This window comes from Stegodyphus dumicola, chromosome 5 (genome assembly GCF_044657685.1).
Source record: "Stegodyphus dumicola isolate Sdum_Otavi_A_Nest chromosome 5, ASM4465768v1".
Lineage (NCBI taxonomy): Eukaryota > Metazoa > Arthropoda > Arachnida > Araneae > Eresidae > Stegodyphus > Stegodyphus dumicola.
This window is the reverse complement of record NC_140772.1, coordinates 85,147,855-85,724,570: the sequence shown is the minus strand read 5'-3', so window position 1 is coordinate 85,724,570 and position 576,716 is coordinate 85,147,855. Positions and strand designations below refer to the sequence as shown.

The 576,716-nt window shown below is 32.7% G+C and overlaps 3 protein-coding genes and 1 long non-coding RNA gene across 7 annotated transcripts; 2 read left to right on the top strand and 2 right to left on the bottom strand.

Moving 5' to 3' along the window:
- Positions 1–14,404: 14,404 nt before the first annotated feature.
- On the bottom strand, positions 14,405–21,785 carry LOC146997158 (uncharacterized). The gene is made up of 3 exons (XR_015041157.1): positions 21,558–21,785; positions 18,954–19,043; positions 14,405–14,538 (listed from the first exon to the last, which is right to left on the bottom strand). It is a non-coding gene; the product is annotated as an uncharacterized LOC146997158 (long non-coding RNA).
- Positions 21,786–137,543: 115,758 nt separating this feature from the next.
- LOC146997157 (uncharacterized) lies at positions 137,544–138,176 on the top strand. Its single transcript, XM_085817824.1, has one exon. The coding sequence runs from the start codon at positions 137,544–137,546 to the stop codon at positions 138,174–138,176; it is 633 nt and encodes a 210-aa protein (XP_085673950.1).
- Positions 138,177–162,735: 24,559 nt separating this feature from the next.
- LOC118191664 (tRNA (32-2'-O)-methyltransferase regulator THADA-like) lies at positions 162,736–318,298 on the bottom strand. Of its 4 annotated transcripts, XM_085816842.1 has the most exons (32): positions 318,224–318,298; positions 311,450–311,564; positions 308,261–308,383; positions 307,879–308,008; positions 300,004–300,668; positions 295,575–295,684; positions 295,410–295,496; positions 295,151–295,319; positions 288,200–288,293; positions 271,786–271,980; positions 271,513–271,665; positions 261,565–261,674; positions 261,257–261,432; positions 240,895–241,040; positions 236,946–237,119; positions 236,644–236,816; positions 229,557–229,688; positions 224,319–224,420; positions 223,449–223,556; positions 222,116–222,365; positions 219,877–220,105; positions 198,036–198,263; positions 196,946–197,126; positions 196,463–196,675; positions 195,675–195,922; positions 190,511–190,684; positions 184,913–185,009; positions 180,971–181,003; positions 179,107–179,228; positions 174,245–174,329; positions 166,831–166,963; positions 162,736–163,082 (listed from the first exon to the last, which is right to left on the bottom strand). In XM_085816842.1, the coding sequence occupies exons 1-32, from the start codon at positions 318,250–318,252 to the stop codon at positions 162,883–162,885; spliced, it is 5,184 nt and encodes a 1,727-aa protein (XP_085672968.1). In that variant the 5' UTR covers positions 318,253–318,298; the 3' UTR covers positions 162,736–162,882. The 4 variants fall into 4 exon arrangements, 3 of the variants coding, with proteins under 3 accessions (XP_085672968.1, XP_085672969.1, XP_085672970.1); XM_085816843.1 differs by lacking the exon at positions 308,261–308,383; XR_015041156.1 differs by lacking the exon at positions 162,736–163,082 and having other exon boundaries at positions 166,910–166,963; positions 179,107–179,160.
- A 3,003-nt stretch (positions 318,299–321,301) lies between these two features.
- LOC118191670 (ral GTPase-activating protein subunit alpha-1) lies at positions 321,302–530,740 on the top strand. The gene is given in 46 exon segments (XM_085816841.1): positions 321,302–321,603; positions 322,032–322,142; positions 346,153–346,205; positions 346,306–346,407; positions 357,584–357,830; positions 358,029–358,144; positions 362,621–362,765; positions 363,395–363,569; positions 369,353–369,572; positions 370,758–370,835; positions 373,619–373,714; positions 377,130–377,336; positions 388,276–388,349; positions 388,440–388,551; positions 389,243–389,365; positions 405,146–405,386; positions 405,612–405,737; positions 420,387–420,452; positions 421,260–421,385; positions 426,197–426,349; positions 441,114–441,310; positions 447,299–447,397; positions 447,520–447,666; positions 447,760–447,803; positions 447,805–447,889; positions 447,976–448,101; positions 453,660–453,718; positions 457,988–458,096; positions 458,514–458,555; positions 468,716–468,826; positions 469,418–469,486; positions 469,587–469,694; positions 475,436–475,687; positions 476,794–476,997; positions 478,232–478,379; positions 485,374–485,546; positions 489,984–490,165; positions 490,255–490,362; positions 490,440–490,511; positions 490,949–491,072; positions 499,800–499,955; positions 505,464–505,622; positions 515,888–516,015; positions 516,630–516,760; positions 523,617–523,793; positions 524,187–530,740. Coding segments are annotated over 46 exon segments (5,922 nt in total). The 5' UTR covers positions 321,302–321,497; the 3' UTR covers positions 524,222–530,740.
- The last annotated feature ends 45,976 nt before the right edge of the window (positions 530,741–576,716 follow it).

Below are 576,716 nucleotides of genomic sequence, written 5' to 3'. Positions count from 1 at the left end.
ATCTGAACTAATAGAAAATTTCAAACAAGCAATTTTCTCTTGCAATTTTTATGCTTTTTATTGATGTAAATAAGTAAAAAATACTTAAAAACGAATAAATATTTAAAACGAATTTTTGAAAGTTTTGTTTAAAATTCTAAATTGTGCTGCTTTTTCACAATTATAGATGAGTATTATAGCACAATTTCTATAAAGGAAAATTATTTCAACTACATTTCATAATACATCATAGTGATAAACACTTTTAACTCCTTAAAAATTTTTATACATTTAATTCTAATAGTAAAATTGTATTTAACCGTAATAATTAATTTTGCTTGTATTTTATAGTGATTATTTTTTAAATTTAATTTTAGTTCTGCATAAGATTTTTTTTATTTATGTTAATTTAATTTATTAGCCCAAAGGAGAGGTAGCATAGAAAGGCTGTTAGTTTCGAAGCGGCATTTTGCGCTGTTTTACTATAAATGTCCGCTTCTCCATGCAAATTGTTGTTACCAAATATTATTGCCCTGCAATATATTTAAAGAAATTAAATAATGAAGAATCTGCATGAATACATGTATGTTTCTCGCACTGTGACAAAAACGACAGTATCTAGAGCCATCAAATTTTGAATAATGTAATCCTCCACCCGAGCATGGGCATCTGGACGGTCGAATTTCGAATTTGTTTTAATCTATTTCCTATTTTGTAAAACTTTAACGAATTTTTGATTAAGAAACTCAACGAGTTCAGAGCGAGCACTGTACGGAAAGTAACAGTTTTATCTCCACTGCGGAAATTCTAAAGATATGCTATTTTCAAATGTATGTGTGGTTTACGCCCGAAGAACATGATATTCAATAAATATAGGTAACATACAAAATGTTAAAAAAAAAGTTTCCTTTTTTGCGTAATATAAAATCTGAGTGCTTCTAGATTTTATTTTACCTTTTTTTTCCCCCTTCATTACACTCAGAAAATTTTTTGCTCCGAATTTTATAAATTAATAAAATAAATATTTCACTTTAATTTTAATAAGTTAATGATCATGTAATCAAATAAATGATTGTTTTGTAATGTTATTATAGTTTTGAAAATCACTGCCTGAAAATGGTCATTAAATTTAAAAAAAAAATATCAGATCTTGTTTAATTTTATCTTATTTATTTCAAAGCATCACGTACTATAAATCTTATTTAATTTTACGTTATTTGTAGGCAAAATTAAGTTCATAAATTTTGTGCTTGTAGTTTTTACCATTTTACCAAAGTAAAGATGTTTGTACAAGAATTACGCGTGAAAAAAATACGCGAAATGCAGTAAAACGTGCTTTAATGAGATATATTAAATCCTATTTGGAAAAAACTGTGGCTTTCATAATCTAATCACTATAAAACGTATCATATTTAATAATTAAAAAGAGTTATGTTTTACAAACGCCATAGGTTTCAGTGTTAAAGTGAACCAGGTCGTCCCTACTCTTTCTTGCCGACATGTCGGTGACGCGCGCCCCGCCCACTGGGGTAGTCTATATCTCTTATAAGGTCCATGCTTACAAGGTATTACAAGGTCTTATTTCTTCAAAAGTGAATTTACATTTTATTTTTACTTTTTTCCTTTCCCAAACATAAATTTTATTTTTAACTTTCGCAAACTGACGTTTATTTCTACAAAAGTGAATTTACATTTTCTTTTTACTTTTTTTACTTTGCAAAAGTTTTTTTTTTCAAACTTATTCCTTTTCGTGTTTTTACTTTATTTTTCCTATTTAACTTTCTTTTTGGTTTGTAGGGTTTATATTTATTTTAACTAACATTTAGTTTAAGTTTAAACTATCTTTCCTGTCAAGCCTTACTTTCCCCTGGAACTGCCAATGCCAGAGTATGTAAATTTTAGTAGAACGCGCAAGGATTCAAATTATCAGCGGAAGTATTCTGATTTAAATAGAAAGGAAACGAGTTCGAGGTGTGATATTCTTACTTCACGAGCGCGGAGGTAGTTGGCCAGAAATTGAAGAACCCCGCGTTTCGGCCTGTGTGCTTGCCTGGAAGTAGTGTTAATCGTTCAAGTGATCTTCAAGTTTGCTGAATTAGCAGCGGTATTGTAAAACGCGGTGAGTTAGTTACTTTTAGAGAGCCTCGTAGTTAGAGTCTTGTCTTTAGTTTCTTTTCAGGTTATTATTTTTATTTGACCGCCGAGTCGGCGCAGTTTGTGAGCGTCAACAGCACGCACTTGCAATTTATTACGTTGAATAAAAAGGGACTTAAACCCTTAACAAGACTCTGTCTTTTATCCAGTTTTCACAGTCACCTCTTGGTTGCGCGCAAGTTGGAGGCGTGCAACGCTACATTGGCGCCCGAACACTTATCGAACTAAAATGGCCGAAAATTGGATGGAAACCGCTGGACAACACCAAGAAATGACAAGCCAATTGGAAGGATTTGGATACCTGGTCCAGACTTTGAGAACGTCAATCAAGACCAACATCAATTTCGACGGAAAAAAATTCGGTGGCGATATTTCTAGAAGGCCTAGAAAATCACTTTCAGCTCTACCCTGTGCCGGAAAGACAAAAAGTTGCCATCGCCACATCCGCAATAAGAGGACAGGCCGCGCTATGGTGGAAAATATAGGCAAATTTTTATTAGGGGAATTTGGAAGCCAGACATATACATTTGAAAATTTCAAAAAATCGTTAGTAAAGGCCTTCCCCATAGTGAAAGATGGCGCAAGGCTGGAAGCCGAACTATATAGTTTCTATCAACGGGATATAGCAGAACTGACGGACTTTATTCTACGAAAAATTAAGCTGACGGATATGCTGTATGGGAAGAAACCCGATGCGGAGATTATTCAAATAACCTTACCAAGATTGTTACCCGCTGTTCAAGACTACTTTGAAATTAGAAACCCAAGCACATTGCAGGAGCTCTTCGAATTGGCGGTGAAGTTTCAAAATCGTAGAATAGCGGAAAAAGCCAGAGGGACAACGTATTCTCAAAGTACCCGAAGGAAATCTTCAAATGAGGAAACCAGAAAGGCAAACCGCTCTTATGGGGGAAGAGCTATCAAGCTAACTCATCTAACCTCGAAGGTCAAGGCCCAATAAGAAAATTCGAAAACAAACATCCGCGTACCCAGAAGGCAGAACTTGAAAGGAAAGCTTTAAACGAGTAGAGGGGCCTGTGAAAGCGAGGGTCCAGACCCCGGAAGTTTTAAAAAAACCCTCAAAAAGACATTTAAATACGGTCATCGTAAAGAACTCACATCTACCAATTATACAAGTCCTGGTTGGCGATGTACCAGTAGAAGCCCTCATCGATACAGGAGCAGAAGGAAATTTTATGAGTGAAAATTTCTTCAAAAAGAATTTTTATAGGGTACGATTATTTAAAACCAAAAATACGGAAATTATAGCGGCGCAAGGAAAAACATGTCACTGCATCGGGAAATTATCATTAAACTTACAGGTAAAAGAGGAAAGCCTCAAAGTATTAATTTTTATAGTGAAAAATCTGCAAAATCCTCTTATTTTAGGCATGGAGTTTTTAAGGGCCGCGAGGGCCAAATTGAATTTTCAAGACAGTTCCGTGGTGTTGGAGATGGACCAGAGGGTGGTGGAACCTGTGGAGATACCGCAAGTGGACCTTAGCCATCTGAATGACCATGAAAGGCAAGCAATACAGCAAGTGGTGAGTAATTTTTCTAATTTGTTTTCAGAAAAACCAGGAAATCGTCAAATAGTCACGCACAAGATTCAATTAAATGCCGAAAAACCTTGTAGGACTAAACCTTATCGGTACGACAAACAAAAAGACGTAATCATCGAAGAACATATTCAAGAGATGTTAAAGAATAAAATAATAACGCCCATAAATAGTGAGTACGCGAGTCCAGTCGTACTATGTAGGAAAAAGAACGAGTTTCCTCCTTCGGATAAAAGGGTTGTAGGTTTGCTATTGATTACAGAAAACTAAATAGTATTACTAAATTTACAGTTTACCCTTTGCCGGTTATAGACGAGATCATTAGACAGATCAAATCGACAAGATACATGTCTACCTTGGACTTAACGTCTGGCTACTATCAAATAGCTATGAGACCCGAAGACATACATAAAACCGCGTTTATAACAAAATCGGGCACTTATGCATTTTTACGCATGCCCTTTGGGTTGTGTGGGGCCCCATCAACATTCCAGAGAGCTATGGACATTGTTCTAAAGCCTGTCCTAGGAAAATCAACTTTAATTTATCTAGATGATATAATTATAACGAGTAGTACGTTGGAACAACACATTAATGATCTAGAACAAGTTTTTAAACTATTAAAAGAGGCCGGTCTTACAATTAACGCCTCAAAATGCAAGTTCGCAACTAAAGAACTTAAATATCTCGGTTATAAAATTTCGCAAAAGGGTATAGAAACGCAAGATTCAAAAATAAAAGCTATCAAGAATTTCCCACCGCCCAACACCGCCAAGAAACTTTCTTCTTTCCTTGGGTTAGAGCCCACCAGCGGCCGAGCGGTAAAGTCGCTGAACACTGGTAGTTCGGTCCGAGGTTCGAATCCCGCGAACGGGCTGGCTGCATGGGCGTTTTCGTGGTTTTCCCCATGTGTAACGTGTATACGAGCCAGTTTCCCTTAGAAAGTCCTCCACGAAGGCATCCCTCCTCTTAGGCAGATAGCCCTAGTGTGCTTTGCCATAATTAAATACACACTTTCCTTGGGTTATGTTCTTACTATCGATCTTTCATAAAAGATTTCGCTAATATTGTTGAACCACTCTTAGTAATCAAAAGGAAAAGGGGTAAATTTACGTGGACAGCGGAAGCAAACACAGCATTTGAAAGATTGAAAGAAGCGCTCATTAATGCCACTGTTTTAAAATTCCCGGAGGGGGACGAAAACCTGGAAATTGCAGCAGATGCGTCAGACTATGCGGTGGGTGCGGTTCTTATGCAAAATAACCATCCTCTGGCATTTTTTAGTAAAACATTGAATCAGACACAAAGGAATTATACAGCTACAGAAAGAGAAACATTAGCCGTATTAATGGCTGTACACAAATTTCGAGTTTATTTCGGCAAAGCGTCAGTAACAGTCTTTTCGGATCATGCGGCTGTTGGTAGACTTTACTCGGGGAAAAACCTAACGCCCAGGTTAATAAGATGGGCTTTAAAATTCCAAGAATATAATATCAGAATAAAATATAAACCGGGTAAGGAAAACAATGTAGCTGACGCACTTTCTCGTATAAAACTGGACGATGAAGGAAATGAACTTAAATGTTCTGTGTTGACTTCAAAAATTTTAGATTCTAGAGATACGATTATTACTGAACTGAAAGCTGATCCTGAATTTGGAAATATCTATGCATATTTGAAAGACCCCGAAAGCTTTGAGCACACAGACATCGATGCGATAAGAAATAGAGCAGAAAACTATGAAATAATAGATAATTTATTATTTTATACGAAAACAACAAACGAAAATCTCGAGTACAAACCAGTCATCCCAGCCTCGCTTCACTTAAGCATTTTGAAGGAATTACACGACGCGAAAACAGCGGGCCATTTAGGGGTCAGAAAGACTTTAAAAAGGGTACGCGAGGCGGTATATTTCCCGCAATTATACAAAATAGTAACGGCGTATGTCAGGTAAATGTCAGTTAATAAATGATATTAATTACAGCCCGGCCGGGTACTTAAATAGCATTCGCGCTACATTTCCGAATGAAATTTTAGGCATAGATCTTCTTGGTCCCTTCCCCCAGAGCGAGTTAAATAAAAATCGTTTTCTTTTAGTAATAGTAGATCATTTTTCAAAATGGACAGAAATTGTTCCACTTAAACGCGCGTCAGCCAAAACAGTCTCAGATGCATTCTTACACAGATACATTTTAAAATACGGTGCACCGATAAAAGTCATTAGCGATAACGGAAAACAATTCATTAGTCAAATATTTGAAAACACATGCAATGGACTTGGCATACGCCATATCAAAATGGTTCCGTATAGACCACAGGCAAACATAGCAGAAAGAGTGAATAAAAACATAGTAAAAATAATTCGCAGTTACGTGAGTACACATCACAAGCGCTGGGATGGCTACATAAATGAATTAGCTTATGCTTTAAGAACGGCAAATCATGATACTACGGGAAAAACCCCAGCAGAATTATTTTTAGGCCGAAAATTAATTACGCCTTCAGATAAATTATTCTTTGTGCAACAAAGAGAGCAGGAGTTTAAACAAAAAGATGTGCAAAAGCTGATTGATCAGGCGCTTAAAAGCTCGGATACGGCAAGAAATAGGCAGAAAGTATATTATGATAGAAAACGCCGTGAAGCAGATTTTAAAGTTGGGGATAAAGTATTGAAGCGGAAATTTTCTTTATCAAGTGCCCCAGACAATTTTACAGCAAAGCTAGCTCCAAAATTTGAAGGTCCCTATGTAATTCAGGAAACCAAAGGAGTAGTATTATATCTTAAGAACGAGAGAGGGGAGGTCAGTAAAGCAAGTCCCGACCAGGTGAAAAAATATTATAATCCAAATGATTTTGAAATCCTTAAAAGTTTCTTGCAGGACTCAAGTCTAAACGAAGTAGAAGGTCCAGAAATAACAACAACTATTCCACCACCCAAGAAGCAGAGAACTGAAGAGAGACCTAGCCCTTCTACCACCCGGACGTCGGTATCAAAAAGAAAAAATAACTTTCAAACTCCAGCGTTTAAGAAAAACAAGAATGCAGATGCACCGCGTAAAGAAACCGTGGTAAAGAGCAAAACACCACCTACAACGGATCGCAGGAGAAATTATACATCAAGGAGAACGCGCACACGGCCACAGAGTCAGGTGCCAGCAAGGCCGCCGTTCCGGAAACTAAAACGGCAACAGGAGGAACAAAAATATCAGGAACAGAAGAAATTCAAGAAGGACTCCAGACCGGAGGACGTCAAGACCAGCCGTCCCAGGGAAAAACGGAAATGCCAACAACCAGACGATTACTCCACCAAGAGGCCAGCATGCAGAGGACGCAAAAGAAAAACTCATGTGGACGACACTCGGAGGTCAGTAAGGAGAAGATTGACGTCCATGAAACCGATAACTTGGGAACAATATTGCCAAAAAAGAATGACGGAGTTTCAAGCATCGAAAACTCAAAGATAAGTTAAAACCTTCTATAAAATTTTTTTTCTCTTTTGTTCCGAAATGTTATGCATAAGTATGAAGTCCTATGTTTTGACGAAAGTCAATAAGTCTCGGTTGAGACTTAGTTTTGTTTTACTTTATTTAGCTAAGGCAAAAGTATTATTTTCTTTAAGTATAAAAGCTAAGAACAAGCATTTTCTGTTGGTCGAAAGACTAATTCTGTTATGTTAAAGCCAAAATTTGGCCGAAGATAAAAATAACTTCGTATTCTTGTATTAATAAGAATTTTAGTTTCAGTGCCACCAGCTTGGCGAAGAATGAGTAAAGTAAAAATTTATTTCTCTTAGTCATTTTATGGTAAATTGTAAAAATCATATGTATTAAAATTTTGTAAATGTACGTAAATACTTGAATGTTATGTAAAAGTAGAATTTAGTCTAGAAGCATAAAATTTTAGATGCTAAAAGTAAAATGCTTAAAAGGAATGAATTCAAAATTTAAGTATTAAACTGTAGATAAAATCATGCTTTAGGGCGAAAGCCTGCATGTTTAAAGATGAATGAGGGGGAAGTTAGAATGAATGTGTTTTGTAGGGTTGTCCACCTACACTTGAATTTTTAAGAATGTTAAAGTAGCTCATTGAGTTGTAGAATGTCGAGTAAGGTGTGTCTATTTGGTCGTTGAATTCTAACAAATCATGGTGGTTAGGGGAAGTGTTGTAAGACTAAAACACGAATATTCCCGTTTGATACCACACATGGTGGAGAGCCAGGGTAAAGTTAAATTAATGCTTGAAAAATTGAATGAATGTGAAGTAAGCAATAACTAAGAAAAACGAATCGTGTAAAAACAAAAATTTATTGTGTCAAGAAAGTGTAAATTATAATGTATTTAGAAAGATACTGATACTTATTCCTTCCAGATGCTGGAAGGAAAGACCAAGATTGATTGATGAAGTCCAGGAAAAGTTGCTGTAAGAAGAGAGAGTTATAACTATCAACAGAATTTTAGTATACAATTTGTTACATAAGATTTTTTTTTTTTTTTTGTGTAAACGAGGTTCTCGACAATTAGTTCAGAATTAGAGAAACTTACAACAGGTCGTTTGTAGGACCTGCTTCCAAGTTTTCCAAATTCTGGCAGCGGCAAATGTAGGGTTTATATTTATTTTAACTAACATTTAGTTTAAGTTTAAACTATCTTTCCTGTCAAGCCTTACTTTCCCCTGGAACTGCCAATGCCAGAGTATGTAAATTTTAGTAGAACGCGCAAGGATTCAAATTATCAGCGGAAGTATTCTGATTTAAATAGAAAGGAAACGAGTTCGAGGTGTGATATTCTTACTTCACGAGCGCGGAGGTAGTTGGCCAGAAATTGAAGAACCCCGCGTTTCGGCCTGTGTGCTTGCCTGGAAGTAGTGTTAATCGTTCAAGTGATCTTCAAGTTTGCTGAATTAGCAGCGGTATTGTAAAACGCGGTGAGTTAGTTACTTTTAGAGAGCCTCGTAGTTAGAGTCTTATCTTTAGTTTCTTTTCAGGTTATTATTTTTATTTGACCGCCGAGTTGGCGCAGTTTGTGAGCGTCAACAGCACGCACTTGCAATTTATTACGTTGAATAAAAAGGGACTTAAACCCTTAACAAGACTCTGTCTTTTATCCAGTTTTCACAGTCACCTCTTGGTTGCGCGCAAGTTGGAGGCGCGCAACGCTACAGGTTTTACAGAAGTAATATTTATTTTTACGAATTGAATTTTTCTTTTTCCCTTTTTTATTTTGCAAAAGTTTTTTTTTTCCAAAATTTATTCCTTTTCGTACTTTTACTTTACTTTATTTTAATTTTTTGTTTAGACTTTTTTTTGGTTTTACAAAAGTAATATTTATTTTTACAAATTCTAATTTTCCTTTCAGCTTTTTATTTTAAAAAAAAGGTGTTACTACATTTTTAACTTTATTTTTTACAAAAGTAATATTTAGTTTCATAATTTTAATTTTTTTTTGAGTCTTTTATTTACACAAATGCAGATTTTTGTTTTTTTCCCTTATGCATTTTACTTCCAAAAGTAAATTTCAATTTTTTTCCCTTTCATTTAAAAATTTTTTTGTTACATTTTTATTTTACCCTTAACTTTTTTCCCTTGTTTTAAATACAATATGATGTTACATTTCCATTTCTCCAAAAGTCAACTTACCTACATTTGTCTGTCTCTGAAATTTTAAGCTGGAATTTACATACATATAACTTCACTAGATAATATTTTCTGTAACTTTAAACCAATATACACAATGTTCATTCTATACAGTTTAACTGGAATACTACATTTCTTACTTTTTTACTACTAAGTTGGAGACACTCAGAACTTTTCCTTCTAATGTATTGTACTAACTATTAATGACTGTATTAACTTTTTGGCGAAAAACAAAACTTTGCTGATTCTCTTTTACACATCTTACTTTTAATCAAAGGATTCACCAAACTATGTCTGACAAATGTAAATTTTACACATTTACCCTTATATTTAACTTATAAAACATATTCATGCAGTAATTCTGATTCCTTTTCCCCAAAAAAATTAAATATAGACTTATACAAATTTCTTTATTGTAAGACCTACTGACTTTAAACAAATCTTAAAACGAGCAATAAATTTTCATGGTATGAAGTCCACTCAGACCAATGCATGGAGCATTTCTACCCAGTTAAGTTTAGATACGTACCTAGTAGTACTTCATTTCTTCTTATTTTACTCTACAGACATTTATACATATATATATATATATATTCAGAACACTCTTTTATTCCGTAAGGTTATTTTATTCAGTGAGATTACTGACACAAATTTTGCTAACTCTTTGAAATATTTTACAAAAATATCTTGTATTTTCTTGCACACATCCTACTTAAATCACCAAACATACACTGAACCTTGATTTTTCCTTCATATGAAAACGTCACTCGGATTCTAAATATGATTCCACCATTTACCGCAGAACATTATAAACACTACTCTGTTTGAACTTATCACAGCCTTACTCTCTTAACGAGGTACAAAAGATTGAAATATATTTTAACTACAGAGAAGAATATCCATATTGTAACGTATTATTTTAAATTTGAATTATAGTCATATTTTGTGAAGGATAACTTAAAGTCTATAATACACATGGACTTAATATTCAGAGATGGAAATGAAACTTATCGCCCTTTTCTCAACTTGGAATATAAAAATTTGTTAACTTGGAATATTTTTAAGGTATTCATTGTAACTTAGCTATAGATACCTATATTTTACATTGTCATTAATTTATTTAGCAAACATACAGCTTTTTGAGAAGGAAATTTAATTTATCATACCTGACAAATAACTCCTGCATAGTTATGATACATTACACGAAATATAGAGCAGACTTCCAAATAATAATCCAACATAGTAATTAACTTAAAAGACCTAACTAAAATAATTTTAAGATAGAAATTTCAAACTGACATTGCTTAGTAACGAACTTTTACAGCTTTTTTGACATTTAACTTCTCATAGATAGTAAATAAAATTACACACAAATAATTATACAAAATAGGTAATAATGACAGAAACTCCCTATAATGATCTACGAGTACTATAGTCAGCAACTTAAAAAATTTTAACGCATTTTAATATGTCATAAGAAAGATCACACTTTCAAACAGCATTATTTTAATTAAACATTGAAGCCACAGAATCCTGCTCACATGCATAATATTTTTATTTATCACGAACATGGCACATAATAAGTAAATGAAATACATTTCACAAAGTATGAAACGCATTTTCTCTTTTAACCGGCTGTACGCTTAAGAAAAGATGAAGTATGGAATGCTTAGAACCACTCGGTGGCACAGTTTCTCATTTCCCCACGCATTGATCAAAATATATGTGTACTTTAAAAATCAGTTAAACAAATTCAAATGCAAATATTCAAACAAGAATACTTCACAAATTAGATAAAAAATAGGTACACAATGAACTTAAGTGATAAACACAGAATAGCATGTAAGGAAGGACCAAAAACCAAAAAAAGTATTCTCGCAGAACTTTTTAAGATAAAGTTCCTCTATTTTTTGCACATGGGTTGCATTTTTCGTTTTAGATTAAACAAACATTCAAGATAATTACTGTATAGCTAGGGATTTTATTCACACTTGTTAGTAACGTAATTTATTAGAACAGTGACAGACATATAGGATAAGTATACCATATCCACGGAAAAAAAATTCCCAAGCCAGACTGTAATAGTGAAGTATAAAAGAGAATAAGAAAATACCATATTTCCAACAAAATTAGTATCTGAGTATGCAAAACATGAACAAGAAATGAATATTTTTTTCTGAAAGTGTTCCGAATGTGATAAGTGAGGAATAAGAATCTTGACTAGTTTCATGAACAGAGCATGAAAAATAATGAAGAATTTTTAATTTTATTTTGTCTGTGGTACATTTACTTATACTAAATTCTTACACTTGGTTGACTGTACTTTACATTTAGACGCAAGTTGATAAATCAGACTGATTTTGTGTTTTAAAGCTTCAGATTCAGAAATAATACAACTCAAAAGCAAAAAGATTAAAACGCTTGTTTACGACTGTAAACAAGCGAAATAATGACTTTTTGGGGCTGATTTTCATGCAGATCGATAGCAAAATTTTAATGCATTGCATATGATCTACTTTTTCAAATGTATTAAGACCACTGTTTACCAACTTTACATTGACTTTAAGTAAACATTTAATATAAATTTATCGTTTTTCCTGAGATGTTCCACAAAAATATCCTTGGGATATCCCAAGGATGTTGCTCGCGGGATATGCGCACATCCTCAGGACATCCCGCGAACCCCCTAAACACCTTCTCTCGAGTGCTTAATGTCACATCCCGGGATATCCTCAGGACATCATAACCAAGTCCATCGACAGCGTGCGGGATGTTATTAGGATATGAACTCTTACTACATCCTCAGGACATCCCACAAACTTCCTAAGCACATCCCATTATATCCTAAAAACATCCTACCTATGTCCCATCGATAGCATATGGGATGTTATTAGGATTTAAAATCCTACTTACTACATCCTCAGGACATCCCGTAATATCCCAATTTCCTCCTGAGCGCTTAATGTCACATCCCAGTATATCCTTAGGACATCCTATCTACGTCCCACCGACAGCGTATGGTATGTTATCAGGATTTGAAACACTAGTTACAATTCCCTTTCACCTCTTAAATACATACTCTCAACTGCTTAGTGTCACATCCCAGTATATATATACAGAGGAAAATTCCAGTGAATAAAACTGAAAATTTTGCTTTTATTTTTAAGATATTAAAAATCTTTTGATCATTTTTAAACATCCAATAGCCCCCAAATTGAATTATTCATAATTAAATTATTTTACAAAATCAGTCTCTAATTTCAGTTAATTTGTATTAAAAATTGAATAATAAAATTACGCATTTAATAATCTTTACATAAATGAATCATCTTTCTTTAAAACATGTAAGGAATTTATAGTGTTTTGATGACACTGTTGGGAAATTGTTAAAAGGAATAAATTGTATTTTTAAAACTAAATCAATTCCTAGCCTCAGAATAAATAAATATGTTTTCGTAACATGAGAATGCTGCAGGCTATTTTATATATTTAACATTTAGTTGTAAAAATTTGACATTATGTTAACAATTCTTTATATCATTCAAAAGGTAACTCAAGAAGCTCTTCTAAAATTCTATCCTTCTGCTCACACAATTTAAAAAAAAAAAATCCGAAAGGCCTCAGATTTTAGCAGTCACTCAAAGAGGTTAAAAGTTTATGAATGCATAGATTATCAATACAGATGGGGCAGTGGAAATAGCAAAACATTTTATAAGATACTGCACCAGAAAGTTATATGTCTTCTATATATTTGAAAAATGAAGAAATATATCATGTAATTATGTAGAAATATTAAAATGTTTTCAATTAGATATATCATGAATTAAATGCATTTTAAATCAATCGGATTAAAAATTTAAAAAAAGCATTGTTAAGAACTGTGTGTAATGCTTTTAAATAGCTTGGCTTGTTAGTCAATAATATATTAGATTTTAAAGGTAAATATGTTAAATTTTGCCAAATGGCAAGACTTAAATGAAAAGCGAAACAAGTTTACGACTGACGATATGAAGTCACATTTCAAAACTAATAGCCCTTTTAGATTAAAAAAAAAAAGTTCTGAAAATAATTTGCAATGGTTCATTGGTATTATTTTACGCAAAATTCAGTAAAATAAAATTTACCCGTTGAAATCAGCACCAAATTAAACTTTGTAAATTCTAGCGCATGTTAAAGGTTGTTTCATCCAGAATTTTATTACTAACCATTCATTTCAGAGCAAAATAAAACAGTAATTCCCATTTATATGACAATCAATATCAAAAATTTAAATCTGCATTTTACGCAACATAGAAAAACTTCAAAAGATCTACTGTTTACCATGCAATTAAGCCATTTTATTCTGCTATTAACTCTACCAATTATTAATTCCATTAAGTATATTCAGTTTACTCTTTCTGCTCAATATATGCAATGTAAAATTTTCCATAAATTTAGTAATTCATTTTATTTTGAGGTGAGCTTTTATTCAACTCTCAATGTCAACGAGAATGTTTAGTTCATTTTTTATTCGGTCTCAAAAGAGAAATCAAAATACGTGGATTTATGTACGTGTATTTATGAATCAAAATACATGAGAAATCACAGTGAGAAAAGCACTGCTACCTTAAACTGTGATTATATATAACAAATGGAGTGAATTATAGTTAAAAAATAGTGAAAATATTCATATTTCTGAACTATTTCATATATAACATTTTCAGTTTCGCATATGTGGCAATTTAAGAACTTTTTTACGTATACCAATTTTTTGAAATATCTGCAAATTTTTGTATTTTTAAGGAAAGCTTATTCTTTCACCTGTAGTATATAAGTAATGGTAATTTACCAGATAAAATTACTTAATGGGGAATACAGAAAAATATCTAACCACTTACCTTTGTGACTTCATCTGCAAAGAGACTAAAAAAGTAGTTCAGCTAAATCTGCTATAATAAATATTTATAATAATGCTAAATTATGCAATATCTATTAATATGACAAATTTTTGTAAAGCTATTTATTTGGATGAAAAATAAACACATTCAGAAATTTATGGCACTATATTATGATAAACAGAGGAAAAACACTTTTCAAAATTCAAAATAGTTTTTATTAATCCAATTTATCACATTTTATTTGAATTCATGAAAAACAATCTTATATCCATGTATTCTTATGTACATAAGAACTCTTGATAAATTGGATCTCTGTCATTGCCTTTCACAGCACCTAAAATAAAAAAACACTCACAATTACTATATGTGAATATAATTCATAATTAAATTTAAACAAATGACTATTAGAATGCAAATTAAAGGAAGCATTTAAAATATTTTAACATTTAGTACCTATAAACAGAGTAGCAATTATTTGATTTTTCGATTATAGTAAAATAAACATGGGGGATGCCTTTTAAAATTTTTTATGTCAGAAAATAAACTCAAACCACCAGCTGAACATATGAGCAGTTTTATCAATCAGCCACTGGTAGGTAACATGGATACTGAATCAACATATATAGTTGCCAAGATAAAGAGAGAAACAAAATTATGATAATCACATCTAACCTATTCATAAAACTATTTTAAATTTAATGTGTAGGCAAGTCCAAAAAGAGTGAGAATGAATTTATTTTGCAACACAAAGTAAAGTCTTGCAGGAGCAAAAAAAAACTTGTCTCATGAGATTGGCAAGTAAAAAATAATTAACTGCATCTAGTAACATTTACCTGACAACACATAAGTAATTGTTAGCTACGTGCAGAAAGTAAAATCTGATCAGGGGCGTAGCTAGAGGGGGGAAGGGGGGGCATCTGTCCTCGGGTGCAGAATCCAAGGGGCGCCAAACTGATGTTAGAACATTTTAGAATTAAATGTTTTCCATCCTTGGCAAGCAGTAGGGGGCGCGAAATCTTCAGTTGTCCCTGAGCGCTGAAAACCCTAGCTATGACTCTGAATCTGATCATGTTAATGCAATTTTAAACTTTTGAATTTAACTGCAGAAATTTATCAAAGAAGTACTTGTAACAGTAGTAAATGAAGATGCGGCTAATCTTTACTGTATGGTACACCTTGGTTTCTGTCTGAAAAAAAAATCGCAAAGTGGTATTGGTTGTTTGTGAAATGTGGAAGCCCATTGCGTCAAATAAGTTTTTCGGTAACCCTAATGTTGATAATGTTGGCAAAAGTAGCCTTTGGGGGGGGAGGGGGGAAACTTTTTTTTTTTTGTCAATAAAAAGGAGTTATTTCTGCAAATATTGCCAACGTGCTGTGATAAATTTAGTTTTGGGCTACTTTTTTTAATAGTAAACCTTTTGTACGGTCCCAGGATTTTGGTTCTTACCATTCTCTTCAATTGCTGTGTTTGGTTGCACGGAAGTGGTATGGTCTTGTATTTTGAACATGCTATTTATTATTTTGGTGTGGGTACCATCGTTTGAGTATGTCTGAGGTGACTAAGAGACGAAAAATTTAATTGAATTGCTTACCTGGAGGATGGTGGTGGGAAGCCTAAACATATGCATGTGAAAAAAAGGTATGTTAAAAAAATGACATTTTATTTATTTTTTTGTCTCTATGTGGTAATTTTTGTTAGAAGATTTGTTGTTTAATGTTTTTATGTTAGGAAATATGTATTTTTGGTAACTTATTCCTCTCTGTTTGTGTATTTTTGGTTGTCTGTGTGTTAAGACAGTGGCGAATTTTTTCTGGTAACTATGATATTTTTAACTTTCTGATTTTCTTAAAGTGAAAATAGATCAATGTGTACATGGACAAAGTTAAGGCAGTGCACAATGCCCAGTTTGTGCAGTTCTCTGTTTTAATAGGTCGATGTGTACATGGACACAGAGTTTGTGTATGTCTTTGACTTCTTATTTTGGTTTTGTGTAGCGGCCACCTTGAAATTGGTGCCGATCCTCTCAGGTGACGATCTTGATATAAAAAAAGAAACGATTCGCCAAGGGTTACAGTAAATTTTTACCAAAGATGTTCTACCATAATCACCATTTCAGTGGTTTAAACACTAGTGGAGCAGTATGCAGAGATGAAGATTTGAGTTTTGTTTACACAGCATGATGGTTTAGGCACTCCAGCCATTACAGTGAACAAAATTATAATAAACATAGCCACAATAATTGTCTATAAATATTGATGTATAACACTGCATTAACTAATATATTTCTTATGCTAGTATATACAGAATCCTTAATCGAAGGGAAAATCAGAAGACTGTGCATGCACTTTCCTTTAACTGAAACATGGATTTGACCATACAAATCTCAGTCTTACGGGACATGCCACACTATGCAGATAGACAGTAAAAAGTGCTTGTGTTGTTTTTATTTGTTAGAGGTATGAAATAAATATACTTCTAGATTTTAATTTTTTCTTTTCTTGTTTTACATTTGGATTACCTATCAAAAAGTAAGGAATTTTGATATTATTACAATATCGGAGTTAAAATAACAATTATTGGACATGTTAAAGTAATGAAAATTTTAAATTAGGTTAAAAAGTAACCCTTAATGTGGCATATTTTTGAATTAAACGCTATCGACATTTAAAACAACAAAACGTCCCTCTTTATTAAGGACTTTAATTAACTAATTTTAAATGCGGAGCTATGAATGAATTTTTTCCCTTGCATGTTATAATAACTGAAACAAAATTACTCTGATACAGTCAAAATTCCTAAATGCAAGTACATAAAATTTACTTTAGCAATTTAAAGAGATGAGACACACTGAACACATGAATAAATTTCTATCAAAGAATAATTTATTAAATTTGGCCCGTTCCATAGTAAACTTTAACCATTAGATTACATTATTACACCATGTTATCAGTTTGAAAAGCAAGTCATATGCCAGATCTTGGATGTAAAAGAAATGCACAAAATAATATACAGATTATTGAAAAATGATGTATACCAATGTTTATAGATATGATTAAATGTAACAGAAAATTTACTGTCACAACTACATTTTTAAGTGAAATGTATTATTTTAACATTTTACAATATTTAAGGTATGGCATTAAATGCAACATTATGTGCCTCAATATAAGTTAGTAAATTAAAAAAAATAATAATAATAATCAAAGAATGAATGTCATGAAAAATTTCAAAAACAAGCAGAATTGGTTGATCTTTACAATATGGTAACTGGTAGTTTGGCGACATTTTGGAGGCGATAAAGGTTACTACCTGGGACTTTGGTAATAATGTGAGCAGCACTCAGTTCCGATTACGCATTATTTTGCGTTAGAAAAATGAGAGATCATGGGATATGTCATGTGATATTAATGGACGAATTACGGTTCTTTAATCGGAAAAGGGGGGAAATCAGGAAAAAATGTGGAAATTTTGTATTTAGCTTTATACTGTGTTGTGTGAAACAGTGTTGTTTAATTTTTGGATCCCATGGCCCTAACTAAAGTTAATTCGAAATGGGTATTTAGGCATTGTGATAAAGAGAAGTTTGCTTTTTATTTAGCGGAGGAAGTATGGAGGAAAAATTCGCAGAAAAAATGTTTCAATAATTTTATTGAATGAATTAGAAAAGTGTATCCGCCACGTAATCAAGATTCTGAAGAAGATTAGGTAAGTTAGTATTTTTAATTATTTGAGGATATTATTTTTATGCATTGTTCTAAATGTAAGGTGGAAAGGAATTTGGTATTATTGGGAAAATTGTTATTAGCAATGATTTAGTTTAAAGTAATTAGGATTGTAAGGTAATTTTTATTAATTTAATGTATGTGCTCATTTATATTTTAAGTAGTGGTTTTGAATTTAATTATATTTTAATGAAATGATAGTTATTTTGTGAATTTTATGTTTGTAGGAATTTGGTATACGTTTAAGTTGAAATAAACGTGCATGGAAATAATTTAAATATTTGATACTAAGTATTTGTAATGCTTGCGGCATGAATTCGTTAGTGACGTGTATAATGTAATAGATGATTTAGAGGTAAAAGTTTTTGGATATTTTATCTATTTTATATGTGGAAATGTTCATATTTGTAAAGGGTAAATACTTTTTCGCGATCAGGTAATTTCATATATGTTCTTTTTACCGGGTTTAAAGATTGAGAAAATTGTCATGTATTTTCGTGAAATTTTTCTAATTTATGAGAAAAAAGCAGTGTACATGGATATAGTGAAGAGTGTGCACAATGCCATTTTTGTGCAATTCTGGGATGTTTTTTTAAGTAAAAATAAGTTGGCGTGTACATGGTTTATGTGTATGTGTTATTTTGAAAAACGCGTAAGGAGTGTGGTATTGTGCACTTTTTCCCAATTTTGCAGTGAATATTTGTCATGATTAAGCAGTTTTGTTTGATAAAATTTCTAGCATAAGTGTAATTCGGCTAGTAGATTGTTGGAAGAAGTGTTCAGTAGATAAGAAGAAAAGAAACATGTCTTTACTTCGTGAAGACAAAATGGCGGCGGGGAAAAAAATAGAGGGTTGCTGTAGGAGAGTTGGTTGCCAAATTTTCGCCAAAAAATCGCCAAGTTACCATAATGTAAAGATCAACCGCAGAATTTAATTTAGAAGACCTTTAGACACTTATGATAAATAAATTTGAGAATTCTTCACCCAAAATTAAATTATAATTAACGAAAACCAGTTTGACTGACCTTCTACAAAATCCTTCAGCTGCAATTTTTTCTAGCTTGAAAACCAAATTCTTCTCCACGTGGTAATAACATCTTAACCAGTTGAAATTCCTGCAGAAAGTTTGATAACACAGTAATAGAATTAATAGAATAGAAAAATTAACACAAAAGTATAGAACATCATTTAAACTTAACATTATTACAAATTTTGGTGCTTTCTGACTATCTGCAAAGCTGTGAAAATTGGCAAAATGGTTAGTTTATGGTTCATATCTACTGCTCTGTTCACAAGTAGTAATTCAAATAAGCACTTTATAAGAAACAAGAAATTTTAGGATGCACACACACAAAAATATACACATTGGGTCAATATTCACATATTTTTCATCTAATGGAATACTATTCAGAAATAAAGATTAAATATAAAGCATGTAAATACATGTGTGTGGTATGCATATTCATAGTTTGCTATTATCGTGTGCATACTCTTGCTGTTTTAGCATAAGTTGAAGCTGTGAGGGCAGATGATAAGAAAGTATCAGAATTTTTCATGTATAAGAAAAGATTGCCCTGACAATAATATCTCAATTGTTTAGCACTGACATTTACATAGCGCATTAGAAATATATAGTAATATATGTATAATAAAAAGATAATTTCATATTATTAATTCATTTTTTTAAATGCCAAACTTTAATAATTCTTTCACATGAACATCTAAAAGCCATTCTTAACTAAAGAATAAATAATAAAACCATGTAAATTTCTTATCAAGCCCATCATTTCCGAAATGTCTACTTCTGAAAGTTTCCAGCATTTCTCAATATATTATTAAATTACTAAACTAAGCATCAATGATCGTCATGTTCGCTAATGTGGCAATATCTTTCACACTTCTTTGTTACCACAAGTAACAAGTAGGCTTCAATAAATCTTTAACTGTTACATGCTACTTTTGTCTAAAACTTGTACAAATAATAAAATTAAATGAGCTCTTTATAATATGCTCAAATAAATAATTTCGTATGAAAATTTGTATGTTATATATTGGCCTGATTAATGATTCAGGAAATAATTCGGGTTTTCAAAGTGCTTCCAATAATTCAAATTTCAGCTTGTGTCAAAATAAAATCTATAACACAAAGATAAGCAAATTTCCTTATGAACAATGCATTTTAACATTATTCAATCACTGACAATCACACAGTACTGATTGCTTCAATAAACATTACTGTAACTGTGTTATTTAAAAGACTGTAATGTTTTAATTATTTCCTTAATTAAAACATTACAGTCTTTTCCTCCTTCTAACACCAAAAGAAAACCCAGATAAGAAATATAACAATATCAGTGAAATTAAATTATATTTCATTCATATACTTTACATTAATTACACTTATGCATATATTATTTTATTATAAATTATTTCAAAATCAAAGAAGAGAAGGGGGAGAAACTTTAATATTGACATTTCTAAAATGATATAAACATTAATCATTTAGTACAGTTTGTTATTTCCTGCAAAAAGAATTCACTTTTCTGGATAGCATTTATATTTCCATCTCACTTTCAATGAAACATTAAGAGAAATGCATATAATTTAAACACAAGTTTATTTTATTTATCAGACAGATTATGTCAACTCGAAAAAACCTATCAGTAAAATTCGGTAGTAATAATTCTGAATGTTAGGTAACTTGCAAGATTCAACAAAAATTATAAATACTTTTATTATAATGACAATACTACAGTAACATGAACATAAAATTAAAGTGCATAGAACTATAAAATAAGCCAGCATATAATAATGGTGCATTGGTTTCTAAAACAATGGGCTCGATGAAAAAATACATGTATTATGGTAGCTATTCATATTCTTCAGCTTTCCTAATATTCTCACGTTCACTTTACATAACTAAAGTATCTAAAATACAATAAAAATGCGAACAATATTTATGAGAAAATGTTAAAAGCAATCATAAGCATTTGATTGAATGACCATATTTTGTCTTCCTGCAAGTCGAATCTTAAAATGATATGCAGTTTGAAAAATGCTTAATCCTTTTATAAAATATTCAAAAAAGATTAAAAAAAGGTACTGTTCTGTTATCAGGACCGGGTTCAGAATTGTATTTATGTATGCTTGTATATTTGTATGTCTACATATACACATCTATGCACATACTTACGAACACAGGTTCATACATTTCCTATCGTGGTCCCAATAACAGAACAGTACCCCCCAAAAAACTTGAATTACAAACTAGATTAAGATAATGTTTCAACCATACATATTTTGGACAAAACAATGCAAACTCTTATTTTTATACAATTGTTCAAACTATTTAACATAAATTTATTGCTGCAACAAAATAATAAGCAATCTGATCACACATATTATTTTGAAACTGAATGCATAAACTAAACTAAAAAAATTCAGTCATAAACATTTGGATAGCAGGGCAAATTAGATATTTGAAAAGACAGCCAGCCATTGAGATACACGTAATTCACAAGAGAAGAGAATGGTAACAATTCATAAAGCTGTGAAACATTTAACTGTCAAAATGACATAAATTCGAAAAGCAAAAAAAGTAAACATACAAGTATTGCAACTGAACTTACCTTTCATGCAACAAAAAATATCCATACAAGTAAACCTCATGGCGCAACCATTTTGGATTTCGTTTCAAATCAGACGTATGTTTACGGATTTGCGGAAGAATACGAGGAAGTAGTAGTTTGCCGGATACAATGTGCAACGACGCGAAAAATATAGTTCTGTAGAATTTCCTACATTATTCCGTAATAAATGGTACTATTTCCCATAGTGCTGTAAAAGTAACGAGAAATTGAGTACCCGTATGTATTCGTTACTCAATGAATCAGTACTCGTTACTTTCGTATCGTTACTCGTTACTTTCGGTAGAATCGACTATAGTAGGTATAAAGCGTCGCATCGCATTGAATCACGTGAACGGCTGAATCCCGCAGGAGTTTTTTTGCATCGCATTTTTGGGTAGAAATAATTCACTTTCTTTTGGCTATTATTTTGTGGTACACTCATATCATTAAATATTTAATTTTCTATTGGTGTCAGGGCTTAATTTTTAAAATCAGTAGCTCGGAAAGCTACGGAATGACGTTAGGAATGCAGAAAAAAATAAAGAGGGAAATAAAATAAATTATACAATAATAACATAATTATTAAATAAAATGATAAAAAGTAGTTATTAAAATACGTAATATTTAAAATAATAAAAAATTAATTAATTCTTAAATTTATAATGAATAGTTAAATAATAAACTAAAATACCAGATCTCATCTTACTGGCTTAATAACATTTCGTCCTGTATGGTTTCATCCCCAGCTCGAAAAAGTGTCTTTTTGTCCACTGCTTTCTCCTTAATTCCCTCTTTCCGTCCTCCAGGAAGGTATCCCTCCATTTAGGCAGATAGCCCTCGTGTGCTTTGCCATAATTAAATAATCCAATTCAATTCATCGGCTGTTCGAAAAACAGGTGTTCACTTTACAATAAGGCGAACGCCTGTTTACTTTAATTAAAATGGTTTCCAGGAGATAACTGTTTCTACTTTGACTTAGCTTTTCATTTCTAATACTATTTAATATTTTACGCAAACAAATTATGCTGAGCAGAATAATGAATTTCAGACGTGTTCAAAAGGTGTGTATGTGAATATAATAAAATTTTTTATATATAGTATCCATTTTTTTTAATTTCACGCATTTCTAAAGCAGCAGAACCACGGTATCACTATTTTGACATGCACGCACACATACACACACACACACACAAAAAAAAAAAAAAAAAAAAAAAAAAAAAAAAAAAAATGTGCAATTAAGATTCATGTTACATTCTTTATTAAAAGTAATGGGTTGTCTTTAAATGCAACTCTTTATGCTTTTAGAGAAATTCATGTGATGATCTTAAAAAAGGTGATGTTCACTACCAATGTATGTTTATGTTCTCAAAAATGCAGATCTCTTTTAGAAAGTGACCTCTTCGTTATCTTGATGTCTCTGATGTCGTTAATAGATGTCCTCTTCTCTTGATGTCGTTAGTAGATAGCCCACCAGCGGCCGAGCGGTAAAGTCGCTGAACACTGGTAGTTCGGTCCGAGGTTCGAATCCCGCGAACGGGATGGCTGCATGGGTGTTTTCGTGGTTTTTCCCATGTGTAACGTGTATACGAGCCAATTTCTCTTAGAAAGTCCTCCACGATAGGCATCCCTCCTCTTAGGCAGATAGCCCTAGTGTGCTTTCCCATAATTAAATACACCACTACCACACGTTAATAGATATTTTTATAAATATTTTCTAATAGATTATAAGGTATTTCTCCCGCCTTCCTAGCATGTATTCGTGGTGTAGTGGTTCTGCACGCTGAACCGGTATTCCATAAGTCCGTGGTTCCATTCCCAGCGAAAGCGGTTTCTAATTTTTCAATCTCTCTTGCTTTCAAAAAATCCTAATGTCTCTACAAGATAATGGAATGAATGTAATTTAATGTCAATTTAAAAAGTGTACCTTTATATTAAGACAGATTTATGGCTCTAATATTTCTTTCGCAATTAACTGTTATGTAAGCTTAATTGTTTTCTTATACCATTTATTGTACATAACTGAAATATTTACTTTGAGACAGGCACACACACACACACGTAATAATAATAAATCCTATATTTACAATAAAAAAATCCAAAGAATATTCTCTATTACATTTTTATTTCACCACAGCAGATTTAAATTATTTTGGAAATGAATATGATGTCTCTTTTTGAAAAAAATTCAAAATCAAAATTCTCTTTTTCGAAATCTTTTTGCATACATGTACACATATATGTATGTTTCTCGCATTGTGTTAAAACAACGGTACCTAGAGCCATCCGATTTTGAATAAGGTACGTCTCCACCCGAATATGGGCATCTGGAAGCCCAAATTTGGATTGGATTATTTAATTATGGCAAAGCACACGAGGGTATCTGCCTAAAGGGAGGGATGCCTTCGTTTAGGGCTTTCTAAGGGAAACTGTATACACGTTACACATGGGGGAAAACCACGAAAACACGCATGCAGCCAGCCCATTCGCAGAATCCGAACCTCAGACCGAACTACCAGTGTTCAGCGTCTTTACCGCTCGGCCGCTGGTGGGTCCCAAATTTGGAATTTGGAAGTTCTTTTATTTTCTATTTCATATTTTGTAAAAAATTTAACGAATTTTTGATTAACAAACTCAAAGATTTAAAAAGCGAGCAATGGCAATATTCTACGGGGGGGGGGACCTTTTTATCACCAGCGCGCGAAACTGTGTATCAGAAATTCTAAAGATATTCTCATTTTAAAATTATTTTGCGATATTATTGTAGAACTGAATTTTATGGTTTAAGTGCGAAGAACATGATATTTAATAAAAGATGACAACACACAAAACTTTAAAAAAAAGGCCCCTTTGGACGTAATTTAATATTTGAAACCTTTCAGATTTTAAATTTTTTTTAAGATCCAAAGGGACAGTTTGCCCTGAAAGACTATTAATTTCGTTTTGGATTTTGTGTTGGAAACTTTAAAAGAGTGCATCACTTTTCAAATCGTTGCCACCATATATTATCGCTCTGTCTTATATTTAAAGAAATTATATAATGAAGAATCTACATGAATGCGTGTATGTTCCTCGCATTGTGATAAAACAACGGTACCTAGCGCCATCAAAATTTGGATAATATAATTTTCCATAGAATATAGGGATTTGGAAGCTCCTAGTTTGAATTCGAAATTCGTTTTATTATCCAATTCGTATTTTGTAACACTTCAAAGAATTTTTCATTAACAAACTAAACGATTTCAAAGTGAGCAATGGCAAATACTGTACGGGTAAAAAAAAAAAAAAAAAAAAAAAAAAATCTCCAGCGCGCGAGACTTTGTATCGAAAATTCTAAAGATGTAGAAACATTAGGTTACTTCGATGTAAGAGATGTGAAAAATAAGCAATATCCTCGCCGGAAATTGTATTACCCACCTCTCGAATACGCGCCGAGCGTCCTGACCACTATACTACGAAAGCCTGCTAAGAAGGAGGGAGAAATACCTTATATTCTCACCCTTTTAAAGGGCGACTGGGGATTAGGCGACCCAGTTGCCAAATCATGGTGGTGGAGAATCATTGTTGTGAGCTCCATGATTTATATTTGGTAACGACATTCATCAGCCGTTGTGTTCCATTTTAGACAGTTTTTTTTTTTTTTTTTTTTTTTTTTTTTTTTCAGTTTGGCAACGGTAAGAAAGCTTGGAATAATGTTTTGATTTCCTTAAGTGTGTAAGAAAATAAAGTTTGGCTTTCTTAAGCAAGAAAACGTAATTGTTTATTTAAAATATTTCTTCTCACGTGTTATAGAACGGAGTCAAATTTAATTTAAAGGCAAGAACGACTGAAGGAAACAATATTCAGGTAGATTCAACGCAACAATAATCATCTACCATCTTTTTTAGTTCGGGCGCCATTGTATAGACATCAGGTTGTTTCGAAGCGAGATGAAAAATGAGCAATGCCTTCGCCGGTACTCATAACTACGGACCTCTCGAATACACGCCGAGAGTGCGGACCACTGCATTACGAAGGCATGCCAAGAAAGCGGGAGAAATACCTTATAAAGATATGCTCATTTTAAAATTATTTTGCGATATTGTTGACCCAAAATGTTCAAAAAACGCCTCTTTGGACGTAATATAAATCTGAAACTTTTCAGATTTTTTTTAATTATTATTTATTAGTCCAAAGAGGCAATTTTCCCAGAAGGACTATTCATTTCGTTTTGGTATTTTGCGTTGATTCACATGCGTTGTTTCACTTTTAAAATTGTTGTCACCAAACACAAGTATTATCACCCTGTATTATATTTAAAGAAATTAAATAATGAAGAATGTGCATGTAAGTTTCTCGCATAGTAATAAAACATAAGTACCTAAAGACATCAAATTTTGAATAACGTAATCCTCCTGAGAATATGGGCATCTAGAAGTGCAAATTTGGAATTTATTTTATTATCGATTTCATATTTTGGTAAAACTTTAACGAATTTTTTATTAACAAACTCAAGGATTTCAAAGCGAGCAATGGCAACGCTGTACAGAAAAACAAAAAAATAAATAAAAATAAAAAAAAAATAAATTATCTCCAGTGTACGAAAATATGTATCGGAATTTCTAAAAATATGTATCGGAATTTCTAAAAATATGCTCAATTTAAAGTTATTTTGCAAAATAGCTCCTGAACTGAATTTTATGGTTTAAGTGCGAAGAACTTGGTAAAGGTAACACACAAAATGTTAAAACGACGCCCTTGTGAAAGTAATTTAAAATCTGAAATCTTTCAGATTTTTTTAGTCCAAAGGATCAATTTACCCAGAAGAACTATTAATTTCGTTTTGACATTTTGCACCGCTTCACGATAAGCGTTGTTTCAATTTTCAAATTTTCGCCACCAAATATTATCTCCCTGTACTATATTTAAAGAAATTAAATAATGAAGAATCTGTATGAACGTAAGTATTTTTCTCGCATTGTGATAAAACAGCGGCACCTAGAGCCATCGAAATTCGAATAACGTAATCTTCCATAGAATATGGGTATGTATAAGTCCTAATTTGAATTTGCAATTTGTTTTATTATCGATTTCATATTTTGTAACACTTCACTGTTTTTGATTAACAAACTTAGAGATTTCAAAGTGAAGAGTGGCAACAATGTACGAAAAAAAAAATATTTTTATCTCCAGCGCGCGAGACTGTGTATCGGAAATTCTAAAGATATGTTCATTTTAAAATTATTTTGCGATATTGCTGTTGAACTGAATTTTATGGTTTGAGTACGTAGAACATGATATTTAATAAACAAAGGTAGCACGCAAAACGTTAAAAAAAGGCCTCTTTGGACGTAATTTAAAATCTAAAACCTTTCAGATTTTTTTATTTAACTTTTTTATTTATTTTCATCTTTCCTGATAGCCTTCCGTAGGCTCCATCATTTCTAATTTTAAAAATTAAACCCTGACTGCAGCCAACGATTGCGAAAATAAAAGCCATGTAAGGAAGATGGATATAATATTATATATGATATATAGACTATATTCCTATAGTTTATATATATATATATATATATATACTTTTGCATTTAATTATAATTTATTTAATATATATATTTACGTTTGATAGTATCGGCGATTGCAATAAAAATGGGTGGTGCACATCTAGATGTTACAGCGGTCCCATATACAAATTTTCAACGTTCTACAAGTAATCATTTTGGAGTTATGAGAAATGTATACATACATACGTACACGTCATGAAAAAAATCCCTTTTAAGTATCAGCTTAGAATCATATCCCTTTAATCCTACTTAGCAATCCGTTTTGGGAAGAAAGAGTCCTTCATTGTGTCCGTACGTACATACGTCACCCAAAAACATTATCCACATGGATTATGTAATGGTCAAAAATGGATGTTTCCGTAGAAATATGATGCCCAAATTTTTCGCGATTACAGTACTTACTTCCTTTTTACTTCGTACAAGTAAGCAAAGAACGTATATTGACCTACATATTCTTATATAAACAATACCTAAGTGCAGTATATAAATATTTCAAATCAATAAAAATATCCCAATGGCACCCTCAAGAGAAAATCAATAATTATTTAAATTATCCAAATTTTCAAATTACAAACATAATATGCACTATAAATCTTAATGTAAGTACAAAATAACGCTTCACGCTGTCAAAATGGCTCATCTTATTAAATATCATCAACTAAGTATTATTTCAACTAAAATACAAACACATAATATAAATAAGAGTTTACCCGATGAATTACACAAAAAAGTACGAAATTATCAATAAAAAAAATATGGGCGCATTGTGATGCACAGGTATTGTTAGCAACCTCATCATTCGTATTCGAACAGCAACCGCATTCGTATTCGAACAACCGCATCATTCGTATTCGAGTAGAAACCGCATCATTCCTACTCGCATCATATGAGTAACGAAATGGATGCGAGTAACGAAATTGATTTGTGAGTACCGAATCGGTACTTCGAGTCAACCGATGTACCCGTTACTCGGTAACGATACATGCGGTTTGCTCCAGCTCTAATTTCCCAGTGGCGTAGCGACAGGGGGGCAAAGGGGTGCATGATGCCCCGGGCGCCGCTCGTAGAGGGGCGCCAAATGGTCTCCAAACAAGATTTTCCGGAAAATTTCAGTTTTTATTTTGTTCGATTTCTGGAAAATATATTTAAAATTAATAACTATTGTAATATAATTAATTATTTATTTTCTTGATTTGTATGATAAAATGTTTAATAAAATGTTTGCAGTACATCAACCAAAACGTTCTTTCTGACCAATTTATTTCTCCAAAGTAGAGATATAATTTTATTTTTTTAAACGAAATGCACGCATATCTCTCGCTTTTTATTTTAAAACGATAACACGACCTTCTCCCGAATTTCTCAAACATATCTAGTTTCCAAAATCCGATTCCATAATCTGGAAATGACATTTTGGGAAAATCCTAACGCTTCCGCTACAATGGATTGCATTTGACTCTCCTGTAAACGACTGATGGCCTTCTAGTCTACTGATTCTACTAAGTCATCTTGCTGAGACATCGGACTGACTGCTGCAAACAGTCAACTCTTGTCAAGTGTTTTTAATCTCCTACTACAAAAGGAATGCTGCAGGTCGCTTTTCACTCCTTATCTTAAACTCATAGTTTTCGACGTCACAGACTAAATTTGCATATTCCCAATTTTTTAAACGTTATAATTTCCCTTTATAATCTCTTCTATTTCCTTTTGTTCAAATAGGTTATCGATTATATGGTTTTCATACCGAACCCACAATATCCCCTAATTGTTTTGAGCAGTGAATGTTACTTCATGACGTTACTCCGCAGTAGAAAAGAAACGGAACCTAAAATCCCACTACAGATCTATAGAGAAAATGTTTTTCCAATCCTAAGAGTCGCACTTTAAATACTACTTACTATTTCGTTATCAAATGCTAGCTATGAATTGAAACGATGGGCCAAGATCCCCTAAGTCATCTAGCATTTTTAAGTGTGGAAAGAGAAACATTTGAAAGGATCGACTTTGATGAAGTAAATGATAAATTTGCTTCATCCAAGGTAAGAAAAATGTATACATAGTAATTAATTGTATTCATGTATTATATTATTATTAATAAATATAAGTGCCCGACCATGTCGAGGTGTACGTGATTGAAGCGAGATGAGAGCAAATTCAAATTTTTAAGTTGGCTGGTGGTGTGTCTGACAATTTTAGATCTTTGGCACTCCAAGCACAAACGTGTCCGGTTGGCTATGTCCTTTTGCGTGCTAGGCCATACGAAACGTTGCTGTATCAGTTTCCTCGAAGCCTTGATGCCAGGATGTGACAGACGATGTAACTGACTAAAAATGGCGAAACCTGGAGGGAACATAAAGTCGAAATCTTGAATCCTGAACATCACAATAAAGTGATTTTCCAGGTGACAGCTGCATAGTCTGCAAGTTGAGATTGGTGGAAGATTTGCTTTTCAAGAGGGTTTGTAGTTCTGAATCCCGGTGTTGTTCATCCGCAAGGGCAGCAAAGTTTATTGGCGAAGGAACGGCTAGTTGTTCAATACGAGACAAGGTGTCTGCAACAATATTCTGCGAACCCTCAATATAACGGATATCTTTTGATATATATTGCTCGTAGCATATGTCGAAAATATTTGACAGCTTCATAAATTCCTAATAATTCGCGATCGTGGGTGCTGTATCTGGTTTGTGCTGGTAAGAGTTTTTTAGAAAAATATGAAAATGGTCTCCATAATTCTTGATCTTTCTGTTGTAAAACTGCTCCTATACCTGTTGTTGATGCATCATCGTGTATAGACATTAGGTTATTTTTTGGAAGCAGAAGATATGAAAAATATGCAACGGCCTTCGCCGAGAATCGAACCGCGGACCTCTGGAGTACCGGCCCAGCGTGCAGAACCACTACACCACAAAGGCACGCTAGGAAAGCGGGAGGAATACCTTATAAACGTAGAGTGATAATTGTTTAGATGCGGAAGGATACTGCAAATTTGGTGCCGAAATTAAATCATTTTTGCATTTTTGGAACGCTTCGCGAGATTCTGTGGTCCAGGTTATATAACACGTTTATCGTTTTTCTTGCTTCCAACCGAAAAAGAATTTAGAGGTGCTTGTATGGTCGCTGCATGAGGTAAGAAACGTCGATAAAAATTGAGCATGGCAAGATTCTTAAGTCCTTCACTGAAGATGGTTCGGGTATATCGTGGATAGCGGTGACTCTATCTGGAAGGGGTCGAACGCCATCAGCGGAAATTTCATGACCAAGAAAGGATACTCTTGGTTGGCCAAAAACGCATTTGGAAGGATTAAGACTGACATCGTACCTTTGAAAACGTTCAAAAACTGTTCTCAAATGTGATAGGTGTTCTTGCTCTGAAGAGGAGGTGATTAAGACGTTATCAAAATAAGGTACACAAAAGTCGAGGCAGATTAACACCTGATTCATGAAGCGTTGAAACGTTTGAGCAGCATTGCAGCAGTTTTTGGAATATCAGCTGGGTTAACGGGCACTTGGTGATACGCCCCCTCAAGATCAAGGGTTGTAAAAATAGCTTTTCCGTTTGAAACTTGCATACAGTCTTGAATGTGCGAGACTGGGTAACGATCAGGAATTGTAGCTGCATTTAACCGACGATAATGGCCACACGGGCGCCAGTTATGATTTCGTTTCCGAACTAGATGGAGCGTACTGGCCCATTAACTTTCTGAAGGACGGCAAATTCCCTGTTCCATCATGTATTGAAATTCCTCTTTGGCGGCTTTTAGCTTGTCCGCGGTAAGCGTCTTGGTTCAGCTGCAATTGGAGGTTCGGTAGTTTCAATATAATGTAGTACATCGTGTTTGGATTCGGAACTACCCATAACTGGGCGCGTGTTTGTAGAGAATTCTCTGAGAAGTTGACGCCATGGGGAGTTACCCGAAATCAGTTTAATGCTCAAATCTTGACTATTGTGAATTACTCCCGGATAAGTTAAGTTGGTTGTGGAATCTATCAAACGGCGATTCTTAAGATCGACAAGCAAAGAAAATTTTTGAAAAACGTCAGCGCCACTAATAGGACTTGAAATGAATGGCCATTGGGTGTTGCGACGCAATCCTAAATCAACAGATATCAGGCGTTCACCAAAAATTTGAATAGGAGTTCCATTTTCTACATAAAGTTATAGCTTGGTAAGGTTCTTTTGTTCGTGAAAATGTGGTGGAACGACAGAAACATCAGTCTCGGTGTCTACAAGAAACCTTAAGCCCGAATTCTTTTCGATGACGAAAAGGCGTGCAAAATTCTGGCCGCTGTCGTTCACAACTTCGAGCAACGGCCCTTCTCGTTTCCCTGGTCGTTATAACGACACAGTGGGTGGCATTTGTTTGCCTTGTTTCCAAATTTGTGGTGGTAAAAACAAATAGCCGTGTTACGAATACTCGGCTTTCATAACGTTTCCTCAGTGGGCTACGACGTGTATTTCGACCACGGGATGTGGAGCGGTTGCGCTGAAAAGGTTCAGCTTGGATGGCTACTAACTGAGCAACCTGTTTGGACAAATCATCAATTTGAGCCTGTAACGCCACAGTACCTGGACCAGGAGCCTGCACTGCGTGTATTTGCGCTGGAATGGCCAACTTGTGAATTTCATCAGCGATTTCGGGAAGATTTTTAAGTGGCTCTCTACTGGCCGCTAAAATGGTTTGCATGTTAGATGGGAGTCTATGTATCCATAATGTTTTAAGAATGTTATCCGTTAGGTTACCGGTGGCTAAGTCTGACATTTTAGACAGCAATTGAGAAGGCCTCCTATCACCCAATCGTAAATCGTGCAACAACTGCTTGATTCTGTCTATGATTCTTCACAAACAAAAATTAATATTTTTTAAAGATTTGTATTTGTCCGTCGCCGGTGAATTCAAAATTATTTCACGAGCTGATTGCAGCACCTCTGATTCTAACACGGAGATCGCTGTATAAAATTGAGTTTCGTCGGCAGTAATGTGACTTAACTGCGCATCCAATTGAATGAACCATAACAATGGGTCTCGGCGACAAAAAGGTGATGGCTTAACTGCCACTCGCGCCAATTGTGAATCGTTGTCAACCACTTTATATCAATCAAATACGCACAATAATAATATGTATAGAAAAATAATCAACATGTTTATAGTGACACAGTTTCTTGGTAAAATCAGAGAAATTGGCGGCTCAAATGCTGTAGACGATACATATATCCACTGAAATTATGACAGAAATATGTTGACTCACCGGAATGCGGCACAACGCTTTAAATGACAGGTGAAATGTCTTACTTGCATCTCATCACACTGGATAACTTACTGCTGCTCAGAATTTTGACATATGAACTCCATATTCGTGCAACATTGAAGGTTGCTATTCGTAATAAGTACGTATCACCAATTATGATAGTACAATTTTTTGAGACAGATCATTAAATACTTATAGCAATTGAATAGAATAAATATTATTTTGTTCTTTGTTGCTATGGGTTACCACACTGGCAGAGTTGAGTTGTAGTAGGCAAGTTGCTACATATCTATTTATCTATAATGTATATTAAACTTTTAATTGTTTAAAACCTGCACTTTTTAAAAACACTTATAACACCTTTTGAACTAATTCTAGATCATCGTATATCTGATTTTTCCGCCGACACAGATGCATTTCCGAATCCATGGATAGTGTAGTTAGGTAGTGACTATTCTTAATATATTTTTGAGTATTTTATGGCAGATTCAGCATTTTATTATTATTTGCATTATTTTCTTATTACGAATATATTCTATACATTATATTACTGAAATTTTTTATTGTGGGGGGGGCGCCAAAAAGGTATTTTGCCCCGGGCGCCAGTCATGCTTGCTACGCCACTGCTATTTCCTAATTTTTTTCTTTATCTAATTAATTAATTAATAGGGAAATAGTTAAATAATGCCGAATTCATTTTTAATGAAATGTAAAATTTTGCATGTATGGGACGACCACCTTCCGTCCAATATTTCTGAGAATATAAAAAAATTTTGGAATCTGAGAGTATCAGTAAATAAGTATATATAATATCGCCTCTCAAACGACCACTTCTGAAAGTGACCAATAGTTCTGAGATTATAAATAAGTATTGATATTAAGCATTATTTCTATAAGACGACCATCTCTATATAAGACCAAAGTTTCTAGAATCTTGGATAGTCATCAGAGATGTATCTTTACTGCGAAATTATCGCACGACTGTAATTCAATATCAATAACGGATCGCGCGATTGAAAAACATTTTCTGTCCCGTAATTAGAGGGAAAAAAAAATTCCTTATGAGGTATTTCTCCCGCTTTCCTAGCGTGCCTTCGTGGTGTAATAGTTCTGCACGCTGGGCCGGTATTTCAGAGGTCCGTGGTTCGATTCACGGCGAAGGCGGTTGCTAATTTTTCATCTCTACGGCTTCCCAAAAAAATCCTAATGTCTCTACAGTGGCGCCCGAATTAAAAAGGTGTTGGATGAGGTATATCCACACCCAGGATTTAGTGATTGGATCCCCTTAAAAAAAAGTCGGCCTTTAAAAAGAGAAGTAATATGAGGTATTTCTCCCGCTTTCCTAGCGTGTCTTCGGCCCACCAGCGGCCGAGCGGTAAAGTCGCTGAACCCTGGTAGTGCGATCCGAGGTTCGAATCCCGCGAACGGGCTGGCTGCATGGGTGTTTTCGTGGTTTTCTCCACGTGTAACGTGTATACGAGCCAGTTTCCCTTAGAAAGTCCTCCACGAAGACATCCCTCCCTTTAGGCAGATAGCCCTAGTGTGCTTTGCCATAATTAAATACACCACCACCACACCTAGAGTGTCTTCGTGGTGTAGTGGTTCTGCACATTGGGCCGGTATTCCAGAGGTCCGTCCTTCGATTCCCGGTGAAGGCAGTTGCTAATTTTTCATGTTTCCTGCTTCCAAAAAAATACCTAATATCTCTATACCCAAATTAAAAAAAAAAAAAAAATTCGTTTCCGTAATTAAATATTTTTTATAAAAAAAATATATGTTATTTAGAATTTTGCAAATATTCTAGAAAATGCTAATCCATTGAAAAAAATCTTTTCCATGACTAAATAAATTTTTAAAAACGTCAGAAAAAATAGCAGTTAAAATTAATAACAAAATAACAAGAATAAATCATCAATCATATCAATATTTTTAATGTACAGCATTTAGAAACAACTTAGTAAAATACATACGAAAAATAAAATAATGTGCAAGTTTCAGATGTGCAATGTCAAAAAATTAAAACTGGTAAATTTAAGAACAAATATCCTCAAAATGTTTGACAACGAAAGTCCTCCGGACAATGCAGAATGAATGTCCTCAGGATGTGAAATTGGTGAACTCCTCAGGACATCTGAGAATCAACATCTTCAGGACATCCTGTCATATCCCGGGACATAGCGACTTAAATAAGACATCCTCAGGATGTTAAATTACGATCTCCTCAGGACATCTGAGAATCAACATCCTTAGGACATCCTAAGTATGTCCCGGGATATTGCGACTTAAATAGGACATCCTGAGGATGTTTTGTGCTATGGGGGTTATCTACGTATTTACTTAATTTTTGCATTTTTTTCCAATTATAATACCAAAAGGACATAAGAGAACATTTGTTTCTTGAAAACGTCCATATCTTTACCCAACTGTTATTTCTTTCATATCTTTGAAGTAACCTATTAAATACATAGTTATCTTGTACTGCCCAGACAACCGTTGGTCTTGCCAATGTCTGAGTCACAAAGCTAGAGAATTTAAGTGATATTTTATCATTGCGGAGAACTTCTTACTGCGTTTTTGATGAAAATTGGCCGAATTTAGTAGTTCATTACTGATCTAGGAGTCTTTAACTATTTCTATTAAAAACAAAAACACTCAGAAATTATCATCAAGATTTTCCATACAGATATAATTTTTTTCTACTTTTCATGCCATTACGTTTCCAAAGAAATTTGATTCATTGCCAGATAATTAAATGTTTGCTATTTTTACCGCATCCGAATGTTCATTACATATGATTTAACAAAATTACAAACAAGTTAAATGAATATTTCCTGAAATACTGTACATTTCATTCCGGAACGTTTACATGAGTATCTTCATTTTGAAACCCCTAATGTTTGTTTTCCTGAATTCAAAGTAAATTTTGAGTATAGAATTTTCAGTTTTGACGGAAGTTGTTTGCGGGTGGCTATAAATAAACCGATAAATAGGAAAACGATAAATAAACGATAAATAGGAAAATATTGAGTTTTCAAATATTTTCCTATTTATCGTTTACAACGTTTCGTAAAGACTTGCGAACTAATTTTTACTAAATAGTTATATTATTTGATTTAATAATTGTGTTACGTTTAAATGTCTGTACAGTAAAATAAGAAGAAATGAAGTACTATTGGTACGTACCTAAACTTACTAAACAGCCGGTTAAAAGAGAAAATGCGTTTCATACTTTGTGAAATGTACTTTATTTACTTATTATGTGCCATGTTCGTGATAAATAAAACACTTATTATGTTCCATCTTATTATGTGCCATGTTCGTGATAAATAAAAATATTATGCATGTGATCAGGATTGTGTGGCTTCAATGTTTAATTAAAATAATGCTGTTTGAAAGTGTGATCTTTCTTATGACATATTAAAATGCGTTAAAATTTTTTAAGTTGCTGACTATAGTACTCGTAGATCATTATAGAGAGTTTCTGTCATTATTACCTATTTTGTATAATTATTTGTGTGTAATTTTATTTACTATCTATGAGAAGTTAAATGTCAAAAAAGCTGTAAAAGTTCGTTACTAAGCAATGTCAGTTTGAAATTTCTATCTTAAAATTATTTGTGTTAGGTCTTTTAAGTTAATTACTAAGTTGGATCATTATTTGGAAGTCTGCTCGATATTTCGTGTAATGTATCATAACTATGTAGGAGTTATTTGTCAGGTATGATAAATTAAATTTCGTTCTCAAAAGGCTGTAAGAGTTCAGTAAGTTTGCTAAATAAATTAATGACAATGTAAAATATGGGTATCTATAGCTAAGTTACAATGAATACCTTAAAGAGATTCCAAGTTAACAAATTTTTATATTCCAAGTTGAGAAAAGGGCGATAAGTTTCATTTCCATCTCTGAATATTAAGTCCATGTGTATTATAGACTTTAAGTTATCCTTCACAAAATATGACTATAATTCAAATTTAAAATAATACGTTACAATGTGGATATTCTTCTCTGTAGTTAAAATATATTTCAATCTTTTGTACCTCGTTAAGAGAGTAAGGCTGTGATAAGTTCAAATAGAGTAGTGTTTATAAAGTTCTGCGGTAAATGGTGGAATCATATTAAGAATCTGAGTGACGTTTTCATATGAAGAAAAAATCAAGGTTCAGTGTATGTTTGGTGATTTAAGTAGGATGTGTGCAAGAAAATACAAGATATTTTTGTAAAATATTTCAAAGAGTTAGCAAAATTTGTGTCAGTAATCTTACTGACACAAATGAATCTTACTGAATAAAAGAATCTTACTGAATAAAAGAGAGTGTTCTGAATATGTATAATATGTATAAATGTCGGTAGAGTAAAATAAGAAGAAATGAAGTACTATTGATATGTATCTAAACTTAACTGGGTAGAAATGCCCTATGAGTTGGTTTGAGTGGACTTCATACCATGAAAATTTATTGCTCCTTATAAGACTTGCTTACAGTCAGTAGGTCTTGGAATGACGAAATTTGTATAAGTCTGTATTTAATTTTTTTTTGAAAAGGAATGAGAATTACTGCATGAATATGTTTTATAAGTTAAATATAAGGGTAAATGTGTAAAATTTACATTTGTCAGACATAGTTTGGTGAATCCTTTGAATAAAAGTAAAATGTGTAAAAGAGAATCAGCAAAGTTTTGTATAGTTCGCCAAAACGTTAATACAGTCATTAATAGTTAGTACAATACATTAGAAGGAAACGTTCTGAGTGTCTCCAACTTAGTAGTAAGAAAGTAAGAAATGTAGAACTCCAGTTAAACTATATAGAATGAACAATGTGTATATTGGTTTAAAGTTACAGAAAATATTATCTAGTGAAGTTATATGTATGTAATTTCCAGTTTAAAATTTCAGTGAAAGAGAAATGTAGGTAAGTTTACTTTTGGAGAAATGGAAATGTAACATCATATTATATTTAAAACAAGGAAAAAAAGTTAAGGGTAAAATAAAAATGTAACAAAAAATTTTTAAATGAAAGTAAAAAAAAAAAAAAAAAAAGAAATTTACTTTTGGAAGTAAAATGCATTAGGGAAAAAAACAAAAAAGCTGCATTTGTGTAAACAAAAAACACACACACACACACACACAAAAAAAAAAAAAAAAAAAAAAAAAATTAAATTATTAAACTAAATGTTACTTTTGTAAATAAAGTTAAAAATGTAGTAACACCTTTTTTTAAAATAAAAAGCGGAAAGGAAAAATTAAATTTGTAAAAATAAATATTACTTTTTTAAACCAAAAAAAAAAAAGTTTAAACAAAAAATTAAAATAAAGTAAAGTAAAAATACAAAAAGGAATAAATTCTGAAAAAAAAAGCTTTTGCAAAATAAAAAAGTGAAAAGGAAAATTTCAATTCGTAAAAATAAATATTACTTTTGTAAAACCAAAAAGAAAGTTAAATATAAAAAATAAAGTAAAAATACGAAAAGAAATAAATGTGAAAAAAAAAAAACTTTTGCACAGTAAAAAAGTAAAAAGAAAATGTAAATTCACTTTTGTAGAAATAAGCGTCAGTTTGCGAAAGTTAAAAATAAAATTTATGTTTGGGAAAGGAAAAAAGTAAAAAGAAAATGTAAATTCACTTTTGTAGAAATAAACGTCAGTTTGCGAAAGTTAAAAATAAAATTCATGTTTAGGAAAGGAAAAACATATTAAATCAAAAATTAATAAATGAACTAATAACTTAAGAAATAGTAAGAATGAGATGAAAAATGAAAACAATTAAAAATATCTTAATAATAAAAAATTAAACTGTGGGAAAATCTTACATTTAAAACAGCAATGAATAAAGTAATGATTAAGAAGTCAAAAGAAATCCTATCCGTCGTGTAAAAACAAATGTGTGACGCGGTTTTCATGTCAAAGCGCATGCGCAGACATTCAGCCTTATGATATCAATGGTGCAAATAAGTCAAAGCGACAAAGAGCGTTTCAAATAACAAGTCTGATAAGACGACTTGGTAGCCGTGTGGTAGCGTTCAGGTCTTTCATCTCAGAGATGGCGGGTTCGAATCCCTCTCGTGGAGTTATTTTTAAAATTCAGGGAAAATATATTAAATTCAATAAAATTTAATTAAAGGTAATAATTAAAATAATGACGTACTAAATAATTAAGATACTTATTAAAAAAGAGTAAATAATTAAAAATTAATGACGTATTAAATAATTAATCACGTGTCAAATAATTAAAAATAATAAATTAAAAATGGTGTCATTCCAAACACGTGGCTCAAGATGCCGTTGCCATAAACATAAACAAGTATTGTCGTTGGTACAAAAAAATAAAAACTTTCAAAAATAGGGTCATTGCCACAGAATAACAACGGAACTATGATGACGTCATTCGAATGCTTCCCTTTCGGAGAAATCCAAGATGGCGCTGATATCGTCACTTTGGGTTATCACGTGATCCAACATGGCGCTGATATCGTCACTTTGGGTTATCACGTGATCCAAGATGGCGGCCACCACGCCCCCTATAGCCTCGGGCGTCTGCCGAGGACCGTGGGTTACTACTCCCGTACGAACGTAAAGGAAGAAAATAACGTAACAACTGATGTCAGGAAGGAAAAAACGCAACAATATTTTGGAGTAAAGTCCTTTTCCATCTATACCGGATCTTTTAAAATTTTATATTTTTTTTATAAAGCCAATCTTCGATAGCAATAGCATTTTGAACCTCTTCCATCTACACAGGATCTTTTATTTTATAAAGTCAATCTTGGATAGCTTTATGATAGCATTTTGTATCAAGTCCTTTTCCATCTATAAGGTATCTTTATAATCTTTATGTTAGAGCTGTAAAAATCTCTCAAATTCTGTTATACAGGATTTCATGCATGAATTAGTAGCAAAGAAAGGAAAATTTATATAGATAGGAGTGACGATTCTTTTGAAAAATGGTAAAATCAAATCGGCTGAAGAAAAGTTTTCTCAGAGCTGAGAGAAAATATCTAAAACAGAATTTGAAAAAAAAGGGGCGAAAACTCTTTCTTTTTGTTAATTTTAATGATGTCATTAAAAGTAACTCTTGTCTTTTTTCGTTCTGAGACTGCATGTTTCTAAAAATAGATGACAAGTCACACAATCTATTTTTAGAAACATTCGTCTCAGAACGAAAAGGAGAAGAGTTAATTTTAAAGACATCATTAAAATTAATGACATCATTAAATTAACAAAAAGGAAGAGTTTTTTTTTTAAATTCTGCTTCAGATATTTTCTCTGAGCTCTGAGAAATTTTATCTCCTGGTAAGACTTGATCATTTTTTCAAAGAATGAAATTATCTCTGTCCATATAAGTATTTCTCGTTTCGTTTTTCCTATCATTAGGCGTTGTTGAGGAGTTAATGCAGTGTGGTCCTCCAATCTAGATTCCTAATCAAATCTTTGTTAAAGGTGTTCCTGTCTTATTATATCATGTTTTTAGTGAGAAGAGGGAAGCCTATGATAAAATTTTAATTTCCTAAAACTTCTCTTCTGCCTTTTAAGGTTTATTCATTGCGGGGGGGGGTTATAAAACTTTTCTTCTAGGTTTATTCACGAGGGGGGCTATAAAATTTATAAAACTTCTCTTCTATCTTACTAACTTTATTCAAAATAGTTTTCCTAAAAGCTTTTCTTGAAATCTAGTCTTATGGTGGGAAATAAAAGATGATATATATGTGTGTATTAAATGGTACAATGGGAAAAATTCCTTTCTTGAAATTTTTTCATTTTATTTCAATTATAATACAGCTTGATTTGGTCGATATTTGCCATAAATGTTTCACCATTCTTGGCTCTTAAGACTACTACAGCATGGGCCTTTTTTTCAATCAAATATGGCTCTTCAAACCGAGGGCAAACTTTGGCTACTTTGTAAGGATCTTAAGTTTTACTAACGTTTATTTTATTTTAAATCTTTACTATCACTTCTTATTTTCTACTTCCGGCCAGAATTATAAGCGTTAACATATTTATGCAAAGTTTGTCTGGCGAAAGCCAAGTATTTAAGTTGTGGCTTTTTGCCAAGCGAGAGAGAGGAAGGAGTTAGTCGAAGCAGGCCGCTTACCTTAGAAGTTTTACTCAGTTGCTGGTTGCCTTCCAGGCCAGAGGTTTTAATCCTCTTGATAACTTTAAACGTATTGTAGTGTTCACAGTTCTCTGTACTACATACGGCTTCCTGTTAATATAAGGCCAATCTTCCACGTTTATTATTTCAAAGTTAAGAGTTTAGTTTTATTTTTATATTTTTACGTTTAGACCACAAGTAGTGGGTCTTTGTATTCCGAAGTACGGAAGTTATTGTAAATAGAGAAAAATAAAGGGTTTTGTATACCCTTCTTGTGTATCCTGTCTACTTCCCACAGTTATTGAACATAGCTTTAGTAAGCTCTCTGTTCCGAGTCAGGTCCTTGCATGTTCCCGAAGAAAGTAAGACGGAACATTGAACCTGATAGTGGCGCCCGACGAAGAAGAATAACCATGGCCGAGTTTCAAGAAGAACCTGTGCTGCCTGCAGAAGCGGCTCAGAATCCAGAAATGCCAGCTGCCGCCCTGGAAGGATTTGGTTACATCGTCCAGACCATGCGCGCTTCGATGAAACCAGAAGCAACATTTAATGGAAACTCACCGGTAACCAGTTTTTTGGAAAAATTGGATGACCACTTCATGCTCTACCCCGTGCACGAATTTCAAAAAGTTACCTTAGCTACCAGCGCTTTGAGGGGCCAAGCGCTTAACTGGTTCAAATGTATAGGCAGAAGTCTCTTGGGTCAAGCAGGAAGTTCCACCTATACTTACGAGAATTTCAAGACTGCCCTAGTAAAAGCCTTCACTGTTGTAAGGGATCGTGCGAAATTAGAAACGGAACTTTTTAGTATATATCAGCAAAGAATCGAAAATCTCTCAAGCTTTATTTTAAGAAAAATTCACGTCTTCAAACTCTTGTATGGAAACCGTCCGGATCCTGAGATAATTCAAGTGATTTTGCCGAGGTTACTGCCCCAAGTGCAAGATTTTATTGAATTAAGAAATCCGACTACACTGGAAAAGTTATTTGAGCTAGCAATCCAGTTTGAAAGTAGAAGAACGGCGGACATTGAAAGAAGACGCCAATATCAACAGCGAAACCAATTTGGTGCGCCAAGACTACAGCAAACTCAAGCACACGGCTACGGAAGCAAAGCGAATCAGTGGGCAAGGAAACCCGAGCATTCAAAAACAGCCGGCGAACGTCGACAGTTCAATAGCAATCCAGGAAAAAAGTCTCAAGGCCAGTGGAAAAAGAAGGAAAGCACGGAAATGAAAAATAATTTAAACTAAAACGGATTTCTGCTGACGAGAGGGTGCGAAAATCCGAAGGCCACGAAAACCCCTCTTCCTTCAAGTTAAATACAGTAATGGTGAAAAATTTGACTCTTCCGAAAACTGAAGTGTTGGTGAATAATATCCCAGCCACCGCACTCCTGGATACAGGCGCGCAGTGTTCCTGTGTGGCAGAAGATTTTTTTAAGAAGTATTTCGTAAATATCGTATATATAATTCGGATAATACGACAGTGTTAGCGGCGCAAGGAGAAAAATGTAAGTGTATAGGTAACTTACCGCTGTATGTCCGTATCAAGGACGAACAAGCAAAGGTGATGTTTTTCATAGTAAAGAATCTGCAAGCACATATTATTTTAGGAATAGATTTTCTTTCAGAGGCACAAGCAACGCTGGATTTTAATGAAGCGTCCCTTAAGCTGACAATGAAACCAGTTCGTGGAGAAAAGGCTGAACCGCCGATGTTAAATCTTGACCACCTGCCTAATGAAGAACAGCGAAGAATCCGACAAGTGGTAAGTGAATTTGCTTCGTTATTTAGTGATATTCCAGGATTTACTCAGGTTACTAACCATAGTATTGACACCGGAGATTCAATGCCAGTTCGCCACAAAGCATACCGGTATGATAAGAATAAGGAAAAAATTATAGAATGGCATATCACCGATATGCTACGTAAAAAGATCATAACGCCCATCTCAAGTAGTTATGCTAGCCCGGTGGTTTTATGTAAGAAAAATAATGACTATCCTTTGACACATCCAAAAAGGTGGAGATTCGCAATTGACTACCGTAAATTAAACTCCATAACTAAATATCCGGTATATCAGTTACCTATTATTGAAGAAATTCTAAGGAACATAACATCCACCAAATATATGACGACTTTAGACTTAACGACTGGTTATTTTCAAATAGGGGTTAGGCCTGAGGACGTGCCTAAGACTGCTTTTATAACCAAGTCTGGCACTTATGCATTTTTGCGTGTGCCGTTTGGCCTTTCAGGGGCACCGGCAACATTTCAGCGATGTATGGACATTGTGTTAAGACCTGTTCTTGGAAAGTCCACATTTATCTATTTAGACGATATCATTATTACTAGTGATAATCTCGACCAACATGTACAGGATTTAAGACAGGTGTTTTCTTTATTAAATGAGGCCGGTCTAAAAGTTAATGTCGAAAAGTGCAAATTTGCAGCCCCTGAATTAAAATATTTAGGTTATAAAATATCTCAGAAAGGAATAGAGACAGACGAATCAAAAATAATTGCTGTACAAAAGTATCCGACTCCAAACACGGCGAAAAAGCTCTCTTCTTTTCTAGGACTTTGTTCATATTATAGGTCCTTTATAAAAAATTTTGCAGCTATTGCTGAACCATTGTTAAAATTAAAAAGGAAAAAGGCAAGATTCTCGTGGACGGCCGAAGCCAATAGTGCTTTCGAAAAATTAAAACAAGCATTAACGCAAGCCCCTGTGTTGAAATTTCCTGAAAAGGATGAGAATTTAGAAATTTCAGCGGATGCTTCGGATTATGCGGTAGGAGCGGTACTTTCGCAAAATCAACAGCCCGTGGCATTTTTTAGCCGAACTTTAAATCAAACACAAAGAAACTATTCCGCGACCGAGAGAGAGGCACTTGCAGTTCTGTTAGCAGTGCAAAAGTTCGGAGTCTATTTTGGAAAGGCGCCAATAACAGTGTACTCTGATCGTGCGGCGGTAACTAGATTGTACTCAGGGGAAAACTTATCCCCAAGGTTAATAAGATGGGCACTCAAGCTACAAGAATATAATCTGGTAATCAAGCATACCCCCGGAAAGGAAAATATCGTAGCAGATGCACTATCCAGAATTAAAATAGATGAAGAAGGTAATACGGTAAAGGCAATGCTCACAGCATATACAATAAATTCCCGAGAAACTGTAATAACCGAACTGGGTAAGGATCCTGAGTTTGGAAGCATTTATGAGTATTTAAAGGATCCTGAAAATTTTAGCCACCAAGATATTGTGGCGATAAGAAATAGGGCGGCCCATTACGAACTAATAGATGGTCTATTATTTTATACAAAAACTACGAATTCCAACAACGAATTTCGACCTGTTATCCCAGCTAGTCTTAGATTAAATATCCTGCAGGAGCTCCATGACAGCCCTTTAGCTTCTCATGCTGGTATTCGAAAAACTATCCAACGCGTACGCGAGGCAGTCTACTTTCCTGAACTGCAAAAGTTAAGAAGGGCGTATGTCCAGTCCTGCCCAACATGTCAAGCGGTTAATTATATTAATTTCCGCCCGGCCGGGTTTCTAAATAGTATTAAATCCGAATTTCCAAATGAAATAATTGGCATCGATTTATTGGGCCCTTTCCCAAAAAGTCAGTTAAATAAAAGTCGCTATCTCCTTGTTATGGTTGATCACTTTAGTAAGTGGACCGAAATTGTTCCCTTAAAACGAGCCTCCGCGAAATTAGTTACTGATTCTATTTTAAATAAATATATTTTAAAATACGGGGCGCCCCTAAAAGTTATATCGGATAATGGTCCTCAATTTGTAAGTAATGTATTTGAAGACATGTGCCAAAAACTGGGCATACGTCATTTAAAAATGGTCCCGTATCGGCCGCAATCAAATATAGCGGAACGGGTCAATAGAAATATAGTGAAAATTATCCGTAGTTATGTTAAAAATTTTCATAAAAGCTGGGATAACTATGTCAATGAATTTGCTTTCGCCCTTAGGACCGCAAAACATGATACAAGGGGCAAAACTCCTGCTGAGTTATTTTTAGGCAGAAAGATTATAACGCCGTTAGATAAATTATTTTATGTGCAACAAAGAGCCCCAGAATTTAAAATGGGTGATATAGAAAAACTAATTAAAGAAGCAAAAAAGAATACGGAAGTAGCACAGAGAAAACAAAAACTGTATTATGACTTGAAACGACGGGGAGTAACTTATAAAGTAGGGGATGAAGTATTAAAAATTAAGCATTCACTTTCTTCAGCACCAGAAGATAAAACTGCCAAATTTTTTCCACGATTTGAAGGACCATATGTCATAGAAAAAATAACTCACGCTGTAGTGGTGTTAAAAGATAGAAATGGTGAAACCTGCTCCGCAAACATTGATCAAATAAAACCCTACTATGATCGTAATAAAATGCAAATATTTACAGATCTTTTGTAGGATCCGGCACGGCAGACACCGCAGGCACAAGCTCCAGAGGTGGAACAACGACAAGTACAAGGGTAAGCCATTAAGAGGCAGGAGCAAGTGAAAAGAAAGTTTCCCCGCGGGAAAATTGAAGGTAACAAGAAAAAAAAGCCGTTCCACCGTCCAGAAAAGAGAGCTCACGATCACCCCCAGAATGAAGAAGGGAGAAGGACGACGAATGCAAAGAGAGCCAGGAGAAATGACGGCAACTATAACCCGGCTCTAAAACGGAAGATCTACTCATCCGACAGGACTCTCCGCAGCAAATGTCGCCGAACTGCGGAAGGGCCACCAGCGGCGGAGGAAAAGTTACAAGGAAAATTTGAACGGCCAGCAACAAAGTCCAAGCAGGAACACGAAAGAAGTTTCCCGGTTCCGCCAAGACCAGCTGCCATCAAACGGCCAAGACCACAGGCAGAGGCGAAAAAGAAGGTATTCAAGGGTGACCGAACTGGAAAAAAAAGAAAGCTTCTAGAGGAAGGCACTGAAGGGCGAGCCCGCACACGAAGGAGGATAAATCAAACAACAATCTACGCTACTTTCCAGGACTGGGCTCAGAAAAGAATGTCCGAATATCACAAAGATAAGTAAAATTTTATGTTACTTTGCAAACTTAAGTTAATCTTTCATTCTTACTGCAAGCGGCAGATTTCAAGAAGTTTTACCTCATGCGAGGTCTACCTTTATCGCCAAAAGGGCGAGAAATGAGTTGTTACCGATTTTGGTATTATGTTTTTCAATTACTCGCGTGTAAAACTAAAGTTGATGTATAATAGCGATGTGTAAAGACTTAAATATTGTAAAAGTTATTGTATAAATTTTATTTAAAACATTCTGGCAAGAAAGAAGTTTTAGTCTGAAAGACTTTTTGAAATGTAGTATTTCAATGTAGAAAAATTGGCACTTGCTTTGAAAGAATAGAAGTTAACAATGTACTACTAATGTATTGTTGCGTGCGTACGGGTTCGTTATGAAATGAATGCACAAGTCCGATGAAAAATGAACAAAAATTTATTATTATCACAACAAAAATGCTTAAATTTTCTCAAATTATCATGCAGTATTACAATATCTCACAGTAGTTATCTTTTAACTACTCAAATGTCCAATAGAACGTAATTCAAAACAGCTAAAGAACGCTAATCCGCGAATTCGCTACAATCAACAAGAGCAGTTTTCTAAACAACAACAAACTAAGTAACTACTACAAACTGAGATGTTTTCCTCCTTTTATAAGATTTTAAAATCACGCGCTAGAATTTTCCAGTACTTTCTCGAAATCAAAAAGAGATATTTATTTATTTAATGCACGCGCTCTTGTATTTTCAATTTTCCGGCTTAGCTTTCTTTTAATATTCGTCACGCGCTGCACTGCGCGAGAAATAAAACCAATTAATTTATAATTGAACTAATATTAGCTTTTTAAATACCAAATTCGTAACACTGCCCGCTTCCCAAGGACTGCACGTCCCGGGCAGTACAATCCCTGCACAGGAAGCTAAATTTACAACTGTGGCATAAATGCATTAATAAGCATTACATTACAATAATAAACAACATGAACAATAAATGCAATACATAAAACAAATCAAATGCTATCAAATTCAAATCAAATACTAAATGCAAATCAAATACTAAATACAAATCAAATCAAAGACACATTTAAAAACAAAATGGACCATGGTCTTATACTATTTACAATTATTTACATTATGTACTATGGCCATAGTAATGTGCTAACCTGTCGTAATGAACGACTTTAGGTTTAGAGTTCGAAGACTTACGAATCCGAACCACGACGTCATTCAGCCTGTTTAGGACTGTGTACGGGCCATCCCAAGGTGACTGTAATTTCGGACAAAGTCCTTTCCGTCGAGTCGGATTCCACAACCACACCTTGTCTCCTTCGTGGAATTGATGTTCAGTAGCTCTTGTGTCGTATCGGGTCTTCATCTTCTCCGTCGCCAAGTTGACTCGCTCTCGTGCAAAGTTGTGCATCACTTCAAACCGGGCCTGGAGATCTTGAATATATTCCTCAGACGATGAAGGAGCATCCGGAGGGCGGCCAAACAATAGATCACAAGGCAGACGAAGATCACGGCCGAAGAGCATTTGTGATGGAGAATAGCCGGTAGTCTCGTGGACAGCACTGCGGTAAGCCAGTAAAAAGAGTGGTAATTTCTTGTCCCAGTCCTGTTGGTTTCTGGAAACCACTAATGAGAGGTTATTAAGGATGGTTCGATTGAACCTATCTACCATGCCGTCCGACTGGGGCTGCAACGGCGTCGTTTGAGTTTTGTCAATGCCGAGTAGTTTGCATAGTTCTTTGATTACTGCCGAGGCAAAATTCCTTCCCTGATCGGAATGTAACTGAAGAGGCACTCCGAACCTGGAAATCCAGTGCTGTATCATTACCTCAGCTACTGTGACAGCCTCTTGATCAGGAACAGGGTACGCTTCAGGCCACTTGGTGAAGTAGTAATCAATGACAACGAGTATGCATTTGTTGCCATCAGCAGTTCGTGGCAGAGGTCCTAAGATGTCAAAGGCGATACGTTCAAAAGGCGCCCCTACGTTGTAACGTTGCAGCTTGCCTCGGCTGCGTCTCTTCGGTCCTTTCCGACCTGCACAGGCATCGCAGGATCGGCACCACTTTTGCACGTAATCCTTTGCATTATTCCAGTAAAAACGCTCACGAACTCTCTGTAAGGTCTTCATTATTCCAAAGTGACCTCCCGTAGGGCTGTTATGTAGTTCTTTAAGGACATCAGGAATGCGGGATCTTAGAAGTATCAGCTGCCATCGGAACGTCTTCCCATCATCCGATTCAAATTTCCGGTATAAGACGCCGTTTCGAATGTGAAGTGAATCCCAGAGTGTCCAATACTGTTTGGTTGTAGGACTACAGATAGAAATGTCCTGCCAGGTAGGTTTTCTGGTTGATGACTCCATTAAATCAATTATCGGTTTAATGTCGCGGTCTTCCAGCTGGTCTTTCCTGACTTCATCATCACTCCACGGTTCTCGATCAGCCGATGTTGATGTTGTAATTTGTCTTGCGACCGGAGTCAGCAGCTCGTATTTCGCTTCCACCCTGGAACAATATCGGCAGCTTTCTTGGCAAGGTCTTCTAGACAGGGCGTCGGCGTTGTGATGATCCCTTACGATGACGGATAGTGATGTCATATTCTTGGAGTCTCTGTATCCACCTGGCTATTTGACCCTCAGGATTCTTGAAATTTAAAAGCCAGGTCAATGATGCATGATCGGTGCGGAGCAGGAATTTTCTGCCATATAGATAGTGATGGAACTGTTCTACGGCTTTGACTATGGCGAGCAACTCTTTCCTGGTGACACAATAATTCCTCTCCGGTTTAGACAGGCACTTGCTCCAGTACGCCACTACACGTTCTTGGCCGTCTATTTCTTGGGACAAAACAGCACCGACACTTTCATTGCTCGCGTCGGTGTCAAGAATAAATGGTCGGTCGAGCTGAGGATAGTCAGGATTGGAGCAGATGTTAAAGCCTCCTTTAAGTTGTTAAATGCATCCTCGCATTCTTTTGTCCACAAGAATCTTTGCTTGCTCTCTGTCAGCTTGTGAAGGGGTCTTGCGATGGAAGAAAAGTCCTTCACGAATCTCCTATAGTAGGTGCAAAGCCCTAGGAAGCTTCTCAGCTGATGGACATTTTCAGGACGTTTCCAGGATTTAACCGCTGATACCTTTTCAGGATCCGTGCGCACACCTTCTGCAGAGATGACATGTCCCAGGTAAGTCACTTCCTTTCGGAACAATTTGCATTTAGCGGGACTCAGCTTCAGATTGGCTTCTTTCAGTTTCTGAAGCACCTTCCTAAGATTTTCTAAATGTTCTTCAAAACTCTTTCCGACGATGATGATGTCGTCCAGGTATATCAGGCAGGCTTCGTAGGAAAGACCTTTCAAAACAGTCTCCATAAGACGTTCGAATGTTGCCGGCGCATTACACAGTCCAAACGGCATCACCTTGAATTGCCAAAGCCCTTGTCCCGTAGTAAATGCCGTCTTTTCTCGGTCTTCAGGCTGTATTTCTACCTGCCAATACCCACTCTTTAAATCAAGTGTTGAGAACCACTTGCTTCCAGAAAGAGTGTCTAGAATGTCGTCAATTCTAGGAAGAGGGTAACTGTCTTTCTTCGTAACCTCATTCAACCGGCGATAGTCAACGCAAAATCTTGTTGAACCGTCTTTCTTTCTGACGAGAACGATGGGAGATGCCCATGGACTCGCTGAAGGCTCGATGACATCGCCTTCTTCCATATCTTTTAACAGTGTTCGCACCTCTTCCTGTTTAGCAAACGGTAGACGTCTTGGATGTTGCTTGATCGGGGGATGATCGCCGGTATCTATTCTATGTTGTGTCAAACTAGTTCGACCCACGTCAGAAGACGAGCGGGAGAAAACAACTTGAAGATCTTTGATGACGCGATCGGCAGCATTCTTCTCTTCATCGTTCAATTGCGCATTCTGCAATAACTCCGATGTAATGCTCTCTGATGAGGAGACGGATTCTTGGATATTGCTCTTTCTTTCAACGCTGGTTACTGGAGTACATGCTGCAACCACGTCGCCTTTCTTAATAACTCTCGCCTTCTCAGTTACATTGGCAACTCTCACCGGGATAACCATTCTCGATAGGTCGACGAGTGTTGAGGCTACTAGTACTCCTTTCGGGCTATTACAGTTATTGGGATATTCTATGATGCCGTAGCGGAAATCTCTGTTTTCGGCTATAGATCCAGGGAGTAAAATTTCTGTTCTTGCCGGTATTGTGATATTGTCTTGTGCTATGATTCTGTGGACAGATTTAACTTCTTCATTATTAATTCCAAATAACGTTATGTCATCAGACGCAGAATGAAATTCGTTATTTTTAAAGTCCAAGGAAAAATTGTATTTCCTTAGAAAGTCCAATCCGAGTATGCAAGAATCAGTGATCTCTGCTACATATGCCGTGTGATGGTAAGCGGCACTTCCAAACGTGATGTTAACATTTACTTTCCCATTGATGTCGATCTTCTCACCGGACACAGTCTGTAGGGTAACGCAGGGCGGCGTCCAGATAAGTTTGCTTTCCAGGTGTTGAGCCAAATCTTTTCGGATGATGGTAACGTTGGCTCCTGTGTCTATCGTCATATTGCAGGGGACTCCGTTAATATGTCCTATTATGAAAAGTCCATTACTGCCGCCTCTCACTGCAGAAATCTGAAGCGCTTTAAACTGGGGCTTTTCATTATCTGGCAACCTCCGCCCCGCGAGATGGCCACTAATTAGTTTCCCTGCTGCTTGTTAGAAGCGGTCTTAACATCCGTACCCTGGGGTATTCTGCAGTTTCGTCGTATGTGTCCTTCAACACCGCAGTTCCAGCACTTAACGGTCGGTTTCTTCTCACCAATATTCCGTCTCAAGGCGTTCAGTTGTCTAGTTAAATCGTCTAGACGAGCGGTGACTTGATCCCCTGGCTCCTGGACTTGAGCAGCTCTGACTGGGTGGCGGTCTCGACGAGTGGCTTGCTGGGCTGCCTCGAATTTCATGGCGTACACTAGAGCGCTTTTTAAATCTTTTACATCCGCCATTCGTAGAGCTTTTTGTATTTCAGTATCCCGGATGCCATCGATGAAATATTGCAGGGACAGGATTTCCCTTGTTTTTGTCGGGCACTCCGAAAAGGCGTGATGTGACAGCCTTTCAACATCCGTGGCGAGCTCCTGAAGTGATTCAGTGGGCTTCTGTTGACGGGATTTTAATTGAAGCCTGCTGTAGTCTTTTAAACATTTCTCGCCAAAGCGCAGCTCCAAAGCGCCGGACAGAGCTTCGAAATCTAACCTTTTGTTTCCGGGAAGAGTCTGAAGGATATCCGCTGCGTCGGCTCTTAAAGAAGCGGCGAGATGACAGGCCTTAGCTTGGGAATCCCATCCATTCGCATCCGCAACGATAGAAAACTGGGTCTTGTACACTTGCCCGGATGTCTTCCCATCATATGTGGATAGCTTCAGAAATGGATGAGCAGGCATCGGTAAGAATTTAAAATCATCATTCTTGCTCCCTGCCGTCGCTACGAATTTCTTTAACGTTTCCATTTCTTTGGCAACTGCAGAAACTCTCTCATCAATTTGTTGTTCGACTTGGTGTTGGACGGCACAAACTCTTCCTTCAATTCGTTCCTCCACAGCCGAAACTCTCCCTTCTATATGTTCTTTTACAGAAGAAACTTTTTTTTCTATTTCTTCTTTCACCGAAGAAACTCTTTCTTCAATTTGATCTTTTACGAAAGAAACTTTTTCTTCAATTTGTCCAACTTTATTTTCAACTGTGTCAATTCTGCCTTCCATAGCTTCAAATTTATTTTCTATTATGCAGGTAAATTCTCTTTTCATTTCTTCTTGACATGCTTCAATCTTTTCTTGACCAGCTTGAACGGCTTTCATTTCGTCCTTAACGGATTCCTGGCCCAATTTCATTTCTTCTTTAAATGAGGCAAAGGCTGATATTAACTGCCTTAATTGCTCTTCCATCGCTCTTGTTATTGGCATTCAAATCCCACTTCTGACACCAAAAGTTGTTGCGTGCGTACGGGTTCGTTATGAAATGAATGCACAAGTCCGATGAAAAATGAACAAAAATTTATTATTATCACAACAAAAATGCTTAAATTTTCTCAAATTATCATGCAGTATAGAACGCTAATCCGCGAATTCGCTACAATCAACAAGAGCAGTTTTCTAAACAACAACAAACTAAGCAACTACTACAAACTGAGATGTTTTCCTCCTTTTATAAGATTTTAAAATCACGCGCTAGAATTTTCCAGTACTTTCTCGAAATCAAAAAGAGATATTTATTTATTTAATGCACGCGCTCTTGTATTTTCAATTTTCCGGCTTAGCTTTCTTTTAATATTCGTCACGCGCTGCACTGCGCGAGAAATAAAACCAATTAATTTATAATTGAACTAATATTAGCTTTTTAAATACCAAATTCGTAACAGTATGTTGTCAAATGCGTAAAATTAACGGCATGTTAATGTGTTCTTATATACAATGTGAACTGTTATTTCAAATGTTAAGAAATACCGTGATATGGTAAAAGTGAAAGTAATGTTAAATTTTTTTTTATTCGTGTGACTGTAAAAAGACTAAATCATGGTGAATATGTGTTAAAGTTTGAATGAATGTAGTTAGGCTCTCTGACGCTACACTTCAGAGTTAGCCACTTTCAGAATAGTACCTCAGAGTTTAGAGTTGAAGTTAGGGTGTGTTACGAGGTCTTGGTATGTTGAATTTTTAACACGTTAGTGCTTTGATTGTAGGAGGAAGTGTTGAACACATAGACATAAACACATTCGTGTTTGGTGTTCTTATACAACACATGTCAGAGAGCACGGGGAGAGATAATTAAAATAGTCATGAATGAAATAAGAATGTTAAGAGAAATATAATTATACATGTTACTTGCCATTTCATTGTGTAACATTTCATTAAACTAGTTTTCCTTCCAGATCTCTGGAAGGAACCAGATTTGAATAAAAGCTCCTGTTTAGATGCAGTACAGATGAAAAAATTGCGTGTCCTGGGAGCTGCTATTGTAAAAACAAATTTCTTTCTTTTAAATTTCTAGTTTCTAGCGAAAAATGTTTGTAAAAGATTGGCCTCGCGTTAGATTCTAGAGCTAAAAGTTTTCAACAAGGTCGTTTTAGACCTCAGTTTCAAACTAATTAACTCTGGCGGGAAGTATGTAAGGATCTTAAGTTTTACTAACGTTTATTTTATTTTAAATCTTTACCATCACTTCTTATTTTCTACTTCCGGCCAGAATTATAAGCGTTAACGTATTTATGCAAAGTTTGTCTGGCGAAAGCCAAGTATTTAAGTTGTGGCTTTTTGCCAAGCGAGAGAGAGGAAGCAGTTAGTCGAAGCAGGCCGCTTACCTTAGAAGTTTTACTCAGTTGCTGGTTGCCTTCCAGGCCAGAGGTTTTAATCCTCTTGATAATTTTTAAATGTATTGTAGTGTTCACAGTTCTCTGTACTACATACGGCTTCCTGTTAATATAAGGCCAATCTTCCACGTTTATTATTTCAAAGTTAAGAGTTTAGTTTTATTTTTATATTTTTACGTTTAGACAACAAGTAGTGGGTCTTTGTATTCCGAAGTACGGAAGTTATTGTAAATAGAGAAAAATAAAGGGTTTTGTATACCCTTCTTGTGTATCCTGTCTACTTCCCACAGTTATTGAACATAGCTTTAGTAAGCTCTCTGTTCCGAGTCAGGTCCTTGCATGTTCCCGAAGAAAGTAAGACGGAACATTGAACCTGATAACTTTATCTTCTGACGCTAAAAAAAGTGAATGTTTCATCTTTAAAACTTCATCCCCCACATTACAAGTTACTTCATGTCTTTTCATGTCATAATAAAGTTTTTGTTTTCTCTGTGCCACTTCAGTGTTTTCCTTTGCTTCATTAATTAACTTTTGTATATTCGCCATTTGAAATTCAGGTGCCCTTTTTAAAATCTAAAACAATTTGTCCAGTGGGGTTATAATCCTCCTGCCTAAAAATAACACAGCAGGAGTGTTGCCCGCCGTGTCGTGTTTGGAGGTCCTAAGGGCGAAAGCTAATTCATCGACATAGTTATCTCAGCTTTTATGAACATTTTTAACATAACTACGAATAGTTTTAACTATTTTTCTGTTGACCCGTTCCGCTATATTTGATTGCTGCCAAAACGGGACCATTTTTAAATGACGTATGCCCAGTTTTTGGCACACGCTTCAAAAATATTGCTTATAATCTGAGGACAATTATCCGATATAACTTTTAGAGGTGCCCCGTATTTTGAAATATATTTATTTAAAATAGAAGCAGTAACTAATTTCGCAGAGTCTCGTTTAAGGGGACAATTTCGCTTCATTTACTAAAATGGTCAACCATAACAAGCAAATACCGACTTTTATTTAACTGACTTTTCGGAAAAGAGCCCAATGAATCGAAGTCAATTATTTCATTTGGAAATTTTGATTTAATGTTATTTAGAAACCCGGCCGGCCGGAACATAACATAATTAATTATCTGGCATGTTGGGCAAGACTGGACATATGCCCTTGTTAACTTTTGCAGTTCAGTAAAATAAACTGCTTCACGTAAGCGTTGGATGGTTTTCAGAATGCCACCATGAGCTCCCAGGGGCGAATCACGCAATTCCTGTAATATATTTAATCTAAGACTAGCTGGGATAACAGATCAAAATTCGTTGTATTATTCGTAGTTTTCGTATAAAATGATAGACCATCTATCAGTTGAACATCAAATTTTGAGGTTTACATCTCAAAATTTCGAGTTTATTTTGACTTAACGTAATCTATTATACACGTAATCTATTATACATCTGACGATTATGATGAACAATAGCAAATGTCTATTCGCGGAAATGCTGACTATCCTCAAAGTTCATTTTCCTAAGTTGCTGGAGTGGAAAGATATTCCCACAAAGGAAGACGGAGTTCCAAACAGTCTATGGTTAAATTTGGAACAAGCTTTATATGTGATGCCAAAACTAAATAGAAGTATTTACAATTTCATCACCCATATCCTGTATAAACCGCTACGAGGAATCGGCAAAAATGAAGAGGGAATGACAGTGCTGGAGATCAGCTTTGATCGATCCGCCAAAAATATCTTTTTGAAAGATATGGCGGAACTCTCTCTGTATAACATCTTGATGGATCAACTGCATTCGTAATCTGGAAAGAGAGAGAGAAAACAAAAAATTTGATCCTCATCCAAATTTTTTGGGAATGCTTGCTTGTTTCAATAATCCTCTTATGCTTTCCAATAAGAGGAAGGGGGGGCACAGGAGGCAAAAGAAATGGGTCTGGAAGGAAACGGGTGCATTTGGAAAAAAAGAGGATAAATCTCTATCTTTTTCCTGAATGCTCTCTTTTCCTTTCAGACCCATATTTTTATAACTTCTTCAAGCCAATCTTGGATAACTTTCTAATACTTGTATAAAGTCTTTTCCTCAATCTACATTGGATTTTTCACGTTTTTTCTTATCATATACCGTAATAATAATCTGATATCACGTTCTGTATAAAAGGGGTTATTAAATCGTTGTATTTTAGAGATTTCACTTAACATCTGCACGAGTGACCCAAATGATGTGACAGGAAACAAAAATATACTTCCTCCTATTTTTCTCCTTTTTTATCTTACGTCCTATATGTTATGGAGGAGGAGGAAAAAATGGGTCTAGGGAAGGAAACGGTACATCGGAAAAGAGGATAATCTTTTCCAATGCGCGTTTTCCTTTACCCGACCCATTTTTTGATAACATCTTTTATCCAGTCTTAGATAAGAATATTATTTTATTACTTTCTTTTGGTTCTTAGAAGAGTCGTAGAAATCTGGTAATTTGGAGTCAAAGCAAGTGGGGGGATAATTGAAACTTTTCACGGGAATTTTTCAGTTAGGAAGGGATCTGTATTTTGGTACCATGTTGAAGAATTGAATCTTCCAACAGCACGTAGTGATCTGAAGCGAAATTTCGAATTTTTATATAGTTTGGTAATTCTTTAAAAAAATCAAAAGCTTTTATTGGCTGGAGAAATCTTTCAGAGAAAATATCTAAATCAGAAATAAGGAACTCTTTCTTTTTGTTAATTTTAATGATGCCATTAAAATTAACTGTTCCATCGTTTCGTTCCGAGACGATGATGTTTCTAAAAGTCGAATATGAATGAGTCATACAATCTTGGACTCTTACCTTTTTCATTCTGAGAGGACATGTTTCTAAAAATAGATGATGAGGTCATACAATCTATTTGTAGAAACGTGTTCGTCTCAATAGGAAAAGAGGGAAGAGTTAAATTTAATGACATCATTAAAATAAAAAGAAAGAGCTTTTTTTCCTGATTCAGATATTTTCTCTGAGAGAGCTGAGAGCGAAATTTCTTTTCAACTCTTGCAAAGGAAGTTTTCCCTACTCAACCAATTTTTCCTTTACATTTAGGGAAAATCATCGCGGCTATTCTGATAGGTGTATTTGTAGAAATTGACTACAAACATTTGTTTCTTTAGCTATTGAATCAGAATTTTTAATACTTGAAAAATAATCGGTTAAGAGAGTCTATTCTATCTCTGCTTTCAAGTTGAGCCGGTTGACCGAAAACCCTTTCCACCTCTTTCGGTAGGTGAAATTTCTTCTGATTTTAGAGGTTGGTATTTTTAAAGTTATTTGTGCAATTCTCTTTTCAGCTTTTATGTAGAAAAGTTCATCTGTATGATTATACAAAATCACAGCAATTTCACCACGATAAAACTCCTCAATGACTCCGCAACCTGTTTCAATTGCATGTTTCCAAGAATGTCTACACCTGCTTTCAATTTTACCAAAGTATCTTCTTGGAAATTCTACCTGAAGACACGTTTTAACGAGGGTTCTTCCTCTTGCAGGTACAAATCAATCATATGCGCTTTTTAAATCATTATCTGAATCGAAAGGATCACAGCGAACAGAGTCTTTTGCATCTTTGGATAGAAAATTAAATTAAAAAAATTGTTTGTCAGCATTTTTTTCAATTAAATCTTAGATCTGTTGTTCAAGAAGATTGATCTTCTCTAACAGAGATTTTACGTCTATTCCTGATGGTGGTTCCATTATTAACTTTAATCTACTCTCAAGAGTGGAGGTTTTTATGTCTGTCTTAAAGTGCGACGTCAATTCCAAGAACTCTGAATCTATTTTTAGAAGTATGAGTCATCATCTATTTTTAGAAACATGTCGTCTCAACAGGAAAAGAGGGAAGAGTTAAGTTTAATAATGTCCTTAGAGGACATAATTAAAATTAACAAAAGGCCTTCTTTTTTTAGTTCCGATTCAAACATTTTCTCTGAGAGTGCTGAGAGAAATTTCTTTTCAACACCTGCGAAGGAATTTTACCCCACCAACCTAATTTTTTCCCTTACATTTAGGAAAATAAATTATCTTGATTTTTCTGAAAAGTTCATTTGCTGAAATTGACTGCAGTGGCGTACCTAGAGTTTCTAGCGCCCGGGCTCAACTGAAGAATTTGTGCCACTTTCTGTGTGTCAAGAGTGGCAAACATTTCATTAAGACATTTCGTAGCATCAATTTGGCGCCCCTTGGATGCTGCGCCCGGGGACAGATGTCCCCCCTTGCTCCACCTAGCTACGCCACTGATTGACTGAGCATTGTTAGATGACACTTTAAACCAAATCACGCGCTAATTCTCGTATTTTATTTGAAAGTCTTTCCGCTTCTTCTTCAAACGTTTCCTCAACATGCATCATAACACTTGGTTCTTTGGAATGATTAGTTGTTAAGTTGAAAGCTATAGCCTATCATCACAGTCCAAGATGGTTGTGTAAGGATTTGCAAAAAGGATGCGAGAATTTACTGTTGTTAAGGACAGATACAAAAACGGGAGGGAATTCTCCAGCCAATCAGACTTTTCCATTTTTCAAGAATGAGATTATATCTGCCTGTATAAACATTTCTTGTTTCGTGTAAAAGCGGTGGATTCTTGAGCTAGACTCTGAGTGTGAAGGTGCTCTATCTCCTCGCTCTTGCATTTTGATTACTTAGCGTTTTACTATCTGATTATACTTGTACCAAAAAGGTTGGCATTCGTTGAACTATGTTCATCAGTTTGCCGTAAAAAGGCCTTGCGACGTACTGTTTTATTTCCACAACTATGGATCGATTTTTCGACTTCATAGGTTCGGAAATCACGAACCTACAGATGATTCAGGAAGATAGAGGCTATCTGACTGAAAGAGAAGCTCGTGACCTGGCCCTGTTCTGGAAATTTAGGGCGCTTGCCAATGATGAATGTAGACCAGTAAAAGATAACAAACCAGAGGATGGTTCTAGTGATTCTCCTGCTACTGCTGCGGTTCCCCCATCAGCAAACAGCTTGAAAAATGATTTTTCTCCCCGTTCTAATAGTAAAGCTAATGTCAGAAGAGGGGAGAGCCCAGCAAAGTCTGAAGAAGACTTTACAAAAAAGCACTGGATGCCAGTTCGGACTCTGACGACTGCGCTCCCAGAGGAGATACCACCCGGAGACCCCGAAAGTAACCAATCAGAAAACCGGCACCACTCCAAGCAGCCGCAACGAACTCTAATTCGCCCATAGTTGATCCCAGCGCTGCTGAACCAGAATCCATGGAAACATTACCCAGAGATAATGGAAAAATTGATGAAATTCCACCGGAATCAGTAAATCCTAACAAGAATGGCGAACGGCTTCCGCCCTACATTAGCTTTATTCCAGTTGAAGAGACACCAACTTCAACTGGAATAAAGCTAGAGCGCTCTTAAAGAAGCATGGACTGCACTCTGAAAGTGACTACTTCGGTCAGCAAATCCAGGACGGATTTAAGATATTGGTAAAAATACCTACTATTTTTAAACAACTCCAGAAAATTCTGAAAGATGAAAAGGTGAGTTTCCACTGTTCTGAGCTACCTGCACCCAAAAATTTAAAAGTAGTAATCCGGCATTTACCGGCTTACATGGACATTAATGAAATTGCTGAAGAATTAGTCGCCAAAAATTATGACGTCGTCCATGTCAACCAATTGAAAAGACGAAGAAATGGTGATGTAATCAACCTCCCCCTCTTTCTCATTACTCTTGTGAGAAAAGACAAAAATAAGAGAATCCATCATGAATCTTTCCTTATAGGAATGAAAATCAAAGTTGAGGATTACAACGGCAGAGCGGGACCCTTGCAGTGTTATCGCTGCCAAGGGTTCCACCACTCGCAAACGAACTGCAATCACCAGCCGCGTTGTGTTCGTTGCGCTGAGGCGTACGAAACTTTCAATTCTTCAAAAGATAAATCTGAACCTCCAAAATGTGCCAACTGTTTGCAAGTAGGATTCACAGCCAACTATAGAGGATGCGAGAAATTTCCACAGCAGAAAGTGACTCCCAAAGCTAAAACGTTCAATGAACGTATAGTGACAAATAAATCATACGCTCAGGCATTAACTATGGGACTCGCTCCGGAAGCTATGAAAATGATCATAGAGGCCAAACAAATGATCCAACAACTAAGTAAGTTAGTCACCTTCCTTAAGGAATCTGGAACTCCTTTTCTGTGCAAGAAATTAATTGATGAAAACTAAACTACACATCAGGAGCGAAATCCGGACTTCCAAATTCACGGATTTGGCACCAAACGACTCATGGACACCAAACGTTATGGACACCAAACGACTGACAACTATCCGTTTCGTTTTCTGGAACGCCAATGGCCTCCATAATCGACTTGGTGAATTCCAACAGTTTTGTATTGATCACGATATTGACATTGGCATGATAACTGAGACTCATGCGAAACCATGCCATCGTCTCAAAGTTCCGAAGTATGTTTCATACAAATGTGACCGTATCACCCATAGAGGAGGAGGTGTTATGATTTATGTGAAAAGACAATACCCGTCGTGTCTCATAAATTCATGCACGGATTCTAATTGTGAAACTGCAACTGTTCAAATTACTTTACCGGTGTATGATGACATAAATTTCTGTGCAGTGTATAGCTCACCACGAAATCGACTCTCTGAAACTTTCCTAGACTCTATATTGCCTGAAGACTTCCCTACGATTGCTGCTGGGGACTTTAATTCTAAGCATACAGCATGGAGTTGTAGAAGAAGCAATGCCAACGGAAAAATTTTACATGAGTATGTCACCTGTAGTATTGCACTCCCCAAGTGAATATACATATCGACCGGACTGGCTAGAAAAATCAGACATTCTAGATATTGTTCTAGCGACTACAACGGTTCCAATGGCATTAGATGTAATTCACGAACTCGACTCTGACCATCTACCTGTAATTGCTACGTTAGGAATTCCTAAACCCTCGACTAATACGACTAGAACTTATACAGACTGGAGGCCTGTTGAAAATTTGTTGAAAGACTGGACTTTCCCTCAAAAAGGCCTAAGTACTGTTATTGATATTGAAAATGAAATTTCTTCATTAACCAGTAAAATTAAAACCGCCACTGTAGAGGCAAGTGATATAATTAATGGTAGAGAGAAACTTTATAAATTACCCTCAAATATTCGTTCGCTAATGCAGCAGCGAAATAGGTTAAAAAAACGTTATCACGTGACCTGGTCTCCACCAATCAAGAGGGATATTAATAAGATCAGTAAAGAAATACAGAAACTTATTAAACAACATAAGGAGGAATTATGGCAAGAAAAAATGCTGAATTTGGATGCCAAAAATGGGACATTTTGGAATTTCATCAAAAATTTAAAAACTATATACACCAGTAACCGACCACTGCACTTCAATAATAAGGTTGCGACTTCAGACCAAGAAAAGGCAGCCATGTTTGCTTCTCCCCTAGAAGATCAATTTTCGCCAAATTGCTACCCCGTCGATGCTGATTTTGAACTGCACACGCTCTCCAAAGTGAAGGACTGGCTTAATTCACATAGAAGCTTGCAACTCCATCCGAAGTTCAGTCCCTCATTAAAAAATTGAAGACCAAAAAAGGCCCCCGGGCTTGACGGCATCACAAACACTGCCATGAAAAACCTGCCTATCAACGTTATATGCAAGATTACTTCTATCTTTAACGCTTGTATGACTCACTCTTACTTTCCACAACAATGGAAGACAGCCAAAATTATTATGATCCCCAAACCAGGGAAAGATCATATGCAAACAGATGGCTTCCGACCTATCAGCCTCCTGCCTGGACTATCTAAACTTTACGAAAGAATTTTACTTGCCCGCATGAAATTTCACCTCCAAAAGCTACCACCGAAGCAATTTGGATTCCGTGAACATCTATCGACCATCAAGCAATTAGTAAGAATTACTGACTTTGTGGGGCAAGCACTTCACAATAATTTGAATGCAGCTGTTCTCATGCTAGACGTGGCGAAGGCTCTTGACCGCGTTTGGCATGAGGGGCTAATTTGCAAATTGATCGATCTTGATTTTGAAAGAAAACTCATTCTTGCGCTACTTTCTTTCATATCAAATAGGAATTTTAAAGTCTCCGTTAGAAACTTCCTCTCTACTAAAAGAATCATGCTGAGTGGTATTCCTCAAGGATCGGTTTTAGGTCCGATACTTTACTTGTTCTACGTCGCATATTTCCCGAAAATCCACTTCAATAATAATGCAATACTTGCATGCTAGGCTGACGACACTGCTGTCGCGGTGAAGTCAGCGAATCTTAATCATGCAATTAAAAAACTACAGGAAAACGTCCCTTACATTGAAAACTGGTGAAAACGTTAGAAAGTCCGGATTAATGCACAAAAATCCCAACTCCTCATTGTCAGAAAAAGAACTGGATCTGAATAGTAAATTTAAAGTCTGTCCTCTACTACAAAGAGTAATCACCAGTAGATATCTTGGCTCTTGGGCTGTTACTTTATTTTTTTTTTCAATCAAAGGCACACTGTCTTGTGTGCCGCGTCTTGGGGACGAAAAAACTGAGAAACACAGGTGGCACATCAGGAAACTCATTCCTTCGTGAAAGTCCAAGCATTTCAACAAAGATGCTGAGATTAGTCCATTTAAGCAATAATGCCTTCGTAAATACATGAGTAGGTGCGGCTGAAGTCTTACACACAGTTAGCAGCTGCATGAGCGTGCATAGAGCAGGAGAAACAAGTACATCATAAAGTCACATGACTTAAAGTCAAATTCAGATTGATCCTTGCTTTAAGCAGAGCGGTCATGATGATAAGACGCAAAAACCTGATATCTAAAATACTTGTAATTCTTAATAATTTTAGCTGGGATTATTCTAACTGAACTTCAGAGAGTATGTAATTTCCACGTTCGTAAATATTTTAAATTACACAGTTCAATAGCTTTGCAAAATCAAAGTCCGTTGAAGAAACACGAAAAACACATTTTAAAATAACACCAAACTTGGCTATATACAAAAACGGTGCACAGTTCGCTTTGTTAAGATGATTTATAAAAATCACAAAGTCCTTGGTGCAAAACACTAAACACAAACTTGACCCAAAAAAAGTGAGTAAATAAGATACGAAAAAAAAAAAAACGAAATATTTACATTATGTACATCACCACCACCGTGGATTTTGGTGGATTGAACGTGGGCGTTTTACAACACTCTCCTGAGTGGGATCGTAGGTAGTAAGATTTCTTATGGCAGAGTGTGGAGGAGAATTTTGCATACTTGTGAAAAAAATGTGTGCTGTGGTCAGAATCTGTTCCTGAATTGGTAGACATTTTAACTCTTCATAGAGCTGCGAGTTTCTTATGAACCAGGGAGCGTTTGTAATAGATCGAAGCATCTTGTTTTGTAACACATTCATCTTCTGTCTGTCTGTTTTCGTTGCTGTAGCCCAGGCCGATACGGCATACAGTAAAACTGGGCGAATTAAGGTGATATAAAGTGTTCTTTTAATCTTTAAATCCAATTTAGAATTTCGTCCTAACAACGGGTAGATAGCCATAAATGCTGCGTTAGCTTTATTGGTCGCGTAAGTCGCATCATCATGAAAAGAGAGAGTTCTATCAATAGGCACTCCAAGATATTTGTAAGAATTTACAACAGGAATTGGGATATTTTTTCAATTTTTACATCAATTTTAAGCGGGAACCATTTTTTTTATACCGTCTGTAAATCGTCTGTAATGTTACATTTAGAAGGGTTCACTTTAATCATCCACCATGCATCTATTTCATTAATTTGGTACTTCAGCTTGTGTACAGCATTTTGAGGGTTCAGGGAGTTAGTTAAAACCACTGTGTCATCAGCATACTTTAACACAGTTGAAGAGAAAGGCTGAGGCATGTCATTGACAAAAATGCAAAATAATTTTGGCGAAAGTACGCTTCCCTGCGGGATGCCTTTGTACATTACTTTCTTGCTGGAGAGAGAATCACCGCATCTAACTTGAAAAGACATTCTTTTGAGAAATGAAATAATCAGTTTAGAAAGCTATTAGGAAGTATGCAGTTTGAAAGCTTGTACACAAGTCCTGCATGCCACACTTGATCGAAAGCTTTTTCGAAATCGAGGTAAGATGCAGCGCCTGCGGTCCTTTTCTGGAAATTTAGAGCAATGTATTCTATTAAGTTTAGGATTTGGTGTGTCGTAGAATGGCCTCTCCTGAATCCAAATTGGTTTTCGTCAATAATTTTCAATCTTTCAAAGTGAGTAGTCAAACGGTCATTTAAAATTCTCTCGAAAACTTTTCCTATTGCCGGGAGTAAACTAATCGGTCTGTAGCTTATGACTTCATGGGGTTTTTTTCCTAGTTTTAGTATCGTAATTATAATTGAATGCTTCCATTGCTGAGGGAAATGTGCGAGTCGAATGCATGCGTTAAATATGTTACAAAGTAACACAATACAGTTTCTTGGAAGTGCTTGCAGAGCCTCATTGTTTATGTTGTCGTACCCTCTTGCCTTCCGTTTTTTGAGTTTTTTAATAATGCTTTGCACTTCGTTTCAGAAAAAGAAAAAGGAATGCCCCCCTTAAAAAGGGACTGTTACTGTTTAACGAACCAGTGCCAATTGTCAATAAAGCGAAATATCTTGCCATAACTATCAATAATCGACTTACCTGGACTGCACATATTGAGAATGTTCGTAACCATGCACTAAGAGTTATGAAACGTCTCTACCCAATTATAGGGAAATTTTCAAAATTGGACTTGTATAAGAAAAGACTAATTTATCTTAGTACCATCAGCCCAATTATGACACATGCGGCGCCAGCCTGGGCTACCGCCACTGAAAAAGATATAGAGAAACTCCAGAAAGTGCAGAACAAGTTCCTTAGGATTAGCACAAATGTCATTAGCACTATTATGTCAGATTAATGGATTAGCACTATTATGTCAGAAACGAAGTATTGCATAGAGACATGAAAATTGAACCACTAAATCAATTTATTTGCAATTTTTATTCACTCTTTCTGCTATGTTTGCCTGTGGTCTATACGGAACCATTTTGATATGGCGTATGCCAAGTCCGGTGCATATGTTTTCAAATATTTGACTAATGAATTGTTTTCCGTTATCGCTAATGACTTTTATCGGTGCACCGTATTTTAAAATGTATCTGTGTAAGAATGCATCTGCGACTGTTTTGGCTGACGCGCGTTTAAGTGGAACAATTGCTGTCCATTTTGAAAAATGATCTACTATTACTAAAAGAAACGATTTTTATTCAACTCGCTCTGGGGGAAGGGACCAAGAAGATCTATGCCTAAAATTTCATTCGGAAATGTGGCGCGAAGGCTATTTAAGTACCCGGCCGGGCTGTAATTAATATCATTTATTAACTGACATTGATTGCAGGACCTGACATACGCAGTTACTATTTTGTATAATTGCGGGAAATATACCGCCTCGCGTACCCTTTTTAAAGTCTTTCTGACCCCTAAATGACCCGCTGTTTTCGCGACGTGTAATTCCTTCAAAATGCTTAATCGAAGCGAGGCTGGGATGACTGGTTTGTACTCGAGATTTTCGTTTGTTGTTTTCGTATAAAATAATAAATTATCTATTATTTCATAGTTTTCTGCTCTATTTTTTATCGCATCGATATCTGTGTGCTCAAAGCTTTCGGGGTCTTTCAAATATGCATAGATATTTCCAAATTCAGGATCAGCTTTCAGTTCAGTGATAATCGTATCTCTAGAATCTAAAATTTTTGAAGTCAACACAGCGCATTTAAGTTCATTTCCTTCATCGTCCAGTTTTATACGAGAAAGTGCGTCAGCTACATTGTTTTCCTTACCCGGTTTATATTTTATTCTGATATTATATTCTTGGAATTTTAAAGCCCATCTTATTAACCTGGGCGTTAGGTTTTTCCCCGAGTAAAGTCTACCAACAGCCGCATGATCCGAAAAGACTGTTACTGACGCTTTGCCGAAATAAACTCGAAATTTGTGTACAGCCATTAATACGGCTAATGTTTCTCTCTCTGTAGCTGTATAATTCCTTTGTGTCTGATTCAACTTTTTACTAAAAAATGCCAGAGGATGGCTATTTTGCATAAGAACCGCACCCACCGCATAGTCCGACGCATCTGCTGCAATTTCCAGGTTTTCGTCCCCCTCCAGGAATTTCAAAACAGGGGCATTGATAAGCGCTTCTTTTAATCTTTCAAATGCTGTATTTGCTTCCGCTGTCCGCGTAAATTTACTTCTCTTTCTTTTAATTACTAAGAGTGGTTCAACAATATTAGCGAAATCTTTTATGAAAGACCGATAGTAAGAACATAACCCAAGGAAAGAAAAAAGTTTCTTGGCGGTGTTGGGCGGTGGGAAATTCTTGATTGCTTTTATTTTTGAATCTTGCGTTTCTATACCCTTTTGCGAAATTTTATAACCCAGACATTTAAGTTCTTTAGTTGCGAACTTGCATTTTGAGACGTTAATTGTAAGACCGGCCTCTTTTAATAATTTAAAAACTTGTTCTAGATCATTAATGTGTTGTTCCAACGTACTACTCGTTATAATTATATCATCTAGATAAATTAAAGTTGATTTTCCTAGGACAGGCTTTAGAACAATGTCCATAGCTCTCTGGAATGTTGATGGGGCCCCACACAACCCAAAGGGCATGTGTAAAAATGCCTAAGTGGCCGATTTTGTTATAAACGCGGTCTTATGTATGTCTTCGGGTCTCATAGCTATTTGATAGTAGCCAGACGTTAAGTCGAAAGTAGACATGTATCTTGTAGATTTGATCTTTCTAATAATTTCCTCTATAACCAGCAAAGGGTAAACTGGGAATTTAGTAATACTATTTAGTTTTCTGTAATCGATAGCAAACCTCCAAGCCCTTTTATCCGAAGGAGGAAACTCGTTATTTTTCCTACATAGTACGACTGGACTCGCGTACTCACTATTTATGGGCGTTATTATTTTATTCTTTAACATCTCCTGAATATGCTCTTCGATGATTACATCTTTTTGTTTGCCATAACGATATGGTTTAGTCCTACAAGGTTTTTCGGCAGTTAACTGTATCTGATGCGTAACTATTTGACAACTACCAGGCTTTTCTGAAAACAAGTTAGAAAAATTACTCACCTCTTGCTGGATGGCTTGACTTTCATTGTCATTCAGATGGATAAGGTCAACTTGCGGTTGCTCCACAGGTTCCACCACCCTCTGGTCCATCTCCAGCACAACGGAACTGTCTTGAAAATTCAATTTGGCCCTCGCGGCCCTTAAAAACTCCATACCTAAAATAAGAGGATTTTGCAGATTCTTCACTACAAAAATTAATACTTTGAGGCTTTCCTCTTTTACCTGTATGTTTAATGATAATTTCCCGATGCAGTGACAGGTTTTTCCTTGCGCCGCTATAATTTCCGTATTTTTGGTTTTAAATAATCGTAACCTATAAAAATTCTTTTTGAAGAATGTTTCACTCATAAAATTCCCTTCTGCTCCTGTATCGATTAGGGCTTCTACTGGTACATCGCCAACCAGGACTTGTATAATTGGTAGATGTGAGTTCTTTACGATGACCGTATTTAAATGTCTTTTTGAGGGTTTTTTTAAAACTTCCGGGGTCTGGACCCTCGCTTTCACAGGCCCCTCTACTCGTTTAAAGCTTTCCTTTCAAGTTCTGCCTTCTGGGTACGCGGATGTTTGTTTTCGAATTTTCTTATTGGGCCTTGACCTTCGAGGTTAGATGAGTTAGCTTGATAGCTCTTCCCCCATAAGAGCGGTTTGCCTTTCTGGTCTGCTCATTTGAAGATTTCCTTCGGGTACTTTGAGAATACGTTGCCCCTCTAGCTTTTTCCGCTATTCTGCGATTTTGAAACTTCACCGCCAATCCGAAGAGCTCCTGCAATGTGCTTGGGTTTCTAATTTCGAAGTAGTCTTGAACAGCATGTAACAATCTTGGTAAGACTATTTCAATAATCTCCGCGTCGGGTTTCTTCCCATACAGCATATCCGTCAGCTTAATTTTTCGCAAAATAAAGTCCGTCAACTCTTCTATATCCCGTTGATAGAAACTATATAGTTCGGCTTCTAGCTTTGCTCGATCTTTCACTAGGGGAAGGCCTTTACTAACGATTTTTTTAAATTTTCAAATGTATATGTCTGGCTTCCAAATTCCCCTAATAAAAATTTGCCTATATTTTCCACCATAGCGCGGCCTGTCCTCTTAGTGCGGATGTGGCGATGGCAACTTTTTGTCTTTCAGGCACAGGGTAGAGTTGAAAGTGATTTTCTAGGCCTTCTAGAAATATCGCCACCGAATTTTTTCCGTCGAAATTGACGTTGGGCTTGATTGACGCTCTCAAAGTCTGGACCAGGTATCCAAATCCTTCCAATTGGCTTGCCATTTCTTGGTGTTGTCCCGCGGCTTCCATCCGATTTTCGGCCATTTCAGTTCGATAAGAGTTCGGGCGCCAATGTAGAGTTGCGCGCCTCCAACCTGCACGCAACCAGGAGATGACTGTTGAAACTGGAAAATAGACAGAGTTTTGCTAAGGGTTTTAAGTCCCTTTTTATTCAACTTAAGAAATTACAATTGCGTGCTCTTGACGCTCACAAACTACGCCGACCCGGCGGTAAAATAAAAATAAGAACCTGAAAAAAAAATAATAAGAAGACTCTAACTACGAGGCTCTCTAAACGTAACTAATCTCACCGCGTTTTACAATACCGCTGCTAATTCAGCAAACTTTGAATATCACGTTAAACGATTAACAATTCTCCGAGGCAAGCACACAGGCCGAAACGCGGGATTCTTCAATTTCTGGCTAACTACCTCCGCGCTCATGAAGTAAGAACAGCACATCTCGAACGCGTTTCCTTTCTATTTAACTCAGAATACTTCCGCTGATAATTTGAATCCTTGCGCGTTCTACTAAAATTTACATACTCTGGCATTGGCAGTTCCAGGGGAAAGTAAGGCTTGACAGGAAAGATAGTTTAAACTTAAAATAAATGTTAGTTAAAATAAATATAAACCCTACAACCTTCATGACTAACAAAAAGATTAATTTTTGTTGACTTTGAGTATGTCTGGTGGCTTGTCATTTTTTACTTGGATTCTTTTAAAAAAGATTTTATTCCTATAAAGCAAATTATTTGTATTTCTATTTAGGTAGGTGGTTAAAAACAAACAAAATACATTATAGCTTAAAATAACTTTTATTTATATATCATAAAATGAATAAAAACGAATTATTTTACATCGACTGGATTTTTTTAAGTTCAGATATTTTTAGACAACTATAGAAATTACTCTTGAGGCTGCTTATTCTTATTGAGGTCCAAGCGTGTTTGAGGACCAGACTAGTATTCTTTCGTTTCTATGACATCCCAGCTCAAACACTTTATAGAAAGTTCGTTGTCGTCATCATCATCACTCGTGTCATTATAACACTTGCCATACACTTCCTCCTTCTCTTCATTCTCCTCTTTTACTTTGTAGCGGTCTTCTGGTTCATCCTCTGGCTCGAAAAAAAGCAGTTTTCGGAGAATGTAATCAACCTTCTTTAAATGGGATCGGAAATTTTTACCTTATTTTCGGCGCAATGAAGATGTTTATGGGAAAACTGATGCTTCGCACATTTCGTTATACTTTTACTCGGAAACATAAAATTCCCAAACTGGACGTTTAAAGAGATTTGCAAAAAATTTGCCTTCGTCGTATCCGTTGACAAAAGTCGTCTCCACATTTTGCGTTAACATTTCCAAGATGGAAGGTAAATGGGCATAGGAAATGTGTCTCTCCGTCCAATGACGGCCGTGTCGGTTACAAACAGTATAAGCGACAGAATTTTGATCTCGAAGCGATAAGTCCAAGTAATCGAAAGGAGGAAGAAAATCATGGATCCACTCAAGGTTAAATCATAAGTGATGTAGCCCAGTTCTTTTAAAATATGACATCTCTCTTTTTTCTGATCATAATATTGAAACACTCCATGTCGAGAATAATGTAGGAACCCGTTAGAGGATCAGAACTCATTTTGAAAATCAGTTGAATGGTAGGAAGGAACCTCTCCTTTTAAAAAAGGGAAGAAAAAAGACTTTTCAAAAATAGAGACTTTGAATTACCTTTAAACATTTATGTAAAAGTTTGAAAGAGCATTTTATACGAAGCAACGGGTTAAAGCTTTAAAATGAAAATAACATGAGGAGAAAAATATGTTCATTTACTCCAAAATTTCTCTTTCTCTCTGTATAGACTCCTGAAGGAATGGTACAGTCGGCCACAAAAGTATTCGAACACCGGTACCCATTCAGAAAATTTACTTTTCCGTTGAGAAACAAAATTGTCTCCAGAGTCTATCTTGGTTCGATAGACAAAAAAAAAAAAAAAAAAAAAAAAAAAAAAAGGATGGCTCATGTCCAAAATTGGCTAGGTGCATGAAACAAAATACAACATGACCTATCTGGGTGAGATGGGAAACAAAATGGCTGCTCACGTAATCCATTATTGCGCTCATAGAAAACGCAAAGTGTGGCTGCGGCTCGTCTCGGTTCGCGAAGAGTGAAAACCCAAAACGGTCTACAGTGTCTATCTTTGTTGAATGAGAAAACAAAAGGATGGCTCATGTCCAGTTTATTTAGGTGTGGGAAAAAATATAACGTGACCTATCTGGATGAGATGTCTCCAGCGATCCAGTATAGACTTTTTCCCCATCTGCAATAGGTGACATCTATAAACAATTCCACTGAAATCTCCTCGAAATATAAGAAACAGCTAGCTCGTGAAATTGTAAAGTATTCCCAAAAAATTCCACTTCTTGAAGAAGGAAAAACACCCTAGCTGCAGATGAGGTAGAGAGAGAAAAAGCATGTTGCACCATGGAGAGCTCGCACGGTTCTGAACAGAAAACGTGGAATGCTTTTATAGAAAAGAGTTGAAAGTGAAAGTAAAAGCCGATTGGAAATTTTTCAATTGGTTGGCGACTGGGAAAAAATTTTCAGAGCTCAGAAAAAAAAATCTAAGATGTGTAAAAAAAAAAAGAAAAAAAAAAACCTTTTTGTTAATTTTTATCATGTCTTCTAGACATGATAAAAATTAACCCTACCCCCCTTTTGTGTGGGAATGTTGTCTCACTGTTTCTAAAAATAGACCATGACTCATTCTAGGAATTATATGTTTTAAAAAGGATGAGTTTAAAGTTTATAAGATATGATAAGTTTTTAAAAAGGATATGTTTTAAAAAATCTTTGGGTTTCTCCATTCCAAAGTAAACAAAGTGAAGACATCAAATTAATAGAAAAAAAGGAAGAGGGTTTTTTTTTTTTTTTAATAGCTCTGGAAATATTTTTCCAATTCAACAGCCAAGAAATATTTCCAACCAATACAATTTCATTTTTACTTTCACTTTCAATTCATTTCTTATATCTATAAGAACATTTCATGTTTCTGTTCAGATCAGTGTGGGTTGTTCAAGATGCAGCAACTCTAATCCATCCCACAACCAGGAAAAACAGATGTTCTTTCATGAGATGTTCTTTTGGCTTTCGAAAACAATGATGACATGATGATTGTAATACATTTCGGTTCTCATGTCCCATGCTTGAACTCAGAATTATTTCCAGAACTCTGAAAATTTTTCCTAGTCAGCTCGATAACCCAGCTTTCGTATATTTATTTTTTAAGCCACTCGAGTTTCGACTTCCCATCCGTGTGTGCTGTGCATTCAACCTGGAGACACATTCCCTGAGCTCTAAGAAAATGTTTCCCAGCCCACTCAATCCCTGAAATGGATTAAAAAAAATTCTTTCATACATTTTAAAGCTCAAGAGTGTTAGCTGTCATGGAAAGAGCCTTTTTTTCCCCTGAGCTCTGAGAAAATGTTTCCCAGCAGACTCAATCGCTGAAATGGATTAAAAATAAATTCTTTCATACATTTTTAAACCTCAAGCGTGTTAGCTGTCATGGAAAGAGCCTTTTTTTCCCCTGAGCTCTGAGAAAATGTTTCCCAGCAGACTCAATCGTTGAAATGGATTAAAAATAAATTCTTTCATATATTTTTAAAGCTTAAGCGTGTTAACTGTCATAGAAAGGGCCTTTTTTTCCCCTGAGCTCTAAGAAAATGTTTCCCAGTCCACTCAATCGCTGAAATGGATTAAAAATAAATTCTTTCATACATTTTTAAAGCTCAAGCGTGTTAACTGCCATGGAAAGGGCCTTTTTTTTCCCCAGCCCACTCAATCGCTGAAATGGATTAAAAATAACTTCTTTCATACATTTTTAAAGGTCAAGCGTGTTAGCTGTCATAGAGCTGCAGATGAGGTAGAGAGAGAACAGGCATGTTGCACCATGGAGAGCCCACACGGTTCTGAACAGAAAACGTGGAATACTTTTATAGAAAAGAGTTGAAAGTGAAAGTAAAAGCCGATTGGAAATTTTTCACTTGGTTGCCGACTGGGAAAAAATTTTCAGAGCTCAGAAAAAAAAATCTGAGATGTAAAAAAAAAAAAAAAAAAAAACTTTTTGTTAATTTTTATCATGTCTTCTAGACATGATAAAAATTAACCCTACCCCCCTTGTGTGTGAGAATGTTTTCTCCCTGTTTCTAAAAATAGACCATGACTCATTCTAGGACATTCCAAAGTAAACAAAGTGAAGACATCAAATTAATAGAAAAAAAGAAAGAGTTTTTTTTTTCCAGCTTTGGAAATATTTTTCCCATTCAACAGCCAATACAATTTCATTTTTACTTTCACTTTCAATTCATTTCTTATATCTATAAAAACATTTCATGTTTCTGTTCAAATCAGTGTGGGTTGTTCAAGATGCAACATCTCTACTCCATCCCACAACCACGAAAAATGATGTTCTTTCATGAGGAATTTTTTTGGCTTTCGAAAACAATGATGACATGATGATTGTAATACATTTCTGTTCTCATGTCCCATGATTGAACTCAGAATTATTTCCAGAACTCTGAGAATTTTTCCTAGTCAGCTCGATGAACCAAATTTCGTATATTTATTTTTTAAGCCACTAGAGTTTCGACTTCCCATCCGTGTGTGCTGTGCATTCAACCTAGACACACATTCCCTGAGCTCTAAGAAAATGTTTCCCAGCCCACTCAATCGCTGAAATGGATTAAAAACAAATTGTTTCATACATTTTTAAAGCTCAAGCGTGTTAGCTGTCATGGAAAGAACCTTTTTTTTGCCTGAGCTCTAAAAAAATGTTTCCCAGCCCACTCAATCGCTGAAATGGATTAAAAATAAATTCGTTCCTATATTTTTAAAGGTCAAGCATGTTAGCTCTCATGAAAAGGGCCTTTTTTTCCCAGCCCACTCAATAGCTGAAATGAATTAAAAAGAAATTCTTTCATACATTTTTAAACCTCAAGCGTGTTAGCTGTCATGGAAAGGGCCTTTTTTTTCCCCAGCCCACTCAATCGCTGAAATGGATTAAAAATAACTTCTTTTATACATTTTTAAAGCTCAAGCGTGTTAGCTGTCATAGAAACTGAAATTTATGTCATGGTTTGTGTCTCACACGTCGTCAACGGTATGGTTTGAGGTGAAAATTGAAAACCCGGTATGAAAAATCTCTTTAAGTTCACTTTAGAAGAAGCTGTGGGATAGAGAGATTTCGTCATGGAAAAATGTCTTTCAATATCATGACATCTCTTTTCAAATAGGATTGAAGGATTTTTCTTAAACTATGTTGAAATCTTGATCCATCCAAATTACAGATGGGAAATTCTGATCGATGGATGGATCATCCAATTTCGCTAGAACCTGATAAACGGTTGCTGATGAAATCTAAACGAAAACCCTAGCTTTTCAAACAGGAAACATTTTCCCCTAAACGTATTAATGATTTCTATTCTGTGAGACATTAAAAAGTGGAAAGAAACTTGTGTTCACAGAAGCTCTTTCTATACGAGTGGTCCTAGGTCCAGATGAGATAGAGAAAGAGAAAAAGCATGCTGCACCTTGGATAGCCCGCACGGTTCTGAATAGAAAACGTGGAATACTTTTATAGAAAAGCGATGAAAGTGAAAGTAAAAGCCAAATTGTCTTGGCTGTAGAATTTTCACTTGGTTGCCGACTGGGAAAAATTTTTCAAAGCTCAGAAAAAAAAATTTGAGATGTTAAAAAAAAAAAAAAAACTTTTTTTTAATAGACATGATAAAAATTAACCCTACCCCCCTTTTGTGTGGGAATGTTGTCTCCCTGTTTCTAAAAATAGACCATGACTCATTCTAGGAATTATATGTTTTAGAAAGAATGAGTCATAGTCTTTGGGTTTCTCCATTCCAAAGTAAACAAAGTGAAGACATCAATTTAATAGAAAAAAAGAAAGAGTTTTTTTTTTTTTTTTCAGCTTTGGAAATATTTTTCCCATTCAACAGCCAAGAAATATTTCCAGCCAATACAATTTCATTTTTACTTTCACTTTCAGTTCATTTCTTATATCTATAAAAACATTTCATATTTCTGTTCAGATCAGTGTGGGTTGTTCAAGATGCAGTAACTCTACTCCATCCCACAACCAGGAAAAAAAGATGTTCTTTCATGAGGAATTCTTTTGGCTTTCGAAAACAATGATGACATGATGATTGTAATACATTTCTGTTCTCATGTCCCATGCTTGAACTCAGAATTATTTCCAGAACTTAACGTATATTTATTTAAGCTACTCGAGTTTCGACTACCCATCCGTGTGTGCTGTGCATTCAACCTGGACACACATTCCCTGAGCTCTAAGAAAATTTTCCGAGCCCACTCAATCGCTGAAATGGATTTAAAATAATTTGTTTCATACATTTTTAAAGCTCAAGAGTGTTAGGTGTCATGGAAAGAGCCTTTTTTTTCCCTGAGCTCTAAGAAAATGTTTCCCAGCCCCCTCAATCGCTGAAATGGATTAAAATTAAATTCTTTCATACATTTTTAAAGCTCAAGAGTGTTAGGTATCATGGAAAGAGCTTTTTCTTTCCACAGCCCACTCAATCGCTGAAATGGATTAAAAACAAATTCTTTGATACATTTTTAAAGCTCAAGCGTGTTAGCTGTCATAGAAAGGGCCTTTTTTTCCCCAGCCCACTCAATCGTTGAAATGGATTAAAAATAAATTCTTTCATACATTTTTAAAGCTCAAGCGTGTTAGCTGTCATAGAAAGGGCCTTTTTCATCCCAGCCCACTCAATCGCTGAAATGGATTAAAAATAAATTCTTTCATACATGTTTAAAGCTCAAGCGTGTTAGCTGTCATGGAAACTGAAATTTATGTCTCGGTTTGTGTGTCACACGTCGTCAACGGTATGATTTGAGGTGAAAATTGAAAACCCGGTATAAAAAATCTCTTTAACTTCACTTTAGAAGAAGGTGTGGGATAGAGAGATTTCGTCATGGGAAAATGTCTTTCAATGTCTTTCAATGTCCGTCATGGGAAAATGTCTTTCAATATCATGTCATCTCCTTTCAAATAGGATTGAAGGATTTTTCTTAAACTATGTTGAAATCTTGATGCATAAAAACCACGGATGGGAAATTCTGATTTATGGATGGATCATCCAATTTCGCTAGACCCTGATAAACGGTTGCTGATGAAATCCAAACGAGGGGTCCTAGCTTTTCAAATGGGAAACATTTTCCCCTAAAAGGAGAAATGATTTCTATTCTGTGAGACGTCAAAAATTGGAAAAAAGCTTGTGTTCACAGAAGCTCTTTCTAGAAGACTGGTCCTGGGTCCAGATGCAGTAGAGAGAGAAAAAGCATGCTGCACCTTGGACAGCCCGCACAGTTCTGAACAGAAAACGTAAAATACTTTTATAGAAAAGTGTTGAAAGTGAAAGTAAAAGGCCAATCGTCTTGGCTGTAGAATTTTCACTTGGTTGCCGACTGGGAAAAATTTTTCAAAGCTCAGAAAAAAAAAATTTGAGATGTTAAAAAAAAAAAAAAAAAAAACTTTTTTTTAATTTTTATCATGTCTAGAAGACATGATAAAAATTAACCCTACCCCCCTTTTGTGTGGGAATGTTGTCTCACTGTTTCTAAAAGTAGACCATGTATACCAATATACTACAAACGGACTTGAACGCCTGTTCTCAGTATGTAGCTATACAAATTTGAAGGTAAAATTAAAAAAAAAGACATCTTTTTGGGGAAAAGGGAGTAAATTTGTATAGGAATATACTACAAACGGAATTTAAGGCCTGTTTTCAGTATATAGCTATACAAATTGGAAGGTAAAAAAAATTTAAAAAAAGACATCTTTTTTTTTCGGGGGGGAAGGCAGTGAATTTGTATAGGAATATACTACAAACGGACTTTAAAGCCTGTTTTCAGCATATAGCTATACAAATTGGAAGGTAAAACAAATAAAAAAAAAGACATCTTTTTTTTTTTCGGGGAAATAAGTGAATTTGTATAGGAATATACTACAAACTTACTTTAATGCCTGTTTTCAGTATATAGCTATACAAATTGGAAGGTAAAAAAAAATAAAAAAAAAAAGACATCTTTTTTTTTTTCGGGAAATTAAGTGAATTTGTATAGGAATATACTACAAACGGACTTTAATGCCTGTTTTCAGCATATAGCTATACAAATTGGAAGGTAAAAAAAATAAAAAAAAGACATCTTTTTTTTTCGGGGAAATAAGTGAATTTGTATAGGAATATACTACAAACGGACTTTAATGCCTGTTTTCAGTATATAGCTATACAAATTGGAAGGTAAAAAAAATAAAAAAAAAAGACATCTTTTTTTTTTTTTCGGGAAATTAAGTGAATTTGTATAGGAATATACTACAAACGGACTTTAATGCCTGTTTTCAGTATATAGCTATACAAATTGGAAGGTAAAAAAAAATAAAAAAAAGATATCTTTTTTGGGGAAAAGGAGTGAATTTGTATAGAAATATACTACAAGAACATCAAGAAAAGAACATCACGGGTCCAAGAATTGAAAGTAAAAGTCCAAAAACGAAATGTTAACGACTGGGTGTGCTGTGCACTCAACGTGGATACACGCTTCTCACTCTCCTGGGAAGAGCTTCTGTGAAGGTATGTGAACATTTTTTTCTTACTCTTTTGTATTTCATAGACTACAAATATTTATTGAGTCACCCATTTTATAGAAATGTATTCTTATTTCCTTTCAATACTTTGAGGTAGGGTAATATTTTCCCCCGTGGTACTGTTTTTGCTTTTCAAGGCTAGAAATGTTTTACTCAATAGCTGTTTTTATAGAAAACATGCTATTATTTCGTATACTGATATATTTTGTGAAATTTTAAAAAATTCCTTTCAAGAAGCCAAGATCATATGATCCACAGCTGGCTAGACCCGTCAGTGTAATCGGATCACGATTGTTCCATCCTATACTGATATATTTTGTGAAACTTTAACAAATTCCTTTCAAGAAGCCAAGATCTCGTGATCCACAGTTGGCTAGACTCGTCAGTGTAATCGGATCACGATTGTTCCATCCTATACTGATATATTTTGTGAAACTTTAACAAATTCCTTTCAAGAAGCCAAGATCTCGTGATCCACAGCTGGCTAGACCCGTCAGTGGAATAGGATCACGATTGTTCCATCCTATACTGATATATTTTGTGAAACTTTAACAAATTCCTTTCAAGAAGCCAAGATCTCGTGATCCACAGCTGGCTAGACCCGTCAGTGTAATCGGATCACGATTGTTCCATCCTATACTGATATATTTTGTGAAACTTTAACAAATTTCTTTCAAGAAGCCAAGATCTCGTGATCCACAGCTGACTCCATTAGTCAGGAAAAACGGATCAGGATTTTATCAATCGTATACTGATATATTTTGTGAAACTTTAACAAATCCCTTTCAACAGGGCAAGATCTCGTGATCCATAGCTGGCTAGAGCAGTCAGGATCAATGGATCACGATTGTCCCATCGTATACTGATATATTTTGTGAAACTTTAACAAGGCAAGATCTCGTGATCCAGAGCTGGCTAGACTAGTCAGTGTAATCGGATCACGATTGTTCCATCCTATACTGATATATTTTGTGAAACTTTAACAAATTCCTTTCAAGAAGCCAAGATCTCGTGATCCACAGCTGGCTAGACCCGTCAGTGTAATTGGATCACGATTGTTCCATCCTATGCTGATATATTTTGTGAAATTTTAACAAATTCCTTTCAAGAAGGCAAGATCTCGTGATCCAGAACTGACTCAATCAGTCAGGATTAACGGATCACGATTGTTCCATTGTATACTGATATATTTTGTGAAACTTCTTTAACAAATGACTTTCAAGAAGGCAAGATCTCGTGATCCACAGCTGACTAGACCCGTCAGAATTAACGGATCACGATAGTTCCATTGTATACTAATATATTTTGTGGAACTTTAACAAATTGTTTTCAACAAGGCAAGATCTCGTGATCCAGAGCTGACTCAATCAGTCAGGATTAACGGATCACGATTATTCCATTGTATACTGATATATTTTGTGAAACTTCTTTAACAAATGACTTTCAAGAAGGCAAGATCTCATGATCCACAGCTGACTAGACTTGTCAGAATTAACGGATCACGATTGTTCCATTGTATACTGATATATTTTGTGAAACTTCTTCAACAAATGACTTTCAAGAAGGCAAGATCCTGTGATCCACAGCTGACTCCATCAGTCAGGATAATGGATCATGATTTTTTTTCAATCCTATACTGATATATATTTTGTATATTTTGTGAAACTTTAACAAATCCTTTTCAAAAAAGGCAAGGTCTTGTGATCCACAGCTGACTCCATCAGTCAGGATAACGGATCATGATGGTTCCATCTTATACTGATATATATTTTGTGAAACGTTAACAAATGACTTTCAAGAAGGCAAGATCATGTTATTCAATAGAATTGTTCAATCGTATACCTGGCATATTCTGATAAAACATCAGAATGATCCAATTTTGAATACGATCCGAATATGTTTTTATAAAATCCATTTCATATTTTGTTAAACGTGAACGACTGACTTTCAAGCTGGCTGCATGGGTGTTTTTTTTTCGTGGTTTTTCCCCATGTGTAACGTGAATACGAGCCAGTTTCCCTTCCAAAGTCCTCCACGAAGGCATTTCTTAAGGCAAATAGCCCTCAAATGCTTTACCGTCCTCCAAATCGACTTGACCTCTCTCCAACTTCCACGGTGTCATTTGAACGATCGAGTCGGCTGTTGGAAAAAAATGTCTGACAGCTGAAAACAATATCTCCACACACCTTCACAAAACCTCTTTCCAGGAGGAAGAAGCGTGTATTCAGCTCCAGTGCACAGTACAGACTGATTTAAAGCAGAAACGCGAGTGGTTTAAATAGATGAGAACCCTCTATAGAAATAATTTGAATATATCTGGTTTTGTGAAGCAAGCCGACTGGGAAAAAATTCTCAGAGCTCAGAAAAAAAATTCTGAGATGTTAAAAAAAAAAAAAAAAAAAAAAAAAAACAATCTTTTTGTTAATTTTTATCATGTCTTCTAGACATGATAAAAATTAACTCCCTTCTCTTTTTGTCTGGGAATGTTATCTCACTCTTTCTAAAAATAGACCATGACTCATTCTTTCTAAAGAATAGAATTCCAAGAAAAGATTGGATGAGTCATGGTCTATTTTTAGAAAGAGTGAGATAACATTCCCAGACAAAAAGAGAAGGGAGTTAATTTTTATCATGTCTAGAAGACATGATAAAAATTAACAAAAAGTTTTTTTTTTTTTTTTTTTTTTTTTTTTTTTTTTTACATCTCAGAATTTTTTTCTGAGCTCTGGAAATATTTTCCCAGCCGATTTCATTTCGTTTTTCGACTTTCACTTTCAACTTTTCTCTTTTCTATAAAAGTATTTCGAGTTTCTGTTCAGAACACTGTGTGGGCTGTTGAAAAGGCAACACGTCTCCCTCTCTACATTAATTGGGAATACAAGATGTTCTAAAGAAGAATTCTTTGAGAATCTCTTAACCTTTCTAAACTTTAGACGAGCTAGCTGGATATTTTTTCATTTCTTTTTCAAGTATGGGTTCAAAGGATTCTTTTAAATAGTTGCAAGTAAGACGTTGTATCATTTTCTGTTGATCATGAATCTATTAAAAAATTTCAATGCCTAATTTTAGGGCTACCTATACCCGGCATGATTCATATGTTTTACTCTACATTTTAGATGAGACCATCTCTTAAAAACACTATTTTCCTATTCAGAGTTGAAATGAGTTTCTAAAAGCATGATTCTTTTAAAAAAACATGTGTGTTTGTGTAGGTGTGGTGGGACGGTTAGATTTCTTCTCTTACGAGATAGTCATTTCCACCCTCTCGTGGTCGCTGAAATCTCGTGATGGCTCAAATGAAAAGAGTTCATTTATTTTCACTCACAACCACGTTATATTTTTTTGGATATCACCTCCAACGACTCGTGGAACTCTTTTCCCTGAAATCAGGTATGTTTAGCAGTGCACGCCCTCTGAAGTGAAGCTCGGAATACTTTGACAAATCCTGTCGAGTGGATTATGAAACCATTTTTAAAGGACCTCAGAGAAACACCCATGAAGACGATACCAACGTGTCGTTTTTCAGAAAGCATGAAGGTGGTTCATGGTGAGAGATGAGATGGTAAAATAGTTTTTTTTTCTTAGAAAGTTGAAAAAATGGAGAGTAGTAAGACACAGTCTCTTTTTTTCGAAACTGAGTAGGAGGGTCATTTTGAGATGAGCTGGAAAATATTTTCTGAGAGATTTGAAAAAAAAAATTTAAAAATAAAAAATATATATATTATATAATATATATATTATATAATATATATTATAAATACTTTTTGTTCATTTTTATCATGTCTTCAGACATAATAAAAATGAACGACATCTCTCTTTTTTCTTTGAAACCTCTTTCAACCTATCTTGTCCTGTTTCTCAAGTAACATTTCTTTCCTGAAAAGCTAATTTCTTTAGAAACCTAAGACAACTCTTTTCCTGAAAAGCTAATTTCTTTAGACACGTAAGACAACAGGTAGAGACATCCTTCGAACCAAAAAGAGAGTAGATATCCTTTTGAATAATGTCGAATAGACAAAAGACGGCTAGCCATTTCAGTTCTATGCTTTTTTTTCCTAGGGACGATCCACGAAGGGTCCTCTTTTGTTCACGAAGCGTGGTTCACCCATGAATTAAACACGTAGACTCGAAACTTTCTAACATCTCTACCTCCACGGTGCAGTTTGAAAGGAAGGTGACCCACCCATCACCCCAGCTATGAAATGAAACGTCAAAACAGTGCACACGTTCTAGAATAAGAACCCTTGTAGACATTTGGGGGCTCTACAGCACAGACTCAACAGAAACAAAACGATAAAAACTTTCATAGATCCCAGAGAGTGGATGTGCTTAAAAATAAGGTGATGTCTCGTCGATCAAATCAGCTGTAAATAAATGTCTAAGAGCTGTGAAGAATGGATGGCCTACCTTCGCAAAAGCTCTTTCTAGGAGGGAAAAGTATGTATCCAAGCAGAATACACAGCACAGACTGATGTTAAGTCGAAACTGGAGTGATTTCAATACACAAGTATGAATTCGTTCTAATAACACTTTAGATAGGTCTTGTTTGACTCATCGAGTCGAGGGGGAAAACATTGACGTGTTGCTTTTCCAACAGCCCACACTGTTCTGAACAGAAACGTAGAATACTTTTATAGATAGAAGAAGAATTGAAAGTGAAAGTAAAAAAACGAAATCGGATCGGCTGGGAAAATTTCTGAGCCGAGAAAAAATTCTGAGTCAGAAAAAAAAAAAAACTCTTCCTTTTTCTTTATTAATTTGATGTCTTCACTTTTTGACTTTCTACAAGGTCAAAAGAGTGAAGACATCAAATTAATAAAGAAAAAGGAAGAGTTTTTTTTTTTTTTTTTTTTTCTGACTCAGAATTTTTTCTCGGCTCAGAAATTTTCCCAGCCGATCTGATTTCGTTTTTTTACTTTCATTTTCAATTCTTCTCTTTTCTATAAAAGTATTCCACGTTTTTGTTCAGAACAGTGTGGGCTGTTGAAAAGCTAACATGTCTCCCTCTCTCTTTACCCAAATCTGGAACCCATGATGATCTTAAGAAGAATTCTTTAAGAATTTCTTACGATTCCTGAATCTTAGACAAGCTGAATGTTTCTTTTTCGTATTTCGAAGCTATTGATGGATCAAAGAAGAAGATTTCAATGGAATGACTTCATCGTTCTAGGATAGAATATTTTTTCGAAATCTCTTCCTACTTTCGTCTACACGGAAATACTTTCAACGAAAGTTAGGTCCTCTTTTACATTTCCTTTTTAAATAATTTTTCAAAGGGATTTTCGTTCTGCTGATTCAGGTTTCCCGCGCTTCACGCTACCCATCCTCACCCATTCCTAAAGGATCTCAGAGAAAATTGAAAGGGAGATCGCGAAAAAGAAATACCCTCCAGTGAACACAGTTCCAACGACAGTGGATAGATTTTTTCGATCCTTCCAGAGATATCCCCGGTGACCGATAGGTTGTTCAGCCACATGGGTGTCACGAAAAGGCACACCATGCCTGTTTCCCTCCCTAAAATGTTTCTTCGGAAAAGGGAAAGTTTTTTTCCCACCCCTTTGGAGATTCCTTTTCCGAATCGATACCCAAACCCATCGGCCAGAAAAATAAATTTTTTTAAGAACTTGCCGTTTCTGAAATATATTACAAATATACGTATTCATTCTAATATTGTTAACAAATTGGATGAACTAGTCTGTAAACTCTAAATTTCTTAACTGATTCCAACAACATGAGACTTTAGTGTTATTTCATCAATCTTTTAAATACTATTTGTGTCTCGTCAAATCCTTTTTATTTGAGATGGATCATTGCTAAACAAAATGGTTGAAATAGCATGATAAGAAGGAAACGAAACACGGGTTAGCAAATATTTACGTGACATAAATATTATCGAATTATTTCCACAGATCCAGCTAACTCAAACTGCCTATATATTAATTGTTTTGGGGAGTTAAACTCATCTTGTCACAGGCTTTAGCTAAATACACAATGTATTAGAAATTCCTTAGAAACTTTAAACAATATAGTTGTAAGAGGTTAGAAGAAAGAAATAATAATACGGTTCTTCCAAGCTACTTTACGTAAGATTCACGAAGCATTGTAAGAAACAATAAATAACCTCGTAAAATACATGTATGCATAATTTATTAAAAATATTACAATGAATACGTATCTTATATTGGGTTTCAGGAGTAGAAAGGTTCTTAAAAAAATTTATTTTTCTGGCCGATGGGTTTGGGTATCGATTCGGAAAAGGAATCTCCAAAGAGGTGGGAAAAAAACTTTCCCTTTTCCGAAGAAACATTTTAGGGAGGGAAACAGGCATGGTGTGCCTTTTCGTGACACCCATGTGGCTGAACAACCTATCGGTCACCGGGGATATCTCTGGAAGGATCGAAAAAATCTATCCACTGTCGTTGGAACTGTGTTCACTGGAGGGTATTTCTTTTTCGCGATCTCCCTTTCAATTTTCTCTGAGATCCTTTAGGAATGGGTGAGGATGGGTAGCGTGAAGCGCGGGAAACCTGAATCAGCAGAACGAAAATCCCTTTGAACAATTATTTAAAAAGGAAATGTAAAAGAGGACCTAACTTTCGTTGAAAGTATTTCTGTGTAGACGAAAGTAGGAAGAGATTTCGAAAAAATATTCTATCCTAGAACGATGAAGTCATTCCATTGAAATCTTCTTTGATCCATCAATAGCTTCGAAATACGAAAAAGAAACATTCAGCTTGTCTAAGATTCAGGAATCGTAAGAAATTCTTAAAGAATTCTTCTTAAGATCATCATGGGTTCCAGATTTGGGTAAAGAGAGAGGGAGACATGTTAGCTTTTCAACAGCCACACTGTTCTGAACAAAAACGTGGAATACTTTTATAGAAAAGAGAAGAATTGAAAATGAAAGTAAAAAAACGAAATCAGATCGGCTGGGAAAATTTCTGAGCCGAGAAAAAATTCTGAGTCAGAAAAAAAAAAAAAAAAAAAAAAAAAAAAAAAAAAAAAAAAACTCTTCCTTTTTCTTTATTAATTTGATGTCTTCACTCTTTTGACCTTGTAGAAAGTCAAAAAGTGAAGACATCAAATTAATAAAGAAAAAGGAAGAGTTTTTTTTTTTCTGACTCAGAATTTTTTCTCGGCTCAGAAATTTTCCCAGCCGATCCGATTTCGTTATTTTACTTTCACTTTCAATTCTTCTTCTATCTATAAAAGTATTCTACGTTTCTGTTCAGAACAGTGTGGGCTGTTGGAAAAAGAACACGTCAATGTTTTCCCCCCTCGACTCGATGAGTCAAACAAGACCTATCTAAAGTGTTATTAGAACGAATTCATACTTGTGTATTGAAATCACTCCAGTTTCGACTTAACATCAGTCTGTGCTGTGTATTCTGCTTGGATACATACTTTTCCCTCCTAGAAAGAGCTTTTGTGAAGGTAGGCCATCCATTCTTCACAGCTCTTAGACATTTATTTACAGCTGATTTGATCGACGAGACATCACCTTATTTTAAGCACATCCACTCTCTGGGATCTATGAAAGTTTTTATCGTTTTGTTTCTGTTGAGTCTGTGCTGTAGAGCCCCCAAATGTCTACAAGGGTTCTTATTCTAGAACGTGTGCACTGTTTTGACGTTTCATTTCATAGCTGGGGTGATGGGTGGGTCACCTTCCTTTCAAACTGCACCGTGGAGGTAGAGATGTTAGAAAGTTTCGAGTCTACGTGTTTAATTCATGGGTGAACCACGCTTCGTGAACAAAAGAGGACCCTTCGTGGATCGTCCCTAGGAAAAAAAAGCATAGAACTGAAATGGCTAGCCGTCTTTTGTCTATTCGACATTATTCAAAAGGATATCTACTCTCTTTTTGGTTCGAAGGATGTCTCTACCTGTTGTCTTACGTGTCTAAAGAAATTAGCTTTTCAGGAAAAGAGTTGTCTTAGGTTTCTAAAGAAATTAGCTTTTCAGGAAAGAAATGTTACTTGAGAAACAGGACAAGATAGGTTGAAAGAGGTTTGAAAGAAAAAAGAGAGATGTCGTTCATTTTTATTATGTCTGAAGACATGATAAAAATGAACAAAAAGTATTTATAATATATATTATATAATATATATATTATATAATATATATATTTTTTATTTTTAAATTTTTTTTTTCAAATCTCTCAGAAAATATTTTCCAGCTCATCTCAAAATGACCCTCCTACTTAGTTTCGAAAAAAAGAGACTGTGTCTTACTACTCTCCATTTTTTCAACTTTCTAAGAAAAAAAAAACTATTTTACCATCTCATCTCTCACCATGAACCACCTTCATGCTTTCTGAAAAACGACACGTTGGTATCGTCTTCATGGGTGTTTCTCTGAGGTCCTTTAAAAATGGTTTCATAATCCACTCGACAGGATTTGTCAAAGTATTCCGAGCTTCACTTCAGAGGGCGTGCACTGCTAAACATACCTGATTTCAGGGAAAAGAGTTCCACGAGTCGTTGGAGGAGATATCCAAAAAAATATAACGTGGTTGTGAGTCAAAATAAATGGACTCTTTTCATTTGAGCCATCACGAGATTTCAGCGACCACGAGAGGGTGGAGATGACTATCTCGTAAGAGAAGAAATCTAACCGTCCCACCACACCTACACAAACACACATGTTTTTTTAAAAGAATCATGCTTTTAGAAACTCATTTCAACTCTGAAGAGGAAAATAGTGTTTTTAAGAGAGGGTCTCATCTAAAATGTAGAGTAAAACATATGAATCATGCCGGGTATAGGTAGCACTAAAATTAGGCATTGAAATTTTTTAATAGATTCATGATCAACAGAAAATGATACAACGTCTTACTTGCAACTATTTAAAAGAATCCTTTGAACCCATACTTGAAAAAGAAATGAAAAAATATCCAGCTAGCTCGTCTAAAGTTTAGAAAGGTTAAGAGATTCTCAAAGAATTCTTCTTTAGAACATCTTGTATTCCCAATTAATGTAGAGAGGGAGACGTGTTGCCTTTTCAACAGCCCACACAGTGTTCTGAACAGAAACTCGAAATACTTTTATAGAAAAGAGAAGAGTTGAAAGTGAAAGTCGAAAAACGAAATGAGATCGGTTGGGAAAATATTTTCAGAGCTCAGAAAAAATTCTGAGATGTAAAAAAAAAAAAAAAAAAAAAAAAAAAAAAACCAATGTTTTTGTTAATTTTTATCATGTCTTCTAGACATGATAAAAATTAACTCACCCCCCCCCTTTTGTATAGGAATGTTGTCTCCCACTTTCTAAAAATAGACCATGACTCATCCAATCTTTTCTTGGAATTCTATTCTTTAGAAAGAATGAGTCATGGTCTATTTTTAGAAAGTGGGAGACAACATTCCCATACAAAAAGAGAAGGGAGTTAATTTTTATCATGTCTAGAAGACATGATAAAAATTAACAAAAAGATTTTTTTTTTTTTTTTTTACATCTCAGAATTTTTTTTTTCTGAGCTCTGAGAAATTTTTCCTAGCCGATCGCATTTCATTTTTCGACTTTCACTTTCAACTCTTCACTTTTCTATAAAAGCATTCCACGTTTCTGTTCAGAACAGTGCGGACTGTTGATGAGGCAACATGTCTCTCTCTACCCAAATCTGGAACCATAGTCACGAGAGAATATGAGACTAGAAAAAATAGTTTAACTTATTGATTTAAAAAATGTCCCATGCTAGAACTCAGAATTATAATCAGAGCGGGGCTTTCCAGTATCCAGTGCCAAGATTTTAGATTTGCCATGGTGACATGTTCCCAAATTCATAAATTCTTCAATTATAGTCCCCTTCTTTGACAAATGGCTAAGAAATTCTTAAAGAATATCATGAGATTGGGTAAAGAGAGAGACTGGAGAAGATATCCAAAACACATCTCGTGGAGATGACTATCTCGTAAGAAAGAAAGCTAACCGTCCCACCACACCTACACAAACACACATGTTTTTTTTAAAAGGATCAAGCTTTTGGAAACTCATTTCAACTTTGAATAGGAAAGTCATGTTTTTAAGAGAGGGTCTCATCTAAAACGTAGAGTAAAACATATGAATCATGTTGGGTATAGGTAGCCCTAAAATTAGGCATTGAAATTTTTTTAATAGATTCATGATCAACAGAAAATAATACAACGTCTTACTTGCAACTATTTAAAAGAATCCTTTGAACCCATACTTGAAAAAGAAATGAAGAAATATCCAGCTAGCTCTTCTAAAGTTCAGAAAGGTTAAGAGATTCTCAAAGAAAGAGAAAAAGCATGCTGCACCTTCGATAGCCCGCACGGTTCTGAATAGAAAACGTGGAATACTTTTATAGAAAAGTGTTGAAAGTGAAAGTAAAAGGCCAATCGTCTTGGCTGTAGAATTTTCACTTGGTTGCCGACTGGGAAAAATTTTTCAAAGCTCAGAAAAAAAATTTGAGATGTTAAAAAAAAAAAATATCTTTTTGTTAATTTTTATCATGTCTTCTAGACATGATAAAAATTAACTTACCCCCTTTTGTATGGGAATGTTGTCTCCCACTTTCTAAAAATATACCATGACTCATCCAATCTTTTCTTGGAATTCTATTCTTTAGAAAGAATGAGTCATTGTCTATTTTTAGAAAGAGTGAGATAACATTCCCAGACAAAAAGAGAAGGGAGTTAATTTTTATCATGTCTAGAAGACATGATAAAAATTAACAAAAAGATTTTTTTTTTTTTTAACATCTCAGAATTTTTTTTCTGAGCTCTGAGAATTTTTTCCCAGTCGGCTTGATTCACAAAACCAGATATATTCAAATTATTTCTATAGAGGGTTCTCATCTATTTAAACCACTCGCGTTTCTGCTTTAAATCAGTCTGTACTGTGCACTGGAGCTGAATACACGCTTCTTCCTCCTGGAAAGAGGTTTTGTGAAGGTGTGTGGAGATATTGTTTTGAGCTGTCAAACACTTTTTTCCAACAGCCGACTCGATCGTTCAAATGACACCGTGGAAGTTGGAGAGAGGTCAAGTTGATTTGGAGGACGGTAAAGCATTTGAGGGCTATTTGCCTTAAGAAATGCCTTCGTGGAGGACTTTGGAAGGGAAACTGGCTCGTATTCACGTTACACATGGGGAAAAACCACGAAAAAAAACACCCATGCAGCCAGCTTGAAAGTCAGTCGTTCACGTTTAACAAAATATGAAATGGATTTTATAAAAACATATTCGGATCGTATTCAAAATTGGATCATTCTGTTGTTTTATCAGAATATGCCAGGTATACGATTGAACAATTCTATTGAATAACATGATCTTGCCTTCTTGAAAGTCATTTGTTAACGTTTCACAAAATATATATCAGTATAAGATGGAACCATCATGATCCGTTATCCTGACTGATGGAGTCAGCTGTGGATCACAAGACCTTGCCTTTTTTGAAAAGGATTTGTTAAAGTTTCACAAAATATACAAAATATATATCAGTATACGATTGAAAAAAAATCATGATCCATTATCCTGACTGATGGAGTCAGCTGTGGATCACAGGATCTTGCCTTCTTGAAAGTCATTTGTTAAAGAAGTTTCACAAAATATATCAGTATACAATGGAACAATCGTGATCCGTTAATTCTGACAAGTCTAGTCAGCTGTGGATCATGAGATCTTGCCTTCTTGAAAGTCATTTGTTAAAGAAGTTTCACAAAATATATCAGTATACAATGGAATAATCGTGATCCGTTAATCCTGACTGATTGAGTCAGCTCTGGATCACGAGATCTTGCCTTGTTGAAAACAATTTGTTAAAGTTCCACAAAATATATTAGTATACAATGGAACTATCGTGATCCGTTAATTCTGACGGGTCTAGTCAGCTGTGGATCACGAGATCTTGTCTTCTTGAAAGTCATTTGTTAAAGAAGTTTCACAAAATATATCAGTATACAATGGAAGAATCGTGATCCGTTAATCCTGACTGATTGAGTCAGTTCTGGATCACGAGATCTTGCCTTCTTGAAAGGAATTTGTTAAAATTTCACAAAATATGTCAGTATAGGATGGAACAATCGTGATCCAATTACACTGACGGGTCTAGCCAGCTGTGGATCACGAGATCTTGGCTTCTTGAAAGGAATTTGTTAAAGTTTCACAAAATATATCAGTATAGGATGGAACAATCGTGATCCGATTACACTGACTAGTCTAGCCAGCTGTGGATCACGAGATCTTGCCTTGTTAAAGTTTCACAAAATATATCAGTATACGATGGGACAATCGTGATCCATTGATCCTGACTGCTCTAGCCAGCTATGGATCACGAGATCTTGCCCTATTGAAAGGGATTTGTTAAAGTTTCACAAAATATATCAGTATACGATTGATAAAATCCTGATCCGTTTTTCCTGACTAATGGAGTCAGCTGTGGATCACGAGATCTTGGCTTCTTGAAAGAAATTTGTTAAAGTTTCACAAAATATATCAGTATAGGATGGAACAATCGTGATCCGATTACACTGACGGGTCTAGTTAGCTGTGGATCACGAGATCTTGGTTCTTGAAAGGAATTTGTTAAAGTTTCACAAAATATATCAGTATAGGATGGAACAATCGTGATCCGATTACACTGACGAGTCTAGCCAGCTGTGGATCACGAGATCTTGGCTTCTTGAATGGAATTTGTTAAAGTTTCACAAAATATATCAGTATAAGATGGAACAATCGTGATCCGATTACACTGACGAGTCTACCCAGCTGTGGATCACGAGATCTTGGCTTCTTGAAAGGAATTTGTTAAAGTTTCACAAAATATATCAGTATAGGATGGAACAATCGTGATCCGATTACACTGACGGGTCTAGCCAGCTGTGGATCACATGATCTTGGATTCTTGAAAGGAATTTGTTAAAATTTCACAAAATATATCAGTATACGAAATAATAGCATGTTTTCTATAAAAACAGCTATTGAATAAAACATTTCTAGCCTTGAAAAGCAAAAACAGTAGCACGGGGGAAAATATTACCCTACCTCAAAGTATTGAAAGGAAATAAGAATACATTTCTATAAAATGGGTGACTCAATAAATATTTGTAGTCTATGAAATACAAAAGAGTAAGAAAAAAATGTTCACATACCTTCACAGAAGCTCTTCCCAGGAGAGTGAGAAGCGTGTATCCACGTTGAGTGCACATCACAGACTGATCTGAAACTGAAACGCGAGTGGTTTAAATACATTTACGAGTTGCTTCTAGAAACCGACTGGGAAAAATTCTCAGAGCTCTGAAAAAATTTTAACACATAAAAAAAAAAAAAAAAAAAAAAAAAAAAAAAAAAAACTTTTTTTCAGCTTTGAAAATTTTCTTCCCAGTCGTTAACATTTCGTTTTGGACTTTTACTTTCAATTCTTGGACCAATGATGTGCTTTTTTGGATGTTCTTGTGGTATATTTCTATACAAATTCACTCCTTTTCCCCAAAAAAGATATTTTTTTTTATTTTTTTTTACCTTCCAATTTGTATAGCTATATACTGAAAACAGGCATTAAAGTCCGTTTGTAGTATATTCCTATACAAATTCACTTAATTTCCCGAAAAAAAAAAGATGTCTTTTTTTTTATTTTTTTTTACCTTCCAATTTGTATAGCTATATACTGAAAACAGGCATTAAAGTCCGTTTGTAGTATATTCCTATACAAATTCACTTATTTCCCCGAAAAAAAAAGATACCTTTTTTTTACTTTTTTTTTACCTTCCAATTTGTATAGCTATATACTGAAAACAGGCATTAAAGTCCGTTTGTAGTATATTCCTATACAAATTCACTTAATTTCCCGAAAAAAAAAAGATGTCTTTTTTTTTATTTTTTTTTACCTTCCAATTTGTATAGCTATATACTGAAAACAGGCATTAAAGTCCGTTTGTAGTATATACCTATACAAATTCACTTATTTCCCCGAAAAAAAAGAAGTCTTTTTTTTATTTTTTTTACCTTCCAATTTGTATAGCTGTATGCTGAAAACGGGCTTTAAAGTCCGTTTGTAGTATATTCCTATACAAATTCACTGCCTTCCCCCCCGAAAAAAAAAGATGTCTTTTTTTTATTTTTTTTACCTTCCAATTTGTATAGCTATATGCTGAAAACAGGCTTTAAAGTCCATTTGTAGTATATTCCTATACAAATTCACTGCCTTCCCCCCCGAAAAAAAAGATGTCTTTTTTTTTATTTTTTTTACCGTCCAATTTGTATAGCTATATGCTGAAAACAGGCTTTAAAGTCCGTTTGTAGTATATTCCTATACAAATTCACTGCCTTCCCCCCCGAAAAAAAAAAAATGTCTTTTTTTAAATTTTTTTTACCTTCCAATTTGTATAGCTATATACTGAAAACAGGCCTTAAATTCCGTTTGTAGTATATTCCTATACAAATTTACTCCCTTTTCCCCAAAAAGATGTCTTTTTTCTAATTTTACCTTCAAATTTGTATAGCTACATACTGAGAACAGGCGTTCAAGTCCGTTTGTAGTATATTGGTATACATGGTCTATTTTTAGAAACAGTGAGACAACATTCCCACACAAAAGGGGGGTAGGGTTAATTTTTATCATGTCTAGAAGACATGATAAACATTAACAAAAAGATTTTTTTTTTTTTTTTTACATCTCAAATTTTTTTTTTCTGAGCTTTGAAAATTTTTTCCCAGTCGGCAACCAAGTGAAAATTCTACAGCCAAGACAATTTGGCTTTTACTTTCACTTTCATCGCTTTTCTATAAAAGTATTCCACGTTTTCTATTCAGAACCGTGCGGGCTATCCAAGGTGCAGCATGCTTTTTCTCTTTCTCTATCTCATCTGGACCTAGGACCACTCTTATAGAAAGAGCTTCAGTGAACACAAGTTTCTTTCCACTTTTTAATGTCTCACAGAATAGAAATCATTAATACGTTTAGGGGAAAATGTTTCCTGTTTGAAAAGCTAGGGTTTTCGTTTGGATTTCATCAGCAACCGTTTATCAGGTTCTAGCGAAATTGGATGATCCATACATGGATCAGAATTTCCCATCTGTAATTTGGATGGATCAAGATTTCAACATAGTTTAAGAAAAATCCTTCAATCCTATTTGAAAAGAGATGTCATGATATTGAAAGACATTTTTCCATGACGGACATAGAAAGACATTATTCCATGACTGACATTGAAAGACATTGAAAGACATTTTTCCATGACGAAATCTCTCTATCCCACAGCTTCTTCTAAAATGAACTTAAAGAGATTTTTCATACCGGGTTTTCAATTTTCACCTCAAACCATACCGTTGACGATGTGTGAGACACAAACCATGACATAAATTTCAGTTTCTATGAGAGCTAACACGCTTGAGCTTTAAAAATGTATAAAAGAAGTTATTTTTAATCCATTTCAGCGATTAAGTGGGCTGGGGAAAAAAAAGGCCCTTTCCATGACAGCTAACACGCTTGAGCTTTAAAAATGTATGAAAGAATTTGTTTTTAATCCATTTCAGCGATTGAGTCTGCTGGGAAACATTTTCTTAGAGCTCAGGGGGAAAAAAGGCTCTTTCCATGAGAACTAACACTCTTGAGGTTTAAAAATGTATGAAAGAATTTCTTTTTAATTCATTTCAGCTATTGAGTGGGCTGGGAAAAAAAAGGCCCTTTTCATGAGAGCTAACATGCTTGACCTTTAAAAATATAGGAACGAATATATTTTTAATCCATTTCAGCGATTGAGTGGGCTGGGAAACATTTTTTTAGAGCTCAGGGAAAAAAAGGTTCTTTCCATGACAGCTAACACGCTTGAGCTTTAAAAATGTATGAAACAATTTGTTTTTAATCCATTTGAGCGATTGAGTGGGCTGGGAAACATTTTCTTAGAGCTCAGGGAATGTGTGTCTAGGTTGAATGCACAGCACACACGGATGGGAAGTCGAAACTCGAGTGGCTTAAAAAATAAATATACGAAATTTGGTTCATCGAGCTGACTAGGAAAAATTCTCAGAGTTCTGGAAATAATTCTGAGTTCAATCATGGGACATGAGAACAGAAATGTATTACAATCATCATGTCATCATTGTTTTCGAAAGCCAAAAAAATTCCTCATGAAAGAACATCTTTTTTTCGTGGTTGTGGGATGGAGTAGAGATGTTGCATCTTGAACAACCCACACTGATTTGAACAGAAACATGAAATGTTTTTATAGATATAAGAAATGAATTGAAAGTGAAAGTAAAAATGAAATTGAATTGGCTGTTGAATGGGAAACATATTTCCAAAGCTGGAAAAAAAAACTCTCTTTTTTTCTATTAATTTGATGTCTTCACTTTTTTTACTTTGGAATGTCCTAGAATGAGTCATGGTCTATTTTTAGAAACAGGGAGAAAACATTCTCACACACAAGGGGGGTAGGGTTAATTTTTATCATGTCTAGAAGACATGATAAAAATTAACAAAAAGATTTTTTTTTTTTTTTTTACATTTCAGATTTTTTTTTCTGAGCTCTGAAAATTTTTTCCCAGTCGGCAACCAAGTGAAAAATTTCCAATCGGCTTTTACTTTCACTTTCAACTCTTTTCTATAAAAGTATTCCACGTTTTCTGTTCAGAACCGTGTGGGCTCTCCATGGTGCAACATGCTTGTTCTCTCTCTACCTCATCTGCAGCTCTATGACACGCTTGAGCTTTAAAAATGTATGAAAGAAGTTATTTTTAATCCATTTCAGCGATTGTGTGGGCTGGGGAAAGAAAAGGCCCTTTCCATGACAGTTAACACGCTTGAGCTTTAAAAATGTATGAAAGAATTTATTTTTAATCCATTTCAGCGATTGAGTGGACTGGGAAACATTTTCTTGGAGCTCAGGGGAAAAAAAGGCCCTTTCTATGACAGTTAACACGCTTAAGCTTTAAAAATATATGAAAGAATTTATTTTTAATCCATTTCAGCGATTGAGTGGACTGGGAAACATTTTCTTAGAGCTCAGGGGAAAAAAAGGCTCTTTCCATGAGAACTAACACGCTTAAGCTTTAAAAATATATGAAAGAATTTATTTTTAATCCATTTCAGCGATTGAGTGGACTGGGAAACATTTTCTTAGAGCTCAGGGGAAAAAAAGGCTCTTTCCATGAGAACTAACACGCTTGAGGTTTAAAAATGTATGAAAGAATTTATTTTTAATCCATTTCAGCGATTGAGTCTGCTGGGAAAAATTTTCTCAGAGCTCAGGGGAAAAAAAGGTTCTTTCCTTGACACCTAACACTCTTGAGCTTTAAAAATGTATGAAAGAATTTTTTTAATGCATTTCAGGGATTGAGTGGGCTGGGAAACATTTTCTTAGAGCTCAGGGGAAAAAAAGGTTCTTTCCTTGACACCTAACACTCTTGAGCTTTAAAAATGTATGAAAGAATTTTTTTAATCCATTTCAGGGATTGAGTGGGCTGGGAAACATTTTCTTAGAGCTCAGGGAATGTGTCTCCAGGTTGAATGCACAGCACACACGGATGGGAAGTCGAAACTCGAGTGGCTTAAAAAATAAATATACGAAAGCTGGGTTATCGAGCTGACTAGGAAAAATTTTCAGAGTTCTGGAAATAATTCTGAGTTCAAGCATGGGACATGAGAACCGAAATGTATTACAATCGTCATGTCATCATTGTTTTCGAAAGCCAAAAGAACATCTCATGAAAGAACATCTTTTTTTCCTGGTTGTGGGATGGATTAGAGTTGCTGCATCTTGAACAACCCACACTGATCTGAACAGAAACATGAAATGTTCTTATAGATATAAGAAATGAATTGAAAGTGAAAGTAAAAATGAAATTGTATTGGTTGGAAATATTTCTTGGCTGTTGAATTGGAAAAATATTTCCAGAGCTATAAAAAAAAAAAAAAAACTCTTCCTTTTTTTCTATTAATTTGATGTCTTCACTTTGTTTACTTTGGAATGGAGAAACCCAAAGACTTTTTAAAACATATCCTTTTTAAAAACTTATCATATCTTTTAAACTTTAAACTCATCCTTTTTAAAACATATAATTCCTAGAATGAGTCATGGTCTATTTTTAGAAACAGTGAGACAACATTCCCACACAAAAGGAGGTTAGGGTTAATTTTTATCATGTCTAGAAGACATGATAAAAATTAACAATTTTTTTTTTTTTTTTTTTTTTTTTTTTTTTACATCTTAGATTTTTTTTTCTGAGCTCTGAAAATTTTTTCCCAGTCGCCAACCAATTGAAAAATTTCCAATCGGCTTTTACTTTCACTTTCAACTCTTTTCTATAAAAGCATTCCACGTTTGCTGTTCAGAACCGTGCGGGCTCTCCATGGTGCAACATGCTTTTTCTCTCTCTACCTCATCTGCAGCTAGGGTGTTTTTCCTTCTTCAAGAAGTGGAATTTTTTGGGAATACTTTACAATTTCACGAGCTAGCTGTTTCTTATATTTCGAGGAGATTTCAATGGAATTGTTTATAGATGTCACCTATTGCAGATGGGGAAAAAGTCTATACTGGATCGCTGGAGACATCTCATCCAGATAGGTCACGCTATATGTTTTCCCACACCTAAATAAACTGGACATGAGCCATCCTTTTGTTTTCTCATTCAACAAAGATAGACACTGCAGACCGTTTTGGGTTTTCACTCTTCGCGAACCGAGACGAGCCGCAGCGACACTTTGCGTTTTCTATGAGCGCAATAATGGATTACGTGAGCAGCCATTTTGTTTCCCATCTCACCCAGATAGGTCATGTTGTATTTTGTTTCATGCACCTAGCCAATTTTGGACATGAGCCATCCTTTTGTTTTTTTTTTGTCTATCGAACCAAGATAGACTCTGGAGACAATTTTGTTTCTCAACGGGAAAGTAAATTTTCTGAATGGGTACCGGTGTTCGAATACTTTTGTGGCCGACTGTCTGATTATACTATTACAACCACGAAATCTCGAAATGGAGGGGTTTTACAGTTGACTACGGTAAGACGCAGGGAGACCTGTCATCCCTAGCTCCTCCTAGGAATTCTGAAGATACTATTACAACCCCCAAATCTCAAAAATGATAGGATTTACAATTGACATCGAGTCCCGAAACCAATCGAGCTGACCCTAGAGAGATTGGAAAGTAAGATGGATTCGATGGGAGGGAGATTATTCTTCTTTCGGGATGGAAACAATATTCGTACTACTTTTCTTTCAAGAGGGAAAGGGGCATCCAATCCCACAACCTGTTGAGTGGACCCTAGAGAGGTTGAAAAGGCAGACAGATTCGACTGGGGTCGGTTTCGGATTAAAAAGAAGAGCCGTTCCGCTTTTCTTCCAACATGGAAAAGGGTATCTAGTCTCACAACTTACAAACGCATCTTCTTTCAAAAAAGTTAGAAAGGATTTTAAAATAGGTTGGAAACTATTTTCTTCTTCAAAATTCGGAAAAAAACAACAACATACGCTTGGGTTCCAAAAAAACAGTTAAAGAAGGCTAAATGAACAGCCCGTCTAAAGTGAAATTCCGAAGAGAATAAATGGGTAAGGACTCATCCATCGAGTTGGCTGGGCAATGGTTTTTTTAGAAATTGAAACGGTCCACAAATAAAAAACGTGGTAAACAATATCAACAAAATGGTAAAGCAAATCTATTGAGCTGGTCTCTCAAATCTCACCCCGCAAAATATTTTAAACGTAAACAAGTCAACAACATAGTAAATATCATCAATAGAATAGGATAATAACATCGGCTAGAAGGGGAAAAACCTGTCAGAAGCAAAAACACAAAAGAGTGGAAGAAAAAACGTTAACATACCTTCACAGAAGCTTTTTCCAGGAGAGAGAGAAGCGTGTATCCACGTTGAGTGCCCCGCACAGACTGATTGGAAGCTGAAACACGAGTGGTTTAAATAGCTAAGTGAGAATTCTTTCTAGAAACAATTTGGAAGTCTTATTTTGATCATCGAGTCGACTGGGAAAAAATTCTCAGAGCTGAAAAAAAAAAAAAAAAACTTTTTGTTAATTTTTATCATGTCTTCTAGACATGATAAAAATTAACTCCCTTCTCTTTTTGTCTGGGAATGTTGTCTCCCACTTTCTAAAAATAGACCATGACTCATCCTTTCTTAAGAATACAATTCCAAGCAAAGAATGGGTTGGGATCTATTTTTAGAAACGGTGAGACAACATTCCCAGACAAAAAGAGAAGGGAGTTAATTTTTATCATGTCTAGAAGACATGATAAAAATTAACAAAAAGTGTTTTTTTTTTTTTTTTTTTTTTTTTTTTTACATCTCAGAATTTTTTTTTCAGCTCTGAGAATTGTTTCCCAGTCCACTCGATGATCAAAACAAGACTTCCAAATTGTTTCTAGAAAGAACTCTCACTTAGCTATTTAAACCACTCCAGTTTCAGCTTCAGATCAGTCTGTGCTGGGCAGTTCACCTGGATGTAGGCTGTTTCCAGCCGACTCGTTTTAACTTTCCCATTCAACTCGTCTCTGATCTATAAAAACATTCCGAGTTTCAGTTCAGTTCGGAACGGGCTGTTGGACACGCAATACAACAAGATGCTTCTCCTCCAGACCTGGAAAATACTTCCCTATTAGGAAAATAGAGATACGTAAAAGATCTCAAAAGATATTCTTTAAAGTGATATTGGAAAAAGGAGAACGTTATCATCAACAATTTTGTTTTGCTATTGAAATGGGAGAAAGAAAAATCACTTCTAAACATGCAAGGAGTTTATATGGAGAAGGCTAAATGTTTCCAGCCGACGTGTGTCACTACTAGTTTTTTTCCAAAAAAAAAAAAAACAAAAAAACAATGGATTCATTGTTATCGATAGAAGTATTTAGATTTCCAATCTACAGTTCAAGGTGAAATATAATAGCCGGAATCTTTTCCACTTAAAGAAGATAACATATTCTATCCTTTTCAAATCTTCAAATTGAAAAGGGGTAAGTTTATGTCTTTCATTCATACTGTCCAGCTTTACTGTTTATTTGTCATTACATTAGTGATTTGTTTGACCATTTACATGATTTATCAAACACAACAAGCTAGATATTAGGAAAAATTATGTTTTTTTTCCTCCCTTCATGATATTCATTTTTCAAACATATATATTATTGATAAAGTTATTTCTTTTTCAATATCGTCAGATCCTGATACCCATTCAAAAAATCATTAATAATAATTTAATATCATTAATAAAATTTTGAAATCCTTTAGTATAAATCTTTTTTATCAATTTATAGTGAAATAAAAAGGATCCTAAAGTCCTAACCCTTCTATCACTATCCCATTACTTGATCAAGGTGCCTTGAGCGAGAAATGGGTTAATATGAAAGGGGTTAGGTTTTTATTCTCTTTTCTATTTTACGGTTAAAGGATATTCAAAAGGTTTATAGAATCCCTATATTTTTTTTAATCAATTTAATTTTTAGGTACCAAAAAAGGACTAGATTAAAAAAAAATATAAGACGGAATCAAAAATAACATAGATAATAATGAATAATGAAGGGTTCGAATCAAGATGAATAATGAGGAATCCACAATTTTATCTGAAAGGAAAAGGAAAAAGAAGGCCTACATGAAACATTATTGGTCATTGGAAAGAGTAAAAGAAGCAAATCGATGGAGATTACGAGAAAGGAGAAGAGATCCAAATGTTCGATTCAAAGAGAGGGAATACCAACGAATGAGACGGTGGAAATGTTTGGAAAACTCTCTTCCTAAACATAGACACAAGCATGACAGTACAGTATTCATACCAAATCCGACAATGGAGGAATGTCAAATTATTATTAAACGTATGAATATTTCGGAAGCAACAAGAACTAACTATGAATTTTATTTTAATGAATTCTATGACTGGTATCGAAAACATGGTGATGGCATTAAATATCATTATAAGAGAGCATTAGAGGAATATGAAAAGTATCTAACTGAAGTAAAGAAGAAATCGCGCAATCAAGTGAAGAATAAACTCTGGTTTTTGTATCGCTTGTTAAGTGAGAAATGGGAACATCCAAAACAATCCAATATTAAAAGATGTCAAGGTCCTCTGCTTACATTAGATGACCTCAAAAAACTTAGAAAAATAGTTATAGATTGCTATGAATATGAAGAGATGGCTTTATTTATTCTTGTCATTCTTGAAACTGACTTAAAAGCAACTGAAATTTTAAAACTTCTGAACGAAACAGATCTTCGACGACATTATGCAGAAAAGAAATTGGCTTCGTCCAATATATGGGATCAACGTAATCGATTTTTGTATGAATTTCTTGCTTGGGTTATTGCCGGCCCCCTTTTCCCTCGAAGATTAGATAGTTGCTCGAGAAGGTTAAAACGATTCTTTTGAAAGTATTTCCCGTATCGATCTTTTAATCCTTCCTATAATATCATTAAACGTTCTATGAAAGTTACAAAGTATCGTAAACACATACGAGAAGAAGCTAAAAAGGAGATGGAATCAATAATAACATAACAGCTTATTCTTTTACGTATCTCTATTTTCCTAATAGGGAAGTATTTTCCAGGTCTGGAGGAGAAGCATCTTGTTGTATTGCGTGTCCAACAGCCCGTTCCGAACTGAACTGAAACTCGGAATGTTTTTATAGATCAGAGACGAGTTGAATGGGAAAGTTAAAACGAGTCGGCTGGAAACAGCCTACATCCAGGTGAACTGCCCAGCACAGACTGATCTGAAGCTGAAACTGGAGTGGTTTAAATAGCTAAGTGAGAGTTCTTTCTAGAAACAATTTGGAAGTCTTGTTTTGATCATCGAGTGGACTGGGAAACAATTCTCAGAGCTGAAAAAAAAATTCTGAGATGTAAAAAAAAAAAAAAAAAAAAAAAAAAAAAAAAAAAAAAACACTTTTTGTTAATTTTTATCATGTCTTCTAGACATGATAAAAATTAACTCCCTTCTCTTTTTGTCTGGGAATGTTGTCTCACCGTTTCTAAAAATAGATCCCAACCCATTCTTTGCTTGGAATTGTATTCTTAAGAAAGGATGAGTCATGGTCTATTTTTAGAAAGTGGGAGACAACATTCCCAGACAAAAAGAGAAGGGAGTTAATTTTTATCATGTCTAGAAGACATGATAAAAATTAACAAAAAGTTTTTTTTTTTTTTTTTCAGCTCTGAGAATTTTTTCCCAGTCGACTCGATGATCAAAATAAGACTTCCAAATTGTTTCTAGAAAGAATTCTCACTTAGCTATTTAAACCACTCGTGTTTCAGCTTCCAATCAGTCTGTGCGGGGCACTCAACGTGGATACACGCTTCTCTCTCTCCTGGAAAAAGCTTCTGTGAAGGTATGTTAACGTTTTTTCTTCCACTCTTTTGTGTTTTTGCTTCTGACAGGTTTTCCCCCTTCTAGCCGATGTTATTATCCTATTCTATTGATGATATTTACTATGTTGTTGACTTGTTTACGTTTAAAATATTTTGCGGGGTGAGGTTTGAGAGACCAGCTCAATAGATTTGCTTTACCATTTTGTTGATATTGTTTACCACGTTTTTTATTTGTGGACCGTTTCAATTTCTAAAAAAACCATTGCCCAGCCAACTCGATGGATGAGTCCTTACCCATTTATTCTCTTCGGAATTTCACTTTAGACGGGCTGTTCATTTAGCCTTCTTTAACTGTTTTTTTGGAACCCAAGCGTATGTTGTTGTATTTTTCCGAATTTTGAAGAAGAAAATAGTTTCCAACCTATTTTAAAATCCTTTCTAACTTTTTTGAAAGAAGATGCGTTTGTAAGTTGTGAGACTAGATACCCTTTTCCATGTTGGAAGAAAAGCGGAACGGCTCTTCTTTTTAATCCGAAACCGACCCCAGTCGAATCTGTCTGCCTTTTCAACCTCTCTAGGGTCCACTCAACAGGTTGTGGGATTGGATGCCCCTTTCCCTCTTGAAAGAAAAGTAGTACGAATATTGTTTCCATCCCGAAAGAAGAATAATCTCCCTCCCATCGAATCCATCTTACTTTCCAATCTCTCTAGGGTCAGCTCGATTGGTTTCGGGACTCGATGTCAATTGTAAATCCTATCATTTTTGAGATTTGGGGGTTGTAATAGTATCTTCAGAATTCCTAGGAGGAGCTAGGGATGACAGGTCTCCCTGCGTCTTACCGTAGTCAACTGTAAAACCCCTCCATTTCGAGATTTCGTGGTTGTAATAGTATAATCAGACAGTCGGCCACAAAAGTATTCGAACACCGGTACCCATTCAGAAAATTTACTTTTCCGTTGAGAAACAAAATTGTCTCCAGAGTCTATCTTGGTTCGATAGACAAAAAAAAAAAACAAAAGGATGGCTCATGTCCAAAATTGGCTAGGTGCATGAAACAAAATACAACATGACCTATCTGGGTGAGATGGGAAACAAAATGGCTGCTCACGTAATCCATTATTGCGCTCATAGAAAACGCAAAGTGTCGCTGCGGCTCGTCTCGGTTCGCGAAGAGTGAAAACCCAAAACGGTCTGCAGTGTCTATCTTTGTTGAATGAGAAAACAAAAGGATGGCTCATGTCCAGTTTATTTAGGTGTGGGAAAACATATAGCGTGACCTATCTGGATGAGATGTCTCCAGCGATCCAGTATAGACTTTTTCCCCATCTGCAATAGGTGACATCTATAAACAATTCCATTGAAATCTCCTCGAAATATAAGAAACAGCTAGCTCGTGAAATTGTAAAGTATTCCCAAAAAATTCCACTTCTTGAAGAAGGAAAAACACCCTAGCTGATGATGAGGTACAGAAAGAAAAAGCATGTTGCACCATGGAGAGCCCGCACGGTTCTGAACAGAAAACGTGGAATGCTTTTATAGAAAAGAGTTGAAAGTGAAAGTAAAAGCCGATTGGAAATTTTTCAATTGGTTGCCGACTGGGAAAAAATTTTCAGAGCTCAGAAAAAAAAATCTAAGATGTAAAAAAAAAAAAAAAAAAAAAAAAAAAAAAATTTTGTTAATTTTTATCATGTCTTCTAGACATGATAAAAATTAACCCTAACCTCCTTTTGTGTGGGAATGTTGTCTCACTGTTTCTAAAAATAGACCAAGACTCATTCTAGGAATTATATGTTTTAAAAAGGATGAGTTTAAAGTTTAAAAGATATGATAAGTTTTTAAAAAGGATATGTTATAAAAAGTCTTTGGGTTTCTCCATTCCAAAGTAAAAAAAGTGAAGACATCAAATTAATAGAAAAAAAGGAAGAGTTTTTTTTTTTTTTTTTTTTATAGCTCTGGAAATATTTTTCCAATTCAACAGCCAAGAAATACTTCCAACCAATACAATTTCATTTTTACTTTCACTTTCAATTCATTTCTTATATCTATAAGAACATTTCATGTTTCTGTTCAGATCAGTGTGGGTTGTTCAAGATGCAGCAACTCTAATCCATCCCACAACCAGGAAAAAAAGATGTTCTTTCATGAGATGTTCTTTTGGCTTTCGAAAACAATGATGACATGATGATTGTAATACATTTCGGTTCTCATGTCCCATGCTTGAACTCAGAATTATTTCCAGAACTCTGAAAATTTTTCCTAGTCAGCTCGATAACACAGCTTTCGTATATTTATTTTTTAAGCCACTCGAGTTTCGACTTCCCATCCGTGTGTGCTGTGCATTCAACATGGAGACACATTCCCTGAGCTCTAAGAAAATGTTTCCCAGCCCACTCAATCCCTGAAATGGATTAAAAAAAATTCTTTCATACATTTTTAAAGCTCAAGAGTGTTAGGTGTCAAGGAAAGAACCTGTTTTTCCCCTGAGCTCTAAGAAAATGTTTCCCAGCAGACTCAATCGCTGAAATGGATTAAAAATAAATTCTTTCATACATTTTTAAAGCTCAAGAGTGTTAGCTGTCATGGAAAGAGCCTTGTTTTCCCCTGAGCTCTGAGAAAATGTTTCCCAGCAGACTCAATCGCTGAAATGGATTAAAAATAAATTCTTTCATACATTTTTAAACCTCAAGCGTGTTAGCTGTCATGCAAAGAGCCTTTTTTTCCCCTGAGCTCTGAGAAAATGTTTCCCAGCAGACTCAATCGCTGAAATGGATTAAAAATAAATTCATTCATACATTTTTAAAGCTTAAGCGTGTTAGCTGTCATGGAAAGAGCCTTTTCTTCCCCTGAGCTCTGAGAAAATGTTTCCCAGCAGACTCAATCGCTGAAATGGATTAAAAATAAATTCATTCATACATTTTTAAAGCTTAAGCGTGTTAGTTCTCATGGAAAGAGCCTTTTTTTCCCCTGAGCTCTAAGAAAATGTTTCCCAGTCCACTCAATCGCTGAAATGGATTAAAAATAAATTCTTTCATATATTTTTAAAGCTTAAGCGTGTTAGTTCTCATGGAAAGAGCCTTTTTTTCCCCTGAGCTCTAAGAAAATGTTTCCCAGTCCACTCAATCGCTGAAATGGATAAAAATAAATTCTTTCATACATTTTTAAAGCTCAAGCGTGTTAGCTGTCATAGAGCTGCAGATGAGGTAGAGAGAGAACAAGCATGTTGCACCATGGAGATCCCACACGGTTCTGAACAGAAAACGTGGAATACTTTTATAGAAAAGAGTTGAAAGTGAAAGTAAAAGTAAAAGCCGATTGGAAATTTTTCACTTGGTTGCCGACTGGGAAAAAATTTTCAGAGCTCAGAAAAAAAAATCTGAGATGTAAAAAAAAAAAAAAAAAGTTTTTGTTAATTTTTATCATGTCTTCTAGACATGATAAAAATTAACCCTACCCCCCTTGTGTGTGAGAATGTTTTCTCCCTGTTTCTAAAAATAGACCATGACTCATTCTAGGACATTCCAAAGTAAACAAAGTGAAGACATCAAATTAATAGAAAAAAAGAAAGAGTTTTTTTTTTCCAGCTTTGGAAATATTTTTCCCATTCAACAGCCAATACAATTTTATTTTTACTTTCACTTTCAATTCATTTCTTATATCTATAAAAACATTTCATGTTTCTGTTCAAATCAGTGTGGGTTGTTCAAGATGCAACATCTCTACTCCATCCCACAACCACGAAAAAAAGATGTTCTTTCATGAGGAATTTTTTTGGCTTTCGAAAACAATGATGACATGATGATTGTAATACATTTCTGTTCTCATGTCCCATGATTGAACTCAGAATTATTTCCAGAACTCTGAGAATTTTTCCTAGTCAGCTCGATGAACCAAATTTCGTATATTTATTTTTTAAGCCACTCGAGTTTCGACTTCCCATCCGTGTGTGCTGTGCATTCAACCTAGACACACATTCCCTGAGCTCTAAGAAAATGTTTCCCAGCCCACTCAATCGCTGAAATGGATTAAAAACAAATTGTTTCATACATTTTTAAAGCTCAAGCGTGTTAGCTGTCATGGAAAGAACCTTTTTTTCCCCTGAGCTCTAAGAAAATGTTTCCCAGCCCACTCAATCGCTGAAATGGATTAAAAATAAATTCGTTCCTATATTTTTAAAGGTCAAGCATGTTAGCTCTCATGAAAAGGGCCTTTTTTTCCCCAGCCCACTCAATAGCTGAAATGAATTAAAAAGAAATTCTTTCATACATTTTTAAACCTCAAGAGTGTTAGTTCTCATGGAAAGAGCCTTATTTTCCCCTGAGCTCTAAGAAAATGTTTCCCAGCAGACTCAATCGCTGAAATGGATTAAAAACAAATTCTTTCATACATTTTTAAAGCTCAAGCGTGTTAGCTGTCATGGAAAGGGCCTTTTTTTTCCCCAGCCCACTCAATCGCTGAAATGGATTAAAAATAACTTCTTTTATACATTTTTAAAGCTCAAGCGTGTTAGCTGTCATAGAAACTGAAATTTATGTCATGGTTTGTGTCTCACACGTCGTCAACGGTATGGTTTGAGGTGAAAATTGAAAACCCAGTATGAAAAATCTCTTTAAGTGCACTTTAGAAGAAGCTGTGGGATAGAGAGATTTCGTCATGGAAAAATGTCTTTCAATGTCTTTAAATGTCGGTCATGGGAAAATGTCTTTCAATGTCCGTCATGGAAAAATGTCTTTCAATATCATGACATCACTTTTCAAATAGGATTGAAGGATTTTTCTTAAACTATGTTGAAATCTTGATCCATCCAAATTACAGATGGGAAATTCTGATCCACGGATGGATCATCCAATTTCGCTAGAACCTGATAAACGGTTGCTGATGAAATCCAAACGAAAACCCTAGCTTTTCAAACAGGAAACATTTTCCCCTAAACGTATTAATGATTTCTATTCTGTGAGACATTAAAAAGTGGAAAGAAACTTGTGTTCACAGAAGCTCTTTCTATAAGAGTGGTCCTAGGTCCAGATGAGATAGAGAAAGAGAAAAAGCATGCTGCACCTTGGATAGCCCGCACGGTTCTGAATAGAAAACGTGGAATACTTTTATAGAAAAGCGATGAAAGTGAAAGTAAAAGCCAAATTGTCTTGGCTGTAGAATTTTCACTTGGTTGCCGACTGGGAAAAAATTTTCAAAGCTCAGAAAAAAAAAATTTGAGATGTAAAAAAAAAAAAAAAATCTTTTTGTTAATGTTTATCATGTCTTCTAGACATGATAAAAATTAACCCTACCCCCTTTTGTGTGGGAATGTTGTCTCCCTGTTTCTAAAAATAGACCATGACTCATTCTAGGAATTATATGTTTTAGAAAGAATGAGTCATAGTCTTTGGGTTTCTCCATTCCAAAGTAAACAAAGTGAAGACATCAATTTAATAGAAAAAAAGAAAGAGTTTTTTTTTTCCACCTTTGGAAATATTTTTCCCATTCAACAGCCAAGAAATATTTCCAGCCAATACAATTTCATTTTTACTTTCACTTTCAGTTCATTTCTTATATCTATAAAAACATTTCATATTTCTGTTCAGATCAGTGTGGGTTGTTCAAGATGCAGTATTTCTACTCCATCCCACAACCAGGAAAAAAAGATGTTCTTTCATGAGGAATTCTTTTGGCTTTCGAAAACAATGATGACATGATGATTGTAATACATTTCTGTTCTCATGTCCCATGCTTGAACTCAGAATTATTTCCAGAACTTAACGTATATTTATTTAAGCTACACGAGTTTCGACTACCCATCCGTGTGTGCTGTGCATTCAACCAGGACACACATTCCCTGAGCTGTAAGAAAATTTTCCGAGCCCACTCAATCGCTGAAATGGATTTAAAATAATTTGTTTCATACATTTTTAAAGCTCAAGAGTGTTAGGTGTCATGGAAAGAGCCTTTTTTTTCCCTGAGCTCTAAGAAAATGTTTCCCAGCCCCCTCAATCGCTAAAATGGATTAAAAATAAATTCTTTCATACATTTTTAAAGCTCAAGAGTGTTAGGTATCATGGAAAGAGCTTTTTCTTTCCACAGCCCACTCAATCGCTGAAATGGATTAAAAACAAATTCTTTGATACATTTTTAAAGCTCAAGCGTGTTAGCTGTCATAGAAAGGGCCTTTTTTTCCCAGCCCACTCAAACGTTGAAATGGATTAAAAATAAATTCTTTCATACATTTTTAAAGCTCAAGCGTGTTAACTGTCATAGAAAGGGCCTTTTTCATCCCAGCCCACTCAATCGCTGAAATGGATTAAAAGTAAATTCTTTCATACATGTTTAAAGCTTAAGCGTGTTAGCTGTCATGGAAACTGAAATTTATGTCACGGTTTGTGTGTCACACGTCGTCAACGGTATGATTTGAGGTGAAAATTGAAAACCCGGTATAAAAAATCTCTTTAACTTCACTTTAGAAGAAGGTGTGGGATAGAGAGATTTCGTCATGGGAAAATGTCTTTCAATGTCTTTCAATGTCCGTCATGGGAAAATGTCTTTCAATATCATGTCATCTCCTTTCAAATAGGATTGAAGGATTTTTCTTAAACTATGTTGAAATCTTGATGCATAAAACCACGGATGGGAAATTCTGAATTATGGATGGATCATCCAATTTCGCTAGACCCTGATAAACGGTTGCTGATGAAATCCAAACGAGGGGTCCTAGCTTTTCAAATGGGAAACATTTTCCCCTAAAAGCAGAAATGATTTCTATTCTGTGAGACGTCAAAAATTGGAAAAAAGCTTGTGTTCACAGAAGCTCTTTCTAGAAGACTGGTCCTGGGTCCAGATGCAGTAGAGAGAGAAAAAGCATGCTGCACCTTGGACAGCCCGCACAGTTCTGAACAGAAAACGTAGAATACTTTTATAGAAAAGTGTTGAAAGTGAAAGTAAAAGGCCAATCGTCTTGGCTGTAGAATTTTCACTTGGTTGCCGACTGGGAAAAAGTTTTCAATATATACTGAAAACAGGCCTTAAATTCCGTTTGTAGTATATTCCTATACAAATTTACTCCCTTTTCCCCAAAAAGATGTCTTTTTTTTAATTTTACCTTCAAATTTGTATAGCTACATACTGAGAACAGGCGTTCAAGTCCGTTTGTAGTATATTGGTATACATGGTCTATTTTTAGAAACAGTGAGACAGCATTCCCACACAAAAGGGGGGTAGGGTTAATGTTTATCATGTCTAGAAGACATGATAAAAATTAACAAAAAGTTTTTTTTTTTTTTAACATCTCAAATTTTTTTTTCTGAGTTTTGAAAAATTTTTCCCAGTCGGCAACCTTGTGAAAATTCTACAGCCAAGACGATTGGCCTTTTACTTTCACTTTCGCTTTTTTTTTTTTTTTTTTTTTTTTTATGTGTTAAAATTTTTCCAGAGCTCTGAGAATTTTTCCCAGTCGGTTTCTACAAGCAACTGGTTAATGTATTTAAACCACTCGCGTTTCAGTTTCAGATCAGTCTGTGCTGTGCACTCAACGTGGATACACGCTTCTCACTCTCCTGGGAAGAGCTTCTGTGAAGGTATGTGAACATTTTTTTCTTACTCTTTTGTATTTCATAGACTACAAATATTTATTGAGTCACCCATTTTATAGAAATGTATTCTTATTTCCTTTCAATACTTTGAGGTAGGGTAATATTTTCCCCCGTGGTACTGTTTTTGCTTTTCAAGGCTAGAAATGTTTTACTCAATAGCTGTTTTTATAGAAAACATGCTATTATTTCGTATACTGATATATTTTGTGAAACTTTAACAAATCCTTTTCAACAAAGCAAGATCATGTGATCCACAGCTGGCTAGACCCGTCAGTGTAATCGGATCACGATTGTTCCATCCTATAGTGATATATTTTTTGAAACTTTAACAAATTCCTTTCAAGAAGCCAAGATCTCGTGATCCACAGCTGGCTAGATACGTCAGTGTAATCGGATCACGATTGTTCCATCCTATACTGATATATTTTGTGAAACTTTAACAAATTCCTTTCAAGAAGCCAAGATCTCGTGATCTACAGCTGGCTAGATACGTCAGTGTAATCGGATCACGATTGTTCCATCCTATACTGATATATTTTGTGAAACTTTAACAAATTCCTTTCAAGAAGGCAAGATCTCGTGATCCACAGCTGGCTAGACACGTCAGTGTAATCGGATCACGATTGTTCCGTCCTATACTGATATATTTTGTGAAACTTTAACAAATTCCTTTCAAGAAGCCAAGATCTCGTGATCCACAGCTGGCTAGATACGTCAGTGTAATCGGATCACGATTGTTCCATCCTATACTGATATATTTTGTGAAACTTTAACAAATTCCTTTCAAGAAGCCAAGATCTCGTGATCCACAGCTGGCTAGACTCGTCAGTGTCATTGGATCACGATTGTTCCATCCTATACTGATATATTTTGTGAAACTTTAACAAATTCCTTTCAAGAAGACAAGATCTCGTGATCCACAGCTGGCTAGACCCGTCAGTGTAATTGGATCACGATTGTTCCATCTTATACTGAGATATTTTGTGAAATTTTAACAAATTCCTTTCAAGAAGGCAAGATCTCGTGATCCAGAACTGACTCAATCACTCAGGATTAACGGATCACGATTGTTCCATTGTATACTGATATATTTTGTGAAACTTCTTTAACAAATGACTTTCAAGAAGGCAAGATCTCGTGATCCACAGCTGACTAGACCCGTCAGAATTAACGGATCACGATAGTTCCATTGTATACTAATATATTTTGTGGAACTTTAACAAATTGTTTTCAACAAGGCAAGATCTCGTGATCCAGAGCTTACTCAATCAGTCAGGATTAACGGATCACGATTATTCCATTGTATACTGATATATTTTGTGAAACTTCTTTAACAAATGACTTTCAAGAAGGCAAGATCTCATGATCCACAGCTGACTAGACTTGTCAGAATTAACGGATCACGATTGTTCCATTGTATACTGATATATTTTGTGAAACTACTTTAACAAATGACTTTCAAGAAGGCAAGATCCTGTGATCCACAGCTGACTCCATCAGTCAGGATAATGGATCATGATTTTTTTTCAATCGTATACTGATATATATTTTGTATATTTTGTGAAACTTTAACAAATCCTTTTAAAAAAAGGCAAGGTCTTGTGATCCACAGCTGACTCCATCAGTCAGGATAACGGATCATGATGGTTCCATCTTATACTGATATATATTTTGTGAAACGTTAACAAATGACTTTCAAGAAGGCAAGATCATGTTATTCAATAGAATTGTTCAATCGTATACCTGGCATATTCTGATAAAACATCAGAATGATCCAATTTTGAATACGATCCGAATATGTTTTTATAAAATCCATTTCATATTTTGTTAAACGTGAACGACTGACTTTCAAGCTGGCTGCATGGGTGTTTTTTTTCGTGGTTTTTCCCCATGTGTAACGTGAATACGAGCCAGTTTCCCTTCCAAAGTCCTCCACGAAGGCATTTCTTAAGGCAAATAGCCCTCAAATGCTTTACCGTCCTCCAAATCGACTTGACCTCTCTCCAACTTCCACGGTGTCATTTGAACGATCGAGTCGGCTGTTGGAAAAAAATGTCTGACAGCTGAAAACAATATCTCCACACACCTTCACAAAACCTCTTTCCAGGAGGAAGAAGCGTGTATTCAGCTCCAGTGCACAGTACAGACTGATTTAAAGCAGAAACGCGAGTGGTTTAAATAGATGAGAACCCTCTATAGAAATAATTTGAATATATCTGGTTTTGTGAATATATCTGGTTTTGTTAATTTTTATCATGTCTTCTAGACATGATAAAAATTAACTCCATTCTCTTTTTGTATGGGAATGTTGTCTCCCACTTTCTAAAAATAGACCATGACTCATTCTTTCTAAAGAATAGAATTCCAAGAAAAGATTGGATGAGTCATGGTCTATTTTTAGAAAGTGGGAGACAACATTCCTATACAAAAGGGGGGTGAGTTAATTTTTATCATGTCTAGAAGACATGATAAAAATTAAGAAAAAGATTTTTTTTTTTTTTTTTTTTTTTTTTTTTTTTTTTTTTTACATCTCAGAATTTTTTTCTGAGCTCTGAAAATATTTTCCCAGCCGATCTCATTTCGTTTTTCGACTTTCACTTTCAACTCTTCTCTTTTCTATAAAAGTATTTCGAGTTTCTGTTCAGAACACTGTGTGGGCTGTTGAAAACGCAACACGTCTCCCTCTCTACAGTAATTGGGAATACAAGATGTTCTAAAGAAGAATTCTTTGAGAATCTCTTAACCTTTCTAAACTTTAGACGAGCTAGCTGGATATTTTTTCATTTCTTTTTCAAGTATGGGTTCAAAGGATTCTTTTAAATAGTTGCAAGTAAGACGTTGTATCATTTTCTGTTGATCATGAATCTATTAAAAAATTTCAATGCCTAATTTTAGGGCTACCTATACCCGGCATGATTCATATGTTTTACTCTACATTTTAGATGAGACCCTCTCTTAAAAACACTATTTTCCTATTCAGAGTTGAAATGAGTTTCTAAAAGCATGATTCTTTTAAAAAAACATGTGTGTTTGTGTAGGTGTGGTGGGACGGTTAGATTTCTTCTCTTACGAGATAGTCATCTCCACCCTCTCGTGGTCGCTGAAATCTCGTGATGGCTCGAATGAAAAGAGTTCATTTATTTTGACTCACAACCACGTTATATTTTTTTGGATATCTCCTCCAACGACTCGTGGAACTCTTTTCCCTGAAATGAGGTATGTTTAGCAGTGCACGCCCTCTGAAGTGAAGCTCGGAATACTTTGACAAATCCTGTCGAGTGGATTATGAAACCATTTTTAAAGGACCTCAGAGAAACACCCATGAAGACGATACCAACGTGTCGTTTTTCAGAAAGCATGAAGGTGGTTCATGGTGAGAGATGAGATGGTAAAATAGTTTTTTTTTCTTAGAAAGTTGAAAAAACGGAGAGTAGTAAGACACAGTCTCTTTTTTTCGAAACTGAGTAGGAGGGTCATTTTGAGATGAGCTGGAAAATATTTTCTGAGAGATTTGAAAAAAAAAAAATTTTAAATAAAAAATATATATATTATATAATATATATTATAAATACTTTTTGTTCATTTTTATCATGTCTTCAGACATAATAAAAATGAACGACATCTCTCTTTTTTCTTTGAAACCTCTTTCAACCTATCTTGTCCTGTTTCTGAAGTAACATTTCTTTCCTGAAAAGCTAATTTCTTTAGAAACCTAAGACAACTCTTTTCCTGAAAAGCTAATTTCTTTAGACACGTAAGACAACAGGTAGAGACATCCTTCGAACCAAAAAGAGAGTAGATATCCTTTTGAATAATGTCGAATAGACAAAAGACGGCTAGCCATTTCAGTTCTATGCTTTTTTTTCCTAGGGACGATCCACGAAGGGTCCTCTTTTGTTCACGAAGCGTGGTTCACCCATGAATTAAACACGTAGACTCGAAACTTTCTAACATCTCTACCTCCACGGTGCAGTTTGAAAGGAAGGTGACCCACCCATCACCCCAGCTATGAAATGAAACGTCAAAACAGTGCACACATTCTAGAATAAGAACCCTTGGAAAAAAAAAATCTCTTCCTTTTTTTTATTAATTTGATGTCTTCACTTTTTGACTTTCTACAAGGTCAAAAGAGTGAAGACATCAAATTAATAAAGAAAAAGGAAGAGTTTTTTTTTTTTTTCTGACTCAGAATTTTTTCTCGGCTCAGAAATTTTCCCAGCCGATCCGATTTCGTTTTTTTACTTTCACTTTCAATTCTTCTTCTATCTATAAAAGTATTCTACGTTTCTGTTCAGAACAGTGTGGGCTGTTGGAAAAGCAACACGTCAATGTTTTCCCCCTCGACTCGATGAGTCAAACAAGACCTATCTAAAGTGTTATTAGAACGAATTCATACTTGTGTATTGAAATCACTCCAATTTCGACTTAACATCAGTCTGTGCTGTGTATTCTGCTTGGATACATACTTTTCCCTCCTAGAAAGAGCTTTTGTGAAGGTAGGCCATCCATTCTTCACAGCTCTTAGACATTTATTTACAGCTGATTTGATCGACGAGACATCACCTTATTTTTAAGCACATCCACTCTCTGGGATCTATGAAAGTTTTTATCGTTTTGTTTCTGTTAAGTCTGTGCTGTAGAGCCCCCAAATGTCTACAAGGGTTCTTATTCTAGAACGTGTGCACTGTTTTGACGTTTCATTTCATAGCTGGGGTGATGGGTGGGTCACCTTCCTTTCAAACTGCACCGTGGAGGTAGAGATGTTAGACAGTTTCGAGTCTACGTGTTTAATTCATGGGTGAACCACGCTTCGTGAACAAAAGAGGACCCTTCGTGGATCGTCCCTAGGAAAAAAAAGCATAGAACTGAAATGGCTAGCCGTCTTTTGTCTATTCGACATTATTCAAAAGGATATCTACTCTCTTTTTGGTTCGAAGGATGTCTCTACCTGTTGTCTTACGTGTCTAAAGAAATTAGCTTTTCAGGAAAAGAGTTGTCTTAGGTTTCTAAAGAAATTAGCTTTTCAGGAAAGAAATGTTACTTGAGAAACAGGACAAGATAGGTTGAAAGAGGTTTCAAAGAAAAAAGAGAGATGTCGTTCATTTTTATTATGTCTGAAGACATGATAAAAATGAACAAAAAGTATTTATAATATATATTATATAATATATATATTATATAATATATATATTATATAATATATATATTATATAATATATATATTATATAATATATATATTATATAATATATATATTATATAATATATATATTTTTTATTTTTAAATTTTTTTTTTCAAATCTCTCAGAAAATATTTTCCAGCTCATCTCAAAATGACCCTCCTACTCAGTTTCGAAAAAAAGAGTTTGTGTCTTACTACTCTCCATTTTTTCAACTTTCTAAGAAAAAAAAACTATTTTACCATCTCATCTCTCACCATGAACCACCTTCATGCTTTCTGAAAAACGACACGTTGGTATCGTCTTCATGGGTGTTTCTCTGAGGTCCTTTAAAAATGGTTTCATAATCCACTCGACAGGATTTGTCAAAGTATTCCGAGCTTCACTTCAGAGGGCGTGCACTGCTAAACATACCTCATTTCAGGGAAAAGAGTTCCACGAGTCGTTGGAGGAGATATCCAAAAAAATATAACGTGGTTGTGTGTCAAAATAAATGGACTCTTTTCATTTGAGCCATCACGAGATTTCAGCGACCACGAGAGGGTGGAGATGACTATCTTGTAAGAGAAGAAATCTAACCGTCCCACCACACCTACACAAACACACATGTTTTTTTAAAAGAATCATGCTTTTAGAAACTCATTTCAACTCTGAATAGGAAAATAGTGTTTTTAAGAGAGGGTCTCATCTAAAATGTAGAGTAAAACATATGAATCATGCCGGGTATAGGTAGCCCTAAAATTAGGCATTGAAATTTTTTAATAGATTCATGATCAACAGAAAATGATACAACGTCTTACTTGCAACTATTTAAAAGAATCCTTTGAACCCATACTTGAAAAAGAAATGAAAAAATATCCAGCTAGCTCGTCTAAAGTTTAGAAAGGTTAAGAGATTCTCAAAGAATTCTTCTTTAGAACATCTTGTATTCCCAATTACTGTAGAGAGGGAGACGTGTTGCCTTTTCAACAGCCCACAGAGTGTTCTGAACAGAAACTCGAAATACTTTCATAGAAAAGAGAAGAGTTGAAAGTGAAAGTCGAAAAACGAAATGAGATCGGCTGGGAAAATATTTTCAGAGCTCAGAAAAAAATTCTGACATGTAAAAAAAAAAAAAAAAAAAAAAAATCTTTTTGTTAATTTTTATCATGTCTTCTAGACATGATAAAAATTAACTCACCCCCCTTTTGTATAGGAATGTTGTCTCCCACTTTCTAAAAATAGACCATGACTCATCCAATCTTTTCTTGGAATTCTATTCTTTAGAAAGAATGAGTCATTGTCTATTTTTAGAAAGTGGGAGACAACATTCCCATACAAAAAGAGAAGGGAGTTAATTTTTATCATGTCTAGAAGACATGATAAAAATTAACAAAAAGATTTTTTTTTTTTTTTTTTTTTTACATCTCAGAATTTTTTTTTCTGAGCTCTGAGAAATTTAGAAATTTTTCCTAGCCGATCCCATTTCATTTTTCGACTTTCACTTTCAACTCTTCACTTTTCTATAAAAGCATTCCACGTTTCTGTTCAGAACAGTGCGGGCTGTTGATGAGGCAACATGTCTCTCTCTACCCAAATCTGGAACCATAGTCACGAGAGAATATGAGACTAGAAAAAATAGTTTAACTTATTGATTTAAAAAATGTCCCATGCTAGAACTCAGAATTATAATCAGAGCGGGGCTTTCCAGTATCCAGTGCCAAGATTTTAGATTTGCCATGGTGACATGTTCCCAAATTCTTAAATTCTTCAATTATAGTCCCCTTCTTTGACAAATGGCTAAGAAATTCTTAAAGAATATCATGAGATTGGGTAAAGAGAGAGACTGGAGAAGATATCCAAAACACATCTCGTGGAGATGACTATCTCGTAAGAAAGAAAGCTAACCGTCCCACCACACCTACACAAACACACATGTTTTTTTTAAAAGGATCAAGCTTTTGGAAACTCATTTCAACTTTGAATAGGAAAATCATGTTTTTAAGAGAGGGTCTCATCTAAAACGTAGAGTAAAACATATGAATCATGTTGGGTATAGGTAGCCCTAAAATTAGGCATTGAAATTTTTTTAATAGATTCATGATCAACAGAAAATAATACAACGTCTTACTTGCAACTATTTAAAAGAATCCTTTGAACCCATACTTGAAAAAGAAATGAAGAAATATCCAGCTAGCTCTTCTAAAGTTCAGAAAGGTTAAGAGATTCTCAAAGAATTCTTCTTTAGAACATCTTGTATTCCCAATTAATGTACAGAGGGAGGCGTGTTGCCTTTTCAACAGCCCACACAGTGTTCTGAACAGAAACTCGAAATACTTTTATAGAAAAGAGAAGAGTTGAAAGTGAAAGTCGAAAAACGAAATGAGATCGGCTGGGAAAATATTTTCAGAGCTCAGAAAAAAATTCTGAGATGTAAAAAAAAAAAAAAAAAAAAATATCTTTTTGTTAATTTTTATCATGTCTTCTAGACATGATAAAAATTAACTTACCCCCTTTTGTATGGGAATGTTGTCTCCCACTTTCTAAAAATAGACCATGACTCATCCAATCTTTTCTTGGAATTCTATTCTTTAGAAAGAATGAGTCATTGTCTATTTTTAGAAAGAGTGAGATAACATTCCCAGACAAAAAGAGAAGGGAGTTAATTTTTATCATGTCTAGAAGACATGATAAAAATTAACAAAACCAGATATATTCACAAAACCAGATATATTCAAATTATTTCTATAGAGGGTTCTCATCTATTTAAACCACTCGCGTTTCTGCTTTAAATCAGTCTGTACTGAGCACTGGAGCTGAATACACGCTTCTTCCTCCTGGAAAGAGGTTTTGTGAAGGTGTGTGGAGATATTGTTTTCAGCTGTCAGACATTTTTTTCCAACAGCCGACTCGATCGTTCAAATGACACCGTGGAAGTTGGAGAGAGGTCAAGTCGATTTGGAGGACGGTAAAGCATTTGAGGGCTATTTGCCTTAAGAAATGCCTTCGTGGAGGACTTTGGAAGGGAAACTGGCTCGTATTCACGTTACACATGGGGAAAAACCACGAAAAAAAACACCCATGCAGCCAGCTTAAAAGTCAGTCGTTCACGTTTAACAAAATATGAAATGGATTTTATAAAAACATATTCGGATCGTATTCAAAATTGGATCATTCTGTTGTTTTATCAGAATATGCCAGGTATACGATTGAACAATTCTATTGAATAACATGATCTTGCCTTCTTGAAAGTCATTTGTTAACGTTTCACAAAATATATATCAGTATAAGATGGAACCATCATGATCCGTTATCCTGACTGATGGAGTCAGCTGTGGATCACAAGACCTTGCCTTTTTTGAAAAGGATTTGTTAAAGTTTCACAAAATATACAAAATATATATCAGTATACGATTGAAAAAAAATCATGGTCCATTATCCTGACTGATGGAGTCAGCTGTGGATCACAGGATCTTGCCTTCTTGAAAGTCATTTGTTTAAGAAGTTTCACAAAATATATCAGTATACAATGGAACAATCGTGATCCGTTAATTCTGACAAGTCTAGTCAGCTGTGGATCATGAGATCTTGCCTTCTTGAAAGTCATTTGTTAAAGAAGTTTCACAAAATATATCAGTATACAATGGAATAATCGTGATCCGTTAATCCTGACTGATTGAGTCAGCTCTGGATCACGAGATCTTGCCTTGTTGAAAACAATTTGTTAAAGTTCCACAAAGTATATTAGTATACAATGGAACTATCGTGATCCGTTAATTCTGACGGGTCTAGTCAGCTGTGGATCACGAGATCTTGCCTTCTTGAAAGTCATTTGTTAAAGAAGTTTCACAAAATATATCAGTATACAATGGAACAATCGTGATCCGTTAATCCTGAGTGATTGAGTCAGTTCTGGATCACGAGATCTTGCCTTCTTGAAAGGAATTTGTTAAAATTTCACAAAATATATCAGTATAGGATGGAACAATCGTGATCCGATTACACTGACTAGTCTAGCCAGCTGTGGATCACGAGATGTTGCCTTGTTAAAGTTTCACAAAATATATCAGTATACGATGGGACAATCGTGATCCATTGATCCTGACTGCTCTAGCCAGCTATGGATCACGAGATCTTGCCCTGTTGAAAGGGATTTGTTAAAGTTTCACAAAATATATCAGTATACGATTGATAAAATCCTGATCCGTTTTTCGTGACTAATGGAGTCAGCTGTGGATCACGAGATCTTGGCTTCTTGAAAGAAATTTGTTAAAGTTTCACAAAATATATCAGTATAGGATGGAACAATCGTGATCCGATTACACTGACGGGTCTAGCCAGCTGTGGATCACGAGATCTTGGCTTCTTGAAAGGAATTTGTTAAAGTTTCACAAAATATATCAGTATAGGATGGAACAATCGTGATCCGATTATACTGACGAGTCTAGCCAGCTGTGGATCACGAGATCTTGGCTTCTTGAAAGGAATTTGTTAAAGTTTCACAAAATATATCAGTATAGGATGGAACAATCGTGATCCGATTACACTGACGAGTCTAGCCAGCTGTGGATCACGAGATCTTGGCTTCTTGAAAGGAATTTGTTAAAGTTTCACAAAATATATCAGTATAGGATGGAACAATCGTGATCCGATTACACTGACGGGTCTAGCCAGCTGTGGATCACATGATCTTGGCTTCTTGAAAGGAATTTGTTAAAATTTCACAAAATATATCAGTATACGAAATAATAGCATGTTTTCTATAAAAACAGCTATTGAGTAAAACATTTCTAGCCTTGAAAAGCAAAAACAGTAGCACGGGGGAAATATTGCCCTACCTCAATGTATTGAAAGGAAATAAGAATACAAGAATTTTTTTTTTTTTTCTGAGCTCTGAAAATTTCTTCCCAGTCGGCAACCAAGTGAAAAATTTCCAATCGGCTTTTACTTTCACTTTCAACTCTTTTCTATAAAAGTATTCCACGTTTTCTGTTCAGAACCGTGTGGGCTCTCCATGGTGCAACATGCTTGTTCTCTCTCTACCTCATCTGCAGCTCTATGACAGCTAACACGCTTGAGCTTTAAAAATGTATGAAAGAAGTTATTTTTAATCCATTTCAGCGATTGAGTGGGCTGGGGAAAAAAAGGCCCTTTCCATGACAGTTAACACGCTTGAGCTTTAAAAATGTATGAAAGAATTTATTTTTAATCCATTTCAGCGATTGAGTGGACTGGAAAACATTTTCTTAGAGCTCAGGGGAAAAAAAGGCCCTTTCTATGACAGTTAACACGCTTAAGCTTTAAAAATATATGAAAGAATTTATTTTTAATCCATTTCAGCGATTGAGTGGACTGGGAAACATTTTCTTAGAGCTCAGGGGAAAAAAAGGCTCTTTCCATGAGAACTAACACGCTTAAGTATTAAAAATGTATGAATGAATTTATTTTTAATCCATTTCAGCGATTGAGTCTGCTGCGAAACATTTTCTCAGAGCGCAGGGGAAAAAAAGGCTCTTTCCATGACAGCTAACACGCTTAAGCTTTAAAAATGTATGAATGAATTTATTTTTAATCCATTTCAGCGATTGAGTCTGCTGGGAAACATTTTCTCAGAGCTCAGGGGAAAAAAAGGCTCTTTCCATGGCAGCTAACACGCTTGAGTTTTAAAAATGTATGAAAGAATTTATTTTTAATCCATTTCAGCGATTGAGTCTGCTGGGAAACATTTTCTCAGAGCTCAGGGGAAAAAAAGGCTCTTTCCATGACAGCTAACACTCTTGAGCTTTAAAAATGTATGAAAGAATTTATTTTTAATCCATTTCAGCGATTGAGTCTGCTGGGAAACATTTTCTAAGAGCTCAGGGAAAAAAAAGGTTCTTTCCTTGACACCTAACACTCTTGAGCTTTAAAAATGTATGAAAGAATTTTTTTTTAATCCATTTCAGGGATTGAGTGGGCTGGGAAACATTTTCTTAGAGCTCAGGGAATGTGTTTCCAGGTTGAATGCACAGCACACACGGATGGGAAGTCGAAACTCGAGTGGCTTAAAAAATAAATATACGAAAGCTGTGTTATCGAGCTGACTAGGAAAAATTTTCAGAGTTCTGGAAATAATTCTGAGTTCAAGCATGGGACATGAGAACCGAAATGTATTACAATCATCATGTCATCATTGTTTTCGAAAGCCAAAAGAACATCTCATGAAAGAACATCTTTTTTTCCTGGTTGTGGGATGGATTAGAGTTGCTGCATCTTGAACAACCCACACTGATCTGAACAGAAACATGAAATGTTCTTATAGATATAAGAAATGAATTGAAAGTGAAAGTAAAAATGAAATTGTATTGGTTGGAAATATTTCTTGGCTGTTGAATTGGAAAAATATTTCCAGAGCTATTAAAAAAAAAAAAAAAAAAAAAAAAAAAGAAAAAACCTCTTCCTTTTTTTCTATTAATTTGATGTCTTCACTTTGTTTACTTTGGAATGGAGAAACCCAAAGACTTTTTAAAACATATCCTTTTTAAAAACTTATCATATCTTATAAACTTTAAACTCATCCTTTTTAAAACATATAATTCCTAGAATGAGTCATGGTCTATTTTTAGAAACAGTGAGACAACATTCCCACACAAAAGGAGGTTAGGGTTAATTTTTATCATGTCTAGAAGACATGATAAATATTAACAAAAAGTTTTTTTTTTTTTTTTTTTTTTTTTTTTTTTTTTTTTTTTTCATCTCAGATTTTTTTTTCTGAGCTCTGAAAATTTTTTCCCAGTCGGCAACCAATTGAAAAATTTCCAATCGGCTTTTACTTTCACTTTCAACTCTTTTCTATAAAAGCATTCCACGTTTTCTGTTCAGAACCGTGCGGGCTCTCCATGGTGCAACATGCTTTTTCTCTCTCTACCTCATCTGCAGCTAGGGTGTTTTTCCTTCTTCAAGAAGTGGAATTTTTTGGGAATACTTTACAATTTCACGGGCTAGCTGTTTCTTATATTTCGAGGAGATTTCAATGGAATTGTTTATAGATGTCCTCTATTGCAGATGGGGAAAAAGTCTATACTGGATCGCTGGAGACATCTCATCCAGATAGGTCACGCTATATGTTTTCCCACATCTAAATAAACTGGACATGAGCCATCCTTTTGTTTTCTCATTCAACAAAGATAGACACTGCAGACAGTTTTGGGTTTTCACTCTTCGCGAACCGAGACGAGCCGCAGCGACACTTTACGTTTTCTATGAGCGCAATAATGGATTACGTGAGCAGCCATTTTGTTTCCCATCTCACCCAGATAGGTCATGTTGTATTTTGTTTCATGCACCTAGCCAATTTTGGACATGAGCCATCCTTTTTTTTTTTTTTTTTTTTTTTTTTTTTTTTGTCTATCGAACCAAGATAGACTCTGGAGACAATTTTGTTTCTCAACGGAAAAGTAAATTTTCTGAATGGGTACCGGTGTTCGAATACTTTTGTGGCCGACTGTACAGCTATCTTTGCGACACTCTCTTTTATATTAAGTGGAGCACGTGTCTCTTAAAATCATGAAGGTCGTAACAACCTTGTCATGAGATAATGGTAATTTTTTTATATAATTTTATCGCGATTCATTAGATGATCAAATAGTTTTTTAAATAATAAATAACAAGGTCACCTTGAAAAATGAGAAAGAGAAAATGGAACTCGTGCTTGACTTTGAAGGTTTCTACAATTCTCAAAGATACTTCATTGTGAAAGAATTAGCCTACATCACTTCCAATGGCAACGAGAGGCATTAGTTTTCAAACCTCCTTTTCCATGGAATATGCTCACTCAAAAAGAAAAACGAACGGCTGTTTGGGCTAGTGATTATTATCACAGCTTATCGTGGTACGAAGGAGAAGTACCTTATGGCTATTTCCCATGGTTTTTATACATGTTGACTTAACCCTGTTCCATGATTTGGGTAAACGGAAAAACGAAACGGATTTTTAGAAAACTGGCTCAAAAGATCCCCTTTTTCTCAATTCGGGATCCACTCAAAAGATTATGAAACACAATTCCATCGAACGAATAGTTGTACCAATCATACAAATGGCTTTTATCATTGTTCTTTGCAAAAATTAGTTCGGTATTATTATTATTTAAAGGAGAAGAAGAAGAAGAAGAAAAATGAATAATTGGGAAAAATATATTTTCTTACATCAGCTGGAGAAAATTCTCTCAGAGAAAATATCTGATTCAGAATTTAAAAAAAAAAAAAAAAAAACCCACCTTCTTTCTTTTTGTTACTTTTAATGATGTCATTAAAATTAACTTTTCCTATTAAGACGACATGTTTCTAAAAATAGATTTCCAAAATTTGATGATTCATATTCAATTTTTAGAGGCAAGTCGTCTCAATGGGAAGCATATTTCACAAGTGCACATCTGTGTAGCTACCGAGGCTTCTAGGATGGACTAATAAGCATCCAGTAATATTTCTGTCATGCCACATGACGTTTCGCATGCTTTAAGATTTAAGCAAGATGGTTGAAAATATTCTGCCACGCAATTTTCTGTACAAAATAATTAAAGCATCGTCGATTGCTTCTGAAACTTTTCATTGCGAAGTTAGATCAAATATAGGAAGTTATGAAGATTTCACTGCCTGGTTGAAATAAATGCAAACACATGTTGGATACTTCACAAAAACATCAATTTGTGAACATCAATATGTGAAATATTACTTCATAAGTGGTGAAAGAAATATGTGATAAACATCTGAGCCCAAATGCAATCTTTACATAAAATTATGCGTATGAGAAAAATATTCATACTAATTATATATGTAAATAGAAGTCAGCACTTTATATTACAGTCTATAAGAAAAAGATGTTCTGTAATAATAACCAATGCAGAATTTTATTCAAAGTGAAATTTACTAATTTGCATTCGTATACATTTAGTGCGTTAAATTTCATATTTAATAAATGCTCACTCTGAAATGTACTTTCTACACAAGAAATACTCATCAAACAGAGTGAATTTATCGTATTCACGACGAGTATATTCAATTTACTCATTATATAATTCAATTATATAATTTTTAATGTTATCAATAGATATAATCAGATCATATGTGCTCTGAATCGTACACTTTAAAAATCAAAAGAATGCAAGCACTGAAATAAGAAAACACTAGATTCATTGTAACACTTTCAGTCATTCTCAGCTCAATTGAAAAAATATACACTTGAATTCTCTTAATCCACATAATATGCCTTGAACATCAATCCTAATACTAATTCAGAAGTCAAACAACAAAAATCAGTGTTATATTTTCAAAATTTTCACATGACTAGTTTTTCACTTTGTTGTTTGACTTCTGAATTAGTATTTATTCGGCGTGTTATTGTGTCTTAATCAATCCTAATATTAATGCGTGATAAAAATCAAGAAAGTGAAATGTCAGCGATTAATCAAACTCAGAAAACGAAAGCACTACGAGATTTTCTACCATTACCATATATTTATAACTGCAAAACAAATGCAAATTAAAACGTAAACAACATACGCTCGCATGCACGAAGATTTAGCGTCACAAGAGCAATAGCAGCTCATTGGTCCATTTTCAAAACCCCTCCCTCAGTGGCTACGCTGATGTGCACTTGTGAAATATGCCAACGGGATAGAGGAACGGTTAATTTTAATAATGGCCTTAGAGGGCATCATTAAAATTAACAAAAAGTTTTTATTTTTTTTTTAAATTTTGGTTCAGATGTTTTCTCTGAGTAGGGATTTTTCTTTCAGAGTCGCTCAAACTTCTTCCCCATTTGTTTAAAAAAATAACCCATTTCTTAAACCTATATAAAAATTCCGAGTTTCGCTTTCAGATCAGTACGTGATCCAACCGCATTCTCGGTTCAGGCAAGGCTGGGGTCTTGCAGTTCGGGTTCCTACGCAGGAGCGTTACCCCGTGAGTAACATAATGTCCGATTTTCTAACATGTAAAAAAATTGTTAAGAGAATTCCATAAGAGTCCATGGAAGTGTATGACGTGTTGAGGTGACCGGCATAATTGTATGGAACATTTTCGAACAGTCTTTATGAACCGAGGATAACAATGCCACTCCAGATGACAGTATGCTTGAGGAGAGAAAAGTGCAAGTAATGTGCGCAGTATGTGTCGCGCCACAATCGAACTCCATGAGAGGTAAGTTTCTCTGTTACGGAATGGCAACGAGAGAGATTGTTGTTCAGAAAAGATGGATGATCGAACTGCGTTGTAACGATCATTTTTGTGGATGTTGCGTATTGTAAAATGAACCTATTACACTGTGCTAAATAGTATTAAAATGCTATATATTAAAAGATCTTTCATCTGATCTAAATTTTAACAAACCGCTCATTATTTTCTCTTAAACTCACAATGTTCACGACATTTCTGGCGCCCCGGGTGGGCGTGTTTGTTGGAAACATGTTGGATGAAAGAATAGATAGGGTAAGTTGATTACCTTATACTTCCGTTTTGAAGTTATTAATTATTGTTTTACTGAAGTTTAAAATACTTTTCTTGCCTAATTTTTATCTGAATATTTTAAACTTTTATGACAAAATGGAAGTGATGAAAAGAAACAAAACTGCGCAACGTTCAGCTTTTACTAAAGCATATAAAAGACTAGATGAACTTTTAAATGATGATAATGTTGATTATAAAGAAGCAGAAATGTGTTTTTATTTGTTCAAGAAAAAGGCAGAAACATTAGAATTGACGCACAGTGCTTATTTAGATACTATAACTGATGATAAAGAATTCGAAACAGAATTTGAAATAACAGAGGACTCTCGAGAGAAGGCTGTTAGGATACAGTTAAAATTGGAACGATTTCTCGATAATATTAAGAGTAAATTAAACGAAATCCAAAATACATCGTCAGAGAGTAGTCAGAAATTAGTTTACTGATGAAAATACATGTAAAACTTTGTGCCAACGCCTACCGAAAGTAGAACTTTATAAGTTCGCAGGTGATTTAAAAAATTGGCTTACGTTTTGGAATCAGTTTAAAAACATACATGAAAATAATAACTTAACGAATGCAGACAAATTCCATTATTTGATACAGTCAACAAAAATTAAATCAGAAGCTAGAGATATTGTAGAATCTTTTCCGGTAACGAACGAAAATTATCCTTTGGCTATAGAAAGCCTTACTGAGAGATATGGCCGTAAAGAACTTTTAATTGATTTTTATGTTCGAGAGTTAATAAAACTTGTTTTGGATCACGCAGCGAAAAAGAAGCAGGATTCTTTGAGTAGTTTGTATAACAAACTTTCAACACAACTTAGAGACCTGAGCAGTCTTGGTGTAACGACTGATCAGTGTGGAACAATTTTATATCCTCTTGTGCAAAGTGCTATTCCTATTCACGTATTGCGATCGTTTGAAAGACAACGAAAAATTACTGAACCTGAACGAAACATTTCGAGTCTTGATGCAATAATTGAATTTCTGAAAAGCGAAGTTTAGTCAGAAGAAAAAATAAAATTAAGCAGAGCAGATATTTTTTCTAAGTCTGATCGTAAGCAATTGGCAACTAGCCAAAATATTCCTTCCGCGTCGGATTTGATGAATCATGAAGCAATACCTTCTTGTTCGTTTTGTTTAAAAGATCATGAAATGCGTAATTGTAAAAAAGGCGTTTTATATTCCGTTAGATGAAAAAATGTCTGCGGTAAAAAAGAAAGGTTTATGTAGAATATGCTTGGTTAAAGGTCACCTCAGTAACCAGTGTCGATCAAGTGTTAAGTGTCAGATTTGTTCAAAAAGGCATTTGAAATTTTTTTTGTCCTAGTCTTGAATGTAATAAGTCTAGTGAAATGCATAACCAGGAAAATGATGAGAAAAAAGAGAAAACAATCGATTCTTTGCATTCGCGTGCTACGACTGAAGTTTTCCTTCAGACCCTAGTTGTAAACATAGACGGTAAGAATAAAAGGCGTAAAGTTAGATTAATGATTGATACGGGTAGCTCAAAAAGTTATGTTTTAAAGTCTACCGCAGAAGAAATGGGTTTTGACTTGCAATGGGAGGAAGAATTTAGTCACTCTTTATTTGGTGGAACGAAAACTGAAATTTATAAACATAAATGTTACAAGATTTATGTGAGTAGCCTTGATGGTAAATATTCGTGTAAATTAGATGCTGTAGACCATGATGTTATTTGTAATGATATTTCAAGCATACGGTTCTTGGATTCGCGAATCAGGAAATAAAGGAATACGCTTAACTGATACCCAAGGGAATCCAGGCCCTATTGAAGCACTGTTAGGGTCAGACGTTGCAGGGAAGTTAATTACTGGCAAAAGAGAACTAAGAACAGGTTTAGTGGCTATAGAAACAAAATTGGGTTGGACTTTGATGGGTAAAGTACCTCAATCCAAACATCAGCACAATGTAAATATGACTATAGTTTCTATGTTATCTCAAGAAGACCTGCCTATTTCATCGTTGTGGGACTTAGAATTATTGCGTATCCGAGATCCTGTTGAACAAAAAACTAAAGAAGAGTCAAGAAGAGCTATTATGGTTCATTTCCAAGAAACAGTTCGTCAATTAGAAAATGTAGATACGAGGTTGATATGCCTTTGGAAGATTGAGCATGCAGTCTTACCTGACAATTATGACCTATCTTTGAAAAGACTCGAATATACTACGAAGAAGTTGGAAAAAATCGGATATCGTGAAAGGTATCATGAAGTGTTTAATGAATGGCTACAGAAAGGAGTTATTGAAGAAGTTCCCCAAAAGGAGTTGTCTTTACCCGTTGTTCATTACCTCCCACATCGTCCAGTCATTAAGGAAACGTCCTCACTATCTTCCATGAAAATTAAACCCGTTTTTGATGCTTCGGCAAAGCTTCCTAATCAGCCATCTCTAGATGATTGCTTAGAGACTGGAATTAATTTGATTGAAACTATTCCCTCTATTCTAGCAAGATTTCGCTTACATGAAATTGGTGTGATTTCAGACATCAGAAGAGCTTTTTTACAGATATCTCTAAATAAAAGAGATCGAGATTTTTTACGATTTCTTTGATATGGTGATGATGGTAGAGTGAAGACATTTCGTCACACACGTGTGGTATTCGGCATTACTTGTAGTCCATTTTTGCTGATGGCGGTTATTGACCATCATTTATCCAAAGAATCGTGGAAAAAAAATATTCTGAAGAGCTTCTTAAAAAATTACAAGATAGATTTTATGTCGATAATTGCGTAACTAGTGTACAAAATAATGCCGAACTAGAAATATTCATCGAATCTGCAACTAATGTAATGAAAGAAGGAATGTTTGATCTCAGAGGATGGGAAAGTTCTGGCATTCCTGCATTTTCAGAAAGTAAAACATCACCGGTATTAGGACTGGTTGGGGACAAAGATTTAGATACCTTAGAAATAGACACCGAATTTTTTAAATTTGATGAAAGAGAAAAAACTAAAAGGAAAATACTTTCACTAGTTAGTCGAGTATTTGATCCCATAGGTTTCCTTGCACCTGTTATGATTCAGCCTAAGATTTTGCTGCAGGCCGCTTGGAAGAGCAAAGAATCATGGGATGATTGAAGTGAATGATGAAATAAAGAAGAATTTTTTAAAATGGGGAAAACAACTGAAATACTTCAAAAATATAAGAATTCCAAGATGGTTAGGTGTGATGAAGGAATTCAATTTAAGTATCCATACTTTTGTCGATGCCAGTAAGATAACTTATGCGGCATGCATTTTCTTAAGAAGTGAATCCAGTATGGGTTCTGTGACTGTTTAATTACTTCAAGCCAAATTACGAATAACTCTAGCGAAGACTATTACTATACCACGTCTTGAATTAATGGCCGCTACCATAGGTGCTAGGCTGTTTAGTTCTGTGAAGCATGCTCTGAGACTTCCCAACGACAAGACTTACTTTTGGACAGATTCTTTCACAGTTCTTGTGTGGATAACTCGTCGAGAACAGTGGTCGGTATTCGTTACAAACACAATAAGTGAAATTAGAAAATTGACAACTCCGGAAGATTGGTTCCATATTTCAACTGACCAGAATCCAGCAGACATTTTATCAAGAGGTTGTGGACCTAGGCAACTTCAGAAACGCAAGTGGTGGCAAGGGCCAGCCTGGTTGAAGAATTCGAAGGAGCAGTGGCCAAAGTCAGCTGTAAATATTAACGAGAAAGAAATAGAAATGGAGAAACGAAAGTCAGTCCTCTCTGCTAGTAACACAGAGCTAAAGTCAATTCCATTACAGTTAGCCAGAAGATTCTCTAGCTTTTCAAAGATGATTAGGGTTATGGCTTGGATACTGCATTTTCAACCAAAGGCCAAAGATTTAAGAAAATGTAAGGAACTTAAAAATGAAGAATTGTTAAATGCACAAAAGATTATTTTCCGTGTAATACAAAAGGAATGTTACTCTAATGAAGAAACGCGAAACAATTTGAAAGGTCTTGAATTTGAAAGGTTTGAAGATGAAGAAGGAATTTTACGATTGAAGTCCAGATTGATAAATGAGGAAGAATCGAAAGATTTTATTTCTCCAATAATTCTACCATCGAAACACCTGGCAGTGAGAAGATTTATAGCCCAAGAACATATTGCTAACAAGCATGCTGGGACATTAACTCTACTGACTATTTTACGGGAAAGATTTTGGATAGTGAAAGGGAAAAAACTGTCCGGAGTGTTATAAAGAATGCTTAACATGTAAAAGGCAAAAGGTAAAACATCTTGAGGTACCTTTTCCGCCTCTTCCAAAAGACCGAACAGAAGTAGCAGCAGTTTTTCAAGTATCGGGTGTAGATATAGCTGGACCTCTGTTGACTAAATCTAAACAGTAGGTGTGGATAGTACTTTTTACTTGCGCCGTATTTAGAGCTGTCCATCTTGAGCTAATACCTTCACTGAGTACCAATGACTTCATCCAAGCTATGCGTAGGTTTATAGCCAGAAGAGGACGAATTTCTGTGATATATTCAGACAATGGTACTAATTTTACAGGACTAAATAATGCTCTGAAACAATTAGATTGGACTACAATTGAAAGTAAATTTAGAGTCAACGAAATTCGTTGGAAGTTTAACCCACCCTCCTCTCCATGGTGGGGAGGCTTCTGGGAACGCTTGATTGGGATTTTGAAAGATCTTTTGAGAAAAAATCTTGGACGCTCCTGTTTGTCTTACGAGGAATTGCAGACTCTCGTCTGTGAATGCGAATCTATCATGAACAGCAGACCGTTAACTTACATATCCGAGGAACAAGATCTGAAGTCCTTGACCCCCTCAATGTTTCTTCAGGACATTCCATTAAATAATGTTCCTGATTTGGATCAAATTGAAAAGACTAATATTGTTTTGAGATGGAGACATATTCAAAAGGTTCGTGAAAATCTAAAACGAAGGTTTAAAAGGGAGTATCTGGGTTTCCTTCGTTCTTCAGTTAACAAAAGAGAAGATAAAATAAATGTAGGTGACATAGTGTTAATTGGTACAGATGATAAAAAAAGGCTCCATTGGCTGCTAGGGAGAGTATTGGAACTCTTTCCAGGAAACGATGGAATCATCAGACTTGTGAAACTGCGAACTGAAAAGGGAAACATATTAAGACCAATCCAACGACTGTACCCTTTGGAATTGACCCCAAATTACGAGCAAGTCGTATCGGAACCTCAGAAGGTTCCGGTAGTGATAGCTGAAAAACCTGAGCTTAATACTGACTCTAATGAAACTATTCGCGTTTCTCGCTCAAGACGAAAAATAAAACCAGTTAAAAGACTGGATTTATAAACTTCTAAACAAACTTTTGAACTTTCTGTGTTTGAACTCTAAAATATTGATTTCAATTTGCATTCTAATATTTTGAAATATTTCTATTATTATTATGTACGTTATTGTTATCTCAAAATTGTATGTATGTATTATCATTATATTACTGTTTTGAGTTTGTATCCCCAAACTCAAGGTGGGGAGAATTTCGCGCCACAATCGAACTCCATGAGAGGTAAGTTTCTCTGTTACGGAATGGCAACGAGAGAGATTGTTATTCAGAAAAGATGGATGATCGAACTGCGTTGTAACGATCATTTTTGTGGATGTTGCGTATTGTAAAATGAACCTATTACACTGTGCTAAATAGTATTAAAATGTATTAAAATAGTATTAAAAGATCTTTGATCTGATCTAAATTTTAACAAACCGCTCATTATTTTCTCTTAAACTCACAATGTTCACGACAGCATGATATCAAGTAGCAGGTAAAGAAATGCCTTAAGTTGCTTCCCGAAGAAGTTTGTCACAGTGCATTATAAGTTTACATATATGTACAGAACATTAGTTGAATACACATTTTACAAGAAAGGTAATACAAATTAAATACATGAGATACAATGCAGTAAAAGGAATATGAATATATACATATAAATATGTATATATATATATATTTTTTTTCCCCAACATTAGTTACACTGTAATACATGGCATAGAGGAGGTGCCGAAGCACCGCTTGCGGTCTTTTTTTATTAAAATTGCTCGCTGAGTCATAATACAGTATGGGTATGGTTGGGTTGTTGACTTTATTAATATTGTCAAAGAATCTTTTTGCCAGTTTGGCAAAATAGGTTTGAATTTCTAAAATTTCAGACTGTTGGTGTATGGCTTTGTTTCGTATGAACCAGCGGCTTTTCTGTCAGTTCACGCAGCACAACATTTTGCACTGTTTGTATTCTTTTGATGGCTGTGGGGCTGGCATACCCCCATACAGGACAGGCATAAGTGAGCACAGAACGCAAAATAGCCTTATAGATCAGTAACTTACATTCAAGAGACAACGCTGAGCTCCGAGCAATTAAGGGGGTGAGTGTACTTTTACGTGCTCGATGACGCCTAGGTAAAGGGTCTGCTTAGTCCAAGGGATTGAATCTTCATACATATGGAGCTGGATGTTCCTGTTGATGTCTTTTCTTAGTCTGGTGAAGAGGATAGCATCAGATTTCTGGACGTTGATTTGAATTTTCCAGGCGACAAGCCAGGATTCCAGTGCATGTATGTGAGTTTGCAATGTTGTAACGACTGAGCTAAAAGATGCACTTTGAGAGAGAGTTGCAGTATCATCTGCATAGAGTGCAAGAGTGGTGTGGGGTGATTGTGGGATGTCGTTCGTGTAAAGGTTGAATAATAGGGGCCCGAGAAGGGACTCCTGGGGGACTCCGGCCCTGATGAGCCTGGGGGTAGAGATTGTGTTATGGACACGAACGACAAATTGTCGACCTTTTAGGTAAGAGTGAAGGATGTGAGTGATGTGCACTGGTATACCCAGGTTGATGAGTTTGTAGAGTAGGCCCCCGTGCCAGACACGATCAAAGGCCTTGGCTACATCGAGAAACAGTGCTGCTGTGATGGATTTTTCATGTAGTCCTTTTGAGACAAGTTCTGTCACACGATATAGCTGGTGGACTGTAGAGTGCTTTCTGCGGAAGCCATGTTTCTCGTTGATCATAAGGTTGTTTTCTTCTACGTGGGTGAGCAGTCTATTCAAGATAACATGCTTAGCTACCTTGCTGAGTGCAGGAAGAAGGCTGATAGGTCTGTACGACCCAGGATCATCAGAGGGCTTTCCAAGTTTCAGTAGTGGAGTGATGACCGCCGTTTTCCATAACGTGGGGAAATGTTCCAGCTTGAGCATGTGATTGAGAATTTTTGTGAGCTTCAGCAGCATGTAAAGGTCCATGTTCTTAAGCATCTTATTGGATATTTGGTCCAGGCCAGGACTTTTTCTGGTGTTCAGTTTCTCGATGTAGTCAAAGACCTCCTCAAGCAGTACAGGGAAGGTGTTGGTAGTGTGGGGTTGTGTTGAGAAATTGGAGAGCGTTTGCATGACTAGATTGTCTGTGTAAGGGTGTGAAATGTTGTTCGTGCAGAACTGAGTAGCATAGTGATCGGCAAGCGACTCAGCTTTCTCAGTCTCTGTGTATGCAATTCCTGCATGGCCAGTTAAGGACGGAATGTTGGTGTGGCATCTTTTGAGTTTGGAAGTAGCCTTCCAAACAGAATTATCCTCGCCAGAAACAGAGGATAAGTAGTTAGCCCAGTCTTGGTCTGCAATTTGTTGTGTAAGGAATCTGACTTGGCTATTTAGTTGGTTGAGCAGAGTCTTGTCAGGAGGGTAACGTGATCTCTGCCACTGTTTTCTTGCTGCATTTCTTCATTTGATAAGATTGATTAGCATTCTGTTGCATTTCTTTGGTCTATTGGTAGAACAGGTACTGTTGTGCTTCAGAGCATTTTGCATCTCATCAGTGAAGGTGCTAATTAAGTCATCTAACTCATCGCTCGTCTGAGGTGTTGGGATAAGTGAGTGTTGATAAGTGAGGTGTTGTTTAAGGCTTTGGTAAACCAGCCCAATTTAGTAATAAAGGCCTTCTTGAGTGGTGAGTTACGAACAAAGACGTCCAGCTCAATAAGGACTGGATTATGGTATGAAGAGAGCTCATTCAGAGCTTCAGCATGTCTAGAGGCACAGCCCTTTAACATGAAGAAATCCAGTACTGAAGCTGAAGTATGATCGTAACGTGTTGGGGTGTGTGGAGCTGCAATGGTAAACCCAGCCGTTTCGGCAAATTGGAGTATTACACGTCCAAGGAATGTGTCATTTATGCAGTTCCACTCGCGGTGGTGTGCATTATAGTCTCCTCCAAAGATAATTCTGTTATTGAGTCTGGATAAGGCATCAAAATCTTGCGAAATTGTCCTTCGTGATCTGTGTGCGCCTGGTACATAGGAGGAGATAAGAGTGATTGGTGGTGAAGTGAGTGGAGTGATTGTGATAGCTAGGGCCTCAAGGGCTAAAAGCTGTGGCAATGTAGTGTGGTGGTGAGCGATGGAGCGCTTAATTAGTATGAGGAGTCCCCCTCCAAGGCTGCGAGTAGTACGTCTCTCTCTGTCCAATCTGTACTGGGCATAATTTGGTATGCTGAAAGAGAAGGTAGGACTAAGCTTGTGTTCCTGTAGGAATAGGACATCAGGACTGTACTGATCTATAAACAGTTGAAATTCATATAACTTAGGCATTAGGCCATTTGCATTCCATGTCACAATAGTAAGAAAACTATCTATTATTATCATGTTTACCTAACCCGTGACCTCTTCCATTACTACATGGAAAAGACAGAATGTATATCTTAAAAGATATACATTCTGTCTTTTCCATGTAGGTATTTGCACTTCTAAGTTGGGGCAAGCATTTGCTGAAAATTTGAATTAATGTGGGTATATTAGTACCAATTTCACTTTGGAACTCATTCATGACTGAGAAGAGTTATTGCATTTCATTTAACTCACTGTTAAAATTGGGCATTAGAGGTCTCGGGGCTGGATTAACACGATTAGGTGAGCAGCAGTGGTGACCGTGGACGAATTAATAGTATTCGGCAAATTGCCTCCTGGAACATTAGTCGTAGGTACATTGTTAGTGCTACTAGGTGATACAGGTGCCTGAGTAGGCTTTAAGGCCTGGGCAAAACTGAGTCCAGGTCTGACAGTGGTACTTTTTTGAAAATTACTGTTTTGCTTTTTTTGCAAACAGGGAATTTCGGGCACACCCTATACGAAGCTGTATGCGGGCCTAGGCAATTGGCACACTTGGGTGTCTCTAGACGTCCCTGAATGCCAGAATCGCCAGTTTTGTGAAATCCAGCACATTTAACACATCTGGGGGCGACATAACAATTTTCAGAGGAGTGATGCCATTTCTGGCAATTGTGGCATTGAGGGACTTGATTTTTTGAAACATATTTTTCAATTTTGATATGGAAGAACATCATATATCTAATATCATAAATTTTTTCAAAATTCTCACATGGAGAAATCTGTGCCTGATATAGTGGCATTGGTGCTTTAGCCTTAAATCGTGATAATTGCACAACTTTTGAAACACTGTATCCATAGTCCTCAAGTGAGCTTTTAATAATGTTTATGTCAGCATCAATTGGTAGGCCACGGATTAAAACTTTGATGGGCTTTTTGTTTTTAGCATTAACAACATAGTGCTCCACCTTTTTTCAATGAAGTAAGTGCTAAGAGCACGGTGGTCATCTGGTGTGCCAGGCAGGACTTTTAGAAATTCTCCGCTAACGCGGCCATAAAAAGTACAATTAGGTAATTTAGATTTAAGTTCCTTGAGAAATTCATAAAAATTAACCCCATCTTTCGGTTTGACCATGATAGGGGGGCCCTAGGCTGCTGCTGCACTGCTGCTGGAGCAACACTGGAATCACAATTCATATTTACATTACTATCAATATTATTAGCAGGTAACATATTAGTAACATCATTATTAACTTGAGATGCAATTTCATTACTATTACACAAAACATTAGAATTAACAGTATCATTGACAGCTAGTTCAGCAAATCTATTTTGAAATATAAATACTACTTTTAGAGGTAACTCTTTTGAGCCCCTTACTAGTTTTAGGCGGTTTTTTTAAAGGAAACATCTTCAATACTAGAATCACTGAGATTACCGTCATTTTTTCTTTTATTGAGATTTGAATTGGAAGCAACATTGTTAGAACTTTTTTTTTTAATATCAGATCTATTCGATATCATAACTGCGCACTTACCTTGTAATGAAGTGGCACATTCCCTTGCTAGATCGATGTCATCCTTGATTTTTTGAAGTAAAATCCAAGTATCCTTAGGAATATCCGAGGAGAGTTCACTCACATAACGCGAATATAGCTGCTGATTTGTATCCGCGATGAACAAAAGCTTTTTCACAATGATAGCAGAGCATTTTATCGCTTGTTCGACACGCGAAGTATCGAGTTGCTGGATAATCGAAAAATCAATTTCACTGAGTCGACGCAAAATATTAACATCACTAAGATTTAACTCTTGCACATTTTTCAGTAAATCCATATCCGCGTGCACATTAGAAACACAACTTGGCTGGGTAGGAGGTAGAGAACTTGAAGCATCCAGAGTATCCATTGTTTCGCCCCACGAGGTAGGCTTAGCAGCACGAGGTAGAATCACTCATCGTAGAGATAATAGAAATATCCGAGGAAATAGCAGCAGTAAAATTTTCCGGGGAGTTAACACCAGAATTATTTTCCGTCATAGTTTGAACGAACTCACAAAAAACTTAAAGCAAGCATAAAAAACACCGACATCTTGCTCAACGTTATACACCGCATTCTCTGAGATAGTTGTGATTTTTGAAAATGTAATTTTCCATTTACTACAAAGGTTGTCCTATTATAAATGCCAGTATGAAAGGGTCGTTTGAATACATTTCTCTTCAAAGGTAATAACAGCAGTATTCTGTTGAAAAGATTTCGGTTCTTCTTTCTGCTATAGACGAGAATTCGATAAATCGTTTTTTAAGCGGAAGTCTATCGTGATCAGATGCGAAAGATCTTCTTGTTTCCATATTTCTTTTTACACGTGAGGATGGCATAATGTAGAGGTCTTTTTTGAATTCTATTCGGATCAACTGGAGTTTTTTTACACAAGCCATATACAAGTATTTTCTGAATAGAAATCCCCCCCATTATCAGGTGATCTTTAAGGACATGGGGGGGATAGAAAAATCTAGAGGTCTTTCTTGAATTGGAGGTTTTTTTACACGAGCCATCTACAAGTCTTTTTTGAATAGGAATTTTTCCCCTCATCATCAGGTGATTTTGAGGGACATGGAAGAAATGGAATCATCTATAGCAGTGTTTCTCAACCGCCGATCCGCGGACCGGCACCGGTCCGCAAGAAATATTTGCCGGTCCACGAAATATCCAGCTATCTGTCCAAAACCCAAAGTGTCATCGGCCGACAGCTGATATTACAACAGCACCTACATTACAATAACAATAGTTTACAAGTTTAGAAAATAATATTATTGATGATGAAAAATATAACAAACTGGCAACTATGTACCTAAAAGCCTTCCATAAATTGTCGATGTCGTACACTTAGTACACCAGTTAATGTGCCCCTGTCTACCTTGAGTATCGCTGATTACTTGAACGCTGAATATCTATCGTAGTGTTTAAGGCGTCTTAGGTTAGGTTTCTCTCTTTATCTTGCTTACCTTCTTCTGCAAGCTTGGACAACTGAAAACTATACATCAGCGTAAGTTTTTAATTACCACTGAAATTAATACTGTGAACTAATATTTCTGTAACTTTAGGTAGATTAAAAATCAATAACCAAGATGAGTAAGAAGGAAACGAAAGGTGCAAATTTAGTGCATAGAAAGGATTCTCTAAAACCAAGTACGTCGTCCGCCCCTTCAAATATAGATGAAGATGAATATAGTCCACAATCTGCCGAAATAAGAAAAAGCTTTGTAAGGCACTACATCGCAAACTATTTGAAATATGGTTACGTCCTTTGGCCACAATCAGAAGAAAATTCTCCAAAACCTGAATGTGTTGTTTGTAGAGATGTTCTTTCTAACGAAAGCATTATTATGAATTCCGATTATTTCATTTGTTGCCATTTGAGGACGAGAAGACGTTGACAAGTGGCATTTCAGGTATAGTAGATAAGGGATCCTCATTCGCTTGTCCAGGGAGCGTCACTGATCTGTTTTAATATGCAAGGGTTTTTGTGATTTTTTTTTTTTTTTTGTAATATTGTCTGATTTTTCTCAAAGGTTTATTTACTTATATATGATAATTTTACTGATATGTAATAATTTTAATATTTACTTATCTTTATATTTAAATATCATTGTAGGCAAATGGTAATAAGAATATTACAATTAACTTATGTAGGAACTCTTGAAAACCTTATAAAGTTTTTTTTTTGTGTGTGTGGGGGGGAAACCACCGGTCCACGAAATGTTTTCATAAATTTTACCGGTCCGCGGACCAAAAAAGGTTGAGAAGCACTGATCTATAGGTCTTTCTTGAACAGGACACGGAGTGCTCTTCTTATCGTCCTTATCATCCTCAAGTGAAGATCTTGTGGGTATAGGATAATTCTTCAACCATTCAATCTTTTCTTGTTCGACAATTTTTTCAAAATTCGTGTCGAGACACTTCGTAATGTGATCATTGGTAGGAATATAATACTTACCGTTCCGGTTCTTGACGATCAAGAGAGATTCATGCAGGATATTTTTCAACCAATTACTAAAATCAATAACGATATCCTTCTTTTCCATAATACGATTCATTTACGAAAGAGTTAAAAAGGCGGCAGTGGTTTGATATTTAGCTCGTTTCATCAACATGATTTGCACATTCAAGGTAGAAATCTCACGAGCCATAAAAACATCTTCATCTATGTTTGCAGCATAGCGTAAATGAATCCAACTAAAATGTAATCTACACATTTAGAAAAATCCGATGCTTTCAAGCAAACAACACCTTAGATGATATAAAACGGAATTATAAAATTTTTATATTTGGAAGAAATGCACGTTGTTATCTGGGGTTTTGCCATAATGTGGCTCCCCCCCCCAAAAAAAAAGAAGACCGTGTCTACCAATACCAATAATGAATTATTGCTGGTTTATCGCTCGAAGCGCGACGTTACTCTCCCGAAATAATGCCGTGAGAGCGGCAATTGAGATTGTAATCTACGATTTCATTTGGATACCGTACCGACCTGCATATCTTTAAGCGGGGTTCTTTGACGGCTGTACGGTATCGAGATGAAGTCCTAGAACCCATTGTGAGATTGTACGCTGTAGCAGTTTGCCCTACTTTTGTTTTATTGGACGGAGAATGAAGGGATTGCGCGTATGGCGTGGCCAGCATATTCGTCCGACCTTCATCCCATTGAAAATCTTTGGGATGCTCACGGCCGTGCTGTATCTTCACGTTTCCCACCTCCAGCCACTCTTATTGAGCTGGAAACTGCTCTACAAGAAGAATGACGATTGCTTAATTCTGCGGTGGTTGACCACCTAATTGGAAGCATGGTCACAAGGTGTAAACTTTGTATACAGATGAGGGGGGATCACATAACCGATTAATGTCCCTTTTTTCAATTTATGCTGTTTATTTTCACTTTATACATAATTCTGTTTAAGTCTCCAGTATGTCATTATCTGATAACTTACAAAAATTTAATATTGTTTTCATTTCTGTATATAATTATTGATTTTGTTTTATGTATAAATATATATGGTACTTTCCTGCCGAATTTTGTGTCAATAAAAGCAGTATTTGTTGATTCTTTTGCATTTTACATCTTCGTGCTTAACTTTTGGAAGTGAGCGTAATTCTCCATTGCGTGCACCAGAACTCAATATTCATGATCTTGTTTTGGAGCTTGTTAAGTATAAATTTGACATTTGCAGACTTTACAGCAATCGCGGTATCATCCGCGTAGCATGCGAGGAATGAGTTATTATCTGCCCCTGGTTGGGGAAAGTCGTAAACATAGTACAGATAAAGAATCGGGTAAAGGATCGAACCCTGGGGATTACCTGCTCTGATTGGTCGAGGAGACGAAAAGTCTTTACTGTCTGTCTACGGTAAGAACACCTCCCGCCACGGTGTCTGGCGGGTGGCGGTCGCTAAAGCAACAGGGCTAGTATATTTCAAATAGGGACGAACCAAGGGTTGCTTTATTGTTATTTTGTTTTTGGCGACTGTTGGCTGAACGAAAAAGAGTTTATCATTCGTCTTCTTGGTTTCATTCCAGCTGCACGCATCTTTTCTTAAGCCTTATATTATTACTATTAGCTATTTTTATTCTCGTTGTTATATCTTTTGTACTGGTATTTGTTCAAATTTGCTTCTATTTAGCTTGATTTTCGCAGTGCTTTGTTAATCGCCAATTTTTTAAAATGCCCTTCCAGTTTAAGAAAGGTCAACCTTCAAAGTCTCAGGCACGTCAAATCGTGTACAATGTCGCAGAATTTTGCGCTTCTGAAGCTTCGACGAACTCTTTAGTAGTTCCTCTTCCTCAAGTTTTGAAGAGAACATCGCAAGCTACTGGAGTATCGGAGTATACAATTAAAAAAATTAAGCGCGAAGTATCAACAATGGGAGAAGATCAACTTCTAAATACGCCTGGAAAGAAACGTAAAAGCCCTGCTAATCATAAGTGCGAAATTGACGATTTTGACAAATGCGTTATACGGCAGACTATACAAGACTTTTACATCAAAGAAAAGAAAGTGCCATCTGTGCGGAAATTATTGCCTGTCTTGAGGCAAAAAATAGACTTCCCGTGGCAAAAAGACTCATTGTGCAAAGTTTTGCGTTCGATGAATTTTCGCTGGAAGAAATGTGTTAACAAAAGAAAAATTCTTATCGAAAGACCTCACATTGTATTTTGGAGGAACAATTATTTACGCGAAATGAGGAAACTCAGAGCAAGCGGACGCCACATCGTTTACATCGATGAAACATGGATTGACAGCAATTTAGCTTTTAAGAAATGTTGGCAGCATGATACGGTTTTGGGCACACAGATAAATGTCAGTTCCAAAAATAGACTGATTGTTGTCCATGCTGGCTCTTCCGCAGGATTTATTCCAGGTGCCCAACTTATATATAAAGCATCAGCTCAAAGCGGGGATTACCATGGGCAAATGAACTATGGAAATTTTGAAAAATGGGTGTTGGAAAAGCTTCTTCCAAATTTACGACCTCAAAGTGTGGTATGCATGGATAATGCCCCGTATCACACAAAAATTGAAGATCCGACACCCACGAAATATGCTACAAAGCAAACAATGGTAAATTGGCTGATGAAGAAGACGATATGCTGCGATCCCAAAATGCGAAAAGCGGAACTGTTCAGCTTAATAGAATGCAATCGTCCTAAAAAAGTAATATGTAAAATTGACAACATCATAAAGGAAAATGGGCATCATGATGTGCGTCTTCCTCCTTACCACTGTGATCTAAACGCAATTGAATACGTTTGGTCATCAGTTAAAAGACTGATCAGGGAAAGGAATGTGACTGGGGACTTAAGCTTGGAAAATTTGAAAAATTTAACCCAAAAAGCTTTGGATGAAGTCACTTCTCAAGAATGGCAAGCGCACTGCAACCACGTAGAAAAACTTGAAAATTATTATTGGGACAAGGACGAACTTTTAGAAGAGATAGTGGATGGATTAATAATTCAAACTGGCAGCAGCGATTCTGATTCTGATTCAGAAGAAACGGAATCTTGCGACAGTGACTCAGATGACTTTTCAGATGTTATACCTCTATAAAAGTCCTCCACGAAGGCATCCCTCTTCTTCATCTAATAGCTTTGTCAAGTTGTGAGGATATTTCTAAGTTCAATATTTTCTTTCCCACTATGTAAATGAAAGATTACCAAAAGTGGGCTACAATGAGCCTTCGGCAGAGGCGAAACCCCCCCTGTGGATAATAAAGAACACTGAATGGTTGCTTCATTTCCCATTACTGTGTTCTTGGGGACCCACAAGCCATGGTATAATTTGCTTAAAAAATAATTTTTAATCTTTAATTGAAATTAAATAAGTTTTGTTTTATTATGAAAATATTAATACAAAATTATATTAATGCAACAATGCTCACTGCAGTTATAAAAGCCAAATTTTGTATAATTATATAAATTTCGTATAATTTTAAATATAAAATAGGTAACTGAATAATTTAAGAGACCTTAATTTTGTTCTGATTTTAACATTTTATTATGTTACAAGCTGTTACAGTGTCTATAAAGAGCAGCATGATGCATGAATGGGCGCTGGTAATTAAGAGGCCCAGCAGCGGCCGATCGGTAAAGTCACTGAACACTTGTAGTTCGGTCCGAGGTTTGAATCCCGTGAACGGGCTGGCTGCATGGGTGTTTTCCCCATGTGTAACTTGTATACGAGGCAGTTTTCCTTAGCAAGCCCTCCACGAAGGCATCCCTCCTCTTAGGCATTTAACCCTGGAGGCTTTCCGTAATCATATAAACCAACCTAAACCATTGGTAATTAAGTAAAAAGCAGTTTTGATTTTAATTTACCTTCGCTTCCTTTCGTCATTAAATTGACCAGCTTTTGGTTTAGTTTGAAGGTATGGGAAAAGAAGAAATGTTCGCAAAAAGTATTTATTGAGAGCATTTTTCTTCAAAAATAAGCACGGATTTTTAAATGCATTTCCCTACAAGTTATTTTGATATATTTTTACTCATTGTACATCTAGAAGGATGGCAAATTCAGCGACTTGTACCTCACACGGCAAAATCAAAGACCGTTCCTTAACTGCAAAAACTTTATTTACGCCATCAATTTTCATTTTCGGAAATTGAATGTCGGGGTCGACGCAAAGGGTCAACGAGCATTTTACTTGAAACTAAAACAAAATGTGAATATCGCCAAATCATCTTTAAATATGCCAAGGCAAACTGAGAAGTAAATCTTCAAGACACCCCTACGAAAAATGGGTCACGGCTCGTTTCTACGGCAACAGACAGCCGCAGACAAACTGGCGAGAGCTGTTCTTACCGTAGACAGACAGTACCTTGTTTGACAATGAAAGTTCTTTGACTTAGGAAAGAGTGAAGAATTTTGAAAAATTCTTTCGCAAAGTTCAGCTTGATTAGTTTATATAAAAGTCCATAATGTCAAACTCGGTCGAAAGCTTTAGAAATATCTAATAGTAGAAGTGCAATACATTGTTTCTTCTAAATTGCTTCTCCGGCAAATTCTGTTATCCGCACTAGTTGTTTTACCGTACATAAGTTGCGGCGAAAACGAAATTGTTCTTCAGGTAGCAAATCGAAATATTGCTGCATTCTACTGTAAATAATTCTTTCGTATATTTTGCTTAGTCCAGATAACAGGCTTATTGGTCTGTATATTTCAGGTTTTGTATAATCCTTTTTTGGTTTTTGAAGTAAAACGACAATAGCCGTTTTCCATGGGGTGGGAAAGTAGGATTTTGAAATGCTGGCGTTGATCACACTCGTAATTTTTGTAATGCAGTTCATTTGGTAGGTTTCTTAACATGAGGTTGGTAATTTTATCAATTCCAGGAGCTTTTTTAACTTGGTTTTTTTTTTTTTTTTTTTTTTTTTTTTGATTATTTGAGATATTTCTTTAGTGTTGGTGAGCTTTAATTGGGTTACTTAGTTATTTCTAAGCATTGGCCCCCAGCCCGCCTAGCAGGCGAAACCTGCCATATGGCTATGAGGGGACAGGCCACGCTACAAAGGTATAACAAAAAAAAAAAAAAAGTAAAGTAGATACATACATTCCCAACACTCTTTAAGTGGGTATCCGTGGAGTAGTTGCTCAGCCATGAGTCGACAAATTAATTTCATCAATAAAAGTGGAATCACTGGGTATTTCATTCGGCAAAAATTGGTTATATAGATGTTTGCGAAAACTTCTGCTTTTTCAGCATTCGAGTATGCAAGTTTGTTATCTGCTTCTATAGGTCTGTTATCCGTGGATTTCTGCTTGAGATTGCGGATAAATTTCCAAAAAGAGCCGTCCATGGTTTCAAGTGACTCGATTTTTGATTCCCAGGAGTCTTTTCTATGCTCTGCAATTAACTTTTTAATGAGTTTGTTAAGTTTATTAATTTCTTTTTCATGTCAGGATTTCATGTAATCTTCCATCTTTTTCTGAGATGGTTATGTAATTTTTTCACGAATTTCAGTGGGAAGTTTGACAATTTTATTCTTAGTATTTATGGTTTTTGAAGCGGAATGATGCGCTGCTGTGATGCAGTGAATAATGTTATTAACCGCTTCATCAATCAGTTCTGCAGAAGACAAGAGCTGGGTGCTTGGCGAGTCGGTTATTAGTAAGTTATAAAATAATTTCCAGTCCGTAACAATTTTTGGAGAGTTTTTGGAGGCTTTCGGAATTCCAAGAGATGCCAGCACAGAAATGTGGTCAGAAGAGAGTTCAGTTTTAGTTTTTAATGCCATCGGTATTGAGGTGCTGGATAAAATTCGGTCCAAGATATCCGGTCTTCGGTGAAGATTGTTAGGATGGTAAGTAGGCTCTTCTGGTGCGTAAAATGCAATGGAATGATTTTGGAGAAAGTCATAAAGAATCTTCCCGTTGTTGTTCGTGCTTCGGCAAACCCATTCCATGTGTTTGGAATTGAGATCGCCGGCGAGACTAATGTATGAATCATCCGGAATCAACTCTGTTAACAGATTTTCTGAGAGTCTGGAGGGTTATAGATTGCACCGAAAAAGATATTTCCATAGTAAGGGAGAATCACAGACACATTCACTATTTCTAGTCCTCGTGAGTTATCTGCGGTTCCGCAGATAACTCACGAGGACATGCACATTTAGAAATGCACATTTTACGTAAATTGCTACTCCTCCTCCTCTATGTCGGATTCTGTCACACCTGTACACACGACAGTTCATTATTTTCAGGCTTTGCGAGGGATTAGCAAAATTCTCTGAAATTAAAGCAATGTCTATATTGTAGTCCAGGAGAAATTAATGAAATTCACCGAGCTTATTAGTGATGCAGCAGGCGTTCCACACCATCATCTTGATTGGACGCGCGTTCGGAGGTTGTTTATCCATGATTGGTTGACTCAATTTGGAGTGGAAACTTCTTGCATTTTAATGAGCTGAGCAGCCAGTTCTAGGATGCCAGAGTTTTTAAGACTGGAAACTAAGGTTTGCAGTTCGTGATATATTTTCTTGGCTTCTGTAACCTTATTAAACTGAGTTTTTGTGTTACTCATCGAGACTAATGCTGCAGCGTATGATTTATTAACCATGAATCTTTCTTGATAAGATTTAACTGGGTCCTTTGCCACTTTTTGCTCAGCAGTGGGAAATTTCACATAACCTCGAAAGTTCGAGGTATGTTGCCCGGAGCAGTTGGCACAAGTCGGTTCCACTTCTTTCGTTTTTTCACATTTATATGAGAAATGTTCACCTTCACATTTAACACATCGTGGATCGTGATAACAGTGTGCCTGGGAATGAAAAAATCCCTGACACTTGTAGCATTGATTTGGTCCACGGCGTCCTCTATAATCTTCCACGGAGATTTTAAAATTTTGTAAAAATTCCAGTTTGCGGGTGTTTTAGCTTTATCCGTTTTGTCAAGAGTGACTAAGAATAGGGGTAATGGGATTTTGTTCCCATTTCTCCTTCTGATGAGTTGTTTTACGTGGTTGACTGAAAATCCCAGTTTTATCAAGTCACACATAATTTCTGCCGGAGCGGTTGTGGCTGGAAGGCTTCTGATAACTATTTTAAGCTTCCGTTCTTCAGAAAGAGGAAAGCAGTGGAATTTAATGTCCTTGCTTTTTTAGCATAGCGATGAGTGTTTCGTAGATTCTGGAGTCGTCTACGTTTATAATGTAGTGGCCTTCTGTGAGCATTTTTCCACGCCACTCATTATTGTAGATTTTTTCCTCGTATATAAATTTCCTGATATATTTCCAGCTAAATTTGGTGTCCTGGATTGTGATTTGTGGAACACGGGAAGCTCGTTTCGGAAACGGGAATCCATTTTGGATTTCACCTGTCTCAGCTTCCGCAGTGTTTACAGGCGTTGTAACTTTCTGAGCATTTGAGGGCGCGTTTTCAGACATTGTAACCGGATTAGCTAGAGTTTCCTTTTGTCTGGGATTCGCAGCTTTCTTGTTTTGGCTAGAAATGTCTTTTTAGAGGCGTTTGAGGCGATGTCCAACCGTTTTGTCACCTCTTGGTTTTCCGTCAGAGCTTTCAATATAAGAGGCGCAGTCTTCAGATGAATTATCCGGGCTGCGAGGTCGCCGGATGTTAGCAGAATCGTCGTCCTTGGGTTGTTGGATATCATTTGGCTGGTTTCCTGATGAGCAGGTGGTATCAGGAGTTGCACGAATGGTCACACATGCACGGTTTTGTGCGCAATTCGTCGCAGTTTCATGCAAAAAAAATCAGATATCGTTCCTCTTCCGGGGAGAGATATGCATTGCTTTCTTGTATTACCTCAAGATTTGTAATTTCTGAGGCAACGTATCCGAACACGTACAGCACTAAGCTACGCGCCGAAGTCCGAGCTCAGAGTCCATAATAAGTACCAAACAGTAATTCAACAGAAATATGTTTAAGTGCACTATAAGCAGCGGTAAGCAGAGCGAGGGGATAAAACACCTTCACGCAGTATAGTCAGCAGTGAACCTAGAGAAAATGAACAGGAAAAGAATCACCGTCCGCCTACGGGACTAGGACACTTAGCTTCCTACCTCAGTTCGAAAATCGGGCTCGATTACCAGAATCGCAGGCTACCTCTACGGCTGCTTCCACAAAAGTGCAGAGACTCCGCTCAAGACCGTGTCTCTTCAATCAATCAATCAATACATGTATTGCCGGGCTATCGCTAATATGTGCGATGTTGCCGGCTCATTGATAATTCTGCCGTATGGGTACATGACTTAACAGTCAGACGGGTAAGAGGATGTCTCTTGAATGCGTGAATGCGAATTGCTTATGCTTATGTAGCCTTGCGGCTTTTATAAGCTCTGTTCTTTTAATCCCTAGGGAACATCACAGTGTAAACTATCAACTAAATCCCAGCCGGAAACGGATCAAGGTAGGAAAGAGGGGCCGTTGGCCGCGAAGCGCAAAGTCAAGCTGAGATAATCGTTACTTAACTACCACTTATCAAAGAGGTGATGAGAAATATTCGTAACCAAAACATACATGTGCAAATGTAGCGATATCAAGTTGCAGAAAAATGAACAAATAAACAAATACTAAGTGTAAATTAAAGATATTTACAATGAGAAACGCAGCAAAGTGTGTGACGAAATTTTGGTCCTGCATTCTGTGAGCAGTAAATGGATTTAGTGTGAATCTTCTGGGACGCATATGTAGTTTAAAGAAGCATTAAAATTGCCCGCCGTGCATTTTAAACCCTTATCATAAAATTTACTCTTTTATCTATGGAGGTACTCATCAATGTATTCTACCTTCAAGTCATCATGCAGTAGTTTGTTCCTAATATTGAAATGTGCGTCTGTAATGGTGCGCAAGATTTTATTTTGTACAACTTGTAATTTGTGCAGGTCATTGCTCTTCCACGTAGCCCAAACTGGCGAGGCGTAACACATGATAGGTCGCAAAATGGAAAGATAAATTTGTCGCTTCATGCGTAAGTCCAATTTAGAACACCTACCAAGTAGAAGGTTCACTTGCTGCGCAACAACTTTAGTTTTGTTGGCTACATAGTTGATAAGGGTGTTCCACGTGAGCTATTGATTGAGATAAACGCCTAGATATTTGGCCTTGTCAACTGTGAGTACCCGCTGGCCGAATAGGTACAGTGGCTGAATAACAACTTAATTTCTTCCTGCGTACGATAAGCAGTTGAGACTTATCAGCATTAATAGAAATCCTAAAGTTGGAGCACCATTCTTCAATATTAAGTACAATATCTTGCAATACGCTAATGGCTCTGTTAGGATTTATTGATTTAACTGCTACCGCTGTATCATCCGCTAGCTGACGAGTAGCGTGTTTCTATTTAATTTGTCCCTTGGAAAATCCGCCGCATAGAATAAGTAAAGAATTGCCCCAAACAGGCCTCTGTGGGACCCCCGCTGAGATAATCTTATAGCCAAAATGACTCCGCAGCTCACGGTGAAGAATCTGCTTGTAATGTAAGAATGTGTCAGTAGGATAAGCTCTCTGGGAAAATTAAACTTGATTAATTTGTAGATTAAGTCCTCATGCCAGACGCGGTCAAATGCTTTGGCCACGTCTAGCATGAGCAGTGCTGTGCAGCTTTTATGATAGAGTGTGGATCCTATGAACTTAACAAGTCTAATCAGTTGTTTCGCAGTAGACAGGTCGCTCCTAAAGCCATACTGTTCATCAGGTAGGAATTGCAGGTAGGGCTGAAATTTTTGTAAGATAATTCTTTTAAATATCTTGGCAAGATTGGATAAAAGACTAATCGGCCTGTGATTTTCTACTTTAGTGATGCCTTTAGCGGGTTTGGGAAGCAATAATATTTTCGCACATTTCCAGCTTTCTAGGAAGTAGCAACACGTGATACAAGCGTTAAATATGCCTGTGAGTCTTGTAATGCCACTTTTAGGCAAGTTCCTGATCATGAGATTTGTGATCCCGTCAATGCCAGGGGCCTTCTTTAGATTAAGTTTAGAAACTATCTTCGTAACCTCCTTAGGTACCGAAGAAACATAGTAGAGGACAACTAAAATGTTACAATGCAGGAGCGCCTTTTGAACGTATTGCCTTTTACATCTGGGGAACTCTGCCGCGAACTGCTGATTCCAAAAAATGCATCCTCATTGTCATTGATTATTTCACCAAGCGGCCTGAAGCGTATCCTATTCCTGATCAAAAGGCTGTCACGGTAACAAAGGTAATGAATGATACAGTATTAGTTTTCCAGGTTCAGAGTGCTTCTTCATTTACTTTCCGATCAAGGAAGAAACTTTACCATGGTTATAATTAAATAACTCTGCAAGCTACTCGACATCGACAAAACCCTAACAACACCTTTACATCCCCAGCCACATGGCATGGTACAAAGTTTTAATCTCACCATCCTAATAACCTCTCGCTGGTGGTTTCCAGAAACCGTTCGGGGCAAGAATTTAGCTCTGTTTTTACACACCTATCGCAGTGCTGTGCACGAGACTACTGGCGATTCCCCATGCAGATGTTCTTCGGTCATGACCTTCGTCTGCGTTTTCATCGTCTGTGGAGTACATCCAAGGCCTCCAGACACGGTTTGATGGGATGCACAGTTTTGCACAACAGCAAGTCAGCTTGGTGATGGAGAAGATGAAGGTCTGATACGACATGAGAGCTACACAACATCTATTCAACAAAAGTGACAAGGTGTGGTTGATGAATCTGATTCGATGAAAAGGACTCTATGCTAAATTACAGTCACCTTGGGATGGCCCTTACACAGTCCTAAACAGGCTGAACAATGTAGTTTGGATCCGTTAAGTCAATCGAATTCTAAGCCTAAAGTCATTCATTATAAGTTCCTTCCTTACTATGGCCATAGTACATAATGCCCATAGTGTATATAATGTAAATAGTATACTAAGACCATGATCCTATTTGTATATGAATTTGTAAATTTATGCATTTTTGTATTCTTTTAGCATTTTATTTGTTATTTGTCATCTATTGAATTATTGTTTTGCATTTTTCCGTGTGTCTTCCTGTTTAGGGATTGCACGTGCAGTCGTTGGAAAGGGACAATGTTATAAATGGTTACAGCCGAAAACATCGCGGAGAAAACAACGCAAGGCGAAAACGTCGTGCTACAAAACATCGTGGGAGAAAACATCGCAGTTCTAAAACATCGTCGTACAAAATATCGTCGTCGAAAATAAAGCGGTTCAAAAACTTCGCAGTTTAAAAACATCGTCGTCGAAAATATCGTGGTAAAAAATAAAGTATATACAAATCATCGCATGACGATAACATCGCAGACATGCTTTTTTTCAGGCATTAATAACTATAAATGGATATTCCCGTAATGATTTGTGAGCGCAAGATGGAAAGAAGGATAATTTTTACTTTCATATTTTTTATTAACTAATAAATTTTAGCTGAAAAAGTAAGAAGGAGACTTAAGCATAAAAAATTAATGCAACTTATAGCACTTAATAGAATTTTAAACCGACATAGTTAACTAACAAAGGTCATTAATAAATCATTTTTATAAAGTTTTTATTGGTAATTTATGAAAAGTATTATCTAAAAAAGATTAGAAAAAGGAAGGTAAGTGACTGCATGACCTTATTTATAAAAAAAATTGCTAAGTTAATTTTGAGATTATTTTCTTCACTTTTGTTAGTCTAATAATCTTATAGCGAAAATTATTTCTTGTTTTGTTTCAGTTTATTCTTAAAATGTCATTAAAATTTCCATGCACAGCGTGCAGTCAGTTACTTGAATGACGATTTGTTAGTTATGAAGAAAGTCAGCTATGCATAATATTTCAGTAGGATTTTTATTTATTAGATTATGCCAAAGCACACTACGGCTATCTGCTTAAGGGGTGGGATTCCTTTGTGGAGTACATTCTCAGGAACTGGTTCATATGCACATTATACTTTAGGAACATCACGAAAATCTTCATGCAGTTTTTTTTTTTTTTTGTTGTTTGTTGTTTTTTAGAAAAAATGTATACTTGCAGTGAACATTCTTGGTGACTATCTCCCTCTAAGACGAACAGTGTTTTTGAGAATAATAAACATTGGTTTTTAATCATTACACAAGTTCACCACATTCACTCAAGATTAAAAAGATATAGAATTTTGAGTAGTCGCTTTAAATAGGATTGCTTATATTTACTTTCAGATTTAGACATTTCTTATTTAGCACTTTAAAAGTATTATTTATTTTTTCATATACATTTTATTCGAAAATTTTGTAGTTACTTGTTGAATTTGCAGTGGCCAACTTTCTAAGACAATTTTGAATGTTTTCTTCGGTATTTCTTAATTTTCAGAATACCTTAAATTATGCTCGCCAAAAATCTGTAGCGAAATTAAAATTAATATTTCTAAGTGAGATTCTATTTTGTAGTGATTCTTTGCCTAGCAACTTTGAAGCGACTAATTTTTCTTGTAGATTTTTAATTAAAGATAAAATTTAGTGAAATAAAAACTTAATCGAATTTCCTTTATATAGATTTCAAGGATAAAAACTGTACATATTTTATATTGTCTTTTCTTTTCACTGACTGAAATGTTTCAAGTACAATTTCTTTTTGTATTTATATGACAAATTGTTTGGAATAAGAAAATATTACATTTTTATGAATCATATGAATACATATTTATGAATCATATATGCTTTAGAAACATATGATTTTGAATATCAATCATAATTAAATTTTAAAATCCGGGTTCGCTTCGTGTATGATTATTTTTTAATTAAAGTATCCAGAAAGAAATTGTTTCAAAAAAATGAAAGTATTTAGTGCGTCTAGGCATTAAACTATTGGAAAAAGATATCTTGAAAGAAAGCACGTTAATTTCCATAGTTTACATTTTAAATCAAACAAAATTATTTTTTTGTTTTAATAATTTTACAAATCTTATTGTTTTTTTTTTTTTCATCTGTAATTAACTGTAGTTTTAGTTTCTCAGTTCGCAATAATAAGCAAAGATATACTGTGAAATAGCTAAGTCAATGAGAGGTGTGTTATTAGGTAAATGTAGAATTCAGTTTATCTATGTACACCACTGTAAACAACAAATATACTAATTGCTTATCTGGATTTCTTTACCTCAACGTTAAACATTTTCTTCTTCTTACACTTTGCAGGGAGGGAAAAAAAGCTTCTCTATCTTTTTTCTCAGCCATAAAAACTCTACTATGATGTTCATTATTGCATCTGCATGTAACAAAAAGAACAAAATGTTGCATATAAGTTTATAACTTCATGGAGTTAGCCATTTTTTATACTTCGATATGTGTTCTTTTTAATATTCACGTAAGGCTTAATTAGCATGTTGGCTATGATTCATACTATAAACTTGTATAAAATCGAATCACATGCTTTTTTGAGTGCTGGATTGCTCAAAAAAAACTTTTTTTTCATTTTATTGTTAAAATATGACTAATTTTTATATAAAGTGTAGTGGTGATGGTGCGTGTTAAGAGGACTATATATAGTCCTTATTCGTTTTGTATATTGTCCGTATTTACTAGTCCTTATTATATTACATATTATAGTAATGCATTTTAGTAATATTTACGAATTCGCATTGATACTGTGACACAATCATTTTGCTTCTTGAAGGCAACTTTTGCTATAAACTTCGAATGTTTCAGTTTCATCATAAAATGAATTATTTTTTATGGATATTTAGCACTAGGATTTTGATACGAAAAATATGATTTAAATTTTGCATTAAACTGGACCAAAATTCTTGGGAAATCCTCTTGTTATTGAAAACTAATACATATATAAAAGTAGAAAATAGTAGTTTCTCTAAAATGTTTTGAATTTCTTTTAAATGAATGTCAAATGCTTCTAGGATTAATATTCCTAATTGTAATGGGTAAGAATTGCAATAAAAATTATAGCTCATAGGAAAGAATTATAAAACAATCAGATAATTATGAATTTTCTCAACTATATTTAGAATTCTTGCATCTTTTTCTTTAGCATCGGATCATCTATGATTGTTTCACTAATGACCTAGCTAACTACAGTGTTATCAAATGAGTCTTACAAAAATGCATATTATGATGCTTCAAATCATTTAAACAGTATAGATAATGGCTATCTGGTTACATCTTTGTGTAAGGTCTTTCTGATTTGTATATAAAAATATTTGAGTTATATTTATTTTATTGACAAATGTTTAGAAAGCAAACGTAAATCTCTGATTGACTTAAATGAATGTAGGTCTTTATACTGAAAATAATGCTAGTTTCATAACTCCCTACAATTAAATATAATATGAATTTCTTGCATATCTATGAATTTGCAATTTGAAAGACACACAATTTGCATTTTTGATAGTCCAGTATCAATGAACACATAAATTCAGAAATTTTAATGAAGATTTCTGCTTTTTCTACAATATTCATTTAATTTGTTTACAGTTATGTATAGAGTTTGAGCTTAATTTCAGGAGAGGAGACTAGAAATGTTAACTTTTTGTTTACTCGTTTACCTGTTCTAAAAGTATCTGGAAGTGGCATTCGAAGTTAATTTGAAATTTTTACTTAACTCTACAATCTTCTACAATTTAAAGAAAATGAAGTAATGTATTAAGCATTATAGAAGAAAATATAATTTTACTAAATAATTACAATATTATTTTTAAAAAAACTGGTGTAAATATCTTATTTTTCTTTCATGTCTTTCTTTTTTCTTTTTCTTTCTTTCTTTTTTTTTTCTTTAAATTACTAGACAAATTGTGTACTTTTGACCGATCTTACTAAAAAAGGTTTGGTTCCTGGAGTAATCATCCAAATAATTTTAAAAATCATTTAAAATGTGAAAAAGGTTGGATAGGAGGTAGTAAGCTGAGGAGCATTTGATATTTTCGTTTAAAAAGTTTAAAAAATATATATATATATCTTTTCTCATTTTAGATCTTTTTTTTTTTTTTTTTTTTTTTTTTTTACACGAACCAACCTTATCTCGTATAAAAAAATAAAGCTTGGAAAACTACAGATCTCAATAAGTTCAATTTCAGTGCAGATTTCAAAAATTCTTTTGATGCCCTTCAAGTTCCATAACAGACATAAAAATTCTTGTCAAAGGCGTCTCTCGTGAATAAAAAAATACATTTTTATTTTAATTAAAAAGAATAAATATTTTAGTTAAATAATAGTTTTACTTTTAATAAACATTAAGTTAAATTAAATTTAAATAATTCTTTCTAATATTGATTTAAGTAATGAAATTTGAATTTAACAAACATTCTCTATTCGTAAAAAGCAAATTTAAAGTTAATTAAATTTAAAAAAAGTAATATATATAGATATATATAGTAACAAAGTAATATATATAGTAGTAACAAAGTAATATATATAGTAGTAACAAAGTAATATATATAGTAGTAACAAAGTAATATTAATAGTTAACTAACAAAGGTCATTAATAAATCATTTTTATAAAGTTTTTACTAGTAATTTTTCATGAAAAGTATTATCTAAAAAAGATTAGAAAAAGGATGGTAAGTAACTGCATAACCTTATTTTTAAAAAATTGCTAATTTTGAGATTATTTTCTTCATTTTTGATAATCTAATACACTTATAGAGAAAATTATTTCTTGTTTTGTTTCAGTTTATTCTTAAAATGACATTAAAATTTTCATGCACAGCGTGCAGTCAGTTACTTGAATGCTGATTTTTTAGTTATGAAGAAAGTCAGCTATATAATATTTCAGTAAGTTTTATATTTATTAGATTATGTCAAAGCACATGGCTATCTGCTTAAGGGGTGAGATTCCTTTGTGGAGTACATTCTCAGGAACTGGTTCACATGCACATTATACTTTAGGAAAATCACGAAAATCTTCATGCAGCTTTTTTTTTAAATAATGTATATTTGCAGGGGACCTTCTTGGTGACTATCTCCCTCTAAGACGAACAGTGTTTTTGAGAACAATAAACATTGGTTTTAATCATTACGCAAGTTCACCACATTCACTATTCACTCAAAATTAAAAAGAATGGAATTTTGAGTAGTCGCTTTAAATAGGATTGCTTACATTTACATTTATATTTAGACCGCGAAGACAGTATAGTGGTTTGAGTCGCCGGGCTGCGATGCCAAAGGTCCCGGGTTCGAACCTCAGAGAAGGCAGGATTGTAACTGTCCTTCATAGGAGGCAAATGTGACCCACCTATAATTAGGTGCCTCCGTAATAAAGTGACCACCACTTAGTAGTGGCCAAACCGAAGTCCGCTGAGGGCCGCCATTGGTAGAAGAAAACTTTTATATTAAGACATTTCTTATAAGCACTTAAGAGTATTTTATTTAAATTTTCATATACATTTTACTCAAAAATTTTGTAATTAGTTATTGAACTTACAGTGACAAACTTCCTAAGACAATTTTAATGTTTTTCTTTTGTGTTTCTTAATTTTCAGAATATCTAAATTTATGCACTCCAGAAATCTGTAGCGTAATTAAAATTAATATTTCTGAGAGAGAGTCTACTTTGTGGCGATTCTTTGTCCTAAGAATTCTTTACCTTAAGTATAGTATTTTTTAGTGTGCTGTAGTTTAGTACAACTTTTAGTGCGTTGGTTGTGATTCATACTATGTATTAATACTTGTATATACTCGAAACATATGCTTTTTTTGGAGTAATGGATTGCACAGACTCTCTCTTTTTTGTTCATTTTATTGTTGCAACATGTTTAATTCTTATGTAGTGGTGATGATGTGGGAGTGTGAGGAGCTGTATATAGTCCTTATTTATTTTAAATATTGTCCTCATTCATTTCTGTAGTCTTTATTATGTTGCACATTGTCCTTATTTATTTTAGTAATAACCATAGTTTCTTACTGATCCTGTGACTCAATTATTTTAATGCATGTTATATATTAGTGCATATTTCCCACTAAACATATATTATAAAACTCTATTAATATACGTCTTCAACATATTAAACATGTTTTGGATATAAGAAACACAATTAATTCAAATAGACTCATGAATCTGTGAGTTTTTATGAGCAAAAATTTATAATTTTACGTGTGATATAGTGCAGAATATCAAAAACAAGGATGTGCAAGTTGTCAAAATATAAAATCTTTGAATGAAAGGAAAAATACTTTTTTTGAGGACTTAAATACATTTAACAAATGGCACTCGGAGAAGATGATTTTACTAGTTGAAATCTGAATAACTAAATACTGAAAATTTATAAAACATCTTAAATTGTTTAACCCTTTCAATCCCAATTTATTTGTTTCAACTGACTTGATTTTTTTTTATGCCTTCTTGGTAATTATCACAAATGATACAAATCACACTAACAGAAATTGACAGTCTGTCACTAAGCCTCTATAAGAAGATGCGCGCAACAATTTTGTAATGAGGATGTTAAAAATAATGCTTGCTACCAGTGGGACATCAACTAAGTAGTAAATTAATGCGTTTAATTCTCTCTAGGTTTCTTTAAACATCTACTTGGACTTAACCCATTGGGACTGAAAGGGTTAAGGGAAAGACTTAAATGCTATATTTCACCACACTTAAAATTTTCAGAATATTGATTTATGAGTTTTTTACAAAAGTTAATTTTTTAATAAATGATTACATTTCATATTCAGTTATTCATAAAATGAAATTTTTTCTTTCATTAATAGTGGTAGTATATATTTGTTTCGAAAGAGAAGTGAGAATTAGGATTTGCCTGGGAATTGTAGCAATCTGTATGCAAGATGAAAGCAATTAAGAACTTCTCGGGAAACTAACGCTTGAAGGTCTTAGTTTTGAGTATTGAGTTGAAAAACAAGCTAAGTGGCTGAACTCAGGGAAGGGCGGATGAATTACAGCTATTTATACTATTGGGGAGAGTCAACCATTAGTTAACATCCGTGAGAACGGGTGTTTCTTTTAAGCCTTACTCCAGGGTCTTGTCCCCTCTGGCCGCTGAAGGCTATTTGGTTAATAAAAGACAGCTGAAAATTTCGGTCATTACTGATGGTGGTCCATGTACAGACAGAAATAGCATTTCTTAACTTCTAGTATTTGTGTGTTTTACATCTACCATGCAGTTTAAAAAGAGAACCCAGAAAAGTTTAGAGTTCAAACGTGTTTAGATCGCCCTTCCTTGTTTGTTTTTGAAAAAAGGCCCTTTGCCTCTTTTGCATATAAGTATTCATACATACAGATTTATTTAATTAATATATAATTTCATCAATGAATTATACTAAAAATATAGATTTAATTAACATTTTCCTTTCTTTTTTGGCCAAAGTTCAACGATACGAATAATGAATAATCCAAAATTTTAAACTTTTTCCAATAAAATTACATATCTACATAGTTCGATTAAGGAGGCGAAACTCTACGATTATACGTATGATAAAAACATCATAAATTCAAACTCTGTCGCTGAGAATGGAAAATATTTAAAATCTGAGGAACATAATTATATAAACTTTAAGCAGTGTCTTTTCAGAACTGTGCGTTATGCATTTATTTATTTTTTTAAAATTTCTTTATTATTAAATACTTCTTCAGACCAATAAGAGAAATATACAAATTTTCTCGAAATATGTTTTAATCTGTCAAAACAACTTTAAAAATTTGGTGTCCGGTCTTTAAACACAACAATTATAAAATTTCCTTTTACGATTTAATGTATTTAAGGAATAAAACTTTAGTTTATGTAAATAATGAGAATAATATAAATACGAAGAAATGAAAAAATATAAGTGCTTTACAAGTAAATGAAATTGGTATAATGCTTTTAAAAGTACTGTGGTTTTTTTTTTCCAGTTCCGCTTTCCGAAATGTTTCATTAATTCCCCTTTGCTTCCGGTTGCTCAACAAACGCACACACGACTGTCTTTCTTTATGTCTCGTGTTCACAACGTCTGTTCCTGTACGATTAAATCTACATAATAACAGGACCGAGTAATTCTAAATTAAATGTAATCTTAATTATCTAATTAATCTGAATTCTAAATTAAAATTTAATCTTTAAAAAAAATTATACAAAATGAAATTTAGAATTGTACACAGCCCCTTAAAGAATAAAATATCATATATTTCACATCTACGGCCTAGAAACAGCATCTACAGCTTTACGGACTGGGAATATCATATTACGGATTATTATTAACTAGGAGTACGATATACGGCTTTACGAATTGGGGATATGATTTGGCCTTTACGACGAACTGTTGAAAAAATAATCGACGTAACCTCTACATTGATAAGCATAATGCACAATGTTCCAAAGACCTAGTTTAAATTTATATGTGATTATCCACATAACACAATCGTATGATTAATTCAATTCACTTTAAGTATCTTTTATAGAATATTTCACATTTAGTACATTTGTATAACATATTTCATTAAATGTAAGGCAACTTTCTTATGTAAAAGCTAAATAATGTTCATTAATTTTAAAAGTTATATAAACTTGTGGTGATATTTATGATATGACACTAAATGGTTTGCTATAAGATTTGGAAAAATAAGAAAATAGCCATACATTTTCTAGAAACATTTAATTTTTTCTGGAAACATGTTTACTGGAACATTTTTTTCCAGGATAATTTTTCAGGGACATTTTTTTTTAACACCGTGCGTAATAACACTGCGTAATAGCAGTACCGTGTGCAATAGATTTTCGTAATGATAATTTTTTATGAAATAATACAGTTGTCCCTTTATCCGCACTTCCTGTTATTTGAGGTAATCCACATTACCTTAAATGATTAATTCCACACACATGATAAGAAAACCTAATTAAACAAAACTTAATTAAAAGACTTAATTACTAAAAAACCTGCATAAAATATTTATCAGGACAGAAAATAATGCATATTAATTAATTTTCAAGTTTAAATAATACTGTCTTTCATGTTATTTTTTCCCGTGCAACTCCCGTCTGAGTTATTTATTCTAGCTGAGTACTTCTTTCTCTTCATCATTGTCTCGGTCCTGTTATTATGTAAGAAGTATTTAAATTCTTTATAAAAATGCACTAAAAATAAAAATTGTTAGCAAATAAACGCATTGCACAATTTACATACTACATTTACATATAAATATATATGTAAACAACATGTCTAGAATTTAATTGCACACTTTCAACACGTACATTTCGTTTCCATAAAGAGTGTAATCTCTTATCATATGTTTCTATGTTTACACAATAGGCTAGGTTGTTTAAATATGGCAAAGCACACAAAGGCTATCAAGCTTAGAGAAAGGATGCCTGCGATGAGGGCCTTCTCGATACCAACCACGAAGCCAGCCTCTTTGGCTGAAATGGCACTGCGTTCAAACTCCTAGCATTCAGCGATTTTAACCATTCGGCCACTAATAGGGGTCATGATTACAGTAAGATTAAAGATTATAATTTATAAATTCGAATGCTTTGCAAAACGTTTGTTCATATAAAATTAAATGTGAAACAAAAACAAAAAGATTCAATAAAAAATGAAAATGCGTCAAAAAACGTGCAGAGTGACTTTTAGATTTAAAGCTCATAGCTCATTTCTGATTTTCCTGGTAGACTCAATCTTAAGTTTCTCAAGTAAATGGTTTTCTTATAGTCTTATAGTATTATAGTGGCTATGATCTACATGCATCTGGTACTCACTGCTCGACAATACGTGGATAAATATCGATAGAGACCTCGAGATACGTAATTGATAAAGTACTCTGATAAAACTCAACATTCAGATCATTACAATAGTCTAGTTGTACAAAAAATATGACACGGAAGGCTTTTTACAACTTTACTTAAAGTATAATATGCTTATATAAGACATCTCTATAACTAAAACTTGGATGTTGGATTGCTGTATTTTTTACTCTTTTTATTTTAATTCTACACAGATATTTTTATTCTAACTAGACTCATCTCTCTTTCTATCTTCATTTTACTTCTAATTGTTTATCATAAAATTTCAGTCTAATTATTTTAAGATTCAATTACTATCTGATATTTCATTTAAAGATCTTTTTCTTTGGGTTTGAACCATTTTAAAATAATTAAATAATTTATTCCGATTTCAAAAGTCTGTTTACTAGCTTTTCTCAGTAAAGATGCTAATATTCGTTACCTAAAAGGAACCTCGAGTTTAATTTTTATTAAATTTTTAATCTGTTCCAGCACTATATACAAAAACTGCTCATTAGTTTTAAACTAGCAATAATGATTCCAGATACACTAAAAATAAATCAAATTGTAAATTGCTTAGCTGACATTTTTCAGTTCACAGCAATTTTCCTGGTGTTCAACTACTAATAAACATATACTAACTGTGTTCAATAATGGAACACCTGCTTATTTTTACTTAACAAACTGTAAAACGTCATTTGAGCCTAAAGGGGAAACAGCTGGCTTCTGCCTCGAGAAAACCATTGTTTGACAATTAGGTAAATAATGTATGTCTGATGCTCCAAGTCTTAGCTGTACCTGAAACTCGGAAACTTAACTGCATTTTCTGTCAGAGGAGCCAACATACCGTTACACTATATCATCAGCCAAAAGAACCGTAAACAACTTATGGTGAAAGGATACATCTATAATTTTGAACGTGCTAGTGCTGAGAAAAGTATCTGGAAATGTGTAGAGTATTTTACTTGCAAGTGCAAAGGGCGAATTCACACTCAAGATGATAATATCATTCTTGAAAAATCTCAAGGGCATCCTCCAAATGCTGGCAAAATTACAGCGAAAGAGATTATGAGTTCAATTAAAGAGCGTGCGGTAACAACGCAAGAATCGACACATTCTTTAGCAGCAGTTGGTACAATTGGTCTTCCTTGTGCTGTTTCGGGGCATATACCACCAGTGGAAAATATTAAAAAAATTATCAGATATGCTCGACACGGAGAAATGCCATTGCATAATCCTAGATGTCTTGAAGAATTAGTAATCCCAGAACAGTTTTCAAAAACACTAAAAGAAGAGAAATTTTCGCTGTATGACAGTGGAGCGCAGACAGACAGAATTCTAATTTTTTCGACCCTCAGAAATCTGGACTTCATGGCTGAATGTCCGAACTGGTTTGCTGATGGAACTTTTAAAGCAACACCACCGCTTTTCAGTCAGATTTATACAATCCATGGTGTTAAATATGATAATGTGATACCTTCAGTGTATGTATTAATGCCAAACAAACGCGAAGAAACATACAATAGAGTGTTTACGGTGATAAAATCTTTGAAACCGAATCTGCAGCCCGAAACTGTAATGACTGATTTTGAAAAGGCTGCCATAAATGCCTTTAAAAATTCCTTTCCGAATATCATTCAGAGAGGATGTTTTTTTCATTTAAGTCAATGTGTGTATAGAAAGATTCAATCTGCAGGTTTGCAAAGTAAATATGAAACTGATCCGAATTTCGTTTTGGAAATCTCTCAACTTGCAGCTTTGGCTTTCGTTCCTACTTCAGATGTCATTGAAGCATTTGAACAATTAATATCATCTACTTATTTTGTAAGTAATATGAACATCATTCAACTAATCATAAATTATTTTGAAGACACATGGATTGGTAGATTTACTCGTCGTGGACAACGTCGCAGACCAGTGTTTGACATCCCTCTTTGGAACTGTTATGATGCTGTAAAAGATAAAGTTCCAAGGACAAATAATGCGGTTGAAGGATGGCATTGCAGATTCAACGAACTTATGAACGGATGCCATCCAACAATCTGGACATTTATTGATTGCTTAAAAAAGGAACAAAATTTTAATTCTATAAAAATTGAACAATACATTGCAGGTCACCATCCACCAGTAAGTAGAAAAGTTTACAGAGATACATCTCTAAGAATTCAAAAGATTGTAAATGATTATAATGGTCGGCCTATTTTAGACTATTTAAGGGGAATAGCCTACAATTTTCAACTGCAGGTGTAAATTTTTTATACATTAATTAATGAGGATGTTTAATGTCTGATATAATTATACATAATTTTATTACTACAGCTTTAACATGAGTCATAATTACACTATATTTTCTGAAAAATATTAGGCGAACTTTTATGCTCTTAGAGTTGATATTTACAATTATACTAGCTTTCATGAATGTATGTGAATGATATTTTACTCCATATAATGTGCTTTATTGAAGCCTCTTTGGGATAATGTGTTTTATTTAAGCCTCTTTGGTATACACTCTTTGGTAGTATAAATCAAATTTTATTTCATCAGAGAAATTATGAATGACAAATGATGATGCCTTGTTCGTTTAAATATCATTTATTAACTGAAACGGTATGCGAAGCTAAAATTTATTGGAGATTTGGTATTAACAATAACGATATTTTTGAAAAATTCCTATCAATTAAAATTTTATTTCGTTTCATTTTTCATTAATTCATGTCTGTGTGAGAAAATGACTTTAGAGTATTTGTTTACAATGGATAATTTTATAGCTTAATAAGCTATCTATATTTTAATAAAATTCAGCAAATTTAATACCATTGTGGATGCATATAAGACGAAATTTTCAATTTCTATTCCTTTCTGAAATCATCCTGATCAGGCAGCTTAATATTAAAGAATACGTTTAAGAGTATTTTTTTAACTCGTAAAGCAATGGGAGATATATTTACTTAATTTTATCTCAAATAATAAGATTAAACTTTTAATGGCTTTTCTTGTAACTTACTTTGATATATCAAACTTATATACGTGGGCACATCTTATATGTAAGCCCCTTTTGTCTTTCTGAAAGATTCTTAAAAGACAAAACTTTTTCATATATGACACCATTATGTTTTGAGACAATACAGTATTTTATTGTGTATTTTTGCATATTTAAAAGGGGGAAAATTTGAAAACTGAGGTAAAAGATTTGCTTTTAAATCCCTAGTCATTTCAATTTTGATCAGTACTGATTATATAACATAATTTTAAAAATAATTTATTATATGACAGTAATGTAAATTTAACGTTAAAAATCCTTAACAGCAGTTTTTCATTTGCTAAATATAGAATGATATATAAATGGAAGTTTTATTTGATAAATATGAAAGGTATTTTAGAGAGTTTCGTGTTTTTCTGCAATGGGTAACACTATAAACATCGTCTTTTGCTACAAAAATACATTCTCAAAATATGCTTATGGTTTTCCATGTATAGCTTATTCGCAAATATTTATGAAGCAATATTAAATATTAGTTCTAACTTAGGCGGAAATTTCTGCTATGTTTACAGTTTTCTCGCGCTCCTAATTTTTTAAATGTATACAATGAAGTATTTATTATTTAATTAATTTTTTATAACTGCATTAATAGATGGTACATTATTTGCAAAGTTTTGACATGATATCACCTTTTTTACGAAATGAAAGAAAGTAAAATTATTGTTTATTCTTAAGCTACAAATTTTGAACAAGGCTGACATATCTACGCTAAATTTTATAATGCTGTCATAAATATTTTTCATTATTCAATAACAACTATAAATTTTTATAATTACTTAAACATCATAAAAGAGTGGATTATAAAGCACTGTGTTGAATAAAAATAGTATAATATTAAGAATGGCAACTTTTGATTAAAATATAGATTCAAAATATTATTTCCTGACGCACTCCAAAATCTGAAAGTAACACAGTCTATTGTAAACGAATTTTTCAGGATGCAATTTTGGATATAATTTGATCTGAGAAATAAACATTAATACAAGGTGATTATGTAATTCAACAAACAATCTCTATACTGCTTCATAAAATAGATGACTTATGATGGGAGTCTTCTTTTATAAAATACTGTGGTTTAATGTTGCAAACGAAGTTTCAGCTTAAGTTTGGAAATTAATATAGAGGGAAAGTTAAAAAGAGGTCTTTCAAAACTAGCAAGTTAGCATATGAATAGCATTAGGGAAGAATATAAAACGCATTTCAGTATACATTCAGTATTTATTTCACAATAAGGAAACATTTTTCACTATAGCATAAGGAAATACTTTTTCAGTATATGAATGTAAAAAAACTTTTCAGTATATATCCAGTACTTATTTCAGTATAAAAAAACCCATTTGATTATGTAAATAGCATAGGGAAAGAATTTTTCAGCATATGATTCATATATTAATATATCGATTTCTTTAATCAACTTTCGATTTCTTTAAAAAACATGAACATTTAAGAACTAATCAATAGAAAAAATGCAAATAAACAAAAAGTAAACATATTTAATTAAAATAAAAATTTAACAAACATTCTCTATTCATAAAAAGCAAATTTAAAGTTAATTAAATTTTAAATTATGAAATTTAATTGCAAACAAATAATTGATTAATTATTGCTGCGAACTAATCTACAATATCATTTAAATTATGTGAAAGTATCAAAATCCATGAATAAATATATAATTCCAAAAAAATTTTTAATCCTAAAAAAATTTTAAAATGTATAAGTGAATAATTGTTGAGCAGGCAGGAGACAAGCTTATCAAGGGAAGTTGCCTCCAAGCCTAACTCTTCAATTATTCAATTCGTGTTTCGTCATCCATGTATTCAGAATTTAAATGATATTGCAGATTAGTTTGCAGCAATAATTAATCATTCATTTGTTTACAATTAAATTTCATAATTTAAAATTTACTACTATATATATATTACTTTGTTAGTTAAAATTCTATTAAGTGCTATAAGTTGCATTAATTTTCTATACTTAAGTCTCCTTCTTACTTTTTCCGCAAAAATTTATTAGTTAATAAAAAATATGAAAGTAAAAATTATCCTTCTTTCCATCTTGCACTCATAAATCATTATGGGAATATCCATTTACAGTTATTAAAGCCTGAAAAAAGCATGTCTGCGATGTTATCGTCATGCGATGATTTGTAGATACTTTATTTTTTACCACGATATTTTCGACGACGATGTTTTTAAACTGCGAAGTTTTTGAACCGCTTTATTTTCGACGACGATATTTTGTACGACAATGTTTTAGAACTGCGATGTTTTCTCCCACGATGTTTTGTAGCACGACGTTTTCGCCTTGCGTTGTTTTCTCCGCGATGTTATCGGCGGACACCGTTACAAATATTGTACATATACGGATAATTTTAGTGAAATTATATGTGAAATTGTTATATTTTTTCTGCATAATGTAACATGAATATCTACAAGGAGTATGCTCTGCCGGAAAAATAAGAACACAATTTTTTTTAATATTGAGATATAGCCAACAGGCAACGGTTTTGGCGACTATTTTTTTGTTGTCAAATTTAGCAAGAAACTGCCATATAAATTGAAAGAATTTGCCATTCATTATATTAGACAATAAGTTGTATATAATTTCAATACATGAAATTAGTATTCTGCAAACTACTCAAGAAAACCTTATATAATGCAGATGGGGTATGTACAGTGCGGAGGAGGAGGGGAAAGACAGAAGAGGATCTAGATCTGGGACAGTTCTACATCTCCCATTCTACTTTGCCGATTGATGAAATTCAGCTTGCGTTTTTCATGTCTCGAAAGCACAACTTAGGATACATATATATATATAAGATTCATATATAGCGCTGCTCTAACATAGGTCAGTCAATTATAAGGCTCTTTTTGAGTTTCTCCGAAATTTCGCACCAAATTTCACAAAATTTAATATTTAGGCATAATTTGAGTCGTAGAATCGAAATGTAGAAAAAAATTGGTATGTTATTTCAGAAAAAGTCTAATTTTGTGTCAAAATATCTATGTTAGAACAATGCTATATATAAAATGAATATATATATATTCTAAGTTGCACTTTCGAGATATGAAAAACACAAGTTGAATTTCATCAATCGGCCCAGTAGAACAGGATTTCAGAAAAAGTCCAATTTTGTGTGAAAATACCAATGATCTAATATTTTACTTTTCAGAAAGAAATTTCTCATTATGTAATTTGCACACAGTTATAAAATACTGTTGAATAGATTCAAAAAATTTTTTTCTCATTATATTTTAATATTTTTAGCAATTCCCAATGCACCATCTGCACAGAAAGGAACACACTTCGACATAAGAGTGTCTGATTTACTCAATTAATTAAAAATGATTATTGAAATAGTTTGACCTGTTAAGTCATCAACTAAATTAGGAAAGCAAAAATATTATGTTGAATCAAAAACTGAATAAATTGATACATGGCTCAAACAATGTTCACTTTAAAACCAGCAGATTTTTATCCGAATTTTCAACATTTGATTCATGATTTTATTTCAGATGTTACACAATATCATTTTCTCCACCATAAGATATAATAAAATTGCATCCACATATGCAGGGAGAAAAATGTGTACTTATTTCACAGTTTTGATATAACTGAACTGATTGAGTGAGAATGACTAACAGGAAACAAACGAACAGGTTCATATAGGAGAAAAATGGGCACCAGGTGTGTTTACTAGATTGCAAAGACCATAAAAATTAAACAAATTATCTTTAAATACCTATTTTTTCTAATTTTTGATTCAAAAGGTTTATATGCAATGTTTCAATTTTGGTCTCCAATACTGGTGGATTCTGCCTATATTTGCACCTGTTTTGTACAAATGAAAGTTAAATATCCTTATTTATAATTAATTATATATTCATTTCTTCAGCTATTAAAAAAAAAACAAGAGATTTATAAACTCTGTGTTTTCAAACAATGCAACATAGTACAATGATTCATTTTATTAAAAATAAATCAAACTGTTTAAAACAGTTTCATCCTATCTTATTTTGCAAACATAACAATAAAAAGAAATTTTAACATACATACACAAATGTACAAATGCACAATAATATAAATAAATTCAGGAAATGCTATAACTTATGTATAAACCAACAAATGATAGCTGGTAGTCTCCTTTCAATATAAAGCCATTTATCTACCATATCTTTAACAGAAGAAATTAAAACATTATCACCTATAAGAAAACATATTTGAGATTCTAAAACTTTCACTTGACAGTACAACTTTTTTAAAGCTAGAAATACTTGATGATGATATGTGAAACCTTGATCTGAAATGAACAAGAAGATACATATGAGAAATAGCTGCTATTTACATGCAAATATAATGCTATACATATTTTCTTCCCTTTTTTAATTAATTTTAACTCTTTAAATCGAGAGAGGAAAACAGCATGATATATATCAAATCTAAGCAAAAGGGTTAAAGACAGAATTTAGCAGATTTGGACAAGTTAAAGCTGAAAAAAACTTCTGCTGGATTATTTACGACAACTTGAAAATCATTGAAGAAGTTAGAAATCTTAAAATTTACAACATTCACTGCTATGACTTTGAAAACCTCTACATATCACTACCACTCAAAAAAATCTACGAAAGTCTTTTAAAAACGAGAAATTTTTTATCTGAAATACTTAATATTCAGGATTTACAAAAACGGGAAGAATTTCTATATGTTTCGCTATACAATAACTATTAAACATTCAAAATTTCTTTACCTGCACACATAATGAATTCCAATAAGAAGTTCATATTGAACTCATCTTTGTAACTTGTTTCTGTTTTCTAAATTTAAATTCCTAAAAGGCCTTTCTGATAAAGATTTCAGCAAATTTGAACACACATATTGATGACATTATTAACTTTTAACAATTATAATCTCATAGAAAATAGCAACATCTACCCAAGCTGTCTAAAACTTAATGATTTCAATAAAGACCAATCAGAAATAGTTTATCTTAGCATTCATAATCTTAAAGATATTAAACTTTATGATAAAAGAAAAGAATTTAATTTTTCTACTTTTAAACTTATAAATTGGAACTCCAACATATCTAAAAAAGTTATTTCAAATGTATTATTAACCAAATTAGCAGAATTAGGGAAGTTTACACCGAAACACAAACGCAAAACGAAGAAATTTTAATTCTCACCAAAATTTCGAAAGAAAATGAAATTCCTTTAAAATTTATTAATAGTCTTTTAAAAAAATATGGACTAGTCTACACCCTATAACACTTTTTAAAAGTATGAATTTTTTATCTGAAAGCTGCAAAAGAGAAGGACAAAGAAGAATGTTTTAAAGGTTTATAGGTTTTTATTTTTTTCTCTTTATGTTTATTACTATACTTTTATTGAAACAATGGCCTCCTATATTCAAAGTCGTCATGATAAGCCCATGACGTGAAGACATTTTACTTTCCTAAGAAAGTTCTTTTACTTCTTTTCAAACTTTCTCTGCATGTTTCTGTATTTAACAAAATCTAAAATTATTCACTTATAGGATTTTTCTACTCATTTCTACAAAACAATTTATAAAAAAATTTTTTTTGACTACTTTTTGAACCCCATTTTGAGTTTACTAATTTTAAATTCTAAAATTTAATTAAAGCTTTTCACTGAACTACATTATTTATTCCCTATTTGTTTTCTAAAATGGTCAGAATTGACTTAAATTTCATTATTATCTAGTAAAGTTTTATTATTCATTATCAAAAAGTAAAATTTGAATTAAAATTTAAATATAAGTTTTTAAATGTCTTTCTTTCGGTTTCAAAATTTTATTTTTTGGTGCAAATTTTATTCTCAATTCACAAAGTGCCTTTTGAGGGATTACTTTCTCACCACTAAATTTTAGTTTAGCCAATGACATCAAACTGACAAACTTAAAAGTCACTATTGTAAGGACTGTAATATTTTATTATTTAACAAATAATTATATTTATTATCCTTGGAGTGACAATGTCATATTTTGTATCATGTACCTGTTGCTGAGCAACATGAGAAAAAATATTTTAAAATGTTATTCTGAAAGTTTTACCATTAGTAAATGTATGAAAAATTTATAGAGAAAGAAATTGTAAAAATAAGCTGGAGTGTCATGCTGTAATGGATAGAATTGTATTTAAGTTACCCATCTTCGTGAATTGAGAATAAAAATTATGTTTTACTAAAGCTCATCTGAAGATATAATAACATGCTAAAGAAATATTAACTTAGAAGCCAAACAACAAAAAATCACCATTATATTTTCAAATTTTTCACAGGACTAGTTTCAATGGTTCAAAGAATATTTCTAAAAATAAGTACAGATTAAATTGACAACAGGCAGAATAGCTTCATTAATTCAGTACAGATAATACAGAAGTTAAAAGCTTTGCACACTGAAGGAAGAAATAATAATAATAAAATAGAATCCCCAAGGTTAGAAAGAGCATTGGAGGAGGAAAGATATCCACTGAATAACTCAGTGAAAGAATTCAATGCACGAATAGAAATTCAATTCTTTTCCTTTCATTCAAATAAGTGAAAAGTAACTATATTAATTTATTTTGTTCTAATTTACAATATTTTCAGTTAACTGTTCAAAATATTAAATACTGGCAATGGGCCCAATCAAATAATGATTTATCACATTTAAATTTTCTTTGGAAATTTTTCTAAAAAATTTCACAAAATAATATTTTTAATCTTGAATAAAAATCTTTACCATATATATTCTGCAACATTGGGTGGACTCGCATTTCCCTCAATTATAGTATTTCATATTTGATAAACACCATTTATTCCCTATACCTGATACCAATATTGCATATCTGAGCATTTTAATCATAAATCAATTATTAATAAATTTGGTGAAAAGTATAACAAGTTGGACAAAATAAATGAAAAATATGCTTTAATTATGAATTCTGGCAGTGCACACTCTTTATATAATCAACTTTTTTCATGAATAAATTACCTTTCAAAGTAAAATGACATCAAAATATTAAAAATACCAGTGAAAAGAGTAGCTGAATCAGCAGCTGTACACAATATTACCAGTTTCACTGCAAGTGCGCTGGTAGGAAAGTAGGCTAAGTCCAGGAAAAAGCATGAATGCTTGTAATGTATATTGTTTTTATGGAATGTGTGAACTCAAAATATCACCAAGATGAAAGTTCTCTCAACAAGCTGATGGTAGAAGAAAAGAAATTGGAGATCCTAAATCTGTTGCTTGAGGTGTTTTCCATAAAAATTAGGATAGAGCTTCCCTTTCTTGTGAGCGTAGATCACACCCTATGGTACAACCTATGCAATGTTTTCGGTGGTGAAAGGGCTATGACCAAATATTTGACCTCTCCTGATGAATACTTAACTAATGAAGCTTCTAATCATCAGGAGTAAAAAAAATAATATCATCATGCTAATGATGTTCACTGGTAAGAAAGGAATTCATATATTACAAATGCTTAGATATTTACCTTTGATTTTATTGTTTAGTTTTGAGAGGTATGCCTTTGATCTTCACATATATATTTACTTTCCCATCCTCTAAAATTATGCAGAATTTGGACAGAAATGGTGAGACAAAGATCATGCATTTCCTTTGAAAGTTAAAATTGACAATAAAATTTTAATCCTGTTAACAAAGTGAAACTTTGCATAGGAATACTGTGAAAATTAAAAATTCTTTTCTTTTGAGATTTTTCAGTTTCGATAATAGTTTAATATAATATTCTAACTCCTCTTTTTTAAACCTCCTTTAAATTTAAATTTCAGCAACAGCCTCAAAACAAATAAAAAATATACTCCTCACCCCTTTTAAAAATATCTGAAAGCATGATTATGTACAAAATAATAATAATAGATTACAAGATATGCAAACAATAATATATTTTAGACTTTTTTTTTTTTTTTTTTTTTTTTGATATTAGAACACACATAGTTTTTACAACAAAAAAAAAAAAAAAAAAAAAAACAAAAAAACTTACAATTGCACACAAGCAAATAATAATAAGAAGAAACAGGTACACATACTTAATTTTTCATCATCAATAGATGACAGGACAGATTGAACATCTAATAATTCTGATATCACATCACGTATGAAAAGACGAAGCTGGTCTTGCCATAAATTTACATCTTTTTCATGCAACTCTGACAGTGTACACTATTGAAAGAAGAAAAATTACCCAATATAATAAGACTGAAAACATAACATTAAAGAGAGGAACAGGATCCCATCTTTTCAAATTTCATTATCTTTATTTTATAACTGTATCATATAAAGAAGAATGAAAGAAACTTCTTAATATTCAACAAAAAGCTAAAGATTAACTACATGACTAATTTATAGTAACAATAATTTTTAAGAAATCACATCATTGTCGTCATTGATCTACATAGTTAAAATCAATTTGATTAGTGGTTCTTTACAAGTTGCAGAAACAGGTTATTTACAAAATTTGAATTTTACTTTAGTCACTTTAATATTTTTAAAATTTTATTTTATCATTAGAATGATTTGAAATTATTGGAAGTTATTTAGTACTGCAAATAAGAAAAAGATTCAGATTTTATCAGAACATTTCAATCTTACCCAAAATAGAAGAGTTCAACTGAAAAATTTTGCAGAGCTTTGGAATGCAACACCACAATGACTTTTGCAAAGTATGCGATGGAGGATACTATTATAGAGACGTGTGGGGGAAAAATTGGAGAGAGGGATGTGTCTAAAGCCGTGAAAGTAATGACTGTGCGGTATTAGCTAGTGTTGTTTGAGTAAAACGTATTTTTTTTATTCTGTGTCCTCCGTTTTCATTTACTTTTTGTAGTATGTTTCAGGAATAAAGAAAGATAATGGGTATTTCAAACCCATTTATCTTTTTTGAATTATTTTTTGATGAACTGCTTGTGCTTCATATTGTTATTGAAACTAACCGTTTTGTAGACGCGTATATGAACCAACACCTTGCAAACGAAAAATCAAGAACAAAATCGTGGCATTCAACCAGTTCAGAAGAAATATATGTTTTTTTAGGCATACTGATTTCACAAGGTATAACACTGAAACCTGATATTACACTTTACTGTTCAAAAATGAATTGATCGAAACTCCATTTTAGGGATCTTTTTTTATTATAAAAACATAATTTTTAATATACTTACATCCTTTTATTACACTTTTAATCAAAACATTAAATTTTGTGCATTCATTTTTTTCTTTTATTCTTTATTTTGCGAAACTAAACAGTTTTTAGAAAATAAAACTTGAACTTATTTTCCCCCTAATACATCGTATAACTAAGCGTGCCTGTGTGAAAAACCGTGGCACTGGGAAATGAATCTTGTATGTTTTCCATGGCAGTTAAGGGGGTTAAAAGAATTTTTCTTGAAGATATTCATATATCTCTGTTGCCATATTTATTATACATTACATTAGAAGAAAATTTTGACTAAAGATAAGTTGGCACTTCTCATTTTGCTTTACTAGAATAACATTATGAGAAGTTAACTTCGCTGGAATTTTATCATGGATATGAAAATTTAGGACTTACTTAATGATTAAATATTTCTGACACAATTCCTCCAAGAGTAAGTAATTATTCACCATGAACGAAAGTGCAAGAAAAAACATGAAATGATGCTTTAGTTCAATTCCAAGGAAGTGTCCGGAAGGAGATGGAAAGCCATGATATGCCGAGAAGGAAAAGGGATTACATTCTGAAAACTGGTTTTAAGGACGAGAATCAGTTTTGAATGGCAAATGGCTTATGCATGGTATTTCCATTGAGAATCCATCCAACTCAGAGGGTGTGAGGCGAGATTTGCAGAGAAACAAAAGAATGCTTTTTAGTTGCTGTCTTTATTCACTACTTTGACAGAACTTTGCTTAAAATTATAGTACATTTAGACTGTTGGAAAGGGTGTAACAAGAGTTAGAGGAAGCTCATATTGAATAATTCCGCATTAACCATAAGCATAATTTCATCAATACTGATAGAGGTTGTCATGTGCAAACTACTGAAAGGTTACAGAGCAGTGCAAAATGGCAAACATCAGCAAAAATAAACATCAGCATGACACTGCCAGTAACCAATTAGATTCTTGTTTAATTGAATTTATGTGGTAGCAGATGTGTCTTAAAATGAAATGCTTTCAGAAATTTTAAATCATATCTGCAATCCGATGCTTCTCTGTTAATATTAATTTACTGATCAAAATTTGTTTTTCGCTTTTCTTTCACAAACTGTTTAATTTTCATTAAAAACTTCTAACTTTTTTGAATATCTGTTATTTTTTCTTTTGATAGGTCTTCAATTTAACCATATCATACATATTTCGGTGATTATTTTTAAGCTTTAAATTTTTCACCAAATCATCAGCATTTGGAGATACATGAATCCAGACCCAATAACAGAAAAATACCGAAATGTTTAGCTGCACTATTTTAATACCATAAACTACTGAATTTTTTATCTTAGCAAATTATAAAAAAGGATGCACAGAGTCTGATATGAAAAGATTCATTTCCCTGTCAATTTCAAAATTAAGAAAAAATTACAGATTGCATAACAAATTACATGGAGAGTTACTAAAGTGAACATAATGGGAATTAACATATGGGAATTTTCATAATTATTTCAAAAAGTATCACCATTAAGCAAAATACAAAATGTGCATGATTTTATATATCATACTTACCAAAGTTGAACTATAAAATAGGTGAAAATGCCAATAAATTACATTTAAATACAGCAATTATGAGAATAGTTTTATAAATTTTCACGATTACATTTGTCCAATTTCAAATGACTAATTCAAAATCAAGATCTTAGTAACACCTACACTAATGTATGGAACTGAGTGTTAGACAATGACTAAAGCAGATGAGGATAGAGTAATGACATTTAAATGAAAGATTTTGCAGCTGTAAGGGAAATGAAGTGAGAAGAATAAAACATAATTTTGATCTACGGCAAAAATTTAGAGAACATTATTAAAGTCTTATTATTAAAGTTATTTATAATAAACATTATTAAAGATATTTATAATAAACATTATTAAAGTTATTTATAATAAACATTATTAAAGACTCTCAACTAATATGGCTAAGCCACATACACTGAAGAGCCAAAACATTATGACCACCTACTCAATAACTCATTGTAAGACCTTTGGCCTGCAAAATAGCATCAACTCGCCTTGGCAAGGATGCCACAAATTCTTGGTAGATAACTGAAGACAGGTTATACCAAACGTCTAAGCAGCGGTCATGTAAAGTCGACATATCCTGGCATGGTGGCATTTGAGCTCACTAGGCCTCCCTTTAGCACCATGGTGGCACAGCTAGTCCCTAGGCCTTGAATGATTCAGAGCTGCTGGAACTGCTGTTTGCGTTGTCTGTTATAGCTTGCAAGTTGTCACTATTGTCATCATCTTCATCCTAGTTAAGTTTGTCTTTGCACATATGATGATCTTCAGAACTAACAACAGCATTAGATATCCCTTTTTTCTTGACATTCTTCAATATTACTGCTTCATCATTCAGAGCCTACACATCCAAAATCCATGAGCAGATCGATTCAATCGATTGCAGACTTCATATCACCACAAAAGATATATAGTCAAAAGTCTTTAATCCGGACTCGTCGGGACTTTACTTCAATTCGATTCCGGATTATCGATTTTTACGGATTATAGATCATCAGTTTATATCTTGTAAGATGGCATGCAGAAATTATAAAATTAAAAATATGAAACCGTAATTTATAAAATAATGAGCAATTATGATCTAAAGGGTATCAAAATTTACAAAAAAAAAAAAAAAAAAAAAAAAAAAAAAAAAAAAAAAAAGGCTTAATATTTATTTGTTTACTTTTTATTAAACATTTCTTTCAATGCGCGCATGCGTAAAGCATACATTACGCATAGCCGAAACTAGAAAATTGCAACCAGAAAACTATTTGATTTGTATTCCTGATATTTATAATGACGAAGAATTTGATTTAAATCATATCAAAGATGGAGTACATCGAGATGAAATACTACATTTAGTAAGGAATTATAAGCCAAATAAAATAAAAACATCTACCCTGAAGATAATGATAGTGCTAACAGATCAACTTCCAGTTCATTGCACGCCACAATGTCCCCCCCCCCCCGCGCAGAGCAGCGTGAAATTGATAAACAGATTTCGGAATGATTAGATAAACACAGGCTATGCCTTTATCCATTTTTTGCAGCAATTCCACTTTTTGTTTGATGGACATCGAAACATACTTTCCTTTTGTTGATCCTTTGGGAGCTCCAGCATCGGAAATTCTATTTGACATAATCAAAAATTCAAGCTTACTTTTATAAAATTAAATAAAGTATACGACGCGCATATGCGCAGTCGTAAAGATCTTACGCGCACGCGTAAACGCCTATGCGCGGCGCAAAAGGTTTTTAGCTTTGATGTCCGGACCTATAGATCATTCCGGATTATGGGTGTCCGAATTAACGACTTTTGACTGTATTATCGTATGCTTTGTTTTCTCATCATTCTTTTTGGTTAACATACTACCATTTTTTAAGTCATTTGTGTTACTTCCTATCAGAAAATGCTTTGTCAGTAACTGATTTACCTAACATTGAAGATGTCCTCGCCTTCAAAGATACTACATTTTTCAAACATGCCTATCCCATAATAATAATAATAATAATAATAATAATAATAATAATAATAATAATAATAATAATAATAAAAACTTGCCCATTACAAGCAGAAATGTATCAGTACTGTTGGTGATTATTTTAAGAAAGGCGTCTGTTACGTGCTCTTTCTGTATACTTTATTAAACACACAAAATTTGACCACTTCAACAATTCAAAAGGAATCGAATTAAGCTCATTCAGAATTAAAATTAGATCAATCGTTTTGAAGACTCTTGTATTTTTGATGTAGAACTTTATTTTCACACAAGAAGCAGCTGTTTGTATATGGTTGCATAGGATTAAAAAAAAAAAAAAAAAAAAAAAAAAAAAAAGTACTAATACAGTAGTTACTAATACAATAATACTAAGCTACTAATACTAAGTTACTAATACTAAGCTACTAATACAATAATTAATTCACTGTTTTAAGAGAAAATACAGAATAGTTTTACCAATATTTCTACTCTAAATAATCATAGATAAAAAGCAATTGTATAAAATAAAATAAATGAATTACCATATTTGACAGCATATAAGAAGCACCCTTATTTACAAGGCCACACACAAGGAAAAAAAGTTTCAATAGTCCGCACGACAGCGCAATATCACAATAACTTAAAATGTGGCTTCTTTTAGTTCTCACGTTTCATAAAAGCCATATAAACAATCATTGAATGCAATTACCAAACATATTTTTATTAAGGAAAATTAACAAACGGCAAGCTATTTTGAACATGATATGTAAATTTCAATAATGAATAAATAAATGAATGGCAAGCAATCAAACATAATACAAAATAAAGCAAAAACAACAAAAAACACAGATTCAAGGAAAACGTTGCCTATCACGAAATTAGACTTTAATCACTTTCAAAACCATAAAAATCCTTTTCACTATCATCATCACTACTGTTTCTGTCATCGCTAGTATCACCTTCTTCGAATAATGTGTCGTCTTCTGTTCCGTCAAGAGCATTACTGATTCCGCACTTCTTAAAGGACAATTACTTCAGCCTTTACGTCCTCCCAAGATCTTTTTACTCACTCGCACGCTTGTGAAACAGAGGGCCGCTTCATTCTACATGAGGGTGTGAGGGCATGATGTGACTCTCCTATCTACTCGTTCCATCGTTCTCGCACTTTTTCCTTAAATGGCTTATTCACCGATACATCTAAAGGCTGCAATTGGCTAGTCAGTCCACCAGGAATGACAGCTATCTGGGTATTTAATTCTCTCGCTTTATTCTTTATGGTTTTAGTTCTATGGGCGCTAAATTGATTCAAAACCAAAAGAGAGGGTTTTCTTAAGAGTCCAGCAGGTCGCCTCATCCATATGTTCTGTAACCAGAGTTTCATTCCAGCTTCGTCCATCCAGCCTTTCGGATGAACATGAACAATTACACCCGTTGGAAGTTTTTCTTTCGGATGAGTTTTTCTTTTGAATATGAAAAACGGCGGCAGTTTTGTGCCATTAGCACAACATGTTAAAACTACCGTATATCAGGTTTTTTTTCATGACTTGCAGTTTTTTTGGTTATTGATTTAGACCTTTTAATACTCACAGTCTTGTTGGATGGTACATCAAATGTGAGTGGAATTTCATCCATATTTCCTATTTGACTGAGCTCAAAAGAAATTTTCTTGTGTGCATTTATAACAAACCTATGAAATGATAGTATTTTTTCTTCATAAAATCTGCTGGTATTTTCTGTGCAATAGTTGTTTTTGTGCGCATTGATAAGCCTTGCCTTTTCATGAACCTGTAGCACCAGCCCTCACACCCTGAGATGTTCTGATTCCCATGTTTTTCTGCAAATCCTTTGGCCTCACTGATTATCATTTTGGTTGAAACACTTATCCCAGATTTCCTCTTATCTATCACTCACATTTTTACGGCATTTTCAAGTTCAGGTCAAGATGGAGCTGAGCATCGAAGGTTATGTTTTTGTTTTATAGCAGTCTTCAGTTGATCTTCCTGCAGTCGCCAAATACGTATCATTTTTTCGGTAGGTGGCGGACCGAAATGCCTTGCTGCTGCTCTGTTTCCATGCACTTTGGTGCAGTTTAACACTCCTAGTTTATACTGAATTGTATAGCTTAATATCTTGTTTCCTGTAGTCATATTTTCCAGGGTATTTTTTAAAACAAATAGTTTAAGCACCGATACCGACACATTTATACAGAATAGCACCAATACCGACACGTGTGTCGGCTGAGTCAAAGAAAGTCTATGTAAAGAAGGAAAGGCTCCACAGACATAATGTGACCATCGAACCTGTTCGATCTTCGACATCAGCTTCGAGCTTTGGCGCTTTTTGGCGACGGATATTTCACACACGCGCAAAATAATTATGGCAGATGCAGAAAAAGTTATGCGTGTCTAGACCATTATCCGGGCTAAAAATAGCATTCAGTATTGAAAGTTAACCTGTGTCCTTCACGTATAAGATGCAGGTAACTTTTTTGAGACCAAATTTAGGAAGAGTGTGTCTTATATGCCGTCAAATACGGTACATGCATTTATTGATAATGAATGAATTTAAAATAATGATAATGAACTTAAAATAAATGAATTACATGCAATTATTGATTTAGTGCTACATACAAATTTTTCTTATTTAAATGACACATATTTAATGAAATAATTTAAAATTTCTCTGTGACTATTTCACAAACAATTTTTATGAAATTAATGAAATGAAAATGATACAACTTCCGTAGTCAGTCAATATATTATAATCAATAACTTTACCATAAAGTTTTCTTTATGAAGGAGAAGAAGACAGATAGGTTCAGCAAAAACATTTACATATTCTTGCTCAAAAAGATTCATTTTGCTGTAAAATAAAAATACAATGAGGTTTTAAAACATTTACATATTCTTAGTCAAAAAGATTCATTTTGCTGTAAAACTAAAAATAAAATGAGCTTTTTAAAACTCAAAATAATAGTTATATTGCTCAATAAAAATGTTTTATTCAAATTATACATATGCACAAACAATGGAAGATAATTTAATAATGCAAGTCTTTTTCTACATATATGAACTGTATACTAAAACATTAACTCACTAGTTTTCATTATTTTCCCATCAGCAATTAGATCTCAGAAAGCTCTGGTGCCAAAAGTCATTCTGAAGATTACCAATGTTCCTGATTAGCAACTGCATGATTTTACTTTTTGACAGGTAAAGTCAGTTGCTTGCAGGGTTAAACAGGCAATTGATTGTATGTATCAGTAATTTCACAACACACAACTAGTTGATTAATCCAATTTGAATAATGAAATATATACATTTCAAACACTTACATGCATTCAGTACAGCATACACAACAGCTTAATCAAGGTAATACTAGGAATTGTATTCATGCTTAACCCAAATTCACATTTGATCTAACACAATTAAAAAAAAAAAAAAAAAAAAAAAAAAAAAAAAAATTGATGTGTACATCACATGACTTACTTGTAATGGAATATTGAATTATACACATTTTCCACTGCATTTCGTTTAAACTTATTTCCACGAATTTCATTAGAGATATATTTTTCATTCAATTAATTCAGTTTTCACTTCGCGATAAGGCAAAAATACATGAAACCTCAAAATATCTTTATTAAAAATTGAAAAAAAACATAAAACATAAATACAGTTAAAAAACAATTTTTACAATTAAAATTAGAGTTTCTACACAAAAACAAATAATTCGGCCAGTGGGCAAGAAGGCAGATTTTTCGGTGCACAAAACTGAAAGTTTACTTTTGGTCTCACTCAGCAAAAAGACACTGAGGCACAGACACTGACTTAATTTGTTGTGGATGGTATGGTAAGTCAATATGTGGGATAACTTAAATAATAATTCTAGAATGGATTAAGCATGATTTAATTTATAATAATAAAAGAAGATGTTATCTTTGTTGATGCGAAGCTTAGTTTCTCTACATTGGCAACAAATCCCCTATTCTGCAAAGTTTCAAATGTAAACAAATGTGGCTGCTATGGTAAGAAGAATTAGGCTTAGCCTCACTTAAACAAGTTTTAAATTGTTGATAATTCTACAACTATTGCGCGGAAGTTAAGAAAAGGCATAAAAACCTACACTGGAAGATAAGAACCACCTAATTCAATCATTTTTAAAGCAAAAAAATGCACAATTTACCAACATATAAGAATAAAAAAAACTGAGCTAAATGAGCCGAGTAACAAAGTGGGTGTATATATATATATATATATATTCAAAATAAAGTAATTAAAAGTAAATTAAGAAAGCCTATGACTAGTGCTAAAGCTGCAAATTAATAAACCAATAATTCATTCATTATAAATTATTATGAATTATATACATATTTATATACTTTTGGTGCAGCCGATTACCACGAAAAAGGGAGGTGCGAAACTACATGCTCTAGCAGTCCCATATACAAAATTTCAATATTCTGAGGCTACTCTATGAGATACATACGTATGTATGTCTCTTCTGAATCCATTTGAAATAAGTTTTATAATTCGATTTGGGGAAAAAAATCCATTATTCTGTCCTTACATACAGATGTCATGCAAAAACATCATTAAATTGCATCTGATAGCGATCAAAATGGATATTTTTGTCGAAATATAGTACTCGGAATTTTTCATGATTACAATACTTCCTTTACTTCATACAAGGAAGTAAATATCTGAAAGGATTCGTATTTTAACATTGTACCAGAGAGTTTGTTAAGATTTTTTTACATTCTCACTGAGCTCGCAGTTTATGAATCTGCTTTTGGGCTCACTCCTGTTATATGTATGTAATATTTTTGATGCATAGTCATGATAGCAGAGCGGCAAGATAGGTCAAAGATGTTAATATCAAACCAAGTTCAGCTAATTACCGTCTTTATTTCCAGGCACATTAGACCAATTCTTCATAGACAATATATCTTTTAATTATAAACCATTAAATAATTTCTTACATACACAGATTAATGGGGACTATATCATTTTAGACAGACAAGCAAAGCAGCATGGATCTTGGCATGGCAGAAACTAGGAGAAGATGATGATGCAGTTTATTTGCAAAAGGTATTTTTATACTAAGTACATGCAGAAAGTACTTTAGGCTATCATTGGTTAATTTGAGGTTGTTATATAATCATGGAAGGATCTCGAATTTGGGGGAACAGATGAATTTAGAGCACCAAATCTAGAATCATTAATTTTCAGGTTGCCAATTATTTTTAAAGCAGCTATCGTATTTTGTTATATCTTACATATATATAGACACACATATTTTTTTTTTTTTCTTTTTAAGTGTTTATTATTAAACATCGCTTTCTTTGCACTTATGCCACATAAAACTCAACAGTAAAATCACAAAATTCTTAAAAGTAGCATTTTTAAAAATTCTCAAATAAAGTTTTAAGCGCTGCCATACATTCTTCTATTTTTTTCATTCTTTTCTCAGCTTATAATATCAATATTCAGTTTTCTTAACAAGATGACCTTTTTTGTCTTTATTATTGAGCATCACTTTTTTCACACTTATAAAATTCAACAGCAAAATCACAAAATTTTTAACAGCAGCATACAGTGGCTCATATTTGTTTTCAGACACTCATGTTTTTTTGTTTTATTTGCAAATAACATTTACTAAATATTAGGGAAATACGTTTATTTTTCTTTCTCATATATAACTGGACATTTTTTTTAAATCTGCTTGTTTCGAAAAGATTTATTTAATACATTTTTGAAAAAAAAAAAAAAAAAATTAAAATAATTCTGAAAATAAACTCATATAAGTATTCGGACACTTTGAGTAAACATTTTATATTTAGTAAATACTGAAAATAAAAGGCATTCAATATTTCACTGTATATGCTTTAGCTAAAATTACACTTTGTATGAGTTTTGGCATAAATTCAATTAATTTTTTCAAGTAAAAATATTCAGTTTTGTCATTCTTTATAAGAATTACTTTTAGTACGACTTTCAAAGAAATACAATGTTTTCTTAGTCTTTTCTTCAACTCATTCCCTACATATTAGATAGGTTATAAGTTCCAAGAACATGGAAGAGTTAATTTTACTTCATGACAAGTGTATAATAACTACAAATGAACATTTAGGACTGTATGTTAAGAATAATTTTTCTGATAGAATTTCAATGTATCGTACATTCCAAGTTTTTCTTCTGGATGCTTTCATATTTTCATTAAGAATACTTACATATTAATATTCATGCATCTTATTTTCTATAAAAGAAAAATTTTTCATCCCAAAAGCAGCAAAACCTTCCCTAACCATTAACTCTCTACCCCCTCCCATGAACAACAGGCAATTCAGTTTTCGTATTCAAGCCTTCACATGGATTTTGAAACAAAATAATCATGCACTGGACATAAATATATTAAATTTTGACTCATTTACGAAGTTGGCTTCGTTCCAAAATGATAAACATTCACTTGTCATGGAATTTCCAAATGCCACGCATATTTTCCTTGTTTTCTTGCTGACAAAGACTTTCCTTCTTACTGATCATCTATTGTTTTCATTTGCTCTAATGACTTTTCTAACAGTTTAAGGATTAACTTTTATTGAAAACTGTTCTTCTAAACGATGTGCAATTTTTACAGCACTTATTTTTGTGTTTTGTTTGATTTTTCTATAGATTCGGAATCAGCAGACTGGCATCAATCTTCTTTGACATGCTATTATGTATTCATCCCCCCTTTATGCTGTTTTCCTTGGGTGATTACTGCTGATTTAAATAGCAGTTCCATTTATCTTGAAGGTCTTTATCAAACTTTTCAGCTTTACTACTGATGCTGCTCCTTTCATCCAGCTTACCAGTAGCATCAAACACCACCTGCAATACATACTAATTCTCTTTTGTAGTATTATAACACTGATTTTCCTCCCGAGTTCCAATTTGAAGAAAAGAAAGAAGTCAAGGAGGTCACATCTGGAAATTGAGGTAGGTAAGGAGCAGTAATTAATTATGCTAACACTTCTTGAAAATTCATATACTTCTTGAATAGTGTTGCAGCAGATAAGTTGCGATAAAACATACAGCTGCTTTTTCATCACAGTTTAAGTCTAGAATCAAATGTCTGTTCTCACGTATTGGAATACTGCATGAATATCCCACATTAATACTCTGAATGTTATAAATTTATCCTCTGACCCTGTGTTATGAAATTGCACTCTTAGCTTGCCACATTAATACTTTATCACTGTTGTTTTCTCTTGGTTACAGCTATGTACTTACTTATCATCATCATCACACATTTTTGCTATTAATTTTTTAGTCTTTTTTAGAATTTGATATTTGCTCTCTGCTCCAATTTCAGATCCATGTTGAAATTGCAAATGAACTACAGTATGTGGATACAAAAAAACACAGTACGTATCGATGAAGGATTATGATGCCATTCTCTATTGTCCTTCTAGGATATTATTGTTTTCCATACATGAGTAAATATAAGTTTATCACACAGATGGCACTTATAAGTTTTAGTTTTTTATTACACTTCTTACAATGTATTTCCTATTACATTAAAAATATTTCTATTATATTATAGTATCGTAAGTAAACATTTACATTTTGAAACATAAACAGTCCTTTTTCAAACTTACACAATTTTATCACAAGACTTTAAAACCTTAGCACTAGAAGGATAATTCTGCAACCTATTCCACAAATAAAGCAGAAAATTAGGCTGGTACTTCAATGTCTTGCACATAAATTGACATAAAACCTAAAAGAAAACACACACTATTGAACATAAAAATGCTTTGAATTCCTTTCATAAATATGCAAATTTTTTGTCATATATACTTAAATAACAAACTTTATGAATATGAATATTCTCACCATAATAGTCATCTGAACACATACAAGGAAGGGAATATTATTTGCACCTCATATTACAATACTTTATCTAATATTAATCTAATAGCTTTATCTAATATTACCAGATATCTAATATTAATCTATGGTAAGTAGCCACTACCCTATGTACTACAAACATATGATTGATGAGCAAAGATGAATTGATAAAAATTACTTGTTGTCATGGTAATTGAATGCGTTTGTTGTTCATGGTATGCAGAATTATTCACGATAATTTGTTAGCAAGTTGGTATCAATTTCAAGGACATATTTTATAAATTATCAAAGGCCAAATTTCATTAAATATAAATAAAAATAATTTAGTTTCAACAGTTTAGTGGTTTGAAGATTTTTGTGACTGCAGTTCAAACTATGCTATATGAATAATAAATTATTTTAGCTGTTAATATAAAGTAAAAAACTCAAATTCAGAATAAAATTATGATATTTTTTTATTCTAAGCAATGTTTGAGAAGGGTACAACCAACTAAACTTTCTTTTTAATCAATCAAATAAGTTTTTTTTCAGCTAATTTTACACCAAAATATTAGAAAACTTGTTCATTAAAAGTAACTAATCTTATAATTTAATTTTGCTGAATGTTTAAAATTTTATTTCACAAATAAAAGCTTCTAGAAATATATAGAAGATGAAACTTTTCCAGAAACTTATCACAAAAATAGGAAATTTAAAAAATAAAAACAGCAAACATTATTAAAAATAAAATTAAATTCAGATATGAGTGTAATATCATAGGAGTGATACTATAATTATAAAACTGAAAAATGGATACTGACTATTGAAATAATATGCGAATACAGCCTAACTGAAAAGACTGAGCATCAACATTGAATGCTGACATGTTAAAGTTTTTAAAACTGATCCTGATATATATATATATATATATATATTGATTTTTTTAATATATATATATTAAAAAAATCAGTGCGATCAATATGAAATCCATTCCAAATAGTTCCATCATTTAAGAGGTGCATGATTCAACAACTGTCTTTGAGCTCATGCATTTCCATTCAATGCCTTTATTAGAAGATTAAATAGAATAAAAAAAATAGGAAATCATATGATTATTCTACATAAAGGTAAATGTGGCATTAGAAACTTGTTTTTTTTTTTTTTAATCACAATTATATTTAAATGCTCATACAGATTATAATTTAGATTATGCATTACTTCAATTAGACACATACAAAACAGAATAAAGTTATAATTTGTTAAACGATTATATTTATTGTTTTAAAATTACTTAATTCATTAAGTAACTACATTAGTAATTTCAGTGATATATTAAAAAAACTTTATCGCATCAAATGGAAATGCCCAGGGAATTAGCTTTTGTCAGGTTGTATGGTAGATAAATTGAAGATCTTATGTCTTGTGCACTCAGTACATATGGTAAAAAATGGTTCAGTGTAGTATTACATTATACAGATTTATTTATGTTGTAAAGTATTTAATTTAAAAAAGAAAACAATAACACCTTTTAAGATGTTAAAAACTATTCATGCCCTTCTAAAAAATATTGAATTAAATATTAAATATTTAATATAAAATATTAAATATTGAATATATTAAACAGTTACTTACTTTAATTCCAATATTGAACTGCAAAATATTTATCTGAAAACATAAAAATGTTCCTTAAACAATATATTTCAAATAATTATTTATAGTTAAATATATGATAGAAAACCTTACATGTAATATTGATATCTATATAAAAATAATGATTATGGCAGTTACAATATTAAATTTCAATTGCTCAAAATTTTTATTAGGAAAAAAAAAAAAAAAATAAACTTAGGTCTAAAAAAATTTATCTTATTAACCATAATAGAAATTATTTCAACAATAATATATAAAACAGTACTACCGCACAAAGTCTTTAATCCGGACTCGTTGGGACTCCAGCGATTCCGGATTATAGATCATCAATTTAAATCTGGTAAGATGGAACCGTAATTTATGAAATAAAGAGCAATTATGATCTAAAGGGTATCAAAATTTACAAAAAAAAAAAAAAAAAAAAAAAAAAAAAAACTTAATATCACTTTCTTCATGCCTTTAACCGTTTTTTGCAGTAATTCCACTTTTTGTTTCATGGACATCGAAACATGCTTTCACTTTGTAGATCGTTTGGCAGCTCCAGAATAGGAAACTCTTTTTGACATAATCGAAAGTTCAAGCTTACTTTTTATAAAATTGCTCTAACAGTTTGCGAAAAATAATAAGCCGAATCCAATTAGAAGATTAAGGAACAACATAATCTGCAACATTAACTGAAATAGATAATTTTAGCCCAGCTTATACTGTCCGTTATACATTAAACGTGCATGCGTAAATGCATTATGCGTATGCGTAAAGGTATTATGCACATGCGTAAACACATATGCACATGCGTAAATGCTACAAATGCGCAGAAAGTTCGTAGCTTTGAGGTCCAGATTATAGATCATTCTGAATTATGGACATCCGGATTAAAGACTTTGCACTGTATTCATATTACTTCACACTGATAAATTAATAATTTATGGACATTCCTTTCATAAATTTAATTTAACAAAGGAATTTCCATAAACTACTAGTATATCAGTGTAAAGTTTAACAAAGCAAAACTTAGTACTTGTCATGGAACAGCATAGTTGATTAATAAGATACAATAAAAAAACAATTAAAATAGGGAAGGGAAATATGGAAGGAGAAAAGAAACTACTAAGTATTTTACAGATACATGAAAAGGAAATATTTATTGCATTATTTGGCATTTTAAGAACAAAAAACTTGTTAGAAACTTTATATTTTAGTAGAATTATACTATATTACATATATACTTACAGCTTAACACAATTATAATATATCATAAGACTACAGCTGACAGAGATGTCATGCTTGCAAATTAATAAATGAAGCTTTAATGCATTTAGTTGATCACCTTTCAAAGAATATAAACATAATGTGAGGAACTGAAAGCCAATTTACACTCAAGCAGCAAAGAAAAGAAAACAGGATCAATTTAAACAATTTTCTCTTTATATCATTGGAGTTGTTCGAAGAATGATATAATAAAAAAAAAAAGGTATCGTAAATAAAAAATACAATTCAGTTATGAAATTGTTAATTATAAGATCATAAAAATATTAGAAATTATAAGCTTCTCCCTAGCGTTGTATGAGCTTTAGCATAGCCACAAAACAGCTTTATTTTATGCAGTATGTAGTTAAAAGTCAGTCAGGCTAGTTAACTACTAGTCATACTTTTTAATTAGAAATTGTCAAAGCAATATGTATTTTCTCTCAAAAAATTCAATAGTAATAAAATCTTGGAAGTAAACTAATATTTATAGGACATTAATTTAATTCATATTTAATTAATATAACTGAAAATAAAAGACATCATTCCGCATTTTCCTACCTTGCAACAAAGAAAACCAAAAATACAATAAAAGTGTAAATAAATTTCTTTTTGAAGGCTTATTAATTCTAATTGAAATAGCTATTCAGGCTAATTATTAGTGCAATAAAAAATAACTGATTAGCTAAAATACTTTATTCCACTTAACTTAAAACCTTAAATTTTTTAATTGATAAAAAAGCACATGTTCACAAAACAGGGGAAGTTTCATATGATGATAATAATAATAAATAAATAAATAAATAAATAAATAAATAAAAAATCTGAAAGGGTTCAGATTTTAAATTACGTCCAAAGGGGTGTTTTTTTAACGTTTTGTATAAATTTATTAAATATCATGTTCTACGTACTCAAACCATAAAATTCGGTTCAACAGCAATATTGCAAAATAATTTTAAAATGAGCATATCTTTAGAATTTCCAATACAGAGTCTTCCACGCTGGAGATAAAAAATGTTTTTTTCGTACAGTTGTCATTGCTCGCTTTGAAATCATTTAGTTTTTTAAATCAAAAATTCATTGAAGTGTTACAAAATATGAAATCGATAATGGAACAACTTTCAAATTCAAATTAGGGGTTTTACATGCATATATTCTATGGAAGATTATGTTATTCAAATTTTGATGGCTCTAGGTACCATTGTTTTATCACAATGTGAGAAACATACATACATTCATGCAGATTCTTTATTATTTAATTTCTTTAAATATAATACTGGCATAATGGCAACAATTTGAAAAGTGATTCGCTGTTTATAGTTTTCAATGCAAAATGCCAAAACGAAATTAATAGTCCTTCAGGGAAAATTGCCCCTTTGGACTAATAAATTTCACAAGTTAAATAAATTAAAAACAATTTGCTTATAAATCAAAACAGTTAAATTTAAAAACAATTTTTGTTAATAATGAGAGAGGGAGGGAAATAAAACTGAAAAAAATCTGATGTGTACACCCCATGACTTCCTTGTACAGAATATTAAATTATACGCAATTTTTCTTGCATTTCATTTAAACTTACTGGATTGAATATAAATCTACTTTGTCGATAGAGCATAAACCACAAGAGAATAAGTGCACTCTTTAAAATTCACTATATTTGTGTACCATATTTCGTTCATATTATAACTCAGAATGCACAAAATTTATCTCATTTGAAGAATTATCTAATCGTTGCCACATGTTCTATTCAAATACTCTAATATATCTAAAACAATGTATAAAAGAAATTAAGCAAACAAAACAAACAAACAAAAAAAAAGTTTTTCACAGACGATTTAGTATTTCTCATTCAATTAATTCAGTTCTCACTTCGCGACAAGGCAAAAATACATAAAAACTCAGCTTAACCGCACTTAAACAGCTTTTAGATTGTTGATAATTGTACAAATACTGCTTGCAGCAGGGGCGTAGCTAGAGGGGGGCAAGGGGGGCATCTGTCCCCGGGCGCAGAATCCAAGGGGCGCCAAACTGATGTTACGACATTTTAGAATTAAATGTTTTCCATCCTTGGCAAGCAGTAGAGGGTGCAAAATCTTCAGTTGTCCCTGGGCGCTGAAAACCCTAGCTACGACTCTGGCTTGCAGATTTACTAAAGGCATAAAAATCTTAACCGGAAGATAAGAACCACATAATTCAACCATTTTTAAAGCAAAAAATGCACAATTTACACACATATAAGAGTAAAGAAACTGAGATCACTGAGCCAGGTAACAGAGTGGATATATATATATGTATAAATATACTTATATATGTTTGGTGCGGCCAATTGCAGCCAAAATACGAGGTGCCCATCTACATGTTATAGCAGTCCTATATACAAAATTTCAACATTCTGAGGCTACTCATTTTTGAGTTATGCGAGATACATACACACATATGTTCGTACAGACGCCACGAAAAATTCTCTTCAGAATTCATTTTAAAGAAGTTTTATAATTTTTTTTGAAGGAAAAGAGCTTTTTATTCTCCCCTTACGTACAGATGTCAAGCAAAAACATCGTTAAAGTGCATTCGATAGCGGTCAAAATGGATATTTTCATTGAAATATGCTGCCTGAAACTTTTCGCGATTACAATACTTCCTTTTTACTTCGTACAAGGAAGTTAAAAACATCCTTACATCATATTCATCAGTCAAACTAGAAGGAAATTTGCAAGCTGTATTTCTTATTTCTTCATCTTCATCTTGTAAAAGAAGCAAACTGCTCTCAAAAACACTAAATGGGGGGAAAAACATATTTTTATAAACATATGCAGAAATGCATGGAAACTTATCAAAACCATTTAAAAAATATTTTGGTTATAGCAAAAATATGTGCAGGTACAGAATATTTGAAAATTTAAAACATTCCTTTAATACAAATAGGAAGAAAAATGCTAATAAATTAAAAATGAAAAGTATGATCTTTTCAAGTTACGGGGAAGAAAGCACAAACATAATTAGATATAATATCACATTAGCTGACATTTATTTGCTATCATTCAGGTTATTTTCTTTTGTGACAGATGTCACAGATACAGAGAGATATGATTCATCTAGACTACTAGATAATGTGCAGTTTTTGAAATATTTTCATCAAGCATAAACTGTCTATTCAAATGAAATACAATGAAATAATTACCATTCAGCTAAGTAATTACTGTATTTTGAAGATGACCCATGATTTAGGTCATCTGTTGAAGTGATCGATCATCTTAAAGAAGATGATTACTGATTAATATTATGGTTTTAACTTATTCATGGCTTTTTGTGTGTACTGATGAAAAATACTGAAATAGAAATTTTATATATTGGTAAATTAATATTAATAAAATGATGAATTAATTAAAAATTCCGAAATACTTTATGGAAAAAAAAAAAAAAAAAAAAAAAGCACTACAAAAAATTGTTATTAACCTTGCTGCAATAGCAAAAACATTTAGTGCTATATTTATCCATCCTATGAAGTCTGCTATTTGATTATATCTTCTGATTAACAGCTCCATTTTCTAAAAGAGACTGAACATCATAAAGTCATTTGATCACTAGATTACTAAGTTAAGCATTTTAACTTGTTTACATAAATGATAATTTCATTCTTCTCCTCCATCAGAATTTCTAAAGGTAAAGGAACTTAAAAAATATCTTTTTACTAGATGTTTAACCTGATGTTCTTCTTTATTGTTTTAACATCCTATCCATATCAATACCTAAGAGTTAATCTAGTTATACAACTTCCTTTCTGATCAGGATTAAAATATTTGCATCTTCATGAAACTAACAATTAATAATACTTTTCTTACAACACTTCTTTATTTTATTCTTATTTATGTTTTCACATGTATCTTTCATATATTCAAGTATATCCTTCAATGAAATTTTCTTTATAAATTTGTCTACATATTTTATTACATCAAGAAGAGTTTTTATAGTAGTCACTGTGCAATACCGATATTAGAGATCAAATAGTTTGATAACTCTAAGATACAATGGTTGTAATTTACTACATTCATTTAGATAAAGAAACAATCCATCAAAAATACTCATATCTTTTACTGGCATAGATGCTTTGTGACCATTCATTTGCTCAGATGTTACTGGCTGTGCAGGTAGGAAATCAACAAATTAATATAAACAGCATAGGAGTATGATGAATTTTTAAATGTAAAATCAATATACAGTACAAAGTCTTTAATCCCGACATTCATAATGCGGAATGATCTATAATCTGGACCTCAAAGCTACAAACTTTCTGTGCATGCGGTAAACGCACAATGCGTTTACATATGTGCATATGTGTTTATGCATGGGGGGGGGACGCCGTGGCGTGCAATGAATTGGAAGTTAATCTGTCAGCACTATCCTTATCTTCAGGGCAGATGTTTTTATTTTATTTGGCTTATAATTCCTTACTAAATGTAGTATTTCATCTTGATGTACTCCGTCTTTGATACGATTTAAATCAAATTCCTTGTCATTATAATTCGCTTCCGATAAAGAAGAAAGTGACACTGAGGTTATTGAAAATGAAAAAATTTCGATTCACAAATTAGTTGGTATTCTCGACACAGCAATTATAGAACTTGAACAGCGAAACTTTGTAACTGAAGAAGAAGTTATGTCTGTTTATAGAATTAAAGAGAAAGTATTATCACATAAAACGAAGCAACTTAAACAACTTACATTGAAAGAAATGTTTAATAAAGTAAACAAATAAATATTAAGCTTTTTTTTTTTTGTAAATTTTGATACCCTTTAGATCATAATTGTTTTTTATTTCATAAATTACGGTTTCATATTTTTAATTTTATAATTTCTGCATGCCATCTTAGCAGATTTAAACTGCTGATCTATAATCCGTAAAAATCGATAATCCGGAATCACCGAAGTCCCGACGAGTCCAGATTAACGACTTTTGACTGTATATAGCATTGTTCTGATACAGGTATTTTGACACAAAATCAGACTTTTTCTGAAATAACATTCTAAGTTTTTTTCATATTTCAATTCTACGACTCAAGTTACACCAAACTACCAAGTTTTGTAACAATTTCACAAGTACTGTAATTTTGCGCGTATAGTCCGCGGACTATCTGTGTTTAAAATGTGAATTTTTGAAGCTGCGGACTATCCACCAATGCGGATAATACGCTGGCTGTTTATGGTTAAAATCATTGAAATTTAAAAAACACGCTGTCGTGAACTGCCGATGATCAAATATAAAAAAAAGTGCGAGATTCCAAGAAAACATTCGTATGTATCGTATCAATAGTAAACCATAGAGCACAGTGCAGAACGAATGAGTAGTAGCAAGTAGAGCTCCTAAAATCCACGCTGCCGCATCAAGCGATGCCGGGATATGAGCACTCACTTAGCGCAACCAGAGTCTTGTATCCCAGTATCCTTCGCACTGCTTTAGCGCAACTGCCGGGAGGGGGAAAAGTGCTTGATGCGTCAGCTTGGGTTTTAGAAGCTTTAGTAGCAAAAAAAAAAAAAAAAGCTTCGGTTTCATTCCAGCTTCATCTTGCTTCTATCGCGCACTGAGGCAATTAAGCCTGAATTGTATTAGTTATTTATTATACTTATGTCTATTTCTCACACATGCTTATCTGAGTCTTGAATAAATAAAGGCTTATCAGACTTATCTGAGTCCTGAATAAATACATTAATTAAGGCTTATTGAGGGCAGGCGCTAGATATCTTACCGCTGATGCAATTTCTGTGGGTCCTAAATTCTGCTACTAAGTGCCTCCCTTTGTCTTCCCTATATTCTGCTGCCCGGTGCAGTCATATGAGTCTTGGCGCTAGTTCTGGGTTTATGTGAATAACAAATTGGCTATTCTTAATTCAAATAGCACTAAATTTAAATTTTTGACCTGAGTATCATTAATAAAATCTATTTTTAGCATATGGAAAGAGCATATGTATTTTTAGCATATGTATTTGACTACACATCATGAGCTTGGCGGCTAACGACAAGTTGTTTCGTTAAATTTTATCTTGCTTTATCGCGCACTGAGACAATTAAGCCTGAATTGTATTAGTTTTGTTATTTATCATACTTATGTCTATTTCTTGCACATGCTTAAGGCTTGAGTTCTGAATAAATAAATACCCACATATACTTAAGCTTAACTGAGGAGTGGCACTAGATATCTTACTGCCGGATGCAGTCTCTGTGGGTCCTACATTCTGCGACTTGGCACGGCCATACGAGCCCTGACACTGGTTCTGGGTTTATGAGAATAACAAATCAGTTATTCTTAATTCAAATAGCCCTAAATGTAATCTTTGAGTCTATGAGTATCATCAACAAAATCTACTTTTAGCATATGGATAGAAATTTTTGGTAAATTTTTCCTCATGAACATTTTTTAGCCCATTTAACTGAAATCTGTAATCATCGCCAAGCATACTGTCAACATAAAAGGTTACCACTCTCCTTTATTATTGAAATGCTAACATAAAAATTTGTTTAGACATCTCTACATTAGTCATTACTCAAGTTGTCATGTTTTGATAAACATGTGATAATGAAAGGAAAAGTATAATAAATAATGATTTGCCAGGTTGGCGTCAGATCAATTCTGTATCTATGCGGAATGTTTCAGTTTGAGGATGTGTGCTAAGCAAATACGCAGCAATGGAGCCAAATTACTGATCATACAAATTTATGCTAAAATGACTGTTTTTTCAGTAACAAGGTATTTTATTTAGTGTTGAAGTGAAATTAAGAATCGGTACTCTCCAGATGTTTTATTATGCACAGAAGGGGAAATCAAATGCGCACGCGTAAAGCCTACAAGAAAAATTTTGTTGGTGGTTTTGAGGTCCGGATTTTAGATCATTCGAACTTTGTTCTGTATATATCCCGAGTCGCGCTTTCAAGACATGAAAAATGCAATTTGAATTTTGTCAATCACCCAGAACGGGAGATATAAAACTGTCCCCTTCTTTTTTTGCGCAGTGTATATAATAGTACTATTAAAAGTTGACAACTTAGCACATTCATCATATTACTTAGAGGGTTCTTCACTTTAAAGTGCCCAACAACTAAAACTTTAAAGATAATCAGATGACTTAACAGCTCAATTAACTTTCTAACTACATGATTTGTAACTTAAAAAGAAGATTTAAAACAAATCCCATTTATTAGTACATCAACCTGATGGATGTACAGCACTTAAAAATATAACAGAAACACATAGCTTGTGGGTAATTCAGAACAAACATCTGCATCAAACTAAATCATAAAATACAAATTAAAATAATCTCATAAACTTTGGCTCAGGCTTTATGTACTCACGAAGCAAAAGCAGTTTAGCAAAGCTGATAGACTAAATTAAGGGAAGAATAAAGAGTGGTGATAAATTCCTACTGCTAAGAGCTCTCTCTCTCTCTAAACTCAAGAGCTCTGTGTTTATTTATACATTAACTAATTTGCATTCTGGTGCAAGTTAAGTTAAATAAGTACAGGAAAAGTAATCAAATAACTACCTTAATTAACATCAAACTTTTTACATTATACTTTGATATCTTTATTTAATATAACTTTAAAGAAATGAATGTAAGATGCAAATTCTTTTATTATGGCATTATCACATTCCTGTTAAGACTAATATGTCAGAATTTTATAAACCAGTTCTTTTACAGGTTATTTTACACAGTTAATTTTATGTGTTTCTGATACATTCTTCTATTTTCAGAAAATAATACAGAAAAGAAAAAGGGGAATGAATATATGTATATACACACACAATATACGAGTATACAAGTCCCACTTTTCTTTTCTTTTGTACACTCAGGTTTTAAACATGAATTAAATCCAATTTTCTTTTACTCAACAGCTTGACTCTTAATTAACTATAACAAAGCCCCCTTCCTGAAAAAAAGATTATTTTCAAAGGTTAAATACGAAACAATATCAACCAAAATTTTATAACAAAGGAGAAAGAATCCTCAACTACAGTTTTGTATGAAGATAAAAAGTACCTGTAGTAATTTTCTTTTGCTTTCCGTTTTTTGTCTCACTTATTTTTTTAATTTTAGTTTTCAAGAGGAATGTAATATATGTAATATTATTAAACATATAGGAAGAATAAAAGTATAGTATAACATTTCAATTTGAATAAATGATTTGTTCTCAGTTTTGTTTGAAATCTTTATACTTGTTATCACACCATGACACTTATTTGCCAGTTAAAATTAAGATAAATATATATAAAATATATCGCCTACCCTAACAAAAATAATGATGCAAAATCAGATCCTCTATCTACCTCCACAGTCAAATATTCAACAAGTGATGATCCAAGGAAAGAAATGGAAAATGCAGCTTGCATTCGTAAAATATCAGCACTGCGAGGTTGACTATAAGAGCCGAAGAGTAAATTCCACTTCCCCAGACAAATTCTATAAAAAAAAATTGCATTTTAAATTTTGAAATAAAATTACATGACTAGTGCTTATAAGAGCCAAAGAGTGAATTCCACTTCAACAGACAAATTCTATAAAAAATAATTAGCATTTTTAATTTTGAAATAAAATTACATGACTAGTGCTTAACGTGATATAAAGCACCTATTTATTGACATTTTCAAATACAAGCAGTTGAAAACAAATGTGGCAGATAGTCAATGGAAATAAAAACATTCTATTTCACATTTGCTCATTACATATCTAAATGGAGGGGAAGAGAAATAAATGATTTTTAAATATTAATTTTTAAGTAATCAATTAAATTTCAATTGATAATCTTCAAATATACTATGAAAAAATAAATGTATGGCTATGCAAAAATTAATATTTAATTTATGCCCTGAAACTATTCTTCCACAGCTATATGCTGCAACACAGCTGTCTTTGAAAAAGTGGGAGGTTCTCGCATGAAAACAGGGAGTTTTCAAGATTTCATGCCATACAGCAACACCATTTTCTCAAAATTGACTTACACTTTATAATATATGATTCAGATTACTGAACTATTTATAACATAATTTTGATGTAAAATATATTAATAATTAATAATAGCCATTTTAAATTTTACATTCTTGGGCCTATTTCCTTTTGTGACATATTTTTTTATATATATTTTTATACTGAATTCTGAGTACAGAAGAAAATCTTTTATTATTAAAGGATTTTTAAATAGTATGATGAAAATAAAATCAATAATTAATGTACACTGGGGAAAAAAAGGGGATACAGTTCTATATCTCCCATTCTACTGTGCCAATTGACGAAATTCAAGTTGCGCTTTTCATGTCTCGAAAGCGTGACTTAGGATATGTACTAGATTTATATAGCATTGTTCTAATATAGGTATTTTGACACAAAATAGGATTTTTTCTGAAATAACATACCAATTTTTTTTCCACATTTCTATTCTACTACTCAAATTATGCTAAATTGCCAAGTCTCGTAAAAATCACGAATAGTTCTTAAAAAATTAGCTCTCAAATTAGCTCCGCAATGTTAATTAAATCTGGCATATATTTATAAATCTCTTTTTTTTTTTTATTAAACTTATTTGATTCTTCCTTTCACATCTTGAAATTTAGGTTCATTTCAAATAAAATTCACTCATTTTTTATGATTTATTTTTAAAATTTGTATTTAAAATTTTATAAATTTTTCAAAACATTTTTGAATTATAATCTATAAAATTTTTACCATCATCTTAAAGTAGACGTACTTCTAAGCATACCTGCAAAAAATTACAGTTTCTTATTCAAAATTTTCGAAGGTATATGTGAATTTATATATGGGTGCGTTCTGAAATTTGGCATATTTTTTGAAAGTGATAAAACATCAAATGTGGTGCAGACATTTTGCTAAAAGTATTTGGAAGTAGAAATGCGGTGACTTCTTTTCCGCTCTTGCACAATGTAAAAAGGTAGGAACGAGGTGCCTTTTTTTTTCACTCCAGCATTAAGGAAGGGAAAGGAAAATTTGTTGCTACATATTAAGTGGTTTGCCAAGGAAATTATTCTTGGCTTAAACTGAAAAAATTGTGGCAAGATAAATTTTTAAATTTCTCCGTAAATTTCACACCAAATCTTAAATATTTAATATCTCGGCATAATTTGAGTCGTAGAATCGAAATATGGAAAAAAATTGATATGTTATTTCAGAAAAAGTTCGATTTTTTGTCAAAATACCTATGTTAGAACAATGCTATATATAAATCTAATATATATCATAAGTCAAGTTTTAGAAAAACACAATTTGAATTTTGTCAATTGGCCCAGTAGAGCAAGAGATATAGAACTGTCACCCCTTTTTTTTGCGCAGTGTACGTACTATTGTATGGATAAACTTAGTCATGTACCATATATTGATGTAAAGCAAAATTACACCCAAATATTAACTAATTAAACATTGGTTAAATCTTCATAAAAAGTCTACAACTATCTACAGTATATTAAGACAATTCAGTTCAAATAAAATTTAATAATGAAAGTCATGCTGAAAACTACTATGGATGGAGAAATAGAATTTTCACAATTAACATTCATTAATTCAAGAAATTTCATTTATTGCTGGGAAATGTTTTTCTCAGTAAAGGCTAAAAATTCAAAACCTGTAGATTTGGGTTATGGACTAGGAGACTGGGACTGGGAGATGTGATAAAAAACCATGGGACTCCTGAGAAATTAAGAGAGTTGGCAGCTATGCTATAAGTCACAACTTTAAAGGCAGGTAGAAACAGAAAATGTAATAATATTCATGATGGCTGTGAATGAATATGTCATGTCAATGTGAAAACACAGCAAATATAAAGAACACAAAGAATTAGAAGTTGTTTTAATCATGAATATTTACAAGACATAATATTTGCTATTTTCAAGAATTGTTTAAATGAATGACCATTGACAGCAACACATGAATCATGCTGATAACAGTTCTGCTTATATTTGGAATGCATACATGTTGGAAGATGTTTAGCAGGTTACGTATTTTTGCGGCAAAGATGCTTCTGATTCTGACAATAAAGTCTTCAGAATCACACATATGAGTTAATCAGCATCACACATATGAGATCCACTGGAATTCTAATGCAAGTATTGTAGCTGCTGGCCATTCATGAACAATTCTAATAATATCAAATACTATTACTTATAAATATCCATGATTAAATGACTGTTTGTTTTCCATGTTCTTCATACTTGCACAGTTTCTATGTTGTATACATACATATCAGGTTTTAATGAAAGTTTCTTGCCACAGCAAATATCATCTGTACAAACAGTTCACGTTGGCGTGTTTAATAATATTTTGTCAAATGGTTTTTGGCATTTGAAAGAAAAAGACTTGCTTTAGAACTCTGTGTTGTAAAATTTGTGAAAAAATATCGTTATTATTATGTACAAGGTGTCTGAAATGGAATTATCACGTTACCACATCAGAATCATCATTTACTTCCAGTTCTGTTGCAAAAAGTCAGCTACAGAACGTCAACAAATCATATATACAGCTTTATGTACTAATGTTGTATCATATGACTCTGTGAAGGTTTGGTACTGAAAGTTTAAAAGCAAGGACTATGACATTCAAGAAACAAAGTGCTCTGTCTGGCCTACTGATGTCAATGAGGCCTACCTGCGAGAACTTGTGGAAGAATATCAGTATGCAACCACTCAAGAGCTTGCTAAGGATTTAGGCTATGTCCATTAGTTGTGTTATGCATCACATAAACTTGACATACTGGTTCAATTGCTGGGTGTCGTATAAGCTGACTCAAGCAGATAAGGACAGACATGTTTGGGTCTGCACTAATCTTTTCAAACATCAACACAAGGCCAAAATTCTAGTCCAGATTGTCACTTGTGATGAAAAGTGGTTTTACTTCAACAACACAGGCTGAAAAGAAGGTTGGTCTGCACCGGTGAAGTGCAGACTTTGCGGTCTGCGTCGGCATCATCGCAAAGTGTTGTCTGACTAACAAAAATATCATTTTGTGTATCTAGTAGGACTGCCATGGTATTATCCGCAAAGAGTATCTGGAATAAGGTAAAACCCTCGACAGTAAGGTGGTGCAAAAAGGTAATGTTCCACCAAGATAATAATACAAGACCACATGTGTCTGCATTCACTGTAAGGACTCGAATGTGATCTTTTGCCATACCCATCATATAGCCCCAACATCGCTCATTTGGACTTCTACCTTTTTTCACACATGCAGCTACATCTTGTTGGTGCTATCTTCCTTTCTGCATAGGATGTCTGAAATGAAGCTCACCTGTTTTTGGACTGTTTTTGGACCACCAAGTTTATGGGCAGAAGGCTTTGAAAAACTACCAAAACATTGGCAAAAAATGCTTATTATTTTCACCAAAAATGTTGCTTTCATGGTTTTTCCCCCTAACTTTATTAAGAACGTCTTTTGGTGGAAAACTTTCATTACCACCAGACACATAGATAGTTTTTATGTTCCCATTTTGGATTCCATCATCCACTGTATTTTGAAAACTCCTACCTTTGCCATGTTCTATCACCCCTTGTTTCTGTTACATCCTATAAACATATAAATATGTAAGATAAAACAATATGAAACAAGTTACCAAGCTAGTTGTGTTTTCCAAAGTTCCAGTCATGTAATACACAATCTGAATGTCTGCTATGTTTATCACTCTTCTAGCCATGACTAACAAGTTAATAGGTGCCTTCCCTTATCCAGAACTGAATTATCACATATATACTTACATACCACACAGATATTTTGTTCATCTGAATTTGTGGATGTAATAGAAAAGAAATAAAGGAAATTTGTCAGTAAAGCAGTAATCTTCAACAAAGTTATCCTAAAAACTGGATACACCCCATTTGCTTCCCCATGCCCTTCCTTTTCTTTTACTAACTTTACTTTTTGTAAAATCAAGAAGGCAAAACTACCCAGTGTATATTTTTTAGGAGATAGTTTAAGTGAAGAACACAATGCATATGAATAGATGTATTTATATCATTGTAGGCTGTATTTCAAAGAAGTCAGTGAAAATGATAACAGTAAGCAGCACTTTTATTCAAAATTTTATGATAAAATTAGGGTGTGGCTTAGAGCAAATACTTAACAACTTGTATTTGTCGACTTCTCAATCTTCAACAATCAGGTCTTAAAAATCAAAATGATTATAGAATAGGTATTTTTCAATACCTAATCTAAAATAATTTGTATTCACTATTATTTTTTTAATTTTCCAAATTTAAAATCCTACTGCAGCTTAAATTAGAACTAATATAGTAATTTAAATAATCTTCTGTTTAATTACAAAATGTACTAAAAATACCTATGCACCCACCTCATATTGTTACCATAGATATGAATATTTAAAATCTTATGATGAAAAAGCTATAGGATAAAATATGTAAATCAAATCATAAAATTTTAATGCATATACCATACCTTTCAGTAGGATGCTGAAGACTAGATTTAATGCACAATGATAACACTGTAAAAGATAATGCAGCAACAGATAGACCAGATTGCATATCTAAAAGATTTTTTAAGTGCTCAATCAAGAACCCGCATGTTTTGGGATCTAAAATTTTAGATCCTATACTCCAATCAGAACATAACTCAATTATGAATTGTAGAGTCTCCTTAATGATGCTGGGATGTCTCTCAGGTCTGATAAAATCAAGGGTTGATAGCTATGAAAGTAACAAATAATGAAATATTTTACATAAAATAATTTTAAAAACTAAAAAAGGCAACTTATTAAATATTTTTTAAACAATTCTATGCATTTTAGAAAATTTTATTAAATTTTTGGTTTTCTCCTCATATTTTGTATCATTTTAGAAATTTACCTTTACTTTCTAATTTTTATTTGTTTATCAGAGTAAAAAAAAAAAACAGGTAAAAAGTTTATTGTTAGTAGACTAGGAAACACAATTTTTGGCATTTAATGATAATTTACAAGCACATAAATGTAATGCAGAACTTTTTCAATAAATGTATTATTTTTGGTTTCTTTACTTTCTAATATTTTACTATTACACATATTGCATACATGAAAATTATTATTTAAAAGGTAATATTTTAATAATTCTCATCTGGAGATAGCAATATAGTGAAAGTCAATTATATTCACACAATAATATAAATATTTAAAACTGAATGCAAGTTTATCTAATTAAACAATTAATAGACTTGAAAGAATAAACTCCAGAACAGAAATTTACACTTACACAAATGTTTTTCCAAAATGTCATGTTATTTTCTATACATGAACTCGATATATGTTTCTCGGACTTAAGTTTGGAAAAAAAGAACTGAAGACAAACACTTTGGACAGCAGTATCCTTAGCTGATAACAATTTAATAAATTGATGAATATCACATGTATGAAGAAATTTCAAATTGGCTGATACCAGTTTCATCTCATAAAATGTTTTTCCGACCTGAAATTAATAAAAATGCATTTAGCATAATTTTAATACCTTTATATGGGTGATAAAAAGAATAGAAGGAAGGTAAAAGGAAGATAAAAAAGATAATCCTCCTAAGGAAGATAAAAAAGAATGGATGATTAAAAAAAAGTTTGTTTTAAAAATAACATTTATCATAATATCATTTAGACAGTTAAAATAAAGAATTTATGATATCAATAAGACATAAATTGAATGAAGAACTGTAATAATATACATAAATAAATACGTTGCTTTACTTACAGTAAAAGAATGCTGGCTTTGGAATTCAAGTATGTCACCAGAAAACCTTTCTTCCTTTAACTCTGTTGTCATTAGAAACACTTCTGTAATAATTCCAAGTAAAAACGCAGAAACCATTCTTTTTTGCATCAAATGATACAATTCCTTTAGATTTGGAACAATCATTGGAAATTTTGAAAGCCTATGGAAAATTCAATTATGATAGCTGTATTATTATTATTATTAAAAAAAAACCCTCAAAGATATCACATTTTAAATTACACCCAAAGTTTTCTTTTTTCCATTTACACATACAAACATGCATCGAGAGCATTTAAGTTAAAAATATTAGAAAACTGCATACCTTTAGAATTTTGATAGACAGTCTCATGTGCTGGAGATAAAAATATTTTATTCTGTACAGTTTGTTGCCACTGCTTGCTTTGAAATCGTTGAGTTTCTTAACAAAAACATTTGAAAATTTAAAAAAAAAAAAACTGTGAAACAGATAACAAAACAAATTCGAAATTCAAGATTCAGGCTTCCAGGTGCCCATATTTAAGAGGAGTATGTTACTTAAAATTTGATGGCTCTCTGTATCGTTGTTTTTTTTCCACAATCTGAGAAACATACATGCAGATTCTTCACTAATTTTATTTCACATTTAATTTCCTTAAATATAATACAGAGCAATAAGATTTGGTGGCAATAATTTGAAAAGTGCTAAATTACTGACCTATACAGCCTTCAGATTTAGCTTAGCAGACTCTCCATCTTGGCCATTATGTGATATTAGCACATGTGCAGTGACCACGTGGACACTTGCTCTGGACTTAATGACGTGGCAACAGCTAATGCTGTCAAAAAATATTTTAATTTTTTTAATGTTTCTGAATTGTAATGGGCTGCCTGTCACAGACTAATTGAGGCCACGCATAGTAGTTCTGGCACATGAGATTTTAGAATTAATAAATGGGCAAAACATAATGAACAAGTTTAAACACCAGCGGTATTTAATTAATTAATGTACATAGTTATTACATATACAATTATTATTTACACACAATATTTATTATTTACACACACAAAAAAAGAAAAAAATTGTACTTACTTTTTGCAGTTCTTTTTAATAAGTTTTTGCACGAGAAGAAGCATGCTATGAAGTTTGTTTGAATTTAAAGTATCACATTCTAGCATATATTTCATTTCATCAATCTGATGAAAAACATCATACAAGTCCATAAATTGTGAAAGAGCTGATGAAACTAAATCTCTAACTTTCCATACTGGAATGTCAAATAGATCTATCAGTAAAGACTTGAAATCAGTCACTGCACTCCTAAACATGTGGAGGAAAACAAAATTTTTAATTGTAACTTACATTTACTTTCATGTATAATAATTAGATTTTCATACATTGTATATAATATCATATTAATAAAGGATAACATAAAGAATTCAATGATCATTTTATGTTTTCCCAAAACATAAACAGTCAATTTTACCAGAAACTAATCCAGCTGTAACATCTGTTACTCACATTTAATTTAAAATACTGACTTACAGATATGAAAGTGTGAACAAATTAAAAATTATCACACATTCTTAACAATTTAATATGCATCAGAAAGGATCCAGTCATTGTTAAATTTGCATGACTGATTGAGGTCTAGAGGAAATAAAGACACACATTTTAAAAACAGCATCCTCAATTGATAATAATTTACAAAATTAAGAAATATCACATGCATGTAATATCAAATTTGATAATTTGAAATTGGGGAAGGGGATAAGGAGGTCTGGGAATTGCTGTGTCTGTATATTCTTTTGTTAAGGCCAATATTTCAGTGTGATAAGCAAGTCATTTTGAAGAGTTACATTTTCACTCAAGTATTAAATTTAATTCTTAAGTCAATGTATGCATATTAACAAGTGCTGAAGATGAAGAACTGCTGATAAGAAGGTTAACTTAAATCCTTTGATAATACCAAAGCACACAATGACTGTCTCCCTAAGGCTGCTCAGACTCAACTTCTCTGCCATTGAATGGCTGCTGGCAAGTAGGAAATTGCTCATGGAATGGTAAAAAATTTTGATAAGCTGTCCAGCTATTCAATGAACTTTGCTTAAAATCTTTACCAACAAACTTTTAAGAGGATTTTTCTGATACAAAAACTTCTTATGTGTTTTTGTTTAATAGGAATAATGCTGGAGATGTGAAAAATCTGCAGTGCCCTTGCCAGGATTCAAATTCCAGACTTCCTGAATGCCTGTTGAGTATGCTTTCAATTACACCAAGAAGGCAAGCAGAAAGGAGAGAGAAAATACCTTACATACTCACCCTTTTAAAGAGCGATTGGTGATTGTGTCCCCTAATCACCAAACCATTGTGGTGATGAATTATCGTCCACCATCCTTTTTTTTTTTTTTTTTTTTTTTAGTTTGAGCACCAATAGAGTCATTAAGGTGTTTTTTTTTTTTTTTTCTTTTTTCCTTCTTTTCTTTTCTTTCTTTCTTTTTTGAAGCAGCAGAAGTTAAAAATACTCGAACACTGGACCTCTCAAGTATGCTTCCAATTACACCCTGAGGGCATGAGGAAAGGAGGGCAAAAATACCTTATAATATTACTGACATTAATTAAATGAACTTTCAACAGTAGGTCCATGGAAACAAGCTAAAATAAATTTAATTAGCTTTGTCAATACTGGGTCTATAACAAATATAAACAGTATGCCTTTGTGGATCTTCAGTTGGTACAATACAATGCATTTTGAAGCAGAAGTTCACAATCATATGTACATTAATTTTGCTGTGTAGCGTTTAGTTTCTTGGAACAAAATCCGATTGGTTTTCAACTACCATTTTCAAATTGTTGTAAAACTGAACCGATTGCCAAATTCGAAGCACCTGTGCACAACGAAAAAGGTAAGTCTGGATCGGGGTGACAGAGAGGAGCAACATTTGCTATAGCTTGTTTACATTCTTCGAATTTCTCAATTGCCTCCTCCGTTTAAGTTATTTTTCGATTATCTCTTTTCTTTGCGCCTTTTAGGTAGTCGTGTAAAACAGCTTGAGTACTAGTGGCATTTTTCAAGAAACAACGGCAGAAATTAATCATTCCGAGAAAGGTTCGTAGTTGATGAACAGTGTCAGGCAATTTAACATTCAGAATAGCTTTTACTTTGTCAGGAAGAGGTTTTGATCCCTCAGGTGTAATTAGAAAGCCCAAAAATTCCAATTCATTGACTCCAAAAACAGATTTAGAAATAATAAGTCTCAATCTATATTTTTGTAATCTATCAAAAACCAATTTTAAATGCTTTTTGTGTTCCTGTTCATTATTTGACGCAATTAAAACATCATCCAAATACGGAGAAACCAAATTTAGTCCTCTAAATACTTCATTAACCCCTTCGAGCCGGGTAGCGAAAACGCGCGCTTATTGCGGAGGCCGGCAGTGTCTTCCGCGAGTGTCTCTCCAGGGCCGGGGGCTTTTTTGCTACTAAGCCTAAATCCATGAAACTTCCGAAGTATCAACGCATTGTTTAATAATGCTCTATAGAGTATTTAAACGGCTTATGCTTTATAGATATTTTTATGTATATACTTTAATTACCTTATTTCTTGTTTAAATGCATATTTTACACATTTTATTTTAATTACTCACCATTTTATGACTTTTAACATTATACATCTGAGAACTAAATATATTACTTAAAATTCTCTTTTCGTATGAAAAATTTTAAAACAGGGATCTACACACAGTCCTACGTTACATTCCTTGAACTCGTAATAACTCATTTGCTGTTTTGGAGGATTTTTCCGGGAATGTGAACAAACGAAGCATCGTCGTCTCATTTTCTTATCAGTCTCTTCTGAACAAAGTTTTGGAAAATGTCTTTCAGTTAATCTCTCAGAATCAATATCAGAATTTCAGAATCAATATCTGATATATTTTGCATCATTTCTGCTATTTCATGCTCTGCTAAACATTTTCGACGCTTCGACATTGCAACGCAAAAACAGAAAGAATTCACGTCTAACAAGATCTAATTATTTTCTAAAAACTGAACTGTAAACGGAAATACTCAACGCTTTAGCGCATATAAAACTTCTACTTACAATAGACAACTACCACATGCGAATAAAGTGCGATTTAAAGAGACGTCATAAATCCCGCCATTCGGAAACATTTAGTTCTCCGTTTGTTTATATAAACAAAAACACGTGTATGTGAGTCATGCTTCTCTCATTTCGAGTAGAAGGTCTAATGTACATATATCTGAAACCATATGGACATACAGTGCCATCTTGTGGCAGAAATTATAGTTTCTAAAACATTCCAGGGTACTGGCACAAATACGTGACAGTCGGTAGTAAACGGGAAAATGCTCTGGCACGCCTGCGTGTCGGCCGGTAGGTGAGTGTGTTGGTTGCTGGCACGTAGATGTGACAGTCGGCGCGAAGGGGTTAATAAATCTCTGAAAGGTAGAAGGGGCGTTACGTAACCCAAAACTCATGACGTTAAATTCATATAGTCCGAAAGGAGTTATAATGGCAGTTTTTGGCTTATCATTTTCATGAATAGGAATTTAAAAATATGCTTTATACAAATCAATTTTAGAAAATATTCGAGTATTTTTTAAGATGTGGTTGAAATCTTCTAATTGGGGTATAGGATAACGATCTGGTATTGTTTGTGCATTCAAACGTCGATAATCCCCGTGAGGTCGAAAAAACCATCTTTTTTTGAAACCATATGATTGTGATTCAGAGGGAAGAATAATATCATTTTCTAACATATATTGGAATTCCTGTTTTGCTATTTGTAATCGTTTGGGATCCAGTTTTCTAGTTCTGGTATAAACAAGTTGTCTTCTAGTTGTGATATAATGCTCAACACCATGCTTAAATGTTCATACTGATAAATTTGGTTTTGTTAAATCTGGATATTGTTGTAACAAATTAGTGTATTTAGAATTTTTTTCTAGAGTACTAACAGCATGATCAGAAAACACGGTTGTTACATTACTTCGAACAGATAGGTCAGTTATTCCATCAATTAATTTCTTACTGTGAATGTCAACTAAAAGTTTAAATTTATTTAGAAAATCAGCTCCTATAATAGCTTTATCAACTTTAGCTAACATAAACAAAAATTGAAATTCTCTTCTAAGTCCTAAATATAAAATTTTAATTCCATAAGTAGGAATTTCCGTTTCATAATTTAAAATCATCTACTTTTGTAGTACATTTAGTCGCAGGAATGAGACTAACATCAGCACTTGAATCTACTAAGAACCGCAGTCCTGTGTTTTTGTCTTTCACAAATAAACGAAACTTGCGGCTGTCATTGATACCAGCAACAGTAACGCTAATCCTGTTGCCGTATGGGGTTTTCCGACTTCTCTGGCCAAGCACATGGCGAATAACATTTCTCAGGTCGACAACGATCACCAAACTTAAAATGAAAAAAAACAATATTTATATTTCGGATTAAATCTCCTTTTCGAACGGCTACAGCTCCGAGATGTATTCCTGTGATGATATCTAAATCTTGGTCTAGAACGATTACTTATTTGCATTGAGTTAATTTTTTGTTCTAAGGCAGCTATTCTTGCAAATAGAACATCATTAACGTTTGGGGAAACAGCATAAATTTCTATTCCAGACTTCATATCATGAATTCTGTCAGCAAGCATGGACAATTTCTCTAAATTTTCGTCACTGACGAGAAGAATATTCTTTATAAAATAAGGCATCTTATCCAACCGTAAAGATTTTAGAACTTTTTCAGGAAAATCGTCTGCGGCTAGACTTTTCATTTGCAGCAAAAGTTGACTTGGTTTATAATCTCCGAGATCTAATCCAGTTATCAAACGCTAAATTCTCTTATTTTCACTTTCTTTGAAAACATTTCAAAGTCTTTCTTTCGCCATAGAATATTTATTAGGCTTAGCGTCTTTAATAATATCCCATATATTTTCAACATACTTCGGTTCAAGCTGGGATATCATTTAGTCTCTTCAGTCATGATTTTATTTATTTCAAATTGGGCTTCCACTTGAAAAAACCAAATGTCGGTTTTTTCACGCAAAAACGGTGGAATTTTAATGCTTACTTTATTCGCTTCGGCATCCATTAATTTAGTTGCTTCTGTTACTTTTCTGCAGTCATGTTAAATAAACACGTCGAATGCTACCGAGTCACCAAATATAACAAATATAAATAGTACGTCTTTATGGATCTTCAAATGGTAGAATATAATACAATGCAAATAAATTCTTACTATAAAATAAAAAGATTACCATATCAACATCAAATATAATTTTTTATTCACCAGCTCAGTAGTCAAAAATCTGATCTTCTATATTTTAATAAACAAATCGAATTCTAAAGATAGAAACTGTTGCCAAAAACGATAATACAATAACATGCAAAGTAAACATTCATAATTATTAAAGTATTATGAGTATTAAAATATTGCGAGTTACTTTCAAACTAATTATTTATGTTTTATGCTGTTACAATATCAGGTTCAATGTTCCGTCTTACCTTCTTCGGGAACATGCAAGGACCTGACTCGGAACAGAGAGCTTACTAAAGCTATGTTCAAAACTGTGGGAAGTAGACAGGATACACAAGAAGGGTATACAAAACCCTTTATTTTTCTCTATTTACAATAATTTCCGTACTTCGGAATACAAAGACCCACTACTCGTGGTCTGAACGTAAGAATATAAAAATAAAACTAAACTCTAATTTAACTTTAAAATAATAAACGTGGAAGATTGGCCTTATATTAACAGGAAGCCGTATGTAGTACAGAGAACTGTGAACACTACAATACGTTTAAAAATTATCAAGAGGATTAAAACCTCTGGCCTAGAAGGCAACCAGCAACTGAGTAAAACTTCTAAGGTAAGCGGCCTGCCTCGACTAACTGCTTCCTCTCTCTCGCTCGGCAAAAAGCCACAACTTAAATACTTGGCGTTCGCCAGACAAACTTTGCATACATACATTAACGCTTATAATTCTGGCCGGAAGTAGAAAATAAGAAGTGATAGTAAAGATTTAAACTAAAATAAACGTTAGTAAAACTTAAGATCCTTACATACTTCCCGCCAGAGTTAATTAGTTTGAAACTGAGGTCTAAAACGACCTTGTTGAAAACTTTTAGCTCTAGAATCTAACGCGAGGCCAATCTTTTACAAACATTTTTCGCTAGAAACTAGAAATTTAAAAGAAAGAAATTTGTTTTTACAATAGCAGCTCCCAGGACACACAATTTTTTTCATCTGTACTGCATCTAAACAGGAGCTTTTATTCAAATCTGGTTCCTTCCAGAGATCTGGAAGGAAAACTAGTTTAATGAAATGTTACACAATGAAATGGCAAGTAACATGTATAATTATATTTCTCTTAACATTCTTATTTCATTCATAACTATTTTAGTTATCTCTCCCCGCGCTCTCTGACATGTGTTGTAAAAAAACACCAAACACGAATGTGTTTATGTCTATGTGTTCAACACTTCCTCCTACAATCAAAACACTAACGTGTTAAAATTCAACATACCAAGACCTCGTAACACACCCTAATTTCAACTCTAAACCCTGAGGTACTATTCTGAAAGTGGCTAACTCTGAAGTGTAGCGTCAGAGAGCCTAACTACATCATTCAACCTTTAACACATATTCACCATGATTTAGTCTTTTTACAGTCACACGAATAAAAAAAATTTTAACATTACTTTCACTTTTACCATATCACGGTATTTCTTAACATTTAAAATAACAGTTCACATTGTATATAAGAACATATTAACATGCCGTTAATTTTATACATTTGAAAACATACATTAGTAGTACATTGTTAACTTCTATTCTTTTCAAAGCAAGTGCCAATTCTTTCTACATTGAAATAATACATTTCAAAAAGTCTTTCAGACTAAAACTTCTTTCTTGCCAGAATGTTTTAAATAATATTTATACAATAACTTTTTACAATATTTAAGTCTTTACACAACGCTATTATACATCAACTTTAGTTTTACGCGCGAGTAATTGAAAAACATAATACCAAAATCGGTAACAACTCATTTCTCGCCCTTTTGGCGATAAAGGTAGACCTCGCATGAGGTAAAACTTCTTGAAATCTGCCACTTGCAGTAAGAATGAAAGATTAACTTAAGTTTGCAAAGTAACATAAAATTTTACTTAACTTTGTGATATTCGGACGTTCTTTTCTGGGCCCAGTCTTGAAAGGTAGTGCAGATTGTTGTTTGATTTATCCTCCTTCTTGTATGGGCTCGCCCTTCAGTGCCTTCCTCTAGATGCTTTCTTTTTTCTCCAGTTCGGTCACCCTTGAATACCTTCTTTTTCGCTTCTGCCTGTGGTCTTGGTCGTTTGATGGCAGCTGGTCTTGGCGGAATCGGGAAACTTCTTTCGTGTTCCTGCTTGGACCTCGTTGCTGGCCGTTCAAATTTTCCTTGTAACTTTTCCTCCGTTGCTGGTGGCGCTTCCGCAGTTCGGCGACATTTGCTACGGAGAGTCCTGTCGGATGAGTAGATCTTCCGTTTTAGAGCTGGGTTATAGTTGCCGTCATTTCTCCTGGTTCTCTTTGCATCAGCGTCCTTCTCCCTTCTTCATTCTGGGGGTGATCGTGAGCTCTCTTTTCTGGACGGTGGAACGGCTTCTTTTTCTTGCTACCTTCAATTTTTCCGCAGGGAAACTTTCTTTTCACTTGCTCCTGCCTCTTAATGGCTTGCCCTCGTACTTGTCGTTTTTCCACCTCTGGAGCTTGTGCCTGCGGTGTCTGCCGTGCCGGATCCTGCAAAAGATCTTTGAAAATTTTCATTTTATTACGATCATAGTAGGGTTTGATTTGATCAATGTTTGTGGAGCAGGTTTCACCATTTCTAGCTTTTAACACTACTACAGCGTGAGTTATTTTTTCTATGACATATGTTCCTTCAAATCGTGGAAAAAATTTGGCAGTTTTATCTTCTGGTGCTGAAGAAAGTGAATGCTTAATTTTTAAAACTTCATCCCCTACTTTATAAGTTACTCCCCGTCGTTTCAAATCATAATATAATTTTTGTTTTCTCTGTGCTACTTCAGTATTCTTCTTTGCTTCCTTAATTAGTTTTTCTATATATCCCATTTTAAATTCTGGGGCTCTTTGTTGCACATAAAATAATTTATCTAACGGCGTTATAATCTTTCTGCCTAAAAATAACTCAGCAGGAGTTTTGCCCCTTGTATCATGTTTTGCGGTCCTAAGGGCGAAAGCAAATTCATTGACATAGTTATCCCAGCTTTCATGAAAATTTTTAACATAACTACGGATAATTTTCACTATATTTCTATTGACCCGTTCCGCTATATTTGATTGCGGCCGATACGGGACCATTTTTAAATGACGTATGCCCAGTTTTTGGCACATGTCTTCAAATACATTACTTACAAATTGAGGACCATTATCCGATATAACTTTTAGGGGCGCCCCGTATTTTAAAATATATTTATTTAAAATAGAATCAGTAACTAATTTCGCGGAGGCTCGTTTTAAGGGAACAATTTCGGTCCACTTACTAAAGTGATCAACCATAACAAGGAGATAGCGACTTTTATTTAACTGACTTTTTGGGAAAGGGCCCAATAAATCGATGCCAATCATTTCATTTGGAAATTCGGATTTAATACTATTTAGAAACCCGGCCGGGCGGAAATTAATATAATTAACTGCTTGACATGTTGGGCAGGACTGGACATACGCCCTTGTTAACTTTTGCAGTTCAGGAAAATAGACTGCCTCGCGTACGCGTTGGATAGTTTTTCGAATACCAGCATGAGAAGCTAAAGGGCTGTCATGGAGCTCCTGCAGGATATTTAATCTAAGACTAGCTGGGATAACAGGTCGAAATTCGTTGTTGGAATTCGTAGTTTTTGTATAGAATAATAGACCATCTATTAGTTTGTAATGGGACGCCCTATTTCTTATCGCCACAATATCTTGGTGGCTAAAATTTTCAGGATCCTTTAAATACTCATAAATGCTTCCAAACTCAGGATCCTTACCCAGTTCGGTTATTTCAGTTTCTCGGGAATTTATTGTACATGCTGTGAGCATTGCCCCCTTTACGGTATTACCTTCTTCATCTATTTTAATTCTGGATAGGGCATCTGCTACGATATTTTCCTTTCCGGGGGTATGCTTGATTACCAGATTATATTCTTGTAGCTTGAGTGCCCATCTTATTAACCTTGGGGATAAGTTTTTCCCTGAGTACAATCTAGTTACCGCCGCATGATCAGAGTACACTGTTATTGGCGCCTTTCCAAAATAGACTCGGAACTTTTGCACTGCTAACAGAACTGCAAGTGCCTCTCTCTCGGTCGAGGAATAGTTTCTTTGTGTTTGGTTTAAAGTTCGGCTAAAAAATGCAACGGGCTGCTGATTTTGCGAAAGTACCGCTCCTACCGCATAATCCGAAGCATCCGCCGAAATTTCTAAATTCTCATCCTTTTCAGGAAATTTCAACACAGGGGCTTGCGTTAATGCTTGTTTTAATTTTTCGAAAGCACTATTGGCTTCGGCCGTCCACGAGAATCTTACCTTTTTCCTTTTTAATTTTAACAATGGTTCAGCCATAGCTGCAAAATCTTTTATAAAGGACCTATAATATGAACAAAGTCCTAGAAAAGAAGAGAGCTTCTTTGCCGTGTTTGGAGTCGGATACTTTTGTACAGCGATTATTTTTGATTCGTCTGTCTCTATTCCTTTCTGAGATATCTTGTAACCTAAATATTTTAATTCAGGGGCTGCAAATTTGCACTTTTCGACATTAACTTTTAGACCGGCCTCATTTAATAAAGAAAACACCTGTCTTAAATCCTGTACATGTTGGTCGAGATTATCACTAGTAATAATGATATCGTCTAAATAGATAAATGTGGACTTTCCAAGAACAGGTCTTAACACAATGTCCATACATCGCTGAAATGTTGCTGGCGCCCCTGAAAGGCCAAACGGCATACGCAAAAATGCATAAGTGCCAGACTTGGTTATAAAAGCAGTCTTAGGCACGTCCTCAGGCCTAACCCCTATTTGAAAATAACCAGTCGTTAAGTCTAAAGTCATCATATATTTGGTGGATGTTATGTTCCTTAGAATTTCTTCAATAATAGGTAACGGATATACCGGATATTTAGTTATGGAGTTTAATTTACGGTAATCAATTGCGAATCTCCACCTTTTTGGATGTGTCAAAGGATAGTCATTATTTTTCTTACATAAAACCACCGGGCTAGCACAACTACTTGAGATGGGCGTTATGATCTTTTTACGTAGCATATCGGTGATATGCCATTCTATAATTTTTTCCTTATTCTTATCATACCTGTATGCTTTGTGGCGAACTGGCATTGAATCTCCGGTGTCAATACTATGGTTAGTAACCTGAGTAAATCCTGGAATATCACTAAATAACGAAGCAAATTCACTTACCACTTGTCGGATTCTTCCTTGCTCGTCATTAGGCAGGTGGTCAAGATTTAACATCGGCGGTTCAGCCTTTTCTCCACGAACTGGTTTCATTGTCAGCTTAAGGGACGCTTCATTAAAATCCAGAGTTGCTTGTGCCTCTGAAAGAAAATCTATTCCTAAAATAATATGTGCTTGCAGATTCTTTACTATGAAAAACATCACCTTTACTTGTTCGTCCTTGATACGGACATACAGCGGTACTTTACCTATACACTTACATTTTTCTCCTTGCGCCGCTAACACTGTCGTATTATCCGAATTATATATGCGGTATTTCCGAAAATACTTCCTAAAAAAATCTTCTGCCACACAGGAACACTGCGCGCCTGTATCCAGGAGTGCGGGGGCTGGGATATTATTCACCAACACTTCAATCTTCGGAAGAGTCAAATTTTTCACCATTACTGTATTTAACTTGAAGGAAGAGGGGTTTTCTTGGCCTTCGGATTTCCGCACCCTCCCGTCAGCAGAAATCCGTTTTAGTTTAACTTATTTTTCATTTCCGTGCTTTCCTTCTTTTTCCACTGGCCTTGAGACTTTTTTCCTGGATTGCTATTGAACTGTCGACGTTCGCCGGCTGTTTTTGAATGCTCAGGTTTCCTTGCCCACTGATTCGCTTTGCTTCCGTAGCCGTGTGCTTGAGTTTGCTATAGTCTTGGTGCACCAAATTGGTTTCGCTGTTGATATTGGCGTCTTCTTTCAACGTCCGCCGTTCTTCTACTTTCAAACTGGATTGCTAGCTCAAATAACTTTTCCAGTGTAGTCGGATTTCTTAATTCAATAAAGTCTTGCACTTGGGGCAGTAACCTCGGCAAAATCACTTGAATTATCTCAGGATCCGGACGGTTTCCATACAAGAGTTTGAAGACGTGAATTTTTCTTAAAATAAAGCTCGAGAGATTTTCGATTCTTTGTTGATATATACTAAAAAGTTCCGTTTCTAATTTCGTATGATCCCTTACAACAGGGAAGGCTTTTACTAGGGCAGTCTTGAAATTTTCGTAAGTATAGGTGGGACTTCCTGCTTGACCCAAGAGACTTCTGCCTATACACTTGAACCAGTTAAGCGCTTGGCCCCTCAAAGCGCTGGTAGCTAAGGTAACTTTTTGAAATTCGTGCACGGGGTAGAGCATGAAGTGGTCATCCAATTTTTCAAAAAAACTGGTTACCGGTCAGTTTCCATTAAATGTTGCTTCTGGTTTCATCGAAGCGCGCATGGTCTGGACGATGTAACCAAATCCTTCCAGGGCGGCAGCTGGCATTTCTGGATTCTGAGCCGCTTCTGCAGGCAGCACAGGTTCTTCTTGAAACTCGACCATGGTTATTCTTCTTCGTTGGGCGCCACTATCAGGTTCAATGTTCCGTCTTACCTTCTTCGGGAACATGTAAGGACCTGACTCGGAACAGAGAGCTTACTAAAGCTATGTTCAAAACTGTGGGAAGTAGACAGGATACACAAGAAGGGTATACAAAACCCTTTATTTTTCTCTATTTACAATAATTTCCGTACTTCGGAATACAAAGACCCACTACTCGTGGTCTGAACGTAAGAATATAAAAATAAAACTAAACTCTAATTTAACTTTAAAATAATAAACGTGGAAGATTGGCCTTATATTAACAGGAAGCCGTATGTAGTACAGAGAACTGTGAACACTACAATACATTTAAAAATTATCAAGAGGATTAAAACCTCTGGCCTGGAAGGCAACCAGCAACTGAGTAAAACTTCTAAGGTAAGCGGCCTGCTTCGACTAACTGCTTCCTTTCTCTCGCTTGGCAAAAAGCCACAACTTAAATACTTGGCGTTCGCCAGACAAACTTTGCATAAATACATTAACGCTTATAATTCTGGCCGGAAGTAGAAAATAAGAAGTGATAGTAAAGATTTAAAATAAAATAAACGTTAGTAAAACTTAAGATCCTTACAACAGGTCTAATAATCAGTCTTGGCGAATATTTTCTATTTTCTTTTAACTGGAATATTTCAGCTCAAAAGTTTATAAAATCATTTTCCTCTCTGCTTCTGTGTATAACAAATGAGTATCTATTTGATGGTTTCTAATTTCTTGTTCTAACAGAAATGCTTTCATCTTCTGAAATAACATTTGACAAATCATCCGTGAATTTAATCACAGAAATGAAAGGAGTTTTTCAATGCAAATCATGATTAATGTCATTAAACTCAATAAAATTCAGCACATTCCATTTATATATTTTCCAGAATGTATTTAAACTTCTTTCCTAATGGTTGGCCTTTCTAGAATTCCTAATTCCCCCCTCCAGCATCTGCACTAATAAAAGTTAACTACAGACATTAATCTTTAAGATTAATATTCATGAAGAATACATGTCCATATGATGACATGGTATTTAGGATTTTGAACCTAATACACTAATTCTCAAATCAAGAAATTATGGATACGAGAAAGTAAAATATCTTGGATTCTAGGTACCATATATTCCAGCATATAATGCACACCTATAATTTCAAACTGCATTTTTTTATTTTCAGCTTTATTTTCTGCATAATGCACACCCTCCTGTTTACGAAGAAACCTGAAAGATATATTTGTGATGTTCTTACCTCTTGAAGTCATTCATTAGAAGTTTTTTCCAGATACAATGGTATACTGAACTGACAAGCAATAAGGGAACAATATGTGTGACGAGAAAATGCTTGAGGAAATAAATAATTCTGCAAAGAGGGCTGTATTCAACATAAATGTGCATAAGAATGTTGTTCTAGTGTTTCGAGAAAAAGGGGACATAATTTGGACCAAGAATGCAGTTCTGATTCAAATGAACTTGTGGAATTAGGAGTCAGGTGTTTTCTCTTTCTGTAGTCATTTGAAGCCATGATTTTTTAAATAAAAATTGAAGGTTTTGGTAAATCACATTTGCTTTAGTTGAAATACAGATGATCTACTGTTCCTTTTAGTGGTAAATATGTCTCCTGCCAAATGAAAAAAAAACACACTGTTGGTTTCAAATGCATTACAAAAGAAAATGGAAATCACGCTGCAGTGATTGGTGTTGACGAAAGTTCCATATGTAAGTGGAAGAAAGATGAAATCACAATAATTAATATGCCAAAGAAGAAATGGGCTTTGCTTACGAATAACAAAATGACCTTCCCTAAAAGAAAGTGTTGCATACCAGGTCCCAGAAAATCACCAGAATGGATTAATTGCAACAAGAAAGAGAATATGTTGTTTTAAATTGTGCAGAAAAGAATGCAAATATAAGTGAAATCTTTAAAGCAACTTTGAGTTAGCGTAGCTCATTTATGGCTCAGAATAATTTAATTCTATGAGTCGCAAAGGCTTCCAAAAGATTTGAACAACAAATTGATAAGTTTCCAGAAGTATGTTATTGATCTATGAAGATAAAAAATGATTTACTGCCAGATATTAGAAATATGGATGAAACTTCAGTAATGTTTGATATGATAGGAAATAAAACTGATGTGACATTATGATAAGAAGACAACAAAAACATTTCATATAAAAACAACAATTCACAAAAAATCTCACCTCAATGTAGTGCTTTCCTGCTTAGTGGATGGTGCAAAATTAAAACACGTAGTTATTTTTAAAAAGAACGATGATGCTAAAATGCAATTTCCTAAATGGTGTTTTCTTTCATGTTCATAAGAAAGGATGGATGGAAAACAGTGTGAAATTTTGGATAAGAAATGTTTGGCAAAAGCATCCTGCTACCTTAAAGAATAACGAAAGTCTTTTTTTAGTTAGAGACATATTCAGATCCCATCAAACGAATAACATGAAGATATTGTTGAATGTGATACAGACATGACAGTTATTCCAGGCAGATTAATTCCTTAGTTTAGCTTTTAGATGTGTGTATCAATAAACCGCTCAAAGAAAATTTAAAATGACAGTGAAATAGAGGATATTAGAAGGTGAAAAAAAAAAAAAAAAAAAAAAAAAAAAAAAAAAAAAACATTTACAAAAGGAGGCTGTTTAGGCCCACATTTTCAAAACTAGATGTTAAACATAGGCTGATGCAAATTAGCTTGCCCGAGCTTTATGCCGAGAGTAAAAAAGAGCATATATTGGCTTGGTGATCTTTCCTTCCCTCTTCTTTCAATATTCAATAAATATGCTTCCGTTAATACAGTCTGCTTAAAATTTTACTTTATTATAGTTTCTACACTATTTACAGGACTTGTACACATTTCTGCACATGGTAATTAAGTACTCTTAAGGTCATTCAAGGACCATTAATGAAAAAAAAAATTAAGGACCTATGTGCAAACATTAACTGAATAAATTCAATTAAAAACATTATTTATCCCCGAATAGATCCGTAAGTAGGATGCATTATTATTAAGCATAAATTAACATAATTATTAATAAGTTTAAGAATAAAATAAACTTTATGGAATTTATCAAACTGCATTAAATATTTTATACTTATAATAGCTGGACATATTTGAAAGAAGAAAAGTTACATTATATTTACATTTTACAAACAGCTTTATGTTGATTTTTTTTAATGGCTCATTTTGTCACATACTTACTTGCTCAGTCTAGAGGTTTAGTAAATAGTACGTAGATTTTATGTTGAGCGGCACAGGTTAAAATGAGAAGTAAAATCCTAATCAGCCTGATTCAAAACAAAAGACTGGCTGTTGTCACCACTTCTGCTTGCCTAGAGAGTGACCTGCTGATCAGACTGATATAAGCACGGTTGGCAAGTTTTGAAAGTTAGCTGGGTTCTGTCTGACACAGTTAATGTTGTAGCTTTGTGTAAAGTTCCAGGGCCCGAAACTCAGTTAATATACTTTAAGATTCTAATAGTCCACTAAAGTAAAGCACCAGAAGTGATAAGTTGTTTTGCATTATGTTAAATCTCACTACATCGAAGAATAAGTTTTACAAGAATTTTTACATTTTGGTTTTATCTCGTGACCACGGCAAGGGTTAATGAATGGCAATAACTCGCTTTAATATGCAGAGATAATTTTTAAGGGTAAGCAAACCCAATTTCTGTTATGTCTAGAATTCGTTCGGCTTCATTGCTAGCAAATTTGTTGGATGCAATCTTAAAAGACTTCCAAATTTACCAGTTAAACACATCATAGCTTGGACAGAGTCAATGATAATGCTGCTGTGGCCATCTTCTGAACCTTACTGCTAGCAGTCATTTTCGCAAATTGAGTATCAAAGATTCACACGGTGATTCCTCAAGTGAAATGGTGTCATGTTTCAGGAACTGATAATCCAGCAGACCTAGGTACAAGAGGTATCTTATCTCCTCAACTAACAAAGTGTAACAAATGGTTCAAAGGTCCTAACTAGTTAAGCAATCCTAAAGATGAAATAGAGAATTTTCTATTTCTAGAGACACTCTCTCTTTCTGAAGTTGCCTTGAAAGAAGAAAAGAAGTGTTTTAAGATCAGTGTTTCAGGAGTTGAAGAACCTGCTGTTATTTCAAAATATTCTTTGTGGTCTAAATGACTTGAAGATTTGGCCTACTTTCAAAGATTTGTGAATAACTGTTCTCATCCTGAGAAGAAATTATTAGATTACTTAACTACAGAAGAGCTTAAGAAAGGAAAAACCAAAATTCTAAGGCAATTCGATGTTCTGATTTCCAGAAAGAAATTTCGCATTCTGCTTAAATCCATTTCTAGACAAAGAAGGTGTTTTGTGGGTCACTGGTCATTTAAGAAATGTTAATATTCCAGAAAATGCAAAACATCCAATTCTTCTTCCTAAAAAGCATTTCATCAACAAACTGTTCATTTTTTCACCTAACATATTTACATGCTGCACATCTTGTTGATGTGTATTCTGAGGCAAAGCTTCTGGATGATATCTGCTCGATCTGAAATTCAAAAAATCCTGAACAAATGTGTCCTTTGCCCCAGATATAGAGCCAAACTTGCCACACAACTCATGCCCAATTTACCTGTCTCATGTGTTACATATACTAGACCCTTTTATCCTACTGGTATGGACTTCGCTGGAACTTTTATGATCAAACACTGAAATAGACATTGTCAAAAGTCTTTCAAATGCTACGTATGCAATTTTGTATGCTTTTCGATGTTTGCTATTTATTTAGAAATTGTTGAAGATCTTTCCTCTATTGCCTTTTTAGAACCCCTGAAACGATTCATCGGGAGAAGAGGTAGACCAGTACTGATTCTTAGTTATTGTGGCACTAATTTTAAAGGAGCTGATAGAGAGATCCAGAAGTGTTTTTCAAAATAGGAATGAGATGAATCAGTTCGAGCTTATATTGCCTCTGAAAATATAAAATGATCTTCAATACTCTAGTAACCCCTCATTTTGGTGGTTTGTGGGAATCGACCATCAAGTCAACAAAACACCACCTTCGTCAAAGTGTAGGATCTGCAATACTAACATATTCAGAGTTCATTACACTCATAACTCAGGTTGAGTCCTGCTTGAACTCACATCCATTGACAGCAATGTTTGAGGATAATATATCTTTTTAAGATCTCACTCCAAACAAGCAATTTCTGATTTGAGCTCCAGTTTCTACTTTACCAAAGCAGGAAATTTCGCAAGAGCCTATTTCCTGCAGACAAAGATGGCAATTACGTCAAACGATTCTACAACATTTCTGGAAGAAGTGGTCAAGAGAATACCTTTCCCAACTTCAATAACATTCTCAGAGGTAACAAAGAGACTTTCAGGTTGACGATCTTGTTTCAGTCAAAGAAGAAAACATTCCACCACTGTTGTGACATTGGGAAGAGTCATTAGACTTCATTCTGGAAGTGACGGTAAGATCCATGTGGTAATGGTACGAATTGCAAACAGAGGACTCAAGAGATCTAGCATTAAGCTTTGTCCTTTATTGAACCATGAAACAAACTCTTAAGTACGCTACAAACTATTAATTGATATAGTCTCTTGAGTATGATTTTGATTAGCAGCTTCAAAAATGTTTGCATTCTATTATGTTTAAAAAGTTTGTCTTTAAAATTGTAATTAATTGAAACTGCTTCAGTGGTGGGTGGGAGGTTTAGTTCTACATTTTCAAAACTTAATGGCAAAGGCTGCTGCAAATTAGCTGGCTCGAGTTATATGGCAAGAGTAGAAAAGAGTGTACGTTGGCTTGGTGATTTTTTTTCTTCTGTTCTTTCAATATTCTATAAATATGTTTTCATTAATACAGTACGGTTGAAATTTTACTTTATTGCATACCACACTATTTAGAGGCTCTAGAAATAATGGGTGAGTGGATATTAAAAGCTCGGAATGAAATGAAACTTGTCATAAGTCATTTAAAAAATGTAATATACCTAACAATCTAGATGGAACAAATGATGATTATTTATTTATGGATCAGAGTAACAGTGGTAGCGAAGATAAAACAGAATTCTATGACGTAACTGAAGATATAAAGAAAGACAAATAAGATGAACTTTAATATTATCCAATAATGAAAATTTTTAAGTTCATAAGGTATGCCATTTCTTTTAAATAAATAGCATTTAGGTACACACTGCTAAAAAAAAATGGGACAGTTCTATATCTCTCATTCAACTGGGCTGTTTGACGAAATTTAACTTGCATTTTTCATGTCCTGAAAGCCTGACTTATATATATATATAGCATTGTTCTATTATAGGTATTTTTATACAAAATGGAACTTTTTCTGAAATGACATATTGATTTTTTTTCCATAGATCGTTTGCTATGACTCAAATTATGTCTAAATATTAAATTTTGTAAAATTTGGTGAAAATTTTTTTAATTTATCTTGGCGCGCTTTTTTTACTTTGTGCCAAAAATAATTCACTTGATGAAATCCTTAATTTATGATAACTTCCCTTCCTTTTTTGTTTCACAGTGCATGATGACAGGGGAGAAAAAAAGATGCATCAATCATTTTTGAAATAATTTTAACAAAGTGCATAAATTACACTTTGAATTTAGAATTATTACTCTTTATAACAAGAATGCCAAGTTTCAAAATGCACCAATATATAAATTCACATAGATCTCCAGAAATTTTGAATAAAGAACTCTAAATTTTTGCAGGTATGCTTAGAAATACACCTACATTATCAGGGTTCGTAGCCACATTTTAGTTAAAAAAATAAGCACCTATAAGCACATTTTAAGAAAAAAAATAAGCACCTGTCTAATTACATTATACACAACTGCATAACCTTAAAAGAAAAATTAGACTTGCAATTTAAAATATGAGCAATGCAATATTTATTAAGAGAATGAGCATTACCTCAACCATGGAAAACAATTAACTTTTATTTTTTTAAAATTTTAAATGACAGTTCAATTTACAGAATTAGTTTACAATGAGAGAAAAAAAAACTATGCAGAACTAAACTATATTACACAATTTAATGATGAAATTTCAGTTCAAAATATAGAAAATAAATAATAATATGCCATATTAATTGTATTCGCTTGGCACCTAATAATAAATACATTTTTCCACTCATATTAATATTTAAATAATTTAACTTAAATCAAAATTCTGAACATTTTCTAAATTTTCATTGCATAACAGTTTTCCCTTAACATATATTCCAAGCAAAGTAATTTAAGTAGGAAAAAAAAAAAAAAAAAAAAAACATTTCTGAAATCAGGAGACGGGAAATTGCTTTATGCAGTTGAACCCTGTTGGCAATAGTAAAAATTTTGTAGGTTCTAATTCAGTTTTTTCGAAAAATTACTAAAAAATACGGATTAAAAAATAAATCAGAAAATATCTGCAAATTTTATTTGGATTGAACCTGAATTTTGAATTGTGGAAGAAGGAATTAAGTAAGTTTAACTAAAAAAAGCTATATTAATAAATATATATATCAAATTCAATTAAATGTGTGGGGCTAAAATTTTGAGAGTATATTATTCCGAAAGCCCATGTGATTTTTACAGAACTTGGTTCTTTGGCATAACTTGAACACACAATTGAAAAATGGAAAAAACATTATATGTCATTTCACAGAACGCCCAATTTTGTGTCAGAATACCTATATGTTAAAACAATGCTTTATATAAATCTAATATATATTCTTAGTAGCACTTTCATCAAGACATTAAAAAAGTAAGTTAAATTTTGTCAGTCAGCTCATTAGAACAAGAGATATTGAACTGCCCCCCCTCTATTTTTTGCAAAGTGTGCGTGTAGAAAACTACTTTTGTATGTTTATGTTTCTTTTGTTTTTTAATCTATCATTAAGTCAGTGTATAATAAGCACCCATATATTTTTATCTTAATTTTTGTATTAAAAGTGCCCATTATGCACTGAAATATGCAGTATATCTGGGCTCCAATCACCCCTGCAATATGACTGTGACATATTTAGACCATAGATTACCCTAGAAATGTTGAATAGAACACACCTTATATCGAATGTAGCTTGCGTATCACATAGCTGATGTTCAATCACATTTCAAACTCTAGCACAAGAATTAGAGTGTCTTGCATAGAACCCCTACAAACAAAATCTACTTTCAACTGCAACAGTGGGAAACTTTTGCAATATACCCAATGCTTTGGGTAGTCTTGATTGCACACCACAGGCATTTTTGGCTACAGTGGTGTCTAGAATATCACAGATAATAGAATAAATAGTATAACCACATAAAGTCGCAATGTCAACAGTTTCTGGATGACTACTACGTTTTGTTTCTTTCTTTCTGGGTGGCTACTATATTTCACTTTTCACTTGTACATTTACAGATCAGCTGCCTATTGATTATGTCTAGTCTATGACTGCTCACCAAAGACAGCCTGTGGCTATAGCAGATGAACTTTGGCAATGCTTGGCAAAATCATATAAGTCATATCCCAAATACATATTTAGAGTCCTTTTCTATCTATATCAGGCCATACACCTATAGCAATTGCCGCCAATAATAGTTACAAAAGATACTGATTTTTTATCTTCTGCAAGAGAACTGTAATTGCAATCATTTAGCCCACTTATCGTACGTTATTTCCCTAATTAATAAGGTACTAACACCCATCATGTTTCCCATGGTGCACTTTTAATGACAGACAATGTCTTTTCACTTATTTATTGGACAGAATGATAAATATATAAAATTTTGTTTAATAAATTTAGACATAAACTAAGAGGAACATATATTCCTCCACTTTATAAATACTAACTCTTTTTACTTTGATTTGGAATAGGAGTCAAAGCAAGGATGGATCATTTCTCAGATTTCTTTTCCAGCTTTGTTAGACAAACCCTTTAAAAAATGTACGCTTGTTAACTTGTTTAAATCATGCCATCTAATCCAAAATATTTCAAATTTAACTTTTTGTTCTGCTATGCATGTTTTATGAGATTTGAAGCAAATCAGAATTTTGTGAAATGGTATTTTACAAATATGCTAATATTTTACTTTCATTGTACAACATATTGACCCCAATGAGATACATTTAAATCTAAACAAACAACAATCACAAAACTTCAGATTAAAATCAGTAATCCAAAGAAGAGCTTACAAATAAAAATTTCAAAAGATTAAAAATATAATTAAACAAAACAAACAAAAATTCTCTACCAGTTAATATAACTACTGTATTAGAGACATTTTTTATTGATTGAAAGAAAGCTGCAAATGTTAATAAGAATTATTAATTGGATATATTATAAACTAAATATATTTTAATTCATACTTCTTAAAAATTAATAATTCTTTATTGAAAATACAAGACACAGATTTAAACTGTTAAGAAGTGAATTTAGTGTTTCAAATTACAATCATTCAATTTGTTAATCAATAACAGAATGATTAATTCAGAAAATAAAATTATGTCTCATGCACACTGAACTACATTCCGAACGTATGATTTTAAGCCCTCTGATTGAAAAACTCTGAGAATTGACTATACACAAGTAAAATTAAAGCTCTTATTCTTTGTGCAATAGCCAAGGTCTGTTTCTTTCCATTCTTCTCATTAATCAATTTCTGAGGCATAGTCATACCTATGGGTTTTATTTTGCAAGGATTGAATTTTACATTTTGAGTGAAAAAATAAACCTCCTCTGATATGTTAAAAAGAAAGTTAAGATATAAAAACAGATTTTTAAATGAAATTAAAATGTTTCAATTAACAACCTGCCAGTAGAGAATTCAAATATATAGCAAGATAAACAACAACTGTTAAATTGAAATTATAGTTTAATTACTGCTGGTTGTATTAAAGAAAAGATATAAATGTTATTTTTAACAATGTGAAGCATTTCAAATTCTTGCCAGTCCCCAAATTGTGGGAAAAAAGTATTTCTATACAAAGTTTCTAGAGTTTTCAATTTATGCAGATTTTAATTAAAAAGTATGACAGTCTGCCTAAAATGAGAACTTCATTAACACAATTTCGGTAATTGGAACACTCAGAAATTCACTTACTTCATCTCATCTTGCTGAGGTGATAACTTTACAATAAGGGATAATATTGGCATTAATTCAGAACAGAGTTTCTTTTTTTTATGCAAGCTGACACACATTTTTAACTGCTGTAATAGGTATGCTTTTAAAGCAGGACATCGAGAAAATAATTCTGATGCAGAAACTAAGTTATGTTCAGAATCTTCATCTCGAACTTTTTTCTGACCACACATACGAGGCAGAAGAACACCTAAAACAAACAATTTAAAGAAGCTTTTCGTATTATATAATTTTAATAAAGAAACAAAATGCAATTTCAAGAATTGTAGTACAGAATTCTTGACCCCCCCCCAAAAAAAAATTATACTTGGTAATTTTTTAAATTTCATTAGTCAATAACTCATGTTTTTTTTTTTTTCTTCCTTTAAATTCAAGCACTTATTCTGATTCATACTATTTCAAATGTTCATGTTATGTAATTTATTTAACTTATTTTTAGCCTTGGGTCTTGCTTTTTACATAAAACACTAATCAAATTTCTAAAAAATTGCACTAATTTTATTTGGGATCTTACAACATCTGATATTTTTTTTTTTTTTTTGATAATTTAAATAAATTTTATACTGCTTCTCTCTAAGCAGTATAAAAATAAAAGTAAATACATTTATTGTAGCTTAATTTTTTTTATATCGGATTTTTCTAACACCTATAGCCTATTTACTTCTTCTATCATTTATTTAAACATATATACAATCCATTACAATGAACCCCTGGATATAATGAACAGAGCTTTTGGCCCCATCTATTTCACATACGCTTAATGTTATTTCATTCTGCTATAGTGAAGTTCCAAAAGTATGAAAATTAGATATAATAAACAATATGGATATCAAAACGTTTTTAAAAATGTTTTTATATCTTTTTCCCAAAATTCTGCAAGTTTTAATGAAAAAATTACTAACTTTTTAATCATTTGCATTTAGTAGGTTGTCAGGTTTCATGTATGAGTCTTTGAAGATGATCCCATGCCAACAATGGTGACAACAAAGACAACATGAGATGGAAAAAGTAATGTATGCTCTTTTCTCCAGAAGAACATGACTGTCAAAGCTATTAAGCTGGAAGGACAGAAGACAGTCATAGCTAACTGGTACATCACTGTCTTCCAGAAATTCTTCAAAAAATGAATGTTAGAGGACTCATGCTCTACCATGACAATGCATCTTCTCATTCAGCATGATTGACAGTTGAGTTTCTAGAACAAAAACATATCAAAGTGATAGAACATGCATCCCCTCATTCCAATCTAGTTATGTGTGACTTTTGGCTACTTTTTAATCTAACAAAGAACTTATGTCGTTTTCATTCCAAAAATGATAGTGATTAGACTATAAATTCATTTTTTTCTTCAGTTTCAAGAAATGAATAGCTTGAGACATTTAATCTTTAAAAAATTCACCCATAGAAGCGTATTGATGCTGGAGGAGTTTGAATACTCCTGAAATTACGAATAACTTTAAAAATCTATGTGCATCTCAAACATTTCAGAGTGACCCTCTTATTACATTTTATTTACAAATGAATGAAATTTTAAAAGAAATTCTTCTTTCTGAAATTTTCTCTAACTACATGCTGAGTACTTTTTCAAATTTTTATTGCTTTATTTCAAATTTTTATTTTCAAAAAAGTTCAATTATTTTATAAATATAATAAAACTTTTATGTTTAAAATAGACAAATAATAACATGAATTTTTCAATTCTGAAAGATTTTAACATGTGGTCATTCAATAAAGAAATAAAACTAAAAACTAGGGTTAATATAAGTTTGGCAAGTGAATTTTCCCCCCTCACCAATTTGAAAAATAGCACCCAGTTTCAAATGGGAATATCTTAGAAATTATATTGATATAATTATTACTGATTATCACAAACTCATATTTATGTATAATTTGAAATGTAGAATTGAGCTTTGGAAAATAATAGCATGTCATTTCATAAAAAGTTCAATTTTTGTTAAGATATATATATTAAAGAATTGCAATATACAAATCTAATATACATCTTAAGTGACACTTTCAAGACATGAAAAATGCAATTTAAAGTTTGTTGACCAGTCAACTAAGACAACAGGTACAGAATTGTCTGCATGTGTGTTTTGTAACTCAGTGTACATTTCTTTTATTAAGAGAGGTATTATACTTCAGACTTGAAAAAACATTTTAAAAATAAAAGGCAAACCTGAAATAAATATCTACATACCAAAGAGTTGCAAAGCTCCATTACGAACAGCCCACAATGAAGATGAGAAACCTGACACACAAGCTGGAATAATGCAATCTAAATGGGTAAGTATAGCTTGTGATAAGCTGGAATCCATAACAAGGGCCTTTAAAATATGATAAGCATGCACTTGTGGCAGATCTGTCTTTTCATTTATTGAATCACTAGGCGGTAGTGGTTGATAAATTAAATCAACAATCTTGTAAACAGCATATGAAAGCAATTTCCTCTGAAAAATTAATATCACATTTAAATAGAATACTTTTGAGCTTAAAAATTACTTACAATTCCATTTAAGCAAAAAGGCATAACTTTTTCTTTATAAATTAATAATTTACATATTTCACCATTATTGAAAATTGCATGAAAGACTTAACTTCACTCTCAGTGTAACTTTTTTTACTTTATTCTTTCTATGAAATGAACCGTGGTTGTTCCATGCACAAAAATAAATAAATAAATATATGTAAAGATAAAAGCTTATAACTATAAAGCTAGAATCATTAGTTTGATAGACTTTTCACATGGTAAACTATATTGTTACATTAAAAAAACTTCTAGCCTATTTTAAAATAGACAACAGTTTTTTTAAAATTCCAAGAAAGTACAGAAATGCTATACAAGAGATACCAAATGGCACTGTTCACAAGTTCTCAGAACCAAGAGTTTTTTAAATCATGACAAAACTGAAATTTGAAACAGCTCCAGTTTTAATTAAAAACCTTTACTGGATGCCTTTAAGACAAAAGACTGACCATGTTAAAAAATTCAATGGAGCACATCCTCCTTAGCAGTAAAGGTAGAAGAGCTAAAAGATGAAGGGACCATTATTTTTTATGAAACAATCACTACATCCATAAATAGTAGGAAGTTTCAAAAGTGTTTGAATATGATTGCATTTTGTTAAATTATTTTCTTCCCATTATTTATATGCAAATATACTACAATTAACTGAGTGATCAAATTCTAACTAAAAACTCTTTCCTGTCATGACAGTAATGACTTATTTCATTTCAATTAATATTACAGTACTTAAAACTGATAACTTTACATACATCAACTGTATTAAAACAATAGTAAATTAATGACTTTAAAAATATATTGAATATATATTTAAAAAAGAAAAAATTAGGTGTCACTCCTAATAATAAATTTAAACACGTATCAAGCTTTGTTACTTAAACAAGCTAATACACAATTGTTATGTAATTTATTTTTACATAAATTTGATATAGGCATCTTTAAGAGTTTATAACATAATCAAATTTTATTGTATGTCATTCTTATAATCCTGTATTGAAACCATGCTCACATTTATATTATTTTCTTCACTAGACACTACAGCCTGGAACAGTAGAGGAAAACCAGCTGACCGTCTTGTTACTGATGTAGATGAAGCATCTGATAATGAATTAAATACCTATAATAAAGAAATATAGCTTTTCATACATAATTTACAAAAATATTAGATGAAAAAGACTTGAATTCTATTTCAAATATATCCACATAATATTTTGCTATATTAATTCCAAGGGATAGTTTAAAATATTCATTAAAATACAGACGGGTAAAAATGCAAATTAAGCTTCAAATAATGAGCGTAAAATTTTACAATCACATTTAGGCAATATAAAGTTTTTACACAGTCCTAACCTTTTACACAACTTAGAAATAAATCCTTTACAAAGTATTAGAATATCAAAAATTTTGTTGTTTTAATTTAATAATATGAGTAGTAGAGGGTTATAGATGTAATCATATACCCTATGTTTAATGCTATAGCATTATTTTAATAGATAAAATGTAAAACATTATTAGCTCACATCTAGGTCTGCAAACCTTATCGAGACTGTGACTGACATGTCAATGATGGTTAGTAATTGTTGGTAGCATTTTAATGAGCAATTCTTTTGTAATATCTAATTCCTTGTTAGTATATTTTCCTATGTATTTAAATAAATCTTATTTGGCTTAATGGGCAACCTCTATTTATTCTTCAACAGGAAAAGAGAACTGTTGTCTCAATATTTAAAGCTCACTATGTTTACTAATATTTCCTTGTCTAAAGCTAATATATTTAATACCTATCATAAATAAACCTTAATCAAAAAGTTAAATAAATTATTAACAAAGAACTTGTATAATTATTAGAATATATAATATAAAATATCTTTATTCTTACCAAGTCCAATAAATGTTTACAGATTTCTTCATGCAAAGGCTCATTCTTTGTCAAGCAGGCACAAAATTTTGCTAATGCTAGGCTACATGCATCAACAACACCCTAATTATATAATGAAAATGAATATCAGATGAGCCGATTGTGATATGAATTATACAAAAGAATAATGCAAATACAGTATAAAGACCAATATTCGGACTCATTGGGACTATGGCGATTCTAGATTTGGACATTAGATAATCAGTTTAAAGCTTGTATGATGTCATGTAGAAATTATAAAATTAAAAGTATGAAATCATGATTTATGAAATAATGAAGCATTTCTGATCTAATCTAAAGGGTAACAAAATTTAACCCCCCCCCAAAAAGCTTAATATTTATTTGTTTACTTTATTAAACATTTCATTCAATGCAAGTTGTTCAAGTTGCTTTTATTGTGCTAATATTTTCTTTTTAATTTTGTAGACAGACATAATTTTTTATTCAGTTACAAAGTTCCACTTTTCAAGTCCTGTAATTGCTGAGTCGAGAATTTTCACCAACTTGTCAATCGAAATTTTTTTATTTTCAATAACCTCTTTGTCACTTTCTTCACTATCGGTAGCAGTATTTTCTGGACCTAAAACCATACTACAGATTTTGCCATCTGTTAATTGATTGACAATTGGGGCATTGTCATCGCAATGAAAAACTTCTGTTATATCACCTTCATTTATTACCACTTCTCCACATTTTTTTAAAAAAAATTCCATCAATCGGAAAATTTAACCTTTGGTTTGCAAAATCCCAAAACCTTCACATTTGCAGCTATCACATTCATAAACCTCACCATGAAATATGCTGACTGACCATGAATTATGCCAAGCATTTTTAAACGATGCTCCATAAAGCAGATGTTATGCTAAAAATTATTGAATATTCTAGCCATAATTCAAGAAATTTAATATGGCTTTTAAAAATTTTACTTTACATTTCCATTTTCAATGTGTGCACTGTTACAACATCCATAAGCTGAAAGACTGACGTACAATTTGGAGGAAAGAATAATACAGATACATCATCTTTCACTAAAACTTTAAGTATTAACTGAAGTATCAGCCAAACAGTTGTCTACAATCAGACAATTTTTGCGTTATCATGTACACCAACCGAATTCTACCGAGCCTCGAGTAAAAAATTATTTTCAAACCAATCATTCATTAATACTTGTGCCATTCATGTTCTTTCTTTTGCACAATATATAACGGGAAACTTTTTACTCCTTTAAGTGCTCGAGGTCGTGTATTTTTTCTGATTACGAAAGGTTCATGCTCGTGCAACCCTGCTGCATTTGCGCATGCTAAAATTGCTAGTCTCACTTTAGAATCTCTGATGATAGTTGGAACCTTTTCTATAGAGGTTGCCAAGATATTTTGCAGTACATATTGCAGAAAAGACCAGTTTCATCTGCATTGTAAATTTGTTCTGGAGATAACTTTTAACTATTAATAAGTTCAATGAATTCATCTGCAAATAGTTCAGCAGCTTCAGTATAAGCTGAAACGTTTTTCCCTAAAATTCTAAATTGCCTCATGCCATGACGATTTTAAAATTTGGTTAACCAATGTGAACTCAGTTTTTAGGTTCATTTTTTAGTGAGGTATTTTAGCTTGCGCTTGATGAGTCAAATGCGCATGCCCTCACAGCAATGTTGTCTGATCCATTCAATAATCACTTTGTCATGGTCTTCACTTCTAGTATAATGAATATTTTTCTGTTATTCATTGCGAGAAGAAGGGTGGCAGAATGCACAAAAAATTCAAAAAGTTCCTTTTTTGGTTATCTTATGTCATTTACAGTTGGCTCTCCAATGCCATACTCCTCATATAATTTTGAGATGGATATACTTTTATCCATTTTTTGAAGCAATTCCACTTTTTGTTAAACAGGCATTGAAACATGCTTTTGCTTTGTAGATTCTGTTGCAGTTCCAGAATTAGAAACTCTTTTCGACATGATCAGAAGTTGAAACTTTAATTTTCATCAAATTGCTGTAATAAAAACAGCCTGTAAAAAATAATTAAGCTGGGTCAAATCAGAGAGTTAAGGAGCAGTGCAAGCTGCTATATTGGCTGAAATTCCTTGAAATCAGTAAAGCATAATTTTAGCCTAGCTTAATAGCATCTGCTATATATTATTGGCTATGTTCATGAGACTAGCGATGAAAGACAAGTTGTTCTACTAAATTTTGTCTTGCTTCTATCGAACATTGAGATAATTAAGCCTGATTGTATTAGTTATGTGTTATACTTAACATGTACTTCTTGCACTTGCTTAACGCATATCTGAATCTTGAACAAATAAATTCCCACATTAAGAAACCTGAATAAAAAAATTCCCACACTTATCGAAGGTCAGCACTAAGATATCTTACCGCCTGATGCAATCTCTGCAGGTCCTAAATTCTGCTACTAAGCACCTCTTTAAGTTCTAAATTTTTGCCATCCCTAAATTTTGGATCCCAGTGCTTTCCCTAAATTTTAAAATTATTTTCACCCTTTAATTTGTTGCTCGGTGCTTTTCTAAATTCCAAAAATCTTGTCTTTGCTAAATTCTGCCACTAGGTGCGGCCATACGAGCTTTGGCGCTGGTTCTGGGTTTATGTGAAAAACAAATAAGTTATTCTTAATTCAAACAGCACTAAATGTAATCTTTTGCCCTATAAGTATCATTAATAAAGTCTATATTTAGCATATTGAAAGAAATTTTTGTTAAATTTTTCCTTGTCAATATTTCTTAGTGCATTTAACTTAAATCTGTAATCATTGCCAAGCATAATAATATCAACATAAAAGGTTACCAATAATTCCTTTGTACTAATATAAAAATTTACTAATATTATTAAAAAAATTGGGGGCATCACTGCATGAGTCATTACTCAAGTTGTCATGTGTTGATAAACATGCAATGACGAAAGCAAAATATAATAAATAATGATTTGCCATGTTGCCATCAGGGATATAAATAAGTAGGTGTAAAATCAATGACGTTTCTATGTAGAATGTTTTGGTTTAAGATGTATGCCAAGTATATAGCTACGAAGCCAATTTATTGATCATGCAATTTTATGCTAAATTATTGTTTCGTCAATAATGAGGTATTTATTTAGTGCCGAACGGGAATTAAGAATCGGGACACTCCACATGTTTTACCTACGAAGGAAAAAATAAGATGCGCTTGCGTAAAGCATTAAAAAAAAAAGTTCCTGCCGGTTTTGAGGTCCAGATTTTAGATCATTTCGGATCTCGGACTTTGTACTGTATTTGTTACCCAAACACAGTTTGAAGCAAGCTTGTTACATCTTAAACCATCATTGATAAAAGATGGTTTAATTGAAAAATGAATGAAGGGAAGAGATTTCTGCCTAGTTTTCATTTCCTTTAGGAAGGAATTATAAATTCAACTCAGTCAGTTATTTCATTAAATTAAAAATGCTAATCACAAGAATAGCAATTTATAAGCCCTAGTTTTAATGCATTCAATGAATTACTTTTTTATGGTTTTATTATTATTAATATTATTCCCCCTCTACCCCCCCCAAAAAAAAAAACAAGAATTCAGTTTGTACAACATATAGGAAATAAATGGTTGTAAAAATAACAGAAAATACCATCATAACAAAAAAATCTCAGACGGTAAAAAAGGTAATCTCAGATGCTTATCCTCCTTTTTAAAATTGACAGGCTCAGACGCATGAAAACTTCTGTTGGTTAAGTATTTAAGATCAATTCAAAAAGGCTTAGATGGAAAAATGCAAAAACTCACATACCAGACAAACATGCACATACATACATTTATATATATGCCCAAGGAGAATGTATAAGTCTAAAAATGCAATAGTGAATTTTCAGTGAATAAGCATGAATTAGTGTGTCCACAGCCTGTTTTTACTACTTTTACAAACCTATATGCGTGTATCACAACATATACGCGTGTGACAATTTTTTTTTCCCTCTCAGATAACTCTTACACTAAACATCCAAATATTTCTTTTTTTCTTTTTCTTTTTTCTGTATTTAAGCTTACTGAATTCATATACAGGGTTGATTAGATTTTGGGTAAAATTGGAAAACCAGAAGTGATATTTTATATGAAGCCTGTAACAGTCTTCAGTGGATAAAAATGCATTAATATATAACTATATTTAACAAGTTAAAATATAACCCAAAACTTTTCATCTAAATATTTAAGACTTTCCTATCAATGAGAACAACACATTGACTTCCACATCAATTGAACAACACAACAGCTAAAATTGATAAACCAGAAGTAATACTTTATTTGAATCTCTGAATAGACTTTCGTAAAATAATATTCTATGAGCTAGTCCAAAACAACTGAAATTTGACATTCAAAATAGGTGCGCAATTGGAAACAAAAAATTTCAATTACATTAAATGTATTCTTGTAACTATGCGAAATGCAATGAGAATAAATTCATTATGAATCAATTAAACATATTAGCCTCAATCTTCAATTTTATGGCGAATTACTTTTCAAATAGAAGGAGGCTTTCACCAAATGTTATTGCTATGTATTATTTTTATAGAAATAATATAGCAGATATAAATAATAGTTAGTATAAAAAGAAATGCATGGCAACACTTAACATCCTATTGGAAATTCTAAAGATGTGTTGATTTTAAAGATTTTGAGGTTGAATTTTATGTTGTATAAGTGCAAAGAAAGTAATATTTAATAAATAAAGCTAAAATGACAAATAAAATAGTTGGTAATCTTACTAAGAAAATTGAATAATGATACCATGAACTGGGAAAAAACTGAAAAAGAAATGTGTGGCAACACTTACACTCTATTGGGAATTTTAAAGATATGCTGATGATAAAAATTTTGTGATTGTTAAATCAATGATTTATGAATCCAAAAAAATATATGTCCAGAGGATATACTACAATCAAGGAATGAGAACAGATGTGTACATGAGCACATATAATTATCATTGTTCACCCAACGGGAAAATAGAATAATAGAAGATGAGTAGTGTTATTAGCATTGAGTTACACAGTTTATAAACAAATTGGATTTTACTTACAAACAATATACTAGCAATAGTTTACTTAAAGTTTGTTGTTGTTCTGCTAATTTTTGAGAAGAAAATATATTAATCATGCAAATTTTCAAATACAGAATCACTTTTAAACAAAGATAAGATATTTTTTATAGAATGTCAATACATACTCTGTGTCGACAAGTAATTAAAACTGATGACAGCATAGAAGCGATTTCTTGAATAAAATGCTTTTTGAGATCATAGTCCAAATTTAAAGGAGAAATGCACGATGAAAATTCACATAACAAAAAGCAACTGTTCTGAAAAGAGAATAATTTTTAGTCAAAACATGAAGAATATTTATTATTTAAAAACACTGGTTAAACTGTAATAAATACAGTAGTTAAACACAACTTACTGTACATTATGCAATAAAAAGTTTAACTATCAATTTTATTTTAAGTATAAACTGAAATGAATTACTTTTTTATCATAACTTTTTTACTTAACTAAGTACAGGATAAAGAAATCTAAATGAAAGCAGTCATTACACTTTTAAAATGTATCTGAAAAAAAATCCATAATTTTGGAAAATATACATCACTAGCCTCACAGCAAAATCATACTCTGAAAATACATGGTTTTATGACAAAAGAAAAAAATCAGTATACTAAATTTTGCAGAATTTAATTTTCAAATGTACTTTTCTAGAGAAAAATTTGCAGTTTCATGGTTTTGAAATAGTGGTAATAATGTGTAACACTAAACACAATGTAACAGTCTCTCCCCCCCCCATCAATATAGAAAATTTACTTTTTGATATTTTCCTGTTATTCAGAGATTCTGCATTACTACACAATAAAAGTAACAGAAAAATTTAAGAGGAATTAGCAGACAGAATTAAAACTAGACCAGTCAGCTTTGTCATCATCTGACAATAGCTGCCAATGTCATTTTGATACCAATCATAAATTTTTTCTATAATCTCTAATTAAGATGATGCATTTACTTTAAACTTATTTTGCAGCATTTTTATTAAAATGTTTATTTGAAGCAAACAAATTTTAAATCATTATATTCAACCTGTAACAAAGAAGCAAATGACAGAAATTTTGCGAAGCAAATGAAATTCTTTAAAAATAATTCTGATAATAAAATAATCAAATAAATAATATTTATTTAATAAATGTGAATCTTATATTAAACAGTTCCCAATTTATACATTTGTAGGTACTTGTCTGTTAAGAGGATGCCAGTTGCCATATGTAGTAGCCTGTTTGTGGCAGCCATCATGAATATCCCAGCAATGACATCATTGCAAGTGAGAAGAATGAACATCAATTAAGGAATTTTTCCTCCCTAGATTTTCAACTGCTTAAATGGATGACTTGGCAAATGCCAGATAAGAAACATCTGTAAGTTCACTAAAAATTTGGACATTGTTAATCCTGACATGGAATGCCAAATGACAAAATAAACACCAGTAAAGAAATAGCCACAACTATCTAGATGCCAACCTCATCAAATTTATGTGATGGCAATTCCATGAAAAAAGATAAATACACTGCTGACCATCCAAATTATAATACGAACAAAAGAGATACCAAAGTCAAATTTACTGCAGAGATTACACATAGTATCAATGTTAACTTATTTGCAATACAGCTTTAAGATGAGAAAAATCAGTAATAAGTGTTGCCTCCATGTTTGTCAATAACTACTGCTACACACCTTGGCAATGAGTGAAAGAGGCTTTGGATGTGTTGTTCAGGAATGGCAGTCTATGTTGCCTCCGTACATACCATTTAATCTGGTGTATCTGCAGGTGCAGCATTCCAGACTAAGCATTCTCCAGACCACACGTGTTTGATGGGCAACAGAACGAGAGAATGTGTAGACCAGGGTAAAAAATGCAATAGGGTGGGCTAAGAAGAAAGCCCAAACATTGCCTGCAATATATGGTCATGCACTCTCCTGTTGAAATGTGGCCCCAGGCAAGTCCTGAAGGTAAGGAAAGAGAATAGGTTGCAAAACCTCAGAGTGTTGGCTGGTAAATGTACTGATAACATGTACAGGGGGAGGTGCGGAAATGGAATCCAATACCACCCCACATCATAACACCGCATGCAGGACCAGTATGACAATACATAATATAACAAGCAGTTGATCTCTATGGTGTCTCCAAACTCTAATCACACCATCGAGCTACCGCAGGCAGAAGCATGATTCATCCAAAAGCACAATGTCATGCAATTCGGATCTTCATCTCTGCCATTCACCACCGCAAACCTAAAAACCTGTGGTTTAAAGCTAAAGGTAAGCAAAATAATGGATACCTAGTGGACAATCCATTATGCTGTTGAAGACATTGTTTGTGCAGGCTCATTGTTGTATTACAGACAGCATTCATTGTGATTTGGCTGCGTATGTGGCAGTGGACTTCATCAGTGCCATGTGCATGATATGCATGTCTTCTCATAGAGTTGTGCAATAAGGCAGTTGCAATTAATCCTGTCTGTCAATCATTTCCTCCTGCATCCACCGATTCCATATTCACATGACTATTGCTTGGCTATGTCCAAGATGATGACCAACTTCCCGGAAGGATAATCTGCAATCTCTGTCTGAAACGATTCTGCCTTGGTCAAACTCAGAAAGGAGACCAAATGATGCTTGTGTTTTTCTATGTGCATACTGAAGCTGCATACACAAAAATTCTCATGATAGAACAATTCCTGTTATTCAAGATGGCAATCTTTTCTCCTTTTACATACAAACTATAAGGAGCATTGCAGTTGCCCATCATGTGCACATACACTAAAACTGTAATCATTTGCACATTCCATTCCATTTTACATGATGCAACTTTCATGTTGTTTGGATGCTTCCTTCATGGTGTTGCATTATGGATGGTCAGCAGATTATTTTTAGCAATGTTACATGAAATAGTCTATTTTGTATTTTTATATCTGTCTTTTTTTTTTTTCCTTGATTTAAAAAATAATCATTCTTTTCATGAAGCTTTACATATTATTACAGTTTCTGCCATATAATTGGATTTGATGAAAAATTATATTTAGCACTAAGTGACACCAGTTAAATGAAAAGTACCCATTAAAAGCATTTTACTATATTTTACACATACCATTTTCTTATAATAAAAGCACTTTTTATTTGTAGAACTTTCAATTTTCTTTTTAATCCCCCTTTTTTTAATTCTTTAAGCATGCAATACACATCATATTTTTATTAACATAATTAGAAGGCACATTTATAATTGCAGCATGTAGATTTTCTTAAGATACATTAATCTAACCTGAGTTTGTAAATTATTCAAATGTTGCAAAATTTAACACAACATGGTTTGGCCACCATCCTGATTCAGCTTTGATAAAATAATTTTCAGCTATTTCCAGCATTTATGCTCATTACTGAAACTCATCTGCTATGGGAGTTTTCTTTTCATTATATATTACTGCAACAATTCCATTTAGTGTAATCAATAAAATAACATTTTCTTGCTTCTAACTCCCAACTAATTGTCTGCCAATGCTTTCATACTTCTACATACCTGCGAGATAAAAAAGGTGCCTTTTGAATTTTTCAAGTTACATAGAATTTGTTTTTGCATAAGATTTACATTCTTGCATGCAGTTTTTTTTTTTTTTTTTCCTTACAGATTTGTTTCATTTACATTCACTCTTCATGCTGAGATTTATTTTCCCTACACAGACAAAAGTAATTAATTATATATTTTGTCACCTATATCAGCATCATTATGTAATTCTACTAAATTTAGATTTGAAATGATATAAATCACAAATAGGTGTAACATTTTACAGCAAAATAAGTGCATTACGGGATGACATTCACTCTGCAAATATCTCATTACATCAACAGGAATGAGGCATTTATATTGACAAAAGTAACTGTAATTAGCACTAACACTCTTAATGCTTAGAAGATAGGTGACCTATTTAGAGCCCAGAGTTTTAGAGTCTCAAAAAGACGGCTAGGGTCAAAATTTCAGCCAGAGAAATTCTCCCTCCCCCCACACACCATTTAGGATGCGGAGATAGTTATTGTCCGAAAACCTCCCCCTGCCACTTGTCTGATGATTTTCTCGCCTCACAACTCTGGGGTTTCATAAATTCCCTTTCATTTTCCTTCAACAGTGCAATCTTACCTCAAGGCAAAAACTTACATTTGTGTTTCACATGATTAACTTCATGTCTAGACTTCTACACAAGTAATCTAACCATACTGATATGCATATAATTGTGATACATTTTTTGCCGCATTTAATCGGCTAAAATTGAATATACATGAAATATTAAATGGAACTTGATCTTTTACGACCATTTGATTAGAAAAACAAAAATCATTAAAAATTGAATTGAAACCATCGAAACTAGTCCTGTGAAAATCACTGTTGCTGATATAATGAGAGAGAATTAGTTTAAATCCTATCAAAATTTTTTATGAGGGTTCTATATCACATCAGACTGAAACATGTATGATTATGAATCGTATTTTTTGCATCATTATCTGAAAAGGATTACAGTGGTATCCTTCTCTCTGTTTTTAAATGCATTACTCTCAATCTAACTTAACTGGCATTGGGTACTTCTGCTAGTAACATATAAATAATAAAATTACATCAGGCTGAAACATATTTTCTGGTTTAGTATGCTTCCTAAAACTGGCATCATTTGCTTCTTAAAATTTACATGTATAATGCCATTACATACAAATAAAATTTTGTGCAGTGCAGTGCTTAATAACGGAAATAAGAAGAAATATTTTCTTTTTAAACAAAGTAACAGAGAATGAATAATGGTGAAAGAAGAAATTTCAACATTACCCAGGAGGAGGGAAATCAATATACAGTAAAAAGTCTTTAATCCAGATGTCCATAATCCGGAATGATCTATAATCCGGACCTCAGAGCTAAAAACTTTCTGCGTATGCGCATATGCGTTTACGCATAACACATAATACATTTATGCATGCTCGTTTAATGTATAACGGACGGTATCAGCTAAGCTAAAATTATCTAATTATCTATTTCAGCTAATGTTGCAGATTGTGTTAATCCTTAATCTTCTAATTGGATCCGGCTTATTATTTTTTGCAGACTGATAGAGCAATTTTATAAAATTAAGCTTGAACTTTCGATTATGTCAAAAAGAATTTCCGATTCTGAAGCTGCCAAAGGATCTACAAAATCTACAAAGCGAAAGCATGTTTCGATGTCCATAAAACAAAAAGTGGAATTGCTGCAAAATATGGTTAAAGGCATATCCTTTGTTTCTCTAACCATCCTGAAATCTGTTTATCAATTTCACGCTGCTCTGCAGGGGGGGGGGGACATTGCAACGCGCAATGAACTGGAAGTTGATCTGTCAGCACTATCCTTATCTTCAGGGCAGATGCTTTTATTTTATTTGGCTTATAATTCCTTACTAAATGTAGTATTGCATCTCGATGTACTCTGCAAAAAATTTTTTGCGGTTTTGCAGCTGAAGATGGTGGTTCGGTAAAACCATCGAAACTAGTCCTGTGAAAATTTTGTAAATATAATGCTGATTTTTGTTGTTTGACTTCTGAATTAGGATTCACACATTGTCTAACAGCTGTCAATCGGTTCATTACATGGACTGAAACTATTCCTATCATTGATATTCAAGCTACAACAGTATCTGAGGCTTTCTATGTGGACTGAATCTCTTGCTTTGGTGTTCCAGCTACTATTAAAACCAATCAAGGACATGAATTTGAATCTTGTTAAGGATTTAACAAAACTTCTAGGTGTGCAATCAATATGCACAACTGGTTATCATCCTCAAAGCAATGGCTTAGTTGACAAATTCTATGTCCTCTTAAATCTGTATTGATGTATGACAAAATTCAAAGATGGACAGAAATTTTGACAACTCTGTTATTTTGTCTGAGAACATCTCTCAAAGAAAATGTTAGTTGCACTGTTGCTGAACTTGTAAATAGAAGTACAATTAAATGTTCAGTTTTTTTTTTTTTTAAAACACATCGAATGCTGATACTCACCTGTTGAATAAATACGACAACTTAGAAGCATGCAGCAGCTTAAAATCAACTGGATCACATGCAACAAAAGCAGTGTTTATTCACAACGAATTGAAAATGTGTTCACATATGTTTGTGTGACATGATGCAGTATGACATCCACTACAACTACTTTATGACAGCCCTTTTAAAGCTCAGTCCATCAGCGACTGAGCATTGCAAGTCACTGAGCATTGGAAAGATTGGTCCAGGCAAACAGACTGTCTATGCTGCCAACCAAACCAAAACCCTTTTAACTTGTCAAACACGGTGCAAAAATTTTCAATTTATCCATTGAGGGAAAAATGATGCTAATCTCAACTGACAGTGTGAAACCAACATTCCTGTTTCCTACTGTATTCATGTCTCATACTGATGGGGGGTTCTCTTCATCCAAATTGGAGGCATAACTGTGCAAAATCGCACTGTCACCTGAATGGTGCTCAAGGTGTATTCTAGCGCTTCTTGCCCCAAGGTATTTCGAGGGCTTAGGCTTACTATGTCAGACAAGTGAACATAAGCAACAATAACAGATATGTTTACTGTGTGATAATTCTCCTAGAGTTAATTGGCTTCCCATCTGTCTTACAGGAGCTTTATTTAGAAACAGGGAAAAGGAGAAGTGAAGACAAAAAAAAAAAAAAAAAAATATTTCTTTTACAGATGGATTGCAGATCCTAAACACAGATGATTTTAAGGGTTAGTAAATTTTTCAGTTAAATTTGTAGAAATTCTACAAGAAATATGAAAAATACAAAAAGTTTTCATTGAAGATATCCATACAATTCAATATATTTGAATTTTGATATCTCTGGAGGTACATTATAGCAGTATAAAATAATATTAAGTACAAAGGAAATTGGATGATACCAAAACTTTCATACATTATATCCAGGGGTTCATTATAGTGGAGTTCAAGTATAAGACAATAACAAATTCCAAAAATAGTGATGTAAATATTCATACATGACAAGCAGGATGCACTTCACACAGGTAAAATGATACATCAATAAATGAAGAATGACAGAAATTTCTATATTTAACAGGTTTTTCTACATAATCTTATTAAATAAAAGATTTTAAAATCTACCACACGAGCACCTTGTTGTCACAAAGAAAAATAATACAAATCTGAAAAATCATTCATGGCAAAAGCCATAAGTACCATATGAATTAGCAAATAAAACTTACTTTAATACTATGCCAACAACATGACAAGATTAATTCAAATTCTGAAGAATAATTATCATACATGCAATGATTGTCTTCTGTTTCAGTAAGAGCTGAATCATCCTCATGTAAAGTGGCACATTTGGCTAATATTACTTTTTCTAGAGCATGTCCTATATCTAAGAATGACGGACCTAAAATAAGACATATTACATTTTTAATTCTTATGTAAAAAGTAATTCTTATGTAAAAGTAAGTTAAACTTCTCATTGAAAAATTCACACATTTTTAGAGAAAGGGGGGAAAAAAACTTTTATTCTTACAATTTTCTTTTTCATCATTTCCTTTCATTACATTTAGCATATACTGCATAGTTTCAGCACAGAGACAAAATATACTTTGCAAGAGCTGCACAGTTTCATCAGGATTAGTTTGTGATAAGTTCAGAAGAAAATCCTTAGAATTTGCTAAACAATACTGAAGAGCAAGCAGAATACCTAAAAAAAAGAAAATTAAGGATTAATTTAGGCTGCTCATCAAACAAAGAACTCATTTTCTAAAGTTATATATAACTCAGGAATAAAAATAAAACTCATTAAATTGGTTTATATAAATTTACAATGCTTTGAAATTTTTTCCTACGACTAATATTTAGAAGGATTTACAGTTGCAAGAAATAGTGTTTTGCTTTTTAAAATGAGCAGTTTGTTTGTTAATGATACCTCAAAATTATTCAAAACAATAATATAAATTTAAATTTCCTTATTCATGTTCAGTAATTGAATATGAATAACTAAATTTTATAAATAGAATTATACATTTTAGATTAATAGATACACATTTAGTTTTCAAAAAATATTTAAGATATTAATTATTGTATGTGACACCCAGTGGCACAGAGCGTTGCATAGCAGCACCACAGGTCCCAGGTTGCCCACAGGCTGGGCAAGGTTGACTCAGACCTTCATGCCTTGAGTGGGTCAATAAAATGAGTACCAAGTTTGCTTGGGGACTAAACACCAGGAGTCCTGCAACAAGATTACTAATTCAGGACATACAGTGTCTCACAAAAGTGATGGGACACTTGTGCTTTACAAAAGGAAACTGTAGTAAAATTAATAAAAAAAAAAACATGTAAAAATTTTTTGTGTGTTTCATACTTAAATTTAGTAACAATTATTACATAACATACATTTTCTCAAAACTTAAAATATTAATTTAATAAAAATACAATTGTTTAGAATGGAGCAAAAAATGGCTCACATAAGTGGTGGGACACTTACTTTTCCATCAAATATTTATCCAAAAAATTTACTTTTTAAAAGGTTTTAATATTTTGTTGGATTTCCTTTTACTTTTAAAACATGATTTAATCTTCTTGGGATGAATTCGACTAATTTTTTTGTGATTTCTGGAGTGATTTTACCCCATTCTTCTTGAAGCACCGATTTTAATTGTTGTTTTGAAGAAATGGTGTGTTTGCGAATTCTTGATTCCAATTCTTGCCAAATATTCTTTATGGGATTTAAGTCTGGAGATTGTGGTGGTGTTTTTATTATTTCAGGATAGTTATACAGCAGCCAGAGTCTAACGTTTAAAGCAGTGTGCTTGGGGTCATTGTCCTGGTAGAATTTTAAATCGTTATGAAGGTTCAATTTTCATGCTAAAGATTTCAAATTTTGATTTAAAATGTCAATATACTTGTACTGATCCATTATACTGTCAATAAAAACAAAATTACCAACTCCAGCGGACGACATACACTCCCATACCATAAGTCCTCCTCCACCATGTTTTACTGTTGGCACCGTTTGCGAAATTCTTCCCTGGGTTTTCTCCACACCAAGATTCTACCGTCAGAACCAAATATATTAAATTTACTCTCATCAGCAAATATAACTTCATTTCAGTAATCAGAATTCTTATTTATGTTGGATTTTGCGAAAGCCAGTCTGAGTTTTCTATTCTTTTCACTTACGAAGAATTTTTTTCTGGCTGCTCTACCGTGATATCCAGCAGATCGAATTACTCTTCTAATAGTCTCATGATTAGCAATTACTCCATATAATGCTTGTAAATCAGCAGCAACTTTAGGAGCACTCATTCTTAGATTTTGTTTTAATATTTCGAATGATAATTCGCTTTCTTCCATTGGATAGCTTTGATGGTTGGCCAGGTCTTCTTTTATCCTGAATCATATGATTATTTTTATATCGTTTAATGATATTGAAAACTGTTAAATGACTCAAGTTAACTGTTTCAGCAGTTTCTCTAATAAATTTTCCATGTTCAATATGCAAATTAATAACTAATTTTCGAATTTCAGGCAAAGTTTCTTTTCGTTTAGCATTCATGGCTGCACAGAGCTAAAAAACACAAAAATTCCACAACAAACTGGAGAGAAATACTGCAGACGATTTTATAAATTATTGCCAATTGCTTTTGAGTAAAAATAAAAATCCCAAAAAATATTTTTATTGTAGTATGTAGTAGTATCTAATGGTGTCCCATCACTTATGTGAGCCATTTTTTGCTTTGTTCAAAACAATTGTACTTTTATTAAATTAATATTTTGAGAAAATGTATGTTACGTAATAATTGCTACTAAATTTAAGTATGAAACACACCAACAAAAAATATTTACATGTTTTTAAATTAATTTTATTGCAGTTTCCTTTTGTAAAGCACAAGTGTCCCATCACTTTTGTGAGACATTGTATACTCATGTACCTCAGAGCCCATGGTCAGGAAAGCAGATATTGGGACACTGCAGGCCATTGCCCAGTACAGCTGTTGCACCACTGAGTTTAGTAGATTAGTTTTTATTATTATTATGTGAACTATTTATTATTATGTTTTTAAATATACACACTCTTATATGTATATATGATAATTTTGAGTCTCTCACAGATAAAGAATATGATAGCTGGAGGGTGAAAATGATGGGATTAAAGCAAGTTGAAGAGTTTTTCATTCTTCACACAACATATTTAAAAACACAGATAATTAAATGGATGCCAATGGCATGCCAGTACTGTTAAATACTGAAGTACTTTCATATATTCACAGCATTACAACATTAAAGAAAGAAGTGGCTGTTGACAATATGTTCATAGCCTAGAAGCAAGCAAAAGGAAAGACAAGACAACAATATTGTTACAAATTTTGTACATAGCTAGACAATTTTACCAAAATTATATGTGAAATTGCTGTATTTTTCTGTATAATGTAACATGGAAAGCTAAGAGAAACTTTGCTATGCTGGAAAAATAAGGAAACATGTATAAATGGCTCGCTAATATGGCGAGATACTGCCAAGTTGGCGATGGTTTTGGGGGAAAATTGTTGTTGCCAAATTTGGCTATAATCACCAAAAGTCACCAAAATTGGTAACATTTTGGTCCTGCCCTGTATAACTATAATAGATATTAGAAATGAAGAGAAACACGCCAATGTGAAAATCAAAATTGCAATAACAACCTTGTATTAGTTATAACAGATATTGTAAATGAATAACTGTAATTGATGCTCTGTGTAACTGTAATCGTATCTGGCCCACATATGCCTTTTCAGTAATTTTGAGAAGCAGAAAGTACTACAAATATTTCGGCAGCGGGGTGAAAATCAGCAGCTGGGTGAAAAATATGTGAGACAGACCAGAGAGAGCATCAGTGTCTCAGTAGTTGTTTAGTTCAGCATATGTTTGGAATAGTGAGAAATCTTTCTGTGAGTTTCCTCTTTAGATGCACTTTGCATTATGTTGTGTTTAATGTTCTCAAAAGTTTGAAGTGTAACTACTGACTGTATTCTGTGATACTATGAAGAGCTATACAACTATTTTTGTGGAAAATTCCAGGAAAATTCACACCAGAATTGTGAAGTGTTTCTTCAGGTAAAATAAATTTTATCAAGCTATCATCAGTTCTGTGTGCATTCAATCTATTATGAAGCCATATGTGACAAGCCATTTTACTTCTTGCACTTAACGTTTTGTTTTGAATATGTTTACTTAATATTGGCTAAAAAGACTTTAGCTTTCACTTTTGCTTTTATGCAAGAAATTAACATCATTAATATTAAGAATCATATGAGAGGGATTAATTTTGAAATGATATAGTTTCAGAGAGATTTATCATAAACATACAGCTATTTTTAGGAAGAGAAGATAATAAATAAATGAATGAAATAAAATACTTTACAATTTAAAATTAAAATTTTATACTCACATATATACATATAAAAATACATCATAGATAGATAGATAAAATATACCATGAACAGGATAATGTGAAGCAGCCATCAGAAGATCTATTTTGGCAGAATTTAGTTGACAGTTTGCTGTTTTGATTAGATCTTTTAAAAAGTTTAGAGGAAGGCAATATTCTGCACTTGTTAATTTTTTCTCATTCACAAATATTCTAAAAGAAATAAAAAAATCGTTATTTTTATTAAAAGAAACTAAAATTTAAAAGAAAAGAAAGAAAACATTTATGCTGATTTCTATTATTCATGGTGCTTTTGTATGGGCTCTTACACAGAAAATTCCAATAATAAGTTGCTCCTTTTTCTTTGACCTATCTCTAGAAAAGATTACAGTAGCTATCTTTTCCAGACCTACGGAAACAAAGATACACAATAAAAGAAAATTCCCAACAAACCAGGACCAAAAGTGGCCGAATGGACAATATTTGGTCAGTGTCCATTCGGCCACTTTTGGTCCTGTACTGAACACTGGAGTTCAATCCAATTTTCGAATCCTGGTAGCTGCATAAACCTCTTAGTGTTTTTACCCATGTATAACATGTATACGAGCCACTCTTTGAAAAAAGCATCCTTTCCCTTAGGCAGATAGTCCTCAGATGTTTTGCCATAATTAAATAAACCAAGCCACAACAAGCCTAGCATGCTAAAAAGGAAGCTTCGGATAATTTTATTGATAAGGTTAATGACATCTTGGATAATAATAAGACCAAAGAAAACACTTCTTGAAAAAACTTGTATAAAATTAATACAATTTAAGCTGCAGAATGGATATTCTTCAAAATACAAAAATAGATATATCCTCCTATTTGTGAATAATACATTTCAAGACTCATTGCAGTTATGTGAAACCATGGATAATAAAACAAAATACTACATAAAAAAGGATGCTACATAGAAACAAATATTACGTAAAACTAGTACCAACTAATACTACACTCACGTTTGTGAAAATTGCAACACCAAGAAGGAATCGTCATAATTGAATGCAATTTAATACACAGTTGAGTGGTAGTGGTACAAATAAATGATTAAATGTTCAAAGCAAACAAACAAGAACAAGAGATCAGAATCAGTATTTTGTGTGGCCACCACGCGCCGCAATAAGTGCTGCTACACGACGTGGCATGGAGTCAAACAAAGTTTGAATGTCTGACTGAGGAAGAGCATTCCATATCGTTTGTACGCGTACCCAAAGTTCGTCTGCAGACGCAACAGGACGAGGATCACGAGCAAGACGCCGACCAATGACATCCCACACATGTTCAATTGGCGACATATCCGGGGAACACGCAGACCAAGGAAGAAGCTGTACCTGCTGCGCTGCAAAGAAGGATTTAACAATCCGAGCAGTATGAGGGCGGGCATTGTCCTGTTGAAATACAGCGCCTGGCAAGCTTTGAAGGAAGGGAACAGCTTCGGGCTGTAGAACTTCACGGATATACCGGTTGCTGTTCAGATTGCCCACAATTCGTAGCAATTGAGATCGTCTATGATATGCTATGGCGCCCCAGACCATAACTCCGGGTGTTCGTCCACTGTGGCGTTCGATAATGCACTCCGGAAGGTGGCGTTCACCGGCATAGCGTCTGACATGAATGCAGCCATCATGGTACCACAAATTAAAGCGGGATTCGTCAGAAAACACGACATGCTGCCAATCAGCACGCCAGTCTCTATGCTGATTGGCCCATTGTAGCCGCAGGCGGCGATGGTCGTGCGTTAGGGAGATCCTGTATAAAGGAGTCCGTGCGCGCAGTCCACACTGCAGCAGACGTCTACGAATTGATGAAGCACACAATGAAACACCTGTAGCTATTGACCACAGTGCTGCCAATTGTCTAGAGGAAGCTGTACGGTCTGTCCGCGCCATGCGGACCAGGTGTCTATCATCGCGAGCTGACGTCACATTTCGGGGTCCACTCCCGGATTTCCGAGTTGTCCGACACTCGTCCGTCCACTGCTTCCAAATGCGCATCACTGTGCTGCTGTTACGCTGCACACGAGAGGCTACTGCACGATACGACAATCCAGCTTCACGAAGGCCGATGATTCTCCCTCGTTCAAACTCTGTAAGTTGTTCAAATCTCGCTCTCTTTCGTCGACGAGGCATAAGTACAGATTGAGTTAACGTTTACCACTAGCAGATAACCACCGATAACCATACACGCCTCGCTACAGCCGTCTATTTATTCGTATCCATCAGCCGTTCAGAGGGCGCTGCTCAGCATACGCATGCGCTACGGATTTGCAATTCTAATCATTTGCATATCATGCGCTACTTTGCATTTCCTGAAAATTTCAGCTCACTCGCGTAAGTCCTTCATGGTGTTGCAATTTTCACAAACGTGAGTGTACATAAAAAAGGATTTTTGTGTAAAAGCACCTGAAAGCAGAGAAGTTTCATTATTCTGCATGTAGGTAATATATTGTAAGACAATAAAAAAATTAAATACAGTAATCATAAAATTTACCAGCACTAACCTAGCACTGTAGATGAGCTTCTAGGCGCTATTTATCATGAATACAGTTTGCTGCACCACATATTGAATAATCTAATCCACAGCATAGAAAATCACTGTAAATGTTGCATTTCAGTTTGTGGTGAGCACACACTTAATTATTTTTTCTACACATCTCTAAAAATTAACACTAACTTTTCACTACCCTACTTTGCATGAGATTTCTTATGTCCTCATTTAAATTTATCTTTCGCAAAAATAGGTAATTCTGCTTTTTTCAAAATATATCAGACATCACAAAATAAAGATCTTGAGCAAGTTTGGTGCTCTATAAAAATCTCCTGATCATTAATTCTAAATTTTTCTGAGGGGGAGGGGAAGGGAACAATGCATATGAATTTACTCATCCATAAGTACATAATATTAAAATAATTAATTATTAATATTGTATAGGCAATCACATAAAAATTGTAAAAAGTAACAAACACCATTTAGTAATTTTTAAATGCAGTTTTGAAAATTTGGAAACTTGTCAAGTTGATGGATTACAGCAGCAAAAATACAAAATAATGAATGAAGAAAAATAAGCAAATGATATATATTTCAGCTGTTAGTATACAGTAATTTAAAATTTTAAAAGTTACATAAAATTACTAAAAATTTAATGTTTGAAAAATTCAATTAGAAGGAAAGAGATTCTGGAAATCATTTTAATATGAAAAGATGTTTTATACTGTTGCTATTTTAGTGCAATATAATATAGTACACAGTTTCCATGATAATAAATACATGTGGACTGAATATATAGTCTGACTGTGGACTGAATATATAGTCTAAATAAGGTGCAGTAAAAAATTATCAAAGCAGTAATCTCCTTTACAAGCAGCTGCAATTGGCAAAATAAATTGAATACAAGTTTCAGAAATGCAAAATCAGCATAAGTTGAACAGCAAAGACACTGGTCATAAGCAACTTAAAATGGTTCAATTTGGCTGAATGGAAATTTTCATGGTTTTTGCCATGAGTAACATAAAGATTTAATAACACTTACCTTAAAAGTCCTCAGTCTCTTTTTGATTTTTCTGCCATCATCAGACTTTTGGATCTCTTTTTCAAAATAATAAAAATGCTGCAATTTTTTTCAGCTGCCTTATTTGAGCCAGAATATTGCAAGCTTTATGTCATACTCTATTCCTACCTTTACCTCTAATTACCACTTTTTCCTTATAATCCTTGATATACTTCTGAGGCTTTGCTCACCTCCCTATTATTCATTATTTGATGAAAGATCTATAAACTCCTTTTCAGATGCATTACCTAATTATTTTCCAAGCTGATAAGGCTAGGATTTCTCCCCATTATTTTATATACCATAATTTCCTTGAATTTTCACATTCTTTTAATCTCAGAAATCATATTTTTTAGTTAAATGCTTTCTTATCTGAAGTCTATTAATTTCAGGCTTCTAGCTCTATAATCTCAATATAATATTCAGATGTATTTGGTGTATTCTATGTATTATATATATTTATATATCCAAATAAAGACACGGTTTATAATTAAAAGTCTAATTCAGTGTATCTATAATTTATATATTTCGGCAATCGACTTGATTGCAAGTTAAAAGAAAGTTATTTGTAGCTAGGGGGAAAAAAAGGAATAATAGGGACAGCAGTTTGAATTTAATAAAAAAGTAAATATTCATATATAATGTAAAATAAATAAAGAATGAATAATCTGATTATAATGAACTCCAAAGGACAGATTGCAATATTTCACATGGAAAACCTGATATGAATATTCTCTTGATCCAAGGCTATGAGGAGAAAAGTATTAAGGTTTTGTGAAACCTTAGAGAAAATTACAAGTTTAACTTTGGTCACTAAAAAGGTTTTGTTTGTTTATTTTGTTCGATTTTCATGAATTATGGCAGTTAATTCAATTCTTTTGTTTTTGAAGATAAACAGTCTGCTGTTTTCTTTCCCTCAAATAAATTTAACACAAGTTCACAGTGCAGACGACATATATATTGAAAAACTAAACAAAGGTTTTTGAAAAACACTGAAATTATTGGGAAAACAGTAGCACAAAAAATAGCCATAAGTGCTTTTTTCGTTTAGAAGTACTTAATCTTAAAAACATTTTACTGCTAAATCAGTTGTAACAGGAAATAGCCATATAGCTATATTTGGTATGCAGCACTGTTTTGAAGATTTCACATAATTTTAAAAACTTCACCAGAAACTTTGCTATTGGTAAGCAAATTCATAAGAATGTTTGCCATTGGCAATCAAATACTTAACAATATTTTTGATTTTGTAAAGCAGCTAACTTCTTTACTATTTATGCACTTTTTGATGAATAAATTACTACAATAAAACCTCGACTATCCAGAAAGCAGGGAAATACTTAATTCCGGACGTGTGAAAATTCCAGATATTTCAGCATATAAAAATTGGAATTCATGGTAGAAAATCCAAATCAAAGAACAAATTTTCAGTCAAAAATTATAAAAACAGTTATTTTAATTGTCTTATTTGTTATTAACTTGAATATCAAAAGCCTACACTAAAATTTTGGATAAGATTTCAGAGGGGCAGAGGCATTTGAGATATAAAAGCCGAATGTAAAGAAATTTTAAATGAAGATGATATAGCTGAAATCTTTACTGTGATAACAATTCCTCAATCATCAATCAATAAGTAGGTGGTGAAATCTGTAGTATAGATTTAAATCTGAAAAATATTGTTACTGATCGTGAAGAAATTGATAAAGAGATATTAAGAATGAAGAGATTTCAAACAATTACTTAAAAGGAACAGCAAATATCGCAGTTGAACAATGAAACTTTGTAACTGAATAAAAAATTATGTATCTCTAAAAAATTAAAAAGAAAGTATTAATACATAAAATGAAACTGCTTAAACATCTTATATCGAGAAAAGTTTTTAATGAAACAAAACAAACGCTAATATTGAACTTATTTATTTTTGGGGGCAGGAGCTTTAATTTTGGTTCCTCTAAAATCACAAATGCTCGACTATTTCACAAACAATCTTTTGTAGTTTTAATTTTGTGATTTCTACACATAATTTTATTAAATTTAAGCTGCTGACAAAAAATTCGGAAATTTTCGAAATCCAGAATTTCTGAAGTACTGACAATTCTGGATCTTAAACTTCATACTGTGCTATAATGCATCTTCAGTATTATATGCTATAAGAAAAGATAGAAAAAATTTTTCTTTCTTCCTTTTAAACAAAATAGTGAAAAAATATCATTTACACTGCATTAGTAAGAATGAAAAGAATGCTAGAAACAAGCTGAAGTAAATTTAACAAAGAAATGTAAGAACAGGAATTAAGAGAGAGGTTTCATACTTAACAAACAATAGCTTAAAAATAATAACAATAAATGATAGCTATAGTCTCCTGCTTTTACATTTTCAGCCAGGAAGCAGAATGCCATAAAACAAGAGCATGAAATTGAGAAGTAGCCTATATGGTAAAAGTACACACAAGGTGAATACAACTGAAACATTTTTACTCCTTCTAACTGGCTACACCAATCCAAAATGAGCACACAGGTGTTAATGGTTGCATTTAATGAAGGAAGATCAACATATTGGCTTTTAAATGTCATAATGTTATGGTCTGTTGTCGTGGCATGGACGTTTTGTGGTCAGATCCAGTTACAAACTATAAATAACTGAAACTGTAGATATAGTGACATGACTGTACATCTTGATGCGATTATGATTGTACATCAAGACATAACTGTGCTTATTTGAATTATTAAGTTAAGTTATTAAGCATTATTAAGTATTTTTATTATTATCATTTTTTGGTAAAAACTGCAGATTACATTCATTTAAATATTTTACCTTTTAAAAACTACTTTGAAAAAAAATATTTAAGAACAAAAAAGCTGCAACTTCTTATTTAGGTATAATTTATCACCTGAAAAAATTTTAAGCAAAAGCAATTATGACATACTTACCAGTATGGGACAATCTATAGAAATCACTGCAAAATTATACATTACAAAAAAGGTATTCAAAAGACTAATACCAAATGATACAAAAAAAATTATCATTTTTTGGTAAAAACTGCAGATTACATTCATTTAAATATTTTACCTTTTAAAAACTACTTTGAAAAAAAATATTTAAGAACAAAAAAGCTGCAACTTCTTATTTAGGTATAATTTATCACCTGAAAAAATTTTAAGCAAAAGCAATTATGACATACTTACCAGTATGGGACGATCTATAGAAATCACTGCAAAATTATACATTACAAAAAAGGTATTCAAAAGACTAATACCAAATGATACAAAAAAAAAAAAAACTTGCTATGATTACTATTCCATCATAAATTAATATCACTTGGATACTTTTACAATTATTTAACAAAGAAAAAATTATGTAAGATTAAGATACATACATTTTCCTCTGAATTGTTTCTAGATGAGGCTTTTTATTGTAAGTGAATAATTTAAATTTTTGTCAGGGCATGAAATTCGTACAGTGAAAAAATAATACTACCTTCTTCAAGCTTTTAAGCTTTTTTTTTTCAATGCCTACATATTTTGGAGAATAAACTGAGAGTTTCCGCCAGAATAATCTAGATTCTGAATATGCTTGTCAAGATAATGTGAGAAAAATAGGTGGAGGACAAAGGGAGCTACTAACGACAAGTAATTTTTAATAATGCCACAAACTTCAAAGAACTTCATCACTCATCGAGTTAAAAAAAAATATATATATATATACTTGTGTTATTTGACCTAAATTCATCATTACTAATATATATGTCATAATAAAAGCACAAGGAAATGACGGAACACTGTAGATCGGTGATCTAAAGAACTTGGCAGTCGAGGCAGTTTTAATTCCATTTTTATTTTTAACTGATATTTGTGGCGGCCACAATCACTTTGCACTCTAGTCATGCCTTTCCACAAAAGATTTACATTTTTGATATTGTTGAGAAGGAAAGCAAGCCAGCGAAATTACATTTTAGCAGAGTAGAGGGCAAAAGCTGAAGTGTGTAGTTATGAAAGATGGAAGCACGCGAAGAGAAAAGTTTTGGTTTACAATTCGGTGATTGGTCATCAAGAGGCATCTGGTATTAACGGTTACGTAAGATCGCATGATTAATTTGAATGACGCAATGCAGAGAAGTTATTACGATTTTAGAATAGAGAGGAAGAATTAATGTTTATAGTTATATTATAATTCTGATTCATTCATTTTTATCTTACATATATATACTCATTTCTCCCAATGCAATGTGTTTTGTATCATTACATCTACATACTCACTGACCTGCATTCCTGGCCATAACAAAATTCATGGTCTTGATCTGAAGCTACTCTCAGACAAGTGAAATAAATCACAACATCATATTCATTAAAAGTTATGTAATTTTTCTAAATGCAATGAAAGTTAGCAAACAGCATTGTTTTGGCTGCAAAAAGCAAAGACTTAGCAGAGTAATTATCATTTCCTCTAATATTCAGATTCTATTCTATCTATAAAAAAGGAAAGGAAAAAAATTAGCTACAGTAATAATTTAAAATTTGGTACCTTCTCACCAGATCGCCAGCAAATTTGCTATTAAACTTCTTAAAGTTTATTAAATCTTACATTCATAACTATCTTTTGAAGCCATTACTTTTCCAGTATGATTCATATACTAGTAATTTAACAGCTTGCTGTAAAATACGTATACAGAAAATGTTTGCAGATTCTTTGCATGAGAGGGTGCTTCAACACTCATAGTTCTTTTTTGCAGTTTGATTCCTAATTTGGCAAAAGCAGTGAAGTTTGGAACTTTAAAATTTGAAATGTGCGTTACACCAAGGAAAGAAATGTTTGATGCGTGCTTTAAATAATTATATTTGATAATTTTCTTTAGATTTGTGCCTTGAGTGTTGATGTGAACTGATTTATGTTAACATATGTGCATCATTAAAAATAAGTATATGTCCAGCTTGTCTTGAGTTCCTTTCGAATTAGAACCTTGAAACTAAAAATTTGAAAAGTGCACTGAACCACAAGATAATGTTTTTGAGAAATAGCATGTTGAATTTTGTGACATGGTACATCGGCCAACAAAAGCTGAGCACTTTTGATTTGAATTTTGACATATTCAACCTGTTTTGAGCTGTTGAGAACCTTTAAAATAGAACTTAAGTGACTGAAATTCAAGCCAATATCATCACTTCTTCCTATTGAATTAATTAAAATTTGCCTGGATCTTTTTTACTTTAGGTATGTGAAAAAAGAGGTAAGTTTTGTTTTTATTATTCAAGATGGATACTGATAAATTTAAAAAGAAGGCAGTCCATCCAATAGGGCAATAAGTTATTAAAATATTGATGATAATACCAATAAAAATTATTTGAAAGCTTTGAAAATTCTTTTATCACAATTAATTGAAAAATTTAATACAGTAAAATTGATTGATGATGAAATATTGAACTTAACTTGAAAGGGATATTGAAAGAGAAGTAATTAATAGTGAAGAGTATTTACATAATTTAACAGAACACAAATATGAATGAAATGAAAAAAATTGAAGAATTAAATTTCGAAGCGAACAATGTTTCCAATGCGAGTCATGCTACAAATAATACTGTCTTAAATCTTAACCAATTTCTTTTCCAAAATATTGAAATTCATTTGACTAAAACTGCCCAAATTAACTGTAAATAAATATTTTGGTGATTCTTCACAGTGATTTGAATTCAATAGGCAATTTGAAAGAGTTATTGACAAAAATCCTAATTTGAGAACATTTGAAAAAATGATTTATTTACAAAATTTTCTTAGAGAACTTGCTGCCCAAACTATTTCCAGTTCAGCATTCAAATAAGAAAATTACAAATGCAGCATTAAAATTTATGAACTAGATATGAACAAAATAATCTCCTAAATGAATTTTTATTTAGGACTGCTGTTAAGTATTCCTCCCACACACGCTTAAGAGCTGAAATGGCATTTGCTGGTCTAAAAAACTAGTTGATTGTGCTGAAATTTAAATCAGAAACTTAGAAGCACTGGGAATAAATTCAAATTTGTAGAGAAACCTGCATACATCAATTCTCTTGAAAATTATACCAACAGATCTTACATTAGAATTTGGCAGATTAAATAAATCTCGGAATCTAATAATGAATGAAATTTTTACCATGAAATCAGAACTATGATAAATCAAAATGAATTCTAGATTTTTTTTTTTAAATGGATGAAATACTTAACAGACAGTGAGAGATATCTGTCCAATCAAGGGGGGGGAATGCTAGAATGAAATGGTTTACCTGAAATCAGAATACGACAAATCAAAATGCTGCCATTACTCTATTAATAATGAATGAAATTTTTACCATGAAATCAGAACTATGATAAATCAAAATGATGCCATTACTTTTATAGTAAAGGTAGCACTCAAGACAGTAAAAATTATTTATTAAAGGAGGAGGGTAGGCATTTTAGTTGTTTGCTTTAAATTCATAGACTTAATGAGCGTAATCAGAAAGAAAAGTGTTCCTTTTTTGGTTATAAACACTTGAAAGAAATCTGTCTTTGATTTTATAAAAAGAGGGATTTGAATGATAACACTATCAGTGACGAATTGAAAATGATGATGGTTACTTCTCATTGTCAAATAAAAAATGAGTATAAATATAGCAGAATATATCTTAAGACAAGTTTCAGCATCCATTCGCAATAATGAAGACTTAGAATGGTAGACTAAGTGTATGTAAGTGTATCAGGTTCAATGTTTCTTCTTACCTTCTTCGGAAACATACAATGACCTGACTAGAACAGAGAGCTTACTAAAGCTATGTTCACTAATTGTAGTAAGTCGACAGGATACAGACGAAGGGTATACAAAACCCTTTATTTTTCTTTATATACAATGACTTCCGTACTTCGGAATACAATGACCCTCCACTCGGGGTCTAACGTAAAAGATATCAAAATAAAACTAAACTCTAATTTAACTTTAGAATAAGATTGGCCTTATAATAACAGGAAGCGTATGTAGCACAGAGATTGTGAACACTACAATACGTTTAATTTATCAAGAGGATTAAAACCTCTGGCCTGGAAGGCAAATAGCAACTGCGTAACTTCTAAGGTAAGCGGCCTGCTTCGAACTCACTGCTTCCTCTCTTCTGCTTGGCAAAAAGGCCACACTTAAATACTTGGCGTTCGCCAGACAACTTTGCATAAACTCCTTCACGCTTATAATTCTGGCCGGAAGTAGAAAATAAGAAGTGATAGTAAAGATTTAAAATAAAATAAACGTTAGTAAAACTTAAGATCCTTACATACTTCTCGCCAGAGTTAATTAGTTTGAAACTGAGGTCTAAAACGACCTTGTTGAAAACTTTTAGCTCTAGAAACTAACGCGAGGCCAACCTTTTACAATCATAACTTAGCTAGAAACTAGAAAATTTAAAAGAAAGAAATTTGTTACAATAGCAGCTCCCGGAATATACAACAATCTTTTTTTTTTTTTTTCTGTACTGCATCTAAACAGGAGCTTTATTCAATTCTGGTTCCTTCCAGAGATCTGGAAGGAAAACTAGTTTAATGAAATGTTACAGAATGATATTGCAAATAACATATAGAATATACTTTTCTTAACATTCTTATTTCATTCATGACTATTTTAATTATCTCTCCCCGTGCTCTCTGACATGTGTTGTAAAAGAACACCAAACACGTATGTGTTTCTGTCTACGTGTGCCACACTTCCTCCTACAATCAAAACACTAACGTGTTAAAATTCAACATACGAGACCTCTTAACACACCCTAATTTCAACTCTAGACCCTGAGGTACTATTCTGAAAGTGGCTAACTCTAAAGTGTAGCGTCAGAGAGCCTAACTACATCATTCAACCTTCAACACATATTCACCATGATTTAATCTTTACAGTCACACGAATAACAAATTTTTAACATTACTTTCACTTTTACCATATCACGGTATTTCTTAACATTCAAAATAACAGTTCACATGTATACAAGAACATATCAACATGCCGTTAATTTTACACATTTGAAAACATACATTAGTAGTACATTGTTAACTTCTATTCTTTTCAAAGCAAGTGCCAATTCTTTCTACATTGAAATAATACTACATTTCAAAAAGACTTTCAGACTAAAACTTCTTTCTTGCTAGAATGTTTTAAATAAAATTTATACAATAACTTTTTACAATATTTAAGTCTTTACACAACGCTATTATACATCAACTTTAGTTTTACGCGCGAGTAATTGAAAAACATAATAAGAAAATCGGTCACAACTCCTTTCTCACCCTTTTGGCGATAAAGGTAGACCTCGCATGAGGTAAAACTTCTTGAAATCTGCCACTTGCAGTAAGAATGAAAGATTAACTTAAGTTTGTAAAGTAACATAAAATTTTACTTATCTTTGTAATATTCAGACATCCTTTTCTGGGCCCAGTCTTTAAAGGTATAGCTGATAGTAGCTTGGTTGATCCTCCTTCTTGTACGGGCTCGCCCTTCAGTGCTTTCCTCTGGAAGCTTCCGTTTTTCACCACTACGGCCACCCTTGAACATCTTCCTTCTGTCCTCTGCTTGTGGTCTTGGCCGTTTGAAGGCAGCTGGTCTTGGTGGAACCGGGAAACTTCTGTCGTGATCCTGCTTCGACATCGTTGTTGGCCGTTCAAATTTTTCTTGTACTTTTTCCTCCGCCGCTGATGGCCCTTCCGCAGCTGGGGATGTTCGTGAACTCTGTTTTCTGGACGGTGGAACGGCTTCTTTTTCTTTTTACCTTCAGTTTTTCCGCGGGGCAATTTTCTTTTCACTTGCTTCTGTCTCTCATTGGCTTGCACTTGTACTTGTCGTTTTCCCACCTCTGGAACTTGTACCAGCGGTGTCTGCCGTACCGGATCCTGCAAAAGATCTGAAAAGATTTTCATTTTATTACGATCGAAGTAGGGTTTAATTTGATCCATATTTGCGGAACAGGTTTCACCATTTCTTGCCTTTAACACTACAACAGCGTGAGTTATTTTTTCTATAACATATGGTCCTTCAAAGCGTGGAAAAAATTTGGCAGTTTTATCTTCTGGTGCTGAAGAAAGTGAATGCTTAATTTTTAAAACTTCATCCCCTACTTTATAAGTTACTCCCCGTCGTTTCAGATCATAGTATAACTTCTGTTTTCTTTGTGCTACTTCCGTATTCTTTTTTGCTTCTTTTATTAGTTTTTCTATATCACCCATTTTAAATTCTGGGGCTCTTTGTTGCACATAAAATAGTTTATCTAACGGTGTTATAACCTTTCTGCCTAGAAATAACTCAGCAGGAGTTTTGCCCGTTGTATCATGTTTTGCGGTCCTAAGGGCGAAAGCAAATTCATTGACATAGTTATCCCAGCTTTCATGAAAATTTTTAACATAACTACGGATAATTTTCACTATATTTCTATTGACCCGTTCCGCTATATTTGATTGCGGCCGATACGGGACCATTTTTAAATGACGTATGCCCAGTCTTTGACACGTCTTCAAATATATTACTTACAAATTGAGGACCATTATCCGATATAACTTTTAGGGGCGCCCCGTATTTTAAAATATATTTATTTAAAATAGAATCAGTAACTAATTTCGCGGAGGCTCGTTTTAAGGGAACAATTTCGGTCCATTTACTAAAATGATCAACCATAACAAGGAGATAGCGATTTTTATTTAATTGACTTTTTGGGAAAGGGCCCAATAAATCGATGCCGATTATTTCATTTGGAAATTCGGATTTAATACTATTTAGAAACCCGGCCAGGCGGAAATTAATATAATTAACGGCTTGACATGTTGGGCAGGACTGGACATACGCCCTTGTTAACTTTTGCAGTTCAGGAAAGTAGACTGCCTCGCGTACGCGTTGGATAGTTTTTCGAATACCAGCATGGGAAGCTAAAGGGCTGTCATGGAGCTCTTGCAGGATATTTAATCTAAGACTAGCTGGGATAACAGGTCGAAATTCGTTGTTGGAATTCGTAGTTTTTGTGTAGAATAATAGACCATCTATTAGTTCGTAATGGGCCGCCCTATTTCTTATCGCCACAATATCTTGGTGGCTAAAATTTTCAGGATCCTTCAAATACTCATAAATACTTCCAAACTCAGGATCCTTACCCAGTTCGGTTATTACAGTTTCTCGGGAATTTATTGTACACGCTGTCAGCATTGCAACTTTTACGGTATTACCCTGTTCGTCTAATTTAATTTGTGATAGGGCATCTGCTACGATATTTTCCTTTCCGGGGGTATGCTTGATTACCAGATTATATTCTTGCAGCTTGAGTGCCCATCTTATTAACCTTGGGGATAAATTTTTCCCTGAGTACAATCTAGTTACCGCTGCATGATCAGAATATACTGTTATCGGCGCCTTTCCAAAATAGACTCGGAACTTTTGCACTGCTAACAGAACTGCAAGTGCCTCTCTCTCGGTCGCGGAATAGTTTCTTTGTGTTTGATTTAAAGTTCGGCTAAAAAATGCCACGGGCTGCTAATTTTGCGAAAGTACCGCTCCTACCGCATAATCCGAAGCATCCGCAGAAATTTCTAAATTTTCATTCTTTTCAGGAAATTTCAACACAGGGGCTTGCGTTAATGCTTGTTTTAATTTTTCGAAAGCACTATTGGCTTCGGCAGTCCACGAGAATCTTGCCTTTTTCCTTTTTAATTTTAACAATGGCTCAGCGATAGCCGCAAAATCTTTTATAAAGGACCTATAATATGAACAAAGTCCTAGAAAAGAAGAGAGCTTCTTTGCCGTGTTTGGAGTCGGATACTTTTGTACAGCGATTATTTTTGATTCATCTGTCTCGATCCCTTTTTGCGATATTTTGTAACCTAAATATTTTAATTCAGGGGCTGCAAATTTGCACTTTTCGACATTAACTTTTAGACCGGCCTCATTTAATAAAGAAAACACCTGTCTTAAATCCTGTATATGTTGGTCGAGATTACCACTAGTAATAATGATATCATCTAAATAGATAAATGTGGACTTTCCAAGAACAGGTCTTAACACAATGTCCATGCATCGCTGAAATGTTGCTGGGGCGCCTGAAAGGCCAAACGGCATTCGCAAAAATGCATAAGTGCCAGACTTGGTTATAAAAGCAGTCTTAGGCACGTCCTCAGGCCTGACCCCTATTTGAAAATAACCATTCGTTAAGTCTAAAGTCGTCATAAATTTGGTTGATTTTATGTTCCTTAAAATTTCTTCTATGATCGGTAACGGATATACCGGATATTTCGTTATGGAATTTAATTTACGGTAATCAATAGCGAATCTCCACCTTTTTGGATGCTCCAAAGGATAATCATTATTTTTCTTACATAAAACCACCGGACTAGCATAACTACTTGAGATAGGCGTTATGATCTTTTTACGTAGCATATCGGTAATATGCCATTCTATAATTTTTTCCTTATTCTTATCATACCGGTATGGTTTTTGACGAACCGGCAATGCATCTCCGGTGTCAATACTATGGTTAGTAACCTGAGTAAATCCTGGAATATCACTAAATAAGGAAGCAAATTCACTTACCACTTGTCGGATTCTATCTTGCTCGTCATTAGGCAGGTGGTCAAGATTTAACCTTGGCGGTTCAACCTTTTCTACACGCACTGGTTTCATCGTCAGCTTAAGGGACGCTGCATTAAAATCCAGTGTAGCTTGTGCGTCTGAAAGAAAGTCTATTCCTAGGATTAAATTTGCTTGCGAATTCTTTACTATAAAAAACATCACCTTTACTTGTTCGTCCTTGATACAGATGTACAAAGGTACTTTACCTACGCACTTACATTGTTCTCCTTGCGCCGCTAATACTGTTGTATTATCCGCATTATATATGCGGTATTTGCGAAAATACTTTCTAAAAAAGACTTCTGCCACACAGGAACACTGCGCGCCGGTATCCAGGAGTGCGGTGGCCGGGATATTATTTACCAAGACTTCAATCTTCGGAAGAGTTAAATTTTTCACCATTACTGTATTTAACTTGTAGGAAGAGGGGTTTTCGTGGCCTTCGGATTTCCGCACCCTCTCGTCAGCAGAAATCCGTTTTAGTTTAAATTATTTTTCCTTTCGGTGCTTTCCTTCTTTCTCCACTGGCCTTGAGACTTTTTTCCTGGGTTGCTATTGAACTGTCGACGTTCACCGGCTGTTTTTGAATGCTCGGGTTTCCTTGCCCACTGATTCGCTTTTTCTCCGTAGCCATGTGCTTGAGTTTGCTGTAGTCTTGGCGTACCAAATTGGTTTCGCTGTTGATATTGGCGTCTTCTTTCGACGTCCGCCGTTCTTCTACTTTCAAACTGCATTGCTAGCTCAAATAACTTTTCCAGTGTAGTCGGATTTCGTAATTCAATAAAGTCTTGCACTTGGGGTAGTAACCTCGGCAAAATCACTTGAATTATTTCAGGATCCAGACGGTTTCCATACAAGAGCTTGAAAACGTGAATTTTTCTTAAAATAAAGCTCGAGAGGTTTTCCATTCTTTGTTGATATATACTGAAAAGTTCTGTTTCTAATTTCGCACGATCCCTTACAACAGGGAAGGCTTTTAGTAGGGCAGTCTTGAAATTTTCGTAAGTATAGGTGGGACTTCCTGCTTGACCCAAGAGACTTCTGCCGATACATTTGAACCAGTTAAGCGCTTGGCCCCTCAAAGCGCTGGTAGCTAAGGTAACTTTTTGAAACTCGTGCACGGGGTAGAGCATGAAGTGGTCATCCAATTTTTCCAAAAAACTGGTTACCTGTGAGTTTCCATTAAACGTTGCTTCTGGTTTCATCGAAGCGCGCATGGTCTGGACGATGTACCCAAATCCTTCCAGGGCGGCAGCTGGCATTTCTGGATTCTGAGCCGTTTCTGCAGGCAGCACAGGTTCTTCCTGAAACTCGGCCATGGTTATTCTTCGTCGGGCGCCACTATCAGGTTCACTGTTTCTTCTTACCTTCTTCGGAAACATACAATGACCTGACTAGAACAGAGAGCTTACTAAAGCTATGTTCACTAATTGTAGTAAGTCGACAGGATACAGACGAAGGGTATACAAAATCCTTTATTTTTCTTTATATACAATGACTTCCGTACTTCGGAATACAATGACCCTCCACTCGGGGTCTAACGTAAAAGATATCAAAATAAAACTAAACTCTAATTTAACTTTAGAATAATACACGTGGAAGATTGGCCTTATAATAGCAGGAAGCGTATGTAGCACAGAGATTGTGAACACTACAATACGTTTAATTTATCAAGAGGATTAAAACCTCTGGCCTGGAAGGCAAAGTAGCAACTGCGTAACTTCTAAGGTAAGCGGCCTGCTTCGAACTCACGGCTTCCTCTCTTCTGCTTGGCAAAAAGGCCATACTTAAATACTTGGCGTTCGCCAGACAACTTTGCATAAACTCCTTCACGCTTATAATTCTGGCCGGAAGTAGAAAATAAGAAGTGATAGTAAAGATTTAAAATAAAATAAACGTTAGTAAAACTTAAGATCCTTACAAGTGGTTCGACGTGTAGTTTTATCTTTAAAGATATTTAAAAAAATTAAATCTCAAACCACTTTGAAAGTCTTTTTGGTATATTCTTTTGGCAGTAAAGTTCTGATACTTTTAATGTCATAAAAATTAGATAGAAAAACAATGATGACCCTCATCTCTTTAGGGAAGTTGAGTTGCTAGAAATTGAAAATATTTCATCTGCACATACATCATCTCCAAATGCAAATTTATCAAATAAAATTAATACTGAAAGGTTAAAATTATCCAACTCTTACAAGGAATATCAAAATGATAAAACTGTAATTCTTAACACTGTAAGGGGCTGATTACTATTATTCATTTGTTACAGGAGAGGTTAAATATATTAACAAGGAACTCGTTGCAACTGAAACTTTTATTTAGGTAGTGCTTGTTGGGCAAAGGTGACATTGCATCTTTTGATTTCCTTACAATGGAAGCAATTACTGAAAAAAAAAAAAAAAAAAAAAAAAACCTGATTTTTGAAGAAGTTAAAAAAATTTTGGCAACTGGAAAATTTAAGGGCTGGACCTGAAACAGGAACTTCTAATTCATTAGACTGCAAAACGTTACTGGGTTTCAAAAGTAGTATTGAATATTAAAATAATCATTAAGAAGTTAAATTACTTTGGTTAGTGTTGAGTTTTGGCGCATAACTCAGCGGTTATGATGCACCAAGTGTAGGGTTATATATGCAAATGTGGAAGTACGGAAACAATCGCCAGAATCACACAAAAGTACTTCTATGCAAAATTACAGTGTAATTGTGTGACATAATTGAGTATAAGAAAAAATGAAGGTATGAAATAAAAGGGCAGCAATGGTTGAAATTTGAAAGCTATGTTTAAAACTACTCTCTGTGTAGAAAACACTTGTCTAAAGCTGGTTTATGTTAAAAGACCAGACATAGTTAAAATTTAAATGCTATAATACATTTTTATTGCTTTTAAAAACCTGTATTAAAATGGGGTTGTTCTCCAATTAAATTCATCAATGTCAGATTTGTTTTATGAAAAAACTGTAACCTACGAGGATTAAAAAGAGGACAATTAATTAAAATATGTTCAATGGATAAAAGAGAATTGCATGAACTGCATATAGGTTCATTTCCTCCATTCAGTAAATACTGATGAGTTATTCTTGAATGACCGATACAAAGGCGAGTCAATAGCACTTCCTCCTTATGATTTCTATTCAATTCCCAACACTGCACCTGGCTTTTACATGTCTCAATTTATTGTTCACTTGAGTCTCCCATAACTTCTGCCATTTATCTAACATTCTGCTTTTGGTGACCTTCTGAATATCTCTAAAGGGAATAGACGGGTGGATACTTTCAACAGGCAATTTAGCTGCAATATCTGCTAATTCATTCCCCTTGATTCCAATGTGTCCAGGTACCCAGCAGTAAATGATGCTGTAATCCTGATCCTTCAAACTTTGATCTAGCTTAGGTACTTCTCAAACTAAAGGGTTGTCATTATTATAGAAGGTTTCCATCGACATTAGGGCACTTTTGCAATCCATATAGATGATGTATTTCTTGCAGTGTTGTCTAGAAATATATATCTGAGCATTATAGATGGCAAATATTTCTGAAGAAAAAACAAAATAGGTTTCAGGTAGCCTAAAGCTTTTCGTAGTATCAGAGCGCACAAATGCTGATCCAACTTGATTGTCGGACTTTGATCCATCCATATAAATTACCATGGAAATCTGATGTTGAAAGATTCTAAATTTCATGATTTCATTACCACTCAAAGTATTATTTGGAAATTTAGAATAATTAAACGAGCCTCATTTTGAGAAGGTTTCTATGAGCATCTCGTAAAATCTCTATGTTTTGATGAGGAAAATACTTGGACGAGTATTCCTCACTTTTGAAGTACTAACAACAATTGCAGCAGGAATAAAAATGGTTTTGAATAAGAGACTTTTGATGTATCTTAATGATATAAATGAACCCCAAAAGCTGATATCATTCAACCCTCCTGATTTTGGACAAAAAGGACTTTAAATATCCTTTATATTTCATCAAAATAAATAAAAAAAGCTTTTTGGAGTTTCTCTGATATGAAGAAAAATGTAACAGAGAGAGAGAGTTACTTCAACGACTTTGGAAAAAGTGGAAGAACAGTATTTGCCAGACTTAAAGACTATATGCATCATTTGAAGACTCCTAGAACATCTATAGATTTAAAGATAGAAGAAGTATTGATTGAAGGATCATCAAAGTCCAAATTTCTGTGAGATTTAGCAATCATTCAAGAACTGTTACTTGGAAGAGATGGGCACATATGTGCATGTGTTGGCAAAATGTATAAAGGATTATATAGAAAAACTATTCAAATTTTGCACCTGCTAGAAGTGATTGATAAACAATAGCAAAACATTGTACTTTTTTGTGTGTGTCAAATCATTGAATTCAGAGAATTTGATTAATAATTCCTTTCTTATTAATGTATTTGTGTTTCGTATTACTGTAATTCCATTTAAAAAATTTTCATGTTGTGATTTGTTTACTTTGCATTTGATAATTTGTAGTTAATCTATTAACTTGTATCATTTCAAGTTTGAGCAACTAGTTTGTAATATAGAAATTTGTTTATATTGATATTTGTTTCCTTCCTGCAGACTCTTCTCCACATGTCACGCTCATAGTTCTTTTTTGTGTTTTGACTCCTAATGTGGAATTTGGAACTTTCAAATTGAACTGTGTGTATGATGCCACAGAAAGAAATGTTTGATATTTTCTTCAAATAATTATGTTTGATATTTAATAATCTTCTTTAGATTCATATACTGAGGATTCTACAGTGATTTGCACTTATTTATAAAAATATATGTGTGTCTGTATCTTAAAAATAAGTACAAGTCCGACATGTCTTCCGAGTTCCTTTAAAATTAGAACCTTGAAAGTTAGAATTTGAAAAATACCTTGAACCATAACACAACATTTTTTAGACATAAGTTGAATTCTGAAACAAGTTCATGCACCAGTAATATATGATGCATATATTAATAATTTGAAAGCTGGTTGCAAAATAGCCAGAAAAAGGTGACAAAAGCAATTACAAATTTAAATTAACTTGATTTTAAATTAGTTTCACTTACTGAATAAGAGCAGGAATAGTTATCCAAAAACAAATAATTATTTAAAATAAAATTATTTCAGTCTTCTAAATAGTTATTCGCAATAATCAAACAGCTACTTAAGTTATTTTTAGGTAATATGTTTCACATTGGACTCAAATTTTAATAATTAGAGAAAGAAATTTACAAATACCTAAGCAAAAAAAAAAAAAAAAATCTTACTTTACAAATAGTATAGAGTAAAGGTGAGCACCACCATCATTGTTTCTGTAATCAGGATGATTACACAATGTATGAGCATAATTCAAAAGATATTTGCTGCTAAAGTAAATGTTTTGATCAGAAATAGTAGACCAAATGGAATATTCCAATAGAAGATCAGCAGCTAATGCTCGAATCTGACAGTAAAGTGAGAAAAAAGATTTAATGAAACAATAGCAATGCATATAAAAGATACAGCCGTACCAAAAACATTTATAAAATAATAAACAAAAGGAACAGTACACAAAATATAAAAAGTAAAATATTACCTCATCAGTATAATCTGTTAAACATGGAATTATATTCAACAGCAAATTGTTTTTGAAAAAATGCCAGAATTCATGATTTTGAGCCCATTCAATAACCAAGTTTACATTTTCTAAATAATAAAAATTAAATGTTCTTTTAAACACCATTTACAATTAATAAAATAAAAATGATTAATAATATACACATTTCTTTTAATTTAGAATTGAAAAGATAAAATCAAATCAAAATTTATTAGAATAAGGTACTTTAATTACATTAGATTTCAAGTGTTAAGGGAAATATATTTATGCAGATAAACTGTAAAATAACCATGAGTTTCCAATGACGGAATCTGGTAAATAGAAAATCTCAAACGTAAAACAGCAAATAAGATATTAGTAAATCCTTTGATAATTTTCTTCCATTTTTTTTCACAAATTTCAACTTTAAATTTCACAATATATATATATATAAAAGAAACTGATAAAATATAAAATTAATATAAAGAGAGGTACACTATCTAACAAGAAGGCACAAATTTAAAAAAAAAAAAAATTCGAAAACAAAAGCTTAGAAAACAAAACTGAAATAAAAGTAAATTAATACAAAAATGCATATAGATCTATACCTATCTATCTATACAAAAATATGTAATATATAATTCTTATTTTAATTTGGTTATTTCCTCTTTTCATTCTAAAAATAATAACATGCTTATAATAAATTTTCCTGAAATGTGTCATCTCAAAATTAATCTTGGCAATATGATTGTTATATTCATAATATACTTATATATTGGTAAAATATATTTTACTTAATAATAATGTTAAATTTTGCAAACCAAAACCTTAATTGAATCAGTATATGTAAAAAGGAATTATGTAACATTTTGTGCAAAATTAAGATTAATGGTGGGAATGCATCACTATACTAAGCTTACACAAATTGTGTAAAAATTAGGTTCTGAATGAAATGCCTATAGGGTGAAACAGGAGGTCATAATTTACAAAAGCTGTTAAAAGAGGCATGTGCACATTCACATGACCCATTTTTACTTTGTAGTCAGAGCCCCCTACCTTGTTCCTTAGTCTGTGATCTCTATTCCCATGGGCTGATTGTGTTTATTTGTAGCGATCGACAGGAATATCAGATCAGATCCGTGAACCTGCAGACTTCAAAATCCCAAAGAATAACTCCAGGACAGAAGAGTAGTTAGCTCCTCTGGCGACTAGTTCAAGAAAAGATACGGACAGAATTGCCTCGGGTCAAGTTGCATTTCAGGGGATAGTCTTTAACCCTCTGAGCGTTACGGGTTTAGTCTTGAAATTTCAAAGTTCCTCAAAATGTCATGAATAAGTGATATTTTCTTGATTTTAATTAAAAAATGACTCTTTCATTTTGTACCTTGATTCCTTTTCTTCCAATATTCATCCAAACTGAAATCAGATACAATAAAAGCTAGCAGAGATTTTCATGCATAATGAATGTGGAAGGCAACCTTCTGTACGCAATTTCCCGGCCTTAAATTAATGTCGAAACAAAACCTAAAGCGTGCAGATGACCAGTGTGCAGCTATCTAAAGTTGTTTTTTCAATTTATTGCTTGCCTCAGTTAGAGCAGTAATGGTGTGGTTACTAACATACCATTCATGTATGAGAGCCTTTCTCCAAGAGGATTTGATTTCTGACTTGACCTGTGAAGATTGCCCTCTCTGGCCAGTCCATCTGCTATCTCATCACACCAAACCTTCACATATGAAAGCACCCATTGAAAAAATATCTTATTATGGGCACACAAGCAACCCAAATGCTGGGCAATATTCACGGTAGTTTTGTCTCCATGTTTCCACCACTCAGCAAAGTGTGTACAAAGCAAAGTGAGCAACTCTGTACAAGCAACACAAAGTGTACTCAGCAAAGTGATACAGCTCTGGTGATTGTTCAGAATCCAGATGTCAGTATTGACTCCCACTGCTGCCCAGAGAGTATAGTCACTAGGGAAGCCTACTGCTGTACCAATGGGCACGGGTTCAAATCCCAGAGAAGGCATAGATGTAAACTGTCTATCCCTTCACAGGAGATAATGATGGCCATCTATTAGGTGCCTCCATAATAAAATGACCTCTTTGTTTCCAGCCTTAGTAGTGGCAAAAGCCTAGAAATGGCTAGTGCCAACCATTAAAAAAAATATTGACTCCCACATTGACACAATAACTCAAAGCCTTCACAACAGCAATGAGTTCTGCCCAAAACAAGAAGCAGTAGTCAGGGTTTCTCCTACAAATCCTAATTTCATTCCCCTGAGTAATAAATATTCTGCTACTCGAGATAGTGCCATCACCCCTGCTATCATCAGTATAAATCTGTAATGCACCAATGAGAATTTTGTGAATAACCTCCAAGGCCAGCTGTCTACGAAAATCAGAGTGATGCGCACCTTTGCTAGTATAAGATCAAAGTTCAATCCTAAAGAAAATTTTACCACTAAATGTCACAGTAAATTCTGTAGTTTATCTAGGTTGCTCATAGAAATGGCCTAATACACCTGGACACCATATTCATGGATAGGTAACAATGCATGTGCTTCTCATGGTCCAAGTATCCGCACCCCAGTCTCTACAAGATATGTATTTTAAAATTTTGAGTCTCTGTTTACCTCTTGAAACCAAATTGTCAATATCATCCTAGCTGAGAATCTCCTGATCCAAAATATACCCCAAGTATTTGGATATTTTTCACAATTCATTCTCCTATCTCGAAGAAAGATGTCAGGTTCTAGATTGTACAGATGTATATTGGTGGTAAAAATACAGGAAACAGATTTTGAGGGACTGAAAATGATCTAGTATTCCACTGCAAAATTCTCAAGATCTACGACTTAATATCTTCCTGAGCAGATGTGAGACTTAGAATTGCTGCTACAGATAATTATATCATCAGCATACAAACCCATACATCAAACCCATACTTGAAATTACTCCCAGCCTTAATTCCAGAAATAAAATGGGAGAACAGTGTGGGGCTAAGCGAAGATCCCTGGGGAATACCCTGGCTTAGTCTGAGTCTTCCAGAAATGCTGTCTCTAAGCTTCACTCTAATATACCTGGCCATTAAAAATTCAACAAGGCATGATATTGATTTTCCTGATATTAAAATTGCTATATAGTTTACAAAGAAGTTTGTTTTCCCAAACCCTGCCGAAGGCCTTGGATAAATCAAGATGGGCAATTACAGTGTCGTTTGTGGGACTATGATTCTGAGCAACCCTAACCTTTTGACTAAAAAATAAAACCTGATCCATTGTGCAATGTTCCTTCTAAAACCATACTCTTCAGGAAAAAGCAAGTTGTTTTGATCAAGATAATAAGACTCAGGACAATCTTCTTCATAATCTTGCATGAAATACTAGTCAAGACTTGTAACTGTCTATATCATTAGCCAATTTTTCCTGTTTTCTCATAGGGATGATAAGGGCATACTTGCAGTCTCCAGGAAGCTGTCCCATGTTCCAAGAAGTGTCAAACATATCAAGAAGACAGTTTTCCCCAAGGGTTCAAATTAGCCAGCATGTGACCACAAATTCCATCCAAACCAGGCTATTTGTTAAAACCCATACCATGGAAAGTAATTTCCATTTTCTCACAGGAAAAATCCTTGTTAAAAACTGTATTACCACTGCAATTACAGCAACTTTTATGAATAATATCTGTGGCTGATCTTGTATTCAGTTTGTCTTCAGAGCTAAAAGAAAGCCAACTTTCCCTTTAATAATGTCTACCCAGCAAATCTGATTGTTTATATCATAAATATACATTTTTAGCTTACTTGTGGGACTCTTTCCAATAATTTATAATGGAATCCGATTCTTCTCAATCAAATGAAATCTACGAGGGTGAAAATGGCAAAATAATCAAGATCTTTACAAAACTAATATAATAATTAGCCCAAGAGTGACCAGAAAGAGCTATGTAAACCAAGCAGGTAAAAATCTTTATATACAAGAACGATTGCAATGTGGGTAATACTAAAGAAGCTTGCTTTTTTGATGATTTCTATAAAATTAACATCTCCCTAGAACTGTCATATTTGAAATATGTAAATTTTGCATTCAGCAAATCAGAAATATATATAATTTTTTCTTTCAGAAAAAAATCCGTAATTTAAGCATTTCAAATCAGGGCATTCTAGAGGATTTTTTTCCCCTTATGCACTTCAAATTAGGATCATTTGGGGATTGTTTTTGCCTTTGTGGAATTCTATATAGTTGGCCTAGGTGGCAGGCATATAAGATCTATTCTCTCTAGACTGTGATACACCATAACTGAAAGCTTTTTTCAAAAGATAATCAGTATATAAGGTAAAACCAAAGTATGGGTTTACTCTTATTCTTTTAATTGTGCAGTTTCTATTATAAAGTGCTTTAATTTTGTATATTTTGAAAATTTACACGCACAAAATATTACATTGGGTGTCCCATCCATAACTCCCAAATTCGTACATCCTCTCCAATGTTTGAACAGTATCTTGAACCAGTTTGTATACTGATCATTTTTCATTTATGAAGAGATTGATAGTTCAGTTTTAATAGGGGTTTCTGCAATGCTGTTTTAAAGTATTGATGGTATTGCTCATTTTTCTGTTGGCTGTGCATGTCAAAACAAGAACCACACTCTGTTCATGGCACATGTAGAAATAAAAATGTTTGATATTTTTTTTTTTTTTCCCTAACAAGTGTCATTCATTTCTCTCATACAGGGTTGCCACTCAAACAGGAGAATGAAATTCCCTGACTTTTCTAGGTTTTCCAGGTGTGTTTCAAGAAAATTCCAGTCTATCCGCGTAATGTACATTGGCTGTGCTAAGAGGTAAATTAATTATGGTATTACTTGTATTGTGTAGCAAATTCACTTAATTATTCAATAAGTCCCAGAGGACATTTATTCTTAATTATTCTTGGTATACTTTGTTTGATAATTTTGTTTAGTTTTCCACTTAAGAAACTTAATAAAATTTAAGATATATATATTGGATAACAAATGTATGTTTTATTTAATTATTACTCATGATCATCACCAGTTCAACATGAGGCTAATCCGGTCCTTATAAATCACAACGCAATGCTAAATAGTTAGGTTAGATTTTAGGTAAATTTAATTTGCATGAGGTATGTTCTTAAAAGGCACCTTAACACTTGAAAACACAAATATAATTATAATAGTTGTTGTTTTCTCCACTGAAGATTGAGATTAGAATTTTCCCAATCTGGAATAAAATAAGGCTTTTTTTGCAGACATTCTGCAGCTAAACGAAAGAAAGAAATCTATTTTAATAAATTGAGGTATTTTATATTTACTTCGCAGCATACATAAGGAAAAAATATGTGCATTAAATTTTGTGATGGTATGTCATCATACTGCTATAATTAATTTCAGGATTATGCCAGAGAAAATTTCCTGAAATTTGTAAACATTATTTACTAATAATAAATAAATTTAGAGGGAAGAAGCAACATTAAATTATATGAATAACATAAAAATAATTACTTAAAAATTGAATTAGAATAATCAACGATATTTTAGTGAATATAGTTATATTACATGGCTAGCCTAGATGACTGATTACTATTTTTTTTTTTATTTTACTGCAAAATGGCAAGGTATTTATTAAAAAGAAGAAAAAAAAAAGGTTTAAAAAGATTTTGCGATAAAATTCTAGTATACAGTAAGGCTTTGGCACGATTTTGAAAACTGTCGCCAAGACCAAAATGACCCGTTTACTGCGCATCAAGATGTCGCCAAATCCCATTATTATTCTAACCAAAGAACGTCTATGTAAAGAAGAAAAGGTTCCATACAAGTAAAATGCTATTACGAAGCTAGAATGCGGAAGGAAAATTTGCCAAGGGATTTGGCGACGGAACCTGGCGGCCAGAATTTCCCTCTCCGCGATGTGTACAGGAAATTGAGAAACACGTGTTAAGAAGAAACGCTCTTTAACAAAAAGAAAACTACGAAAATCCGTTTTTAAATTATTGCGAAAAATCCAAGAAGAAACGTTTTATCAAAGGACGTTTCTTCTTGGATTTTTCGCAATAATTTTAAAAACGGACTTTCGCAGTTTTTTTTTTCCTGAAAATAACTAATCCATGAATTAATTTACTTGCGCCAAAAAATATTTTCTTTTCCTTTAGAGTTTAACCACTTGCGCTAAGACTAAACTTCACAGTTGCGGTGCCGTTCGCTACAATATAACAAGTCGTAAAGTGTCTCATTTACGCCGCTCCGCATCTGCGAGTGCAATCCAGAGCTGCAACTCGAGAAATAAACAATCTCGTTGTTAGGCGACGTTTGCACCACGTTATTTTCATTTTTGCGATAAATGCTTATCGACGTGGTGTTCACGTCGCTCGCGGTTTGAGACAAAAGCATCTTGACGTGCGTGGCACGTCTTTTTAGCGCAAGTGGTTAAAGAAATTTTAAACGATATTCATTTTATGAACTCTTGATAACGTGACCTTCGAACTTCGACACCGGTTTCGAGCTTTGGCGACAGATATATCAGACATGCACAGCTGTTTTCCCTCTATGATGGAACGGAGCCACAGCCACGTCTGTTGCAGAGAGGTTTTCCTTCTTTACAATACATATTCTTTGATTCTAACCTCCATGGTACCGTATACTAGGATTAAACCCATTTTGTTTTATACGAGAACAGGTACTTTCTTTAGTTCATGCACTGCACATGCAATTCTCGAGAATATTGGAAACCAACAGTTGCGGGAAAGTTGCTTTGCCTTTCTAAAAGACAATCAAATTGGAGCTGCGAAAATTGGCTCTATGCCAGCTACCCGAATGACACTCACGTGATATATAATTCACCAAAAAAGTTACCTCTTCCGACGTCGGCGCAAAAATCGCTTTTTTTGGCGGGATCGTTGTATGAACTTCCCTGACTTTTCCAGATTTTGACAAAAATACTTAAATTCCCTGACTTTTCCCTGAATATTTTGGTCAATTTTCGAATTCCCTGACTTTTCCCGGTTCTCCCGGTAGCGTGGCAACCCTGCTCATATGATCGAAATTTCGAAACAACGAAGCACATCAGAAGAAGAACCAAATGGATCTACAGGTCAGAAAAATAACAAGAACTGAAGTCAAGCAAAAAAAGATGATTGAATGTAATATGAGTAGGTACTGATCAAACCAAGGAGTTCAAAGAAGTGGGAAGCTACCTTCTGTAATGAATGTGTTTCAAATGAAGGCTACAGCGGCATAATAGAAAAGATAAAGTAACCTTCATAATATCATTAATTAGCATTTTATCATCTGTGACCCACGAAAAGCCAAGGCATCTCCCTTCATACGTGTTTTTGAGACAAGATACATTTACCCAAGAAAATCTGGCAGTATTTTCATGACTGCCAGACCAACCTCATTTAGAGAAGGAAAGAATTTGATTAATAAAGAGCAGATCATTGTTGTTTAAATGTGCATCTAATACATATCGACTTAGCACACAGACTTTTAAAAATAACATCATACAGTAGCTGACAATGGGATCAGAAAGCTGCAAGAAGAATAGTGACAAAGACCATTAAAGTTTTATTATTATTGGGAATATTTTTGTCTTTTTCTGCTTTTTATTTATCATTATATTTTAACAGCTTTTTGACACTTTCAGACTTGTAACAAAACATAACATGGTGCTACTTCGGTAGACTGTTGCACGGATTTTTGACGATTTACATTGGCGCGGTTTTTACAGTCGTCAGCCATCTTGGAAAAAGCTGTTTTTACATATTTTACGCATAGTAAAGTATTTGAAACTTTAAAAAAATAAATATCGTTAAAAATGATGGTTTAATTTTTGGTTGAAAATGTCATTTTTTAAGTTGGCAGGCAAATGTAAATAAATACATTTACGAGTATAAAATACTAAAGTAAGGTTAAATTATTACTTTCATATAGCAAAGAAATATAATATAAGCAACGCTATAAAAACATTGCGCCAATGTTTAATTGGATTAAAATATTACTTAAATTGAATATCGAATTAAAAACATCATAAAAACTTTTAAAAGAGTTAAAATATTACTTAAATTGAGTATAAAATTAAAAACATCATACGAACGTTTAAAAGAACTACAATATTACTTAAATTCAAAGCCTTTAAAATAAGTTTTATAGGATATAATTATTTAACATATGTGGCATTAAAACATATGTGACAATAAATATCTCTCCAATTTTTGAAAAAAGTGTACTAATTTTTTTAATAAAAACTGAAGTAAACAATTATTAAGTAAAAGAAAAATATGTACTTACATTTTTTTTAGTATTTCACTGTCGTGTATTGATAAGTACCCCAAAAAAATTGGAATCATAATTTAGATATCGATGAAAAAATTTTGAAAAATGTAATCTAAGGGAAAAAATTTGAAAAGATGTGTAAAAAAATTCTAAAAATTTAATCTAAGGAATTCGAAGAGATGAATAATAAAATTTTAAAATGGCGCGGTAGTGCGCAAATATTCAGTAACCAATCAGGGAGCTGATTACAGCTCGTTAATGCACAAATATTCTGTAACCAATCAGGAAACTGATTACATCACGAATAGAATTAAAATTATTTAAATAATCATACATAATAAAATCATTTAAAAATAAGCAAAATTTAATTAATTTTAATATTTAACAGCCATAAATAAAGTTTAAAACATTAGATTAAATTTATAGATATTAAAACCAATTACTTTTAAAGTAATGTGACATCATTCATTACATCATCCACAACATAAAATTCCATAAAATATCATAAACAATAAAATTTTTATTTCAAATAAAAATGCAAAATTAAATTGATTTTTAATATTTAGAAGCCATAAATAATATTTAAAACATGGAATATATGCATAATAAAACACATTATTTTAAAAATAAAATGACAACAAAGTATTGGTTATCATTAATAACTTGCCCAGCAATGGGTTTACCATAAGTCGTATCACTCGCAAAAAAAAAAAAAAAAAAAAAAAAAAAAAAAAAACGTCAAAATCCGTCAACCGTCTACCAAAGTAGCATCCATAACAAAATAAAATTTAGCTTTTAATGCTATTGCGCGTTTTATTATTTTATTTTTTACAACAGATACATTGTACATTCTGTACAAAAAAGAGGGGGACAGTTCTATATCTCCTGCTCTCTATTTGGCTGATTGATAAAATTAAATTTGCATTTTTAATGTCTCGAAAGTGGGACTTCAGATAATATTGTAAACCATTGAAATGCTATGAAAATCTTAAAAGCTCATTTAATGGTGCATTAACATGGACAAAATCTGATTGTTGATAAAGATACACATTAAAAAATTAATGCATTATTTTATATAGTAACTATTTTTATTAGCACTTCTTATCTAAAATATTTTTTAACTTTTGATATAAATTCTTGGCTCCAGAATTTTTGATAAGTTTTTGATGTAAATCATAAGCCACAAATTATACAGAAAAACATCATGATTTCAATGGTGACTTTTGCCTTTTTTCACAAGAAAATTAGTATCTTAATTATAATGCATCACTATAAGCAAATCAGAAGGTGGAAAACTGAAATTACCTTAAAGAATTCCACTTTGCTATGCATATATTAAAATATGGTACAATAAATTAACAAAGTAGGTATGAAGATTTCTAAAAAATGCAGTTTAGAAACGTTTTAGCTCTTTTTGAAAGAAAACTGAATTGGGAAAAAGTGTAATATTTTTAAACAACTATTTTGTGCAAAAACAATATCAATATGCATATAAAAGAGTGCAACATTTATGAACATAATGGATACATTGTACAGTGTATTAGTAAAATAAAAAAGGGGCATCATTTTCAGTCTTTAATAAAAAGTTTTTAGCAACATTTTTATCATTTTAACTTATCACAGAAGTCTTAAAGAGTATTATTGAAAGAATGTGACTAACTAGATGGTTTTTCTTTCCTTTTAATTCCAAGAGGTGATACTATAAAGACATCATACAAAATACCAAGGATTTGAAGAGAAAGTCGACGTCTCTGGTAACAAGCTCCTGGAAAAGTATTTTTGATAGCGGTCTGAGCAAGCCACTCTACAAATTCTATAAAATGGAAGTCAAATTAATTATTAATTTAAATTTTAAAACAGATCAGCTTAAAAAAGTTTTTGAAACAAAGCATTTTTATTACCATTAGCATATGTATCAGAAATAAAATTATACCTAACTGTGAAACACATAAAGAAAATTCTGTGTTTTTAGATTTCAAATGATATTCCTGTACACAGCTGTCTCTTATTCGAACAAGCAGCATTCGTAACTGAGATAACAACTGTTGTTGAAACAGAGCAGAATCAACATTTAGATTTTCATTTATAAAATCTTTTAGAAGTTCCAACTCTTTAGGTTTTACACATTCTGAAAATAAATAAATAAATATGCATACATATATATATACACAGTACTTACATTTATGAAAAATAACTCATGATTACATAATATATATATATAACATTACATATACATATACACACTACTTACATTTATGAAAAATAACTCATAATTACATAACAAATTATACATATATAACTTACATTAACGAAAAATAACTCATGATTACATAATAAATATAGCTGGTAAATTTCAGTCTGACACAAAAGTAAAAAAATATGAAGAACCAAGAATAAAATAAGGAAGTCAATCAGCATGTTATTCTAGGACAGAAGCACAACCTCATATTTAACAAAAAAAATTAAGTATCTGCATGAGTAGTAATTCCACCTTGTAAAATTGTGAAATGTAAACTTAAAAGTAACATTTCTGTCAAGTATTAATACATTTAACTTATAAACATGAAAAAGTACTGTATACTCACTTCGTAACACCTGATATTAGGTTGTTTGAAACTTTGTAACACCTTTAAATACTATCACATATAATTTACTTGATTGCTTACATACAGTTGCTGACAAGCCAGAATGACTACTTGTTCTTTTACAAAAACCTATGGTTCCATTATTTCAAACTGTTGAACAACAAATTAACTACTCACCTGTGATTATACAATAGCTACATAAATGCTTATAACTAAATAATTATAATAATTTTGAAAGGAACAATACATTCCAAAGTACAATCCCTAAATTAAAAATAAGAGATATGATAATTAATTTAATCACTTGCAGATAGTTTATTACATTCTTCCATGTTAAAACCGCTTGCTGCATTACATTATCCAGAATAATGCATGTTATTTTAAACACAGCATTTCATAGTAGCTTTGTTTTCTAATATCATTGGTATATGAATTCATAATTTAGGACTTGCACCATTCTATCTGGTTGTAGGGAAAGTTCTGTGTATTTTAAATAGGCAGGTGATTTTTCTTGTAAATAAAAAAAACATCTGGCTAGTGAGTCAATCGGATTTTTTTTTTTTTTTTTTTTTTTTTAACTGCTGTATAAAAGGTGCCCTTTTTTACTGTTCATCATTTACTTGTAATATTTAAAGGGAAAAACATGTCGGTAGATAAAGTGCATTTACCACACTGCATTTTACATGAATTCCAAAAAGGAAGCAACGCATCTATTGCATGTAAAAATTTATGTGCGGTATTTGGAAAAGATATTGTAAATGTTCGTACTTGTGAAAGATGGTTTAGCAAATTTCGTTCCGGGGACCTGAGCCTCAAAGAAAGTGTTCGATCTGGACGACCATCCAAGATCGATAATGATGTTTTACGATCCATGTTGGAAAATAATCCACATTTAACAAGTCGAGAAATTGCAGAAGAGTTTGGCATTCATCATAAAAGAAAAAAATCTTACTGCAAACCAGGAACATCATCAGCAACAGTTCCAAAACCAAGTATCCATCAATGAAAAGTACTGCTTTGTTTGTGGTGGGACAGGAAAGGTCCAGTGTATTACGAGTTGCTGAAACAGGGAAAAAACATCAACGCGGATCTGTACTGCAATCAGCTGGATAAATTGAATGCAGCTATCAAAGGAAAAAGGCCAGCATTAGCATCCAGAAAAGGAATAGTGTTCCATCACGATAATGCTCGCCTGCATACTGCAGTGGTGACACTACAAAAACTGAATGCGTTAAGATGGGAAATCCTTAGTCACCCCCCGTATTCACCTGACATTGCACCCTCTGATTATTACCTGTTCAGATCTCTGCAAAATTATCTAATGGGAAAAAAATTCAAGTCTTTTGAAAGTGTTTCTAAGGCAGTTGCTGACTATTTTAACTCCATGGATGAGAACTTTTACAAAACAGGAATTTACAGGTTACCTGGAAGATGGCAACAGGTTGTAACAAATAACGGAGCATATATAATTGATTAATATTAAACACATATTTTTATAAATGAATTCAAATATTTTCTTTAAAATACGACAGAACTTTCCCTCCAACCCAATAGAATGGTGCAAGTCCTAAATTATGAATTCATATACCAATGATATTAGAAAACAAAGCTATCAGCTACTATGAAATGCTGTGTTTAAAATAACATGCATTATTCTGGATAATGTAATGCAGCAAGCGGTTTTAACATGGAAGAATGTAATAATCTATCTGCAAGTGATTAAATTAATTATCATATCTCTTATTTTTAATTTAGGGATTGTACTTTGGAATGTATTGTTCCTTTCAAAATTATTATAATTATTTAGTTATAAGCATTTATGTAGCTATTGTATAATCACAGGTGAGTAGTTAATTTGTTGTTCAACAGTTTGAAATAATGGAACCATAGGTTTTTGTAAAAGAACAAGTAGTCATTCTGGCTTGTCAGCAACTGTATGTAAGCAATCAAGTAAATTATATGTGATAGTATTTAAAGGTGTTACAAAGTTTCAAACAACCTAATATCAATTATCTTGGAAATGCACTTGTGTGGTTTTACAAAATGGAGCTGCACCACATAAGGCAAATTAATCTAGGGAAGATTTGTGAGGAGTATTTCCAAGGCAACTTATTTCAGTGTGGAGACTTGTATAGCCAGGAATTGAAAGATGCTGTTTATTTTGAAATTGCAACAGTGATGGAGATAATATCTAGACACATACTACAAAACTTTTAGGTAATTCTTCAAGAAAATTTACTTTGTGATGGCAAATATTTGGATGATATTATCTGTAATATTAACTGATGTTAAAATGATAAACATTATTATGTATAATAGTAAAATAAAATGTGAAATAGGCTCCATGTTACCCTTTTTATTTATGTTTTAAATCAAAAATTTTACTGCTAGATCGTGTACTTCAAGGTGTAATGATGGGAAAGTTATCAGATTTATCTGTTTAGTATAAAGTATGCAAAAGACATAGTCACCATATAGTATTACTATAGTACAACACTCCTGCAGCTTTTTATACAGGTTTTATATTATTCTTTCAAATAAATTATTTGCAGTTATTTCTTACATTGTTTTCCTGTACTTTTTAATGTTTCTAGGTTTATTAATGTACACCTGAAACTTTAGTAGCTCTCGAGAAAGTAAGCCAGTATAAGCAAGCTATACTACTGAAAAAGATTGTTAAATTCTATAAAAAACATTCCATATGCAAGGTTTCATAGGTGGTTTATATGTAAGTATTATTCAAAAAATAAGAAGCTGCAATGAGGAATAGCACTGTTATAATAATGGCACTACATATTCCAACATTTTGTAAAATATGTGAATACTTGAGATACAATTTTTGGTATTGGCTTAATTCTCAGTACAACCAGATTGTTGGACCCCCTTTAATTTTAAAATAAATTAAGGCAAATACAGTTAAAAGTCTTTAATCCGGACTCGACGGCACTTCGGCAATTCTGGATTATCGTTTTTTTCAGATTATAGATCATCAGTTTAAATCTGGTAAGATGGCATGCAGAAATTATAAAATTAAAAATATGAAACCATAATTTATGAAATAAAGAGCAATTATGATCTAAAGGGTATCAAAATTTACAAAAAAAAAGAGCTTAATATTTGTTTACTTTATTAAACATTTCTTTCAACGCGCGCATGCGTAAAGCATACATTAAGCATAGTCGAAATTAGAAAATTGCAGCAAAAAAACTATTTGATGTATATTTGTGATATTTATAATGACGAGGAATTTGATTTAAATCATATCAAAGAAGGAGTACATCAAGATGAAATACTACATTTAGTAAGGAATTACAAGCCAAATAAAATAACAACATCTGCCCTGAAGATAAGGATAGCACTGACAGATCAACTTCCAGTTCATTGCGCGCCGCGACGTCCCCCACCCCGCAGAGCAGCGTGAAATTGATAAATAGATTTCGGAATGGTTAGAGAAACAAAGGATATGCCTTTATCCACTTTTTGGCAGCAATTCCATTTTTGTTTGATTGACATCGAAATATGCTTTCGCTTTGTAGATCCTTTGGCAGCTCCAGAATCGGAAATTCTTTCTGACATAATCGAAAGTTCAAGCTTACATTTATAAAATTGCTCTTACAGTCTGCAAAAAATAATAAGCCAGATCCAATTAGAAGATTAAGGAACAATGTAATCTGCAACGTTAACTGAAATGGATAATTTTAGCTTAACTTATACCGTCTGTTATACATTAAATGCACATGCATCAACGTATTATGCGCATGCATAAAGGTATGATGTGCATGTGTAAATGCATATGCGCATGCGCAGAAATTTTGTAGCTTTGAGGTCCGAATTACAGATTATTTCGGATTATGGACATCCAGATTAAAGACTTTTGACTGTAATATGTAGGCAATTTTTTTTTTGGGGGGGGAGTCTGACAATAAGATCTTTATCATGAAGTTAAATCAGTATTTATATGTTATCACAACTACCTTAGTTTTCACCAAAGAATCATCAAAGTTCAGAATGCACCAAACTCTGGCAACCAAGTGCGTAACAATTTTTTAGTTTTAATTTTTCAGATTTAGAAATCAACGTCAATATTTTCATATGCATTCTATACTCTAACAGTTTTTATGGATCAATTGTGAATTTTTTTTTTTTTTTTTTTTTTTTTTTTTTTTGTTTCAAGGTTTAATTTTAAAACATGGCTTTGTAAGTTTAGCCTACAATAGGTAAAAGCTGCAGTAAAATTTCAGCAGGAACATCGTAATTTGCCGCAAAATTATTAGAAGAAGAGTGGTTTTAGTCTTCTCAAAGCTACTACCAAAAAAATTTTCACCAGAAGAAAAGAATGAAAAACTGCTTGTAAGTATAGTTATTTATAGTATTTTGAGATAAATACCTAGTTAAGGTGTAAAATATACATGCCTGTGTAAGTAACTTTTTAACAATAAGTCATTATACCTTTTCTTCTGTATAATTTGCCAAATTGTGTGAAGGTGGTTGCGCTAACATACAAATATTGTTAAATCCTTACCCCACTTAGCTTTTAAAGTGAATTTGCTTCACATATTTCCTCTTTTAAAAAGACCTTCAACCTTCAAAGTATGAAAAGGTTTCACTTAAAAAGATGAGTAATAGGAATGCTTTTCCTTATAATTTGCCAAATTGTGCGAAGATGGCTGTGCTAATACATATTCTAAATCTTTAATCATTAAAGTCAGTCTGCTCCATATATTTCTTTTTAAACTTTCCATGAAGGTAAAGTTTGAAAAGGTTTCACTTAAAAAGAAACAGGTAGTAGAAATGCTTTTCCACTCTTTTTCAGCTGGCATTGCAAAGGGAAACTACTACTCTTTGGAAACCTTTCCTTTAGAGGGTCACCAGTGTTAAATTTTCAGATAAGAGATTAGAGAATACAAAGGAATTCTTTTCTTTTTTCTGCTGCCTCTTTTCCCTAAACTAGAAAAACATCCAAAGTTGTGTACCTGAAGACAGTTTAAAATGTGCTTTATATATTAAACAAATTCCCTTGTATTTTCATAATATTAGATTCTTATAACCTTTTTCATTAGCACAGTACAAAGTCCGTAAACCGGACTCGTCGAGACTTCGGCGATTCCGGATTAGGGGTTTTTCCGGATTATAGATTATCAATTTAAATCTGGTAAGATGGCATGCAGAAATTATAAAATTAAAAATATGAAATCGTAATTTATGAAATAAAGAGCAATTATGATCTAAAGGTTATCAAAATTAGAAAAAAAAAAAAAAAAAGCTTAATATTTATTTGTTTACTTTATTAAACATTTCTTTCAATGTAAGTTGTTTGCTTCCTTTTTTGTGCTAAACATGCATGTGTAAACATTAAATGCGCATGCGTAAATGCATTATGTGCATGAAGAGAAATTATGATCTAAAGGGTATCAAAATTTACAAAAAATAGCTTAATATTTATTTGTTTTTTTATTAAACATATCTTTCAATGCAAGTTGTTTGCTTCATTTTTTTGTGCTAAACACGCATGCGTAAACGCATTACGTGCATGAGTAAAGCATACAAAAAAAAGTTTGTGGCTTTGAGGTCCCGATTATAGATCATTCCGGATAATGGGCGTCCGGATTATGGACTTTGTACTGTATTCTTAATTAGTTTTTTTTAAGGGGGAAAATGTATTGATTTTGTTCTCCAATGTATTGTAAATATTTCATCATTCAACTATATTGCTGGTCACTGTTCCTTCTTGATTTTTGTGATAATAGCTTTTATTTTCCTTTATGTTTTTTTAATAGTCTCCTTTAGTATGTTTCCAGTGCACTGTATTGTATTTTGCATGTTTCAGAGAACAATGTTAAATACAAAAATTACATTAAAAATTGAAAATATAAAGAAAAAATACATTTTTGATGAAACTGAAAAATTGGTAAAATGAATACTAATATCATAAAATTTCAAATGGATTTACTATATATTCTTTCTTTATTTATTTATATATAGACCCACCAGTGGTCAAGCAGTAAAATCAATGAACACTGGCAGTTAGATTCAGTTCACTTTCAGAAAAATAACTGGCTGCATATGGCCTCATGTGTAATTTGAATATGCTTCAGTTCTCCTTAAAAAGCTCTTCACAGTCCTATGACAAAACAGTATTGAATTGTCACTGATTCACTTCATATTTGAAACAGTATATTGCACCAGAAGTTTGAATCAGATGCAGAATGTCTTCCCATCAAAAGGAGCCCCTTTCTCCTGTAGGCAGATAGCTCTCTGAACATTGGTCATAATCCAAATAATCCAATTTTTATTTACATATGCATATAAAGATTAAAATTGACATAAATAGATAGGTATTTTGTCAAAATATACATACGATTATTCAGGCCACTTCTACAGGAAAATAGCTCATATTTTTGTTATGCAAAAGAATGCAAGGAAAATACAGCTTACAAATGTTAATAAAACAGTTATTCTCATTACTACTTGAGTGATGATAATTTTGGTCTTAATTTATATATATATATATATATATATATATATAAAACAAGAGACTTATACTGAAAAGGAATTCAGTCTCACAGTAAAATATGAAATGAGATAAATAAGCGAGTATAGATAAAATTAGACAGTAAATTAGATAATATAGATAAATTAGATAATATAGATAAATTAGACGTCTGATTATGCAAAATTATGCTAGTGCTGTTTGTTTATCTGGACGAATAACATTGTTAAGGACTTTCTGTGCAAAACCGGCCCATATATTCATTATATGTGAAAGAAAAAAAAAAAAAAAAACAGAAACTTTATGCAGCTATTCTACCCAAAAGCAGAGAAAAGAACCACTGAGAACTACCAGTACATATCGGTCTTTCTGATTTGCAATAAGTGATTTTCAACTGACCAAAGATATGATCTGACTGTTATCAATATGGGTACAATTTCTAATAAGAAATAAATTGAAGCAAATATAAATATACACACATACATATACAGATATATCTACATATAAATACACAGTTACCATAGATACACGGTACTTAACCCACATGTACATATACGTACACACATACATACATCTGCGTATACGTACACAATTATCATATATACATGTAGTAGTCTTGATTAAGTAGAACTACTTAATCAAGAACCTCAACTAGGCTATGCATATGAGTATGCATATTTGGCCTATATGAGTTTGCATTTTATACACATGCATGTAACAAGTATATTATACACATACACGTGTCTATATGTATATTATATATATATATATATTACGCACACACATATACAGTCAAAAGTCGTTAATTCGGACACCTGTAATCCGGAATGATCTATAATCCGGACCTCAAAGCTAAAATCTTTCTGCGCATGCGCCGCATCGACGCATGCGCATACTCGTTTTACTCGTGCGCGCAAGACATTTACGACTGCACATATGCATCTGCGCAAGTGCAGAATACGTTTTCGCGTGCGCGTTTAATGTATAACAGACGGTATAAGCTAAAATTATCTAATTATCTATTTCAGTTAATGTTGATAATTGCGTTGTTCCTTAATCTTCAAATTGGATCCGGCTTATTATTTTTTGCAGACTGTAAGAGCAATTTTCTAAAAGTAAGCTTGAACTTTCGATTATGTCAAATAGAATTTCCGATGCTGGAGCTCCCAAAGGATCTAGAAAACGAAAGTATGTTTCGATGTCCATCAAATAAAAAACGAATTGCTACAAAAAATGGATAAAAGCATATCCTTTGTTTATCTAACCGTTCCGAAATCTGTTTATCAATTTCACGCTGCTCTGCGCGGGGGGGGGGGCACGTCGCGGCGCGCAATTAACTGGAAGTTGATCTGTCAACACTATCGTTATCTTCAGGGCAGATGTTTTTATTTTAGTCGGCTTATAATTCCTTACTAAATGTAGTATTTAATTTCGATGTACTCCGTCTTTGATATGATTTAAATCAAATTCCTCGTCATTATAAATATCACGAATACAAATCACATAGTTTTCTGGTTGCAATTTTCTAATTTCGGCTATGAGTAAGGTATGTTTTACGCATCCGCGCGTTAAAAGAAATGTTTAATAAAGTAAACAAATAAATATTAGGCTTCTTTTTTGGTAAATTTGGATACCCTTTAGATCATAATTGCTCATTATTTTATAAATTACGGTTTCATATTTTTAGTTTTATAATTTCTGCATGCCATCTTACCAGATTTAAACTGATGATCTATAATCCGGAAAAATCGATAATCCGGAATCGCCGAAGTCCCGACGAGTCCGGATTAAAGACTTTTGACTGTATATATAATCTCCTACACTATACAATCCGAAATCTGGACGTCCATTATCCGGAATGATCTAAAATCCAGACCTCAAAGCCACAAACGTTTTTGGTATGCTTTATGCATGCGCATTTGATTTTTCCTTCCATAATAAAATGTGTGAAGATTTTCACTTAAAAATCCCGATTTTTAATTTCACTTAGGCACTAATTAAGAAACATAATTATGAAAAAACAATCATGTAAGCATAAATTTGTGAGATTAATAATTTAGCTCAGCAGCTAAGTATCTGCTTGGCATTACTTCTCAAACCGAAACATTCACCTATTTTATATCCCTGAGCAGACATTATTTATTATATTTTGCTTTCAACACCGCATGTTTATCTATACATGACAGCTTCAGTAATAACTAATGCAGTGATGTCTAAACTTTTTTTTTATATTAGTAATTGAATAACAAGAGTAACCTTAGTAATTGAATAACAAGAATAACAAGAGGCAACCTTTTCTGCTAACATTACGCTTGGCGATGATTATAGATTTTTTAAATGCTCTAAGAAATGTTGACCAGGAAAAATTCAACAAAAATTTCTTTTCATATGCTAAAAATAGATTTTGTTAATGAAACTCATAGGCATTACAGTTAGTGCAATTTTAATTAAGAATAACTGATATGTTATTCACCATAAACCCAGAAGCGGCGACAGAATTTAGGGAAGACACAATTTTTGGAATTTGGGGAAGCACCGAGTGGCGAAATTAAGGGATGAGAAGTTTTTTTATAATTAGGGGGGGGAAGCACTGGGATCCAAAGTTTAGGCATGGTGAAAATTTAGAACTTAGGAAGGCGCTATGTAGCAGAATTTAGAGACTGCACCAGGTGGTATTTAGCACCGGGCTTAGATAAAGCTTGTAATCACTGGATAGATTATTTATGTTGCTCAAAAAGCATATTTATACCTCTTGTTTATCCTTCCACCATGTTGCTACCGTATCATATGAAAACAATTCTGTGTATTCCCTTTTTTTTTTTTTTCCATTCGCAGAGAAGCTAGATTCTCTGGATAATGTTTTCAGTTTGACCTAATGGTACTGCAGCTGTTCCTTTTAAAACAATTTAGGAGCCATAATGAACCACAACCAAGTCAAGAAACAATTGAGGAGATGAAAAGAAATTGTTCATGAAAAGTTTATGCCCTTTGCCTTGAAAACATTCAACAAGTTTGGGGACAATTTTCAATGTGCAGAACATTTTTCTTCGGTGCAAAAGACCTTATCCTTTCCTAGACACACATGCATGTTGGAAGTATACCCATTTTTATCTGCAAGTTTGTAGACATTAATACCAAAGATGTGTTTTTGCTTTTCAGGGATATATTGGGAAAGATTACTTGGCCTTTAAGCTCTTCTGTGAGAACCTACACTGAAGTGACAAAAGTCATGGGATACCTCCTAATATTTTGTCGGTCCTCCTTTTGCCCAGCGAAGTGCAGCAACTCAACGTGGCATGGACTCAACAAGTCGTTGGAAAACCTCTGCAGGAATATTGAGCCATGCTGCCTCTATAGACGTCCATAATTGTGAAAGTGTTGACGGTGCAGGGATTTGGGCACGAACTGACCTCTCGATGATGTCCCATAAATGTTCGATGGGATTTATGTCGGGCGATCTAGGTGGCCAGTTCATTCGCTGGAGTTGTTCAGAATGTTCTTCTAACCAATCGCGAACAATTGTGGCCCGGTGACATGGCGCATTGTCATCCATAAAAATCCCATCGCTGTTTGAGTACGTGAAGTCCATGAATGGCTGTAAGTGATCTCCAAGTAGCTGAAGGTATCCATTTCCAGTCAATGATCGGTTCAGTTGCACCAGAGGACTGAGTCCATGCCATGTAAAAACAGCCCAGACCATTATGGAACCACCACCAGCTTGAACAGTGCCTTGTTGACAACTTGGGTCCATGGCTTCGTGGGGTCTGTGCCACACTCGAACCCTACAATCAGCTCTTACCAACTGAAATCGTGACTCATCTGACCAAGCCACGGCTTTCCATTCGTTTAGAGACCAACCGATGTGCTCATGAGCCCACGAGAGTCGCTGCAGGCGATGTTGTGCTGTCAGTAAAGGCACTCGAGCCGGTCTTCTGCTGGCATAGCCCAAGGAAGACAAATTTTGACACACTGTTCTATCGGACACGTCCCTCGTACGTCCCACATTGATTTCTGCGGTTATTTGACGCAGTGTTGCTTGTCTGTGAACATTGACAACACTATGCAGACGTCGCTGGTATCGGTCGCTAAGTGCAGGTGGTCGGCCACTGCGCTGTCCATGGTGGGATGTTATGCCTGAAATTAGATACTCTCGACACACTCTTGACACTGTGGATCTCGGAATGTTGAATTCCCTAACGTTATCCGAAATGGAATGACCCATGCGTCTAGCTCCAACTACCATTCCGCATTCAAAGTCTGTTAATTCAAAGCCTCTTCACATGAATAACTTGAATACAAATGAAAGCCCTGCCAAAGCACTTCGCATTTATACATTTTCTAGGCGATACTACTGCCATCTGTATATTTGCATATTGCTATTCTATGACTTTTGTCATTTCAGTGTATACTTCTTTGGGGAAAAAATTAATACTTCAAAGATAGTCTGGATTTTTCACATGCAATCATACCGAGGATTTTCTTTGTTCAGTGCTATTTTATTATCGGAAAAATGAAGAAACCGAAGAATGCTTTGATATCAGTCTCTAGCCATGGCTTTTCCAAAAAATGGCATTTTAATCAACTCATCGGTCAACCAATAATCTTTTAAACTATCTTAATCAAGATATCCCATAAGCAAAGTTACAGCTAAGAAATTCCTCAGTTCTGATGCATTCACATTTTTCAATTTTGCAAAATGAGTTATTTTAGAAAGGTTTACATTTAACTTGAGAAATTGCTCTGCATATTTATTTGTTTCAAATGTAAGGTATCAAGTAAATGTAATTGAAATAAACATTAAAAAAATATATATATATATTCGTCAGTGCATTCTCTAGCATTTTCTTTTTTTTTGCAATAATTCCTTTAAAAAAATAGGTAGTTTTTATCAAAATATCAGGATCAACTCAATTATATCTAGTCCTTCCTAATGAAATCCAGCAAAATTGTTTTTCCTGTGTCTTCAACATCTCCCGAAACAGACATAAATTCCATAATGGAAGACACCTGTTGCAAACTCCATCTGATAGATGGTGCTGATTTGTCATAATTGTTTAATTTTTTTTTTTAATGTTAAGACTGTAGCTAAGGTATGTTGTGTATTGTCAAGAGTTCATGATTATATAATAAGTCCATGATTATATAATGTATAAATAAAGAAATACTATGCAAAACAAGTTCAATTATTGTTCCTGAAGCTCATCAGATCAAGAACAAGGTAAGAACTTTTCATTTTATTTGAACTGATTCTCGATTAAACTCTTTTGCTTTATGATGTCGGAACCTGGGAGATATAGCTATTGAAAATGGCATAACCAAGTGAATTAGAGACACTAAAGAGAAAAAGAAAAACTATTTAAACTTCTTTAAGTGACACATTGAAGAAGAACAATACTGATTATGACAATTTATATGATTTAAAACCTCAGTTAGAAGAGAAAGATAATGAGATCTATCAAATAGATTCTACTATAGAAAGCATTATAAGTGATTTAGAAATGCTTGAAACTAATGTTCTGACAAGCCAGGAATACTGCGAAAAGATTACGAGTTCCAAATAGTAATTAGAATAATGAATCATAAACGAATAACAAATGCTTCTGAAGATCAATATCTGATGATAATTGCTCATATAATGAGAAGTTTACTGCTTGGCAGTTAAGTCCAAAGCTTGCAGCTATTACTGGAACTGTTTTATCATGACAAACTGCATATAGAAGCCTTAATGAAAAAAGGACTTTATGCTAGAATATGTGTTTTCCCTGTCTTCATAACAAAACAGGGATGGCTTTAACTGGTACAAAGAACATCAAAACAGGAGTGAACATTAATGGCCCCATGTTTTCTTTACTGATGACCTGGGATTTAGTTTAACTTCTGATTCTAATGATATCTGAAGGAATGGAAAATTGTTCTTTGGACAATGTGGAATGTGACTTTTTCGTTTCTGCAGGTGTGATGATATGGCCAAATGATATAACAGACCCAAAACAAAGTACAGAAGAACCATAAGAATTGTGAAGATTTTGTTTTCATTAGAAATAATTGTTTTAGGATCAAAATGATGAAAATTTTCAATTAACAGTTAAGTGAAAATGAAGCTACTGTAGACTTCCAAGAAATGGACATTTACCCTCCACCAAAATTTGTGAAAATAGACATTCATTCCTAACAGTACTGACTAGCCACCTTTGCAGATTTATGGCCACCTGGAACATAAATTACAACTTTTTTTAACATAGGAACTTGTGTTTTGGAAATATATTTAACCCTTTGATTACTAATGGGGCATTTATATCCCAAGAAGTTATTGACAGGTACCAACCCTCTTCAAAGTTAAAAAAACTTGTAATGAAAATTAAAATAAACAATTTTTTTATTGTATATATAATGCTACATAGTAGAATGAAGTGAAAAGTTTTCACTGAGACTTAGACATGTCCATTTGAATGTGATAAAGAAAGTTAAAGAAACATACCATTTGGTGATATTATTTTTTCCTTCAATAACAGGATTACTGCATGAAAACACCGACACTTTAATTTTCTGTCATATGAGATAATATTAATAGCCCTGACATAGAAGTAAAATGTACCAATATGTCAACCTACTTGTTATATGACTAAAAAAAAAAAAAAAAAAAAACGTGATAAACAATGAAATGTTTATCACGCTGACTGCTAAGCCTTTCATTACAGAAATTTATGATTGCATGCCACACCATATTTAACACTATAGGCAAAATTATTTCCCCAATGTCACATTACACGCTGCACATGGAATTTAAAAACGAAACAAAATAAGTAATAATATGCATGATTTTTTTATGAAAGTATAATCACAAATAATATATATATATATATATATATATATATATATATATATATAACAAATGAATTTATTACAAGTTAGTTACAATGATTATTACAAATCATATATTTCAGAATGTTATTCGTATATTATTTTTACCCAATTTAAACAATAGCGGGGAGATCTTTCGCAAACTTTGCAGAGATAGATGGCATTTTTAAATTTTCCCTGGGAATAGCAGCTGTTGCACTACTTTCATAATATCTTCCCTCCCCCTTTTTTTTTTTTCCTGCTCACAATTTGTGCACATATTCCATTTCCGATAGATCACACATAGGGGCATGAAGGTCAGATGGCTGTTTTAATAAACATCTGGTCACTGATTAATGAAGGTAATAAAGTGACATATTCCCTTTGTAGCATTTGTTACAGATAAAATAAGTATTCATCATCATTATTTGTAAAATATGCATAAATATTCTGGTAGGCCACCTGATAGGGTAAGTGCCACCTAATGCAAAAATATTTTGGTGGGCCACCTTTCACATGGGTAATAGGCAAGCATTTGATCTTGCTTGCAATAAATTCATTACATTGAATTACAGGAAGCGGTTTTGATTCATTTCACCTTTTTTTGTTTGTTGTCTCACCAATATCATTTTTTGTATTCATTAGAAATATGACATCTTTTTAATCCTTCTACTTAGCAATCTTTACACCATACTCTGTCACAATTTGTCCTTTCTTCAGTTTTTTTTTTCTTTTTTTCTTTTTTTCCAATTAACCTCTTTCGAAAATGTTTCCCTGTTCTTTCTGATTGTCCCAGTACAATGTATTTTTTAATCAGCAAGACATTTCACCAGTTCATAGCTATTATACTAAATAACTGCCCTCAAATATGCTATGTCCTATATGTTACATTTCATTAAGTAAATTCAGCATAATTTTTTGTACATGAAGATTTTTACCAGAATCATCTAAAATACCAGTATAAGTATAAATTTGAGAACTAAATATCACTATATGTTGTTATCATATATAACTTGATACCATATTATGGCATTTCTTTGCACTAATAAGTTGCCATGCCATAGTATCATGGATTCTTGATTCGTTGCACTAATACGTTGCCATGCCACAGTAGCATTGTTTCTTGATTCTTCTAAACCAATCTCTCGTCCTGGATATTATATTTCAAAATAACCATTCATTGACCAAATTCACCATGTTTCTGCCATTATATATCCTTTGGGGATTCTGCATTCTGCTCTGGGATTCTGATGAAGTGCAATGCCCTCAATAATAACAAAAACCGATTAATCATATTATCTGAGAATACATGCATGACAAACAGTGTACCTGTTTTTCAGTAATTTTGTATGCAGTTCAATTGTAGGTTCCCATATGTAAAATAATCTCCCAAATACCACCAGTTCATCTTTTGTGATGTCATTCCAAGCATTAATTGAAGAACATATCTTTTTTTTCCTTTTCTTCTTCTTCCCCCCCCCTTTTTTTTTAACACCAATAAAATATTTTATGAACATAGTCATTGATTTCAGCAACTATTTCATACAATATATTGTGATAAAAAGTGGCAAAAGTCAATGGGATTATCACCTGAAACAGACTGCACAAACACTAAAATTTTCTGAAAGGAAATTATTTCAAGCTTGTTGAGTCATTTTGGTAAATTATGTTTTCTACTATAGTGAATCACGATGTTGACATGTTGCTCCTTGCATGACATGTTTGCCATTTTCATCTTCTGAATCCAAAATATCCTCCAAAATATCAATCTTTGAGAGAAAAAAATTCCTTGTCATTATTATAAGTAAAATCACCCGGTAATTGTCTGACAGCTCAGCCAACAAATCTGCAAAGTCACCAGACATCAGGAGCTTTTCATTAAACACTTTTCTTTTCTTTTGATGTAAAGACCTTGCAGAACTGCTGTCTGAACAAATCATGTAACAAGATTATTTTTTTCAACAAGCAGTTATTTTAAAATCATATACATTTACAACTAGATTCTAATCTTCGCTCTATATACTCAAAACTTATTGAATTGGAGAATAAACAAAGAGGTGTAGCCTTTTCCATGCCATTGTGTTACAAGTAGGGAATGTGTTTATATAGACAGTATAATAAAAACAGCATTTTAAAGATGTCATTTTTTAATTTCAGAAATATTTAAAAGTTTTTTAAACACAGAATTTCAGACAGCTGAGATATTATATTCCAAATAAAATTCAGCATTTATAAAATAAAAAATATACATACACAGAAAAAAATAATAGCTAATTTTTCCTGAGTCAAATGATAATGATCCTACTTATTCAAGGGGGGAAAAAAGCAACTGAACAAAATAAAACAGTGATATATAAAAGATTAATGATATATAGAAATTTTATACAAGAATTTTATTTAAATGGGGAAAAACATAAATTAGAAATAAATACCTGATTTTTTAGGAGATGAGCATAATATTGACAAAATTTCCATTCGCAGCTGAATATCCTGATGGTGAAGGTATTTGCAGATAAAGTTTAATTCCTAAAAAAATCCAAATTTTTAAATAAACATAAATTTATATATATATACAGGGTGTATTAGTACAGCAGTGACAAACTTTCAGGAGAGGTAGAGTACACCTAGATGATGGGAAATCACATAGAAATGCATGGTCGGAAACACTTTCCTGGTGCGGTAGTGACGACGCAAAAGTCAACAAAGAAAGGACACAAACGAGCTGAGAAAACATCTTTATTATTCGGAGTACAAAAAAATAAAGAAAAAACAACATAAAGAGACCATGATCACCATCAAATGTTTTCGAAATTATGACCTGGACAATGCGTCATGCATCTTCAATGCGACCTTCCATTCGTGATGTAGTCTTCCATGCATCAGAGAAGTGAGGTCTGCATCACGGTCCAGAGTTATAATTTCAAAAACTTTCCTTAATGATGACTGTTGTTTGTTTTTGTTCTTATTTGCATGGTTTTTTTTTTCTGCTGTACTAAACATAATAAAACATGTTTTGTCTCACTGTTTGCGTCCTTCCTGTTTCTGCATTTTGTGTCGTCCCTACTGCACAAAAAAGGCGTTTCCAACCATGCATTGCTACGTGATTTCCCATCATGTAGGCGTATTCTATCTTTTCTAATGCTTGTCACTGCTGTACTGATATATATACAGGGTATATATATATATATATATATATATATACAGGGTATATATATATATATATATATATATACAGGGTATATATATATATATATATACATATACAGGGTATATATATATATACACACACACATATATCTATTGAGTTGGCAAGAGATTAATTTTGGTTGGTACAAACAGAATTGTATTTACTTTGTTATTCCTCTGCCAATCTTATAATTTTTTTCCTTCCCTTCAAGATTTGGCAGCTAACAGTTTTAGGTTGCTATAAAAACAAATTCTATGCATTTTTTTTTTCCATCTGTTATTTTGTAGTCAATTTCAGCATGGGATGCAAAAATAAAAATTTTTTGACATATTTTACTTTTTTATTTCCATACAAGCTTTCTTCTCACTTGCGAGTAGAGTTGCCACTTCTTGGCTGTCAAAATCTGGGAGAGGGGGGAAAACATCAATTTTCATAACTTATAAACTATTTTGAACTTATACACTGCTCAACATTGAAAATGCAACACCAAGAAGGAGTGGTCAGAAAGTGATGAAATTTGGAAAAAAGAGACAGCAAGCAGCAATAAGTGATCTGTATTTCAAACTGATAGTCCGAATACAGAGCGAGAATGGCATCGGCACAGTAGGATGTAGCACCACTGCGGACAGCGATGCACAAAGAAACACGTCTAGGCATACAGTCAATAAGAGTGTGGATGGTGTCCTAAGGAATTGCTTTCCATTCCCTTTAAACCATTTGCCACAGTTCGTCTTCTGAACGAGGCAACGGCAGAGTCTGCAAACGGCGTCCAATCACATCCCACACATGTTTAATTGGTGACAGGTGAGGAGAGTACGGTGGCCAGGGAAGCATCTGTATACCTTCCAGAGTATGTTGGTAGATGCGAGGACTGTGATCGAGCGTTATCCTGCTGAAAAATTGCATTAGGCAGCCCCTGAAGGTAGGGGATTGCCACCGGCCACAGTACATTATCCAAGTATCGTTGGGCGATCATAGTGCCCTTAATACGAACTACAGGTGACCTGGAATCGTAGGCAATAGCGCCCCAAACCATTATGCCAGGTTGTCGCGCTGTGGGGCGTTCCACAGTTACTGCCGGATTAGATCTGTCTTTACGTTGAAGCCACACATGTATGCAGGGACTGTCACTGGATAAACAGAAGCGTGACTCATCTGAGAACACAACGTTTTGCCATTCTGTCATCCACATCGCTCCAGTCCGGCACCATTCTAAATGTTGGCGTCTATGCTGTGGGGTTAATGGCAGTTCTTAAGGGATGCCATGAATGCAGGCCACGTTCAAACAATCGACGGGAAATGGTTATGGTCGAGACGGAACATCCAGGGTATCTTGCACATGCTGCAGAATCATGGTACAAGTGAGTTGCGGGACCGCCACAGCTTGTCGGCGGATGCGTCAATCCACGTGTGCTGACGTCACTCTGGCTGCACCTGCACCCCTACTTCTTCCCACATTTCCTTGTTCCAACCATGTTTGCCATACCCGATGCACTGTGATTGCATCCATGTGGGTATCAGCTGCGATTTGACGTAAGGACCAACCCGCCCTTCTCAGTCTGATCACTATACCCCTCGTAAAATCGTATATCTGCCAGAATTGTCCTCGTTGACGGCGGCCTGGCATTCTCTCCTATTACACGTATCCTCCGGGATAAAAACCAACTTTCTTCGATAATTCGTCTGGCAGAAATAAGGTTATGAATACTGTCCATTCGGCACTTTCCTTCCTTTATATCTTACTTCATGTGCATCGGAGAGCTGCGCATTTCACATCATTCGCATAACTCAGTGACGTGCGTCTACTCTAAAATTTGCATAAATTTCTGACCACTCCTTCTTGGTATTGCATTTTCAATGTCGAGCAGTGTATTTTGCATTTGATCATACAGATTTCAAAATATCTGATCTGGAACTAACAAATTTAAAAAACTCTCTGCAGTCCATTTTAAAATTGAAGAACGTTAGGATTTACACCTTGACATGTTCTTCATATAAGCGGTTTATTTCCTTAGTCCATATATCGGATGCTATACTGAAAGCATGCTCGCAGGCAGCGTTTGATACAGGTGTAAACAAAACAAATGAAACTACTTTCTTCAACATATCTCCAACTCTATTTTTGACCGATGAGAAAAATTTTGCCCACCTCAGATCAACTCTTACATTTGATTTAACAATGCTGCCTTGAACCTCCCTCAAAATGCAAAAATCTTCATAAAGTTTATTTTCATCAAAAGTGATCTTTAAATCGATGGCCAAGTCTCTCAAAGCATCCCTCATAATCGGTTTTTTTCATTGAAAGTATGCTCAATTTACTATACTCTGAGTTTTCAAAATCATACCATTTTTTCAGGTAATCTAAACATCTCTCAAAGAAAATGTCTGCATCTTTATAAAACGTAGCCTTGTCCATTTCATTTAATTTGTTTAAAAACTCTCTTACTAAACTACCAAAAAATTTGTTATTTTTTGGTGGATTTCAAGCATAACATCGTGCAGTTCTGTGCAAGTAACTTTCGATGATTTTAATTTCATTATCAAAAATTTATATAACATTGTGCAAAAAGTAACAGTAGCACAAAGACAGCGAGTTTTCGTCTTTAAAAGCTTGCCAAATAATTGTACTACATTCTTCTTCCCCTTCTTCAATAAAATACGCCGTAAAGCTGGCCAATTACAAAGCAAATGCTCTATCACTGGCAATAAAGATAGCTATCTGGTTTACACATGGTGCAAAATGTTGCGATACTCAATATTTAAAAATGCGTGGAAATCTTTCAAAGTCTCTGTTCGTTTAGCATATGCTGAAAATTCAGTATAAACTTTCAAGATTAAGGCTTCAACGTCGAATTTTATGCCTTTTAATACAAATTTTGTGCAGTTCTGTAATATGTGGCATTTACAGTTTGCTTTTAAAATGTTTTCATTGTCAATCTTAGTTTTTGATACATAGAATTATTTATGCCATAATTGACAGAACCATTATCAGCAGCAAACAAAGTTACATTCTTTATATCTAAATTATTTTTGATGAGAACTCGACAAATCTAGTTTTTAATCTCACCACTTTTTTCTTGGGGATCGCGGTAAAAATCAAGCAGTCCATGTTTTATCCCACTTTCATTATGAAAATATTGCACGACTACTGGAAACATTTTAACATTGCCTTTATTCGACGCATCTGTTGCAACTGAAAAAAACTCTGCTTCTTTAATCTCAGTTAAAAGTATTTCTTGAGCTGCAGAAGCAAGCACACTCTTGCAAATACTTGTACATTTTGTTCTACGTGCAAGAAATCTTTTTTACTAAAGAAGAATCTAGAAATAGAGTGCTATACAATTTGATTGTGCAATCCCGGCTATTAAAACTATGATGGTGCTTAATCCCATGATAGACTGAATTAATTTCAATTGCTGACATATTGTCCTCTTCTTTTGAAGATTTCTTCATAAAAAAGTTCGAGACCAATTGCGAAGAATCCCTATTCAATATTAACAATTGGTGTTTCTTGATTTGGGAATGTACAGTTATAGCTCTAACACCCTCATACTTAATATTAACCGTTTTACGACATAATTTACATTCTCCATTAAAGTTGTCTTTCTTCATAAGCCAATTAAATTGAGTTAACCACTTGTATTGAAACAACGTTGAATACTTTGTCTTTTTTTGTGGCACTTGTTCACTTGCTGAATCAGAATAGTTTTTGTCACTAGACATTATTATGAAAGCATTTAAATAATTTCAAAATACGCACTTATTAGTAGATAGCTAGCTAACTGCAGACTAAATGAAAGAATGGATTGAAAATGAGAGAGTGGAGGGGGCGTGCATGAGACACGGCGGCTCCACTACTCCACAGCAAGGCACTTATTCACTGCTCACCGTAGATCACTGCTGCAAAGAAAATGTGTATAGACATTCTTTGGGTGTTGTGTGCGGTCGTGTGATTTTCGATGCTGTCAACCATTTCATCCATGCACATTGTATCACTAATTTCAAGAAACTTGATATTTCGAGAGAGTAATATTTATTTTAAATTCCTTCCAAGAGCCGAGAGATTTGAATTTTCAGGGCTCAATTATGGAAAAGATGGCAACCCTACTTGCGATTGAGGCTTAAAAAGAGATATATGTTTATGGTGCTGATAAGTAAATTTATGGTGTTGATAGCTTAACAGCCCGCATGTGTCAGAATTGGCTTAAAAATTTCTTTGAGATTTTTCACTTGAAGATAAACAACTTTCTGAAGTTTATGATAACAAAATTAAAGATATAATTGAATTGAATCACCACATAACTGAGAGATTGGAAAAAGACTAAAATGTATCAACCATGATAACTGATTTCCATAAAACAACTGAGAAAAAAAGCAACTGAGGCTTACAAAGAGATAAGTGAGGTTTATGGTGTTGATTGCTTAACAGAACACATGCGTCACAATTGGCTTAAAAAATTTCTTTGAGATTTTTCACTTGAAGATAGCCAACATTCTGACTGACTGAAGTTGATGATGACAAAATTTAAGACATAATTGAATTGAATCATCATATAACTAAGTGAAAGATTGCAAAAAGATTTAATGCATCAAACATGACAATTGAAAATCACATAAGATGTCTTGGACTTGTTAAGAAGCTCAATGTTGTTAAGAAGCACATGAATGGAAAGAAATTTGCTTAACACAACAAATCAATATTTGCAATACACATTTCAAATGTAATACAACTGACCCTTTTTAAAATGAATTATCACTAGTGATGAAGAATGGATCATCTACAATGACATTAACTGAAAAAGATTAGGTCTGAGAATGATGAATCAATGCAATATTGAAAGCTCAACTGCAACATAAAAAGATCATACTGTTAATTTAGAGGGATTACAAATGTGTTTTGTATTTTGAGCTGCTTCCAAGCAGAGAAACGATCAACTCAGATGTTTACTGTCAACAACTTATAAAACTGGAGGAAGCAATAATCAAAGAAAAAAAGGCCAGAATTGGAAAACCGCAAAGGAATTCTGTTCCATTATTAAATCTTTAATCCGGACTCGTTGGGACTTCGGCAATTCCGGTTATAGATCATCAGTTTAAATCTGGTAAGATGGCATACAAAAATTATACAATTAAAAATATGAAACCGTAATTTATGAAATAAAGAGCAATTACGATCTAAAGGGTATCAAAATTTACAAAAAAAAGCTTAATATTTATTCGTTTACTTTATTAAACATTTCTTTCAACGTGCACATGCGTAAAGCAGACATTACACATTGTCAAAATTAGAACATTGTAACCAGAAAACTATTTGATGTGTATTCATGATATTTATAATGATGAGGAATTTGATTTAAATCATATCAAATAAGGAGTACAATGAGATGAAATACTACATTTAGTAAGGAATTATAAGCCGAATAAAATAAAAACATCTGCCCTGAAGATAAGGATAGTGCTGACAAATCAACTTCCAGTTAATTGCGTGCCACAACATCCCCCCCCCCCCCGCAGAGCAGCGTGAAATTGATAAACAGATTTCGGAATGGTTAGAGAAACAAATCACCTCTATGTCACTTTCTTCATGCCTTTATCCATTTTTTGCAGCAATTCCACTTTTTCATTGATGGACATCGAAATATGCTTTCACTTTGTAGATCCTTTGGCAGCTCCAGAATCGGAAATTCTTTCTGACATAATCGAAAGTTCAAGCTTACTTTTATAAAATTGCTCTAACAGTCTGCAAAAAATAATAAGCCGGATCCAATTAGAAGATTAAGGAACAACGCAATCTACAACATTAACTGAAATAGATAATTAGATAATTTTAGCTTAGTTTATACTGTCCATTATACATTAAACGCGCATGTGTAAACGTATTATGCGCATGCGTAAAGGTATTATGCATTTATGCATGAGCAGAAAGTTTGTAGCTTTGAGGTCCGGATTAAAGACTTTTGACTATATATGACTAGTTCAAGTTCATTTTTTTGCATAGGAAAAAATTGAGTTTTATTTCACACTAAAAAAATGAAATTACTTTCTTGTCAACCCAATATATATGTATATACATATGTGCATATAGCAGCTGATCAACTCATCTGTGCATATAGCACTATGTTAAAAAATTTGCATATTTGTTTGATAAAATAACTGTTTTTAGAATAAAAATTGCATAATTGAATAGACAACTAACTTTTTCTTTAAGATGGCAGACCCCAATTTCTTTTGCTATACGTAGTAATGTAAACTTTGGAGCAATACTATGTCTATTATCCACTTCTTCTAGTAATAACTCATATGCATTGGGAACATTTTTTACTGTCCATGGAAGTATAATATTACGCACATTTTGAGATAATAACCTGAAAAAAAAGGATTATTTAATATTTTCTAAACAAAGTGAACAACCCAATTCTAGCATTTAAATGTTAATAAGAAACATATTTACTAACTTATCTCTACTGCAAATAGAGTCTATGATGGGTTTTCTCCACCATTTGCAAAATTCAGTAGTCATAACATCATTTTCATTCATATTTCTGGAAATAAGAGACAAATTTAAACTCATTAGATGAGAAATTTTAAGTGGTTCAACAAAATGAATTTTAGGTACTTACATCATATTTGCTACAACTGTTTTATAAACTTCTCCAATGATGGAAGATACATAATTGGTTTGCAAATTCTGAATAATTACTGATGGTGCATCAGGATATTTCTCAAGGAACTATAAATAATTTAAAACAATCATAAATATTTCCTAGTACTTTTACAATTTCATGTACATCAAATATTTAACTGAGATTCCTATATCACTTTCAAACACTTATTGGCTAGGGAATCACACTATGGCCAATCATAATACGTTGATTTTGACTGACATTGGCCATGATCACAATTTTGGTACTTGAATGGTGGTGGCAGGTTTAGCATTTTTCTGTTTGACCTAAATCCTGCCTGAAGTGTTCGCCCTTGAAATTGGGGTGGAAGCTTAACAATTAGCTAGGTTCAGCAATACCTTAATTACCTGAGGAACGACAGAGGTGCTGATCTAGCTGTCCGACCTAAACAACCACTTAGGCAGTATAGCAGGCAGTTAGGCAGACTGCTGTACTGATGGGCTTGGGTGTAATACTGGTTGTGCAGGTTTAGCATTTTTCTGTTTAACCTAAATCATGGGTCCGTGACACTTAGCTGATGGGACACTTAACTGACACCAGTTAGCCGACAGGATATTTAGCCAACAAGGACACTTAGCCAACAAGACATTTAGCTGACAAGGACACTTAGCCGACATGGACAGTTAGCCGACAGGACATTTAGCCGACAAGGACACTTAGCCGACAGGACATTTAGCCGACACGAACAGTTAGCCGACATGACATTTAGCTACGGGACACTTAAATGTCAACACATTTAGTCAACAGGTTACTAAGCCGACAGTGACATTTAACTGACACATACCCAAAAATTATTTACACTATCAATTACAAAATTTCTCGACTACTCCATAAGTTCAATATTTAGTCATTTTTTCCTCTATCAGTAAAATTCATTTTTCAATTCTTGAAGATCTCATATGTGCTATTAATTATCATGTAATTTAGCATTGTTTGATATGTAACGTGCTATTTGGTGTACATTGGCCAATTATTTTCTGATCAGAATTTTTTATTTTAAGGCTAAGTAATATAAATAGTATCTGTTTTAATGCAAATAATTCATAGATCAGACCAGTATTTCTTAAATTGTGGGTTGCAAAGCAAAATGTTCAGGTTGTGAAAATTTAATTCAGATATATGAATTTAAAGAAATTACATTAATGAGACTTTAAAAAAAAATTACATTAATTGTTTTTAATGAGATTAATCACCTGCCATATAAAGCCAAAAACAAATTTGTAGAGCTATTAAGAAACTCAAACTTAACCCTTTGCGACACGCATATTTAAAATATATTTTAATCTTTAAAAAAATGCCTGAGAATAAGTCAGATGGACTTACTTAAGTGCCTTTAAGGCTTGAAAAAAATTCTGCGCTTTTATTTTTTACGGTGGAAGGTGCGATACCGTTTGTCCCACCATGCAACTAACACATGTCTTATAGCATATTGGTGTATAGCAGGGAAAAAAAATTATATGTGGAATGAATAAAGAAAATAAAGCGTGCATTCTAAAATATTCATAATAAACACACTAAAATGCATTTTGTACTTATTGCATATATGCATGACTTGTAAAATTTTGCAAATTGTATAGTATATATTTAATATTTTTAAATTTTAGGAACAAAAGAAAATATTTTCTTGAATATTATTTTAAGATTAAAATTTGATACTCGTACATATGATACTAAATAAAATATTAAAATTGGCACTTGATTCAAAAACATTTATATATGATTAAAATTGGAAAAAAGTCATTTTTCATGAAACGTTGAAAAACATGTTGTTTCATTCTTTTGTAAGCATAGAGGCACTTCACGTGTTTCACACATCCAAAATGTTCGTCGTTCTTCTTTCGATATGTTGCGATATGCACATCTTCTCCTGCTCGTTCTCTTTGGCGTTTTACTTACATTTTTTCTGGTTGTACGAACGGATTTTTAGTTTTTATTTGAACTGGGGATTTCAATTTTCTTTTCGGCTCTTTCTTGCCTGCAAGTGCCATTAGACCTTCTGTAACTGAGAGAAGAAAATCTTTCATTGTTTTTACATCATGATCAGGTTCGCGAACAAACTTGAATAAATGTGTTTACTATACTCGCATCTAAAAAGTAAAAAAAAAAAAAAAAAATCATGTGCCACCATTTCTTGCTTTTGCGGTCTATTTCATATAGTCCTTTCAGTTGATCAATCAGTCGACATATCCCATATTCTTATTGTATGAAATAATGCTGTTTGGGCACAGTACTTTTTTTTGTCTTTCCATCTTGTTCTTTTCTATTAATTTCTTTCATTTCAGTTGCCTTTTCCAAGCAAGACAGGATAGGAACGGATCTTTTATCCTTCCATTTTATGCAATAAATTGAATCATCGCTAAATGAAAAGTCTATATATTCTCTTGACATAAATTTGTCTTTTAAATTTTTGGGTAGATACTTCCGATCCATATTTACAGTGCCACGTGCTTAGATGGGTCTGTGTCTTTAAAAAGCGAAACAAATTATAACTACTTCCCTTTCTTCTTCAGCAATAACTTCAACCTCAGTTATTCTCTCCTGGATTTCAATTTCATCTGAATCAGAACTGAAATCTGAAGCATTTGAGTCGCAATCGGATGGCAATTCAGCAAAAAGATCCAAAGCTTCCTGAGTTGTTAATTTTTTTCTAGACATTTTAGCACATCAGAGCATACAACGGATGTAAAAGCGCGCGCAATCAAGAAAAAGGTAGATGCAAAAAAGAAAAGAAAAAATAATTGTGAGTGCTGCCATCTATTGAGTGGAAATTCATGTGTGTGGTGGGACAAATTTTAACCCACTTATTTCAACTGCAAAATTAATGTTATAAAATATTGAATCCAATTTAGATTTTTGAAAATAAAATACCTTTGAATATTAAAAAGAATCATACATATCATAAATTGTATACCAAAATTTTTAAAATATTGAAAAATGCGAGATACATGGATATCACTCTTGTGATCCTATTTTGAATATTTTTTGCTTATAAACTTAAGCCCTGGTATAGTAGTAACATCTACTGAGAAAAATAATAACTAAAATAGATTGTTTTTAAAAGATTAGAAAATTTCTAACGGAAATTGCTAACTGAGAAAGTAAATATTAATTAGGTGGGACATATATTGACCCACCATGCCGCAAAGGGTTAAAACTTAAGTTTCCATAAAAATATTTGACTGAATTCTGTATTGAAGCTAGAATTCAATTTCCCACTATTTCTAAAATGGTGTTAAATGTTCTTCTATTCAGCACCATATACTTATGCGAAATGACTTTTTCAGCTTTAACGGTTATTAAATCCCAATGCACTTTCAATACTGAAAAGTATTGAAGATATATTATGTCCAGCAATATGAAATATTACACCAAGCTTTAATTTGTGATGCATCAAAAAACAGCACATCCATCTGATTAAAACATGATTTTCTTTCATTAATTTTTGCATACTTGATATAAATCTTAAAAGTACTTCTTTTAATAAGTATATTGTATACAAAAAAAAAAAAAAAATTTGGGGGGGGGGATATTTATTTTTATGTTATTCTATATTAATTATCTAGGGTCACGAAAAAATATCAGTTGTAAAATGAACGATTTACGACGTCATGAACAAAAAAAGTTTTAACACCCAAGCCCATCAGTACAGCAGTCATCGTGACTAACCACTATACTGGTTGGGCGGCTGTTTAGGTCAGACAGCTACAGGTGGAAGCTAGGTTATCACCTCTGTGGTACCACAGTTAATTGAGGTATTGCTGAACCTAGCTAATTGTTAAGCTTCCACCACAATTTCAAGGGTGAATAACTCCAGGCGTGATTTAGCAGTTGAGGACACTTAGCTGGCAAAGACACTTAACTGTCCCCAGTTAACCAACAAGACATTTAGCTGACAGGAACACAACTTAATAACAGAATAAACAATATACCTCGAAATCTAGATAAAAAACTATGAATGATGATTAGCATAGTTATTCAATGCAGAATATATTGTTATATAAAAAACAAAGCGTGAGTTTTAACTTCATGACTATTCATCTGATATGTGGATATTCAAGGTTTTCATTTTTGGAAGGGGGAAAATGTTTGATGATATATTTATTGCACATACGCATGGAGAATATTTTCAAATATAATTAAATATATGGAAAAGGTTTGCTTCTAGTACTTTTTGTTTATTATTGGAAAAAAAAATTGGTTTGTTGATCTATATCATCCTACAGGAATTTGGTAAAGTGTAAAATACAGGGAGAGAAGCAATACAAAAACTCAATATTAACAGCTAGGTAATTAAAATTTAGCTGAATGTACTGTTCAAAAATAATTTTTATACACTCATTAATAATAATAGTAATTGGAAATTTACCTGAAAATAATCAATATATTGCAAGATGACTGACAATACCAAGTATTTTCCCTTGACTTTCCAGCTTAGAGTCATCACTTTATCCAGTAAAAATTGAATAATGTTAAACTTTTTAGTTTTTAAGATCTTACTTTCAGTTTTTGAGACAGATATGAGACTTTTATATATATCTTTAACAAATCCAGTTATTCCTTTTATTGGGCTTTCCCAGTTGGATTCTAATAATGATAGAATTTGCTCAACTAATAGTGTTTTAGAAGAAAAAAATACTTGAGATTTATTTCTACTTTCTTGGAAAACCAAGGCATTGTTGACAAGACATTTTTCACAAATCTTCATCCAATTAAGCAAAGCGCTAAAAGCATGAAACTGAGTACCCCCTGGATTAATACAACAAAGATAAATAGGTTTAAATAATACTATTAAAAATGGCAGTTGCTGCAAGGATTTTAGTTTGATGGAAAAAACTTCTAAGGTCTGGCAGGACAAAATGCCATGCAAAAGTGCAATTTGAGGGAAAACTGGAATTTTTTCACGAGCTGCACAGGGTTCAAATCCACTGAAATACTGGTATTCTGTAACTGTTAAATGCAAACTGCTGTTGAGTAATACATTTTTCACAGCTTCCTGAATTTCTTTTTCATCTTTATATTTACTTTCTTCACCTGAAAGAATAAAAAAAAAAATTTTTTTTTTTTTACACTTCATAAATTTCAAATAAATAAAACAAATTACAGTAAAATATCTGGTAACGTGCGATCTAAAAAAAAAAAAAAAAAAAAAAAAAAAAAGGGCACTTCTGAAGGTCTAAATTTATATCCAAAATTTAGGCCTATGAGATATAAAGATTATGTAGTGGGCAAACAATCTATTTCCATTGAAACAGTAAATTCAGGTTACAGGCTCCTAGGTCTAGGGTAATTTTAAAATGTTGTTTAATTATATTTTTTTAAATATAAAATCACTTATATTTTTTAATTTTAAATAATCTGTATAATTTCTGAAATTACTTAGTTAATTGTGAGTGAGAGACTGAAAAACCCAATAAACAAATTTCTCAAGAGGCAGTTTCATCAAATGGCACCACAAAACATCAACAGGTAAGTTCAAGAAATTTAATATTCTATTATCGAAAAAAAAAAAAAAACCCTTTTATCCATAATTGGCATGGTCCTTTGATGCCACTTAAGAGAGATTCTACTGTATTCTCTTTTTAATTAAGCATACTATGAACTAAATGTAAAATTAGGCTTAAACACTGCTAGAATTCTACCTGGGATTTATAATAAAATATATTAGAGGCTTTAACAAAATTAAATACACCAGTGCTTTTTCAAATCATGTTTATAATGCAAATATATTCTTTTAAAAATGTGTTTTCAAGTCATCTATTTTATAAATTTTTTATAAATTAAAAAAAGGCACATTCCCCCTCCCCTAAAGGGAATTGATTTTACTCAGCTTTGCAGTAATTTACAGTTACTTTCTTTGAAGACAGAATTAAGCTACAATATGCATCACTTGGTCTTCTTATAATTATTAGCAAAAGGACTAGTTAACAATTTAAACACAGGTTTTTGTGAAGCATTTATATGTTTTAAAAAGTATTAAAATTTTATGCTTAGTTTGACAGCACTTTTCTGTTTATGTCAATAATGATAACCTTATACAGGGTGCGGCAGTGTTCATAGCGTAATTTCACTTGAGTAGTACAATGATGTACTGCATGAATGCATGCCAGCTCGTGCCACATTTGTGTACTAATGAGCTACCATTTCGAGTGTGACAGTGATATGGATCGGTGAAGTGCACAGCATCCTGCCTTTGCTGTTGAAATTTATTTCAAGAATAACTACTCTGTTATTGCTACCCAGCATCTGTTTCGGCAACATTTCAATTTGGGACGACATGGGAATGTTACAGATGGATGGACCATTGTGAGGTGGGTAAGTGCATTTCGAACAACAGGTTCTGTTTGGAATGGCAAACCGGGAAGAAGTGAGAGAACTGTGCGGACACCAGAAGCAGTGGAAAATTATGGTTTCAACAAGACGGAGCAACCTCGCATACAGCCAGAATTTTCATGGATTCTTAAGACAGACATTTCCAGGTAGAGTAATTTCCCGTTTTGGTGACATTTGCTGGCCGCCCACTAACCTGATCTTTCATGTGGAGACTTTTTCCTTTGGGGCCACCTGAAGCAAGTTTTCCAAACACGTTGTGTCACCATTCCTGAGTTGAAGGATCACATCAGAACTGCTGTTGGCAGTGTCCCAGGGAATACACTACGCCGAGTTATGGCAAGCTTCAAACGTCGCCTAGATGAATGTACTGCATGAATGCATGCCAGCTCGTGCCACATTTGTGTACTAATGAGCTACCATTTCGAGTGTGACAGTGATATGGATCGGTGAAGTGCACAGCATCCTGCCTTTGGAGTTGTGTTGTGGAGAGGGGGCATCATATTCAAAAAGTAATCCCCGCAATATGGCATACCTTTAACTATTAATTGAATAAGAGGTAATAAATAAATTACAGTTACTGCCTTATGGTGTGTTTTTAATATCCTACTATGAAAGCTGTCACACACTGTATGTATGTATCTATATATATGTAAGATAAAAAAATTATAATTTAAACTAATGGTAACCTTTTAATTATCCTTCTCTATTCTATTCTAAAAATTGTAATAACTTCTCTGGATTACGTCATTTCTAGATCAATCCATCTTGCATGGCCAGCTCAACGCTGATGATGTAACTCTGAGAACTGACTGCCATATTGGATAAATGCGCAGTTAGCTTCTTAATAGACTGCCATATTGGATAAATGCACAGTTAGCTTGCAGCATTGCTGCTGCTGCATTGATGTTGTTTCATTTTGCTGTGCATTGTCCTGCTGCTACTATGCCATTATTTAAAATATAATACTCAATATAAAATTGTGGTGTGCATATTGTGCTTATGATTATGTACAATAAAAAATATAGTTTTGATAATTATTTTGTGTCCAGCAATAAAGATTATGTTGAGTTCGGCTATGTCTGTCCACAAGTCTCTCCTTCAATTGTCATCTTTCTAATAATGCAGTAAAGTCTCTCAGCTTTACTACATTATTCATTAAGTTATAATGCAGAAAACCATTGTCAATCTGTTGCAGCTTACTTCAAGTTTTTATCACACATAATATAGATATATACAGTATCACAAAAATTTATTTTTAAAACAAAAATATCCCAATATTATTATTTCTGTGCAAAATGCTGCTAAAAATTTCATCAATTATAGACAAAAAAGTAAGAAATTTAAAACTCACATTCACAAAGATTCACGAAGACATAATAAAATAATTTCAAAATCAGTAAAACACCAAAATTTCCCCCAAAATATCAAATTGGTTTCAAATTAGTATAATTTCCAAAACAACAGAAAAATATAAAAATACAAAATTACAAACAGAGAAATTCAAGCAAAATCTGATTCAACAATACCAAGAAGAGGTAGATCAGATACAACTGAATCCCTCCTCCCAAGAAAAACTATTTCCTTTCTGTTCATCCAATACTAGCTGATGAACCATCTTAAACAATTTAATTATAATAGCTCAAATGAAAATTCTGAATGCCTCCCCGCCAAAATAGATTTCCAGTCATACAAAATAAAAATGTAGAAAAACAACTCCATATGAAATAAATACAACATCCAAAAAGGTAGAAAAATAGGCATATAAATTTCATCAAATTTCAATTAAAAATTCAAATTAGAATAAATTACTAAATATATAATAATAACTAATGGAGAGCCTTAATTTTGAACTCATCACGGTCAGAGACAAAAGACTGCATTCTAAAAAGCAAGCTTAGATGCTAAAGGTTGATAGTTTGGCACCAATGGCAAAATAAATTGGCGATGGAAGGTTTGAAATCTCTCTAATACAAGCTATCCTAGTTCACATAAATAAATAGGAAAATGCTGTCAAGCTAAGCATAAAATTTTAATGCTTATATGTATATATATATATTGGAAGATTTAGGAATTTTATTGGTTTTAAATTTCATTTCTCTCAGGTCTTTATGATTTTGGTTCTAAAGTTCTTACTATTTTCTTTATAATTGATAAATTCTTCAGCAGCATATTGTGAGGAAATAATTTTGGGATATTTTTGTTTTATACATACACACACACACAAATATATCATTATCAAAAAATTTTATGTTACATGTACTTTTAAGAGCCTTTCTTAAAAAGGGGTGTTCTTTTAATTAACTTTTCAGAAAAATGACCAAAAATTCTTTGAATAAGATCTAAATGTAGAATAAAATCTAAACCTTTAACTCAGATTAAAACAGAAAATTTTTTTAAAAATTCAGAAGATTTTGGCAACTTACATAGTGAATGATTGCAATGACACAGATTTTAATTTAAAAAGAGATTCAGAAGTATTTATTTCTGAGAAAAAAGTTGTGCAACTGAGAGATGTGTCGAAAGTTGAATCAAATATTGTAAAAATGTATTATTGTAGAAAAAATAATTTTTAAACGGGCTATACATGAGTCAACTTGTGCTTTTAGGATAGCAAAACGTCTGCGAAGCAGTTGCCAGATGTCTTTAAAACTAGCAAAAACTGTATCAAAATCTGAATCTGAAGAACTTCTTTTCAGCAGCTAATTTCACCTTATATGCGATAAGATCTACTGAAGTTACCTAGAGAATTAAGGCTAAATTAAAAGAATCCTTTCAAGAATTGCTCCTCCATGCTTGAAGCAGAATTTTAAAGACAGAAACGTTAAAATCATGGAAAAGTTGCAAAATATAACCTGCTAGCTAAAAAAAAAAAAAGAGAGAGAGAGAGATTTTACTCATAAAAAGCTTATCTGTCTGCAAAGTACAGTAAAAGAACGTATAGATTGCAGCATTCACTAATACGGAACGAATATGAGTCTTTATACAATTTTTATATATGCAGATATTTTTCAGTGTTTCACATTTTTCCATAGCTGGCACATTTTCTACTACTGAAACACCATAGTCAATGTTTTTATTTTATTCATACATTACTGCATGAAATGCAACCTGCTTATTTTTGCTTGAAAAGTAAAACCTTTTTATTAAAATTCTTAAACCACAAACATGTACAAAACTAATTTTTTTTACAATGGTTACAATTACAAAAACAGGCTTTAGTAATATTTCAATTTTATTACATTAAAATGAAAAAAAAAGGGGGGATGGACAGAATTGCTTAACAACAAAAGTACAGGATGCAGAAGAAAGAACTCCCCATTTCAGGAAACTAATAAAAGAAAAACCAAATAATATATATACAAATTTTACTTGGTACTTATGTAGTAATGCAACCACCTTGACACAATTTGGCAATTTTTTTTTTTTTTTTTTTTTTTTTTTTGGATGAAAAGGTAAAAGTTACTTATTGAGTGCAACTTGGTGATTTTCAAGCCATTTTTTTAGAAAGATTCCCAAACTATCAATAGTAAGTCGGTACACATTATCAGTATACGAAAAGAAAACAGACTTTAGCAATTTAAAATACAAATTTGAATCATTAATATGGATTACATGATATATTAAAAAAATAAAACACATTCTTCTTCAAATCTTTCTGTAATTCTTTTGCATTATTCTTCTCCCAAACTACACAGCAGTCTGTTTTTGCTCAAAAAATAATAATAATACAGTCAAAAGTCGTTAATTCGGACACCCATAATACGGAACGATCTATAAACCGGACCTCAAAGCTAAAAACTTTCTGCGCATGCGCCGCGTTGACACATAGGCATAGGCGTTTACGCGTGCGCGTAAGACCTTTACGACTGCGCATATGCGTGTGCCCAAGCGCAGAATACGTTTTCGCGTGTGCGTTTTATGTATAATGAACGGTATAAGCTAAAATTATGTAATTATCTATTTCAGTTAATGTTGATGACTGCGTTGTTCCTTAATCTACGAATTGGATCTCCGACTTATTATTTTTTGCAGACTGTAAGAGCAATTTTATAAAAGTAAACTTGAACTTTCGATTATGTCAAATAGAATTTCCGATGCTGGAGCTCCCAAAGGATCTACAAAACGAAAGTATGTTTCGATGTCCATCAAACAAAAAGTGGAATTGCTGCAAAAAAATGGATAAAGACATGAAGAAGGTGACAGAGAGTTTAGTGAAAACGAAAAAATTTCGATTGACAAGTTAGTCGGTATTCTCGGCACAGCAATTATGGGACTTGAACAGCAGAACTTTGTAACTGAACAAGAAATTATGTTTGTTTATAGAATTAAAGAGAAAGTATTATCACATAAAACGAAGCAACTTAAACAACTTACATTGAAAGAAATGTTTAATAAAGTAAACAAATAAATATTAACCTTTTTTTTTTTTTTTTTTGGTAAAATTTGATACCCTTTAGATCATAATTGTTCTTTATTTTATAAATTACGGTTTCATATTTTTAATTTTAGAATTTCTGTATGCCATCTTACGAGATTTAAACTGATGATCTATAATCCGTAAAAATCGATATTCCGGAATCGCCGAAGTCCCGACGAGTCCGGATTAACGACTTTTGACTGTAATAATAATAATAAATAAATAAATAAATAAAAAATAGAGAATTGCACAGACTCCATGCTATTCTCAACAACAGCATCTGTCGAGGAAACGCATTTTCTTGTTATTTATTCCATTTAGAATATTTTCAGTAAAATTCTGTATTCCTGCATAAATTTTACTGCAGTTTCTTCCAGCAAAGAAACTCGCCACACTCAGCTCAAAAATCTCAATTTGTTTATAAAAACCAATGGAACTTGGAATACAAAAAAAAAAAAAAAAAAAAAAAAAAAAAAAAAAAAAAAAAAAAAGGACAGCATTGCTTGACTGAAGGACTGTTACTAGGATGGTTGTCAGAAGAATGGTTATACACATGGCTGCCACTTCTACTAAGGTAGTTGTGTTAATATGCTATAAGGTATTTTCCCCCTCCTTCCAGTATGCCTTCTTGATGTAACAGTAGCACTCAGCATGTATTTGAGAGGTCCAGGTTAGAGTCCCAGCAAGGACATTGCATATTTTTCACATCTCTTGCTTCAAAAGAAAGAAGAAAAAAAAAAAAAAAAAACTGACCAAGTCTCTTCTGGTAACTGACCAGGACCTTGAGAGTCATTTCAGCCGTAACAGCATCAATGTTTTGTTGTATTGCCTGTGTAGGTTCTGAAGTTGGAATAACCGAGCAATAGTTTCTTTTCTTTTTTTGTCAGAAACAGGATCCTGTTGATCGAGTGTGAAGCTAATGCAAAAGGCATGTTGCATTGCTGTTGGTGACCCTTCATTATAAATAAACTGTTTTACAACAAAAGCATAACGTTCTGTTGACCAAGTTGTGATCTACTCTGAAATGGCAAATAAGTCACAATTCAATGATATGCTGTACATGATTGTACCCTCTTCTTGTTTGTATCTATGATCCTCCCAAATTAGAAAGTTCTTTCTGCTACATTCTTTACAACCAGTTTTTAAAGCAGCAGTTAATGTCTATGTAAAAATGTAATATAATTTTATTAGTTAAGATTAAAGCAATATGACAAAGCTTCATTTATATAATATTTTGGAGAAATGACAGAATTTTAACTAATAAATTAGAGTTCAAATTAGAGCTAATTCTTTTTTAGTCAGTTCCAAATTCCTATCAGAAACAATACCCACATACTTGTCAAAAAATGAAAGCCAACATAATGTTTGCCAGTTACACTAACTGAATGTGAAGTATTCTATAAACATTAACATATCATATTAGTACTCATTCCTATTTGACTTTTCTATTCTTACAAAAATAAAGCATAAAAAGAAATAATAATTATGCAGTACCTGTCTTCTTTTCATCAACAAAACTGTATGACCAAATAAAAAAAGACGATGCAAATTCTGGAGTAAACAAAACAGTGACCAGCAGAATGAGACAAGTACTACTTAACAGCTGTAAGTCTGATGTCATATTCTACAGAATAAATAAACAGAAAAAATATTTAAAAACATTAGAATACTTTTTAACTAAAAAATAAGCATGGTTTACTATAACATTATTTATAAATAATATGACATAAATAAATAATATTTTTAAAAATTAGATATGAAATATATTTCTCTGAATTTTAAATAACTGAGTAATTTTAAAAAACTTTTTCCTGAAAAAAATAAAAGTTAATGAACAGAAACTTTTAACAATAGATATAATAAAAAACATGCTTACATTATTGGAGATAACAGAAAATAGAAAACTAGTCACAGAAAGAAATACATTGAGCTGTTCTACTTCTAACAATCCAGGATCAGCAACTTTAACAGGACATGTGCGGATAATTTTATATAATTCCTAAAATATTAGGGGAAGAAAAATATGTCTCATTTTTCTGAAAATGTCAGTTAAAAATGTACAAGGAGGAAAAATATTTCATACTTGATTTTAGATTATTTATCTTATACAGACAGCAATTTTAAAACTATATACTTTAAATGCAATTACTAATGAAAATATTTAATTTAAATTTGATATTAGAATAAAATACACAGTATAGAGGTGCCTTGAATAATGAATGAAATCTGAATCCAGCATGATGTTCATTATGCAAAATTATGTTTTGCATAAGTTACTATGAAAATATTCTAATCCACTATCAAGCCTAGGAAAATTAATGAAACACTGTCAGAAAAATGTGAAATATCATCAGTGTTGGAAATACTAATAATTACAGTTTAACTAATAAACTAAAATTTACTTGCTATAAAAATATTGCATATATAGTCTCATAGTTTTTTCTAATTCAATTTATACAATGTTTTTTCCAGTCAGATTAAAAACTCAGCTGTCCCTGCCCTTTTTTTTTTTTTTTTTTTTTTTTTTTTTAAGAGGTTCAGGTTTCCTAAAAGAGTTCCTTAAGAAAGTTGCCTAAAGGAGTCCTTCAATATCTTTCTTTTATTCTGAAATTTTTTATTAATTAATTTATTAATTAATTAAATTTTGAATTAGGTTTAGTATATTAACAAAATTTTCTTTGGTTTCAGAATAACTCTGAACTAATGTATGACATTGTCACTTTGTTCTGTTCAGCCTGCCTGAGCTGCCACAACTTGACTGCGGCCTAAATCCTTTTCCACTTCTTCAGAAGTTTTTCACAGTTGCAATAGATATGCACATTCTCTTCACATAAATAATTGAAATAAGCTTTCTTTTCTATGTTCTCTTCTCATTGGAATAAACTTTCTTTTGTACTTCTTCATATTTCTGCTCAAGAAATACTTGCAGTTTTTCAAGGGTAATATTATATTAAGAAATACATCTACTTGCATTTGTTCCCTTCATTTCTGTACAGTTATCTTTGTTTATGTATAGACATATTTTGTGCATTTTTGCATCACCTAATTGAACACAGATCAAATTATTTGTGTGTTTAATATTTTAACAATGTGTCACAATATCTGTGAATGTGGATTGGATTGGATTATTAAATTATAGCAAAGCACATGAGGGCTATCTGCCTAAAGGGAGGGATGCCTTCGTGGAGGACTTTCTAAGAAAAACTGGCTCGTATACGTGTTACACATGGGGAAATCCACGAAAACGCCCATGCAGCCAGCCCGTTCGCGGGATTTGAACCTCGGACCGAACTACCAGTGTTCAGCGTCTTTACCGCTCAGCCGCTGGTGGGCCCTGAATTTTATGTTATTCAGGATTGCTTTCCTAAAACACCACAGGAAGATTTTTTTTTTTTACATCAAAATATATATATTACAGTAAAGGCTTTTGCTCGTTTTGGTATGTGCATGGGTACTCCGGTTTTATTACTTTGTTGAGAATTCTATGGCTCATTACGCTGTGAATGTGAGACAAGATTCATTATAGAGGGCAGTTTTTATTATGCATATGGATTTATTACATGGAATGCTCATTGTTTGAAATTTTCATTTAACAAGTTTGGATATGGGGTTTAATAGATTGTGACAACCCCATCAAGGTTATCTACCTAAGAGAGAGATGCCTTTGTGAGGACCATTTTAAGGGAACTGACTTATATTCATGTTAAACATGGGAAAAACTTCAAAAATACCTATGTAGCCAGCCTGTTCATTGGGATTTGAACCTCAGTCAAACTTTCAGCATTCAGCACTTTTATTTGCTCAGCTATTTCTATTTGTCAGCATATTTATTATGTTAGGCAACACTGCATATGCAAGCTTCTAACAGGGTGCATACACATATATTATAATCATATTAATAAAATGAAATAATTAAAAAAGTGTGATGCAACAGCATTTATAATGATATGATATTATATGCTTACACTTCATCTTTCAAATTTAAATATATTATATTCCCAACCAAACATATTTTGTTATATAACAGTTATATTCCCCATTATATTCCCAATTATATGAGACAACTTTTAATACATTTAAGGAAGTGGTCAAATTTTTATTTTTTAATAATTATACGTACATTCTGCAATTACACTCCCCCCCCCCCAAAAAAGGAAAGTGTTTTTTTTAATTAATTTTTGCTAAAATATACATTATTTATCTTTGTAAATAATTTGTTAAAGTCTATAATTATATTCTAAAGTCTTAAAAGATTTTAATTTGTTAAATTTCATTTATCAAATTTGAATTTAATTTTTTGCCCAATTTATTAAAAGTTATTTCATCAAGATTTTTCATGAGTATTAATTATTATAAAAAAATAAAATCCAAAAGCATTTAATCTCTTACCATGCTGTAAAATGCAATGTATTGGGATAAGCTCATTTTTTCATATATCCTAAAATTCTATTTTAAAACATGAAAATACTCTAATTGCTAACCATATTATAATTTTGAACTTACTGATTGTACTGAGGTCACAGTATAATCATAAAAATTTTATTGTGCAAAATAAATTAAACTGAATAATATTTTTAAAATGCCTTCTATATTCAATTTAGACTAAACCATACGGGGGGGGGGGGAAGAAGCACAATGGCAAACCACAAGAAAAGGGACAAAACATGCTTGTTTCTGAACTAACAAAGGTCTTAACAAGCTAATTTATTCACTTCTTTCATTGCACCAACCCCCTGATGACAATGTGGCAAAAGATGTAAATTTCTCTTTTCATCATTTGTTTAGCATGTTCTTTTCCTTTTCTTGCAGTTTGCCACTGTGCTTCTAGTTTCTGAATGTGGTTTATTCTGAATTGAGTTTGGTTTTTCCGAATTGATTCTGAATTTTAAACATTTTATTTTGCATTATTGACACTACTTGTTGCTGCTCTCAGCACACAACTGGATAAGGTTTTGAACTGCTTTTTTACTTTGTATTTACTAAAAGTATATATACGTATTTACTTATTACATAGATTTGTTTTCAGACAAGGCAGAAATAAAATAAATTTCAATATCATACAAACCTTCAATTCAACGTGAACATCCCTAACTGAGGTCTTGCTGTGCATTCTAAGAACTATTTTAGATAACTCTTCAAAATATTGTGAAATGGCATCTGTCATCTTTAGTTTACATTCACTATAAACATAAATAGTAATGACTAAGGCGAAAAAAAGAGATAAAATTGAGAAAATGGACAAGTAGCAAAATGAAATTAAAACAATTTATGAAAAAAAAAAAAAAAAAAAAAGCAAAATGGTGCTTTTTTAAGGCATTGTATCTGATGCCATTCATACATAGACAATACTAAGTTTGCTCCCAATATTTTATATAATTTATTTAAAAAATTACAGTAAAACTAGTTTGCCAATATGCATATTTTAATTTTTTAATAATGTTATAAAAAGACGTTTTTCACTTATTTCTTAATAAATAGAAAGCTAAACAAAAAATCATCAGATTATAGTGAAAGTTTTGTACATCACAACAAACTCTATATGTAAATACAACCTAAGATTTAATCTCAACTTAAAAAAAGATAAGAGTTTATCTGATTAATTTTATATTTATACACACTCAAAATTTTTTTCTAATAAAGCAAATGCTAGGAGAGCCCATACCCTTGGCAACAAATTGGGAAAGTGCACACTGCTTGGAGCGTTTCTCAAAATCGCCAACTTCAAAATAACAAGTCAAACAATTGCACAAACTTGGTATCCATGTACACATTGACCTATTTTCAATTTAAAAAAAAAAAAAAAAATTGAGAATTGCACAATCTCTCGACTTTGTCCACGTACACATCGATATCCGCCATCACCAAAATCATTTGTGCTAAGGGTGTGGGCTCTTCTAGGATCCAACTGAGCACATCTTTAGAATTTCTGATACACAGTCTCATGCAGTGGAGATACAAATGTTTTTTCTGTACAACATTGCCATTGCTCTCTTTGAAATCCTTGAGTTTGTTAATAAAAAATTTGTTAAAGTTTTACAAGATATGAAATCGATAACAAAACAAATTCCAAATTTGACCTTCCAAATGCCAATATTTGCAGTAGGATTACCTCATTCAAAATTTGATGGCTTTAGGTACCGTTGTTTTATCACAATGCGAAAAACATACATACATTTATGCAGATTTTTCATTATTTAATTTCTTCAAATATAATATAGGGCGATAATATTTGGTGGCAACAGTTTGAAAAGTGAAATGGGCATTCGGAGTGATTCTACGCAAATTGCAAAACGAAAACCATAGTCCCTCGCAAACAAAGCCCATTTGGACTAATAATTAAATTTAAATTAAGAGAAATGTAAAGAGATAAAGAGAAATCTTAAAAATTATTAAATTAATTTTAAGTAGTTAAAAAGAAAGGGAAAAAATTATCGGACTTTGTCTTATTTGGGGCATTGGCTGGAATTACAATTCCACTTAAGAGCTGAGAAACAGCTCGGCCGATCTCAGTTTAACCTGTTCGCGACGGGCACTTCTGTTACCGAAGCTCTCTCTTCGGATGGTGTGTTAACCGGATGCGTTGTCCTGTGGGATCGGGCAATTTACTTTAAAAAAAATTCGTATAAATGAAATTTGTCATCCAATTTTTCCAATTTTGGGTACATTATGAGAAGAACATTCGGGTAGTCGTCAGAATAAATTTTAAGCCTTTATTATTATATTTTCCTTAAAAATTATATAAAATACTCATTCTAGAATAATATAATCTTCTCCTTATCCTACAAATAAATATATATGGAAAAATATCCAAACAATCGCAGATTTATTTAACACAACACACAATTAAAATAAAAAATATTAAAACTGTCTTTCATAAAAATTCAATGAGCAAGCAATGAAAAGTAAGCAATGTTTCAAAATGAGACAGTGTATGACATTCTTTGAAACATGGGTGTACACAAAGTTGAATATTGCATTAGTCACAGAAATATAATATCTGCTGCTATTTTACTCAGCAAATTTGACTCATTTAGCATTTGTACAGTCAAAAGTCGTTAATTCGGACCTCAAAGCTACAAACTTTCTGCGCATGCGTCGCATTCACGCATGCGCGTAAGACCTTTACGGTTGCGAATATGCGTGTGCACATGCGCAAAATACGTTTATGAATGCGCGTTTAATGTATAACGGACGGTATAAGCTAAGCTAAAATTATCTAATTCAGTTAATGTTGCAGATTGCGTTGTTCCTTAATCTTCAAATTGGATCCGGCTTATTATTTTTTGCAGACTGTTAGAGCAATGTTATAAAAGTAAGCTTGAACTTTTAATTATGTCAAATAGAATTTCTGATATATATTTACTAATATGTAAAGGATCTACAAAGCGAAAGTATGTTTCGAAGTCCATTAAACAAAAAGTGGATTGCTGCAAAAAATGGATAAAGGCATATCCTTTGTTTCTCTAACCATTACGAAATCTGTTTTTCAATTTCACGCTGCTCTGCTGGGGGGGGGCAATGAATTGGAAGTTGATCTGTCAGCACTATCCTTATCTTCAGGGCAGATGTTTTTATTTTATTTGGCTTATAATTCCTTACTAAATGAAGTATTTCATCTCGATGTACTCCGTCTTTGATATGATTTAAATCAAATTCCTCGTCATTAGTTTAATAAACGAATAAATATTAAGTTTTTTTTTGTAAATTTTGATACCCTTTAGATCATAATTACGAGCCGAGAACCGGCATCTATCAACAAAAACTTCTTTAATTACACGAAAATATTTCTATCTATTCGTTGTTAAAAAATTCAGAAAAAATAACGTGAAAAATCAGAAAAAATAATAATAAATAAGAGAAGAATACTATAAATCTCGAAATGTGAAGAACGACAATGATTCAACAAAATGAACGCAAGAGGAATGGTTGCAACCTTCGAACAAGCGAATAGGAAGAATCTGCTAGGTTACCAGGTTCGAACAATTATTGCCAAAGTTGGCGATGTTTCATTTACCAGGTTCTCTGCAGAAGTGCTTCACACATTGCTATTTTTGTGCAATTCTGGGATTTTTTTATTAATCTTCGGATTATGGTAACTTGGCGATTTTGGGGCGAAAATTTGGTGACCAACACTGCTACAGAAACCTGCTAGTTCTTTTTTGGACGCCATTTTGTTTTCACGAAGTAAAGGCCTGTTTTTTTTTTTTTTTTTTTTTTTTTTAACTAAACATTTTTTTTCCAACAACCTGCTAGCTGAATTAGCTTATGCTAGAACTTTTATGGAACAAAAGTGCTTAATCATGACGAAGATTAGGCGCCAAATTGAGAGAAAGTGCAGAATTGCCCACTGCTTACCGCATTTTTAAGAATTCCACATACACGGTATCCATGTACACGTCAATCTATTTTCACTTGAAAAAAAATCCCAGAATTGCACAAAAATGGCATTGCGCATGCTCTTGACTTTATCCATGTACACTGCTAAAGTCCTAGCTAGTAACCTTTATCGCTTTACCAAAATGTTGCCAAATTACCTGTTACCATATTCCAAAGATTAGCCAATTTTTTTTTAAAGTGAAAATAGGTCGATGTGTACATCGATAACGAGTATGTGCAGTTCCTAAAAATGAGCCAAACAGTGGGTGATTTTGCACTTCCCCCTTTTTCGTTGTTTTACTTGAAGTCCTGTTTTAGATATTTTGGTACTTACGTATTAACGCAACCAGGCCAAAATTCGCATAAATTGCCAAATTTGGCGACCCTACTTACGGCACCCCTACGTGTTTAGACGAAAGTTTATTTGTAAAAAGAAAAAATAACACTGGGCGTGTACTACCACAGCAATGTGTTTTCCGCGGAATTTGCCGAGAAAAGAAAGAGACTTTTTTGGTTACTGTACCTAACAGAAGCGCCGTTACCCTCATGGAAAAAATTTGCGAAAATATCAAGGAAGGAAGCATCATTTATTCGGATTGCTGGAAAGGATACAATACAAAAGAGTTTGAAAATGCTGGATTTCTGCATGGAACTGTTAATCACAAATATAACTTTGTGGATCCCAACACGGGCGTTCACATACAACATGTAGAGCGCATGTGGGGCTCAGCCAAATGGAACAACAAAAAACAGAGAGGAACAGCCCGTCATCATCTTGACTCATACTTTATCGAATATATATGGCACCAAGCTCAAGCTGTTAATGGCGAAGACGGTTTTCAATCAGTGCTAAAACCAATAGCCAAAAGATTTTTGCCGAAAAAATAATTCTGCAATTTATTCAAATTCGAAACCGGAAGGGTTTAATTGCTATTTCGGTTGATCTTTACAATATGGTAACTGGTAGTTTGGCAACATTTTGGAGGCGATAAAGGTTACTACCTGGGACTTTGGTAATAATGTGAGCAGTACTCAGTTCTGATTATGCATTATTTTGCGTGAGGGAAATGAGAGATTCGCCAAAAAATCGCCAAGTTACCATAATGTAAAGATCAACCGCTATTTTATATTTTAAAACAAAATAATATAAAAAACTGTATTAAAAATTATCAGTAATTAATAAATGTACATTTTCTTTCTATTCATACTTTTTTACTCAAACTTACAAATCGCGTCAACCTAGTTGCGATAATACGTAAGTACCGATATTTTTGCATGTTTACAGGATCGGGTTTTCATCCACAGAGAACCTGTTGGCGCCGTTGCATTTTTACTCGCCAAGTTCGCCTTTCATTGACGATGAGCAGAGCCATAAACGTGATATTTTGTAAACGTGATTTTTAGGGCATGTAAAGTCAAATTAGCAGACAAAACAATATATTAAGCATATGTAGTAAAAATTCACAGATAACAAGCATGTAGATGTAAAACTAACCAGTTAAACGTGATATACGAAAATAAATTTGTATTTAATTCAAGTTAGCACAGAAAAGAATATATTAAACATAAGACAATATATGAGGATTTATAACGGAAATAAAAATTCATTTAAAAATATAAATTAGTATTAATATACTGAAATTAACCGGTTAAGCATGATATATGAAAAAAATTTGTCTTAAATTCCAGTTAACACAGAAAACAATATATTCCTTACACCAGCAGTGGTTCGCTAATTTTGATGACCATATGCATCGAAATATTCTGTCATCTTAGATAATCAATATTTTTTATTTCTATTTAATCATCTATTTATGTCACACCTGCCATCCTCTGAAAGATTACTGTTAGAAAAGCATTAACGGTTGATCTTTGGATTATGGTAACTTGGCGACCAACTCTGCTACAGTTACCCTCTTTTTTTTTTTCCGCTGCGTGTGCGCAAGCACAGAATACGTTTTCGCATGCACGTTTTATGTATAACGGACAGTATAAGCTAAAATTATCTAATTATCTATTTCAGTTAATGTTGATGATTGCGTTGTTCCTTAATTTTCGAATTGGATTCAGCTTATTATTTTTTGCAGACTGTAAGTGCAATTCTATAAAAGTAAACTTAAACTTTCGATTATGCCAAATAGAATTTCCGATTCTTTAGCTCATAAAAGATCGTACAAAACGAAAGTATGTTTCGATGTCCATCAAACAAAAAGTGAAATTGCTGCATAAAATGGATAAAGACATGAAGAATGTGACAGAGAGGTTAGTGAAAATGAAAAAATTTCGATTGACAAGTTAGTCGGTATTCTCGGCACAGCAATTAACGGGACTTGAACAGCAGAACTTTGTAACTGATCAAGAAATTATGTCTGTTTATAGAATTAAAGAGAAAGTATTATCACATAAAACGAAGCAACTTAAACAACTTACATTGAAATAAATGTTTAATAAAGTAAATAAATAAATATTAAGCTTTATTTTTTTTTTGGTAAATTTTGATACCCTTTAGCTCATAAATGTTCTTTATTTCATAAATTACGGTTTCATATTTTTAATTTTAGAATTTCTGCATGCCATCTTACGAGATTTAAACTGATCATGTATAATCCGGAATCGCCAAAGCCCCGACGAGTCCGGATTAACGACTTTTGACTGTATCTACAAAAATATTTCTATCTATTCGTTGTTAAAAAATTCAGAAAAAAAATAATAAATAAGAGAAGAAGAATATAAATCTGTAAATGCGAACATCGACAGTAATAATTCAACAAAATGAACGCATGAGGAATGCTTGCAAACTTCGAACAAGAGAATAGGATAAATCCGATGGGTTACCAGGTTTGAACTATTATTGCCAAAGTTAGCGATATTTACATTTACTGGGTTCTCCGCGGAAGTGCTTCCACATGATCTATTTTTTTTGCATGTTCACAGAATTAATTCAAATTCGCAACCATCTAATATGGCGATATTATGAGTTGGCGATTTTCTAAAACGCGCGAAAACAACCGATTTGGCGACTTGGCAATTTTTTTAATATGCTCCAAACTGGACGGTAATATCCAGTTTTACTGCCTTTGGCATATGATTGGTGAGCTTTTCTTTCCTCAAAAGTCTAAACCTCCGTGCAAGGCTTGAGTGCGAGGGAAGGACAGGCCTGCATTCAGAAGTTAGAATTGATTTTTAAGGCATAGTTACTATGAAAACAAAATTTACTTGCTAAAATTGTGGTTCACTTTCATAAAACGGACGGAGCCTTTTTACTTAGAGCTTCGGCGCACTCTGTCTGAAATTATAACTTATCTCGAAAACTGAGAAGTACGGGAGCCGGGCACCGGTGCAATTTGAGCTCTGGAACAAACACAGCATATACAACTGATTCAACTTATTATTGAAATTATAAAGTTGATTGAAATTATAAATGATAACGAATGATATTTGAAATCTTTTATACTCGAATTACCTTTTAAGTTTTTCTAGCACAGAACACATACACAAAAATGATTTTGTTATGCACCTACTAAGTCTTTCTGCCCGCAAGTCGGAAAATTAAGCTTGGTGAGATGGAAAGGATGGAACTTAACCTTGGTGGGATGGAAAACTTTAGAAGATAGATATTCTTCCTGTAAAGTAGAGCTACTAGAAATAATGTAATCCCGTCCTTACTGTAAAGGGGGCTCTAGTCAAAAACGTGACGACATAACTTACCATGCCCACCAGCGGCCGAGCGGTAAAGTCGCTGAACACTGGTAGTTAGGTCCGAGGCTCGAATCCCGCGAACGGGCTGGCTGCATGGGAATTTTCGTGGTTTTCCCCATGTGTAACGTTTCTCCATGTGTATACGAGCCAGTTTCCCTTAGAAAGTCCTCCACGAAGGCATCCCTCCCCTTAGGCAGATAGCCCTCGAGGCTTTGCCGTAATCGCACACACACACACACAACTTACCATAGTTCAACTTCTTTGATTCACTAAGCCTGCAGAACTTTTATTTTACTGTCTGTTGTCAATGGATGAAACATCTGCTTGGCTGTCATATTTGGAATGGCGAGTTATCGCCTTGTAGGTTTGGTAATTAATGACAAGCAAACCACGTGGGCTTTCAGTAAAGCGAGGAAAAACAGCGTTTATTTCATTCGATATTTTTTTTATTTTATGAATGAAAGCTAAGGGGAACTGTGGGGAATATATTTTTAATATCCTACAGATCTTACTAATAGTTTACTTGTATTTGGTTAAAGAATCCATTTTAACTATTAAAAGTACGATAATTGTTTTGGAAGAAAAATTATTTACATGGGAATGTACTTTTTCGTCATTTCTCTTAGAAAGAGTCTGTTGTGTGTAAATTTCCATTGCGCATCAATTTATACAAATAAAGCAATATTAAAGAAATGAACCAAACGAAAACATTCAGCAAACATTTAAGGGCGTCGTATACATATTCTTTTTTCTTAAATTGTGAGTAAGTATAACTAAAATTATATTTTATTCCACTATTCTCTATTTCTATTGTAACGCTTTTCGGGATCTTGGATCGTAATCTGGTGCCTACTACAAAGGGTACAAATTAGTAAATTTAAAAAAAAATTTATATTTGAAATATCCGAAAAATTTCCGATACCATATTTTAATGGAAATGTCCATTTGACCGTTCCGGACTCCATTTCGATGACTTTTTTTTTTTTTTTTTTTTTTTTTTTTTGAGTGATGTCTACAGGACTCTTATGAAACGGAGTGTAAAATGGATTCAAAAAGAATTTTTCGTGACATCTGTTGGCTTTAATTTCGTAATCTTTGGCGTAGTCATATAGTTCCAACAACAAAAGTGTACTAAATACCGAAACTATGCACGTTTTGGCGATGTCAAATTTTAAACAATTAATTTTCGACAAGAACGCAATGAAATATATAATAACAGAACTAATAAATATATAATAACAGTTTATATAAGGCAACGGTTGTCGCCGGTTATGTGCCTCCATAATAAAAATAACACGCTTTCGACCTTAGTAATAGCCGTAGCCTACCATAATATGTATAAATATATATAGGGTGTATAACAATATTTAATATCAGTTTATTGTCGTTCTAAAAATATTTAATAAGCGGCATAAGGAAGAAATATGCTGTCCACATCATTTTTTTTTTTTTCCTTGGCTTTCATTTAGAGCTCACTAGGTCTATAGAAGGTAGCTTTGAAGGCTCACTGGTTAAAGGATGGGGAGGAGAACTGGGTAAACCGATAGGAGGGGGAAACAGAATGATTAAGAAAAAGGATGATTAATGATGAGAGATGAGAGAGGGGAGAAAAGAAGGTATTATAATTAGGAAGAAAGTGAAGATTTTTGTTATTCAAGGGGCTGATAAAATTACATGATGTATTTAAATACTTGATAAAATTGCATGATGTATTGTCTGTTTTAGTTGCAAATGGAATGAGGGAAACCAGGCTTAAAAACTGTTTTTTGGTTCTGTTTAAGGGGTTTCCTTTATAATTGCTAAAAAAGGAGATGGATGAAGTTAAAGAAGGAATAAACCTACAACGAGGTTAAAGGAGGGATAAAAATTTTAATTGAGAAGAAATAGTCAGAAGTTCTTTCATATGGGCTGGAAGAATAAAAGTGATGGGCATGGAAGGCTATGTACACGTGAAAAGTGGCTGAGTAAAACGGGAATGAGGTACCAGTGTAATGTGCGAACTAATATGCGAGTAGTAATGTGAGAACTAATATGGTATTAGATGTGTGTCGGTAAGTAAGGAGAAGACACAAGATAAAACAGAGCAATCGCTCTTAACCAACAACACTTGCCTTAGTGCCCCATTTGTAATTCTCCTGTATTCTCCTGTATCCTCCACGAGATCCCATTTGAGTCAAAGGAGTGCCACTAGGAACCTTTCCAGCATTGCTTAGCATTTGTCGGTCAGCAAGGAGGTTAGAATCACCTCCTTGTTTGTCAGAGTGAGAAAAGGAAGGATAACAGTAAAAATGCGAGTGATCGGGTTAAAAATATAGGGACCATAGTTAAGTTTGAGAAACATAAATCTTGCTATGTGTTTAAGATAGAAATAAGTAAAGAAATATAAGTAGGAAACAGTAGAAATGTAGAATAGTAGAATTGTGTAAACTTAAATGCTAATTAAAATTTTGAACTTAATAAGTTTGTTGAGGCATAATGACGCTGTCTTTCAGCATAATTTTAATATGTATTATATTTTTCAAAGGGAAATAATTTCATATTGCAGTTTAACTTTCTACATTCATATTAACATTTACTAAAATATTAGATTGTTTTCAAATGGAATTCAACAAGTGTTTTTTCAATAATTTAAAGACCTCCTAATGCACATATGAAATAGATGCTGAAATAAAAAGCATTTTTTAAAGTTTGTTCTATTTTTCGTAACTGCACAGATTTTCTTAAAACTATACGTTACTTGACTAGTAATTTTTACAATTAGAATGAAGACGGACGCTACTGTAAAATAACTGAATTTTTGTCAAATCATTTTGAATAGAGACAGAATATGCAAGATGATTTCAATCTGCTTGCAGCAGCTACTGTTTTAATAAGTATGAAATAAACATAACAAAACTAAAATATTACCTAAAGTTAACTGCTGACCTTGAGTTCCTGCGAATAAATGTACACAACACCATGAGAAGTGGGAATACAATGTGATGTTTTCGGGGGAGTGTCGATGTTGTAATATTAAAATTTTGCATGACGTTTGAACGATGTTTAGTAAGAAACCTCATTCAGATGTCAAAAAATCGTCTCAAAAAGTTTTAGATGCTAAAAAGGATTGTCTGAGCCGCTTGAAACATTTACGGATTGTACTCGGTAAGTATAAAAAATGTAGGAGTTTATATATAAAGTTTAAATCTTTTTAATTGATTTTATATTGCTCTTTAGTTACGTATTCTGAGATTTAGTTTGTGTTTTCGCTTGCTGTTATGAGATCATGAACCCTCAAATTAAAATCTTAAAATTTCACCGGAAAAATTATCTTTTAATTCTCTGTTTAAAGTGACGTACGAAAAAATAATCAGCTAATAATGATTATTTAAGCATTGAACTGCATTATCGATGGTTGATAGTAGTATTTCTGAATTATATTCTATGATTTCAGCTACTGAGAAAATGATTTATACGTATTTTAATAACTTTAATAATTTTTTTTAATCATGCATAGCGAACTAATTAAATCAAGTATAATGCATTTTCTTTTTGTTAAAGAGTACTTATGAAGTATATATTTCTTTTCGCAGAAAATTCGGATACAAGTGAAGCTAAATCGTTCTTTGAAAGTAATTACAGTCATATTTATTACATTTTCTATGATGTCTTCATATGTGCTGAAAACAATCTTAAGCAGAGAGGTAAGATACTATAACACTATTTCTTAATAATATAATTGGTAAAAAAATTATCCAGATTTCAAGTTTGAGTTGAATTTTTAATTGTACTCTGTGCAATTAAATTTACCAGGCTGAAATGCAAATGAAAGATAGTATCAACTGAGCTCAAGAATCCCGTTGCATGAAGTCTGCAGTTGTAATTCCAAATTATGGTTTTGATATCCTAGAATTATTGATGTTTAGAAGTTTGATAAATTATTTCTGTTTACCTATTAAGATTTTTTGAGTATGAAACTATCTCTCCACACTTAACTGTGGAAGTAAACTACTTCTTTAAAATGAAATATCGTGTATTTAAACAAATGTATGTTCATTTAAATGAATGCTTTGGAAAATGAAATCTTAAATCATGAAATTTGTGCTTGGTGTTTTTCTTGCTGTATTTTTGGGCTGAGATTCATGGAATGAAGTGGCATTAAACTAAATCAATAATTGCTTTAAAAAAAAAAAAAAATGTTGCAAGTTGTAATCAATGATGTTTGATCTACTATATGTCATATAAAACATTGAGGAATTTTAGTGATAGTGAAATTTCAGGCCTTTTTGTGTTTCTGCATGGTTTTATTATGACTATCTTGTATACAATCGATAGCAACATAATATAGCATTAGTACTTACATATTATTCCATAGACCAGACATGGCGAAACTGTGGCTCTTTGAAACCACAACTGCGGCTCACAAGCTACCTGCGATCCTTTGCCATCTGAAATGTTACTTGTTTTGAATAAATATAGTTTATTTTTTTAATACAAATGAAATTTGAAATACAAATCATACAATGCCATGTTTCTTTATTAATTGCTATTTTCATTTCTGATATTATATAAGTAAAAATTTGATAGATTTTAAACTGTCCATTGCTGGCTTATTGTCAGAGCAACAAAATTGTAAAATTACAACTAATTCCGTTTCTGGTAATTGCTATTCTGGTTATGTTACTTTTTGAACAGCTAATGATCATCAGAATACATTAATATGAAGTTAGTCTAACACGTAATGCTAATATTTTTATTTAATTACTCTTCTTAATATTTTTTTTTTCTCAAGTTCTACTTTTATTCAGTCCTTGAATGGCATGAGTAACTGCTGAAGAAACTTTCTGTCCGGCATATTTAAAAATTTTCAACCTTTAGTACTGCTGCTTTGCAGCTTCACCAGTTGCTCTGGCTCTGATGCCAAACATTAGTCTGCCCTACATGTCAGCTTATGAAAGCTTAGTAGGCAAACGAAAAGTTGTACAATGATCCACTGTTTGATCACTACAAATTTCAGACAATAATGTGAAAATTTGCTCCCGTAAACATTTATTTTTAAAGTCTGATCTTTTATTTTCTAAAGTATCCTCTACTTACACATTCCAATACAATTTATTTCTATATTTGAGATTTATTTTATGTACACAGGATAGGTAATTAATGGAAAGTTGTACTAACTAGGTAAACCTAGGCTGACAGTAATTTATTTTAATCTTTCTAAGTTACTATTCTTAGAAGTTCACGATGAGATGGTAAGTCATGTGATCGCCTGTATGGGTCCAATAGTTAAAATATGATGGATTTGTACACCTGTTTAGGGACTAAACTATTGTGCAGATGTCTCCTATGTTACAAAAGGCCTACACATCGAACATCTGTGCATGTCCATTGAAACATGCAGAGTTATGCGTTCATGTTATATCTGCATTTACGAAATAATTTCATTATAGTAGTGATAGGTATGTTGGTTGATCTTTGGATTATGGTAACTTGGCGATTTTTTGGCGAAAATTTGGCAACCAACTCTGCTACAGCAAACCTCTATTTTTTTTTTTTTTTGCCGCCATTTTGTCTTCACGAAGTAAAGACATGTTTCTTTTCTTTTTATTTACTGAACACTTTTTCCAACAAATTACTAGCCGAATTACACTTATGCTAGAAATTTTATGTAACAAAACTGCTTAATCATGACAAATATTAACTGCAAAATTGGGAAAAAGTGCACAATCGCAAACTCCCTGCGTGTTTTTCAGAATAGCACATACACATAAACCATTTACACGTTGACTTATTTTTACTTAAAAAAACATCCCAGAATTGCACAAAAATGGCATTGCACACACTCTTAACTTTATCCATCTACACTGCTATTTTCTCATAAATTACAAAAATTTGCACGAAAATGAAAAAAAATTCTGTGAATCTTTAAACTGGGTAAAAAGCACATATATGAAATTACCTGATTGCGAAAAAGTAATACCCTTTCCAAGGATGAACATTTCCACGTATAAAATAAATAAAATATCCAAAAACTTTTACCTCTAAATTATCTATTATATTATAAACGTCACCGACGAATTCATACCGCAAACATTACAAATGGTTACAAATACTTAGTGTCAAATATTTAAATTATTTCCATGCACGTTTACTTCAACTGAGACGTATACCAAATTGCTACAAACATAAAATTCACAAAATAACTATCATTTAATTAAAATATCACTAAACCATGTACACGTCGACTTATTTTTACTTAAAAAAACATCCCAGAATTGCAAAAAATGGCATTGCGCACACTCTTCGCTATATCCATGTACACTGCTTTTTTCTCATAAATTAGAAAAATTTCACGAAAATGCATGAAAATACTCAACGTATTCTACTGAAATGTATTCGAAAATACTACAAACATATAACTCACAAAATCATGAGCATTAAATTAAAATATAATTAAATTAAAAAACACTACTTAAAATATAAATAAGCACATACATTAAATTAATAAAAATTAGATTACCATCCTAATTACTTTAAACTAAATCATTGCTAATAACAATTTTCCAATAATACCATATTAATTTATTTACTCCTTACATTTAGAACAGTGCATAAAAATAATATCCTCAAATGATTAAAAATGCTAACTTACCTAATCTTCAGAATCTTCATTACATGGCACGCACACTTCTACTATTTCACACAACACACAATGAAGCTTAATACAAAATAATATAGTACTACAGTTTTCCAAATTCTCTCCCTTTTCTGATTAAAGAACTGTAATTCGTCCATTAATGCCACATGACATATCTCATGATCTCTCATTTCCCTCACACAAAATAATGCGTAATCGGAACTGAGTACTTCTCACATTATTACCAAAGTCCTAGGTAGTAACCTTTATCGCCTCCAAAATGTCGCCAAACTACCAGTTACCATATTCCAAAGATCAGCCGGTATGTTTTCTTTCAGTAACATTAAGTTTGATCTGCCATGTATATGAAAGAGAGCTCAAAATTAAACAGCTAGGTTGAAGAGTTCGGCATGGTAGACAGATGAAATATGTGCTCGACAAAGTTTTAATATAGCCCTCATGAACTACTAGATTTATTAGAAATAGGTTATGTATGTTCAGAAACATTGTAATGATTCAAAAGGTAGTTCGAGAATTTTCAACGATGCGCATGAATTTCATTATTTATATCCATAATTATCAGGACAATTCGAGAGACAGTATCAAGAATTTTCAATGATGCTCATGACTTCGTTATTATATCCAAAAGTATTGGAATGATTCAAGAGATAGTTTCGAGAATTTTGAATCATGCGCATGAACTTTGTTATCTATGTCAAATTGTCAGGACGATTTGAGACATAGTTTTAAGAATTTTCAATGATGCGCCTGAAGTTCGTTATCTATGTTCAAAATTATCAGGATGATTCTAGAGATAGTTTCAAGAAATTTCAATGATGTTCAGGATACTGATTATTAAAAAATTCTTGCAGATTCCGTTGGATGCCACACTGAAATACCGTATCAGTCAGCGCTATCATGAGATACTGATTACTCAAATACCACTGAAATTGCAATCATGTTCTTTTCCATGAATTCTTCTAGACTGGGCATTAGTAAAAGTAGAAAGTAGTTATTCCAAAGTTTTGAGGAAAAATATTTAACGATTTCTTAGGTTATGATCAAAAGATTCAAATGATCTCAGTATGTTGGTCCTTATTGTTAATTGCAGCTTTCAAATGTTCATAATATCTATCATGCGGCTCCCATCATCTTGAAGTTTGGCCATCCCTACCATAGCCATTGGTTGGAAATTTCGGCAACAGTTACCAATCATGAGTGCAGAATCCGAAGGATACGGTCGTCGTAGTAGCTCACATAAATTTCAGCAACAGTTGCCAGTTACCAGTCATTACTGTAGAATCGAAAAGACACGGTCATCCATTATTTGGATCAAATTGTGCTAGTTGGTTGTTTGACGGGATAATATGTAAGTACCACTGTAGAGACATTAGGTATTTTTGAAGCAGGAGACATGAAAAATCACCCGAGTAGAGATGAGGATAAACTCACTCCCATAAGATAGTTTTTTGAAAAATTCATTGAGAAGTGTCAGAAAGTCTACACTGTAGGTGAATATGTAACAATTGATGAAAAATTAGAACCATTTAAGGGACAATGTTCATTTAGGCAATACACGAAAAAAAAAAAAAAAAAAAAAAAAAAAAAACCTGCCAAATATGGCATAAAAATATTTGCGCTGGTTGATTCCAGAGTGTTTTATACATGGGAAATGGAAACATATGCCAGCCAGCAGCCAAAGGGGCCCTTTCAGTTTGATAACAATGCAAGCATTATTGTAAAGCGTTTGATGGAATCATTGTACAATTCTGGACGAATTTGACTGTAGATAATTGGTATATGGGATACCAGCTATCTCAGGACCTACTAAGGAAGAAAATAACTATAGTAGGAACATAACTATAGCATGAACTGTGAGAAAGAATAAGAGAGAAATTCCACCAGATTTTTTATACAAGAAACAGAGAGCATATTCTTCAATTTTTGGTTTCCAGAAAGAAACAATGATTGTTTCTTATGGACCAAGGAAAAACAGAAGTGGTGTCCTACTATTAACTATGCACAATGATAGTAAAATTGACGAAACCACTGGAGTACTAAAAAAGCCGAGATTATTTCATTTTATAATCTAACCAAAGGAGCAGTAGATGTTGTAGATGAAGTGGGAGCAGCATATTCTACAGCTAGAGTATCAAAATGGTGGCCTATGGTGATTTTTTCCTTGATTTTATATGTTGCAGTAATTAATGCACAGATAATCTTACTTTCTACAAAAGAACCACTCACTCGGTTTAGAAAAAGGCGTTCTTTTCTCAAATCATTAGGACTAAAGTTAGTGGAAGATTACTCAAATCAACAGCAGCAGCAAATCATGCATCCTTTGAAACTAAAAGAAAAAATAATTTCAGAAGATTGCAATATGAAACCACCATCTAAAAAGATAAAAAACATTTACAGAAGATGCGTTGAGTGCCCTAAGAACAAGGACAGAAAGACACAGTTTCTGTGCGAGAAATGTAATAATATCAGCATTCGTATGGAGCATATGTGTTCATTCTGCCAGAGATGGGTAAAATAATTATATCCAGTGCATCTTCTTGTGTTCGTAATTTTGACATGCATGCTCGCGGGTTAAAATTATTCCAATAAGCAGTCTTAGATTGGTATAAATTTTGAATAAAACTTTGATTTTTGGGGGTGACTACACATAGGCTCATCTTCTTAAAGAATTAAAAAAAAAATTTCTGTTCCTACTAAATATTTATTAATTCAGGCCGAGATATTTTTAATGCCTCTGAGAGCGTATTTCACGCATTGAAAATCGGAAATACTCTTTAAAAAACTAGCCAGGCGCATTTTCACGCACTGAATTTTTAACAAAGGTTTAGCTTAAAAAATGCATAGTGCCCTACTGAAATCAAAAAGTAATATTTTTTTTACTCAAAACACCACTGAGACATTTTTGCCCGACTTCTCCGTGGCAAGGAATATAGGCGCGGCACTGCGTGGTGCTGTGCTGACTTAGCTATCATGACCAGAGGGTAGAAGAAAGAAGCTGAAGAAAGAAATTGAAATTTCATTGTATATTTACGAGCACTGATTTCGTCACGGTTTCCATATTACTGGATGTTCATTCGAATAGTAAAATTGGTTATCGACACACGTGGTTTGGGAGTTCGGTGAAATTTCACATTACGAGCTGGAAAAATCTTTTGCACACTTTTCCAAAATTGAAGGCATACTAAAAGCATATATAAAGGTAATTAAGTTTTTAAAAAATTTTCTAGCATGATTTCTAATATGCCTTTAAATTATTTTTATGCTTATAGTGTTTGCATTTTTAATTCTTTCATTATTCTGCGCTAGTCGGGAAAAAAGTTGAAATTTTACTGAGAACTACCAGTACAAAAATAAAATTTTAATTCCAATCTTCTTTTTAAAAGATTATTACCTTCACTAGTCTTACAGTGCAAATCTGGGTGCTTTATTGCTATCTTTTCCTTAAAAAAATAGCAATTTTATCATGTTTTTCGGTACAAAAATTGGAATCGCACTGTTTCCAATGCCTGCTCTAAATTCTAAAAGTTTTGCTATTTCTAAATTTTGTTGTTTGGTGTGTCACTAAAATCTAAAAATTCTGCCACATCACCTCTTTACCATAAATACATTTCATATTTTTTCTAAGTATTCATATTACTAAGAAGAAATAAAATTAGCCGCTTTTTCTATACATTCTAAATGCATTTAGTGTTTTTTAGAATAACAGAAATCCTTAATTAAATCCAAAAATTCTGAAATGAAAAGGAAACATATTGAAGAAAGAAACTGAATACATAAAGAAAATTATTCTTCAAAGATATGTGCAGTTATTATTATGTAAATTACCCAATTGTTTATGATTTCATTCTTTAGTATAATTTCCCATTTCTATTTCCTCATGATAGAATTTCTGAGCCAGATTAAATTAAATTTAAATTGTATAATCTTTGACCACTACCTCACATTTTTAGTTTGACTGTTCTTGTTTAAGTATCTCACCGTGAGCTGTAATTGATTTTGTTTGTGTCAGAACATGCCTTTATGTTCTATGTTCTTTTTTAATAAGAGGCTTATTTAAACCTTTGTCTGATATTGTAGTTACTTTCAGACATAGCAATAATATGCTTAACTTCTGTCGGGGGTTTTGGACTATTTAACTTTTACCAGATCAAATAAACCCTCATAGGTATATTCTGGAGAGGTTGACAAGTTAGGAGATAAAGCACACAGAAACTAGCAAATGCATTAGTTTGCATATTGAGACAAATCTCTAATTGTTAGAAAAGATGCTTAAAGAGAAGGAAATCGATATAAACTAGTTAAAATGTTTGGGAAGGCTTCAAATTAAAATGACTGATAAATATTTTGTTGAGTGTTGTTGTTACAAAACATAAATGTTTTGTAGGTCTTAATGTGTAATTATCCTAATATCATTTAAGAAACAATGTCATAAATTATGTGTATTTTAAACTGTGAAATTTTATTAGATTTTGATTTTAATAGAGCTTTTTTAACAAATGTTAAAAAATAAAATTTAATAGTGGCCATGTAAATCCATAATATTTAAGGTTGTCAAACTACTTAATTTAATTATTTATAACTAACTGCTTACCCTTAAAAATTATCTCTATGTATTAAAGCGACTTATTGTCTTTCATTAATACTCACTGTGATCACAAGATAAAATACAAAAATGTAAAAATTCAAGTAAAACTTATTCTTTGCATCTAGTGAGACTTTATAACTTATCACCTCTGATGCTTTAATGGCTTATTTGAACCTTAAAGTATATTAACTGGTTTATAACCCCTGGAATTCTACATGAACCTATGACACTAACTGCATCAAACAGAGTCTGACTAACTTTCTACACTTGTCAACCGTGCTTAGATCAGGCCTTTCAGGTTTATTCTAATCAGCAGGTCTCTCTCTAGACAAGCAGCAGAAGTGACAACATTCAGTCTTTTGTTATGAATCATCCGGATTATGATCTTACTTCTCATTTGGGGCCCACCAGCGGTCGAGCGGTAAAGTCGCTGAACACTGGTAGTTCAGTCCGAGGTTCGAATCCCGCGAACGGGCTGGCTGCATGGGTGTTTTCGTGGTTTTCCCCATGTGTAACGTGTATACGAGCCAGTTTTTCTTAGAAAGTCCTCCACGAAGGCATCCCTCCCCTTAGGCAGATAGTCCTCGAGGCTTTGCCATAATTACACACACACTTATTATACTTCTCATTTGAACGTATGCCATTTGACATAAAATCTACATGCTATTTACTAAACCTCTAAATTGACTAAGTATGTGACAAAATGAGACATAAAAAAAAAAAAAAAAAAAAATCAACATAAAGCTAACTGTTAGTAAAACGTAAATATCACTTATCTTCTTTCAAATAATATGTCCAACTATTATATTTAATGCTACTTGATAAATTGCTTAAAGTTTATTTGGTACAACTCTGATATATGGCCTTCACCAAATGTGGCAATATGTGTTCTGTGCTGGTTTTTGGTCCCGTTGCATGTTGTATGGTAACCCTGTTGACGTTGAAAAATCTTTCACTGGAGTTCGTTGGTTCGCGTCATGCTCTGTATCTGAGAAGCTGGGGGGGAAGATAAAATGGTGGAAGTTGTTGAATTGAAGTTCGGCAAAAAGAAATATCGTCGTGGCCATCCTGTTGAGGGGCAGTGGGTATTTGGAGGTGTGGAAAGAGGGTCTGGGAGATTATTTTTAGTGGCTGTGCATGATAGAAGTAGGGATTTTTGTGAAGTAGGGATTTTATTTATTTGTGAACCATAGTAGGAATTTTCTGGATAGTGTGTTTGGCTCTCATATAAATACGATAGTGATTACGTGGCGGCACGTTAAAGGCGGTATGAAATTGGTATTTCTGCTGTTCGAAAAAGCATTAATTCATGGTATGTGCATTTTATTTTATTCTTGTTCTTATTTTGTAGAATGTTATGTTCATTGTTTTTTTAGTATGAATTTCTGTTGTTGTTTTTTTGAATTGTTTGAAATTTATATTTCAGTTATTTTGTTGATTAGTGCGTACCGACTAAATTGTGCAATTCGTAGATGTTTTTTAAAGTTGAAATAAAATGCTGTATACATGGTATTCTTTGAAATTTGTTGTTATGTTAATTTATTAAAGTGAGGTGCGCATAGTTCGTTTGTTGCCTAAATTGTGCAATTCGTAGATGTTTTTTTAAGTTGAAACAGGACGCTGTGTACATGGTATTCTTTGAAATTTGTTAATTTATTAAAGTGAGGTGTGCGTAGTTCATAGATTCGTTTGTTGCATCAATTGTGCAATTCGTAGATGTTTTTTTAAGTTTAAACAGGATGCTGTCTACATGGTATTCTTTGAAATTTAGTGTTGTTATGTTAATTTATTAAAATAAGGTGTGCGTAGTTTGTAGATTCGTTTGTCTAAATTGTGCAATTCTTAGATTTTTTTTAAGTTGAAACAGGATGCTGTGCACGTGGTATTTTTTGAAATTTATTGTTGTTATGTTAATTTATTAAAGCGAGGTGTGTGTAGTTCGTAGATTCGTTCGTTGCCTAGATTGTGCCATTCGTAGATGTTTTTGTAAGTTAAAACATATCGCTGTGTACATGGACTTTTGTCAGATAATTTTGGTTAGAAACTTTACGGTTTTGCTATCTAAGTTTTTTGTTTTAGTTTCGGATTTTTAGCTTAAATTGTGTGTTCAAAACGGGGTTTTTGCATTCATGAAAACCGTGTTTTTGAAGACATTTTAGGCTTAAAGTTCAAAATGTAGACAAAAAATTTAGATAGTTATATGGCAGCGTGGAGTTTCTCACCAAAATTGGCGACTTGAGGGCGCATATCAGAGTAGTTCCGTTTATTTTATTCTCAAACTTATGAATAATTATGTTAATTCATGTTTAGTAATAATACATACTACTTAGGTATCTATTTTATTTTTAGGATGGTATTATAAAATTTCAGGCACAGATAATATTTTTAATTGAATTTATTCAGCTCCGGTTTGCTTATAGGTCCTTAATGTTTTTCATTGATGGTCCTTAAAAGTCCTTAATTTCTGTGTACAGAAATGTGTACGAACCCTGTGTAGGAGAGAAGTAGAATTTTTATTATTATTATTGTTTTAATTTGATGGAGCAAGATCGCCAAACTAATTACTGATTTTAACTAAATGTTGCTCTTAAAACGATTGTAATTTGTATTTGCGATTATAAAATAAATTCCTTTCATATAAAAATTAATATTTTAAGCGAAATTAAGATTGCATATGAAGACAATTTTAAATTTAAGAAATTCCATACAGTCTGCAAAACGAAACGAAAGTTTCTACAAGTGATCAGCTTTTAGGAGAAGCACATCAAAAATATTTTTTAGTTTCTAACTAATTTTTTAAAACTATTTAATTCAATAGGGTGGTCCTATTGAGACAGAAGCAATTATTACAGGAGAAAAATTAATTTAAATATTCAAATATGAGTTCTAAATCCATCAAGGAGTTTTTTTATAAAAAAGCCGTCAAGTTAAGTGTCAACCAGCTCAGAATCGTTGCCTAAGAAACCAAAGATTGATGAACAACCAAAAGAAACTTCTAAACATGATAAGTTTTTAAGTAAGTGGCTTAATTTCCTTGGGTCCTCTTCAATAAAGAGGAAAATAAAATGTTTTTTGAAACATGTCAATCTTCGAGTACGAAGAATGCCGTGGGTGTGATGGGTTCATCATGTTTCCAAAGAAGTACTCTGTCTCACCATGCAAAAACTACGGATTACAGGCTTTCTTTAAATGCCAAGAAAGATGCTAAAGCTATTAAAAATATCATCGAAAAGGAAAAATCTACAGCAACAGATGGCGATTTGGCAGTGTTCAAAACTGTTTACACTATTGGAAAAGAAGAATTTCCTTTAATGAAATTTAAGCCTTTAATGATGCTTATGAAATCCTGTGGAAATGAGACTGTGAAAGACTCACTTGAAATTATCTCAAAATTCAGTTACAGACATAACTAAAGCTATTTCAGAAGTATTAGAATCAAATTTGGATGAGGATGTTTCACAAAGACTCTATATGTCTTTAATGATAGGTTAGTCAACATATATTTCAGTTGACCATAAATTAATTATATATGTGAAATATTTGAAAACAATAAATGTCAGAACAGTCTTTGGGCAAATTTAAAAATATAGGGTGAATGCAATGCAGATGCACTGAAAGAAATGATGATAAAGTTTCTCAATGAAAAAAAAAGTAGGGTTATCAAAAGTTGTTGGTCTTTTAACAGATGGTGCTGCTGTTATAATGGGAAAAAACAACAGCCTTGGCAAAAAATTTCAGGATATGATACCTGGTTTGTTGCATCATCACTGCATAGTTTACTCTTTAGCTTTAGCTGTTTCCCAAGTTGCTGATGGAATATCCCTGTTTCAAAGCTGCCAAAGAATTTTAGGTTCATTGTATGCTTATTTTCACACGTCCAATATTAGGATTGAAAAGCTGAAATTGATGCAAGATGTGTTAAATAAGCCAAACATAACTCTCAACGACATAAATGCTGTTTGGTGGTTGTCACTTGGGAATGCAGTGTGATGCATGTCATATCAGTTATGATGCTGTGATCCTTGCCCTGACAGACATAATTGCAAACAGGAAAACAAGCAATCCTGTAGACAAGTGCTCAGGACTACTTAAACAATGCTCACAATTTCCATTTGCAGCCACCTTGTCATTTTTGAGAGATGTGTTACTGATTATGAACAAAGTCAGAAGAAATTTTCAGAGCAATGATGTGGACTTCTCTGTGTAGGTTAATAGTCTAGAATCAACTACTAATCGCATGCAGGAAATGAAAAAGGAGGAAGGTCATGGCTCTCATCTAAAGGAATTTTTAAGAGTCTTCTCTTAAAAATGGGTATTATCGAGTTCAAGATATTAAATGATCTGTTTCTACTAAATCTTTAAATGATTTTATGAGTGCTAAAAATGCTTTTTTGAGTATACTGATAGAGAATCAGCAAGAAAGATTTAATTTGCAGCAGATGCATATTTTGCAGGATTTTGATGTTTTGTTGAATCCCTCTTGTGTCAGATTGGAACAGAATGATCAAGATTGGAGTCCCTAGATAATGTTATTAAACATTATTATAGGCCAGATTCTACTTCGGTTTTGGGTGCTTCAGCAGAATTAAAACAAGAGCACCTTGAAGTAGAGTGCTTTTATGCACGGTACAGATAATTCAAATTTAAACAGTTTACCAACTTGTTGTTCTCATCAAGTTTAGATGGTGAACTCATATCCAGGATTTACAGCCCTGGCACAAAAAGCTATAACTATACCTTTGTCAACGGCTGTTTATGAAAGAGGATTTTCTACTCAAAATAGGATCAAATCAAATAGGAGAAATAAATTGGGAGGAAAACAACTGGAAATTCTAACGAGAATATCTGAGCAAGGCCCAGATTTCAAAGAACAGAGGGAAAATGTTTTTTGTGATTTTAATTTTGAAAGAGCAGTAACCTTGTTTTGTAGAAAAATCAGGGTAAAAAGAGATTAAAATTGTAATATAACCAAGAATAAATGTTTTTTGTAACTTTAATTTTGAAAGAGTTTTGATATTGTAAGGAAATCAGCTGTAACATTGTGGAAAAATCAGAGGAAAAGGCTATTAAATTTGTAATGTTAAATAAATATTTCATTTAGAACATTTAATGTAAAATAAATTCCTTTATTTGTAATGTTTAATATTTTCTACTAATACTGAACATATGCTATAGTAATTGTCAAAAACCATAATAGCATCCTCATTTTTTTTCTATTTCATTTTGTCCATTAAAAATGTGGTTTTTTATAGGAAATTTGTCTCTGTATATGTAGTTTATGCTATTTCCTTGTTTCACTCCTCATAAATGAATTTCACTCCTCCTAAAAAAGGAGTATTTTTACTCTTCCAAAAAAATCCTAGGAATAATACCGAATTCAGGAATTTCCAAGATTTAGAAAAACAAAAAGTTTTTGCAGTTGATAGATTATACTGTTTGAGAAACAGTGAAACTTAAAAATCTATTGATTTGAAAATTCCCTCAAGAGGTTAGTGGAAGGAGAAGAGGGTACGAGTTCATCTGATTCTGATTCCTAGGTTGTGACAGAAATGTGAAATCAAAGTAAAGGGTTAACAAGTGAAAGAAGTCCCGAGAAGCTTTACCGAAGATGACATCCATTCTCCTACATCTTTGTCTGAATCAGGAACTAAAGCATTTCAATATTAGATAATATGTTTGATTTCTGAAGATGGTAACATACTGTAAGTATGTTAGTAATATACTTATAAGTATATTACTGCCATCTGAAGTAAGTTATATAAGTGTTATTGCAGATGGTAACATCCTTATGATTTTTCTGGGTATGAATCTCAAATGACCTAACTAGCTGTTGCAACCATATGTAATCATAGCTATTTCCAGTCATCTCCATATTTAATCTTGTTCTATTTGGTTTTATTTTTAGGTAGTTTTCCATTTTGCCGGCGCGAGCGATAAAGGCGCCAAAAATGGCACAACTGATACCAAACTGGTAAACTTTTACACCTCATTTTCAAAACAAGTCGCAGCCATTTCTTATCAGATTGATTGTTTCTTTCAATACTGGCATATAATTACATAGAATTTTTACCCAAATAGTTCAATTTTATGCCTTAAGGCCATTCGTGGTAATTAAGTCAATTAGGATGCAATCACACTGCTCACCCGAAGGCAAAAATATGGAAAAGGCAAAGTCAAGGGTTAAATTCATCAATTCTAATGAGAATGCACTAGTGAAGTAAAGCACTGTGGTTTTACATAATTTTTGAGTAAGCTATTCGTACGAATTAAAATCATTCTTGCATTTAAACTTCCATTTCATATTAAGATTTAACTTGAAATTAATGTAGATAATTACTGAGAGAATTAGATTTTTGTAGCGTAGTTACGTGAGATGAGATCATGTGGGGTCACGTTATATGAAACAATCAGGATGTTGTACCATGAAAGCATAGTAAATTCTTAAATTAATGTTTTTTTACAAATTTATTGTCTTTATTTATTGTCATTTTACAAAATTTGTAACTGTGTGTGTAACTGTGTGTTGTCGCCAATAAAGTCTGCTTGGCGGGATTTGTGTTGGCAAAATGGAAAAGTACCATTTTTTAATTTCATGACTACCTATTATGTTTTCCTCATAATTATATTTTACCAAATAATGAAAACAGAAGTTTTCTCTTTTTTTTCTTTTTTTTTTCAAAATGTATGATATAGTACTGACAAAGAATTGGGAGTATGATAATTGTAGGAAGAGATAGAACATTGTTCAGTGTATAGAACACTGTTCAATATATGCTGTGGAAGTTTAGCATTTATAAACACAATTAAATCACAAGAACTGAAGGAATCAATTTGAAAGAAAGGTATCATATTAATAATTTCTTTACAGTTTGTTTACTGTTGATGCCTGTATAAATTTTATAGAGTTGTATATACGACATATCTATTTATTGGCACATTTTTTCCAACATGGCCATTGGAATGATAGGTTTAATTAATTCATAAATACCAACACTAATAACAAAGCTAAAACTTATGAATTAACTTTGTCATTAAATGTATCCACAGACAAAATAATGCTATACCAATAAAATTTAAAGCAAGTGTTTTGCTGAAACTTATGAGGAAAGCAATTAAAAGTAATTGAGAAGAATGCTGTGTAACTTATACACTATCAGACATTTATATATCAAACCGAGTTAAGTACTAACTGCACTTCTGTACATTGCAGTCTGTTTTTTCTTAAGTCTAAAAAGCAATATATTTATGAAACAGAAGGTAGTTTGGTTTAAAATAATTTAACCTGTTAATATAATTCACTATTAGATGTAGGAGTTTCTTAGCATAAAATCATTTGATAATATAGGATTTATCAGTATTTAATAACTAAGAATTGTTTTTTTATTAATTATACAAATAAAGGTCTTCTGGGATGGATTACATGCACATGTAATGTTTAATACTTGAGACTATTTTATGAAGAATTTTAAAGTAAATATTGGCAAAAATAATTGCCAAATTTTTAATTTAATGATATTTTATGAAATTTTAAAAACTTTCATCTGGATGCTACCAGATCAAAAGGTAATTCTGTATTAACAGCTACTGGGAATTTCAATTTGTGACCATATTATTGCCAAAAGATGATAATTTGTCAATAAATATTTCTCTCTTACTATCATTAATTCTTTGGCGACTTTATGAAGTGGTGAAGAACATTTGTTTGTCTATGTTTAATCATAAGCATTAATTTTTTCTTTAATCATATATTTAATTTTCTGTTATTGTAATATGCATTGTACTGTTCATAGATAACAATAAAAATAAATATTTTATAAGAAACAAGAAACTTTATTGGGGTGGGGAATCTATGCAAAATATACTTAAATTTTTACTGCTGGTAGATACTGTTTAGTGAAATGATCATTAAATGTAATACAGTAGACTCCCGATTATCCGCGGGTGGATTATCTGCGCCTGCCACACAAAGGTGTTTTTTTTTTTTCCCCAAGCATAAAGCAAAGAAAATAAACATGTTCACAAAACTGAGCGAAAAGTTAAATTTGCTAACATCGTGCTTATTTATGGCAAAAATATCCAGGCTTTCTCGGAACCTTCTGCTCTGATGAGTAAGAGATTTCTTACTCACCCTTGCAGTGCCCGCTGCACAGCCCACTCTCGTCTTCATCTTATTTCTACTGACACGTCCACTTCCCCCTTTCGCCATTGTTAGTTTAAGCCTGATAGTGTTTGCGAACCAGTCAGAGTTAATTTCTTATCTTTTATTGTGTTCAGTGCTTGTGCTTTTTGGTTTTGTGTTTTTCGTTACTGATTTAAAATGTCAGGAAAACGAAAGAAGGTTATGTTGACGATTGCGCAAAAACTAGAATTAATTTTCAAAGTTACAAATGGCGCTACAAGGCAGCAGATGGAATTTGATTACGGAAACAACAGTGCATGACATTCTAAAGCAAAAAGACAAACTGGTGAACTTTGCATCAATGTCGGACAGTGCTTCCGCAATGAAAATGCAAAAAACTATAAAGGGTTCTACCTTTGATGAGCTAGACATGGCACTGGCAGAGTGGTTAGCTCAAGCTTGAAAAGAGGGTACTCCTGTAAATGGCTCTATCACATTGCGGCGAAGGCAAAAACCTTTTTTGAGTTTTAGGCCTGAAAAGAAATTTTGATGCGTCTTCTGGCTGGTTGACTCATTTTAAGCAGCGACATGGAATTCGAAAAATTGGACTTCATGGGAAGAAACTTAGTGGTGACCAACAAGCAGCTGGCGATTTCCACCATGAATATTTGAAGAATTTGTTTTAAAAGAAGAGCTATCTTTTGAACAAATTTACAATGTCGACAAATCGGGACTTTTATGAAAATGTCTTCCCACTTGCACCTTTAGCATTTGAAAGTGAACGTAAAGTGGTGGGTCATAAAAGCAAAAAAGAAAGAATCACTATCATGTCTTACAGTAACGCTACCGGTGGACATAAACTTATACTTGTCATTGGGAAGTCAAAAAAACCAAGATCTTTCAAAGGCACAAGGATCGAAAATTTGCCTGTTGATTACTTTAACAAAAAAAAAAAAAAAAAAAAAAAAAGAATGAATGAACTGAAACATTTTTCAAGAATGGTTCGAAAAAATCTTTGTTCTTCAAGTGCGTAAACATCTTAAATCGAAAAAGCTGTGCTATTAATCGACAGCGCACCTTCTCACCCAGCAACAAGGGTGCTAAAGTCTTCTGATGGACAAATTTTTTCAAAGTTTCTCCCCCCCAAATGTTACTGCACTAATCCAACCCATGGGCCAAGGAGTCATTGCAACAATGAAGAGACCATACCAAACCAAGCTGCTAATGACCAAAATTGAAGAAGGTTATAATCTGAAAGAGTTTTGGAAACACTACACAATCTTGGACAGCATCTACGATATTGAATCTGCATGGGACTCGGTGAAACCATCAACCCTCATGGAGAAAACTCATGCCTAATGCTAAAGCCAACAACAACCCTTTGAGTTGTGAAGAAGAGAATGAAGATGTAGACACGCCCAAGGCAACGCTTGCCGATATGGTGAAAACAGTTCCAGGTGGTGAGAACGTCAATGCTGAAAACATAACGAGTGGTTGGAGTGTGACGTCAACGAACCTGGCTTCGAACGCTTGACAGATGACGATATTGGGAAGAAAGCAAGAGGAGAGACCGAGAATGAAGGAAAGCGAAGTGAAGGCGAAGAAGAGCTCACTGTGCAGATGCGGAAGACTCACGAAGCGGCGGCCCACCAGCGGCCGAGGGTAAAGTCGCTGAACACTGGTAGTTCGGTCCGAGGTTCGAATCCCATGAACGGGCTGGCTGCATGGGAGTTTTCGTGGTTTTCCCCATGTGTAACGTGTATACGAGCCAGTTCCCCTTAGAAAGTCTTCCACGAAGGCATCCCACCCCTAAGGCAGATAGCCCTCGAGGCTTTGCCATAATCACACACACACAAAGCGGCTTTGCAACAAGTCGACGAACTACTGAGCTATTTGGAAGAACAAGACGAGCGGAGTTAGCCGAGAAACTTATGCTACGAAAAATGCAATCTCAGATCAAGAGAAAATGCTTCCAAAGCAAGAAGCAATGACTAATTTCTTCAAAAAGGTGTAGTTCTACAGTTATGTTTTGTAATTACATAATACATTACAGTATTAAAACAGTACATATGTATTAATTTTTCTGTGTATCCTTGACGCCTCTCAGTACAAAGCGCTTTTCTGTTTTCATTAACAAAATGCATTTTAGGTTAGTTTTGAGTGATATACTAAAATATTAAGCGTTAGTTAAACATTTTCTGCTGTTTATTTTACGTTTTATTGTACATAAAACGATTTTTCAAAGTTGGAATGACCGTTTTCTCTTTTGCTATACTCGTTTTTAGCTTTTTTCGGATTATCTGCGATTTTTGTTATCCTCAGCTGCCGCGCCACCCAATTCCACGGATAATCGGGAGTGTACTGTACTTGCAAATCAGCTTGTACTGAAACATATATTTGCTATATGCAGGCGTGGGTTATTTATTGTCGCATATTTACTAAAAAATATGCTAAACATGAGAACACCGAAGGTTTCACCGAAAGTTGAAACCATGAGTGCAGATAATCAGAAAGAACAAAAAGGTGCTCATTCATTTGTAATATTTTTTTCCAAATTCCATTGTGTTCTTTGATTTCATTACAACTGTTTGGACTTGACAATTATTTCTGGTCATTTCTTGTTGAATGTTTTTCTGTAATTAGTAATTGTAATGTGATTCTGTCAATATATTATTCGTATATTAACCTATTGCTTATTTATTATCTACCTAACATCAGTAAATGTAAAAAAAAAAAAAAAAAAAAAAAAAAAAAAAAAATCAGATGTTAATTTATTAAGATTATAATTGTAATAAATCAGAAACTAATAAAATTCCACATAAATTTCTCAATTTAGCCTTAAAAAATTTACATTGCTATATCAAGTATGCATTTTATTCATTCAGCACTGACTGAGTAGATAAGATCACTGAACTATGGTAGTTTGTCCAGTGTTCAGCTTTCAGTCTCTGGATGGGATTTTATGATTTTTCCCATGTGTAATTCTAATTAATTTATGATTTTTTGTCTGTGTGTAACACCTGTACAAGCCTACATCACTTGAAGAAGGCCGTTTTCCTAAGGCAGATCGATTGAATTCATTGTCCTAATAAATAACTTGATCTGTGTAAGTTTCATGTACCTTTTTCATGTTCTATACCTGATATATAATGTCAATATGAATCTGTTTCCATTGCTCTGACTGGAAATTCCAGCTTCATTTAATATTCGTTTTTTCACTTCACAAATACAGAGAATGATGAGACTATTTACGTGTATGGTTTAACATAATGATGAAATGATCCAAACATTTTAATGATGAATATCATTCAATATATTCTATAGTGTAAATTAAATGCTGCTGGGCTAGAATAGTAAAAAATTTTCCCAATCACAACATCCCACCCCCCAGAAAAAAATTACTTGTCAGATTCATAGATCAAATAAAATTACAGAACAAAGGATCAAATTATACTTAACAGGAAAGGCTAAACTTAATAGGAGTAGCAACATCTTCCCACCTTTTGTATTGCAGGCAAATTTACCTTAAAGCAATGCAAATTGAAACAAGGAAAAATTACGCTTGTATAGAATAGACATAAATTGTAACATATGAAATGAATTTGAACTAAGAACTATAAACATGTGTATGTAACATTAAAGAAAAATAAATACACAAAATGATATTACAATTATCAAATACTAGGGGAAAAGTCCACAGTAGTTCACACATGTGCGTTTCACAAGCATTACTTGACAACCACTTCGAGTTACCTTTACATCTGGAACCTCATTATCTTGTAGCCTCTATTTTATGAGGTACTTCAATAAAGTTGTTGGCAGAAGTAAGCTTCAAAGGATAAATTTGCGGAAGGGATCATATAATTTCACCATTGGCTTCTCATAGTTTTGTGCCATGTTCAATATTACCTTTTCCAGGAAACAGTTGAGTTATCTGTGCTAAAGGTCATTTAGCCTGTTTGGATTCTTTGACTCAACTAAGACAATTTCTCTTGAAGAAATCATCTGTGAAGTTGACTTGGGACTTCTTACCAGTTCTGGAAGATAATCTTCATAGACATGTTTTCTTAGATTTAGCCGTAAGGTATGAAGGTAACTTACATATTTTAGTAAAAACTGAAAATCAGTTAAATCCAAATCAGTCACCTAAATTTTGAATTAAGTAAGTGGGTATAAGAGGTCTCAATTTGTTAGGGTCGTTTGACCAATTATATCGGTGGTCATCCATTTATAGTAGCCTCACAATCAGTGAGCAAAGTCAACATTTCTTCATATGTGACACTGGATTTTTCCAGACACTTTTGAAGAAGTTCCTTGATATAATAAACCATTCTTTTCCCAAACCTAGCATACCATGAGACAGATTGAGTGTTGAATATCCAATTGATTTTCGTTAAAGCGCATTTCCTTTGATTGAAATCCCAGTCCAGAGATTTCAAGGCATCTGCTGCTGCTGTGAAGTTCATATTATTATCAGCATAAAGAGTAGATTATCTTTCTCTTCTAGTCCAAAATTGTTGTAATGTTTGCATAAATACTTCAATTGACAGGGAGGAAAATGTTCTAAATAAACTGCTTGCACATGTTAAAAGTACTAGTCATGCTTTGCTTTCACATAGGAAAAGAGATAACCAGATCTGCACCAGTTATTTTAACACTAGAACGGCGGGAAAATCTTACCTACTGGAAAGGCCAATAAGGGTTCATTTTGATCCGTCGATGAAAGAACTGAAATAACAATGGTAAAACAATTTTAAATGCCATACATTGGCACAAATATGTACTTTATATGTATTTCATATAATTTATATTTAATATCACATGATAATTTATTGACTTTTTAAAATACCGTAAATGTATCGAGTGCATGGCGATCAATTGGATCAGACTACAATTACTCAAATAACTCATTAATTTGATATAAGAATTAATTTTAAAACTAAACTAAAACACAATTTATATAATAATATTTTTTTTATATACTTACTCAGAGGATAATTCATTCTCTAAATCCAGAAATGAGAAATGTTCTCTGATGTTTCAGTTATATCAGTTATATATGTGTAGCTGAATAGAATATGTAAAGCATTTCATTTCTATTTAATGTTTAAAATATTAGAGATTACACATACGTATTAAGAATTAATGCAGTTAATGCAAAAATAATTTTTAACAATTTTTCCAGTGCATTTTCCGCACACAACTTTTTAACAAGATGCACAATATTCTTGAGATTTGTTTCCATTGCATCTCTGTACTTGACACTTTTTTCTCTTTATATCCATTTTCTTTTCATGTTTCTTTCTTAGAAAGCCCTCCACAAAACATCCCTCCCTTTAGGCAGATAGCCCTTGTGTGCTTTGCTATAATTGAATAATCCAATTCAATCTTTTCATGTTTTTTTCTGAAGACTCAGGAGGGATCTTCGGGAGTTTTGAAGCCATATGCACTACTCTTAACTCCTCTCATAACTTCAGTAGAAAATCTCTCCTGTTAATGGTGTTTCCTATTACACTTTTATAAATTATCCAGGCATTCAAAGCTGCAGGGGCAAAAATATTGAAAAAGATATGCACAGGCCATCATCTAAAAGCCGATTTAACTGAATATTTTTGGCATGCTTGTTCACAAATAGCCACACCATACTTTGTTGCATTGCAAAATGCTGTTGAATCGGGCAACTTCTTGAGACTGTCTTCAGTTTTTACAGTAGAATGTAATGAGCTCAGTAGAAAAGTGCTGTTGTTTCTTTTGCCTTCATAGATGGTAAGTGTGATATTATTATGTTCCACTATTGTCAACCAATAAAGATTACTACACATATTTTTCAAAGATGTAGGAATTTCTTTTCTGTTCTTTTTCATTGTGCCAACCATAGTTGTATTTTTTGATTTTAGCATTTCTGCTAATTTAATGCTAGTAAAATAGTTATCCGTGGTAATATTCCTCTCTTTGTTTAGATGTGGCTCTGTTAATTTTATGACAACATTTTCAGACAAACGTAATTGAGGATTTGCTGTTTCATCTTTTCCTAAATAAGGAAATCCTTTTCAAGAGGTATTTAGTATCAACGTTGACAGATAATCAAAATTTTATTCCAAATTTGTCAGGTTTATTAGGCATATATTGTGTAAATCTACACCTAGCTTTAGATGGGAATAATTGTTCATCAACTGTAATATTTTGTCCTGGCTGGTAGCACGTTTTGAAGTTTTCAATAAATTTGTTCCACATGTCTGATGCAAGAGCAAATTTATCAGTCTATAATCGAGTAGGTCTTGTTGTCTTTTCATCAAACCTTAAAAATCGGTTTATTTCTTTGAATCTACCTCTTGATATAAGTTTCTTTGCAAAATGGTATTTCCCACACTTCGGACCACAAGGAATATAAATCTAAGCCCTTTGCTCCTATTACTCCTTGAACGTACAATATATCGACAAAAGCATCTAACTCAGCCAGAGATAACTTCCAGTCTTTATTTTCATGTTGCCGATGAGCTTCGGATTCTGTACATTTCTTTATATGTAGCAAGATATAATCATCAATGAAAAGCTTTAAAGCACTAGACACTTTATCTTCAGAAACATGACTCTTTGCAAAAGATGTTTGTCCTGCTGGTTTCTTTTAGAACATTATAAGCATATGACCACAGACTGAATTTTTGGAATTTATTTCATTTCATATAGTGTTATCAGGAGCTGTAAAACAGTTTTGCAAATACCCTGATCCATTTTTGCCCGTTTATTTATGATGAGTTCTTCGTTTACTTCACTGTCCTCGGATTCACTAATAGTTTGCGTCTGGAATTCATTATCAGTTTCTACTGAAAAATTATCAATTTCACCTCCGTCAGTATCATTTTCAGATAGCGCCTGCAACAATTTTTTAAATTTCTTCATCCATAAGACCTCTTTTATGCTTATTAGACATATTTTGTAAAGGTTGAAAAATATCAGACTATCAGAAAACAATAGGGAATATATTTTAGCATATGATTCTCATAGCGTAAAGGAAAGGTGATAATGAACTTGATGGCAGAAGTTATATGTACTGAAATACTGATTTGGGATTACCAAGAAAACATCTGTCCTGTTTTCACCTGCAGTAAGTAAGTTGAAATAACAAACAGGAAAATACATCTGTAAAATAAACTATTTCTGAAAAGAAATGTAAGCATGAAAAACCCTGCATCTACCTTCCTTGCAGTATTTTCTTCAAAGGAATAATTGCAAACAAAAGAACAACAACTTACATAGATATTACAAAGTAGTGAGACCACCCAGGTTTTTATCTCTCTGGGAGATAGTTTGAATGCAATGGAAAAATCCTTATCAGTGAATGTTTTTCATGTGTTATTTGACAATGCCTCGAGCAGAAAGAGGGATAAAAGGGTCAAAATGGCTCTTGTCCGTCGTTTTAGGAATACATGCCAATATTTCAGAAACTAACAAACCTAGAATGCTGAAAATTTTTATACAAATATTTGTTATCTATTTAGGAAAAGTAAAAAAAAATTCCAAACGATTTCTTCCAATAAAACAAAAGTAATCAATGGTCAAAAGTGTTCAGGGGTCAAAATGCCCCCTACCGCCATTCCAGTGTTAAATGATGCAACTCATTGTATTCGGTCGGTAGGCAAAAGAGCTGAAACTGGGTTGAAATATTTGGAAGTCAGCTTCTTGCATTGTATACATTGTTGTAAAACTCTTCTGACAATTCTCTGTCTTTTTTGGTACAACATGATGAAGCTTACACTGTGTACATCTTACACACATCATAATGAAGTTTACACTACATATCTGTGCCAACCATTCTTGATGTACAGTAAACTCTAAATTAACCAGGGTAATAATGAAGATGATGTCGATAATTAACTCAAAGTCACAATCTGAGGGCAGTTGATCTGTCGTCAGTTAATTGGGAGTTTGATGGTATAGTCTTTTAAAATATTTAGCAGAAATTAAGAAAGGGAAAATGTGATAACAGTACGCCTTCTTTTTTAAAATAACTGTTCAAATAAATTAGGCATTCATACATAAAAGTATTACATTGTGATTTGTATTATGTTGATGTTACATAGTTAACTGAGTTTTAAGTCAATTTATTATTGTTCAGTACAGTATTTTATGAAAAGAGCTACACAGTTCTTCCACTTTACTGAAATTTATAAATCATTCCTTGAAATGAGAAGTATATAAATTTGTATTCTTTGTTGTTAATGTAGTAAAAATAAAGCATATCAAATAATAAGCAGTTGTAAAAACTGACCATATTATGATATTAGAATGTAAAAGTTCTTATTTTTTTAATATTAAGATTGTTATTTTATTAAGTGTAATTTATTTATTTAGCTCATCATCGAACTAATCGAGAAGATCTGGAGATAGTCCGCTTTATATTTGAGGTAATTGTTTCCTTACTAAATCTGTTTTTAGATTAAAAAATTATGAAACTTATTTAAAATTTTTATTATTTTTTTTAACAGTGACCATTATTTGTTTCAGAAACTATTGGTTTTATTGCCCGAGCTTGTGAATCGAAGATGGCAGTGTCACAGTATACAAAGGATTATAAAAAAGTTTCTGCATTATGGAAATTCTGTCAAAGTATGGTGCTTTTGATTTATGATAAAAATTTAATTCTAATTTATGTATAATTATTTGCACATGAGTAAATATTATATTTTTTATGTCCATATGCATGTGTATATATATATATGCATATATATATTTATAAAATTGGTTCTAAATTTCCTTATGTATATAAAGAAAGAAATTTAGAACCAATTTTTCACAAAGACCAACAATTGAAATTCAAATAAATAAATTTTAAAAAATCTTATAAAAGTATTGACTTTATATATATATATATCTATTATATTTTATATATATATTATATATTATATATATATATATACAGTGGTGGCCAAAATTGTGGACACTTTTGGAAATTTTTATGTTTTTGAACTTTGTATGCTTATAGAAAATGTTACGTTTCGCAAAATGCAAACTTGTATATATCATTTTAAAGAGAATTTATTACTGAATTCAATACAAAACACAAAATTCAATTATTTGCAATATAAAAAAAGTTATATGTACTTTAATACAGTCAAAAGTCGTTAATTCGGACACCCATAATCCGGAACCTCAAAGTTAAAATCTTTCTGCGCATGCGCCGCGTTGATGCATGCTCATAGGCGTTTTACGCGTGTGCGCAAGACATTTACGACTGCGCATATGCGTCTGCGCAAGCGCAGAATACGTTTTTGCATGCACTTTTAATGTCTAACGGACGGTATAAGCTAAAATTATCTAATTATCTATTTCAGTTAATGTTGATGATTGCGTTGTTCCTTAATCTTCGAATTGAATCCGGCTCATTACTTTTTGCAGACTGTAAGAGCAATTTTATAAAAGTACACTTGAACTTTCGATTATGTCAAATAGAATTTCCGATGCTGGAGCTCCCAAAGGATCTAGAAAATGAAACTATGATTTGATGTCCATCAAACAAAAAATGAATTGCTACAAAAAATGGATAAAGGTATATCCTTTGTTTATCTAACCGTTTTGAAATCTGTTTATCAATTTCACGCTGCTCTGCGGAGGATGGGGCGGACGTCGCGGCGCGCAATGAACTGGAAGTTGATCTGTCACCATTATCGTTATCTTCAGGGAAGATGTTTTTATTTTATTCGGCTTATAATTCCTTACTAAATGTAGTATTTAATCTCGATGTACTCCGTCTTTGATATGATTTAAATCAAATTTGTCGTTATTATAAATATCACGAATACAAATCAAATAGTTTTCTGGTTGCAATTTTCTAATTTCGGCTGTGCGTAAGGTACGCATGCGCGCTTTGAAAGAAATGTTTAATAAATTAAACAAATAAATATTAAGTTTCTTTTTTTGTAAATTTTGATACCCTTTAGATCATAATTGCTCATTATTTTATAAATTACGGTATCATATTTTTAATTTTATAATTTCTGCATGCCATCTTACCAGATTTAAACTGATGATCTATAATCCGGAAAAATCGATAATCCGGAATCGCCGAAGTCCTGATGAGTCCGGATTAAAGACTTTTGACTGTATAAATAAAAAACACAGTTATAAAGTGGTTTGTAATGTCTAGCTTGCCTTGCCAATCACTGTTCTTGTTCTGAGAACCAATTAAATGTTAGTAACTGCCAGTAGAAGCTGACATCATGTTTACACTTGAAACAATTCATTATTTTGCTTTGTTCTGTAGAAGGAGGACCTGTTTCTTATACACTGCAATTACAAGTAGTAATTTTTTAAAAAATTTTTAATATTTAGTCAAGAAGCAATGACATGAAATAAAAGAGTAGATTGGACACCTAGAAAGAGATGTAATATTATTGTGTTACAAGAAAATGGTCTTTCCTATGCTGAAATTACAAGACAGGTGGGTGGTTCAGAGACTACATCTGGAGTCCAAAAGTTTTGTTTGCGATATCAGCAGACAAATTCAATAAAAAAACAAAGAAGGAAAAGGTGCACCACATCTATTGATGACAGAAGAATAAAAAGACTATGTCTCCAAGATAGAAAAATGTCATCAGCAGCCATCAGAAGTGATCTGAATGATGCTGGTGTTTCTGTCAGTTCAAGAACAATCAGGAGAAGATTAACAGATGTTGGACTGAGAGGTAGAATTCCACGAAAAAAGCCTTATCTTAATTTTCAGCACTGAAAAAAAAAAAGACTACAGTGGGCAAAGGTTCACATTAATTGGACAGATGATCAGTGGTTACAAGTTATATGGAGTGATGAAACTAAGATATCGTTATTCGGTAGTGATGGGCGAAAATATATAAGACGTAGAATAGGAGAAGAGCTACATCCTGACTGCATTCAAGCAACTGTGAAGAACCCAGTTAGTGTTATGATTTGGTCATTCATGTCAGCAGATGGTATTGGTCGCCTTCATGTCATCGATGGGACACTGAATGCCAGAAAATGCATTGACACTATTCTAGAACCAAAACTTCTACCTTCCATCAGAGATATCTTTCCCAACAATGCTTCGTTTATTTTTCAGCAGGATTCTGCTCCTTGCCACACGGCCAAAATATCGAAAGAGGGGTTTTGTACAAAGAGCATTAAATCGTTGTCATGGCCAGGAAACAGTCCTGATCTCAATCCTATCTAAAATTTGTGGCACCGTTTGAAAACTCTTGTCTGAATGAGGCACCCATCAAATAAAAGGGAACTAATTGAGGCTATAATTGTTTCCTGGCATCATGTAATAACGAAAGAAGAGCTAAAAACTCTTGTCAGCTCAATGAAACGTCAATGTGAAGCTGTAATCAAAAATAAAGGGTACCCTACTAAGTAATGATAACTCACTGCAATCATCACTAATGTATATCGATAACTATTATCGTTTAACTTTTTTTGTATTGCAAATAATTAAATTTTGTGTTTTGTATTGAATTCAGTAATAAATTTTCTTTAAAATGATATATACAAGTTTGCATTTTGTGAAACGTAACATTTTCTATAAGCATACAAAGTTCAAAAGCATAAAAATTTCCAAAAGTGTGCACAATTTTGGCCACCACTGTATATATATACATATATATTTTATATTTATACACACATTCACACACACCCCTTCTTGTAAGGCCATTTTGTAGGAAAACAGAAAAGTTGCAATTAAAATTAGATGATTAAGCAATGAGAAGTATTCTTTCATTTTCACACCTCCATTAGTAACATTAGATTGAAATAATTTTTGACCTTTTAAATGCTTATATTGTATAGTTGATAGTTGAGAGCAGGTGACACATCAGTGCGTTTACCATTGGGTCAACGGTATTGCCATTTGACCACAACTTTCATGAATTACACTTTGTTTCAAAGTGTAACAGTTCTCCAACATTTATGCTTGAGCAGATTTTGAGAACAAATTCATAGTATATGTGTTGCTCTTGCATTTATGATGATGCAATGCTTGTGGTAAATTGCGTTCAGGAATACTCTTCTGGAATGTAGTTTATAAGAGAACTTGTAGAATGAAAGCTAATGACTTAGTGTATTTTATGCATGCAAAAAACCTGAAGAGGGGGAGAAAAAAGGACAAAAAGAATTGTTGGTATAATAGAATTTTCTTCAGATGGAAAAATTCTTCATCAGGACTCGTATAAATCTGCGCTTATGTTTGCTATCATAGTTATTATTTTGATGATTTTTTTTCTGTGTTCTTTCCTATTTATGAGGAAGGCTATATGTTTTGGAGTTATTTGTGGTGAATGACAGGTATGAAGCCTTTTGTTAAGTGGCATTTGAATAGATAATGCTGACCACCTCCTAATTTGGTGCTGATGCAGGTATCTGTTGATGAAGTGCATCTAGAATGTAGGGAATGCAAGTAGATAGGGAATGAGCCATGGCCAGATAGTATCCAGTTAATTTTTGGATTAATTATTAGTCTATTTAGTATCACAATTTGGAAAAATATTGAAGGTCATCATTCCCTTTTTATATTATATCCACTTCCTACTGTCATGCTGCTATTGTCCTTTGCAGATTGGTAGTGAATTGACTTCTTGGCCATGGATTTGCATAGTATGTGTCTTGTCACTGTGTCATATGCAGTTTCTTTTGCAAGTTAATCTACTTGTTCATTTCCATCATTCATTACGTCCTTTGATTCATGAAATAATAATGCACAGCTCTTCGCATCTTCTTAATATTTCTTGAATTTTGGCCACTGTCAGGCAGTTGTGTTGTATATTTCTAATACAATCAAAAGTCATTAATTCGGACACCCATAATCCGGACCTCAAAGCTAAAAACTTTCTGCGCATGCGCCGCGTTGACACATGCGCATAGGCGTTTACGCATGCGCGTAAGACCATTTACCACTGCACATATGTGTGTGCGCAAGCGCAGAATACGTTTTCGCGTGCGCGTTTTATGTATAACGGACGGTATAATCTAAAATTATCTAATTATCTATTTCAGTTAATGTTGATGATTGCGTTGTTCCTTAATCTTCAAATTGGATCCGGCTTATTATTTTTTGCAGGCTGCAAGAGCAATTTTATAAAAGTAAACTTGAACCTTCGATTATGTCAAATAGAATTTCCGATTCTGGAGCTTCCAAAGGATCGTACAAAATGAAAGTATGTTTCGATGTCCGTCAAACAAAAAGTGGAATTGCTGCAAAAAATGGATAAAGACATGAAGAATGTGACAGAGAGGTTAGTGAAAACACAAAAATTTTGATTGACAAGTTAGTTGGTATTCTCGGCACAACGATTAACGGGACTTGAACAGCGGAACTTTGTAACTGAACAAGAAATTGTGTCTGTTTATAGAATTAAAGAGAAAGTATTATCACATAAAACGAAGCAACTTAAAACAACTTACATTGAAAGAAATGTTTAATAAAGTAAACAAATAAATATTAAGATTTTTTTTTTTTGTAAATTTTGATACCCTTTAGATTATAATTGTTCTTTATTTCATAAATTAAGGTTTCATATTTTTAATTTTAGAATTTCTGCATGCTATCTTACGAGATTTAAACTGATGATCTATAATCTGGAAAAATCGATAATCCGGAATCGCCGAAGTCCCGACGAGTCCGGATTAACGACTTTTGACTGTAGTATGTAATGCTAATTGGCAATATGATTGGATATGCAATTTATTGATGTTGGTTCTTATTCCATGTTCTAGTATCTTTTGTATTGCAGTTTACTCTGCTTGGAATATATTGTTTTTACGTGCTAATATCTTGGTAATATGGGAGTTCTTTTTGAGCTGGGTAACAATTGAAATTTGAAAAACTGGGTTCAAAGTTGCCTGGATTTAATACATTATTGAATTTATTTATTGATGCATTAAACTGCAGGACTTGGTGTTTAATTTCTTCAATTTATGCTTTGACATGCTAAGGCATTATTCCTGTTATAATTTGCTGTACAATGATAGAAGTAGTTCTGTATATTCTTGAGCTTTTGAGAAGAAATGTCTGTCACATACTGTTAATGAGCAGTCTTTTCTTTTCTATCATAAGAATTGCCTAAGCTGATGCTGCTGGCATATGTGACCATTTTTTCTATTATGGTACTCTGTATAATTTTTTGAATTGCTGATTTTAAACACCAATTTAAGCCCTAGTTATTCTTTCTTTGGAAGCTTGGGCTAATCTTTGGATTATGGTCACTTGGCGATTTTTTGGCGAAAATTTGGCGACCAACTCTGCTACAGCAACCCTCTATTTTTTTTCGCCGCCATTTTGTCTTCACGAAGTAAAGACATGTTTCTGTTCTTTTTATTTACTGAACACTTTTTCCAACAATCTGCTATCCGAATTACACTTATGCTAGAAATTTTATGGAACAAAACTGCTTAATCATGATAAATATTAACTGCCAAATTGGGAAAAAGTGCAGAATCGCAAACTCCTTGCCGCGTTTTTCAGAATCGCATATACACATAAACCATGTACACGTCGACTTATTTTTACTTAAAAAAACATCCCAGAATTGCACAAAAATGGCATTGCACACACTCTTAACCTTATCCATCTACACTGCTATTTTCTCATAAATTACAAAAATTTGCACGAAAATGCAGGAAAATTTTGTGAATCTTTAAACTTCGTAAAAAGCACATATATGAAATTACCTGATCACGAAAAAGTGTATACCCTTTAAAAGGATGAACATTTCTACGTATAAAATAAATAAAATATCCAAAAACTTTTACCTCTAAATTATCTATTATATTATAAACGTCACCAACGAATTTATACCGCAAACATTAAAAATGGTTTTAAATACTTAGTGTCAAATATTTAAATTATTTCCATGCACATTTAATTCAACTGAAACGTATACCAAATTGCTACAAACATAAAACTCACAAAATAACTATCATTTAATTAAAATATCACTAAACCATGTACACATCGACTTATTTTTACTTAAAAAAACATTCCAGAATTGCACAAAAATGGCATTGCGCACACTCTTCACTATATCCATGCTGCTTTTTTCTCATAAATTAGAAAAATTTCACGAAAATGCATGAAAATTTTGTGAATCTTTAAATTCGGTAAAGAGAACATATATGAAATTACCTGATCGCGAAAAAGTATATACCCTTTCCAAAGATGAACATTTTCACGTATAAAATAAATAAAATATCCAAAAACTTTTACCTCTAAATCATCTATTATATTATAAACGTCACCAACAAATTCATACCGCAAGCATTACAAATACTTAGTGTCAAATATTTAAATTATTGCCATGCATGTTTACTTCCACTGAAACGTATACCAAATTCCTACAAACATATAATTCACAAAATAACTATCATTTAATTAAAATATAATTAAATTAAAAAACACTACTTAAAATATAAATAAGCACATACATTAAATTAATAAAAATTAGCTTACAATCCTAATTACTTTAAACTAAATCATTGCTAATAACAATTTTCCAATAATACCATATTACTTTATTTACTCCTTACATTTAGAACAATGCATAAAAATATCATCCACAAATAATTAAAAATACTTACTTACCTAATCGTCTTCAGAATCTTGATTACATGGCGGATAAACTTTTCTTATATATTAAATAATCCAGTAGTCAACTGGCATTCTATTCACCCACTAATAAGAAATTAATAAAATTTCCCCCATACTCAAACGACTTTCAGCAAACCACGTACCTTTCCTTACACTCCGTTTCACAAAATGTCCATTTTCACCAGATTTCTTGCACCACCATTCAAACTTATCTGTAATATCCTTCCTTTCACACAATCTCATTTCATTCCCACATGTTGGACATTCATACTTATCTGCAATTAATCCTACACTTATGCACCATTCAACCAATTCTTTTGAATTATCAGATAAATGCATTAAAAATTTAGAATTCACTTTAGATAGCGCCATGCAATCCAAAAATTAATCAACACTCTTTCACACAATACACAATGAAGCTTAATACAGAATAATATAGTACTACAGATATTTTTCAAATTTTACCCCCTTTTCCGATTAAAGAACTGTAATTCGTTCATTAATGTCACATGAAATATCTCATGATCTCTCATTTCCCTCACACAAAATAATGCGTAATCGGAACTGAGTACTTCTCACATTATTCCCAAAGTCCTAGGTAGTAACCTTTATCGCCTCCAAAATGTCGCCAAACTACCTGTTACCATATTCCAAAGATTAGCCGAAGCTTGTTCTAATAAGTGTTTTTTCTTAAGCTCATTAAGGTGTATTAAACCTGAGAAAACTTCTCATTGAGTATTTCATTTAATTATAATTATAAATATTAAAAATAATTATAAAGCTATATATATTTCTCCCATTTATTGTATATATTAAGTTTCAAATGTTCACTTTTCATAGCTTGATTTCATCACATTTTTATAGATTGCTCAAAATTTTTTTGGTTTCTTGATTGTTATTTTATAGAATGTCCTGTGTGTGAACACTGACCACAGGTGCAATCACTGTTATGTGTGTTGGCTATACTTATGATGTAATGGAATAAAATCTTAAATTCCAAAGGCTCATGCATGAGCCTTAAGGACATCCTCTGTATGTTTGTGATTTTGTCTGGTAGCTGCTAGGAGCCATCATTCTCCATCAGCTATCTGTATGCTGTTATATTGGATAAGGCTAATTTCATTTCTGAAATATTCCATTATTTGATGGAATAAGTAGGGTTGGCATTTGACTTTCCTGACTGCTTTTAGGCTACCTGGCCAACACCATGAGTCGAATGCACTGCAAATCCAGGTAGGGGACTGCAGATTAGGGATTATTATCTTTGTTATTTTTAACACTTTGATTCAGAAAGTGAGTGTTGCAGAGGTTTGAGTATCTTGGGCAAAAGCTGAAGTGGTTTGGGCTAATAGTGTTAGCTTTGTGAATATGATGTTTAATTCTTGTTGTGATAATTTTTTTGAAAGTTTGCCTGTTGAGTGTTGGAGAATAATGGGATAATAAGGATTGGGCTTTACATTATCTTTGCTTTTCTCTGCAAAAGGCACTGTTTGGTCTATTTTCAGACAATCTGTAAAACTGAAAAGTTGTAGGCATTTGTTGGAGAATTTTCTGGAAAAGGACGGGCAGGCTTTTGTGCATCCATTTGATTATTCTGTTATCAGTTTCATTGGGTCATTGTTGCTGATTTTAGTGTTTGTGTTTTTGTGGGAGTTTTATGTTTTTATGTGCGTAATACTTTTGTCCACCAACTGTATTTAAAAACATATATGCTGCTTTTTCCTTTGAATCTTTCATTATATATTTTTTAAATTGTTTTTTTAATGTTATTGGTAATCTCATTCAGAATGTTAGAACTGTTGCTTATGTTAATTCTGTTTTCTGGTGGCAGTGATATAATGTTTTTGTACAATTTATTATGCTTAATGGTCTTCTTATGATATGACTCTTCCAGTTTGAAAGTGATATATTTACGATCTGCTAAGGAATTTCCTCTAGTTTTATGACCAGTTTTGAATCTTATTAGTAATGTTAGCTGATGGTCACCCTAGGTCTGGTCATCTTTTACTGTTTACATTTTCAAACATTGGGATGGAATTAGAAATGTTGGGAATGGTAAGGTTGTAATGAAGTTTTCCGATCTATTTCTTCTTTCATTAGTATCGGAGTAACCTTATATAGTGTTGTGAAAATTAAAATCTCTAGTATTAATACAGTGAAGTATGAGAGTAACATATTTTATATTGGTTGTGTTATTTCTTCTTCTGAGTTTGCATATGCAGATGATATGAGAAGTTGCTTATTTTCATTGATCATCATTTCTAAATATTATCATTGGAGGTCATTTGTTGATTAGATAAATTATTCCAAGTTGTGCATCATGCGTGCTAAAAGTGAGACTTGAATTACATCTAGGCTGTTTATTATATTGCTTAGGTGACCTCCTTTGCTGTACAGTTATGTCAAAATGAAATTGAATTTATATTTTGCTTGAGTCGATGAGAGGTAAGAAGTAGTAGATGCATGCTGAAGATTAATTTTCGGAAATTTTATGACTTCTGTACTGACACCTGATACGGAATGTTGGAAAATAATCAGTATTTTTGAGAGTAGCTTCTGATTCTTTATATTCATTCATTATTTCTTCTGTGTGTTCTACACATATTTGAGTAGCCTGAATGTACAGTTGGAGTTTGGATTGGTAGAGGTCATTGGAGCAGCTGATGCAGTAGGGTTCTGAATTGTTAATGGAATTTCACTAAACAGAACACTTTATAGGACATTTTGGACACTTTGTGTGTACTATTTCTGCAGCTACTTTTGTGTTTAATCTTTGATTGACAATTTTGAGGTATTCTTTTGTGTTGCATTTTGTTACTGAAGCGTCATTCTGTATAGGGTGCACCATATGTAATTTTGATCCTACGTTATTTAGTAGTGGTAACTTTGATATTTTTTCTTTTAATTGATTATTTCTTTGTTAGCTTTTAGGGTATATAAATAATGATGGTTTTAATTGGCTTTGGGCCAGCTTCTAGATAGGGTGTTTGAAATTGTGCTGCTGCTGTTCTATAATATTGGATGTTGTATTCTTAATGTATTTTTGGTATAACATTTATATTTACAGATAAATGTTATACTACAGCAGTGACAGCAGATAAATGCATTCACTTGCTGGAAAACTGCATTTTTTTTGTCTTTTATTGTGTCAATCAATTTTTCTTTTACTAGAGTCACTAGGTATGATTGTTCAGAGTTTTTTGAATTTATAGCAGTAACCCATATTGTATATCTCTTTAATTCTTTGAGCTTTTAGAAATAAGGCTGTAGAGAAATATTCTTCATTGTTTGTTATTTGATCACAGGTATGTAATTATGTAGTCATTTTATAACCTTAATACAGTATTGCTTTTTTTATATATATATATATATATATAAATTATATTTTTACATATCACAACGATCTTCAATTCAGAGAACTTAGTTTCCAAAAGGCCACCTGCATTCCATCGAAGGATCCTTAAGATAAATGATTCATGTTGCCAGGGCAACTTGAAAGCGAGTGGCCATAGCCTCCAAGTTGTCACTCATTTAGCATCACCCAGGGGGCATGCGCAACTTTAGGAATGTCACGAATGCCAGTTTATTTCTCCAGCTATATTGGATGGCCAGAGATCTTATGTCCTGAGTACACAGTTGTTTTGCCTGTAATCACTGAGGTTTATTTTTAAGATTTTAATTGTGAAATTTTTGTCTTAATTTTTTGATTTTGTGAAGATTATAATGTAATTCTCAAGTGTTTTTAACATTTTCGTCATGAAATTTTGAATTTAATTTTTTTTGGGGGGGAGGGGGGCAAGTGGCGTGATGTAAATGGATTGATTTCCAAATAAAGCCATAAGAAACAACAAAAACTTTTACATATCTTGTATTATCATCTTTCTGAGAGATACTGCTAGAAGGATGTGAAAAATGTTCCTTTGGATACAAATGTGGAAGATTTAAAAAAATTTTCAGAACGACAATGATTTAAAGTATGCATATCTGAAAAGGAAGGGGGGAAATAGCTGTACTGTTTTTTTATCTGGCAATTTTTTAATTATTTTTTAACTGAAGATTATCAGATAAAAAAAGAAATGTTAATACAATACTTATTTTAATATTAAATTAAAAATGTGCTAAGAACTCAACTTTTACATGAATATATCAGATTGCTTACAAACCTTAAATTTTTTATTTGTTTGTTTATAGTTGCGCAGAGAAGGTGTCAGATTATTTATCTTATGGTACCAAATATTAGGTGAAAACGCACCTGAGGAACTAGATGCAATTTTTATGTCATTAGTTCCTGGCATAATACCTGGTGTTCCTAATCCATATATGATTACACAGAGTTCAAATCAAAATCATGGACTTTTCAACAGAGGTTCAACGACAGTGGAAGCCTATCAAGAAACTTCTACATTCTATGCAAGCACAACAGATGTAGCAGAAAGTGGTAATATTTAATTTTTCATGTTTTTCTTCTCTTCTTTTTCCCTTCCTTTGGTACATATATAAGTTATATGTGTACAAAGTTAGATAATTTGCATTTTTATTTATAAATTTTGACATAATGTTTACCGTCTCTTTTTGCACTAAAAAATTATTCTTAGCATTGAATTTTTTTTAATCTGTAATTTCTTTTTGCTTTCAGGTCCAGTGTGCCCTATTGAAATAACACCAATTTTGCCTCCTCTGAGTGGAGAGCAAATGCCTGAAGATTCAACTCGTTTTTATTTAGATTGTTTATTAGAGTTTATGGTTTCTCAGGTAAGAACATATCTAATGCATAGGAATTTGGCATCTGTTTTTTAATAAGAATTTCATTTTAGGTAGTAAAATATTTTTGCAATGATTTAATCTAATATATATTGCCTGGTTAATTGAAAAGTGAATACTATTTTATTTCATTGTGCAAGAAACATGTAATCACTACATATTATTTGGTTGTTTCATTTCATATGTATGTAAATGGACATACTGAATTTTAAGAACTTTTCTCTTAGCTAGGTGCAAATGTCACAAGTATCAGCCTTTTTTGTTTTGGCAATGCCACATCATGCCATCTTTGCTTAAATAACTAATCATGACTAATCTTTTGTGCTTTGCTGAAGGTAAAGTACTAAATTTTATTTAGTGTGTGATATGTTTTAAAAAGCTAATAATCTGAATGGAAAGTATTCAGAATCATTAAATGGGGTTTGGGGAATTTTAGGTTTTGGGTTATATTTCAGAAGAATGACAAAAATGCTGATTTCAGTCATTTTAGATTATATTTGTGAAATATTATTAGAGAGTTTGCTCTTCAGATATGAGAAAAGTGTATGATTTGTGATTATGTATTTAATTTATATGTTTATCTTATTTGAGTTAAAAATTTTTTGCATGTTGATTTCATATGTAAAAGTGTGCATGTGGCATATATATCTATATATATATATAATATTGTAATAATGAACAATGCATAAAATTAAAAATGTTAATTATGCCCTAGAATCATAAACCATAAAGAATCAAAGATAATTCAGCATGAAAATAATTTTTCAAGAGAATAAAAAAATCAAATTTTCTCAAAGTGTACAGAATGTAAATAAAATACCTGTCAAGCATGAACTTAGCCTAGAAAAATGAAAATTTTAAAAGAAAAAACAAAAGAAAAAAATTTAAAGAAAGACAGAGTTAAGGGAAATTTTAGGATTAGATATGGAAAGAGTTATTAAATCTGTACTTGAAAAACTTCCTGGTTAAAGGGTACCATTCATATAGTGATTGTTTTTTTCATGTCTCATCATTGGCAAATGAACTCTTTAGACTTGGAGCAAATACTTGTAGGACTGTAAAGAAAGGAATTAAAATCTTTCTGCCACCCAGAATGGAAATTTGTCAGATGTTAGTTTTGCAGGGGGGGGGGGATCTGAGGGCCTTTCTGATTTTACATTATGTCCCAAGGGGCCTTTTTTTAACGTTTTGTATGTTATCTTTACTCATTAAATATTGTGTTCTTCGCTCTTAAACCATAAAATTCAGTTCAACAGTAATATCATAAAATAATTTTAAAACGAGCGTTATCTTTAAAATTTCCGATATACAGTCTCATGTCCTGGAGATAAAAATGCTTTTTCCTTACAGTATTGCTATTGCTCGCTTTTAAATCATTGAGTTTGTTAACCAAAAATTCGTTAATGTTATACAAAATAGGAAATAGGTAATAAAACAAATTCCAAACTTGGGCTTCCAGATGCCCATATTTGGGTGGAAACGTACATTATTCAAAATTTGATGGGTCTATGTACCATTGTTTATCACAATGTTAGAATCATACATACATTTATGCAGATTCTTCATTATTTAATTCCTTTAAATATAATACAGGGCTCTAATATTTGGTGGCAACAATTTGAAAAGTAAACCTACATTTATAGTAAACCAAAGCTAATTGCCAAAATGAAATTAATAGTCCTTCTGGGCAAATTGACCATATTACATCTAAAGGGAATTTTTTTGACGTTTTGTGTGTTACCTTTATATATTGAATATAATGTTCTTCGCACTTAAACCACAAAATTAAATTCAACAGATATATCGCAAAATAATTTTAAAATGATCATATCTTTAGGATTTCCGATACACAGTCTCACACACTGGAGATAAAAGTGTCCCCCCCCCCCCCCCGTACAGTGTTGCCGTTGCTCACTTTGAAGTCACTGAGTTTGTTAATCAAAAATTCGTGTTACAAAAGAAACAATAATAAATAAAAGTGTTACAAAATATGAAATCAATAATAAAACAGATTTCAAATTCCAAATTCAGGCTTGCAGATGCCCATATTCAGTGGAAGATTACATTGTTCAAAATTTGATGTCTCTAGGTATTGTTGCTTTATCACAATGCAAGAAACATACATTTATGCAGATTCTTCATTATTAAATTTCTTTAAATATAACACAGGCCTCTAATATTTGGCAACAATTTGAAAAGTGAACCGAAATTTATATTGAACCAATGAAAAATGCTAAAATGAAATTAATAGCCATTCTGAGCTAACACTGTTTGGGCTAAAAACCTAAACTTAACTTGTTTCAAAGATAGGTGAGAAGTGATTTATTCAAATGAAAGCTCTAAGAAAGTGTGACAGCAATACTTTATCTATTTGCACTCCTGTAAAAGTCTTTCAAAAAGGCAAGTGGGTTATTATGAATGTAAAATTGTAATATAGGACTGTGTATAGATCTCTGCTTTAAAATATATCACACTAAAAATAAATTTTAAATAAAAGGTTTAGTTGTGAAATGTTCAGTGTATTTATTCACTAACAAGTAAGTAAATACTGAAAAAAAATTTAATGCGCAATTTAATAATAATAATAAAAAAACTTAGGTATATGAAGTATGTAAAAAGTGTATACCACATAAACTGAAGAGCCAAAACATTATGACCACCTATTGAGTAACCCATTGGGCGACCTATGTTCTGCAAAACAGCTGCAACTCACTTTGGCATGGATGCTGCAAGTTCTAGGTAGATGACTGGAAACAGTTTGTACCAAATATCTAAGCAGCGGTCGTGCAAAATTGAGATATTCCCACATGCTGGTGTTTGAGCTCTGAGCTGCCGTTCCATGACATCCTAAATGTGCTCTATCGAGTTAAGATCTGGCAAGTTAAGTGGCCGGGACATTAATTGGGATTCATCTTTATGCTTCTGGAATCACTCCAACAGAATTTGAGCCTTATAACATCCTGCTGGAAAATTCCATTTCCAGTTGAGAAGATGGATGCCATGTATGGGTGCAGCTGATAGTCTGCAGCTTTCATGGTCTGTTCTACCTCAACTAAGGATCCCAGAGCCACCCATGAGAATGTCTCCCAATAATACTCCCATCACCAACCTGTGTATAATCTGCTGTACCGAAGGGGGAGGAGGGACTGTTCACCTAGAAAACAGTGCAATTGTCTTCCATTTATCCATGGCCCAGTCTTAATGTATTTGGCCCCACTTTAGACATAGTTGAGAATGACGCTTGGTCAACAAAGGTGCACGAGTGGGACATCTGCTGCACTGTCCCATATGCAACAGTGTCCACTGAACTGTGTGCTTCGAAACACTTGCACTTGGCCCTGCACTGTATTAAGCTGTCGGCTGAGCCCTGTCTGGCAAGTAAGACAGTCTCCATTATTTTGTTTCTTTGATGACGCATAGATGTACATCACCTTGATGTCTGTTGGTGGTTTCACCATCATTTATCTGCTTTGCTTAAATACTAACAAAGGCAGATCACGAACAACCTACCAGTTGTGCAGTTTGAGAAATACTCATGCCGGGCCATTAATCTGCTCTCTATCAAATGCGTTTAGATCAGCAACCTTTCTCATCACTCATAAAAGTAAGTGCAAGAATGATTTCTTACCTTCTTCAGCAGCAGTTAAATACCATTTTTAATCAGATGTCCTCCATGTTATCCAGATTAGTTCATTGAAAAATGTGAGGATGGTCATAATGTTTTAGTTTATCAGTATATATATTCTGCAAATCAGTATTAAACAAGTGTTCATCTTTTCACAATTTCATGGGTTTAGGCTTAGTAGCGAAAACCGCTCTGACTCTGGAGAGATGCCCACGAAAGAAGTTGGCCCCGGTGGTATGTGTGCATTTGTGACTTCTGTTGCAAAAGGGTTTCTAAAGAATATACATTAAGTTAACCAAGAATAAGTCTCATTAGCAGTAGGATAAGTCTCATTAGTAATGCTTTACAAAGGAAGAAAAATGTAAATGATGCTTGTTTAGATGGAGCACACACTAAAAAAAATGACATGCTTTTAGTTCCAAAGATAATTTTAAGATATTGGTTGTCAAAGCTGAAATTGTATTACTGCTGCTTCACAAGGTAGTTCCAAGCTAAGTTCAAATGAATAAAGTAAATAAATTTCCACTAAGACAAAGAATATCTATTGTCCAGCTAGTTCTGCACATAAAATTCCTTATATCAAATTACATTTTTATGTGTGATGTATTAAATGACAGAAAATAAAAATTGCTAAAATTTTGGAAGCTTTGCTAGGAAGAAAGAAATCTTCTTTTTCCAAAGTATACATTTAGCATAGTATTCTCATAAAATCTAAATATTAATAAAGAAAGAAATTAAACAAAAATTGTTAAGAAAGCATTTTGTAATATTTTTGTTTTTAAGTACTTTGGTCTTTATGCATTCCTGTTAAATTTGTGTTATAGCTTACTTTTGATTTTTAGGTTTGTAAAGTTGAGTGGAGGGAGAAAACTGAAGCTAGATACATGAAATGTTTTTATTTCATATTTGAGAAATTTAAAAAGCATTATTTACCTCATTTATTCCCCAGTTATTCTTATACTACGAATTTGTTTTCTCCATTATTAGGTGAGTTACATATATCAGTTGTGTTATTTTATATGCACTTATTTTTTTATATTAAATACTTTAAAAAGGAAATTATTGTTTCATACAGTATTTATGCAGACCAAATAGTAAATGTCTCAGATATTTTTCAGTGCACATTTTAAACTTTTATGGAAAATTTATGTTTAGATGTCATCTGGTATATTTTTTTTTACATTTAGATTAAATATTTAAAGCAACAGAAACTATAATAATAAACTATTCATTTTATTAAAAACTGCTGTAACTTTATATACTAATTTATGAGCAAAACTGTTTATAGTTTTTCTTAGTAAGCTTTTTTTTTTTTAGTGCATTTTTAAAAATACTTTTCTTAACCACATAGTGTGTGTTTCCTAGTGTACTGAAAAGTAGATTTAATGGTCGCACATGCTGCAGTTACAAGAGGCCCCATTTTTTCCAGGGGCTTCCAGCTCATTAGATAGCTTTAAAGAATTGGTAAACATATCTTATATACTCAAATAAGAAGTAAAGTGTTTGAATGTAACTGCTATATTTTTATAGTTTCAGAAATTTATAATTAAAAATGCATTCTTTTTATTTTTGTGCTAATAATTTTTTTTTTTTTTTTTTTTTTTTTTTTTTTTAAGATTTGCCTGTGTTACGTTATGAAAGAGATATTCGAATTGAACATGATAATACTAGATTTCCCCATAAAGACACTCTTTATCATTGTCAATCAACAGTTATACGTTGGGTGACTCATTTCACACAGTGCATGAAAAAGGCAAATGTGACATTCCAGCAACCTGTACTTCCTGAAACGTAGGTATTTGTTTTCTTCTAATGTTATAAAAAATGAACTAAATTCTTACATGAAAAGAAAATTGTTCTTGATAAATTTTCTTTAAGAATTTTTGTTGCTAAAATATTTTGAATCAGACATTAAAATCAAATTGTTAGATTGCTGTTTAATATGAGTTTGTAGTTCTTTATATTAAAGAAGAATTTTTATTTTTTAAAAAATCTTTTAATCCCTTTTTGTTATCAAAGATCATTAATTCATAGTTTACATGAGTAGCTCAGTGCAGTTAACACATTAAAGTGTATCGTGCATAAAATTTGTTTGTGGTGCAGTAATTTACTTTTTATTATATTTATCACTGAATTTAGATTTGTAATCATAGGAATTATGTGTTCATATATATATATATGTGGGGGGGGGGGTTTGTTTTCATTCTAAATCACTTATTTTAGTTTTTTTAAATTCTGTGAGTAGTATATTGAGAATTAATGTGTATCATTAACTGCTTCTCATGTTTTTATAATATTAGAATAGAAATACCAAAACATTTTCTGTAAGTTAAATTTGATTATTTCATAAACATCTCATTTCATGAATCTATAAATCTTACTATTTTAAGTTATATAATTTTAATTCATAGTGATATCTAACAATTAATCACAACTTTGTTTCTTATAATATATTTAAGTTATGTGAATAATTTTATTTAAGATTTCTTCAGTTATATTAGAAAATGTATTTTAAAATTTGAGGAATCGTCACATTCTATGATATGCCTTGAAACTCTTTGATATATATATATACATATACGCATCAAGGTCATAAAAGCATTTCTCTGAACCCCCAGGGGCCCATTCAACCAATGAAAATGAAATTTCAGATATTATTATTTGAAGGTATGTGTTTGCAATTGTCATGGTTTAAAACAATAAAGCTTTCACAGTTAGTGAAAAAATTTTGAAATTTTTGAATGGCAACACCTATTTTTTTCCTGCATGGATTGATCAGCCCACTGGAAAACATAAATGACTTTGGAATGATATACGTATGATGTAAATTGTGAGCATAAAACATTTGCAAAGAAGAGCATTGCAAAGGACCAATGACAATACAAGAGAAAAGGGAGAGGGAAAAAAAAAATATCGGAATTCCAAGTTTTCATTTTGCTCACCCTTACAAACGATAATGCATTACGTGCTGGATATTATTGATAGCAATGACAAATGTAATATGGCAGCAGGAATCTGTATAACTTAATGTTTTTTATCATCTTTCAGTTCTGATTAATCTCGTGGATTTGATCTGTACACCTTAGATTTCAGATAGCCTCAGAACCAGAATCTATCGGATTGAGGTCAAGGGATAACAGTGACCATGTCAGCATCATTTTGAAAATTTAAATACAGTCAGAAGTCGTTAATTCGGACACCCATAATCCGGACCTCAAAGCTACGAACTTTCTGCGCATGCGTCGCGTTAACGCATGCGCATAGGCATTTATGCATGCGTGTAAGACCTTTACGGCTGCGAATATGCGTGTGCGCATGCGCATAATACGTTTATGCATGTGCGTTTAACGTATAATGGGCGCTATAAGTAAGCTAAAATTAGTTAATGTTGCAGATTCAGTTATGTTGTTAATGCTATTTCAGTTAATGTTGCAGATTGCGTTGTTCCTTAATCTTCGAATTGGATCCGGCTTATTATTTTTTGCAGACTGTTAGAGCAATTTTATAAAAGTAAGCTTGAACTTTCGATTATGTCAAATAGAATTTCCAATATATATTTACTAATATGTAAAGGATCTACAAAACGAAAGTATGTTTCAAAGTCCATTAAACAAAAAGTGGAATTGCTGCAAAAAATGGATAAAGGCATAATCCTTTGTTTATCTAACCATTCCGAAATCTGTTTATCAATTTCACGCTGCTCTGCGGCGGGGGGCAATGAATTGAAAGTTCATCTGTCAGCACTATCCTTATCTTCAGGGCAGACGTTTGTATTTTATTTGGCTTATAATTCCTTACTAAATGTAGTATTTCATCTCAATGTACTCCGTCTTTGATATGATTTAAATCAAATTCCTCGTCATTATAATTAATTTCCGATATTGAAGAAAGTGACACAGAGGTTATTGAAAACAAAAAAATTTCGATTGGCAAATTAGTCGGTATTCTCGACACAGCAATTATAGGACTTGAACAGCGGAACTTTGTAACTGAACAAGAAATTATGTCTGTTTATAGAATTAAAGAGAAAGTATTATCACATAAAACGAAGCAACTTAAACAACTTACATTGAAAGAACTGTTTAATAAAGTAAACAAATAAATATTTAGCTTTTTCTTTTTATAAATTTTGATACCCTTTAGATCATAATTGCTCTTTATTTTATAAACTACGATTTCATATTTTTAATTTTATAATTTCTGCATGCCATCTTACTAGATTTAAACTGATGATCTATAATCCGGAATCGCCGAAGTCCCGACGAGTCCGGATTAACGACTTTGACTGTACATAATTTAAATTGCATTATTTCCGTATATTAACATCTTATATCAGCATCTTATATCAGCATGAATATTTTATTCTCTATTGCTTACTCTTTATGAATTCTTGACAAAATTTTATGAATGAATATTTCAAAAAAAATACTCATATTATACCTCCATTTCTTTGAAATTTAGTAGAGATTAAAAGTATGCCTATATTAAATTTAGTTTTAAATATTATTTATCTTTAAATTGGTTTTATCTGTTTGGTTGTGACTAGTTGCAAATTTATTGTGATATAAATTTGTATTAAAAATCACACCGATGTGCTACTTTTTTGATTATTCAAGAAAATTTTGAACGAAGCTTTTTCTTGATTATTTAAAAGATGTGAACAAGAATTAATTGCTTGGTTTCCATCTTTTATTTTTTTTTTTATTTAATAGTTGCATATATGGAATGTGTAATAGTTAAACCATTTTTACAATTATATTTTATTTCCCCTCCTTGAGGGAAGGAAGACTCTCAATGGATAGATTACTAATATGTATAATGATTACTGAAAGAAAGTTTAAAATATTTGCTCTATTTTACTTATTTATTTTTAAACCAGATATAAAAGAAAACCGTGTTCTATTCCTCTCATAAAGGTCAGTATAGAGCACCTAAAATTAATACTGTACTTTCAGTTAAATGATATCTTGTGCACTTTCTAGATAGATAAGAACTCTTCAATTAGATTCAGAATTTTAATCATATGAGTACTTACTGAGAGTCTTGAAAGTGAAGAAGAAAGAAATAGTAATTAGTGTGTATGTGAAATTATTACTATGTATTGCTTATTATTTATTATTATTATGTATTGCTTAGATCAGGGGCTCCCAAAGTGGGTGCCATGAAGTAAGGCCAAGGGTGCCATGAGGCAGGCACCCCTTGCCTTGCATCATGGAGAACTCTGGGCTTGCATCACAGAGACTTGCGTTGAACACTTGGCCATATTTTTCATTAGTTATATGTTCATTAATTTATCATTTATTATACATTCATTAATTTTTATTCCATTTCTTGAAGTAATAGTTCCTTAAGATTTCTTTAATACTAATATTTCAGTTGTTCATCTAATGTCATTCAAATTACATTTTTAACATTTTTATTTCTCTTTTTAATCTAAAGTAATTCTTACTCTCAGTTTCATTTCTTAAAGCAATATTTTATTTTATTGCTTAGTTCTTTCAATTTGCAAATAATTCTGTGTTATTGCATCATATTTGTATTAAATTACTTTTAATACAAATATTATTTTTCGTATATTTTTTGCACCTGTTACTTCCTGTCACAAAATTGCTATATTTGTCTTCTCAGCATTGGCATCTGTTGACATTTCGTTTTTCTGCATGCGATTGTCTATTGAACTCATATGTGCAGAAAAGTTATATAGTCTTAAACTCGTGATTTTGGTGAAATGTTGCAATTAATGAGCCCTTACTAATATTTCACAAAATGAAAATAATTTTATTAAACGAGCAAACTGATAGTAATAATAATTTGAGTGATAAGGCATCAACAACTGGCAGAGGAGAAAAGAAGCAAAAGTTTCATAACTCAACTTAAAAACAATTTTATTAATCAAAATAAGCACCAGCTGAATCAATGCATTTTTGCCAAGGAGGTATAAGTTTATTTATGCTGGTAGAATAAAATTCTGGAGTTCTGAATGCGATAAAGTTGTTAAAGGCGTTTTTGGACTCGTCTTGGTTTCTGATGCATTATTCTTCTGCAGAATGTTATCCAGATGTTTGAAAAAGTGGTAATCAGTCGCCGAGAGGTCAGGCGAATATGGAGGAAGAGGGAGAGTTTCGTATCCCAATTTGTTCAATTTCTGTAGGGTCAGTTGCACTACGTGCGGCTGTGCGTTGTCATGGAGAAGAACTGGCCCCTTTCTGTTGACCAATGCCGGGCACATGCATTGCAATTTTTGGTGCATTTCATCGATTTGCCGACCGTAATCGTTTTGCCCAGATTTAGGAAGCTGTGGTACTGTAGACCACCAAACAGTCACCATAATTTTCTTTTGGTGCAAATTTGGTTTTGGAAAGTGTTGTGTTGTCTGACCGCGGTCCAACCACTAAGCCGAATGTCACGGGTTATTATAGAGAATCCACTTTTCATCGCATGTAACAATTCGATCAAGAAAAGGGTCGTTTTTGCTGTGAAGAAGGTTCTTCCAGGTCAAATTCTCCACGATGAAACTTTTGATACCACTGTTGAACTGTAGATTCCATAACACTTTTCTCGCCCCATAATTTGTTGACATTTCAAGCCATTTGTGTTGCGCTGTGGCCTAGCTTGTACTCATAAAAGTAAATTTGCCGAAAATCCCGTTTTGACATCTAAACGAAAACAACTAGTAAATATTTTTGAAAATAATTTTGGAACAAAATGATTATTATAGAAATATAGGGTGAAAATAGAGCTTCACAATGATATATAAACCGATACAATTCAAAATATATTTGTTGTTAAAAATGTACAAGAAAGATAAACAATTGCAGAAACCTGCATTATTTTCTGAACAACCCAATAATTAAGTCATTGTTCTACAGGAATTTCTGTCCCTTTTCATCTAGCACCTCACAAAGCTCACTGATTATTTGTTTGCAAAATACTATGTGGAAGATAATGTAAAAAAAATTATATTGATCTAAGATTCCTTTCATTCATAAGCACACCAGTAATTTACTTCATGAGATGATGAGAGTTTAATTGAACTCTTTTACGATATCATTCTGAAAACAAAATTTGCTCGCTCAGATTTGATGGAGTTTTAGATTTCATTCAAAATTGAGTATCCAACTTTAAGTTCTAAAGTTCTAAGAATCCTCATTCCCTTTGTGATACTTTATCTATATGAAGCTGGATTTTATGCTGCCACTGTAGTAAGGACCAAATACCATTCAAAATTCATTGTGGAGCAAGAAATGAGAATAGCTGTGTCAATCCTTCTTCCACAATTTGAGAAACTGTGTGGAGATCAACAAGTTCGCCTGTCACATTGACCTCTTAATCTGCCTCTTAATTTGACTCTTAAGTCTCCTCTGACCTCTTAAGAGCGGAATGGGAAAACAACAAAACTGCAAGTGCATCGCATATCGAAAAAATTTGGGAACCCCTGGCTTTAAGTACATTGTGTTTTTGAAAATAGTATTTTAACACATTTTATTCTTAATATACTTCCAGTTTTATATATGAAAGGATTTATTTAGGTTTCATAATTTTTGTGGTAATTTTCTTAATTGTGAATTATATAGGCCTGAGCAAAATGAATCTAACCGTCCAGCTGCTCCATCAGATTCGGATAACCAGTCAACAACTAACCTCTTAACTACTTCAACATTTGGTTTGGAAAGAGATTCAAGCAGCACATCTTTAGGAAATGATGATCTCTCTTTTCGTGATTATGCTGTTGTTAAAGAAACATTATATTCTAGTCGTGAAAATGTTAACATGGTGAATGAAATTTTTCGACAGGTAATTTATTTGTAAATATTACTAATTCTCAGCCTAATATATGATAGGGATATTGGGAAAAGCATTCTGAGATAATGTATTATTAAGACAAAAAAGATAAATTTTCTGTGTTTCATCAGAATAAGTACAATAATACGTTATTATTATTCATTGAGTTCAATGATGTTGAGCATTTTTTTTCTTTGAACATTTAAGCTAGTTTTCTGAAAGACCTTTTTTCCCCTTATTCAGAAGATCTTTCGTATATAATTCTGAAATTCTTCAAGAATAATTTTGAAAAGAAACCTGGGAGAAATACATCTGTATATTCTGAAACTGGTGTATTTTCTCTTCCGTAATCTGTCTCTAAAAAGATAGCATGAATTTGGTTGTGTAATGTTTCATCTATTATCAGTTATAAAGATATGAAAATTAATTTCCTTTTAGTTGACAGAAATGAATTTTCACCAGTTTATGTATTTTCTTTAAATATTCTGTTTTATGTGGCAGAATATAATTATTAATTTTGTCTAATTAATTTTTTGATGAAAGTTTCAACTATGCTCATTCAGCATCTAAAGATTATCTTTCTTGTCTCCTTAGTTATAGAATATGTCTATTTTTAGAGATGAAAATATTTTAAAAATGATTCAGAATTGTTAGGTACAATATATTTATTTGAAATGAAATGATTAGTATCTTTCAAGTTGGGAATTTGAAAGTCTTCTGTTAGATAAAAAATATTTCCATGGAAATAGATGAAACCATGCATAGATGAATTTGCAAGTTTTTTTTTTTTTTTTTTTTTTAGTATAATGTAGAATACTTTTATGCTGCCATTGTAGTAAGGACCAAATACCATTCAAAATTCATTGTGGAGCAAGAAATGAGAAGTTTAATCAAAAGAGTTTTAATTGAAGCTGTAGGAATATTAATTTACCAGTTTATTAGGAATTAATTATCTTATAATGAAATTTTACCTGCTTTCTGATTAGTGAAAAAATATTTTAAGCTGCAATAAAAATCGCAATCATTTAAATTTTTAACATATACATAAAATTAATACCAAGATGTGGTTACCAATAATTACATCTTAATGACAATTTTTAATGTAATTTATTTATATCTTCATTTAATAGCAATTTCTATTTGTAAAATTATTGCATTTAATAGTTACTGTTTTTTTGTTAATGTAATATTTTGCAGGCATTCTTAATGCAGTTCAACTATGCATCAACTATGAGGAAAGTTGTTGCAGTATATAAAGAATGGATTCATAAAAATGTAAGCTGAATATTTTGAATAGTTTAAAGTAAACAACATTTTTTTGGGGGAGGGTCTGCCTGAAAAATTAATATTTACAGAACTGTTTTAATGGTAATTTTGATGAATGAATTATTCTTTTTAAATGGTCAATATAAAGACATTATTAATTCAAAGCCAAATTATATGGAAAAATAGTTGAAGACAATTTAGTATTCCATGAGCCTTTTAGGTATTGTCTTCCTTTGAAAATATTATATTCTAACATATATTAATCAGAGTTGCCACGCTACCTAGAAACCATGAAAATCGGGGAATTCGAAAATTGAAAAAAAAAGTCGGGGAATTTAAATATTTTAGTCAAAATCTGGAAAACTCTGGGAATTTCATATGATGATCTCCAAAAAAGCGATTTTTACGCCAGTGTTGGAAGCAGTCTATTTCTTGGCGAATTATGTATCGCTTAAGCATCATCTGGGCAGCTGGCGTAGAGCCAGTTTTTCTCAGCTGCAGTCAGATTGTCTTTTAGAAAGGCAAAGCAAGTTTTCAGTAACCTCGAGAAACGAGAAACTCACTCACATACGCATGTGTATGTTGAATGAAAGAAAATACCTTCTTATTCTCGTATAAAGCAAAATTGGTTTAATCCTAGTATATGGTATACACGGGATTTGGTGGCATTATGAGCATTAAACGGGTCATTTAACATTGGCGAAAATTTTTGAAATCTTGCCAGGGCAGTACCGTACACTAGAAATTGAAAGCTAATCAAATTTCTAACTGGAATATGAGATTAAAACCAAACACTAACTAGTGTTGGTGTCTAGTTTCCTAATAAGATTTAAAACATCTACAACTTTTATAAACCATGATATAAAAGCTAAATTTTGAACTATTTCCAATGTAACATCTGGAATATTAGCCTTATAATTTCAGGGCATGATAAATAAAAAGCAATACCGTCATTTATTCCAATCATTCTGGTACGAATAAAGAATAAGGGGTAAAAAAATATAGTAACAATACAGTTAATGTGTTATTATATATTAATTTTTATATTGAAAAAGTAAATCAGTTTTCTCATTCAAAATTTAATACTAATTTATTTATTAGAATTGTTTTTGTTTATCTTTTGTTTACAAAATGTTTTGTTACAAATTTGGAAACTAGTTGAAACCATGATGATGCATAATGACTGTATTTGTAAATTTTGGAAAGCTGTTCAACTAAAGAGTGTTCCAATAAGAATGAAAAATTTAAATCTGAAATAAAAGACAGTTTAAAAAAAAAAAAAAAAGAAGAAAGTACCGAAGTTTTGATTTAATTGTAAAGTAGGCATGTGCAAATTATGTATGGAACAACAAATCTGTTAAATTCCCCACCTGGCCCTGCTTGCACATATGTGTTATTTTGACAAAATTTGTAATCATGGTTTGCCATAACTGTTGCAGAATTTCAGTGATACAACACCTAATCTTCTCCTTTAAAGCTTTGGTGGCATAGGTTTGTTGACATAAATGTTTGAGAGAAAAAAGTCCAAAGGCATCAAATCACAGAATATAGTTGGCCAGTCCTGGCCACTGAAGTGAGAGATTACATGAGCAGGTAATGTCTGATGTAATGATGCCATTATTTCATGTGATGTATGTGGCAAGTGATACAGTCCTGTTCGAACCACATCTTCGAGATCCATACCATCCATCTGAGGAACACAGAATTAGGTTAGAATGTCCTAATGCCATTTGCCACTAACTGTTTATGCATTCTCAACAGCATCTTCATAGCAAAATGGTTCAGTGATGCCTTCAGGCCCCAAACCATGCCGACAGTGAATGCTTAAGAACAGCAGAAAGTGACAGGTTTGAGATGCATTTCCTTCTCATGAAACATGGGTTTTTGTCATTTTAAATGCGACAATTTTTTTCTTTTATGAAGCTGTCAACATGAAAATGGGCTTCAGCATTGAGGATAGCTTTGTTAGAAAACTCGCAGTTCACTTCTTGTTGTACAGATGATGATTTTTTCACTGCACATGATCTGAAGACTTGAGTTGTTAGTCACTTGAATTCTGTAAGCAAAAAGACATGAATCTTTGAGAATATGCTGCATAGTGCTGCTTAAAATGTTCACTTCTTCAGCACATAATGTACTTCAACTCTTGGCCACATTCGGGCAAACAGGCATGATATTTTCTGCTGAACGACCTGGTCTCGATAGTCTGGTTTGATATCGAACTGGTCTCTTCAAATTATTTGATTATTCTCTTCACAGTTGATGTCATTGAAACACTTTGTTTAGCAAAAATTGGATAAAATTTGCAAATCGTTGCAGACAAACTTTTATCATTTTAAAAATAAAATTTGACAATAAGTTTAACCCTGTTGTGTTGAATAGTGATCCATTTTTAACAATGGCTGATTGTCTACTATCAAACTGTGAAATGGTTTTTCTATCGAAGCACAAGAGCAAAAATGGCACCTTTTTTCTATCAAAGCACAAGAGCAAAAAACGCTGCTTTCAGGGCACCCAATAGTTTAAATAATTTTATTAACTGTTTGGATCAAAGTTTATATTAATCAAATTTTTAGAATTTTTAAATAGAATTTTATTTTAAAGCAGTAGACTCAGTATCCATTAAATTTATTCTTTGCATATATAAATATGCGTATAAATTTGTGCTGTGAATTGGATTTATGAATGTACAATTGTAAATATGATTATGAATATAATTTATGGATTATGAATGAGTTTATGATTTATGAATTGAATTTAGAAGTTCAATCTCTTTGTTTTACTGCTTTTAGAGTCCAGAGAAGCCTCTGTTTTTGGAAGAGCCATCAGCTGCATCAGTGGAAACTAAAGAAGAAAAAAATGATGCAAGCATAACTTCAAAATTGTCTGTAAGTTTACAGTATATATAAACCTGTGTAGTGCTGTTTATGTTCATTTTCACTAGCATGATTAATGTATGATATGTGAATTAAATATGAACTTTTTATTTTTTCATGAAATACTGACAAGTGAGAAAAGTTCATATTTAAAGTGCAGTTTGATTAAAAATTAAAACTTAATTATTTCAAGATACTTTTTTAACTTGTAGTATCTCTTGATTGGGGTAAATTACTTTTCTTCAGTTAAAATTTTGCTTTTTTAAGGGAATGAGTATTTGTAGAAATAAATTTATGGAACATAGTCTATGAAGAGCTTGTGCTTTGTCAGAACGATGGCACACGAGTGATTTTCTAAAGAAATATGCTCATATTCGGAAAAGGAACCTTTCTTGTGGCCAGTCACTTCCTTTACTGGAATCAGTATTCTGAAAGAGAGAGAGAGAGAAAAGCAATAATTAATAATTGTTTTTTTTAGATAAATTAGCAATAATTTATCTGTTAGCTCTTGATAGATTAAATAAAGTGATCCCCAGAATTTTAGTGAATCAAATAACTTTTCTGGATAAAGCTAAACATCTAAATTTAACTCTCTGCCTGAAGTAATATGCATGATATATAAAGAAATCATTTAGCTGATTCACTAAAATATCGGTTGAGTAATAGTGGTTGATTCTTAATTAATAGTGTTGAGTAATTCTTAAGATAAAAATAAGAATATTGAAATGTTACCACAAGGATAATAATGAAAATTGAGAAATAAATTTCTGTAATTGATAGCTACCACCAGTTAAATAAGTACTTAGAATAGTGTATGTGTATCAGTTTTTCTTTATATGAATTATGACTACCAATTCTCTTGGTTTTACTGAGAGACTCCCAAGTTTTCTGTCACATTTCCTGATAGATCATTGAATCTTCTGGTTTTTAATTTTTACCTCTTACTAAAAATACTTCCCACAGATTAATGAAAGTTATTGAATTAATGATACTTAAATTATGCAAAGTGCATCCTTTTACCAATTCTGTATAAAGTTTCATGCTAAATTTTTTTTAGGCAAATTAATTTGCTGTAAGCATTTGTAGAACTTTTTATAAGGATTCAACTTTTTATTTCAGCATTTAATCAATTAATAATTGTATTTAGTTTTGCTTTACATGAATATAGTGTACATCATTGGATTTATTCATGCAATGCTATAAACATTAACTATTAATTTTATTTTTATTATATTTGAAAGTTTTTGTGTAATTAAAAGCTTTTGGTACTTATGTACTGTTGCAACCATCTTGGTGGAATTTGGTGATTTTTTACGGATGGAAATGTAAAAGTTACTTAATATATGCAAGTTGCTGGTTTTTGTGCTTTCTTTTTTAGAAAGATTCCTAAACTATCGATATTTTCATAGTAAATCTGGTAAACAATATCAACGTAGAAAAAGAAACATACAAACAATTTAAAATACAAATTTGGATTTTTAAATAAGGATTATGTCATACATTAAAAAAATAACTTAAATTCTTTTTCAAATCTTTCTGTAATTCTTTTTTTTTTTTTTTTTCATTATTCTTATCCTGAAGTACACAGTGATGTGTTTTCACTTAAAAAAGATCGGAGGATTGAGGATACTCTTCTTCGTGCAATCTTCAACAGAAAATGCATTTGCTCATTGTTCCCTTTAGAAAATTTTCAGCAAAATTTGGTATTGCTGCCGAAATTTTACTGTAGTTTTTTCCATTGCTGGAGAATTCCTCAATTCATATTTTAAGACTAAGTTTAAGGCAAAAAATATCACGATTTGTGTATGAAAACCATTAGAACTTGGAATACAACACAATGCATACGAAATTGACAGTGTTGCTTGGCTGAAACAATTGTTATGAGTTTAGTTTCCAGAAGAATGATTGTGCATATGATTGTGAGAGTTTGGCTCTCTTTAAAAACTTGGCTACTTCTACTAAAATCGTTGCAATAGTTATGTAAATACCAAGCTTTCTTTTCCTATTCAGGATTTTCTCAATATAAAACTTATAAAATGAAATTAGCTAAAGAACATGAAATTTAATATATTTTTCATCAAAAAATATTATAAATAGTTTTAAGATCCTGAATCATGCAATGTAAAGAGGGTTTATGTTGATTTGGAGTTTTTTTAGAATGGTATGATTGAAATGGCAAAAAATATGAAATTCCCAGAATTTCATATTTACTGATCAGCAGCTGAAATAAATGTTCCAATTGCTGACAGGTCAAAAAAAAAAAAAAAAAAAAAAAAAAAAAAAAAAAAAAAACTTCTGTATCTTCCATTTTACTTGGCTGCTTGACATCATTGAACTTGCATTCTTCATGTCTTGAAACCACATTTGAGATTTATATACAACTTTGACCCAACATAGACATTTTGATGTAAGATCTGACTTGGCATAGAAATTTTTTTCCATATTTCGATTTCCGGGAGAAAATGACCTAGTATAAACAAGTCAATCCTGATATCAGATGCAAATAATCTAAATAATATAATTTTGACAGTTTTTAAGATCAGTAATTGCAGTATTAAAGGGGATATTTTAAAAGTTTTCTGTGTTAGTATGAATTGATGATAATAGGTTGTTTGAAAAGTTGTCATTAATTGAGATGTCATGATTATAGGGCCTCTGATTAGAAAAATACATTGAAAAAATAACAGTTCTAATAATGTTTACTGAGAGTACTGAAACATCCTAAAGGATTAATTATATGACAATGGAATTTTAACCTTTGGCAAGGAAAAGATATATGTGTGTCCTTGTAATAAAATCTTTATGTATTGATTTTGTATTGATCTGCCATTGTATGATCTCCAGAATGATGCAGTTGTAATTGCAGATGCAAGTAACTAAAAGATGTTTCGATTTTGCCTGGAAGCAATTATATTATCAAATAATATAATTTTAAGAATTGTGATTATGTTTAAAATTTATGACTAAGAAAGATTGCTCGTTTGTTTTGAGTGCATGAAATTATATATATATACAAATTATATATATATATATATATATATATATATATATATATATATATATATATATATAAAGATTTTTTGAGTTGAAGTTTTTTTCCATTATCATTTTTGTAAATGAAAGAAAATTCTGCATTATGTCAAGAGACCAAAACAATGATTTTCTAAAAGATGAATTAGGTTCCCTAGTTTTTTGAAAAACTCTAAATTACTTAACTTTTTAGTTGTGGTAGAGTGTACACTGGCAGTACAATAATTAACTTTGGCAATAACCTTTCTTTTTCAGTAACTTCATTTTTTGTCTGAGAACAATGCATAAGTTTGCTTTCCTTTCTTTGTTTTTTTTTAGTAGTATTAAACTTTTATTGTAAACATATTACTATAACTTCTTTATGTTGTTAATAAACCATGCTGTTCTCTTCTAGCAGGAATCAGGTCCAGTCTGCCAAGAACAGGAAACTCAAGAACCACAGGGAATGCGATTGAGAAAAGATTCTTATCTTAAAGCAATTCACTGTGATAATAATCATCTTAAAGCTGGAATGCAAAATATGCTGACTGTGTTCTTGACTAATGCTGCAAATGTGTTTTTGCTTGATCTCTCTCAGGATAGCTCAAGCATGCTTGAAGAACAGGTTTTTTTAATACCTTATCTATTTGTTTGTTTATTTTTTAATAAAGATTCCTGTTTTATACATTATTATTATTATTTTTTTTTATGTCTGGCTTGATGCTTTGAATATTTTAAAATTCTCCCTTCCTATAATATGACTTTTGGAAATTTCAGTTAATAATGCATTAATTTTTATCTTAATGTTTAGAAATTAAACTGGAATAATATTTTATCAAAAGATGCATTCTGCTACTAAGTGCATTCCCAAAACACTTAACATAATTTTTTCTTGTGGTTTATATATACAGTTCTGCTATGAAAACTGAATTAAAAGTTGTTATACATGATTAAAGAATAAAGCCTAATCAATATCTTTTCTTTTAAGCAGAATTCGTGCAAAAGATTTATCTTTAGTGCATCATTTAATGAGATTTATGATTTTTAAAAGTAATTCAATATGAAATCAACAATGGTCTATAGTGTGTAAAGCAAATACACTCTTAAGATGAAATAAAGGCTCACCAAGAAGGAGTTATTGAAAAAAAAAGATGAATTTCGGTAAATTCAATGTGTATGTTCAGAAAAAAAAAAAATATATATATATATATATATATATATAATTAAATTTCAGATAACTTAAATGGTTTAATCACAAGCTATAGCCTTTTTATAGCAAATAAATTAGTAAGACATTGGCCCGTCTCTGTCTCTTTCTACTAGTGGCTTTTTCTACTGCTTTTCTTTATGTTGTTTAGCATAGACTCATAGAATTGGTGGATGACATCATGCAGGATTTCTTGCTAAATTTTGTTCATTTGTTGAATTAGATTGATATAAACTGTCTCAAGATATTACATCGTGAAGCAGTTGGAGGAGTCTGTTCATGTGATCCAAGGCATGTTCTCCTGGGGTGAGATATAGTGATCTAAGTGGGCAGGGAAATGTTTGACAAACAAGTATGTGAGAAGGGGAAGACACTAAAATGTCCCATTTATTGTATAAGTATGCATGTACAAAATTGGACGGAGTTGTACTAACTATGCAATTCCACTTACTTCTGATAGAAAATACTTTGGGGAATGGATTCAAGGGTCTCCCATGCCTCTTCTTCCACTAGTAAAGGACTCGAGAGGGCTTTCAATTTGCCAATTTCAATTTTGCTTTTTTAAATGCCACCATACCGCACAGGCAGTAAGTTGGAGGAGGAAAAGACAGGCCATGGACCAAATGCGACCTTTTTCATTGCTTAATCTGACCCATTAGGAAATCCTCTGCAACAATATTTTCTACTTTTGTACCCAATTTTGTATGCAAACTACCAAACACGAGCAATATGATTGTACATCCATTTTGTACATATATATGTGCACATATTTGTATGATTATACTAGCGTTCAGCTTAAGCTGAGAGCACTAAACAATGTTAGAAAGCATCTGAAAGCATTTATGTCCACCTGTGAATATAGCTCTATCATTTTTAGCAGCTTTAATGTAGAAATTAAACAAAGCAGTATAAATATTGTTGACATAAAAAGACTGGCCAGAAAATGGGAGCCTAGGGAAAGAACATTTCACTCCTAAATTTTTATTTAAAATCGAAACGGTATGAAATGTCATTAATTGGTAACCAATAAGAAGAGATCCCATTTTTTGCATATTTGACAAAATACGTGACAGTAAAAATGTATGCCAAGCTTATAAATTTACAAAAATGTCTGATTAATCATTGATATCTTTTCTTGCTTTGTATTTCACAAAATTCATGTGTACTGGTGATTCTCGACTTTCACACATAATTGGTTCCTGAAAGTGTGATATAATATTTAATGTTTGAAAATAGAGGAACATTTAAAAAATTATGTTTTAAGATATTTATTTATGATTAATATTGTTTATTTATCAGTGTACATAATCAAGTTAGTGAGGCATGTTTAAGCACTTTCAAATGTTTTCTTTATAAACTTGTTAAGAGTTAGTTGAATACTGCACTTTTTTCCTTTCTTGATAAAGAATTCTGTAATATACTGTGTCTTTCTCAATTGCTGTATGTACTTGCGATATATGTTCTCCATTGAGATTGCATTCCATGTTTTGCCAATATGGATGAGATTTCATTCATGTTTTTGATTGTCAAAGTCAGTTTCTTCATCACTTTCATTGTGTGTTTCATTTAACGCTTTTTTTTGTTAATTAAGCATTCATTTGACAGGGGTATTGGATGAGAAACAATCAGTTAATTATGATTATTGTTGTTGTCCAACTTTAGTTTATTCATTTGGCTAACTATTTAATCTGTGAAAATTTCTGGTGTTTCTTCAGAATGTATAAAATTGCTCATAATTTGTGGCCATAATTGTTCAGCCTATGAGTCTCCAGTATTTATATTGTAAAAACTCTCTTAATCTTATCTCTTCCCTGCCTGGATGACCTGGTTCATTATTCTCTTCATATAATATTTGTTTAAATGTATTTATCACATTTGATCCATGGCTGTAATGAGGTAGGTGATGGGGGGGGGGAGAAACACACAGCATTGATTTCTGGGTATAAATTCTGCAGAGATTTTAGGCATCCTAGAGCATTATGTAATATCAGTAATGCTTTGTAAATTATAAACTTTAATCTTCATAATATTGCTTAACTTCCTCTCAGAGAAGAAAAGTGAACCAGTCTTTAAATATTAACACAGTAACTCAGAATTTTTGTTTGATTTCGAAATGATTGGAAGCAACTCTTTATATTTCCTTTTCAATGCTATCAGATTTTCTGCTTGATAAACTAGCAGTGTCTTCAATTTTAAATCACCAGAAAAGTTTCACTAAGAAGCAATATCAATCAGTGTGTAGAAAGTTCATGTCCAGGGACAACTAACAACTGATTCTTCTTTCAATAAGAATGTACAATTAGGCATTTTTTCCCCAAATAAACCCATCTGGTTGGCATTAAGTATTGGGCTACAGCAATATTCTCCATCTACAATAATTTTGGACAATGAGGAAATAAATTTTGCTGCATCTTTATCTGCACCAGCTGATTCTCTAGTGAATTTAATACTATGTATAGAATGGCTCATTTTGAATTTGTCAAATCAGCCATTGCTTGAAGCTTTTTGTTAGAATCTTCTTTTAATCTAGTCTTCCACTCTTTATGTAAATTAACAGCCTTAGGTTGAGTAATTGGAAATCTGAGAGGGATGTCATTTTGATGTTGATCTTCAATCCAAAGTCACAGAAATATTTCCATTTCATTCATTTCTATGCCATGTCTTTTGGAAGTAATATCTGAAGCTAAATTTCTACAATTTGGAATGCATTTCTTAATTTATTTTTTTTCAAAACTGAACATGTCACAGGTCTTCAGTCGGCCATTCTATAAATGAGTGATTGAAGCAAAATATTCACTGCTTTAAGAATGGCTAATTATTTTCATGTTTGTCTCAGTCATATGAAGTTTATAAGTAATTGTTGTTTGTATCAGTACTTGAGTTTCTGCATTTCTCCAGTTCATTTTCAAAAATTTATGAGGGCAAAATATTTAAACATAAACAAATGAATTGGAAAAATGCATAATGTATGGACACATCGCCTTATGTAAGACAAACCTGTTTAATACATTGTAAGTATTTGACATAAGGCCCCCGTTCCTACAGCTTGGAACCGTAATGTCACAATTTCAAGATGTCTGTTTCAGTGGGAGGCAGGGTGTGACTGAGTGCAAGTTACCATGTTCCATGGGCATGACTGCATGGAAGTGAACAATTTTTGCAGTATTGGTAAAATCTTTAAAAAAGTGAATTTTAAAAAGTGTGTGAAATAGTAAATTGTGTGAGAATTGAGGGCTACCTGTATATATTTTAAAATTCATTATTTATCTGCATGCAGGGCCATTTTGATCTTGTGTTAATCTGCATCTTGGTTAAAGTAAAAAGTTGAAAATTAAATGCATGAAATGCTATTTTAAATCGTAATTAAAAAAAAAAAAAAAATTCTGCTAGAGAGGGCTGTTCCCCTTTCTCCTCCTCCATCGCATCATGGCAAGAAATAGGGGCACTGCAAAAGATCATATTCAAGCACTATTACACTTTGCAACAGCCCTACCTACTTAATGCACCAAAAAACACCTTTTCAGTCCACGAATAAAAATATTTGCTTATCCCTGCACTAAGTGTTTGACAAGCATGAAGACAGTCAGTAGAAATAATTGTTATATGAGCATACTTTCTCATTATCTACAGCCTGGCAAAAAGTTGTGAACTTGCTGACTTCAGAGAGCAAACTTGTTGGTGACTAATTTTTCGCTGTGCTAATATGTGAAAGTGTTTTCAAAATGGTTGTGTGCTAAGACGTCTGTACAAGAGCAATCGATCAGTAAAATTTAAAATGCAAGAAATTACAATAATAAAACGCTAACCTTTTTAAAGAAAGCCATCTCTTTTGCACTGTTGTTCTTTCCAATGTTGTTTTACACAATGATCTGTTTTGCTTAAAATAATCAGAGAATTGTGCAAACTCGGCTTTGAACAATTGCTTTGCACCAGTCTCATGTGCTGTGTTGCCACATAAATACACTTTCGTGACATGGGAGGTTGCCACATAACTATTTTATCAACATATTGCTTTTCCTGATGAATACTTTTTTGTAACATTTTGGCTGAGGTACGGATGATTAGAAGTACCCATTATTATATTAAAATATAAGTCCTGGGTGCCTTTTAAAGAAGGGCAACACAACAATTGTTGATATCCTGCTGTGCTGTAAGGTTGTCATGGATGACAACCAAAGAGGTTTAAATATGACATGAAATGGCATTTTTGACCATAACTTCCAGTGGTGATAATACTCATGTCAATATCCCAGCACAATTCCCAGATATCTTCAGACATGTCTTTGTTGATCATCATGCTTCAGTTCAGAATGGGACTCATCATAAAGAGAGTTAACTTCATTCTGAGGAATTCCAGGTAAAATAAGCCTGGTCAGATGTGCTTATTGGTGTGTACAGGTAAGAAGTAGTTGGTTCATTGAGCATTGTGAGTGCTGATCTTGTTTTCTGAATTAATAGTCTTTGTGGCCATAAGTGTTCCAGTTGCACATTGTAATAACTCTTCTTGTATGTAATAACTTACTCCATTCTTGTATTATATTGTCCCAAATACTTTCCCCTTCATAACATACTTTCCCCTCCATAACACAAATTGTGTACATACAGTGAACTATTTAACATATCGACACAGTTTTTGTTGGCTTCCACGTATTTCTTAAAATAATATTTGATCGTTGCACTCAATAAAAACAGTGAACAATTACATCCAAATAATACTCTGTTCATTTGCATTATTTAAAAAATTCTAAACATTTTTAAAAGTCTTTACTGTCATTATCAGGATACCACAGAAATTTTAAATATTGCCTATTTTACCTTGCTATCCCAATCATCAAAAACACCTTTTCTATATCACCGGAGAATCCAATTTAAAATTTTCAAAAAGCAAGAATTATATCCAAAATATTCGGATTTAGGTTTGGTCCCTTTTCTAAGCAGTCGTTTAATGATAGCTTTCCTCTTTCGCAACTGCTGCAATTAAATACCATTTGAACTGGAGTGCTTTTTTTATCTTTACGAACCACTGCTCGGAATGGCATAAAGTATCCCTCTCTCATATCCTTACACTCTTGAATAATGTTGTTTTATGTCTGAAATTTAAGTATTTCCATAAACTGTTCTCTCACAAAGCTGTCACTTTTTGACTCTTGCTGCACCCTTTCGAACTGCCTTTTCGCTAAACCAAAATTTTTTTTTCCAAATGCTCTGGACTCCTATTCCGCAACAAGCGAGCCTCATACCTTCTGACTACATATTTCAAATCCTCTTCAAATTGTTTAATTATTTGCTCATGGCCAGCACTCCTTTCCGACGTACACTCAGAAATTCCTAGACTTTCAATCTTCCAAAGCTGATGAATCTGTTCTGATATTTTTAATTCCTCTTCCGAATCGAATCGATGTGTATAAACAAATTGGTGGAGTCTGACCCTTAACTTGGCTTCTTACTCTCTCCCCCCACTTTACCACGCAATGTCCAACTGAATATGCTTTCATGCAATACTAAATAGTCTGTTAAACGATGTGTTTTCCCCATTAAAATGCAGTTCAAATAATCATTCCCAATTAAAATCTGTACCTCTGCTACTTCACTATCGCAGCTGTCAGATAAGTCAAATCCTTCTTGGCGGAGCTTGTTTATAATTTCTGCAGATGACCTGGGTAATGCATTGGAACATATGGTTTTTACTTCAAGTGCTTCGATGATTAGAATGAACCCACTCTTATTTTTTAAAGCAAGTTTTCTCCTTTTAAACTCTCTTACTGCCGGATTCAAAAATGCAAATGTATGAATTCTTAATCTTTCTTTCCCAATAGTTGGTAAACTTGCTTTTCTGGAAATAGACTGACAAACATAAGATCTTTTGGATGCTGAGTTGCATAACAACCTAACATTAAATGTGGAATTATTTCCAACCAGTTGGCCTCCCAATGTTTGATAATAAATCACATCATTAGGAATTTGCTTACTCAGTGTTTTGAGGAATAGTGAACTAACATTTGTCTCTTATGCTGTGCTCGGAGTATTCTTTATGGATTTATTTTCTTGCACATTTGCATCACACAGGCTCTCTAAATGCGACATAGATTTGCAAATATTACATTTAACCCACTTCGCCTTACAAAATGGTTTTTTTGTGACCTTTTTTTAAACAGCACTTGCACTTAAATTGATCATATAAAGCTTTGTGTTTCTCTGAAATACTTAAGTCGCAGTCTTTCAAGAGGTGAGATTTAAGACAAAAGTCGCACATGTAATTTTTAACTGACATATTAAGAGTTAGTGCTGATACCATTTTCATTTTAATTAGAGCAGCACTCTTATGATAGTTGTCAGTATTTCTTTTGCTTGATTTCGAAAGTGTTTGTTGATTAAAACCCAGAGTTAATGACTTTTCACGCACTTCTACTTCTCTCTTTAGAAACAACAATAAATCTGACACTGTTGACTCTGTTCTGACCTTTTGCTCCCTACTAAACTGTAGCACTAAATCTTGTGTTCATATGTGCGCTAACTAATATTTCTTTTTTCCCAAATCTCGGCCGAGCCCCCACGTGGGATGAGGTTAGGATTGAAACAGAGGAAGGCAGTGACATTTTAAAGGTATTTAATAATGAAAGAATAAACATGATTATGGTGTGTACACAGCGAAAGGAAGTAAGATAAAAAGTTCTATTCATCATGAAACGGAATCACATCGTCGAACAGCATAGTTCAGTTACATCCATCGCCACGTCATAACCTCATCCGAATGGAAGTCTGTCCATTTCCTCACGCAGCTTGAAGAAGTATCTCGCTACTGTAGCTGTTGCCAGATTTAGGAAACGGCGGTGTTGTAGGAGCGAATGTCCACATACATTTATACAAAATAGGAAGTAATAAATTGCTATAAGAATTAAAATTAATATCTAATGTCTCTAAACTTCTTGTTTGAGCCGTTATTTCATCATATAATATTCTTAAACTGGATACATCACTTGAACGATGTACTGGCTCCAAAGCTAGGAGAACATCCGTATGTGCGCTACTAATATTTCTTTTTTCCCAAATCTGTCAGTTAGTAAATTTTGATGGCCTTTTTATAGTTTTCTCCTATTAATGGCAATCCGCTTATAGCTTTTGCAGCTGAACCGGTGAGTAAAGATCTTAAATAGTTAAATTTCTCAACCTCTTGAAGCATATTGTTTTCGTGAATGGCATTTTATGCTGAGCCCAATATTCAGTAAATTTACATAAATTGCCGCTGAAAGTTTCTAAGGTAATGCGAGGTAATTTAGTATTATAATTAGTTTTGATTTCTGAAACTTGTGAAGTTGTTATGGTTTTATTCACATTTTGAATATATCTATTGACTTTTGATTTACATCTAATGATGGATTCGCTGTATTCTAAACAATGTTCTACTTCTGCTTCTAATTCCTGGACAGTGCTTTGAGCATTAATAACTTCATCCTATTTTAACAAGCTAGTTTCTCTTTCGATTAACACTGAAAGCCATTCCTGCAACAGATCTAGGTTCAGATTATTGTTTTGCAATTCCTCTTCCAATTTCCTTATTAATTTTGTTACACTTGTATGAAACTTTCTAATTTTTCTATTTCTCTCGATAGTTTCTTCAAAACTCATTTTGATATCCAAAGGTAAATTGCATGCAGATAAAAATGAAATGACTCACCTTTCGGCCTGATGCTACTAAAAATTCCTGTATGTGATAACTTACTCCATTATCGGTGGTTCTTGTATTATTTTGGCCCAAATAAAGACACTTTCCTTTTACTAAATCTGTTTAATGAAGAGAAGGCTTAAGTATTATATACAGATTAATACAGACAAGTATTATATACAGATTACAGGATATCTAGTTTATATCACTCTCATCAAACTCTCAATTCTCTTTGGTGAAAAGTCTTAATTAGCTAAACATACGGGTGGCGCAGCGCCCTCTATCTCTTTTTCTACACACATCAAATCACTGATAATGATGAATCTAGTATTGTGAGATCCATTCTGATGATTATTTTATCCTTGTATTTTGTTTTGTCTTCTTAGTTCGACCTCTGCTTTCGTGACGCTATACTTTGCCATGTTTCAGCTATTCTTGTCAACATGATCGAATTGTGGTATTGCTGTAACCCAGATGTGGGTTGGCAGCAGTGATCACACTATGTCTTTTTGGCCATTTATATACGGCTTCTGTAAACTGGTAACATGCTCATATGGTTCATGAACCCATTTTTGAAGCTTTGGGGCAGTTGAAGTAAGTAGATAGAATCAAATTGGAACTGAAGTTCTGCTTTAAATTTGATATGTCTCCTCTTTGATAAATCATCTCGATGCTCAGTTGTGATGCTTGTACTATGATTCTAAACTAATGAGTGGACTGTATAGCAAAAGAACTAACTAATTTATTGACAATAATTAACTAAATTCAGCTCTAATACATGCTCTGGCATATTGCTTAGCTGAATCCAGATGGCCAAGTGAGAGTTTCTCTCCCTATCCAATAGGTGGCGTTGTATTCTAACTTAACATGCCGCCGCCCATTGAAATTACAAATTTCAAGATGTAAATTACAAACAAACATACAATTTAACATTCCAAGAATAACTAATTCTACAATACAATATGAAAGTAGATAATATTTCATCATGAATATAATATAAATTAATATAATTATTCAAGAACATTAACATTCAATATGCTACAATCGAACTTATTCTTTAAAACAGTTCCATTTTAATGTAAAGCACACAGCTGTTTATTCCTTGGCTATCAAAAATTAATCATTGCGTATTAGATCAAAAGCATTCTGATACAAAATTTCTTTTCAAGTGGATAACTCCATGGTGCATCTTTTACAATCAGATAACTTCTCCTTGGTCTTTTTTGTCTAAGAGTGTAAATAATAGCTTTTCCATATTGTGAAATTTTTGCTGTTTGTATATTGCATTAATATTGCTCGAACAAAATATTGTGTTTAGTATTTAATATTGTTGCGTTTTTCTTTTCTTGTGACACCAGTTGTTGTGTTATTTTCTTCCTTCACGTTCCTACGGGGTTCGTGTGTATTTAGAGTGAATAACGACGACACTTGATGAAGTATTGAAACACACTTTATTGCCTAGTATTGTCAGGACAGCTCCAAAACACGTTTACAATTGTCGAAGATCTACTACTTGCTAGAACAATCAGCGACACAGCCTTCAGGTTATCAGGCTATCAAGGCAGAGACAGCTTCACTGCAAAGCACTAGAATACAGCTCCTGACTCTTCTTGGTTGTTCTCGGAACTCCACGTATGCTCGAGACTCTCCACGCTGCAACTCGCGATGTACTCGACAACACACAGAGCACGGCTCCTGACTTTTTGGTTCAGTCGTTCCTGGAGCACAACATGTTCTCTCGACGATGCACTAACCGCGATACATTACGAGACTCTTTTGGTGCACTCGATGACCTACTCCGCACTAGCCGGCCAGCTGTCAACTCTATCCTCTCCGCACGGACTAACTAGATGAGACACACTCTTTCACACTCTAGACAAGGCACACACTGACTCGCCCTCTTGACGAGGCACACTCTCAATGACTGACTGCGAACCAGCAGGGTTTATATAGCTTTCGGCTTGTATTCGAGAACATTCTGGGCTAAGCCGGTAAGAATTCATTTCAGAAGGCTTTCCATCCGTCCATGGCATACTGCCAATTGTGTTGCCAAGTGTCGCCAAATGAGTGATTTCTCGCCAAAATGTGGCAACCCTGCCTTCCCTTGCCATGTTATGGCAACCATAAACCTGCATTGCGGAGAAGCCATCTTACCGCGCCTGGACGTTTCGTAACACTATAATAGGAAGCAACTGATATAAACATATATGATGAATTTAAAAATCTGAAAATATCTGTTAACAGCAGAAATAGTTTTTGATATATTTAGTTGATTTTTTTAATACCTTACGAGTCATATTTTTAATATATAGTACAATAAATAGAGATTCAATAGGGTTACATATTTTTAAAGCTAGTTTATTAAAATAAATACTTATCTATAGGCTATGATTATTTTTTGCATTTTAAAAATATTTTTTAATTGCTTTAATAAATTAAAAAAAATGTCTTTCATGCTTTCAATGCATACTTTAGAATACTTTTTTTTTTTTGCATGTACATATTTATCATATAATACCTCCTTAATAGCGGATAGGTGTTATTACTGATGGTGCCATTATTATCGATTAATACATTAATTTAATGCATTTAACTGCATTAAAGCTGGAGGTATGTTTGTTTTACTTCTCACTAGGAAACAGTTTTTTCTTGTTGCTTTTTAATTGATATGTACGTTTTTGTAATGTGTTTTAGGTAGACATGTGTAAACGAGTTTTGAATATATATCGTTACATGGTAATGAATGTTCAGATGGAAAGAAGAGTATGGTACTTATAACTTTTATACTTTTTAAGTCTATGCTTAAGTCAAAAAATTGCATTTTCCTTAATAATGACTTATATATATATATTTTTTAGGGAACAGTTGTTGTTAGTTTTACTTCAGATAACATCATTAGTACTTAAAGAGATACCTCCTATAAGAAAGGAAGATACATTAGGAGGGCGTCTGGCTCCTGCTTTATTTCAGGTAGTGTATTAGAAATGTTCTGCACTGAATATGTTAAATATATTGAGATGAGGAAAGAATACTGCTTGTATTACTTGAATATATAATTTTTTATTATATTTTAATGTAGTAATCAAATTTTTTTATTAATTTTAGGTTGACTTTATGTTTGTTTTTGTACTACTTCATATTGCCCTTGAGTAAATAAAATAATGACAATGCTTTATATAGGATGCATTTTATGCATTGCTATAGCCCTGTAAGAGAGCCTTCACAATATTACTTAACAGTTACAGACTTGCTAACTGCAAGCTAAACTTGATTGCTAGGCAACAAGATCTTGCTATGTAATTGAAACTTGTAATTTTGTCTAAATGTTTTAACCTTTCAACAAGATGATATAAGAACTGACCAATCATAGTAAAGCAAGCAAGCTGAAGGTCATTTGTGCATATGCAAATTTACTTTGTCCGATTGGCTACAATGTACACTTTGTTCGACAGGTGGAAACTAATGACTTTTATGACTATGACAGTCATGATATTTAAGCCATAATGTGAACATTTCTTATGATATCACTAACTTATTTTTCCATATTCTGTAGTAGATTTCGCTTAGGCCTGAGACTTATATAATTATTAATCATTATTTTTTATCTTTATTTTATAAATTTTGCTTTAAATGTTATTAATGTTATAACTCTCTTTAACAGACACTTATTGTTACTTGGATTAAAGCCAATTTAAATGTGATAATATCTACTGAACTCTGGGATCAATTTCTGTCTGTCTTATCATCACTTACTCGGTGGGAAGAATTAATAAAAGAATGGGCTGTAAGTAAACAATATATTATCTTTCTTAATTTTAGTTATCTTTGAAACATGGTATGTAATAGTTTAACTACAGCTGCTTACTGATTTACAGAAAATCCTGTGTATTTAGATTTTGGTGTATTTTCTTCAAATGATTCCAAAATATAAGTTTTTAACACATTTATTACTGTGTAGGAAATTCGAAGTTTGTTTTGAGTTTATTAAAGAATTTGTTTCAATGCCAAGAAATGCTAAAAGTATATGCAAGAAGTGATCAAAAGTATTCAGACTTTCAATAGAGAGATATGAATTCCAATGCTGACATCACGGTATAAACTCAAACAGATATGAAAGATGACATGAGTTTACAACAGTTATTGCAAAATGAAAGATGTGAAATGTGAGAAAAACGTGAACATAATGACTCTGGATCTAGTGAAATGATATAGGGTGTTACCATTGTGAAAAATCTGTTGACAAAATTTCTGTAATGTTCCTCATTTGACTTCAAGCAATATCTTGATGAATTGGAAACATGCAAGAACTGCTCTAACAACCCCTAACCAGTCGTACATTCTGTCAGACTAGAGATCAAAGAGTGCTGGGCTGAGCATAGTTGTGAAACACAGGGTTCGTACAATCCTTAAAGGTCCATAGGTTTTAAAGAAATGATATTTTGCCTTTAATTTCAATGAAAATTTGCAGACATTCCCTAATTTTTCTCATTTGACATTTCTGTCTCTTTTCTGTGCCAGCCATTCAGTGTGGGAGTGAACATTTTGAATTAATATAGAATTCAAATCATGCAGCATGTAATGAAGCCATCACAGATTGATGTTGTAAGCAATGAGATACAGTTGGCCACCTTGGAATGAAAGCTTCAAAATATCTGATTTCTTTTTGTGGCAGTCCTTCATAATAGATGTTTTTAACAAAGTATCATCTTATTTGTAATGAAAAAAAAATTTTTTTTTTCTTAATTTCAACATTAACTGCATGGCTGTGCTTCGACCTACTGTGACAAAACTGCGACCATTAAGAATGTTTAAGTTCAAACTTCATGAAGCTCAAGTTTTCTCTCACTGTTATCTGGGAATTTTTCACGGGTAAGGACTAAACACATGAATACAGCATTCAGAAAAGTTGAGGATATTAACTGCTAGATCAATTAAAATAATCTAAATCTGGATAGAATCACATTTTTTTATAGAAAATTCATCTACTAGAAACAGTGAAAATGTCTAAAAAATGTTTCATAGGGTTTGGCCTTAGGATACTGTATTTATGATGGTTCTGCATTGCATAAAGTCGACCAACAAAACACCATGCCTATTCCAAAATACGGACGTCATTATCTTGCACTGGGACAGAATCTGTTTGGCCTGGATCCTTACAGGAGAGTGTGTATGTGTCTCTCCACTCCATGTTCTGTTGTTTCCACTCAGGTGTGACATGTGAAACCCATGTTTTGTCTCCCATTACAATCTGACTCGACATGGCGTCACTTTTTTCATTATAATGAATAAAAACATTCAGCAAGCACTCAGATCTTTTTTTTTTTTTTTTTTTTTTTTTTTTTTTTTGTGTGGACCTCAGGAGTTTAATGACCCAATGGGAGCACAGTTTCTTAAACATTAATTTTTCAGAAACAATCTTGTACAGTTCTCACCTAGACACTTCAGGAAATTCATTTGAGAGCTGGAATAGTTCAGGGAGAGTGCTTATGAAGTGTCTGTTCTCAAGAATTTTCGCTTAAACTGAAGCCACCATATTGTCTGTGATCATAGTTGGGCAACCGGAGCGAGACTTATGATGGATGTTGTCGTGGATAGGTTCGAAGCTTGATCCATTTACACACTTTGCCAACACTCATGGCAGTAGCTTCTTAAACTTTACAAATCTGAATGTGTGTAGCAGACAGGTTAGGGGTTGACAGGTATATGCTTCTTGCCAATAAAAAACGTATCACTGACCGTACCTCACACAGGGTGGGCGATTCGATAATCTTGCACATTTTAAAGACACAGAACAGACCGTACCATACAGGTTACCTACACAGCTGTAACTGTGCACAGTTGTTTCCAAGAAATGCCGGAACAGGATGCAAGCACTCATTGTGGTGCGTACACCACCTATTAGTGTATAGAATAAAACATTTCTTATTTAAAAAACACGTTACATAGTCAAAAGAGAGAGAGAAAAAAAAAGGCCCGTGACAAAATGAAAAATATGTTACTGGTGTTAATACACAGTAAAGTGTTTTGCAATAAGGTTATGATGTGTTTCTGATATTTATTCGAGAATTATCAGGAAAGGCAGTAAAAACTAAGTTATCTGAATTTATTATATTGCAACCTTCATTTTGTAAATGGCACCAAGAATTCACATACTAATGAATTGTGACAAAGCAGCCAATCTACTCAGAGCTGTTCTCATGGACTCAAAATGACTGCAGTTAGTACTACTGATCAGTTGGCCATGGTTTGCAGAGACCTGCGAGTAGGGTTTCTGCTTTAGTATATTTTACTAATAAGAAGGCTTATGGTGCCATTTTAATAACGGGCTATAGTAATAAGGAAATATGCTTTCTTCTGTTGATAATAAATGTTTTTCTCTTGTAGAGTTTAATTTCCTTTACTTTCTGATTTATTTTTATAATTTTTCCCTATTCAAAAATATGGAAAATTTATTTTATTCTTCTCATATGGGCTTCATTCTTCTCATAGCTGTAGAAAAGAATTTCTTTCTTAGCAAAGATATGGAAAAACAATAATTTTAAAGACTTATTTTATATATCTGAATGTAGAGTATATCTTTTCCTAATGTTTTCTAGAGTTCCTTAAACATTGAAATTGCTAAATAAGATTAGCAACTTCTTCTGTGCATTATAGATACATGTCATTTTCTATAACAACAAAATTCAAATTTAAAAATTCAAAATGAAAAGAAAAATTAGTGAGGAAAAAGTTGATTACATAAAACAAAAAGAATTTTTTTCCTTCAATTCTATATTGATGAAGACACAAATTTTAGCACATAGTTTGGTAGATGGTTCAGAAACTGGTCAAAACAATTATTCATTTATTACAGCAAATGAATTAAAGAAAGTAGATGTTCTGGTGTGATTGCTGAAACTCATGAGAGTGAGTTCAGAAAATAAAAATATAACCATAATAAAAGAGTGAATCGAAATTGGTTTGTAGTAAAAGAACAAAGGAACCTGGCTATATGGAGGTACTGGGAGGGGTCTGACTGATTTTTTTCCCCAAGGTAGTTGAGGAAAATATAATTAAAATTCATCTCAAAGTTATTTAGAGAAACATGATGCAGAGTTCAATAATTGTATTAGATTGCTAGAAGGCATATAATTATCTTCAAGGTGAAGGTTTTGTACGCCAGTCAGTCAGTCATAGCATGATATTTAAGAACCTGGTTACAAAGGTTCGCTCAAATTTGATTACAGGTTTATGGAACTATATTAAAAGATCTCAGGATAGAAATGACTACCCGTGATTTAATTTCTTTTGAGATTGATGTCTCAGAGAAATGTATCATGGATAAGATGAGATTTTGCAGAGGGGTATGTGCAGAAATATGTGTAGGAAAGTATTATAGTTGGAGGCTCTGGTGAGTGTATAAAAGTAGTGCAACTCGATGTTCTGGGTGATTGCCGAAGTTGATGAAAGCAAATTCATAAATTAAAAGTATAACCACAGCAAAAGAGAGAAGCAAATCTTGCTAAATGGAAGCATTGAAAAGGGTCAGATGGCTGGAAGGCATGTACTTGTCTTCAAGATGAAGGTTTTAATCACCTCTTGGTCAGTTATAGTATGACATTTATGAGCTGTGTTTTCAGGGCTCACTCAGAGTAGATTAAGACTTTGAGCTTCAGTAAGTCTGTGGATGGAACTGAACTATCGTGATGTCATTTCTTTTGAGATTGAAATCTCAGAGTACTGTGTCATTGATAGGATGAAGTTTTGGAGAGAGATATGGGTACAAAAGAAGTATGGTTGGTGGTTCTGATCTAAATTTTTAGATTGATTAGAGCAAGTCCAGAAAGCAACTATGTGGGAACCTGGCCATGTGGGGGCATTGAAAGGATGTTTGACTGTTTTTTCCAAGCTTGTTGAGGAAGGAATGAAGAAAAGTCTTCTCAACCTTAAGAGAAACATAAAGCAGAGTTTTTTAAATTATTTAATATGGTTGCAAGGTATGTAATTGTCTTCAGAATCAAGGTTTTATACTCCTCATTAGTCGGTGATAGTATGACATTTAAGAACCGTCTCTCACTTAAATTTGGTTAAAGGTTTTTGGAGCTCCATTACAAGATCTTTGAATGGAATTGACCTCACATGTCATTTCTTTTGAGATTGAAATTTTAGGGTAATGTATCATTGTTGAAGTTTTGGAGATAAGTGTGTATGTGAAAGTTATATGTTTGGATGTTCTGGTCTGATTGTTGAAATTGATGGAAGCAAGAATGGAACCTGTCTATGTGGAAACATTGAAAGGGTGTCTAAATGTCCCCCCCAAGCTCATTGAACAAAGAATAAAGATAACTCTTCTCAAGGTTATTGGGAGAAATATAAAGCAGAGTTCTGTAAGTGTCACAAGTGGGTGGAAGGCATTTAATTGTCTTCAAGATGGAGCTGTTATGCATCTTTCAGTCAATTTAGTATGACATTTAAGAGCTCTCTTTCTAGGGCTCGTCCAAACTCAAGTAAATATATATGGAGTGATTATTGAAACTGATGAAAACAAGTTCAAACAAGCAAAAATACAACCATAGTAAAAGAGTGAAGGAAAATTGACTATGCGTAGACATTCAAAGGAGTCTGACTTTTATTGTTTTGTTAGTTTTGTTGAGGAATGAATGAAAGAAATGCTTCTTGAGAATATTAAGAGAAACATAAAACAGGGTTCTATATTTGTCTCGGATGGTTTGAAGGCGTGTAATGGTCTTCAAGATGAAGTTTTGATGTACTTAAGTCAACCATGGTATGATATTTAATGGGTCTATTTCTGGCTCACACAAACTGGATTATAGGTTTGTAAAGCTCCATTAAAAGATCTTTTTATGGACCTGGCCACCCATGATTTCATTTTTGAGATTGTATCCTGGATGAGAGAAATGTATCCTTAGAGAAATGTATCCTGGATGGGATAAGGTTTTACAGAGAGAGCTGTGTGTAGAAATGTGTTCAAAAGTAATGCAGTTGGAGGTTCTGGAGTGATTAATGAAATTGATGAAAGAAAAAATATAGTAAAAAAGTGAATTCAAAAAACAAAAATACAGTAAAAAACTGAATGGAACCTGGGTATATGAAGGCATTAGAAGGGTATGGGACACTTTTTCTTTTTTACAAGGTTGTTGAGTAAAGAATGAAGAAAAGTCTTTTCAGAGTTATTAAGCAAAATGCTATAATTGTATCAGACAGATGGACTGCATGTAATTGTCTTCAAGAAGAAGGTTTTAATATACATTTTGGTTAGTCACAGTATGACATTTAAGAACCTTGTTTTTAGGGTTCACACAAACTTAGTCAAGTTCCTTTTGGAGCTCTGTTAAAAGGTGTGTGCATGGAGCTGACCATTCATGATTTAATTAAAAAAAAAATCAATATCAGAAAAATTTTTGTATGTCAGAAAAGCAGCCATTTTATGCTGAGTGCCTCTCATGTCAGTTAATGGGTGGGTTTAGGATTACTGATCGTTTGACCATCGTTTCACAAGAATTCCAAATCAGATTGCTGTTTTAATGCAAACTACTAACAAGAAGGCTCATGGTATCATTTAAATAATGCAATACATTTCCAGACTTCATATGGACCTTAAACATCTGAGCGGCATGGTTTTTGGATTTGTCATGAAGACCTTGTATTTATGCAACATTTATTAGTTGAATTTATATAATTACCCATTTTAGCCTCTATTTTCATAAACTTACATTCATTAAGATTACATTATTAAAGAAAGTAAGAAAGCGAAATATCTTAAGTTATAAGCTAATATATATCAAGTAACAAAAAATGTCATGAACGGATAAGCTAGTCATGCTGCTCTAAGAGTACTTAGGAATTTTGGGAATGAATTTTTACCCCTAAAAGTCCTTAATTTTGCACCAAATTTGCAAAAGGTCCTTAATATTACTTATCTTACATTTCTGTCTGTTTTTTATGACTGCCATTTTGAGTGTGAAATAAAATTTTGGAGAAATATTTTGATTCATCAAGAAATACACTGCTTTGCGTTAAAATTGCGACACCAGGAAGGAATGATCTGATGAATGTCAAAATCACATGAAAGAAAGAAGTTGGGATATACAAATGATTAGTATTTCAGCGCATTTAGATGATGCAGGAGGGAGAAACATCTGAAGCACTGCATAAAAGAAAAGTTGTGAAGTGGATTTCTCATTTGGAAAGTGCTTTGTAAGGTTGGAGTTTGCTCAGAATATTGTGTTATGCCTTAAGAGGAAATGCTTACCACCAAGTTTTAAAATTCGATAGAGGCAGGATCATTGCCTATCGAATAAATAGCAATGATTAAGACTCTTGATTCTAATCCTCCAAAATGCTTACAAATTTAATCATTTTGTCTTCATGCCATATTTTTTATGTGCAATAAATATTTTTTTTTATTTGCTTTCCTTTATGGTGTTGTAATTTTAATGGCCAGCAGTTTTTATATCTGATGGGTTATCATTTAAATTCTTTCATACTTCATAATAGGCACAAGAGGCATGCGGCCCTCCCTCGAGTGAAACATTAACATTTCAAGATTATTTCTTTTTTGAGATTGAAGATTTCATGAAATATGTGAAAATCGTGAACCAGAAACATCCTTTCCCTTTTTGAAAATTGATTTCTTTTATTATTCAGTACTAAATTTGATGATTTATCAACATTTTGGAATTTTAAGATAAATTTGTAAACAAAATTTTGATCCAGATATTTGTAAATATTTTGATTTTTTTTACAAACTTAACAAAATTGATAAATATTATTAAAAAATGGAAATATATTAAAACTGTATTTAAGAAATAACTTTAAAATAAAGCATTTTTATTTTTCTACAGCATACTTTAAAATGACATTACTTTTCATTTTGATGACTTAGGAATATTTTAATTCTGGTCTAAAAAAGGGGGTTAATAGATGCTATGAAACGCAATTTCTGAAGCACTTCTTAGCAAAAGCTACTTTAATATTCTTAGAATTAATTTAATTTTTCTTCTTTTATACTTTTCATTAGAGTTTTCTCCTAGGTAGTTGTTTTAGAATATTCAAATAATAAGCAATCTTAAAAATTCGCTTTACACTTTTCTTTTCTAAGTTTTTTATTCAAAAATCCTATGACCTTTTGCTCTTACAGAGCTGGCAGGGATAATTTTTAGACCTTGCATCTTCAGAAGGTTTAGACGGATTTGAAAGTAAGGTTCAGAGACCCACAATTCCCAGAGATTTCAGAAAAATGTAACTGAATGAAAGATATTTTCATGGTATTGATGCATAATGAATGTGTGTTAGGGAATTTTTGATTAATTTCTTATTTCTTTATTAATGAAAACAAAGTTATCTTGAATTCTCTGCTTTTTATCTTGGAAGTCTTTCTATTAACCTACTAAAACTTGGCTTAAATTCTCATGATATAAACCTTTAGGACGGCACCATCCAAAATACTTTTTCCCCCTCCTTTGCTGTTCCGTAATGAGAAAAGTCATTAGGTTGGTCATTTGCCCCCTCCATAGATGAAGTGAAATTTACATGTTTGTTGGATGCTGGACAATCGTCTAGAATAGGTTACTATATTTGCGACTTTTTGAGGTTTTTTTTTTTTTTTTTTTTTTTTTATTTAATTTAAACTGAACTGTATTTATTTATTAAGAGTAAAATGTATGCAATGTTTATATAACATGTACTATTTCTGATCAAGCTCGGTAATAATTTGTGAATTTTGTGGCTTTGTTTATACTAGAAATTAGGAAACAAGAACAGAACTTGTCAAAATATAACAAATAGGAACTAGCTTTATGTTTCTGCAGGTCGGAATGCAATATTTGATAATCTGTTTTCATTAATAAAATAATGGTAATGAATAACTTAATGAAATAATAATAAGTAATTGATAATAATATTATATCTATTAGATTATTATTAGATAATCATCTATTAGATGATTAGTATATGATTCATCACTATTAGATTTTGAAATAAACTTGAAACAATAATATAGCTTTAAATCTGTTTCTTTTTTCATAACTTTGCTATTGTAATATAAAAAAGAAAATCAGAGATATATTAGTTATTGTTTGATTATTTAACTGTAACAAATATTACTTTGGACTATCGGGGCAAAGAAGGTATATTTGTAGAGATAATTTTCTTTATAAAATTGGATATTGTTTACGTTAGCAGGGAAAAAATTCTTTGAATACCCATATATTCAATTCATTTTATACCTTCAGTGTGAATTGAAGTCTGACTTCACTTAATTTCTTAAATCTTTGCATTTTCGTGGTGCCTGTAGAGAGAGAGAGAGAGAGAGAGCACTTTGAGGCTTCTTTTTAATATTTACTGAAGAGAATTTTAATCTATGATTTAAAATTTTAGAAAATATAAATTTATCGAAACTATTTTTCAGAGCAGTTTTAAATGTTTATAAAGAATTCTGCGTAAATTTTCATAGGTGGATTTTGTTCAAAACCATCTTTATATCCAAAGTTTGATTTTTCTTCGATTTTAAATGAAATGGATATACATATGTTTTACATAATAAATTTTATAATTTATTTTAAAGGATTAATCCTTCATACTTTCAAAATAATAAGGGTATACACGGTGTTGGCGTTTACAGTGTAGGAAATATGTTTTTTATGTTTCTTTCAATGATCAAAACGATTAGCCAGGAATATTTTCGTAATTAGTAGTTAATTAGAAGTAAAATTAAGAAAATTGTTTATAACAAATTTTTCATAAAGTATCCTCTTATGTGTGAAACATTGTGAGAAAAATTGGTGTGTCAATTAAATTATCTGTGGACCAGTAATCTCGAATGCTGTTTTTTTCAATATGTCCTATGAGTAACACTGATCCAAAAAATTTCTGAAGCTCATCAGATCGAACAAGCATCCAGTCGCTTTCGTGCTTATTTGGCCGCAACTCTAAGATTTGAGATACATATCGGTTAGTTTCTCTTGGTTAAAATTTTAAACAATTCATCTGAAAATTTAAAAAAATCAGCAGCAAGATGAGTTTCCAAAAATTCAGACTTTATACCAGGATTACCAATAAAGGTCAATATATTAGCTTTGCCATGCTCATTTGGCTGTCTCTATTCATATAAATTATTAGTGTTGCTTTTAAAGTGATCGGCAACTTTATCTTCATTAAAAGATTTATTAAAATGTATTTCTTCTATATCTGAACAGTGACAATCTGTATCAACAAAAGTTTCCCCTTCTAAATCTCTTAGCAACTTATTAATTTTGTCCTGACTGAGACCTTTGAAACGATGTGCCATAATAAGAAATGAATAAGAGTGCAAGAAAGAAAGTTACACTGAAATCGTGAGAAAAAGCTCTAATGTTTGAAAGAGAGATAGCACCTGCTTTATTTTCAAGTACGTTGGTGCGAGATGTCTTCGCCAAAACATAGCCAACCAGATAAGAAAGCCAGAGGCTGCTCTGGACAGGAAACTGGACCACCTAGAGAATCTAAAGATAAACAGTTACTCTAAAAGGGGGACAAAAATGCTGGTACAGGCTGTACCGTAGCTGGTTTAAAAGCAAGTAAATTTTGCGGTACAACATTTGTACTGCCGGCTTTTGAAAGTTAACATGTTTATTTTCCTTTTATATTCTCATTTTTTCAGTAGACACAAGCATGAAAAACTTCAAAAATAGTTCTTATCATGTCCCATGGATAGGCATCTGCAGAAAAGAATTTATCTCTTAATGAAAGAAATTGAAAACTGAAAATTTAGTAGATTCATCTTATACATGTCTCACTGCACTGTAGACTGAGCATTTTGCTACTTGGTGCAATATCTGTGGGTCCTATATTCTGGTGCCTTTTGCCTATCTTAAATTCTAAAAATTTTGCCATCCCTAAATTTTATTGCTTCACTAACTTCTAGGAATTCTACCACACTGTCTCTGGTGCTGCAACTGACTTTTTATCATTTCATATGTATTCTCAACACTCATATTGTTAAAGAAATAAAATTAACATCTTTTTTACATTCTAAATACATGCAGTTCTTTAGAAAATAGAAATCTATTAAATTTGAAATTCTAAAATGTAGAGGAAATTTTATCAAGAAAGAAATTGGTTACATAAATAGCGAGAAATTTTTTTTCTAAGGTATATTGTTAAAACATTAACAGATTATAGGATGAAGCAGAGACTAGTGGGAACATTGATTTGTTTATTGAATTTTTTATATGTAACAATAATTTGCTTAATGTCTAATAGTCCATAGGTTACCTCAAAAAAACCTTTGAAAATTATTTTTTGCTGACTATGTATTCTGACTGAGTGTTCGTAATTGAAGAACACTGTTTTTTGTCTCAGATGTTTTTGCTAAGCAAGTTGTCTGTGAATTCCTTCATGATCAGGACGCCTATTCTATGATCACTGGATCTGTCTAAAAAAAAAAAAAAAAAAAAAAAAAAAAAAAAAAAAAAAAAACGGTATGGACAGCCATCACAACTTATCGGAGAAAGCCATTCTGTGGTCTTCAGTTGGTGGGCGGGTGGGTCCATTTAACTTTACTGAAAGGGGACAAGGCTTCAAGGAGCTTTAGACCAATCGCAGTACAGGCGAGTGACGAAATTTATAGCGCGCGCTGGCTGAAGTTCTAGGAATATTCTCCCATTATTTCACTAACTCACACACTGCATTTGTAGTTCGAAAAAAAAATTGCACAAAACAGTATTATGACCAACACGCAGTATAATCAAAGAATCTATAGGGAGAATCCCCTAGAGATTCTTTGGTAGAATATGCTGCTGTGTTATGTGAAAGAAAATCCCATTTTTTAATGGGAAAGAAAATTTAGGATGGATTAAATTAGGATGGAAAATTTAGGATTTTAATGGGAAAGAAATTAAAACGCAGGAATTTAGAGCTAAGAAATAAAGAGTGATATGCGATACCACGAAAGCAGTGGTAAATAGATAAGAGTAAATGAATTAAGCTTCCTTCAAATCCTTTTAGAAGTAAACAATTTGAATCATTTAAATTTATTATATGATTAATTTGCATTACAATCTAATAGCAAACTAAGTTTTTTTTTTTTTTTTTTTTTTTAAGTCCAAAGGGATTTGAATCCCGAAGGATTATTAGTTTCGTTTTGGCATTTTGCATCGGACTCATAAATGTCGGTTCACTTTTCAAACTGTTGCCACAAAATGTTAGAGTCCTGCATTATATTTGAAGAAATTAAATAATGAAAAATCTGCATAAATGTATGTATATTTCTCGTATTGTGATAAAACAACAGTACATAGAGTCATCGAATTTTGAATAACATAATCCTCCTATGAATATGAGCATGTGGAAGACCAAATTTGAAATTTGAAATTTGTTTTATGATCGATTTCCTATTTTTTAAAACTTTGACGAATTTTTGATTAACAAACTCAAGGATTTCAAAGCGAGCAATGGCAACGTTGTGCAGAAAAAACATTTTTATCTCCAGCGCGTGAGTCTCTGTATCGGAAATTCTAAAGATATGCTTGTTTTAAAACTATTTTGCGATATTGCTGTTGCACTGGATCTTATGGTTTAAGTGCGAGGAACATGATATTTAATAAAGAAAGGTAACTCACAAAATGTTAAAAAATGCCCCTTTGGACGTAATTTAAAATCTGAAACATTTCAGATTTTTTTTTTTTTTTTTTTTTTCCCATGCTTACATTAAAACTGTTTTACTGCAATTTATTTTACAGTTACTATTGGAAAAATATTTCTTTAAATAAGAAATTAGAAAGAAAATATTTCTTTAATATTTCTTCCCTTTTTTTATTTTATTTTTCTATGAAAAATATTTCTTTCAGGAAAAGAAATAAAATTCATTCGCTATCACAGTATGGCCAATTGCTGGTGCATTCAATTATCACACACGCATCAAAATGCTTTATTTTAAATAATTTATTCTATAATTAACATGAAAGAAAATATTTTTCAATATAAAATATATAACCAAAATTAAACTAATCTATCCTGTATGTGTGATTAATTCGTTTTGCAATTTTTGTCACACAATTACTAATACCTTTTTTCCAATATTACATTGCTGTTATTTTAATTTTGTATGTATATAAGAACTGCTCAGTTTAAATATTCTTCTTTCTCAAAAGATTTTGTTCTGTGAAAATAATTAAAAGGTAGTAATATTTTCATAATGGAAGTACTAAAGTAAAAATAATCAGTGTAGGTCTCCTGCAGTTGAAGTCCCTGTCAAACTAGCGTTTCGCCACATTTTAAATAGAAAACTAATAATAATCAATATCTCTTTTACAATATAAAAATGAGAATGCTATATGAACATTATTATTATTATTATTATTTTAAGTTTGCAAAGAAACAATGATTTTTTAATACTATAATAGGTTACAAAAGTACTATTCCATGAACAAACCATCAGTCTTATAGCATTGTTACTTTATAGCATAATACAATAATAATACAGTATAATTCTACTAACAAGCCCACCAGCCGCTGAGCGGTAGAGTCGCTGAACGCAGGTAGTTTGGTCCGAGGTTCGAATCCCGCGAATGAGCTGGCCGTCGTTTTCGTGGCTTTTCCTATGTGTAACGTGTATACGAGCCAGTTTCCCTTAGAAAGTTCTCACTTAGAAACCAGTTTTAAAATGTATTAAAATTACACACACACACACACACACACACAAAAAGAAAAGAAAAAAAAATCTGAAAGCCTTTGGATTTTATATTACTCCCAAAGGGCCATTTTTTTAATGTTTTGTGTGTTACCTTTATTTATTAAATATCATGTTTTTCGCACTTAAACCATAAAATTAAATTCAACAGCAATATCATATAATTTAAAAAAAGCATATCTTTAGAATTTCCGATACATAGTACCGCGCGCTAGAAATGAAAATGTTTTTTTTCGTACAATGTTGCCATTGCTCGCTTTGAAATCGTTGGGTTTCTTAATCAAAAACTCATGAATGCTTTACAAAGTATGATATATGAAATGGTTAATAATACAAATTCCCAGTTCCAAATTTGGGCCTCCAGATGCCTATATTAGGATGGAGGATTACGTTATTCAGAGTTTCATGGCTCTAGGTACCGTTGTTTTGTCACAGTGCGAGAAACATTCATACATTCTGCAGATTCCTCATTATTTAATTTTTTTAAATATAATAGAGTGCGATAATACATGGTGGCAACGATTTGAAAAGTGAAACGCCATTTATCGTGAAACGCCACAAAATGGCAAAATGAAATTAATAGCCCTTCTGGGCTAAAACTTATTTTTAAAAGTATCACACTAGTAGTAGTACAGCTACTGAAAATATATATATATATATAAAGCTATTTTATAGTTTTATAATTATTATCATTATTATTATTTTTTTAAAAATTTTTATTTTACAGTAGTGTGAATTTCGCGTAATAATGAACGACATTTTTGTGTCCACAGTATTATTCATAAGGTATTCAACTGTTAGATTTTAAAGTAAACATAATTCTTGCTGTACATAAATCAAGTAGAAGCTTATCGGATGTCTTTATTTGTATTAAATGAAGATGGTTTATGTGCTTGATAAACTTATTATCTTCTACATTTTTAAAGTGTACAATTACAATTTATATCTCTAATTTCAGGAATAGTGTAACCTTTCTTTCAGTAGAAATTGCGAAATTGCGTTCTTGTTTTCTGAATGTGGCTCCAAATACTCTCTCAGTTCATCGCAAATTAAAATAACTATAAATTTTGGCAATCTGAAATATACAATGAAAACATCTTTTGGCAGAGCAAAAGCATCAACATATTTTCTATAAATTCGCCACCGATTGAGAGATCTTCGACCGTATTCTTTGTTTAAATATGAAAAAATCAGCGGCGAAAACACATATAAAGCCATTGTCTACATAGTACGTCAACTGCACAACCCTGATTGACGACGCGGCAACACTTTTTCACACACTTTCGACAACTTCTGTACTCAGAGAATATAGGATGTCGGGCAGACTTGTTTTTTACTAGCAGCTACATCTGGCGGCCCACAACTTGCTGTCTACTCCCGTAGCGTAGAATAACCGTCCAGGAGTGTTCATGAGCTGTAGAATAATGCTATCAATGTATTTATAAAGTTTATAACTTATTAAGGAAATATTTCTGTTGATTTCATTGCACTTGCATAGTGCCAAAATTTATTTTTTTCACCCTTTTTGAGTTGCATGACTTTAACCAGGCCTTAGCTGTTCTATGCCATGAGATTTTTACAGTCAATTAGTTTAATGTTGAATCATTTTCTTTTATCTTTTGATGGTCATCAAGGAGCTCAGCTCACATTCCAGTTACACAGCTTAGCTTAGTGGCTGCAAATGAACACAGTTCACATTACAAATTTACGACTGGCAGATGTTGCATGTATTTGGGAGAAACAAAATTGTTTAATTTCACAATGTCAAAAGGTTGAGGAGTAATGAATTTCAGTATCTTAACTGCTTAAGAACCCTACTGTGAATCATTGATATTAATCATAAAACTATTGTTATTCTTGTGAGTATATTTTATTAAGATAAAATAGAACGCTGCTTTTTGTATGATTAACTAGCTTTATCTACAGGTGAAATAAATTGGCTGATGTTCCTTTGTTTATACAACATGCTGGCCATATCAGGGCAGCAGTTTGCTATGGGTCCATTCCTATTTTTACTTGATTATGCTGCTGTACATTGAGCCATATGCTACGAGTGTTTGTTTGCTGGCTGGATGTAACTTACTCAGACTTCTGATCTCAGTTTTGTAGAGCACCTTTGAGATGAATTGAAATATCATATGTGAAATAAACCACACCATCACACATTGGTAAGGCAAGTTGATCATACAAATATTAGTAGATATTCCTCTTCAGAGAGTAGGAGCTGTTATTGTAAGTGGAATTACACCATATTAATTTCTTGCTTTTTCCCAGGAGAACTGACATGTGAAGTTGATTGGGTATATACAGTACAAAGTCCGTAATCCGGACTTGTCAGGACTTTAGCGATTCTGGATTAGGGGTTTTTCTGGATTATAGATCATCAATTTAAATATGGTAAGATGGCATGCAGAAATTATACAATTAAAAATATGAAACCGTAATTTTTGAAATAAAGAGCAATTATGATCTAAAGAGTATCAAATTTTACAAAAAAAAAAAAGCTTAATTTATTTATTTACGTTATTAAACATTTCTTTCAATGGGCACATGCATATGTATGTGTATTCTTTACGTGCATGCCTAATGTATGCACATTCTTTATGCGCATGTGTAAAGTTTGTGGCTTTGAGGTCCAGATTATAGATCATTCCAGATAATGAATGTCTGGATTACGGACTTTGCACTGTATAATAAAATTCTCTGTTTTAAATTATAGAACATAACTAGTGTTGTAATTGGGATTAGTTAGCATTTTAAATATATGTAACTGCAGATTTCCTTTGATTTAAACTAATAATTTATATGTCTTTCTAATCATAATATTTGTATACAATTTGCTCACTTAATACTGTGTTTTAATTAGTAAATTATTTTCTTTATTTTTTATATTAGAAAACAATGGAAACATTGACAAGAGTCTTAGCTAAACAAGTATACTGTCTAGATTTAAATGACCTGCCATTAGACAGATTAAGTGAGCAAAAGATGAAGAAAAACCGAGGAATCAGGAAGACAATTATTGGAGCTTTAGATGAAAAATTTGATAAGACCAAATCTCAAAGTGAGCATGTAAATGATAAGTCCAGTTTCCTTGCTGGAAGTGTTTATGAAGATAGCTCATCACAGCTTACGGGTGTGCAAGTTTTCATTTTCAAAACTGTTTAATATTCTTAAAATTCTTCATTGTTATTGTTAAACTATTTCTTAATAAATAGATGCTTCATTATTATTTAAGGACATTAAATTTAGATCAAACTAATAAAGTTATTCCTTCATGTTTTTATTTTTGTTTTTGCCTTAAATTTTACTTTTGTGAATATTAAAGGTGATTCATACTTGATTTCATTTTCAAATGCAGAAGGAAGGTCAGCTGGGCATCAAGTCATGAGGACAAGGTCTGGTAGTGGAGATCATTCTCATAAGTTACATTCTTCTGAGGGTACTGGTATCCATAGAAGTGTTAGTGATAATTGTCTTTTTAAAGGTGAGGAATGAAAATAGTATTTTTTGAATGAAAACTATTTTTTAAAGTGTTACTAATGTTCTAAACAATTCTTCATATTAATTTATGTTGCAAAATTTTTCAGTTAATATATTTTATAGAATTATATGTTAACGAGTTGAAATATACTGAAAATCTGCTTAATATATCTTTGCTGAATGTAAATTTAAGTAGTATATTTACCTTTTATATTACAAACCACTTGTATGGTCAGCCGCTTAAAATAGTCACAAAAAGGAAGAGAGATATGATAATTTTAGCAAGCCCAGTTAGTGTAATTTCATAAAAACATTTAATATTTCCAATTAGATGTCTTGTGATATGTATTTTATTTAAATGAATCAGATTAAAAGTAGAAGAAAATATTCTTACCTGCTTTTAAATTCTTTGGTTTGTTAATGAGTGACAGATATCCATCTGTCATCTAAATTTGAAAATTAAATACCTTATGCTTTACTGAGTGGTAGCGTATTGATACATGAAAGATAAAAATCTTTTATTTCAAGCAGTGGCAACACATTGATTTTAAATAGCCAAGTTTGTTGATTAAGATTGTAAGATTCTTACATTTTGCTAAATGACAACAGTCTGGTGCATCAGAGGTAAAAGCTTTTTATATCAGACAATATTGCCTGCCTGCTTTTGAATCACTGAGTTTATTAATCAAGAATTCATTAAATTCATGCAAAATATGAAGTAAATGAAAAAAAATCAAAATTCAGGCTTTGAGCTACACATGTTAAAGTAGAAGACTGCATGCTCAGAATTTAGTGCTGCTGTCATTGTTTTCTCTCAATGGAAGGGACATACATACAGATTTTTTATTGTTAAATAATAGAGGTAGTTAAGATAAGCAGAGCAGGATTTTTACTGCAGAAATGCTAATATGGTTTTGATCCTCTGTTCTAAAATAATTCTGTACTACATGAGGTATGGATATTACATAATTTCTAAATGTGTCTAATAATATCTGGAACCAACGTATTGCAGCTAGATCTTGTGGTTATACTACTGCAATTTGAATTTGCTATTCCTGTGTATCCCAAATATGCTTGATTAGATATATATTAGGGTGCTGAAGAATGGAGGTTCTATTATGATGAAAGAAGAGACTTCAAGAAGAAAATTTGACTCAATAATTTACTACAATATTTAAGTAAATGACAGATCTAAATTTTCTGTATGTGGATGGGCTGCAGTGTTTCCAGAAAGCATTTTTTCTTTCCCAAAATATGATCTTCATCTGTCAGTTTATTTTAAACTGAAGCACATATTGATCTCACTACTAATGAAGGTAAATTATACCAACTGATAATACAATGTAACAGAAAGTATAAGTGATTGGGATAAAACACATTATTCTTGTCATTCAGTACCCCGTTCTGATTGGCTTAGGTGAACATGCATCACAAAATTCAGGCACCTGAGCTAATGTCCCATCTTGTGTGGAACTGCATGCATGATTGGACCATACCTTTTCCCCAGTTTACATGCTGAAAAAGATTTAATTCAGAAAAGGTTTTTAGTTTTGTGACAATAGCCTTTAGAAAAAGCCAAGCAATTCTCATTGTGAGAAGTACTGCTCTAATGTAGTGAGTAAGCCACATTAATGTGCTAGATTGGGAAGTTAGTACATCTGGTCGTGAAAACAATCATGCTAAACTGGTCATGTGATCATGAAGCTTGGAGACTGACTAGTAATAGAGCATGATCATTAATTTTATATATAATTTGGGGGAGGGAGCATTTTATTTAGTGGGTCTCAACACTCCTGAGTTTAGGGAGGGATTTTCTGAAGATCTAGTTCATGATTTCAAGTTTAACTTCCATGAGAATTTTGTTGATTTCATGGATATGATTGAAGAATTCCATAAATTCAATTATTTGAGTTTTATTATTGATAATGTTCTTGAATTCCTTGTAGTTAGCGGTTTTGTTACCATCTTTGAGTGTACTATTATTTGAGTTTAGGCTAGGCGTCTGCAACTGAAGTGCTTGTGAATAGCTGATGCATGCCTGGTTTAATTAAACTGCTGTTCTTTGGTATTTTTTAGGTAATTTAGGACATCTATGATGCAGTGCTGTTGTGATTTGATAGGTAGTTACTGAACATAGTCTTTGGAAAAGAAGAGCCTTTTGGGTGTGTGATTTCTATTCTGACAACTATGCCACTGAAGGATAGTATTTTTAATAGTGTATTTTTTGACAAATAGGGAGAATCACATGAGGTCTTTAAATTCATAAATTTTTTTCCATGTTTTTTCTTTCTGCTTTAGTTAAAGTGGGAATAATGGCATTGAAGCTTTAGTTTTTTGTCAGTGATTTTTTTTTTTTAAACTCTGAACTCTCTATTCGTGAGAGCTTGTTTTATGTTAGCTTTGTTGATGATGACAAGAAGTTCTCATTACTATTTTGATTGATCTCTTTTGTTTTGAATTTATGACATAATATTCAGTACCATTTTCAAGAAAAAAGGTAGTTAATATATGGCGGTCATTTTCTGTGTGAGGTAGAACTTTGAGGTTGTCTTCATTAATTTTTCTTAGAAATTTTGCTTCTTTTGAGTGAGCTTACTTAAAATTTGGCGTTAAAGAAAAATTACTCACTTGACACTACTGCTGGATTTGTGAACTTTTGGTTTTCTCAGGAGTTTTGTGATTATCAAGAATTTTGAATCTGTGTTCTGTGGGAATCAGTCTTATTATCATTCATTTTGGAGTATTTGGAAATTCTCATAGCGGGTAAAAATCCATTCTAATTGGGGTTAATGGTTATTTTCTTATGACTATCTTTTATCATGATGTACAATTTTGGGTTTCAGAAACTCAAAACTGTACATCAAGACAGATGAGTTATATGAATTGATCTATTTATTCCCTTTCCTTTATTACTACAGTTTGAAGATTTCATTAAATGGAGGATAGAAATGATATTATTTGTGACTATGTAATTGCTCTGAATTTTCATGATTACTATAGTTCGGAAGCCATTGATCATGCATGAACACCATCATTGTATTGTGGATAAATGAGAGAGGGTTCTTTAGTATGATGAATCATAAAGTACAGGGTGTCTATAATTAACCATTTTAGTCTTAGTGGGCACATATATCCCAGGGATTAGATTTCATACTCTATTAGGGGAAATAAAACCCCCACTTTTAAATTTGAGCATGCCGATTACTCGAGTTTTGATTTTTCCATCTTTTTTACTTCCTTGTACAAAGTAAAAAGAAAGTATTGTAATCGCGGCAAGTTTCAGGAAGCATATTTCAACGAAAATATCCATTTTGACCACTGTTGAATGCAATTTAACTATGTTTTTCCATGACATCTGTACAGAATAAAAGACTCTTTTCCTCCAAAAAAATTATAAAGCTGCTTTAAAATGAATTCTGAAGAGAATTTTTCGTGGCATCTGTACGTATGTATCTCGCATAACTCAAAAGCGAGTGCCCTCAGAATGTTGAAATGTTGTATGTAGGACTGCTATAGCATGTAGATGTGCACCTCGTATTTTGGTAGCAATTGGCCACACCAAACGTATATAAACATATTTATATATATATTTACTCTGTTACTCGGCTCAGTGATCTCAGTTTTTTTACTCTTATATGTCTGTAAATTGTGCATTTTTTTTTGCTTTAAAAATGATTGAATTATGTTGTTTTTGTCTTCCAGTTAAGGTTTTTATGCTTTAATAAACCTGCAAGCAATATTTGTACAGTTATCAGCAATGTAAATGCTGTTTAAGTGCAGTTAAGCCCAATTTTTAAATAACATGGTGGACATATTTGTTTACATTTGAAACAGCAGAATAGTACATTTGTTGCCATTCTAGATAGACTAAGCTTTGCAACAACAAAGATAATGCCCTCATTTATGATTGTGAATTAAATCTTGCTTAATCCTTTCTGGAATTTTTTGGAGGACGTAAGTGTTTAATATTTACTTTGTAATTTTTAGTATAGATATTTTGAGTTTTTATGTATTTTTGCCTTGTCGCGAAGTGAGAACTGAATTAATTGAATGAGAAATAATAAATCATCTGTAAAAAACTGTTTCTTTTTTGTTTTGTGTGCTTAATTTCTTTTATACATCATTCTAGATTTATTATAGTATTTGAATAGAACATGCAGCAACGATTAGATAATTCTTGAAATGATGTAAATTTTGTGCATTATGAGTTATAATATGAACAAAATATAACGCTGTTAAGTGAACCTGGCGCCAGAGTGTCACTATGGTAAACAAATGTAGTGAATTTTAAAGAGTGCATTTATTCTACTGTGGTTTATGCACTATCGACGGAGTAGGTTTAATTCCATCCAATATGTTGAAATGAAATGTAAAAAAAAAAAAGCGTATAATTTAATATTCCGTGCAAGGAAGTCATATGGTGTACACATAAGATTTTTTTTATTTTGCAGTAAGTACAATTATATTTAAGGCATACTTAGTATGAAATAGTTCTCATTACCCAAGTAGCACACGACGTTGCTAACTGGTCCGAGAGGTTACAAAGTGGTCGTGGTAACTTCTACGACGTCTTTACAACGTTGCAAAGACGCAAATTATTTGCCATTGCATCTTGGCAATTTGACGATGTCACTGAAACATCATGATATGACCGCTTTTAGATGTGGTCGTTTTAGCAATTTTCTCATAATTCATCAGCATTATTTTTAGAATGAAAAGAGACTAAATCTGCCCTTTCAAGAATCTGAAGTCCGCATAAGAGTTACTTTGCAATGTTCCATTACTTTATTTCATCTAAATATATCAATCTAAGGTAGATTCATCTAATGAAATATAAATTTAATATAAATACTTTTGAATTATCAAGTTTAATTAGTACTAAAATTATGTGCTAAATTATTGTTTAAAATTTTGTTAAAATAATTAATACTTAAAATATTTTTTATAAATATTATAGCAAAATATTTAAAAAGGAAACTAACCTATAAAGTAAGTTATTAAGTTATGCATTTTATATATTTTAAAAAGTCATGTTTCTGAAATCAATGCAAATCACATGTTAGCAATTGCTTCACTACTGAAATATGACTTTATTTATTATTTTTGAAGTAAGGAAAAATTTAGTTGAATTAATATAGTGACAGAACGGAAAAATTAATTAAAAAAGAGAAAGAAATTTTAATACTTTTCATGGAAAACAACAAAATTAATGGATTTGATAAATTACTAATAAATGTTGGCATGAAAATTAGAGAAACTGTACATTGCTCTTTAACCAGTGACATTTCATGCACATTATTTCCTTTACTGGATGCTTAATAAACAGACGTCTTGAGGTTTTGTGCTCTTTGGCTTACTGCCAAATTTGAAGTTCATAGTATGCAGAAGTTCAAGTTCGAAGAATTTAATTGCGAAGTTACTTGAAAGCTAGACTTTCTAGTTGAGTAGCGAATAGCGGTAAACGAAATGGAAAGATTCCAGCAGTAATTTGGTAAAGGTGCAATCTGTAAGGCATTTGAAAAGACTGACTTCATGTGTGAAATTGAATCAAGCAATGACTGATATAAATAATATTGCTTATATTAAAAGTAGATATCAGTATCACTGTCAGTCAAAGAAAGCACTGTGAATCTTCTCATTGTTCTGTCCCTATCTACTTACTTCAACTGTCTTCAGCAAGTGAATTTGCATTGTTGTGAGCTCCTGTTTGGAAGCCTGTGAATTGAGGAAAACTCATCGTGAGAATGCGGAATTTTTGCTTATTTTGTTTGTGAATATGTGCTCTACAAGAAGACACCAAAATTTTGGATATATCATTTAAAAAATATTGAATGCAATGAGCTACAATGCTAACCATGAATATAGTGTTCGTGAAATTGTGTTCTGTTTCAGCGTTTTATCTGTTGCGGGTGATTAAAAAGGTATATGGTGGTTTTTGCCTCGGTTATAACGTCTTAAGTGCTATATCGTATATCATTCATATTAATGTATTATTGTGTTCATACTGAAAGGTTTGTTCTCAGAATTAATTCATATAAAACCAAAAATATCATACAACGGTAAGGTACTTTTTGGTTTTGCTGCAAATGCAATCGGTGTAGAAGCAACAACAATTCAAGCTGTTATGGTATGTTCATCATTGTCAAAATACAAATAAATTATTGGACTGGTACCTGTACTTGATATGACTGCTGAAGATGAATTAGATATATGTAACAGCAAGAAGCAGTACATTTAAAATTAATAATAATGCACATTCTATACTATGTTGTCTTTTGTATAGTATGCTGAAAAGGTTAATGATTTTAAATAGTGTATGAAATGTATGAGCGAAAAAATAGTGTTAAAGAAACATTAGCATTTCTATAAAATATTGCAATCTGTAATTATGTTATATTTAATTGTCTAATATTAAAAAACACTAAATATTTTTTATTGATTGAAAATTGCAGTATTATGTATTACTTTTCATTTGGTATCTATTTTTCCAAACACTCTGTAGTAATTCGCACTTTTTTAAATATTGCCATTATTGTATGTTTATTAGATTATCTCAATAAATGAATGTTGGAAATTAGGTTTTATGTTTTATTAAATGTATTTTCTATTGCCATTATGTATGTTTATTAGTTTATCTCAAGAAATGAATGTTGGAAATTAGGTTTTATTCATCTCAATAAATGAATATTGGAAATTAGGTTTTATTTTTTATTAAATTTAAGTATATTCTATTTTCTTTGCTTACTTTTTATGTGCTTGTGATAGCAAAGAAATTCATAATAGAAACAAAAAGTTTCAGCATGTGCTATTTAACATACTTAGCTTATTATCGTATACTATATTATTTAAATTATTTCTGTTCAGTAACAAAAGGAAAGTTATTGATTATAAAAAGTGCATGAAATAACCATTGTAATCTACCACTATTCTAAAATGTAGATACTAAAAATAAGTAAATACATTAACGTATGATCAAAAGAAATGGTGTTAAGAAACATCAGTATTACTAGTAAATACTGCAGTCCATAATTATTGCACTTTTAATTGCTTACTGTTTAAAAAACACAAATAATTTTTTATTAATTGGAAATTTTAGTTCCATTACCTTCCATCTGATATTTATACTTTCAAACACTACTAGTTCATGTTTTTTCTTAAATAGTGCTGTCATGTATGTTGTTTGTTAGGTTATTATTTCATTTTAGATACGAATATGGGAAGTTTTTTTTTGGTTATTAGATTTAGGTATATTTTTGTATGAAATATTTTTATCACATTTATTAACTGCTTTATACAATCTTTCATTTGCATATCTTGGAGATATAGAAGTTAATGGTTATATTTTTTGCTATGAAAGGCAAATAAATTTATACTTGAGTTCAGGTAAAATACTGATTAAGTTACCTTAAGAACCGCCTCCTAATTTATCATGACAGGGGCAATTTTCAATGTCTCTGAGATTTAACAGAAATAAATGTGATAATGCTGTTATAATCAGAAACACTCTTTTTTTTTTTTTACCCACATATATAGCTTTACTTTTATTTAAGTCTAATTGAGTGTTATTTACTTAAAACCTACTATTAATGTTATATATTTATAATAACCACTTTCATAATTACTCTCACTTAAGGAAAAAAAATTATGAAATCTTAATTAATTGTAACTTAGAATTTAAGTTATGAAATCTTAAATAATCATAACTTAGAAATTAAGTTATTTAAAATATATAGTTTAAAGTACTGGAAATAATTAACCTATAAGCTATTATTAATTATGCATATTTAGTCTAAAGAGAAATTTAAAAGCTATAGTTTAAAGTGCTGAAAATAATTAAGGCTATTATTAATTATGCATATTTAGTCTAAAGAGAAAAAATTGTATTATCTTCTGGTTTTCAGGAAATGATAAAATATTTAATCTTTAGATAAATACAAGGAATACAAAATTTTAAAAAGAAGAAAAATATATTAATTATTAAATTTATTTTTCTGCATAAATCATTATGTAACACAAGGACATAATAACGACATTTTCACAACTGTTGCAAAAAGGTGGAATTTGGCGAACATTTAGGCATCTTTAAGACTTCGTGATACAATGCTTTCACAACCAAAGTATCACCTGCGAAAGACGCAATAACGACATCTATGCGACAAAAACCTCATCTGCAAAGACGTAATAAAGACGTCTTTGCAATGGTTGCAAAACAGTGGATGTTCGCGGACATCTGGGCGTATTAAAGACGACATATTACAACGTTTTTGAAATGACATCCACGACGAGTTTGCAGCGCCATTACGGCGTTGCTGTGCTACTTGGGTAAATAATAATTTAACATTTTTAATGTTAGATTCAAAAAATTTTGAATAAATTCTTTTTGTATGATAAAGTGTCTCAATCATATTTAACAGTGGGCTAATATGTCCCACCAATGATCAAATTACTACATACTGATACATTATGTTGGTTTTTATGAAACTGTATGAACTGATGCATGTGACAGGGTTTGTTTTGTAATATTCAAATTATATATTATTGTAAATATTAGTTTTATTTTCAGAAAAAGGGTAATATCCTATACAATTGGGACATATTGTCCCATGAGATTTCCAGAAAATGGGAAAAGTTAAAAACTTTAAACTCATTTTACACTTCTTTTAGTATATCAACATTAAATTAAACTACTTTTCATAGTTAAATTTTGGTTTGGTTTATTAGATTACGGCAAAAGCACTTGAGGACTATCTGCCTTAAAGGAGGGATGCCTTCATGGAGGACTTTTTAAGGGAAACTGGCTCGTATACATGTTACACATGGGGAAAACCACGAAAACACCCATGCAGCCAGCCCGTTCGCGGGATTCGAACCTCGGACCGAACTACCAGTGTTCAGCGACGTTACCGCTCGGCCGCTGGTGGGCCTCATAGTTAAATTTTAATCATGCAATAAGTTTCATTATTTGAAATGATTGAAGGCCATCATTGTATTGTGGATTAATGAGAAAATGGTTCTTTAGTGTGATGAATACTGAATTACTAGGTGTCTATAAATAAAGGACCCTACTTCAAAGCTGTCTACAAATAAAACTAGTGATCAGAAAATTGTAAAATTTTGGGGCAAACTTAATGAAGGGGTGAGAATTTCATTCAGCGAAAGAAGAAAACTTGTCTGCAGAAGGACAAGGTTGTACTTCAGGTCGTAACGGACACAGCTTCAAAATTTTAGGCTAGCACATTGTCTAGCATATAGTAGAGGTGCTGGATATACCATGTTCAGTTGTCCTTGAGATCTTCATAATATCCTCTGATATTATTCTTACAGACTTCTAGTGCATCAGTTGCTTCCACAAGATTTTGATACTTGACTCTGGTTTTCTCTTCATTTTTTTTTTTTTTTTTTTTTTGCTCATTTTGAAGTTGATACAGAATGAATGACCTTGGAATATCCTCTGGACAGACGAAACGCATTTTCATTTGGACGGGGCAGTGAATACTCGCAACTGTCGAATTTGGAAATCAGAAAATCTCTGCTCTGTCTTAGAGCTTCCATTGCATTCATCAAAAGTGATGGTATGATGTAGATTTTCTGCGTCATTTATTCTTGGCCCGTACTTCTTCGATGAGCTAAGTTCCACAGGTTCCAGTGACATGCCTTCCTAATCCCCAGACCTCAATCCACGTGATTTATGGTGCTGGGGACATTCGAAACATCTGTTTAGGTGTGAAATCCAAGAACTTTACCTGATCTTAAAGCCAGCATTTCATGCCATTTGCTAAATATTTCCTAGCACACATCTCGGTCAGCTGTGGAACATGCCATTTTGCAATACCAGATGATAGCTGAAAATAATGGCCATCGTGTGGAACATGTTTTTTTGTAAGAAAATTTGTAAAATTACAAAACTATTGTAAAAGTGTGGCTGTATGTATGATTTATTAATACCACAATTATCTGATCACTGATTTCATTAGTAGGCAGCTTTGAAATAGAATTTTTTAATTATAGACACTATGTGTAAGATGTCTAGCAGGTATATTTGGATCTAGTGGATGTTTGGTGCTTGTATTTACAGAAGTTACTGTGTTAACAGTGGAATTTAGAGATTTTAGCATAATGGTTTAGCTGTTCCCTCTTTTTCATAGTTTAGACATAGCTCTTTAGTTGTCCATGAATTCCTAAATCTACCACAGGATTCAGGTCAGCAATGTCTTTCCATCATGGAAACTGCCTAGATGTACTTTTTTGTAGTTCAACATGATAGCATTATCTATTCACAGAGCACGTTTGTAGTTTGAAAATGTGTAAGAGATCAATTAACCTCTCTAAAGTCATGACCTCAATCCTGTAGAACATATATGTAGGAATCTCGAGCACAGTTGCATTTCAGAAATATTTGACTAACTCCATTTGTCAATTGTTGTCAATTTGTTCCAATTCCAGGGAGAGCATTGGAGATTTTTCACATCTCCTGCTTCAAAATAATATAGTTAACCCTTTCATGCCGACTGCCAGTAATAAAAATGCTCATTTGCATGCTGGTGTGCAAGAACATTTTCTTGTCCACCTCTGGCTGTCACACATTTGTGCCAGTGTCTTGGAATATTTTAAAGACCACCAGATGGCATCCTGTGTCCATTACTTTTGAACTTTTAGTTAGAAAACAGTTTTAGGATCCTAACCTTTAATTTGATCACATTCTATATAATGTTGGTATTAGTTGTTGTGGAGGAAGAGGGAAAGCATAATGTAAAGAAACATAGCTCGGTTCTTTAATTCACCATCTGATATAAACATTTGTATTTCTGATATCTCTTCAAATTCTTTTTTTATTCTTTTTTCTCTACTATACTATGTTTCTCCACTATACTGCATTTAGGGTTACTGTGTAGGGGTTCTATTATGCTTTTATTGCATATGTTTCATGTACTTTCCTTTTTATTTTAGAAAGCCTTGACTTTAATATGTTGTGCAAGCAGTATTTATTAGAAAATATATATACATGCATGGTAAATGAGCCAATTAGTGACATGGATGAGAGTGATGATTCATTTTCTAAAGAGTTATTTAGTTTCTCGAGAGAGAGAGCGGTATTTCTTTCAAATTCCAGCAAGGGCATTGCACATTATTCGTATTTCTTGTTTTTAAAAACTTACTCTGCACATTGGAGAGGATGCATGGAAGTAATGTCGTCCAATTATGGTTTAATCATGCCAGCCATGTCTGTGAACACAAGCATAAATATGCCATTCGGACCAACTTATTGATGAAATAGGGTGGATGGACATGAATCATGTAGTAGGGATTTTTCCATTCTTATTTTTTCCCTATTTATTTTCACTGCATTCAAAGAACACAGATTTAAGGAAGCAGAAAATTACTTTCAAGTAATCTAAGATCATATGCTGCTAATCATTTGTAATTAACTATTTCATTACATTGTATTTGTGCATTTATATATTGGTAAAAGTGTCAGGGTTTTCAAAGCTTAATTTTGCTATACAGTCAAAAGTCGTTAATTCGGACACCCATAATCCGGACCTCAAAGCTAAAAACTTTATGCGCATGCGTGGCATTTGATGCTAAAGCAAAGGTTAAGGTTTAAAGAAATTAAACATTTAGCAGTAGTAGCAATAAAAGCTTCCTGAGATATGTTGTGCAGACATTGAAGACAATAAAAGATTTTGAACTTAACCAATTTATTAACAATATAATAAAGAATAAAAACACAAAAAATAAATGTCAACAATATTAAAATTAAACAATTAAAAATATGAAACCGTAATTTATGAAATAAACAGCAATTATGATCTAAAGGGTATCAAAATTTACAAAAAGAAAAAGCTAAATATTTATTTGTTTACTTTATTAAACATTTCTTTCAATGTAAGTTGTTTAATTTGCTTCGTTTCATGTGATAATACTTTCTCTTTAATTCTATTAAACAGACATAATTTCTTGTTTACTTACAAAGTTCCGCTGTTCAAGTCCTATAATTGCTGTGTCGAGAATATCGGCTAATTTGTCAATCGAAATTTTTTCGTTTTCAATAACCTCTGAGTCACTTTCTTCACTATCAGAAGCGAATTATAATGAGGAGGAACTTGATTTAAATCATATCAAAGACTGAGTACATCGAGATGAAATACTACATTTAGTAAAGAATTATAAGCCAAATAAAATAAAAACATCTGCTCTGAAGATAAGGATAGTGCTGACAGATCAACTTCCAATTCATTGCGCGCCGTGTCGTTTCCCTCCCCCCGCAGAGCAGTGTGAAATTGATAAACATATTTCGGAATGATTAGATAATCAAAGGATATATGCCTTTATCCATTTTTTGCAGCAATTCCTTTTTTTGTTTGATGGACGTCGAAACATACTTTCACTTTGTAGATCCTTTGAAAGCTCCAGCATCGGAAAATGTATTCGACATAATCCAAAGTTCAAGCTTACTTTTATAAAATTGCTCTAACAGTCTGCAAAAAATAATAAGCCGGATCCAATTCGAAGATTAAGGAACAACGCAATCTGCAACATTAACTGAAATAAATAATTAGATAGTTTTAGCTTATACCGTCCATTTTACATTAAACGTGCATGCGTAAACGTATTATGCGCATGCGCACATGTATATTCACACCCGTAAAGGTCTTATGCGCACGTGTAAACGCCTATGCGCATGCGTGAATGCCACGCTTTGAGTTTTAGCTTTGAGGTCCGGATTATAGATCATTCCGGATTATGGGTGTCCGAATTAACGACTTTTGATTGTACTTACTACTGGGATTCCCATTTTACAATGCCGGGAATCCCCATTCTTGTTGTTGCCAGCAGATTTACCAAAGGAATGAGATTAAAAAATGACTTCAAATATATGTATTTGTGTATATGCAGCCGAAAATACATTTTGACCAAGTTTTTGAAATCTGTTAATTTTTAAACCGTGTAAAACCGAAATCATTTAAAACAAGTACCATGTAAATTAAAGGATAGGTAAATATAAAAATTAATGATTATTACAGTTATCTAATAATGATACAATAGAATTATTGCAATTAATTATTTTGATTTTTGTTTGATTTTGGGGACAGAATCTGTATGCATTAATATACATAGTTGAAGTGTGGGGGGAAACCAAATTATTTTTTTTAAAAAAAGAAAGAAAATAATTCTTGCATAAAAGATCACAGTATTGGCAAAATATCAGGGGCGACCCCACTCAAATGTGGTAGGTACCTTTTTTTCTTTTTTTAAAACTACAGAAAGAATATTTCTGCTAAAAAAATGTAACTCCATTATTTTGAGAGATCTTATTTTTAAAAGTAAGTGATACAATATGCACTGTTCACTTAAAATTTGTACGTTCTGGATGGGGGGGGGAACAGCATTTTTGGATTTCAGCATTGCACATCAATGTAAATCTTCATTTCTTTCTGTGAATGTGAAATAAAATCATGAAAGATGGCTGACTACAGGATCACACACTGACACAGAGACTTTACTTTCTCAGTACATTTCCTCTGTCTGGAGAGGAACAAACTTTCATGTTGTACCTCCTCACCTTGCAGCATATAATTAACGCAGCATGCAGCACTTCTGGAGAATCATAAGCATTTGTGAAAAATGGCAGCCAAGGTTGCGTTTGACATGGTAGAATCATGCTTTCTGTTAAGGGCCAACCTCTAAGGATGATAAGTGTAGATAGACCTTTTGAACACTCTGAATATATAAATTAAGCAATATCATTCTTTTGCATGTGGGCACTCATATGCATTGATATGAACTTCATTGTTGTAATCTGTGAATGCATATATTTGTTCCTGGCCTGTGAGTAATAATAATGCACAGTAGAGGAAGCTTCATTGGTGTAGCTTTTGAAGGTTTACATGTGCTCATGGCCTGTGAATAATTAATAGAAAAAGATTAAGCCTTTGTTATTAGGATGGCCAATATAATGACTGTTATGGTTATAGATTAGAAAAAAAATATTCTGTATGCTTCCCCTTCCCTTTTTATAACTGAGTGAGCATTATCATCAAAGAAAATTGTTTTTCTCTTTTTTTTCTTCTCTTAATTGCTGTTGGCTGGTTAATATATCTTTTTAAAAATGAGTCTACTTACACATTAACTTTTTATTGCATATTGGAAGTAATCTGAAAAACTCCACCTCTGTAAGTATCTTAGATATTAGAGCCCATCATGGGAAGATTAATAGGTATTTCTTTATACTTGAATTTATACAGTTGGTTTTCAACAAGTTCAGAAACTACTGATGCTAATTAAATTGAAAAGTCAGCTTTTTAATCTTTGCAGTTTAATAAATACAAACCCATTTTATCTTGCATAGCTGTTAAAATATGAAAAGTCTACCTGTCTGTCTGTAGTATTTATTATTTCTGTTTTCATTCCGAATGTATACAGTGCTTCTTCATTAATTATTTGAAACTAAAAGGCTAGCTCTTGCCTAGCTGTTGCTTGTGGCACTTCTGTAATCTTATTTGTAGTCGATATTGAGTTTCTTTTGATTTTTAGTGATGTAGTGTGTGTGTGTGTGTTAATCTAAATTTCAAAGCATTTGGTTGCTATTTTAAGTATTTATATTTACAAAAATACTGAATTTACATCAAAATTTTTTATGTATTCTTCCCAGGTTCTGTTCACACGAAAGGGCAAGGAACTATTTATATACCTGCACAGAAACAAGTTTTTATCACAGGTAATAATTTTTTAATTTTTTATGGTAGATTGTGGTCCTAAGTTGTTTCCTTTTTTTTTTTTTTTTTTTTTTGTCTTTATGTTGCCACATGCAAATTTACAAATTTACCATGATTTGGTCCTTATCAGTTATACAGGATCATATTTTATTGTCAGTAATTTTTTGGTGATATAATGTCTCCAGGGACATTCTTATAACTTTTTGTTATATTATATCTTTATTCTTATATCTGTTTCGTATCTCCAGTTGTTTGGTTGCTAAGAAGTATATCACAAGCAACAGTCATGTACATTTTTTCTTCTAATCTCAGTACGACAATTTTCCTTCCTACTTTTTCATCTTTAGGAGGTAAATGTTAATTAATAATGTCAAGCAAGTATAGCTCACAGAATTTGCCGCTGATAGACTTAAAGCCATCTTTCAAAAGTTTTGTGCCCATTATCAGTCAGGTGATAAAGACCACTGAACATTGGTTGTTCAATTTGGTTTCAAATCCTGACAAGTGAGTTGGTTGCATTGATGTTTTTGTGGTTTTCCCCTTGCATGACATGAATACAAGCCAGTTCCTTTAAACTGTCCTCCACAAAGGCATCCATTTCCTTAGGCTGATAGCCGTCATGTGCTATGCCATGATCCAGAAAATACAATCCAAGAGGTTGGTAGGGTTACTTAAATGTCACTGGAGATATTTTGTTGTCAAAAATGTTCTTTGCAATAAAAAATTGTTGACAAAAGTGATCTGCATAACCGATAAGTTGAAGAAAGAGCTTTTATATTTTATTGACAACTAAAAAATATCTTTTCTAGGTGCATCTCCATCAGTTGTTGATGAATTTTCTAAAATTTTACCACCTTTTGAAGAATGCAAAGATAGAGTTAAAAAAATGTATTCCAGACATAAAAGTAAATCACTGGATTATTTAGCATATAGAGGTATTGATCTTTTAAATGTTTTACTGCAATTTTTCATTGTACTTCCTACATTTGTAATCAATTATTGGTATGATGCATATTAGACAATATTTTTTTTTTTTTTTTTTTTTTTTTTTTTTTTAAACATAGGATAAAATATTGTAGCTGTGATACTTCTGTACTCATGTTTGACTTTCAAAGTATAAGATACTAAAATTGCTTAGTTTTTGTTGTGTTTTCAATGAGTTTTTCTAGTTAAAAATGGCCACATTTTTATGCATTTAAAGGAAATAGTATTAACCTAGTAGCAAATTTAAAAGTAATTCTGATAACATTAATTTATTATGCTTAGTGTAATATACAGCAACCTGCATATTCTTAACGTTGAAAGGGATATTTTTATAAACTATTGGATTGCCCCAAGGTCTATTGATGTACAAACGTTGATAAAGAGAATGAAGGAATCAGTCCTGAAAACTTCATTTCTTGACATATCTCAGTCTGAGAATTCATTCAAGTTAGGAAGGAGGAACTAATTGAATGAACATTGTGCAAGCAGTAGTTATAAAGACAGTTATACCAGGGAAGAATGTGCACTGAACTCGCAAGATCTAATCTCAAGAAAATGGGGGGGGAAGAGCAATTAAGCTGTATGTCTTTAACAGAAAAGTATGAACTAATTGAATATTAAGATAGAAAAAAAAAACAAAAAAAAAAAAAACAGAAAGGAAATCTTAAAATGTGAGGTATATGTTTAAAGTAAACACTGTTTGAAAATAAATAAGAAGTAATTAGAATTTTTTGACCAATTTTATTTTTATATAAAAGCCTGTACCTGTGTCTATTTTCTACATAATTTCCATGAATATTAAGGTACTTATCATATCGTTTAACAAATCTTTGAATCCCTTCATAGAGTTATGCTATCTTATTTGACACCCATTGCAACATGATTGTTTTGACCTCATCATTGTTGTTGTGCCGAAGAACGTTCAGTTACTTCCTTCAAATGCAAGAACAGGTGGTAGTCATCGGGTGCTAGATTGGGACTATACAGAAGGTGATCAGGTTGTTCCCAGTGAAATAATATGATAAGATCTTGAATTCATATAGCCACATATGGATGGGTATTGCCATGAAGCAAAGCAATCCCCCTACTCAGCATGCCTCGTTTTTTTATTTTCGATTGCACGGTGTAGTTTGTTTATCATTCTCAAAATGTTGTAGAATTTATGATGTTACCATGAGGCAAAAAATACACAAGCAATACCCCCTTCCTGCCTCAAAACACAGTACACAAGATTTTCTGGACTGCAGTTTTATATAGAACCCTGGGTGACCCAAGGAAAGTCATCAGGAAATAATGAAATCATAAAACATCTGTTCTGTTTCACTCATTTGTCAATTTTCTGCAGCAAATCTCCCGTAATGACAGAAGGTCACTCCTCATCATGAGCATTCTTAAAGCTATCTTTAAAAGATCTAATCCATTTCTGTACCGTTCTATTACTGATAATGTTTTCTATATACATTACACTAATCTGAAATGAATTTCAGCCACTTTCACAACTTTGGCATTAAGAAAACAAATCACCATTAGTATTTCGTTGGCAAGATTCTCAATCGGCAGAGCCATTTTAAATATTCAAAGACAAACATTAACATGATCGAATGTTTCCATAATGGCACCTGTGGTTTCCAACAAATGTAGGCAAATGATGTACATGCGTTCAATGCTGACCATAGTACTCCCACATCGGAATTTTGAAATGATATTTAATTTAAAAACATGGCTCATAAAATGAAAATTGGAATGAAATAAATTCTGCACTTTCTGCAAGTACCATGGTGTATTAACAGATGACTTGTTGCTAAACCTAGAAGAAACTTATACAATAGAATTCTGATAATCCATCTAATCGTCCAGTTGTGCTTAATCTGTGCCCATTTTTAGATTCAAATTAGCATCATTTTGATTTTCTGAAAATTCAGCATGGCAAATTTAAGAGCAATTTTTCTTTAAATATATATGTAAGTAAACCTTTTAGTAAAAGCACACTAAATTTGCAAAATTTTTTGATTAAAAAAGAGAGTGTATTTTATTATTGACGTTATTTAGCATTTTCTGTGTGCACATCTGTGCTTACATTTGATAATAAACATAGTTCATGAATCTCATCAGATTTTACATTACTGCATAGGTAAATCCGGCTTATTTATATGTTTATTGTCCTTTAAAATTAATTTTAAGTTTTTGAGGCTAGCATGTGTAAAGAATTTATTTGTTCCCAACTTTTCAGATTCTGAACTTAAATCTATCTCCCGACTGGTTTCTTTACATTCTGCAAATATGAGGACAAATTATAATAATAATTCTGCAAATATGAGGACAAATTATAGCCATGAATATTACTCAGATGCATTGTATCTAACTGAATTAGTGAAACGAATAAGTCTGGAAATGATGACTTCTTAACTGGAAAGATAAAGATTAAGGGATATGTTCTGCATGCACAAGCTGTTTATATTGGTGGCAAATAGGGGTAGGTAGATTATTAAAAAAATAATAATTATAGAGATTTTTAATGTCAAAGTGTAAAAAACAGTTTAAAAAAAGAGGGGCTAAAGAATATTAATAAATCCAAACTTTAAATTCTAGAACTTTTTGTTAACTGCTAGTACCATTTTTAATTGCCACGTGCCTGGAATATAATAGTATAGATATAAAATTATAGGAAACCATACTGCAGGGAATTTTGTAAACAGTGTATTTATTTATTTATTCCTTTTTAAGAGCATAAAAATTACTTTGAAAGCAGTATTACTGGTGGACATACTCACTTTTCTGATCGTATATTTTGATGTCCTTTCACAAAAGAGTTCTTTATATCATCAAAATATTTCTATCCCATAGATATTTTCTCCTGTCTACTTTGTTTTCTTATTGCAGTGGCATTATTTTCTTGGTATGTAATTATGTTTAAAAAAATTCTTGTGGTTGTATGCAGTTTTGTGTCGTATAAATCTTGATTAAATAATTTGTAAGCTTTGGGTATGTTTTAATTACTTTTATGCTAGCTCCAAAACTGAAATTTTGCAAACTCATTGCCAGCTTTGGAAAAGATTGATGAATTTGTTAGCGGCTTATTTTTTGCCAACCAATGGTGTTTTATGCTAGTGGTATAAATTATATAGAAGGTCTTCAAAGAAATAATGTCCTAGAAAAATTTTACAGCATTATGTAATTTTACCCTTCATTTGCATTTTAACAAATGTAGTTTTTCAGTTTTAAAATGAGTTCTTTTAGCATTCTAAAAAAATGATTTTTTGAGGAATTTTGCAGCATATCAAAATTTTGCTTATTGAGCTTAACATCAAGTTGGGGCAATAAGGATATAAATGATGAAGAATCCTGTCTACAAACCTAAATCAAGAAAATAATGTTATAAAGATGATATTATATTCTGTTTAATTGAAGGCTACTAATGATAGTGCAATTTTATATATAAAGGTATCTCATAATTGGTTTTCATCAAACACCAATTTATTTTATATGTTCCCTCACATTTTCTAAACACTGTGTAGCGGCAGCGCCAAACAGGCGATACAGACTCAAAAACTCTGGAGAAAAGCGCCAATTGGCGAAACAGTAAACCTGCTTGACAACCCTACGGGCTGACGGGAAGAGAAGAATTTTCCCTGGCAGTTCTGGGTAACAACTTCAGTCTGTGTGTGTGCGTCTGTGAAACAACTCGTCTTGTGCCTTCCACATTATATGTAACTTTGATCTGTATTGGGACTGTACGCTTCCTTAAGTCATTATTATGTATCTATATTACTTCTCCTTATTAAATATCATTCTTAATGCTAAATGCCTATCTCAATTAAGATTGCTATTTTTCTAGGTAAGGTTATCTATACTTTTGTAGGCACGCGTTACTCGCACGTACCTCAACTGAAACATTTTATGGTGAATATATATTGTGTTATACAAGTATGAACTCTAAATGATATTTACTAGTAAAAATAAAATTTTCTCATGTTACAAATTAAAATATACTTGTTAAAATAGCAGTATAAGAGTAATTTTTTGTAAGACATTCAAAATGTGTTACGAAAGTTAAATAATAGATTTCTATTTATTTGACAAATTCTGAAAATATGCACTTTTTACTGAAATAATTTTATGGGCTTCTGGTATAAAAATTATACTAGAATTATTTCCAGTTAATGACGTATCAAAAGCCTAAAAATTATGTTTGAAGAATTTACTAAAATCAATTTCGGATTGAAAGAAATTGAATAAGTTAGAATTTGAAATCACAATGAAAGCTAGTCACATAAATTGCAAATATTAAGCAAAGGTAAAAGGATATATTTATGGAGTGTCATAAGAAGTGAAGGTTAAAATAAAATTTTGATTTGGAAAGACCTTTTACTAATAGATGACAGATAATGTCATTTTCGAACTTCGATAAATACAGTGCTTTATGGCTCTGTAATGCATATAAAATGTACATCAGTAGTCTGCATAAAACTATTATTTAGTGTTTCTGAAATTGAAATGCTGCAGATCATCTGCCATCTTGAAAAGAAAAAAAGATTGAAAAGTCTTTTAACTCTAAAATTATAGCAAATATTTTTAGATTTCATACAGTTCCAATTAAGATGATTTTAATTGCTGTTACCTTCATGTCAAGAGGACATCCTTGATTTGCTGATTAGACATCTTTAATATGAAATTTTGATAGTATAATCGTTGTTTTAAGAACAAAATTTTATGTTTATAATCATGACATATTTATATTAAAAAGCAGTTCCATATTTTCTAGCTGAATCTCCTTGTTTTTCTGAATCATCTGAATGTCGTAGTCGATCCCCGTCACCAACTCCTTCTAGTGGGTTAGAAAATACAAGTGTAAAAGATTCACCTATGCAGATAGATGCTGTTGTATCTAGCACTGACAATTCCTGCAATAATTCAGGTATGCTATTAAACTGGTTTGGAAAAGTTTTCATTTTCTCATTTATAATTGTTTTATTTGTAATTATGAAATATGTTTTTCTTTTGAAATTTATTTTAGATGTGTTTAAAATTGTATTTTTATGTGTAAAAGTTATTTAGTTATAAATATATTTTATATATTTTTGTATTTAAGGAATTTTTATGTATAAATTGTTGAACTGTAAAGAAATAGAAAATATGCATATGAAATAAAAGTTTCTTCAGTTAATTGTTGAAAAAATTTTTTTGAGAAACATAGTGGATATATAAAAAACATGTAGTCTGAATAAGCAATTGAACACAATTTCAATCTTTTAGAATCTTTTTTTTGTTATTTTAACAATAACAACTTTAAAGGAAAAACTGGTAACCATGGTAACACTTTGCGACTGCGCAGATAGTCTCGCAGACGATTCTCCCAGATGATGTGCTACCGTCGCAGAACAAACGCAAAAATTTTAAACACACCCCACCTGTACTCTGTTAAGAGTACATTAAATATTAACAAGAGATCAAATAGAACACAAATACAATTATCATAATACAAATAGTACTACATGAGCATATACTGTACCTAATGACATTTGTTATGCATAAGACAGTATTAAAGGAGAAATGTCAACTTATTTCAAGTGGATAAATGAACTGGATTGGTCTTTTATATTATCTCTTGTCAGTTCGAATAACACATGAACGTATGTGTCCATCACGACCAGCGAAAACCTATTCGACAATACCAAGTAGCCAGAGAAATTTTGATTTAGTGGCCCTTTCAAGCAAAAGTACATCTCCTCTTTTAAGATCCTTTCCTGGTGATGGATGTACAAAATTATGTGCATTTCTCAATCGCATACAATAATTATCTTTCCATTTCATCCATAGTTGACGTAAAAGTTTAATCTGATATAATTTTCGATAAGTTTCCTTTGTAGAAGATTGACTGCAAAAAATTTCAACAAAATGTGTAGGATTGCTAACATTCTCTTGACCAGGAAACAAAAAATGGGCTGGAGTAAGAGGTTTGGGTTCATTTAATTAATTGCTTACATAAGTAAGGGGGTCTATGATTTAAAATACCAATTCGATTTCCGCTAAAATGGTCATCATTTCCTTGAAGCTAAGACAAGCTTTTCAAGTCACTTTCCTTAAAGGGTCTTTTATGCTTCTCATGAGTCTCTCATAGAACCCACCCCACAATGGGGCATGAGGGACAATAAACTGCCACGTTATTTCATGTAGGGCAACAAAATTTTTTAAGTCCGAATGAACCAAAATTTGGGCGAAACCTTTCAAAATGGTGTCTGTGGTCTTAAAACTCTTAGCATTATCAGAAATGATGACCTTACAATTCCCCCTTCTTGCCAAAAAATGTCTTCAGAATAAAATAAAACTTTTCGTTGACATATCAGTAATTAATTCAATATGAAGTGCTCTAGTGATTCCACACATGAATAAGGCTATGTATGATCTTTGTTGAGTGTCCTTTCTAGAACAAAGAAAGACTGGACCTGTAAAATCAACTCCAGATACAGTAAATGGTGTATTTTCCAATACTTGATCCTTTGGCCAATGAGCTGTTATCTGTTTAGCAGGTTTTACAGAATATCTGCTGCAAATGAGACAATTTTTTAAAACCTTCTTTACAATTTGTCTACCCTTTAGAATCCAAAACCTATTTCTAATTTTAGCAAGAGTCGCAGAAACTCCACTATGGTAAATTTGGGTATGTTCCCTTAAAATTAATAACTTAGTGAATTTTGACTGTTTGGGACATAACTGGATGGATTTCATGAATGGCAAAACCGCTTTGCTCAAGCCTACTTCTTACGCGCAAAATACTATTTTCATCTAAAAATGCGGCTAGCTTACAAAGAGACAATTGCTTAGGAATTTAGGTACTACATTTAAGGCATTCTAATTCAGAAGAGTACGTAAGTCCTTGTTCATACTGGATGTCATACAGTCATGTTCTGCCTTCAAGAGTTCAACTGCAGTTGTAAGGTCCCATTTTTACATGTTCTTTTCTAAATTTACCAAAGAATCTTTTAATTAAGATTGTAATTTTCAGTACCTTAGTTATGTTTCTATAGTTATTCAAATCTCAAAGAAATTGGGAATTCTTGACTGCACATTTATTTTCTGTTATAGTTACAAATTCCTTTCTCAATTCTAAATCCTCAGTGAGATTCTCAATTTTAATCTTATCAGGCCAAAACTCATCTGGTTGACTCAACCAAGGTGGCCCATGCCACCACGAAGCATCTCTAGCTAAGTTCGAGGCTGAAATAATCCTAGAAAGAATATCCGCGGGATTTTCCTTTCCAGGGCAATGATACCATTTGTTAGGATTGGTCAAATTTTGAATTTCTTCTACTCCGTTCTTCACAAAGGGTTTGTATTTACAGGTGTTAGCCTTTACCAAAACAGACATATTTTGAAATCAGTCCAGAAGTAGCAATTTACATCAAATTTCAAACATTGACATAGCAAGCTAGAAGATAACAAATATGCTAACAGTTCCAAACGTGTGAGTGTGATAGATTTGAGAGGGGGGACTCTATTCTTGGAACGTATAAAACTAGTAATAACCCTGTTGTCTTGAGTGTGTACTCTCAAATATAGCACTGATATGATCATATGCCACCATAGATGCATCTGAAAAAGAATGAATATCAAATGAAACAAAATCACATAATATCTAGGAAATGCGACGTTATTCAAATGTTCAACTTTGCTGCACCACAACTGCCACTTGTAGTCCAGTGAAGAGGGGAGTTCATCATCGCAGTCCATGCCAGCTGTCCATAGCTCTTGAAATAATAGTTTTAAGTCGAACTATGAAAGGTCCGATGAATCCAATTGGGTCAAAGTACGACCCAATATTTGCAAGACGAATCGCTTTGTACTGGATCTGTTGGAAAGAATATTCATCAAATTTTTTATGTCGAAAAAAATCAAGTCCTTGTCTGTATGCCAGGCCATTCCTAGAACTTTCGATGGCGTACTATATCCAGTGATTTCTTCGGTATCAATAGTTTCTATACCAACTCTCTTCTATAGGTTGCGAAGTTTGACAGAATTAGTCTGCCATTTCCTTAGCAGCATTCCAGCATTTTTAAGAATTTCAGTCTTTTCGAGAATGGTTTTCAGAGCTGTCTCTACTTCGTCAGCTTCAACAATAAAATCGTCAACCCAGAAGGAAATTAGTAGCAATTCACAGGTTTCTGGATACAAATTTTGATAATTTTCAAAATGAAATTTCAGTGTAGCTGCCAGTAGGTAAGGACTTGATGTAAGTCCAAACAAAATACGAGTAAAATTCAGCACAATAAATTCACTTGAACTTAGATCATTAATCCAGAAAAATTTAGTATACCGATGATCATCTGGATCGATTTGAATTTCAGGAAGGCTTGCTGTATGTCCGATGTATAAGCTACAAGCTATAGAAATTTTGTCTAAATTTTAATAGCAGTTCAAATAAATTAGGGTACAAGTTCGCACCAGTGTGGAGACAGTTATTTAGTGAAAGTTCTCCTTCTCCATGAGCTACACCATCTAATACAATTCCCAGACGGCTGCTGACTTTGTCATCTTGAATAACAGTGTGGTGGGGCAAGTAAAATGATAATTCATTCCTTAACAAATCAGAAGTATTTCTACTAGTCTTTCTTTAAGATAACTATCAACAACCCTCTGATATTGCTTATACAACAACACATCTCTCTTGAACCTCTGAACTTAACTATTAAAACGTTTCAATGCAACCTTCCTATTATTTTCCAATTTCTCCTGCGTACCTGCTATCCACAGGAACTTCACACAGTACCTGCCATTTATAAACAGAATCAATTCGATAAACTCCTTCAGAATTTCCCTTTCTTCGACACCGGAAATATCTGTTTTGTCACTTCTAATGCCCAAACTCTCCAATTCCCCAAAGCTCCTTAGCTGAGCGGAAACCAAATCTCTTTCATTGAGATCGAAATTAATCGACGTGAAATTACTTAAATCATCATATTTTCTTTGGAGTGATCATCCAAAGGCAGTTTCTATAGCTACTAACAACATGTTCAAACGCTCAAATCTCTATCAAATTCCAGTAATAATCTGCTCCTATCAACAATGAAATTTTACTATTGCTAGATAACTCTTTAAAATCAAATGTTAAGAGAAATCCTGGATTTCATTTCTTTACAAGTACCTTGATCTGGACCATTGATTGCAGCTTTCGATATTTCATCTCATCAATCTCTAATGCTTCAATAAACACTTCACTTCCATTTAAAATATTTCTCAACTTATATTCCACCCTTCGGCATATCTGCCCTTTCAGAGTCTTTGCACCAAAGCTATAAATATTCAATTTTTCTGAACCAACAACCTTTAATCCCAACCTTTCAGAATGTGCCCTCAGATCCATTATCAAATAAACAAAAAGTAAAATCTGACGACTCTTTTCCAACAATTTCTACCTTTACACATTGCAACAAAATTCCTCTTCTGTCATTCAGCATATAATTCGATGAAGTAGCAACTGTTTCATTAAATTTTATTTCCAAACTATGTTCAATAATTTGTTTTTTAGAATTTTCTAATTTAAAGCATATTGCACGGGCGTGTTTACCGTTGCAAAGGAGCTGTTTGCCCCTTTGCAGGCCTTTATACAGCAATTTATATTATAACACAATAAAAATCTTTTTTCTCATAAAAAAACTTCTCTCTCTTTTTTTGACAGTTCTGAAGTAGCACTGGTCAGCAATTCATTAACAGAGTAACAAAATTTATTGTGATTAGGGGCTCCAAAATTTCTATGGTTAGATTGTTTATACTGGCTACGTGTTTCGTGCTAAGAAGGAGAGTGTATATGAAATGCTCTCTCCCTTGCAGTAATGGAGCGGTGTAAAAAATCCATCAATTCCTTTAAATTATGATTAGTGCTCAAGATTTGATTTTTGCTGAAGTCCAAAACGAGGTCTCTGGGAAAAAGTTTCAAAATTACAGTGCAAAGCATTATAATTTTCTGATTTTATATCTAAACTCTCAAAAGAATGAATTTGGGTTTGGCACTTAAAGTACAGGTTTCTCAACTCTTGTAAATTAGAAATGTTCTTTAACGATGTCATATTTAACACTTTAGACATATGGGCATTGATTAACACATCTTTCTGGCCAAAGATATCTTGGATTAATTTAAGAGCCGACTTATAGTTGTCTGAGGTAATAGTGAAACCTTTAACGCGTTGAGCACGGCGGCGAATTTGCTGTCCTTTCTGTTCAACCGGCAGCAAGCTAAGCCGTATTTTTGTTTAGAATGTTTCAATACATTTCATTGATACTATATTTATTTTTTAACTTTAATACTGTCAGTCCCATGGACCGACGACAGCCAAACGAAAATTCCAGTGCCGGTCCCCAGCGACCAGCGCCGGCCACACGGAAAGTTAACTGCCAGTTCCCTTGGACCGGCGCCATGCTCAACGTGTTAACACAAGAAAGACCTTGGCCTCCAAGGCAACTAAACAAATAAGAAAATTTTTTGACATCTGAGAGGGAAGGAATTTTGTCAATAGAATTTTCGAATTGATTTCGGAAATTTAACTACTCAGATGCCCCCCCCCCCAATATATATATGAACTTTCAGTTTAGGTAACTTTGCGTTTGTATTTGGTCTACTTTGGTTTGTTATGGGTTGCACACATGCGGGTTCTTGTACAGATGAGGATTGCAACGATTTTATTTTTTAGTTTTACCGAGTTAAATATAATTACTTCATTACATTCATCAATACTTTCTATTTCTGATTGCATTTCTGCATCATCTAAAAGATCTCCAATTTTAAACAATAGCAACAGTAAAGAAAAAAACTGGTAACCATGGGAATACTTTGCGACACTTTGCGACTGCGCAGATAGTCTTGCAGACGATTCTCACAGACAATGTGCTAGCATCGCAGAACAAATACAAAATTTTTAATCAGTGGATTTTTATTTTTCATTAAAAATAATTTTTAATAATGGAATTTTTATTCTTGGAAATCTTTTTATACAGATAGATGCATGTATTAAGTATGTTCTTTATGGTGTGAATTAGATCTTAAATCCAATACATAATAAGCTGTAGAATGATATTTCTTCCTCCAAAACACTATCTGAGTACATTAACTGCTATTAATATTGTCATTTTTTGTTACTGGCATTTTTGTTGTACAAGAATATTTTGTTGATTAGCACATTTTCTAGAAACAAGTTAAAAAAATTACATTAAATTTAATATTCTTGAGGATTTTTTAAATTGATGGTGAAAGGCTTTAATTGCTAATGTCTGACTATGCTAGATTAAGGCTTGTCTTTAATTTTATATTATCTAAACCAAAAATGAAATAGTATTAAAACTATTTAAAAGATATTTGAACATTGCAGTCTCAAAAATGACTGTTTTATGCTGTCAGCTCTGAAGCACTTAAATCTAACCTTATCCTTATAGAAGTGAAAATATTATAGACTTTAAAACTTATTTTTAAATTAGTTTAAATGATGGAATTTTTTTAATAGTAGTTTTGAAGAATTTTTTTTTTGGGGGGGGGCTTGAAGTTTTACTGTGTCTTATTTGTATATAGTATTAAATTTTCGAATTGTGCACTCATATATGAATGTATATTATATGTTTTATTATTATCATAATATTTTATTATTGTCAATATTTATTTACATTCAAAGATTGAAATTCAGTGTTATCTTTTTTAGTATCATTAGCGATTAAGTGTAATTCTTTTATATGTGTTATTGCTTTTATAATTATCAATGTTTTATGGAAATTAAAAAGTCTTTTCTGTAATTATTCAGCAAAGAAATTGATTTACTAAGAATGTGCAAGTTCAGAGTATTTAACTTTTTTAATGCATGCTTTTATCTAGTCATGAGACTTCAATAAACACAGTGTCACTTTATATGCATTGCAAATATTTAAAGCTTAGTTCTAAGAGAGCTATTAAAGCTTGTTTCTAAGAGAATAGCAAAATATTTTAAAGCTTTGTTCTTTAAAATATTTTGCTGTTTTTTTTTTAAGAATATAGAAATTACTCTTTTTATATGAAGGTAATAAAATAGTGTAGTAAATCATTGTATAAATAAAGGTAATAAATGTTATGTATATGTGAACAGTTTTCATTAAGTATATTAAAAATGTTTTGATGCTCAAAAGATTAGCAACAGTTAAGAAAGTTTTAGTATATACAAGTATTAAGCAACTGCAATTTCTTTCTTTATAATTATAACCAAAACAACAAACCTAAGTATTTCTCTAGAATCCTGACACTTTTGAATGGTTTGTAATTTTGAGCAATTTGTAGTAAAAGGGTCTTCAGTGAATCAGCTGTGCTAAATACTATATACTAATATTTAGAAACACCACTGGGGTTTCAAGATTGATTGAAACTGTATTCGAATTTTATTTCTGTCCAATAGTTTATTAATTAACTGAAAGGATGAAATTATTAAATGCTGTAGTAATATTGTTTAGATACTTTTTGCAACATTTTATAAGTTTTTTGATATTTTCAATATATCAAAGTACCGCCATATTGTTTAAGAAAGACCTCTGTAAAAGGACTTTCTTTCTATGGCTAATTACCGTATTTGACGGCATATAAGACACACCCTTATTTAGACGGCCACACACAAGGAAAAAAAGTTTCAATAGTGTGGTTTCTTTTAGTTCTCACGTTTTGTAAAAGCCAAATAAACAATTATTGAATGCAATTACCTTTACGTATAAAACTGTGTCCTTCACGTATAAGACGCAGGTAACTTTTTTGAGACCAAATTTAGGAAAAAAAGTGCGTCTTACATGCCGTCAGATACGGTATATAGTTTGCCATAATTAAATAATTGTGCATTTATTTCTTAATTCACGGGAAGTAATCTCATAGATTTAACCTTAGTTTTTCTTGTTTCAAACTCAGTTGTGAGCTGAGATTTGGTAAAATTTTGCTTTAAATGTTTTTAATAAATTTCTAAAGTTTCTTAGTAAACTTCTCTGGAAATGCATATTTAATAATGTAGGAGTCACACTGTTAGTGGGCAATCTACCTTCATGGACTTCTAAAGCTGACTCTGATTTGCATTTCTTATGGGAGAAATCGTGAAACTGCTTATGTAACTAGCTATTTGTTAATATTCAAAGCTCTTATGAGGCTATCACTGTTCAGTGAATTTTAAACAATTGACAATAAAGCGTTTAAAAAAATACTATTACATGGAGATACTTTCTTCACATTAGGGATTGAAATAGTTGGATGTATACTTATGTAGTTTATTACTAAACTATATGCAATGAAAAGCTCTAAATTTTGCAAGTTTATAATCAATTTATAGTATAATTATCCTCAAAAATTATATTTTATCTGTTTTTCAAAAGTAAATAACTTTGTTTATTTTCCCATAATGGATACTGATATGCAGAATTATTGGTAGGATGTTTATGCATAAAATTTCATCATTAAGTAACTTTCATATAAATATGTTTTAATGTAAGATTAATGTTCATTTGTGTTAATAAATGTTTTGTAACATGTTGTATACTTCTGAGGTTTTCGTTAAATACTGTTTACTTTTGGGCTTTAGGGATACTTTCATCGTTTCCTTTAAAAAAAAAAAAAAAAGAAAAAAAAAAAAAGAAAAAAAAGAAAAAAAGGAAGCTTTCTTTTTTTCATTCTCATTTGCATTTTGAAAAATTTGAATTCTTCTTATCTTTAAACTGTGACCATGCTGAGAAATTCATAATATTAAATCAAATAATGAATTAGTAAATTTTGAAAACTGTTAAAAAATCAATCTGTCCATAAATAAAAAAATAAAGTGAAACAAAATGCTATCATCTAAACATTAGATTTTTTACATTCTTAGGTTGATATATATCATATTTTAATGTTATGGCACTTAAAAGTGATCATAAAATTATTAAGCAGTAAAATTGTAATGTTAATGGCCACATAAAGTTTCAGAATTTTTCTATATATATATATATATAAAATTTTATTATGTATATATATATATATATATATATATATATATATATACATAATAATTAAAGTATATTATGTATATATATGTATAAATAATTAATTTATATATATATATATATATACATAATTATATATATTACATAATAATTAATATATAATTTTTATATATATAAATATATATACATAATAAAATTTGTATACAATACAGATCATACTCAGCCTGGCCTCAGTTAAAAATAGATTTATAGCTTTGTTTCTCATTTAAGTTATTTTATTTCATCAGAATACTATGATGTTCAGAGAATGGAATGTTTTGAGATCCTGGCTTCCAGACAAGGTTTATTAACTGACTTTATTTTTAAAATGCTGTCCGAAAAATCGCATTTTGTGCTTACTTTGCCGCTTTATTTGTGTTCTCTTCTTTCAATGTTTTAATTTGTTGTTTATAAATTATTTTACTTCTTAAAAGTCTTTGCCTCGTGTAATTTGTGTTTTGATTGTAATTTAATGCTGGAATTAAATAGGTCTTTCGGAGAGAAGAAAGAAAGGTAAGGTCACATTAAATTTCATGCTATTAACTTTCTTTAATTATTAGTGGCAGAAAAATAAAGGTGTAAGAGTTTAATGTACTAATTTAATAATATTTTACTTACACAATATCAGCTGTGTAAAACTATAGATGTTAAAAAAATGATTTTCTCTTTTTGCATGCTTTGATATGCATGCTGTTTAATAATCAATTTTTTGAGAATTAAAAAATTAAATTAATATATTAAATTAATTAGTATTAAATTAATATTAATTAATAAAAATAATATTTTTAATCTGTTTTTAACATTTTAAAGTTATTAATCGTGGTTTTTTTTTATTAGTTTGTTCCAAATATTAGTTGGTTCAAATAATTTTTTTGTTAGAAAGAATCAGATTATTTGTTTATTATAAGCAATTTTATAGGAATTAATAACTGTTAATTTAGCTTTTGTGCTCATGCTTTTAATGTAAAATAAATTATGGGATACTAAGTGGAATAAATTCTTCAAGTTTGTCGGAGAATATCTATTCAATGTTGACTCTTTTATTATCAGATAGGATCAGGTTACTTAAACAAATTGTAAATAATTGATGAAAACAAAAGTTTCATGTTTTATTTATGAAGTTTTTGGATTGTTTTCTAAATGCCCATGACATGCATAATGGAAATGTAGGAGTTATCTGCTGTTGAACACCTCCACATCTGCCTAACTTATAATGTATTTGTTTCAATTTAGTGCATCAGCATTATTTCATTCTCGTGTTAGGAAAAGTTAATATTTAAGAAAATCATCAAAGTTACCTTTTTTTTAATGAAGTTACTTTTAGTAAAAGTGGCTTAATATTCTGTAGTTTCTTTTTTGAAGTCTGTCGTACATTGAAAAATGAGTATTGACATGCTATCGAGAAGATCATTAATGATCTTATATGAGCACTATAGTCCTGTGTGTATAATGTGCTCTTTTTGCTTCATGGGAGAAAAGAAATGTATACAAGTTCATTAACCCTCTGAGTGGTATGGGTTTTTGAATCTGTTCATAAAAACCTGTATTTAAACAGCTTCTATTAGGTAAGAACTTTTTTTCATTAAGATGATAATTACATTATTGAAGAAAGTGAGAAAGCAAAATGTTTTAAATTATAAGCTAATATGTACCAAGTGACAAAAAAAGTCTGATAACTAGATAAAGGTAGTCATGCTGTTCAGAGGATTAAAGGTTAAACATTAAAGTAACTGTAGGGGGAGAGAAACCACTTTATCTAGGATATTAATAGCCTTTTTATGCTAGTTCCCTCTGGCGCAGAAATAAATTCCTCTACAGATAGGTGTTTGAAAAATTATAGAATAATGTACTATTGGTTCAAATATTATGTCTTTGTTTATAATAAAATTTGTAATAAACACATCAGTACATCCTATTATTTATATCTCTGGACCAGTTGCTTAGATAAACTTTGTATGGAATAAATAGCATGCCTAAATTACATATAAAAGGTTTTTAATGTTTTTGTTTGCAATATTAATAAAACCACTGCCTTGGGGGTTAGCTGAACCATATTGTTGGGCTGGGGTCAATTCCTGGAAAAGGCATGGATATTGGTATATATTGTTTCCCTCTCAAACTTTCTGATGTAATATTAGTCTGCTCTGAGCAATGCTATTAGTGATAAGGTGGCTAAATGACCAGTGAATTTGATTGCATTTCTGCTGAGCAAGTGTTTGCTTCTAGCAACTGTCCAGCCATTGGGCGGGAGAAAACATTTTTATTTCCCCACCAAATGAAAAAAGTTGTGGTGTTTAAATGTTAGTTTTTGCTAAATATGTCATGATGGGCAAAAGATTGGGAAGTATAAAGATTCCAAGATTGAAGAATGTGCATTTCATGGAGGTACTAGTTTCACCAAGTATGACAATATCATGATTTAATATGCAGTTTCTTGTAAATAGAGCTCAAATGCAAACGGTATATAATTATATATTTTCTTCTGTGCTGCAGATGCTATCTGAAAGATAGACATCAAGATAAGATGCAAACATGTGTAGAAGACTGCTGGAAAGAATTTTCCGCTTGAACATTAGTAGCATTTTTATGCTCTTCTCTGGTTTTATCGCATAAATGCAAGAAATTTTAATTCTCTTCCTTCTAACGTTTCAAATAATTTTTCCAGCTGCATGATATTTCACTATTACATTTCATTTCATGCATAACAAATATTTACTTGTTTCCTTGTCTTTAATTAAAAAAGAAAATTCTGTATACCCCCTCTCCAAATCTAAAATTAGATTGCATGCAGAATTAAAGCAGTGTCCATAAAAAATGAGGTTAAGGATATGATCTCGATAATCAAAATTAAGGCAGTTGGGATTCTGTTGATTTTATTGCTATGCATAGCAATATTCGAAACCTTTTTTTTTGTTTTTGCTGTTGTTGTTGTATCTTCCAGAAGCTTCTTGTTCTTTTTATTTTTTGCTTAAAACTTTCTTCATTCTGATACCATTTATGTTTTGGAATAAATATTGCTCTTTAATTCATAAAATATCCATTAATAAATCAAGTTTTTTTAACACAGTGGGAGTGTAATATTATTTCATATAAAATATTACTGACTTCAGCAAAATATAAAATTACATTATTAAATATAGTTTATTATTTTGATTTATAATGATGCAGTAGTTTATATTGAGAAAATTATTTTTATGAAAGCTGAACTCAATATTTTTTGTCGTTCATGGGAGAAAAATTAATTAATTTTTTTAATATTCTTTCTTATATTTTTGTGTCATTGAGAATTCTAACATAGTGGCATATGTTAAGTCTTTACATGTTTATGTATGTGTATAGTAGTATATGTTGTGTTAAGTCTTTACATGTTTATGTATGTCTATGTCATTTTCTAGTTTCTGCATAGCAGTGTATGCTTTATATTTATATTCTATCATTTTGAAAATTTTACTGTTAACATGTTCATTTAAAAATTTCTTTTAATTTCTTAGGCCAAGCTAATTTTATATAAATACTAGCAGCCTCGCTGCCAGCCTTCGTCTGGCTTTTAAATGTACCGGAAAAATGGCTGAAAGGAACACCAAACATTAAATTTAAAAACTGCATAGAATTTTACTCTGCAGAACAACTTCATAAAAAAAGTTATTACGTATAACAAAATTACAGTGAAATAAGCAATATCAATAATACAAATAGTAATTATCCTACTGAATAAATTAACCAACTTCCATTTTCAAAATCTTAAGAACTCAAATGGTATATATAAAGGTGGTTAAGAACTTTATTTCTTAAAAAAAATCACTCAAAACTTTTCAATATCTTAAAAACAGTGAAATGAACAATAAATAACATAAAAGAATACAAACAAAAATCTGGAAAGCAAAGCATAATTAATGATATAAGCTGTATCCCTTAATACAAATATTAATATATAAAAAAATTAACCAAATTTCCATTGAAGGAAAAAAAATCAAGTAAAACTTTTCAATATCTTACAAACAGTGAAATAAGCAAAAAATAACATGAAAGAAACTAAAAAAAACAAAAAATTCAGCGCAGAATTTTACTCTGCAGAACTTTATATATATAAAAAAAAAAGTATTATATATATAAATTATAATGAAATATGCCAATCTCTTAAAAACAGTGACATGAGAAATACGATGAAAAATTGTTGCCAAACCCATATTTCTAAAAGAATGAAACTATTCAAAATGCGATTTCATCAAAAATCTATCAGCACCAATAAGAAAGGAAAATTGTTGCCAAAATCACATTTTTAAAGATGTGAGATGTGAGAAGTGTACTCGGAAGCTTCATTTAAAATTTTTTTTAAAAAATACAAAATATTATCATTTTTCCAAAATTCTTTTTGTAAAAGCAGTCACAAGGATAAACGTGTCCAAAAATCAAAGAAAAATAAACTGTACATTTTTAAAAATAAACTTTTTTAGAAAAAGTCCTGTTGAAAAGGTGTTAAGCTCACTTTGTTAAATAAATTCGTATTTAATCGATTTATTGAAACACGAAATTTATTTTAAGTTTGTAAAATAGCAAAGTGCCTACGTTTCATGACGATGTGAAAATGGAGTGTGTAGAGTAAAATCTCGCATTCCTGTAGCCCATTAATTCTCAAAATGACGCGATTTCGTCACAAAACATAAAATAAAAAAATTCGAATTCGAATTTCGAAAAAATCGCTTCGAAGTGCGCTGGCTCTTGTCTAGATGCACCTATGTACCAAATTTCGTACCTGTGGGTCTATTAGCTTACGCGCAGCGCGAACGAAAGACGCACGCACACACACACACACACAGACTCTTTCTTTTATTATATGTAGAGATCAGCAAATTAAAAATTATTTATTAACTGTTGTGTTATTTCTTAACTGTGTGTGTGACTGTGTTATTTAGACTCTTGTAAAAGTTATTTTAAAAGGAAATATTAATTTTATTTCGTACAGTAATGGAATGCAGTACTGTAGGGATGCCTAAATATTAATGCATTTGAAATAATAGTACTAATCGATTACACTGAGTCACATAGTTTTGGCGATAATTTTATAGCAACAAAGCATCTCCAGTGACATTTTGGGTAGCCTTTAGCTACCGTGGCACTGAATATTCTTTCCACCAAGCCGTAAATATTATTGAGTTGTTGGTCATCTTTCTGTAATTATCTCCATTAAAGTTTTTGCAGGTCTGTTTTCAACCATTTTAAAAAATACCCTTTTATTCCATGACAAACACTGTCAACTATCTATGACCTTCCAGCATGGTTTTTCCATTCCATACAACTACATTGCAATAACAAAAGTGTAAGTTTTATCAGCATTTTTTTTTTTTTTTCATATTTTTCCTTTTATTTAACATGGAATTCTTTGGAAATAAATTTGAAATTTTGAATTATTTAATTGTTTATCTACATCATTAGTACATATTTTTAATGTTTTGTTTCTTGAGCTAAAAAATTATCACCAAGAATACGTGACCTGGCAAAATCAATCCGTACTAAAATAACTTGTTTTATAATAATAATAGTAATAAGAACTAATTGTATTTTTTAATGTTATTTGATTTTCATCCACATTGAGTTTTAAGGCAAGCATATAATGTAGATGCAACAATTAATCATAATTATATTCATATTTTTTAATAGTGATGCATAATCTTTTTTTTTAATAGAAATTGGAGCTTTCAATTCAGTAGAAGCAAGAAGTGTTATGTCAGGAGGAACCACTCGAGGTTGGTTATCTGATGTGGCAGTTGTCCTGTGGAAAAGGATGTTAGGGTCTTTAGGTGATATTAATAAAATTACAGATTCATCGATCCATGCTCAAGTTATGAAGTACCTGGTTGATCTTTCTGAGCTTTTAATAAAAGTAAGTTTTTCAGCATGAAATACTATTATTTAATTTCTTGTATTCTAAATTGAAATCAAGTTATAATATGAATTTTGAAATCCTCAAAATGTCTTCAAAAGAAAAAATATCATAATAATTGCTTGGTGTAATTTTGGTATACATCTTCAATAAATTTGAATTAATGAAATCTAAATCTTGAAACTTCATTTGAAAAATGAAATGCGCTTATTTAGTAAACAGGAAAAATATTTTGTAATTCTGTTAAATAACAGTATGACTTAAGAAATAAAATTAAAACTTGTAAAAAAAATTGAAGGGTAAAAAAAACAAAAATATTTTTCAAGGATTATTTAAAAAAAAAAAAAAAAAAAAAAAAAAAAGGGGGGGGGATGAAACAAGACTGTTTCCTTTGAGACATTTCATTAGAGAATTTCCTTGGAAAAATAAAATAATTTTATTTTTTAAATGATATTTCTTAGATTCTAAGGGATACCTTTACCCATTTAAATGTCGCTGAAAATACAATGAGTTTTAAGAGTTGCAGATTTTTTATTATTTATTTTTTTTTAATTACTGTTTACCAAATGACTGATTCAAATAGTTATAATATTACTGTTAGTGAATCTAAGGTAATTACTCAAGTATATATATATATATATATTTCCTAAACAATATTGATTAATTGATTATATTATCTCCTAAGTTTAATTAAAGTAGAAGTATTTTAAGAGAGTGAATCCATACTGGTAAGTTATATTTTGAAAGATGTTTTGAAAGCCAAATGTTAATAATGTTTTAACGGGGACTGGAGTTAAATCATCATGAAGAATAAAATTTCAGTTGTAAAAGGAAAAATTAAAAACATGTAATCATTGTCATTGATCGGAAATTAGTTGGCTTTTCAAGAGGAACAAACCAACTCCCGTTAAGTAGTGTCAGTTAATATATATATATATATATTAACTGACACTACTTAAAGCCATCTGTAGTCTTATCAGTTGAAATGACACCAAATTTGGTAGTGGCACTCATGATGACATGGGAAAAAAGACTCTACAAGAAAAAACAAATAGTTCCAAAAGTTGCCCTTGGAGGAATATGTGGCTCTGTTCTAGTCTACACAACTGAAAATTTGCAAGAAGTGCATATAAAATTTGAGAATACAAATGCTCAGTTATGCAAATGACAGCAGCATCAGTGAAGGGGAAAGCACTGAAGGATTAAGGTGTTTCATTTTGTAAGGGAAAAATTAAAATATAAAATTTTTGCAGATTTTGCTTACTGTCGAATTCTCAGTAATGTAAAAGATATATATGCTAAATTCCAAGAAGATTGGATAATATTTTGAGGTTGCACATTTTGATCAGTTTTGTTAAAAAAAGACAAATGTATGATTTTTGAATATTAATTACTTTTATTAGAAAAACTAGAAATGACAAGCTTAAAATAATACTAAAACTGGACACGAAGATTAATAGATAGTATGATAGCAAAATGTGTTACATTAATCAACTTTGAATGATGCAATCCCTTCTTTTGTTTGCTTAGTAAAAACTTTTCTGTGATACTCAGCTACCTATCTTCAACAAGAATTGTTTTTGTTGTCCATCCCTGACCGATTTGTTAAACTTTTTTGTCAGAACAATTCCTCTTTCTGCAATATCATTGACCACCTTAAGAGTGTTTACGCAACTTCTTCAAGGGTTCTCCAGTATTTTATTGCATCATAGGTTCCAAACAGTTCAAAGAATGTCTGTGTTTAATTAGTAATGAAATGGTTCAGGTCTTTTCCTTCAAAAACTAGGTTTTTTATCCTGTAATTGCTTTATTTCCATTTTCTTTGCATTTTCTTTGGTTTCTCAATTATTAATCATATTTCCCTTATCAGCCTGAGAAATAAGTTCGCTCGAAAAGGCTAATCTTATTTTGTTTCTGACAGATACCAAAGGTATCTCTTAGGAACTGTAAAAGCATTTTTTTTTTTTTTTAATGTCTGCATCTGGGTAAATGCTCAGAAGCTGTAGCGTATCCAAATAATTCTCTGTAGCCCATTGACTTGCCGTGTGCCAAAAGTGAACCTATATGAGGCTGACAAAATGTGCAACCTTTTTCATTCCTTTCAGTTTTTGTTGAGGAATATTCAACTGTTTAATGAAGAAGATATTTTTCAGTGCATATATTGCCTTTGCCATCCACCTGGCTAGATGCAGAGCATGTGGGATCATGAAACTGAAGTTGTTTTGAGACCAATGTCCTGGGTACAGGAGTGAGAGTTGTAACAACTCTTTGTAGTCTTCTCTTCGATGACTTCCGTCTTTTGGGATATTTTGGATATAATGAACAATTTTCTCTTGTTCTTCTGAAAACCCTTGAACAGGACTTTCTTCATCCAGCATTATCATATCTGACTTCTTATCAAGAGAAGCCCACAGACTTTGGAATCTCTGAAAAATCTGAATGTTAGGACTACTTGATGGTATGCCACAACACTACTCCTTTCAGTATTAGTTCACAGGTGTAATAACAGATAACTAACCTGTTACAATGTTTGTTTGAAGTCCCTTTCAAATCTGGTACATGCCCTTTGGGTCAGTCTTGTATTAGATGCTGTAGTATCAAAAGAGATACTAATGGTATTGCCTCGTAACTGAAATTGATCCACTTCCAGAAGAACTACTTCACTACTTCAGCCATCTGCTTACAAGTGCCTTTCAGGGCAGTAGGTATGCCAAGCAATTGCTTAAAATTTTTGTCAGTCACTAAAACTGCAACTCTATTTTCCAGTGTTTTGGCACTCTCATGGGCAATTGAGGACAATAGTTTACTGTCCCAGTGCAAGACCATATGAGGAGGATTTTCAAAGAGTGACTCTTAAGATTTTCAAGGCTCCTTGCAGTTGCTCTGTAAATGAATACATGAGAAGCCAGTTAGTACAAAGCACTTCAACGTTAAAAATGTCACTAGTTTGAGATAATCAATCAACTTTTGTTAACCTTTCCTGCAAACAAATGCAACTGAGATGACGGTCCAAGACCAGCCTCTGTATTGCGTAGGAGGGCTGGTCATTATTCATAGTTATCCGTCTAAGAAGAGATTATAATCAAACTGAGCTTGCTACACCACAGGGAGCCTCAATCCCATGGCACAGACTTTTAAAACGAACTCTCTCTTATACCGTTTTTTTTTTTAAACGAACTCTCTCTTATACCCCAGGGGATGAACCGTGCACATGTCAAAACCATGGGTCTCAGAGACTAGCCCAGCGCAAGGCATATTACAGACACTTATGAACTTGGAAGTGGTCATCGGTAGTGCCCCCGTTAATACTGCGTGAGCTGTCTGTCTCCAAAGGACATTACCCAGAATACTCGGACCATCCGAGCTGCCAGTGCCTCTCGCTCTAGGTCTTACGCCAATCCCCCTCAGTCTGACCATATAAACTATCTTTTCTCGGGTTCTGAAACCACCAAGTTTGTAATTATTGTTTTTCCAGAGCGCTACTCTGCCATGATAAGATACCAAGTTGGTGTTTACACCCCAGAAGGTGAGTTTCAGATGAAAATGATCAATGTGGTCAATCTCTAACTATTATCAAATGTTCTTGAAATTTGGCATATATATCTTTTACATCACTGAGACTTGGGGTGTAAGCAAAGTCATATGAAAATCATATCTATGGAAAAATGAAACACCCTAAGAAAGCCCAGCGCAAGGCATAAGAAAGGTATTCCAAATATTAGCTGGGCTCAACATGCATCTCACTTTACATCAGCACACATTACTTGTGAAGCATTTTATCTTCATCAACTACTGAGTTTCAGTTGAAAATGATCAGTGTGTTCAGTCTCTAACTATTATCCAGTGTTCTTGAAATTTGGCATATACAGTCAAAAGTCTTTAATCCGGACTCGTCGGGACTTCCGGATTATCGATTTTTCCGGATTATAGATCATGAGTTTAAATCTCGTAAGATGGCATGCAGAAATTCTAAAATTAAAAATATGAAACCGTAATTTATGAAATAAAGAACAATTATGATATAAAGGTATCAAAATTTACGAAAAAAAAAGCTTAATATTTATTTGTTTACTTTATTAAACATTTCTTTCAATGTAAGTTGTTTAAGTTGCTTCGTTTTATGTGATAATACTTTCTCTTTAATTCTATAAACAGACATAATTTCTTGTTCAGTTACAAAGTTCTGCTGTTCAAGTCATGTAATTGCTGTGCCGAGAATGCCGACTAACTTGTCAATCGAAATTTTTTCGTTTTCACTAACCTCTCTGTCACCTTCTTCATGTCTTTATCCATTTTTTGCAGCAATTGCACTTTTTGTTTGATGGACATCGAAACATACTTTCATTTTGTAGATTCTTTGGGAGCTCCAGCATCGGAAATTCTATTTGACATAATCGAAAGTTCAAATTTACATTTATAAAATTGCTCTTACAGTCTGCAAAAAATAATAAGCCGTATCCAATTCGAAGATTAAGGAACAACGCAATCATCAACATTAACTGAAATAGATAATTAGATAATTTTAGCTTATACCGTCCGTTATACATAAAACGCGCACGCGAAAACGTATTCTGCACTTGCGCACACGCATATGCGCAGTCGTAAAGTTTTACATGCACGCGTAAACACCTATGCGCATGTGTCGACGCGGCGCATGCACAGAAAGGTTTTAGCTTTGAGGTCCGGATTATAGATCATTCCGGATTATGGGTGTCCGAATTAACGACTTTTGACTGCATATCTTTTACATCACTGAGGCTTTTGGGGTGTAAGCAAAGTCATATGAAAATCATATCTTTGGAAAAATGAAACACCCTAAGAAGGATATTCCAAATGTTAGCTGGGCTCAACATGCATCTCACTTTACATCAGCACACATTACTTGTGAAGCATTTTATCTTCATCACTGAATGCAACTGCCACTTTTACTGAGTTAGGAGTTATAACAATCTATGCAAAGACATGTTATCAAATAATGCATTGAAAGGCATAATTCTAAAGTTTGAATAAAGAGGATCCTTAGCAGTTTAGTTTGGTAGAGAGTAGGAATCAGTGTCAGAATGGACAGTTACTAATATTGCAACTGCAGTCATTGATGGCACCCATAAGACTGTTGCTGGAGTAGCTGTGCCTAGGAGTAGTGGATTTGAATCTTTCAATTGTATGGCAAATCTTTCAGAAAATTCTTCACTTCTACCCTTACAAGATAAGCCGCATGCAGGAACTGAAACACAATGACTATGATAAACAGTTGGCATGTGCTCTGACTTTCCTCGCTACGAGGGAGGTTAATGATACCGCTTGACTGTGGAGAATTCTGTAGGAATATGAGACCCATTTTCACCGTAATGGGATTACTATTTTTGAATTTGGTCATTGAATTCTTGAAGAGGCCAATTTGTATACATAAGTTGAATGTTAGTTGAGGAGAAAATATCGTCATTAAAGCATATATTTCATCTCACTTAAACAGCCTTAATGCTCAGAATATTTCATATATTTTCACCTATGATATAAATATAAGCCAGTTATTCTTAATCTCCATCAGAAGCCATTCAAAGCAAATAGTCTTTGAAGATTTTGTCATAGTTAACAGCTGACATGTTCAGCTGCCTAACATATTTACTGCTAAAAAGAAAAATATGTAATGGTTTTAATGAATCCACTAATGTCATTTCGCAAGTACAGCTAGTAATTAATAACAATAGAGATGAAAAATTGCATTTATTACTTTGAAATCATATAGTTTGCTAATCAGTGGTGATAAATATGTATGTAATAAATACTTTTTTACAACACAAAAGCATTGTTTTTTTCTTTTTTGTAAGATTCACCAAAATGCACGAATGTGGTTGTGCACTGATAATGTAAATATTAAAATTATAATCTTCTGAAAATGAAAACGTACCTGAAAATATTGATTTTGTTTTAAATATTTTATGTTGCTTTTAGATTAATCTTAATTTTGCATTAATTTTTAAATGACAGATTAGAGACAATTTGGGTGTAACTGTAGATAGCCACTCAACTCCACCACCACCAGAGTTTCTGCCTCCATTGTTACTCATAACACCATGGTTATTCCAGGTAAAAAAAAAAAAAAAAAGAAAAAATTAAAAGTATACATGAATTTTTACTTAAAGGGCTTTTATGCTGTACTATTTATGAATTTAAAAATGTATCTTACCTGTTCATTTTTAGGCCTTAAGTTACCTGAAAACTACAAGCAAGGAAAACTCCTTGCATACCAGCTTCTTTGTATGTTAATATTGCGGCGTCATGACTTACCTCTTCAGAAAGATTATCTTGTACAGTTTTATTATGCTTTGCATTATGGCCTTATGTCTAATGATCAGGTTTGTTTTCAGTTCTCATAACTTTTATACTTGATCTTTTCAAACAAATTGCATAAAATCTGTAATCTTGATTGATATGTTCTTTTCTTTTAGGATATCATGAATATAATTGTGAAATCATGTGGTCCAAATTTTTTCTATTGGCCTTCCTGGCAGCACACTGTTAATAATGGATTTTATATATGCTGCTGACACTGTTGTCTCATCAAGTGATGTTAAAGGGGTAATTATTCTGTAGTCATATTTCTGCTTTTTTTTTTTTTTAAATCTGATGATGATTTAATAAAAGTATACTTTGTGTATTTTTAGGTTCCTAGAACAGAAGCTATGTCAATACTTGGTGCACTTTTATGCCTAACTAATGTATATAAAGAAATACATACTTTACAACCATCATCTACTGAACTTTTTACCATTGCTTGTAAAGATGCTAAGGTATTTATAGAATTCTTTTAGTTCTCAGTATACTCAGTTTGATTTGTATGAAGTCATTATGTTGATTGGTATAACATTGATCTTACTACACTATATTGTACTGGACAGGGGCAGTGTGAGAAGAAAAAGCCCATTTTTACATTAAGATGTCACTTTCTGACTTGCAAAATGTTGCATAAGTAGAAGAATGATTATGAGTAAATATATTCTGTCTGGTTATAACCTTTGTAGATATATTCTGTTACTTTTTTTTACATGACCTATTCCAGTAACTGTGACAATGTATCAGAACATGAATGATTTCCTTCTGTCATTTTTATTTTTTTAACTGCAATTTGCATGTGTAATATATGTACATCAATTCAAAACTTTAGGCAAATTGTGATCTTTATATATATCCTGAATTCCAGTCATGGAAGCAAAGATCATTATGTAAATGTTAGTGGTGTTTTTAGATTTTGAAGATTATAATAATGATAATTAAAAAAGAATTCTCAGTATTTCATAATTTTCATAAAAATTTCTTCTGTTTATGTCCTTTTATCAGAGCTGTGGAGTCGGTAGGGAAAATGCCAGACTCCAACTCCTGGAATTTTAAAGACTCTGACTTGACTCCAACTCCCTCATATATATATGTAAACATATACACATGGGTTACAGCTTATTTTTTTTAATATAAAAGAAGTAATAGATGCTACAGAAAAAAAAATTGATGGCTTAGCAAATTATTTATATTAATTAGCATTTATTATGAAATGGAAAAAGTGGCATTAGTTATTTCTAAGAAACAGTATAGCTTCGGCAAGATCTGGATCTTGCCGAAGAATTGTTGGAGGGCCATAGATCTAATTTGTTCTAAAAGTTATAAAAGTTCACAAAGAGGTGTCTTGCAAGCGCAATCATATTTTTCTATTTCTTCAAAGGTTGTGTAGAAATTTTGTTTTTATTTTTTCATTAATTTTATTTTTAGTATTTTGGATCTACATATATTGAGCCCAGCAAGATCTCATTGTCTAGAAAATAGTTTTTCTTTTCTTCATTGAAGAAATGATTCCTTCTGCAATAAACCCTCCATTTCAGAAAGAACAAGCATCCTATTCTCACCTCCTGTCAATTCTTCAGACTGCAGCTTTTTTGTGGCGATATATGATGTAGAAGGAAAAGTTTCCAATTCTGCAAGATCATTCCACAGTCTTTCTGTTAGTGAAACATTAGGATTATCTACATCTTCCATAAAAGTTCTTAATTCTAACAAGCTCTTTATCATCAAATATGTATTTCCTTATCACATTGCTTGATCAATGATTGCTCTTTTTCCTGCTCGCTTCCTAAGAATGACATCAGTTTTGGGAGTTCTTGCTGCTGTTGCTGCTTAAGTAAATTTACTAGTGAAATTTGTAACTAAATGAATCAGTTGAATCACTAATGGCAAATATCACATCCATCCTCCTCCCTTATATTTATTTATTAATACGTCAATAAAATAGAAAATAACTATAATTCATAAATAAAAATAGTAACTCGGCTTATCATTAATTTTTTTTCAATTCATTTTAATTTCATTTCAAATTCAAACTGTCCAACAAAAAACTGGAGTTGGAGTTAACCCGTTTTTAGCGACTCCAGCTCTGACTCCTTTTACCCCAAAATCTGCCCAACTCTGACTCCACAGCTCTGCATTTTATACCGTTATATAGCCCCACATGCCTTGCTGTCATTTCAGTGTTATTCATGATCATCTATTGCTTGGATATTTTTATTATTATTTTAAGTTCATCTTAACTATATTTATTCGTTATCAGGATATTCTTTTTATTTATACATTTTCAGAGATCCCATGTTGATAAAGTGTAAGTAAATAACTGGCAATGAAATCTGCTGTCTAGTTCTTTAGTAAATAAACTGTCACTGGTCATTGGAATCCCTATATGCTAGTTATTAAAAATGATCAAATCAGTTTCAGATGAATACAGTTCAGCATTAGTTAAGAGTATATTAATTTACTTTGCATTTAGTGAAAAAAAAAATCTCCAATTTTTAGGATGTCAGCAAAGGATGGTGTCACTGTCATTGCTTTCCATGAAAAACATTTTTTTAGAGAAAATTGTAATTCTATATTCTTTATTATTATTATTATTTTTATGTGCTGCATTTGTTAAAGAATATGCATAGGAAGATGGTGTAGTGAAGATGGTATTGAAAGAATCAGAGAGACTTTCCTTTTGTTATTGAGAAAATTAATAATAGTGCCACTTAAGAACAACTAAGAACTAAGCCATTACAGCAGTTGCAAACTTTAATTGTCAGATGAGAAGCTAATTGTTTTGCCCTTAGTCATTAAGCCATGCAATTTTTCCTTTTGAGATGCATTAAAGGTTTTATATTTATGACACTTCTACTCACAAGAGTGTAATTTCAGAAGCTGCATTTCATTGCGCAGAGGTAGCAGTATTGAGGAAATATGGCAAAATTTTAATTATCATCCTAATGATGTATTTGAATTAAAGTAATTGACATAGAACATTTTCATAAAACTTGTATAGTTTTCTATTCATGTCATATATTATTTGTTACTTTGATAATTTATAAAAGGTGAAAGGGTAATTTGAACAACCCTGCAAATTCTCCAGAATTATTCAAATGAACTATGTACCAAAATCTGTAAAACTGAAAGATTTTTTTAATTGCTGAATTGGTTAAACTACTTTTAAACATCCTACTAGACATTTTTAAAAATAAGATAAAAGGAAAATGAATAAAAAACAATTTCTATACAATTAACATTTACTTCTATTCTAAAAAATATCAGGGTTTATGTCGAGGTGATTTCAGTTTCAAAAAAGTAATAATAATACAACAAATTTTAAATTTGGTTTAGATTTATTTTAGAACTTCTTTTTTTAATTTTTAATGATATATATATATATTATACACACACACTATTACATTTATATTTTACATTTTAATTAAGTATTTATCTCAAAAATGAATCAATATATTTTAAAGTGTTTTTTCGTCTTTTGTTCTGGCCGGAATTTCATGGTGATCACTTTAAGAATAGATTCAAAAGATAGTTGTTCCCTTTAATAAGTCTGTGGTTTGGCTGCAGAAATTCCCACATAAATTTTAACACAGTTTCATCCATCGCAGGCAAATCTCACAAGTGTATATTTAAATTTTAAGACCCCCCCCCTCAAAAAAAAAAGTTACTGTTTGTATAAAAAAGCCATTGAAACTTGAAATGCAATAAAAAGAATGTGTATAAAAATGGTATTGCTGCTTTTTAAAACCGAAGAATTGTTATGCACATGGTTGTCACATTTTGGTAAATTCTGAAAATTTGGAGACTTCCACTCACATGGTTGTGCTGATACCAATTTACTGGATGGAAAAATTGTTTGAGGCATTCATAGCTGCTGTGCTAATAATCAAAGTTCATTTACAGGTGTATAGCCAATAAATTTACATCTTTGCTTTTAATTCCAGTAATTAGAGATAAATTAATTGTGATGACTCATTTATCTTTTGTTATTAACATTACAGTTGGTTAGTAATTAAAAAAAAACATAGACTTCGGTAGTGTACAATTGTTTCTTATAATGACTGATTTTGAAATTTCTGAAACAATCATGGACATGCATAGTAAACATGTTGAATGGAGAAAATATTAGCAAATGCAAAGAGCTTAGTGATTTTCATGAAGTAAAAAGTGTTGTAATTAGATAAGATGCAAATATTTTGAAAACAGCATAGAATATCTGCTGATATGCCACAGTGAAATTTTACTGAATTGAGAAGGATAAAACTGGAGACTGTGTAGCCAAAATGCAATCAGTGAAGTTCATTTCTTGCATTATGAGTATATCTTACAGGAAGATTGCTGAAAGGTATAATCAGATAATTTTAATTATTTAATGACAGAAATTATGTCTTATTTAGCACACCAGATTGACTGGGTATGGTATTATATTGTAGGTTCAGTAATTAGTTAATTAGAAATAATTTTTAAATCATAATTTGTGTGTAGAAATGCTGAACAGTTCAAATAAAATCCAGTCAAACAACTGAGATTCATTTCTTCAACCCTTTGACTCACGCTATATTATTTTTATAATTTTTTTAACTAAAACTCTAGAAATTGAATATTATGATCCTAGAGATGAGTAATATATGAATTTAAAAAAATCTACTCTTGCCCATTGTTCTGTGGGTGGTGGTCACACTCCGAAACCTGCACGCGTCTAGGACTTTGAAATGTACTGAAGGTAGTAAGAAAAAAAAGCTTACCTTTTTCTGTGTGCATTTCCCATAAATGACGAAATTTACGAATTTTTAAAAAATGTATGTAAGAATTGCATTATATGTAAATTTTTTACATTATTTTACAAAGCAAATTGTCAGAAAAAATTAAAAAATAAACATTTATGTAATTTTTCTTTAGCATTGAAAAATATAAGTGCCTACATAATAAGGACGTTCGCATAAATGGATAAAAAAACTCAGTAAAGATTTAAAAAAAAAAAAAAGTCCAGTGTTATTCAGTTTCTTTTCATCTGGCACATGAAATTTGTGTTTTTTTATGTTAATGGGGGGGGGGCTTGGTCTTTTTGGCTTTGGTGCAAATCATTCGTTTCCCATTCATATTTATTTTATTCCTATTTCGTTCCAAAATATTTAGAAAATATTTTTAATTTAAATAAAGCTTTTGTGCAATTTCTATTTTTAATTATATTAAAGTATATTTACATTTAATTTCAACCACATGAAATAATTTATAAAATCACAATACTAGCTTGGGAAGCAAGTGTGTTGAGGTCAGAGAAAAATCTCTCTAAAAGAAGACCTTTTCACTGGGCTGGTGCATGTATTGTTTAGTAATAAAATAACTCTGTGGTTTCAAAGCCTCTTATCTATATCCGGGTAAAGATAAACATTCCTATTTGAAAAGCAAGCAAACGCCATTGTGAAGAGCAATGGTTTCAAGGCATGACCACTGTGCCTGTAGAGGATTGTGAGCATTGTGACACAATGCTCTAGTATCTCAGTGATCACGCCCTGAAACCACAAAGCAATGCCATAAATATAGACAGGTTTTTTTTATATATGCAGTTTAATTATTGAAATTTTTTATTGTTTATGATAGAAATCATGATGTGTGATGAATAACTTTTGAAATTTAAAGTTGTTTATATTAATAAAAGGAAGTTATTTTGTCTCATTGAAAACAAATTTTAAAAGGCATCCGATTTGAAGTACTAAGACATAAAACATGTATGATTCTGCAGTCATTTTGTGTTATTTAGAGGTAAAAGATCGATAATCAATTGATTTTCACTCAAAAATTTCGGAAAGAAAAGAAAAAAATTCGAAAATTGATGGTTTCAGGGCGCGACCACTGCGCCTCAAAGGGTTAACAGACAGATTTTTCTAAGTCTAAATCTAATTTGTATAGTATAAATGAGCATGATGATATGTGATAACTGGTCATCATACAAACTAGTGTTTTAATCTGTTTGTGAGTTTTTTGTACTTTAAGTTATTCTTTTCCTCTTTTGTAGGATCATATAACTAGTATTTTGTTCAAAGCTGGGAAACGAGAGCCAGCTGGTCTGGCTAGGTAAGACAAGTTTTTCACATCATATAAATGAATTTTGGCTACATTTCAATCAACATAAACAATAGATTTACCCAAACATTTCTAGTTTTTATTCTATATGATAATGTTACATGTGTGTATGTAATTTTGTTTTAATTATTAGACATGTATTTTCGGTGTTATTAATATAGATATAACTTTGTTGTAATTACCATTAGGATAACTTTGTTACAGGTATGAGGAATAGATCAACTATATAGTTGAAACTTTCAGCCAAATCATCTGGATTGCAAAATTTTCTGTTAGTTTTAACATGTACTTTTTATTCTGTTATAAAATTCTTAGAAATATTTATGGGGGAAAAATGAGTAAAAACGAGAATTTTAAGCTTCAAAATGTAATTAACTTAAAAGCATTCTTTTATAGTTGGATAATTATTATGTTTGTTGCAGACGGATGGCATCAGACTATTTAGATGCTAAGCACATAACTGTAATAAGATATTTATTACCATCAGTAGATGTAGGAATAGGCTTGCAAGCATCTATATTAACCTTACTAAAGACTTCAGATATCACAGGTACCATTACCAATGGTGCTTTCTTTTTGTCACTTGCCTTTCCTACACGTTGACAGGAGTCGCATGTTTTAACAAATTCCTCATTGTCTTTATAACAATTTGGCCAGAAAAAATGTCTTAGTGAAAAAATGTGCTTTTGTTTTCAGAACTCCTAAGTGACCTGAAGTTCCCTCATGACAAATGCTTATATTTGGTCTCTGAGGTTTTCTAAAACAACAATTAAATGTTCTCCTCATCCTAACTTATTTACTTTCTTTTTTACTAAAATGCCATTTTTAATCCCATAACTTGTTTTACTTTCACTTTTTACTAGTTCTAATAAAGGGGCAAGTTCTTTACTTTTTTGTTGTTCATCAATAAAAGTATTTGAGTCAATTTGAATTGCAGGATTTGTGGGGACACAAAGGTCGGCAGGAGGCAATATTTCTCTGTTTTCAGACCTCTCATGAGCATCGTCCTCCTCTTCCAATTCTAACTCATTCTGCTGAGAATTTTGATTTGTCTCACGTAAATTTTCCGCTTCCTTAAATTGTTGTGCTTGAGATCGAGTAATGACCACATTAACATTCCCGACATACGACGAATAATTTTTCTGAGTTCCTCTGAGAAGAGCCGCTGTGTGGTTGCCTAATGTATATCGTCCTTGGTCTATGTGGTCTCCTATAACAGCTGCTTTGGTGGTTACTGTACCCAAATCGCATTCAATATTTACTTCAGCAACAGGTAAACAAGTCATATGATCATCCAGCAAATGTCTAACCCACACGTGTTCTCCCTTAATTCTATCTCTGTCTACATATTTCTGACTAATAATATCTACCGTTGCTCCCGTATCTCTTAGAATAGGTTCTTCAAAATCATTTACTCTTCCATTTAATGTATAGGAATCTAACAGATTCTTCTGTGATCTCCCGCTTATGTGATACAAATCTGCCTTTTGAGTGTTTAAATTAGGGCACTGAGGACGTAAATGATCAAAAGTTCCACATTCAAAGCACTGGAGTCTTTTTCTCCTATCAAAATCCGAGTCCGATTTTTTTTTCCAACATTGCGTGCATCATCATCTTTTTTAAATTGTGTGCCTTGAGGGTTTTTCTATTTCTGAAAACATTACCAGTGGACTGAAAAACACCCATTTGTCTACCTGATGTTTTCGTTTTCAGTTCACCCAATTTCGTTTTCCCAACCATAGTCTTTTTTGCATCTTCAAATTCCTCTATTTTACCCACCAACTGTTTTGATGAAGTGATTGTGGCCCATTCATCTATAAAATGTTCCTTAAACTCATTAGGTGTGCGCCTTTTAATCTGATCTACCAACATTAAATCCTTGAGTTGCTCAAATGTTTCGATTTTTAATCCCTTGAGCCATCCATCTAAAAATGTCTTAATTTCGTGATAAAAATCGTACCACGTAGAATCCGGATTTTTTTTAGTTTTAACAAGAAGTTGTCGAAACTTCTCCGCACTTAACTTAAATCTTTTAAGTAGCAATTCTTTAATATGTTGGTAATCTCTAGCCTGTTCTTCAGGTTCCCTAGCAGTTATATTATTTACCTCAACCGGAAGGACACCAATGAGATATGACACCCATTGATCCGTGGGCAATTTTAGAACTTTAGCTTGCCTCTCAAAAAGTTCTAAAAATAAACTGATATCATCAGTTTTAAATTAAACTTGGGCATAAGTTTCTGAAAATTCTGATTAAATACCGTTTCACCTCCATGTTTAGCAGATTCAGTGTTCTGTTTTGCTTTAAGGCATTCTAGTTCTAACTGTTGCTTTTCAATTTCTTTATTTTGTTGTAGTATCTGAAATTCCCTCTCCCTAGCTTCCTGTTCTAACTGTAATTCTTTCGCTCTTGTTTGCTTCTCTAAGTTTTCCTTTTCTATCCTATCAGTCATAATACTTTAACAAATTTTTAACAAATTCTTCCTCATAATTTTTACTATTCATTATTAATTGTTTTAAATCTATCACTTTCATATCTTCTAAAGCTATTTCCCCAAGTTCTGTCGTGACAAGGAATAGATCCCTTTTCTTAGCTTTCCCCCTAAATACCATTTTCACAAAAGTAATTGTTCAAAACAAATAAGAACTCAAATTGTTATTCACAAATAATACGCATAAAAATATATCAGAGATATAAAAAACACTTTCTTCTTTCTTACAAAATTAGGCAAATAAAAATAAAAGGTTAATAAAAGCATTAATCATTTTGGATTGATTTCCATTCAAACATAAAACGAATAAACAACCTTACTGAATACTTCGTACAAAAAAAAATTAATAACAAATTCTTTTCATCCAGTACAGCCAGACAGTGAAAAACCAGAGTGGTGCCAATAAATATAAACACCTTTAATTAACTATCATTTTCATGACAGCTACTTCCGTTGGCAAACACATGGCCAACGCAAATACTACGTGAATCGATACGTGCAGGTTTAAAAATCAGAACACTATTAGAACTTTTCTTTACTGCTCAAAGCTTTAAAATTAAAAATGAAATGATATAATTTAACATTCTACATATCAGAAAATACACATCATATTAAAATACAGCACTCTTGTGCTGTCATGAGAAAACCAAAGTAACAAGTTTTTAATATATTCAACAACTTATTTCTTGCACAAGAATTTAACATACATTTTCTTCTAATGACTTAGAAATGAAAATTGCAATATTGCACTGATGTGCTTTCACATTTACACAAAATATACAGTTCAAATTCTGTCACAATTTATAGTGAAACGTTAAACATAAATACACTGATGTGCTGTTTATATATGGGAATGGATTTTTCCCATTATCATACAAAAGAAAAATATCTTGTTAGATATATAAATGCAACGCTTTGATTGGTTTACAAAACTCTTATGCACTGACGTGCTATAAAATGTACTGATGTGCTACGTGTTAATGGGGAAAATGTTTTCCCGAATATACTACAAAAGGAAAATATCTTGTTAGATGTATAAACCAAACACATTGAGTGTTTTAAATCGTATGCACTGACGTGCTACTTCTGCTTTGGGAATTGATTTCCCGAATAAGTAATACATAACTGCATTATACTCTTCAGGCCTGGAAATGAATATTGTGGAGAACACATACCTGGTCTCTTGTCACACAGATCTCGGTGGAACCTTTATTTATTTATTTATTTATTTTTTCATGATTCCTGAATATCACAAATATGTCAGGGACTGGTATAAGAGAACTATTGAAATTAGTAGTTCTGCTACGATTGAAATTAGTAATTCTAGTTATCTTTTAATATTGTTTAGACATACTTGATAAATCATTAAAACTGATTAAAAATAGTAAGATTTTGCTCTCTTTTTCTTTTCAGTTATATGTGTGACAAATGCTTGAATGTTTCTAGTCGCATCAGTGTAGCAGCCTAATAATTCTCTATTTTCTGTGCAGTTTCACAGTCTTTCTGTACATGATGTAAATTTAATACATTATTTAATATTGTGAAAATATTGTTTCATATAGAAGATAAAAGAATGTTTGTAGAAAATATTTCTTTTACTTTTCTTACATGTTATTTTATAATCTTATTGTAAAATTTTAGCTAGTCCACTGTTTAATAAATTTGATGTACTTTTTTTTTAGAGTTTGCATCTTAAAAAATCATTTTTGAATAATACTTTGCAAAATTTTATATTTATGCATTAATAATTTTTTCTCTTTATCTGTAGATGTATAGCTATTAACAGTATTGGTATCTATCTATATGAAGAATTAATGAATAAAACAAATCACTACCGCATAAAGGAAGCAGTTACAGTCTTACTTATTGCTGTTAGGGTAAAAATCTTATTATCTTACTTCTATTTTTAAATGAATTTAGAATGAAATATAAAATACATATTATTAAATTTTTAAATTGTACATATTATTAAATTATTAAAATTTTAATTTAATTCTCTTAATTAATTTTGATATTGCCCAATTTTTGTAGTTATGTAAGCCTTAATATGTATTTTGGATTGTGTAATGGGCTGCTATTTTATTTCTTAAATATCTTGCTGTTGAACATTAGTTTTGCTATTTTTTATCTGCCTGATTTTTTCCCCTATTTCTGTACTAACATTATTAACATCTCCCGCTCTTTATTTATTGTTTACCAACCAACTTTTTTAAGTTTTAGTTTTTCTTTTCTTTTGCGTTTCTTCTATGGTGATTGGATTCTGCATGATTTTCACTAACCCTTTTGCTTTCAAGTCTTCTGTATCACGCTCATCAAAAAAAGCTAGGAGCAAAGAGGTATATTTATTTTTGCTTGTGTTATAAGTTTTAGTTTTACAGTATTTCAGTTTCTAGCTTTGTGCAGCTATTCAGGTTTTTTTTTTTTTTTTTTTTTTTTTTTTTTTTAAGAACTCTTTAATGAGAATTTAGTTTATATATATATATAATATGTGTATACATTTATTTTTGTTGTGCTACTTACAAAAAATAATAAACTGGCTATTAAAAGTTTCTGTGTAATAAACGTTCCAATTGTAATATGTGTCACATTTTCATTCTTTTGCAAATTCTGTATACATTTCATGTATAAAATTCATAGTTTTATTTTCAATTTATCAAGTGTTGCATGGAATATTAGTGATTTATAAAACGTCATATCCAAATGTTTGGTTTTGTAGCAGGTAATCAGGTTTAAGTTTTTTTTTTTAAAAAAAACTGAATTTAGCTATAATAAGTATTAATAACAAGTATTGAGGTACTGTAATTCTGTTTTACTTTTAAAAAATAAATGTTTAAAATGCGTTGATGGTTGATTGGTATTTTTTTAAGAATATGTATTAGTATTTTTTAATTCAATAAACTTTACCAAATTTGTGTGCAAAAGAGCTGGTACTAACTGTGGTAACGTAACATTTTACTTACTGCTAGCGGTTCAACAGAATACGTGTATCCAACTGGCCGCTCAGCCGCAGATTCTCCCTAATAATAAAATGCAGATGATAAAGCAAATGGCAATTGTTTATCGCCATGGCTACCGATGGATAGGCTATTTTTAGGTAGCCCCAAGAAAAAAGTGATGAGTAGGCTATCCATCGTTAGGCATTGGTGGAAAAAAGCTGATTAATAGGCTATCGGTTGGTAGGCATTGACGAAAAAAAAAAGCCTAATAGGCAATCGATTGGTAAAGTGTTAAGGTACCACCTGTGGGGATCCCCTTTGAAGATGTATTCAGAATCAGATTAGACACGTGTATGTATTCTGCACATTGCTTTAGAGAATGAAGAACACCATTTTCTACAAAAATATGCTTTTATTTACAGATCGAACTTGTATGCAATATCACATTTATGAATCCTAGCTTCCACTCAAAACAACATACTTTCGTTTTATGAAGGCAATACATGGTCATTGACAAGATAGAATTGCAAAAGAAGCATGGTAATTACTGCCATCTCTTGAACAAATTAGAAACCTATTTCTGACATATTCCTTCCCGCAATAAAATTCAAATACAACCTGAATTTTTTTTTTATTTCATAAATTCATTCAACATTTCAAAAATGTCTTACTGGTTTCACAGTTCTACCTTTACTGGTAGTTGTAGGAATATTTTCCGTTGCATCCTTTTGGTCTCGATTATCCAGCTGAAGTTTGTACATTGTTTGTACTGGCTCAGAAATTCAGAAGTCTCTGTTTTTATAATAGCAAGTTTTATTTGTTCATCCTGACAAGATATCAGTTTTACCCCATGTGCCAGGTTCCAAAATGCATGTTTCTTGTTGCTATCTTCCAGTAGAATAATTTCACCCACCTTGAGAGGTTTATCCATAGAGTTTTAAATGGATTGTTGATATAATTATCCTAAATACTCTGCATGGAATCATACTTTGAGTTGTTCTTGTTTGAGTTTGTAGATTTTTTCTTTGTCTACCATATCAGTATCAAGTTTATAATCTTTGTTAAGAGTTGTCAATACTGATTTATGCTTTTCTGAATTTATGACTTCTTTGTCCGAGAAGTCAGTGGTTTTGGGCCATGATGATTTTAGTTCTGACTACCATGCACCCTCTCAACCATTTTGATTGCAGAAATTGTTTAATTGAATAGAGCCTAGAAGGGAGATTGGCTGCATTCAGCTCTAAAGGGATGAGTCACCGATCTTCTGTTTTTCAAAGTGTTCTGATTTTTTGGACACTGACTGCATTCAGCTGTGAAGGGATGTGTCACTGATCTCCTATTTTTCAAAGTGTTCTGATTTTTTGGACACGATTCCAAACACAAGTTGCTCATTGTACATCTCGCTGGATCCATCACAAAGCAGTTGTCAAGTCAATCCAGTATAGTGTTCTTAATTTGGCATGTTCAAATCTGAAATGACCACATTTTTTAAGCATGTTCCAATTAAGCAGGAAAGTAATTCCAAATGAGAGATGGATACATTCTTTAAAGGGGCGGGCAACTATGGTGCACACTTGCAGAAAATTTAGGTAAATCTCATTTTTGGTCTTCATTCTTAAAAAAAAAAAAAAAAAAAAAAAAATACAGGTAACATAGGAATGCTTGCCGGCATCGCTGAAGATATGGAGAGTAACTTCTTCATCAACCCATTTATCAATATTAAACCATCTAAGAGTTTTGACATCAAACAGCAGCTCCAGTTCTTTTTCTTGGACTTGTTTTCTAAATGCTCAGAGAGCTTTTTATCCCAATTTAATTGTAATCTCCAGCACTCTAGTAATAGCAATTTTGGAAATAAGGTAACGAGAGGCTTAGGTCCGCTTCCACTCACTTGAATGTTTTAGCATTATTTGTGTAGATGATGGAACACAAACCTCTTCTAGATATAAATCTTCTGAAAGCGAGCATGAATTCTTCTGTTGTCACATATGGAACTAATTCCAGATGGATTGCTCGCATCACAGCAAAAGTAAACAAAAGTATATCAAATTTACTATCACTGTTATTCACAAAGAGCAGACCAGCAAAGTCTATTTCTGCTATTGCAAAATGGGGTGATTCTGCAATTCTATCTGCTGGCAATGGTGTAACTTGATTCCTGGGTGAGCATTATAAAGTTTACACTGTAAGGTCTGTGTCTCTCTGGAAATATACAATGTAGACTTTAAGAAGGACTATTGAAGAAGTATCTTCTAGTCTTGTGAAACAAAACAGAAATCAGTAGAAGGGTGTATAGGACCCTTTTATTCAAACATAAAATTAACAAATGACCCAATTTGGGTTACAAGAAGTGTCTGGCCTAACAGAATAACATAACAACTAATAATTTCAAGGTGTAGTAGATTAGCCTAATGGCTCACAAAATACTTTAATGTTCAGGAAGAGCTCTGGTTTGTAGTAAACCGGCAAGACAAAACCTAGTGGCTAGAACACTCAATACCGCTAACGCAAGTTGTTAATAATCACAGCACAACGTGGCCTGGAATAAACAGACACTCTCTAAAACTAACTTCAGAAACTCTGGCTTAAATAGCTCTTCATCCTACCTTAATGTGAATAAACTTTAATTATCTCATTTACATTCTGACACGAAAAGCATGGTTGAAAAGAGAGTAATTGGAAAGTGCTAACTTGAAATGAACTATTAGTTAAAAATAAGTAGATAAACCTCACAACACATTTTGCATCCTTTTAGAATAGACTTAATGTACTGTCTTTGTCTTATAACCCAAAACCTTGAGTTTAGACTAGCATATCACAAGTTGCTGCATGGTATACCTTCCCATGAGCATCCTTAATTATAAGTTCAGTGAATCTGTGCTTTGCAGGCAGTAACATTGGATGATTTTCAATACTGATTTTTTATTTTCACAGATATATTAAATTTTTATCTTCTTTCCTCCATAGTCAAAGGATCAATCTCACTTTTACTACAAGGTCATATTTCTTTAGGTTGTTTTAACCAATTAGATCTTCTAAATAAATTTTCATTGTTAACCTTTAGCTGCTGTAAGCGGTCTGGGAGACCGCTGAGGATTTTCTAACCGTTATTCCCACCCCTAATATGGAGAATGGTCCCTGTCCTTCCTCCTACCTTCCCAAATGTGTCCCACAAGGTCACATATCCAGTTTCACACTTTTAGCTGTATTATGGTTTCAGTTACCATGTTTTTTACTTTTGAAGTTGTCTGGGAGACCGCTCACAGAAGATGCATACCAGTTTTAGTCGATGATAGACGTTATTTATCGGATGCTTGTTTTTCATAAAAGTGATAAAGATGGCTTCAAATTTTACAAGAAAAATTACGTATATCTCACTCAAAGAAATTGAATATCTTGTCAACCCTTTTTTTTTATGTAGAATACTCTGATTCTGAAGAATCATGTTGTATTCACAGCGAAAGGAAAAATAAATCTGAGATTTCTGCTGATGAATATCATAATTTTTCTAATGACTGTGAACAAAATGATAATTTTTATTGAAAAAAGCACTTCAAATGGGGCAAAAAAGAACCAAATCGGGCGGTATGAACACCATAGTATAACACAAGAATTCAGCTGCTTGGTCTGAAACATTCTGCAAAAATAGGCTCCAGAGCAGAGCTCGAAGATACTTGGAATTTATGTTCATACGTATTGTTCCAGTCATATCCTGATGCTACAAATCTGAAAAGAAGTAATTTTATGCTTTTGTTAGCTAATCAACTTATTAAACTGCATCTGAAAGTTGGGATAGTTTCTGCTTTTTTTCCAATGGAACTGAAGGCAACAATTAGAAGAATCCTTGAAAATTAAGAGAATGGATTTATCAAATCAAGAAGATTAGGTGAAAGAAAACATGTAGTCTGTGCTCACTTTGTAAGAAGAGAAAAACAGCACACAAATGCTTGGAATGCAAGGAACCAGTATGTCTTCAGTGCTCTCAAAAAAATGTGTTTTGACTGTGTATCATCTTATGATGCATCCATCCTTGTAAACAAAGATATAATAATTTATTATTTATTAATAATTAAATTCATTGTTGTAGAATTAGGGTTTAATTGACAGTAATACTTGATAAAGTCACATATTTTCATGCATGTTTAATAAAATCTTTGTTCTTTAAAAGCTTTGTTCCTTAAAACGAAGAAAATAGCAATTTTTTATATGAATTTAACAGCGTAAAATTAAATGATTTATTAAAAAAAATATATTGATTTAAATGAATTAGAATTCTATAAATATGCATAAAGTATCCATAACATTCCTTAAAAAGGCATAACAGTATGTATTTTTGTGTGCTTTTTTAAAGTGGTCTGTGAGACCGCTCACAGTAATTATGCTGAAAAAATTGTCAGAGCAGTTAAAGGTTAACCAAATCTGATGCTCTACACCCTCTTGATCTCGACTGCTGCACTGTTCCCAATGCGATGGATCAGATATTTCTTGAATTTCACAAACTCTATTTGCAACGAAAGGCTTCCACTGTTTGGCATTTCCGCAGATCCAACAGAAAGCTACTGTGCAATTGGTACACAAAAAGTATTTATCCTTTGTGTGAAAATGAGTTTTAAGAAGTTGAGTATTTTTGCAGCAATCTGTGTTGTCATCAGTTCTAGCTGTGGCAAAGTTAACTTCTTTACTGATGCTACCTTTGATTTAGATTTTACAAAGCTAACTTCAGAATTTCCATCTAATGTTTTGTAGTAGACAAATGTGACAGTTCCACATGCTAATTCACTAGTGTCAGAAAAATATGTAATTTGGAGAGATCTGTTTTGAAATAACATCTGGTTATTGATAAAGTTTCCAATTTAGAATGTCCTTATACCAGTTCTCCCATTTATCTTTCAAATCCTCACTTAATTCTTCATCCCATCCTATATCTCTTTTCCATAATTCTTGAATTCTAGATATTCCCCATATCTACAGCAACCAGTAGAATAAGTTCTTCTGTGATGGTACAAGGCTTTTTAATTTCACAATTCTGTAAGCCACCTTGTAAGATGCTGCAGGCTTTGTTTGGTATTGATGCAATCTTAATTTTTTTTGTTTTTGTTTTTGTTTTAGTTCTTTTAACTTTCTGTCAAAAAAATTATAGGTTTGCCAACCATGCTGTGGTGATTAGCTTGTGGCATTTCTGTGACGAGCATAAATTGCATGAAATCTGATTGAAAAGAAAATGGTGGATTTTTGACTCTGGGGGAAAAACAGTGATTGAAAGTCGGTACACGCAAACCCAAATCAAACAACATGATAAGCTTAACCTTAGCAACCATATAAAAAGAAAGTTTGCAATTTTTATTTATGGGGAGAGTTGTGAAAAAGTTGTTCTAGCCTTATATACATTCTCTGGTTAGATTGCCACGATGTACAGTGCAATCATATGGTGCAATCGAGAAGGGGCAGTATTACCGTTCCATTCATAAAAATATTCTGCACCAGCAACTTAAGTTTTATATAGGGTCAAGTAAAAAAAAAAAAAAAAAAGTTTTTATCTTCTCTTTTTTGTTTAGTTAGGCCAAATACCTTGATTCAATTAATTATGAAGCTTTTACAATATTTCGTGGCACTCCTGTAAAGAGACCATGGCTCCCTGGGGTGCCCCGGTGCACAGTTTGGGAACCACTGGACTATATAGTTCATAAATTTTGCACAATCTTTGTGTCTGTTGGGGATGAAATGAATGTAGCAAATAGTGATTTCGGCAGGAACTAACTGACACACAGCCCATGAATTAACAAAATGTTGTTACAGGATAGTTTTTTGATATTCCAGTCACATTCTAAACATTATATAGATGTTTCTAAACCAATACAACAAATGTTAAAGGGTGATAGAACATACCAAAACAAACACCTTTCACCCTGTAATGTGTGATCACACAAGTTTAGTGGCTTTGTACTAAAGGGCATCTTTTTTTTTGGCACACACACACAATCTGTTGATTCAGAAAAAGCAGCGAAGGCTTGAAACATCAAAATAAAGATTAAATGAAAAACACCAATAAATGCTTGACAAATAAGCATCAGCAACTGCCTGACAAATAAGCATTAATAAATGCTAAATGCTTGATATGGTAATATTGTAGAGACAATAGGCTGTTTCGGAAGCAGGAGAGATGAAAATTGAGAAATGCCCTCGCCGGGACTCGAACCACTGACCTCTTGAATACATGCCAAGTGTGCTGACCCTTATACTATGAAGCCATGCTACGAAGGTGGGAGAAATACCTTATAATACAATAGAATCAGAAATGTAGAAATTACAGGTTAGTGCAGTGAAAAAAAAAGGTATAAATGAAATCACATGTATAAGTATCAGTAACTACTGAAATGCAGTTCACTTACAAATTCTGTTCAAAAGTTCACTCTATATGCAGATTTTGTATAATCATTATGAGGATTCCCATGTGGTTTGAGAAATACCAGACATATTGTGGACTCCTGCAGCAGTTACTGAAAGTCTAGCAACAATATCCTCATTGAACTCAGTGGTAGTCTCATATATGAAGAATTTCAGGTGTCTCCATAAAAAGGAGATGGATCAGGTAAATGCAGGGTCAAGTGATGGATTTTCCATGGCTAATCCATGCACCTGAAAACATGGCATGCGAGTAAGCGCACACTACCATGTTAAAATGTACTGGTGCATTCTCATGCTGGAGCCACATATTCTGATTGATGGCTGGTGGTACACACTGCAACAGTTTCAGTAAGTCTTGTTGGAGGAATATTAAGTAATACATGCAGAAGATCCAGTGACAGGTATGGGCTAACGAAGTAGTTTTTAAAGATACCTGTCTACATATTCACTATGAATAGCGTTTGGTAGGAATGGCTTCATGTTGTATGAAGATTGCAGCTTGTTCAAACCTTCACATTCTGGGTATTGAAGACATGTCTAGGGCTAAATGGGGCTTGATCCATGAACAAATATGTGTGCTGGAAATTCTGGGCTCCTTCCATTCTGCTACAAGAATCTGCATGTAAATTCCATGTTGGTTGTATGATCTCAACCAGTGGTGCCCCAACCTTTGGCCTATCGCAAGCACATTTCCAAAACATCAGCATTTTCGTTAAACATATTTCCAATCTTATGTGATACATCTGAAATATTAATTTCGGCAAATGGGTTCAAGATGAATAATAATATTGGTTGAACTTTATGGAAATTGGAGAAGTGGAGTTCAAAATTATTTTTCAGTGTGTTTAGGTTTTTCAAGTATTTCTCTGTTTCAATTGCCTTGTGGATATTAATATGGCTGATAAATTCTGAAAATGGGTGAAATTTTTTTCTTTCATCTGATTTATCCACAAATATAACTTTTATCTGAAAAACAGTTACAGTCTCAGTCAATTGAAAAATCGTTATTTCTTTTCCCTGGAGATCTTCATTCAGTTTGTTCAGTTTAGCTGTTATATCCATGTGAAAATACAGATCGGATAACCAAATATTATTGTCCAATTCTTTATAATTTTTGTTTCTGTATTCCAAAAGCTGCTTTATTGACAAAAGAAGTTCTACAAATCGTTGAAGTGCTTTTCCCCTGCTGAGCCATCTAACATCGGAATGAAGCAATAAGATTCCATGTTCGCTATCAAGTTCATCAGTCAGCAATCAATTATTTTATAAGGTCTTGCAAGATATCTCTTATGACTATAAATGCTTACCATGTTTTAACAATTAAGAAATATAAATGAATGGTTATTTTTAAAATATTTTTTTTTTCACAGTACCTAATTGAGCTGGCGAGCACAAGGTTGGGCACCGCTGCTTTAAGCTAATTTTGTGTATGCAGTGCACATGATATTGATGTGATCATTCAGTGTGTAAAATCTACCATATAGTATTGTGTGACATACTGCAACTCTAGTGTTAATGTTTGGCTAATATCCTACCTGAGACATTTCTTATGATATGGCCAGCATTCCATATTATCAGACAGACCCATACTCAGAATACATAATCTGCTTTATCTTCATTTGTATTGTGTTGGTAAGAAAGTAATTTCAATTTGCAGAAATGCATATCATTGTGTTCATTTTGTTATCTTTTTGTCAATGTTTTTTTTTTTTTTTTTTTTTTTTTTTTTTTTTTTAAGATTTGGCAGTTGAGACTTTTAGGTTGATATAGAAACAAATTCCTTGTATTTTTGTTTACATTTGTTAGTTTATGGTCACTTTTAACATGGAGTGTGAAAATAAACATTTTTGACATACTTTACGTTTTTATATTTATGAAGGCAAGAAAGAAGCTGATGTTGACAAAGAGATATGCGAAGTTTATGGTGTTGATTGCTGAACAGAATGCATGTGTCAGAATTGGTTTAAAAAATTTCATTCTGGAGATTTTTTACTTGAAGGTGAATGGCACTTTGAAGGCTGGTTTTCTGAAGTTGATGATGATTAAATTAAAGCTATAATTGAATCGAATCAGCATATAATTGTGTGAGAGGTTGAAGGTCATACTCCAAGTATGATGAATCGACACAAATCATATTGAAAGCTAAATTGCATCAGAAAGGATTGTGATGTCAATCTGGTAGGATTACAGAAGTGATGTATATTTTGAACTGCTTCCAAGCAAACAAACAATCAACTCGGATATTTACTGCCAACAACTTATGAACTGGGGGAAGCAATCAAAGAGAAAAGGCCAGAATTGGCAAATTGCAAAATAATTTTGTTCCACCATGACAATGCAAGGGCTCACTCATCTTCAGCAACACATACAAAATTGTTCGAACTTGGTTCAAAAGTGATGTCATGTGCTGCATATAGCCTCAACCTCACACCATCGGATTTTCATTTATTTCAAAGTTTACAAACCTTTTTAAGTGGTAAAAATTTCAGTAATAATGATGACCTCAAATCACACTTAGCTCAGTTTTTTCGTGAATAAAGACCGGAAAATCATAAGAGCAAAATCGGGAAATTACCAGAAAGATAGCCAAAGGTTATTGAACAGAATGAAGGATATTTGATTTATCAAAGCTATTATTTTGTATAGAAAATACTGAGTTTCTTTCATACTAAAAAAACTTGTCAATCTGATACTTTCTTATCAGCCCTATATATTGATCCATTCTCAGTGGCTGATGAGCTTGCCTGTGAAAACCTCCATTTTTATAAGCATGTTGATTGTGCTATTTACTGCATAACTGCTGTACTTAAAACCAGATGTTGATTGTGCTATCTACTGCATAACCAGAAGTTATACATTAAAACAGGTACAAGCTGTTTCTGTAATGAACTGTGTTTATTTCATAGTGCTCTATCACTCCTTAATATTTGTAACTTTAGTTTAGAAGCATTCCATATAATAGTATTATATGCTGTTTTGGGGAGGTGCATTGGTCTGAGGCATTATTTTTAAAATTTAATATATTTAAAACTTTCTTTGTTAATTTTGAGTTTCTAACATTTTTATATAAGTGACATAAAATTAACAGTTGAGTAACAGAAATGATCGCAGATATGCTATATGAAATATAACTAAATAACTTTTGATGTTTTCAGTTTAACTGTAAAGCTGTTGCTCGTGTCGCTTCAGATATGCTGCTTTTGTTATGTGACCATGCTGAAGAGTTGCAGAAAAATTATGCAGATCTCATAAGAAATGTTATTGAGGTGAGACAAAATCTTAAGATTTCTGTATGAATTTTAGTGATTTTAAATGTTTGAAATGTGCAGAAAAACTAAATTTATCGAAGATGGAGGCTTAGCAGATTTAGTTTTTAAAATTTCACTATAGTGTATAATAAGCATGTAAATGTAAAATAAATAGATTTTCTGAAATTTTCAATGTGTTTGTTAAATGTGGTTAAAATGAATCCTATTCTACTAGTTGTTGGTAGAATTGTTATGTTCTGCATACAGTTTTGATTTTATCTCCATCTATTATGTAGTTTGATTGCTTGATTTTTACTGTGTAGAAAACTAGAAAGATAAGGATAAGCTTGAGTAATACAGTTATTTTGAACTAATATGGGGTGTTTGTAAATATCTAACCAGCTGTTGATTCTGTATATATTTAAAGCAAGTTCATATTTTTAAAACAAGCAGCCTGTCATTGAAGTAGAATGTCTGAATTTTATTTTCATTAATTTGGGAACTTCAACATGATTATTGAACATATTGGATGTTAAAACACTTCTTAAATGGTAAAAGCTTCTTATCATATTTATAATATGGTAATTTCTCCTCAATATTTTATTTTAGGTACTAGCTTCAACATTAGAAAACTTATTGCCAAATACAGATGTCATTCTGACTGAAAGTGATAAAAAGGTATAATAATAATTTTATATTCTAGCAGTTACAAGTTGTTTGCATTAACCTTTTTTTAAAAAAATACCGATTTTATTTATTTATTTATTTGTTATTTTAGTTGATTTTGTCTTTAATACACTGCATTGGTGAATGGTGTTTCATCACTAAAATTGGTTCTCCTATGTCATCAGACCAAGACTGGTTACCACTATTTTCTGTGTTTAAGGTAAGAGAACATTTCAAAAAATGGAATATTTATTATAAATTATTTTTAGTATAGTATAGTAATAGGTAAGTCAAGTAAAATACCTTATAAGTGTAGGGCCTATAAATTAAAGTGATTAGCTATATACTAGCAGTAAGCTAATTTATAAATATGAAGTTTTGTAAAAAAAATTTGCAATTGATCCAGTTGCAAAAGCAGAATTTTTCCCTCTTAAAATTTTATTTTGAAATCATAATTATCTTATAAAGATAGTCTTGTATTACAAAATATTTTAAAACAATTTATCATTTATCTATTAACGTTTGCATCAAAAGAAGAAGCTGTATTGTATGGAGAATTCAGTTCTTGTTTTTGAAATAATAATCTTGTTTTTGAAATTAATTTCAGTGGAGAAGTGCATGTAGAAACATGTGTTAAATTTAGAGCAACAGACTAGTTAAAAATGAAGCATTCTGTATTAAACATCCTGGGGCCACCTAAAAGGAAGTGGCCAGTAGGCTTGAAATTAGCACCATATGCAGACCTCAATAGAACAAGAAATGACATGCATTGTGGTGCATATGAAGCATATGAAAATCATATGCACTGTGAATGCTACCTTAAATCAAAGCATTGCAGGGTCTGAGAACCAGAAACAGTTCTGGATTATGGAAATTTCAGAGCTTAGATCTTCAGTTCAGTCTCCTAAGATGACATGCAGAATCTGTGAAATTAAGAATATGAAATACAGTCAAAAGTCGTTAATTCGGACACCCATAATTCGGAATGATCTATAATCCGGACATCAAAACTAAAAACTTTCTGCGCATGCGCCACGTTGACACATGCGCAGAGGCGTTCACGCGTGCGCGTAAGACCTTTTACGACTGCGCATATGAGTGTGCGCAAGTGCAGAATACGTTTTCACGTGCGCATTTTATGTATAATGGACGTATAAGCTAAAATTATCTAATTATCTATTTCAGTTAATGTTGATGATTGCGTTGTTCTTTAATTTTCGAATTGCATCCGGCTTATTATTTTTTGCAGACTGTAAGAGCAATTTTATAAAAGTAAGCTTAAACTTTCGATTATATCAAATAGAATTTCCGATATATATTTGTTAATATGTAAAGGATCTAAAGCGAAAGTATGTTTTGAAATCCGAAATCTGTTTATCAATTTCACGCTGCTCGGCGGCGGGCGCCTAATGAATTGGAAGTTGATTTGTCAGCACTATCCTTATCTTCAGCGCAGATGTTTTTATTTTATTTGGCTTATAATTCCTTACCAAATGTAGTATTTTATCTCGATATGCTTCGTCTTTGATATGATTTAAAACAAGTTCCTCGTCATTATAATTCGCTTCCGATAGCGAAGAAAAGTGACAGAGGTTATTGAAAACAAAAAAATTTCGATTGACAAATTAGTCGGTGTTCTTGACACAGCAATTATAGGACTTGAACGGCGGAACTTTGTAACTGAACAAGAAATTATGTCTGTTTAATAGAATTAAAGAGAAAGTATTATCACATGAAACGAAGCAAAACTTAAACAACTTACATTGAAAGAAATGTTTAATAAAGTAAACAAATAAATATTAAGCTTTTTCTTTTTGCAAATTTTGATACCCTTTAGATCATAATTGTTCTTTATTTCATAAATTACGGTTTCATATTTTTAATTTTAGAATTTCTGCATGCCATCTTACGAGATTTAAACTGATGATCTATAATCCGGAAAAATCGATAATCCGGAATCGCCGAAGTCCCGACGAGTCCGGATTAACGACTTTTGACTGTAGCTGTTTTTGAAGTAATAAAGCATTTATGACAATTGAATCAAAATTTACCTGCCCCTCTCCAGAAAAAATATTTGTTTGTTTGTTTATGCAATATATCTTTCAATATATGTTGTTGAAGCTTTTGGGGGGGTTTCCTTTTTTTTTTTTTTTTTTTTTTTTCTTTCTTTTTAATAAATATAATTCCTTGATCAATTACAAAGTTCCATTGTTCAAGCCCTGAAACTACTGTGCAAAACATTCTGACTAAATTGTCAAATGAAATCATTTCATTCATCGCTTTGGTTATCTGTAACCATGATCTTCACTAAGCCAGACTAAGTTTTGTAAAGAAGTTATACATTAATGCTCTTTTTCTGCTTTTGTCTTACATTTTGAAAAAAGGATTAAAATTTGGAACCTGCCTTCTACCGAACAGCAAGAAATTTCAAAGTTACGATACTGGTTATAACTGATGTACATATTCAAAACAATAAAGGACTGCAGAATTCATCAAAATGGGTCAATAAGAAACACTGTGGAACACCCAGGCACCATTTAGTTATTTTTTTCTTGTTCTGTGCCATATAAAGTTGACTTTCCAGTGCCATATTCCTCTCATCATTTCAAGAATATACCATTATTCATTTTTTCCTGCAGTTTTATTTTTTGCTTGACTGACATCAAAACAGCTGCAGCTTCAGAATTAGAAAGTCTTTCTGACATAATAAAAAATTCAGGCATCAGTTTTGAGAACAGCTGTAATAATAAAAGCCTGCAAATAATAATAATAAGCTACATCAAATTAGTTTAGAAAGCGTGCAATTTGTTATGTTAATATTGAATTTCAGTTACTCAAAATCTAATTCTTTATCCCTTCCATGCTGTTTTTCTAACAAAAGAAAATCAGTATCAGCAACAGTTTCACTTAAACAATACTATCTTGAAGCTTATTATTTATTTTGGCTAGAAAAGTGTTAACTCCCCACAACCATTCAAAAGCTGAAAGGTGTAGAGTTGTGACCAACATAAATTAATGTTGTGTCATTGGCTACAATGTAATTGTCTCGACAGCGGATTTTAACAATATGTAGGAATCTCTAGTTCAGAGAAAACTTGCTCTTAAGTTGTATTTCCTCTTTTTCTTAAATATTATATAAGTCATTCCTAGACCTTGTATGGGAAGAAACAAATTCAAAGAGGAAAAAAAAAAAAAAAAAATTTACTGGAGTTCTGATTATTATACTTTCCAGGTATTGGGCTTTCGGACTATGCAGTATATAAAAAGCAGATTAAAATGCCATTTTTCTGTTTAGAAATCACATTTGCCCCCTTTTTTGTGTGTAGGAGATTATATTACCGTAATTTCCGGAAGAAACGCCGCGGCGTTTCCGTGTTTAAAACTTAATTTTTCAGCGGGTGCGGCGTTTAGGTGCACTAAAAATAAAATATTTCTTATGAGGGTCATTGTGCATAGTTTGAATAACTTTGTACATAGTTTGGATGGTCTTGTCATTGTATGTAGACCACTCAGTTGTTTCTACACAAAAGACCACTCGGTTGCTTTTTGCGAACGTTATTTTGTTTACATTCCCTTGAATGGACCTACATGCCTTATTCACCTTAAACAGGATCTCAGAACAATAACATTCTTCCCCCTTTCAAATCAGCATTCTCATCATTTTGAATAGTCTCTCTCTGCTATTTGATGAATCTTCCAGGACCCATCCTCTCCCCACCCCTGCCTTTTCTGCAATTTTTTCAAAGGCGTACACGACTCCACCTGCCTTGCAATAACGAACTCTGACGTATTTCCTCTTCAGCATGAATCGATTTTTCTTGGCATTCTGCCAGATACAGATCCAATCAGTTTGGGTACAAGTATATGTTGGATAGTTTTTAAGTAAGAAGGGAGCGAAAAATTTTTGAAAATGGCACCTAAACGGCACAGAAGCTATATTGCTGATTTTAAGCTTAATGTAATTTCACTTGCTGAACAAATTGGAAATAGAGCAGCAGCTCGAGAGTTTGAAGTGGATGAGTTCAACGTTGTATTCGACGTTGTAGAACTGAAAAAGAACTTAAAAATATGCCACAACAGAAACGAGCCAAAAGAAGTGGTACTGTAAGGTGGCCGAATCTAGAGGATGACCTTGCAAACTGGATAAAGGAGCAACAATTAAAGGGAATGGCAATTTCGACTGTAAAAATTGGCTTACAAACAAAATTTATAGCAAAGCAAATGAACATAAATGATTTCAAAAGAGGGCCTTACTGGTGTAGCAGATTTATAAAAAGAAAAAATATTTCTGGGCATACTAGAACACAGTCGGGCAACAATTACCAATGGACTGGCAGGATAAAAAGGCATCTTTTCTAAAATATGTGACAGATATTATTGACAAAAAAAAAAAAAAAAAAAATCTTTGGTCACAGACAATAAATATGGATGAAATGCCATTAGCTTTCGACTCTCTTGCAAACAGAACTATTGATGAAACTGGTGCAAAAACTGTATCTGTGCTTATGACGGGGCATGATGTGTGATCGTTTACATGTGTGTTAGCTTGTGCCGCAAATGGTGACAAGCTAAAGCTGATGATCATTTTTAAAAAAAAAGCTATTCCGAAGGGAGATTTTCCTAATGACGTAATTATTTGTGCAAACGAGAACGGCTGGATGTGCGAAACAATCATGCATGAGTGGCTACAAAAAAGTTTGGCAGTGTCGTAAGGGATCTTTTTTCCAACCAAAAGAGTTATTGACAATGGATTCGATGCGTGCTCATTTACTTGAGTCAGTGAAAACCAGATATCAAAAATTGTCTACAACCGTAGCAATAATTCCTGGTGGTTTGACAAAAATCTTACAACCATTAGATTTGTCAGCTAATAAATCCTTCAAAGCTGAAGTTCGAAAGCGGTAGGAGTGTTGGATGAGTCAAGGATTGCATATGTATACCAAAAGCGATAAAATGCGTAGAGCATCTTATGAAGAAGTTGCAAAGTGGGTAGAAAGTGCATGGAATTCGGTAAAAACATCGTCAATAATAGCAGGGTTTAAAGAAGCTGAAATTATATCCTTAGATAAAGAGACTGCAAACCAAGAGGATGAATGTGATGATCTGGAAGACTTAGATCAGGATTTACTAAGTCTTTTTAATTCAGGTAGTGAAGAATCAGATTTTGATGGCTTCATATGATGTATAGTTTGCTGTAGTTCCTTTGGTAAGTAAAATTTAAAATTTCCTTTTGTCATCCAAATTTAATATTTTGTTGTTGCAACATTTTTTACAATCTAGTCTGAGTATTATAAATATGGACTTCTTTAATGGGTAAATATAAGTATATTCGTGAACGTAAATATATTTTCAACATTTCTTACCTTTAATTTATTTTTGAGTTATGGTTTCATTTCATGCATTTTTCTTAACTGATATGTCATATATCAGGACATAGGTTGAGATTTTGCATCTATACGGCCCACGACGATGTCACGCGCAATTAAATCTATTGCGACACTTCTGTGTAATTTTAATTTTTTCCCCGCCATTTTTCTCGAGTGCGGCGTTTACGCCGATGCACCCTTTCTTCCGGAAATTACGGTACATGTAATTCCATACCAACACATGTTAGTATTTTACAGCACATGAATTAGGACTGTAGGTTATTGTACTGCTCAGCTTTAGTGCTCATGCTGGTCAAGATCCATTGATTGTTAAAGAGAATTTTTAATCAGTGTGTTCAAGACATTCTTGCAAAATGTCTTTGGTATCTCTCGTTTTTTTATGGTGTTGCATTTTGGATGGGCAGCAGTGTATGTAATATGCTTTACATTGACTGTTATGAGTTCTCTTAGCTGAAAGTGTATTGGATATTTAATTAATTTTGAAAGAATGGATCAATAGATATTTATAGAAATATATATTAATTAAAATTTGTAAAATCATATTTTGTTTACTTTTATTTGCCTCTCATTTCAGGTTTTAAATACAGCTGTAAGTGGTAAAAAGACAGATGCTCCTCAAAGTACGCAGTCTTTAACTGAATTGTCAACTCCAGATGTTGATCCTAATGTTCAAATTGAAAATTTTGAAGAAGGCACCACACCTACACCTTCTGTACCACCAAGAACGCTGCAGAGTCCAGAAAAAGCACGATCAGCTGATAGTTCATTTTTTAGAACTCTACAGCAGCATGATAATAATGCTGTTATTCGATTAGCTGCCAAAAGTGTAAGTATTTGCATAATTTTTTTAAAAATCAAACTTGAAATTACAGGAGGTAAGCCTTTTTTATGTTAGTTTTCCTGGCATTTTTATCTCCAAATAGGAAAAATAATTTAATCCAAATCTATAAATAAGTTTAAAATGCTCTGTATAATGTTTTGAAAAAGTGTTTTTTTAAATAATCAAATTACTACTTTAAAAATGATGTATCCTATGTGTGCTTAAAAAAAATCCATCATTATTAAAGTAAAAAATTCCAGAAAATGTTTCACTGTAGGCTATGATATTATCCTTGAGTTTCAAAAAATTCTTCGATATGGGCTATGAACCCATCTAGTAATTAAGAAAAGTCCTTCTCTCTAGATAATTAAACTATATGAGAGTTCCTCAAAATCATTTACTATGAGGTATAAACTCATATATGTATCCATCCGCAACATAACTATGTTTATGTGTTTAGAGATATAAACATAGCAAGAAGAGACTTGTACATCATATGCTAATGAAATAATTCAGCAGATCTGTTCTTTTTTTCCCCCTTGAATGAAAGCTTTTATGTATTTCTTTTGTGCATTTGCTAAGAAATACAGTTGCATCTTTCATTTTGAAATTAGCAGTGTATGTACTTAATTATTTTTGTGTATTTGTTCTAGTAATATCACCCTTTATTATAATGTGGAGGGTAATATAAATGTTTAATGAAGTAAATTATATTAGTAATTTTTTTGTTTAATCTTCAAGTTATTTCATATGAAATTAATTAAATTTGTATTGAAAGTTTATCAATCTAACATGGATTTTATTGTAATAAGTGAATTGATATAATGTAATTAACTTCAATCAAGTCAGCACTGCAAGATTTATACTAAAATTTAATATATAATATCTGTCATGTGAAAATATATGTAGTTATTGTTCATTCAAAAAATAATGTAAATTTTTGTTTTTGCACCCTTTTTTCGTGTTGATTTTTTTTACATATTGTATTAAGTGTTCATAGAGTTATTTTGATGTGCAATTTTTACAAGAAGGTCATAGCATGAAAAAAATCATGTAACATTTTTTTGTTTTTTGTTTATTGTATTAAGATGAGAATGATGTTTTTATTCCAGCTTATGCATCATCTGATAAATCATTTGGGACACTTTCCTATGGGAATAGGTGCTTCTCGTTTGACAAGTCTCGTTAATGAACATGATGATGTTCCAACATTGACCGGAGATGAACTATCTGTGGAAGTCTTCCATGCTCCAAATATCCAGTTCTTTGTTTTGAACAATAGCTCTATAATTTCATTTGTTGAGATTCCTGCTTTGGTAAAATTTGTTTTATTTTAGGGTTTTAATAATTTGAAATTGTTAGTTTATTGCTATAAAACAAAAAGCTTGTATCTTACAGCAGTTCTGAATTATGACAACATTAGTTATCTTAAATTTTTCTTTTTTTAATTAATCTCCCTACAAAGTATATTATGCTCATATTTTCATATAAATCATGCACCACTATTAAGTTTTAAAAACTATGGTAAAAGATTGTATAAACTCACCTGCTTTATTTTTCATATGAACAAATTTAATTCCTATTCAGCTTATAATGTTTTGATGAGCTTGAAGAATCACCACTTCAATATAAGTTTGTCATATTAAGATACAGTGTTGTTGGCTGGGTCATTATTACAGGAATGGGAGGAGGATTTTTCTTGAAGACTTCAATTAATGAACTTTTACAAAATTATATTCAAACTAATAGATGTTGTACAATTATTTTGCATTTTAAATTTATAGAATCTTGAGTTTCTAAAAGTAAAAATAATATATAATTATAGATTGTTAAGTATGAGTATGTCAAACTTTTTTTCTTTTAAAAATATGTCTGACCTTTCATTCTTATATAACTGATGTTAAACTTGTTTTTATTCTAATGTTTTTGATGTTGAGTTTTAAAAAACAATGTTATGTTGGATGAGATAGATTAAAGAGATGAAAATTGCTAAATGCAGATATTATGTAGTAATGAAAGCAAAACTAAATTAGTAACATTTAAATTTACATTGAAGAAATATGAAATTTATAACTTTGATGGTAAATAAATTTGATAAATTATTTTACATAATTAGTAGTAAAATAAGCTTTAAGAAATCAGTCTTATAGGAAAATGTATGAGTAACTCAATAAATGAACATTGCTCAATTAATGCATAAAAAATTCCTGAATTTTCCTTTCTTACAGGATATTTTTATACAAAAGTTTAAACAATGCATGAAATTTTATGTTTAGTTATGTGTAATGAAAGTAAAGGGCACAATGCCATATTTGCTTGTTTAAATTTTAATAATGTGGGTCCTCATAACTGATATCATTGAAGAAAAAAAATTGTGAGGATATGCAATTAAATTGTATAATTTTATAGGTCTTTATTAATGATATTTGTTTTTATATGAAGGATTTCTTTTGCTTCCTCTTAAAAGCAAACAAGTTTATAGTGTTTTTGTTCATCTTTGTAAAGTTATCTGCTTTGATATATGTAATTTTGCATTCTTTGCACATTTAGGATATGCCTGGTGGTGGAGCAACCGCAGGACTCACAACATCAAAATCTCAAGTTCGTATTATAATTAGAGATTTAGGAGGAAAATTTTCCTGGGATGGAACAATTTTGTATGGTCCACCAGATTTTTATTTAAGCTCATCTGATATTGGTATGTACAACATTATTATTATAATTATTTGTAAAAAATATTATTATATTGTTTTTGATGAATTAAATTTTGTTTCAGTGAATCCTCATCATTATGTTTAATTTTATTGCAAGTGGAAAGAACTGATCATTTGGAACACTTATTTTTTCAAACTATGTATGATGTGCAATTTGTAAATAAGGAATGCTTAAGGACAAGATGCATTGCTGTCATGGAAAATCTTGTTCTTCATACATCATAGATATTGTCACTTTCAATTGGTGTTTTCCCTGAAAAGCCACAGAACTGTACAATAAAATTTTGTATTGATAGTCTGGCTGATTGGAACAAATTCACAGTAAACAATGCGAATATCCTAGATGTTAGAGAACATGATAAGCACGATCCTTTGTTAGGTTGTTCTCATTCTGTCCATTTCTTAGTTATGGAGATACTGGAGTGTTCTATTCTGACGACTCTGCTTTATCTTAGGCTGGTACTCATAAATCCAAGACTGTATCACAACTGATGATCTTGGATATGGAGGCTGGATTATTTGCAGCATATTCATAGAGTTCTTGGCACAGTGTGATTTAATGTTCCTTCTACTCAGAAGACCACAGTTAGGAGACATATTAGGCAGTGGCCATTTCTGATGTTAAAAATGTCCACATTGAACTGTACAACACTTCAAAATTGTCTGCGGTGTCCATTGATCATTCTCTGGCAGTCCACATTCACAAATCATGAATTCATTCCATATTTTTTGGGGGTGATATTCACAGAAGGTCTTACAGATTGCTTATCAACTTCAAAGGACGTTCTTCTGAATTTGAAACATTTGTACCATTCAAAATATTGTGTACAATACATCGCATCTTGCTGTAAGTTTACTAATGTATGTTCATTTTCTCTGTGGTCGATTTGCCTTGTTTAATGCAAAATTTCATTTCAGCTCCTCATTCCAATTTCAGTTTATAATGTAATTGCAGTAAACAGCATACACATGATCACAAAAACACCACAAAGCAATTCCCGATGTTAATACAGTGGTGTTGTTTGGTATTATGCTTTATGAAGTTTGAAGTTCACTAAAGCTGTGAGTGCAAACCTATACTACTATTTGGTTAGTATAGGTTTTCCGTTCCTTGCATAGTATGTGCTACAAAGGGCTGCATCAAACATAAGCTAATCTGAGGAATTTTTGGATACAGATTATGTATTTCAGAATCATAAAATTTATAATTGTTAGCAGCCAACTGGTTAAGATTGTTGAATTCAGGGCATTATCCCCAATGAATTGATATGCTGGATGATAGTTTTGTGATTTTCTTCTGCTTGTAATGTGAATAAGAGGCTCCCCCTTTTTTTAAGTCCTTTATGAAAGTATTTTATATAGAGCAAATAGCTTCTATGTGCATTACCATGATCAAGTAACAAAATTATGCCCACAGTATTGTAAAGCCCAAGAGGATAATATGAAGAAATACATTATTAATCAGTTTTGAATGATATATTGTTATTGGGATAATTCCTAATCCTATTCTGTAAGTCTGTATAAAAAAAGTTGATTTAGTTATTTTTTATTTTTCCGTTCCTAAATATTATGTTTTATTTCACAATAAAAATATGTGATAAATTTAGAATGATAACCAAATAAAATTTTCTTATCATTGGTGTAATTATTAAGTTTGAATAAAGTACATTATGAATTGTTTGCTAAGTTATTCATATGCACATACTAACCAAATAGTAGAATTGTTTGCTAAGTTATTCATATGAATTATTAACTTTGAATAAAGTACATTATGAATTGTTTGCTAAGTGATTTATATATTAAGTTTGATACAAAGAGATCCATGATTAAGTTCATATTTCTTATTTCAGAAGGAGGTTAATAATTTAAGGTTCATATAGTCCTTAAATGTCCTTAGATGTTTGGAAACAATTTTTGGTCCTTAAAAATCCCTAATTTTGCCTAAAATTTGCAAACGGTTCTGGATTTTGATTATCTGATATCCATCTGTTTTCTTTAATTGCCATTCTGAGTATGGATTAACATTTTGTATTAATGTAGAATTCAAACCATGTGGCTTTTAAATGGAGCCATTGCAGATTGTTGTTGTAAATAACAGAGAATAACCAGCCAGCCTGTAATGAAAGTTTCAGGATGCCTGATTGGTTGTTCACGTAGGCTTTTAAAACAGATATGATCAACAAAAATGTTATCTGCATTGAACAAAGTTTCTTGGCCTTCATCCTTGACTTTATGATCAATTTTTAACCTACTAATGATAAAAAGTGATTTGTAAGAAAATCAGAAGTCAGACTTCATAAAGATCATTCTACTAAACTGTATTAGGAATAAATCAAAAAATTCTTCAAAGGAAGGGAACAAAAGGCATGTATAAGGCACTCAGAAAGGAGGAGTATGCTCTGAAAAAAAAAAAAAAAAAAATGTGCCATTTAAGTAATCTGAATCTGGGCATGATCACATATTTATGCTGAGAGTTCTATTATCCTTGCTCTAACACCACCAGGGACAGTGGGTAACATCTAAAACATTCCTTTGGATAAGAAATGCCCAGTAAATTTTAAAAAAAAAATTTCTCCCCTCTAAATGAAACTTGGACAATGGTGGTTGGTTCTTGACTAATTTTTCTGTTGAACTAAAAACACTAGCAAGATTTATAAACCTGCAATTAATATATATTTTCCAAATTTCGGGAATTGGCAAATACACTGGTGGCCATCCAAAATGCAACACAAAGAAGGCCAAGAATATCAAACTGAAATTTATTTCCGATATAACACGTATAATTGTCAATTGAGTTAAAATACAGCCGTCTCTGAAGAGAGGAAGACAAAAAAAATCAGTAATGAGTTTTGCCTCCACTTTTGTCAATGATCATTGCTATACGCTGTGGCATTAAATGTAAGAAGTTTTGCATGCATTTTTGAAGCATGCTGCACAATAACTGAAGATCATCTGGTGTATCCGCGGGTGCGGCATGCTAGGCCAGGTGCTCTCAAATCACTGACCAGACATATTCAATGGGTGATAGATCTGAAAAATGGGTAGGCCAGGCCAGTAATGTAGTATGGCGGGCTAAGAAGAAAGCTTGAACATTGCATGACATGTAGTCATGCATTGTCCTGTTGAAATGTGGCTCCTAGCAAGTCCTGAAGGTAAGGAAGGAAAACAGGTTGCAAAATCTTGGAGGTATCTTGTCTGGTAAATGTACCGATGATGCATACTGGCATAGATTTATGCCGATTATAATTTCTTGAGTAGAATCCTATACCACTCCACACTACACTTAGGGAACATAGTAGCTGGTTGCCTCCGAAGTTTCCCTCAGGATAGCTGGCGTTCGAGATTCAGTCTCATCCGGTAAAGCGAATGATTAGAGGCCTTGGGGCCGAAACGACCACCCCACACTATAACACTGGGTGCATAACCAGTATGACAATGCATAATATAATAGTCAAGCAGCCTTTCTCTGTGATGTTCTCAAACTCTAATTTGACCATTGTTTCAGGCAGAGGCATGATTTGTCCAAAAACACAAACATTCTCATACCATTCAGATGTGCATCTCCATTGTTCAGTGTACCATTGCAAACACAAATGCCTGTGGTTAAGTTAAAGGCAAGTGAAGCAATAGACACCTAGTGGACAATCCATTGTATTATAAATGACATCAAAGTGTTCTTGAAGACATTGATTGTTCTGTTGCATTCATTGTGATATGGTTGCGTGTCTATCAGTGCCAGGCACATAATTTTCCTGTCTTCCTATGTAGTGGTGCAATGAGCAGCTGTAATTTCTACTGTTTTCAGTCATTCCTACCTGCATTTACTGATTCCATGTTTGCGTGACTGTTGCTTGGCTGTGTCCAAGATGAAGAACAGTGTCCCAGAAGATAATCTGCAATCTTTGTATGCAAGGATTCTGGCCAGGTCAAATTCGGAAACATGCTCGAATGAAGCTTGTGTTTTTCTAAGAGGCATACTGAAATTACGCCCACCAGCGGCCGAGGGGTAAAATCACTGAAAATTGGTGTCTGACCGGTTCCAAGCAAGCGGGCTGGCTGCATGGGTGTTTTCATGGTTTCCCCCCCCCCATGTGTAACTTGTATACATGCCAATTTCCTCTAGATAGTCCTCCAGGAAGGAATTTTTTCCCTTTGGCAGGTAGCCCTAGTGTGCTTTGCCATAATAAACTGAAACAAACTGTATTGAAACTGCACAATTAAAAAATCTCACAAGAGAACAATTCACATTATTCAAAACAGCAGTCTTTACTCCTTTTAATATACAGATTGTAAGAAACACTGCAGTCGCCCATCATGTGCACGTGCACTGAAATCATAGTCGTTTGCGTATTCCATCACAGTATACACATTATACAAGTTTCATGCTGTTTGGATACTTCCTTCATGTGTTGCATTTTGTATGGCCAGCAGTGTATGTTAATTGAAGGTCTAGCTTTAAGATCTTACATATGAAATTAATTTGTTATAAATTTTGCAATACAGTCAAAAGTCGTTAATCCGGACCTCAAAGCTACAAACTTTCTGCGCATGCGTCAATGCATAATGCATTCACGCACACGCATAGGCGTTTATGCATACGCATATGCGTGTGCGCATGCACATAATACATTTATGCGTGCGCATTTAATGAATAAAGGACGGTATAAGATAAGCTAAAATTATCTAATTATCTATTTCAGTTAATGTTGCAGATTACGTTGTTCCTTAATCTTCGAATTGGATCCGGCTTATTATTTTTTGCAGAGCAGTTTTTTAAAAATAAGCTTGAACTTTTGATTATGTCAATTAGAATTTCTGATGCAGGAGCTGCCAAAGGATCTACAAAGCGAAAGTGTGTTTTGATGTCCATCAAACGAAAAGTGGAATTGCTGCAAAAAATGGATAAAGGCATATCCTTTGTTTCTCTAACCATTCCGAAATCTCTTTATCAATTTCACGCTGCTCTGCGGCTGGGGGCAATGCATTGGAAGTTGATCTGTCAGCACTATCCTTATCTTCAGAGCAGATGTTTTTATTTTATTTGGCTTATAATTCCTTACTAAATGTAATATTTTATCTCGATGTACTCCGTCTTTGATATGATTTAAATCAAATTCCTCATCATTATAATTCGCTTCCGATAGTGAAGAAAGTGACACAGAGGTTATTGAAAAAAAAAATTTCATTTGTCAAATTAGTCAGTATTCTCGACACAGCAATTATAGGACTTGAACGGCGAAACTTTGTAACTGAACAAGAAATCATGTCTGATTATAGAATTAAAGAGAAAGTATTATCATATAAAATGAAGCAACTTAAACAACTTACATTGAAAGAAATGTTTAATAAAGTAAACAAATAAATATTAAGCTTTTATTTATTTATTATTTTTTTTTTTTTTTGTAAATTTTGATACCCTTTAGATCATAATTGTTCTTTATTTCATAAATTACGGTTTCATATTTTTAATATTTTTAATTTTATATTTTCTGCATGCCATCTTACCAGATTTAAACTGATGATCTATAATCCAGAAAAATCAATAATCCGGAATTGCCGAAGTCCCGACGAGTCCAGATTAAAGACTTTTGACTGTATAAGTTTTGGATTTTGCACCAGATTTCTATTTAAAGTAACCTTCAGGTTACATTTAAGTTTGTTCTTGTTGCGTTAAAAACAACCTTTTTTTCTATTTTAGCAATATAAATCCTTTTATTATGCTTTGCCAAGTTTGGTGTCTTGTCAACATTTTGGAACAAATAATGTAACTGTGTTTTCTGTGGAAACTTCGAAATTTTTCATAATTTCTTTATTTTTAGTTTAAATTAAAGCAAGGTGTTTTTGAATAATTAAGATATTAAAATTATTTGTAATAAATTCCAGTCTGAAATATTAATACTGTATTTGTTGTCAGTATATTTGAATTACAAAGTGTAATCTAGGAAAATGTCTTGCAAGTATTAAGTTTTAGATTTTAGGTAGAAAATAAATGTAAATTTGGATTTTTTCTTTGTGTTGTTATTATTATTATTTATGTATGTTTTGATAACTATTTAGTAAGTGAAATTTTTAATTTAAATATTTTTTTTTATTATTTTGTTAATGCAAAAATTTTAATTTGCTTAAAAAAAATCTGGCTGGTTAGCTGTTTTCAGATTGTTGCATTAAAGTCATGTAGAAAGTAAAATGTCAGTGACAATGAATTTCACTTCTGTTTGAGTAATAGTAATTTTTTTGATGGAATTCTAAGTTATGTAATTATACACTAGTTTTTATGTTCAACAATGGAATATTAACCAAAGAAATTATAATTTTCTAAACTTTGAAAAAAGGTTTGTAAAATAATTATTCTTGTATATTTGTAAAATCATTAATATGACATGTAAAATGTTAGAATCATGCTCGATGTGGCAGTTGAGTCATAGAGCAGTTAATTTAATAATTGTTAATTTATGTAGGTTGACAGCCCTCAGTATGGTCTCTTGCTTGATTAATTTCATTTGAAAAGTATGGTAACAGGAAATGATTAATTTTATCGTTCACATATAATCCTTCAGTAATCCTTTTTCGATGTAACTTATTGTTTTGTTAAGTCATAGATCTTCTAAATATATTTAAAAGGTTTCAGTTTTGAAAAACCTTAAAATTCCAGAAGTATTTCATGAAGTAATAATTAAATTAATAAAAACTTAGCATTTCATTAATTTTTTCCCTTCTTAAAATTATGTTCTGAAAATTGCTGTATCCGCTTCAATTTTATTGTATTTGAATTACATGAAACACACAGAACTGTTGCATGATAAGTTTGTTCTTTCATATTTTCATGCTTCTATCAATCCATAATTCAGTTTCTATATGAATGTTAAAATATAATTACTTGATTATTATTTTTATTATATTATCAATAAAAATATGCATATAGGAAATGTTGGATATATTATTAATGGTATGATTAAACATAATTTTTTTTAATTTCAGATTCTTTTAGTGTTGCTTCAAGTTTAACTATTCCTCAGGGATCTCTTTCAACATCTAGCCTTAATATCAGTGGCCTTTCAAGTTCTTTATCTAGTCATGCACTTCGGCATAGACCGAAGGATGAACTACCGACAGCGGAAAACAGCGCTGATGATCTTGACAATTTAGATGATGTATGTGATAAAACTTAGAAATATCTGAGTTTTATAGTAATTAATTTATAAATTCATAATAATTCTCTACAAAATAAATCTTGTGTTTTGTAGTAGCTGAGATAGCATTTGAAGATCAGTTTTTAGTGAGGAAGGGGAATTTCTTTGCTAAAATAGTGAATAGAGTGAATAGATGAGTAAATTACATAAAAATATGTTGGAATATTAACAAGTATTTTGGTTTAAGCTATAATTTTTTGTAATAATTCGAAAGTAGTGTTAAAAAATTAAAAACACTATTTTATATATTATTTAAAAAAAAGTATGCATTATCTTCTCCTTGAGGAAGGAAGTTCTATAATAGAAAAATTAGTTCTCCACTACTTAACAAATTGAAGTCTGCAAAGACATCCATTATTGTAAATGTAAGAAGAGTCTGTTTGAATTATTAAATGCTAAATTAATAGACTATTTGAATTATTCTGGTACATAATATCCTTGTTAATGACATCATGTAGCTAAGTTCTTTTTGTTTCTTAAGCTGAAAATCATTGAAATTGGTTCTAGTGTACTGGAAATATGTAGCCTATTCAAACAAGTTGAGTTGCTAGTGGTTCAAATCAGTAATGAACCTACTGCTAGTGAAAACTTAAGTAAATGACTCAATCAAAAAAGTATTTTGCTTGGCGAGGATTATTTAATGTTTATGTGAAGTACATTCTGCTGGCACTATTCAAAAATCACTACTATGCCTGGAATATCTTTAGACCTTTTCAGTGTCTGTTCGAATGAACCTGAAAAGTCCACTTAACCAATAATGCTTGATTTTAGCTTAAGCAGAGATTTAAAGCTTTTCAGATTAATTTTTATGAGAGACATTTGAGTTTACTTGCCATAAAACTAATCATTATGTATTAATATTAAAAAAATATATAAACTCTTGGTTTTGTTTTTTGCAGTTTCTGGGTAATTTTTCCTATCTACCAAGTTGATTCGATTAGTGTAGAATTACATCATTTTGTTACACTACATTTTTTTGTTTTTTTTTTTTGTTTGTTTCCCCGAGGTATTAATTATTTAGACACTGAAGACATAGAAGAAATGTTGAACTTTGCAGTACTTTAGGTGAGCTTTGATGTTTGAATGCATGGACTGTAATCTAAAAATGAAGGGGATTTTGAAAGGGGGCCTGAACTGAATAATTCTGAACTTAAAGTTACAATATCTAGATTGTTTCCAGATATTTTCCTAAATTTACACCTCTTATGCCAAAGAAGTAGGATCTAACAAGATGCTATTACATATATGGATAAATGAAAATCTGTTTAGCAAAAAGCTTTTACACTAACTGCAGCCAGTGCAGTTGCATAGTGTGGGAAGAATTTTTTGAGACTTTCACAATACCAAGCACATTTTTCTTATTAGTGACTATGATAAATTTTTGTGTCTGTATAATACTTTTTTAATGTCAGAATTTGCTAAATTACTATTTTTGTCATAAGTATTCTAATATAGGTCAGAAGCCCTAGTCATGAAGAAATACAGTTCAAAATATTCATTGATCATTCAAGCAGTTTTTTTTGGGGGGGGGGATTGTTTTATCTAGAAACAATTTTATAATGGAGGAAACACTACACCTGTTTCCTTTATTAAGCATCTTCAGATTTTTGAAGCTCAAACTTTATTGGATATAAGTATCCTTTTATGTATGACAGCCTAAATTGTTATCCTTGTGTAACTGTATTAATTTTATTGAGTGGTTATAGCATGTGGCTGAAAATTTTTTTAAATTGTTGGTTCTTTATGCTAAAACAATATGGAGTGAGAAAAGCTTCATGTATGGACCTTTGTATAGGAATCAACAATAGCTACTTTTTATTGAGTAGATGTCTGTAATATTTTTATTCTCAAATGTATTTTATTGCTTTACTTTACGACTGAAAGTTAATGTTGTTAATTTTATTGCATGCATAGGTAAATACACTCACATCCAAAATTATCTTACATGCATGAAATGTGTTTCTCAGAAACTGTGAACTATAATTTTATGAATTCTTTTGAAATAATACATAATATCATAATGTATGTACAAAGAAAAAAATGTAAGAGCACTGCACATGATTTAAAACTGTTGAATAAAATGGTAAAAATGATGATACTATGTAAATAATATATAACCAAGTTCAGAAAAGAAAGAATAACCCAGAAAAAAAAAAAAAATTAAATCACATGGCTCCATGCAACTACTTTTCCAGGGTAGTCCTCTGAGGGTCATTCTGAAATTTTTGAGATTCACATAAGTTTTTAAAGTTATATTTACAGAACATTAGGAGTGTTCAAAGTAGTCTACTTCAGCATCAAAGCACCTTTGGTGAATTTTCCAAAGATTAAATGCCTCAAGCCAATCATTTCTTGGAATCGATGAAAAAGTGCATATATAGCCTCATCGATTTCATCTTCAGAATGAAAATGGCTTTTACCTAAGTTCTGTTTTAGATTAAAAAATAGCCAAAAGTCACAGCTAGCTGTATCAGATGAATAGAGTGGATGTTCTATCAGTTTGATGTGTTTTAGAGACTCAATTGTCAATCTTGCTGAATGAGAAGAGAATTTGTTATGCTGGATCATGAGTCCTTTGCCATTCACTTCTTGCAGAACTTCTGGAAGATTCTTAGTGGTGTACCAATTATCTCTGACTATCTTCTGTCCTTCCAGCTTGATGGCTTACATTACATATGACCAGTCCTGTAATTAAGAAAAGGGCATACATTACTTTTTCTTTGGCATGTTGTCTTTTCACCATTGTGAGTGTGGGATCATCTTCAAAGACCCATATTTTACTTTCTTGTCTTGTTGGAACATCGCAAAATATGTGTGTTTCATTGCCAGTTACAATTTTAGAAATAATGGGGTGGCCACCATCTTTATGTTATTTGAGGGTTTCTTTACTGATTCTAATATGCTCCTCTTTTTGGTGCTCAGTTAAATTATGAGGAATCCAATGGCAAACTAGTTTTTTTTTATATGCGATTCTTCATAAATAATTTTATGTACGGTAAGCAGATTCAATGTTAAGTTTCTTCTGTATCATTTAGTAGGTGTAGCGATTATCATCAGTTAACGTTTTCCGTATGGCAGTCACAGTATCCAGGATTACTGCTGACAACAGCTTTCCTGTGTGTTCTTCATTCTGAAGAGAGTTGCAACCTTTGTGAAATTCTGTCAGCCATCTGAATACAGTAGCATGAGTTGGACTTTCATTTCCAAATGCTAACTGTAGACATTTAATGTATTTTCTTTATTTAATCCCACTTTAAAATCATAGAAAATCCTAGCACGATAGTGTTCTTGCATCAACTCCATTTTTTCTTCTGCCTAAAATTTATTCTACTTGCAATTGGCCAATAAAAAATCATCTGCTAGGCTAAAACATTTCATATTTTTAAATCTAACTGTTAATTTTTTTTTCTGCCACTTATCATTTGCGTGTATCTCAAAAATTTCAGAATGACCTACGTGTAAGTTCTCTACCAGGTTAAGATGAGGGGTTTTTGCTGGCCATAGACTTGTCTTCTGTTCCAAGGAATTTGCCAATGAGGTTTCATGTCAATGTGGACAAACATTGTGATCCATAAGTAAAAAGTCAGATCCCTAAGCATCTCCTAAAATCTTACATAAGGCTCTAAGACCTCATCCTGATATCTCTGGCCAATCAGAGATCTGCTGTTGAAAACGTGTTTGTTACAATGGGCAAATATTTTCAGATACCAGCGTTGAGAAGCAGTTGTTATTCACTTATGACCTTGAACAGGCCTTCTTACAGCAGTTCTTTAGATCTGAAATTATTTCTCTGGTATAGAGATTTTCCATCTTGAAATATTCATATATTCCCCTCTTCCATGATTCTCTGCCCTGCTTTTAAATGGTTGAGGATTTACTATTTCACATATTTCCTCAAATAATACTTTGAAGCTGTAACAAACTATTTTAAGTTTTTAGACTCTGAAATCCAATGCTGTATTGCAGAAATTCTCTCATTTATTCACTTTGCTCAAAGTATTTGATTTAGTATCAGATGATTTAGTGCTTTGATTTGCATATCAGAAATTATTTAATCACTCTTGATTAAGTAATGCTGATTGGACTTGTCTTTCTTACATTCTCTGCAAATATGGAGTGCATGAACTGAATATTTCATAGAATATCGTTATTTTTAAGTATGTAATGATAAATTTGGATGTGAGTTTATGTCTGGAATCATGCATTTCTTTTTAAGTTTTGACTTTGCTGTCTTCTCCTTCAAACTAAATTCACTATCTTATGTTTCTTTTGCTAAGCTTGAATTTAAATCTAGGTGCAAATATATTTTGAATGATGCATCATGTTATATCAAATATTTGATATGTTTGTTAACTTTAGTGTTAAAAAATAGGCTTTAAAAACATTTTATTTCAATAGTTGCTTCAATACATAGGGCATACTAGCCCCGAGTGTGTTTGTGTCCCAGGGCAAGCTTTAAATGCTGCTCCTAAACTGCCAAATGAAGAAGGTAGAGAACGGGAAATGGATATAATGAATTTGATTTTAAATCAAAGGAACCAAGAGCAGGCTCAATTTGAAAAATATTCAGTTAATAGTTGGTATGAAATGATTTTATTCTTTTTAAAACAGAGCTTTTATTGAACTTCTTTTGAGATTTTATCCAAAATGTTCTAATTTTATTTTCTAGTATGAGTGCTAAGGGTATTCATCCTCCTCCACCATGTGAAGCGATTTCATTGTTCCAACATTGTCGTTTGCTTTTAAATCAGTTGGGATTTACTTCTTGGGAAAAGCGGTAAATATCTATCTTTTTGAAAATGCAAGTTTGAAAAGAAATTTTATATTTTTATACTTTTATGATTTTCTTTTTAGGTCACATTTTGACTTACTGAAGAAAAATGAGCAGTTACTAAGAGAATTACGTAATTTAGATAAGCAAGTATGGTGAGTGAATTTTATTAAATATTTATCTTATTAATCTTAATTGTTTAATGTTATTTTATATGAAATTTGCAGTTCAAAATATTAGCAGCCAATTAATTTTTATGAAGTTGAGACTAACAGTATCTGATCAAATAATAATGCATTAGGGAAGACAATTAAGCATCATAAATATAAAAAAAATATTGTAATACCGAAGCTCTTTGTTTACTATTTTAAGTTGAAAAAGTACAAATCTGGAAAATCTGTAATGGCACCCAACTATCCTTTGATTTTCAGTTCAAAATAATACTGCTGTGCAGATCATAATCTACTTGGATGTATTTTTAGGTGAAAGCTTTGACTGGTTACTTGATCCTTAATTATATTTTACAAGAATGATGATACTGTAATTATATTTTTGTAATAATAATTTCATTTAAAATAGATTTTTTTTTCAGTCGTGACACACATAAAATTGCTGTGATTTATGTAGCTCCTGGACAGGAAGATAAAAATACAATTTTATCCAATCCTGGTGGAAGTCAAGAATTTGAAGAATTTGTTGCAGGATTAGGATGGGAGGTATAATGCTTCCATTTTCTAAAGTGCATCTAAAATAATAATATAATATTTTTTTGTGTTAGTGTATTACAGGATTGCACAACTTAAATCTGTGAAGGGCCATTTAAGAAATGTTGAAATTGGTGAAGGTTGCACTTCACCAATTTTATATATTTGAATGAATATTTTATCAGTAACTCTTATTACTGTGTTTAAAAATACCAGCCGAAAGATACACACTTCATATTAACTACATATAAAATGAATCAAAAACTGACCCACCAGCGGGCGAGTGGTAAAGTCGCTGAACACTGGTAGTTTGGTCCGAGGTTCGAATCCTGCAAACGGGATGACTGCATGGGTGTTTTCGTGGTTTTCCCCATGTGTAACGTGTATACAAGCCAGTTTCCCTTAAACAGTCCTCCACAAAGGCATCCCTTTCCTTAGGCAGGTAGCCCTCGTGTGCTTTGCCATAATTAAATACACCAAGACCTAATCAAAAACTTGAAAAATGATGCATTATTTTGATTTTGATTTGTAATATAAATATTTACACAATTGCAAACAATGATTCGCAAGTTTACATCATTTAAGAAACAGAAAAGAGAATTCCTTTATTGTAAATAAGCACATGATTCAAAATATAAATTAGAAAAGGAAAATTTAAAATTCATAACTGTATAATCAGAATGTACCAAATAGTTTAACGTACTTTCACAACTTCTATGAGAGAAGAAGCTCTTGAATCATGTTGAAATGAACTTGAAAAGTGGGAAAACATGTTTTGGCAGTAGCATGATATCAGCTCATTTATCACTCTTTTGGCAACTAAAGGATCCCTCCTTTTTTATTACAGCACAAATTTTTTGTTTACATAAATTGCATATCCAGTTACATTTAATCGCACAACAATCCAACTCTTGCAAAAACACCAAAATTTTGTTACAATTGTAAAATTGAATTACGGAAGAATTATGAAATAAAATAAATAAATAAATAAAAAGTTTTTGTTAACTCAACTAGAGAAATTTTGTCAGAGCATTAATAGTACTTTTTTGTCCTTGCAACAAAACCAATTTTTTTCCTTCAAATAAAAATTATGTTTGAAACAACCAAAATGTACTCAAACACGTTTTGTAGTTTTAATCAATATTTTTTTCTGGGTGCAAGCTGCATTATTAAAAGACAAGTGACAGGCTGCAAAAAATCACCCAGTGGGATGCATGTGGCCTGCAAGCCATGTGTTGTGCACCTCTGGTGTATTACATAGCACTGAGCTATAAAATTTGGCACACTGATTCTCCAGGAGATTTATTTGCACTTTCAAGCTATTTTTCAAAAGTTCATTTAGGTATTTTTTGTTGTGAATTTAGTAATTTTTTACAGATTTAATTTAGTAACTACAGAATTTCAGTCTTTATACCCACAGGCAGGCGGAAAATAATCTTCCAAATGGATTTATTATGGACCTCCAAATTAATTTAATGAATGTTTGTGTGGCAATCTTTCAAAAATTGATTTATTTTAAAAGCTTTTTATGTGCCCCAAATTTTAAGATTCCAGCACTGGAAAATCTGCTGTACGTAACTTCTTCAAAATTTCATAGATTATGAAACCTTTTGATAAAAGAATAGTATGAAAAAAATGTATTAGCTATTTTATTTTTTTTTTTTTTTTCAATTTTAATGTATATCATATTCGGTTTTTCTAGCATTGAAGAAAAAAATTTCATTCTTTTGACCATCATAAGAATTTACTCAGAAACATTTTCGAAGTTGGCATCACACCCCCTTTTTCTTAACAGAAAGTTAGGCTAGGTTATTTGAATATAGAAAAACACACAAGGTATATATGCATGATGGAGGGATGCCCTTGTAGAGAAAACTTTCCTAGGGAAATTGGGTTGTATTCACATTACATATGGGGAAAACCACAAGAAACAACCATGCAGCCATCCCATTTGCCTCGAATCAAACCTATGTTGACTTCCAATATTCAGTGATCTTAACCACTCAGCCACTGGTGAGGGTACATAAGACATTTGTATTGTATTGCTCAGATAAGCTAAATCTAAAGATCTAAGAATTTTTTTGGCTTACAGGCTTATCAAAGAGGGAGGGTGTCTGTTCATGTCTCAAAGTATTTCTTCAAAACTTAATTGAGGTTATTTTAATGTTGAAGTAATTCTTTATGTTTGTTTCACACTTTGCTTTGCAATTAAACTAATAATCACATAATTTCATTTTCTCCCTTAGACTGGGAAGGGGGAAAGACCTGTAAAACAATTTACATGTTTTCGGCAATTTTTCCAAATATGATAATTTTTTTTCCAATCATTATGCATTCAATATATATATCATAGCATAGCATAACAAAATCTACAATTATAAGACCTTGAAATTTTCAGAGATTGTAAAATCCTTTACCCTCTTTAAAAAATAAAAAAATAAAAAAAAATTAATTAGATTAAGTTTCACAATTTTTTTTTAATGTATTGCATTATAATATGAAGCAGTGTAATCGGAGAGAAGCAACTAATTTCATTGATCTTGTGATTTTTTTTTTTTTTTTTTTTTTGTAAATGTACAGCATCATATTCTTTGTTGCTATGCAAAGTAAGGAAAATTTCTTAATCATATCTTATGTTGTATATCTGAAATTCTTCTAATTATAATAGTACAACAATCTGCAAAGTAGTTTGATTTTGGGGAAGCCAATACAGTGTTTGATCCCCCCCCCCGTAAGATTCTCCTTAATTTTTTTTAATACATTTTTTATTTAATTTACTTTCCTTGTTTGCATCAAAACATGGAATTTATATCTCATCCTTTCTTTCAACCCAGTTTTTTTCAATTTTTCTTGCACACATGCATATTGATGACAATACGATATTATTGTGAATTTTTTCGAAATCTGATACAAATAATAAATAATTTGTATATATCAGGGGTGTTTGTGATCCGGGAAAACCCTGGAATTCCAGGGATTTTGAACTTCGATACCCGGAAATTCCGGGGATCGTCGTTCAAAAGGAAGTAGGAATAATAATGAATTATTTATTTTGATCTGGGTAATTTTGTTTGCTTTGAAAGCAGAAAACGCAAGGTCAGTGTATGTGGTGAAAACTTTTCCTTTCATTCACCAAAGGCAGTGATAATGCGTGAAAAGGGGGAAAAAACTTTGTTTTTGTTCTTTCCTTATTGCAAGTTATGACTCATTCCCCCGGTTCTCGGACATTCTTTTCTGGATTCTTTTCGGCAAGTAGGCGCGGCAGAAAAAAAAGGGAGAGACTTCGTTCGACCAGATGTGCGATCACGTGACTCTGGGTTCAAAGGTCTTATCTCTCTTGGTGTGGCGCCAATAAGTACAGAAGGGGGATTTTTCGCCGTATTAGCTATTTGTCATTGATCGCTTCTCAACTTTTTTTTCTCCGCTGTGTAAAATTTTCGTTTCATTTATTGATGCACGTGTAAATTTTTCGTTTCGTTTATTGAAATATTTTTTTATTTATGTACGCAAGAGAATTTCACTATGAATTTCTGATATAAATAGTGATATTATACAATTAAAAGAAGGTGTCCGGAATGCATTTAGGTGGAATTGGATTGAACGGAGAGATGGTAATGGGGATACCATCGGCACATGGTGCAAGAAAATAAATGTTGTTGGACAAGCATATTGTGTTTTTTGTAACTCACTGCTGAAGTATGGTGGGGAAGGATTCAAGGCTTTCACAAATCATTCTAAAACTGTGACGCACATAAAATATTCAAAGTGCATTAGACATTCAATGAGTTTGAGTAATTATGCTAATTCAAAAAATACTGATGACTTACTGGAGACTGATGCTCGGCCATTAGATATAGTGACAAGAAAAGCACGCCAAGAGGTATTAATAACTTCGTTTATCGCCGAGAATTCTCTTACTTTCAATGTAGCTCCCAATTTAATTGAACTCTGCAAACAGTTGAGCCGCGATCAGACGACACTAAACTTGTTGGAAATGTCCAGGACTACTGCATGTTATAAGATGAAATATGCGCTCGCAAAAACTATTAAGGAAAATATCATTAAAACTTTAAAGGAGACACTCCACTTTCTCTAAATTTGGATGAAAGTACTAGCAATGCTCAAGAAAGTATACTGGCAATATTGGTGCAGTTTTATGACAACAATCAAAATGAAGTTGTAGTTCATCATTTTGCATCTCTAAAGATGGAATCTTGCAATTCAGAAGCTGTTTTTAAAGCAGTTGTTAATACTATTGAAGATAATAATATTCCATGGGCAAACTTAATTAGTGTATTAATGAACTCGTGTAACACCGTGCGTGGAAAAAAAAAAAGGTGTTGAAACCAGACTAAACAAAGCACCCCACTTATTAGATATTGATGGTGACACATGTCACACAGCTAATAACTGTGCAAAAAAATTTGCTTCATGTTTTGATAGATACTTAGAAGATTTGTTTGATGACATCTATTTTGATATGAAAAGCTGCAGTAAAAGAGAAAATTTTTTCAAAATCTGTGAATCCCTTGCCATTAAAAAACTTAAGCCCTTGAAGAGACCAGACCATAGGTGGGTGTACATTTTATTTGTTTTAGAAAGAATCAAAGATCTGTGGGATGCTCTTATTGCATTTTATTTTCACTACTTGGATAAAACTGATAAAGGGGATTATTTTTCTTATGTTGAAACTGTATACAATAAAAGAAATATTTCTGCAGCTCAGAAAAAAATTGTTGAAGGGGTGTATTCTTGCTTGCATTCCCAACAACTCACGAAGGATGCTTTAGCTCGGAAAAAAAGAATACTAAATGGGTTATTTGTTATGCAAAACAAAACTTTATTGCATATGGCATTATATTCAGCAGTATTACGAGAGTTCAACACATATATTAAATTATTTGAAACAAAAAAACCAATGCTTCATTTAATACATTCCAGTATTTATAAATTGGTGGCAAAATTTTTCTCTTTTTTTATGAAGCCAGAAAATATAGAGTGCACATCTTATAATGATTTATTAAAGGTTGATGTCACAAATCCAAATTCCATCTACCTAGCAAAGTAATATTTACTGGTGCAGAAGCTTCCACTCTCCTGAAGAAATTATCAAAAAATCATCCAATAGCAAAAGAATTCCAAATTTCTCTGATGAAAGCTTATACTAATACAGCACAGCATATGAAACAGAAATTACCCCTTAAAAATTCATATCTAATTAGTTTTACAGCATTAGATCCAGAGCTAAGAGGTAAAACCAGTACAATATTAGCTTTTGAAAAATTATCATCTTTTATGTCCCATATTTTTAGTGATAATGAAAAGTCAAAAGTAGAAGCTGAAATAAGTTTATACTAGAGTGATATTGATATCACCAAAGAAATGCTCTACACATCTGATGAAAGTGGAAATCAAGTCAAGTGTACAATTGATAAATATTGGTCTAAAGTTTTTAATTTAAAAGATGATTTCACAAATGATTATAAGTATCCTACATTGGATAAATTGGTCAAAGCCTGCCTTAGCTGCTTTCATGGCCCATTAGTGGAAAGTGCATTCAACTTAATGGATACACTTGTCACTGACTATAGAACCTCTCTTAAGATTGATTCCCTAGATGCAGTGCAGACTATTAAATATGATTTAATGGCTTCTAAAGAAACCTCATGTGAAAAATATGGCTCAAAAATTCCAATGACTGATCCAATTCACAAAGATCTCTTACTCAATATGAACAGAAGTTGGAAAGCATATCAAGAGGACTTAAAAACATGTATTTCAGATAAGTCACCTATAAAAGTCTCTGAAAAACCTTCTACATTAGCAGAAAAGCAAACTGCTTCTACCTCTGCATGTGCAGTTCTCGAGGAAATTTCTTCAACTTTAAATGATGAAAATAAAAGTCAACCTTTTTGCAATTATGAAGTTCACCACAAAAGAAAGACAAGCCCACAAACATCAGAAAATAAAAAAAAGCAGCAGAAATTAGGTAATTTGTTTTAAAGAATTAATTCAGGTAATTTAAAATATTTACATAAAATGTAGTAGTTTATATGTTTGAAAATTTATGGTTATTAATTTTGCAAAAAAAGTAATTCATTGAAATTTTATAATTAGGTCATTCAATACTTCATAATTGTAATTTTTCATATCTCTCCCCCCCCTTCTTGAAACTCCAAGATGTCGGTAAAAGTAAGTCCGTAAAGGTTTCAGGGGATTTTTTGGGGTCCCACAAACACCCCTGATATATATATATATAAAGTCAAAAGTCTTTAATCCGGATGTCCATAATCCGGACCTCAAAGCTACGACTTTCTGCCCATGTGTAAACGCATAATGCATTTACGCATCCGCTTTTAATGTATAACGGATAGTATAAGCTAAGCTAAAATTATCTATTTCAGTTAATGTTGCAGATTGCGTTGTTCCTTAATCTTCAAATTGGGTCCGGCTTATTATTTTTTGCAGACTGTTAGAGCAATTTTATAAAAGTAAGCTTGAACTTTTGATTATGTCAAATAGAATTTCCAATTCTGGATCTGCCAAAGGATCTACAAAGCGAAAGCATGTTTCGATGCCCATTAAACAAAAAGTGGAATTGCTGCAAAAAATGGATAAAGGCATGAAGAAAGTGACAGAGAGGTTATTCTACTTAATGATTAGTAGTGTGCAATATAGTGCAATATCCTGTATATAGTGTACATATTGTATATATTTTTCTGTTATATTTTTACTCTTTCTGTATTTGTATTGTACTGTTACTTTAAGACGTGCTTTTTCTTCAATTAACTTAGGACGTTCCACTTGCTGTCCATGATCGTGCGATTTCTCCGGTCTTTCCCTTTTTTCCACCTCTTCCGCTCCCTCTAGGTACCACAGGCTAATAGTACCATGTGTTGTGCCCATGTGGCAAATTTGATTGAGTCGAAAAAACTGCACACTGTGTTGTAGTTCAGCAATAAATTAATCAGTCAGTCAGTCAGTCAGAGAGGTGATTTGTTTCTCTAACCATTGCAAAATATGTTTCACAATGCTCTGCAGGGGGGGGGTGACGTTACAGCACCCAATGAACTGGAAGTTGATCTGTCAGCACTATCCTCATCTTCAGGGCAGATGTTTTTATTTTATTCGGCTTATAATTCCTTACTAAATGTAATGTTTCATCTCGATGTACTCCAATATGATTTAAATCAATTTCCTCGTCATCATAAATATCACGAATACGCAGAAAATAGTTTTCTGGTTGCAATTTTCTAATTTTGACTATGCGTAATGTATGCTTTACGCATGCTCGTGTTGAAAGAAATGTTTAATAAAGTAAACAAATAAATATTAAGCACTTTTTTTTTATTTTGATTCCCTTTAGATCACAATTACTCTTTATCATAAATTACGATTTCATATTTTTAATTGTATAATTTCTGCATGCCATCTTACCAGATTTAAATTGATCATCTATACTAATTCAGGAGTCAAACAACAAAAATCAGTGTTATATTTACAAAATTTTCACAGGACTAGTTTCGATGGTTTTACCAAACCACCATCCTCAGATATACTTGTTTAACGGTTAAACTGATCATTGCAAAATTTTCTTTTCCCCCCTGCTTCCTTTTCTTTTTTGGGGGAGCTACTAATTGTATTGGTGTAAAAAATCTTCCAACTGAAAGTTTTTTGGAACTTCTAACATAAAGTGCCTAATTTTGGTAATTTTTAAAAAATTTATAGATTTTTAACTATTATGCTATTGCTAACAATAACGAATTTTTTAATCAAAAAATTTAATCCTTCATTGTTAGCAGCCCCATTTTTTAAATGATGATGAGATCAGTCTAAATAAAATAAGAATTTAAATAAATTAAAAATTAAATGTGCCATTCGGTGGATCACAAGATCTTGGAGGGAGATATGGCCTCTCTTATTTTATTGCTGCATTAATTAAGAAGACTAACTTTCATACGTTCAAGGGCAGTGATTTTTTTTTACTTTATTACTTTTCACATTCTGTAGAGTAAAAAGTAAGGAAAAAAATCAGGTAAATGTTTTCTTAGTTACATGGTTTTGTTTAAATGATGCATTAAATAAAATTTTTAGCCATCGTAATGGTAAAAGAAAACTAAAAATGCAGTCGGGGAGGCAGCCATATATGAATTTCAATAGAAGTGATAATACAAAAATGATATGTAGAAGTATGATTACATTCATTTCATTTAAATTTCCTTTTGACAATTTAAAATCTGTCATTTCATTTTTAGTCGCATATCACCATATTAGCTTTTTTTTTTTTTTTTTTTTTTTTTTTTTGAAAACTTTTTCATGCATTGAACTATAACTGAAACTTAAAAACAATTTTTGAAAATTTCTTTTATTTTCTACAGAACCTTTTGTTCGCATTTGACTATTTTTTTCACTTATTTAAGTGTTATATTTCGCCATTTTATAAAATTAACATTACAAAGTCATACACTTGATAGATTTGGATGAAGATAATCATTAATGGACCAATGTATCATGAGTTTGAATGCAGTATTATTTATTTACTTTACTATATTATGGATTTTTAACAATACTTCATTTATGTCATTTAGAATTAGTTTCTTTTTTCCTCATGTTAAAAAAATCTACATTATCATTAAACATTGTCTGTAATGCATTTAAGTGTGTTGTTACATAAATAAGCTTTTGAATGTATGTATTTAACTGAGAAGAATTTCCTTTTTTTTTTTTTTTTTTTAATAGGTAGATTTAGAAAATCATGCAGGTTTTCTTGGAGGTTTACAAAGGAATAAAAGCACGGGTGAAACAGCACCGTACTATGCAACTCCTTTCACAGAAGTTATATTTCATGTTTCCACTAGGATGTCTACAATTGAAGCAGATGCTATCCATAAAAAGGTTTGAAACCTTATCAGTAGTGGTGGTAAAAGCTGTTAAGATGAATTTTTGTCTCAAATTTAATGTTATCTAAAATTAAAGATGAATAGTTTGTTGTTCAGAAATGAGTAGTTTGCGATCTACATATCATCTTTGATTTCTTATGGCAGTGTTCCCAACCTGTAATATCTCTTTGAGGTATGTGACAGTTTATAATGTGAAAAATTAACAATAATGATGGAAAACAATATATTGTAATGAATACTGTTAAAAATTTAGAACTTTTAAATTTTAATTAAATAAAATGGAAGGTAATTGCTAGTTAATTTTAATTAAATAAAATTGAAGGTAATTGCTAGTAATTCCAATGTGATCATCACTGCCCAAAATTTATGCAAAAACAATGTAATTTATTGTAACTAGCCCTGCTCTGACCATTTATGTTACTTCATTACTTACACATTGTATGTAGTAGCTACCTTTCCTGTCTTGTCATAATGAGTCGTGTAAAATGATTAGCAGCCAATAGAGTTTTAGCATTGAGTGAATCATCACAGAAGTGCATAGCTAAATTTTTGTACAGTTAGTTTTACAGTTCTTTTAGAGCTGTTAAATGTTAAGGTGTGTTTAAATAAAAATGGATAAGAGGTTAAAACATAGATTTTTCACTCAGAACTACTGCAATGGATAATAGCTATGGTTTGCTATTTGAGCAAGCATTTCAAACGAACAGGTTGAGCTGAGATGAAATTATTATCATAGTAAGAGATAGGCTGACTAGATGTAAAAAATTTCTAAACAGCTGTCCTTAGAAGTAAAGAAAATATTCTGATCAGTGTATAAATATAAATTCAATCATAAAAGAAGAAGACTCCTCCAATCCACTTCATGATCTTCTAAGGAAGTTTCATCAGATGGAAGTATGAAACCTTCATCATTTAGAAACCAAACACTCCAATAACAAACAAAAATTGATATTTTTTTCCCAGTGAGGGCTTAAAAAACAATGTAAAATTTTGTATATTATCAACTTGCATAGATGACAAAACTGTGTTATTCTTATTCTGACGACTTATCTCACTGTCTGACAGTAACATCAGAACAAGCCTACAAAATGCATCGTGGGAAGGAGAGCAAGAGTGCATCTATCGTTTGGAAGAGCTTTTAGCACAATACAGGTGACAGTATGACTTTGCTCAGTTTCACCCCCAATTTTGATGGGGAGCACCTGAGTGGGACAGGTCCGAGGGTCTCCCACCCCTCTTTCCCTACACGAACCTCTCGAGAGGATTTTCGGCTCACCACATGTTTAAGGCTCCCTCATGCTGCACAGGAACTATGCATTTACAAACATCCTTGCCTTCTTTGGGATTCGAACCCAGGCTTTTTGGTAAGGCAGTCACCGTCGCTAACCACTATCCCAGTTGGTCGGCTAAACAAAAATGCGCTTGAAGCATTGTACAGAATAAGTTATCATATCACATAAAGTGGTATAAATCATACAATTGCTGCTAAATACATGTTAATAGAAGAACATATTCGATAAATTAACAACATTCTCTTCTCAAAGAACACGGTTTTTTGGAGAAAGAAGGACATATCTGATGGTTATGAATCAACAGTAAATGACAACAAAGAATAATCAATTTTTCCCCTCTACATGTTGATGAGAGCACTAATGTATTGAACCTTTTGACACTGAGGCTTAATTTTTGTTTTAAATTTAGTATGTATTAATGTATATATTAATTCAGTTTAAAATAATTTTAGGTTTATTATTTTACTATAGTAAACACTATATCAAGAATGCTTAGTGTTTGAGTAGAGACCTATTTCTCATCAATAGTAAAAAAAAGTTCAATTATTGATTCATGTTTTCATTTTCATTATAGAATGACTGATATTCTAAATAATTATGGTACATTCAGTGGCGTAACTAGAAAAGTTAGACCATTATGCAAAAAAATTTCGAGGGCCCCTAATAAATTTACACCTCCTGCCCCCCCAAAAAAAACAATGCTTCCATGAGCTAAATTTTTTGATGATGGTTTTCATCACATCTGGAGATTAAGAGTTAAAAAATTTGATGTGGACACCGCATGGCTTAATTCTAAATTAAATATCTTGATCAGTTTTTGTCATGTGACAGCCAAACTTCTTATAATTTATTTTTCCATGAATATAAAACTTTCCCAAATATAAGTATAGGAACTGGGAGACCACATGAAAAGTTAAATTTTGTTATATGTCAAAAATTATTTTTTCTAAATTTGGCTTTGACAAAACATTTTTCATCGCTTAAAGCACTTCTGTAATGGGAACATACGACTACAAGTTATGATTGCAGAAATAAAGGTCAGGTAATGATATATAAGCCAGGTGAGGTGGTAGATATGCATGTTATATACATATACACATACTCTGTCAATTGCAGCAAAAAAGAAAAGTGCACATCTAGATAATATAGCAGTTCCATATACAAAATTTCAACATTCTATGGCTAATTGTTTTTGAGTTATGTTAATTACAAAACAATTTTGTTATTAACGTAATGTAATCATGCCTACTATTTTCATGCATTAACACGTTCACACTGGCACGGGCCACCAGTGTCCCTTACTAGTCTCTCTTATCGGGCCGCGTGTGCCACTGATGGTATGCATTCGATTGTGTTATTAGATGCTGAAAATTAAAATGATGAAAACTTAACATTTATTTATTATAAAAACGTTTTTAATAACAATTATAATTAATAACTATTAGCAAATGTACAACTCGTATACAGGTTTGGACAGGTAATAATTGCGTGCCGCCAGATGAAACGCGGGAAAAATTAGAGCGCTGTCTCACGGCAAAGAATATAAAAATTGCCCCGGTGTGAATGTGTTAAGCTGCTGAAAAATTGTCAGTAAATGTATAAAGAAAGAAATTTAGAACCAATTTTACACAAAGACCAAAACTTGAAATTCATAAGTAGTAAATTTTAAAAAATCCACTCTTTCTGTTTCCAAAATCAGCTGATGAACTATTCCAATGTATTTTATTTATAATAGTTTACCCAAAAATTCTGGCCCTTTCCCAAAGCAAGGGAAAAACAAAGTAAATTCATATCAAAATTTAACCTTGATACAAAGAAAACTCTATCCAAAATACCAGTAAAGACATAAAGTAAGAAACTTAGAACCAATTTTACACAAAGACCAAAAACTGAAATTTATAAGTAACAAATTTCAAAAAATCCTATAAATGTAAAAAAGAATTTAATAAATGTTAAAACTAAAATATTTCAAACAAGTAAAACCCAAATTCAAAAAATTAATGAACAAAAAGAATTTGAAAGAAGAGGAATTTAATCAACTTCAATGCCACTTCATCAGGAGGACTTACTTATTACAGTCAAAAGTCGTTAATTCAGACACCCATAATCCGGAATGATCTATAATCTGGACCTCAAAGCTACAAACTTTCTGCGCATGCGTGTTTAATGTGTAACAGAGGTATAAGCTAAGCTAAAATTATCTAATTCAGTTAATGTTGCAGATTGCGTTGTTCCTTAATCTTCAAATTGGATTCAGCTTATTATTTTTTGCAGACTGTTAGAGCAATTTCATAAAAGTAAGCTTAAACTTTCGATTATGTCAAATAGAATTTCCGATATATATTTACTAATATGTAATTTGTATCTACAAAGCGAAAGTATGTTTTGAAATCCGAAATCTGTTTATCAATTTCACGCTGTGGATTGGAAGTTGATCTGTCAGCACTATCCTTATCTTCAATGCAGATGTTTTTATTTTATTTGGCTTATAATTCCTTACTAAGTGTAGTATTTCATCTGGATTGTATTCCGTCTTTGATATGATTTAAATCAAGTTCCTCGTCATTATAATTCGCTTCCGATAGTGAAGAAAGTGACCCAGAGTTATTGAAAACGAAAACATTTCGATTGACAAATTAGTCGGTATTCTCAACACAGGAATTATAGGACTTTTAACAGTGGAACTTTGTAACTAAACATGAAATTATGTCTGTTTAATAAAATTAAAGAGAAAGTATTATCACATGAAACGAAGCAACTTACATTGAAAGAAATGTTTAATAAAGTAAACAAATAAATATTAAGCTTTTTCTTTTTGTAAATTTTGATACCCTTTAGATCATAATTGTTCTTTATTTCATAAATTACGGTTTCATATTTTTAATTTTGTAATTTCTGCATGCCATCTTACCAGATTTGAACTGATGATCTATAATCCGGAATCGCCGAAGTCCCGACGAGTCCGGATTAATGACTTTTGACTGTACTTATGAATTTCTGTTTTTGTTCTTTGTGTAAAATTGGTTCTCAGTTTCTTACTTTATGTCTTTACTGATAATGTTTCAGCAGCTTCATGAAAATACTTAAAATGATCATATTGTTTTATTTCATTTTTTAAAAATTCTATATATATATGTATATATCTGGTTGTAATGAAAGTTTTCCACCAGAAAATGTTCTGAACAAAGTTAAGGGGGGGAAAATGAAAGTAGTGCCTTTAGTGCGTTTAGTAATCATCAACCAAATCTATTTTTTTGTCAACATTTTGGTAGTTTTTCAAAGCCTTCAGCCCAGAAACTTGGTGTCTGCAAGTCCAAAAGCAGGTTATCCTCATTTCGCACGTCCTGTGCAGAATGGAAGATAGCACCAGCAAAATATAACTGCAGGTGTGAAAAATGGCAGAAGTCTGAAAGATTGATATCAGGGCTATATGGTGGTGTTGCAAAAGACCCTTTTGAGTCCATACAGAGTCCAATTGGTGGTCTAGTTTATTTTTGTTTAAATTATGAAATAAATATTAGTATTTTAGATTAGTCGATTTATTTTAGATATACGAGGAAAGCTATGAAACCATATTTAGGCAGCTCATTCAACTGTTGGTAATAGAATCTGGGAAGAATTATGTATATTTCAAAATATTAAGTGTTTGACCTCATGGGCTAATTTACAAACATTAATAGTATATGGTATACATTTGCAGAAAAGTTTGATTGTGTGAGAAAATATGCCAAGAAAAACTAACAACCACACTGACTGATCTTCATTCTGGGTTTTGCATCAAAGTAGAAAGGTCTAGTTAGTTATTTTCTATTATTTTTCTGAAACATAATATAAATCACATCATTAGAAAATCATTAATTGGAGCATTAATTTAGATATCAATAACCTTTATGTATCTTTGTATAATTTTTAACAGTTAAAAGTTTTTATGTGGGATCTGTATAATATTGTTTAGAATGTGGTATTTAACAGTGCAGTTAAAAAAAATTGGATGCATAAAGAAAGGTAGGGTCAATCTTTAGATTAAAGCAGATTTTTTTATCTTAATGATATGTAATTAAATATTTGAACCATAGGGCATATTTTTCTTTCTTGTATTTGTACTAACTTAAGCAAAAAATCTTTCAGTTTTAATTCTTACAAAATGCGAATGTAAGAAGCAATAAAACTGTTAAAGTGATAATAACCATTTTCTAATTCCTATAATTTAGGTACGCCATTTAGGAAATGATGAAGTGCACATTGTTTGGTCAGAACATACCAGAGATTATCGTAAAGAAATTATTGCTACTGAATTTTGTGATGTTCTCATTGTGATTTATCCTGTTGGTGGAAGGTTATACCGTATTCACATTTCTCGGAAATTAGGGGTAAATGTTATTAACTTTTTATGAAGTGATTAAAGAAATTTTCATGCATTTAATCTATTATTATAATAAGTGATAAAAATATATGAAATTAAAACTTTTATTGTAAAGTATACAGATTTTCTAGAATTGGATCTGTGCATATTAGCAATGCTATTTATTGTGCAGTAGTATGTCTTTACATAGGAAAAATGCCTTATTAGAATATGCATTGCACCAGAAAAGTGCCTCATTAGGATCATTAAAATGCACAGTCACACCTTGGAATTTCCTATTTCTGCATTCAAGTTTCTAGTTGTCTGTGGTTTATTGCAGCCTTATTTATTATTATTCTGTTTTTCTAACTTTTCCCATTTCAGATGAAACAAGATGTATTGTTCACTGATGTAGTGTTGTGGTCAAAAATTTTACCTAAAGGGAAAATTTTTTTGTGAGGTGTAATATATAGAAAACTGCTAAAAGCAATAGTTTTGAAATAATAATTCTTTTCAAATTAAAAAAGGCTTAATTACTTTATTCTTTAACACGTTTCCTGCCAGACCGTTTTTTTAAGATTTCCCATTCAGGCTGCGTGGGGCGTATGCGCGCCACACTTTACATTTGTATTATTTTGTTTCTGGCGTATGCCTTACTAAAATAGCGCAAAAATCATAATTATCAAGGAAAAGTTGTATAGTTTAACACGCATAACACAACAAACCAATAAATTTATTTTTCTAGGAATTAGTTTAATAAATACCTGGCTGAACATTACTATGCCAAGCAAGCTCCATCCTCACATATAATTTTTTTTATCGTACGTATATTGTACGGTTTTAAATGAGGGCATCAGCAGTAGTATTAAGATGCCCATAATTGACTGCATAATGAATTTTAAAAAAATTCTTCATTTTACAATGATAATACCAAATGGCTTGAACGTCAAGCGTGGCGCCCCACGCGGCAGGGAACGTGTTAAAGTAACCATAAAAGTTTCAGTACTTTCATTACTAAAGAAGAAAGACTGAAGAAAAGTAATAAAGCTTTTAAGCATTTTAAATTAAATTTACTACATTTAGCATCTTTTCAATCTATTTGATATTTTATTTCTAGCATATTGTATCACAATGCAAAATGAAAAAATTAATAAATGAAATTACTTCGGACATAGTCCCAAAATGGATTATACTAGAGAGAGAAACAGGTTATGTTATCATTTCAGGGGAAAAAAACTCTTCTTGTTTCTTATCTAAAAAGAAGAGGACAAATAAATTAATTTTTGGGAGATCAAAAAGCAAAAAAATACTGTTTATGTGTACTTAAAAGCATATATATAAAATATACATACTTGAAAATATGTTTACATGTTTGACATCTTCTAGGGTAAAATTTATTTTGAGTGTATGTACGAGGTTTGTCCAGAAAGTATTAGAACGGTATAATTCAATGTAGTAGAATGGTGTAATGCAAAGTTTCTTAAAAAAAATTTATTAAGAATTTTGACACATCGACTTAGTTTTCAAAAGATGCCCTTTCTGCATCAATATAGCCTTTTCACTGACTCTGTCAATCGTTTACGGCTCCCTGGAATACAAAAATTAGAATTCTCTTCAGCTTCCTTGTTACGGCCTCTTGAATGCCCTGGATCAAGCCATGATGCCATCCATTCATGACCTTTTTCAGTCGGAGGGAAGAGGAAGAAGTCTGAAGGAGCTACATCTGGGCTGTAGGGTGTCCAGGGAAGCTGTGTGATTCCATGTTTGGTCAGGAAGTCTATGACAGCAAAGGCAGTGTGGCTCAGTGCATTATTATAATGGCACATATTTGCAGTAAAAAAAAGATCAACATTAGTTTCTTTTTCAACTTGCTCATCAGGCTTTTTTTGTGCAATATAAGGTGGGGGTGTGCCATTCAGAGTTTTGCTGCTTTGTCCTGGGGTGGTACTAAAAAAAAAATCCGCAGCTCTTCTCCGGTGATAACATTATCGAAAAAATTTGGATCATCACAAACACAATCAAGAAATTCTTGACAAATTGCAAGGAGTCTTCCTTTTTCGTTCATTGGTTCATTCATTCATAACTTTCAGCTGCACAAACTTTTCTCATTTTGAAGTTTTCGGTTATAATTTCATGCGCAGTAGTTTTGGGCAAGTTTTAATTGTTCCGATATCGTCCACACAGTCTGCAGTCTGAGTTCAAAAGATTTTGCTCTTTCACTAAGTTTTTGTAACTTTTTGTTTTGTAACTTTTTTTTCCTGACCATTGCTTATCTTCAACTTGCTGTCTTTCCTCCTGAAACAATTCGTGCCACTCAAAAACACTTGATCGATCCATGGCATCACTCCTATAAGCAGTCTTGATTGTGTCATGGGTCTCACTCACAGTTTTGCCCAGTTTGATACAAAACTTCATCACATAATGCTGCTTTAACAAACAATTAATTGTGGAAATGACAAGGCACCTTGAAAGGGGTTCGCTTTAAACTTGAACTGCACTCAGTGAAGGCTTGGAGGTGACTGGTGCACTGGTAGCTAAGGTCTCCCACAACTCAACCAGCACAGCAATATCGCCTTCTTTCACCATGTTTTGGCAGGCAGAAATCACTCCTGCTACTTCCCAGATAAACCCTGTCTGTGGCTTGTTTTGTAGGGGATTAGATGACAAAAAGAGACTAATCTTCATTACTAGATTATTTAATTGAGCTATTTATGATGTTCACTGATGGCTATGATTGTTTACAGGGAAGTAATAACAGATAAAACATGACAATGGAGGTACTATGTTTTTATGTCATCGTCTTTCTTTCGCGGCATCCTACTTCTTAATTGAAGTGCACACTCACCTTCTATCCCATCATTCTCTTGCCTCGTTCTCTCTCCAGTGGTGTTATGCTGTTGTACTGCTGATATGCAAATATGAGCATCCTTATGCAACAGGTCCTCCTGCCAAAGATTCCCCCCCCCCACATCAGTCTGTAGCGATATCTGCCATGAGACTCTTGGCAGCCCAATAAAATTGAGACTTGGTAAAGTTCTCAGAATTAAAAGTCATAAAATCAAGTGCAGTGCAAGTTGTCAAATGAAGAAAGTCTATGGTTTCACCCGACAGACATCACCAGCAACTACACCAGTGTGATGCAAATGTTTATATAGAAAGTTGTATTTGCCATAAAAACTGCACTGGGCATGTGAATTGGGATAGGTGAAAATACAAGAGTATTTAGCACTTTATCAGTTGAGAGGAGTTTATACTTTTGTTTTATTTCTTTATTGCATTTATAGGATTACTTGAAATTTATTACTTATGAATTTCAAATTTTGGTCTTTGTGAATAATTGGTTCTAAATTTTTTTATTTTACATATATATATGTGTGTCTGATAATTTAATGCGTAGGAGGATTCGTATCCTTTAACAGCTTTCGATATTCGTCACGGCTAAGAAGACAGTAGTGGCTGAAGGTAAAAGCTATAATGATGCAGTTAACACAACGAAACTTGAAGTATTACAATCTTTATTTTCACGCATATAAAACCATCTTAGAAGACATTTATCCAATTATAATGACATACAATAATTTTTATATACACTGGCTTTAAAAGTAAGACGAGCATTTAAGCAAAGCAGTGCAGTGTTGGCAGAGCAAAAGTTATGGAAGGGAAGAATGACGTAGTTATTGTGCCAAGAATATTTATATTAAGTCTGATGCATAAGTACAGCTAATCTGTGATTTGTTAATTTTAGGTTGTTATGTAACATGGAAGGATCTCGAATTTGGGAGAAAGATGAATTTAGGGGGGAGAACACCAAATCTAGAATAGTTAATTTTGACATTGCCAGTTACTCTTAAAGCAACCATCATATTTTGTTATATCTTATATATATATATATATATATATTATGAATAGAATGAAAATGTAACTAACTAAAAAGGAGGACAAATCATACAAAGGGGGGGGAATCATGAATCGGAGAACAGAAGTAGTAAGTATCAGGTATCCATTTGTATGGTACATAGTTCTAAATAAAGATTTCACTGTGAAGTTCACTACGGTTTCATCATATCAGCAACAGTGGAAGTTTTATTAGGGCCTTCATGTATTCCATATTTCTCTAATTTATAGTGGTCATGTGTCTTGATACTTGTGACTTTGTAATGTGCTAAAACTTTTGGATGGATTTGCATTCTGGTTTCAAATTAGGTGCTATATTTAACTCCACTTGTAAATTATCTCTCTCAAATTCCAAAACCTTCTAACTGTTTCAGAACTGGCCAAATCTTCTTTAAGTTGAATTATTTCTGCTTCCAGTGTTTTTTGGTTTTTCTCAGCTTTTTTGGCTTCTAAAGTGAATTCTTCCTTAGGTAATCAGGATTCTTCAACGTCTCATTGATAATCTTTCATTTGAGCCTGTAATTTTTTTAATTGCCTCTGAGAATCTTCGTTAACTTTATTGCCAATTTCTAACTCTTGTTCCATATCTTTATAATCACTCTTTAACTTTTTCCTTGCAGTAATAGCCGCAGCACATAGTTTATGTTCATATTCAAATTCTTCTTCAAGATCATGAGTCTGCTTAATGAGAGATTTTCTCTTTGCATTACTTTGTTCATCTCTAGCTTGTAAATCTCAATAAAATTGTATTATAAGTGCCTGCATATGGACCTCTAATCTCAGTTTGGAATCATCTGTCAGTTGCAGTTAATTTTCAAGTTCTTCTGTATGTTGTTCTCTTTCTTCAAGATCTCAAGTGAGGTATAATACCTTAGCTTCTTTTTCTCTGGTTTCATGTTCTGTATTGTTCCTTTCTTGTTCAATTTGTTTAGATATAGCTTTCTTTTCTGCAAGCAAACGATCAAACTTCCATTGTCGCTTCTCAAGTATATAGTGTAGCCTTTTGGCTCTCGAGCTCTATCTTTAAGCTCAGATTGAAATTCCACTTTGATTTATCTAATTTATTATGAATTATCTGAAGTTCATCTAGTATATGCTGGAGGATATCAGCATCTTTAGAAAGTTTCCTTTTCTGCTCTTGATGCAGCATGTGCATCAACTTCTTTTTCAGTCTTTTATCTTGTATTCAGTAGTTTGAACATCTAGCAGTGATACTTGTTTTTGTGCTGGCTTTTTCGCTGTGTCTTTCTCATCATGGTGCCATTGCAAAGATTCTAACACTATGTTGCTATTTTCTAACGTCTGTGGTGTAGCTTTTCTAGATGCAGATTCAGTTGTTAATTGTTCATAAGTTTATATTAATTTAACAGCATGTTTTTCACTTACTAATGTTTTCCAATAAAAAATTCAGCTTGTTATGTACAGTCATTTCTGATAACTGTGTCAAAAGGTAGTAAGTTTTCATGAGTAACATATTTGTCAATTTTAAAATTTGTATTTTGAATTTTGAAGCAACCTGTGAAAAAGCCTGTTGGATGCACAATGTAATCACAAAGTTATGATAATGATAATAAAGTTTTCTTAAGTACTGGAAAACCAATTTTTGATTTGTTATGTGTTAGTTATAATAGCTTGACTACTAAGGTCAGCTAATGGAATGATGATTTCAGAAATATTGATTTGGATTAACAAAAAATTAAGTGGGTGTGACTGTACCATAACTTGATTGATTTTTGTGATAATGAAAATGTTGCATTATTTGCTTTCTTAGTACAAGGAGATAATTTATGTCAAATGAATTGTGGAAAAAATATTTAGGGTGTTTATGAGAAAGCTAAAACTTTGATAGCCGTTAGACACACAATTGTAGCAGATAATAGGTTGGGTAGGCTTTTTGGGAAGTTCTGTAATTGTCTAATTATTCACTGATTTATGACAATTATTATTCTTAGGTTTCAAATCACTAGAAAATTTTAGTTTGTTTGGAAGTAAACAGAAGTTTTTCATAAATCTTTAATGTATCTTTAAATTCACTTAAGTTTTACAACCATATGATAAAATTTTATTAGAGTTTTCTGGAATACCATTTTTCAGATAATAAAAAATGGAAGACATAATTTTAACTTTTTCTCTCATAGCAATAAATAATCGAATAAATATTGAATTAACTTTAACCTTCTCGCTGCGCATCCCGCGATTTCCATGGGCAATGTAAAAGTAGCAAAATTTGCACAACCCGCGATTTCCGCAGGGATGAATTTTTGCCATCTATTTAACTGTGAAACCTGCTCTTTCTCTATTCAAGGTTTCCTTTCATCTCTTCTGTGATATTTAATTGTTTATTTAGATGTAGGCTAACAGATGGCATTAGTTGTCCGCATTTCTGCCAAATATACAAGAATACGTAATGTAACATTTTGTGCGCGTTTTTGAGAGCTCGAAGATGTCTGGCAGGAAGCATTTCGCGAGTGATATAACCTATATTCTTGATGATATTTCTGACACTGATAGTAGTTTCTAATTCTGTATTTGGGGGGGGGGAACTCTGTTTAAAAAATTTGTTACATATTTTAACCCTAAAATATATGTAGATTTGAAATATGTAATAAAAAACTACCTTTAAACCTTTGAAGCTATTTTTGAACTTATTTTGATAAAAAAAAAAATACGCAGAGAGAGGGTTAAATGTCTTTTAGGCATCAGTTTATGCAAATCTGCACTATTAAGTTTAGAGGAAAATTCTTCCAACAAATGTTCTTTTAATGCGTCATATGTTTTGACACTGTATTAAGAATTTACAAAAGTTTTAGCAGAGCCTAACAAGCAATTTTTTTGGGGGGGGGGATAAATTTAATCTTTTGAACATCATTTGTAATATTATTCAGTTGGAATAATTCTAGATTATTTAAAAAAGATTCTATTAAATTATCAGAAGAACCCTTAAAAGGTTTTATAGACTCAACATAAATCATCAGAAAAGAGATATTGAATGCCTGTTACAACATTCCATTTGTATTATTTCTTTGAGATTATGTAGTCAAACATCTGATCTGGCAGTTTGCGTGTTCTGACTGACTGCCAAATGAGCAAATTGTTAACTGTGCAGTGTTTTGAAAGTGCATTTTATTTTTGGGAATTATTTTTTCTTCAGAGTTTTCTAATTTACTATCGAAATCAGAATCCAAAACAGTAATTTCTAATAACAGATCAGAATTACTTAAAGCATTCATGATTGTATTATAACAGTCATCAGTGAAATTGGAACATTCTAAATTCGAAACATAAGAAATTAGATCTGAAAATATTTAATAAGTGTGAAATAAAGTGGAAATATTTAATAAGTGTTCTTCAATTTCTAGAATTTTATAAATAGTCATCTAGTAATGTGAATTCGCACTTTCTTGGCCAAGGACAAATTTATGTAGTGACTTAACTGCTTTAGTTGCCAAAAATTTTAAAAATCTTGTCATATATGGTATACCAAAAGTTGATGTTCTTATGATTTAAATATTTCTAAGAACACAAAATAGGCCATTCAGCACAAATTAGGCCAATCAACACAAAATAGGCCAGAATAAGAACTAATTCCAAGAACATAAATAAAGAACTAGTTAACTCAGTAAAATCAAAAAATAGTTCTGGTTTCATTGAAATTCATTTAAAAATATTTTTTAATTTAGTCAATAATCAAGGTGAAAATAGCTTACTTTCACTGAGAACTTTATTGAGGAATTGATGAGCTGTCATGTGTATGGTTAGATATCTAGGGGATTAGTAGATAAAACAGATAAATCTACATTGCTAGATTATTTTATTGAACTATTTGTGATGTACAGTGATGGCTATGATTACTTATAATGAAATAATAACAGATGAAAATTGGCAACAGAGGTAGTATGTCTTTGCATCATTGTAATTCTTTTATAGCATCTTTCTTCTTAATTGAAGCACACATTCATCATTCCCATCATCCTTTTTCCTCGCTCTCTCTCCAGTCATGTTATGCTTTTGCACTCCTGATTAGCATATGTATAGGGTTGGCAACTAAGTAATTGCGGATTTCACTCATAGATGGCTTCAGTTGAATTTTTAGGGTTGCAGACGTAGTACAAATGTAAAACACATTTTGTTATGTGATAGTTGGCAATTCAGCTGTCAATCAGTAAAAAAAGTTTTTTGATCGGTTGCGTAGTTTTCGTTTGGCGTTCATTGAAAAATGGAAAATCAAAAGGAACATTTTCGTCATATTTTGCTTTTTTATTTCTGCAAAGGGAAAACGCATCGCAAGCTCATAAAAAGTTATGTGCTGTTTATGGTGATGAAGCCTTAAAAGAACAGCAGTGTCAAAATTGGTTTGCCAAATTTAGTTCTGGTGATTTTTCACTCAAAGATGAAAAACGCTCTGATCATACAGTTGAAGTTGATCACAACCTAATCAAAGCAATAATCGATTTGGATCGTCACAGTACAACACGTGAGATTGCAGAGAAGCTTCATGTATCACATACATGCATTGAAAATCGCTTAAAACAACTTGGCTATCTTCAAAAACTCAATACATGGGTTTCTCAAGAACTGAAAGAAACGCATTTAATGCAACGCATTAACAGCTGCGATTGGCTGAAGAAACGTAGTGAAAATGATCCATTTTTAAAACGACTGATAACTGGCGATGAAACATGGGTTGTTTACAACAATATCAAGCAGAAAAGTTCGTGGAGCAGGCCAGGTGAACCAACTCAAACAACATCAAAAGTTGATATTCATCAAAAGTTGCAGTTGAAGAAAAGTGGCCCGAATTGACAAATCGAAAAGTTTTGTATTCCATCATGACAATGCAAGGCCACACACATCTTTGGTCACTCGGCAAAAATTATTGGAGCTTGGTTGGGATGTTTTGCCACATCCACCATGTAGTCCTGACCTTGCACCATCTGATTACTTTTTGTTTCGATCTTTACAAAACTCCTTAAATGGTAAAAATTTCAATAATGATGATGATGTCAAATCGTACCTGATTCAGTTTTTTGCTAATAAAAACCAGAAGTTTTATGAACATGGGATTAAGATGCTGCCTGAAAGATGGCAAAAGGTCATTGATCGAAATGGGCAATACAGTACAGAATAAAGTTATTTAGTTCCATGAAAAAATTGTCTTTGATTTTCTAAAAAAAATCCGCAATTACTTAGTTGCCAACCCAATATGTAAGAAGCTGATGTCTATACATAGTAGCTGTTTGCAGAAAAAGTTAAGTAAATAGATGCTTTCTTAGTTACAAATATGCACAGTGAAAGAAGGAAGCAAATGAGAAAAGGATGTAATGGAGTAAAAACTGTTCAGAAGCATTCATTAATGCCTTTTCACAGCAATTTCAAGTAGAAGCATACTACATGGACAGGAATTTGGACCAGTTTCATTGCTTATGTAGTGATTTATTAGAAAGTAGAATTTTAATTGTTATGTCATCTAATGAATTTGTACGACATACAATACAATGCAAGTTATGTAATTTTTTTATAATTTTTTTAATTTTTTATAATTTTCATAATTCTCTTAAAAAATTAGACTGAAAGGTTGAATTTCTTTGCTCTCCTATATGCTGTACAGGGGAAGAAAAGTGCATTATGAATGTAGAATGAACCACAGAATACACCTTATTACTTTATTTTAGTAATGTCTTACCTTGTGCATAATTTACCAATTAAATTTCTTCATGTTTATGTATACTAAATGAATATTGTATATATCATTTGATATTATTGATAATATCATATAACTATGTGCATAATAATAACTATCACTAACACATGTGCATAATTTACCAATTAAATTTTGTCATGTTTATGTATACTAAATTAACATGATATATATCATTTGATATTATTTATAATTTCACATAACTGTCATAGGTCTTGAAGCATATTACCAGTAAAAATAGGAATATAATTTGTATCTGATTTTATGATAGTTTTGTTATACTCTAATACACAAAAATTCATTTGTTTATATTTATTTAGAGGTAACTAAAATATTAAATTTTGTTTATATTCATATAGAGGCAACTGTAATATTAACTTTCGTTTCTATTTGTTTAGAAGAAATTTTCATAAGAAATGATCAGCTTCAGATTAATTTTAAAATAACAAAATAGCTTCCAAGAATTAAAGCAATTAATCTGAGCCTTGATTTCTAGAACAGTTTTAAATGTTAGTTTTCTACAATTGAAATAGTTTATCTAATCAGATCAGAATTGGGAAAATATATGTAAAATATATTTTTAGTACATGGAATAAGAAATTTTTTGTCAATAAAGTTTTTATTTTAAAAAGTATATTTGATAGAAATTCCATTTATGCTAATTAATTGCTTTAAAACGTTTATATATTCTTTATTTACAGATTCCATTTTTTGGGCCTCTGTTCAATGGTGCCATAGTGGGGCATAAAGTTCTTCCTGGGCTTGTAAGAGCTACAGCAATAAATGCCAACCGAGCCAAACGTTCCTTAATTTCACTTTACCTGAATTAGTATCCTTTTATTTTGGGGGGTATTGGCTTTTGATTTCTTATTACACATACTGAATGAATCCATAAGAAGCATGCATATAAATTAGTTTTTGTTTGATTGTGTAAACCTTAAAGTGTAGGAATGGTGGAAAAGAAACAATGATAACAAAATATTGAGAGAATGGTATTAAAGAGATTTTAAAAATTAAAAACTTATTATTTTTCTAAAATTTAGAGTGCTTTTGTACATTTTATTATGTGTGCATTTTAGTGAAATTTAATTGTTTGCTGGATCTTTTATGGTAAAGAAAATATTTAAACCAAATAATAAATTTGAATTCATGAAAGAATTAATGATAAAAACTTGTATTCCATTACTTTTTTTAAATTTAGAGTGCTTTTTTTTATCATGTGTTTTCATTTTAATGAAATACTTCTTAACGGTTCCTTTATAGTAAAAAAAAATGCTTAAACCAAAAAATAAATTTGAATTGGTACTTAGGAAAGGTACAGGATTGGTAAAGGAATTATTGATACTTTTTGTGGTGATATAAATTAAATGTACACTTTCTTCTGTTTTGTGTTATTAATATAGTTTTCTTTGTTTCATTTATTTTCCTTGAATCATACGTTAGTTATGAAGAAAGGAATAAATCTTTAGAAACAATTGTTCAGAATCATAAGGACAGAACCACATTTGAACATTTTGCCGCTAGTGTGTATGCTCCTGCACCTTCCAAGCCATATGCATCCAGTAGATCATCTGGTAATGTAATCTTTTTGTTGTTCTGATATAGTTTTATTACAGACTGATAATCTTTCAAATTAATATGTACTGAAATGGTAGTGTAATATTTTTATGCATAAGAAGTGTTAATTGGAGTTTAGTAAATATGATTTAACTGTTAATTTTTTAGTGATTTACAATAGGCCTAAATTTAAAGAATTGCATAGAATTATATGAACAAGGCATAATGCTTCTAATACAGCATAGGACTACCTTCAGTATTCAAAGTAGTGTGAATCTATTTTGGAATGTATATGTATAAATCTTAGATTGTATGATGATATATTATACCATTCTTGATGCAAAAATTAATGCATATTCTTGAGAGATACTAGAAGGAGAATACTTTATTTTTCAGCACAGTTCACTGCAACTCCATTAATGTTCTAAATCTAGTAATTGGCAATCTAGGGAAGCTGTTCTTTTTGGTCTTCATTGTTCTTCAAATCATGATTAGACATTTTCTACTATATGCTGTGACTTGTTATCATCATGAAAGATCCTGGGGGCTTGTTATCTCTTGGGGGTGAAGAGAGAGAGAGAAAGAAAAGAAAAACTTTTTCTATTGAATGTATGAGGTTTGCCAGTATAGTCATAGTTCTTACCAGCCAGTTTTTCCTTTAAGGATTCCTTTCAGGGGCGGTGGTTTCGCCTTGAAACCGCATTTTCAACATTTTTTTTTTAATTTAGAAAATTTTTTTTTTCCCCTCACAAAACCGCTGCTAAAATTAAATTAGGTCTTAAAGCTGATAACAGATGGCAGCAGCAAACCTTTCTGGGCATCCATTAGTTGATACGAATCATTCAAAAATAGCTTCTTTTGCACACTACTCTTTTTGACTCATTTTAAAAACAAAAAACCCAAAAATATTTAATTTTTCCACAATATATTTTATAAGCAGGCATCAATGAGTAATGACATGTCCTTAGTTCACAAAAAAAGTAATGGAAACCTTTTAATTTTGAATGTTTTCATTGCGGTTTCAGTATGAAACCACCGCCCCTCTGAGACATCGAAGAAAGGATCAGATGACGCAGTCGCGAGATTTTTTGCAATTGTGTTTATTGCTTTCGGATCACTGCTGTAAACAGTTGCACAATATCTTCATTTGAGTGGCTTCAAAGATGAGGATTTATGGAGCTTTTGAGAGAGGGAAAACATTTCTTATTTTTTACACAGACACAGAGCACACTGAAAAACACTCACAGTTGCGTTTTTATTATGATTCTCTTAGCGGTTGCTTTTCTCATGCCTCTAGTTCCTAGTAAAATAATTGTATGCATCTTAACTTATTTTATTTTTACATATAATTTTCTTCGTTTTAAATATAATTTTTAAAAATATTTCATAGTTTTGTGCAAGTAATTTAGTGCATTATTAGTTACTTTTTGTCTCATACTTTTTTGTTTCCTGTTTTAAATTTTTTATTTATAATTAAAAATGCATGTTTATGCAAATATTACTTACTTCATTAGTTGTTCAGTAATTTACTAGTATAATCTGCAATTTGGGTTATGTTCAGATACTTTTCAGCAAAGTAAAGATAAATAAGCAAATGTTTAGTCTTAAATGCTCTAGACGGGCGCTGGTTTCAAGGCGAAACCAGTCCCCTTTCCATAAAGGGGGACGAAAAAAATTTTTTAAAACTCATTTATGTTGTCTATAGCAGTGGTGCGCAAACTAGGGGTCGCGACCCCTGTGGGGGTTGCCAAATTTTTATGAAATGCATTATGCCTGCATGCTGCATACCATACAGTGTACATATAAAGAGTGAAGCGCCGTCACTCACTGTTTAATTGCAATTTCATGCTGTCCGCTCTTTCTTTGACCATAATGAGTAATGTACGTAAAGTATGAAGACGCAAGTTTTTCACTCTGGTAGATAGCGCCCTCTTCGCGATAATTTGCCAGTTTTACTGTAAAGCGCCTATTTGACTAGACGTTAACCGCAGGGAAAGAGGAAAAATTCGCTTCCGTGATCAGCCAATCAGATGGCGAGGTACGCAGTGTATCTGATAGTCAGAGTGAAGACGTGAAGTGTTCGCATGAAGTTGTAGCATGTAGCTGTTGGCCTGCAATTTTTTTTTTTGTTTATCCTCAAGTTTTATTGTGTGAAGTTGTGTAATTATGATTTTTTATATTTTTATCGGGCTTTGCTACTCTTTGTTATCAGGTATGTACTATCATTAGAGAAAGATCTCTGTTAATTTTATTGAATTTCCCGAAAAAAAATGATAAAATTTTATATATTATTTGTTATGTGTCATTTGCCCGATATGTGTCATTTGCAACGAAAAATTAGCAAATGAGAGCATGAAACCAGCTAAATTAAAAAGGCACCTGGAAATTAAACATAAAGAACTTCAAAATAAACATGCCGATTTTTTTCAACGACGAGCTGAAAATCTGAAAATTCAAAGTGCACATTTAAAGAAATTTACAACAATACCTCAGAAAGCATTACGAGCTTCTTTAGAAGTTTCTTATCTAATAGGAAAAACAATGAAACCCCATACAGTTGGAGAATCCCTTATCCTTCCTGCAGCAACTAAGATGACATCAATTATGCATGGCAATAAATATGGAAATGAACTAAAAACAATACCATTATCAAGAGATACCGTGTCTCGGCGGATTTCCAAAATGTCACGAAATAACGACTCAGAAGTCATAAAACGCATGCAAAATTCATCTGTATTTGATTTACAACTGGACGAGACTACCGATATTACTAAAATGTCATGTCACAACTAATTATTTACGTTAGGTTTATTTTTAATGAAGATATAACAGAAACGTTTTTATGTTGCAAAAGTTTGGAAGGGAAAAACAACTGGAGAAAAAATATTCGAAATAATAAATGAATATTTTGAAACAAAGTCCCTTACCTGGGCAAACTGTTTTGCGGTTTGTACTGATGGTGCTGCAGCATTAACAAGTTCGAATAAAGGGCTCAGAGGCTTAATTCAGAAGGTGGCGCCTCATATGGTATTTAATCACTGTATGATTCATCGGCAAGCTCTTGTTGCAAAAGATATGGATGAAGAGTTGCACAACATATAATAAGACGCTGTTAGTTCAATTAACTACATTAAATGCAACAGCCACAACAGCCGTCTCTTTTCAATACTTTGCAATGAGATGTGCTCAACGTATGAGAGATTACTGTTACACACCGAAGTCAGATGGCTTTCACGTGGGAAAATACTATGACGGATATTTGAGAAATGAAGTGTATATGTTTTTAATCGAAAAGAAACATAGATTGGCAAGTTATTATATCAATGAAGTTTGGCTAGGGAAGCTGAGCTATTTATTTGATATTTTCGAAAAACTTAACGACTTAAATTTGAGCTTGCAGGGTGAGAATTCAACTATCATAACTTAAGCCAGTAAAATTCAAGCTTTTAAGAATAAGCTTAGTCTCTGGCAAACTGAACTGAATAAAAACAACACCGACATGTTCCCTTGCTTTAACTATTTTATCAAGGAAAATAATATAGATATATTTACATTTAAAAACATCGTTTCCAATTACATTGAAAAGTTAAAGGAAAATTTTTCGAGAAGATTCGAGGATTTTCCTGAAAACGATCTTGGTTGGATTCGTGATCCATTTTCCTTTGACATATGCAGTTCAACTCTTCAAATTAGTGAGAAAGAGCAATCGATAGATCTAATTAGTGATTATACTCTTCGAAATCAATTTAAGACTCAGCCTTGCCAAAAATGTTGGCTATCCGTGGAAAAACAATATCCCGTTTCATGCAAGAATGCCATCAGAGTGTTAATACAATTTGCATTAACGTATTTATGTGAAACTGGATTTAGCAAACTAGTTTCAATAAAAACTAAATACCGCTCGCGTTTAAACCCTGAAGATGATATGCAAATTGCAATTAGCAACATGTACATCCAAACATCGATGAGATAATTAGAAACTTGCAGCCACATACGTCTCATTAAAGGGCAATTTACTGATTTTTGTGTTATACAAAAAGTATTTTCTTAAAATTATAAATAAAATTGATACGAGTCAGATATGATGATGTTTTTATTCGAAACGAAAGAAATGCGCGAAATATACATCGTATTTGTGAACATTTATCTCTAGGGGTCGCCAAAAATTTCTCTCTACAAAAGGGGTCGAAGTTGGAAAAGGTTTGCGCACCACTGGTCTATAGGACCATTGCATGTCATTATGCTTACTTTTTCATAACTTTTAAAAAATCATAACATTGCTCCCCTGAAAGGGTTAAGGATAAGGAAGTTCCTGAAAATGACAGAACTGCATAAAGGGTATAACTTATATATAGAGACTAATATTTTGAAGTTTAAATTATCAGATCACATCCATTATTGTTTTTGTTGATTGGTAGCCTCGCTTTTACGCTTCTGATATCACTGTTGTCTTCATTTTGCATTCCGCTTGATTATGAAAAGCTTTACAATCGGAGCTCTTCTAAATTTATGGAGCTCCATGACATGCATATATATGGTTATAATTTTTGTCATTTTAAATAGCTGGAGGAACTTATGGGTATTTGAAAGTAAGCACTTTTCTTCCACAAGCTGAAGATGGGATTTTCAGTGTGTCAAATTAATGTTAACCTTTGCACCACAAGAAAGTACAGATTGAATGTCTTGATTTCTTTCATTATTTACACTTCATCATAAGAATACATAGAAGAAATGAAATTTGCTTTGCAGTACTTAATGAGAAATTGATTACTATAAATACATATTGGACTGTGTAGTCACTTCCATTGTGCTGATCTTATGCTTAGTGATAACAGTATGATTTGCTATCTTTATATTTCTATAAACCAGTGCCCTTTATCTTTCTTTATCTTTTTGTGGGCAATGTTTTCTCCACGAATATAATATGTTGCTAAGACATTTTAGAGTTGGCATGTTTCTTCCGCAGTGGGAAAAACCAACCACAAGAAATAGGTTTCTTTGGCTGAAATGGAAGAAGTAAAAAAACTATTTAACTTATTTCATATTTATATTAGTATACATGTATTTTATATTATTTATATAGTATACTTATATTTTATTCATACATAGCACTGTTATATAACTAATTAAAATAGTCTAATTTTCTATATAATTTAACGAATTTAATTTGTATGCTTTGTATGTACCTTTTTTGTTTGGTAATATATATATTATTGTGTATTTGCTATGAGACCTTCTTTCATACTTATGAATTCAGGTAGATTCTGAAACTAAATTTCAGTTTTTTCCCCCAATAACATAAACATTATTAGCATTTTAGGATGAATATGAAACAAAATTGAAATGAAAAAGAAAATTAACTCAAAAATTGTATCTTTATCATAAAAACAGTAACAAAACAGACAATTATTTGCTATTTATTGTGTGAAATAATCTGTTTTGTAATTTTAACACACAGGTACTCAGAAAAGGAAGCAAAATATATTGTTAATTAGCTAATTCTGTGTCATGACATATAAATAAAAATTAGTATGTAAAAATCCAATGAAAATTTTTGCTACGTAGTGATTGGAGCTTCTTTTGTCTAGAGCTATCAGCTAAAGGAAAGAAACAGAAAGAAATATTAAATATATTGGAATATCCTGAAAAATTCTCCTTTTTTAAATACGCATATTTAAAAGAAAATTAATTTAGTTATAAACTCTTAAAATGTAATGATAATTTTATTGTTTTTGTAGAAAAATAAAATTCAAAGAAATATTATGTCAGTAAAATGTATAGGAATTCTACCATACTTTTCACTAAAGTTTTTTGGGAAAATATTCTAATAACTTTTCAGCAGGTGCGTAAAAACTTTAATTTTAAGCAGTTAATATAGCAGGACCTACCACATCACCTAAGTCTTGTTTAAATATTTTGAAAAAATATTTTGAAAAAATATTTAAACAGGTTTTATCAGGCATGAGGTAAAGCAGTCACCTCCTTTCAAGTTTTGTTTTGCTTTTATGTGTTATATATTAACCAAATATAAGCTTAACATCTCTGCTTATGGTAATATGTGGCACTCTCAGTTAAAGATGTATAATGTATTTTCAGCACCATTGGTACATTTCAGCTCATTTCTTTTTCTTTTCCTTTGGCTTGAAACTAGATGAAACAGAATGATCAAGAACAGAAACAAGGAACCATTCTCTAATTTCACAATATCCTTTGAAAATCCATTGTGGCATAGGAACATGGCATACATTATTATTATTTCTTATTGTGAATGAGCTTTCATTGATTTTCACAGTTTTGTAGTGGTCATCAATTTTAACATTTGGATAAGATGACAAGGAATTAGCACATACCGCTTGATGTATTCATTTTAATCAAATGTTGTGTTGAGATTCACATGTAGTAAGGGCTTGGCACACAAAGTTCAATAGGTATTAATTCCCAAGACCAGAAGTAAATGAATTGGCAGTCATGAAAGGAATGTGTGATCCAACAGACAGTGCTTGTGTTTTGAACATCTTTTTTTTTTTTTTTTTTCCCCTATTCCTATCAGGAATGAGAGCTCCATAGCCATTTCAGCTCTAAGTCATATTTAATTTCATGAGATATTATTTGAACACAATCTGTCTTGAAGAAATGGAATGACAAATTCTAAATTGTGGAATCTGTTGCAGGGGGGGGGGCAAAGTTTCATTTGCAAAATATTAAATGATAATAAGTACTGATTAATATTGGTTTAATTGAAAACAAGTATATAGTGTTAAATAAAGGTTAATAATGTAGTCTTTGAATAGCCTTTAAACATTTATGAATTTAAAAAAAAAAAAATCATACTTAAAATTTTCTTTATTTTGCTAAATTTAGTGTTGTATTCAGGACCACCCAGTCGAGCAGATAGTGCATGTTCAAGAGGTGTTCCCAATTTAGCTGCTGCTTTACTGGATGCCCATAGCAAGGGAAGTGCATACAGTTCCAGCATAAGAAGTCGAACAGTAAGTCAATCAACTGCTGAAGATATGTCCCCCCACAGTTCACCACAGATCTCACTGAGAGGTAAGCTTTCAATACTGATATTTTTTTAGTAAGATTTTTTTAAAACCAATATCTAATTGGGAAGCATTTAAAATTGAATTTTGAGTTAATGTTGAATGATATCTGAAACAAAAATTAAGTGTCCCCATTTTCCTTATAACAAATTCTCAAGTTGGTTAATAAGAGGCCAATTAATTTTCTGTAATAGATGACATTTTTATGTAATCAAATAATAGTTTAGAGAAAATAGTGAGAATTATCTAGTGATTAAAGTTACTGAGAAATTTGAAAATGGATCCTATTTGTGCATATACATTTTGAGCCTCAGAAGTTTATATTATTGATGATTTTTTAAGTGATATTTATTTGTTTCCAAATATAATGAGTTTTTTCACTTTATTTTTTCTTTCATAGATCGTCCATTATCAGCATCTCAGAGTCAGACATAACATTTTACATAGTGGTTGAGAAAACAGATTTATTTTTCTGCAATATCTCAGCTAGTTGACTGATACTTAAAATACAGACATCACAAAGGAAATTTTTAAGTTGACTCTGGAGAATGTTTAGAAGCACAAAAAATGCCTTTGATATGAAATACACAGTGATCTGAAGTGCCATTCTATGGTAGTGATACTGTTTGTTGAATTTGAAAAACTTGATCATTGCACACATTCCAAAGACTGCTCTTGTACTTTAGCAATGTACAGCTCTTTTTCATAAGCAAAAATGTTATGCCTGTTTGTTGTCTTGGAAATATGTTTTATAATCTCAGTTGAGAGTAAATGGTGAAATCGGTTGTGTAAATATAAGAAACCCAATTTGATCATAAAGATATATTGATTAATTTAATTTATAGAATCAGTAGTCTAGGTCTTTTTAATTGTCAAATAAATTATTTATTTTGAAATGAACAAAATATTGTATTAATTTCTTTTCTGCTTTGCTTCTTAAATATGTGGAATCTGTTTGTTTTAAATTTTTAAGTATTCTTTTATTGACTCAAAATATTGCAGATGTTCTAATTGTGATTAAATTTTAAATTTTTTTATTAAATTCTGTTGACTAAAGTCTTCTTTATGGAAAATTTATCTTTTTTTATATAATTGTGCATTTTAAATTTAAAAAAAAAAACTATGAAATTTCATATATGTTTAAATTATGGATATTTAGAAAGCCATGTCTATGTTGCCTTTTTATGAATAGAAGGATTCATTTTCTCTTGAAAAGAATTAAAGAAATATTCATAATGAAATTTTGTTATGTTTAATTTTTTTCTCAGAGTATGAGGTTGTATTAATTTTACTTTGTATGTTTAAAAAAAAGGTGTTTATTTTCTAAATTTGTGCATCTTAAGAAAAGTTCTTAATGATTTATAAAATTATGATATTGCTGTTGATTTCACATCATTTCATTAGTTGTGAAGAATAAATACATTAAGTATAAAAACTTTTCTCTCCTGGAAAAATTATTTTTAATTTTCTAATAACTGTAGAATTAATGTAGAATTTATCTATTTTCTTTCTTATTTAATCAAACATTCCATCAGTTAACATAGATTTATGTCTTGACTCTTCATGAAATGTATTTTAATAAATCTAAGCCTATGTAATATGTGTTTTTGCCTTAATGAAAATTAAAGTGCCTCAATTTAAGTTTTAAAAAAGAATTAATTCTTAGTGTAAATGTGTCACTAATTAAAAAGAGAAGTCTTATGTGCATTCTCGTATAATGTGAGGGATTTTTTATTAATGTGGTTATATTGGGTCAGCAGATTTTAAGCATTGAGCAAGGGGGCATCATGAGTTTTATTAAATGTATGTCCTTCATTCAACCTCCCTAATTTATAAGTTTTTTGTTAATTTTTATTATTTTCAGACAGTACTGATATAAAATTTTAAAAATACTTATACCTTTGAAAGCATGATGGTTGTTTAAGAAGTTGTATAAAATTAAAAAATGTATCAGTGAAGTCACTTCTGTTAGGTGTTGAATTTAATGCATTTTTGTTTTTGAAATTATTTGTTAATAAAAGTATTCTCCAAAAATAGCTAACTCTCCCATTTCAGGAAACTGAACAATACTTTTGTTTTGGTTTTATGCTGATGAATGTAACTAAGTTTTGCTTTTAAAAGATGTGAGAGAATCATACTTTTTAATAGCATATATTGTTGATTTTGGCTGTTAAATTAAGATAAATATGTTTTGCTAGCTATGTTTGTATTGACTTTGCCTTCTATCAAAAATCATAATAATAACCATGACTAGCATCTATTTATCACAAAATATCCATGACAATATTTAACAGCAGCCTTTATTGGGAATTTTTGAATGTTGATAATCATTGTAAATTAAGAAGTAACTTAACTGAGTTTTGAACTTTTAAAATCAGTTGAGTGAACACTAATTCTGATTGATTATATGTATTTATTTAAATTTTTCTGGGCTAAATGAACAAAGTTCTATTTAAAAATTTAAAGATATCTAATGTTCTTTCATTACTTTAAGAGTTGATGACTGTAAATGTGCAAATTCATTTTCAGAGAATGCCTCTGAATAATGGTTTGATGTACTAATTTAAAAATAATTATATTCTAATGTTACATGTTTTATTATGTATTAAAAATTTTCCCTATAAGTTTCAGTTTCTATGAAACTAGGTAATCTGAAAATCAAAGAAAGCGAAGGAAGTACTTTATTTATTTTCTAGAGCAGTTTACTAAATTAAAAATGAGAATCTATTCTGATTGAAATATACTCTAACAAGATCCATAATTTACTTCATAATAAAATAACTTACTATTTCAAAAGGAAAAATATAAGGAAAATAAATCAAGTTGAAGAAATTGAGATAAAGTGGGGCATAGTTTTCTTGGCTTGGAAGAGAGAGGAAAAAATATGCATCGAGAAAATTGCTTTGTAAATGATATATATAATTATTAATTTTATGTTTATGATTATCTCCTAGAAAAGGAAACTTAAAACTATTGCAAACTGAAATTAGGAAATATTAATATTAGGAGGACTATACTAAAACTGCTAAAAAACTTGTAATAAGCTTAATTTGCAATGATATGCATTAAAATCATACATTTTAAAAAATAAAAAAGAATAGTACGTGCATAAAAAAAAAAAAGAATAGTACATACATAAAAGTAAGGTAGAACATAACGTACAGTAAGACCCTGCTTAATGCAGGTATACGTTCCATCAAAGTAGAGTGCAATATGAAACAGCATTAAACGAGGTTATCTCATCATGTAAATAATGGGGTTAGGGGAAGATGGGTAGTAAACTGGTCAGGTATTTTACCATTAAATTTATTAATTATGTTTTTATAACAATAAAACAAAAATTTATTTCTTAAAATTATAGAAACATAATAAAGGAATATACGTATAAAAATAAATAAAATTCTAAGTCAATATGTTTACATTTCAGATCATTCAATCTCTTCTGTATTTCCAATTTTCTGCCTTTTTATCAAGAAGTTATCTAATGTAATATGAGTTTTCCTTTTGTACTCTGTAAGAAGTTGTTGGTAAGTGGATAAGGCATCCATAACACCCTGTCTTGCTTTTGAACTCCTGTCAAAATTTGGGTCAATTTCAATAAATTGATCCATAATTTCTGTTATAGTGGTCAAACTGGTTTTTAGAAATGCTGTTGAAAGTTCTTTTTGCTCTTCTTCTGAATCACTACTTTCAATAGTTTTTTGTTCTTCTTGGCCCACTAATTTCTTGAGCTCATCATTAGAAAGACTTACTGCTGTTTCTTGCATTATTTCTTCGACATCTTCCACATTTACCTCATCTAAACCAGTTGTTTTGCTAATTCCACTATTCCATTCACATCGACAGAGTGTCTACTGCCCTCACTTAGATCTGGCCAAATGTTCTTCCACACCCCTTTCAAACATTTTTCTGTTACCTCATTCCAAGAAAGGTTAATGTTTTCTACAGCGTTCATGATATTGCAGTTTTTCAAAAACTCTCTTATTGATTGTTTCTCTTTATTGATAGCAAACTGGTTTACACGTCTATAGAACATTTTTTTCTTTACTTAGATGTTCTTTGGCGTAATGCTGTGTGCAAGTTCGGGGAATCCCACAATTCAAATAAAAGAGCATTAAACTGAAACGCCACTCAGCAAAACAGTTTGAAGCAAGGTCTTACTGTACATAAAAAAAGTAATTAAATTTTTGCTGATTTCTTGAAGAGGGTTGACGTATCAAAAAAATTTATATATACATTGTGTCTCAGTACCATGCTTCAGAACTTCTTGCAGGATTGGGTGCAGCGTGGTGATATGGAATGATATAGCAGTGCAGGGTTGGAACTGCTTTCCTGACATGCTGGTGTACACAGAAACATCAGAAATTAAAAGAAACTTGGTAAGTTTATATTCGTTTTAATAATAAATTTTTATGAACAAAAGTAACATGAGTCAAAGATAGTATTAAAAGTTTTGTCCATTGACTACAATGCATACATCATATCTACGGCGCATGGAATTCTGGAATATTCCAGGCATATCTTGAATTTTTCTGGCAGTTACTGTGATTCGTGCAACAGCTCCTCGGCATTGTCAATGGGGTGTCGTAAGCCAGTGTCTTCATATGCCCCCATAAAAAAAAATTGAGTCATGATAGGTCCAGTGATTGAACAGGCCAATGCACCAAACTACCTCATACGATCCATTGCTGGCCAAATGTGATGTCTAGGTGGGTATGAATGTTATGGTTGAAATGGGCAGGGCCCCACATCGTGTTGGAACCACATTATTTGTCACATCAATGCAGAAATCTGTTTGTCATCTACAAGTTGTGGTATGACTTGCTGCAGAAAGATTAAGTATTTATAGCCAATTAGACAACAAGGTAACGAGATAATCCCTTACAATGCCAGTCCAAACATTAACCGAAAACCGACTGTGTGCTGCACAATGTTGATTTGCAAGAGGATTCTCTACCACCCATTAGATGGGCTTTACATGCAGTGAATACTCCTTTTCTTGTGAAGAATGCTTTATCGGTGAAGAACACATTAACAGGGGAATGGTGATCTATAGCACAGTTTTCAAGATACCATTGTGCAGAAGCAGTATGAGGTGAATAATTGCCTGGTTAAGTGTCTGGATATGCTGTACGTGATATAGATGCATTTCATTTTCTCTGAAAATCCTCCAAACGGGAAGCCCCGTCTGTTTGCGCTAGAATTTACGTACTCAAACTTTAAGTCCCATGTACTAGATGTAACACATTCTCTTTGATGTCCGAAGTCTGTGCTGATTGTGCCTGATTCATGGTAGCTCTTTGAAAAGAGCCTGTTTCAGCTTACCTCTCGTATAGCCTTGCAAAGAAATTATGGCTGGGTGTATGCCTTACAGAATATCGTTCCATGTACAAGAGCTGTGTGGCTGACCCACTACAATCAGCAGCCCCCATATACTAAATGCATATCGGCTAACATACATATAATTATTCATCCTAATAACTCTGCATCCTTGTATGAAGTGATGATTCCCTGCAAAAAGTCTTGAAACAGTGCTATCTACCACATCAGAAAAGCATTCGGGTACACCCTACACCTCCTAGAAGTTCTGGAACATGGCACTGAGACACCTTGTACGTATATTTAAATATATAATTCCACTTTAATGACAGTGAATGTTTCTATTATTGACATCCAAACAGAAAAGCATTGTAATACAGGGTGTAATAGAGAAGTTAAAACTGCAAGTCCAGAAAGATAACTATTGTAAAAAAGCACTAAATGAATAAATTCTTTTCTTTATGCTGTTGTATTCTGCAGATTTTCTGATCTTTTTGTTAACTTTTCAGGTCTCATATTTTGATGTTAATTTTAAGGTATGAAATTTAAGTTCAACTTTAACATTGAAATCAGTGTGATAGCACATTACGTAATCGAGTAACATGTCAAATGCTGTGTCAGTCCTAGGGATCAGCCTTAGACCAAACAAAAAATTAATGTGGCATTTAATGTGATAATAACTTTTAATAATATAAATTTTGTGTAGTGAAAGTATATGCATAACCGAAATAATAGATTTAAATGTAAAATTATATTAGTGAAGAATTTATGTTAATTCTTCTTCTGTATATTATAAGGTTAAAACATTTATATCAGATTGCATATGAAATTCATAAAGGTACAAATCAGTATCGACTTAATATCCTGTGAATTCTTTTCATATTAGTTATTCATGAACTATTCTTTTTAAATTTTGAATATGTAAAATCATATGTTTTGTGTTAATGAAAATACTTGAAATCTGACACAGCTGAAACTTTTTTTTAATTGACATATTACATAAAGCTATAATTTGTACATCTTAGTGTAAATTAAAGTGCAGTTGTATGCATAATTTATCTGAAATCTGTAATGATGGAAGGAAATAATATGAGAGTGAAAATAAATATGTTTTTCCAACAGTTTAAGATAAATTGTATATTTTTTAATATCCAATAGGAACTTTTAATGCAGTCTTTATAGCATAATATCTTTATTACCTGTTTTCTTTTCAAGTATATTTTATATTTTATAATTTTATGAAAACATGAAATATAGCAAACATTTTAAATTTGCTTTACGTATTTATGTTAAGTTTATAGTTTAAAATATTTTATTTATTATTGTAACTAATTATTCAGTCAGGTTAAGTAAGTTTATAAATTTGTATTTTATATACTATTGAATATGTATAAAAATAATCAGCTGTCTTTTTGTTACATAAATATTCTGGCAGTGCTTATTAAAGGGGAAATAATTGCTTGAATTTCTAACTTCATTCATCACAAGTTTAATTTCGGTTTCATGCTTTTTGTGTGTAGTTTGTATTTTCTAGCTTATTTCTGTTGGTTATGATGCCTGTACAGTTGAGATAAAAATTTCCACTCTGTAAATAAAACATGAAAGTTATAAATGATAAAGAAATTTGAAATCAAGTATATGTTTTAGATTCTTGTGTTGTGACTTGTCTCACTTGTCTGACGGTAACATCAGAACAAGCCCACGAAATTCATCATGGCAAGTAGAGCAAGATTGTGCCTCTCTTTTAGATTCGTTCTTTGACTTACTTTTATTTAAATATTTCTCACATTAAATTTATTTATTTATTTATTTATTTTTTGTTTGTTTGTTTTGAAAAATATATGTGATAGGTATTGTCTAGGTTGTTTTAAAATAATGAATCTAAAGAAATGTTATTTTTAATACTGATATTTAATCATAAATTTGTCGGTTAACATTTATTTGATTTATAATTTAACTTTCTTAAAATACAGCTAGAAAATGAAGAAATGCCATCAAAGTCAGTTTCAGTAATCAGGCATTTTTATGTGGGCTTCACTTCGAATCTACAAATGTTTGGTTTATCCTATCATATTGCAGCTGAAATACACTACATGCATGTACTGTGCAAAGAATTTGGAGAAAGTGGATTGAACAAGGCAAGATGAATCATGGCATTAGCACCAGTGCATTGACATAGATGTCATGCCTAGATCGATGCATTTGAAACATGTGGTATTAGCCCACAAAGCAGGACTTTCAGTGTTATGCAGAATTTGCAAGGAACTTTGGATGATTCAATATCAGCAAGAAGAATTTCCAGATGATTGCTTAATGACAGCTTGCTGCCTTTTATGAACACTATCCTGAAGCAAAGCTACAAATGGGAACAATAGCCAGGATTTTGGAACATAGCTTCTTGGATGACTGAATTGCACAGGGTAGTGTGTGGACAAGTGTCACATCTGAATAAATAGCTAGAGATGATGTGGAGACATGTTCAGTAGTGCTGCGACTGTTGGATACTATACAGCTCAGTAGTGGTACCATAATAGTATGTGGGTGAAGTTCTGCAGCTGGTTCTACTACCCTGCTTCCTGGCCAGATACTACCTAACTGCATTAAGCTGATCCCTGTGATACATCTGTTACATGAGCAAAATAACTGAATCCATTTGTGAGAAAGATAAGTCAGTTTCTCCAATATGTGTCAGTTTAATTCATGTTTTGATAAGGTAGTGTTGCACTCTCTCATTTTTAAATACTAAATAAAGCATTAAAAAAGGCACTGTGCTTGCATTTAATTTTAAAGAAAGGTATGATTGATTTGGCTTTGAGAAACGTATCATGTGATCAAATTTTTCATAGTCTTAAGGCTGCTTTAGTTGATTCATTTCTTAAATTGGAACATGCAAACAAAGATCACCCATAGAAAAGGCCAGAATGTTTCCCGTAAATAATAAAGAAAATTTTAGTTCAGTCATTATTGGAAATATTGGAACATTCGTTTGTCTCCTAAAATGAGAACCAAACTTTCTTTCACACTTTTATCTAGAGGTCTAAGACTGGTAGTTGGACTGTACCCAGATGCTTACTTGGCCATCTCAGACTGATCTAGAGTGATTGGTGATTGTTCGCTTGATTTGCCCAGCCTCAATTAGAGAATGAATTGGGGAATATGTATGGGGAATGTATATGGTCATTCATCCCTCAGGACACTTTTGTACTCTGATTTCATCAGTACCTCAAAGGTTTAGTTCTTGCATTTCCACAAAAGGTTGTGTCCTTCTTTCTAATTTTCTACTGATCACTGTGTACTCGTATATTCAATTGTTATACTATACTATCTGTTTGAATTTGAATTACTTATTTATATATGCATATATATGCATTCTCTGGCTGGCTGCTAGTTTTTTTCACATTCTACTTACTTTTCCATAGTGTTGCTGTTTTTCTCTCATGTAATGTATTTAGAATTATATATATATAGTGATAAAGTAAACAAATTATTTAAACCCAATACTGTGTTCAACATAAAATAAGGAACTGGCAAAAAATGCAGTAAACCACTGTGAAAAAATATAAAATAAACGTGTCCAGCATTGTAAATTGTCAACTACATGAATCCGTCCCCAATACAAAAAAATATAGAGAATTTGTTTCTCTTGGTACATCATCATCAAAGTTTATCAACTTCAGAATGAACAAACTTGGCTGCATACTCAAATTAAATATTCCTTTTTATTTCGATTGATATTTGCGGTCACAGTGTACTTGACACACTGATCATGCCTATTTTGAAACATTTACATTTTTGATAGCTTGGCACTGTATGAGAACGAATAGAACAAGCAGCAGGCTTTCTAGACCGATAAGTTATTCAGTATGGAAGCTTATTAAGAGAGAGGTTTTCGATTTAATTTCCGAATGAGCTACACTACCATCGTTATGTAAAAATCATTTTATATGATTAATCTAGAAATGACTCAGTCCAGAAAAAATTATTACTATTTTTAGAATAGAAAGGGGAAGTGCCCAGATTAAAATGAGGAATATGGGGCTGTTGCTAATTTAACTTCTAATTTACATATTTCCAATTTCATATATACATATATATATATATGTAAAATAAAAAATGTGTGAATCAAACGGGGCAGGTGCAATATGCAATGTCATTGATGACATCACAAGAGGGGGCGTAACTAATGACGCCATGAGTTGAGTTGTTTTAGGCTGCTGATTGCATTGTAGTCTTCCTGCTTTTCATTTAAATTTAGTTTTTCAAAATAGGCAACGCGAAATATTTTCTGCATCTTAATTTTGGTGATATGCTGCCCTCTGTTGATGAAAAAGCGAGTTATATGTTTTAGAAATATATTTTTAAGTCTGGTGTTTTTTCCATATTTCGATTCTAGGGCTTGAATTATGCCAGATTGCCAATTTTTGTAAAAATCGCACAAGTAGTTTTTAAAAAATCAGTTCTCAAAATTTTGGCTCCTTCATGCTAATTGAATTTGGTATATATTTATTACTATTTATTTTTTATCAAACTTATTTGATTGTACCTTTCACATTTCGAAATTTAGGTTCATTCCAAATAAAATTCGCCCATTTTTTTATGATTTATTTTTAAATAATTTTTATAAATTTTTCAAAAACATTTTTGAATTATAATCTGTAAAAATTTTACCATCATCTTAAAGTAGACATATTTCTAAGTATACCTGCAAAAGATTATACAGTTTTTTATTCAAAATTTCCGAAGATACACGTGAATTTATATATTTTCGCGTTTTGAAATTTGTCATATTTGTTGAAAGCACAAAATATCAAATGTGGTTTAGGCACTTTGTTAAAATTATTTGAAAGGAGGAACGATGAGATCTTTTTTTCAGCTCATATGCACAATGTAAAATGGTAGGAACAAGGTGCTTTTTTTTCTTCTTCGGCATAATAGGAGGGAATGGAAAATTGCTTGCCATATATTAAGAAGTTCGCCAACTGAATTATTCTTGGCGCGAACTGAAAAAAATGCGCCAAGATACATTTTTGAATTTCTCCTTAAATTTCGCACCAAATTTTACAAAATTTAATAGCTAGGCGTAATTTGAGTCCTAGATTCGAAATATGGAAAACGCAATTTGAATTTTGTCAATCGGCCCAGTAGAACGAGAGATATAGAACTATCCCCCCCCTTTTTTTTCCCGCAGTATACAAGAAATTCCTTAAAAAGTTTTTTTAGAAGTTGTTACGACTGTCATCGACATTTGGCAACAATTTGCATTTCATGTCTGTTTAAATCAATTCCTTTTTAACGAGTAAAGAATTTTTGTTTTAGCGATTGCCCTAAATGACGAACATAAAATGAGCAAAGGAAATGCATTAAAATTTTGTTTTTCAACGAAATTTCTGCTGCAGAAACGTTTAAAATGTTGAAAAGAGCCTTTGAGAACAATAATTTATTAAAAAATAAGTTTAAGGAATTTAAAATTGTTTAAGGAATGCAGAGAATGCGCTGAAAATGGACCATGCTGTAACAGACCTTCAGTTAATGAACAACAAACACATCGATCAAATTAAGATTAACGTTTAAGAGATTTAACGTTTAACAATCGTCCTTTAACAATAAACGATATTATTATTAAGAAAATTCACATATCATTTGAATGTGGTCAAGCAGTTCTGAAAGATGCTTTGTGGTTGTGGTGCGTCACTTCTCAAATTGTTTAAAAATGTGGAAATTTTTCCGAAACTTTCGAAGGATTCAAGTTGTCTGGAAGATGCTTTCTAAAGATAAGTCCTTCTTTAAAACCTCATTGTTAATGTTGCTGAGCGTGGAATTACATTTTTGATACAGAATAGAGTTCAGCTAATCAAATGAATGGTGCTCGAAGGTGAAGTAAAATCGAAAAGTCAAAACAAACAGCAAGCAGTCAGTCAAAACTCAAGGGCATGTTGACTATTTTCTTGAGTTGCTTAAGTGTTGTGCAACGTAATTCCTTGTATTGGCGAAGCTATTAATAAAGAGTATCATTTGAGTGTTTTAAGGGTTTGTATGAATCAGAAGTCGATTTAAATTGTGGCATATAAGTCATGAATTGTGCACCCACGGTAAAGCATCCAATCGCAAAGCCTTTGTCTGTGAACCTTTTGGCCTACTTTTCAACAAATAGGGCTTTGTAAATTCCTGTCTTCACATGACATGGCACTAGAAAATTGACCTTTAATTTTTTCCCCCTTTCCTTTTTACTTCCTTGTGCGAAGTAAAGGAAGCCTGTAATCGTGAAAAATTTCGGGTATCATAGTTCAACAAAAATATCCATTTTGATCGATCCTCCAAATTGCTAAATTTGGATTTTTTTTTTTTTTGTTACATTTGTACGTACAGTACAGACGTATATACAGGGTGATTCCGAATCCATCATCAATATTTGGTGGAGAGATAGGGAATAGGAAAAGAAGGGAGATTTCACATAGGAATGCATGGGCGCATGTACCATGTAGTAGGGCAAAATGACCCCAGTTCAATGATGGAAAGAACACATAAAAAGGAAGTAGTAAGGTAAAAAAAAAAAAAAAAAAAAAAAAAAAAAAAAAAAAAAAAAAACATTTATTATCTTACATGTAACATTTCTTTGCATCGGTTTTACAGACTTACAAGAGGTGCTCGAACTGCTGACCATGTGCTAGTATGCATGACTCAGAACGGCGTTACATGGACAACCGGACCTTCTGGAATATGCCTGGCATTTACATGCATATCTGCAAGTTCATTCCACGTATACCTGTTTATTTTACTTCTGCAAAGTCACCTAGTCGAATGAGGTCTGGCTGCACACGTCAAACAGCTGTGCTTACGTATGGAAGTTGTGTACACACAGCGCCCTCTACACCACCAGGCGTTCGTTTGCACCCACACTTTCCTATGTGAAATCTCCTTCTTTTCCTATTCCCTACCTCCCCACCAAATATGGAGGATGAATTCTGAATTACCTTGTATATATATCGCATAACTCAAAAACGATTAGCCGTAGAATTTTGTATACGGGACTGCTACTAGTTGTGGATCTCCCTTTTTTATTGCAATTGGCAGTATCAAACATATATATAGATAATATAATCAATTAATCAATACTGTTTAGGAAATAAATTATTATATATATATATATATATATGTAATTACACCCCTTACCCGTTTCTTTTATCTTCGCTGTCTTTGGTAGTACTCCTACATCAATATTTCCAATTGCAGAAGTTTCTAAATGGTGAAATATTCACGTTTCAGCAATGTTAAATTAAAAAGAAATTAAATTTCGACGAATATCGAAATTTAACTTTTAAAGTTAAATTTCGATTACTTATTTCATACCCTTTCCCTTTACTTATATTTGGGAAAGTTTTATATTCATCATAAAAAAATAAAAGTATAATAAGTTTGACTCCCTAATGATAGGAATTGGCAGGGATATGCATTTTCAAAATTTGCAGTTTTTGATGTCATTTTCAACTTGTCTTGAGGGTTCGGCTAATTAAGCTCTAATTCGGAAAAATAAGTTTAAATGAAGTGCAGCAAATATATACATAATTTAATTGGCCGTACAAAAAGAAAGTCATTTGGTGTCTCCATCAAGTTTTTTTTTTTTTTTTTTTTTTTTTTTTTTTTTTTTTTTTTTTTTTAATAACCAGTGTAAATTACTGGCTTAGCTTTCAATAGTATGTATTGATCTCAACCCCTAAACAAATTAGACAATTTTGAAAAGATATGGAAATTGAACTTAGCAATTAACAAATTACGTCTTTTTTAGTAAACGTTGAAAGTTAGCAACTAACACAAAAAGCAGGGTCTTACCAACTGAAGTATGAAATTCTTTCCATTGCAGTTTACGATTATTATCCAAAATTGGCTAGTAAAATGGAATATGCAGGGGTGTTTGTGCTCCGGGGAAACCCCGGAATTCCGGGGATTTTGAACTTCGATACCCGGAAATTCCGGGGATCGTCGTTCAAAAGGAAGTAGGAATAATAATGAATTATTTATTTTGATCTGGGTAATTTTGTTTGCTTTGAAAGCAGAAAACGCAAGGTCAGTGTATGTGGTGAAAACTTTTCCTTTCATTCTCCAAAGGCAGTGATAATGCATGAAAAGGGGGAAAAAACTTCTTTTCTGTTCTTTCCTTATTGCAAGTTATGACTCATTCCCCCGGTTCTCGGACATTCTTTTCTGGATTCTTTTCGGCAAGTAGGCGCGGCAGAAAAAAAAAGGGAGAGACTTCGTTCGACCAGATGTGCAATCACGTGACTCTGGGTTCAAAGGTCTTATCTCTCTTGGTGTGGCGCCAATAAGTAGAGAAGGGGGATTTTTCGCCGTATTAGCTATTTGTCATTGACCGCTTCTCAACTTTTTTTTCTCCGCTGTGTAAAATTTTCATTTCATTTATTGATGCACGTGTAAATTTTTCGTTTCGTTTATCGAAATATTTTTTTATTTATGTACGCAAGAGAATTTCACTATGAATTTCTCGATATAAATAGTGATATTATACAATTAAAAGAAGGTGGTCCGGAATGCATTTAGGTGGAATTGGATTGAACGGAGAGATGGTAATGGGGATACCATCGGCACATGGTGCAAGAAAATAAATGTTGCTGGACAAGCATATTGTGTTTTTTGTAACTCACTGCTGAAGTATGGTGGGGAAGGATTCAAGGCTTTCACAAATCATTCTAAAACTGTGACGCACATAAAATATTCAAAGTGCATTAGACATTCAATGACTTTAAGTAATTATGCTAATTCAAAAAATACTGATGACTTACTGGAGACTGATGCTCGGCCATTGGATATAGTGACAAGAAAAGCACGCCAAGAGGTATTAATAACTTCGTTTATCGCCGAGAATTCTCTTACTTTCAATGTAGCTCCCAATTTAATTGAACTCTGCAAACAGTTGAGCCGCGATCAGACGACACTAAACTCGTTGGAAATGTCCAGGACTACTGCATGTTATAAGATGAAATATGCGCTCGCAAAAACTATTAAGGAAAATATCATTAAAACTTTAAAGGAGACTCCACTTTCTCTAAATTTGGATGAAAGTACTAGCAATGCTCAAGAAAGTATACTGGCAATATTGGTGCAGTTTTATGACAACAATAAAAATGAAGTTGTAGTTCATCATTTTGCATCTCTAAAGATGGAATCTTGCAATTCAGAAGCTGTTTTTAAAGCAGTTGTTAATACTATTGAAGATAATAATATTCCATGGGCAAACTTAATTAGTGTATTAATGAACTCATGTAACACCGTGCGTGGAAAAAAAAAAGGTGTTGAAACCAGACTAAACAAAGCACCCCACTTATTAGATATTGATGGTGACACATGTCACACAGCTAATAACTGTGCAAAAAAATTTGCTTCATGTTTTGATAGATACTTAGAAGATTTGTTTGATGATATCTATTTTGATATGAAAAGCTGCAGTAAAAGAGAAAATTTTTTCAAAATCTGTGAATCCCTTGCCATTAAAAAACTTAAGCCCTTGAAGAGACCAGACCATAGGTGGGTGTACATTTTATTTGTTTTAGAAAGAATCAAAGATCTGTGGGATGCTCTTATTGCATTTTATTTTCACTACTTGGATAAAACTGATAAAGGGGATTATTTTTCTTATGTTGAAACTGTATACAATAAAAGAAATATTTCTGCAGCTCAGAAAAAAATTGTTGAAGGGGTGTATTCTTGCTTGCATTCCCAACAACTCACGAAGGATGCTTTAGCTCGGAAAAAAAGAATACTAAATGGGTTATTTGTTATGCAAAACAAAACTTTATTGCATATGGCATTATATTCAGCAGTATTACGAGAGTTCAACACATATATTAAATTATTTGAAACAAAAAAACCAATGCTTCATTTAATACATTCCAGTATTTATAAATTGGTGGCAAAATTTTTCTCTTTTTATGAAGCCAGAAAATATAGAGTGCACATCTTATAATGATTTATTAAAGGTTGATGTCACAAATCCAAATTCCATCTACCTAGCAAAGTAATATTTACTGGTGCAGAAGCTTCCACTCTCCTGAAGAAATTATCAAAAAATCATCCAATAGCAAAAGAATTCCAAATTTCTCTGATGAAAGCTTATACTAATACAGCACAGCATATGAAACAGAAATTACCCCTTAAAAATTCATATCTAATTAGTTTTACAGCATTAGATCCAGAGCTAAGAGGTAAAACCAGTACAATATTAGCTTTTGAAAAATTATCATCTTTTATGTCCCATATTTTTAGTGATAATGAAAAGTCAAAAGTAGAAGCTTAAATAAGGTTATACCAGAGTGATATTGATATCACCAAAGAAATGCTCTACACATCTGATGAAAGTGGAAATCAAGTCAAGTGTACAATTGATAAATATTTGTCTAAAGTTTTTAATTTAAAAGATGATTTCACAAACGATTATAAGTATCCTACATTGGCTAAATTGGTCAAAGCCTGCCTTAGCTGCTTCCATGGCCCATTAGTGGGAAGTGCATTCAACTTAATGGATACACTTGTCACTGACTATAGAACCTCTCTTAAGATTGATTCCCTAGATGCAGTGCAGACTATTAAATATGATTTAATGGCTTCTAAAGAAACCTCATGTGAAAAATATGGCTCAAAAAATCCAATGACTGATCCAATTCACAAAGATCTCTTACTGAATGTGAACAGAAGTTGGAAAACATATCAAGAGGACTTAAAAACATGTATTTCAGATGAGTCACCTATAAAAGTCTCTGAAAAACCTTCTACATTAGCAGAAAAGCAAACTGCTTCTACCTCTGCATGTGCAGTTCTCGAGGAAATTTCTTCAACTGTAAATGAGGAAAATAAAAGTCAACCTTCCTGCAATTATGAAGTTCACCACAAAAGAAAGACAACCCCACAAACATCAGAAAATAAAAAAAAAGCAGCAGAAATTAGATATTTTTTTTAAAGAATTAATTCAGGTAATTTGAAATATTTACATAAAATGTAGTAGTTTATATGTTTGAAAATTTATGGTTATTAATTTTGCAAAAAAAGTAATTCATTGAACTTTTATAATTAGGTCATTCAATACTTCATAATTGTAATTTTTCATTTCTCTCCCCCCTCCCTTCTCGAAACTCCAAAATGTCAGTTAGTAAGTCCGTAAAAGTTTCAGGGGATTTTTTGGGGTCCCACAAACACCCCTGAATATGGTAATTGATGATCTGACCTTGAATTGTTAGCGAAACACACCACAGATTTATCGTGGTAAAACGGCTTTGTTTGATAAACTGTAAATCGTATTTTTTTTTTTTAATATACTTTAATATTGCTCTCGAAAAGCAATCAGAAATGCTTGTTAACAAAATAAGATATGAATTTTAAGAAAATACAGTTCTGAGTAATTAGTAAAAATTTCCCCAATGTGTATGAACGCGATTTTCACAGTTTTAAATATTGTCAATAACTCAGAAATTTGTTTTCCATATGCATTAACTACGTGTTCCAACAAAATTTATGAACTACTGTGACCATCAAAATTTAGCTTGAGAATGTGCCTTCAATTGATTCGATTATTAAAACTCTCTCAAAACTCTTTGGGTTATTTGTCTATGGGAAGGGTCGCTTTCATGGAGGATTCTGTTAATGAAACTGCTTTGGATTCATTTTATGCATGTGGAAAACAACAAAATTTCCCATTCAACCTATTCGTTCATAAGGATTTGAATCCGAATCGGAACTGTTATTATTCCGCTGTTTTATCCACTCGGTCCTGTTTATCCACTCAGTCCTTTCCAACGAGCCTACTAGGTAACAAAAATAATTTTATGAAATAATGGCAATGACTATGTTTCAGAGCGGATCATAAATTATCTTAATTTAAACATTTATTTCTAAATAGACTATGTACAAGAGAAACTTTTGTTTTCCACATAACTTCCAAAAACAATGAAATAAATTTCATTTTAGAAAATAACTGTGGTTTTATTTGTGAAAGAGACTAAAGGTCTAAATTTCGTTTTTCTTTGATAATTTATCTCTGCATTTGTTTTATTCTATAGGAGGCGGTGAATAATCTATGAATAACTAATTTATTAAAATAACGACAAAGAAAAAGTTTCCAGTATGCAGCTTGATTTGAAATTTTTCAAGGTTAAAAGAAGCTTTTGTGATTTTAAGCCGTCATTACGAAATATATTTTCCTTCTCATCTCTTTTCTAATCTGCATAGTAATGCGGGAATTTCGCTTTAATAACATTAACTTTTTTCTTTCCATTCATAAATGAGTTGGAAGCCCGTGCCTCACGGGATGTTAAAAAAAAAAAAAAAAAAAAAAAAAAAAAAGAAGGCCTGTTTAAATTTCTTTATATGCACATGCTGAAAGAAAAAAATTATATATATACATAAAAGGACGAATTCCGATCCCTCATCCCCCAACCGTGAGCCAACGATTTCGTGCCTCAACCCTTTTGAACCCCATCGGTTCATTTCTGGCTGATGGGGTTGAACAGCGGAAGGAGGGGGTTACAAAGGGCCTTGCTCAAAAATAAAATATGAAGCGTTATCATTCGCAGTATTATCTTTGCAAAACTATAAAACAGTAAGGATGGAATAATATGAAATTTCGCTTAAGATGATTTGGTTTCGATGATTCGCTTAAGATGATAGGATATAAAAGCAAGGGTTTCTAAAAATTTTTTCGTCGAAAGAATAGTTTTCTTCATCTACCGGCTTATATTTTCTTTGTAACAGCCAACACATAACATAATCATAATACAAATAACTGCGCATAAACCTTAAAGATAACATAAAGCTATAAAGAGGGAAAAGTCAAAAATATTGGTTCGGTAACAACTTTAACCTCTGGGATATTTGGCAAGGACGACTTTTAGATTCCAAAACTTAGCGTACCCATATATTTTGAATAAGCGTGTGTTTGGACGTTCTCCTTCAGTGCAATCAACTTTTCTTACATCATAATATCAAGGTCGGATATATTGCATTTAAGCGTTTCTGTGAGTCATGCTGTCCCCTTCAAATATTCACTGTCTTCGAAGTGAACGTCAAAATCTTCTTTCAAGTTTTGACAGCGGTTTGTATACCTTCTGAGGAAATATGATGCTTTTAAATAAAAGATAATCGCGTCAAGTTATCAAAATAACGAAATTATTTTAGATTGAATGTAGATATAAACAAGTCAGTTTTCGAACGGAAACTCAAAATAATCATGCTATAGCATGATTATTAACTATCATGATTAATAACATGCTACAGCATGATTGAGTTTCCAATAAATACTGATTATACATTTAAATAATAATTTTTCATAATAAATGGGATCTTGATTATGCCTATGAATATGGGAAGCATATTTCGCTATCGATACCTTGATCATTAGGGGCTCCTTTTTAAAATTTCATCGATCCCCAAGGGATCAGTACCCCCGTTAGGAAGCATTGGTTAGAGTTGGATTGGTTCAGTTAATTATGGCTAAGCACTCAATGGATGTGGTGAATTTTTAGTTTACAGATGCATTACCGGGAACGATGAATACCGGGATCTATGAATCACTAATTTATTAAAATAACGACGACAAAGAAAAAGTTTCCAGTATGTAGCTTGATTTTAAATTTTTCAAGGTTAAAAGAAACTTTTGTGATTTTAAGCCGTCATTACGAAATATTTTTTCCTTCTCATCTTTTTTGTAATCTGCATAGTAATGCGGGAATCTCGCTTTATATATAATGCGGATATTTGTTATAATTCGACTTTATATATAATGCGGATATTAATTATAATGCGACTTTATATATAATGCAGAATTTCTCTTTATATATTTAATGGGGAAATTTCGCTTACATATTTCAAACTCACGATTGGTTCAAAAAGCACAGAAAAGAATAAATTGTAATCCATATCATGATTAACAAAAAAGTACTACAGCAATTTTTCTGCTTTCAGACAGTTTAATCTAGAGAATAACTTCATGGCTTTTATGCAAATTAAATCATAAGCAAAGCAAGAACAACTCGCTGTAAGTAACGCAAGAACAAACATCACTAGAAATGAAGAAAGTATGCTATAATATAAGAATATAAGAATAATATTTACAAGTGAATTTGAACAATACCACTGAGTCCAAACTTGCAAAAAATAGTCGGCTAGCACTGTTGTTATTCCGTATGCTTTTCTTTCGAATTTTTTAGAGACAATTTTGTTTTACGCTGATGGTCAGCGACACTTATCTTTCAGTCCTTCCATGATGCATACATATATATTTTTTCAGGTAGGGCTCCGTTAACCAGCAACCCGGATAATTCATCTCCGGCTAATCCTTAGTAGACAGTATTTGCTTTAAAAGGGATGCCTCCTTAGTGAAGATTCCAAAAAACTTTCTTGTATTAAAATTGCACTATGTCGAGAACTAAACGCTTAAGATAGCCTGTGAAATATGACTGATGCTTAGAACGTTTTAATAGATCCATTTACGGTGCAGAAAAGATGCGTTTTCCGAAAGCATACGATAGTCCTCACCTTCTTAAAAGTTTATTTTTTATACTTAGAGATAAAAATATTTAGAATATAAGACAGAATATGCTTATTTATTTTGAATGACCTTAAAATTTTCATATTATCCAATATAGTAGCGATGTCAAGCTGTCATAGCTAAATGATAGTCAATGAAGTTATTTATTTGTTTTGAGAGATTATCCGTTGTCTCAATACGGTGAACATTACAATGTTCATAGCATTTGTAGCCAAATTTGATCTAGGGGCAAAAAAATCTCAACGAAATTACGGTTGTTTAAAGCGGGCACCACTTAAAGTGAGGGCAGATGAGAATGAGCCTACTTGTATACAGATTTGTAATTTAAAAACAAAACTAGGAAAAGTATGCGTGGATTGAATAGTAAGCATTGTTGTTATTTATTGAACAAGATTTAAAAAGCAAGAATTAAGTGCTGTAGGAAAAACTGCTGTTATTTCTTAAACGAAAGAAACAGTTTACATCATAGGCAATCAGAACGAAAGCAACAGTCAAATGATTTGCCATTTTGTAATAATAAATCACGTTATACATAATATCATTAATGGAGAAAAAGAAAAATGCATATGTCTTTGTGGTATAACATGCATATGTGTGATATGCATGTTAATATAATATATAACTTTGTTGTGAAATATGCATTTGTTGCATATAGCGTATATATATGTTATGTGTATAATATAAAATGCTTAAATATAGAATTTGATTACAAAATAAAAGGAAAAATATCTTGGAAAGGTATTATTAATTTCGAAGTTGGTATACATGCTTATTAAAAGCATTATTATTGTTAGATACATTATAAATTATTTCAAACATATATATTAATAGATTAAAATAAATAGTAAACATTGGATAGATATTTAGATTGTTTCTAAATTTTTCATTTTGTTTCACTGATACGCTTGTATTATTATAAACTGAAAGATAAATGAAAGATATTCTCGCGCAAGATTTGTAACAACTGTCAAAGGTGTCTATTAGCCTGATCGACTGCTGCTGAGTTACCATAACGTAACGAGATGCAAAAAAAATGGAAAAACCGTTAATATTTCCAACATTTAATTTCTGTTTCTTACGAGTTTATTTAGGTGAAATATATTTTTATCACTTTATAATTCTCATGAAATTTTTACCTGCGCTTTGTTGATATTAATGCATCGAAAAATGTTTTATTATATTCACAAAGTGAACTTCCTTGTCAGTTAAATGGAAACGAGGGCCACGTCCCATACAGAAAATACTTTTGTAATCCTCTTTTATAGGCGATTCGGTGAAAAAATGCATAGAATTGTCTTTTTGTTTTATTAAATAAGTGAACGTTATATTATGATTGAATAATAATACTGCAAAATGTTTCTGTCCACTGTTTGACAATATTATTTTTTTATAATTACTTTTAAATATATCAATTGATATTCATGAATTTCTGGAACTCAGTTCTTAAATTAGTAGGCTATCGTTTAGTACAAAATTGTTTGAAATGCTTATTGGAAATCTAAAGATCAGATTACAATATTAAAATTGTTTCAGTTTTTAAAATTTAATGTGTTGAATATTTAAATTTTTTAAAAATTTCTCACGGTAAACTATTTTTTGAGGTGTTAGACTGTAATTAAAAGTTTTCAAATTGCAATATTTAATGTACTTCATTTTGCTTTCCTTTTTTTATTATTCATTTATATTTATACATAAAAGTTTAAAATTTGTAACTCTAGAACTTTTTAAGCGTTTCTGGTTTTTAGAAATATGAGAGCGTTTATAAGAATGCTGATTATTATATGAAACATTGTACCTATTATCACAAAATTCACAAACTTGTCTATGATTAATGTCACATTCACATCCGATGCATTGTCCATGTCTAAACCAGCATAATTTATATATCAAGACAAATCCTTAAGCCAATCTCTACCTTGGCTGTCATGGTTCTTTAACCACTGAAGCTGCTGATTTTTTTTTCCTAAGATACATTATTATTTTAATCTTTGTAACATTTCGTCGGGTAATAGAAGATGCTGCATCTTGCTTTGTTTGAAAACTGCATGATTGCAGGATGACCTCAAAACTTAATATTTGTAATTTGTGAATGCACCCATCCTACCCTTGCGCCTCACCTTCGCGCGATTAACCGTCTCATCGAGTGTGGGGTATTCAGCAGCATAAAATGATCTCCACTTCAGCCTAATTACCGCTGAATAATGAAATGATGTTGCACTTTTTTTTTCCTTTTAGTTTTTCTGTTTCATACCTTAAACTAATAGGTTACTGTGTTTCGAGGATCTACGTCTATTTGCAAAAGAGGCCCTGCTCGGGAGACCTTGGCGGCAGATGATTTGCTGGAAATTCCTACCCTTTCGTAATATCTGAAAATATTTTAAAAACGTTTTCTAAAATATCTCTTGGTAGCTTTTTTAATATTGAAGAAATGCGGATTCTCAATGGCATATGATCAAACATTGAACTTATCTTAAAATATTATAAAGTAAAAGTTTACAAACTTACTTTAGGAAAAAAAAAGCGATGCAAACTATGATCCTATGAATGAATAACTCTTTTATGATCTAAGAATTTATAGAACAAAAATAATTCGCTGAATTGATAGTTTTAAAATAAAAGCGCACGTTTAGCTATACTTTTAAAACAAAAGTACATATGGAGTTTATTAAGTTACGAGTACATTAAGTTCTTTAGAGTATTTGGAGTTATCGCACTTTTAGCTGAGTTTTTAAGCTTAAATGAAGTCTGAATGCCTATTTTAAAAGTTCCTACATAATTGATGGTTGAGTATTTAAGGTTTTCCTAATGTGAATTCTTTTCAAAATGAATATTTATAGTGATATAAAATTTACGATAGTTTAAATGGAAATTAGAAAATGGAGACCGTATGTAATACATAGCTTGACATATTTGTGTATTTTCTTCAAACATTTTGAAATATTTGATGTTAATGAAAATACTGAAAGTATTTCAAGCGAATGCAAATGAGTTATAATTTTGAGTCACAATTCGTAAGTTCTTGGTTATTTGACTAGAACTTTTAAAAGAACTGAACACTTTTTAAGTGGAAATAATTTCATTTCATTTTAAAAGAGCTGTAAATACTGCAATGAACTTAAAACAAAACGTCTAATCCTTAACGCCATTAAAAGTATCGCAAATATATTCTATATTGACATCCTTTGATTTTGAAAACTTAAAACTATATTTAGATTAATTATTATTGCTACAGTTGCGTATTTCCTCTAAGATTCGTTAGAGTGTTAAAAATTTCCATGACGTTCAGACGTTCCATGAGTATAAGTCTAGAATCAAAAATGATGACATGAATAGACTGATAGCGAAAAGTATGTACCACTAAATTTCCCTTCAGAGTATCGGAAAATAATTTAATGAATACGTATTTAAAGAAGCGAGCAAATTTTAAGCCAACTAATAAAGTAGTTGAAGTTTTAGGAAAATTTTTTGAACGAAAAAAAAAATCGAAAATACGAATTGTCTGATTAAATTAAACTAATTTATGCTCTGTATCCAAAATTGAGACGCAAGCTTCATATCTCAATAGTTGCTTGATCTGAATGAAATTCGATGTTCAGATTTGTCAATGTGTATCGATAATAGAGATCAAGAGGATAATACAAAATAAAATAGAGAAAAAAAAAACTTCTATCCCAAAATATAACATATCAGATCTGCCAGAAAAGTATACTAATAGAAAGTATGATATTTTATACAGAACTGAAATTTTCACAACAGTGTTACTGATAGGGTAACTGAAGTAGTTGTGGCAATAAATTATAAAATTTGACTTAAACGAATGTAAAAATCCTTTGCAGGAAAATTGAGGCTTTTCTATAGTCTTCCTTAGAGTTCTTGCTCCTTGGCCGACTTGTTCTATGCGTTTAAGATCCAGAGATCTGTGTATGAAGACAGTTATTCAGTGCCTACCGAATAACTTTATCTTTTATGAAATGCTAAATTAGCTGAGATCTGCGTGAAGTAGTGCCATGATAATGGGCTGGGGTCGGAAGGTACCTTGGAAAACTTCAATTCATTGCTTGAATCTGTTTACTATTGGCAATAGACAATCCTTTTATCGAAGACAACCATTCGAGCATTATGATATCTTGATATCATTCCATGCAAAGATAAAATGGTTGGATGCTTCCTTGATGTTTTGAAATGTGTAAGTCTGTTTTCTCCATATAAGAGCATCTTGATTGACCTCGTAAATCACTCTGAATATTGTATGTAGCCTCAGTTAAAACAGATCAAAAGACAATTTTTTTGCTTGCAAGAATGGTGTTCAAGACATACCAAAAAGACTTATCTTATAAGTAGATGTGAAAGGACTACATGGCATCGGTTGTTAGGAGAACACCGTTTGCTCGTTAGGTATCTATCACTGTATCTTCCAGGATCACGGTGACTGGACAATTATGTCTCTAGACAAAAATGAAACGAAGTGAGAGATAAAATTAGGAGAGAAATGTGCCAGTATTAAATTTAAAACTAGGCACAATAATGCTGAAATTAAATTCATCGCAGATAATTAGAATATGAAAAAAGAAAGGGAATTACCAGATTCAATTTCAAAAGTGAACTGGATAGCTCAACCTATCGAATTTGTAACAGATAAAATCTTATTTAAATGCAAAGAGGGAGATTGTGTCAATAACGTCGCGAATCCAGGTCCAAAACAGACTTATTCAAATAGTTGGATCTTAAAACTTTGCATGGGAATCCAAATACTGGACTAAACGGTTCTTTAATTTGGAAATAGTAATTATTTTGGAAATCTAAGTGGGTTTGTCTCAAGGAAATTTTAGTGAGAGAAGTTAACTTCTCAATTTCTGTATGTGGGACACAGAATTCTCGAAGTCTGGTTTCAAGATATTTTAATTTTTCATGTCAATAAAAAGTGATTTAACGTCAAAAATACATAAGAGTGTGCGATGAGGAGAAATATCCTTAATCCTTAAGTTTATACAGTAATTATTATATGAGATTAAATTGAAGCACTTATTTTGCTTTAATCATGTAATCAACAAATCCACTAATATAATACCATGTATTTGTTTAAATTGTCAGTTATTCACAAGTATGGATTGATTGTTAATAATTATTCATATTTATGCATTATAAGTTTAGAAATAACGTTATTAGCCAAAAGGGGCGTTAGATCCATCGTGGGGAGGCTATTAGTCTCAAAACAGCATTTTGCGTCGTTTCACTTTCTGCGTTGGTTCACTTTTCAATCTGTTGCCAACAAATATTATTGCCATATACGCCTCGTATTATTAACTAAATAATGAAGAATCTGCATGAATGTTTCTTGGAAGCCCGAATTTTGAATTTCGAATTTGTTTTATTATCTACTTCAAATTTTGTGAAACTTTAACGAATTTTTGTTTAACAAACCCAACGATTTCAAAGCGAGCAATGGCAATATTGTACGGAAAAAGACATTTTTATCTCCACCGCTCAAGACTGTGAATCGGAAATTCTAAAGATATGCTGTTTTGATGTTTTCATATATTCTGTGACACTGTTGTTGAATTGAATTTTATGCAGTTTAAGTGCGAAGGTCATGTTATTTATTAAATAAAAGTAACACACAAAATGTTGAAAAAATGACTGTCGACCTTTTCTAAAGAATTAGTAACCGATGTTCTCTCATCAAATGTCACTGCCGGTTTCATGGAGGCCCACACTGTATCTAGGAAACCAAAACCTTCAATAAGGTTTACTGGAGTCGGTGGGGTTTGCAAAATTGTTAGGGTCAGCGAAAAGGTGGTTTTGTCCTGTACCATCGGTTCGGATTTATTTTGGGCGCCAATGCAAGATCTAGTTTTCTTGGTTGACACAGACTTACTTGAAAGTATGTTAGTGACTTATCACTAAGACCAGAAGATGAATGCAGTAGGAGAAGGGTGTAAAAGACCCTTTTATTGAACTCATTTATTTACAGAGAGCACAATATTTGTGCTTACAAATCCACCACCCACTTGTGGTGATAAATCTAAAGATAATGGTAAGCTAAACTAAATTTTAAAATAAGCTAGTAGTTCAAGACTGCACAAATTAATTTAACCTAACAGTTTGACTCAGAAACCTACACCGGCGTGATATTAAATTTCGGGGTCAATAATGTGAAGCCGAGAATCAGTATTCAAACAATTGAGCAGAAACAATAACGTGCACACTCAAACAACCTTTTCGTTACCTTTAGGTTTAAATACACTTTCGTTCCCCTTGCCTCATTTACATCGTGGGGAGGAAATTAAAATAGCTATTAGTAAAAATGATATATACTTTTCTATATATTAGACGCATTCAAATATACCGATCTTCCTGCATCACTTTTCCTCCTATGTTTAACTGACTGCATTCTTTACGACGGTGATCTTTGAATTTTACACGATCGAGATTTAGTCAGTCAGTGCATTAGATTTATTCAAGTGAGTTAAGGATGTATAATACAAAAACAGCAAAAATAAAATTAAGTAGAAACAACTAAATTAAATTATATTGCCATTCTCTGCTCATTTAAATGGCCAACGGAATGATAAATCGCCAAATTGTAGAACTTCTTTTTAAACACTGGCCTCCCATCCCCCAGATACTAGTGGTTGAACTGGGTGGAGGAACAGAAAAGAGATAGAATCGCTCCGCTAGATTTCAAGTTCAACATGTGTTCCTACTGAGGACCTTCTCCGTGACAAATAACGCTGCGACCGCGTGAATAACCCTTTCCTCTGACTGGATGAATCATTAATTACGCGATTTAGGTCTCCTGTCGTGGATTTGGAGGTGAATAACACAACGACAGCTTCCATTATAAACAGAAATGTGTGGGAGTTCTAGTGTTCATTTTGAATGACAGATATGAGAATACTGAGAATTCAGAAATCATCTTCGTTACTTAGAGTAATAAAATAATAAAAAAAAAGAATAGTTTACTATATTTGAAAATAAAATATTTTTGATTAATTATATATCAGATATCATAATGATTTAAATCTAATGATAAACTTAATAAAGCAATGATTAAATGATTTAATTGTGTAAAGCACCACTTAGCTTATAAATTTCCAAAATTCAGTACAAATTCTTTCGAACTCTGCAATCGGATTTGGCGAATTATCCCCATCCAGATGAATCCAACTATTGATCATGTCAAAATAAAGGTAATTTACCATTCAGACTAAACGTGTTTAATTAACCAAACTTTGGTTTAAGAAATTAAAGTGTTTACAATTATTTACGATAAGTAACATCAGTATCTTAAAATCACGGCTGTTCAAATGCGTTTCTTACCTGAAATAGAATATAAAAGGTTTTCAACCCTATCCATAATTAAGATTTTCTCAGCCAAGGAATAAATATTACTTGCATACTCATCACTGGTCCTACCCCATGATGTTTGAGTTATATTTGTAAAGACCTTAGCGCTGGTGTCATCTCTCTTTTCGGCTGGTTTGCCTCGGCTCATCTCAGCTCTTGTCGTCTTATTCCATTCAGTTTGTTTATTCGCTTTGCTGAAGCACATGAAGGCTATTTACCTAAGCAGAAAAGTGCCTCTTATTAATAACGTTATAGAGCTTGGGAAACACGATGTGTTGAAATTCTCCCTCATCAAAGGATATGATTCATCTAGACCAGCGCTTCTTAAAAAATTTCATTCACGACCCTTTTTTATCATGGAGACTTTTTACACGATCCCAGATATTAAATGTAAAATAAAGATATAAAAATAAAATATTTTACCATGAATAATTAGCAAAAAATCTCTCTGTATAAAAATGAATAAAAACCTTTTTAAAGGCAAATGGTTCTATCCATTTTATTCTGGAATCTTCTATATATGTAAAAATGTTTTTTTATACAAATCTATATATAATTACTATCTCTATAAAACTTGCCACATTCGACCTTCAAAACAAGAAGAAAGTCAGTGTCTACATAAAATTTCTAAAAACCCAGCCCATCCGGTCCGCATACTTTATATACATATATTTTAGGCTAATTTAACGAATTTTTGATTAAAGATTCGGAAATTCAAAAGCTTTGCATTGCCACTTTCTAGGCGTAAGATTTTTATGTTTCATATTTAATCAGAAAACTCGGCGATATAAAAAAATTGTGCTGCCACTCGGGAATATGTAATTGTACTAATTTGTCTCGAATTTAATAGACAAACTCGGCTATTTAAGAGAAATCTGTTACCACTGAACAAATTAAAATATTTTAAAACGTGTTATCGTTCAGCAAATCGTAAAATACTTAATTTTTCAAGCATCAACATGCACGCATGAACATGCGTGTTCTTGTGTTTTTTGAAAGAAAATTTGTCATAGTGGTCCCAAAGCATTACTTTTGCTGTGAAATAAATTATACCACCGAAATGAAAATGGATTGCTCGATTCTACATCTCAAGCACGGAAAAAAAGGCATCGAGTGCTTTATAAACAAACAAGCAACGGGAAGCAATACTAAAAAAATTTTTGAGTATGCACTGCTGGACCCAGACGAACACTGCACGCTGATTTAAATCTTTGTGCATTTCATTGCGATGCTAATTATTATTACAGTCTTCATTGAAGAGTGGTCATTGTAAAAATGGATAAATTATGCATGTATTGCAGAATACTCTAATTTAAGAATGAATCACAAGGAATGTGTTGCGCGGGTGGAAATGTGAAATTGCGAAAATTAAATTCACCATCCGCAGTATTACCAGCCTTGGTATCAGGTGACACAAGCCAATCCACACATACAAAATACGCATAAAGAAAAAATTCATAACAAAATTAAAACAAAAATCCTTTCTTTCCTTCAAGTAGCATTGTAACGCATGCCGGTTAACAGCTAGTATGTATATGAAAAAGAAGCAGTTTTAGGATTTGCTTCAAGTAAATAAAAATTAATGAAAGAAAACCACGGTTCTATGAAACGGATGTGCTTCTTATTTGTTGCATAACAAAGTAAATCTTGGTGCAACATTTAACACTGTTGGACATAAAGTATCTTTGACATTTTTCAGTATTAAAAGGCATTTAGACTTAATAACTATTAAAGATAAAAAAGTCGTTCATATAAGTATGCGGTGCTGAAGGACCGAGGAACATTTAATGCTATTTCAGAAATTGTTGGAAATTCGGTTCCAACGCCGATCCAGAATTCAGTAAAGGGTTTTATGGGAATTCACGCTTTGAGTCAATTGATAGTCCTACAAATTCTTTTTGGGCTGTATAGAGCAAGTGATAAATCTAATTAATTTTTATTAATGGAATTTCTTTAAAAGTCTCATTAATTATATATGTATATGTTACGGTGAAACACCGAAATCTGGAGAATGTCGACTTTCACCGGTGAATGTCAAAATTCACATAGTCGCTTGGTGTATGTCCGAAATTTTTTCCAAATACTCTTATTTCTGACTTACACCGGTGAATGTCGACATTCACCATGTACTAATGGTGAATGTTGAACATATAAGAATATTATATTTCCTTCTCCGTAATTCATTCGCGAAAAAACGCACTTGAAATTCAGAATAAGAACTTAAGAATATAAGAACTTAAAACACACAGTACATTCAAAATGAGAAAGGAAAATAATAGAAGTTATAAACTTACCAAATTATGTGATTCAAATCTTATTTATTGCAACAACTTAAACTATTATGACACTTTGAATTGCACAAGAGGCCCTTGCTTTTACAACTGCATTTATTTGTGGAACACTTCCTTTTGGAATGACAGCGTGTACATATACTCCTCTCTTTTCGACCTACACCAGAGCATATCTGTGATTGTCGACATACACCGGTGAGAGTCCGAATGTACAAGAATGTAAAGAAATATTCGATCTTTCACCGATGTATTTGGTGAATGTTGACATTCTCCGGTGAAAGTCGACATTCTCAAATTTCGGTCTTTCACGGTAACATATATCTATATATTTTAAAATTCACGTATCTGAATAAAATTTTTGGGACCCGAACATTTTGCTTTGCGACTCCATTTAAGGAAGCGATCCATAGTTTAAAAAAGGCGGATCTAGTCCAAGGATTCCCAGACTTTTTCTTGCATCAATCCTTTTCAAAAGAACCTTTTTCTTCATCGTTATTGTGTGTGATTATGGCAAAGACTCGAGGGCTATCTGCCTAAGGAAAGGGCTGCCTTCGTGGAGGATTTCTAAGGGAAACTGGCTCGTATACACGTTACACACGGGGAAAATCACGAAAACGCCCATGCAGCCAGCCCATTCGAGGGATTCGAACCTCGGAACGGAACAACCAGTGTTCAGCGACTTTACCGCTCGGTCGCTGGTGTGCCTTCTGTTTCTTCATCAATCCCCTTACATCTTTCTCTATAATACAGATCATACAATATAATAGTACTACAAATAATTGAGCAAAAATAACTTAAAGGTAACAATTAGATTAAAAATATGAATAAAAAGTTTGAAACGATTTGTTTATTACAGGGTTTCTTAATCTGTTGGTCGCGATCCCCTAGGGCAGTGGTCGGCAAACTTATTACCAAAGAGCCAAATATGAACATTACAACAATTTAAAAAAAATTGGGAGCCAAATCTGCTTGCTTAGTAAACTTTTATTACACTAAATAAAACTAATTTTAATACTTAATAAATATTTATTAATGCGAACAATGTGATTGCATCTCCTTGGAAAGCTTGAGTAAGTTAGGTTTGTATGTTGTTGTTTTTAATGATTCCAAGTTCTCATCAGTAAGACGACTTCTTAGTTTACTCTTGATAATGTTCATGCTTGAAAAAGATTGTTTGCGTATATATGCAGAACCGCATTCAGCTGATCGTAAGAGTCAGAAATACTATTCCAAGCGTTGAAAATGATCATGTCTTTCTTTTCCAGGTCATTCAAAGCAGACCACTTGTGTCATGAACTAAGATCACATTTTTTCTTCTCTAATATTTCCAATTCAACACAAAGACGTTCGAATTTAGAGCGCCATATCTCCTTGTTTTTAAATCCAGCAATTGTATTTCAAAGCTACAAATGTCAATTTCAAAAAAGGAAAAAATTAAACTCAGTTATCGTAGCATTAAGAGGATTTTTGACAAATGCTACAGTTGCTCTGCTGTTTTTAAATTCCTGACACCTGCTGAGAAATGCTTCCCTCATATTTAAAATTATTGTTTTAAAATGGTGTTTATCAATAGAGGAATTATTTTCTTGGCGATGCTTCAGCAGGCTCGGAAAGTGAAACAATGTTTCCCATTCAAAATCCTGTGCAAAAATGGATAATTTGTTTTCGAATGTTATTACTTCTTCTAACATCGAAAAAATTAAGTTTCCTTTCCCTTGTAGTTTACGATTAAGCTGATTTAGATGAGACGTAACGTCTACCATGAAATAAAAGTTTTGGATCCACTGATCGTCTGTTAGTTCTGGATAGTGAACGCCCTTCTCAAGGAGAAATGCTTTAATTTCGGGAAAAGGGACACGAAACGTTTTAAAACGTTCTCTCTTGATAACCAACGTATCTTGTTATGAAGCAGAAGATCAGTGTACTCACGCTCCATTTCAAATAAAAATTCTTTGAATTGGCGATGATTAAGAGCTTTAGCTAAAATGGAGTTGATAATAATAATCACTACTTCCATAACTTTACAAATTTCTTCCGGAAATGTTTGCGCACAAAGCGCTTTTTGGTGAATGATACAATGGTAAACATGTATCTCGTGATTATTTTTTGCTTTCAAAATAGCAACAACTCCTTTTCTTACGCCGATCATACTTTTGGCCCCATCTGTTGAAATCGACACAATTTTATTAAGGGGAATATGATGTTTATCCATACTCTCAATTACAGCATTGTCGATATCTTCTCCACGCGTTTGACCTTTGAATGGCAATAATCCTAAAAGTTCTTCTTTAGGGCCTGAATGAGACATAAATCTTACAAAAAGTGAAACTTGTGCTGTATCATTTATGTCACAAGACTCGTCAGCTGCTATTGATAAAGCCGAAACCAATTTCAGATCTTCAATATGCTGGTGATATGCTGGGTGGTTATATTCGAACACATTTTAATTGTTCTATCTTTAATGGTTTTGGCAGACAATGGTAACTCTTTAATTCTTTCAGAATATCTGCTTTGTTCTTAAAATCCCGAAATAACTCTTCGGATGCATTTATAATACAATTTTTTATGTATTCGCCGTCTGTGTCCGGTTTTCCTCTCTTAGCAATCTCTTGGCTACCAGCAAAACTTGCCATATTAATATTGCTGGAAGATTGCATCCAGTTATTAAACACAGAAGTAGACGACTCTTTTGAAGTTTCTCAACTGCTTTCTTCCTTGCATCACCGGTAGGACATTTAGTGCTAAATGACGCGTACTTTCTTGTAAAGTGTCTCTCTAAATTTGACTTCTTGTTATGCGTGAATTTCTCATTATAAATAAGACATGTCGGAAGTCCATTCAAGTTTTGAATAAACGCAAAATTCTTGGTCCACTCAACTTTAAATTCGCGGTTTTCATCTTCCGTTTTTCTTTGCTGTTCTTAGCCATGTTAATTGGGGTGCCTATAAAAATAGTCCAAATATATTTTTTTTCTAAAGCCACCACTACAAAATTATTATCATTATTAAATTGATGAAAATAAAAATTAAAAAAAATCTTTTTAAAAAATACAATTTTATTAATATATGTAACTGCACAAAAAAGAAAAAAATAATTTTTTCCGTCATCAGAATAACAAAACTTTTAATATGACCAAAAATGGAAGAAAACTTCCAAAATTTGGACAAATAGAATATCGAAAAATCGAATACAAATTTTGTACCGGAATCACAAACATACATAGCAGGTGTAATAAAATCATATAAAAATACCTGTAAGATGTGCAGCTAGATTAAAAAATACAACAACTTTTTAATAAGACAGGACAACGATAGACACGGTAGATAAGACAAAACTGTTCACACTGCAACTGCTGCTCTGTGATGCCAATTTGTACCTTCACTACTTTATAAAAAGCATGCACGCGCATGCCGGTAGCTTGTACATGGTTTACGTTTACGAAAACTAATAAAATTAAACTCGATGTTCGTTACGTATTTTTTAAACAATATAAAATTTTAATTACCTATCTATCTTTTTACTCAAACAAAAAATTATACATGTTCTCGATTTATAGAAGAATTTTAATTTATCAAAATAAGATGTAATTTTTTTTCTTATCAAGTTTTTTTTTTTTTTTTTTTTTAATGAAAATATTATTGCGCCTTCCGTGGCTATTTGTACCAGAGCCGCACTTAAGGAGCCAAAGAGGCTCATACGGCTCTGCCGCACTTAAGGAGCCAAAGAGCCACATACGGCTCTGGAGCCGCACTTTGCCGACCACTGGCCTAGGAAGTCGCGGGACCTGCAGCAGGGTTCGCTAAAAATTTTAGCAGTTTCGATATTCTTTTAACTTATTATAATAATTTTAAAATTACCAAATATTTTTACATAATGTATCTGAAACTAGATAAAGATAAGACATTATAGAGAAAGAAAAAAACAAAAACGTTTCGACGCGTTCTTTTTATAATATTAACGTTCATTTTGTCTGTTACTTATTTAAAATTTTCATATTATTCTGTGTCTTAAAATTAGAAACTAAAGTTAACGACCGAAAACTACAATAGTATATTACAGTACAAGTGAAAAAATTGACAGTTTCACTCAGGCGTGTGTCGGATTTGCGCAATACTTATAGGGTCCCATAAAATTTTGTAAATATTATGGGGTCCTGGGAGTCGCGAAAAAATCTCGATGATAAAAAGGAATCGCGACTGAAAAAAGTTTAAGAAACCCTGGTTTATTAAATTAAATTTTATTATTTTTGTATCATCAATATTTTCAATTTTTTTAGATATAGATAATTTTCCAGAAAGAAAATTACAGATTCTAATTGCACAAAAGTTTGATTTCAATTAGAGTGATTTCTGGGCTTTGAATATTGTAGCATTTTTTATGCTTGGCTTAAAATTGCTTTTTTTGATTCTTAAATCACCTTGGTCAAAAATAACCTACCTGTTTCTTATTATCTTTAGTCAATCATTGACTTGATTAAAGCCTGTTTTCAGTAACATTAAAAGGGAGAAGTCAATAATCTTGAGTCATAAACTACTTTTGTTTTGGGATATTTCTCTCGAATAGCTTTTAAATTCCAAAAAACTTAGCGTACTAATGGGCTTGTATCATCTTCCTTCAACATAACCAAATCTTCTTGCATCATAATACCAAGATTAAATATAACGCTGTTCAGCGGTTTTATGAGCCGTGTTGGCACACGCAAATATTTAATGCCTTCGAGTAGAAAAATTAAAGGTATACATTATATTTATATTATAACATTATATTTATTTATATTAAACATTATATTTATTTATATTAAACATTTTATTTATTTTTAAATTTTGCAAGTGGTTTGTATATAATAATATATCTTTTGAGAAAATACTGTTTCGTTTTTCTCTTCCTGACAGTTGTTGCGTTATTTTTTTCTTTCACGTTCGTACGGGGGGGGGGTTCGTAGATTTTGAGTGAATAACGACGACACTTGATAAAGTATCGAAACACACTTTGTTAGCTAGTATTGTCAGGACAGCTCCAAAACACGTTTTATAGTCGTCGATGAACTACTATAAACACGCTGACGTGATCAGCGATACAGCCTTCAGGTTATCAGGCTATCACGGTGGGGACAGCTTCCTGCAAAGCACTCGACTCTGCTTTCCGGAGTACAGCTCCCGACGCTGCTTGGTCGTTTTTGGAACTCCACGTACTCTCGAGACTCTCCATGCTACAACTCGCGATACACTCGACGACACACGAGCACAGCTCCCGACTCTTCGATTCAGTCGTTCCCGGAGCTCAACACGCTCTCTCGACGATGTACTAACCGCGATACACTAACAGACTCCTTCAATGCACCCGACGACCCACTCGGCACTCGCTGCCCGGCTGTCAACTCGATCGACTCCGCAGGGATTGACTCGCTAAATGAGACACCAACACGATACTGACTCTCTCGCACTCTATGCGAGGCACACACACATTAACTGACTGCGGACCAGCAGGGTTTATATAGCTTTCGACTGGTGTTCGAGAACATTCTGGGCTAAACCGGTAAGAATTCGTTCCAGAAGGTTCTCCATGGCATAGCGCCAATTTTGTTGCCAAATATGCAATTTCTCGCCAAATGTAGCAACCCTGTCTTCTCTTGATATTTTATGGCAACCCTAAAACTGCTTTGCGGGGAAGCCATCTCACCGCGCCTTGACTTTTCGTAACAATACAATTCTTTTAAATGACAGACAATCGCATTAATTATCAAGTAATGGATTTGTTTCAAATTAGTGCCGATACAGTCAAGTCAATTTTATAATGGAAACTGAAGATAATCGATTGAGCTTGAATGAGATTTATGTCTTTTCTTTGCAGTTTGTTTTGTGTTACGTTGAACAATGAATAATAATCAGTTAAGTAGAGCGTATATATTTTGAATTTTAGTAATTGTGTTACTATCAGGTATTTTTTGAATTTTACTAATTTTGCTATTGGGTTGTCAATTAAAAAAAATTCTGTCATAGTATTAAAAATATCTATAAAACGCTGCAAACAGCCACTCTTGGAGATCCAGGGTTCCTCCGTTTGAAGAAGCAAATTGTTTCAGCTTTCTTCACCGTAAGACAAACAGCTACCCAAAAATACGGCAATTCAAAGCTTTAATTTTGATAATATTTATTGATTTGGTGCATAGCTTTAAAACAGTGCGAAGCTTAAGAGCTTCGCAGTTAAATATTCCCTGTGCAAAATACAACGAACAGTATGATGGATCTTGTTCTTCAGATACGCTAAAAAGTCTGATATTTTTCTGTAATTCACCTGAAGCTGCAGTGATGTTGGACAGAGTCATGTTGTAACGTTAGAAAATGTTTTCCACCCAATGAATCATGTCTTCCTTTTTGTGTACGTTTCGAAAGGTTCTGAGCAGGAAAACTTTATTATTTCTTCTTTAGCATCACTGTAATAACGCACATAGTCTCTAAAATGCTGCTCCTTCCGAAACTTCATTCATCCAGCTGTACGGCAAATTTATTAACCCTTAATTGAGAGATAACAGTTATTCAGGAGCTTTGACCATTTCATCTATACGACGTTTAAATGCATCGTTACTAAGCTGCAAACTTTGTAAAATTAGATCTGGATTCATTTTCGTAACTGTAGTAATTACTTCTTAAAGTACTAGTAATACTAAATTTTCTCCAACTGTGTGTAAGTGTTTTTTCTTTTGGAATTAAATAGAAAATTTTATATAAAGCTTCGAGTCCTCCTTCATAGTTCTTAGATATCGATGGTGTCAAAAGCGTTATTCTTCTCTTTGAAATCATTCCAAAATTAATCTTTAAGATTTTAAAGCATTCTAAATTGTTCTCTTTTTTATATGCATGCATTCTTATTAAATAAGCTTTCATTTTTGATGTTCTTATAGCATCGTGTCGAAGCGTTTTTTTACAAATGAGACATAATGTTGCGTTTCTCGGGGTCGAAATAAAGCCAAACATTAAATATTTTTCAGAATGTTGTCGGCATATTTAAAGATTAGAATGGAAGTATAAAAGCGACTTATCTTTCTTATAATAGTGTGAAATTTCGTACAGCAAATCTGATAGCAGAAATAAGCGAGAATATGTTTATATCTTCGTTGTATGATTGATAGGGGAAGCAGCAGTTATCTTGTAGTGTTCTTATCAAATGTAAAAGCTACGCTTATATATTGGTGACGCAATTGCCATTTGAGTATAACTTCTGTTAATAATAAGTTTCAACGGCTGGAGTGGATGAGAGAATAGGCGCATATTTTATTGAGGTTCATTAGTTTTGCTTTCTTTGTATTTTTTTACTGTGATTTTTTATTCTTGAAGTTTATTTTTTTATGCTACACATATTGGCTAAAAATTTATACGTTTAAAAAAAGTATTTTTTATTTATTTCCTACGATTTTTTCCATATTACATGATATAGATTTATATCAATAAACAATTAATTATTAGTTTTATTAATAATTTTTTTGTATTCAATGAGATTTTGATTATGCCAGTCAGTTGCCGATACATATTCTGCTATTTTTTTATGGAAAGAAATTTCTAATTTGATGATTAAAATATGATTAAAAATGAGCAGTTCGGTTGAGATTTGAAAACACTTTCAGGGGAAAAAAATCTTTTATAAAAACATACATTTATTTAAAAAATTAATAAGTTTATGCAGTAAAATATCACGTTCTCTCTCATTTAATAATGAGCTCACTAGCAGCAGAGCAGAAAAGTCGCTGAACACTTGTAGGCCGACAACAGGTCTGGGGGTTAGAATCGCCCCGAATGGGCATTTTTATGGTTTTCCCCATGTGTAACCTGTAGATGGAACAATTTCCCTTAGAATGTCTTCGCCGAAGGCATCTCTTCCTTTACGCAGATAGCTCTCTAGTGCTTTGTCATAATCAAATAAGCCAAGCTAATTTAAAGAAATTTCTATGAACTCTTAATACACGACTAATTTATTTCATTTCTTTACTATTTAATTTCTTTTCTGCCTTTAAACTATATTTTGTTTACAAAAAGATTTTAGTATCGAAGTAGCAAAAACTATCGAAAGCTGCTTAGAAACAAAAGGATTAGAAGGTGGGTTTTAAATTTCTAATTGTTTATCCATGGAATAAAGAATTAAATTCTGTGGTGAAAAAAATTGTTTTATAGTCTGCATTATCTTTCTTTCTAAGCATTTAATACTAGTACTTAATTCGAAGACAGGTACTACCTTTTTACAATTAATGGATGAAATTATTTTAATCGAACCTAATTGGCTTTAATTAGCAATATAAATGGTTTTATTCACTTTTAGGAGATTTAAAAGTTTTAAGAAATTCTGAATTCCGACAATTTTTTTTTTTTGTATTCAATAGTTATGTGGATAAATAGAAAAATAACAAATATCTTCAAGGCTTTAATTTCTCCTTAATTAGCCGCCATCAACTGTACTTTTTAAGAAATAAATTTAAAATTGCTTAAATGTTAAGAAAGATTTTTTGACACTACTCGAATATATAAATGGCTAAGTATTAGATATTTTTCAGCTCTTCAGACCAAGGGTTAAGTTATTATATAAGCAGATATTACTTTATAACGTCTCGTATACATTGGTAGTATAAATTAACTAGACGTTAAAAGACTGTGTAGGGATTTAATTATTCCTAACTACGGAAAAGTCCAGAGAAGGGTGTAAAGAACCATTTATTAACTCAAGTCAAAATTCACAGCGGCAATCGACTCGTGCTGACAAAAGTCAACACTTTTGGCTTAACTTAAAATTTAATGGAAGTAACTTAAAATTAAATAGAATTATGTTAAGCCTAACGGCTTCGCAAGTTACTTAACGCGCAGACTGACTCGTAAAAGTAGGTTTAAACAAGCCTAATGGCAGAAAGCGCACAACGCCTTACAGAAATCTAATTGCTAGTAAATCAAAGATAGTAACGTGGCATTCAGGCAAACAGAACAAGCTCTAAAGTCAACTTCCAAAATTTTCCCTTAAATACGAACTTCTTTCTACCTTATTTGATATACACACAAACTCATTTACATTCTGGCATGAAAGCGTGAGCTGAAAGCAAGAGCCATAGGAAAGGTTGCTTCAAAATGAAATTAACTTTTAAGTAAATGAAATAAATCCTCACAACTAAAAAATGTATTGGCCTCTCCAATAGTCGCAATTGGACTTTATTTCGACAGCCTGACGGCCCACACCTAGACTTCATTGCCAGAATAATACTCTCAGATGGACTTCCAACCTCATACAGAGCAAATTTTAATAGGTAACCTTTGCTACAAATGTTATTGCGTAAGCATAGCATTATAGCCAAATTAGGCAGCAGTGCAGATTTGTTACAATACCACCTAAGGTGAACTTAGAATCAATTACAATACTCCAATAGTTAATTAAGTTACAACACTCCTTATAATAAACTTATGAACTAATTGATATGTATAATAAGCTTAGTAAAATTAAGCTAAAAATAATAATTAAACCAAATGCATTATTTTATAATTATGGAACTTTGTGATGGTGGAAGGTTATTGAACAACAATGTACGTCATATGTATACTAAGAAGACATAGTGTCTACTTTTTTCACATTAGTTTCAGTGCAAATTTACTATTATTAAAAATCAAATCTATATTTTCGCTTATGGCTTTTTGTAACAGGTTTCTCTAATTGTACTCATTTTTGAGTACTCCCGTTTAAAATGGAAAACATTTTCTTCTGAATTAATTTCCCACACTTTCGTTTAAATCTTTTTAAAAATTTTAAATTGATATGATGGAAAATTTTTACCACTTGTATTCAGCTATATGATACCTTTGTTCGACCATAGTCATTTCTGAAGAACTATGGGTATCAGGTGAAATGCATGTCTTTCCTTTCCTATATTTTCCCTTTCATCTTGCCACGTCTTAATTTAATTAAAATTTTATGACACCTTGTGTAACTGGCAGGTAATGTCTGTCAGAGTGCTGTGTAGATTTTCACTGTTAAATCCGATGTTCAACCCCAATTTTAATCTTGTATTAAACTTGCTGTTTGGAATACTTAAATGCTCTTTTATTGCATATATGCCCCTCGTATTAGGAAATCGCTATGAAGAGGAAAGATATGCTACACCAGTTGATGGAACAATAGCTTGGTTGTAAGTTAAAAATATCAAGTATTAGAATTCTGTTAATTTCACAGATGTTAATAATGGCGTTCACGAAAAAGAAGCTCTTAGACTTTAAAAACGAAGATACGTGATATTCGATGTTCCACGATATATAAAATATAACACAGCTTTTCGTGATGACTATCCTTTTCTCAAAATTATATAATATTAAGAAGAAAAGAAGACAGCCTTTTACTTTACTTGTTCAAACATTCATTTGATATCATTGAAGTTCCAACTATAAGTAGTATTCAAGAGAAACGGAGATCAAAATTGATATTACGCCCTATAGTACTCAATGAATTCTGTTACTTCGGACACTATGTTAATTTTCCAACAATTTAGAAGTCACTAGTTTACTACCCCTTTTTATAGTTATGCTATATGGTTTAATTCTTAAATCTCTATTTCTGATAATTTATCCTTGCGTTCTGATTTCTTTATTTAGTTCTGGTGTTACTTTTTAGGAAAATGAAAACATTATTTCATCAAAATGTTAGTATGTGTAGTCTTCTGATTTACTTAGATTTAATTTTTAAAAACATATATATACTTACTTAGAATTTAAAAGATACTAGTTTTTCCTTTCATTACTGTGAACTATATTTTAAATAAAAATTCTATACTTTTGTGCAATAATCGAAAGATATTTTTAATTAAACACAGGATGAAAATTTTTATGCATTATATCTTTATACCATTTATAAAACAAAATTATGCTTGAAATTAATAAAAAAGTATTTTAAATCAGTCTTTTGGGAAACTTCTTTCAGTTACGAGATACATGGAGAAAATTTCGTTACAGTGATGTGATTTTCAATACAAAACAAGCTTAGAAAAAAACAGAATTAAAAATTTGGGATAAAAATAATTATTATTTTTAAAATATACTTATAAAACTGTGTTTACAGGCTTGGCTAGTAAAGATGTCATCTTCATTTTCGCAGATCTGGAACGTGAAGTAATTTTTGAAATTTTACATGTCTAAAGAGTCTTATTACTATGACACTGGGTATCTTTCCGTTCATAAAATTAATCTTGAATGCATTCATTCTGGTTATTTTCATGACTTTTCACATTTCCTCACGGATCTTTTTCCAAAGAAATAATTCTTCTTAGGGAAAAAACCTTCATTTGCTCCTTTTTTCAGTAATCCAACAATGATCATTTCCAGATCTAAGTTCCTTCTATAGAAATGCTGGAATTCATATAAAATATGACGTTTTTCACCTCTTAACATACCTCGAAGTCACAAATGTTTCCTTTCTTCTTCTTCTTTTTTTTTTTTTTTTGTTTCCTCTGATTGATTGATTTATCGACATTTTTATGATTCCTTAGCCTGGATTTTATGGAATAAGACTATTCAGTACTGTTTAACTTTTACCAGAGATATTTTTTCCACACTGCTGACACTTACTCCTGATTGATATCAAAATGGGTTTATAATAATAATATTTTAACAACAAAAACATTAATGTCATATTTTTATTGTAGTAAACGCGAAGGGTTCGTATTATCTAACACGTCATTTTTACGTTAAATCTTTCCTGTAACTTATATTTCTTCCATTAGCCCCTTCAATAAAATGCAGATTAGATAGAATTTAAATAGAAAGCAAATGTTTAAAAAGAAAGTTATAACACCGGGCAAAAGGTAACATATATTTTGTGATCCATCTATTAGTATACCGGTCTGGTCTTAGTAAGTGATTCCTTGTAATCGTTAGGCCCTTAGTCACGTTATGTGATTGGATTCTACAGTTACTTGTGTTGTAAATAGTTTAATGTTGGTATTTCTGGTATCACGCAAATAGCAGTGACCTAAAATTTGTTGTAAGTTATTCTTCTAAAATATCAAATTAACTTTACATAAACCTTTCAGTTTAAGTTTGCTTCTTATCTGTGTTCATAGTCTTAATGCCTCTAGTTAATTACAATGATGAGAAGTTGTCGGAAGTACTTGAAAATGAAATAGGATTTAGTTTAATAATTAGACTTATAAAACAAACATGCTCACCAGCGACAGAGCGATAAAAGCTGCTGAACACTGGTAGTTTGGTCCGGGGTTCGAGTTCTGACGAACGGGCTGGCTGCATGGGCATTTTCGTGGTTTTTCCCGTGTGTAACATGGATACGAGCCTGTTCCCCTTAAACGACCTCCACGGGGCATCCCTTCCTTTCCGTGTAGTGCCTAAAAGCAGAGCACGTAATGAGGGGAAAAAAAAAAAAAAAAGCCTTAGAAACATAAATACAATGATTAGAATAGTTTTCAATCTTATTTTCGCAAGCTGATGTATAATAGAAAATTTGCGGAGATTAAATTTTCAAAAATCAGTAGCTATCTAAAACAAAGGAGAGAAAAGGAAGCAGTAAATTACTATTATACCACAAAACAAATGTATTGTTTTAGAAGTTCTATTTTTGATTTATGTGTTTTCCCTTATTCTAATGCTTCTCTTTTTAAATCAAGTTTAAATGTACCATAGTTCAATAAGTTACGATTAAAGAAGAAAAAAAAAATTAAATTCTATATTTCAGATATGATTAAATTTGCAATAAGAGAATATAATCCCTTATTGCAAATTTAATCAATTTTATTACTTAATTTACATGACAAATAAGCAGTAGAAAGTTAGCATGATTCCGAATTATAAATTATTTGTTATGAATTCGCTGGCATCTTGAAGCAAAATGAGCTCTTGTTAACTATTTCGTGGATGATAAACTACTAATCCCGTTTTTTTATTTTAGATACAGATGTAAAACTTATGCCAACATGAAGAGAAAGAAACGGCATTTGAGTATATACATATAAATCGGAAAAATGCAGTTGGGAGTAAATTTAAGTAGAATTTCTTCTGTCTGAACTTAAATATTTTTTGCTTCTTTAGCACTGAAAATTGCTATATTTTAAATACCGACAATGGAAGACTAAACACAAACTGTATACAGCATTTATAATGAAAAAGAAACTGCAATACATTTTATTAAACATAGCCTATAAAGAAATTAATTAATTTAAGTAAAACTTTCAACATATTTTAAATTTATATCCGAGTGGTAATTAGATATTAATTGTACTTTACATCATTTGTCTCATTCAAAAAGCATGTTGGCAAAAAGCGCGATCTTAAATCAGCTGATAGGGCCAGGACACCTTTTTTTTAACTAAATTTGAAAACATTTTAAAAAACAAAACAAACAAACAACACTCGCTGAGCATCGCAGGATTCTTATCAGCTCTTAGACTGACTCCTGTTAACACATGTTTTTTTCTTTTTAGCTTTATTATTAAGCATAGATTTCTTCACACTTCTCTAACGTAAAATTAAGGAGAAAATCCACAAAATATTTGAAAACAGCACATCTTTAGAATTCCTGGTAGAACATTAGGGATTACCATGCATTTCTTAAAATTCGATGTATTACTCGAGCGGCCAGCCATCAAAAAGAATTATTTTCAAGAAAAAATGTATAATGATTTTAATGAGACCAGCTTGTGTCATTTTTATAAAAATATTTAATGTTTCTAATTAGACATGTCGTGACTTAAATGTTTTTAGCCCAATGGGGGTTAACAAAGAAGTGCTATTAATTTCGTTTTGGCATTTTTCGTCGAAAACTTTAAATGTCGGTTCACTTTTCAAATTGTTACCACCAAATATTATCGCCCTGTGTTAAAGAAATTAAATAGTGAAGAATCTGCATAAATGTATGTATGTTTCTTACAGTGTGATAAAACAACGGTACCTAGAGATGTCAAATTTTGAATAACGTAATCTTCCAAATATAGGCATCTGGAAGCCCAAATTTGGTATTTGAATTCGTTTTATTATCTAGTTCATATTTTGTAAACCTTTAGCGAATTTTTGATTAACAAACTCAGCGAATTAAAAGCGAGCAATGACAACACTGTAAGGGGAAAAAATTTATCTCCAGCGTGCGAGACTGTGTATCAAAAATTCTAAAGATATACTCATTTTAAAATTATTTTGTGATATTGCTGTTGAACTGAATTTTATGGTTTAAGTGCGAAAAACATGATATTTAATAAATAAAGGTAACACACAAAACGTTAAAAAAAACGCTCTTTTGGGCGTAATGTAAACTCTGAAAGCTTTCAGATTTTATTTTAATTTAAATCAATCAGATATAAAAGTTTAAAAAAATATTTAAAAAAATTGCGCTTGTTGCTTTTCATTCACCTTGAATTGCTACATAGTAATAGACAAATTGATTTGAAGATAAATATCTTATGCTTTTCTGAATGGCGACACTTTGGCATGTGGGGATAATAAGTATTCTATTTGAAGCAGGGGCAACGCGTCACTCTCAAATAATCGAATTTGTGGATTAAAATTGAAAGGTAAATATCTTACATTTTGCCGAACGACAATAATACTGCACACTGGAGATAACATGTCTTATTTCGAACAGTGTTGCCACTTCTCGGTTTTAAATTGCTGAGTTCGTTAAACAAAAGTTCTTTAAATCTGTGAAATATATGAAATGAATCAAAAACAAATTCGAAATTAAAAATTTCCGCTTCCAAGTGCTTATGTTCGGTTAAAAGACTAGGTGTATTAAAAATTCGGTGGCTTTAGGTGTCGTCATTTTTCCACAAATGCGAGGAACATACTGTGACAAATAACATGTATTTGCAATTAGAGAGTTTCGTATTCTCATGGGAAAAAATCCCAGTCTTTCCGGCTAGCTCGAGGCTGTAAAGTAAAAGTATTGACTTGTGTCTTGAATTGTGTCGAATGGAAAGAGAGTGATTCTTACCTAACGTTAACAAAATGTTAGGTAAGAATATCCGAATGATATTTATGTGGACAAGTCGGAGGCGATCTGGTTTACGAAAGATTATGAGATTCTTTTTGGAATGTCTTGAGTATAAATATTGTAAAGAAAAGGAGAGAGAACTGAGCCTTGAGGAACACCTTCAGTAATATTTCTTGTAGTTGAGAGGGTGTTTCCAATTTTGACAGCAAAAGTGCGATTTCTGAGATAAGAGGTAATAAGTCAAATAAAGTGGTTTGGAAAATTGAGATGAATTAGTTTGAATATAAGTCCTTGGTGCCACACTCTGTCAAAGGCTTTGGCAATATCTAAGAAAATTGCGCCGGTAGGAAATTTGCAATTGAATCCATCAGTAATGCAATTGATAACGCGGAGAAGCTGATGATTGGTGCTGTGCAGATGTCTGAATCCAAATTGTTCATCAGGAGTATAAGATCTAGGAGGCATGATTCGATTAATATAAAACAGAATAAGTTTTTTCAACAATTTTAGAAATTTGACTAAGTAAACTGATAGGCTGATAATTTTGAGGAAAAGTAGAATTTTGATGACGCTTAGGGAAGACAACAACAGCTGCATATTCCCATACTTTTGGGAAGTAAGAGAGCTTGATAAGTGAGTTAATTATTTTAGTTAAGTACGTAATAGCATTAATTGGAAGATGCTTGAGTGCTTTGGAAGAAGTGCCATCACATCCAGCAGCTTTTTTAGTTTTTAAAGATCTAATAAAATCCGCAACAATTCTCGGAGAAGCGAGAAAGGTGAAATTAAGTGGTCCAGAGCTATTAAGGAAAGAAGATACTGTGCTATTGACTTTGGTGATATGATCATTATCATATTTGGAAGCATTGGGAGTAAAGATATCTTCAAGAATGTCAGCAAAAGTATTCGAAGGAGGCTCTTTTGTATCGCAACCCTGTCCGTTTCTCGTTTTGCAACAAAAGACTAACGACTGTCGTCTGAAAAATGCCGTTGAAAGTAAGGCGCGTCTTGTGTCCGGGAAGCTTTGTTTTCCCTTATCAAAAAACATTAGTGACGTTGTTTTGTATACTAATTCAAACCCTGTTATAACCAAGAATTCCCTTGTTGAGTTTTAAAATAAATCTAAAAAGAAAACTTGTCTCCTTTTCTTTCATTCTGGGAGTTCGACGACGTTATAGGATTAATATATTGGGTCAAGGGGTATGATAAAAATCCAGTGAAACAGTTTTAATTTAATCATATATTAGAATTAGTAGAAAAGAAAGAGTATTAGAAATAACCAAACTGAAAATCAGGACTGCTAACGAAAATGATATATTAACTAGGGAGAGTGAAGAGGCTGTGCCTAGGAAAAGCCATTTCAATCTTCAAAAAATGATCCGGAAGAGAGCGATATTAGTCTGGATTTAGTCATTGTACGAACACCGAGATAAGCATGTGCATACAAACCAATAGGAATGGGTTTCTGTTTCACTCGACACTTTTGCCAACTGGCATAATTCAGCTGATTATGCCAGAGCCAGAAGAGCAGGCTTATGACTACACATACATAAAAGGGTTACTACTTATAAGGTATAAACGTAGCCCAGAAAAATTTCGCATTAAATTTGTGCAGCCCCCAAAACATGCTCGAACCACTTGGGGGGATTTTGCCTTTAAATTAACAAATTATTTTAAAGAATGGATAACAGGCTTGAAATTAGAAATTTTGAACTTTTAAAAGATCTTATACAAAGTTGCAAAAGGTGATATTCCTCCTCGAGTGTAGAAAGCGAGAAGGCTTTCACTGAATTGAAAGAGAAATTAATCAATCACCCAGTTTTATACGCACGCGAGTTTACTCGACCTTTTATTGTATAAACCGATGCATCTGATTGTGGAATAGGGGTTATACTAGCGCAACTCTATAGCGAGGGAGAAGAAGGCCCTGTTATTTTTCTGAGCAGACTTTTCGGAGGCAGAAAGAAAGTACTGTACTACCGAAAAAGAAGGGCCAGCATCATTTTCGGTATTAAGAAATTTCACTATTACTTGGATGTACAGGGTTTTAGAGTGCAAACTGATCACAATCCTTTTACTTGGTTGCGGACTACAACCAGTACTAACTCTCGCCTAATGCGGTGGGCTCTTGATCCTCAGGCATACAACTTCGCAATTATTCACCGTTCAAAACTCAATAAGAATGCCAATGCGTTAAAGCGGTAAAACATGAGATTATATATTCCTCTATATCTTCATTTTTTACGGTTTGAGTATATCTTTCTAAATCAATACAATGTTTCAACGGCATATATTATATAACACTTGGTTGTAGAATTGGTTTCACTTACAACTCCCTACCAGAATGAGGTTTTAGAATCGCGTTGAATGCAATGAGTTAGAAGAAGTATTTAAGGAAGGTTTCAACTAACTTCGACAGAGAGTGCTAGGAATCCTTAGTAACGCGTGTTTGCCTTCGGGCTAGGTCAATTTTGAAGTTGTTACGCTCGTTCGGCCGTATTATTACATGCCTATTGATATTCGCCGGGTAGTTTAAAATTAAGGGCCAACTACATTAGATAACTGTGTTTAGCTTCGGCTAAGTCTCTTTTAGCTAATTATAGTTTAGTTTCTTATTTCTTATTCTAAATTAAAGCCCGAGTAGGGATTTCCTGTAAGCCTGTGAAGAGGCCAACTGTTATTCCTATGTGAGTGAATAAAAGGGATTTTAACCCCTCTCGAGTTTAAGTCTTTAGTGGTTTGAACTCAGCGATAAGTCCCTACATAGTTCACTAGTTCCTCTACGTTCATCTTAGACAAAAGGAGTAAGGAACCCTACAACCTGTAAGACTGTATATAGTCTTTGTGTAATTAAATATAGTCTTTAGCAACTGTATTAAGTTCTTTTTACACTAGCTTCAATATAAAGTTCCATTTTTAATCCATGTTGCTTAACCCAGTTTTTAATTCTGATTATTTGTGTTTTTTGCTTATTTTTTTCCGACATTCTGTGATTCTGGCAGTGATAATTCTTAAAAATTATTCTGGACATCTGTGACAGCGTCTCCTCTCTCAAAGGGAAGACGTTGTGGCAAATAGCGTGTATTCGTAATTAATGTACTTTATTTACTGAATATTTATCAAAACATGAATAAACAATAATGCATATAAATAATAATAACGCGGAGGATTAAATTCATATTTATTTTGTATCTGAAGTCTAAAAGTTTGTACCTATAAGAAATTTCTATTGGTTACAGTTTGTAAATCAAACATATTGTTAGCTAAATATTAAATTTTAGACTGATATTTATTTCATCAATTATAAAGTGAGTGCAATACGTTGAAACAACTACTAAATAATTTACTTTTAACCTTAACCAGGAAAACCGCGAATTTCAGAATGCTGAAACTTCGCCACCAATTATCGGTTGGTAAATTAAATTTACTGATTGTGTCGAAGTGGGAAATTCTCCTACCTCACTCCAGTCACTTGTCCAAAGTACAAACATACAGAGACAAAATCGCAGCCTCTTCATTCTGTCTTTTTACTTCCTTGTACGAAGTAAAAAGGAAGTCATTTTGACCGCTTTCGAATGCATTTTAACGATGTATTTGAGTGATATCTGTACGTAAGGACAGAATAAAAGACTCTTTTCCTCCAAAAAAATTATAAAATTGCTTTAAAATGAATTCTGAAGAGAATTTTTCGTGGCGTCTGTGCGAACGTATGTACGTACGTACGTATCTCGCATAACTCAAAAACGAGTAGCCTCAGAACGTTGAAATTTTGTATATAGGACTACTATAACATGTAGATCTGCATCTCGTATTTTGGTTGCAATCTGCCGCACCAAACGTATATAAATATATTTATATATATATCCACTCCCTTACTCGGTTCAGTGATCTCAGTTTCTTTACTCTTATATATTTGTAAATTGTACATTTTTTGCTTTAAAAATGATTGAATTATGTTGTTCTTATCTTCCCTTTGAGGTTTTTATGTCTTTAGTAAATCTGACTGCAATATTTTTAGAATTATCAACAATTCTAAAGTTGTTTAAGTTCCGCTGAGCCTTTTTTTTTTTATGTCGGTCATTGCTTGTTTACATTTGACACAGCAGAGTAGTGGGTTTGTTGCCAATCTAGAGAAACTTAGCTTCGCAACAACAAAAATAATGCCTTCATTTATTATTGCGAATTAAATCATGCTTAATCCTTTCTGGAATATTTTCGAGGAAATAAGGGTTTACGATTTACTTCGTAATTTTTAATGCAGATATTTTGAGTTTTTATGTATTTTTCCTTGTCACGAAGTTAGAACTGAAATCATTAAATGAGAAATACTCAATCGTCTGTGAAAAACTGTTTCTTTTTTTGTTTTGTTTGCTTAATTTCTTTTATACATCGATCTAGCTTTATTATAGTATTTGAATAGAACATGTGGCAACGATTAGATAATCCTTTAAATGATATAGATTTTGTGCATTCTGAGTTATAATATGAATGAAATATAATACTGTTAAGTGAACCTAGCGCCAGAGTGTCGCTATGGTAAACAAATAGAGTGAATTTTAAAGAATGCATTTATTCTGTTGTGGTTTATGCGCTGTCGGCGAAGTAGATTTAATTCAATCCAATAAGTTTAAATGAAATGCAAGAAAAAATGCGTATAATTTAATATTCCGTACAAAGAAGTCATGTGGAGTACACATCAGATTTTTTTCTTCAGTAGCAATAGCCTGCGTACTAAATTCAGTCCTTAACTTTTATGTCGCTAAATCTATAAGCATCGTATTTGAAGCTAATACATAGTTGAAATATATTCTCGTTCCGAACAAAATTGCTTCGGGGACTGCGAGTTTGGACCAGTGCTCTACATCATTGATTATGAAAACAAAATTATAAAAAAATCTTGTCTTTAAATTATCGTAAATTATAATCTATAACGTGGAAAATAATTTATAAAAAAATAGAGGAAATTGTGTTTAAAGTTTACCATATATGTATTTTATTTTATTGCAACTGTAAACATAAACTAAGAGGATTTTTATTTTAACGTGACACTTTAAAATAAAGCAACTTTAACACCTTTTGGAAGACCGATGATCTCCATTCATTTTCTCTAGAAGGGATCTGATTCATGGTAGCTGTTGCCTTTAATCTTAGACGATGACACATTTAAAGCAATGTCTTGAGATTTTCATTAAAAATAAGACCACCATTTGATTATTTTGTCATTTTGGTAGCATAATACCTTCCTTCCCTCCTCCCTTCCCCCCAAAAGAAAAAAATACTGCAGCTGATTGGTAGTTTGACCTGCCCATCAGATGACATCATCAGCGCACGCGCTGTATTGCCACGCGAAGAGGCACGCGTTCAAGCAGATGTCCGAAGAGAAAAGAGAGATTTTTTTTACCGACTGGAAAAAGGGGGTATTCTATATTCCCTTTTTGGGGTCCTATGGTAGTGTTTGCTCTCGGAAGCAACAAAAAGTTCTTTTGTTCACTTTCGGATGGGGAGAACACCTAAGTTTCTCCAAAAATCCATGAAAAAAATTGTATTCATGAAACTAGGGGTAGTTGCATTCTGAGTCATGCGTTGTTATAGGGTTCAGCATATTGTTAAAGGCGAGGTAACTGTCTGCATATAGCTGTTCCTGCTCCAGATTTATTCAGGTTACCTTACGAATCCAATAGATTTGGAATTATTGATCAGGTATAAAAAGATGGTGCATATATCTAGGGCAACCAAACTTTTCTGATACCATTCCGGAATTAGAAACTAATGATAACTTACAAAACTATTTTCCATAATAATACATCTTATTTAAAACATTTATTTTAAAAATTATTTTTATATTAGAATTTCATCACACAAAGTAACAATAAACAATTTAACTTTCCGCCACTGCTTCAAATACTTCTCAGGTAAACCTGTTAGAAGTGAAATAGTTTATATTTCTCTGAGGTCTACAAAAAGGAGTTCTATGAGGTATTATTGTAAGAAATAGAAAAAGAAAATGCCAAAACCATCTTTGTCCCCTTTCACATCAATTTCAGTTTTATTCTAGCATCCCTATTAAATATCTTAATTTGTCACAAATCTTTTCATGTACGGTGTTTCGTTGAAAAATTAAGGTGAAATCAATTTTTTCCTCAAAATATTTTCATTCAGAAATTAAACTTTTTTTTTTCATTTTACTTGACCATAATGTTAATCAGGATCCATTTCAAAATTTGAAAAAGATTTAATTGGGTGACCTGTTCTTAAAGTACAAATTACTAATTGAATTAGGAATTCCAAAAATTCTTATATAAACATTTATTTTTATAAATAAAACAAGTTATATCAAAATACATTTCTAAAAATTTATCGATTATATGACACCTGAATATATTTTAGTTCGTATCCCACAAAAACATTTGAAATATTAACGTGCCAGTTCATTTTTCTTAAAAAAATGGCTTTGATTGTGCACAAATATAGGAAATCTTTCTCGCCTGAATGCTCGACTTTGTCTGTAACAGGAATCTGCACTAAAATCTGGGACTGTTCCGTACAGTCATCATTATGACTTATCAAAGCATATATACACAGAAGTAAAAAGAAGGGGGGATACAGATCTACTCGACTAAATTCATCTCGCGCTTTTCATGTCTCGAAAGCACGACTAAGGGTATATATTAGAATTATATATAGCAGTGGATCTCAACCTCTTTTGCTCCATGCACCACTCTCAGCACTGCTAGACGAGCATCCCCCCCATTGTTTTCAAAATTAAAGATATACACATATATTTATTTAAGTTTAAACTACACTTATGTCCATAAATTAAGGATAATTCGGAGTCACGCGGAAATCGAACTCTAAAATAAATATATCACCTATAAAATCACTACACACATCTTCAAGAATTATATGCAAATTTCAGCAAGTAACCAGATGACATCGATGGTACGTCACAATGACGAGAGTGTAAGAGTGTGATATATAAGGAATACAGGCAAAGAAGTAAAATTGTTCGCAGGCGCTTTATAAGCCTTTCAGTGCAATAACCGAATAGTTATGAAACAAAGGGCGCATTTGGATGATTTTTTACGTGGTAGAATTATCGGCCGTCTGGAATGTGGGCGTACCCAACTGGAAGTATCAGACGAACTTGGAATTGCCCAGGCTTTGGCAACGATTCCAAGATAATGGTAATGTGAGTAGACGTTACAGCACAAGTCGCCCCAGAGTTACAACTCCGAACAAGGACCGATACTTGGCAGTTACTGCCAAAAGAAACAGGAGGAGCACAGCCTCAGACCTGTCTCGTCAGCTCTCTTCAGCTACTGGTACGACAATTTCAAGGCAGACCGTGTACAGACGCTCAGGGCAGATTGGTCTATATGCTCGTAGACCTGTCAGATGCGTTCCACTTACTGCAACTCACTGTCGCCTGCGGTTAGCCTGGAGTAGAGAGCATGCATTGTGGACACCGCAACAGTGGGCTTGCGTGATGTTTTCCGACGACAGGTTTAGCTTGCAGTCTGATTCTCGCCGGACTTTCATATGGAGAGCTCCAGGTACCCGTTACCACCAAGAAAACATCATTGAACGACACCGTTACGGTGGTGCAGGTGTGCTCGTTTGGGGTGGAATTATTCTGGGTTCCAGAACTGACCTGCATGTTCAAATTGGAACCATGACAAGCCAAATCTATCGGGACGTCATTCTGGAACAACATGCACGTTTGTTTCGGGCGCACAATTTGTGTTTATGGATGACAACGCCCGTCCTCACCGTGCAAAAATCGTAATCGAATGCCTTCAATTGGAGGATATCACCCGTATGGACTGGCCAGCATTCTCACCGGACTTGAATCCAGTAGAGTACGTGTGGGACATGCTTGGCCGACGAGTTGCAGCCCGTCAACCTCCTCCTACATGTCTACCGGAACTTCGGAGAGCATTGCTTTTTGAGTGGTGTAATATCCCCCAAGATCAGATCGATAATTTAATAAATAAGCTTTACAAATAAGTCAAATTTGTTTTGCTTCTAACTCTTCCTTTGCCTGATTTTGCATTATCCTTAATTTATGGACATGAGTGTATTTTACAGCGTGTTTTATAAATTAAACAAACAAACAAAAAAAAGGGGGGGAGCATAGAAAGGTTGATAAATACCGAACCTTCAATAAAAGTAGTTTTTTATATTCATAAACTAAAACTAAATATGTCACAGACAAATAAAATGCTGATCGCATCCTTTGTGAAACTATGAAATTTCCCTCTGTTTGAGAACCCCTGATATATAGTGTTGCTCTAACATACGTATTTTGATTAAAAATGACTTTTTTTTTCCATATTTCGATTTTACTTCTCAAATTATGCCAATGTTTCAAATTTTGTAAAAATCGCAACATTACTTTTTACTTCCTTGTACGAAGTAAAGGAAATATAGTAATCGCGAAAAATTTCGGTATCATATTTCAACGAAGATACCCCTT

What these genes read in the sequence shown, in the direction of transcription:
- LOC118191664 (XM_085816842.1), bottom strand. Translation starts at nt 318,252, where the DNA reads ATGTGTTCTGTGCTAGAAAAACTTAAAAG. An exon ending in TTTCTGTTATCTCCAATAAT is followed by an intron (nt 308,009 to 308,260) that starts GTAAGCATGTTT and finishes TTTATTCTGTAG; the next exon opens with AATATGACATCAGACTTACA. An exon ending in AGTTCAATATTGGAATTAAA is followed by an intron (nt 179,229 to 180,970) that starts GTAAGTAACTGT and finishes GTTTTCTTTTAG; the next exon opens with GTTTTATGTCAATTTATGTG.
- LOC146997157 (XM_085817824.1), top strand. Translation starts at nt 137,544, where the DNA reads ATGAACTATGGAAATTTTGAAAAATGGGTGTTGGAAAAGCTTCTTCCA.